We start from the raw sequence: 576,716 nt of genomic DNA, 5'->3' as shown, positions 1-576,716 counted from the left end.
CTCCACAGTCACCAGCAACATTTGCAGCTCGGCTCCGTTGGGTCAGAGATGGGCTGAGGCGGACTCCAGCTGCACTAACGACTCAAGCCGAGACTCGGGTAAGCAGGTTTTTACAGTGAAATTGGAATATAGGCCCGTGTTCTCTGTCTTTTTAACGAATACTTTTATGTGAGGCGTCGTTTTGGTATAGTTAAAGTTACTGGTTAATGTTGAGAACCGCTAGAAGGACACTCACCAGCGTTAGCTTGTCAACAGAACGTGTATCACTAACTTCTGTGCTACACCGTCAAGCACATGAACGCACCACGTAGAGCAGGAATGCTTTAAATTAACATTTAAGATATTGTCAGCTAACTTACAAATCAAATCGGGGTGTCAGACTTCTGGCATGTTTGGAATAGCGGCCCATTCCTCTCAGGGCCATCGAGTTAAGAGTTGCAGCTAACGCGAACGTACCCCGGCGCTAGCGTTTAAAATGCATATGTTAGCTAAGGTTAGCCGGTTGTCGGTAAAACGTGACTTCGGCAGGCGAAGGCATTTTTCTTGGAAAATAAGATCCTATTTTGCTTTTCTGCATTGTTAAAATACAACCCCGGCCTCATTGCCTTGCGAGTGAGTGGCCCGACCTGGGAAAGGCCCGGTCCGTCCGGTCCCGTGTTGTGTGTTTGGATCCAAAGGCAAGAGGACCGTGAACGCCTCTTTTCAGCACAACTAGAATGCCCTGACCTTTGACCTGTCCCACATTTGACCTTCAGGAAAGACAACAACGGCATCTCCAAACTCCTTCAGGCCCACCCGTATTTCTATCCCACAGTAACGTTCTGTTGATTTACTTTTGCTGGTTTATGTTTTTACTATCAGTACACTCCTACCAGCGATCCAACCCATTATTTACCTCTTGCAGTAGTTTGCAGATCCATTTAAGTAAATGTCCGGTTTTTCAATAAGAGGCCTCCCACTTTTCCCAAGACTTGGACCTCTCTATTTTTAATGTACGTCTCTTCTGTTTATCATGTACAGCACAGACAAAGTCCTGTTCTGTCACATCCCACCTTGTAAGCACGGGCAACCTGAGGGAATTTGTAGTACATCAGTATCCAGGTCACAGTTTAATTAATCATTTGCTTTTGCGAGCGTTTGTTTTTATGTCCGAGTATTATCTCTTTTCCCATAACCTTATCTTCTGATTGAAACTGCAGTGCAGTGTAATGTGCACATTTCTGCTGGTGCAGGATGTGATTCCATTATTCTTTTTGCTTGCCTAAGTCTGTCTGCACTGAACAAGACAAGGAAAAATCACCCTAGATTTATTCACAGCCAGAGCATGACATAGGAAACCCATTGATTTCACGTCTTATCACCTGGCCTTGAAATGATATAGCCTAATATTTAGACTTGGAGATAGATTGAGTTATTATCAGTGTTAACTGTGTCACAGCACTGGACCGAACTAGTTTATTAGTTTGAAACTTAACTTTCTGCCTGATGCCCTCTCCGCAGTTTACTGCTGAGTCCAATTTATATTTATACAGCGATTCCGCAACCGTGCTCCAACAATGTCCCAACTGTCATGAGGTTTCGTTTGTCCAGACCCGCACAGAGCCGGGACATTGTCATTTCAGGCTTGCGAGTTCATATGGTGGCACGGATTTCTACTTCAGAGCTGTGAGACGTAAACAAAGCAGTATGTCTTTAAACTGAGCTCGCCTGCTATTTCTTTTGACTCTTGTTGTCACGAGTTTATTTGTGAGTGACAAACAAGCGCAAGCGCCTTTCACACTTGTAGCGTGAACATGGAAGATGTCGGAAATTTTAACCCTGATGGGCTGTATGTGTGAAAGCAAATGTCAGAAAAAGCTGCATCCAACGTAAAATGAACAGTAGCGAATCGGCCCGCCTGTGACAGGTCTGTGTTATGGGTCCATCCAGCCTCAGTGGTGTTTGCTTCTGCCATGTCAGTGAGGAATGTGTGATGATGATGGTTGTCATGCGACTGAATTGAAATGAAAACATCCGCTGCAGAAGAAATGTAATTTATACAAGGGACATCATCACGGTGACTAGGTTTTCCAGGCAAGTCCTGGGATAGCAAACAATAGGTTTTTATCAAAAGAAGTCCGACGCCTTATTAAAATCTAATTTAATTCCTATAGTTTAAATTTAAAAATCTAATTTCAATGGAAAGAGAAATATTCTAAAGATTTTTTTTTTTTCTGAATTTTCGGTCATTGGTGGTGGTGGCGTGACTTGGTAATTAGACAGTTTAACAATTTAACACTAACCCAGCTTCTACTTTGAATCCTATCTTATTGGTGGGCCTATTCAATTTTTTCGATTTTCAATTTTTTTACTTTACCTGTCTTATATGGTTTAGTTTGATTAAAAACATGAACAAAAATTTTTTACTGCACTTTCAGTAATTGGTTCCTGCCGTTGTGAATTCCTCCTGCCACTGTTCATCAGGCCATCCTCATTCTCTAATGGAATTATGAATTGTTGTGTTAGTAAATGACGAGCAAAAATTAAATCCTGGTAGCAGATGAGTTTGGAATTATGATAATTTTTTTTCATTTGATCCAGTTGGTCTACATTTATATGCAAGTCAGGATTATATTATTTTAAAGAATTGTGACCAACCCAGCTGCTAATTGACTGAATTGTGTTGCTAAAATGCTTCTGCTCTTTGATAGATAAACTAATAACCACAAGCCTGTATGTTTATTGTCATAGTGGTACATCGTTTTATTTTTAATTATGATGTGCCAGCATAGAAATCAGACCATATGTTGGGCCCAGGAATCAAAAAACCAAACTGGCTTCATCCTCGCATTCCAAAGAGACAGTCAGCCCAGTTATTAGTGAGTTTCTCTGGATTTGTTTCAGGCACCAAAACCAATATCCATCTCTCTCATTTTCCTCATTATGTCTGTTCAAAGCTGGAGATCGGCGTCCTTAGCAACACACACCTCATTATCCACTGCTGCATGAATTATGGAGGTGTCTTTTCATGTTTCATAAGTTGTTTCAGCAGTATTTTAGGTAGCTCCGATATCCATGTGACGATGGTGGAACAGAAGAACTGGCCTGGTTTGCTTGATGTAGTCACACATTATCACCAATTATGATACTGTTAGTTCATCAAATTTAAGGTACAAACACTTACTGTTTCTATTAATGTTTTATTCCATTTTAATGGCACGGCAACTACTGAAGTAAGCAACTATCTTTTACTTGAGAGGCCATTATTTCACTCCAAAATGTTACCACAGCTATATTTTTGCCATGCGTTTATTTCATATTTCTGAAATGCACTGGCATTCATGTGATTGAACCTGCTCACGGTACCTAGTTTGTGGGTTGCTAAACGCGACAGGATCACTCCTGGTCACATGAAAATCTGTTTGTTTTAGGGTCGATAGTCGTCTCAGACAGTGTTGCTCCTGTGTCCTGCCTGCGTGTCGAATGGGATGACTCAAGTATATGCAGGGACTAGTGGAGATGCTCTCAGCCCAGACTCTATGCACATAACAAACAGGCCTTTTGTCCCTACTTTGCCCCCATCCACCCACACAGTGCTCATAATGTCCTGGAGAAAGAGCGTCTTTATCTGTGCTTTCCAAAGACTCATCTCTGACATATTTTCTGTCCCGTCGAAAAAGAAAGCAGTGCAAACTAGCTACTGCGACAATATGCCTACACCGATGCTGCGCCCACCCACCAAGTTTCCAACATTGAGACACACACGTGCACGCGTTCACAAAAATGTGCTCTTATCATTTAATGCCCTGTCCTGCCGTGGTTCCGTGCAGGTTGAATAGTGCACACTCCAGCTCAGCTCATGCGGGCGCTTGTGTTGTTTCTTTGTGTCAAACATGGCTGAGCTCAGTGAGGTTTCTTTTCTTTCTCTCTCTCTCCCTCTTTTTTTTTTTTTTTTTTTTTTTTTTTTTTTAAACCCATGATCAAGTGGGTGCTCAGCTCTTGAGGGAAGAAGCAAGCGAGGAAGGGAGGGGATTGAGGGGGCCGGCCAGAGGCTTGCCAAATCAGATGAGGAAGCAATAGGGAGGGGATAGCACCAAAAAATAAAAGGAGGAGGAGATAAGGCATCGAAATGATGGCGATTGGAGGAAAATATTGAAGACGGTGTTGGTGCTGTGGGTGTTACAGGAAAGAGAATACAAGGAGACTGAGCAGAAGAGGGAGTGGGTGAAGCTGATATAAAGGCGGGGTTGTGGTTTGTGTCACATGATCCACCGGCAGGCTGTAGCATAGTGAGCTCCAGGTGGCAAAGAGACCAGATACTGTACTTACGGAGAGAAGGGAGAAAGGGAGAGGGGGTATGTTTGCTGGGTGCACCGACTGAAATCCCTCATCCCCCCTTAACCCCCCAATCCCGTCCGCTGCCCTCTCGCACAACTCTGTCTTTTTTTTTTATTTTATTATTTTTTTTTTTCTATTTTGTCCAGTTACCCATCCCACTTGCCCCTGCTCCTCTCCCACCCTTCTCCCGTCCTGGCCCGAGCAGGCCAGGGAATGTCACGGTGTCGCGATGCCTTACGTGGACCGGCAGAACCGCATCTGTGGCTTCCTGGACATCGAGGAGAACGAGAACAGCGGCAAGTTCTTGCGGCGCTATTTCATCCTGGACACGCAGCAGGGGAGCTTGGTGTGGTTCATGGACAACCCACAGGTAATCATACTGGGCTCTGTTAGCTTAGCTTTTAGCTTTCATTCTAAAAGAGCAGTCGCACTTGTTACTGCACAGGCTAATGTTCAGTTTCTTGACGGGAAAAAATTGGCAGTTTTCTCCAAACGTCAGGCCAGCTTGTGTTAGTTTGGTATCAATGTGGGAGATCATCTCACACGTAACTGATGTCAGAGTCCGGCTAAATCATCTTCGGGCATTAGGAGTCAGAGTATATTTCTGTTAGGAGAGATGCTCTTGTATTTAGCAGTTGAACCTGAAAGCCTTTCAAAAGCATTCAATGAGAGGTAAAATGTACCTGATGTTACAACAAACATTTAGAACATTGTTTGTAAATCTCTCAATTGTAACACTCCCTGAGAGGGGACATGGATTGTGACCCCCACTATTTCTAGTGGTCGCTGAAACACTCGGAATTTACATACACACACACACACGTGCATCCTGCAAAAATTTACCTAATAGGATTCTGAAAAAAAAAGACATTTATCTTATATTTACCTATCGTACTTTAGCTAGTATTAAAGTAAAGGATATGAAATCAGTATTTCTTAATTGACTTGTAGAAAGCAAATCCTCTGTCTCATGTCCCTCATATTAAGAATCCCTAGTTTAGATTGTCAACAGAATAATCCCTCTGTTTGGGATGCAATATCTGTGCCACAGTTGTGAATAGCTCCATGTAATGAGCAGTGATATTTGTTGTTGGCACAAATGCCTGCTCTTTGACCCTTCTGTCAGAGCAGCTCCCTCCTTGGATTGTACATCATGCTGGTTTTTAAGATGTGCACTGTTACATGAAGATTTCATAAATCATGTAGTGCAGAAGAAATTCTGAATAATTCAGGCAGTTCCTTTTCTTTTTATAGAATGAAACGGCTAAAATTTTAATGATGTAAAATCTGGATCCTTGAGTTCCTGAAGCACAGCGAGAAACTGAAACTAAATATCAGGACTTGTAGCCAAAGTATACTGTGCTTACTCTGTAATATTGACTTGCTTTGCTGGCCTTTCTTTTGCCGTCCTCCCACATAACCATTTATTTGAATCCATTGCCAAGACACTAAAATGGTAATAGATATATATGCCGTAAACTTTAAGCTCCTGCTTTGACTGTTTATTTTTCTTCTGGTTCTTGCTGTTATCTTACAGAATCTGCCTGTTGGAGCAGACTGCGTAGGCTCCCTTAAGCTCACATACATCTCCAAGGTAAACAGGGCTGTTGAGAGAAACTAGTCTAATGCCGACATGCCAGAATTACTTATGAACATCATGTATTTAAAGTATTTGGCTTTTTTTTTTCTTTTTTTTTTTTTTCTTTTTAAAGGCAAATGGTTTTGTCCTCTTCTAGGTCAGCGATGCCACTAAGCTCAGACCTAAAGCAGAATTCTGCTTCGGTAAGTAAAACCACTATAACGGTCATCTGCTGTGCATTTCTTTAAATTCAAGTGAAGGATAAAGGTCGGTAAAGAGAGTCTATCTTTTAAACAGTTTTCAAGTCTGGAATGGTGAATCTTAGGCCTTAAATAAATTCTGTCAATGAACTTAAACCTTGCAAGAGTGGAGCTGAAAACCTCTCTGCTGTATTTTGCAAACATCATCATTGCTGTTGTTAATCACATGTTGACTGAGCGGAGTACACTTAATATAACCCAAGGGAGGAGTGTTTGCTGTCCTTGTCTGCCCTCTAAACGTGGTCAACCACCGCTCTCCACATATTTTCTCCACCATTGACCAGACAGCCTTGTTCAACACAAGTCTGTTTAGGCAACGCACTAGGATGCAGGAGGCTCCAGTTTCTGATGGTCTGGCTCCCAGTGGATCAAATGTAATAGTTTTGGGGTTTGAGTGCTTTACAACTTCATCTAACGTCAGTATTTTACATGCTTTGACCGTGTGATTATATAGAATCTGTAGTAACTTATACATTAAACGTGCACTCTCCAAGCCACAAACTAAAACAATACCCTGGGGGAAGCTTAAGTTTTCCATTTCATTCATTGTGCTTGAAATTCTCAGTGACAGAGGTGTGTGTGTGTGTGTATATATATATATATATATGGTATGCTCCATCATACTTTTGCTTGTACATGTCCTTGTTCAAGGGCTGCACGGACATGAAAACAGAAGTGATCAACCATTTTACTTGTTACAGTGTCCCGTAATGTCCTCCGACAGGCACAGACTGGCTGGGGATAGTAGCTTTTTAGAAACAGGGTAATGCAGGCGACTTGGCGGACACCAAAATGAAACCGTTTCGCTACATCACAAAATGGCCAGGAGGTCTTGTCGGACAATTTTCATCTTTTGACCAACGCAACCATTTAGGGCCTCACAGTGTTAGGGAAAATGATGAATAAATAAAGCCTTTTGCAATTCCAGGTACATTCATAGGCGCAAGTGATCGTGTCAGATAGAAAACTGGCACCTTGTCAAATGTGCCAAACTCACTTTTGCATGCCGTCCCTCAGCACAGGCCATTAATATATGAGTGAAACCTTGTTTCATTGTTACCGTCCTCTTCAAATGCCTCAATAGCAGGAAATACTAGCGAATGACAAGAAGCTGACTAATGGGACAGCTTGTGTGTGTGTGTGTGTGTGTGTGTGTGTGTGTGTGTGTGTGTGTGTGTGTGTGTGTGTGTGTGTGTGTGTGTGTGTGTGTGTGTGTGTGTGTGTGTGTGCGCGTGTGTGTGCGTGTGTGTGCGTGTGTGTGTGCGTGTGTGCGTGTGTGCGTGTGTGTGTGTGTGTGCGTGTGTGCGTGCGTGCGTGCGTGCGTGCGTGCGTGCGCACACAGCACTCGCCTTGTTGAGGATGTCGACACGCTAATCAGAACCTGATTCAGAGATATGAAAAGTCTGTTTTGTTTTTCCTTTAAACTTGTGTTTGCTGGCCATGTGTTTTGCATTCGTCAATGGTTCCTGGGGCTGCCCTTCTTCTTGAATTTGACGTAGGATTGTCAAATGTATCTGCACTTTCGGATGACACATTCTGTTTTCAAATCAGTTTAATCGAATCAGCCCCCCCCCACCTCCTGTTTTGTGTGGAGCAAACTGGCTGCTGGCTGTATATTGTCAGCATTTGCTCTTGTTCACATATTTGAAATTAGATCTGGACCCCGTTATTAACCTTTGTTTATGCTGGAGAAAATGCACCAACACCAACGATAGTAGTTTACAAATAAGTAATCAGATATGTGATTGGGTTTTCTTTGTAAAAGAAAAATACCAAAAATACCAAAAATACTAGAAACATGGGGACCAGTAACTCTATCTGTCACAGTTGTGTTCGTATTGTTCTCACACCTGCGTGCTTTTGAATTTGTGGCAAAAATAGCTATTTCTTTTTTAACGACACTTTGTGGCCTCTCATTAAAAAGGAAGAAATTAATCTCAATTTTTATTACCGTTTTTTAACAAGTTTTGCATCTCGTCTTAAGATTCTAGTCTTATACAGTCTGGAACAGTGACAGTCATTTTTTTGTAAACATTGCGTGCAGCCTACAAGGACGGCCCTAGACTAATAGAGATTTACGCCTTTTGTTTGGTGCATCATAAGTGATGCATTCTAATGCCATGTGAAGTTGAATTTTCCCAGAAACCTGTTTTATTCTGTGTAAATATGAGTCATAATTTATACTCCCTTTCCCAGATTTTGCCTTTCTGGGCCCCCAGAGATCACTGCACTCTGTACCACTCTGTCTCAGACTGGTCCCACTGTAAAACACAACACAGTGTACGCGTTTGAAGAATAGTGCATCTTCAGTAAATTCATACTTATCATTTGATGAGACCGGCCAGACCGATTTAGTCACAAGGAAGAGAAGAAAATGACAGCGTGTAATCTTGTACAATTGCCACACAAGAGTTCGACACACACACACACACACACACCCCACATAGAACAACCGATGATGTCATTATGCCACAGTTTGGGCTCTTGCTTCCTTTTACAGCTCAACCCAACAGACTTACCAGTCCAGCTTTAATGTAATTTATTCCCCTGGAGTATAATGAAAATACAGAAGACACAAGGATGTCATAATCTGCAGAACTGAAGGATTTATCGTAGAGAGAGAGAGAGACAGTGAGAGAGACTTTTTCTTCTATTTTCTCAATCCCAAAACCATGGCTAATCACCATTTGACCCAAAAATTTCTCTCAGACTGAAAACGGGGTGTTCCCATAGTTCTGACAGTGTGAGAATATTTGGCTTCCTCCGTCACGGTTCGAAGTGGGCAGTTCGGTGCTGATCGAGGCATCTGAGTCGCGCAAGGTCATATTCCACATGGAGAGAAAATGTTACTGGAAGTGTGTGGGAGAGTTCCATGGCTTGTTTTTTTTTTTTTTTTTTGTTTTTTTTTTCCACATCCAGTGAAATTTTGTGGCAGAGGATCCATCCGCTGAAACGCCCTTATGTTTTATGTACACGAAAGGCTAAAAGAACAACTGTGCAACACATAATGGAAGCGCTTATGTTCATGTGATTCACATTAGGCAAAGGGAAGCAGGAGGTTGTTGAGTGCAGTGTGACTGTTCTTGACCTCCTCCATAAGTCACTCTTAATGATGCTTCCAACGCTGTGTTTTGTATTAGTCATCAATGCGGGGATGAGGAAGTTCTTCCTACAGGCCAATGATCAGCAGGACCTCGTGGACTGGGTCAACGCTCTCAATAAAGCAACAAAGATCACTGTAAGACAAATTACGGTTCCTCCTCCTGTGAATCTCTTAATTGTCCTTTTTTTTTTACAGGGAGAAACTTTACTTCTTTTGATCCTGTAGGGATTGATAAGTGAATTGAGACAAGAAACTATATAGGAGTGAGTCAGAACATGACTAACAGGATGCCTCATTGTTGTATTAAGTGCCAGGATAACAGGCTGTTTCCATTGTTCTCCCCGAAGCCTTGACCGTTCCGAGAGTTACGGTTGTAAAAACGTGTCGAGGGCCCGTCACCTTCTGCACACAGTAGTTTAGGCTCACTAAATCTTTTCCTCTACGTTCGCGAATGTGTTTAGGAAGAAGGTGGATACCCCTGAAATTTAACACAGATGCCTAAAATTATGGGGGGTGGAGGAGGGCATTTGGTAGCGTTGCCAAAAGTATTCAGTATCTCCACAAAACCACTCTTGTCTACAATGCTGCCTCCAATATTTGCCTTCTTTGTAATTGATACATTTTCAAATTCTGTCCTTGGCCCTTTGATTGTAATCCGCCCTCTTTCGGATGAATTCCTTGATTTCCACACCGATGACAGGAACGGAACGAGCTCCGTTTTCCTTCATAAAGAATTAAAAGTGACCCTTTCTGTTCAAACACGCATTTGCTGTTTTCCAAGGTTCCAAAGGTGTCTGATGGCCAGCATAACTCTGACAATCAGAAGGCTCTGCCGGATGTCGTGGGATCGAAGAAACAGGTCTCCTATAAGACTGAGATCATTGGCGGCGTTCCCATCGTTACCCAAACACAGGTAAACCTCACCCGCACACATTGCTGTCAGTCATGATTGAGTCATTTAAAGCAGCATAAGAGGACCAATATACAGAAAAGAGAAAAATATGTCACTTGGGAATGATTTGCATGCATTAGATATTTTGTCACAAAGACCACTTTTTTTTTTTTTTTTTGGTCAGATTAAGACTTACTTAATGCAGGTTGTATTCAATAAATATTTCGGCTCGCACCTTTTGCTCTCCAGCATGAAGGGGGCGATGGTGCAGACAGAGCAGAGCGCGAGGCTGTCCACCGCTCCCACAGTCAGCTCCCGTACTTCTTGGGCAGGCCGGCTCAAGACCACACCGTCATCAAATCGGGCTACTGTGTCAAGCAAGGAGCCGTGGTGCGTTCCCACATTTCTCTCCCCATGCTAAATGCTAAATCAACAGAGACCTTAAAACACATTCTCTATCGGATGTTATTTCAGAATGTTTTAAACTTTGTGCCTGTGTTCGTGTGTGTGTGTGTGTGTGTGCGTTTGTGTGTGCTTGCGTGCGTGAGTGCGTGCGTGTTTTGAAGTCTCCTCTTGTTGTGGATCCCGGTGGTCATTACAGAGCAGAATATGTTTAATTTTGGGTCGTGACAATGTGGCCCATTATGTGATCACAAAACGAATAACTTCATCCATCCAGATTACATTTTTATTTCACGAATTAACTTCCAAAATGTCAACGTTGACTGCCACCGGAGTCTCAAGCGTTGTTAGTGTTACATGCTTATGTCTTCCAATTGTATTGCGGTATGTAAAAAATGTATTTGCAAAATGTCGGAGAAATGTATTATCAAGCAGGATTATCAGATATTGTGTGATTGCATATCTCTAGAGCAGTTTCAGATGACCAGGACTGCTTTGAAGTCACACAAGTTTGAAAAATAAAACCGAGCAATCGCACTTATCTTGTACAAGCAGCCCATTTTATGATTAATGGCATAATTACACCTCAATTGGAAACCCAGAAGAAGCGACTTGTTCTCGGAAATGTTAGGTCCCATGTCTGGGCGGATATTGAATACTTTGGCCCCCGCAAGATATGTAATCCTAGTGTGTAAAATCTGTCAGTGCCCAAGGATAATACTTAAACAAAAAAGGTATTCACCGTAATGCATGTAGGAAATAGTCATTTTCTTACTGTTACAAAACAACAACCGTAAAGTCTCTTGTTTAGACTTTAGAGAAAATAACATGTAATTTCTCCCCCACCCTCCCCACCAAGATGAGGAACTGGAAACGCCGCTATTTCCTTCTGGAGGAAAACTCGATGAGCTACTTCAAGTCAGATTTGGTAATTATTCAGCTTTTTTTTTTCTCACTTTCAATGTTATTTTAATGTTTTCATGTGAGTTATTATCCAATTTTTGTTTTTACTGATTTATGCGAATCAGATCCACCCCCACCGTGTGTGGCAGAATAAACTCCCAAGTCCTGACATGCTTTATCCACAGTTGGTGGAATTCATTGCCTTTTATTTCACACGTCCCGTCATGCCCTGTCATGCAAACGTACACACACACACACACACACACACACACGGACACTTTTGCTGTCCTCAGGATGACACTGAATTCCCCATTCTCTGTCCCAGCCCTTATGTGACAGGTTTATCTTTGTATTTGGCTATCAACATGCGCCAAGGACACAGACTCTCTGTCTATAGTGTTAAATGACCTGGCCAAGAAAGTTACGCTAAAGGACAAACTTTGTGCCGAAGCCTCATAATCGGCCGACCAGGAATAGAATTAAATTTTATTCATTTACGGTTCCTTTAACATGTCGCCCGTTGAAAATGTGTTCTCTCCTACAGGAAAAAGAGCCATTAAGAATGATCCCACTGAAAGAGGTTCATAAGGTCCAGGAGTGCAAACAGAGGTATTTAACAAGTCTCAGCATCTTCCCATCGGACGAACGGCATCTTCTTGGAGATAATGTTGGCCTGCCTTGTCTTCCTCTCAAATGTAGTGACATCATGATGAGAGATAATCTGTTTGAAGTCGTCACCACATCAAGGACATTCTACATCCAGGTATGTTAAAGGAATGCACAGCATTTCTTGCTCCCAATCCTGCCCCGCGCCCTCTCTCTCTCTGCCGCTTCAGTTTTCCTCTCCCCCCTGTCCAAAAGGCTGACAGTCCGGAGGAGATGCACAGCTGGATAAAGGCCGTCTCGGGGGCCATCGTAGCCCAGCGGGGGCCTGGGAGGTCTGCGGCCACAGTACGTATCTTGCATGTTTCCTCCACATAATGTCCTCAAGTCGTACGAAATAAAATTTCGTCCAACAGCAGTCACGGATTTTATCGCCTCGAGTGTACCAAACAGCCACACTAGACCTAGAAATAAAAGCTCTGTGCAAATATGTTTTGCAATACTGCATGTGTCGACTATATTGATATTTGGCCAGGTGCGTCAGTGTTGTGGTGGGCTGTCCAACATCAGCACGCTTTTGCACAGTGCAGGATGTTTTTGAGGTCGACGGAGAGGCGCATCTCATCAGAGATGTGGTAAATCAAACACCAGCATCAAGTGCCTTCCTAAGCTTTTTTGCTTCAGTGAACTTCAGCAAAGGTTTCCCTTGTCTGAAACAGCTGAAAAGGATAGAGGCCCATTCCTCCATTTTCCGGTGTTTTAATGATCCGGAGGGTCAGGTGTTCATCCGTCAGTCCAGAATCTCCCGTTAGTTTTCAGCTAAAATAACATCTGGAGACATTTCTTTCGTTGTTGTTGTTTTCTAATGTCTCTTACCTTGGTCTTTTTTTTTTTTTTTTGTCCTCCCCCCTCATCTATTATATGGTCTTTACCATATTCAGTAAACATAATTTAAGCGCAAAATTTAGATTTGACCTTGTTTTGATATTTTCTTCATTTGCTTCTGTTTTATACAGGATGATTTGGGCCATCAGGCAATCTCTCCGAATCACCCGTTTGTTTATGTTGGTATAATGGCATTAACATGACATGCCATTATAGGTCAGGAAAAATTTGTCCATCATTCTAATTAATAGTTACCTGACAGAATAATGTGGTTCGTACAGTCTATTCTTCACTCGATACACCAAAGTTATCACTGCAGAACGATCGGGAGACAACCGTTACAGAAACAGCGGTAATTTGTCCGGTGACCCTTGACCCCGGAGACAAATTTCAGTCTCCACCATTCCCGCTGTTTGCGATTAATCATGATGATGTTTGTACCCTATTTTGCTAACGATTTTGTGAAAGCATGAATGGTGCTTTGTCCAGTGTTGACTTCATGTCGTGTCATTTGATGAGATGCAGAAAGTAAATGTGCTTGTCTTTTACTTTCCTGTGAAACCAGTCCTGTCGAGCTAACCCCATATTTACAAACTGATTGGAAGCCGGTGTGTACTTTTTATGATAGAAATAAATGAATGTGTAACAACAGTAACAACTGCATGCACTCACTCCAAACAGCCACTTACACTTGAGTTTATATCAAGAGGTTCCACATCCAAAATGTCCCTTGTTGTCATGCATTACTGCTCATACTGCCAAAGTTGTATTTCATTTTAAATAGGAAGAAATCCCGGTTTAGCATCCTTCAACACGGCTGGCTGATATAACTCTTATCAGGGGAAGTGAGTCTGTCAAGTGGATTTTTAAGAATTAAATCCTAACATTAGACTTGGTGGAGTTCTACAGCCTCAAAAGTGCCTCCTGTGAGTGAGGGGTTGTTTGTGGAGGGGAAGTTGACAGTTGAAGAAAGAATGTTGCTTTCTGAGGAAGATTTAATTTAAGACAGAAAATGCAGATTTTTTGGGGGGGGAGGGGCTTCAACTTTTCTTTGGCAGATGAGTAAGTTAGCAGGAAATTCGAAAGGATTTTTTGTCCGCCCTTAAATTGAATATCTGTATGCTTTAGTCTTTTTTTTTTTTTTTTCTAGCATCATCTGGGTAGACTGATTTAGATCACGCCATCTGAGAACTGGAAAACACTGAACGACGGAGAGTTTTCTGTGAGCACCTCCGTCCGAGTACACCTTGAATGGCGCGCAAGATGTTGCCGACTTTAAAAGTCTTCCGAGAAACTCAGACTTGCTTTTCCAAGGCTCGTCTCAAGTTTAGTGGTGGGCAGCGAGGCTCTGCTCCTGCTTCAAAGAAGAAAGATGGCCAACCTTTATCTCTGCAGTTTCCTCGTGCGCTCTGATAATCTCGATTCGGCTCCCCTCAGGTTTGGTTAGTAGGAATCCCGTTGAGTTCGTTCGCCGTCCGCTCGGGCAGGTTGAAGTGAACCGGTGGTTTCTGGTTGGAACCGAGTCCTGTCAATGCCTCCTGCGTTGGAAGACTCAACCGTTTCCTCTCACTCGGCCTCCATGTCTTTCTTTTCCCTCTCGCTTGTTTTTCTCACCTTCAGTCTTTCTCCTAGCCCGTCTCTCTGTGCCCCATTCCCCCCCCCCCCCCACCGCGGGCAGATGGCCCATCTGCTCTAATCCTGCTTTGCACTGTGTTGTTGCAGATGCGGCAGGCCAGACGGCTGTCAAACCCTTGTATACAGAGGTATACGTCCCGAATCGGGGAGTGCAGCAGCACGTATGTCAGCTCGTCTAAACCCCCTCCCCTCCCACCCCTTCTTTTAAACTATAAGTTCACCTTTTTTTTTTTTTTTTTTTTTTTTTTAAATACTGTTTTCCACTCACTGGCTGGCCCTCTGTGGTTGTAGACCGTACACGAGCTGATCAGGTCATAAATCGCATCTGACGCTCCTCTTTTCTCAAAACCAACCACGCTCTTAAGTATGGCTGCGATAACCCCAAGTGCTCCTTCCTTGTCCTTGGCTGCCTGTCATCCACTCCTCCTCCTTTAGCTTTCATTTTTCACCGCAGTTATCTCCTGGGTGTTCAGATAGTTATAAGGTAAATGGCTTTTTAAGAAACATAACAAAAACAAACAGCTTCTCTTGCATGTGATGGCTGTCACCGTAAAAGCATGACAACTGAAACCAAGCACGTCACAAGTCATTCACTTTGCCAGCGGGAGGGTTTTAGTCACATTCGCCTCCAGGTGTAGAACGACTGACTGACTGACTAAACGGGTGGAATGCGCCCCCATCTAACCGCTGGGAAGACATGCCGTCACCGCTTCCTCGATCCTTTCACCCGCACGCCGTTTTACCACGCGGAGATTCGTCGACGCGTATGAGAAACCAGTAATCCATGCACAGACGCGCTCGCTGCACGAACTGCCCGACGCGCTCCGCGACGAGTACTGTAGTTCCTGTCTGCCTTTACTACTGTGTCTTTCACGTCCTTTCTTTCTCTCTCTCTCTCTCTCCCTCCCTCTCTCCCCTCCGTGCCCTGTTATCTCTGCAGCCTGCTGCAGCTGTGTACCTGTCTTAGATGTGTGACATCCTGCTTGTCTCTCCTCCTCCCTCCTGTCCGCTGCCTGTATGTTTTGTTTTGTTTTTTAAATCCCTCTCTCTCTCTTTCACTCTCTCGTACACATTGAGACGTTTGTGTTTCGCCACGTTGACCTCCTCTTACTAACTGTTGGACATTTTAATATGTGAGAATGACACACGTGAACGCTGAATCCACATGTCCAGAGGCCCGCAGATTGTCTTGCTCTTTTTATATCAATGTGCCGTTTGGCATTATTTGGGTTTTCATGTACCGATGTCACACAACAATACAAACACTTTAACAGTGTGTCCATTTGAGGACAGTTTGCAAGTCCTGTATTCAAATTTCACGGTAAAGAGCGGTTTGAGCAAGTTAGCCTGTAGCCCAGGATAGAGGACTATATTCAGAGACCAAGTGGATGGTATAATACTTATAGGTGTATTTTTCTTGCATTTTATCACTCAGGTAATTGGCATATTTGTTGGCTTTTTTTTTACCAAATATTTTCTATCACTTTTAGTAAGTTTTGAATGAATTATAATCCCTACTCTTCTCCCACAGTCTGACTTTGGACCTTTGGGTTCAGCAAAAAGCATCCGTTTATATTTGTGTTTGTCTCCCGGAATTGTTGTTGAGGGATGGGCTGGGCTTTTTCTTGTTTTTTTTTTTTCTCTTGAATCTTGTGCTAGTTTGTGGACACGGGGTTCCCACGGTGCGTATGCCCCGTGTGGACGATACCGTCCAAGTATTGGAAACTCAATGTTCTTTCGTGAGCGTATTTCTCTAACCAGCAAACGAAGCGATGCTAAGTGAACCAACTTCTTTTGTTTTTTCCCCCTTGCTGTCGGTCCTCCTGCTGCTGCTGCTGCTGCTGCTGCTGCTGCATCTTCTTTTTGCCTTTCCATCCGTCTGCTCTGTGTTTCAGAGATTGAAATCTGACAGCGAAAAGCTGCCGAATAACGATCAACAACCGACCACCGCTTCCTAAGGCACTCTTCAACCGCGACCCGTTGAGACTACCAAAACTAAAACCCCGCTGACACTACTACCACTACTTCCACTACCTCTTCTCCTACTACTGCTACTTCCGCCATGTCCCCTCTCTAGCAATGCTACATTCTCCGGCGCCTTCGACTTCCAGCTCCAACACTACTAAAGCTGCATCAAGCCCTGCAGGCTGTTGCTAATAAACCCAAGTCTGTAACTCTTCTTTCATCTCAACTCCCACCGAGGCACACAGCTTTTGTCGTGCTGACTTGCCGCTGTGCTTCTCTCACCCGTGCCTTCTTTGTGTTGTGCCGCAGGAACACGGCAGCCGTTCCACATTCTACCGCAGCCCCACGGGTCCCCCCGTCCCTCGCTCGCCCATATCTACCATGCCACCATGCTACCCAGAGTGGGGGGCTGCTGTCACGTGCGGCCCACGCCCGCAGCCTGGCGTGGGACAGCGAGCACTTCATGAGCCTGCTGCCCCGACCCAACCACAGCCACACGCCGGCACGCCTGTCCCTGCAGGAGACCCGCCTGGCAAAGTGACCCGCAACCCGCCCGTCACCACCACCGTCGTCCACGCCGAGGAGTCGCCCTGGCGACGGCGTAGCAGCTTTGAGCCCCGAATGCCCGAGCCGCCGTTGGATCTGGGCGACGCCGACCTACCCGTGAGCGAGGTCTGAGCGGCGACGACAGCGGCCGCCAATCACCCGTTCGTCCGGGTGGACAGCGACAGAGGATGCCGCCGGTGCGGAAAACGCGGGAACTAGACGGAGCAGGTATCAAAGGGCTGTTCTCGCCAAAGCTGTCGGGACTGACAGCGCTCCACGTCACAAACTCACATTTGAGCTCCGGCCGTCGGTGAGGAAGATGACAAATAAACGTCGGGTCTTCACCGAACTGTTCTCGTGTGCCAAAGACCACCCAGTCTTCACCCACTAGCTCCGCTCTCACATTTACAACGGCCCGTTTATTTTCTACGAGCCAACATTCACCGACTAAAGTAGATATCATAGCCTATTTGTGTTGATTAGAAATCGAAGAGTGCGCTTTTCTTTTTTTTTTTTTATTTCATTTCAAAGTAACGCCACAGGGTGTTCAGTGGTGTTCGCTAGAGGGGAAATTTTGTACCGTTTTGTGCCGAGTTTAAAAAAAGAAAAATGAAAAAAAAAAGAAAAAAGGGAGTTTTTAGATGGGCAAACTATCTTGTCATGTCTGAAAAGGGCGCTCGGATTGATGACTAGTTACTCCTCACCTCTAATCTACTAATTTAAACTGTGTGGTTTGTTTTATGCGTTTGTTTATTTTAACACTGGAACTAAATACTGTTGTCAAGCCAGTGTAAAGTCAGGCCTCGTCTTCACTTCGGTTTTATTTTCATTTAAAGATCATTGACTTTATGCAATGACACAGTGTGTGTGTGTGTTTGTGTGTGTGCGCGTGCGTGTAGAATGACGCCAGACCAAGTGTATTGCAGCAACATTTTGTTTTTGTTTTTCGTGTGTGTTTTTTTTTTTTTTTTTTTTTTTTAAACCGTTTTAACCTTTGACTCAAATCTCTATTTTTAAATATATATATAACAGTAAAAGGCAGTTTGTCATTCATGTATTTTTTTTTTTTTTTTTTTTTTTCAGTCGACTGTTCTTGGCCACGAAGCTAAAAGTAGCCACACATACTTCGACAGTCAGTAGTTTTTACTGTTAATCCACCTCTGGTAGGAAAGTGAGAGGACAGTGCAGAATCACAAAAGGAAATCCCAGTTTTGGAAGCTATCGCGGTCCACGCATCACTTCACAAGCTGAATCGGCCTCGCCGCCGTCTCCCATCGCTGCATACCAGTCCCTGTGGACACTGGACCATGTGGGAAACTGACAACCCTGTTCGACAGGATTAAGAAGTACTCTATGTAGGACGTTTTGTAATTGACATTAACGGAAAAAAAAAAAACTTGAACACTGGTGCTGGGTGAGGTTGTGGGAGATCGGCTCTGTCGAGCAGGCTGTCGGCTTTCTGCCGGCGCAGAATGACCAAACCGTACGGACGGCATACGAAGCGGTGTTATATTTTAACAGGAGAAAAAAAAAAAAAAAAAAAATCAAGCTTGGCCTCTTCCATAACATTTTCTCATCAGTGCGTTTCGGTTTCTGACGTTTTGGTTTTTCTACAGCCTCTCCGTGTGTTGTGTATTTGCAGAATAGAGCTGTGCGCAGCAGATTTATTTTTTTATACGCTTCTAGATGTTTACTGATAGTCATTCTGCGTGTCTCTAAATGTTAACCCAGTAGCAGGTGCTGCCTCCTGGTCGATTTTTTTTCCTCCCAATTCCCACTATAGTCGTTTTTAAAGTAACGTACACTAATCTTTTCCTCCTAAACGCCTGATTTCTTCCCTCTGGCACAACTGATCCACGCTATTCTATCCCATTTGTCCAGTGTAATTGCTTTTGAACTATCTCTATTTATTATGTGGATGAAATAAACGGTGAAAATGTGCTCAGGTTTTCCCTTTTGTGTCTATAGATGCAAAACACAGCTTTAAAAAAAAGAAGAAAAATGGGGAAAAAAAAGGGAAAATTGACTTTCACCACTTTGGTGTCTTCACTGTGTAGCTGTATCAGCTAAAAGGGCTTCTACCGCCCTCTTCTGGTGTTGAGAGGTAACAACCCAGGTTTACAAAAAGGGCTGCAAGTATTCCCACCGTTAAAGAAGTCTGCCAGAGAAAAAATGGATTTAAAAGTAACCATTGGTCCATGGTCTCCACTTATAGAGTGCTTTACGCCGGATTATTCCCACACCAATGGTGGAGGAGCTTCTGCAAGGCGCCAAGCGGTCTATCAGGAGCAACCAGGGAGTCGGGGATCAAACCGGCAACCCTCCGATCGGAAGGGACGCCCCGCTTTGCCGACCGAACCGCAGCCGCTGGAAGCACTGGAAATACAGGACAGCAGGTTTTGGAGTAAATTAACCCGTTCAGTCATTGTCAATTAAAATGTCTTAAGTACACACAAATTAACATTGTTATATGGGAGATTTAAGGATTGTCTTCAGTGAGTTGTATTTTATCTGATTTGAAAAGTAGAATGTCATGACTACTTTGTACATTCTTGGGTGAACAGATTCTGTTCCCTCTCTAGATTTGCAACACCAGCTAAAGTTCCAACCATAACAAACATTATATTGTTTCAGGGTTCAGTATTTTAAGTTAAAATAGAGTGTCAAGGTAATCTAGTAGAGACAGGTACTTTGCATTCATTCTTATCATCATTCAATCATGATGGGATGACTATTTTTTAATTACTGCATTTCATTTTCCCAGTCATTATTACTCAGGCATTATGGAATCTGATTTTAATGGCGGCGCTTTCCCAGATATATCTGACGCCTTTTTTTCAATAATCTTAGTATATCACAAAGAAATCCTATACTCAGGGGGAAAAGCAATATCTTTTTTTTCTTAATTTACTTAATTTTTCGAACAACATTGAAATTAACGGGAGCCAAGGCCTAATTACGAGATAAACCTCCATTTAGGATATAGTTCTGATGACCCACTGACCCTCAAGGCTGCAGAACGTCAAGTTGTTCCAACACGTGTGTCGACATGCATCGAATTTTGCAGAAATTCTCCGTAAATCAAGCCATTCCGTGAAGTCGTTTCGCATTAAGTGCAGAGTATTAACCCGTGACATGTAGATACAAACGGAACGGGGCCTCTGCAATTTTTCCTCTCGGGTACGCCGTACGAAAAAAGAAGCTCCCGGAGAGATTTCACATCTCGTTCCCACGTGGCGGAGCTTTGTCCTTCCCCCGGCTTTGCATACAGTAGTATATCTGTTTCTCATCGGGCTCAGGCGGAGGACGCCAACTTTGATGTGGCCCCAACATGCAAATTACGGCTCCGTTTGGACTCCCAGGGGCCTCGGCTCACGGCGAAGATAGCACCGCAGGCAGGAGAGGGGAGGAGAGATCACACAGACCTCAGCGGTGTCCATCATTCTGCGCACACACTGGCCTCGGTTTGCGAGGGAGTTACTTACAGATGAGGTCGTTTTCATCTGCGTATTTTCCCACCGTCTCTTGCCAGTCGCCGATCCCCGGACGGGTCCTAATTGGTTTCATTTATGCACGGGTCAGCCACGTGCAGCCGGGTGACGTGGAAAGATATGAATATCGCCGCGTCGTCCGAAGATGATCGTGACATCGGTGTCTCCGCTTTAATTTGCTTTTTTTTTTTTAAAAAAAAAACTAAATCCTTTGCAAGATGTCAAACCGCTGCTGTCTTGAAATCCTTTACAATGATTTATTTTCTGGCGCTTTACACCGATATCCTTGTACTATTGTCTGATTTATGTGGAACTGTGTCTTGCGGGTTTCTCCACCCATTTCTTTCCTGTCTATTTCTTTAATATTCCTTAATTTATTTCAGGTTTTTAAGCAAATTACTCGCCGTGTCATTCTCAATCTCATTATGCAGAGCCGAATTTAATTTCTCGGCCAATTGCAAAACTCATTGGAGATCATATTTTCTGTCAAGATTTCATTTATCCGGTGCCAAATCCAAAAGCAGTTGTCTCATGCGGAGCGTGCTCTTTAACACGATTTACAGAAACCCGCCGTTCCCCCACAAGCGAGCGCTCAGTGACAATGGCGAGGAAATGGTAAACGACTGCTTTTTATCGGATCCCGGTTCTGTGTTGGCGGCCTTCTGTCTCAACCAGTTGGGGTTAAAAGGGAAAAAGAGAGGGACAGGAATAGAGAAAGCAAGAGTGCAATAGAGACAAACGCTTACTAGTCATAACAGCACTGACAATAATATGGTAATTGCTGGATTAACATTGTTTTCCCACATTCTGCAAAAGGTTAACTGCAGATGAAAGGGTGAATGGTTGTGTTTATATGACGTGAATGAAAGATAGAATGGTTGTATGTTTATATGATGCGGAATGAGAGATTCAGTGGTCGTCTCGTCTTCATATCGTGGCAGTGTGAGGGTTAATGGTTATATCTCCATACGACGTGCAAATGAAAGAGTGAACGGCTGTATCTCTTTAAGACGTGAATGAAAGATAAAATAGTTGGAAGAATATATGAAGCGCCAATGAAAGGATGAATGGTTCTATCTGTCGGATCTGGGAATGAAAGAGTGAATGGTTGTATGTTTATATGCTGTGTGAATGAGAAGGTGAGCGATTGTCTTCATGTCGTAGGAATAAAAGAGTGTGTCTATATCAGCTGTTCTTAACCTGGGTGAGATCGAACCCCGAGGGTTCGTACAATCCCTTCGTACTGATTATGATCGAACAAAAAAAATAAAGTGTATAACGTTATGGGAGTCAGCCCCCTAACTGCACGATTTGCAATGCCAAGTTGAGCAATTGTAGTTTAGCACCGGCAAAACTAAGGGAACCCTTCCCTATTCCTTCCCCTTCTTTAGTATGTTTTTGTTTTTAGTGAAAATTTGCTGGTTTTGTTCTTTGAACACAGTGATGTTGATGTTCATTTTGTGCACCAGTAAAACATACAGGACCGTCTCAGAAAATTAGAATATTGTGATAAAGTTCTTTACAAAAACAACAATGTCATACATTCTAGATTCATTACAAATCAACTGAAATATTGCCTTTTATTATTTTAATATTGCTGATTATGGCTTACATCTTAAGAAAACTCAAAAATCCTATCTCAAAATATTATAATATCATGAAAAAGTAATTTTTGTTTTTTTAATTGCATTACATAAGATAAAGAACTTTATCACAATATTCTAATTTTCTGAGACAGTCCTGTATACCTATTTCTTGAATTTGAACATTTTTTTTTTTTTTCCCAATAAAGAAGGGTTTGGTGAATGCATATGAAACTGGTTGGGTTAAGAACCACTGATCTATACGATGTGCTAATGAAGAGATGAATTGTTGTATGTCTCTATAAGACATGAATGAAAGCGTGAATATACATATATAACATATAGGATAAATGCTTGTGTGTCTATTTGACATGTGAATGGTTGTATATCTTTGATTGGACATGCACACTCCGCATAGAAGGGTCCCGTTTTCGGATTTGAACCAGGGGTCAATTCTTGTGAGGCCGAAGGTTCACCGGCAGAACATTCGCTGGACTGTTTTTTATTTAACAGCTCCCCACAGGCCGAGGCGCCTGCGTCCGCCAACCGGGTGAAAAGTGATGTTCAAAAAAAAAAAAGGCACATTATTTCTGCCAACGATGCAGTTCTTGAAATGTTCGATGGAAGTAGCCGGGGGCGCCGCGCATAGATGTGCGTTAAACCCCAGTTTAAACTTAACTGCGAGTCTTCAGCAGGTTGAATAACCAACCCAAACCTATGAGTTCAGACTTGCCCTCTTGGATCCGCCTGGTGTTTTGTGCGGGAAACAGCAGCCGACATCCTTGTCGATCTCGGACAACCCGACATTTTCTCAGAATTTGCGCTGACCAGCATGTCGTACCGTTTTATCACAAATGGCGAATAAACTAGATGAACCCCAGAAATCCAATCCTTTTTTTTTTTTCCCACCACTTTTTTTTCCCCCTAATTAGCCACAAGGCCTTGTGTGGATGCCAGGAGTGACTCACTCGTAAAAGGGAGCAGTAAATTAAGTACATGCGGTGAAAAAAAAAGAAAAAAACAAAAAAAGGCACTCAGAATTACAGGTGTGTGTGTGCGTGCGTGTGCGTGTGCGTGTGCGTGTGCGTGTGCGTGTGTGTGTGTGTGTGTGTGTGTTTGCCCCTTTGTTCTGTTGCAGGCAGAAAAACAGCAAATGACCATGTGGACATTGATGGAGGTAAACTATTTATTATGATTATTATTATTTTATTTTCTATCATACTATTGTGCACTCCTTACCTCACTTGTTACTAAGACACTTATAGTTTTATCACTGGTTACTAAGACACTTTATAGATTCACTGAAACACTTTATAGTTTATAGTTTATCTTTATTTCTAATTCTGCCTTTCTTTTATTATTTATTACTGTTATATTTTCTGTAACTCTGGCACTGCAATTTCCTTCGGGATTAATAAAGTTGTTCTTATTCTTATTCTTATTCTTATTTTAATATTCTCACTTACGTGACGTCTTTCGATCTTAAAAAAAAAAAAAAACATCTATATTAGAATTTTGAAGCAGTTGATTTGGGTTTTGCGCAGTGGCTAGCCGCTTCCGACCCTATGTGAAGGGTCTCGATGTTCTTCAGTTTCCTCCCACAGTTCAGAAACAGGAGCTTCACTGGAGACCTAAATTGTACAGATGTATGAGTGAGCATGTGAATGCCTGTCTCTATATCAGCGATGTGCGCTGAGGTTCGTGGCTGTTGAGGCACCGACTTCATCAAAATCACCTTTACTTTATTCTGCAGCAGAGGAGTCGCAGGAAAAATCCCTGGAATCAGGAGCTCCCCCTACCCGGAGGCAGGAGAACAGCCTGCCTCACTTGGTGTCTCTACGCCGCTGTTTTTTGATCACTCAGCAAAGGAAACTAATAACACACAAAAAACAAACTGTGCATTGGAAATGTAGTTCATATAGCAAAAGTGTTTAAACATTTTAATAACATAATACAGAGAGACAGCAACAAGGTTTAAGTGCAGAGCCCGCCAGCAGTCAGTCGTCTCCATTGAGGCTCAACAGTCCGTGGCCTCACCACACATCTCTTCTCAGTACTTGAACAGCAAATGTGAAAATGCAGCGATTTTGAAGTTAAATGAAAAATACCGTTATAGTATAATATAACCACTCAATTCTATTTTTTCATTCTTTTCTGAGATTGACAATTGAGGCACGGCCTCTCCTGCCTCCCCTGACTGCAGGTCACTGCTCTATATGACTCAGGAATGAGAGGGTGAATTATTTTTCCAAATATTTTAAATGAGAGGGTGAATAGTTGTGCGTCAAAATATAGTGATGAGTGATGAATTCCAGAATTCATCATTTGAATCCTGGCTGGATAAGCCGATTGCGGTTGTTCACCGCATTCGTTCACGGTTCGGGTCAAAGGTCAAACACCTCTCCCCGCACCTCGCTCTGTCGTTTCCCACGTCACGTGAACGCACCACCGCTCCAGAGCTGGATTTCCTGCGTGATGCAGCGGCTGCAGAACTTTCCTCCCCCCTCCACCTCCCCTTTTTTTTTTTTTTCTTTTTTTTTTTTTTTTCCAGTGGAGTTTGTTAAATGCCTCCTCTCCCCTCCCACTGCAGCTCGCTGCTCTCAGCCCCGACGCACCGTCGCGAAACTTCCCAACTTTTTTTTTTTCCTCCCTCTTTTTCTGTGAAGATCTCGGATGTTCTCCCCAGGAACCGGACTCATGTTCCGGCCGCTGCTGCTGCTGTGCGTCGCCGTCGCCGCGCCGGCGTGCGCCCAGATCTCCGGCCGGTACTTCGTCGGTTGTCCCGCCCGGTGCGACAAGTCGATGTGTCCGCGTCTCCCGGCGGACTGCCCGGCGGGCCAGACGCCGGACGCCTGTCAGTGCTGCCCCGTTTGCGCGTCCGGTGAAGGCGAGTCGTGCACCACCGGCGGGAAACTCGGGGATCCGGTGTGCGGCGAGGGGTTGGAGTGCTCGGTGTCCGGCGGCGTGGGCCACACCGCCACCGTCCGCAGGCGAGGCAAGAGCGGGATGTGCGTGTGCAAAGCCGCGGAGCCTGTGTGCGGGAGCGACGGCGTGTCTTACCGCAACATCTGCGAGCTGAAGAGGGTCAGCCGCCGTGCGCAGAAGCTCCAGCAGCCACCTGTGCTCTTCATCCAGAGGGGAGCCTGCGGGAAAGGTATGGAAGTTGGATGTTTGAACGTCAAGGAATGCATTTTGCCGCGGTAAAATATTCGCATTGTGTAATAAGCATGTAATAACTTGTGTAATAAGCATGTAAGAACTGTGTAATAAGTCTGGAGATTAGTTCGGGTCAAATTCTTCTTCTCGCCGCAACCGGACTCTGTTTTCTTCCCGATTCTTCCCTTGCACGCGAAGCCTCCCGAGTGAGAATCGAGGGAACAAAATCCGGTCCCTCAAGATGATGAATTTTGACTGTAATAACTGTAACGCATTTGCTGTGCGATAACTGTGTAATAACCAACCCATCTTCTCGTGGTAACCGGACTCGATTTTCTTCCCTCGAAGACGTTTCACTTTTTCGGGTCTTCTCCAAGCGTGAAGCGTCTCCAAGGGGAAGAAAATCAAGTCCAGTTACCGAAAACTGAAGTGAAAGTCAACTTTATTGTCAATTCCGCCACGTGTTTCACACAAATGGAGGATTGAATGGTGTAAAAGTACAAAGAAGAATTATAAATGATAATATATAGAATCCCATGAGAAGATCTTTACAAGAACTGTGTAATAACACATTAACCGTGTAACAAGCGCTTAGTTACTGAACTTAGGAGGAAGACACTCTTTAAATCACCATCGCTCACGATAGGAACTTGACGTCGACGTTATTCCGGGGTGGCACAATCCTCATGTGTCTCACATAACAGGAGCCTTTTGTTCTGCGCCGTCCTCCCAGCATCCCTGCATGACAATTAAACCACACCAACGTTTGACCGCCCGGGATGAAGTCATGAGCCGAGGTCTCCGCCGATGCAGGGATTCATGTGGGCTTTGGGGTTACTGGCCCTGGACTGCCTCGTAAAATACACGCCTGCCCAGAGAAACACATGAGCTTACCAGCCAGGAATTTTTTGCGGGAAGTCTGATAAAGGCGGCGTTTCTGAAAAGTTAGATTCGTAAGAAACGGCATGCGTCTTCTAGCCTGGGCTTCATCAGAGCGTCACCCGGGGGGGTGGAAACGCCGGAGCTCAAACGGCGGACGGAGAGGGAATAGAGATCCGTAAGGTCGTCGTCGTCATCATCATCGCCGTGGCGATCGGCCGTGGGATGTTGGATTTACGTGGCGACTTATAAGAAAATATCGCGCAACGTTATTCCCATACATTTCCAGTAGCGTCAAATCACTTCGCTGGCTTCCGGAATCCCCATACAGGATATACATCAATTCCTGTGTATGCACAGATATGAATTACTTTTATTGAAAAATGAGAATAATTTAAACAGAATCGGCCAATCATCACCCAGCATTTCTCATCTCTACTTATTAACTTCAGATTGAACGTGTATTTGCAGTCCCTATGTCCTCTATTGTAAGTCGCTTTTGATAAAAGCATCTGCCAAATGCAATGTAATGTAATGAATGCTAGTTTTGTAAAGTAACCTTTTTAGGAAATGCATTTTCATATCGGGGATTTAAGGATAAGGTATTTCCGTGGTTATTTTCTATTTTATCTGATTTGAAAAAGTTCAATGTCAGTTGTACTTCTTTACACGTTCTCGGATAATTGTATAACTTCAAGCTGCGTAAATAATGCAGTTCACCTTGAAAACATTGACGCGGAATCAGCTTGGAAATTTGCAAGAACGCCGAACCAGAGGGGAGGAAGATCGGCGGAGTATCACAGAACGAGGGCAAAAAAAAAAAAAATACAAGAAAATAAACGTATTTTAAAGCTTTTGCCTTTTTTTGCAAGGGTTGGAATGCGATGAAATTGTGGATAACGTCCGATTTTGTGGCGCGCGGCCGATTGGTACGGGCGGATGTGATGTGATATTTTGTGAAATACCAAGGGGTGATGTTTGTGCACGGGATGGTAAAGGTGTGTGTGTGTGTGTGTGTGTGTGTGTGTGTGCGCACATCTGAAGCTGCCGCCATGCGTTCAACATGGAAACTTCAACACCTGCCATTGCAAAGATCTATGGCTTACCCCAAGGCCCGGAAACTTCCACTGGCTAAGCTCCTTTTTCCTTCTTTTGTCTGCATCCCTCCCTCCTTCTCTCTCTCTCTCTTTTTCCTCTCTGTCTCTGTTGTCACTCATAAATCACCCTCGACAGCCACTCGCAGGAATGCCTGGCTTGGACTCGCCGCCGCCGCCGCCGCCGCCATCCTCGCTCTGTCCAATCTGGTCTGAAACAGGCAGGAGACACGAAGGGAAAACCCCAAATTAGAAACCGTTATTTCTGAGTAAGGTTTACATGCACATCAAAAAAAAAAAAAAAAGTGTGGCGGCAGCGGTGGGCAGACTGTATCACATACGTTTTGTTTGTTAGACGTGTGACCGACGTGACTGGTAAATCACTCCCGGGCAGCTAACCATGTCTGCGAGCGCCGCAAACACTAGCGAGGCTGCGGTGAGCGCTACTGTTTTTTTTCCGAAGCTCCCGGTGAACATTTCCACAGCTGCGGGGCTGCCGCGTCACGTTCGATCCCGTCCCGTCGGACGACGACGTCTAAAGCTCGTGGATTAGAATAAAATGTTAGACGGAGGAGATCCTTCTTGTCCTCCACTCCCATTACCTACCCCGCAATCTGGATCCACGTTAAGAAAACACATGTACGGACGGCTTCTTGCGTGACGTCATGTTCCGCCCCGGGGGTAAACATGCAATTTTGTTCTTCGCAGGAGGCGGATTTGGCCCGATAGAGTCCCCGGGGTGTCTTATCGGATGAAATATCATGAAAATGAACCGTGAATATTGTCCTTTTGTGACACTAAGGTCCATCCGGTATTGGATTTATGTCACGGATAAGAAAAGATCGCTCGTTCATTCATTATCGATACCGTTTATGCTGCTTGTGCTGCGATTGTCAGAGCCAATCCGAGCAGCCATTGGGCGAGAGGCCGGGTTCACCCTGGATTCATATGTGCATGGGGCCATATGTGCACATTCAACCATTCCCATGTCATATAGAGGCATTCACGAGCCATCCGCTCATTAACTTTTAATATAGAGACATAAAACCATTCACCCTTTTATGCACATGTCAAATAAAGACCGCCAATCATTCACCATCTCATTCCTATTCAACCATTCAATCTTTCATTGTGATGTCATTTATATGTATATACACATACATTTATATATATATATATGCACAGTTATTCACCCTTTCAGTCAATGTCATATAAGCAACCATTCACAGTTTCAATTGAACGTCATATCAGGACATTCAACTAGTCAACCACTCATTAACTCATAGAGAAATACAACCACTCACCCTTTCATTCATACCTTAAATAGAGACATTTAACTGTTAACCCTGTCATTTACATGTAATATATAGACAATTATTCACCCTGTCATTCACATCACATAGGGAAGTACAACCGGTCACTCTCTGATTACGATGTCATTATATGCATTTACCCATTCGCCCTTTCATTCGCACATCATGTAGAAACAATCAACCTATCAGCCTCTCATTATTTTGTTATATTGAGAAATACAACCATCCACACCCTGTTATTCACATCGATAATTCACCCTTTCAGTCACATCTTAGATAGACATTCAATAATTTACCCTTTTCATTCACATGTAATATATAGACACGTATTCACCCTCCTATTTGCATCACTTACGGACATACAACCATTCACACGTCATATAGGGATATTCAACTAGTCTCCCTCTTATTAACTTGTAATATAGACATACAACCAGTCTCCCTCTCATTGGCATCCTGACATTCAACCATTCCCCCTCATTGTGATGTCATATATAAGCATACAAGTGTTCGCGTTCTCATTCGCTGCATGTGGAAACAGGATGAAGCCACGTAGACTCGGGAAGAACGTGCACTTTCCACGCAGAGTGGTCTACAGTCGGAATCGAAGCAGGGACCTTCTCGCCGTGAGGCGGAAGTGCCAACCTCTGCACTCTTCGGTCGAAGCTGGAACGGAAGCAGACGTTTTTTTTTTTTTGCTCTGATTTCGAACCGACCGATTGAGATCGTTTGGATGTGGAGAGAGGAGAGATGGTGGAGATCAGGGTTGAAGGATTCTGAGGTTGGAACTGCCTGGCAGGAGATCTAGAGGATGATTGGAAGAGATTTATGGCTAGAGCGAAAGACTAAACCGGGGGGGGGGGCAAACTTTTTGGCTCAGGGGCCACATTGACTTTTAAAACTGGACAGACAGGCCGGGTTAGCGCAAGATGCGATACATATTAAAAAAACGCATTTGTTAACAGTACATATCATGATAACCCGTCTGACATTTGCAGCTCGGTTTTGAAGGCTCTGACGTTCGCTTGCATTTCACGCACAAACCGGCTTTTCCTTCGTAGCTTCACGTCCGGCTCATTCATGCGTGTCGGTATGTCCACAGTAAAGGCTCAATCACAAAGACAATCTGTGTTGTTCGGCTCAGGAAAATTCTCAAGTAGCTCCGAAAAATATGTACCGTAATTTCCGGATTATTGAGCGCACCTCAATATAAGCCGCACCGGCTAGCCGATCGCTATCTTGGGCTTCTAAAACCGTCAAAGTCGTCTTCTTCGGTGTCGGAGTTGAACGGACTCAGAATGTCCCGGTCATTTCATCGGTCCGATGTGACGAGGATAAATGTTTTAGCGCTTGTTAGCTCCCCCCCCCAAAAAAAGTTCATATATTAGCCGCAGCGTTGTTTACGTGAAAAAAGCGGCAGCTTATTGTCCGGAAATTACGGTAATCTCTTGTTTGAGCTCCCGCATTCATTGATCCGATCAAGTAGTCGTAAGTAGTCGATCAAGATTGCAAGTAGTCGCGGCGTGAAGCTAATTAGCCCCCCCCCCCCACACACACACAAAAAAAGTCCATATATTAGCCGCAGCGTTGTTTACGTGAAAAAAGTGGCGGCTTATCGTCCGGAAATTACGGTAATCTCTGTTTGAGCTCCCGCATTCATTGATCCGATCATCCACATCAAGTTTGAATTCTGTACCAATCTTTGGCGGGCCGGATTAAAAAGACCAACGGGCCAGATGTGGCCCGCGGGCCGTAGTTTGCCCGTCCCTGGACTACACCATGTTAAGATGCTGCAGAGGAGAGGGTTAAATGGAGGCAGATGATTGGCTGTGAGACCCAAGATGTGAGTAGCTGACAGGAAAGAATATTTATTTGATAAATGCTTAATGTTCTCGACTTCTACAGTGCTTTTTCTCCGGACATTCGCACGCCGCCAGGCCATCAGGGGTTCAGCTTCAGGGGGAAAGGGTATAAATGACCCGATATTTTAGCAACATAGTGATACTGGAATCAATATGTCATTTTGGCCCGCACGCCGTCTTCTACATCACATGAGACTTCCCTTCAGTTATTAGTTTTTGATGCGGGATTGCAAGTAGGTTTTCAAGGTCACACATTAAAAAATGAAAATCAGAAGGAAATTTTAGGAGTCTTACCGAAGTCTTACCGGAGTTTTATTGGAATCATCACGCTCCTGTTATCTTGGTCGTAAAGTATAAGCTGGAAATCTGCGCAGTCTTAGATCAGTCTTTTCCTAGTGTCAGGTTTTTGACAATTTCAAATGTGTTGGACATTTTCGCAAGGCTTTCAGTCTTTACGGTGGTGGAATACAATCGATAACCAAAAGATGAGCGCCAACAAAACCACCACAAAGAAACCTAGTAGGTCGCCAGAGAGGCATTTGTGACAAGGACAGTATTTGTTGGATGAACGGGAACGACGAAGGGCATTTTGGATGGTCCAGAAATAGAAGCGGATGGTGGAGCTGTGGACAGAACAGCCCGGATTGTACGACATAAATTCTCAAAACTGAGCGGAGAAGGAAAAGCGATGGAGTGAAATAGCGGAGAATCCGCAGATAACTTGCAGAAAAATTGCCTGCTGGGAAAAAAAATTGCTGAAAGAATCTAGTTGTAGTCTCGTAAATAGCGACCCTGTAAGATTCACTGTCAAAAAGCTGTCATTGTCTGAGATCGATGTGACTAAAACCTTGTCTTTAAATTTAGAGCAGGTACGAAATGATAGTTTTCCACGTTCTTTTCGAAATCTTTTCCCCCCGACAAACCCCGTTTCATCTCAGTGTTTGTTCGTTTCCGTTTACGTCTCCAATCGTCTCGCTCATCACTGGTCATTACCTCTCTCCGTATGACTGTGCTGTTAACGTCCCCCCCCCCCCAAAAAAAAATAATAACAAATCTGAGAAAGCTTTCCATCTGAGCGGCCTCCTTTCAAATCGGCGTAACCCGTCTTTCATCGACGGATCTCAGCGGTGCCCTGAGAGCAAATTGGAATTTGCCACGGTGACCAAGTCGACCAAAGTGCACACATTTGGACATGATAATACTGGATTCATTCATTATCTAAACCGCTGATCCCGTATTCAGGGTCGCGGTTGTGCTGGAGCCAATCCCAGCTGTCATTGGGTGGAGAGACGGGGTTCCCCCTGGATCCATCGCGGGACATACAACCATTCGCCCTCTCTTTCGCACTTTTTGGCAACTTAGGGTCTCCAATGAGCCTCCCTGCAGTTTTTGGACTGTGAATCCGGAGGAAGCCCTCGCAGACACGTGGAGAGCATGAAGATTCCACACATAAAGGCCGGCCTGTCGAAATCGAACCGTGAACCTTCTTGCCTTCTTAGATATCGTGCAAAAAGTGTCATAAACCAAAACCGGCTTCGCTATTTAGAAGTGGAAAAGCAAGACAGGTGTGAGTTAGTCACTTTCACGTCAAATTGTTTACTTTTAGAATAAGAACAACTTTGTTTATTCCGAAGGAAATTGTTGTGCCAGAGTTACAAGAAAAATATAACAATAATAAATATTAGTAGAAAATTGTATAAACAGTAAAAAAAAAGGGAGAATAAGAAATACATATAAACTATTAAGTGTCTTAAGAAACAAGTTAAAACTATAAAGTGGTGTCTTAAGTAACAAGTGAAAGACAAGGAGTGCACAAGAGCATGAAAAAATATTGTTATGAAATTGCACAGTTATGAACATATATACAGATAAATTATTACAATTTACAGTAAGAGGGTGAGATTTTTTTTTTTTTTTTAAGGTTTTAAGATTTTAAGATTCCCTGCAGCTGAAGAGAGAGGAATTAAAAAGTCTGATAGCGTCAGGTAGGAAAGACCTGTGGCGTTCAGTGGAGCTCCTCGGTGGTATCAGTTTAAGCTGCAGCTGCAGAAAGTCATGGTTAGGGTCAAAGGTCAAATGCAGGTCGTTAGCTGCCATTTTTGTCTATTAGCATTCATGCATTTATCCCCCCACCCCACAAAGGAGGATTGGTAGGATGACTGAACCAAAACAGATGACTGACTGAAACACCTTTTTTGAAAACATAAACTATTCAAGTGCCAGCGCTTTAAATTTCAACCAGCGTGCCGGTGTGGGTGCACAAAGAAAAGAGGATTATCTTAATAACCGTCTTAATATTTATAGCTTTTCTGGTCTGCTGCCTCCGCCCGCAGGTGCGTACCGAACAGAAGGTGGGAGTGGAAACACCGGTGGAAACACTGGAAGGGGTATTTTTACATTTTCGTCTTCAAGCGTAGTGTTTTCGCGCCAATCAGATGGCTTTTTCCCCCCACATTGTAGCTACTTTGCACAAATCATTTGCATTTCAAGCATCTTATCTCATCGCCGGGCCTCCCCAGTTTGTTTTACATCCTCGGTTTCGTGTCACCCCCCCCCCACCCTCGGGGCTGTTTGCATGAAATGGCAATTGTGGGAACCAACTTTGCCGCGTCTGAATTTCAATGAAATGAATCAAAATTTAGCCACATTAATGTAATTCTTTATTTATTACAATTTGGGCGCGGCTGCCAATTGTGCATGTAGGTGCACCGTGTTGTGAAACTACACGTGAATGGAAGGTTTGCACGCTTTGCATGAATAACAACAAACTAGGAGAATGATGGGAAGTGACACTTCATATATAGAGTATATGTGTCTATATATATTTATATGCATATATATATATATTGGGTACCTTGTACTGAGCATGTAATTTTGGACACAGCAATAGTGGAAATTGCACATAAGTAGTGTTGGCAATGTTATCATGAGCATCCTGACACTAGCATTTTACACTGTTTTACCAAATTGCCGGCTTGCAGAGCCCCTGGCACGGCTGCAGACTGGATAGATGGACACGTTCGTGCACATGTAGAATTTATCTGGCAGATGAGAGTGATTGGGTGATCACATAACACCAGAAATTTCCCACTGCGGGTGGATAAATCCCTCCCTGCTCTATAATTTAGTGGCATTTTTTACGGCAAGATGGTGCTCATTCCATGCCCGTGTCAGCGTAAACCGCGCATCGGGGCGGGATTTTTTTATTTATTTTTTTTAAAAAAGGCTCTTTTGGGTGTTTTTAACCCCTTCGCTGGAATCGATGATATCCCAGCGCTCCTGGCTGCCTCCGGCTTTGGCAAATTATGCCCCTCCTTTGAGAACGTAATGACTGAAAAGTCTCCCTTCGAGACAAAATACTTTTGAGGTATGCGGCAAAATAAGCATCCGCAAGTGGAAAGATGAAGCACACACACACACACACACACACACACACATGGTCTAGAGAGTTTTGATTCATAGTTCTGGTTAAAAAAAAATATTCCTGGGCTGGACTTGATTACCAGGTAAATCATTCAACATTTCCTGACTTACCCGACCGTGGATGGATGGTGTGATTCACCAAATTTGTGTCGGGAGACCTTGTCTGTGTGTGTGTGTGTGTGTGTGTGTGTGTGTGTGTGTTCGGGGGTGTACGTGTGTATGCGAGAAGTATTGCTAGCGGTTTCAACAATCTGTAACTGTGGTCATGATCGTCCATGAGGTGAGATAAGGGTGAGGATGGAGGTCAAGTATTTCTTTTAAAAGTTTATTGGCAAAAGTTAAGGGTGTGGAAAAGTGTGTGTGTGTGTGTGTGTGTGTGTGTGTGTGTGGTCTTGTTTAGCTTTACTTCTGGGTTCAGAAAACCATGCAAAACATGCTTTGTGGAGACAAAATGCTTTGGCGTGTGTCTGTTTGTGCGTGCGTGTGTGTGTGTGTGTGTGTGTGTGTGCGTGTGTATGTGTGTGTGTGTGTGAGACTTCTCATTGGGACATTTTGACTGTTAATGGTACGTTTAGGGCATGAATTGAAGTTTGGATTGAAGTTTGGGTTAAAGGCTGCACATCAATCTAAAGTTTCTATGTCCCAACAAGGATAGCTATGCAAAAATCTGTGTGTGTGTGTGTGTGTGTGTGTGTGTGTGTGTGTGTCAGCCCATCCTGTGCTGTCACGGCCCCAGACAGTCACAACCGCAAAGGAACTGTCATCTTTTCTTTTCCCTACTGTGTTATGATTAAGGGCAGTTTTACTTGATGGTTTTCTATTCTCTCACAGGTTCTTACATCATGCAATATTTCGGTTTATTTTTACAAGTCTGACATCCTACGTGTGTGTGTGTGTGTGTGTGTGTGTGTGTGTGTGTGTGTGTTTTTGTATTTCCAGCTCAGGACAACCCAGACAGTCCGAGACACAAATACAACTTCATCGCCGACGTGGTGGAGAGAATTGCTCCATCTGTGGTTCACATTGAACTCTACCGCAAGTAAGAACTGCGCACCTGTGTGTGTGTGTGTGTGTGTGTGTGTGAGGCACCCACGCATTTAAAGTCATCCTTTGCACTTAAGCAGAACTCGCTAAATAGCATAGCAACACACCACATCAACCCTTCATCGCGTTTCCTTTTAATAATCATCCCAGCTTTTATCATTTCCCTCTGCTTCTCATCCTCCCTCCTATTTTGACGCCTTTTTTCTTTTTCATCTTCGTTGCGCCGTTAAGAACCTCTGCCACTCTCTCATCACCGCGTTTTCCTTTCAACCCGGTCCGCATCTCATCTTCTTCGGTCGCTTCCTCACGTGGCTAAACTCCAAATATTGAAAAAACTGATTGTTTGAAAAGATGTCCAACAGCCAAATGGAGACCATCCGCTTTGTTTATCCTGATGAAGAGGCATGTTGACAGACGATGTAACTCCCCCCTCTCTTTTCCACCGCGCCGAAAAAAAGGATGACCTATTCCAAGCGGGAGGTGGCCGTCGCCAGCGGATCTGGCTTCGTGGTGTCGGAGGACGGCCAGATCGTGACCAACGCGCACGTGGTGGCCAACAAGCACCGCGTGAAAGTGGAGCTGAAGAGCGGTGCCACCTACGACGCTAAAATCAAAGATGTGGACGAGAAGTCGGACATCGCCCTCATCAAGATCGACGCGCCGGTCAGTGATGACTCTCTCAAAAAAAACGAGTTCAGAATGTTGTTTTCCTCCTTTCTCTCCTTCGTTGGCACAAATTCGAGAAATTGACCAAAAACGCAAAACAAAACTTAAAACCGGTCATTCCCCAAGACCGCCAAATTCCTAATATAAAACCAAAATGTTTGTTTTTTTCCTTAAAAAAAAACACCTTCCACCCAACGATTTGCAAAAGGAGCTTCTTCCTGCTCGACAATTGGGAAACGCTGTTATATATATCTTTATTTATTATCTATTCATTTATTGGTACGACCGGGATGGGGGGGGGCGGGGGTGATATGCGGCTTGCTTAGATTTTTTCCCTCACCACCGACGTCTGTTTTTAATCGACTACATTTATATTCTCTTATCTAATTCCAAATGGCTCTGTCTCGCACTCCTGGCGTCCCCCCCTCCCCCCCCCTCCCGCCGTTTGTTTGTTTTCCTGTCAGCCCGGCTGGAAGGGATCGGCGTTACATGATAATCACAGCCGACAGTCGTGCACAGGAATGTCTGGCTGGAAGCCGGCGGTCTAATGACGGGGAATCATAGCAGAGCCGAGTGCCTCCTCGGGCTCGGTCTAATGGCTGGGATAGATCCTCGCAAAAGCGTCGCCGACCCCCCCCCACACACACACACGCATCACACACACACTCATGATCCAAACAGAGGACAGACAAGTGACGGTCGTCTTTGTTTATTTTGCCCGCTCATGCTCATAATAATAAGATCCTCCGCGAGGGCCTTGATGACAGGCTCCTTTTCTTCCTGTCGCTGCGGGCCTCGCCGTTCACTGTCGAGTGACGGGGTTGCGAAAGAGGCCGCAAACACACATGTGGAAGCCGTACGAGCGTCGAGTGATTTCCAACGTGTGGTAAACAGACGATCGTAATAAAACGCTTCAAACGTGAGTGGGCCACAGGGGCTGTACAACCACCACATCGGCCATCACGGGAGGCGAAGCGGGAGCGCAGTCACTTTTCAAAGTATAGTTTGTGTGTGTGTGTGTGTGTGTGTGTGTGTGTAGTGAGACGACGAGAAGAGAGATACTCGGAAATCGGGAGAGTTAAGTGGCAAATTAAAGGATGAGCGAGTTATAATAAGAGGGCAGAGGGGCGAGCGGTTGTCATTTTGGATTACATTTAAATGGAAAATAGTTATCCAGACCCACAGCTACAGGGGATTAAATTTGGATACCTTCATTTAATTCCCCGTGCGCCTTTTTTTTTTTTTTTTTGTCGTTTTTTTTTTTTTTTTTTTAACTTTTTTTTTTTTTTTAAATCTCAGTCGACCTTGTCTTTTTAATTCCTTCGCAGACGAGACGTCCTCTAAGTCCTCCATGGAATAATGAAAAGTTTCAACATCCACAGTTCGTGACGGCATGTCGCAATGTGTTCTTACATAATGTTTAGGGACTCCATACACGGTATATATATATATATATATATAAAAACATCTGTTTTTCTTCTTCTGTAAGTCCATAAAAAGGCCTGTGTCAATGGAAAATAAGATGGATAATAACCATTAGTGTCCCCCAGGTATAGACAGGTTTTCAGTTTAGAACTATTCCTCTGATTGTAACTGCTGAAATTAATAATCAGTTAATTCATTCGTTCATTTTTTATACCCCTTATCCTGCATTGCGGGGTTTCTGGAGGCATACAGAGGTGTACATCCACTCACTCTCTTATCGATATGTCATAAAGAAACGTACAATCATTCACTCTGCCATTCATATGCCATAAAGATGAACTATTCACTCACTCACTCATTCACGTGTCGGATAGAAATGTACAATTCACTCTCATTTGTAGGTCAAAGAGATATATCACAATTCGCTCACTTATTTATATTATACATACAGAGATAAACAACCATTCTCACTGTTATTCATGTCAGATATAAATGAACAGCACTCAGTCACTCATACATCATGTATAAATACAGTATACAACCGCTATATTAACTATAGAAATATACAATAATTCACCCTCTCATTCACATGTCACACAGACACATACAGCCGTTCACTCACTTGTTCATGTTATTTCGAAACGTGCAACAATTCGCACTCTCATTCATAATCATATAAAGATATGTGACAATTCCCTCACTCATTCACATGCCGTACAGACGCATACAAGCATTCATTCACTCATTCATGTCATATATCAATGAACAATTCACTCACTTATTCACAGATAGATTTCAGATCTCATTCATTCTCATTTCTATGTCATGTAGAAATTTTTCACAATTCACTCACTCATTCATATGTCATATACAGCACTGTCTCAGAAAATTAGAATATTGTGATAAATTTCTTTATCTTCCGTAATGCAATAAAAAAAAAAAAAAAAAAACTTTTTCACCATGTTCTAATATTTTGAGATAGGATTTTTGAGCTTTCTTAAGTTGTAAGCCATAATCAGCAATATTAAAATAATAAAAGGCTTGCAATATTTCAGTTGATTTGAAATGAATCCAGAATGTATGACACTTTTGTTTTTGTCATTGCATTACAGAAGATAAAGAACTTTATCACAATATTCTAAATTTCTAAGACAGTCCTGTAGAGACAAACAACCATTCACACATCATGTAGAAATGTACAAGTATTCACGCTTTCACTGTCATTCATAGGTTAGATATAAATGAACACTAATTCACTCATTCATTCACGCGTCATACAGAAACGCATAACAATTCGCTACTATAATTCGTACTATATTTCACATACAACCGTTCACTCTTATCATTCATATGTCATAAAAAGATGTAAAACCATTTACTCACTTATTCACGCGTCTGTGATAACATGCACGCCCATTTCTGAGAGGTCTCCCTGTCAGAATCCTTGTCGTGAGGTGAAAATGCTCAAAACCGCTTCTTTTTATGAAAATAACTTTTTCATAAAAAGAAATGGCTAAAAGTGCGGTTTTGTGTTTATTTAAAAAAAAAAAAAAAAAAAAAAAAAGGATAGTCAAACCCGCCTGACTCGGATGCAGAAAAATCCATATCGGCGATGGGCTGTGTTTCATTAACCCCCCCAATGCAGACAGTGAGTCATATACATACTAAATCTACAAATACATGTGATTCATTATACACATCTTTTCCTAGAATTACATAAAATGCTATGATATCGTATGGAAAGAAAACAAAACGATGGAGGAAAAGGCACATTCCCGGAAAAAGTGGGGACCCCCCTCTTTCCCCCCCTTCCCTGCCCGCCATCGGAGAACCTTTAATCAGCATCAAGACCCTCACAGGTCGAGGTCCTGCGATGCAGCAAAGCAGGAAACGTTGACGCGCGCTTCAGGCAGAGGATCCCGCGGTTTTTTTACTATATCGTTTCATGTGTGTTCATGCGAACCGTTTAATGAGAACCGCCTGAAAATATTGGCCTTTAAAAAGCTTTTATTGATATCCCCGCTGAAAGCAGCCAACCGCGGCGCGAAGAAAGCTATCGTCCAATGACCGATTGCCCCGGTTGGAGGGGTCAGCGGGTTGAAAGTTACCTTTTTTCCCCCAAGAGGAACGTAATGACCCCGTTCCTCCGATGTGAAATAGGAGTTTATTGGTCGCGAGGAGCGTTTCTGCGACTGCGGTTAACCCCTCAACTCTGGGGAATACATTAGTCTGTCTACAGGAGCTGGAACTTCAGAGTGCGCACAAAAAGGAAGTGGGGAACTGCACTAAGTTGTTCCTGAAGAGAAAGAGAGACAGTGAAAGAAGCAGTCAAGGTCTGGAAAAACGGATCCATATGTCTGGAGGTTTGCGTGAGCTAATGAGCTAATGAGTGATCCTTGTGATGTGGCAGAGCTCGGTAAAGATAGAAGTCATCTCGCTCAGGTTTGTGACGGTCTCTCATTAAGATCATCATTTCTCTCGAAAAGTTTCCGTCGGGTTGTCTCGCAGTCTCACCTGAAAGTAAAAGAAGGCACCCTGGAGTAACTTTTTTTTTTTTTTTTTTTTGGGGCCCGGACATCAATTACCCCGAGTGCTTTACGTTGAAAAATGCAGTTTGTTTTTTTTTTTTTTTACCTGCTGCTCTAAATCCGTCTATCCTTACAGACCGAGTAGAAAAAAAGTACTGAACTTTGGCCGGAGTTGCACAAGTTTATTTTAACAGTCTCCCCGTTGCATTTGGGCCATAAAAAGTGCGGGACAACCTCGGAGATTTGGCCTGTTTCGCCTTCATGCGCATGTGAGCAAAAGTGTGAGACGAACGTAAAAGTACATGGTGAACCTCCTGCAGCTATTGTAGGAATATTACTAGGTTAGGAGGCCACGCCGTGTGACACGCTTCATATATATTTAGGTAAGAAACCAAACTGCATAATGGCCGCACCCACTGAATCACAGCCCACGGTACAGTTTTGTTGAAAAGTCATCAGCCCCTTTTGCTCTGTAGGAACTCTTTGCACTTTGGAGAACTTCTCAGGAACTCGGGTTATTGTTTTTTCGGTTAATTCGGAAATGGACTGTTTACGTTAGTTCCTAGAACTATTTTTGCTCCCGGGATTTAACTGCGATTCAATGGAAATTCGTAGGTCTTTGGCGGAACAAGAAAACAGCTAACCGATGACCTCACCGGTCACCAATTAGCTGTTTTCTTGCGACAAAATTGTCAGAACCAGTGAGAAAATGGACCAACTAGGGATTCCAAGCTCTTCTGGCTCACTATGCCAAAGAAGGGTTTCAATGGCTTGCAGTGAAATTTTCTCCAAAATAATATTAAAATTTCCTCCAAAATAAGCGCAGTTTGCTAACAGCGGGTGTTTTTCACACGGCGGATCAGCTCAGGGGGAAAATAAAATTCTTTGCCGTGGTTTGTTTTTTGAGAGCGACGCTTAAGGTGCACGTCGCAGACTTCACACTGTTCCCTAACGTCGTCCCGTGACTGTCTAAACTACAAATTAACCAGGAGGAGGTTAGTTTCTGAAACAAGCCTAGAAATTTTGTTAGAAAGCAGCTAACAACGCTACTAGGAAGCAAGAGAAATTAGCTTTAGCGGCAGCCACATTGTAAGATGTGCATCCTAAATTTTTTGCTAAAAACTCTCAGTAGGCCTTGCTAGCATGCATTCTCTGCAAGAGTATCGTATCCACCGCCGAGGATGATTTTGGGACTATCTACATGTGCGTCTGTGTTTATTCACTGCGAGCAAGGACGGGGTTCACGGCTGTGCGCGGTGAGATTCGCCTGCGTTTATCACGCTGTTTATCAGTAACATTGGTTAAACGTTTCCCCAGGAAATACTGCATTTCAGCAGAGGCCCCCAGACGAGAAGCCAAATCAGTTATTCGAATCAGCATGTGTGTGTGTTTGTGTGCACACGTATGCATGGATTTTAAGGCGGCTCATGGGAGGGACTTGGAGGACGCGCCGCGTTGCCAGTGGAAAGACGCCGCATCTGTCCTTTGGAGACGGACGAGGAAGGGGAAATGAATCAGATCCTCCTGACCCGTCTCTTCTCCTTCATCCCCGGTCCCTGTCACCAAAACAGTTCCCATACTTTGGGATGCATTTTGGTGGGAAACACACCAGTGAAAACATTCACACACTCCTGCCCTTCTGGGTCTTGACGCGCTCCACCTCGGCCCACTTCTTGGCCGAGGTTTTTGTGTTTTAATCCAGCTTAACAGGCGGCATAAAATTCAATTACCAGTCAATGATGTCACTTCGACTCAAGCCAGGGGGGAAAATAGAAGAGTGACTTAAGGGAAACTTTGACCGTGTTCGACTCCATGCGTTAAATCACAGAATGTTTCAGTTTATGCAAATGACCGGCGTTTGACTTTCTTCCATGATGTTTACACCCAGAACATGCTGGTTGGATTTGAAGTTACTCCGTTCCTTTTGTGGACGGAGTGGCGGTTTTTATTTCAATTGAGTTTGGCTTGACATTTCCAAAAATAGCAAATACCATAGGTCACTCGTCCGTAGAGGTTCTCAGTCATCCAGGTTAAGGTGAATTCTTGTCGACGAGAATCCAAAGGTCACTCACTCATTCATTCATCATCTATAAGGCTTATCCTGCATTCAGTGTCCCGCGGTTCCTGCTGTTGCTGGATGAGACATATGGGGACATATAACCATTCAGCGTTTCATTCGCACGACAAACAAGATGTAATAGTTGGAAATTTAAAGTGAACATCCTGCATGTTTTTGGACTGTTGGAGGAAATCGGAGAACCCAGAGGAACCCTACACAGGGAGATCATGGAGGCTCCACACAGAAAGGTCATCAGACCTTCTCGCTGTGAGTTGGAAGCGCTAACTGCGCATTTCTGCAACTTAGCTCACCCCGTTCTTCCTTTATATTTTGGAAAATGAGAATTTTCATCAAAACATATATCATATCTTTATTCGAAATTGATTATTCTTGAAAAGTTTACCCTAATAACATACGTTTCCCATTCTGAAAATGGGAGCCTTTTTGGGACTGTTGAGGTTTCTTTGTTTAGTTTTTAAATGAGACTCGATGGAGGACAGGAGACTGCTTCGTGGTTCTTGCGGAATCGGCCATTTAAAAGAAAAAAAAATCCCAACTGGGCTGGTTCATAACAGTAGGCTTGGTATTATTATCATTAGAAATAGATGCGGCTGTTCCGGGCGGTTGTTATATATTTTTCAACCACGACCGAAATTGAAAATGGCGAGCAAAATAAACCACGCCTTTTCTCAATAGACCCGAACGAACCGATACCCCTTTGTTACCGACAAAATCGGCTCCCGGCTTTTGGTGAAGCGAAACGTTCCCGGGTAAGCGTAACAAATAAAGATCAGCTCTGAACCAAGCCAAATAATGAATGGTCACAGAGTACAATAGTTGCCTTAGATATGTGAAACCTACAGCCGTTACTATTACTGACGCCTCACACCTCTTGTCCTGTTCGCGATCGCGCGCGCTGATTCAGCAAGGAGACGGAAAGGTCACCAATCCTCACTGAGAAATCCCCAGATTAAAATTGTAAAGACAAAATTATGAGGTAAAGACGGAGTTTGCGCCCTATAGGCAGACTCCCTCGTACAAATAAGCACTTAAGACCTCATCTCCTGTCATCATCAGGATCACGAGCGCTTCAAAGTTCTGCGGTGTCTCGCCAGGAACCGAGACTCTCTCGCGCCCTCGCCGCTCTCATGCGAAGCTGCATTAGGTGGGACGCATGGAACTCACATACACATGTTTGCTCTTATACGGGCTGAAACTTTTACCAACAACACATGGAAAGCATATTAGTTTCCAGACTGGTGTCAACAACACTGGCACGCCGGGACCAACAAGGATATGGTTTTGTTTTGTGTGTTTTGACCAAGTCCGTGTCGCCCACCGTGTGACGGATACCACTTGTGTCAGTTACAAACCCTCAAAATGATATCTGATCTGTTTTCTTTTGTGACCGAGCGTATATGTATGGGATTTCTTAGTGTGCGAGCAAATCCTAGGCTTGCAAACAAATGACCCGACCCCCCACCCTTAGTGGATCTCAGACTCGATGCTGCTATACATGCTGGATCGTGTCCCTGTTTCATCCACGCTACCCGCAAACCCTGGGGGGGCTTGAGCCCAGACGCCAATGACGGCGCGGCGCTCCGTCATTGGCGTCTGCACTTTGCTGAAGTTATGAATTTTGCACGGCGCACTCCATAAAACACCTTTCCTACTTTGAAGTCACCTATATGAAAGGAACAGCCGGGTGTAAGTCACTGCAGATGAGCTTGCAGACGTTAGCTAGCGCCCGACCGAAGTGGTGTATTTTGAAGTGTTGGGCCTTTATATCTAACTGGTGCTAAATACACTGCTCCAAAAAAATAAAGGGAACACTTAAAAAACACATCCTAGATCTAAATGAATGAAATATTCTTATGAAATACTTTGCTCTTTACACAGTTGAATGTGCTGACAACAAAATCACACAAAAATGATCAATGGAAATCAAATGTATTAACCCGTGGAGGTCTGGATTAGGAATCACACTCAAAATTAAAGTGTAAAAACACACTCCAGGCTGATCCAACTTTGATGTAATGTCCTTAAAACAAGTCAAAATGAATCTGTGTTGCTTCCTGAGTGGACACTATGATTTCACAGAAGTGTGATTGACTTGGAGTTACATTGTGTTGTTCAAGTGTTCCCTTTATTTTTTTGAGCAGTATATAAATTCATATAGGGGAATCTGACAGGGAACTGCCTTTGTCTTTCTGAGTTCATATTCGTGCCTGTGTTTTTATGGATGTGAGCATAAACCCCGGGAACTGCGAATGCCCCGGTCCATCTCAGTTTGACTGAAGTTTGCGCCCGGCCCTCCGCTCGTAAAACAGTAGTTAGCGTAATGGCTTTTAAATGGGCCCTCAAAACAACCAAGGGGGGTTGCGTGCGATGAGCGATGACTCTACAGCGCCGCTCTCCGGCCATTTCTAGGGCGATGTTTCGGTTCCCCGCCTATCCGTCCATCTGTCTCCAAGATGAGCTAGCTGTGACCAAATCTGCCTGCCTGCAGGAGGAAGGAAAAATTCAGCTCAGTGACAAAAGACATCGACGCCCACAGGGCCGTTTCATCAGATGACCGTCTTTTATTTGCTGTTATCTGAAACAACCCATTAGAAAACATGGTTTGGGAGTTTGCAAAAAATCCCTTGGAGGTATTGAATAATTACCACCATGCAATATTGATATATTTCTGTCATTTCACATTTCACTCTTTTCCAGCCCAGTGTAGAAACATCACGGTATTTTACCATCTAACCATCCTGGAAAAAAAAACATAATTCAGAGTCGGAGGAGGCCTTGTTATACCTCAAAAAGAAAATATAAAGGATCATCTTTCTGACATTAACACTTTTGGTTACCTCTGGGAAGAGCTTGGCTGATACTGGAGCTCATTGGAACATGAATCTATATATTTAAGTCCCGTTCAATGTTGTGATGCCAGAACTATTTTCAACATGTGATTCTGTCGAGCGCTCTGTAACGACAAGTAACAGGACCAGACATTGTAGGAACATCAGGAAGACATTATTCGGTCATTTTCTATACCGCTTATTCCGCGCTCGGGGTCGCAGAGTTGCTGGAGCCTTTCGCGGTCATCATTGGGTGAGAGGAGGGGTTCGCCGTGGACCGATTGCCTGTTGATTGCATGGTTTTGGGGTCCCCAACCTTTTTCCTGCGAGGGCCAAATAACTTTTCCCTTTCCTGACGGGGGGGTTTGTAACAAAAAGTGTGACGATCGGAGAGCTGTCTAAACATAAACATTTATTGTTTTCCAGAAAGCCCCACATAATCAAAAATTGACCCTTTCTGGGATCAGAAAAAAAAATCAGAAAATAGATAATAACATTATTAATGAATAACGTCTTTGTCTCATCTCTTGACAGATGGGACAAACAGCCTTTTCTTTGAATTGAACAAAAAAAATAATCATTTTTCACTGCAGGTTAAATACTCTGCATTCTGAATCTATTTCTCTATTATCTAATCTTTTCGCCATTATTCTGTGTTATTTGACAGGAATGTGTCAAGGGTTTTTTTTTTTTTTTTTAAAGGAAGGGGTTTCAAATAGGGTGGAATAGATGGTTACGTTCTATGCATGTACAAGTTACGATTACGTGGCCAGAATGAAAAAGAAATATTCATAATGCATCTCTGGTATTTGGGCCGTAGTTTGGGGACCACCGATCTAGAGACATACAACCATTCACTCCGTCATACACGTCACACAGAGACATGCCAATATTTATTCTCTTGTCTGTGGAGGTTCTCGGTCGTCCAGGTCAAAGGACGTTTCATGTGATCCTCCTTTTGATGGGGTAAAAAAAAAAGAATGTGGAGGCGGTAGTTCATTAGGGACCTTCTCTGAACCCCCACTTGTTTGCAGTGGAGGGGACAGAACAGACGGTCAGATGAGGTTGGACAGGTCTGTGTAGGTTCTATGTTCATGGTGAATTTATGTCAAAATCTTCCTGTCGTGGCAACCGGACTTGTATTTCTTACATGAAGATGTTTCACCCCTCATCTGAGAGGCTTCTTTAGTTCTAATGGCCTGTGGTAAGTTTCCAAATATAAGGGTTCGGGTGGGTCTTGGTTACGATGGCTTGTTGTGCAAATGGAAGAATTGATCAGCAGAAACTCTGTCGAAGGGGGATGTGATGCTAATGTGGGTGTCGGTAGGTGGGAATTAAAGGTACAACTTTTGGGAATTTACCTGGATTAGGTAGTTACCAAGGGCTATTTCCAGGAAAGATAACTTCATCTGAGCCTCTGTCCATGTGATCCAACAGGTTCCACACTCTCAGAAGATTGGCTTGACCTTTTCAGAGTGTAATCCAGGTAAATCCCCAAAAGTGGTACCTTTGTTCCAACTTAACACCCCATAGCATAACAACCTAGTTTCTGCAAATCAACTCTCCCAATTGCATAACAAGCCCTCCTAATTTAGATCCGCCCCCAAATCTGGCAGTTATATATTCGGAAACTCCCCACAGGCCATTAGAACTGAAGAAACCTCTCGGACGAGGGGCGAAACGTCTCCAAGTGAAGAAATTCAAATCCAGTTGCCACGACAAGAAAATTTTGAAGATTTTTCTCTCTCTCTCATTCACATACAGACAGACAACCATTCACTCACTCATCCACACGTCTGGGAAATTTAGGATCTCCGGTTACTTATTCTGCATGTTTTTGGAGTGTGGTTGGAAACCGGAGAACCCGAAGGAATCCCGGCCAGACCAGCTAGGGAACGTGGAGACTCCACACAGAAAGGCCCTCCATGTCAGAATCAAACCAGAAACCTTCTTGCTGGGAGGCTAAACCGCTGCGCCGTTCACCATAGATTTCAGTTAGAAATGAAAATCAAATGACCCCACAACCTTAATTCAATCAATTATCCACTTCTGAATACTCGTTGCTCAACTCTACGCCCACCGGGAAAGGGGAACGCGCTAATCACATCTCTCTCTTGTCAGAAACCCACACGGAGATTTAAACCAGGCTCATATTGTCCTACATTCTGAGCCGATCGATTTGTCCTCAGATTTACTTTTTATTTAAAATCTCTCCCCCGAGTCCAAAAAAAAAACGTTGCCGCGGCCAACGAGTTTGAACGATTCAAATTAAAGATGACATGGTGGGACACTTGCATTTAAGATTTGTTTTGTCTATGAAAGGAAAAGGTTCCTGTTTTCACTTAGCCTGACTAAGGTGTAATTATACGCTCCACCTGAATAAGGGGGGGGAGCGGCGTTTGAGTTCACACCGCAATGATGAAGGGTCCTTTTTTTTTTTTTTTTTTTTCTGGTTCCCATGTTGCAATGAATTCATAAGCAGATGCTCGCCAGCAAATTTGTCTTTTTAAAGTGAGTTCATAACTTATCTCTCTCCCGTCCCCCGAGGGCCCCAGAAACGTAACTCAAATCAGCTTCCCTCTGACATCTGACTATTTTAATAGCGCTTCAGCTAGTATGGTTTAAATATATAGTTTGTTCCCGAGCAGCATTTTGGGCTTTGAGAACAAAAAGGAAAAAGATTTTTTTTTTTTTTTTTTTTTTTCACCATGAGGTTATTTCTGCCTGCTTAAGCTCCATCTGTTCATGTATATAAACAGAAAACTGGACTTGAGTCATTCCTCTCACATTCTCCGACTCTCTCCCGGCGGTTTGCGGTATTTGTTGTTCCCATATCCCACCTTGCCTCCTTTCCTTGAAGTGCGGCTGTCGTGCACGGCGGCGAAGTAACGCAGTGTCACATCCTTCCTTTTGAAATAGCAGTCTGAGTCACCTTGGTGGTCGGGGAGGGGAAGGAAACTGAGGGGTCGGACTCTCTTGGCGAGATGATTTTTTTCCACAAGTCATTCCCAGTTTGCTGACTAATGGCGGTAAGTAAGTGATATGTGTGCTATGGGTTTTAAAAAAAAAAGTTTTAGCAGCCTGCGTGTTCAGCGTTTGCTCCACTTTCACGCCTCGCTGCCGGGTTTTTCTGAATGCGTCGAGATTTTACGTGGGCGCGCCGGACTCGGAGGAGCCCTCTCTGCGGAAGCGCTGTGTCGCCGCATTTGTTAAAAAGCGCTTTTGGACACGTTGTAATTACGCTGGTCTTAAAACTAAACAAAACTACAACGTTGCAATTTCGAAGGGGACGAGGTTTCTTCGGTGTCTGTCTCTGCGACGACAACGGGACGGCCGACTGTTGCAAGCGATGGTGTCCAAGACCAGCACGTCTTGGCAGCGATTCCGTCCACCTGATGGCCTCCCAGCCGCGGTTGTTCCCCCTCGCTTCCTCTCCCCATCTGGTTATTCTGTTATCTTGTATCGAATGGCGGGGCTTAGGGGGGGGGATTGGCTCATATAACACGACTCCTGTGTCAGACATCGGTCTGTGTCAGCGCACGTCGGATAAATATCCCTGTTTGTGTGCCATATTTGCTTTGAACAAATGAATCACGTTCCAATCAACCTAGTTTTGGGTGTGATTCGTGTTACTGCTTGTGGAGTTGAAGTGGAAAGTGGAGTAGTAGTTTATGATCATCGTATCCTATAAATACCTCCATCTCAAAGACTGCATTACCCATATGGCTCAAAGATGGACATCTCATGAATGTAACTCTCCCTGTTTTGTGGTGAACTCACTTTTTTATTTCCTTCATACAACTAATTTTAAAAATATTTTTAATAATTAAAACATATTTGAAACTATTTTTATAAATATTATTTATTATTTTTTATAACAATTTTCCTAACAATTTAATGAAATTATGTTATTTTCATTGTAATTTTTATGAATGAGAATAATTGTATTTTGAAAAATGTCGTTTCTTACTTAATGATGGAGATTTCTAATGAAGGTGATATTTTTTCATTATTTTGGTTTTTTTTTTGGAACATGATCTATTTTTCAATTTTTTTTCAAATTCTTTTGATTTTACTCAATTCGTGTTATTACCTTGATAACTCCTACACCACACTTCGTGATTATTTCTTGACCAGTAAATTCAATTTATGCAATTTATTTGGTGGTTTTTTGTTTTTTTTTTTTTTTTTCAAAAATTATGGCTGAAGGGACTATTTCTTAGCATCTTTACATCTTATAAGACTTCTAAAAGTTATCTCTTCAGCCCTCAGTCTGTGTTGCGATACTTTCAGAATCCTTAGCCGACCCTGCTGCAGTGTGATTGTTGAATGCCATGAAGGACCACGTCTGTTTGGATTATGAAACATAAACTTTATACATACAGCGAAGACACTTTCCTTAAATAGATAACTATCATAAAATTAAATCTGAACCAATTATGGTATACGAAAACTCTTCTGCAGGCTTTTCATTATAAGCCCAGGATATATAAGGGCCATTCTGTTTAGTATACCAAGTACTTAAAAGGGGATTTAAAAACAGGCGCTGCGTGGTTTAGAGACAGGGACACTGTGGGGAAGACAGGAAGCAGAACTGGAGGCTGGAGAGGAAGATTTTGAGGTTCTCTTTGGGAGTGACGAGGATGGATAGGATCGGGAAGTAGTCCATCAGAAGCTCGGCACATATTAGATATTTGGGAGATAAGGTTGGAGAAGCCAGACTGAGATGGTTGGGTCATGTATAGAGGAGGGATAGTGAATTTATTGGAAGGATGCCGGGGCTGGAACCGCCCGGCAGGAGGCCTGGAGGAAGACCAATAATTTATGGACGTAGGACATGAGGTTAGTTGGTGTGTGAGAAGAGGATACAGAGAACTGGGTTAGATGGGGGGGGGTTTATTTGCTGCGGCGTCCCCTGAAGGGAGTAGCTGAGGAGAAAAGATGAAGACCTTGTGTCTCAGAGGGAGAATTTTTCTGAAAGGGAATATCCAGAAAATCATGGGATTTGGAAATGTCCAAGTCTTCACCCGTATGGTTCCCATAAATGGCTTTGGTTGTGCATGTTTTCAATGCCGTCTGGGATACCTTGAAGCCTCTTTGCCCCATTTTTATCCCTACCCAAACAGAGGCGCAAAAGAGAGGCGCGTCTTTTTCTTTTCCTTTTTTTGCTTTAAAGGCATCGGGCACCTTCACGTTGATGCGACCAAGTGCCGCCTTTGACCAGCGGCGGTGGATTTTCCTCGAAAAAGGAAGGTATTATTGCAGATGGATAAATATATCTCAGTTTTTGACGTCTCCATCTGAAGAAGTGAAGTCTCGTTTGTTTCCACCGCCTTCTGTAACAGAGCCGGTCATTATTTACCTACACCGGCCTATTTTGGAACATTTGGCACATATACGCCATTAGGATTAATTTGTGTGTGAGAGGCTACACATTCAGTCCAACAAATAAACCTTTGATCTGAGTTTTGCTGTTCGACTTGTTTGGTTTAAATGCCACATACGCCTCCTGTGGAAAGGAAAAAAAAAAAAAAGAGTCTTTCGTGTGGGTGCCTCGCCGTGGAGGGAACTGTTTCGAAGGCCCGCGAATTGGTGATAATTATTTTTCCGGCTTTCCTCTCACAAACAAAACATGGTCATTAGTAGTCTGTAAAGCTTGCTCGAAACGTTTTCCGTTGAGATGACATTTCGAGCTTTTCGTGTTACGTTTGATATCCATCGGCTTTACAGTAACGCACTAAAATTCAGACGATGTGATCTCGATTCAAAGAGCAAAACATTTAAAGTATTCAGTGTTTGTCATGAGATAATATATGCATAGATGAAGAACCATGCCCCGGGGACGTGGGGGGGGGGGGGGGGGTTACGTTTTCTTTACACCATCTAACGCGGTTAGATAGAATATTAGCAGCCAAAAAGTGTCTCGTGTGAATGTTAGTGTTCGCAGAAGACAGTGGATTGGCGTTGACAACATCAACATCGATATTCTAAATCAAATGGCTGAAGGAAGACATCCTGTCGAACCACATTCAACTGGAAAATCAATGTGGTGAAATCCATGCTTGGTTCCCGCTGGGAATGATTTCTCAAGAAACTGAAGTGATAGATGTATCAATGTTTGTGTTTTCTTTGACATGCACATGATACAAACGGTAGAGCCTTAGTTCACGAATTAATTATGAACAAATAGGCTGCGAAAAAGCCTCGGTGCGTGAACGGACAAACAATCAAACTCATGGGATTTTCATGTTGTGGCATTGTAGCATAGCGGCCTAGCGGCAGTCGTGCGTGATACTCCGCGTTGTTTACATTGTTCATCCTTGTGTCCTCTTGTTATAATGCTTTTTTGTGCTTTTTTTCAGTAAGTTACCCCTTCATTATGGCTTCCAAAAAAGTCGAGTGCTTGTGCTTGTGGTGTTAAGAAGAAGATAAAAAGTTCAGTCGATCTGAATGAGGAAATAATGGTTAAATGTGGGAGTGGTGGTCACGTTGCAGATCTTTCCAAGCACTAGGACATAGCTAAGTCAACTATCTGTATAATCCTGAAAAACAACAATGCGCTTAAGATGTGGCTAAAGGGGCAACTACATTAATGAAGCAAAGTAATTGTTGGTTTGGCTTAATGGAAAAACTACTTGCTGGAGATAGCGATTAGTGAAAGAAACACAGAGTACAAGTGCTGGCAAGAAGAGAAAGAACACCAGAAATACACCAATAATTAATGTTATCTTTAATTCCTTTCTGTATTTTTGCTACAAATAACCCCATAAAAAGATTTCGAAAGAGTGCAGTTTGTTTTTGGGATGGAGAACGGATCAATGGGGTTCACATTGATTCAAATGGGAAATATTGATTCAGTTCGCGATCATTTTGGTTAGCGAACATTTCCGTTTGCGAACAGAAACAAAGAACAAATTAAATTTGTGAGCAGAGGTTCTACTGTATATGGAGCAGGTCGAAAGGTCCCTCAACAAACAACTAACACATCAGTCGGTGTTGAAGATTAACTCCTAGATTCTTAATTAATTATCATTTCGGGTCGGGGCCGGATCAAAAAAATATTAGAATGAATTAGAAACAGTGTAATAAATTCATGAATCCGATTTAATTGCACTTTGACACAATACAAAATAAATGTAAGCTCGTTTAATGAATCAATCAACATACAACGCAGCGCTAATGTTAATGTTTCTCAACCTGTGCACTCATACAAAGCTAACGCTACCGACTAGCACGCTAACTCCAATGTGTTTGGTGTTGAGGTGGTAACAGAGGGTGGCGGCGCTCCTGTGGTCAAAAAACGATAACGCAAACTCAATGTGAAGTCCAAAGAACGGCAAATTTTGTCAATATTTAAATTTACCATCGACCGGCGTTGACTTATCCGCCTCGTCCATCATGCTAACCGCCCTGTACGTCAGTCTGCTCTGTCCCCCTGGAACTGCTGCACTGAGAAATGTTCTGCTTTGCAAATTAAAGGTGAAATAACATTTTTTTTCTATGATTAATTGATTAATATTAAAGTCTGAGCCCTATTCTTGATATGAGTAAGAATTCTAATTTGCAACAAGATTTTTTTCTTGACTTTTACCATCTCCCTGTCCCCTATGAGCACTTTCCGTGTCAACTAATGAAATGTCATGCTGCGATAAAAGGTTAATCCGTATCAAATCAATGGATATTTCTCCCCACACATAAATTATATGAACGACTTATTGCCACGCTTGTGCTGGATACACACCTAAAAAGTGCAATCAAAATTGCTAATTTAGCCATCCTTCTCCAGGTTGTAGGCTATGGGGCAAGAAATGATGTCCAGTGCTGCACAATTTTTCTTACACATTAAGTCCAGGAGTGCTATTACAATGCAATTAACATCAGTGGGGTTTTGCATCTGGTTCTCCAGCTCATCAAGTTAAAATATCTTCCTCTGCAGACCAAGCTTCCCGTTCTGTTGCTGGGACGATCGTCAGACCTGAGGCCGGGCGAGTTTGTGGTGGCTATCGGTAGCCCCTTCTCTCTGCAAAACACGGTTACCACAGGAATCGTCAGCACCACGCAGCGAGGGGGCAGGGAGCTGGGCCTCCGCAACTCCGACATGGACTACATCCAGACGGATGCCATCATCAATGTAAGCGGACACGGCGGTTCTTAAAAAAATATATCATCTAAACCACTCTAACTGCACATTTTGGTGTTATTTAGCATGAAATCCATCAATCATGGTTTGGATGACATACCTAACATTCAACATCTGTTTATTTTAACAATATAAGTCTACAGCTACACACAGGAGTGTGTTTACGCTGTGTGGTATTTTAATCCAACTTCGGAAAATCTTACACTTGTTTGATAGATTGAAGTGCACATTTGATGGATTTAAGTAAAAGTACATTTTTTATTGTTAGATTTAACTCATTTTATTTATTTTCTTTCATAGTACGGCAACTCTGGAGGCCCTCTGGTAAACCTGGTAAGAAATTTTTCCTGATATTAGTCGCTGATTGTAACATTTTCATCTCCTGGGTTTGACAGCAAGGTGCTAAGTGAGGGTTTGTCATATTTCAGGATGGCGAGGTGATCGGGATCAACACGTTAAAAGTGACGGCGGGCATTTCCTTCGCCATACCCTCGGACAAGATTCGACAGTTCCTGGCCGAGTCGTACGACCGGCAGTCCAGAGGTACGGGAGGGCCTTTGCGCTTTTGGGCGTAAACATGGCAGCGATTGTTGTTTTTCCACCTCCGTCTGCTCTCCTCTGATATACTGACCTTATTAGTCAGCGTCCAGAGTGATCTAAAATCATGCTGGCATCGAAAATAAACTACAAAGACGAAAGCTCCAATATGTCAGGTTGTTTTTTTTTTATAGCGTTACTTATCGCGCTTTATGGATTGAAGCCTTTTGGAACAGTATGCGGCGCGCTGGTCTTTCTGCCAACTTGGCTCTCCTATCTGATTTGACTTTATGATAAATGAACTCCATAGCGAGTCTTGTGATTTAAGATGGATCGCATAGAAGACAGGTGTCAAACTCTACTGCATCAGGGGTCACCCAGAAATGATTTCTCATGTGATTTTATGGTTATTTTGTAAGAAAAATGTACATATATTCACCCTTATTCTTTTGGAAATGTGCAAAAAATTGGGAATTTACAGATTCCCTTTGGTGGATTTGAGCTATTTGAGCTCATATTATAATGTTTTCTAAATCTAACAAAGAATTTTTCCCCCCCGAGCCAATTGCGAGAACTTATTTTCCTTCCCTGTGCTGTTGGGAATCCATGAAGTCCCTCCGGGCCATTTCAGGATTATTTTTATTTGACATTTCCAGTGACAGCCATGTTTCCGCAGAACTGTGGGATATAGACAGAAATTCTCTCCTCGTTTTTTTTTTCCTGCAATGACAAACCCTGTTTAGCTAAGTTGTGACACTTTATTATGTTTGTGTTTAAATAGATTATAAAGCCTCTGCCTCAACTTGCTTACCTCAGCTTGATTTATTTAATTTCCATCATATAGTTTCAGTTACTTCGTATTGATATGGCTTGTGTTTGACACACGTGATGCGGAAAGTCAATTATTGCGCTTCACGTGCGAAGCAAAAGCCTGACCAATGTTGTGATGGTGTCACTCGCGTTTTTTTTTATTAATTGAAAATTCCAAAATGAAGCCTGGAGAGAATAATCAATTCGATTTTGTTATTGTCCGTCTACAGGAAGGGCAGCCGCTAAGAAGAAGTACATCGGTGTCAGAATGATGACTCTCACTGCGACGTAAGACGCATACTTTCATCCACATCATCATCCGATGCGTGAAAGTTATCAAATGTCTTAGCTTGAGTTCATATCTAACTGCAACTTTTTTTGGCTACATTTTCTTCCTGAACTTGTAGACTAGCCAAAGAGCTGAAGACCCGGCACCGCGACTTTCCCGACATTACCTCCGGCGCTTATGTTATGGAAGTCATTGCAAAGACACCAGCTGCAATGTAAGAATATTTTCCCTCAGAGCTGCCAAGCGATTAAATTATCACATGACGTTCGGCGCGTGAAATGTTAGTTGCCTTTTGTTTTTCGCGCTGCAGCGCAACCCCCTCTTAGTCTGCACACACATTATATTTCCTATGTTTTTTTTTTTTTTCCCTTTACAGCCATGTACACGCACACACACACACAAACAGACACACACCAAACTTAGAAGAACATAAAATTCATGGCGCACTCCGCTGAGCCTGGAGTGCCTGGCCTTCTAAAATATCCCCTCCTCCCACAATCACAGTTCACTCCAATCAGCCTCCACCACAGCTCCGGCAGAGAGGGGGCTTAGGAGACGCTGAGGTCAGCTATTTTTCTTCAAAACCTCACGAAGGAAGGTTACTAGCTGCGCTGTGTTTTTCCTGTGCCCGCTCACCCTGCCTACATGGGCCCAGTCTCCCTTACAAGGCCTTGTCAGGATTTACTCATTGTTTAAATAACCCTGCTTTCTGCATAATAACATTTCTGCGGCTCCTTTTTTTAGATTTTGCGGCGCATCGCACCGTAGGCTGCACTTTCATGTTCCGGGTTTACGGCCCTCGGGAAAGCAGGACTCTGCCACGGAGAGGCTTCAATTTACTTTGTCGGAGGTGTCGGAGTGCAGCTGGGTGTGATGGGGAGTTAGCGCTAAGCTTAACCCGAGCCAACGGCCGCTGTGCGTGCAGGCGGCGTGCGGCGTTTGCATGACGACCCTGCCGCATCGAGCGCTTATAATATGCCGGACGCGATCTTAGGTTGTTTCAAAGTTCATCATCCGTCAGGGATGTATGTTTTCTTCCCCAGCGTGATTTTCTGACCCCACCATTATTATTCTCTTTATTAACTAAACAGGAGTTCTCTCCGAAATTAGGTTGTTAAGGTATACGGAAGTTCCCTTTCAGATGGATTCATAGCTGCGGTCTGTAATAGCATTGCAACGGAACCATTAGCATAATCCTATACATTATACACAAACAGAGGATCATAAAGCACGGTGTTTCACTAAATAATTAAATTTTATGAATCATATAACAAACCAATCCTTACCGAGGGGCTCATGAACAGCATGCTGATTAGCTGAACACAGCAGTATGACTTGTATCAGCCCGTGCACGGGTAGGTAATACAAGTTAACATAATGTTAGCATTCAACTTCGACAATAAACATAATTAAACTCACCTTCTGTCATTCACACAATGGAATAAATCAAGGACACCAGGTGAATGGGAAGAAAGGTGAAAAAAAAAGCTTGTGCTGTATCGTACGCAGGTGTAATGCATTGGATTAACTGCAGTGCATTCAGGAGCGTACGATCTATAAGAACTTAACAATAAACAACAAACTGAACGGTATCAGTTCAGCAACAGTTAAATATGCATAAACACAGTGGGGTTTCTAACATTAACTTTCTTTGAACAGATGTCAGTTTTGCGCTCAACTGCCCTCATAAACGTGTCGCCTTGATTAAGGTAGAAGGTGATATCTTTGTTAAATCTACGCACGAGAGGGTGCGAGGGACTGTGAGGAATTAAAGCCTGAAACCATTTTACAACCTCAAGCGTTTATTTCCAGTATGAAGAGGAAATGCCGGCAAAACAGCCAATTTATAATGAGCGGTTGTGGCAAAAAATATTGCTTAGAGTTTTTATTTGGGTTTTGTCTGAGTGTGCAAACCTCACAAGCGCTGGTTGTTGATTTAAAATATATATGGAGGAAAAGGGGGATCACTTTCCTTGAGTGTACATACTGTAAAAGCTTTATGGCATTTCTTATTCACACTTGTGGTGAACCGTGACCTTCCAGCGTTGCCCACCCACCACCCACTGGGCCACTGAGCCATCTGTGGACTCTCAGTGCCTGAAAACAAAAAAAAAATCTGACACTTCCAATAATAAAGGACCCGTTAACATCATTCGCCGATTTTAAAAATGTTCCCAAGAGTTTCTGAAATGAAGCCACCGGCCTCGAAAATTACCCTCGTAAATCTGAAACAGTGCTCTCCCCAGGAGTTGTGATATTATTCGCTGCTGTTAACTGATTAGCCGCTATTCTTTTCCCATTGCTGTGGATAAACCCGCCGTAAAGTCATTGTTATCAGAGCCCTGTCGTCCATTTGCGGAATCTGATCGTTTGGTTTTTAACTTCTGAAATGAATCTTGTTAAAGTAGCGTCGGGTTGCTTCTCATCAAAATCCTGAATGCGTAATAAAAAACAGCCTTCGCCATTCCAGCGCGCTCAGATTTTATATTGCGATGCAGAACTAGAAATAAACCGGAGAGAAAGGGAGTCGCTATCGCACAGAAACACTCCGAGAAGTCAGTGATATACAAGCAGTCGTGTAAAAACACATGGAGTACACCACAGATGTAAACTCTCACTACAAGGATTTCGTTTTTAAAAGAAGGCAAATGATTTCCAAACTTCCCAGCTGTCGTTTGCCTGCAAAAGCCAAATCTCACACGCTCATTTTGTAGAATTCGATTTTCCTTAAAAAAAAAACAGTTGCTTCTGCAGACCGCGAAAACTAAACCTTTTCAATCGCGCGATCGCCCCTTTCTTCCCACAATCCCAACAGTCGGTCAATTGAAGACTCCAAATTTGCCAGAAGGCGTGAATGAGAGAGCGAAACGGTCGTACGTCGGGGACCCCGCCTCTCGCCCAATGACAGCTGGGATCGGTTCCAGACGACCCGAGACCCCAAGACCAGGATAAGCCGTATAGTTAATGAATGACTGAGTGAACTCAAAGTTGTTCTTACACGCCCGACTCCGAAGTTCCAATCGCACCTTCTGCTGTTTCAATTCCAGGGCATTTTTTTGGACCATCTACTGTCCGTGTTCCCAGAAATGGCGTTCCGTGGGTGAAGTAACGTCTGCGTGCGTGATGCTAACCCCGTGTGTTGTTTCTTCCAGTGGCGGACTCAAAGAGCATGATGTCATCATCTCAATCAACGGCCAAAGGATAACTTCGGCGGCCGACGTCAGCAGCGCCATCAAAAGGGACGGCAACCTGAGGGTGGTTGTGCGCCGAGGGAATGAGGACGCGATCCTCACTATCGTCCCTGTGGAGATTGACCCTTGACCTGTCCAAATTTCACAGCACAGCTGGAACTAGGTTTTTACTTATTAACAGTGGATGTAATATCAGAGGGGGAGGGGGATGCAAGTGACGTGACACATAATTCTCCTGCGGCTAGCAGCCAATGAGGCTGCACATCCAGGAAAATTCCAGTTTGGTCAAGAAAGGAGCGGCTGCAGGGACGCTCTAGTGGCAGTACTGTACTTTTCTTTCCGCGCGTCTTCTCACACTCAGCCTTCAATGCTTCGATCGATGCTACTACTGTTTGGTCGCAAACACAAGACGCTGATTATCGGCAAACCGCTTTCTCCTGTTTTGGGTCTTTTTCTAATATGAGCTTCAGGTCCTCCCGTCTCCAAATGTAAGTGATTTGGAGACTCGCGGGACCCGACCTTATTTGTATAATTGTATTTTTAAGCTCCTTTTTAAAGTACTGTAGAATGTTTGTTTTTGTTTTGTTTTTTTTTTTTTTTTGGTTTGTTTATTAAGTGATGTATACAAAGAAGAAATTAAATGGTTTACCTTACGTTTGTTTTAACACCCCAGTGCTGGTTTTCTCATTTTCATTTCATTGCTTATCCGACACGTACATAATCACACGTGTACTGGGATGGAGTGCGCCCTGGTTGACTTTATGATATTTTCTCTGCGCGAGTTGAGTGTTTGTTTAACCATCGCTCACGCTCATGCATGCACACAAAAGGGATGTAAAACCCGCTGGGATCTGGTTTGAATTTTGACTTTGTTTTCTTTATACGGGCTTGATATTGGTGTGGCGTGATCGTTGGGCAAGGGGCTCTGCAGGCTGACCTCAGACGGGAGAAGGAGCCAAACAGCGGGCCGACACGGAATGCTGAGGCTGCTACATAAACTTTGAGATACAGGATTTTCAACAAAGCCTATGCAGTTTTATTATTATCAGGCGGGGGATAAAACAGCCTCCAGCTATGTTCGAATGTATCCTGTCGAAATGTTAAAATACAATTACGCAGCTTAAAAGAAAGAGAAAAGATCATTTTCCTATTCAGTAGTATGGCTGCTATTTTTTTGTAACCTTTGAATCGCAGACCATCCCTCTAATAACCAATGGATCCTCTTTTTTTCCATCCCGTTGCACCACATGGAGAATACATTACAGAAAATATGTTTTCCCGTGATACCACAGGCATGTACTATAATCATGCATAATCTTAAGCATACAGGGGCATTTAAAGATAATTTGCACTGATTCTGTGAAAAATATTAACGGTAAAAGGTAAAATGTGCAATTTATATTTGAAAAAAAAAAAGCACTGAGACAAAAGGCGATGGGAAATGTTGCTGCCATCTCATGGCTCATTTTCAAAATTGCAACAAGGTGCTCATCGCTGAAAAACAGATGCACATCATGGAGCCGACTGCTCTGTTTTGACTTTGCTGTGTTTTACACAAAGACACCAATCACATTTTCCAAAAACAGTAAAAAAAAAAAAAAAAAAGTACTGGACTCGAGTGTGAAGCCTACTCAGGAATCAAGTCTTCACCTGCCATCAATCATTTAAAGCATCACATGGAGCTATTAATCATTTTGAAAATATATTGAAAAAAAAAGTGTCAGTAGGTCTGGTATTCATTTTGTTTTCGGACGCTATCAATCTACAACTAAAACAAAGCAAACGGAAAATACTGTCAAGGGAAAAAAAAAAAAAAAACGGCACATTCCTTGGGAAATAAAAATAGCTTGCTCCATGTTTGACTCCATCCATTATGTCAAAAGTGTCCCAAAGCCCCGTCTTTATGAGGACCCTTGATAGTTTGAAGAGGGCGGTTTGATTGCCTGCCCGACTTGAGTAATGGCCTTTTCAGAATCGGCCACTTTCACCCAGTCAAACTAACAACACACCCTCCATTCACGAGCACCGACAAGTGATAGTGGTTGCAATACTAATCAAGGAATAATCCTTTTAACTGGGATGTTTCATGATCTGTGTCCAATTTTTCTGAGTCAGAATCCTCATTTTTGAAAATGAGCGAGAAATTGCTTTTTTTTTTTTTTTTTGCGCATACTCTGTCCCACAAATGTATGTGTTGTCTTAACAGTGACTGAATAAAACTGTGCTAATGTAACTTTTTTAATGCATGAAACTGTGGGACATAATAATTTATTTTATATTTTTTTTACAATACACCATGTAGAAAAATAAAAATCTTTGACCTAAACAAAAAAGAAAAAAGTTAGTTAGAAAATCAGGGATATTTATGGATAACAATATCCAAGATGACACAATGGAAGTCTGTCACTGTCTTGTACTGTCACTGTTGGTTTGATATTTAAACTCTCAAAGAAAAAAACTAAACCAAAACAACTATTTACACTTGAAATGCCACTAGAGGTGTTTTGTTCTCTCTCATTTGAGTAAACAGAGGCCAAACAACCAAGATTACAGACTCAACGTTGTTATGCATTTTAAGTTGATCCCTTTAGTGCCCCAACATTTAAGTCCTGTGTAAATAAGAACCCCTCCTTCACTTTTTTGTCCTCCATTTGACAAATGACCTGAGGGCATATAAATGCAGGTTATATATTGCTCCAGTGCCCGTGATCCCTAGAATAAGTGCTTATTTCATATTTTTGATTAGCTCCGAAACATCGGGCGAACACTGGAGTTTATTTCATGAGTTTTCTTTGGGGTATTTTAGGGAGGTCATTTTTAATGTTGTGACTCTTCAAAAATCAATGATTTCCAACAAAAGCCGCACAATGTGAATGTTTAATTTACATCTCAATTTTTTTTTTTTTTTCGGAAATAAAATAACACACTCCTACGACATTCTTATAGGAGGCAATCCCAGGCTATAGTACACCGAAATTTTTCAAAAGGTAAAAATAATGTCATTAAATGTAGTTCACGTATTTGATTTTATGTGATTTTGTGTTAATATAATTTATTGTGCTATCAATACTATCGGGTCCGTGTCTCTTTGCCACGGGTGCCCCCTGTCGATTATTATAGTCGCAATTTTTATTTGACCCAATGAAAATATAGTTTGTTGAGTCACTCTGAGAACACGGGGTAAGATCCAGGCTTTTGATTGGCCACTTCTCTTGTTGCAGCACACTACATGGGGGTCTAACCAGGCAACGAGGAGGGAGGGGATATTTCAATGGCTGCCAGTAGCACTCCAAAATGCAAAACTCCGGACTATCCGCTATATTTAGACAGCATTAGCAACGCGAATGTGCGGGGGACTTTTTTTTGGTAACCAGCACTGCCACTCGAGCAAATTCCGCTCGGGAATTTATTTCTTCTGTTGTTTCTACTGTGCTTTACGTACTTTAACCGCCGGATCTGTGCGCGAGTGAAAGATCAGGCCTAGCCGGCTTGCTAACAAACAAGCGGTCGATGAGCTACTCGTTGGAGTTGAAAGGTACTAGTAAGTACTGCGGATTTCTTTTCATAACCACCATTTGTACACTTTAATTGGTCTCTCAAAAATGTGAATATTTGATTCTTGAACCCATATGTTAAATGCAAAACGTCCGACATTGGACGGGGTCAAATATGAACTGTTAACTTACGTTAGATTAGCAGCGACATAGCTAACGGCTAACTTTATTTGAACTTCACAAGTGGGAGCAGGCCTAGCTACAGTTATTACACGGTATGAAATGCGCAAGTTGGTGATTTCTGTAAGTGTTCCACCGGATAAGGATCGATCCCGCAGAAATCCATAAAAAATAGTCTGTCGTGTTTCACGATGATCACACTCCATAATGTCATTTGGGAGATCCTGTGAGAGCTAGCGACCTAGCTATGCTAACTTTTTGTGCTGTCAGTTAGTAGTTGACACTATCTAGCTGTCGTTAAGTTCATTAAATTATTCGTCACTTTGTACTGTCGGTCTAACGGTTTTAGGTACATGACATGTGTGTTTAATGTAGATCTACGCCAATTAAGCTGTAAATTTAAGACGTGAATAGATTCAGGCGTTTTACCTTGACGTGATGATATCTCAATCCTCTGCCTTTCTCTACAGGGAATATGTAACATAACGCAGCAGTCATGACATCCAGATTTGGTAAAACATACAACCGTAAGGGAGGGGAGGCCAATTCAAAATTTGAAGAGGTCTTCTCCAATAAAAAACCTACTTTGACCACCAAATGGGGGGAGACCACTTACAAGGCTCAGCTGGGGTCCAAACGATCTCTGTTGAAGTCAGATGTTGCAGAGGTTTCCAAGAGACCCAGGCTTGAGGACAGCAGTGATGAAGACCCGTTTGGATTCGACAGTGATGACGAGTCCAAGACTGTCAATGAAGGGAGTGAAATGAAGACTGTTGCTGTGCAGGGCAGTGGGACGGTCACCGTTACGACTTCTGCACAGAGCACAGCCAGCTCACCTGCTACAATTCCAAGTAAGTACTGAAAATGTCATTTCAGATGGTGTATATTTTGCTACAGAGAGGCCTTGTCATTTCCTCATGTATCTCTGCTGTTTACGTGTGCTTATCACATGTAACTTTCTGTGTTCACAGACAAACAACTATCTGAAGAAAAGAGTGTTCAAAATAGCAAGCTGTGGTATAAGAGTGTACCAGAGAATGTTCAGAAGCCTGTGTGTGTGACCTCTTTGTCAAACACATTCCCCTCTGATGATCAGAACTCCTCAGGAACCCAGAAATCTACCTTCACGTCTGCTATAGAGACTTCCCTCAGACAGTCAGGCGATGCACCAGGCGGTAGTAGAGACTTCCAGACCTCCTCATCTTACGATGAACTGCTGTCAGAAGAGATGAAAAGTTCTGAGCTGGAGCCTCCCACAGAGCCTCCGCCTGAACCAGTGGACAACATCCCGCCGTCTCCTTTCACCCTAAGGGCTTCAAATTGCAAGAAATACCAGCGGCCCAGCCGGTCCGACAAAATGTCCTATGAAACAGCTGAAAGCGACAGTGACATCAACAAGCCCCCTGGAACAGTGAGTGCCCAAGGTAAACCTAACAATGCCCTTTCTGCCACTGCAAGTAATACTGCTGCCAGCACTAAAACAGCAGCCAAACCTGCAGGCAGGGGTGGCGGGAGGGTACGGGACTACACAGTTTTGCACCCGTCCTGTCTGTCGGTGTGCAACGTCACCATCCAGGATTCTATGGAGCGGAGCATGGACGACCTTGTCGCCCCAGCTGCTCCTGCCGACCTTGGAGAGGCAGGTCAGATGAAGAAGAAGTCGGATGGTCCGCCACCTAAGCACACAAGGTACAATGTCTGTATTCTGTTAATGCCTTAATAGCATATGTGCAAGGGATGATTGCATACTAGTCTCCGTGGAACAAAATTGGTTGTCATTTGGGTCTCAGTAGTTGTATACAGAGACAAAATGTAAATAGACAAATAACATTCTTGCAGTTTTACAAAATCTATATCTATAGCTTTCTAAGCTGTTGTGAATCCTGTGCAACGGAACAGTCTGCAATTAATCTTTTGCCGTGGGAAGTGGCATTGCTATTACAAGGTATGACTTAAGAGCCTTGAGTGGAGGCTATTTTTGTCATATAAGGGCTGCGAGGCATCTATGCCTTCATTAGATTAATATTAAAGCGGAGCCTATGTTCGGCTCCTCATTTTTAAGCAAAAGTATAATAAAAGCAAGTGTTAAACTAAATGAGTTGACATTTAGTGTAATGACACATTTTTGGCATAGCAGCAACTTGCACATGTGGATAATCTACATGTACCTTTATCCTTATAACTGAAAACTATTACCTTGTACGGCATTACTGAAAAGACCAGAAACTAGTAACTTAAGATCTGCCTAGGGTATCTGCTTTTATAAAGTCTACCTTCAGATTCAGCCCCCTTTATATAGTGACTCAGCATTAATGCCAAATAAACAACCCTCCGTCTTTACCAATTACCTTAAGACAACCAATGTTTTGCATTTTCAGCACCCAAATTAGTAAAGAATGACAGTTTTCCAAGGAATTGCCGATTTAATCTATAACTTAAACAGCTCACCTGTGTGGCATCCTTTTTACCTGGATGTCAAATCAGCGTGGTGACTACTTTAAATGCAGGATTAAGAGGGACACTCTGCCCATTTTCGACTTTGTGCAAGCGTATAATTTCGATCACCTCAGAAATATTTTTCCTATCTTGATCATTAGATAAACATCATAACATGTCAAACAATAGAGCATAAAACTGCCTTTTCACTTATTCATTCACTAAACTGCTATTAAAGTGTAAATGTACTTGATTTGCTGTAATGATCACATTCTGACATAAATCCTACCTCTGTAATGAACACATACTTACATTTGCATGAATGCTTGACTTAAAAAAAACTTCAAATTTAACTTGTCCAGAATAGTCTACTATTTCTGCAGTCACCAAGTTTTCCCTAATTTGTCGATATTTTGAAAATAAAGAAATTTATTATTGTTGTTATTTGTTCTTGTCAGTGCTCTCATCATCCATGTTGTTTCAGATACCGTGATTGAAAAATAATATAAGACCACCAAACTTATGGTAACTCTCGCCCTACCTAGATTTAGACCTGCTCAGACCAAGACCAAGAAGACAAAGACCGAGACAAAGCTGGAGTTCTTTGGCTTCGAGGACAAAGAGGACCAGGAGGGCGACGAGGGCTCTGACGTCGGCACAGCAGGCAAAAGTAGCTATAAAATCAAATACTTTGGATTCGATGACCTGAGTGAGAGCGACAGTGACGACGAGAACGCCCAGGCCAAGGAGAAAAAGGCCAAGAAGTCTGCAGCGGCGCTGGCTGCTCTGACCTCCAGCGTGGACAGCCCCCACACCAGTGACTCTCAGGACAGCCAGGCCAGCAGCAATACAGGTAAGCCCACAAACCAAGTTCAGCAGAAACAAATTTGCCTGCAGATTTGTTTTTTTTTCCCCCTCCAATGTTTGTCTGTATCATTTGCCTTTAACACATCCTTGTTTTCTGCAACAGATGCTTTTGACTTCTCTGATGACTCCAGTCCTGGGGGCACCGAGGGGCCAAAAGCACGCTCAGGGAAGCAAACCGACAAATCCAAGGAGGGCAGCAGCGGCCTCAAAAAGATCTTCAGCGGACCCAAAAAGGTCTGGGAACTATGATTCATTCGTGCCTCTGCCTGCTTTTAACCTGCAGTTTAAGACTTATTTTTTTGACAGTAAATTTTATGTTCTTTTCTTAGCTCCACAAAGAGGATACTTCATGGCCAGATTGTGTCCGAGGGGAAGGTCATGGGGGTTTCGGAGTGACTCTGCACCCTTTTATGTCAATCTCAAAAGTTCTCGATCCATCCGGACCAATCATGACCTTCCTCTTGACAAAACTTGGCATTTAATTAGCATTTCTTTTAATTGCATCGATGTTCAGTCTCATCTCTGGAAAGCAGTACCCAACATGTCTGGCGTGGTCCTCAAGAAGATTAGAAAAGACAAGCAGGCAAACTGTTGCATTGCGATGATGATTAATATCGATAAGTCAGCTGGCACTTTGCATGCTGACGTTTCAGCTCATCATTTGTGAGGATGAGGGTTTTTTCCACAAACAACCATCGCTGGTCCCCCTTTTGGGTCAGCTCATCGAAGATGAGACCGTAGGTCTCAGTCAGTGTTGCTATAAGTGTCACAAGTAACCCAATTAACTCAAAGTAGTGAGTGAAACACTTATTATATGTATTAAAGAGCATGTATTTTATACCATTTAATGCAGTGTAATGCCTTTGTCAGCTCACAAAAACACTAAAAAATAAAATTTAGAATTCACCAGCCAAATGCGGGTACCCCTTCGAGGCTAATCTCTTCATCGAGAAAATAACCGAGGGAGCAAGCCGTCTAGTGCCTGATACTCTGTTGCCGATTTATCCCTCCACACCAAAAACAGAAGATGGTCATCCCTGAATTCGGAGCAGGAGTGGCGTTCATGGGAAATAACCGCCGTGCGCATGAAATCCGAGACCGCGACGGGAAACGTGACCCCCGCGAAACGGACCGATGAGGAGCGCCGCGTTCTGTGTCACGGAGCCGCACGGTGCTGGTGTACCGCTTTGTGGGCGATGGAGAAATAAAAAAATGGACCTTTCGGGCTCCCGAATGGTGAAACCAAGGCCGACTTAAAACAGGAAGGGGTTAAATGAATTAAATCATGCGCTCATCCAGAGTGACAGATGTTTGACTGCTGCCGTGTGGCCGATCTCATTTTATATCTGAATTATTCCGTTCCCTCCGTGCGTCGTACCATGCTCATGTTTGCTCTGTATCACGTTTTTTGCAGCGGCTTTGGGTTATTTGTGGCTCGTCTCCCCGATTCTATCTCCGAGGCTTTTATGTCACATACAAAACCCCGCACATTTTGTTCTCATTATATAATCGCCGCATAAATTGTCATTTTCTGGAAATGTTTTGTGCCACTTTAGGGACTGCCGCACACAACACTAACGCAGAGCCTTTGTCTTAGTCAATAGCCATGATTTGCTGTTTACAATATTTATATGTTCGCTGAATTGCAACAAAGGCTTTGTCTCTTGAATGGTTTATTGAGATTTACGCGGAGGAGTTCCCATGTATTTTCCCGACTGTCTGAATAGATTTCCTGTTTTAGGTGCATAAATATGACTAGATTTTTAATTTTTTTTTTTTGGTGGAACGGCAGGTTTGCATCAATAGGCAATTAAATGCACACGACATCAAGGAATCAACCCGTAAATATTTGCTGAAAGTCACTTTTTTAACTGTCGCTGTGTTCCAGTCCCCGGCCAAAGCGGTGTACAATGCTCGACACTGGAACCAACCGGAGCCCGAAGAGATTCCTGCACCACAACTTTCCCGAGCTCCGGCTGCTCCGGTAAAAATCCCACACTGTACTCTTCCTTTTTGTTTTGTGGTGGTTGGCAAGAGGCTTACAAGGGTTTCCTTACCCTTAATTTGTTTACTATCGTCCAGCGTGGAAAACAGACTCAAGAAAAAAAATCAAGACTGTCAGCATGATTTATTGATTTTTTGAAAAGAATTTGATTGTACTGAAGTTTTAAAATTCTGATGCATCCCTACTCTTAGTGGTCAAGTCACTAAACGTTTTGGTCCCGCGTCAGAAGCGGGCCACATATTTGTGATGATAAAAAGTTTCAACTTTGAACACTAAATAAATGCTCAAATTGTTACCGCACAGTCCCTCATTCCTGGCTTTCCACAATCCAGGCCTCGTTTTATCAGCCCATTAGCGGTCAATACTTGGGTTTTAATTGCGCTAATCAGTCTCTTTCACTTCACGTGGGCTCGTTTTCCCGGAAAGTGAACCCGGGCTTTACTGAATATCCATGTTTATTTCCCGCACCGAAGTACATGTTTACTTTAGAGACTAGATAATCACAGCACGGCAAGTGGGATTGAAAGGTTGTCGTTAACTTGGCCCTACCACATCTGACATCCGTTAACAACACTTATTAAAGACTTGTGTGCTTAACAGACTATTCAGATGTAGGAAATTCTGCAGACACGTCATTAAACAGATTTTGTTACTCTGGTATGAGCTCCATCTCTCCGCCTCCCCCTTTCCTTAGGCAATTTTGTCAAGCGGCAGCAAGGACAGCAACTCCCATAAAGATGACGGCCTGTTCAAAGCCCCCCCGCCCCCGCCCAAAGTCATTAAATCAGAGACCATCCCCACGCGACCCAACCAGGATATTGTCACAGCTCTCAAATGCAGGAAGGAGCACAAAGAGGTGAGTTTGCAGCACCGTGACAAGGCGCCTTATCTGGGGCTGCAACCAATGACTATTTCAGTAGTCGAGTCTTCAGATTGTGAACTAAGCCAAAAAAACAACTCGTATTTATATTTGTCGTGGCAAAGAATTTTATAACAAAAGCCTGTTAAACAAATATTCAATTCACTGTTCGACAAATATTGCAAATAGCAACGAAATGCTTTTTCTTTCCCTTGAACAAAAGTACATTTTGTGCAAACCACCCACAGCGAATGACGAAAGTTTGATAAACAAAATGACTTCTTAAGAGTTGCGACCGGCGATGAAATGAACATTTTCGGGTTGCATCACGTACCAAACGCTCCCAATCTTTGTACCGCCAGTTTCACGTTTGCCTCGCCTTAGCCGCCTCCGCTCTTTCCCACTTTCTTCAGTGGCTCAAAGATTCGGCAAAATAAGGATGTCTCACTCTAAGCCACTTTAGTTGGCTATGGTGAAATATCATTTAGCATGGCTCCGCATGCCGCGGGCAAACAAAATTAGTCGGCAGCCAAATTTGCCGTCTACCAGTTGTTATTACAAACTCAAGTCAAATCTGTTTAGATCGCATAATCTTCACAACATGGATTACATAGTTTGTTTTTTTTTTTCAAGCTCAAACAACACATAATTAAACCACACGCTAAGAATCGAACCAAAAGCGAATAATAAAATGCCCACTTTTATTATGGTTTGTTGGAAGATGCTGTCGAAGCAGATCCTAAATAAATGTGGTAGATGATTCTTAACTGTCAGGCCGCAATGCCTGAAGGCACCAGACGTATTGCCCGGAAAACTCCGTGTGATGATTTAAGGAGAGCTTTTCAATGCGTTTTTCTCCGAGCAGAACCACGAGAACACAAGAAGTATTTTAAAATATGGCATTTAATTTATTTTGATCTGGTGAAGAGAAAACTCGTAAATAGTAATAAAAAAAAAAAAAATAGTGACTAGTGGAAGTAGCTGCCAGTGACAGCGTTTTAACAGCATTTGTCACATTCAATTTTTTTTAGTCTTTTTTTTTTTTTTCTCCCAGTCAAGGTACTTAGACCCTTTCAGTCTAGGTTATTCAGTAGAGTGCTATCATTCATTTTGAAGCATGGTCTCAAGATTACCTTGTTTATGAACATGGCAATGATGGGTACTTATCTTAATTTCGCCTCGGCCTCAGCCATGTCATTTATAAATGGATCCTCTGGCCACAGATCAGGGTTCTGAGCCACAGATCTTTCCAAGCTACAATGATTTCAGCTCCGCTGCCACCGCAGCTCCCGGTGTCTCGAACTGAGGTCATCCTCCCCCGGTGACATGCTCGAGCCGACTGCCAATATCGGCGAGCAGAGTCAACTGCAGACCGTACTCCCAACTCCATGTGCTAAGCTGTCTTGATAAGTGGCTTCGGCGCGGTCTACTTCTGCTTGGCAGATGGTTTTAACATTAAGAGCTATTATCTTGTTGCGTTCGCTTTTATCGAAGTTGATCGCGCCTTTTGGACCCGTGCCCTCCGTCCCAGCGAGCGGTAATTATTGCTATTCTCTCTCTCTCTCTCTCTCTCCCCGCCAGCTGTACACGGTGGTGCAGCACGTCAAGCACTTCAATGACGTAGTGGAGTTTGGGGAGAATCAGGAGTTCACAGATGACTTTGAGTACCTGGAGACGGGGCTCAAGAGCAGCCAGCCACTCAACACAAGATGCCTTAGGTAAGTGGAATAAAACACCTCTTCCTTCCCAGGGGCTTTTTATGGAAGAAGTAACGTCAGGGTAAAAGTTTTCTTTTTTTACTTTGTGACACACGTGCGGTTTTTCAATGGGTCCAGAGAACTCGATTGAATTGAGTGAGCGGTGCAAGCGACTGGCAGCGATCAAACAACCGCATCATCTGCATTTGATCTCTAAAAGCATTGAGATCAGCACTGGCGTGCATATTCATTCTTTTTGATGAGCTTTCACTCTTAAACAGTGACAAATATAGAGAAAATAAAATGAAAGCCTAAAACCTGTGTAGGTTAACTACATTGTATATAATTTAAAAAGAATAACGCAAAGCAAAATCAGTATTGTCATTGGTAATGGATCTTTCAGACGCCTTTTAGCTGTTCATATTTGTGTGCACAGAAGCTACCGTTTACCATGCAAACTCCAGAAGATAGCACAGAGATAATTCCCAAATATTAGTGCATATTAAAGTATTAGCTGGCTTGCAAAGCGTTTGTGATAGCAGAATTGTTAAGCTATCACTAACACCTGTAGGCATTGGTACCATTGGAGGGGTTTTAACTGCATGTGCAAGGCAGTCGGAAATGTTTTTTAAAAATACCGATAAGTTGCCCGAGAGTGAAAAACGCAAGGTAGTTTGTCAACTTCAAATCCAGATCTTGTCCCCCCCCCCCCCCAAAAAAAAAAATTAAAGAATGCACTTATAAAATTAGACACCGCCATCTGAGCAGTCAGCTGTGCGTGCGTGAATGCATGCATGCGCGCGTGTGTGTGTGAGGGATGACATTTCCAATCTATCAGCCAGATTCGGGTGGTGTATTTGTTCCAGATTCTCGGATCCAGACAGATTAGGAGAGAACAGGAATCTGAACAGAAACAATAGCATTCCAGCAGCTTTGTTTGCCTGACCCCATAACACTGATACCACCGGGCCGAGTTCTACAGTAATGAGACATGTGGTGTTTAACCCTATCATGTCTTTATTATACAATATATTAAGGATAAGGATGACAAAATTAATGTTATTTTTTGTGCCTCCAATGTCAGTTCTTTTTTTCCCCGCGTACCAGTTCATCTACATTTTGCCTTTTCCTCCATTTCCTCATCTCTGTCTAATTTTTCAGAAAAATGTGCAGAATTGTGTTTGTTTGTTTATCAGTAGTCTGATGATGTTTACAACTGTTCTGCTGTTTAAAAAAAAGGAAGAAAAAAAAAACAAAAAGACAGAATCCGCTGGAGGGAAAAGGGAAGTTGGGGTTAGATTGTAATCAGAATAAACCAGAGATGGGAATCCAGCTTTTTAGGATGTTTTGTTTTTGTTTTTTTCCCCTGTCTACCAGCGGAGAAAATAGGTCGGTATGACAAAGTGGGAATATGAAACAATTTATTGTAGGTGGGACTCACAAATAGTGGACTGATGCAGGAGTTGGAAGCAGGCTTCCGCTCGCTGTCTCTCGGTTCTTGAGTGGAATAGGTGTAACGTTCGTGTCTCATCCCCCGCAGTATAATCAGCCTGGCCACACGCTGCGCCATGCCCAGCTTCAGGATGCACCTCCGGGCGAGGGGGAAGGTGGCACAGGTCTTCAAGATGCTCAGCGACGCGCCGCAACACCCGGTCAGTCTCAACTTCTTTGTCAAAAATATCGTCAAAATGTTCTGTTTGAATGTGATATTCCATTCAGGAGAGGTTGGTAATTGAAGGTTTGTTCCTGCAAATACGGGGGGCTAATATTGCCCTAATGTCAAAACGCAGAGTGGATGTTAAGCTACCGTGCAAGAAAAGGGGAATGGCAGCACACCAAGCAATTAGTAAGGAAGGCTTTTAGCTCAATTCCACATTTTTTATTGAGCTTTTTCAGCACTTTTCTCAAATCTGATGGTCACTTTGCGTACATTTGCCCCAAGCTGCCATTGTTCAGATCAGTATTTTTTGTTAAATTCTTTTTAACTTTTTCGTTTTTTTTTTTTTTTCTTCCCTTCCTCGCAGCAATTTTAAGTGTTATTAAATCGATAGCAGTGCTGGATACAACTGTAATATTTGTGGAGGAAGGTGTGAGGGAAGTTACGGACAAAAAAAAAAAGACAACGAGACAATACAACTCCATTTATCTCAATTAGGTCTGCAGTGGAGAGTGCTGTAAACCCGAACTGAGGCTTTGCTTGAGTGTAGTAGAGCTTGCCAGTTTGTTATATACGGCACCTTGATATTGTCTGTTGTCTATGTCCTAACATTTGGCAGTGCCAGTAAAAAGATCTTTGTTTGTTAGCTGCTTATTTCTGTTTAGTTCACACTAATGTGACTTGATTGTGCTCATTCGTAAAATGCTAATTACTCACACAAAAGCCACAAGGTAGCCCAAAATTAAGGGAATTACTGTAAAAAAAAGCTGTTTTTTTTCCCGGTTTATTACCGTCCTAGTTTTTTGTCAAAAGAACCGGAAAATGAAAACGGGGAAAGAGTAGAAATCGCGGAAGCTTATTCAGATTGAAATGTTCACATGGTTATAGTTTTTTTTTTTTTTTTTTTTTTAGTGACGATATGCCCACTTTGTCTTTAAAACCCCTGTATGAGCTGCTCAAGGCTGAAAAAGTGGTCTCTTATTATTTCGTCAGAACCTCGCTCTGTGCACCGCCGCGCTGATGTACATTCTGAGCCGCGATCGTCTTAACATGGACCTGGACAGGGCCTGTCTGGAGCTAATGATCAAGCTGCTTGAGCTTGACCAGGACCACTCAGCCGACCAGGATCAACTCACAGCCAAGGAGGTGGCAAAGGTCAAGGAGAAGATTAGAAAGCTGTGTGAGACTGTCCACAATAGGCACCTGGACCTGGAAAACATCACGGTGGGTTTCCCGGGAGCGACACCATAAAAAATTCAAAAAAAGGCGTATTTAAAAAGACATTGCAATCACCGTATCTAATGTCACTGCTTTTTTTGTCTTCGTTGTAAATTGCATGTTGATGTTCCCGGGATATGGCTAATTACAATTCACGAATGCGTCTGATTTTGATGACGAAAGACGGCAGGGACTTCCATCAAGATTTTTTTTTATTGAAACCACTTATCATCTTAGCATTTGCGAGACTCAAATCAGCGATCTGATTAAGGCATTAGCTCCTTTGTGGTTGCTATGTTGAAATGACGGCAATATCCCATCTTTTTTTTTTTCTCCCTCTCGGTTCCCCTCATTATGTAATCCTCATCAGCCTGATCAAAGTACTTTAAAAAGTAAATATTTGAGGAACTGGGCAATATAATCAAGTGCCGATAAAACTGTTTTCCCTGTGAGTAGATTTTTTCTTTTAAATTTCAAATGAAGAAACTTGGGATTCTCTTATTTTGATTTGACAGACTGGTCATCTCGCCATGGAGACACTGCTTTCATTAACGTCGAAGAGAGCTGGGGATTGGTTCAAAGAAGAGCTCCGGCTGTTGGGAGGCTTAGACCACATAGTTGACAAAGGTAGGTGTTTGTGTGTGTGTGTGTGTGTGTGTGTGTGTGTATATAAGTACGGGGGGTGCTGTCTGTGTTCACAGTGGACAGGATGTTTTCCACAGTTGTTTACAGAGATGTGTTTAACCAGGTTGTGTGTCAAACTTGTTGGGGGCGATGTCGCGGCCTGGATGCGCAAAACGGCCCGTTGATTGTGTGTGTTGTCGCTGTAGTTAAAGAGTGCGTGCAGAACCTGAACCAAGAGGAGGACAAGGAGGACCTCGTGGCATCTTTATGGGGGGCGGAGAGATGTTTACGAGTGCTTGAAAGTGTAAGTGGTCCTTCCGTTGAATTAGTATTTTCTTTCTTGCTGAACAGGCCTGGTGTTCAAGGACAACAGTAATTAGAAAATGCAAGACCTCGCTTTGTTTGCTCGGGTGAAAATTGACTTTGGGTTTTATAACCAAGAAGCAATACTGTGACCAGGGCAAAAAAAAAAAAAAAAAAAAAAATGGGTTAATCAGTTTATTTAAAAAGAAAGAAAAAAAAAAAGTCCATCCACTTTTTATTCTCGTTAGTCACTTCGGGGAGCCAAGCATGTTATTGTCGCAAAAGATAAATAGCCGTTTAGTCGTCAGAAGGCGTCTCAGGCGCCTCCCAGGGCTCAGAGGCTGAGACTAGCTGATTACCAACTTGGAATAAATTTGCCCTCCGCTTTTCACTGATCAATGTGATTGATCAACACTATGAAACCAAAATGCAAGTTTGCTCTCATGTTCGGAGCCGTGTCGAAATTGGTTTGATTCCCCCCCCCCTTTTTTTTTCCTGCCAAAAAAGGTGACGGTGCAAAACCCAGAAAACCAGGGTTACCTGATTGCCTACAAAGATTCACAGCTCATCATCTCCTCTGCCAGGTATGTCCTTCATACATTTTTATATTATTATTTTTGTTCTTGTTGACTTATGTCAGGCTACAAGGGACCCAATGCCTGAATGTGAGTTTGCGACATTGATTTTTTTGTTCATAAGAAGAGTTGCATTTATGTATTTTGCAACTGAGTTAAAGCACAAAGTGGTTATCCGCTTTTTCAACATTTTTTTCATTTGGTTTTATCAGTTTTCATCAGTGAATCACCTGATTTTTTTTTTTTTTTTACACAGCCCTAATCTAGACTCATACTGATGCAGAATTCATTATCCTAACACCTATTTTAGTCAGTCATGTGTCCACAGAAGTCTCAGGCCCTTCATTACACAGGGGTTAAATAAAACAGCATGCGGCAAAGACTGGAGTAATTGAAAACATTCATTTCTAGCTTTACTATCACTGCCATCTTTCAGAAATACTCAGATATTGTAAAATTGGATGCAGTTTTTTTCAGTAACCAGAATATGACTGATTAACGCGAAAGACACTCTTTGCTTCTCCGGTTTAACCCTGCCTGTTGCTACATCTCATCATCCACTTGTTTTTTAACTCCAGAGCCCTGAGGTACTGCGAGGACATGATCCAGAGGTACAGCCGGGCGTTGAACAACAGCTCGCTGTCGTCGTCAGGCGCCGCGCTGCCTCACTGTAGCTTCAGCAACGTGGGCAAAGCCGTGGAAGACTGCATGAGGGCGGTCATAGGCGTGCTTCTCAACCTCACCCATGACAACGGTGAAATTCCGATGCAGTTTTTTTTTTTTTTTTTTTTTTTTTTCCCGTCGCTTATTGAATGGCGGCGCAGTGAAGGCCTGTTCATATTGTTGTGTCCATACCGAGGTTTTCACAACCAAAAATCAATGGTTGGCCACGGGGAGGAGAACGAACATAGTTAATAATTGACCATCTTTTCCTCCCCACAGAGTGGGGAAGCACAAAAACAGGCGAACAGGAGCAGCTGATCGTGACAGCTTTGAATTGTGTCCTCTGGGTCCCACGCTTCATCCCCCAGGAGCAGCGCTTCGACGTACGAGTGCTGGTAATGAACTTTTTTGGGTTTTTAATTGTTTCGAACCCGCCACGCCCCCATCCCCGTGCGCATCTTCGCCTTCTTGTGTTCAAGTTCCGACTGCGTTCCCTCCTCCAGGGTCTGGGCTTGCTCATTAACCTGGTGGAGTACAGCTCCAGGAACCGCCACTGCCTGGTGGACATGGAGTACACCGTCAATGACAGCTGCCTGGAAGACAGCCTGATGCAGCCCGCTGACCCGGTGCCGACGGACCCCGCGGTGGAGTCGGAGCTGGCGTCGCCGAGCGCGGCCGAGGGCGTCGGAGCCGACAAGGAGAAACCCAAGTCCTCCGGTGCTTTGGCGGCTCTGGTGAAGGTAGCACTTTTCGCCGAAATAAATATTTTACCAGTCATGTCCCCTCCCCCTCCTTTTGGCTGCAGGAGATTTTTTTTTTTTTTTTTTGTTTTTTTCTTTTGAAGTAAAAATTTCGTGAGCAGAAACAATGAGAAACGGGAAAAAAAAAAAATCAACAAATGCGTTTTAGTTCCCCCCCCTTTTTTGTCCTGGAGATATTTTTGAACATCACTTTTAGCAATGAATATGGGTATCGCTCCATCATCATTTCTAATTTCCCTTATGTACCACACACTGCTACACAACCATAAACCAAGCCCTTTGGTGCTTCCTACTAAACTTGGCATTCCGAATCGTATCACTGAACCGCTCCAAAAAATGCCGAGAACCGGCTAAGTGTAAATCAATGCACATTCTGTGAGGTTTTGAAATCCAAGATGAAAGAACATTTCATTAATCATGATTTATTATTGATCACCCAGCTGACTCATTAGCAGGAAGTTTTTAAAGGAATTATATTTTTGATATTATTTTTTCGATTTTAAAATCAACCCAAAATGCCTTTGCACCCATCAGACCGTGTTAGGGTTTTTTTTTTTCGTTTTGTTTTTGGACCAGCCAAAACAGGTTTCTTGACCGTAGCATCAAAAAGTAATGCAGCTCTCAAACTTAACAGCATTTCTAGTCACTAAAAGGCGTCCAAGCAATAAAGTTTTATATCCCTAGATCTTAAAACTGTCACTAAATCTTGTGAAACACGTTGTCAATGCAGCAACATTGACACATATTTAGATATATTTTTTTTCCCCATCCAAAAATTTAAATTTTTTTCAGTAAATATTATTTCAGAAAACGCCCCGCCCCTTTAAAAAAACAAACAGCATAAACAAAAGCACCTATTTGTTAATGTGAAGCTGTTCGTAAGGTCTCAGTGGCTTTTGTGTCAGCATTTCAGTTTCTTATGTTGAGTTTTGGATTTTACATCTTGTTTATTCCCTTTTCCCCCAGCTCTTCTTGGAGAGGGAGCGCGCTGCCATCCTGGCGGAGGCGAAGACCGACGACCTGATCAGCGAGGCGCCCAAGCCAGCGTTGGACCAGAGCGGAGAGTGGCAGGAGACGCTGGGAGAAATCCAGTGGGTCGCTGCCGAAACCACCAACAACAGCCAAGCCGAGCAGAACGAGAGCGAGAAGAAAGAGGAGGAGGACGAAGAATTGGACCTAAATAAAGGTAGGCGATTATCTCCGCGCGAGAGCAGATGTTTGTAGTCTTGGAATCGGGACTGGCGTGTCGGCTGTTGCCAACAAGCGGAGTCTCGCGACAAATTGCACACACCAACCCCCGGAGAGCCTCGACTCTCGGGCAGATTGGTACGTCGGAGTCGGCGCCGGAGCGGTATGTCGGACCTACTGGATAAACACCAGCGTCATCGGTCTCAGTCTGTGACAAGCTTCCGCCTTAAAGAATAAAAGATTACCCATTTCAGATGACTGGCTGCGTTCAAACTCCTTTCCTTCTCATTAAATCAGCTGTTGCTGCAGCGACTTTGGCCGCCGCCGAGGGTAGCTAAACAGCTGTTCCATATCTCGGACGTTTGGCAAAGCCCGTGTCGCATTCATCACGCTTAGGGTGGCACGTCACGAGCGGTGCATCTCTGGAACTTGTTTGGTTCTGTATTCCAGACGGATCCTGATTCACGACCAAAGAATCAATCTTTTTTTTTTTTTTTTTTTTTTTTTTAAACTCCCCCTTGTTGATTTGACTGTGATTATAGGGTTGCTTTGTGACGTGAAGAAACTTATAAAACGACATTCTTTGGGAAATGAATAGAGGACGAAGTTGCCACGGTAGTTTTTATTATCAGTGATTATGTGTACTCAATCACCACACAGATTGATGACCTCCTTACCTTTGTGAGAATGGAGTCCCTGTGTAGTTAAATAGCATTCGTTCTGCAACGGCTCTGTCAGAGGACTGCGTGACAAGAACCCAAAAAAAAAACACATCGGTCACAAAAGAAGGCTCTCATGCTGTTAACGGCCGGCAGATTAAATCGAAAATTGCATCTCGCAATAATGAGAAAAATAACACATCATCGAACCGCTCATTATGACGTCGCTGTTGAACTTCTCCTTCCCCCTCCCCTGTGTCTCCTGTAGCCCTGCAGCACGCCGGCAAGCATATGGAGGATAGCATTGTTGCCTCCTACACCGCACTGCTGCTGGGCTGCCTCTGCCAGGGCAGCCAGGTATGAATACAGCGCACAGGCTAATGCGTACACGGTTGAATTTTTATTTCATTTTATTTTACCCCCCCCCCAGCTATAGAAGCCTGCATAGTGTGCTAACTTGCCGTTTTCTTCCCCTCAGGTTAATGTGACTACTGTGAGAGAGCACCTACCTAAGGGGGATTTCTCCATCATGACGGAAATGCTGAAGAAATTCCTGAGCTTCATGAACCTCACTGTGAGTAAGACAGCACGGGCGGACCTGTCCTGACAGCCGGTTCTCGTTTTTTTGCTGTTTTTTTTTTTTTTTTCCCCACGGTGAACCCGAGACTCAGGAAACACGATTTGCTATGTCTGCACAGCCTTCGATCCGATATGTAACAGCTCCATTGAATTTGGTTTCCAAAGATATTTAAAATGATTTGTACCTCGTGGGTCAGCAAAAAAGGAAAAATCTGATCAGATTCTAAATCGTGATCCGACTCGCTGTCTCAATGTCAGCGTGTAAGTAGAAGATCAGATAAGACGGTGTGGCAACTAATATGTTACCCGCATTTGGTTTCTGTTTCACAATAACTCCATGTAAACTATTGCATTATCCTTTCGTAATAGTATCAGTGTGTGCTAAATGCAAACTGCTAAAAATCCCAGCTCTTTAACGCAGCAGTCTTTGCAAGCAACAGGATTCCTCGATCTGAGTTTATACACACACATGTTTCGGGGGCAAAAAAAAAAAAGGCATAATTCCCGCACACCTACACAGCAAGAGAAGGCGTTCACTACGCCTCGCTGCTCATCCGAAAAGGTTCTCGAATTGGCCGACGAGCCACTGCGGGAGGCAGTGTTGTTTGACAAAAGCTTAAACCGCCGTTCGCAGTCCAAGCAAACGGACCTGGACCCACAGTGGCTGGGTCGGGTACAGAGACGCAGACGCTATCGTGTTTGTGATCCAGTAATCGATTTGCTGCGGTTGGAAATTCGGTTACAGGTTATGGATCGGACATTGGACTGACATTTAATATTTTGATTAAGTTTAATGCGGATGTTGCGGGCTAGCCATCGGTATTGATCCAACCCACATTATATTTCGGTTATCCATACAGTATTTTCATGTTACCTAGCTTTTGGCAGCACGTGCACATCTGACCATGGATCCGGTCGGCTCGCAATGATGCGTATCTGTTTCGTAAAGCAAAATTCGAGTCCGAAAAAGGCTGCGGGTGCCAGCTAGAAGTCTCAAAGCCATTTAAGACGCAGAGAGCACATTTTGAACAGAGCCCATTAAGCGCAAATGTGGTCATGAAAATGCTAGTTCCTATTAAGGACTCAGAGGGACCCCCCGGAACGGACATTAGAAAGCTCTCAGCAATAAAATACTATCACCCAAACAGTAAATTAAAAAAAAAAAAAAGTTCGCCATCACATCGTGTTTTAAAAAGCAGAGCTGTTGGTCTTCGCATCGCGCAGGCACAGCTGATGAAGTGGCGAGTGTGTATTAAAAGGCCCCACGCCTCACGGGCCAATTAGCTCCCATAAAACACTGCGACGCTAATGAACCATCGTAATACAATAATACCAAATGCGATCAATAAATAATCAGTCCAATGTGATTGTGCACCCACTACCGGGGAAGGTAGAAATAATTAAAGTTATAATATTAAACCGTGCCTCGCAGATGTGCATTTTGGCAGCAGCTCCCGCCGCAACAAAAACACGACCGTGGCGGCGGCCATCTGTTTCCCGTGCGCCGCCTTTCTCTGAGTTAGCAGAGGCAGAGACGTCCCGGAAGCCCGCGTCGTCGACGCCTTAAGACCGCATGAATGCACGAAACCCGGGCTCACACTGACGCCGTTGTGTTTTCTTGTATTGTCTCCCCACACAGTGCGCGATGGGCACCACAGGACAGAAGTCAATCTCGCGGGTCATTGACTATCTTGAGCACTGTTAGCAGACGCCCGCGCCGCTTTCACTGACTGCACATTTAAGGGATCCCCGGCTATTGTGTCGCTCGACCCAGCGGGAGCCACGGAAAAATAGGGGGGGGCCCCACCGGAGTCTTAGCAGCATTCCCTCCTCGACTTCACCTGACAGGTCCAGCCGCCCGCAGACGCGATCACTCTGAATCTTCGCAGATGAAGGCACACCCTCACGTGCCTGCAGAACTCTCCAAATGCGCGCACGCGTAAGGTTTTTTTTTTCACTCCCTCTCCGGAGCACAGCCTGAACCAAAGCCCCACTAGCTTGACTTCTTCCATCCCCCCCTCCAATCCCGACCCCTCACATCTCAATTAAACATATTCAGAGTCCGAAATTGTTGGAAAAGCTCCGAGCTTCAGCCCCCCGCTGGCTGAGAACTGGGCGAACGGCTCCAACCCAACCCAGCCGAAATCGTGGAATGTCGAGAAAATGAAGGTGGACGTCGACGACGGTGACGGGTCTCTCCGCCCGTCTGCCGATTTTTCCCTCGGTGGCTCAGCTGGAGCATCTGAATTTGCGCTCGTCCATATCAGAGCCTAGGGTGAAGCCATCTTTTTTTTTTTTGTTTGTTTGTTTTTTTTTTTTTTTTTTTTTTCCCCCTCAGCATGGAGGAACAATCGCTTTCACGGACGGCAGAATGATGTCCCTATATGTGTGTGGAATGATTTTCAGTGCATCCATTTACCCTTGTGCTTGCAGTTGGCTTGAATGTTTAAGCGAAAGAATATTTTTGATCTTAGATGATAATTTTCTCTCACCCCGGTAATTTATTTTTTTTTTGAGTAAGGCCCAGGAGTTGGACAGCATACTCTGATATGTTTTTATTTTGTTTGTTCGTTTGTTTTCCTATCCTCTGAGGGCATTTTTTTTTTTCTCCACCATAATGAATTGATATTATAGAAATTAGGACTGTGCAACACACAACTTTGACAGGATGTCTACTGTTCGACCGATAGTGGCAAATCACGAATACGGGATCCCCCCCCCATCTTATTATTCATATTTTACTGTGTTTTAGATTATTTAAAATTTTACTTAATTCAACAATGTACAATTGCATAATGAATTTTAAACTCACAGGTTTAGCTAATGTGATGGATTACTGTGTTTCCTCTTTGAATTTGTAATCAGAATTTCACCCTTTTTTTTTTTTAATGTATTTAATTTAATGTTTTCTCCTTTTCGTAGTGAGATGCTATTTTGTGTCTAATGTTTTGACATCGCGGCTCTGTTTAACGGCGCAGTGGCTGGACAAACTGTAACGGTGAAAGACTGCGGCCGGCGAACGCAAGGCTTTGGTACCGGAAACCTTTCCTCTCTAATGAGTTTGTCGAAGCGGTTATTTAAGCGCCGGCAGTGCGACACCGAAATCATCCGTGGCCGCGGTAGATCATTTCAGTCATGATTTTTATCATCCCAGTGGACCATCTGCGAGTTGGTCCACATCTTTGAAAGATAATGAATTTTCCATTAACATCCAGACAAAGGAAAGTAGCTAAGTTTCCCTTACCTTTTGTCAAGTTATAACTTTTTGGCACATACTCGAAATTAATGTATAGATTTAGCGCAGCTATTGAGTTATCTCAATAGAAATCTGAATTTTTTTATTTTTATTTTTTTTCCCCTATTATTAGTCAAGTGGACAAGAAGGTAAGCAATGGCAATCGGCGTTTCTTCAGCTTGCACTTGTAGAGGTATTTGTTTGAAAGAAAATATGATAATTAAAAAAAACATTTTGAAATTAAGTAAAAGTTGTTGACTATACAGTGAATCGATGTAGTTGGAAGCCTTAAATTCAGGTTTTAAAACAAAAATCTTGTTTTCCCGGCAGCGTTAGTTCATCCAGCCACCCGCAGCTCCACATATTTAACCCTTGTGTCATGAAGCGTCTCCATTGGGCAGCACGCCGCGATTATTTATTCTTTTGTGTTGTCATTTTACCTGTGATGATGCACCTGAACCTTTAGACATGCCTCAGTCGTCGTACTGCTCACACACACACACACACACACACACACGATCACCGATTTGAACGACAGCCATACCCGTAGAAGCAGATTAGCTATCTGGTTTGTAGGGCTTCAGTGAACTCGACCGCAACTCTTGTTCACTGTTAATTTCCTTTGCAAAATCGTGATCCTGAATGGAATTTTAGAATGTATATACTTTCCTGTACATAGCGGTTGATGGACATTTAAGATGCTTAGACTACTTTTTTTTTTTTCCCCTGAAGCTGATATTTTTATTTTATACAATATTTCTTGAGTTGTCATTTAAGAGAAAAAAAACACAAAAAATAATCGCAGGAAGAAAAAAAAAAAACAGTTGTTTGTACCCGTTTCAAGGACACTGTCTTTGGTTACATGTAAATAGTTGTATCTCAAAAAACAAAAAAAAAAAAAGTTGCTACTTTCAGTATACTGTGTTTTGTCCTTCAATTTTTTCACCGCCGGTCTTCCCAGCTTTCATTTTCAGACCTGTAAGTCGAGCGTTTAAGCGCATTTAAATCCGCAGGAGGCGAAGCATGTATTGAGTATTCATGCACGTCACAGTTCCTGAATGCTTTTATTGTTGTCGTCCCCCACTATCTCCCTGACAAACTAGCTCGGACGGAGTACGAAACGTGGTCTGTGTACTTAAGTGACGGCGGACATTGACACCCCTCTCCTCCCGTCGGTCTGACAGCCTGTCTGCTGTATGATAGTAACAAAAGATTCTTGTTGCGGCCAGTAACAGAGTCAAATGTGAAAATAGCTGAGGGAGTGAGGGGGATTTCCTGAAATAATATATGGGAACAGGTCACCAATTCCACGCGGCAACAGCTGCGTTAGCAGTGATACAAGTGGAGACAAATGCAATATTTGAACCTGAAACACCAGGCATGTCACCTTTGGCACCTTTGCCAAGGTCCGTCCAAGGGGCCTTATTTAGCGGTCTATTGAGTCATGCTTTGTCTGGTCCCTCACCCAGGACTTGTATGCCTTTGGTGAGGCTTCTATAAACCAGCAGATGAGTTGGCTCGGGATGCCTCTCAAACACCCAAGACGTGCCGGAGAGACTTTGTCTCGTCCCTGGGACCAGCCTTGGGATCCTCCCCCCGGAAAGAGAGGCGTGTCTGGGCCTCTCTGCTTCCGTGACCCCGGATAAGCGGAAGAAGCTGGTTGGAGATGCCGGCATGTCGTGGCAACAAGTGCGGTTAACGAAGTTGTTTATTTCCGTCTCATCACCCCCCAAGATGCAAATGGTTGACCAAACAGGTGGCAGTGCAGATTTGATTCCAGGTTGTTTTTTTTTTTCAAATCGATGTCAGTCCCTTCCGCTTTCATCTGCAAGTCGGACGCAGAGGTAGCGCTCGGTCTCCCCAAAGGAAGCGGATGAGAGCAAACACAAGCGGGAGAAATGTACCGTTTCCTATAGGTCAACAGGATTTATGGGTTGTCATCCGCTGAGAGAGAGAATGGGGGGCGTGATGCAGAGCACGGCGGCGGTGGAGGGGAAAAGAGTAATGTTTCCCCACCTGTCAATCAAAAGCCTTTCAGTGAAGCCTTGCAGCCTAAGGGGCAGAATACATCTGAATTTTGCATTCGCTAGCATTCATCCTTTCATCTCGGCTATTCCACAGCTCCACTCATTTGTCTTCACCCCCCCACCCCCAACCCGCCATGCACATGCTGTTTTACTCCTCTTTTAGCTACTTATGTCGGCATCTGCGCGGAATTAAGTATGGGCTTTACCCCAGCAAAACCTTTTTAATGCCGCACAACCCCGATCACAGCTCGTGCGTCGCGGCGGGTGAAACGATTCACCGTGCGATTAGGCATCGTGTAAATATTGGTTTGATCCATCAGTTTTTATGCATGCAGGGTTTCAGTGCCACTAGGTGGTGTGAGCACTCAGCCTCTGACTGCAGACTTCCATCTATACGCACATGTTCTTTTTTTTTTTTTTCTTCTTTTTTTTTTTTGCATCTGCTCATCAGAGGTGTTACCTACTGATTTCCCCTCCAGCTGTAAGAACCTCCCTCATCTGTGAGGAAATGAACAGCCCTGTCCGACTGATCCAGTAACACGCGCTCCTCAAAGAGCGCGCTGAAACACTTCTGGAAAAAAAAAAAAAAAAGGGGATTAGTTTGCCGACTGTCAACAGGGTCGGTAAATTGAAATCAAATGTGAGCCTTTTTTTTTTCTAAGCACGTGGAGCTGTACTTGAAACCCAGACGGGAACGTGCAGAAGCGTCCGTCTCTTCAATCGGTCTGATAACAGTCATGTGGACAGGATTTGGTAGGGGTTTTTGTTTTATTCATGTCTCAGCATTTCAAATTCAGGTTTAACAATCAAGGACACACACTTAAACCCCCTCCCCTTGCAGCCGTAGGAAAACCGGGGTGTTTAGAAAGTGGACCCTGCCTTCTGATCAGTCGTTAAACTGTGAGGATGCTGACGGACAAAATCTCTACACAGAAGGACAAAACGAAATAAAATCATGTTGAATGGATAAAAGAAATCCCTTAGATTCTGATCAAGTCTTAATTTCTGCCCGCCGCCCCAAGCTTCTGTCCCTGAAGTTTATAAAAGTAGTCTAATTTAAAAAAGAGAGAAGGTTCAATCACTAACTAGCAAAGTGTGGTAGTTATTAGTAAATATTGCAGAAAAGGGAGAAGAATATATTTGCACTTGTAAATTCGGGACTAATTCTGTGTGAATCATCAGGGGGGAGGTGCCCAGTCACAGCATCTGGATAGTTTCTGTGATGTTGGTATTTTTTGTTAATTGTCCAAAAAGATATTTCCAAATTAGATTGAAACTTTTATTGTCAGTTTTTGTTAACAAAAAACAGGCGTCAAACAGGAAGTACAGGATATATGGTGTTTACAGTATGTACAGGGAAGGGGAATTGCTTTGGACACAATATACAGGTGAATATATTATTTAGATTATAAACATGATATACAAGCATGTGTGCTATAGAAGTAATATACAGACTGAAGTACTATGAACATACTAGATGGATGCGTGCAAATAAAGGTACATGCGGGAAGGAACTGAACAAAATGTAAAGTGGATATGTACAAATTGATGTAGGGCTATGCAGGCCGAGGGTTGTAGTTTGGCCTGTAACCAGGTGGGGTTACCGGGGGGACAGAGTTCAGGAAGTAGACCGCTCTGGGGAAGCTGCTCCTCGGTCTGCACATCCTGGTCCAGAGACTCCTGAAGTACCTACATGAAGGCAAGAGGCCAAAAAGTACCCTTACCAGACTGTGACACTGCCCATTGGGATGATCTCAATCTGAAGGATAGAAGTTGGCCTGGATGGCCGAAGACAGTTGCCGTTCCTTTGGCATCCCTAAGAACTGCCAGTGAGCCTTTTTGACCAGGCAGTGTACCAGAACAGATCTTCCAGGATGTGTTCTGAAGCTGGAGTTCCAAAGCCATCCCATGGATGTGGTCATGCTTGCCTCCTCTCTCCTATAGAGGAGGGCGTAGTAGTTGTCGGTGCTATTGGTGGGGCGCAGGTTCCGTCTTTTGGATGTTTTCCATGTCCCAAATTTGGAGGCATGAAGTCCAAAATCCAGTTACCATACTATCTTAACCAAGGACCTAAAAGTAACGTGGTTGGACAGTCATTTCCATTTTTTTTTTTTTAATTTCTACTTATGCAGCTTCTTTTTAGTCCTGTCGGACTGATCTCATGGCCGAAAAAGCAAAATATGATTTCAGAAATAGCTCACTGGACACTGAATAAGACTAATTGTTAAATATTTTGAAGGGGCTTTGTGTGAAGACCGGGGCGGTTGTCAAAAGCATCTTGTTGAATTCGACCCACGTAGCCTACATCGTTAGATTTAAATAAAAATAATAATTCAAAGGTCACAAATTGTTAGCGTTCAAGATACCACCTTGCGTCTGAAGATACTAAGAGCTTGGAATGAGGTTACAGATACTAAGTAGTTTCTGCAGGGAAATGCCCCAAATTATAGTTTCAGACTACAATATTTATTGATCATTGAGTGAGGACTGGAGTAAGCTCGCTCTGCTTGGTGTCGTGCTTTGGATCTTCCATTCACACAAATCTATAGGTTGCGATCTGTCATGTCGAAGCAACTCCTTCCTTTAATTGTTTTAGTTGAACCCAATTATTATGTCCTATATTGACAGTCGGTTAGCATCAGGTCCTCTGAGAAAACGGCCGTGGCTGGCCTCATGTTAAACGCCCAAAGAGATTGCCGGAATCGACTCCGGTGACTCATAGTTTCAACTCCGTGCCGGAGATAGAGGAACCCTGTTGCGGCCTGAGGATTTGTACGTATTTACTGCTGCAGTGGAAAAAAAAAAAAGAAAAAAAAGACAAAACAACCCCCTGCTTTTAAAGTCTGGGTGTTGATTTATGGAGTGAACAGATGAAGTCAGAAGGGTGAACGCCGAACCTGAACCCGGTTGTATTATCTTGCAAATTGCAGGAAAACCTTGAAGCATCGCGCTGTCAAGCGAGTGAAGAACTTTGACCATCGTGCTCCGGAGAGGTGGTGACTGCTCGGGGTCACTGGGGGTTCATTTTTGCATTCAGTACTTTTTTTTTTTTTTGCCCAAATTGCCGCGCTACCTAAATGGATGCTTCTATTGTTTACTCACTCTCTCACAGAGAAGGTTGCAGGTAGAGAGGAAGGCAGGGTTTTTTGTTTTGTTTGTTCCCCCCCCCCCCAAAAAAAAAAAAACACCTTGCAATAAAAGCAGCGAACAAAGACAACACACGCCGCGTTACACGTGGAACAGCCGCCCCACCGACATCAACTCACCCCCGACAAAAAAAAAAAAAACCAACGGAAAAACACAACCCCATCCACGGGCAGGTAACCGCTGCTTGTTTACTCCTTCCTTCCCCCCCCGCGAATCGCTGAGTAGCCGGTCAGAAAGACTCGTCGGCCCATCTGTATTCCTGGACGTGCGTGACTTGCACTCTAACGGAAGGCAGCTTTGTCCACCTGCGAGCCAGATGAGGAGCAGAGCAGTGGTAGTATTACTTCCATCTACTGACACTGCCTATTGCCATTCTCCACCTTCAGGCAACAGCCAGCTTCCATCTGTATATTGCAGCAGGTTGGCTCAAGAGTTGGTGTGCGAGTGTATATAATCACCATCTCTGCGCTTGCATACGGCAAGGGAAACTGCACACGCTTATATAAAAGTTTTTCATTTATGCCGTTGCGTGACAGTCCGGAGCAAAGTGGTATACCCGTGCAAATCACACACAGATAGAAGTATTTCCCTTAAAAACCTCTCGCTTTTTCACACACGTTCGGAAGATGATATCGAGGGAAAAAAGGCTGAATGGGTGGATCGGATTCAGCGGTAACAACGCGGAGGTTTCACGACCGTGAACCTCGATTGAGAGAATTAAAAATGGCCTTATTCGAAGCTGTACGGGCATATTGTTAATGACCTGATTTCTCTAATTGAATGATTAATGGATATTTGATTCAAGAAAACAATTAGAAAATGCTGTTAAGGACATTTTTCAGGCTGGAAGCTCTGAGAAATTGCATTTTGCAACACCACTTTCTGCCCAATTGAGTTTCTTGACTGTCTGCGGATGTATAAATCTGCCTTTGGCTTCACGGCGTGCGGTAAAAATACTAACAAGTTACTGTCTCTGTTACTGGTGACTATTAATACATTTTTAGTTGATTCAACAGCTCTGTAGCATCATCATCCTTGGGCCATTTTTAGACATTATTTCAAGCGGGGATGATCAGACTCACATTTTTTTTTTTTCTTTGGAAGGGGTCGGGTGGTTCTGCTCACACTGTGTGTAATTTATATAACAGTGTTTTTAAAAGTAAATCAGCAACCCAGTCCAGTCACCCTCTGTTTACAAACCAATTCTGAATGTTTGTGCTCACGTTGACATTCTTATGCTAATGAGATGGACTGATGACTATGCTGATGACACGGTTGTGGATCTATCAGCTCCACAGGAGAGCTTTTCTTTTCATTTCATTCAAAAGTGGGCTTTTTTAGACTAATCCTACACTTTCTTCCAGTTTCTGCGCTAATCTTCGGGCAAATCTCGGTACCTGCTATTCTATGTGGGTCACGTGTTTGCACTTTTTTTTTTCTTTCTTTTTAAAAATGTTTTTTTAATAAGCCATCGTCCTGCCGGGGCCTGAAGATGAGAATTTGCTGATCTGGCAAAGACACGGATTGTCTTTATTTTCACTTCTTAAATAACACCCCGTCCCCCCCAAAAAAAGAAAATTAATCCAGATGCATGAGGTGCATGTTAATATCCAGACTAAACTGTGCCATACCAGTTATGGGAAATACTTTAAAGACTAAACTTTCTCAACTTGCAAAACCCAGCTGTAAAGCAGATTCAGATCCTCGCAGATTAGCATTCCTCAAGAGATGATTCATGGATGGTCTTTGGTCCATAATGAGAATAATTTATTAATGACCGCATGAACAAGGTTGGTGGAATTTGCCTCTGGCGCTGCATGAAAGTAGCTCAACTCAATGTATCAAAAGTACAGAAGGCAGCATCTGGCGGAGCACGCAAAATTAAAGACGCAGTGCAACATTTCATGACAGAACGACCGTCTGCGGGATAATGGAAGGTGTGTGCTTTCGGATTCAACACCGAGTTCCAGCACAGTAATAATCTGCAGTGCCTCCTAGAGGGTGTCAGCTGGAACAGGTGGCGAACGGAGCGAGAGGAGTCGGGCGATGTTTGATGATTTATTGACCGCGCCGGAGCAACAAGATCTGTTGTTCCTCTCTCTGATGTTGGCCTTCAAAAAACGCGTGGCTTCCTACTTCTTTGCCGGTTAAGGGGCAAAACCGCGCAGGCCTGGAATGACCGTAATTTCCGGACTATTAGGCGCACCTCAATATAAGCCGCAATGGCTAGCGGCTAGCCGATCGCTATCTCGGGCTTCCTCCTGCGCACTAAAACCGTCAAAGTCGTCTTTTTCGGTGTCGGAATTGAACGGACTCAGAATTTCCTGGTCATTTCATCGGTCCGATGGGATAAATGTTTTAGCGGCGTGAAGCTCGTTAGCCCCCCTCCCAAAAAAGTACATATATTAGCCGCAGCGTTGTTTACGTGAAAAAAGTAATTACGGTTAAAAAAAATGATTTTGTGGAAAAAAAGAATAAGACAATGAATGAAGTTTGATAACAATTCGTGGCTTCTTAGAGATTTAGCGTTCTGTGACGTGAAGAGAGCGAAGAGCAAATACAGTTGAACCACAGCTTCTGAAAACCCCTGATAATGAAGCAATCGGCCTACAAAAAGGGTTTTTGATCAAATCTTGAATCGAACCTGCAAACAAACCAAGATGCGCGAACACACACACACACACACACAAACAAACAAACTTGCGTGCTTTCCGCGTCGTGGTATCATAGCACGTTGTCTACATTGTTCAGCGTTGTGTTCTGGTGTTATTATGCTTTTTTTCTGCTCTTTTTTTTTTAGTAAGATAGCCCTCATTATGGCTCACAAAAAAGTTGCTAGTGGTGTTAAGAAGAAGTCGAGAAGGAAATAATAGCTAAATGTGACAGTGGTCCTGAAGAAAAAGATGCGCTAAAGATGGCTGTGGCTAACAGGGTGATTACATTAACAAACCGAAGGTCTCAAGTCTTAGAAGCAGAAGAAAAGTTATTGTTAGTTCGAATAAATGAAAGACAGCTTGCAGGCGATAGTGTTAGCGAGGGCCTGAAATGCAAGAAGGCTTTACTTTTGCATGCAAATTTTGTGAAGGAAACAGGTGCTGGCAAGAAGAGAAAGAACACCAGAATCACAGTAATAATTACGAATATCTTTAATTCATTTTTTTTTTTTTTTTTGCCACAAATAAACCAAGGAAAAAAGTTTCAGAGTACAGTACGTTTCTGGGGCTGAAGAATAGATCAGTGGGGTTTATATTGATTTCAATCAACACAATTGGTTTGGTTTGCTAACATTATGGCTCGCCAATGCAATCAAAGAACGAAGCAGGCGTTCTACAATAATGAGCTTTTTAAAAATACCAAACGGCATTATCGACCTCAGTGTCCTGGGCTTCAACGAGTTTGAACACACACACACACACAGAACACCACTGGTTGCGAATGATTACCGAAAATGTTGTAATGAGATGGATGGTCCATGATGGAGAGCCTCCATCCTGCTCCGCATCGACTCCAACGTCCCTAAGATGTGACCAATGACTTCCCGCCTATTGATCCTCTCGTACTGACGCCGCCCAAGATGACCTTGGTAAAGAAGATCTCAACGCTTTCTGAAAATTGCATCTGCTCAACCTTGTCTCGCAGCATCTGCGCCGGTCCTTCAAGCAGACTCAAGTAGGAACTCGAGTGCTCAACTCTCCAAAACCCCCTCAAACTCTCATTGGCCACAGATGTTGTTGCCCCTAAACTTGACCATCATGTCCTCTGTTTTATTTACATATAACACTGATTATAAGTGTTTCATAAATCAACAAAGTTCATCTCACCTCTGCCTTCCAATGCAATTATAATAAGTGTAGATTTCTAGATAATAGCAGGCAGGGCAGTTCAAGGCCTTTGTTTTGCTCTTTATCCAAAATCCGCGTGTATGTTGATTTATCGTTGTTCTTTTTGTATTGCGCGCTTTTCACGTTCGTGTTTTGCGCTGGATTACAAGTACAAGATATACCTCATAAGTTAATGTTTACTGTTTAATTATCAGTGTACATTATTGCTAATTGGCACTCTATTATTACTATTATTTTGTTCATTTCATGTCACTGCGAGATTGTGAGAAGCGTCTTCTCCATTCCGCTATATCCAGTACTTGCAGAGATATTGATAATAAAGCTGATTTTGACTTGAAGGTGGAGATATTGTGACATTTACCATCGTTTGCCACGTGGTAGAAATATCCAGCTAAAGCAGGCAGACATCAAAGTGGAGATTTAAAGATGTGTTGCTACTTTCTAAAGGTTTCTAAAAGCATGAGCAAGGAGTTAAGTGATTGATGGAAAAAGTTCTTACTAAATGCAAATATATGTAATATATGTATTTACAAAGTAACTTCATTTTTCAAAAAAATCTTTTTTATACAAATTAAGCTTTTTTTTTTTAGATGGCTCATTTATGCTCAAAGTTAAATACGCACTATTTGTCCTCTGCGTTCATTTTCTGCAGTATTCTATGAGTTTGAACTTACATTATCACCAGCTGTAACATCGCCTTGTTTGTTGTTGCCTGACATAAAACTCCGAACTTGGCAGGGCGCTTGGTAAAGCGTTCAATCTGAAGGTCGGCGGTTCGATTCCCGGTTTTTGCCAAAATTCCGAACCGCCAGCTGCTTCCGATGGTCCGGTTAGCGCCTCCCGTTGCAGCTCTGTTGCCATCAGTGAGTGTGAAAGGGTGATCCAGTGTGAAGCGCTGGATCAGTGGGGACCATTTGGAAGAAAACCCTGACCTCTACACTGCCCTCTAGTATGTATCACTTAACAACCTTAGCATCGTAATGCATATATGGGGCGTACTTGTTTACATTGGTAATGTTAGCATATCCACCCCCCCACCCCCCCACACACACACTTCCCAATGACCGTCTTGCTCTTATATTTCGTATTTTATGTCTCATTTTGCCTGCATGTGTGTTTTTCACTGCAAATCGAAGTGATTAACTGCCAGTGTGAGGTGTTTGAGGTCCCGATGGTCCAACTAGCAGAGACCCCCCGTAGCTTTGGAAAACAGACAGCTCCTAAATGGACTTTGAAGACTTTTCTCCTATTTTTTTTTTTTCCCTTCCCAAACGTAATGGTCCCTGCGATGCCGCAGCCGGAGTTACGAGGAGGTGAACAGGCCCAGGGTCCAATGGCAAGTTCCACGGCAACGCCATTGTTTGCATTCTAAATAATCCATGGCGGTATCTCGGAGAACATTTATCTTACACAGATGGAGACGGAGCTCGCGAAAGGTGCAAACGGCGGTGTCAGATAATGTTTCTTCAATTACAAGGGTTTTCATCTTGTGTGCATGTGTGTGTGTGTGTGCGTGTGTGTGTGTGTGTATAGGAAGTCAAACAGACCTGCGAGTATTAGTAGCTTCATTATCTTCTGTAATTAAATCTCTGAGAAGAGAATCCTGATTAATCCTGTCTTATACTACGTTGTGCTTCAAGACACGCACAAGATGTGTGTGTGTGATGTGTGTGTGTGTGTGTGTGTGCGTGCGTGTTTAAGAGAGGGGTCAAGCTTAGATCCACCTTAAGCATTATGGGAGGGAGGATAAATGGTGACATAGTGTAACAGAAAATCCCAAAATCCGGATTTTTGCAAATGTACACACACACATACACACACACGCATATGCACACCATTTCTCGGCCACGGACGGCAGAAGCCCTGTCAGCGCCGGCCCTTTTCAAACCATGACAGTACGCAGGGAAAATTCGATTTTCAGAATATTCCAAAAATACAAAAAAAAAGTGTGTAAAAGTGTAAAAGGGAACGAGAGGAGGTCTTTATCACCAGCGCGGACCGTCGATTATTTTCCATTATTATCGCCAGATAGAGGTTTAAAAGAGAAAAATGCCACCACGAGAGGATAAACATCTGGCAATATATTTATGTGAAACCGTGAATAAAAGATAAGCCTCTCTTTTAAACAAAATATACAGATAAATTCCCGGTCGGTCGAGAGAAAGCGATACTCCTGAGATGCTACTTTTCTCGCTACAAAGGCACAAAGAAACTAAAAGAAGCAGGAAAAATACAGAGGACCTGCGAAACTTTACGATTAAAAATAAAACGCATGGATTCGCCTTTCGGGGCAGGGAGGAGAAGTTAGTCGTGCTTCGAACAAAGAAAAAAGGCCGGTCTGGGAGTGTTTTGTCTCCTCTGTCGCCAACCAGAATATGTTTTGCATTTTATTATCGCCTGAGTTGATTCACAGCACGCGAGCGTTTAAGATTTCCTCAACGCGCTAAATTGAAACTAACGGAGAGCTTTCTCACTGAGAGAAACTCTCTACTTTCTCTCGGATTTTCCTTTAAGCCGATGACACATGGAACATCTACAGCCGGCTCCCTCTGAGAGTGTTAACAGCGTAGAGCGCGGCGAACGCTCAGCTGTTACTCCCGACGTGAAGCGGTTTGCTGCTGGCTCACCTCCAGCTGCAACACTGGAACTTTTTTTTTTTTTCCATGTGTCCATGTGTGGAACCAAGTATTCTCATATCTTTTTAGGCACAGGGAAGGCGCAATATTTTCCAAAAGTGTATTTCCGGCTTCTGGGTTCTGTTACTTTTTTTCTGTCGGTTAAATATTAGAGCTTCTGCTGGAGTGACGCACTGCAGACTTATTTGGATTTTCCTAAAAGGTGACCTGCTGGAGGGCTTAAAGTTAGCACGGTTAGCGCTTCCGCCGAACAGCAAAAAAGGTCCCCGGTTCAGTTCGTGCAGGGGGGAACTTCATGTTCGGAGTCTACATGTTCTTCCACGTGTCTGCGTGGTCCAGACACATGTAGTAGGTTTATTGGCAAGAACATAAATAGCCTTTAAATAAACGTGAATGAGGAAGTGAATGGATGGGTGTATGTCCCTATATAACGTCTGAAATGGTTGTATAAGAATAAGAACAACTTGTTTATCCTGAAGGAAATTGTTGTGCCAGAGTTACAAGAAAAATATAGCAATAATAAATAATAGTAGAAAATGGTATAAACAGTGAAAAAAAAGGGGTAGAATAAGAAATACAAATAAACTATAAAGTGTCTTAAGGTCTTAAGTAACAAGTTAAAGATAAGGAGTGCACAAGAGTATGAAAAAATATTGTTGAAAAATAGCTGTTATGAAATATTGCACAGTTATGAACATATATACCGATAAGTTATTAGAATTTACAGTAAGTGGGTGAGACTTTTTTTTTTTTTTTTTTTTAAGGTTTAAGATTTTAAGATTCCCTGCGGCTGAAGGGAGAGGAATTAAAAAGTCCGATAGCCTCAGGTAGGAAAGACCTCCTGTGGCGTTCAGTGGAGCTCCTCGGTTGTATCAGTCTATGTCTTTATATGTGACTGAATGACTGAGGGAAAGGTTGGATGATTCAATATGACATTTGGACTGTGGAGTGAATACTTATATGTGATTGAATGAATTGTTGAACGCCTATGAGGTGAATGAGAGAGTATATAGTTGTATGTCTTTATATTTGAATGAATGAGCGAGTGAAAAGTTGGATGTTTATATATGATTGGAATCAGAAAAAATGTTATTTTTTCCCGGATGGGCATTTTGGGGGCACATAGGGTGGCAGCATCAAACTGTGAACATCAATAAATATATGGGTGAATATATATGATAGAGTTATAATCATTTACTGTACAGAATTGTGCAAATTGTGCCATTTGTAACAGACTGTGAAGTAAGCTGCATTTATATAATGAATATATCATGGGCGGCATTACACTCGGTGAGGGACGGGGGGGTCGGCATGGCGATGGACGGTTTGCAGGGTTGCTGGGAATTGAGGAGCTGGACAGCTCTTGGGACAAAGGTTACCCTTCTCCTCTGGGTTTTGCAGGCGTTACAGCTGAATCCGCAACTTGAGGGGTTTTATGTCTCTGTTAAGACGAATCAATGACTTTCTGAATGGCCGCACATCTTTACATGCGAGTGAATGAGTGAGTGAATGAATGGTTGTATGACTCCATATGATTTGTGAATGAGAGTGAATAGCCGTATGTCTTTATATGTGACTGAATGAGTGAGTGAAAAATTGGACGTCTATCTGAAATGAGAATAAGAGGTTGAATGGTTGTATGTCATTTTATGTGGCCATGTAATCCAATAGCAACTGGTACAATGTGAGCTGTTACAGGCTCTCATGAGCCTGAGTGCCAGATAAGCAGCTTCGAGAATGAATGAATGAATTAAAATTTGCACACATGTTCACACCAAACATGCTCAGACCCTGAGCAGGAGGCATCTCATGCTCAGCTGTCACAGGGTTTAATCACGTAGAGGTGGTGTTTGGCATTTGAAGGTCGGTAATCTTGTGACTCTGGTTTTTGCAGTGTCCTCTAATGCACATGTCATTACATATATCTCATTGTTTTTGTTCTCCTCATGCATTGGAGCTGCTTGCGAGTGCGTGATGGAGTGATGCAGTGGAGAAAACCCTCACATGACTTTTTTTTTTTTAATTTCAGGGTGAGAGAGTATAATGCGAAAGCGGAATTTAAAAAAAGAAAGGAAAAAAAAAGGGAAAATGAAGGCATAGATGGATTATTAATTAGAACAGGGCATTTTTATTTATGACAGGCAGCTTTAATTCAAATTTGTAAACACAACCGGCCTCACTCAAGGCGATGTATCAAAGATTGAGAGGAGTCTGAGTTGAATGTGTAATGTTACCAAAAGCAAAAACTATGGAAACCCAAGGATTCCAAGACTGACAAAATGACACAAGCTTATTTTTTTTTAAGCGCCAAAATAGTTTTCTCCTGAATTTTTTCTCCTCTTAGCCCTTCTATTTATTTAATCCTGCTAATTCTAAATTCTTTAAGATGATCTCCCGACGCTTCTCATCACGCAGTCAAATTTGTCAGTGGTCGCCATGGCCGATGTTGACCCGTGAAGCGACGGTACAAACTGGGGACTTATGAACAAAAATATTCAGTAATTACGCCATATAGATAAATAAATAAAAAACAATCATTAATATAATCACCATCATTAGTAATAATAATAATAATAATAATAATAATACATTTATGTATTTTATATTTATTTTTATGTTGTAATTATCAATAATAATAATAATGATAAATTCCAGACATCTTTGTAGCAAAGGCAGTGTTTTTTTTTTGAGAGCTGGTGACTACGGGAGTGGGTGAGGCCAAATCGTAATCTCCTCCGTCCTTATTTTTTTGGTGTACTGGCCCTTTTAACAAGCGAACTACCCCTCCATGCTGGGAAAAGGAGGCTCCGGGCTCGAGGAGTGGGACGTTGGCCTTGGGAGTCAGAAACAAGGCCGGAGAATCGTGCTTCCCGTCATGCCGCGCTTTGTCCAGGGAGTCAATGCCTGAGACGCTACCAAGTTTTTGTTAAAAATTCTGATCCCAAAAGGGTGTGTGTGAGGGGGTTTAGCAGCAAAATGTGGTGTTGTCCAACTTTTCTTCTTCCTTTGTGTGTAAGGTGTGCCTACCTATGTCTAAATTAATCAATCAAAATCATCACAATTTCGGAATATCACCAGATTGTAGCGTTGTGGTGGTTAGCGTTCCCACCTCTTCATGTTCCTGTGTTTGCGTTGTTTTCCCACCAGAGCCCAGCAACATGCAGGGGCTTCAGCCAAGACCCTAAATTGTCCAGATGTGAATGAGAGTGAATGGTTGTATGTTTCTATAGGTGATCTGGCGAACCGGTCCAGGGTGACCCCCCGCCGCTCAACCAATGACACCCGGGATTGGTCACCCAAGGACCCCCCGCGCCTCTGTGCAGGACAAGCACTTTAGATAAGGAATTAATGGAGTTTCTCAGTCATCCAGGTCATGGTTAATTCTTGTCAAATTATTCCTCTCGTTGCAACTGGACTTGGTTTTCTTTCCTTGCAGAGGTTTCATGTCTCATCCGAGAGGCCTCTTCGGTTCGAGTGGACTGCGGGGAGTTTCTGAATGCCTTTGCAGGTGAATGGCTTAAGAGAAACTAGGTCAAAGGGGGTCAATAACGGCGGATTTTGTTAGTCGGCGTCCGGTTCCGGTTGTTTGAGGATGTCTCCGGGTGGTTTGATCTGTGTGAGCTAAAGGATGAATGAATGAAAATCTGCACGCGTTCATATGACCTAGACATGTGAGCCCTGCCGGTACCGAACGCTGAGAAAGGAGCAGGAGACACCTTGTGCTCAGCAGTCACAGGGCTGAATCACAAAGAAATGGTGTTTGGCATTTGAAGGTCAGTAATCTTGTGAATTTGGTTTTCGGCACTGTCCATGCAGACACGTGTTATTACACATATATTGGTATTTTTGTGCTCCTCATACATAGGAGCTGCTCTCAGGTGCCTGGCAGAGTGATATAGACGAAACCCGACATGTTTTTCTCCCCAAATGACTTGTTCTACTTTTTATGTTCAGGAGAGTATGATGTGTAAAGCTATATAACCAAAATAAAAAAAAAAGTGCTGCAAAAGGAATGCATGAATCTATTATTTATTCAATTTTTTTTTTATGTTTGACCTGACTGCGGTATAGATAGAGTGAATGAGTGAGCTATCAGACTGATTAATTTCCGCTCCAAGCCTTCAGAAAGATGCAGAAAGCAAAGCAAACAAACAAACCAAACAAAGCCAGAGTTCAAATAGGTAGAGTTTCCCCGACGGCGACGGAACCTTTAATATGCCGCGTTGCAGCTGAAACACAGCGTTTAATAGCGAAAGAGTGTCACTGCTTTGGATTTATTTGATCATCTATGTTTTCTCCCGCCATTCGACTCAATCCCATGTCTCTCGCACAATTTATTTTTGATGAGTCCGGGGAAAAAAAAAAAAGAAAAGTCCACTCAAATACACAAAGCCCGACAACTTCCTGGTATGATGTTTTTTTTTTTTGCGGCCCGCTGTCGTCTGCAGTGGTTAGGGATAATTGAAATAATGTTCGCTCTGCGGCAAAAAAAAAAATGGCACAAGCTGAGTTTTTTGGATGGTCGGGGTGGTGAATGTCATTTTCGGTGTGCGAAAAGCCTTGTTATCTACCGGCTCATAGCGGCTTCCGGCGAACTTTGTCACCTCGATAGGAAAGTTTCGGAGAACTTACCGAGGTTTCGTGTTCTTTTTAATGCAGCTGCATTTGGATAAATATACTTTATAGGAACAGAAACCTGGAAACTTCTTTCAAAGAGTGGATTTCCTTTGCGGTATTGCTATTGGACATTGATATTTTTCTCATTAATGGGCAAAAAACGCTAAAAAGTATCTCATCTACACCCGCGATCTGTCAATCCGTCAACTGAAACATGACAGCGATCTCCTCCCTCACACCGGAACAGATAAAATACCGTAAATAAAAATTACATATCGAAGGACGGGAGACGAAGAAAACTAAAAACCCGGGCATTACGAGGAAATCACAATAAATAAGATCCCGAGTGAACGCATAAAATAAATACAGAAAAAAATAAGATCAATAAAGTTGAGAAAGACTTGAAAGTTTCACAGTCTTTGTTTTCACAAACGAATTCCCTGGAAATGTGTCATTAAGCTTTGGTTGTGTATGCCATTAGCAGCTGATGAATGAGCGGGTTGCGACTGTAAAGATGAAATCTGTTTCCGGGCGAGCGGCTGAGGGAAGAAAATAAAATCTGTTTTGGAAAATAAACACATTGGCTCTCGCTCGGCGGCAGCTGCCGGAGCCCATTTAGAGAGTAGCGGGGAGGAACCGGCAGTCGGCGGCCGCGTCGTATCGGGCTTCGTCTTTTCCTGTTTATTAGACGATCGGTTTCGGATGCAATGTAGCCCCAAAGGGGGTCAAAGTTCTCCTTGAGCTGGTCTCAAGGCTGGATGAATGTCGAGGGTTCTACGACTTCAATACCTGATTGGTTGAGGCCCGGCGAGACAGGAATGTCATCATGTTTGCAGATGACATTGTGATATTGGGAGCAGGTGGAGGTACGTCCTGGATTAGGAATAAAGGTTAGACGCAGTGAGTGCAATAGTGTGAATGAGAAGGACCCAAGGAAGGAGGATTTTGAAATACAGACGGTCAACAGTCAGCTTGTATAATTCCTCAGTCTGAGTGTCAGCTGGCTGTCAGTGGAGTCGTTTTGTGCAATATCTCCATATCTCCACATGTGCAATAATTCCAATGTATTCTGGGCAATGACCATTTCCTGTGTAATGGCCCTGATTTATACACATAAATACTACAGGTAATCACATACAGTGGTCCGTTAAGATACAAATTTAATTTGTTCCAGAAGTGGGTTCATATGTTGATTTCATTTGGGGGATCTTAAATGGATTGTAAGGAATGTAAGGGACATCAAGAAGAAAAAATCATGCTTATTTTAAACTTACACAGACAATTACACAGACAAATGCAGATGGTGGCGAGTGGTTATGCGGGTGGGAGAGAGGCTACAAACAGACACTGAGCGAAAATGTACACTTACAATAAACTTAACATAACAATAAACTTATGATGATTATGAAATAAAAATGAATTTAACCTTACATAAACTTTTGATGAATACTAAATAAAATTTAAATTAACTTGAATTTTACCTTTGAATCTTATTTTTCTTCACTAGTTTTTCTTTTTTTTTTATTCATTTTCCTTTGAATCACTGCCGGTAGATCACACTCATTTCTTAAAGAATTGAGCAATGCAAATTCAGAGGATGCGGTGGGGTTATGAAAGCGTATTCAAGTTGTGAGAGCTCACTTGGAATGTACCGTGCAAATTTGTCATATTTCAAGGCTAAATTTTGCTTGAATCGCACTTTGTATCTTAAAAAAAATGGTATATAAAATGATTCGTATCTTAACGGGCCACTGTACATGTACTTGTCAATACACATGTATTGACATGTACTTTACACATATTTCTACATAGCTTTAACTTTATTTTTATCTATCTATTTTGATATTTACGGTTTTATTTCATTTTATCGCTTTTCTTATTTTATCTCATATCTTTCTTGAGCACGAGCTGCTTTCAACAAAAAAAGCAAATTTCCCCTCGGGGCCAATAAAGTATTCCGATTCTTATCGATTCTGATATCAAACACAATGAAAGGAAAGGTGTAGAAAATGGCGGCGAAAGACCACAGGAAGTTCGAAGGATGCAGAGGAGAGGGTCAGACGAAGGCAGGCGATTGGCTGTTTTGACCCGTGGAGGGAGCAACTCGCAGGAAGCGAAGTAGACAGTGGTGTAAAATATGCCCCGTTGACTTTTGCGACTTGTGATATTTTTCAACAAATGTACATGGAATGCAAATGACCGCTGGCCAGAGTCAGGAGGGACCGTCTGATCACCTCACAGGAAGACGAAAAATATTAACTTGCTCTGCTCTGTCGCTACATCACTCCAAAATGAAGACAACCCTGGGGGATCGTAGGCTTTTTTTTGCGGAAGTTGTTAATTTCTACACAGTGCATTTGAGGCAGGAACGCTCACGAGAGCCCCGCCATGACATGACGGCTTGCTTCACGTGCCTCGGAAGACGGCGGAAAATTGCTTTAATTTTTATCGGCCTGGTGCTTCGGTGGGAAAATCACAGCATAGAACGGAGTCGGTTGTTTGTGGACAGTTTGAAAGCTCCCAATTTAACATGTCTTTCATTTCATTCAGTCGTTCATGTCTACCACTTATCCCGCACTCAGGGATGGGGGGATGGGGGGGATTTAGGGACATATGATATTCGCCCTCTCGTTCAAGCATCATATAGATAGCAGCTGATGTGTGAGAAAGTGGATACACCATTTGTTGGATGGAAAGAAGTAGATCAGAAAAGCGGTTAGCTGGATCACAGCAAGAGATACTTTGATTTGATTCAAACATAATACATCGTAACAGTAGGTCATGGAAAGACTCTAAAGGGTTGAAGGGTTGTTGGGTATGAATGAGAGAGTGAATGTCTGTGTGTCTTAACGTGCAGCCCTGTATATGTATATATATATATATACTGCTCAAAAAAATAAAGGGAACACTTGAACAACACAATGTAACTCCAAGTCAATCACACTTCTGTGAAATCATAGTGTCCACTCAGGATGCAACACAGATTCATTTTGACTTGTTTTAAGGACATTACATCAAAGTTGGATCAGCCTGGAATTTGTTTTTACACTTTAATTTTGATTGTGATTCCTAATCCAGACCTCCATGGGTTGATACAATTGATTTCCATTGATCATTTTTGTGTGATTTTGTTGTCAGCACATTCAACTGTGTAAAGAGCAAAGTATTTCATAAGAATATTACATTCATTTAGATCTAGGATGTGTTTTTTAAGTGTTCCCTTTATTTTTTTGAGCAGTGTAGATATATTTACAGGACTGTCTCAGAAAATTAGAATATCGTGATAAAGTTCTTTATCTTCTGTAATGCAATTACAAAAACAAAAATGTTATACATTCTGGATTCATTACTAATCAACTGAAATATTGCAAGCCTTTTGTTGATTTAATATTCCCTGATTATGGCTTACATCTTAAGAAAACTCAAAAATCCTATCTCAAAATATTAGAATATCATGAAAAAGTAATTTTTATTTTTTTTAATTGCATTACAGAAGATAAAGAACTTTATCACAATATTCTAATTTTCCAAGACAATCCTGTAGAGCTGCCAGGCAGGAGGTCTAGAGGAAGACCGACGAGAAGATTTATGTGGTGAGAGAGGATATGAAGTTAGTTATTGTGAGCGAGGAGGAAACTGAGAATAGGGTTAGATGGAGAAAGTTGATTTGCTGTGGCGACCCCTGAAAGGAAAAGAAGAAAATATATGTTTGAGTGTATATTCATACACATATATGAGCCCAGGAATTCCCCTAATTAGGAGCAAATTGACTAACAAACAGTTTTTGATCAAATGAAGAGCAAATACAGCAGAACTCCGGCTTCCAAACGCCCCCGGATCATGAACAAATTGGCCTTCGAACAGTTTTCGATCACATTTTGAATCGAGCTGCCAACAAGCCTCGGTGTGCGAACACACAAACAAACAAACTCACGCGCTTTTTGCGTTGTGGTGTTGCGGCGAAGTAGCAGTCACGCGTGCTACTCCGCATTGTTTACATCACTCGTTGTGTTCTCCCATTATAACGCTTTCTGTGCATTTTTCAGTAAGTTAGCCCCCATTATGAATCCCGTTAAAGTTAAAAGTGCCAGGGGTGTGAAGAACAAGTTAAGAATTACATTTGATCTGAAAAAGGAAATAATAGCTAAACCTGAGAGCGGCGTTCGTGTTGCGAAATGCCGACACTACGACACGGCGAAGTCGACTATCTGTACAATCCTGAAGAACAATGATGTGCTGAACTACATAATGAAACAAAGGTCTCAAGTCTTAGGAGAAGTCGAAAAAAAAGATTGTTATTTCGGTTTAATAAAAGACAGCTTGCTGGAGATAGCGTTAGCAAGGGTCTCACATGCGAGAAGGCTTTACTTTTTGCATGTGGATGTAGTGAAGGAAACATACAAGTCCTGGCAAGAAGAGTAAAAACACCAGAAACAACAAAAATGAAAGTGATTGCTTTCTGTATTCTTGGGACAAATAAACCCATAAAAAAAGTTTCAGAAGAGTACAGTTTGTTTTTGTGGCTGGAGAATGGATCATTGGGGTTTATATTGATTTCAATGGGAAAAAATTGATTCGGTTCAGGAACATTCACCAACGGAGTCAAAGAACAAAAGAAATATCATATATATGATATTATATATAAATAATACATATTATATATATATATATATATATATACATAGAGTGTAGTACTCAGCACTGGAGAACAGCCGCTCCCAAATCATATGAAAGCTCTGCACACTTTTGTATTTCCGGCTGCAATCAAGGTTTGTGTTGGTTAGTTGTTTTCTTTTGTGACACTGTAATATATATATATTTTTTTTTATAGAAGTGCATTTGTTATATTCCCCCCCTTAACGTATCGTATTTGACAGATGTCGGTTTGTGCTTTAGTGGGTTTTGTGTCCCGGGCTCGCCTGAAAAGGCCACATTCTTTTATTTCTGAGCTGTTTGTCGTTTCGGGTCATCCGTTCACCAACTACAGCAACTTTCACCATCTTGTGATTCAGCTCAAATCTCTGTTTACCTAATTGTCTTGCAAAAGTGTATTTTTGTAAGCATGCTAAGCCAGTCGGCGGAGGTGACCGATTGAGAACGTGGATCGTGAGCTTCTTATGATGAACCTAAGACTGAATGTTCATCCATTTGTGTGGACAGACATCCGAGGCGTCGAGTTAAATGGTGTTTTCATGTGCTCTGTGGGGCGGCGGGCGCGGCGGCATTCTTCATTTGTGAGTTTTCTTCTTCAAAAACATGCAGGAGGTCCACTGGACACCAGATGTATGAATGAGAGGCTGAATAGTTTTCTGTCCCAGTATGATGTGAATGAGAGAGTGAATAGCTGTATGTCTCTATAAGAGGTAAGAACAGGCATTTCCAAAGTCCGGCAAAATGCAGCCTATATTCAAATTTAAACAGCCCTGGAGCCTCTGTCATAAAATCGATAAAAACAAATCTAATTCAGTCTGGCAGCCCGTTTTTCTATTTTGCATTTTTGATTTGAGTCTAAAATTGAAATAATGAAAAACCCTTAATTTCTCCTTTTTGATTGCGAGTAATACAAAGGTTCATATGTTTTGTACTTCGCCGTTAGTGTAATTTTCGTATTCACGTCTTGAATTCAAAAGTTCATAGTGAGCATTTAATAGTGAATAAAATATAACGTTTCGAATGAAACATTATAGATTTGTGTTTAGACATGAAAAGTATGTCATTTGCAATAAAAAAAAAAAAAAAAAAAAAAAGAAAGTTAATTTGCATTTAACGTTAATGGTTCAAAGATTGTCAGACTGAATGGTCGCCCTCACACATTTTCACTTCAACCGTTTTTGCAAAAGGTTTGGGCACCCCAGGGTTGGAATAACAGAGTGAATGGTTTTATGCCTCCCTAAGTGGCCTTGTGATGGACTATGACCAGTCCAGAGTGAGCCGTGCCATTCACACACCAGGTGTGTGAAGGAGGGAGTGAATATAAGATGTGCATGAGTCCATGTATATGTGAATGAGCGATTGAATGGGTGTGTCTAAATGAGACGATGCAGGATAAACGGTTCAGATAATGAAGGACTGATTGAAAAAATGAATGTGCTGTGTCTCCAGGCGCTACCTTGATGTGTTTCTCAAAAATCAGATTTTTCAAAAAGAAGAATTCGGATACAGATGTGAGGCTCTGAGGGGTTAAACATGTATAAATAAGCCGCTGAAGACACACATTAACAAAAGCCATGGCCTTTTTTTTTACCTCCAATCTGGGTTTGTTGTCCTCCAGCCTCGGGAGCACCTAATTCAGCTGCGCTTTATTGGACGACACGGAGAAAAGTACTGATTGTACTTTCCATCCCTCTCTCGTTTTCTATTTATAACCAAACTAAGTTTTATGAACTGTCTAAATCCCACAACCACATAATCACCATTCTCTCGCTGGCTCCAAAGCCCCCCCCCCCCCCACACACACACACACCCCCACCTCAGTGTCTCTTTCCCAGTGTAAGTTTTCTGGATGGTAGCCAGTTGCTCATTTCTCTGGCAAAGGTCAGCTGTGGATACAGAATTTGACCATCTTTTCCGTCGTGTACGTTGAAAGACAAGAACATTGTGCTCTCGTCTCATCCCTGCATCAGCGGCATACGGCCGACCCCCCCCCCCCCCTTCCCCGTCTCCCGCTTTGGCGTCAGACTGACAGGGTGAACCGCCGCGCTTCATTTCTGTCGTGACGGTCGCGGCCTCCTCGCTTCCTGCGACTCCGCCGCAAAGCTCTAATGGCGGTGTCGCAACGCAGGAAGACGCTCAATTGCGACTTCAACCTGGAAAAGTCGAAGGAGTCTCTTGAGTTTCCTGAGCTGGAAACTCAGGCACAATTTCTCCCCCCCAGTTCATCATGAGGTGCAATCTTACTATGCTTGCCCACAAAATTACTGGTAAGAAATGTATACAGTATGTATATATGTACATTTATATATGTACACTAAATGGCCAGTAGTAGTTGCTCACCTCCCATTACATTGCATTACAGTAGTTTACAGTAGTTTAGCTTGGAGTTCAATTCGATCACCAAAGATCCGAAGTACTAGTTGTCGGAAGTCAGAAGAGACCACTCAACCAAATAGTCATCTCAGAACCAAATACACACATACATTCATTTCATCCTTAAATTTTTTTTTTTTCCCGGGGCGGTTGGGGGCTAATTGCGATTAGTGCTTGGTGAAGAGGTATGTTTTCAGCTCATGACGGAAGATGGGCAGCGAACCCCGCTGTTCTGACCTTTTTTAGGGAACCGACCTCGATTCGCACATGAATTTAAGTGACACCCTATTGAGCCACCTTTTGTAATAACGGTGCATTTTGTAATAAACGAAATGCGGAAAAATTTGGACTTAGTGATACTTCTAGGTAATGATTTTACTGGTCCTGCACCCTTGACATCAAATTGTATACTGGAGAGCTCTCACAGCAAAACATCATTGTGTCTGCACAATGACAATTAAAAATCTGGATTCTTGAATCTTGAATCTTGGGTTTCCGGAAGTAATTTTCAGATTGGGATCGAGACCTTTGAAATGAAAAAGTTATTACATTTTGGACATTTATTGCAAAATGCACCGTTATTACAAAATGGGGCTCAACACACCCCCATTCCCAAGATGGCATCGGTCCACCCTTTGCAGCTATAACGGCTTCAACCCTTCTGGGAAGGCTGTCCACGAGGTTCAGGAGTGTGTTTATGGGAATTTTTGACCATTCTTCCAGAAGCCTGGCTCTCAGTCTCCAATCTAATTCATGTTCGATATTAATCTGAGCCCAAGACCAGAAGAAGACTGATCTAAAACGGCTCAGATTACCAGCTTGACAACCGAGATGACGGGAGCTCGCGGCGACTCCGGTAGGATTCCTATAATATTTTAATTTTTAAGTCTGTGACTGTGAAAATCGTTAGGTGTCAGCGCAGCGTAAAACAGGAAGGAATTTGCAATTCATCCACATGAAATGTGGCACCAAATGTCATTCAGTCCGTCCACAATGTCTCAAGCGATGTCTTGTCCTCTTCTCTAACATCACACAATCCCTGCTTTTAATCGGAGCGGGACCAAATCAGTGCCGCCGAACTTTAGCGGTTGATGTCGAGATCGGCCGGAATCTGCTTTTTCTTACGCTTTCCCGAGGTTTCTGTGTTTAACGGATAAATTGTCTTCAATCCACATATGGCTTTGCAACGCTCTTTTTTTTTTTTTTTGCATTACCGATTATCTGGACTACAACTGTAGAACTACATTTCCCATCACACAAACCAAATCCATGCAAAAACACCGGACGAGGATAGCGGCATCCCCTTCTGTCCCGGCGTCATCTGTCTTTATACCCGTGCACTTACTCGTCTTGAGCGTTTATTTCTTCGTTTATTTCTGTTCCCTCTGGTTATTTGCCGTATCCGTGGAAGCGACAGCCGTGAAGGGTGTTAATGTGGGATCAACACTCTGGCGTGTTCCTCTGGCTGACCTCTTTGACCTGTTATTTACATGCGCGCTAAATGAACGTTTTCGAGCGCTCGCTTCAGGATTCGCCCGACGGCTAAGCTATCGGTGTGTTTTTACGGTCAAGTTTTTTTTTTTTAATGTACAAAAATAAATTCAGCGAATGTTTTTCTGTCTCCCCCCCTTCCGACGCCCCCCCCCTTCTTTCAGGCACACACTCCGCCACGTACACACACCCACACAGACGCAGCCTCATGCACTATTAATGCCTTCACCTCCTTTAATTACCCTCTCCATCAGAGATTCAGCTCAGCAATCAACCAAGGGACCGCGTCCCTCTGAGGAGACGGCTGGCCCGGACTCCTGCTGGGATGATGCATCTCATTTTCGTGGCCTGCCAGGCTGCCGGGCTTGTTTAGCCACAGCGATGACGGCCGGGCACCGTAAAGCTCCAGCGAGATTTTAATATTTTTTTATTTCGCCCGGAGGTAATGACGGCTCTTCCCTCGACCTGAGCTCTGGATAAAAAAAAAAAAAAACAAACATAATAAAAAAAAAAAAATCTAAATTTGAGTTTGGTTTCACTAAGCCATCCGGTTCATTAACCTGTTTTTTTTAACAAGGCAGAAACAGGATGTACATTACATGAATCACCGATCAAACGGCTAATTTCATTACATTTGCCTCAGGAACGTCGTCATCACTGCAGCGAATTAAAAAATAATTAGATTCCCTCAAAACCCCAATGTAAGCAATGACGGGCCGCTATAATCAGGATATTGCAGATCGTGAAAAGCTTTCCAGGGCGTTTGAAATGTTTTGCATGTTTGAATTTAATATATGCCCGATGTGGAGGCCTTAATCAATACATCAACCGCTACACGGCTAATTCTGCAGAACATGCCAGTATTCCGCCCTCTCTGAATCGCATATTTTTTTCCTGGACGCTGATAACTCCACCCTGACCCGCTGGCGGGTTGGAAACCCAAACAAGAATAGGTCAGTGTCAACAACGGAGGCCTTCTGTCTAACATTTATCTAGAGTAAAGGCTGATCGGGTTTGGGGAAAAAGAACAAGCTGAGAATAGCAAAGAGGCTCCGTGATCATTATGGATATGCTACGAGGACACCGGGTATGCGGCCTCACTACGTATTCATATATTTTGAAAAAAAGTGCATTGTAAAAATAGGTAACCGCACTCACTGCTGTGCAAAAAAATAATCATTTTTAAATGTAACATATGTGCGTGTTTGTGCAGTAGTCGTCCCGGCAGTAGCTACTCGTTTGTCGTGGGCGCGTATAATCAATATCCCCCGCTTTTTTCTTTCTTAAGGTTCCGTAACAGACCGGCCAACAACGGCGGCACCGTCGTGGCGTTTTATTTGTCGGCGGCGCCATGTGACATGTAAACACGACGGCATCCGTCTTCGGAATGAGCTCCTCCGCCACTCCATCCGTCCCTTTTATTCGGATGTCGATACAGCGCTGTGACTACCTCTACTGCCAACTCCGGGGAGGAGCGATCCATCCCATCATGCCTCCCCGTGAAGTTTTGTGCAGTTTTATGCAAGGAGGTGGTAATGTCAAGCACCGCGTCGTATTTATTATTGTGCTACAACAAGAATATATGTCGTGCTGCTACATAGGCTGTCAAGTTTATGATAATTTTATGTTGTTTTTTTTTTAATCTCCCGGAAATGTAATGCTAAAAAGAACAAGAGGGAGGGGGAAGGAAGAAATGAGAAGACAGCGGGTGGAGGAGGCGTGGAGGAAAGGGCATAGCCGGGAAGTGGAAGATAAAATGCGAGCAGATGAAACGACCCGGCCGCCCCACACGGTTACTTGTAAATAATTTGGCAAAACTTACTTGGGCTTTTTATTCATTTAAAATCGCACACTTTTGTTAACGTGATTACGGTTGCACTTTGTTAGTCATTAAGTAATGTGCAGTGCTGACTTCGGGGCGCCGTTCAAAGGTGGTGGGTTCGGGGATCAGATGCCGGCGTTATTGCGGACATTCGGGGGGAAGGCAGGAAATTTAATTTTTCTTTTCCTCATCAATCACAGCTTTCATCTGAATGCACGGCTTTATTGCACATTCAGGTTTTTGACATTCATTCACTCATTTTCTATAGCGCTTATCCCAGCTGTCGTTGGACGAGACGCAGGGCTCACTCTGAAATATAAAGAAATATATAAATAAATATGAATAGATATCTTAATAAACATAAATATAAACCCTCAAGAACACGTGCAGGCATATACAGGACTGTCTCCGAAAATATTGTGATAAAGTTCTTTATCTTCTGTAATGCATTACAAAAACAAAAATGTCATACATTCAGGATTCATTACAAATCAACTGAAATATTGCAAGCCTTTTATTATTTTAGTATTGCTGATTATGGCTTACATCTTGAGAAAACTCAAAAATCTTATCTCTAAACATTAGAATATCATGAAAACTTTTTTTTTCATTTAATTCAATTTTAATTTAATTTAATTACATTTTTTTTTTTTTTAATATTCTATTTTTCTGAGACATTCCTGTACATATGCACAAAATAGAGATCCAACAAAACAATGAATATATAAGAATAAAAAGGCAGTTTTAAAAAACATGAATATATACACATAGAAACATGCACATACACACGTGTACATGTATGAAATATCCAGACACACAAAAGCAGCTGATGTCAGGTAGAAAGTCCACACACAACAGATCTATCAGTGATCTGGTTGCATATACAACGCTTTTTCAACAAGTACAACGATTTCTTTCGGGACACATAAAGTTTTTCTTATTCTTATTCTTATTCTTATTCTTATTCTTATTCTTATTCTTATTCTTATTCTTATTCTTATTCTTATTCTTATTCTTATTCTTATTCTTATACACACATGCAACCATTCACCCTCACACACTTCACACTTCTGGGACTCCAATGACGCTCCTGCATGTTTTTTTAGCATATAACCAGAGAACCTGTGAGAAATAGACGCTGACTCGGGGCAAAGTGCTAAGCTAACACGTCGCCCAAGTTTGTAACCCATTCTCTCAAAATCCTCAATACTTTATGCACAGATTTTATCCAGTTTGGAAACTAATGACCGTAAGCATCGGACAGATCCGCCATTCTCCAGCATGCTAAGCGCTTCCTTTGCGTTTCCCTGCAACGACTCTGTCAGGCCTCTCACGGGCACACACTCACACACACTCACACACACACACACACACACACACACACAGATTACCCAATCAAAGAAGCGCTGCCACCTCACACTAAGTCCACTTCATATCTTGTGGCGGCGCCTCGGAGGGGCTTGGCTTTGCCTCCAATTGCGCCGCGCACTCTAAATATATCAGACAAAGCCTTCTCGCAACGGCTGAGACAATCAGCTCCTCCTCCGCCTCACACCATCAAACCGCACACACACACACACACACACACTGGGGATTTACACAGCGTGTTTTTCACGTTTTGAGCTTGTTTTTACCACCTTCCCCCCCTCCTCGTTTTCACTATTGATAATTAAGGGCGTTTAGGCGCAGAGCTGTTCGACACTGGGAGGTTTCATGATGAGAGTCTGTATTTAACCAAGAGATAATTACAGGTTCAGAACAAGAGTGCAGCATGAACATCATCACAACCCGGCTCCCTGTAAGACTGTATTAATGGAGAAAATACTCTCGCGGGGATTCATTTTCCAACTTTATGTTAAAAAAAAAAACACAAAACACCCTTCAAAATAAACGCCCGGAGTGTTTTTGTATGTTCCTCGCCTGTCAAAGGGTACCTGTAAAAATGTCCATCACGCCCGCCGCGACGAGAGGAGAGAATCACTCCCATTCTGCTTCGTTTGTGTCAAAAACAAAGGAGGGAAAAAAAAAAATGATAATAATGTCCAAGAGAAACTGTGCATGTCATTCTCGGTAATGAGTCGTCTCTGTTCGCTGCTGCTCTTCCTAAGTACTTACAAAATACTCATTCGACAGTATAATCTTTGCCTAATTTGCCTCTGCAGTACCCCATGGTTTCCATATTTTTGCGAAATACTTAGTTTCATTGCTTAGCATCTTCCTTAAAAAAAAAAAAAAAAAAAAAAAAACAGAATAGCAAAGCGGCTATTTTTTTTTTTCCCCCTCCGAGGTAGATGCTCTCCTAGTTCCAACTGAAGAAACTCAAGTCCTGTTGCCACGAAAAGAAGGTTTTGACACGTATAGTCCGGGTTTCTTATTAAACCTGATTGTTAAGCTTTAACCAGCCAAAGCTGGTGCCTCAGGGGATGTTCTGGGAAGTTACACTCAAATGTCAACTTTGGATCTTCAGTGTGGTATACAGTGAAAAGTATTATTAGTGTTGTTACCAGTTTATAAACTTAGCGAAAGCAAAGGCTTCCTTGATCTTCATCTGGCCGCAGCAACGCAGTCTTCATCGGCCGTTTACCAAAAAGCTCCTGAATAGCATTTAAACTGTTCAAGTAACTCCTTGAGTCACATGGTATCTTATTTTCCTGTGAGCTGCTCCCCTCAGTGGTCTCCTCAGCGAATCACTCCTCTCCATCTCATCCGATTATATCTCACATCCGCTGATTTCATATCCTCTTTCACTCCATCCACAAACTTTCTCTTTGGTCTTCTCATCTTCCCGCCCGGCAGATCCAACCTCAACATCATTCTTCCATCATGCAGCTGAACCTTGACTTATGGGTGCATCAACTTACGAACTTACGAGTTTTCCGAGATACGAGCTGTTGTTTTTTTTTTTTTTCTTGTCAGTGATCTTGAGTTAGAAGCGGGTGAGATGAGCGTTTGCCACCGACGTGGCCGCCGCTGGCCATGAAGTGAGGTTTAAAAACAGTCCGATGCGGCGCCTGCCGCTAGGTAACCCAGAGAAAATCATGGAAAATAATGTTTTGTTGTCGGTGAGATACGGTGGACGACAGCATCGTCTGCGAGAAGGCTGGAGACATTTATGGAGATTTGGTGCAGCAGATGGCGGAAATGTCAAGGGACTACGCGTTGTAATACTCGTTAAAAGCCAGTCGGTGACGGGTTGGTCATTTTTTAAAAGGGAGCGTCATTCACTCCCTAGCTAAATCAAGTTTAGCGCAGAAGTGTAGCATTGCATTTAGCAACACAAGTAAGTTTGCAGAGTATCTTAAGCAAACACGAAATGAAAAACTCCCCCAACCTCCTCTGTCGCCCCCGGCATCTTTGTTCAAACTCCAAGTTAAATATGAATAATAAAAGATATATAGATATTTCATTACATTCTCTTTTATTATGTATTATTTTTTTAAACATTATTTTTCGTCTATGAAGTACATTTTTCTTATTTAAAACACGTGACGAAAACAGGGTGCTGGAGTGATTATTAGCATTTCAATTCATTTCTTCTTCTTCTTCTTCTTCTTCTTTCGGCTTTTCCCGTTAGGGGTCGCCACAGCGAGTCAACTTTCTCCATCTAACCCTATTCTCTGTATCTTCCTCTCTCACACTAGCATTTCAATTCATTTCAATGGGGGAAATTGAATGTGATAAAAGAGCAAATTGAGTTACAAGCTCGGTCAACGAACTATTGAACTTGTAAGTCGAGGTTCTGCTGTTTTCACTATCCCTCTGTCCCTGGCTGAACAGATCTTATGTCCAGAACATTTAGCATGCGCTGTCCCTTCAATGGACTTTGCACATCAATGATATAGATGTTTTTAGCCTCATCACATCAGATCAATGAAATTACCGTGACACTCTGAGGCTGTTCAAGTCCGACACTGAAGAAGACGACTTCAGTGCGTAGGAGGAAGACGACGATAGCAATCAGCTGGAGTAGGACAAAGCGGGGATAGAAAATGGATAAATGGGTGGATTTTTCCTTGTGTTATTTGTTCCAGACTATAAGACGTTAACTTTTTTCACTGCTTGCTTTGAGCACTGCAGCTTAAATAGCGATGCGGCTAGTCATGCCACCCAAAACTTTAGCTGTGTCACATCGGACAATGAAATTACTATGAAATTCTGAGGCTGTTCAATTCCGACACTGAAGAAGAGGATTTTAATGGTTTTAATACGCGGGCAGAAGACAGAGTAAGCCAAAGCGGGCATAGAAAATTGACTTTACCTTGTGTTATCTTTTATCAATCTTTTTCATCAGCCGTGTTATAGGCACTGTTCAGAAAAAAAACATTTCCAGTATGTATTTGTGGATGTTATCGGTATGTATTTGATTAAAAATTTAGGAAAAGTGTTTCTGTGTAACATCTTTCTGTGTAAAAATCTCATGTAACAACGTGGACACCTGCAGCCTATGTATGTACACATATTGTTCGGAAATCACGGTAGAGGCTGTCTTTCATTTGGAAAATTGGAAAATCACAGCAAGCCTTTCGAAAAACAAGTAGTCTGGTCTGATTTGATTTACGTTTAGTGTCACAGATTCTTTCCATGCAGAGCAGGTCCGGCCACACTCTTTGAGATGATTGACAGAAACCTGAGCAAGCGCTTGGTGGCAGTAGCGCTAACAGTTGCGCGGTAATAGCTGACATGATACAATAAAAGAATTAAATATTCACAAAAGAAATAACAGTAGTGGACGCCTGGCAGGGCCGCTGCAGAAGATCAAGCCACTTCCCACGGGAACTTTGACATGAGAGAGCAAAGATTTGAGGCTAGCTAACATCTAAACCAGTGGAAGGACTGAACCCCACTAGTTACATGTGCGCATTCACCGAATCCTTCTTCATTGGAAAAATAAAATGTGATTTTTTTTCTAATTCAAGACATAGGTAAATGTTTTACGGATGCACAAAATGAACCGTGCATCAACATCACAGTGATCAATGAACAAAACCAGCAAAACATGATTTTCACACAAAAACATACATAAGTACTTGCTGCAAATCAGTGCTACTTCTGCTGTTGCCTATGAGAGACCAGCTCAGAAATGCACGGCTTCAGCTTGGCAAGTGCCACTCTTATGTCATTTCCGCAACAAAGTCGGTTCCTTTTCTTCATTTTTATGTCCGGCATCCTTGAAAAGGATTGCTTGCAAAGATATGTTGGAACAAAAGGTAAAACAATTTCCAGGGTTTTCTTAGCAATAACAGGGTACATTACCATTTGTTGACACCAAAACATCGGGAGCGTTTTTGTTCTGACGAGTCTCCGTTGAACTCGGCTCTGCTGAATTTCAGTGATTTCGTCGAGGTATTCATCATTGAATTTGGGACAACTTAACTTCAGCCGCTTTTCCCAGCATGATATTTGCTATCTGGTTTTATGAGTGTTTCACCAATGATGTGCGGTTTGCCCTCCTTTGCGATCAGGGAAGCAAACTTAGCACAATGCCGCGAGGATCGGTTTGTTGATGGGTACAAAGCCGAGCACAGGCAGAAAAGCCTTTTCATCGGCTATTCCCCCATCTCCATGCAGCTTAAGGAAGTGTTGCTTAGTTTTGCCGGTGCTAGACTAGAATTCCCCAACTTGGCATTGCAAATCATGCAGTCAGGATGCTGATTCCCATTACGTTCAGTTCAGTGACGTGCAGTGAGGTTCATGGCTGGTGAGGCACTGACGTCATCAGTCAGATTTACAAACATATGAATCCTATGGAGTAGCTTATTCACCATTTTATTGGCAGCAGTTAACGTGTTTTGTTTAAAATATCATATCAGCATTCTTTACATATACAAACCGTAGCATAGAAAAAAAGCACATTTAAAAAAAACGTTATTATCTCTTACCTTTACTTATAAATGAAGTCCTGAGCGGTTTTCCTTTACCTTAGCATTGTGGATGCTGTTATTGCGTCTTTGCTGTTCATTCAAAGCCAAATCTATCCTGGACATCTAAATGTTTTTAGCGCGATTTGACTCTGAATGTGAGTGGCCAACCGCTCATGTTTGATTAGGCTCTTTCTTCAGGTCAGAATATCCCATTTGACTCCAGACATTGTCAGAAGTTGAGAAAAGAATGCAGGAAAAGCAGAAAAGGCGCTTTCTTACTGGACATCCACACAGCCAGCCTTTCAGTGCGTACAACTCCGTTTGAAAGACCGAGTCTTCTCTCTTGTAGTCGGAAGCAAATCTGTTAGCGCCGGCATCGGTCTTCCCTTACTTTTTATCTCCTGCTTCGACTGAAAGTCCAGTTTAGAAAATTCTCTCTGTTAAGCCATATAATCCTCCATTTTGGAAATTAAGCCAAGCAAGAGGAAAAAATAACTGGATGGCTGCACCTCACTTTCTAACTGTTTACAGTAGCTTGCTGTTGCAAATTCTATTATTCTTTAGCTGAGTAGTAAAAAGGATCCCTGGGATCACCGGTGCCCTCTAGCATGAGGCACCGTCACTGCGTGCCTCATGTAGCGTGTCTTCGCTGCCGCTTTACGATCGCTCGGCACGAGAAACACGTTACAGTTGTTAACGAGAGAAATTTATACACATCAGCTAAAGTATGGAAATTTAGTTCATATATTAGTGCTTGAAGTGTTTGAAAATTTTAATAGTAACATCCATAGAGACAGCAATACGGTCTCAGCTGCATGGCATGGCAGCGTAGTTAGTAGAATCGCGCAATCCATAGTGGTTTCCGCAGGCTGTGAACGCTAAATGCGATTTTTTTTTTTCAGTGATTTTGAAAAAAAAAAAAAAACTAAAAATGGTGAATAAATAGAACCATTTAATTTATTTTTTCATTTTATATTTTTTTCTTTCAATGATGCCAGGTGAGGCCTGACCTCACCTGCCTCTACTTACTGCACGTCACTGGTTCAGTTATACATGTATATCCATATTGTACATATTCGGCTGGCCACTTTGTTTTTTTGCTTGACATAATTAGTATGAAGGTATTGAAATTTTAAGAAAGAAATCACACGGCGTACCATCACGACTGAGCGCACCAAAATCCTTGTGGCACAGATAGGCCAAGCTATGTTGCATGATCACCTGCAGTCAGTGATGGCCGATTGGGGCGTGTCATCACGAATTATGAGTCGGTCGTGCGTCTTGACCTCCGCCGGATCCCTGAGACTGACTCACCGAACCCCTGGGGTTCCACTGAACCCGGGTTAAGAACCATTGATCTAAACAAATCGTGTATGTGCAAAATCCGATCAGAGGGATTAGTCGAATCCCCATTCGTTTCTTATGTTTGACCTTGCTTTTGTCATATATATTATAAAGAAGAAGCAATATCATCAAAAAAAAAAAAAAAAAAAAATCAATGAGCACCAAAAGCAACACATTTGTAATCTAATTGCAAACCTTTCATTGTTTGGTTGTTTTTTCCATGCATATCACAACACCAATACTCTGGAATGTGTGGAGCTCACCTGAGGGACATCACAGAGCCTGCAATTAGCCTGGGGCGTTACAGTTTTAGCATGTTAGCTCTACAAAAACGTCCATCAGTAATTGAAACGAACACCAGGATTTAATTGAAGAGTGAACAAGCTGAGGGAAAAATAGAAAACAACATATGTTTGTTTAGTGTTTGGAGTGGAGAGGGGAGTTTTAGGTGCTCAGCCGTCACACGCTCTCACTCCACTCCGGTGATCCTCTCGTGCGATTGACCTGAAAGTGAGATATTGCGTGATCGTGGATAATGAGAGCATAGTAATTCACAATTACATGCTCCGCTGCCACTTTACACTACCACTATCTTCCAGGTGTTTTTCAGAGGGGTTTCAGCTGTGGCTATCGTGTTTTTTTTTCAGCCTGAGAAATTGCCAAATTTGTGATGAGATGCAATGACATTTTTTTTAAACACTTTTTTTTTTTTTTTTGCTTTTTTTTTTTTTTTTTTTTGCTTGGACTCAGCTGAGTTAGTGGAATATTCAAATGTTCAGCTCTTAAAAAAAAAAAAAAAAAATCATCCTAATTTCTCTGATTTATTTCAGCTCCCGCTCACTGTTTCATCATCAAGCCTTTTCAGCAGCAAATGCATAATGTTGCTTTTTAGTTGCTGAGTATTTTATTAAAAAAAAGCCCTCAGCTACATCCTGCCTTGCCGAGGCCGCCACAAACCAACAAGCTCCTCCAGCTCGCGTTTCAGCGCCGGAGCCCCTGATTTTTTTGGCAATAACTGCGAGAGAGGAAGCCAAATTTTGCTATCGATATGAATCCACCCCTTATGACTGCTGGAATTCAGCCCCGTAATGATGGAACGCTCAACTTTTTGTATTGATTTGTTCTTTCTCGGACTGTTGGGATCTACGCGCGGACTATGAGACTCTCGCTTTGCGGTGAAAAACAATAACAGTGTTGTATTTTGGAAAATTCACTTACCTGTGTGTTGGTGTGTTTGTTTGTGTGCTTTGGTAAAGTTTTAAAAAACATCCATATTACTTGGTAATGAGCGTTGTGGGTGGGTAACACAATGGTGGCGTTTTCTGATGTATCACCTGGTGTTTCTCCTCCAGTTTGCAACAGGGAGGTGGTCCCTGGTCTGGAGACCGGGAGAATCCATTCATAGTTTGTTGGTCCACATTTCTGATTTTGACTTTGTCTTTCAATGAAATGATACCTTGCAGGGGTTGACTACATGTGTATTGTTACAGATACATTACAACATGCGATGGAATTAACATTGGGTCCTTCTAACACTACACATAAGCCACCATTGGACAAAAAAGTTCCAATAAGACATTTCTAAGACCGTTTCTGTTCGGTTTTTGTTCTAGGATATACCCTCCTCTGGGGGAACCTTGTAGTTTAGCATTCCCACATCGCATTCTGTGGTATGTCCCTTGAGCGTCATGCTCCAAAACAAACCAACGTGAAAAAAAAAGAAGGAAACAAGGCCAACATGGAGAGTAAAGTTGTCATCGCATTTGTGTTCTGCATGATGGGAATGATAACCATGGTCTCTCGGATAGCTTGAAGTTATTTTATTTCCTCTCTGTGCTGCTTTGCTGTTGGCTTACTCTCTACTTTGGCTGAAATGTTGATGTTCCTCTGCGAGCCTTGTGAACCCGTCTGTGGCCTAACAGGCCGGAGGGGCCTGGACCTCTTGCTGGCTTCATCTATTTTGTTACAACTGGCAAGAAAACAGCTGACAAGAGATCATGGTTGTTTTTAAAAATGGCGCTCCGCGGTCCACCAGAAGTATGTGACAATAGGCATGGCTTCAACCCATCGCCAAGCACCTACATCACATGACTTCTCATGGAACCAATAAGACGCTGCCTCCGAGTCAGAGCTGAAATTGTTCCAGGAACTGATGTCCACGGTCCCTGATTCCTGTGCTAGTTCCTGAATGTTTTGACTTGAAGACATTCAAGTCATGACATTCAAGTCCGGTTCTAGGAATTGCTTTGAGTTCCAACAGTGCGAAAGTGGATATGTATGTTATTAAGGAGGCCCCATAGCATCACCTAATTTGAAGATGGTAGTATGTGTTTACCTCAGTGACACCCCTATTAGAATAATAACTCCCTTAGACCTAGTTTTTGCCAATCAACTCTACCATTTATATGACAAACCACCATAACCTTGACCCGACCACAACCTTGGCAGGACATTCAGAAACTCCTTAGGGGTGAAACATCTTCAAGTGAAGAAAGTCAAGTCCAGTTGCCACAACAAGAGGATTTCGACAAGAATTCAACATGACCTCGATGACTGAGAACCTCCACAGGCACGTTTTCCCTTTTCCCTACCAGACTCCTCTCCACGCCTGGTGGGGGTCTAAAAGGACATGGCATACATCGATCAAGTGAGGGTCATACTCCCAATAACCTCATGGCTACGTTGTACAGACAGGAGGATTTAAATGTTGCGGTCAGACCGGCTCCCCAATTCCTAGAGAATGGAGGGCCGTTTGCTTTTCATCCAGTCGTCTCCCTGCAGGCACCAGGTGACTTCACTCCTGCTCACCCCATGATCCCTGCTGATATGTTTCGAATCAATACGTCAAATGCCGCCGCTGCCGCCGCCGCCGCTGCTGCTGCTGCGATACATGCAACAGTCCCTGCAATTTTTCGAAGGCTTTCGACGTGTGAAAGCTTTTGACGTGATATTGTCTGCGATGGGCAGACAGATCTATGGTTTACAGTCGAGGCAAGAAAAATTTTACAGTTGAGGATATCAAAACGCGGCGGAGGCAGGCAGAGGGCAGACAGGCGGATGTGAATCAGAAGCGCAGGTTAAAGAAAGTAACCTTCCTTTATCTTTGAGGAAAGCAAAGGCGGAAGCGCCAGACCTCAAGCCGGGAAGCGGCAGCAGCCGGTACCGTATGTGGAACAGTCGGCGCGGAAAACCGTATGGGAGAAACCGCTAGAGGGGTCACTGATCCGATGCAGGTGTTCTGCGCGCGGAAACGATTGCGGTCAGGAAAACAAGGGGCGCTCATTGGGAAAAAAACAGCGAAACTGCAATCCCCGAACAGGGCGTTGTCTTCCTTGCAGAAGTGTCTTAACTGCCTCAACTAGGCTCGCCGCACAATGCCGATCTCTACGGGGTCTCTTCCAAAACACCGCTTTTGATTTGCCGGGCCGGCTGCTCAGCCTCACCTCCCAACATCCCTTTGAACCCACTTATCAATAATCCCATGCCTTATTTGCAAGTATGATGTGGAGAAGGCATACACTGCCCGTATGCATCGCAAATGGGCCCAAACAGAGAAATCCTGTCGAAACACCGGTTTAAGCCTCATATTTAAAATGCATTTTTCGGTTCCGGCTTGTCTGAGGAGATGATACGACGTGTTTCCGAGATATTGTGTCGTGTCCTCACTCGAATCAACATCACGGACGGCCTGATGCAGAGGCGGCCGGCTGTATTCCCTGCTAAAATGTTTGTGTATTTCTTTTCCTTCCCATTCCGAGGCATTCCGTCTTCGACGTCCCCCACCCCACTCCCACTGTCAGATCACAAGTCCTAAAGTGAAAGAGGCATGGCAATCTCTGGGCTCATTGACAAAGAGGCTGGCGGGGAGGGCGGAGCCGACGTTAAAGTCTCGGCACCTATTACCTCCCCGGCAATTGCTGACCCAGCCCGGTCCCAGGGCGTGTAACCCGCTGAAAGGGCCTCGGTGACGGCGTGGCGCCCGACTGGCCGGCCCCTCTGGAGTACCATCAGCGGGATGCGGAGCTGGCAGCTTGACAGGCATGTATGTAAGCGGGAGGTGGCTGAAGGTTTGCCCAGCTGCCTTGTCAGATTATGTCTGAGAGGCTTGTGATGGTTTTTCTCACCCCCCCAGCCGTCCCTCATGACCGTTAGATCCCAGGCATGATAATGTGCAAAACGTCCCAGTGCAATATCCTTTCCGCAAATCTTTATTTATGCGCGGTTCTTTTTAACACTCAACCGTTCTTTGTATCGCTGCGTCTTCTCGGCGGCGTGTTATTCAAATGACTGCGTTCAGTTGCTGTTTATTATTGCATTATAATTAATTGATAAGTCTGCAGCTTTCCATTGGGTCCTCCCTCCCTCCCCCCCGTTTGTGTTCCCTTTTCCCACATCGCTCCCGTCATTTGCCTCCTCTCACTTCATTCCCCAATCAGCATCCTCCTCCATCACTTCCTCCACTATCCTCAGACTCATCCCGTCCTCAGCTCACAGGGTTCTGCTGTTTCCTCACCTAATTAGAAACCCCCTGTAGGTTTTGTTACAAAGCAGAATATTTACTGTGAGCAGTTCAGTCATGGGTTTCTGGGTCATGTGAGGCAAAGAGGAGAATGTTCCGCATCAAGTTTCGGGCCTAATAAGACAAATGTATTATAATTGTGAATATATGCGATGGTTTACAGTATTAACATGGAGTAATACGGCTGAAAGTTAAATATAGTTCTTTTTTTTTTCCCACAGTCGCAGAATTCAAAGTCCTCAAAAGTATTTTCGTTGCCCACGGAATATTGTCTCTGTGTGACAGAAAAGGAAAATGCACATGGTTATGAACCGTTACCTAGCAACAGCTGCTGTAATTGGGTAAAGACAGATGAGTGCCGGCAAGAGAGAATCTGGTATTAGCAAATTTTTAGAGTGAAATGGAAGCTTCCAAATGTGGAAAGATTCCAATTACTTTCAAGAGACTTCCTGGAAATTTGACCTAGATGTGTTACAAATAACGCATATGTCCTTATGTCCAGGGGTACCTCTCAGCCCTTATTGGGCTAACATGGCTGAGGGCACGAATTGTCCAAAACTTCAGTGAGATTTTGTAAAATATCCCACATCTGGTGCCAAAACACGAGATGAAGGATGTGGCTACTATATTGGAGAGACAAAACCAGCTCTGCACAAACAAATGGCCCGATACAGGTCAGGACTCTGTGGTCCATGTTGAGGACAAGGACCACTTCTGTGACAGTATTTTACCCATTCTGGACAAAGAAGACAGATGGTTTGAGAGAGGAGTCAGAGAAGCAATCTTTGAAAAACTGGAGAAACCTTCGGCGAGCAGAGATGGGAGTCTGTGAGGTGCCCAGATCTGACCCAATACAGACCGGCATGTAGATCCACAACCCTGTAGACTACCTCTCCAGCCTCAGCCCAAGTGATCTAACGCACATTACCCTTATAGTTATCAGTCAAAACCCGAACACAACAACCCGATTTTACCGCTGTTCTGCATATCACTGGTCAATGTGACGAACCGTCGCAACTTGAACCAATGCTCAAAAGCAAACCCAGACAGTAAGATACCGGGAACGCCTCACAATCTAGCAGAACTGAAGTAGCCTGTGGTATGACAGGAGGAAAGTCTGCAACTCCATTTGCCTCGGAGAGATTTGACATTGATTAACCGTGACCTGGATGTCTGCGATCCTCCGTGGATACACTCTGGTGCTGTGTTATATTGATTAGATATATTAGATAGACAATGAAAAATCTGTGCACTATTACAAAAATTGAATATTAATTATGGGGCAGAACAGTGGCACAAGGTGAACTTCACCTCTTGCCCAATGACGGCTAGGATATGCTCCAGACTCCTGCGACCCTGAGCGCAGGATACATGGTATAGATAATGAATGAATGAATTTAAGTTTTTTTTTCCCCAGAGAACATGCTTTTAAATGGTCACATATTGTGACGATAAGATGAAATAGCCAAGCTAGCAGCTAGCTTCAGAGAATGCAGCTGGCGAGGGTTGTTTGGAATCATCACAACTGACTAATTGCATACGGGGAGTGACTCCCTGCAAGCATTCCTCATTAATTGCCTTATTTAATCAGATGAGTGACAGGTGACGGGAGGTTAAGCGCAGCAAATGCGATTGACAAAAATGGAAAGAAATATTCATCTCCCTAAGGGGATCAGGGTGTGTCGTGATTGCTTGATGGCGCAATTAAAGTATCCCCGGTGAAGGATTTAGCCGCTGCCCCTAAACCATTCCACGGTAATTGCTTCAGGAGAAACACCCTTAAAGAAAAATGGATGAGTGAGAGCCCGACCCCAACGCCAGGCCTCGAAATAAACATCCACAGGTCAGGAACGTGCACCCTTGACATGTACAGAAGAGGCACGGAGTAAAATCGTGATTAAAAAGAATCAAATGGCGGCCATGCGTGTCATAACGCTATCATAAAGCTATTTGACTTCGTTCTCCAACGCTGCACTCAGCATGGTAATATGGAGATAACTACAGGGATAACGTATGTGCATAAAAACTCTAGATAAGTCAGAAGTTGAGATCGGGGCTGGCGTTCAAGGAGGCACCTCGCCAAGGATAGAAGTACTGAATTAAATTTTCCGAGGATTAGTCTCGAATTTTGAATAGACCTGCTTCGTTAGCGGAGAGCATCTGTGTACAATGTGAAACAGCCTGTCGGAGACAAAGGTCATGTCTTCAATTTACGCGTTGTGTTTGTCGAGTTTTTGCTATAATATCTCTCTAAAATGTCATTTGAAGCGTGCAAATAACTCTGCAGCTCTGTTTGATATGTAACTTCGCTGATTGTGATTTTTTTTTTTTTTTCCCCGTGTAATTGAAAGTCGAACCGAAAGCCCAATAATTCTGTCAAATTGAAAAAGAAAAAACACAGAGAACTCTGTTTGGTGTTTGATGATTGACCAGGTCTGTTTGTAGCCTTTTTACAGAAAAATAAATGTGTGGACTAATTTCCGAACTTTCAGTTCAAAAAACATGCAGGAGGTTCATAGGAGACCCAAACTGCCAAGATGCGTGAATGACTGAGTGAGTAGTTGTATATTTCTATAACATGTGAATAAGAGGGTGAATAGTTGTATAAATGACATCTGAATAAAAGTGAAAAAAGTGAAAAGTTTAGCGGTCATCACACTAACTTTGGCACGATTCTGAACCTTATATACAGTACTACGCAATAAACCCAAAGTAACGCACACACCTACATACCTACTGTCTTTTTCCACTTTTTTTTACTTTTTTCTTTTAAAATATTTATCTATTTATTCTTCTAGATGTTATTTTATAATATCTGCTTTATATTCTTTTCTTTCATATCTGTAACCCAGAGACGCTGCTGTCATTGTATTGTTGTTTTGTATCCTGCCTTTTGAGGTTGGTTTGTGTCTGTTTTTGATTACACTGAACCTGACAGCTAGTATCTACAAATTTCCTTGCACTCTGTGGAATGACAATAAAAGCCTTTGAATTCTTGAATCATTTAAACGGTTGTTTGTCTCTTTATGTGGCCCTGTGATCGGTGATTGAACGCCGCCTTTCGCCCATTGAATGAATGAGCGATACCTCCCCTTTGTATTATTGTCCGATAACTGTAATTGATGAGAATTGACTTGTTTACTCACACGCGACACTCACGTGGCTTCTTTCGCTTATTTCGTCTGTTTCTTCACGTGTTCCACAACTCCGAGATGGTGTTTTCACCGGTCGTCTGCCGCCGGGTGGTGACGTTTCTCTGTCGGAAAAAGATAACCCTGTTTTACCTTGTCATCACTCTCGGCAAGCTTCCTTGACCGCGGAGGAGCCACGACGGATGGATTGTCTGCTGGCGTGAGCAAACTTATGACGTGTTCTTTATTCGCTTAGATGTTCGTGCTTCTGAGGGAAGGTAACAGGAATAGTTTGCGTTAGCGGAGGCTGCCCTGCCTTCCGGGTCCGCCGGTATGCCTTGGTGGCACACTTGGAGCCATCATGTCGTTGCTGTTTTCTTTTTTTTTTCTGTTACACCGTCCCTCTCCTTGCCCTGCCGATTGAAAATATTAGCTGTGAAAAACTGTCCATTCCAGTGTTTGGCACCAATCCACGAACCCGTGCAGAAGGTCCTCCTCAAACCATGAATCTTTGTGACATAGAAGAAAACGTGGACCTTCGGGGACATCGGGTTGTTGATGGGACCGACACTGCGTTGAAAATTCTTTTTTTTCTTCAACTTGCTGTTGACGTGTAGTCAAGTTATTCAGGTTAAAACTAAATAAATATCATATAGTAGATATGTATCGTCTTCTTCTGCTCCTTTTGGCTTTTGCCTTCGGGGGTGGCCACAGCGAATGAACCTTCTCCATCTCACCTTATTCTCTGTATCCTCCTTTCTCACACCAACTAACTTCACATTCTCTCTGATTATATCCATAAATCTTCACTTTGGTCTTCCTTGAGACCTACTGCCTGGCAGCTCCAATTCCAGCATCCGTCTACCAATATATTCACTATCCCTCTTTACATGACCCAACCATCTCAGTCAGGCTACTCTGACCTTCTCTCCAAAACATCTAACATGTGGTGTTCCTCTGACTCATTCCTGAACCTATCCACCCTGGTCACTCCAAAAGAGAACCATAGCATCTTCATCTCTGCGACATCTAGTTCTGTCTCCTGTCTTTCGTCATTTTAACTATTTCTAGTCCATACAGCATCTCACCACTTTCTTGTACACCTTTCCTGTCATTCTGGCTGAGAGCCTTCATAATACCCCTGACACTTTTCTCCAATGATTCCAACGTGCTTGAACCCGTCTCTTAACCTCTTTTCCACACACTCTGCTGTTCTGGATTGTTGACTGTTGACCCCACGTACCTGAAATCCTCCAACCTCTTGATCTCTACTCCCTGTAGCCTCACCGTTCCACCCGGGTTCTTCTTATTCACACACATATACTCTGTCTTGCTGCAACTAACCTTCATTCCTCTCCTTTCCAGCGCATACCTCCGTCTCTCTAGATATTACTCAAGATGTTTACTGCTCTCACTGCAGATCACAGTGTCATCTGCAAACATCATGGTCCATGGAGATTCCTGTCTAACCTCATCTGTCAGCCTGTCCATCATCACTGCAAACAAGAAGGGGCTCAGAGCTGATCCCCGGTGGAGTCCCACCTCGACCTTGAACTTCTCTGTTATCCCTACCGCACACCTCATCACTGTGTCACGGCTAGAATACAGCTAATTGTCCTGCACCAGTCTAACGTACTTCACTGCCACTCCAGATTTCCTCATATAATACCAGAGTTCCTTTCTTGGCACCCTGTCTTATGCTTTTTCTAGGTCTACAAAAACAATGCAGCTCCCTGTGGCCTTCTCTGTACTTCTCTATTAGCATTCTCAAAGCAAATACTGCACCTATAGTACTCTTTCTAGGTATGAAGCCATACTGCTGTTCATAAATGACTTCTGGTCTCAGTCTATCCTTAATTACCTGGACCTGTTTCACGTCCTTTCCGTCTTTATCTCCCTGTTTTGCCAACCTGTATAGATCATTCTCTCCCTCCCTACTGCCCAACCAATCATACAAGTCATCGTATAGGCTTTGCTTTGCCTTTGCTACCGCTCTCTTTACCTTTTGTTGCATCTCAGTGTTTATGCTAACCGCTTTCTCTGTATATACTCCTGCATTTCCTCATTCCACCACCAAATCTCCTTATCTACTTTCCTTCCAGATGATACATCAAGTACTCTCTTACCTGTCTCCCTGATAACTTTAGTAGTAGTTGTCCAATCATCTGGAAGCTCTCCCTGACCACCTAGAGCCTTTCTCAACTCCTCCCTGAAAACCGTACAACACTCCTCCCTTTCAGCTTCCATCGCTTTGTCTTCTGCTCTGCCTTTGTCCTCTTGATCTTCCTCACCAGAGTCATCCTACAAACCACCATCCTATGCTGTCTGGCTCCAATCACACCTACAACTACTTTGCAGTCACTGATCTCTTTCAGGTTACCTCGTCTATACAAGGTATAGGCTCTTATAAGTTACCCTATGTTCTTGTCTATTCTGGAAAAAAGTGTTCACTACAGCCATTTCCATCACTTCTGCAAAATCTACCACCATCTGTCCCTCAGCATTCCTATCCTGTATACCAAATCGGCCCATCACTTCTTCATCCCCTCTATTTTGTTTGCACCAATATGCCCATTGAAGTCTGCACCAATTACCACTCTCTCATCTAAGGGGATATTCTGCATCACTTCATCTGGCTCATTCCAGAACTTCTCCTTCTCCTCAAACTCACATCCCACCTGCAGGGCATAGCCACTAACAACATTGAGCATCACACCTTCAATTTCCAGTTTCAGACTCACAAGTCTATCTGACATTCTTTTCACCCCCAGAACATTCCTCACAAACTCCTGCTTCAAGATAACTCCCACTCCACTTCTCTTCTTGTCCGCACCATGAGAGTACAACTTAAAACCTGCTCCTAAGCTTCTAACCTTACTATCTTTCCACCTGGTCTCCTGGATACATGGTATATCCATCTTCCTTCTGTTGATCGTGTCGACCAACTCTCTACCTCTTCCTGTCATAGTCCCGATATTCAAAGTCCCTACTCTCAGTCCCAGACCCTTGCCTTTCCTCTTCTCTCTTCTGAACACACCTTCCTCCTCTCCTTCTTTGACCTACAGTAGCCCAGTTGCCATTGGTACCCTGTAGGTCATCGGTACCACTGGCAGTTGTTGTTAACCCGAGCCTCGATCAATCCGCTATGATCAGATCATTAGGTTTGATTCACATGTTTGGTTTTGGCAAAAGTTGGATGCCCTTCCTGATGCAACCTTTTGCATTTTTCCGGGCTTTGGACTGGCTCAGGGAGACACTGGCCCGTGCCCCCCTGAGGCTGAAATGATGGGAAATACAAGGCTGCGATAAGCAACAGGCTGCCTGTGACCTCTGACCCTCACAGGGCCTCCAAAACACTTGCTAGATGTGACCTCACACTGACCTCTCTGACAGATGTTTAATAAACTCATTCATTCATTGTAATTGTCTTCTGTTGCGCGAAGCTCTGTGTGTGAATATGAACGTCGGCTCAGGTTACCATGGCAACAGGCCGAGGTGGGCTCAAAGAGCGCAATGTATGGCGCCGGTGAGCACACAAGAAATGCATTGTACCCCTTAACGCATGCAAATTTACACAGAATGGCAGCAGAGATGTTGCCGCAGCCAATCAGCTGCCTCCATCCAACCTTCTCCTCTGCAGCTTCTTCTCCAAACACCAATCACCTCCTTGTCAACTTCACCTTCCACTCCATCCAAAAAACTCCTCTCGACCTCCTGCGTGATGGTTCACCGTCCCTCCTCTGTCCATGTCCAAACCATCTCAGTCTGACTTTATCTCCAGAACAGCTGCTGCGCCATCCAACGGAGCAGTTCCTGATCCCCTCCATCCTCTTCCCGGGAAGGGAGAACATCTTCATCTCTGCCTCCTGCCTTCTCCTCAGTGTTTCTAAACTAGACAACATCGCCCGCATTAAATATTCATGATTCATGATCCTAGCAGCACACTCGCCCATCCACCTGCAGTACCTCCTTCTCCTTTGTCTTTTTCATCCTCTGTCCACCATTTTTCACCACCTATACTTGTCCTCTCATTGTTCAGCAATTATTTTCAGCGTTTTGGAGCTCTTAAAGGCAAAGTCATCTTTATTATTAATTTCTCCGCATATACTAGACGTACAGAGGAATCGAGAAGACCTTTCCTCACTTTCCCACGGTGACTCATGATTAATGAAATAATTATAGAATGCACATTAACAGTGGAGTGCACAATAAAGAACAAACATTAAACTATAGTGTATTAACAGCATAAAAATCTGAAAATTAAGAAATAATTACTAAATGGATCTAAAAAAAAAATGCGACTGGTTGGAAATGTATGTAATTCAAACAAAAAAAAAATAATCAAAGCACTTAAGTTTTGTTGACGGTCTTATATTTTGACATAGAGATTCCTTCGCGCACTTTGCAGCTGAGGGAGGCAAAGCAGCTGTTTGTCAGCTGGAAATGCTGGGTGTCTATTTTGCCTGTCGCTACTTTGCCTCGCATGGAGTGTAAACGGATGAATGAAGCAACATCGTAAAGTGCTTCGAAAAAAGGATACTGCGCCCAATCACCATAAGGATTTTCTGTAGTTGTTGTAAAAGTAATCCTCTAAATATATGCTATTTAAATTGGAAGATAGGGAATAGCAGCAGAGTTATTTGTACAGTTTAGTGCAAAAATCAGTCATTAATTAATACCATACAAAAGCAGGTGGAAAAGTGAAGTGAATTTAAAGGCATGAAAAAGTCAATGTATATAATGGTGTCACAGCATGGATTTTACTGTAAACATGTAAAATAGCAATAGTATCTCTTGCTTCCAAACCACGACAAATTCATCAGACCAAACTTGTCGTGAAAAACCAAAAAAAAGTCAGTTTGATTAGGCGGATGCGCAGTGCAGACCCGGGATAGCTGCCGCCGCTGAAGCTTCCTCTCCTCCCCGTCATGTCGAGTCTCCAGGGATCCGCATCTGCCGGCGCCGGAACGTGGAGACGATAACCCGGAGGGACTCCGGGACGCTTTTAATCCAGTGCTCACTGGTTGTCGAAGTACAATTTAGCACTCGCCCCACTCACTGGGTCGCTATTGCTTTTATCTCGGGATTGGTTGGGGACGCTTTAGTTTGGCCCCTCAGCTGTTTGGAGGTAGTTAGCAATTAGCACCTCAAAAAAGAAGCCGGGTACAGCTGCCTCGGGCCGCCGGGCTGTCTTTATTTGGAGCAAACTGATGGAGATTCTGCAACTCTGCAGTGCTAATTTCCTCTATTTCCATTACAATACTGATAAGAATAGTAATTGAGATGTTGAGGATGGTAATATTAACAATGCTGATTGAAACAGTTACAATAGCAATAATATTTATAATGATGATAATAAAAAAAAATAATAATTTGTTTAGGTGTTCCACCTCACAGCAAGACAAGGGACCTTTTTTGTGTTTTTTAAGGAGTTGCCACATTCTCCCCGTGAAAGTCCAAAAACATCGGACACCAAAAATTGTCCAGATGTATAAATGAGAGAGTGAATGGTTGTAAGTCTCTATTTCACATATGAATGAGGGAGTGAATGTTTCTTTTTGTGATTGATTTTGTGATTGATTGTCGACCCGTCCAGGGTGCACCTTGCCTCTCGACCAATCACGGCTCGAATGGGTTCCTGCACCAACGCAACCCTGACTGCGGGATAAGATGAATCAATGATTTCATTTAAAAAACTAATAACAACAGCATTAATGTAAGTTCAATATCAACAAAAAAGTATTTTCAGCTCCATTTTTTTTTTGTCTTCGTCATTTTCCTCCACTTGCCAAGTTTCCGATGATTTCTTGCCAATGTTCACAATTGCTTTTAAAAAATGTTCAGACACCCTATCTTTTTTAAAATTGATTTTCTGAAATTATTTATTTTCCTTTGGAATTACCTCAAGGCCAGGACTCTTTCAGGAAACAGGAAACTTCAAAATTACAAGCCAATACCCGTCTTCCCCCACACCATCTCACAAAAACAAACCAATTATTAATAGTTTATTAATGTGTGTGCACGTGTTGAATGTTTCCACCGGGGATGTCACGGTGGAATTTACCGCGCTGTCGGCCTGAAAAAAAGAGGCATCTTAGCGGTTTTACAATGTGCGCGTTATCGCTATAGATATTTGCACAAACATCCAGACATAAATTTCAAACCGCAACTGCCTGTTAGGAAATCAGAATGCGTCGTCTTTGTGGAGAGGGCAGTCGGCGCAGAGCGACGGGTGTAGGTGTATCATGTCAGATTTATACGTTGTCTCTCCCGCAGACGAGGAGGGGGGACGGGGGGGTTGTTTTTTATGCTGTTCACCAAAACCCACAGCAGACTGTGTCGTGAATTATGCAGTACATCAGGTGGAAATACAGCCTTGGGCATATCTTTCCTCCTGCAGTGTGATTATCCGAGGAATTTGCATTTTAGCCAATTATTTTCATGGGGTTTGAGAGTAATACTGAAAAGTGGCACGTACAGGACTTCACGTTAGTATTCTTTTATGTGACACAATTCATTTGAATGCGCGTGGGTGATTCATGATAAAAAGAGTTCCCCGAGTTCAGTCTTGTAAAATGTTACGTGTTGCGTTTCCATTTCTTTATTTAAAAGGTCTTTTAATTTAGAGCGGGTCATTTCTTGATTTCTGTCTGACTCCCGCTTGATGCGGTACTGGCATAGTCAACAGAGTTTTATCCAGTCGGTAGGAAAAAACAATGTATTGCATTCAGCGTATTAACTGACTACCATGGGACCATGTTCACCCGATTAAGATATTCAGTTTGACGCAGAACGCGCCAATTGTGCGATATTTATTCATTCTTGTATTTTCTCCATGCCGCCATGCTTCATAAACATACTGTTGCTTTAAATTCTACTAGTCATAGGGGGCGGTGTGGATCAGGTGTTTAGATTCGAGTCGAGTCGGACTGTATTTGTATGGCGCAAAATCGAAAATCTTGTTACATTTCCCATACAGAACAAGTTTTGGCCCACGATGACTTGTACAAACCTAATATTCCCCCGAGGAAACAGCTCCTTTTTACCATTGCAGAAACCTCGGCTGGATCCCAGCTCAATGCGGGCGGCCTTCTGTCTGGATCGGGTGGGACAGAGAGACTACTAATAACGGTAGCGCTAACAGTTACATGGTTGTAGCTGAACTTATACAATAATAGAGCTAATATTTAATAAGAAATAGGAGGTGCAGGTTATCAAGCCACGCCGCTGGGGGACTTGTGACAGAAGAGAGCCCAGGGACTCGGCAGAAGATATGAGGTTACTATCGTGCATTGATGATGGGATGTGAGTGCAGACCAGAGAGAGAGAGAGAGGTGCATCATGGGATACCCCTCAATAGTATAAACCTATGGCAGCTTGGCTCGGGGCTAGCCTAGCCTAGCACTTGCTATAAACGAATACAGTTTTAAAACCTGTTCTCAAACAAAGGGAAGAGGAGGAGCTTGAAAACTGAAAGAGTGTTGGTCCTGGAAACGATTCTTGTCGTAATTTTCTGTTGTGGCAAATGGACTTGAATTGAGGAAGACTCCCGGGTGAGGGGTGAAGTGTCTTCAAGTGAAGAAATTCAAGTCCAGTTGCCAGGATTTGGAAAAGAATTCACAATGACCTGGATGACCGAGAACCTCCACAGACATCCTGGAAACAAACATCCCTTGGTTTGATTCCCGAGCAAAACACCAAACCCTGAACTGCTAACCCACTGGTCAAATTTCACTTACGAATAAAAAAAAAGGGCCTGAAAAGGGTCTTTCTTCTTCTTCACTTCTTCTTCAGCATTCCTGGTCAAGTTCCTGACTCCAGGCCAAACCCGGATACGCACCGATCGTTATGAAAGATTTTTTTTTCACATGTTTTGCTCCGATTTTTGGATTCAACCGTCCCGTTGGCCGGCGGGCTAAAATTGCAGATATGCAGGACCCCGTCGCGCTCAGAGGGCAGGAGAGTCAGCAGGGAGGGAACAAGTCCCTCCCCGAAGCATTCGGTGTGATGATACGCGTCAAAATTGAAGAAGTTCCGTTTTGCTCCGAAAGAATCTCCACACTTTTCACCCCGCGAACCCTCGACTTCTTGTCTGACTTGGAGTAGTTTGCACGCTCAACACTAATAATAACACTAATAATAACCCCGTGTTTTTGTTTTTTTTTCTGCACCGCAACTTAAATTTAGCAGCTTCAATCATGCCTGTTGCAGAACACTGTCAAGGAGCCGGAGGAGGGGGAGAAAAAAAAACATCGTCACCTTCCTGAGAGAAAAGATGGAGGGATGTTTGGGAGCAATCAGTGGCGAATCACCGGAATCACCTCGAGTATTTGATTTTCATGCAGTTCTGCTTCAAAGTGAAACATGGATACCTGGTTCCGTGGAGGAGCAGGGACGACAGACGACAAAAGCAGCGGCAGATCAATGTGACATCAAGAAGTATTTCTGTATTTTTTTTCAAACTCAGGGTGCAGTTTAAAGCTGTTAGGCCAACGGGAAGCGCTGCTAAATCTTCTAAATTCAGATTCTGTTACGATCTGCCTTTCTATCAGCAGGCTGTATGATATTTCAAATATGCCGTTTGCAGTATTTACGTTGCATGCTTCTTCAAGTTACGGAAAAGAGAGAATAAGAGTGAATGGATGGATATTTGGATATTCATGTTCTCATCCCAGTGCGTCAACTGAGTAACCAACGGAGGATTTTCCCTTTAACATCACATACCAACGCATTAGACACCCGTTTATCGTCATTTTTCGACAAGCCGTGGGTCGTCATGTCTACATCAACATTAATATCCATCTCTAACCTAACCAAAGTAGAAGCAGAGTTTGTGCACTGACTCTGCAGCGGAAAATACTGTAATTTCCAAACTATTGAATATAGTCTGAATATCATTTACACAGAAACATTTTTTTTTCAAATTTTCAAATTCAAATTTCAAATTTTCAAATTCAAATTTCAAATTTTCAAATTTTTTCAAATTTTTCAAACATGCTTTTTTCCAAACAGTGCCTGTAAAACGGCTGATGAAAAAGATTAATAAAAGATAACATAAGGAAAAGTCCATTTTCTATCCCCGCTTTGGCTTACTCCGTCTTCTGCCTGCGTACTAAAACCATTAAAATCGTCTTCTTCAGTGTCAGAATTGAACAGCCTCAGAATTTCACAGTAATTTCATTGCCCGATGTGCTATTATTATTTATTAAGACTTCAGAAGCCTATTTTTATTAAATGATGGGCACCTGTCATGTCTTTACTAATACAATGAGGTTGTAGTTAAAGAGTTTTGCACTGGCACTGGACATATGCATCATTTTTTAGAGCACCTATGTGGAGTGAGATTTCAAATGTTTGCGTCCCCCTCCCCAAAATATGTGGGATGATTGGAAAGTTATGAATTAAAACACACAAAAAAAAAAAAATCAAAGCGCTCGGGTTTTGTCGACGCCCTTTTATTTTGACGTAAATAAAGGCAAATGCGGCTGTTTGTCAGCGATTGTCCGGAAATGCTGAGCGTCCTTTTTCACCGTCGCTACTTCGCCTCGCATGGCGGGAACCACCATCAGAGTGTGAACGCATGAACGAAGTAACATTGTAAAGCGCCAAGAAAAAAAGAAAATAAAAGTTGCACTGAATCACCATAAGGATTTTCTGCGGTTGTAGTAAAAGTAATCCTCTAATCTTTGCGTTGGCCCTCAACCAAGAATTCTCTTATTTACCGCTTAAGAAGGGACACAGTGACCGAGAGGTTTGGAAACCTTGAGCTGCTTGGTGAGTTTCCATCAAGTCAGGTCACATTTTTCTTATGCCTTCCCTTTTCATATCCCTTGAGGTGAGGCGCGCCTCCCTTGACCCTCTACGGGTTTTAAAATTTTCCTTTATGTAGTCATTCTGAAGAATCTGACTGAACGTTAACGTGACAGGGAGTGAAGCGTAGCCATGGTAACCGGATTGCACTTGATGCTATATCAGGGGTTTCTGGACAAAATCATAATGGGTTCAGTGATAGTTTAGCCATCTCTTTTTTATTTTAGCCATATCTGTATTTTTTTTGTTTTTCATGGAACATATAAATGAATTAATTTATAAAAGAAATAAAAGGTGATGGTCGCATGGTCAGGCACTGTTCAGAGATAATTTAATTTTTTGAATTTAACTCACTTGTGCTTTATTCAAGTCTATATGTGGCTCAAACTAGCTTATTCATAGAAATAAATACATGAGAAGACATTAAATATACCATCGTCATGTCCAAACTGCGCTGTCGCTCTTATCCCTGTTTGCCCCACTCCGCACACATCCTACCTATTTTTGTTTTCTTTATTTTGTTAATTGCTATTTATTTTTGTCACTCTGTTCCTTGATTTCCATTACTATCCCTTATGTTGTTGTCGTTGTTGTTGTCTGCTGTCTATTTATCTATCGTCTATTTTATTGGTGGATATCTTGCTCTCTTCTGTCTTCTGCCTTGCTATTTATATTCATATTCATAGTTATTTTCCATTTTTTGACATTATAACTGTTACCCTGTTATAATGTTTGTTGTTTGTAATGTTTATTACACTGTTCATTGATTCCTATGGGGATCAATAAAGTCTACCTTATTTTATATAGAGACGTACAACCATCAACTCACTCATTCACATGTAATATACAGACATACAACCATTCACCCTTTCATTCACTTATATACAGACACACAACCATTCATTCACTCATTTGCATTTTATATTGAGACACAATTAGTCACTCATTCACACAACATTTAGAGACAAAGAAAGAAATCATCCTCTCATTCACATCATATAGACATATAACTATTCCCTCTCCCTCTCATTCACATTTCTTATAGAGACATACAACTAGTCATTTACTCACTCATTATCACATCATATAGAGACACGCAACCATTCACACATTCATTCACAAGACCGTGCAACTCTGAGTGTCCGATGAACCTCCAGCATATTTTTGGACTTTGGGAGGAATCCGTGAGGGACCCGATGCGGAGGTCATGGAGACTCTGCACAGAGAGGCCCCCTGCCTGGAATAAAACCAAGGGGGGGGGAGCGACTGAAGCTTTTGACCGCATGTATTAAGTTTTTGGCAGGGGAGGAAAAAAAAAATAAAAAAACATGGCTGGTGAATATTTGAACATGAAGGAGAAGTTTTGTGGGAAAACATCTAAATGTGAGACCAGGAAATCATGTCAAAAGAGTTCACCCTTTGAAATAAAATGTGCAAGAACCTTCATAGTAAAAGGCATCTTCTCTACCCTGAAAGGATTAAATCAGAGCCTCACAATCAGAGACTCCGTTCGAATCATTATTTTTGTGCGCGGGCCAGATGTGTTTGAAAAAATTCTTGTTTCTCCTTTTTTCTAACGTGCGGAAGAACATGCCCTCCGTGCTTCCTCGGCATTCAGAGGAGATTTCCGCTGAGTAGCTCGACCTCGCTGCGTAATCACCACATCTGAAACTCCAGTAGGGCTCAGGGCGGCACTGAAAGCGATAAAACTCCATCCTGCTTCCCCCGGCCCCACACGCCAGGACGCAATTAATTCATAATGCTGGCAGTCTTGGACGGTCCCAGTGGCGCAACTCTCATCCCCTGCTCTGATTTTCTGTCCATATTTGCATATCAATTTAGTTCGTAATCATCTGTTGGGGGGTGGGGGGATGCAGACCTCAAGTTTGCATAAATATAAGGAAACGGCGTATGCTAAATTCAAGGGATGTTTATTGTCAAAGCACGGGCTGTTACAGCGGAAGGGGACTTTCACTGAAGTTGGCGTCAAGGAAGTTTTGCGAAGCTATTTGCAATGGCAGGAGAGATCACTGATGGCGACACTTGGGAGAATCGCACGCGCGCCTGTGTGTGTGTGTGTGTGTGTGTGTGTGTGTGTGTGTGTGTGTGTGTAGAGGAAAGGGAGGGAGATGATGAATTTAATCACAGATAGACAAACTGGCCGTGGGCTGAGCGAGTGAGTCAGTGGAAACAGCTCTGCGCGTTTCCCTGGATGAATAATCATACAGTTCTACCACACTACTCCTCCGCTGGCTGCTTCTGACGAGCCTGCGCGGGAAAAAAAAAAAAAAAAAAAAGAGAGAGAAAGGAAGACAGAGATGAAGAGAAATAGAGCGAGAATGATGAGATGGGAAGAAACAGGGCAACGGCGCAGAGGGGAAGATTAGGTGAGGGCCAAACTAAATCTAGAAAGCAATCCCCAGGCAGGCACTTACAGTGGATCCAGAATGTGTATTAACAAAGCTTGCAGGGATGAGCACTGATAGGATCGCAATACACAGCGTGACTAAATATAAACCGCTGGCGGCTCGGGCTCGAAAGGAACGCCGCACCTTACAGGAAACAGACGGGGAGCGACGACAACAAAAAGCAGATCTACGAACCGCCATCTGTGAATCATGGCGAGCCGAGCGGATGCGCCGACGGACGGCGATGAAAGCCGTCCCCGCGGCGGGAGTAATGAAACGAGCAGTGGGTGACCGATGCGTGTTCTCGAGCGGGGAGATTTAGGGATATCGCGTGGCGAGGGATTTCGCCGGTGACCCCACCCCCCTACCCGTGAGGGGTCAGCTTCGGATGGATTGTGATTATCTTCGCCCTGCCCGCAAACACCGCGGTACCTTGGTGATTATTATTATTTTTTTTTTCAATTCAAACACCCGAGTCGACCTATAAGCCGACCCGATGCTCCTTGTTACGTCCAGAAAAAAAAGCACACTTGGACAATGTATATGCACTGTGATCACATGCTTATATCTATACATATCAGCCCGATCGTCGAGGTAATGCACTCTGGAAGATCAGCTGGAGGTGCCGCTCATATCTTCTTATTGAGTTAATAGGGTGAGTGTGTTGCACATTTGAATCTAAAAATGTACCTGTTCCCATTTGATGACTCACGCCTCTGTTCCCGAAATACATGGCAGCTGCGTTTAAAAGGTATTCAGCGGCGTTATATAAAGGTGTTGTATTTTATTAATATATGTAATCAAAAAGCAATCATCCTTTCACATATGGATATATTCAGGTGTCTTGGCCTCCGCTTTGCTTGTGAGCTTGAATCCGGCGAGGCACGTGTGTCTGGACGCTCCGGTCCAAACGGTGACATTAGTGGAAATTAGCAATATTGATATGCAAAACACGCTTCGACGTCCCCTGTGAGACATGGCGGTTTGTAAATGAACTCCGGCTTTAAGTCTTTCATGTCGCCGCGAGAACGACGGCTGCCTTGTTGCCATGACAAAAACATCACTGACCGTGCAAAGCTTTGCGTTCGCCCTGAAATTTGATCAAGCGAACATGTTGACGTGTTATGTCCGTCCCATCAGAAGGACGGCACATGTTAGATGACACGTGCAGAGGAGGGATGGTGAAGATCTGGGTAGAAGGATGTCGAGGTTGGAACTGCGGGAAGACAAGAGTGGAGATTTATGGATAGTGACAGAGGACAAGAAGTATGTTGGTGTAGAGGAGAGAGCTAGTGGGAGGAAGAAGCTTTGCTGTTGTGGCCCCTGAAGTAGCGCACCCCAAGGACAGAACACCCTACCATAAGATCCAGAATGTTGCGAATTCTGTCATTTGCACTGAGAAATGTGATGACGTCTACATAGGAGAGACCAAACACCTCTGCACAAATAGACGGCCCAACACAAGAGAGCCACCACTTCAGGACAGGACTCCGCTGTCCACCTACGCCTGAAGGACAAGGGCCATTCTTTTGAAGACAGCAATGTCCGTTCTGGTTCAAAAGAAGAGTGGAAGAAGTCATCTTTGAGGAGGGGTCCTCAGACACAACCTTTCAGAAACGTATAACGGCGTACTGGGATCAATACCAAGACGGTTTTGGACACATGGACCATCTGCACCCTTCAAACAACCAGGAAAGATTCACCACCAGAACCAGCCCCAGGCAACTTCCACATGAGCCTCAATTCATGTGATCCAACAGGTATCACTCCTTTGTTTAGCTTTGCACAGTCCAATCCAGGTATTCCACAAAAGTTGGTCTTTTGTCTCCAATGAACAACACCACCATCAGCATAACAACCCTCTCAGACCTAGTTTCTGCTGATCAAGTCTTCCATTTACATAAAAAGCCACCATAATCTGGACCTCGCTACAACCCTGGCAGCTATATTCGGAAACTGCCCACAGGGCATTAAAAGCCTCTGAGATGGGGTGTGAAAGAAGTGAAGAAATTCAAGTACAGTTGCCACGACAAGAAGATTTCAACAAGGACCACTGAAGGGAGCAACCGCGAGGAAAAGGAGAAGCCGGTATGCCAGAACAGAGTTCAAGGTGTGCTTGAGCCAATCCAAGCTGTCAATGGGTGAGACGAAGGGTTCCTCTTAGATCGGTCGCCAGTCAATCACAGCACCACGTATCGAGACATGCAGTTGAACCTTGACTTAGGAACGCCCCAAATTTGAATCGACCTACGAACAAGACTCACAAGCTTACCGCGTTGTAGTGTCGTAGCATCGCGGCTGTGGTGTCTTCTACTTGGCATTGTTTATATCGTTCATCGTTGTGTCTTAGTAGAAAAGTAGATGTAGAAAAAAGGATTTTTCTGTTTGGATTCATGAAAGCCGGCTTGGCGGAGAAAGCATAAGTGAGGGTCTCATGTGCTGGAAGGTTTTACTCTTGAATGCTATTTTAGTGAAGAAAACATAGAACAAGAATTGGTAAGAAGAAGAAGAACACCAGAAACACAGCAATAAGTCAGGTTATCTTTAATTCCTTTCTGTATTTTTGTCATAAATAAACATAAAAATTTTTCCAAAGAGTACAGTCTGTTTTTTGGCACTGGAGATCAGTGGGATTTACATTGATTTTAATGGGAAACAGTCGTTCGGCTCGTGAATGGAGACAAAGAACGAATTACATTTGTAAGCCAAGGCTGCACTTGACAAACTTCCACTCCCTAATTTACATGTCTGGACCTTCGATGTTCCTGCATGTTTTTGGACTGTGGATGAAAACCGGAAAAACTGGAGACCCCACACATAAAGGCCCCTCCAGTCGAAAACCAACCAGGGACCTTCTTGCCGAAACACGAAACCGCCGGGCCACCGTGCCAGAACATCTGTCCTAAAAAGTCAAGCTGTCTCTAAGGTAAGAATTATCTATCCGCAAATTGGAGTCAAGAACCCACGTCTGAAAAAAGTTGGGTGACTGTTGAACCGATCCATCATTATTCTGTCCTTTCGCAAAGTTTCTCTCGTCGTAATAATTATGAGGTTTCCGTCCAAATGTATTTGACGGAGATTTTGTCGAGAGGAAACGGCTATTTGTGCAGGTGTCTGTCAAATTTCTATTCATGCAGAATAGGTCCATTTGGATGGGCGATGGGCGGTGCTAATTCTAGACTCAGTGGCCATTACCACTCCAGAGGAAGAGGAATCGCGCATACAGATGATGAAATTATAAGATGGAGCAAACGGCGATGTGTTTTTTTTTTTTTTTTTTTTTCCCGTTTTCCATCTGATCATTCATTCTCTAAACAGCTTTGTCGTGCACGTAGAGCGGTGGGAGGCCAATCCCCCCCCCCCATCGGATGGTCTGTCACCTGGTGGCCCACAGAGGCGCCTGACAATCTGCTGTCTCGGCCACACCCACAGACATTTCAGAGCCTGAAATTAATCTGCTGTGCGTGATCGGTTCGTGGGTGGAAGTCAGGGAAGCGTGCGAGCAATGAGAGAATGCACAACTCCGGAGAGGACCAGGAACTTTCTCACACCAAGGGGAGAACGTCTTCCGATCCAAACGCCTCCTCCATCGACGCCCATCTGTCCGCACGTATCTGCTACTTGCATCTGCGACCAATTTTCCTATCACCAGTTGGGGGAGCAGAGGTAACATGAGGGTATTGTTCTTGTCTCCTTTAAGATTTTTTTTTCCCTTCCTCTTTGGGGGTCTCCGCCCAATATTTTCCTTTTTTTCATTGTCAAATTGAAACAAGTGGATATTGATCATAAAGCCGGTATTGACATCAAAAGTGCTGCTGATATTGATGCTAATAGGTTTACATTGACGGTTGAAAGCCTCTGGCGTGTCACACGGCTGCCAAAGGGCCTCTCTGATGAGCTCTTTGCATCATTATTTCACGTTGTACCGGGAGAACGTGCAATTATTACAAGTTGGAAACCAAAGCTTTTTTGTATTCCAAGTGAATACGGAGTCTGCAACTGGAGACCGGTTGCACAACAGACAAAGGAAAGGTAACATAGCTAAAAAGGGTAAGATTTCTTCATTTATTCATTCTACTATGTATATGTGCGAGGGCAACGTGGTGCATGTGGTAGAGCAATTGTCTTTGAACCAAACGTTCTTGGTTCAATTCCCAGCTCCTCCTAGTGTGTTGAAATTATGTTGAGGAAGACACTGAACCACTAATCGCTCCCCTGGCACTGGTCAACAGCATGGTTCATCAATGATAGGTTAATTGCAGAGAACAGATTTCCCCATGGGGATTAATAAAGGATAATTTATTATTATTATGTATACTGCATATCCTGCAAGTAGTGAGCCTGGAGCCCTTCCCGGCTATCATTGGACAACAGGCTGGGTTCATCACAAATAGAGACATCAAACTATTCACCCTCTCATTTAGAGACATACAACCATTCACGACCTCATTTACGTGTTATTTTGAGACATACAACTCAGGCTCATTCAGACCTCAAATAGAGAAATCTAACCACATGCATAGGCATTTATAGTCTTCAATGAACCTCATTCATGTTTTTGGACCGTGGAAGGAACCTGGAGATCCCTGTGGAAAAATTGAGTCTCCAAACTGACAAGCCCCTGTTGGCATTGAACCAGGGACCTGGGAAGAGCTAACCGCTGCGCCACCGTGCCAACCTTTTTATTCTGTTCTTATTTTATTTGTGAAGGAAGTCCATTTACCTGTCAGGAGTCAACAAGGCAAAGCGTGGGTGGAAATAAAATGGGGAATAAGGTGACATTTGTGATGACCGGAGGTTCTCCAAAATGTTTTCGGCTCTGACCTAGTGGTCATTTTTTTGGGCTGAAGCCTCCTGTATCCCACACCTTTCCCCGTGACGGCTCTGTTCGCTACGCTGACGGTGGATTACCGGGGCACGTGGCACCGGAGCGGTTGCATCACAAACATCGAGAGCTTTCAGACCATTTGAGACGAGGCACATAGTCACATAGAGATTTACAAACACACACATGCACACACACATACACATACACACAAACACGTGGTTTGTAAAGCCTTAATCATTTTCATTTTGTTCAGAGAAAATCTTTATCCGGTGGCACTTTTGTCAAATCCTCTTGTCAGGCTCTTGCTTTTGAAGATCTCATTTCTGACCAGAAGTGACGATGATGTTACTAATGACCCGGCGAAGTGTTATTATAACCCTGAATAGAGTACTCGGGGCCATAAACTCCCTCTCCTCCTGTTCCATTTCTTTGGCATTCCGAAGCGATTGTTACCGCGACTTGGGAAGACGGCGCGCCGGAGACGACAGGCGACAAAATGGGCATAATGACTTGCCTTAGAGGACAAAAAGAACAGAAACCACTTGACGGCTTTGACCTCGTCAAACAACCCGGGCCAAGTCTAGAGAGGCTAACGCGGTGACTTACAGACTGATTTTAAAAGGTGATTTTAAATTCCTCTGTTCGGTGTGACGTCTTGATCCTGACGGTGGAAGGTAAATGGTTGACGTCCGTCTCCTGTTCTGTGAATTTGATTATACTTTGACATATAGTGGTTATCAGTTACACATCAACATCCTCCGGTGTATTTCTCGGCGCCGCCCCGCCCTTTTTCTGATAAACCGCCGGCAGTGTTTTATTCCTATCACTCAGCGTGGAACCTCACATGCGGGGGGTTTTACGAGTCCCCTTGACGCTCAATAAAGCATGAACTCAACATTAACGCCGCGTAAATCCTCGGCGGCTCACATATAAAGATCAGACGCTAGTACGCATTCGGTACTCCATCCGAATCCCCCCGACCTCCCGTGTCACAAGCATGACAGTATGTGTTACGGTTACGTCCCGGCGTTGAGGAAATAATGTCAATTTAAAAGAAAATAGAATCCCATCTTGGATTGTTTAAAAGGTGAGGGTGGGGTTGCGGGATTCAGATTAACGCCAGAATGACCAATATAAAAAGCGAGTTGTTTGATTTAAGTTATAAGTTGTGCAATTTGATTCACCTTTGGAGAAATGAGCAACAAATGTATCAATGGGATTTATTAGGCTCAAACTATCCAGTGAAACATGGTGGATTGTCGGCGCATGCCACATTTGGGATATCATACAGCGGAAATGACTTGAGAGCATCAACTTATGAGTTTTCCAAGATACAGGCCGCTGCCCTGTCCATTTTTTGCTTTATAATATGAATCGAGATGTGAGTTACGAGAGAGCGGGATGAGCATTCGACATTGCTGTTTTCCGCTAAGTTGCATTGAAAAACAGTTACCCAGAGATTATTTTGGAAAAAAAATGAGCACGCCGTGCCTGTTATGGACACATCTATGAAGAGATGGAGATGTTGTTGTTGGTATATTGGTATGATATTTACAGAGACTTGGTGCTGATGATGAAACATCAACGGAGGAGGAATCGGAAGAGTCGTTCAAAGCCAGTCAGGGATAGTTGAATTGTTTTAAAAAGAGAACCGGCATTCGCTCCATTGCTAGATTAAGTTTTGCAATAAAGTTTAGCAGTGTGTGCAAGTTGGTGTGCAAGTTAAATTCAGCAACACATTTTAGTATTAAGTGTGTGGTGGGTAACTTTAGAGAGAGAATACAATGAAAAACTCCTCCAACTACCTCGGCTCTGCCATCTTTGTCCAATCTTCAAGGTAAATGCCCTTAATAAAAGCAGTTTGTTTCTTAACATTCTCTTTTAATACTGTCATTATTTTTTTATACATTATTTGTTATTTTTAGAGCACATTTTTCCAACACATAACAAAAACGGGGGTCTGGAACGGCTTATCAACTTTTCAACTAATTTTAATGGGGATATCGAATTTGATATACGAGCAAACTGAGTTACGAGCTCGGTCGCCGAACCGATAAAACTTGTAAGTCAAGTTATTTATATAGAGGATTTAGTCCTCTTGACGTTTGTAGTCACGTGATTTATTTTATTTGATTTATTTTTTTTAAAGAACTCGTCGAAATGCATGCTGGGCGTGCAGGTATGCGGTCGCCGGATGGCTTCTTGGCCGGTGGGTTGATCTGTGGATTTTGAAAGCTGGAAGAGAAAACAGTTTTAGCGCAGCTGCAGAACTGGCGCTGCAAGTCCCGCTTGTAGTGCACGGCGGGGAACTTTCTGCGGCGGGAAAAAATGAGCTGGAGATTGCGATGATCGATTGGAGGCCATCATTCTGAAGGAATGCAGAAAAAAAAAATTATAACAAAGAATGCAATAAATAAAAAAGCCGATATAGTGGATGAAGGATAAAGACACATCACCGGTGGGAGTTGCTGCAGACGCCGAATTCCAGGTCAGTGTCACTTGCACTTACACACCTCTACAGAACTACTATCAATGTTGAAGAAAAAGAAAGCTATATCACGTGTATTCACACATGTAATTATTTTTCCGTTATAAGAATCTCGTTTGTGCCTCTATTTCATGCATTGTGACTGGAATATAAAGGAAAAAACCTCTGAAGTGAAGGCCTTTGTGCCCAGAGCCTTCGGCCTGCATTCAAAATAATGCACCGCGGTTTCAGATATTTTAACATCTTAGATAAACAATAACCATTTATGTCCTGAAACGCTATTTTCTAACAAAACAAAAAAAAGAAGAAAAGCATGGAAAAAGCCTTCATGTGTCTCTGTCCTTCCGGTTGGGGCTGCTGGACGACAAGTGACTGGTAGAAAAGCTCTTTGTATTTGAATTATATTTAAATTAAAAAGAGTATAAATGATCTCATCAAGAATTACTTGAAACAGATAAGGACTTAGTATTCAGAAGAATATTCAGAAGAATTATGAGTAAAGTTATCCCAAAAATCACTGTTTATAGTTAAAACACACCTCCTTTTTTAAAACGTGAAATCATAATTCTAATTATATTACATGCAATGCAGATAGCGCTTTTTCGGGCCAGTTAAAGGGGCTCTAAAATAAAGTAAACCACACTAGTCTTAACAAGTTCGAGTGACGCCTTGAATTTTTGTAAAAAATCAAAGTTTCTGTTGTTGTGGTGGTAAGGACTTGAGCCCGTTCTCCCCCATGGTTTTTGTTGCTGGGTTCTGGCAATGGAAGTCAGGAGGTGGAGGTCGGCAGACAGCTGGGAAGGGAATGGCGGCGGAGAAGGTTGTGTCCCAGAACTTTGTAGGTGAGGAAGAGGAGTTTGTACTGGGTATGATTTGGGACTGGGAGCCAGTGGGGCGATTTGATGACTGGGGTGATTGTGTCTCTGGAGTGGGTGGAGGTGAGCTTTGTATATATAGTATTTTTTTGCATTCAGCACAGGGAAGGCCATAGAGCAGGGGTGGGTAATTATTTTGGCTGGCGGGCTGCATTTCTTATTTAATTTTTATGAGCGGGCCAACAAGGTGACAAGTAAATTGAACAAAATGAAAATTGCAATTTAAATATTTTGGCATTTTATTTCAGCTTTAAAATAATTCATGAACATAAAAAGGAGCGGACATTATTTTGTATGTAATCATCCATACAAAATTAAACAAAAGGAAAAAAATAAGGAGTTTCTAAATTCAATATTGATTGAAAATACTTCTTAAAATATTTAAAGAAAATAGTTTGGTGGGCCGGATAAAAAAAGAGAAACGGGCCGGATGTGGCCCGCGGGCCATAAAATACCCAGGTCTGCCATAGAGCGTGCTATTACAATAGTCAGTTTTGGAGGTTATGAAGGCATGAATGAGTATATTTGTGCTGGAGTGAAAAAGGGGGTTGGAAAGATGAAGTGAGATTTTGGTCGATGATGAGTTTTGTCTGTTGTTGTCGAGTTTCCAGAGTTACCGTCTGTCCAGGTTTTGATGTCAGACTGAACAGCAGGGGTGACGGATTGCTCGGAGATACCGAGTCGCGTATTGTCGGCGTAACGACGAAAATGAAATCCGCGCTGGCGAATAAAGTGTCCGAGGGGAAGGATGTGAAAGATGAAGAGGAGGTGGGCCGAGCGTGACTGGGGCGGTGTTGGATCTCCAGCTGCTGATGGAGATGTAGGAGCTGAACCAGGCGAGCGCTGAACTGGTGATACCAAAGAATGGTTGTAGACCAGCGGTCGGGACCCGATGGCTCGCGAGCCATATATGACTCTTCTGGTGAGGGTATACAGTGATCCCTCGCTATAACGCGGTTTACTTTTTGCGGTTTCGCTACTTCACGGATTCGCACCGTGCATTGTGTTCTGCAGTCTGATTGGCTAAAAAGTCACTCCGCTTCCTCTCTACCTGTGCGTCAATAACGTTGCAGTTTGATATGTACACGTACGTAGAACAACTTGCCAAATTTACATTACTTACGTGCAAATTCTCTTGCGATTTCGAGTTTCTCTAAAACCCATAATGTTGACAAAACGCTCTGGACCAACAAAAGCACCTGCGGCAGGAAGATGCTATCTATCGCAGATAAAGTTAAACTTCTGGGCATGCTAAGGGAAGGTAAAAGCTATGCCGTAGGTCGGCATTACGGAATTAATGAATCTTCCGTTCGTTCCATAAAGAAGGAAGAAAAAAACATAAGGACGACAGCAGGAATAAGTTTCGCAGCAGCAATAAGGTCGCGGTGGGCGGTGCTAATCTCCGCAATTTGAAGCTTTCTGTTCACATTGATGATTAAAATTATTATTTGACAGTACAGTACAGAGGTTATTTGTTGAAAAAAACGTTTCTAAAGTACAGTACTTTTATTTGTGAAACAAATGATTGAGCCTGTAAAATGGTTTGTTCTTTCTTTTCAATGTATAATAGAGTATTTAATTGTATAATAATTGTAAAAAAAAAAAATAAAGGTTTCTACGTCACGGATTTTGCCTATCACAGGTTCTTTTTGGAACATAACCCCCGCGAAAAACAAGGGTATACTGTATGGCTCCCAGAAAATTTTGAGTTAAAAAAAAAATATTAGTTTGGAACTGATTTTAAAATACTTGTGATATTTCTTCATAATACTGTATCATTTAAAAGTAAACAGAAATAAGTTTTGAAGATAAATTTCACGGGTCACCCGTTGGTCGGGTCGGGAACCGATGTCTTCCGAGCATGTAAAGAAATCAATTTTATCAGAAAGCCAACTAGTTTATCCGCTTCATCCCTTGTAACGGAAAAGATGGCAAAGAGGAAAAAAAGATGATGATTATCGTGCATTCCAGGCTGTGTGAACAGAGGAACTTACAATTGGATCTGCATTGATATGCATTGATAAAATTGCATATTATTGATGAAACGATCAAATATAAAGCGCCGCTTTGAACAAATCCATGCAGCACCAGAGGTCGCATTAAAAGTCAGACATATTTAATCTATTATACGTTAAAAATAAGGTTCCTGAACCCTGTTGTAGATGGTTGTGGTGCACAGAATGGTGGATGTTGCCAAGAGTCATTGATGACGGTCAGTAGTGCTGTTTCTGTGCTGGTTACAAACATGTCGAAGTCACATTTTTATTTTAACCCTTCAATAGGTCATCATACATTGACCTTCATTGATTTCTTAATTACTTGACATGTCCCGCCCCGCTGTTAATCCGAGTTCGTACCAAATGCCGTAAAGATTTGTATTATCGGAGCGCGCACAATGGAAATACAACTTCTTGTGCCATGGCTGCGAGAACACACTCGCGTCCCCGCAACGCGAGGGAGGTAAGCCGCGAAACACAGAAATATGCAGCGCCGACACCCGCGGATGTGAATTCCATTCAGGACGACGCGCTATATACAGCACGTCAAGGTAAATCTATTTTATTGTGCCGTTAATCTTCTCCGGCTTTTGCACATTCCGGCCCATTTGGGAAATCTAAATGACGTATACTTACAATCAAATCCTTATGGCATTTACATGTTTTAGCCGACAGGGCATTATGTGTGTGGCGCACAGATAAAACTATTCTCCATTAATAGTGTTGTTACAGGAAATCATCTGCTTTTCTAATTGGGTGGACGGTAGGGTTAATTTTCTCACAGGAGCAAACTACCACAAATGATGTAAAAGGTGAACTAAAGGAATCTCTTCTCGGATTTTACACGGACCTGGTAATTGATATTTTCCAACCGTGCGGCCACAAACATTATCACGCAGTCTAGATGTTCACTCGTGGATGCGAGAACACTCACCTGATGTGCTCTTAAATTGTATGCCAAGCGAAAGATGAATAAATACATGGGAGGGAGTACATCAGGTAAATGGGTTTTTCACATTAAGATTCATACAGTGTTTCCATCGTGCATGCAGAGCACACACACGTCCATGCACTATATGCACACACATACATCTTAAAGAGGAGATAGGTAGTGACAGTATATTGCTATATTCAGAGCATCCGCTTTTAAAAGGCCAAAGGCAGCAGTTGGCAGGAGGGAACGTCAGGTGGGGTTCAGAGCGGCTTGGTTACACTTATTCCTCTCACACTTCATGTACCGGCGACCTTAATTCATCAATTTCAGCATCACACTTCAGGTTATTCTTACGTGTACGCCAAGAGATAAAATTTTACATCGGAAAACGTGGGTTAAGACGTCGCCGAAATGTGCGGAGCTGAGTCGACGACAAATTCCCAGCCGTTGTAACGGCCGTTTCGGCATTATAGCAACCAGTGTTTGTTTAAACCACGCGGGGCTGCGGCGAGATGGAAACAAGATGAACGCACAGGAGGTGACAAATTGTCCCATGAATGAAGAGGAAGAGGGTTCTTCAATTGCAATGATGAGTTTTTTTTTTCGTCGCTTGGCTTTGTGTCTGTGGGCCAGATGCCCCTTTTGCACTACGCTTTTCCTTTCACCGCCTCGAACCCATTATCTTTCCGCAGTAGTAGAAAAAAGATGCCTGGGCTTGTTTGTATTTCTGTAATTCAATCAGGATTATCTCGGGTGAAGGGGGAAAAAAAAAAAAAAAAAGACAGTGCCCTTGAAAAAGAGGATCAAGGTGACGCTCCCGTCGATGGAGAATAAAATGTTATAAATACAGTGCAAAAATCAGCAATATGGTAAATATCCATGTTATGACTAGCTACCGAAAAAAATGAATGGAGTTCAAGATCCAGGTTGTTACCACCTATGTAGAACGGAGGTTGTTTAATGTGGAAAAATGATCATGTGAAATATTGAGATTATACCCATCCGACTTGGCAATCTATGAAAATATCCTCTATTTGTCTGGAGGGAAACACTAACGCTCACACACACACAAAAGTGACATTCAGATTATTTAGCCCGGAGACAAATTTGAAAGGCTGCCTGTCCCCGGGCTCTTCAGGAGATTGGGTTTTGAAATGACGTGCATTTACCAGACAAGAAGCCAGTTTTGAATGACAGTATTGAGTTGCGTTATGGGAATAGTCATTTTAGCGAACGGATGCTAAATGCCAGGATTTGCCGTGACACCTCGTTTTTACATTTTCTCTGCAAAGTCATGAGTGATTCCTCACAGGTCAGTCAACGCCATCCGAGTGAGATGTTAAACTCCTGAAGTGACTGCTCATTTCAAGAGATCCCGGTTATTTTCGGTTGATTCTTCGGGAAATCCTGCGACGTCGAAGCAGAGATTCCGTCCGGCGCTCCTTCCCCACTTTATAGAAAAGACTAAAAGACTTTCATGACGATCTTTTTTTATTCCACAACCTTTGTATGCAATTATGGGATCAAATTAACAAACTGGCCCTGTTAGGAAAAATATACTGTAAGCAAAGTGCAGCTGGGAATAGGTAATAGGCCCCTCTCTGTCGTACAGGTTGGGGAAATAGAGGTTATTGGCTCTGGCTCCTTTCTATAGTTATAAAAGTAATAAATATCACCTAAGCAGATATATTACAAGAATAGGAGTGGCTCAATAACTCTGGCTGGCCTGGGGGAGGTACTTTCTCTGCCAGGTTTTGCTTAAATCTTTATATCCTGTGTAAGAGAAGGGAAACATATGCATCATGTGGCACCTGCTGTAAGAGATGGAACCGAGGTTCTCGGCCGAAGGTTCTGCTTATTATCTGACCGGCTGTTTGATAGTTTCCTTTTGGTCGTCTCCTCAACTAAGTACACAAAGATGCCGCTTCTGGACATTTTTTTTAAAGTAGCTTGTGATACCGGCGCCCCGAGGACGTTCATTTCAGATGAAGATCAAGAAACCATTTTTGGAAATATCTCTTGTACTGTCCGTCAGCGGAAGCGGACAGGGTTATCTGGCGAGTTGATGGGATCCAGAAGCGTTCTTACTCCTTGATTCAATATGTTTCTGTAAGGGAGAGAAATAAATCCAAGCAAAACAAAAAGGGCAACACCGCAAACCCTGTGAGGACATTTAGTCTGGTTATTGGTCAGATATATCAGGAGTTGAAGTGGGCAGAACAGTAAATACAGGAAGAAGGACTTGCATTCTATTGCAATCCAGTAAGAGCTTCCTCTTCTTCTTCTAACAAACCTGTTTGTTTCCAGGCCAAGTGTGTTGGCAGGATCTTCAAATTAACCAGACTAAACAGGGCACATGTGAAACCGTCTTGACGTTGTGTTTGTGCCTCTCGGCTTGCACGCTCGGTTCATTCATGTGAACAAACATTAGAACGCTGTCATTGTCTGCTTCTTTTGTAAAAAGTCCTGATCTATTATCCCGCTTTGGAGTGGGTCAAACTAAAAATAAAACATAGCACGACACAGATGATTATTTGCAGAAAACGCCAGGAGTCCACACCTGTCCGCCCAACTCTGGTTGATTTTCTATTTTGTCCCGCATGCCTATGTCTTCTTTCGTTCATTATCTACCGCTAATCTTGCACTGAGGTTGGCGGTGAAGGTGGAAACCATCCCAGCTGTTATTTGGCGAGAGGCGGGGTCACATTTAGAGACATAAAAACCGTTCACGCTCCTTCTAACTTCATCTAGAGACATTCAACCAGTCACTCCTTCATTCACGTCCCGGCAATTTTGGGGTATCCAATGAAGCGCCCGCATGTTTTCGATTGATGATTGGTTGCATATGTTGATTGATGATTGGCTATCCGACATGATTATATGCACTTTGATTTTCATCAAGTTACTTATTTCAAGATATCCCATCTCTGTCAAATGGGGACCGCGTGTCGGATTTGTTATGATCTTTTTCCTAAGCACCCTGAAACGTCTCTAAAAATCTTTTAGAAATGAATCACAAAGAGCTGCGACTCATTTGTCATGGAGAATATTTCTGAATTTTAGATTTTGGAACATGAATCTTAAAAAAAAGGAAAAAAAAAAACAGGCCCCTCGACTTGCTGTTCCGGATTGCTACACAAAAAAGTAAAGCAATAATACATCGGGCTTGATATTTTTGACACGGTGTAATTATAGATGATACCCACTGATCTATAAATATCATCCCGAGTACTATGACAATTAGCTGCTGGCTCGGATATTTTTAAACCCAATTTGGAAATGACAACAAAGTAGAGCAGAGATGCTTCAAGAGTAAGTTCTGACCGAAAATAGATCTGAACATGTGCATGCACACACACAAACACACACACACACACACACAAACGCGCTTGTACTGCCATCTGATAGGACATTTGTCGATATGATGGAAAAATGGAGTGCATCAAAACTACATTTACACAACACTGCCAGGAGTGTACATGCAACATCCCATTTTTATCTTCTCTTGTTTACCAGCATGAGGAACGCTAACTGGATGATTTATCAGTTACCTTCGATAATATGAAGGATCACTACATGATTCAGCAATCAGTTTGCAACTGCGACATGTGTTTGTGTGTCTACTGAAGGATGGGCTTTCAGACCAAGTTTTCCTGCAACAGCCGCCCCCTTCTGCACCTTACCTGATGTGCAGTGAATTATTTTTCATAATCAAGTAATTCAATAATTACTGTCTCTAAATTAATTAGCGAGAGGACCCATTTTCCATTTTTTTTTTATTTTTTATCATGACACAAGTTAATTAAAACAGTGCGGCAAAATCAACTTTAGTCACTTACGTGATTAAACTGTGTTTTTCAGTAAATATTTCACTGTAGTTTATAATTACTGGTGGCGGCGGTGTGTTCAGGAACCAATCTCTATCATGTGAATGAAGGGAAAAATGCAGCCGCTGTCGACCAGCTGGATTGTTGTTATGGTTCCTAACCAGGGCTGCAGCATTCGATTATTTCGGTAATCGAATATTTGGGACTGTGGTCTTCACGCTGAAGTGACTTTCATATTTCTCTCAAAGGCCTGGATAGCACTTTGAATGAGAAGACAACAGTAATCTATTGATTACTCTGTAGATTAATATGGTAATCAGATGGCGAATTTTCCTCAATTTTTTTCAATCAAAAAAATATATTTTTTTTTTAGCCTGTAGCCGTTCTGTACCCCCCCCCTCCTGTTGTTTCTGTCTTTGCTCTTTGCCGTTTTCATCTTCCCAAGCTGAGCAGTGTAAGCTAACTCCAACATAAGTGATGGCGTCGTGTCAGATAATTTGAGTCATTTTTTGTCTTTTGCTCACTCGAATTATACGAGGAATCGTTTCAGCACCATTCCTGACTAGTGATATTTTATTAAATACCCTAAAATCCATTGGGTTTTGCCCTTGATGCCCCGGAACTGATCACTTTTGTGGTATGAAGTCGTGATGTACAAGGAGTTTCACTACATTATTTTAACAGACGTCATTTCTTTCTTCTTTTTATTATTTGTTACAGGATAACACTCCATAAACCGAGCTTATACCTGGTGTTAATCTCACACCTTAAACCTGACTCCTAGCTTTCACACAGCCCTCTAAAAGTCTCTCAGAAAGGGAAGATGAACCAAAATCTCCAGGGCTTTGGACAAAAAAATCCTCTCTGGCAAAGGTAATATAGACTCGCCATTGTTTCCGTTGTGTGGACTTGATTAATGTAAAATAAATAAACTTGACACTCACAGGTCAGGGTGGAGGGCTTGAATACTATTTTATTTTCTGCTCCTGTATTAAAAAAAGAATGTGTGTAAGTGACACGATGACCTTTGAGTTGCAGCCGTCATGAATTAAGCCTCTGCGCGATACTTTTTATTAGAAAATGTATCAATCCTGACAGAAAATCAATACAACATTAGTCTGTATTTTATCCGGCTTGTGAAATATTTAACTTTGTGTCTTTACTATTGTATGAAAATCCTTTTTAAATTCTCATCATGGATGTCGGAAGTACCTCATGAATATAACTCCTATCCTGCTTTACTTGAATGATCACCGTTAGCTAAGCTTGCAAGTAGTAATTCAATAAACTGGTGAATTTTAGCCCTCTGATAGCTTTCATTTTCTCCTCCTCATGTAATATTCAAAGATCCTGAGAATGCATCCATTTGGGTCTGAACAGAGATGAGGTCCGGTGAGGAACAGCACGGCTTTTAATTATTCCAGTCTTCTCCCCATGTGAAGTCGTGCATTGGTAACACCGTGCAGCTTCTTTCAAATATCAGTTAAAAATGCATGTGTGTGTGTGTGTTTGTGTTTACCCTGCAATGTCCAGATAGATCCCGTGACCCTCTTGGTTTTAGAGCAATGGCGTGAAAATAAAAAAATCATCACCAGTACAGCTAATATTGTTCATTCGTGGGTTGGCGCTTCCGCCTCGGGCAAGAAGGTCCACGATTCAGGTTCCCCGACAGGGACTTTGAGGCCTCCATGTTCTCCATGTTTGGGGTTCCTCCCCAAAAACACGCAGGAGGTTCACTAGAAACCCTCAATTGTCCAGAATGCGAATGAGAGATATGAATGAGGGAGTGAATATTTGGTTTTCTATCGATGTGTAAATGAGGGAGCGAATGGTTATATGTCCCTATTTGTGGCGCTACGATTGATTGGCGAGCGGTCCAGGGTGACCCCAGCCTCTCGTCCAATCACAGCCGCAGGAAAGTAGAGTAAGAATAAGAACAATTTTATTTATCTCGAAGGACATTGCTGTGCCAGAGTTTCAAGTAGAACATAACAATAATAAATAAATTAGAGTAGTTGCAAACAATGAATGAATGAATGAATGTATATACTGTGGTGTTTCGCCGGGAAAAGATGGTGGAGGCTTGGAGGAGTTTAATACTTTAATAAAGAAACACCAACAAACAACACTAAACTTGAACATCTGGGATCGCCTATATATACCCGGCTTAACCTCGGCCCCCCAGCCCTTTATCCCGTGGTTGAGAGGCCACGCGCTTTAGTTTACGCCACAACACTGCAATTTTCGGACTTTTTTAAGGCGCTAATTTTTTTACACGCTTTTGAATACATGATGTGGCTTATTTATAAATTTGTTTTTGGGGCAATGAGCTTGATGCTATCAAAACATTTACCCCCATCACATTGGACCGATGACATTACTGTGAAATTCTGAGGCTGTTAAAATCCGACACTGAAAAAGAGGACTTTAATGGTTTTAGTACGCAGGAGGAAGATAAAAATAGCCGGAGAAGGACAAAGCAGGGATAGAAAATAGATGGAGGGACTTTTCCTTGTGTTATTTGTTGTTATTTATTATTAACCTTTTTCATTTGGGGAAAAAAAAAAAACATCTCCAGTTTGTACCATGGGGACAAAAAAGTATTTATTCACTCACCAACTGTGCAAGTTCTCCCACTTAAAAGACGAGAGAGGCCTGTAATTTTCATCATAGGTACACTTCAACTATGGGAGACAAATTGGGGGGGAAAGTATTGAGGAAATCACATTATAGGATTTTTGATGAATTAATTGGTAAAATAAGTAATTGGTCACCTACAAACAAGCAAGATTTCTGCTTCTCACAGACCTGTAACTTCTTCTTTAAGAGGCTGCTCTGTCCTCCACATGTTACCTGTGTTGATGGCACCGGTTTGAAGTGGTTATCAGAATAAAAGACGCCCGTCCACGACCTCAAACAGTCACACTCCAAACTCCACTATAGCTAAGAGCTGTCAAAGGACACCAGAAACAAAATGGAAGACCTTCATCAGGCTAGGAAGATTGACTCTGCGATCGGTAAGCAGCTTGATGTGAAGAAATCAACTTATTCGAAAATGGAAGACATGCAGGTCCACTGATCTGGGGCTCCATGCAAGATCTCACCCTTTGGGGTCAAAATAATCACAAGAACGGAAAGAAAAAAAATCCCAGAACCACACGGGGGGGGCTTAGTGAATGTAAATAGTGTAAATAGTGACTTGCTGCCTCTTGACCAGGACTCCATTGAAAAAGAGGTTTTTAATCTCAATGGGACTTTCCTGGTTAAATAAAGGAGAAAGAAAAAAAATAGAATATCCGTGTAAATATCTCATGTTACAACTCGGACACCAGAGGCCTATAGACGAGTGCAGCCCATGTATGTACACACATATTTTGGCTTATATTCAGGTGCACTCAATAGTCCAGAAATTATGGATTATACATAACTAGAGGGATTCTGGTATTTTTCATGTGTTGAAAATAATCAAGGATAAATTCAGACAACAATTTCACACGTTTCATAACATCCATGGTCAAAAATAGCAGCAGTTAAAGTAGGATTCTGAAAGCTTTCTATTGACTTTTTATCGCCTTTTTCCTCATCAGTTAGCAGAATCACTGCTTTTGTCAGGCTCTTTAAAAGTTGTGTGCTGCCGGCGTGTCACCCTTTTGACACACCAGACGTTGCAGGATCTGGCCAAACCCGTGTGGTAAAAATGTAACACACACACACACACACACTTCAAAGCTTCCCCATAAATGGTTGCTGTGACGTGTAATTCAAGCGGTGTGTTCATATTCTGTGATTATTACACACTAGCACTTGAGTCTTTCCTTAAATAACAATCTCCTCTCTGCTCCAAAGGTCTTCTTCTCTTCTCCTGCTGCAGGTCTCAGTTGTATGTAAGCTCCTCACACTCGCGTCTTTGTGTTTACTTCCAAACAAGAGCTGGTATCTGGTGATCTTTGGTTTCGGGGCCCCAGTCGTCGGCCCTCTCTCACCGAGCTCCATTGATTTCTTAAAAAAAAAAAAAAAAAGTACAGATCAATGGAAGATCTTCCTTCTCACCATCCCGCTGTATTTTCGGGCCCCTTTGTAGGTGTTACTGGCTTCTTTTGAGTTCCTTATCAATCTTTCCTCCTCGAGGGGCGTCTCTGAAGAACACCGCAGGCACCGCATCCCGCTGCTGTAGAAGTGAAGCTCCGATTCGGATCGTGCGAAAATATTAGAGCCTTATTTTTTTTCTCCGCCGTCTCTATTATTTCATTTTCGACTGAAATAATGGCGCTGTTAGATGATGAACAGCATCTGAAAACTGTGTGCATGACCTCCATAGATGTACGCTGCTCTCTTGCCTTAATGGTTTTCAGGTATCTGCGTGTCTTCATCCGCCTTCCTGCGTACAACGCCGTATATTCAAAGAGTAGATGGCGGTAAATAGAATCTACTATTAAGATCTTTTATTGACGTCACTGCCTGTTGTTGTCGCCATCGCCTGTCCATTAGCCTCGCTCTCTGAATCAGAGTTTGTCCCCCGCTAACCCTCTGTTCCCGTCCGTTGTTGAAATGCATTAATTAATTCATTTATGTTCTATTCTGCTTATCCTGCACTCGGGTTGGAAGCGTTTTCCAGCTGTCTTTGTGCGAGAGGCGGGGTTCGTCCCGGATCGGTCAGTCGTTCACAAGGCCGCGTTTGGAGGTGTAAGAGGGTTCACTCGTTCATTCATGTCAAAAAAGCGATATACAACTATTCATTCTCTTGAACGTCAAAAAAAGACAAACAATTCACTCTCTCTCATCCACACATCATATAGAGACATGCAACTATTCACACAGCTTTTTGGATTGTTGGAAACTGTAGAATGCAGAGGACACTCATGCAGGCATGCACAGAACATGCACAGAAATGCGTATCACATGCTTATCACTGCACCTCCCTCTTTATTTATTTATTTTTTATTGATTTAAAAGCAACTTTTCGGTCTACAGTAGAACCCCGGCTTATGAATGTTATTCGTTCTTTGACTGTGTTAGCGAACCGAATTTGAAATCAATGCGAACCCCAATGATCTGTTCTCCAGCCCAAACTGAAACTTTTTTACGGGTTTATTTGCGACAAATATACAGAAACCAGTAAAACCTTCTGGCATATGAGACCCTCTCGCTTATCTCCAGCAAGCCGGCTTTCATGAATCCAAACTAACAATCACTTTTCTACTTCTTCTAAGACTTGAGACCTTTGTGTCACTAATGCAGTCGCCCCTTTATCCACATCAGCCGCCTTTTGCGCATCTTTGTTCTTCAAGATTATACAGATGGTTGATTTAGCCATGTCGTAGTGCTTGGCAAGATCTGTAACACGAACAGCGCTCTCATATTTCGCTGTTATTCCCTTCAGATTGACTTATATTCCTTACTTCTTTTTAACCTCACTGACACTGTTAAACCTTTCGGGGGCATAATGAGGGCTAATTTTCTGAAAGCAGCACGAAAATACATTATAACAGTAGAACAGAACAATGAACGATGTAACAACGCGCAGCACATCGAACACCACAATGCAGAAAGCTTTTGAATTTGTTTGTGTGTTCGTGCATCTCGTCTTGTTCAAAGCTCGATTCAAAATTTAATCGGAAACTCTTGTTCATAATTAGGGACGTTCCTTAGCTGAGGTTCTACTGAATACAAATGACAAGATATAAGCTGTAATAAGAAATAGTACTAATAATGATAATAACAAAATCGCTGATTACATTGTGGAGCGAATGCGCTCCTTCCCCGTCATTTTAGATTGATCCCTGCACACCAGGACACAAAAGACTGTATAAAAACAAAACAAAAAGTATTTACAGATGACTAGAAGCTGTTTTTTTTCCCTCTTTGCAGACCTCTCTTGAATGATATTTACTCACGAACACACTCGCGTCTTTACGGCATGGACGTTATTTTCCGAATGTTTTACGTTGCTGTGTGTTCGGTTACGAGACGTCTTTTGAGCTGCAGAAACTGCCTGAATCCGGCACGCTGGTTTAGAGCTTCTTCAAACCGTGACCTTATTTCATAAATAAGTTTCCGGCAGGAAAAGCCGATACAGTTGGAAGGGCAGGGGGTGAAATCCTGGTCGTCATCTGACGTGAGTGGAAGGAAACCTGTCTTCGGGATGAATTTTGTAATGAACTTATCAAACCGTTGTGTTTTTAATTTCCCCTGTCAATGTTCCCCGCGTTTAAACCGCCGTGCCATTTTTATGTCTCTCTCTCTCTCCCACTCAATATTCTCCAGTGTTCACGTTTTCTTTTCAGCTCCCCGTTTGGGTTTCCAATTCCCGCTTTGCCCTGAAAGCGTACTTTTATGCGCAACTGTTGAAAAACAGTGATCTGTTTTTTTTTTTTTTTCTTTCTCTTTTTGAATTGTCGCGGTCTTTGATGTCCTTTTTTTTTTTTTGTGAGCCGCAGCGATTTCACATCCTTGCACTTAACAGGCCTTCGTCTTTTCGCACTGATGCTCGGTATAAGGGAGGAAAAAAAAAAAAAAAACAACAACAAAAAAAAAAAAAGGAATTTACATGCAATAGCGCAGGGAGTTATTTGCGACGTTTTATCCGCGTGGTATGGATCAGTTCGCCTCCGCAGGGGGATGGGTGTTTGGGGGCGCCAGCTTACAAGGGCAATGCTTCATATGATCTGCGCCACACGTGTAAATACTGGATTATGTGTAAAACGTCCACACAGATGTACACATTGTCTCTCCTCAGAGCGTTTGTGTGCACGATTTCTCCGAGTGATGAAGACCTAACCCATCGTATTTGATCTGAGGGAAGACTTTGTAGTGTGAAAAGCCCAAGGCGATACTTTTAAGCAGAGCAGTCTTTTTTCACCCCCCCCTCGCTCTCTCTGTGTATATATATATATGTGTGTGTGTGTATATGTATATATATATATGTATATATCAATTTCACACAAACACACATATATAAATATATTCATATTATTATGTTTTTTTTCCCCCCGCCATGACCTTTCTTCAAAGGTCTTTCAGTTTATTGCAGACAGCTTTTGATCGCAGTTTGATCTGCCTCGTGGAAATGGGATGAAGGCGCACATAATCTTCACTTCATTTGCGTTGACTGTCGAACGGCCAGTCAGCTGGAAACAAAAAAAAAAAGAAATTCATTTTACCCCCCCAAAGGAGATAAGGCTTTTTATTTTATCGATATTTTAAAATGTAACGTGAAATTAATGCATTTCCCATGTGCTAAATAGGTGGCTGCATCGTCAGGGGGGAAATTTTCTAATGAAGAAATGCAAACGTCGGACCGGCGGCGCGTGCGATCCCCCATCATCTGCCGAATTATTTAATCTGCCGGGTTATTTGTTCCCCTTTTGCGTTAACAACCCCGGTAAGGACACACTTTTTCGCCGGCGCATTAAGTCCTCCAGTCTGCTGGGGTTGGCAGCGTCACCCGGGTGTTTGTGAGAGGAACAGACACCGCCTGTTTCTGTGTGTAATTTGTTTTTCCCAGGGATAGTGTTTCTTAATGATCGTGTCTGTATTTCAACCAATAATGACTGGATAAACCGCAGAGGTGTGAAAACTCTTCTATGTGGGTGAGACAGAACATTTTCACACTTACTGGCATTACAGATCAATGTGCTTGTTGATGATTCTGGTGCATTCAAGGGTTGATGCAAATATTAAAAGTAGATCACACAAGTTGGAAGAACAGTGAATACCCAGTGAAGGGATTTTTTTTTTTCATTATTATAATTCAGCTTTGAAGCATAAACAGAATTTGTAATTTATGGTGACAGTGTTCAATTCAGGATTAAATTTTGATTTTTTTTTTTTTTTTTTTTTTTTTGGGTGGATACCACTGTGGTCTAGTTGTTGGTTGTGTTGAGTGAGGAAATGATTATGCGTTTTTTAATTTCATCTTCATTTCACACCTTTTTCAATGTTTGCAATCCCGACACTACAATACCGAGAGTGAAGCATTTCCATGAACACTTTCCCAATCTGCGTGGGAAAACACGGCTTAACGCACAGCTTCCTCTGTGTGACCATTTCTTTATTTTCGGTGATCTTCTCTTTGCTGTTGTAGTAAAGGTTATGTAGCATTCTGAAAACATATACGGGTTTGTAATGTATTATTATCTCACCCGACTGCACCGTATTAAACAGACGGTCATTAAAGTGCGAGGACCTCATGTGAATAATAGCACCTTGTGAAACGGGCTTTCTGACACGCTCCTGACCGCCGATGCATCGGATAGTTTAAACCGGTGCGCTGCTGCACACTTGTTTCCCCATTTCTCCTCAACAGTCCAGGAGTCTCTCGAGCCGTATTGTTTATACAAGCGACCCACAATGCAGATCAGCTGGATTGCATGGAGGAAAGAGTGCCACTACGGAACTGGAAGGACGTCAGAGACATAGCATGGGGGGACTGGAAAGACCTTCTGGATCTTCTGGGATCCTCCAGGATCTTCTTGCGTAGACGCACAACTGCACATACGTGTAAACTCAAGGGGACCAAAGGGAAGGTTGGGCACACTGCAGGCTGGGCTTTGGTCCAACTAGCATGTCTTTACTCTCTAGCGTCCTGTGCAATGACCATCCAATGCAGTTGAAATTCCTTACCATCTTAAAATTGTTTGATTTAAAAGCATCGACCCACACGTAAGAATCGCTCAAATTTTAACGCTTACAAAGGCACTCGAGCTGTAAAATGTTCCAAAATCTATAGTAGCAAGGTGATAATCCTTTTGCAGCATTGGACCCCTGACTGTAGATTAGTCTGATCCCGCAACGTCAGAGAGGCGCTCAATATTGGAATTTTATAATAGAAGACAGTAATTTGTCAGACTTTGTATCCAAAGAAACTTAGAGCGGGATTGAACCAAGGATCTCAGACATGTGAAGCACGCGCTCTACCGCTGAGCTACACGTCCAGGTTACAAGATCTTCAAACTTACTATTGAGTGGGAAACTGATCACACCTTTATTCCCTTCGTTGTCATTTTGACAATTCACTATATTTTGCCTGTTCTGTCTTATCTCAAGACTTCAGTTACAGTTCGGTCTTTTTTTTTTTTTTTTCTCTGAGAGAAGTTTCCTGGCCAAATTTGTATAATTTTTCCACCTTCTCCGAAAAAAAAAAGAAAAAAGGGGAACAATTTCCCTTTTTTGCAAATTAGCATCCTTGTCAATCTCCAGTGCCGGCAGAGTGTGGAGCACTGGGATCTCGGTGGGAAATCCAATTACGTATTTTCACTCTTGTTGGCTAACAAAGTAGTTACCTCGGGTGGATCGATAAAGAATTACAAATGCTGATTATGGTGGCGCCTGCTAACATTTTTGTATATCAGCGCGCCAAATGCGTTCCACACCACTGCTCACAAGATCTGACTAACTAGTGCTTTCTTTTCATTCACGGGTGCAAAGGGAGCTTTCAAAGCGGAGCAGCTGATCATCCGAAAACGGGATTCTCTAATTTGCTCCAAGTTTACGTAAGGGTGTTTTGGCAAACATCTGAAAAGTGATTGGGCTGATTGACTATAGACTTAAATAAAGCTGAAATAATTAATTCCTTTTGAGAGCTTCAATAATGAGCTGATCAAAAGTGAAACGAACACCATCTCTCACTTCTGTGTCGACATCAGACGGTGAATGTAGCCGTGGACTCAGCGCCAAGTTTTTGCTGTTATTCTACCAATGTGCCGTGCTGCACCAGCTAGGCAGGTTCACCGTGGCGGATTTGAAAACATTTCGGCTACGAGGGGATGAGTTCTCAGCCGCTGCAACCCCACTCCTGTTTTCCCAGTGTGAGTCTTGTATAGGATTTCCACTGTGTTTGACGGTTGTTTTCACTCGCTAAATCAAACAGACGTGGCCTCTGTTGCAGCATCCTTAGAATACAGAGCGAGCTGTCCAAGCATGTCTGCGATTTTTTATTTTTTTTTCCCCCTCCTTTCTTTTTTGTCACAGTAAGTGACAGCTGTCATTTTTACCCTCATGATGACGCACAGGTCATACCCAAGTTGGTGTCCTTGCCGGAGAGACACTGCAGAAGTGGCATTTATTCACTTATTCATGGCTCGATGCTTTTGTGATTTATGTTTCTTCCTGTTTTGGTGGTTATAACGAAAGAAAAACACAGGCGACGTCCAGTAGGTTGGTAAAGCTGCTGTAGTGGGATACTCAGTCTGTATAAACAGTTGGATGTGCTCAACTGTGCAGAATGATGACTGTTGAGTTAAAGATTATAAAAGGTCAAAACTTATTTGTGAAAGAAACCCTTGTATGCATGCAGTTTTACCTCTTCTAACAAGAAACATACAACACTCACTCTCTTATTTAAGAATCATGTAAGACATGCAGACATTCACCCTCTCATTCACACATTATATAAAGAACTATTCCCTCTCATACGTCATATAGAGAAAGACAACCATTCAACCTCTCATTCAAGTCTTATGTAAGACACATATATATATATATATATATAGATATTCACCCTTTCATTCATGCATCAAACAGAAACATAGATTTGCTCTGTCATTCAAGTGTCATATTGACAAACAACCATTCACCCTCTCATTCACATCATAAAAACAACCATTCACACATCATGTAAACAATCATTCACGCGTCATATGAAGACATACAACACCCAGTCTCTCATTAAAGTATCATGTAAGACATAGAGGCATTCACCCTGTCATTCACATGTAATATAGGAACACAGAGCCCTTCACTCACTCATTCACAAGCCAAACTAAGATAAACAACAATTTTATGTACATTCATATGTAAATGTTGCTCAATTTTTTTTTTTTCCAGGTAGGTTTCCTTGATTTTACATATCAGGATGGAAGAGCATTTTCATGAAGACTTATAATTTGCGGATCCACGCAATATTTCTTCATTAATTTACAAATGCACATGACTGTTTTCCAGGACTCGGACAATTATTGGACCTCTTTGGGGGAAAAAACCCCGTAGCCATAAAAATCCCATTTCATGGACGCTTATCAGTCCTTGCCCTGAGACCTCTACAGACAGGCACAGCGGAGTAGCCTTTTCCCACGTCAGGGAGAACATGGATAGGTGTTGTGCAGAATATGCACGAGGTCTCGCATAATGTGCCGCGTCTTTTGGTCGGGAGGTGAGGCCGCGATTATCCCTCAAAGTTGTGTTTCAGCAAAAAAAAAAAAAAAAAAAAAAAAAAGTTTAGTCCGCCTGCAGAAATCTTCACTCTCTGCTGTGTAATATCTACGTCTCGTCGATCACGTGTACACAACTCTCGGGGGGTTAATGTCTCAATCAACAACCCGTTCCACCTGCTTTCTTAAGGTTTATGAAGTATGGAATATTTCCCTGAAATCATGTCATGCATTTGAATAAATAAGAGCGCATTTCCAAACTGGCTTGTAAATTGTTATTGGCCGATCCTGACAGTGTAGTAAAGGGAGCATCTGCTGCGGCTCACCATTGCAGTATTCTTGTAATTAATGAGGGCGGCTCGACTGTGGTCGTCCACTAATCGGAGGCCGACCCGGTCCGACCCCGCAGCTCTCGCCGAGACAAAGTGTCCTTGAGCGACACACTTAACTGTTAGACACACTGTGGATAAGAGTGTTTGAAATTATCATTATCATCCATTATTATATCACGCATTTTCGGTCATATCGGTCAGACACGTGCCCTTCTTGGTGTTTCCCGTATTGTCGCTTCGCCCCCCTCGGAGCTCTAAAAACACAGAACGCGCTCGGCTGCACTGAATGATCACTCCTAAAGGGAAAATCAATGGTCTTTTGTCTCGTTTGTCACTTTTCTCCATCCTCTTTACCCCCGCCACCTCATCTGCCCACCCACCCAAAACCCAGGCCCCATTTACCTATCTCTAGACTAATGGACTAAAGATATGGAAAGCATTACGGGGCTCAAGTTCGGCTCAGTGAGCTGCACAAGTGTACGTGGCGAGCGTTCTGATGGATATCCCTGCCCTGATTGCCTGATCTGGAGGCAACCTCGAAAGATTCTGGGAGACTGATGGTTGGATCAGCCCATCTGGCCGACGTAGGGGATCAGTCGCCGGATGATGGAACTCCACTATGGACAAGCACACAAACATAACAGCAAGGGATACCATGACACACACACACAGGGTCCATGAATGACCAGCTTTTCTCTCAATTCCCAGGCAGGCAGGGGTGATGGTTACCACGCCAGAGGGGAGAAAGGAATAGGAAAGTGTGAGAGTAATTTCCCCACTGGTTTATCAAACACCTCCACAGTCAATCTGCGAGTCTCTCCAGCCTCACCACCGCCAGAGATTGAGAGCTGTGAACTTTCGGGTCATGACTGTGCCTCCCCACCCCCACCATCCCTTTGGTGAAAAGCAAGAGCATTTAGCAGAAACGGCAGACTGTGGATCTCCTGAGCCTCACTACGAGGTGTCACGGAGATTTTCATCCGCAGGTGGGAGCATAAATTGGATAGGATTTTTCCCCCACTTTCCAGTATTTGAGTTAATTCCGATAGTCTGATTGAAGGTCTAGTGTTTTCAAACAGCGGGGTGTGACGGTGGAGACCAATTTCCAAGATGGCCATCAAATTGTGATTTCACCAGGTAAACCATTTCATGATCACTGGATTATATTAAAACAGCAGAACCTCAATTTTAGTTCAGTCTTTGACCCCCATCGGTTCCTTCCGGTGAAGTCACTGACAAACCCCCTGATCTTTTCTCCAACCACCAAAACAGACTGCGCTCTTTTGAAACTTGAGTTTCTCTGTGGCAAACATACAGAAAGGAATTAAAGAACCTTTACTGTTTCTGGGTTTCTCACGTACTTGGTATTTGCATCCCACATGAGACCCCCCCTCCCCAACACTACTATTCATACTGGAAAGTGAAAAGAGGCTAATATGTTAAAAAAAAAAAAAAAAAATAAGAGTCTGAATTAGAGTCGCCTTTGATGGAGCAATGAGATAGGACAAACCATAAATTTCAGCAGTGTGGTACAAATATGGGCATTCCCAGAGGTATAATTAAACAATCCACCATTGTCACTTGGTCAGAGTTTATTTAGCAACAAGTTTTATCTGGATAGAGCACACTTTGCCTTAACTGCTCTTATGAAGAGCACCTCCTAGAGCAAAGAATGGCACATTTAAGGAACATCAAGCAAAGTCAGATATTGGGTAGCTTACTAGTCGTGTCAGAGGCATTCGGATGTTGGGCACTGGGGGAGGTTTGGGACAACTCGGCAACCTTTGTGATGACCGGTGATGTGGTGGTGTTAGTCATCTCCGTTAATATTTTGACAGTAGTCTTGGGGTTCTTTGTGACTGTCACTGATCCGTTCACCTCCGCAGCAGGGGTAGTCGGGTGTTGTTTCTGTTGGACGACATGGTTGCTACCCTTGGTCTTTACGCCGGCTTCTTTGATGTTCTCTACCTGCCCTTGGGCATCTTCTCGTGATATTGCCTGGGTCGCCTTCACCGTAGTTTGTGCTGTCGACGTCTCGTTGGGTGCTTCAGTGTTTGGAGGTTGGGTTGGCGCTGTGTCAACTTCGCTTACTGGCTCAGAGGTGTTAGTCAGCTCAAGGGTAGTGGAAGCAGCAGAGGTTGCCTCAGAGGACGCTGGCAGTAGGGTTGTTGACTCCACAGGTTCAGCCACAGTCTGGGTGGTGGGGGACGTTGTCCCTGTAGATGTCGGTCCACTGCCCTTGACGCCATGCTTGGGCTGGTCTTGCTTATACAGCGGTACTGTGTTGTTCGGCACCTGCTTGGAAACAGGTTCTGCACTTGTTTGCTGGCTGTCTTGGAATTCCAGGTCTCTCGGGGGTGTGAAGTATGTGATGGTCACAAAATCATGAGGGTCACATCCAGGAATGGGCGAACAAATCAACAGCCCTCCTTCAATTGGGCAACGGCAAACCTGACACTGGTCAGTGTGTATGTGCCCTGCCTTGTACTTTTGGTTTCCTTGAGTGCAGCCAATTTGGCTGCACTGCTTACAGCCATCCATGGGTTGTGTGACCTCAATGCAGTTTTCGGGGAGCTCAGGGCATGGGATAAACTGGCAGTCTATACTTCCTCCTCCAATGGGACAGGTGCATTTCGTTCTTCCAAAATCCACATAGTAAGACTCCCCTTCAGGCACTCTTCCAGTCTCAAAGCCGGCATGCACACAATCTTTGTAATGGAATGGGTCACATTGACAGACCTTTCGTGTGCAGACAGGGCAGCAGCTATCCGGGCTTAGGAGAATGCCAATGCAGTCTCGTGGTGAAGGACAGAGCACATGTGAGCAGTCTCTCATGCTAAGGGATACAGGCACACAAAGGCCTAGCCAGCACCAAAACAGCAACACCCTTGGTGTGATCATTTTTGCAGCTAGAGAAGATAGATTTTCAAGGAAGCTGGACCCCAGGTGAGACAGAGTTGTTGTATATGTGGTTCCTCCCTGCAAAAGCAAACAACAGTTAATACACATACCACAACAGACTAGGGGAAGCTCAGTGTCTACCACTCACTCAGAAAAAAAAAAGCCCAGGCCAAGTGACATACGCTGAAGGGCTTCCACCACATATAAATACTCCATTGAACTGGAGAGCAGGTGGAGACAATCAAAGGCTGAGGTGGTGGGACACAGGTGTGGGCGATTAGCACAACAAACGTCCATGAAAACAACGGCACTAGAACTATCTGGGGTGAGCTTGATAGTCTGCTGCTAGGCTACAGCACCACAACGCGGAAAGCCCTTGGGTTTGTTTGCTTGTGTGTTTGTGCACCGAGGTTTGTTCAGAGCTTGAGATTTTACTTTAGTTGTAACAATGCCTTTTTCAGAAAAAAAATGGATTGCAATGATTGCATGGACTTGTTCAACTATTACAATTTGGTGGTAAACAAACCTTATTTTTATTTGCACGATTAAACAACTGTGGCTTCACTTATCTTCCGTCTCCGCTATCTCTTCTTCCACCATGCCCCCTTGCTCTCTTGCCACCCCAAAATACCTTCACTACCAGTAGGAAAACTCAGAACTTTCTTCAACGGTACCGCAGGCTCGTTACACTGCTCCCCCTTCACAGATACCCTTGCCCCAAGGGGTCACAGTAAAACATTTCAAGCATGGGTCTGCAGATGTTAAAGGACCTCAGTCACCTCAGCAGATAGAGGCATCCAGAGCGGTGTGCAGAGGTGTAAAGAGTGTCCGTGTTCTTTCCCCCAGTCCAGTTTGTCAACAACTACTCCCAGATACTTGTAGTCAACCACAAAGTCCACACTGACCCCCCTTGATGAAGACAGGAGTCACTGGCTCCTTGGTCTTTTTCAGGTCCACCACAAGTTCCTTCAACTTTGCCACATTGAGCTGTAGATGGGCTCACACATTGTGACAAAGTTGTCTACAGTAGCCCAGTGCTCAACATCATTACCCTGGCTCATACATCTGACCATTACCAAGTCATCGGATTATTTCTGGAGTTGACAGGACTCTGTGCAGTAACTGAAGTACGTTGTGTAGAGGGTGATGAGGAAAGGAGAGAGGCCAGTCCCCTGTGGGGCCCCAGTGTTGCTGTCCTCTCTGTCTGACAGACAGTGCTCCAGACGCATATACTGCGGTCTGCCAGTCAGGTAGTCAATAATCCAGGACACAAGAGGGGATTCATCCCTCATTGCTGTCACCCAATAGAGCCAGGCAAATGGTGTTGAAAGCACTGGAGAAATCAAAAAACATGACTCTCACAGTGCTTGCTGTCTTGTCTAAATGGGTGTAGTCGCGGTCCAGCAGATAGATGATGGCATCCGCAACTCCAAGTCGGGGCTGGTTGGCCGACTGAAGTGGGTCCAAGTAGGGTACAACCAAAGGTTAGAGCTGCTCCCAGACGAGTATCTCCACAGGAACTGGGCACAGGAACTACGCAGGGCGTCTGCCATATCACTGGGACCTTCTGCAGACTCAGGCTCATGTTGAAGACATACTGAAGAACTCCGCAGAATTGGGTGGCACAGGTTTTGAGCACCCTGGTTGTCCTTATCAGGGCCCTCTGCCTTGCCAGAGCGGTGTTTCCCCTGCTGCCCCCTAACATCGTCAGCTGTGATGTTCATTGTAGAGGTTGGGGTGGAGCTGATAAGCAGGGGAGGGGGAGATGAAGAGAGACTGGGAAGCGGGAGAGTACTGTTAATCCATGGCCCGGGGAGGGGGGCTGCAAGTCAACCTCAGTGGAAGATGGGAGACTGTTAAGGAGTGGGAGGGGGAGATTTTGGAGTAGGTGATGGTTGTTGCCAGGGAGCAGAGGTGATGCTGATGGTATCTGCAGGGGGTACAGGGGCCATGGAATCAAATCTACCAAAGAAAACATTTAGTTCGTCTACCCATTTCTTGCTACCTTTAATTCCTCTTTATCCTTCAAACCTAAAACTAGTGATGATCTTCATATTGCTCCAGACCACTGATGTTCTGCTGGAGTTTCCAGTCCAGTTTCCTCCTGTATGCCTCATTGGCCTCTGATCTTAGGCTTTAGCCGTCTCTGAATGGTTCTCTCGTCCTTCCTTTCTCCAGCCCTGAAAGCGCTCATCTTGTCATTCAGAAGGGCTTTGATTTCCTTTGTTACGCAAGGCTTATTGTTTGGATAACACCAACCTTGGCTGGGAGAATGGAGACGGCTCAGAAGTAGATGTAGTGTGTGATGCACTCCGTGAGTCTGACGATATCTTCACCATTAGGCTTACAGAGTTCCTGCCAGTAAGGGATCTCAAAGCACCCTTGCTGTGCCTCATGAGCCTCTTCCAACCATCTTCTCACTGTCCTTGTGTTTGCAGACAGGCTTTTTAACAGAGGCATATAAGAGGGGCTAAGCTGTACCAGGTTAGGACCTGACCTGTCTAGTGGGGGGAGGGGAGACCAGCTGGATGCATCCTTCACATTAGCATGCAGCAGGTCCTGTGTCCACGCCTCCGTAGTGGGGCAGTCCACATACTAGGTGAAGTTTGGCTGTGCTTTGTCCATGGTGACACGATTAAAGTAACCTGAGATAGCAATGAAGGCACCTGGGTGCTGCTTCTGCAACTGGGCTATGGCGGAGAGGGTAACGTCACACACTGAGGCTGGGTTTGCGGAGGAAGGAACATAAACAGTCAACATACCGTGTGAAAACTCCTGTGGCAAATACGGAGATACACCAATAGCTAGCAGTTCAATATCCAGACCACAGATACACTCGTTGATCATTATATGAGCAGGATTGCACCATCTGTTGTTCTCTTGAATGATGAAGCCCCCTCCTTTCCGCTTACTATTCCTGGTTCTGCGTCTGTCGGCCTAAACCGTCTGGAAGACATCGATGGAGAGATTGCCATCGAGAATGTCCGGTTCAGCCATGTCTCCATGAAGCACGTTAGACTGCATTCCCGGTTCTCCGTCTGACTCCTAGCTAACTCTGTTAGCTCATCCATCTTATTCACCAGTGCTCTCATGCTGCCCATGGTGACAGGTGAAACATAGCTTAGATCTCTTCATCTGCCTCGCTTTCCTTCTCTTTGTTTCTGACCTCTGCTGGTTTTTCTTCCCTCTGCGACCGTGTGTTCTCTCTCTTAGATGTCGGTCGGTCTCAGAGTGATCAGCTGATTTCTCGTGTAAACAAGGTAGCCATGTGGTTGCAGAGCCAGGCAGAGTGAAAAAAGTACATTTCTGAGAAACACGTAGACCAGGACTCTCTCCATCAGCATGGTTGAAGCGGGAAACAGCTTCAGAGTTACTTAAATTTAAAATAAAGTGAGAAAACAAGCATGAGGGACCAAAACAGGTTGTATGCATGGTGGCACATGAAAACTGGTATAATGAAATGTAAAGGTCAGCCTCCCTGAGATTTTATGAGGAGCTAGTAACTAGTCTCACAGATGATTGACGGGCAGAGGTTTCAGGGAAGGGTCTGGCTATGCTGTGGGATATCAGAGCTTTGTATTCCTGGTGACAGGCCAGATGTAGTCCTCAAAAAAAAAACAACTCCTCTGCTTTAGATGAAGTGACCTCTTGCCTCCTTTGATTTCTTCAAAGAAAGTCATGGAGGACCAATCGTTCCACTTGTAAAGTAGCTTTAACGCAGCTAGATGTGCACTTGCCCCCCGTGACACAGAGCTGGTTCTCTCAGCTGTGCGATGTTGATTAGTGCCATTTAGCAGAATGATGCTTTAAAGTGGCCTATGCTGTCAAGGTAGAACAAAACATGTGGGACTCAATGAGATGACAGGGGTGCTCCGTTCACCTCTGGATTGAAGTTTGGTTGACTAAAATGCAAATGGACCTTCAGTGGATTCATGTGGTTGAGAGAATGTGCATAATCCAAGTGGAACCATATTAACCTTCACAGAAAGCAAAGGAATCCTACAGACACATCTCATGGCTAAAAGGGTCCTTAAGATGCACACTTCTTCGTATGCTACCCTGAATACTTAATTTCCTCTCCCACAGAGTGCAGCTTTTTGTTGAGAGAACCTCATCTGGTTCCAATCAGAGTTCAAATATGGGCACCTGCGTGTTGTGCATTCCCAGAGTTATAAATAGACAGTCCACTATTGTCACTTGGTTAGTGTTTATTTGAAAGCCACAAACGTTATCTGAATAGAACATACTTTGCCTTAATTGCTCTTAAGAGCAATTCCTCGATCAAGGAATGGCACTTTTAAAAAAACATTAAGCAAAGTCAGATATTGGTAGCTTACTAGTCGTGTCATCGGAGGCATTTTGATTTTGGGTACTGGGGGATGTTTGGGACAACTTGGCAACCTCTGTGACAACCGGTGATGTGGTGGTTTTAGTCATCTCCGTTTCTATTTTGACAGTAGTCTTGGGCTTCTCTGTGACGGTCACTGATCCATTCACCTCCGCGGCAGGGGTAGTCGGGTGTTGTTTCTGTTGGACGACATGGTTGCTAACCTTGGTCTTTACGCCGGCTTCTTTGACGTTCTCTACCTGCCCTTGGGCATCTTCTCGTGATATTGCCTGGGTCGCCTTCACCGTAGTTTGTGCTGTCGACGTCTCGTTGGGTGCTTCAGTGTTTGGAGGTTGGGTTGGCGCCGTGTCAACTTCGCTCACTGGCTCAGAAGTGTTAGTCAGCTCAAGGGTAGTGGAAGCAGCAGAGGTTGCCTCAGAGGAGGCTGGCAGTAGGGTTGTTGACTCCACAGGTTCAGCCACAGTCTGGGTTGTGTGGGACGTTGTCCCTGTAGCTGTCGGTCCACTGCCCTTGACGCCATGCTTGGGCTGGTCTTGCTTATACAGCGGTACTGTGTTGTTCGGCACCTGCTTGGAAACAGGTTCTGCACTTGTTTGCTGGCTGTCTTGGAATTCCAGGTCTCTCGGGGGTGTGAAGTATGTGATGGTCACAAAATCATGAGGGTCACAGCCAGGGATGGGCGAACAAATCAACAGCCCTCCTTCAATTGGGCAACGGCAAACCTGACACTGGTCAGTGTGTATGTGCCCTGCCTTGTACTTTTGGTTTCCTTGAGTGCAGCCAATTTGGCTGCATCGCTTACAGCCATCCATGGGTTGTGTGATCTCAATGCAGTTTTTGGGGAGCTCAGGGCATGGGATAAACTGGCAGTTTATCTTTCCGCCTCCAATGGGACAGGTGCATTTCTTTCTTCCAAAATCCACATAGTAAGATGCCCCTTCAGGCACTCTTCCGCTCTCAAAGCCGGCATACACACAATCATTGTACTGGAATTTGTCACAGGCACAGCCCTTTCGTGTGCAGGCAGAGCAGCAGCTATCCTCATGTACAAAGATGTCAATGCAGTCTCGTGGCAAAGGACAGCGTACATTTGAGCAGTCTCTCATGCTGCTAAGGGATACAGGCACACAAAGGCCTAGCCAGCACCAAAACAGCAACACCCTTGGCGTGATCATTTTTGCTGCTACGGAAGATAGGGTTTCAATGAAACTTGAGCCCAGATGAGACAGAGTTGTTGTAGATGTGGTTCCTCCCTGAAAAAGCAAATAACAGTTAATTTACATACCATAACCAACTCGGGAACATTCAAACACTACCACTCACTCAGAACACATCCAGGCCAGGTGACATACACTGGAGGTCTCCGACCACCTATAAATACTTCATTGAAGTGGAGAGCAGGTGGAGACAATCAAAGGCTAAGGTGGTGGGACACAGGTGCGTACAATTAGCACAACCAACGTCCGTGAAAATAACAGCACTAGAACTATCTGGCGTGAGCTTGATTGTCTGCCGCTATGCTACAGCACCACAACGTGGAAAGCCCTTGGGTTTGTTTGCTTGCGTGTTTGTGCACCAAGGTTTGTATAGAGCTTGATCCAAAATTTGAAACTATTTGTTGGCTGATTTGTTCATAGTTAGAGGTGTTTGGAAGTTGAGATTTTACTTTGGTTGTAACAATGCCTTTTTCAGAGAAAAAAAAAAAAAGGGATTGTAGTGATTGCATGGATATGGTCAACTATTACGATTTGGTGGTAAACAAACCTTATTTTTATCAGCAGGATTAAACAACTGTGACTTCACTTATCTTCCATCTCTGCAATCTCTCCTTCCACCATGCTCCCTTGCTTTCTGTCCACCCCAAAACACCTTCAGTACCAGTAGGAAAGCTCAGAACTTTCTTTAACGTTACCGTAGACTAGTTACACTGCTCCCCCTTCACAGATACCCTCATCCCAGGGGGTCACAGAAAAACATTTCAAGCATGGGCCTGCAGATGTTAGAGGACCTCAGTCCCCTCTTCCGTATCTGCAATCTCTCCCTCCAACACACCCCCTTGCTCCCTCTCCACTCCAAAACACCTTCACAGCCAGTAGGAGAACACAGAACTTAGAACTTCCGCGAACAGTGCCTACAAAAACTCTTGCCCCGAGGGGGGTCACAGAAAAGGTCCTTTTAATGAGCTGGAGGCTTTCTCATTCTTCCCCCAGCTGACTTTGAGTGAATGAGAGGGGCTGCACATGTGCTCTCGCAACTGCCTGCTGATGAACAGGGGTTTTGGGATGGAGAAGGTGGGGGAATTGAAGGGTCAAGGTGGAGGAATGGAAGAGGACTGGGGGTGTGGCTGCTTTACTTCTCTAGGTGGGGGTTAAAGGTCAAGGGTTCCAAAAAGGAATGAGTGTCATCTGTGTATGGGGCCAACCTATCCCTGTGGAGGAGCACCTGTCTTTACCTGAGGGGCAGCTGAACCCTATATACTGTTGTGCACTGTTCTACTCTAGCTTCACACGGCACATCATTTGGTGCGCAGTGAGTGGAACTAGAATTAGTTAATAATAATTTATTGAGGGGAAATTCATTCTCTGCTATTAACCCATAATGGATGAACCATCACCAGTAGGCTGCTACTGGATGAATAGTTTGATTTCTCTATTTGTGATTAACCCAGCCTGTTATCCAATGATAGCTGGGAAAGGCTCCAGGCTCCCTGCTTGCAGGATTTGCAGTATACATAATTATAATAATGATTTATCCTTTATTAATCCCCGTGGGGAAATTCGTTCTCTGCAATCAACCCATCATTGGGTGAACCGTGAGCAGTAGGCTACCGTTGACCAGTGCCAGGGGAGCAGCTGAGGGTTCAGTGTCTTGTTCAACAACACTTAGACACACTGGGAGGAACCGGGAATCAAACAAGGAAGATTCAGTTCCAAAGATCATTGGTCTACCTCCTGTCCCACACCGCTCCCTTAGTTTTTAGTAATAACAAATAATTATGAATGATGATTATTAGTTATCAAAGTTCTTGGAATTAACTCAATAATGATAACATCCTTCGTTCAGGGCACCACCAGCAAAGCTAGAAAAAAATAACTAATGAATGGAACACAGCCTCAAGAAGTAGGTATTTATCTAATATGTTAATATTAAACAAAAAAGATATATCAAGCTAATAATGTGGAAGTTTGAGTACTGGCCCTGTCACACAGTTTCGTCACAATATTGGCACACAAAATACTGGGAAACTCCCCTTTTAGAATATAATAAAGTTTATTTGACAATCCAAAATGCAGACGTGGTAGTGTGTGTGCGCAGTTGCGTTTGTGTGTGTGTGTGAAAGGACTACATACAAAAATGGCAGTCTGAGTGCAGAACTGCCAAAATGACAGCAGTTGTTGTCCAAAGGCTACCACCTGGTGCTAGCAGGTCCAGTAGTCGGTTTGGGATGTCAAGTTATGAATCATGGTCTGTGGGGGGAGGGGAGACTAGCTGGATGCATCCTTCACATTAGCATACAGCAGGTCCAGTGTCCGTTCCTCTCTAGTGGAGCAGTTCACATACTGGGTGAAGTTTGGCAGTGTTTGGTCCATGGTGACATGATTGAAGTCCCCTGAGATAGCAATGAAGGCACCCGGGTACTCCTTAGACAACCGGGCTATGGTGGAGTGGGTGACATTACACACCGAGGCTGGGTTTGCAGGAGGAACGGAAACAGTCAACATAACGTGTGAGAACTCTCGCGGCAAATAATACCGAGATAGACCAATAGCTAGCAGTTCAATATCCAGACGACAGACACGTCTTTATGATCATTACATGCGCAGGATTGCGCCATCTGTTGTTCATTCCAATTATGAGTCCCCTTTGTTTCCGCTTCGTCCATCTTATTCACCAGCCCTCTCATGTTGCTCATGGTGTCAGGTGAAACCTGGCTTAGAACTCTTCCCCATCAACCTTGCTTTCCTTCTCCTTGTTTCAGACCGATGCAGGTTTTTTCTCCCCTCTGCGACCGCTGCGTGTTTTTCAATCTCTTTGGAGATGTTGGTCGATTTCAGAGTGATCAGTTGATTTCTCGCGTAAACAAGGTGGCCATGTTGTTGCAGAGCTTGGCGGAGTGAAAAAAGTAAATATCTGACAAACTTGTAGACCAGGACTCTCTCCACCAGCATGGAGAAGGAAACTGCTTCAGTTACTAAAATGTAAAAAAAAAAAAGTTAGAAAATGAGCAGGAGCGACCACAAACGGCTGAATGCACGTTGGTACATGCAAACTGGAATAGATAATGAATTTAAATGTCAGCCTCCCTGAGATTTTCTGATTAGCTCGTGACTAGTCTCACAGATGATTGACAGGCAGGGGTTTCAGGGAAGGGTCTGGCTGCGCGATGATATCGGAGCTTTGTATTCCAGGGGAGAGATAGTCGGCCATATGCAGTCCTCAAAACAGCACACGGCTTTGGATGAAGTGACATCTTGCCTCCTTTGATTTCTTCAAAGATGGTCATGGAGGATCAATCGTTCCACTTGTAAAGTAGCTTGAACGCGGCCAGATGTGCACTTGCCCCCCCGCAACACAGGGCTGTTTCTTCCAGTTAGCTGTGCAATTTTGATTAGTGCCATTTAGCAGAGTCACTCATGATACTTCAAAGTGGCCTATGCTGTGAAGGGATAACAAACCATGTGGGACTCAATGAGAAGACAGTGGCGCTCTGTTCACCTCTGGATTGAAGTTTGGTTGACTAAAATGCAAATGGGCCTTCAGTGGATTCATGTGGTTGAGCGGATGTGCGTAATCCAAGTTGAACCATATTAACCTTCACAGAAAGCAAAGGAATCCTACAGAAACATCTCATGGCTAAAAGGGTCCTTAAGATGCACACTTCTTTGTATGCTACCCCTAACACTTAATTTCCATCTCCCAGCAGAGTGCAGCTAATTCTTGAGAACCTCATCTGGCTCCAATCTGGGCACCTGCGTGTTTTGCATTACCAGAGGTATAACAAGACAGTCCACCATTGTCACTTGGTCAGAGTTTATTTGAAAGCCACAAATATTATTTGAATAGGTCACACTTTGCCTTAATTGCTCTTAAGAGCAATTCCTAATCAAACAATAGCACTTTTAAGGAACATTAAGCAAAGTCAGATATTGGTAGCTTACTAGTCGTGTCATCGGAGGCATTCGGATGTTGGGCACTGGGGGAGGTTTGGGACAACTCGGCAACCTCTGTGATGACCGATGATGTGGTTGTGTTAGTCATCTCAGTTTCTATTTTGACAGTAGTCTTGGGCTTCTCTGTGACTGTCACTGACCCATTCACCTCCACAGCAGGGGTAGTTGGGTGTTGTTTACGTTGGACGACATGGTTGCTACCCTTGGTGTTTAAACCGGCGTCTTTGACATTCTCTCCCTGCCCTTCGGCATCTTTTCGTGAGACTCCCTGGGTCGCCTTCACTGTAGTTTGGGTAGTTTGTGCTGTAGACGTCTCGTTGGGTGCTTCAGTGTTTGGAGGTTGGGTTGGCGCTGTGTCAACGTTGCTCACTGGCTCAGAAGTGTTAGTCAGCTCAAGGGTAGTGGAAGCAGCAGAGGTTGCCTCAGAGGATACTGGCAGTAGGGTTGTTGACTCCACAGGTTCAGCCACAGTCTGGGTTGTGTGGGACGTTGTCCCTGCAGATGTCGGGCCACTGCCCTTGACACCATGCTTGGGCTGGTCTTGCTTGTACGGCGGTAGTGTGTTGTTCTGCACCTGCTTGGAAACAGGTTCTGCACTAGTCTGCTGGCTATCCTGGAATTCCATGTATCTTGAGGGCGTGAAGTATGTGATTGTCACAAAATCATGAGGGTCACATCCAGGAATGGGCGAACAAATCAACAGCCCTCCTTCAATTGGGCAACGGCAAACCTGACACTGGTCAGTGTGTATGTGCCCTGCCTTGTACTTTTTGTTTCCTTGAGTGCAGCCAATTTGGCTGCATTGCTTACAGCCATCCATGGGTTGTGTGACCTCAATGCAGTTTTTGGGGAGGTCAGGGCACGGGATAAACTGGCAGTCTATATTTCCTCCTCCAATGGGACAGGTGCATTTCTTTCTTCCAAAATCCACATAGTAAGACTCCCCTTCAGGCACTCTTCCAGTCTCAAAGCCGGCATGCACACAATCATAGTACTGGGATCCCTCACAGGCGCAGCCCCTTTGTTTGCAGACAGGGCAGCAGCTATCCGGGCTTAGGAGAATGCCAACGCAGTCTCGTGGTGAAGGACAGAGCACATGTGAGCAGTCTCTCGTGCTAAGGGATACAGGCACACAAAGGCCTAGCCAGCACCAAAACAGCAACACCCTTGGTGTGATCATTTTTGCAGCTAGAGAAGATAGATATTCAAGGAAGCTGGAGCCCAGATGAGACAGAGTTGTTGTTTATGTGGTTTACCCCCCTGCAAAAGCAAACAACAGTTAATACACATACCACAACTGATTAGGGGACAGCTCAGTGGCTATCACTCACTCAGGAAAAAGCCCAGGCCAAGTGACATACACTGAAGGGCTCCCATCACATATAAATACTCCATCGAAATGGAAAGCAGGTGGAGACAATCAAAGGCTGAGGTGGTGGGACACAGGTGTGGGCGATTAGCACAACAAATGTCCATGAAACAACGGCACTAGAACTATATGGCATGAGCTTGATAGTCTGCCGCTAGGCTACAGCACCACAGCGCGGAAAGCCCTTGGGTTTGTTTTCTTGTGTGTTGATGCACAGAGGTTTGTTCAGAGCTTGTTCCAAAATTTGAAACTCTATTTGTTGGCTGATTTGTTCATGATTATAGGTGCTTGTAAGCTGAGATTATACCTTAGTCTTAACAATGCCTTTTTCAGAAAAACAAAAACGATTGTAATGTCTTCATGGACACGGTCAACAATGAGGATTTGGTAGTAAACAAACCTTATCTTTATTTGCACAATCAAACAACTGTGGCTTCGCTTATCATCCATCTCCGCAATCTCTCTTCCACCATGCCCCCTTGCTCTCTGTCCAACCCAAAACACCTTCACTACCAGTAGGAAAACTCAGACCTTCCGCAGGCCCAGTACACTGCTCCCCCTTCACAGGTACCTTCGCCCCAAGGGGTCACAGAAAAACATTTTTAGCATGGGCCTGCAGATGTTAAAGGACCTCCGTGGCCTCAGCAGGTAGAGGCGGCTCTGGCCCGTCTTGTACAGGGCGTCTGTGTTCTTTCCCCCAGTCCTGTTTGTCAATGACTACTCCCAGATACTTGTAGTCAACCACAATGTCCACACTGACCCCCCTTAATGACAACAGGGGCCACTGTCTTTCTTAGGTCCACCACCAGTTCCTTTGACTTTGCCACATTGAGCTGTAGATGGTTCAGCTCACACTGTGCGACAAAGTTGTCCACAGCAGCCCAGTACTCAACATCATCACCCTGGCTCATACATCTAACCATTACCAAGTCATCGCAATATTTCTGGAGTTGAAAGGACTCTGTGCAGTAACTGGAGCTGGATGCATCCTTCACATTAGCATATAGCAAGTCCAGTGTCCTGTCCTCCTGGTGGGGCAGTTCACATACTGGATGAAGTTTGGCAGTGTTTTGTCCATGCTGACATGATTGAAGTCGCCTGAGATAACAATGAAGGCACTCGGGTGCTGCTTCTGCAACCGGGCTATGGCGGAGTGGGTGATGTCTCACACTGAGGCGGGGTTTGCAGGGGGAAGAATGTAAACAGTCATCATAATGTGTGAGAACTTCTGTGGCAAATAATACGGACATAGACCAATAGCCAGCAGCTAATATCCAGGCTCCAGATATGCCCTCACACAATCATTATACGAGCAGGATTGCACATTCTGTTTACCAGAACGTTGAACCCCCCTTTCCGCTCACCATTCCCGGTGGTTTCTCTGTTGGCCTGGACCTTCTGGAAAACAATCGTTGGAAACATTGTCAATGGGAGTGTCCTAGTGCAGCCATGTCTCCACGAAGAACGTTAGGCTGCTGTCCCGGTACTACGTCAGGCTCCTGGCTAACACTGTTAGCTCATCCGTCTTATTCACCAGCGCTCCAATTGCCCATGCTGACGGAGGGGAAACATGGCTTGGATCTCTTCTCCATCAGCCTCGCTTTCCTTATTTCTGTCCTTCACTGTTTTTTCCCCTCTGCAACCACTTTGTGCTCTTCTCCAGAGCTTTTCGTGGATGTCGGTCACTATGCCGGTCAGCTTATCTCTCGTGTAAACAAGGTAATCATGTGGTTGCGGAGCCCAAAGTGAAAAAAGTACATGCTGTGAAACACATAGACCAGAACTCTCTCCACCAGCATTGTTGGAGAGGGAAACAGCTTCAGACTTACTGAACAAAAGAAAAAGTACATAAAAATCGGAAAATTTGAGAAAACGAGCAGGAGCGACCAAACGGCTGCATGCACGGTGGCGTATGCAAACTAAAATAGATAAGGGAAATTTAAAGGTCAGCCTCCTTGAGATTTTCTGATCAGCCAGTAAAGAGTCTCACAGATGATTGACAGGCAGGGGTTTCAGGGAAGGGTCTGACTGCTGTGGGATGATATTGGAGCTTTGTATTCCAGGAGAGAGACAGTCGGCCATATGCAGTCGAACACTTCACACCAAGTGACATCTTGCCTCTGATTTCTTCAAAGATAGTCATGGAGGACCGATCGCTCCACTTGTAAAGTACCTCGAACACAGCCAGATGTGCGCTTGCCCACCGTGACAGGGGGCTGTTTCCCAGTGCAATGTTGATTAATGCCATTTAGCAGTCACTCATGCTTTAAAGTGGCCTATGCTGTAAAGGGAGAACAAAACATGTGGGACTCAAGGGGAAGACTGTGGCACTCTGTTGGAAAAGCAGGTTTATTGCAATATTTCTGGATCGAGGTTTGGTTTACTAATATGTGGGCCTTCAATCAAGCCATATTAATGTTTACAGAAAGCATGGCAATCCTACACAAACACCTCATGGATAAAGAGTCCTTAATATGGACATTTCTTTGCATAACACCCCTAACACTTAATTTCCTCTTCCAGCAGCTCAATGTTGAGAACCTCAGCTGGTTCCAATCACAGAACATGAACCTCCACCTACTGTAAGGAAAGATGAATTGCCAAGATTATGTAAAAATCTTGGAGTCTGTCTTGGAATCCCCTGTAGTGGAGCAACACAAGAAACCTGATTTTTTTGGCATTGTGGTAGAAATATGGGCACCTGTGTGTTGTGCATATTCAGAGATATAATTAGACAGTCCACTATTGTCACTTGGTCAGATTTTATTTGAAAGCCACAAATGTTATCTGATGGATCACACATTGACTTAACTGCTCAGATCAAGAGCACCTTGGCACAATTAAGCAAAGTCAGATATTTGGTAGATTACCATTAGTGCCAGAGGCAGTCTGATGCTGGACTTCAGGGGCTGTTTGGGACTACTTGCCACCCTCAGTTGTAACTTTGACAGTAGTCTTGGGCTTCTCTGTAACCGTTTCTGACACGTTCAACTTCGCAGAGGGAGTAGTTGGGTGTTGTTTATGTTGGACGACATGGTTGCTACCCTTGGTCTTCACGCCGGTGTCTTTGACGTTCTCTCCCTGCTCCTCGGACTCGTTTCCTGGTACTCCCTGGGTTGTCTTCACTGTAGTTTGCGCTGTCGATGTCTCATTGGGTGCTTCAGTGTTTGGAGGTTGGGTTGGCGCTGTGTCAACTTCGCTTACTGGCTTAGAAGTATCAGTCATCTCAAGGGTAGTGGAAGCAGCAGAGGTTGCCTCAGAGGACACTGGCAAAAGGGTGGTTGACTCCAGGGATTCAGTCACAGTCTGCGTGGTATGGGACGTTGTCACTGCAGATGTCGGGCCACCATTCTTGGGTTGGTCTTGCTTATACAGTGGTAGTGTGTTGTTCGGCACCTGCTTGGAAACAGGTTCTGCACTTGTTTGCTGGCTGTCATAGAATTCCAGGTCTCTCGGGGGTGTGATCGTCACAAAATCATGAGGGTCGCAGCCAGGGATGGGTGAACAAATCAACAGCCCCCCGTTGGTTGGACAATGGCAAACCACACACTCTTCGATGTGCGATTGCCCTGCCTTGTACTTTTGGTTTCCTTGAGTGCAGCCAATTTGGCTGCATGTCTCACAGCCATCCATAGGTTGTATGACCTCAATGCAGTTTTCAGGGATGTCAGGGCATGGGATAAACTGGCAGTTTATACTTCCTCCTCCAATGGGACAGGTGCATTTCGTTCTTCCAAAATCCACATAGTAAGACTCCCCTTCGGGCACTACTCCAGTCTCAAAGCCGGCATGCACACAATCTATGTAATGGGGTAGGTCACAGGGACAGCCCATTCGTGTGCAGCCAGGGCAGCAGCTTTCCAGGCTTAAGAGTGTGTCAATGCAGTCTCGTGGCAAAGGACAGCGTACATTTGAGCAGTCTCTCATGCTGCTAAGGGATACTGGCACACAAAGGCCTAGCCAGCACCAAAACAGCAACACCCTTGGCGTGATCATTTTTGCAACCAGAACAGGCAGATCTTCAAGCAAGGCTGGATCCCAGATGAGATAAAGAGCCTCTTCTTTTTTAATCCCTGCAAAAAACAAAGCACTATTTAATGCATATACCATGACCGCCACAGCAAACAGTAGTGGACACTTACTGAGAACAAGCCAAACCCAAGTGACATAAACTGAACGATCCCCGCTAGATACATATACTCCACTAAAATGGAGAGCAGGTGGAGACAATCAAGGGGCGAGGAGGTGGGACGCAGATGCGGATAATCAGCATAACAATCCTCAATGACAATGACAGCACAAGAACGATCTGGCATCAGCTTGATAGCAATCAATGTCATAATTGGTCTTCATTCCTCTCTTCCGTGTCTTCCTGTTGCAGAACCTTCATCTTGTGAAACTCCTAAGAATATTCTTCCTCTGGCAGCGGATCATGGGAACCTGGGTAAGACTCTTCCTGCAATGGTTGTGTAAAGTGATGCATGTTTGGATAAAGCAGAATCTGGGGAGACGAATTCCAAAACAATCCAAAAACATGAGGGAACCTTATGGGCAACTCTTCATCGTCCACATGTATGACTGAGTGAATGTCTGTCTGTGTATGAGATGTGAATGACAGGGTGAATGCTTATATTTCTGTATGTTTCTATATGATGTGTGTGGGTGTGTGTGAATGGTTATGCGTCTAAATTATGGGTTAGCAACCTTTTACACTCAAAGAGCCATTTGGACCCGTTTCCCCATAGTAAATAAAACACCGGAAGCCACACAACCCTTTTGAAATTCAAAATTAATTAACATGGTCTATATCCTTTTTTTTGCCTTTATGCTATGTGTTAAAAAAAAATATGTGTTTCTTTTTTTTAAATACATGAACAACTGCAGCGAAAACGAAATTACATTTCTGTATGCAAAAAACATTTTAAACTCAGAAAAAAGATAATGGGTTGAAGGTTACTTTTTAAGCAAAATACTCAATATCTTTTTGAGTCCTTGTATTTATAAAAAAAAAAAAGCAGAACTTAAATTATCCACAAGCAGCGAGCCGAAAATGTCTTCCTTTCTCTGTGTGCTGTCATGCTTCTACTGGCACATACAGTCAGCTTTCAACCTGAATAATAAAAGGTTTATTTCAGCAAACAATGGAAAAAAAATGCACATGTGCAAAATGATAGGCGATTTATCATATTTCGTTAATGTGATTTCCGCTTCGAAATCTCATATCAGGTCTGTATGCTGTCACCTTACTAGGCGTGCGCAATGTTGTCTTTTAATAAAGTTAATGTGGGAGAACACCTGCTCACATACATATGTGGATTCGAAGATCGACAGGAGTTCAAGCGCGTATGTTTTCATGGAATCCCAAGTTTGTCTGGTTTGAGGAGGTTTTCAATATCACGCCGTTTGTGATTGAGAACAAGAACTGTCTTCTGAGATGAAACGTGATCAAGGTCTTCTGTCAAGTACTTCAACTTGCACACCAATATGTCTTTGTCGGTTTTGTCAGCCAGTTCCATCACAAGATCAGGTTGACTCACATCTGGAACTTCTGCCGTATTCAGCAGGGATGGATTGAGGCTTAGATGGGTGACAGGGAAGGATAATGTGTTGTTTTTTTTTCCTCTGTAAAACGATTCAACACAGCCTTACAAATGTCACCCTGTGTTTAGCCTTTTAGCGGTATCAACTCAATCAGTTCTTCCAGGGGCCCTGCAGAGTTTGCATACAGACAGAACAGCGCTATTTGTTCAGTCTCACCTTTGTCTTTAGATCCATCACCGGCAATAGAATAGGCTAATTTGATGTCTTTAATTTGCTGTCTGGTGACATCTTCTGCCATTTTCATGGTTCTGTCTTGATTGTCTTTGCAGAGAGGGGCATATCCCAATTTCACTTATGTTTTTAAAGTCCGTGAGTAGATGCTGTGAGATCTTAATGAAAGATTGTTTTATATATATTCTCCGTCTATGAACAGCTTCCCATGCCTGATTATTTCCTGAGCGGCAATAAAACTAGCATATGTAGTTGCATTTGCTGACTTCATCCGCTTCTTGAAGTGATGTTTGCGCAGATCAACCTTCTGCATCAGTTCCAAAACAGCTTTGTTTTATGTCAACTCCTTCTGGATACTTTTGAGCAAAGGCTGCGTATTTATTCTGGAAATTTCTTTTGACATTGACTTTCTGTTGTTTGCTAACTTCTCACTACATATTAATCACACTGGTAAACCATTATCGTCAGCAGTGAAAGCAAATGAATCTGCCCACGTGACACTGAACTTTCTGTTTTCTTCAGACACTTTTATTTTCTTAGAATTTTCGCTAATTGGCCTACCTGGGTTTCAAAAAGTTCAAAAAATCGCACACTGGCAGGTGTCACCACAGGGTGTCACACAGTGGCAGTTGTGATGTTTATTAAGAGCGATAAAAATATTCTAACATGTTTTGTTTAGATGTTGCAATATCCCCATGATATTCAAATGTAAAATTACATTTTAAAAATGACCGAACTAAAATAAAATGCATTTTGATTAAATAATTGTTAATTATTTTCAAAAGTCAAAGAGAGCCACATCAGAGGGATAACAGAGCTACATGTGGGTTGCCGACCACTGGGCCAGGATTTCATTAAATGGAGATAATAGTGAAAGGAGGATCTTTCATATTAGATTTTACATTAAATTAATATGCATTCAACTAATGCCAACATTTTGGAGCTATTGCTCACACTATACATCGGAATTAAAATCAGACGCTAACATAGGGATTTTTTTTATCTGATATTTTTTCTTTTAGATAAAATTATAATTAGAAGTTGTCCCCTTTAAGTTTCACGCCGTTATATCAGTTGGCGCCATTCGTATGCGAAGCGGTCTGAAAAAAAAAGCAAAAAAAATATCTCTTTATAAAAGCAGTTTCATTTGCATTAGACCCCAGGTGGGAATTTGAACCAACAAAATGTATGCAGAGCTTATTCAACATACACATGCTCAGGACACACACACGAACACACACACACACACAGATAGATTTGTTCTACCCAAACTACAATTTATGACAATAGTCCACTCACAGCAGATCTGCTGTCTGTTCGCTGACATAACTGATATTTATCTTCAGAAATCTGACAAAGAAACCATTTTTGATCCTGCAGTAAATTATTAGTTTTCTCCACACTGGCTAGCTGGCGACTCAGTTTGGGGGAAGGATATATGATTGTACCGTATATCAGGTTATTTTTTTATGATCACGTACACTGAACATTAACTGGGGCATGAAAGTGGTGCATGTGAACAAGACGGTTCCTGGTTCGATTACAAGGGAGAGGGACGGTTATTGGCTTTCTCCAGTTTCTTCTCCTCAGTCTGCAACCATCTGTCAGGCTAACTGAAGACTTGAATTTTGTTCAGATGTGCAAATGACAGATTGAATGTTTTTTTATGTCTCCGTACCTGGACCGGTGGTCGACTGGTTGTCTCACTCAACAACGACCGGGATTGGCCCTCCTGAGTTCAGGAAAAGGGATATAGAGTCAGAGTATTTGTTCTGACTTGCATATAGATGCCTTGTCCGCTATGAAGTCTGAACAACTCTGTGGAGGTTTTTGAGTCGTCCAGGTCATTGTTCAACAAGAAGCCCGAATGACTGTCTCTGCTATTTGAACAGATATTGACCCTGCCTGATCTTGGATTTGCAAAGATGCGATTTTCTTTACGAATGTGAGCTTAAACTTAAAGGTTGGTGGGGGGTACTTTGGATTGAACCATATTTACCCTGGTGCCGGGCTGACAGTAGAGGTGGTTTATCTAACCAAAGTGTGAACTCAGCCCTTTTAGCCCCTTTCGTACTGGAGGAATGTTTTGCGGTTATTTCATTTGTTTATTTTTTGTTATACTTTATTAGTTCCCTTGCGGTAAATTCCTTCTCTGCATTTAACCCATGAGCAGTTGGCTGCCATCTTGCGGTGCCAGAGGAGCAGTTAGAGATGCAGTGTCTTGGTCAGAAACCCTTTGACACAGTAGGAGACAAACCTTCGGGAACCAGGAATGTTCAGTTCCAAGGACATTCGCTCTTTCCCCTGCACCATGCTGCCCCCAACCTTTCTGGAAACTTTTGGGAACCAAGCCATTTCTTAGTGCATCTGGACTCGATACGAACCAGGAACCATGGGCCTCAGCTCATGGAACCATTCCAGCTTCTCATATGATGTTGGTACATTGTAATTGGTAGAATGTAGAAGAGGCATTTGAACCAATGGATGAATGGCTCTTTTTTATTGTAATAATGCTAATTACAGTTAGGGGGATGTGCAGAACTACAACAATTATAGAGGGATAAAGTTGATGAGCCATACAATGAAGTTATGGGAAAGAGTAGTGGAAATTAGACTGAGAGCAGAAGTCAGCATTTGTGAACAGCAGTATAGATTCAGGCTGAGAAAGAGTTCTACAGATGCAGTATTTGCTTTGAGAATGCTAATAAAGAAGGCCTGAGGAAGCTGCATTGTGTTTTTTAGACCTAGAAAAAGCAAATGACAGGGTACCAAGAGAGGAACCCTGGTATTTTATGGGGAAGTCTGTAGTGGCAGAGAAATATTGTAGACTGGTGCAGGACATGTATGCTAGCTGTGAAATCGTAGTACAGTGTGCTGTAGGGGTAACAGAGAAGTTCAAGGTGGGACTCCATCAGGGATCAGCTTTAAGCACCTTCTTGTTTGCGGTGGTGAAGGACAGGCTGACAGATGAGGTTAGACAGGAATCTCCATGGACCATGATGTTTGCGGATGACATTGTGATCTGTAGTTAGAGCAGAGAAAAGAGGTGGAGGTATCCGCTGGAAAGGAGAGGAATGAAAGTTAGTCGCAGCCAGACCGAGTATATGTGTAAATGAGAAGAACCCGGGATGAACGGTAAAGCTGCAGGGAGTGGAAATGAAGAAGTTGGAGGATTTCAGGTACGTGGGGTCAACAGTCCAGAGCAGCGAAGAGTGTGGAAAAGAGGGTGAAGAAACAGGTTCAAGCAGTTGAAAAGTGTGCTAAGGATGCTGTGGCAGCTTTGCGCTCCATGTGGTCTGTGTCGTCTTCCTCCTCTTTTTTTTTCACTTGTGGCGCTTAAAGTGCACAACACCAATCCTAACTGTTGTCTCCTATTGCGTGTGCGAATGCAAAACCAGAAGCTAACAGGAAGTTCCTCGGATGACGTTTGAGTCGGATAGTTTGGGCTCGAGTTCGAAGAACACTGTGCTTCAGATATCTTCATCTCCAGCAGTCCAGTCCCTGTCACTCCTCGAAACCTTGAGTCATTGTTGAGCTTCTGAACCTTAATCCACCCCGTGGCAGAAGAACTAACACTATGTCTCTGCACCGCAGCCCTCTGGTACTTTACCGCAACCTGTGAAATTATAATGCCTTACACAAGTCAGCTCGATTTATTAGCTTTTTTTGTGTGCTGGTCTCCAAATAAAAGATACTTTTTTTGGTTGCTGCAGCTGGCGTGTCTGAGTTCTTCGACCGCTGATCAATGAGGCTTGGATCTGGAAGCACACAAAGGAATTGGTTGACGTGAGAGCCGGGCAGCACAACACCATTATCCCAATTATTTTTCCATCTTCTTTTATTAAAATGTTTTAATTGAAGCAATCGATTGCTTTGCAGTGTGTGCAAAAGAAAATTTGAGGTAATACTTACAATCCCAAATACTTGGGAGAGTCATGCTAGTTTGATGATTAACTCTGTCAGGGCGGTTTGTCGCTGGCCCAACAGGAATGTGAGTCCAGGCTGTGCTGACTTGAGTCAAACAGGTCTTCATTATAGGTTCTGAAGTTGCTGTCAGATCCACTGACATGGCTATTTTCAGCTACAGTGGAACCTCGGCTTATGAATTTAATTTGAATCAATTTTTCCCATTGAAATCAACGTAATATCCCACTGATCATTTCTCCAGAAAATATACTGTACTCCTTTCTTTATTGGTTTATTTGGGGTGACCCTTCTTACCCAGGATATAGACTTTTCCAACCCTTCCCCTCTCTGGCAGGAGTCTGCGGTCCATCAGGACCAAAATTATCCACCACAAAAACCCTTTCCTCCCATCAGCAATCTGGCTCATCAATAAGGCCCCCAACCCTTCTATTGCACTACTTTGCACGACTTGCACGACCAACCACAAGTGCCCCGATTTCCCCAATAATTGATTTAATATCTGGTACATGTTATCTGTTCAGCACCATTAACCAAAGCAAATTCCAAGTAGAAATTCTTATTCCGATCTTTGTTCTTCAAGATTGTACAGCTTGTTGACATAGCCATGTCGTAGTCCTTGGTGTGATCTATTACAAAAACACCGCTCTCATTTTTACCGCCCTTTTTCAGATCAACTGTAATTACTTTTTTTTTCTCAATACCACTTTTAACATCTTTGTAAAACTTACTGAAAAAAATAAACTTTCTAACTGGTGAACACAACGATGAACTGTGTAAAGAACGCAGAGTACTATGCGCCACTGCCGCTATGCTACAACTCGGAAAGCCTATGAGTTTGTTTGCTTGTGTGTTCGTGCATCAAGGTTTGTTCGTGGGTCGATTTAAAATTTGATTGAAAACTCTGGGGCCGATTTGTTTGTGGAGGAAACAGGCCGATTTGTTTGTGATGAGGGGCGCTTGTAGGCCCAGGTTGTACTGTATTTTCATCGGACCCTTATGGTGACATAGTTGTCAGCATCTGTGAAGTTTTGTCGGGAGGAATGTGCGGTTATAAACAGCCTGAGAATTTACAGGCACGTATTATCAGTCCGTCTGGAAAGGATTAAAAAACGAAAAAAACAAAAGAAATCGAGCGAAGTCAGGAAAGCTTTACGGATAACATCCGAATTCAGACAGACACCTCACATTCGGCAAAAAAATTGATAAATAAATTAATAAATACATACATACATAAATAAATAAATAAGTACAATGAACTCCAGATTCTGCGAGCGGCAACCCTGGGGCAGATAAAAAGTAGCTCTACAGAACTTCCAATAAGGTTTTTTTTTTTTTTTAAATCTCAGGTTTCATAATTAGTAATTTTCATTGGTAATTCACATTGTCTTATCAGTTATCTGGGTTGTTTATTAGCTGCGCAATACCAATTGCGTAACACATCTTTGCCGTACATTTCTTTATTACATTCTTTATCTCTTGTTTAGCGTTCAGCAGTTTTTATCTGTGGTGTTTGGAATAATTACATTTGCAACTAAAAGTGAAAAGTGTGTTTTCTCTTTTTTTCGGCATCTCGGTCACCCTGCTTCTAGAAACGCACTCCATTAAAAAACATAAAGATGCGTAATAGCAATCATAATTCTCTCTTGACCCCTCATTTCCTCGAAAAGAAAGACCGCTCCGATATTTTTATGCATACTCTTGTATGAATAATCTTGCCGGACAAATAATTCCATACATGATTCAGTCGCATTAATAATTAATCCACTCCGCCATAATAACAATACCGTCTGAATTCATTATTCCCGCACAATCCAAATCCATCACAAGAGGGAACGGCCGGTTTTACATTCACTGCAGTATTTGGTGGAAATAAAAAAAAAAAAAAAAAAACATATATCTGTATGGAAAACAGCTACAAAGTGCTCACTGGAGGCAAAACCGGTCTGGATGAAATGAGGCAGCTCTTTGAAGGAAATTGGTTGACCCCAAAAACCGACCAGTGTGTTACTTTTACTCATCTGGGATAGGACACGTGTTTGCCCCGTCACATGTTATCGCCAAGGAGATCGGTGTTAATACAAATGTGTGGTTGTGGTGATGATGGTGGTGGTGGCGGCGGTGGCCCGGCCCGAAGCCTTTTAGCTCCCTCAGACGTTTGTTCAGATGAGCTCAAAATGTTGTCTGGACAAAAAAAATCCCGCCTTTGGCTGACTCTTGAGTGAAAGTCCCTGGGCTAACAGCCACGAGGGAGACAGCGGAGGGTAGGGGCCCAATGTTGTTTTGTGCCGTGGCCGTTTGTATGGTCCAAAAGCAGCAGCAGCGGGGCATATCCTCTGTCAGTTGGGGGAAATAGACCCCAGCACAGTGTTGCCATTCTTGCAGCCTTTGTCCAAGCAGACCCAATTGGAAATCAACGTTTTCAACTCTTTTAATAATTGTTATGCAAATGACGAAATAACGGACTCCGTCACGCATGGGAAGGGAGGACATGAAGTTGATCTGATGCTGTACACAAAGGTTCTGAGGAGTATCTTCATCACAATTGAAGATAAAGCTAAAAGATGTTTCATCTTTCAATTGAATATATGCAATGGTGGAGCCTTCCAGCAAAGCAATTTCCTTCGGGATTAATTCTATTCTATTCTATTCTATTCTATTCTATTCTATTCTATTATATATTGGTAGATTTCATCCCATATGTAACTCAGCTGTCAAGTTCCCAACCTTTTCTGACCCTAACCTTGCATGAGAACAAGGCGCCCAAAGAATCGACAACCTCTGCCGTCCCCAGAGTACACTGGAAAAGTAAAATAACATTTTTGATCAGATTTATCACAATGTTTGTATCAATTGGATATCAATATGTCCGGGCACAGAGACAAAAAAGTGACAGAAGTTGACATATATTGTGTATATATATATATATATATATGGTCACTTTATTTATTTAGATGTGTGTGTGGGCACACATGTATATATATATATATATATATGTATGAACACATTCTGTCTGTCTGTCTGTCTGTCTGTCTATCTGTGTTTGTACGTGTATGTATATATATATATATGGAGAGAGAGGGAAAGAGAGACACTAGATGTGTTTTAGTTTTTTTAAACGAAAGAACAGAGTTGGTGTCCAAACTAAAAATACTAACAAATATTGACCGATGCTCATTTCCGTCCTTATTTTGTTTTTTAACCAAAAAAATATCCATATGAATAATATCACTAATAATTGTCTATATTCTGTTGGGGTTCGGCGCAGGCCAGACTTTGCGAATGCCGAAGTATTTGCAGTGTTATACCCGACTCAAGTCCATTTGCTGTTGATGTAGGACTCTAAGCTCCACTAAAAGGCTTCCAGTGAAAGGCAAACTACTGCAGAGTGTGACGGCTGCTCCACGTCGGTCTATTGTCCCGTCTTGTGGCTTTTCCTTTTTCGTCAAACTGCCCATCGAGGGCCCAATAAATCATTTTGAGTTGTCCATTTTGACAGTCGGTCCTATATAACCAGGTAGAGTTGGAAGTCTAATCCTTGCCAGTGAGTGGGATTTGTAATCATTGTGCATGTTTTGAAACTTGTTATCAGATCAAATTATTCGGATTCATTAATATGGATTAAATGCATTCATTTCAGAAGCTATCCTGACAGCAACACCTTCATTTAATTTCTGTAAAACTCCTGCAGCTCCAACAATGTATACCCATGACCTCCTGGAATATCCTAACCCCTATTTTAAGAACTAGCATACTATGTGTGTGTGTGTTTGTGTGCGGTTATTTTCTGAAATACCGCCAACAATTTGCAACCTACAGAATCAACACGCAGATGTCACCTTCCCACCCTTCCATTCATGTAGCAATTAAACAGAATTAGGGCGATGTCTGCATGCTTGCAGGTCTGCCAGTAGGCCACCTGGCTACGTTACAGCGCAGAGCAAACCCAGCTGCCAGGACATGATCACGATCTGTGCGCGGCGGTGAGACTGTAAGAGTTGTGATTGATGCGTCATTCAAACCCTCTCTCTCTCTCTCTTTCTCTGCCATCCGTTGCACGCGCGGGTGATGGAGACGCGTTGGAAAGCATCAGCAAAACGGCAGCGGTACACGCGCGAGCGAGCACAATACAAACGACTGCTTTGCCAGTTCGCCGGGAGCACACTGCTTTTCACTTGATGCTGAATGCGCTAAAACCGCGGGCAGATCATGTTATCGGAACGTTACTGCTGGTTTATTCTTATTTAATTTTTTTTTTTTTTTTTGCCAATGCCACGACTAAAATAAGTCACCCACGAGCGCGGTTGAAAGACGGGAAACAAAAAGAACCGACTGTTAAGTGAGAGATAATAAAGAGCTGTACTCGAATCAAAAAATAGTGTCCTTCGTGTGGAAACGGCTATAAAATGCAGTTCTTTGTGCAAAAGCACCGGGATGGATTTCCTTCCCCGAACCCGACGGGGACCGATGAACAACTGACCAGATGGAGTTCCAACAAGAAATTGTCTGAAATAATGTTTCCGTCCTGTTGTTGAGGACAGACAGTTTGTCCTGGTCTGCACTTTAATCTGCATGTCAGTGGCCGGATGACAAGAGAGATGACAAGACATGAGAGGCTTACAAGAGTTAAATTCTACACCCGGCTGTCGGGGGTGGGGGACAGAAGAATATTTGCTCTCCCTTGCCTCTGTCTGAATATCCTTCAGTGTCTTGAAAAAACTCTACTTTTCCATGTAAAGTCCACACATTTTGCTGTCCCCTGTTTTAAGCACACACTGCAGAGGCAATGCACTCCTTTAAAACATCATAACATCGGGGTTGACATCGTGATCTGTGGTGAAAGCGAGGGACTTGGTTGAGGAAAATCTTGCGAGGTGGAGGTATGCTCTAGAAAGGAGATGAATGAAGGTTAGTCGCCGCATGACAGAATATAGGTGTGTGAATGAGAGGAACCTGAGTGTAACGGCGAGGCTAGAGGGAGTGGAGATCAAGATGTTGGAGGATTTCAAGTACTTAGGGTCAACAGTCCAGAGCAACGGAGAATGTGGAAAAGAGGTGACGGGTTCAAGCAGGTTGAATGGGTGAAGAAAAGTGTCAGGGGTGCTAAGCGATAGAAGACTATCAACCAGAATGAAAGAAAAGGTGTACAAGATGGTGATGGTGAGATCAGTGATGCTGTATGGACTTGAAACAGTGACATTGACAAAAAGAGGCAGAGCTGGAGGTTACACAGATGGCAATTTGAGGTTCTCTTTGGGAGTGATGAGGATGGTTTGGATCAGGAATGAGTCCATCAGATGAGTCCATTAGATGTTTTGGAGAGAAGGTCAGAGAAGCCAGATTGAAACTGTTGGGTCATGGATAGAAGAGAGATAATTAATATATTAAAATGAAAATTGGGGCTGCCAGGCAGGAGGTCTGGAGGAAAACCAATGTGAAGATTTATGGATGTAGAGAGAGAGGATATGAAGTTGGTTGATGTGAGAGAGGAGGATACAGAGAATAGGGTTAGATGGATAAGGTTGGTTCGCTTTGGCGACACCTGAAGACAAAAGGAGAAGAAAATTGGGGATTCATTCATTCTTTTATTACCTATATTGCCTATCCCGCGGTTGGTCGTTGGCTGGTGCAGTAGTCATTGGGTGGGAGGTGGGTTTCACCCTGGACCAATCACCAGGCTACATATAGAAACATCCAACCATTCACCCTCTCATTCCGATGTCATACAGAGAATCATTCATCGGCGTTCACTCGTAGTAGAGTCTGACTGTCCTCCTTCTTGGTCCTTGTGGGTCTTCAGGTGTTGGAACAGCTCAATGCCGAAGCCAATTTTTCTCTTCCTGGGCCACATTTTCCTTCAGCAAGCTTGGAGGAAAGAACTTGTTTTGGGCTCACCCTGAGCTCTGTCATTCACGAGTCATATACAGAAACAATCATTCACCCTCCCATTCCAACGTCATATCGGTACAGAACCATTCTTTCCCTTATTGATTCTTCAAATAGAGACATAAACAGGGACGTTAGAGCGGTTGTCAATGGAATTGAACATTTCTGGTTCAATTCGTGTTTCGATTCCTGGCCGTTCTTAGCTAGTTGAAGTGTTGTTGAGCAAGGCGCTGCCCCTTAGCACCTTCTACTCATGGTTCATCCATGATGAGTTGAATGCGGTGGTTAAATGTTGTTCTGTATATATAATATTCAATATATTTTAGGGTCTCGAATTGAACGTGTCCAATGCAGAAACGAGGCGGAGCGGTTAAACTCCACACTCCACGCTTGGACCAAGCGTAGGAATAGAACCAGGAACCTCTTTGCCGCGAGGCCGAGGCGCTAACGGACGCTCGGATTTTAGTTGAATTGAAATGTAAATGAAGAAATGCAGCGGGGAAAGCTCCTGCTGTGAGCAGGGAATTGTAGAAAGGATAAAATTCATCTCCGTTGCTGCTTAGCAACCTGCGCTGTAGACAGTTGCTGCTAAATAATAAAATAACTCCCATGAAAAATTTCGCAACAACGGTACCTGCACTGATCATATTTCTATTTCATTCTATATTGATCCTTCTTCCCTCTTGTCTCAACATGCATTGTGAGAAGGAATATAAAGAAAAAAAAAAATCTAAATTTGATGCTGTTTCTTGGACCTTCTAAATAAAACCTCAAGACCAAGAGGTCAGTTAGACTTTGATTATGCCGCGTGTAGAATAAAGTTTGGGCTGGCAGAGTTTTGAGAGTGAAACAGAAAAAAAAAGGAAGTGGTTTGAGCCTTCGGGTAGGTTGTGAAGCAAGTTGGTTAATTCTGAGGAAGAGGAGAGACTTGTTACCGATGCACGACACGGTAACAGAACCGCAACGGAAAAATAAAATCGGTAGAGACCGGTTGGCAGAGCGAGCTCTTTTTATAACGCAGATGATGTTGCAGACAGCTCGGCGTGTCAGAGGGCAGATGGCAACAAACCCAGATGTTTTTTTAAAGCATTAAAATAATCATCACATCGTCATAGCACTACTACAGTTAATTGATGGCATTAAATCAAATCTCATATAAAATACTCCCTCGGGCAGAAGCAAAAGTGTAAATAAATCTTAAACACACATAACCGCCCTGCCCAAGTTCTTGTAAATAAATGATTTTACCGTTTGTCACCAAAGAGCCGTCAGCTGCCGATAGAAACACGACAAAATAATATCTGTTCCCACCAATAACAAGGCGCGGCGTAAAACACACAACCACAGAACCCTTAAATGTGTTAACAATAACGTTAATTTTTTCCGTAGAGGCCTTAACTTTTATTTTAGTTTCAAAGTGACGTACGACAGTCACTTTTTATTTGTGATTTTCTTGTTCCCTTTACCGGGAGTCACAGTTTAGGTTTAAGTTTAGGAAAGTATAGCGGCGTCTTCACGTGGGGTGTGAGGCCACGTGGCTGTCGATTCTATCGTGCAAATTGTGTCGATTGATCTGATGAGGACGTAATGCCTGCCGCTTTTCTGTCGTGGTGCACCGGCCATCAACAAAACTAGGTGTGAGAGCCATGCACCTGCACATACACACACACACACACACACACACGACATGCAGCTGCACACACATTCATGTATAGCTACAATAACACAAATGGCGAGATTATTGTCACGCCAAATGCTTCGGTAGGTGGTCTGCAGCATATTTCGCATGTAATAAAGATAACCTACACACTCATGGAGGTTTTCCAGTGAATATCACCAAATAATTAACAAACAAGGCCAATGGATGATGATTATTTTTTAGTGCTTTGGATTAAAGGTTAAAACTTGGATGTTCCAATGTGGTGGAACATTGAGGAAGGAAAACGACAAACTGGCAGGAATGACTGCAACCTTGGGGGTTGGGATGGGGTCGTACCGGGAGTGTGTACACACTGCGTATTCAACTATAGAAATATTATTGGACTGATGAGCAAGCGACAATTTTTCTTTTCTTTTTTCACATAGAAGTGTTCATTTCTCAGACTTGCCAAATCTCCCATTTAAATATCACTGCCGCTGAGTGCAGAGGCCCCCGGAGCTCAAAAGGACGAGGCGGTGACACTGATTGGTTACGTTGGTGTCACGCTCAAAGTGCGTCTGTGACGACTTCAGACAGCGCCTCGCTTCCCCCGGACCACGTGTTATAGATTTTTTTTTTTTTTACATTAGGCCGGTAATATTTTCTGCCGTTTTCGAGAATCCTTTACCACGCCAACGTATGACGATGTGATGGGATTCATTACAAAGCAGGGGCACACTGAAGACAATATAAAAGGATGTTAAATGATAAATATGGAAGAAAAATAGGCGGATTTTTCCGTTATGTCATCATCGGTGTGCAGTCTGGGTGAAGACTTAAAAGTTCTCAACCATGAAAATGAATTTGCACTGCGAAGAATGCATAGCTGAAATGCATTTTCCTAGAGTGCCATATTTTTAGATTGAACACTGAATAAAAGGTGCAGTCAAATGGATTTTGGTGTGAAAATCCTTTTACGGCCTACAGGACTTTATATAAAATGTATTTTTCTTATTCTGCAAAAGGCCGTTTAAAGTAAAAACATCTTTTTTTTTTCATGCTAGACCATATTATTCTCAGCGCACAAGGAAAAAATAGTCTTACGTAAGTTCGAAGTTAATAACAAGCAGAGAATGTGTTTTCAAATCTCCGTTAAAACTTTGCTAATTAGGAGAATTACACCATGGTGAGACCAGAGCAGAAAAGAACGGGCCGCCGGTTCCCTGGAGTAACGGTGCCGTCAGTCGCCCAGAAGGCCATCACCGACCAATCTTCATGTGGAGTCATGAAATATACTGATGGGTTGGGTTTTGAGAAATCTACAATAGCATCCAGGCTAAACTTTCAAATAAGTACTTGTTGTGTGAGAGCCCAGGGGGTGTGCACCATCATGGAAATGTTCGAAACAAAAAGAGTTTGTCAAGTTTTTATTTATACAGGTCCGAATCTCAAAGACTTTTATATTTGAAGGGCTTCGCCCGTTTGTACATTGTACAGCATCCTCCGCCCTTTGAACCAGATTGAGAAAACATCTTGGAAAAATCAAGAAGAAATAAAGCAGAAATGAAGAAGAAACACCAGGAAGGACCCCAGCGGAGCTATTGCTCCCACGAGATGAACAGGAAAATGAAGAGAACAGAAAAGGCTGTGAGAGAAATTCCATTATGCTGTCCAGTCATGACCGGAATCCCACAAAGTAATAATTGTCTGAGAAGGAATCCAGGGTTGAACAACTTGGGTTTTCACCCCAAGGCCATGAAATGTTTGACCTTCTTGCCAAAGACGCACAGCTAGGAAGCTTGTGATACAAACCCCCCCAAAATATAATACTGTATGTTTCAAATTCTGGATATTTTTGGATTTTAATGATAAATTGTCATGTATGATCAATAGCATCAGATCTCTACAGACGTGCAGCATTTGACCTTGTCGAGGCTTGGCACGATATCTGTTGGACTTGAAGGACAGTGCTGGAAGAAACGATAGATTGATCACTCCAAGTATTGAAGATTAGTGCAGCATGAGGATGTTGAGAATATAATGCATGTATTTTTCAATTTATATTTTTTTTTATTTCACCAGAAAAACCATGTTGACATTATATATCTTTTGAAGTGTGTCCTGGCCAAGACAGGCCCGGCACATTTAATAGGGTTACAACAAGGACACAGACAGACAATGAGCAGCCATGTGTACTATAAAAATAAATAGTCATCGCGATATTCAATGTCTGGATGTCAATCATAAAATATGCACATGATCGTAAAAAAAAAAAAAAAAAAACATAACTCCAGGTGAAAATCTACAAACGGTCTTCCAGCATTCTCTTAAAAGAATATCCGGTGAGACCAGGCCTTTAGGTTCTTCTGCAGTTCATTCCAGGGAAAGGGAGCAGCAAGCAAACAGAATTTTTATTTATTTTTTCTCCCAGTTGAATTCTGACTCGCGGGACAGACAGCGATAGCACATCCTGGAAACGACGTTGAGGTGATCCAAAGCACTTCTCGCTGATGGAGTCGAGAGAAGAAGAAGACAAGGAGTAGCCTTATAAATAAATATCCGCCAATGCTTCCATCAATGTGGAGACAATATAGGCCATCCATCACGCTTGGAGAGTGCACGGTGATGAGTGAGAAATCTGAAATTGTTGATGAGCCTCGGTGCCCTATGATACACAGTGTCAAGTGCATGTGAACTCAGAGATGAAGCATGCATATCAATATAGTTTGCCTCTCCTCAACATCATTCTGACTATTTCAGTCATTCGTTTGTGCTGAAAGATAGAGTGGGTGAAGTGTGACCTAAAAAGTTCGGAATCTGCTGATCTAAAATATTTAAAGTTTAACCCATACTTCAAAAATTGTGACATAGTGCGACATAATTGCAGAGGGCATTATCTTAATGGACAGCATACTTTGACTTGCTGGATGCGTAACAATTTTGGAGAGTACAGGTTCATGTAATAAATCCTGTTTAATTAAATTAAAGTACCTTCAACAACAACAGCAATAGTATTCTTTTCATTCTTTCAAAACATCAGTCTTTTTTTGACTGCTTGGCCTTTCACACATTGTTTTTCAAAATGAAAAAAAAACATCTCTGAATAGAGGAGGAGGCCTTGGGCACAACCTTTTGCTCACTACAACGCTGTACTGAGAGCAATCCCAAGACAGATAAACACATATTGACCATCTGCACCCTCCAAACCTAACATCTACCTGAGCCTCAGTCCATGTGAGCCAACAGGTTTCGCCTCTTTGATTCACATTCTCAAAAGTTTTGCTTCACCTTTTCAGAGTCTATTCCAGGTAAATCCCCGAAAGTCGTACCTTTGTTCCCACCCAACGACACCCCCATTAGCACAACGACCTCCTTCGACCTAGTTTCTGTCGATCAACAAACTATTTGCCTAACAAATCATCGCATCGTAAACCCGTCCCCAACCCTGAGATATGCGCTAATGATCCATCATTACTGCTGGTGAGACAGCGGACTGCAAGACTGATACACAAAAACAACTTGGCAGGCCTCCGCATCACTGAGATGGAAGCAACAGAGAACCACCAATAGCAACGCACCTGGCAAATCTAGTCAACTGGCCTAAAAGACATAAAACAAGGATGGAGACGCTTCGACACGAGCTTGCCCCCTATTCTTAGCTTGGCAGCACAACAAACTGGACGTCTTTGGTTGTGTCATGCACGAGCAGGGCAGCCTAGGAGGAGGTCCATTGCCAAACAAATTGGGGTGATGGGAGATGGGAGATGGGAGAGGGAGGTCGCCCAGCTGGTGAAGGACCGATGCCTGCAGGAGTAGTCTTGGAGGAAAGCCAAAGATGAGAAGATGGAAGGTTTAAACAACCTGTGCACCCAATAACACACTTGATGTCTGATCAAAGGATCAGAAAATGCAAAAATCACAAGGAGAAAGCCAGGGCTTGATCCTCTGGGACCCTTTTAAGTTCACCTAAGGCCTTCTGGAGAAGAAAGCATCTGGTTAACTTCAGATCACACAACAGGAAGAGGAAGACTTCATCAAGTGCTCGATCAGTGACAGCAAAAAAGGAAACTCTGTTTGGAATACCAGCCTTCGAGTGCAATGTGCAGTTTAACAGCAATAATCTGTTTATACTCTGTTAATACTGGAGTTGGTTTGGAGTTAAGTTGGCCATAGAGATTGACAAAACTGCCGTCAGCAATGGGGCCAAAGGGGGAGTTCCCCTCTTGAAGCTCTTGTGAAAGTTTTCCGGCGTAGCCTAGAAAGTGCAAGCCTCTTATTTTGGAGGGACCTTGTAACAAAAGCAATTACTTTGCGGTCAACAAGTTGAAAAGTCCTCTGCTTGTGGACCAACCTGCCACATCGCTCAGAATCATCGATAAACCGGAACTATCTGGGAAAAAAAACACATGGCTACATCTGTGGCATCTTAGCCAGAACAGTCAAAGCGGCTTTTTGGGGAACAAAAAAAGATATTGCATTATTTGCCAGAAACATACAAGGCCACCGACTTACATTCATAAATTTGGGCTACAAACAAAAAGAGCTTTGCGGGAGGGGAGGGGGTTCAGGCATATATGTACCAGCTTTGTGGTCCTTTGCTTGCAACTTATAAACATTTCTCAGTTTTGGCCTGAAAGCTGCTCCCGTGATTTTCGACTTAAGATGCACCGAGTGGCGTTTGTTGCGTGCTCATATTTCACAACAAGGCAGAAAACTTTAAAAAGTTACGACCAACCAAAGCAAAGCGTTTGTTATAACAGGGCGTTGTTGTACAATGATTTAACCTGTATTTGTAAAAAAAAATCCATGAATACATATTTTGGTCAGCTGGAGCTCCAGACCCTGATCTTAAATCCTCCACTCACATGGAAGGACATGACTAAATTACCGAAATAACCCCTTTAAATCTTTTTATGACCAAAATGTCTCTAGTTCTCAAAGCCAGGTCTCACTGGTGCTTACATTCAGAGCGGGCAAGATAATTGTATGCATATGACGGAAATGCAAGCGTTGTGCTTCCTATGAGTGAAGGTTAGCTGATATCTGCAGGGAAGCTCATTTGTTGCGACTGACAGCAGCACTGAATGCCATACATTCATTGTGCGCCCATTGTTAGCTTTAATGTTTGGCGGTGTGTATTTGAAATGATCAAGCGTGTGCTTTTGCGTTGTAATTCCCTGCTCCGGTTGTGTTTGCGTCGCCGAATGGGCCGCTTTGCGCCTTGTCGTCACAGGTATTGTAGCAGTTAATGTAATAGACTTGCAACATAAGAGGATATAATCTGTCAATTAATTAATCAAATAGAACCTGGCAGGAACTATTAAAAGCTATTCTAATTAATGAGATGGCACCGGCATGCCATTCGCTACAATTTTGCAGGAAAATTGCCCAAAAGGAAGCTGCAAATATCACTTTTCTCTCTCCTATGCTCTCCATCCACAGGGAGTTATGTCGGTGCTTTTCATCCCGCTTTTAATATTTGTGCAATAATTCACATTTTGCACAAGATGGTAATTACCACAAATGCCGACAGTATATCTGGGCCTCCCATGGAGTCTCATAATAAAAAGCTCTCCAGAACTGTGATTTAACCGCAGCTTAGCAATTGCTGCCATTCTCCAAGACATTATGTGATATATGGAACTGCAAGACCATAGCCTAGTGCCATGAGAGATATGTATCATGCCTCCAGTTTATGTTTATGATTTGGAAAAAAAATGAGTCAAGGCATTTTTTTTTTTGTTAAAATTACAATTGATATTTTGGAAATCTGTTGTCTTACCGGCAGTGAAGGAGCGTCTTAAAGTTCCGATGGCGTTCCACCAGGGCGTGTGCTTTCTTGTGCCTTTCAATCCCGAATGAAATAATGAATAAGACTGACCTCCTCTTTAAACTGAAATTACTCAAAGGATTTTGTTTTGTGCTCATTTGCAATCTGAATTGCATTTGCAGGTAGATTTCTGAGTGTGTTTCTGCTAATTGGCTTCCCTTTAAACAACCTCATCCCCTAATGACTGTCTTGCAGGCAGAACCGGAGTGAATTGCAGCTGACAAGGCGCAGGGTTCAATAGCGCTGCCCAGGGCATCCAAAACAAATGGCTAAACAGTTGCTATTAGGTGTATAAATTGTGCACATCTCTGCAGGCAAAACTAGTACTTTGCAGAGTCTGCTAATGCTGGATAATCAGGGACCCGGAATAGTCTGTGGAAAAAAAAGCATGTTTTATTAGATTGGGAATTAATATGTGCATGATTTCGGCGATATTCTGGAAAGCTGTGTTTTGTGGGTTGCGAGAGTTCCCTCAAATGAACGTATGGCAAACAGATGGAAAGGAAGAGACAGATAATAAACCGGTCAGTCCAGCGCGTGCAGCGAAATTTGGGTCAACCAAACCGGAAAACACCGATGACATTGTGCATATTTACACGTCCTTTATTTCTAATAGGCGTAAAGGCCGCCCGCTCCCAGCCGGACTTTGAGATGATGATGATGATGATCAGGAAAAATTAGGGGAAAGAAATGGAAATTTGTGCTGTCACGAGCGGCTTGATTCAGAGCGGCTCGTCCTAAACTATTGCAATTTGTGCCGTCCGTCTCGGGGATCGGATATTCGCACTTTGCAAATAGTCTCGCCGTTTGCTTCAAAAGGTACTAGCGTGTGCGTGTTTATGTGTGTGTTGCGTCTTCGTAGGGTAAACAATTTGTAAAGGTCACGTCTTAAACAGGTCTGCGCTCGCTGCGGCTCCGGTTTATTATAAAAGAAGCTCCATGTCATGTCAAGAGACCGCAATCCATGTGAGAGAACATGTTTAAAGGTTACCATACGTAATGAGTCGAGCCATTTTCCGGGTCTGACGAAAACAACAAAGTTCTTCGTCAGTCAAGCAACGCTGACGGATCCATGTCTCCGGCGGCACGGGTCTGCCCGCACACTCGTCCACACACACACCGTCATTTTGCGGGCTCGTCACAGTGTACGGATCTCAGTAAAGTTCACAACGGTGTTACATGGAAAGATGGCGGACAGTCAACGATTCGCTCATTGGAATGCAGGCTCGGTGATGGAGGTTGCGCTTGTTCTCCCATAACATGATTAATCTATAATGTTACCTCAGGCTGTGTATTTGGAAGAGAGAGTCTTGCTTATTCACCTCTAGTGCTGCAGACACTTATTGCTATTCCCTTCACATCTCTGCTTGACATGAATGGATTTTCAACTTGTCTGAAATGTAACACTCCTCTAAATTGGTCCGGGGGCTTCGTGTAAGTAATCCAGGACCACAATGAAATGGACACGGCCAACTGTGCGGTGACAGGCTCTTCAAACGACTCACAATATTAAAGCGTAATCTCCGGCTATTTTACTATTAATGCCCCAAACCAATTACTTTTTATGCGAGCTATGCTTCGATCACGTCGGACTGCCGCTGCCTCTGTTGGCATATCCCTCACTGGTAATATTGAGTGACACTGACATACCGTTTGTATGGTACACAATTGCCGTGGTAACTGGTCCAATTATGCTGATTTACAGTACTTTTGACCGGGATTCACACGCGGCTCCTCCCTCCGCCCTCCGCCCGTCGACAACCATGATGTTCAACCAAGGCTAAAGGCTAATGAAGTGATTAAATTCAGACTTATTCCTCGGCACATCACTGGTTATTAGTGCCACGCGAAAGGCTAAGCAACAAACACAATACGCTTAACAGTTATGCATCAGTGTGTAGGACTCGCTGTTGATCGCTATTGAAAGGATTTTCCTCTCAAGTCTTAAAAACAGATAGGGAACGCGCAATAAAAGAAATCTAAAAGCGCCACCAATCGAAGGAGTCACGGCGAGACGTGTGTATTCCACCCTAAACGGCAAACATTTCGCATGCGGCTCCGTGTACCGCCCAAAGCCATAAATAATTTAAGACAAAACCGAGAGATGGGACTTTTTCAAAATGAACACAGGACCTGGAATGCAGACATCTTTCTATAGCAATGATTAATCACGTCAAGACATGCGCCTAAGGCTTCTTGGGTTGGAAAAGCGTATTATTTGGGATGAAGGAAATATGGGCTTATCAAATAAGAATGGGACTTGTCACAATTTAACAGTGCAGTGCTCCTTATTCGTGACAAACAGCACGTTTTTATCGTTTTGAATTTCTTTTTTCCCCTAGCCTTTGATACTCCAGCATGTGACGGCATTGCTTCATCTAACTTTAGACGTTGGCCTCATTCCAAAATGGAAGACAGGAAAAAAAATAAATAAAAATTTTGCTGAAATGAGGCCTATAGCCATATTGGTATCAGCAACAATACCAATAATAATAATAATAATGATGATGATAATAATAATAATAATAATAATGCCAATAATAATAACAATAAGTAATACAATAAGTAAGTAAAACAATAACAAATAATAATAGTAAAGAGAAGTATGATTCCTGTTGGATTTAAAAAAAAAAGTGTTGAAAGTTGTCAACTCCAGCTAATAAATCAATAATTGACACATCATTTAGATTTAAATGGGGAAAAAAACAAGTAAAAAAAAATGTGACTCTATCGAACAGACAGTTGCTTAACAACTTTAAAACATTCATGGCTGTTTCCTGGGAGGTGTCCTTTCTGTCATCTGAAAGCTGCTTTCCAATGCATGGATCTGGTCCCTCCTGTGCAAACCAACGCTTCATAAATAAATGTCTATATGCAGGGGAATGCGTATATTATATTTACAGGGATAGCCACGTTATTGACAGAATGAACGGTAAAGGTTAACATTTGATAACATCGCTAGACTTAGCGGAAAAATCACGGCAAGCCGACAAGAGAGGGCATCGCTCTGCATTATTCGTTTTTCAGGACATTACGGATAGAGCCTTGTTATTATCGCCGCCCATGTTTTTTTTTTTTGTTTGTTTAAGAATCAAAGTATATTTTCTCTTATGCGTGCAAAAATGAAAGAGTATAAATACATGTTATTGGACAGCTTCATTGCGGCTTGAAAGTGTCGGGCCAGATGGAACAGATTTCAGTCATTCTTATGCAGATTTCTCACATCTATTACGTCTCCCAATGGGGGGGCGGGCGAGAGGAACGACTTGCATCGGAGATTTGCATCACGCGCAGTCGTGTAAAATAAAAATAAAGTAAAGAATGACGTGTTTCAAGGACCACGTGGAATGCTAATTGAGGAACTCGTTAAAAATGAATTATTTATCCGCTGGATCTCTGGGATGCATCGCTTCATAGATCAATTGAATTTAATTTCGATCCTTCCCCTCCGCCCGTGTGTAATTATTAAATAATAATTTGGGAATACCTGCCACCTCCCAGGTTAGGTGTGCCCGGAATGGTCGATTTCGAAAAAGACCCGTGTTGTTGATATCCTGCAATGAGCTTTCTTTGGTCATCTAAACCCCTTAAAATCTTGTATCTAGCATATATTAATAGTTATTTAAACATTTCATGTAATGTTAATGATGTATATATACAGTTGGCTGTATTTCTGATACCTAGATGTTTGGCATCGCTGCAGCTTTAGTTGCAGTGTCTACAGTTGGTCGATAGGGGAATTGTGTGCGAGTGTGTGTGTGTGTGTGTGTGTGTGTGTGTGCGTGTGTGTTTTTTCTTTGCCAACTTTATTCCTCTGACAAAAAGAGGACAAAATAATAATATTCATACAAATAATGATAGTAAAAAAGGCAAAGAATTATGAATAAATAAATAAATAAATGATAATTCCATTCCCTTTGCTGAAACGTCACACGCACACACACGCACACAAACACACACACACACACACACACACACACACACACACACACACACACACACACACACACACACACGACACCGTTTGTTTTCCTGCACCGGAAAGAAGCGCTACAGACGGTTCCAGGTTCAACTTAAAGCACAAATAATGCGATATATAAATAAATGAATGAAAAATAGAAAAGAAAAGGAGACGTTTGACTCCACAGGTTGTCCCCCCTCCCCTCCATCTCCCCCTCCATCCCCCCCTCAGCCGGTCGGCGGAGGCGCTGTTCGCCGCCTCCGGGTGCTGCGTTTTCCCCCGCTGTGCGCCTTCTGCCGGACGTAACCCAACAATTAAGAGATATTTCCGATTTCATCACAATCACGAGAAATATCCTTTAATTGTAAGGCCACGTCCGTCTCTTTCCTCATCTTCCTCCTCATCCTCCCCATCCTCCTCGTTCCGCAGCTGTCGCGACGCGTCGGCGCGCAACGGGAACGTGGGGGGAAACACACACACTCACACACACACACACACACACACACACACACACACACACATATAGGCAAATAAATTTGTGCGATTTCGTGCCGGTAGAGTGATCAAAAGTGGAGGAGAGTTGAGAAGTTCTGCGTGGGGGTTGGTTTGAGATGCTTCCTCGCCAAAATGCGCCTCCAGTAACTCCCCCGGTTCGCCCGCCTCTCCAGCCGCGTCCTGCGGGCGACTGTTCATCCGTCATCCGTCCGACGTCGGTGAGGAACACGGGTTGTGCGTGCGTGCATGCATGCGTGTGCGTGTGTGTAACCCCCCCCCCTTTCCCCTCCCCACGGAGTGGCCAACTTCTCCAAAAGTAAACGACTTTACGCGGCCGTTTAGTCGCTGAGAGCCGCTTGCGCAAGGACGCAAGGATGCCCGGAGCGTTTGCGTGGCCAGACGCGCACGTCCAAGTCCGATCATCTTGACTTTTTTTTTTCTTTTTTTTTTTCTTCTTCTTTCTCCCCCCACCCCCCCTCTCCCTCACTCATCCACCCTCCTCGCCTAAACCTCTCCGACCGGCCGTGAACGCACCGTCCCCTCCGTGCGCCTCCTTCCTCCGGCGGCTCCGGATCGTCTCTCCCGCCGCTCGCCGGGACAGAGTCGTGAAAGGATCTGCAATCACGTGACCGAGACAGGACTGAAGAGTGTTTTTTTTTTTTTTGTCAACGGGGGGTGTGTAGTTGAGAGAGAGCGGTGTGTGTGTGTGTGTGTGTGTGTGTGTGCGTGGGGTGTCCCTCCTCCGCATCTTCCCACCGCCTCTCCACGCTGTTAGACGCCGGAGCGCAGGGGGAGTGGGAACAGCATCCTCTCTCGCCGGGGCCACCTGTCTTCTCCTCAGTCTCCACTCTTGTCTTTTTTTTTTATTTCCTCTGGAGCCCACCTTCCTGCGGTTGGCTCTCCGGTGGTCAAAATTATAAAAAAAAAAAAAAAAAAAAAAGAAAAATTGAAAAAAAGGAGGGGGTGAAAAGCCCCCCACCCACCCACTCATCATTTCCGCGGGGGTCTCTCACTGATCCCGGCGTAAGAGGACCGCAGTACTGCTTTTTTTTTTTGCTCATCCCCCCTCCTCCTTCTCCCACCTCCTCCCCCTCCTCCTCCTCTCCTTTCTTTTTTTCCCTCCTTCCTCCTTTCATTTCTCCGGGTTGCTCCCTTTGGACTGGATAGGACAGTCGAGCAGAGCTTGGATGAGCCGCCGCGCCGAAATCCCGCGATGGAGTTGCTGCTGATCTGCCTTTCCCTGTGGATACTGCAATGCAATTCGGCCAAAGCGGACTCCATCATACACATCGGTAAGCTCGCCAGCGAGACGCGTGGAGGGGGGGGGGGGACCTGGATTGGCGTGGGAGGGTTAGACAGGTTTAAGAAAGCTGTCACACCGCGTCGATCGGCGGGTTTCCGACCGGCAGGGCGGCGGGCATAAACGGTTCCGTGCTCGGTGCGTCCTGGAAGGGGAGAAGAGGGGCTGTGCGTAAAAAAAAAGTGCACAAAAGTTGTACGCTCGGTGGCCGTGACCTTCACCCACGGCGCTTATAATGGTGGGTGGGTGCTGGTGGAGATGGAGGTGAGTGTGTGTGTGTGTGTGTGTGTGTGTGGGGGGGGGGGGGTTGCTCTGAATCCATCGGCCCTGCAAACTGCTAATCTGTATTTAAAACACGCACGAATGAAACAGGCCCGTGGGCACCAAAGTGTCAATCAGCCCCTCCAAATGGCCTTCATTTTCTTTTCTTTTTTTTTTTTTTTTTTTTTCCTTCTTATAAGACAAAATAAAAGACCGAGCTTCCTCTTGTGTGGAACCGACGAGCCCTTAACTTTCACCGGGACGTGACTGCAATGTCAACAAGCAAAAAAAAAAAAAAAAAAAAAAGAGGGGGGGGGGGGGTGGCGTTGGAGTGGCAGTTTCATATGCATAACAGCCAAAAAAAAAAAAAAAAACTTAAAAATGTCCTGCACGAAAAAGGGTATTCGCTGTCAGGTCCTTAAAGAAATCCTGTATCATCACATTTCGTTGTTATGAAATGGCAGCACTCATGCTCCCCCCCCCCCCTCTACACACACACACACAAACACTGAATAACAACCCAGCTTTGTATATCTTGTGAACGCCTGCCCCGAAGCAGCCACCCCGACAGTTTCATTTCAAATGCAAATATAAACGTCACTCAGAGCGAATATCCCTCTCCGTGCAATACGTCTTCTTCTTCCTTTTCTGCCACCGTTGCTGCTGCTGCTGCTGCTGCTGCTCACAGTTTCTTGCAACAGTCTGGCAAGCAGCAGGTGCTCAGTCACTGGCTTAATACAGCCACGGGATCCGGTCCAAGTGATATTGGACCGGATGATATCCTTTCACCCCCACCCCCACCCCACGTAACATTCGGGTACCCCCCAATTATAATATCCCCTTTTTCCTGAAACCCTTTTCTTCATGATAAATGCCTCTTGCAGCAACAGCTGATGCCATTTTGACAAACAGTGAGCCAGATAGCGAGAGAGAGAGTGTGTGTGTGTGAGAGGGAGAGCTTAGTATGCCTCCCACACAAGGCCTATAATGCTTATTGGGTAGGGTGCCATTGATCTAGTAGCCTAGACAGCCATTTATTTTATAAGTTTGGCCGCTTGATACATCTCATAGGCCCATTACGGACTGGATGTGGGACGGCCGCGTCGATCTCCATGGTGCTGAAATCTTGTCAGCGTACACCCGAGAACACGGTTGTTCCAAAAGTTGGTAAATGAGGAAAGGGTTGGGTGGGGGGGAGGAAAAAAAACACAACGAAACACAAGGATGAAAGTAAATTTCAAGCGCCGGGTATTCAATTAGGCAGCCCTTTTGACAGGTAGCAGAGACGAATTAAACCGCTCGGCGGAGAAGCGCAATAACAGCGACGGTGGCCTCTCTGGGAAAAAAAAAAAAAAAAAAAAAATCACAGAAATTTTTTTTTTTTATTTTACAGGTGCAATTTTCGAGGAGAATGCTGTGAGAGATGACGAGATTTTCCAGCTTGCCATCTCAGACCTGAGTCTGAACGACGACATTCTGCAAAGTGAGAAAATCACTCACTCGGTGAAACTTATCGAGCCCAACAACCCGTTCCAGGCCGTGCAGGAAGGTAAGTGTGATCTGCAAGCTTCGCCACGGCTTCCTCCGAGCATTCTCCTCCATTACCCGCTGATGTCGGGGACGCGACATTCGGCGGTCTTGCGATGGTCTGTTTGGTGGATGGAGTGGCTGGTGGTGGTGGCGACGAGGCGTGTCCGGCAAGACTTTCGTCTGCGTGTGTGTGTGTTTGTGTGTGTGTGTGTGTACACACACATCTTCAAAGACTCGTGCTGGTGTACCTAAGCAAGGTGTCTTCTCTGATTGAAAAGCTAGGTGGAAGCATTGAGTCAGAACACAGCAGCTTAAGACAATCCGACAAAGACAGTTTGATCAAATGCAATTCCAGTGCCAAAGGGGGACCGTGCGCTCCCGCTCCTTTCGAATCACGTGCGCGGCTATCTCTCATCGGCTCTCGGCTTTTCCCTTCATCCGTCTGGATATTTCCCGCCGTCCGTAATGTACAGATGTGTCTACAAACCAGAGCGCGAGGTAGTGGCGAAAGTCAATTTAGTCAAGGTTATTCCTCTCCGTCACCGAGAGGTGGTCGAATACTACGTCGAAGTGATTAAAAATTCCACCGCTAAATTAATGATTAAAACCTTAATAGGTTCCCAGGGACCTTCAAAGGATGTGTTCCTTGCACTTAGTTACCAGCTTGTACTTTTGTCCCCAGTTGCACAAAGGGCCTTGATAACTCATTGCTATTCATGGTGTCCTTGACAGGCTTAGCGGGATAAAAATATGCCCTGTCTTTTTGTATAACCCGCTGTCATTTAGCCGCCGTCCAAAACAATATCATAGATGCCTTGTCCGCTAATTCATATTGATTCCAGTGACACGCTTTCTGAAGAGAAGTGGACATGATTTTCGGGCGACTCAAACAAGCTGAACCGAAGTGTACGGTGAATACGGTTACATTCAGAATGGCCCGCGTCACTCATTACAATGGGATTCGCCCAACGCCGGGAATGTCACGGTTATAAGTCATAGGAGCCACAGAGCGAGATTCGCTAAGCCGGTTAGCGAAAGGAATAAACATGGCTGTGTTCGCCTTTGGGAATCACATTGTGAGCTAAATGAGACACCGAAGGTGTAAATATTCTGGTGCCACAGCTCAGCTCTCCGGCGGTGGAATGGACGACTTTGCCTTTCGCTGCTGTTTGCCCTGTTTTCCATCAAATCTTTGTAATCCGTCTGTTTCGTCCCCAAATTTACTAGGTAATGTGAGTGTCTGGCTATGGATGGGATGTGTGGGAGAGCTTATTTTGTTCGTGCAAGGCAACGGTCATCAAGTGATTTAGAGAGCGAGGAACGCGGACATGGACAAAGTGGATCGAGAGCTGTTCTTGGAAGAATCGTATCAATAAGTTAAATGTCACGATGGAGAATCATTTGCGTCTCCGCATATGAGCACGCCGTCTGAATTGATTTGTCCGGCTATGCAGACGATACCGAGCATCACCTCCCCGATAAACTAACCTTCTGTATGCGACTGCCACGTCTCTGTCAAAAACTACATGTACCAAATAGATTCTAACACTACTACATTAACTAAATTCACAGTAATTTCTGCATTTCAGCCTGATTTTCTGGCTGTGCGATGTGAAATTCCTTGATTCGGTCCCATCAACATTTGGCAAAAAAAAAAATTTATGATAGGGTAGATTTTTTTGCGCCGAGGCCACGGGTATCATGCAATTCAAAAAGCGAGGGATGCGGTCAGCGACAATGTGGACACAAGAGCAGTTCTTGGAATCGTAAACCGTATCAGTTATCTGCATTTATTTGTCTACTTATGCAGACGATACTCTGCATTACCGCTCCGCTCCCCTCTGGAACCTCGGTGGTGTTTCCATCCGTATCCGACTACCGTACCTTTGTCAAAAACTACATGCACTACATAAATGCCACACATCACTATATTGACATAATTCACAGTATTTCCCCCATTTCAGCGCCAGGCTCTGTTGCCGCCAACAGCAAAACCACTTCAGAAACTGCTTGTTATCATTATTATTATAACTTCAGAAATCCGCTGTTGTTTTTTTTTTTCTGTCAAAGACTGAATGCCTTCGGTTACCTCATCCTCTTTCATTCCAGGAGAGACAAATTATTATTTATTGTAATTATTATATTTATTTCTTATTTTGACAAGAACATTGGAATCCTGACACAAAATTATTATTTTTTTTTCAACCCGCACCCCAAAATTCAGACTGCTACAATTCCCGGTTGGTCGCGCTCGCCGTTCTCTTTGAATTGTTCGAAGCCGGGCGAAGCGCATCACCTCGTTCCTGTCCAATTAAATCCAGAATTGATTTCAAGATCTTCATTACATACAAAGCACTACATGAACCGGTCTCTGCAGAATTATTTAGTCCTTTCTCTCGCCGTTGACCTTTACGTTCTTGCGAGTAATGTCTTTTATCTGTTCTCCCACTCGTATTTCAGATAACGGCTCTAAACATTCGGATCGCATTCCTTATTCCATTACGTCTACTCACGAAATTTTTAATTTCGCGTCATCGCTTAGAAGTACCGTTTGGAGGTAATCCCCACCTCACACTCTCACTTTCTTTCGGTTTCATCATGTCTATTTTATCTATCTAGTTTTGGAGGTGTTTATACTTTCGGGGGCTCTTGTCTCTTTCAATCTCAGAGACTTTTACGTGGTCCCTTATCTTATGCATCCTTGATGTGAAGCACTTTATAACAGTGTTTCAAAAAGTGCTTAAATATTATTAATAGATGAAGTGTATGCAGCCCATGTTACACATTAAGCCCCCTGCATTTCAATGCATCTTTGAATCCTCCCTACTTAACAATTTTGCCTCATTTCCCTATTCTCGATAACATTTACACACCGGGGGAGGAGGGGGAGGATGCCGGGACGCAGGATCCCAAGCTGCTTATCTGAAGCACACACTTCCACGCCGTCGATGGGCCTCAAACCAGCAGCCGTCCTGTATCCGAGCAGCCTCTTTGACACCCAGAGCCGGGTTGGTGACGTGGCCATGCTGGCACCTTTCTGTTTCCATAATTGTCTCCAGCATGAATGGATGAATCAGTGATTAAGGGTAGAGCTCAGTAGTGCTGCATAAATACATCAAATCAAAAAGTAATCTTTTTTAATGTACCCCTGTAGGCCTCCATGTGACGGTGAATAAACTGTTTCTTTTATTATATATCCTCCATTATAAATGAGTTTCTGAATGCCATTGTAAAATGATAGAGGATCCGTCCAAATTCTTGGTATCAGCGAATCTAATTTATTGATTACCGTATTTTCACGACTATAAGGCGCACATAAAAGTCTTAGATTTTCTTCAAAATGTACAGTGCGCCCCTATGTGCGTAGTAGAGAACACCATGAGAACGTTATAGGGGGAAGTGTGGGCGTTGATTGTACATAAAAGAACGGGTATGTGCGTTATGCAGAACATCGGTGCTTTAACAACCCTGAAAACCGACAAACACATCCAGCCCAGCCACTTCACCAACATGAACAAGGTGCGGCTCACTTTTGACATCCCGGTGAGTCACACTGTGGAGAAGGAGGGGACCAGCACGGTAGCCATTCGCACAACGGGGTACGAAAAGTCTTCTCGGTTTCCATGGTTTCACTAAGAGTGGAAGGCAGCGCCGGGCGAGGTACGCCACAATTTGCGAACGGATTGTAGATGCTCGGGCTAACGTGTCTGCTGTTGTTCGAGCTTTTGCAAAAGCCGGCATCATTTCTGAGGAGCCGCACGGCACGGAAAGTGACTCTGACAGTGAAGAAAGTGAACCTGGTATGTTTGATGGAGATTTAGCGCAGCTGTTCAAATCAGAAACAGAGGATGAGGACTTTGATGGGTTCGATTAATGACGATTACCGATAAAAAAAATACCAAACTCAGTTTAGCTCCCGTACTATTTTTTAAATACGCAAACATTTATGCTTGTGTGTTGTTGTTGTTGTAAGGTGGACGTAGTAGAGGACACCATGAGAATGTTCAAGGGGGAAGTGTGGGCGTGGATTGTATATAAAACCTGCGCCCTATAATCAGGTGCGCCTTATGAGTGTTTTAAATACAGTAATGGCACACATAACTGAGACTGCGCCTTTTAGTGCGGTGCGCCTTGAAAATACGGTATATGTCACTAATCTGTCTGTCGTTGGTTTCGATTCGGTATCATTTCACATACTTAATGACTGTTTACCGTTTGGCCCCTAATTAAAAAGAAATGCAGGTGATTAGAGGAAAATAGGCTCCCCGCAGCGAGTGGGGAAACAATTTGCAGTTGATGATGTGAAAATCGATGGGTGGCCCCCAATTCTCGCCCAAGACGCCGAAGCAGGGTGGCGAGAGTTGATTGACAACTGGGATAAGTTGACCTTTGTCGTGCTCTTTTGTTAGCTGCCATCCCACTGCGAGTGGCAGACAAGACCCTGCCACCACATGGCACTCAGGGAGTGGAGGAGAGGTTGATGGGAGGTAATGGGTGAAGGCGAGGAATAAAGATGAGGTAACAAAGGAAGACACTGCACAATAAGTACATTTGAGCGGTGAAAGGAACAGTAAGGATGGAAAATATGTCGAACTTACTGTTTGGACATTTGACAGTCCTAATGGTATACGGGACTGTCACAGAAAATTAGAATATTGTGATAAAGTTCTTTATCTTCTGTAATGCAATTGCAAAAACAAAAATGTCATACATTCTGGATTCGTTACAAATCAAGCGAAATATTGCAAGCCTTTTATTATCTTAATATTGCTGATTATAGCTTACATCTTAAGAAAACACAAAAATTCTATCTCAAAATATTAGAATATCATGAAAATGCAATTTTTGTTTTTTTAATGGCATTACAGAAGATAAAGAACTTTATCAGAATATTCTAATTTTCTGAGACAGTCTTGTACATCCTTAGATTTTAAACAATCCGTAGATTCAACCAGCTGCCAGTAGATTCAAGGAGTGAACGATTACATATTACACAAGTGCATTTAGAAGTGTGTCAATTACAAAAACAGAAATTTGACCGTTATGATAGTTGGGTGAGATCATTTAATTGAACTTTCACTCGAAATCGGGGGGTGTGATTACCGGCTAGGCTTACTTGTAGGAGGAAAAAAAAAAAAAAAAAAACACGTAACAATGCGTTCTGCTCATTACGTGATTCGATCCAACGAATTATCAGACGGCCCTCCGAGACGTCAAGTGACTCGGCTAATCGTGGTTGATGACGGATTTCTGTGCGGGATTCGATTATAGCGGCCAAGCTACAAATGGGTGCCATAATGGTTGATGTATTAATACAGGTAATGTCTTTGACGTCTCATTTCACTGTTGGGTTGATGCAAATTAAAAGTCATTTTCAAGATAACTGCGAAAGTGTAAACTTGCTAGCTTGCACGTCTAGAGGTCAAAGAGTGGGATTTACAAGTGAGCGCAATATACAACCCGCCGGCAAACTTCGGTATTTCAAGACCCTATGGATCGTGCTGCCAAATCTCATTTAGCCGAGACAAAGAATTCGAAACTTAACAAGAAGTTTAGTGTCCCTGGGGCGTCGGAACTAGGACTTCTAAATACCCGCGATGTTAGGGAAAAGAGAAAAAAATAAGACAGAAGAGATAGCGAGATCTAGTCCTGAATAAACAAGAGTGATGATAGAAATTTGCTCGCCCAGTGAGAGGAATCATTGCAGTGTCATGTTTGCCCTTATTTGGCTTCCTTTGTCCTTGCGCTCATGGCGACACATATTAACAAGGATGTCACAGAGGCGGCAAACACACAGAAACACTCCACTTTTCATTCCCACCCATCCTCTTTTCATTTGAATATGACAGCTCATCGCTGGCTGGATACCCCCTGACCACACAACTGGCAGTACACTCCAATTTATATGCCGGTGCATGAATAGGGTGATCTCAATATCAGGAGAGAAAATTCAAAAGAATATCTTTCACATACTGATTAGTTTTTAGTTTTTTTTTTTTTTTTTCAAGAGTGATGTTTTTTTTTTGATGCGATTGTCTCGCGATCAAGAGAAACCGAACAAAACATGCGGACCGGGCCGACGTCAGGGTTTTGGTTTTGCCTCTCGATGAACCCCATTAACGTAATCGACCGCTGAAAAAAACAAACAAACAAAAGAAAAAATGCTGTAAATATCTCACTCTGATTTTGGACTGATTACTTTCAATACATACCGTCTTGGTCCTGCGTCTGATTTCGCGATGTAACTGTTGAACTGGAGTTTTGGGACAAAGCACGAAGTTCAACGCATGTCGCCGTGTCCCTTTCCATCACGTTGGCTTTCGTGAAGAGATTCAAATGCTGTCAGAGACAGCAAAGTTTGCCAAGTTTTGACCCAAAATGGACAATCTTGAGGCCAAACCCCACGAAATTATCATACGGATTTATGCCTGTCACCATCTGTCTGTCACCTCCAATGGAAAATAGGGGCGATGCTGTCAAGCAGCCATATCTCAGCAACCCCTTTCAGGCATTGGAAACCAAACTTGGCGTGTGCACTCAGGACGATTTCCTGAAAATGTCATTGTCCGGAAAATGCGGGAAATACTGCGCCGTCCGGGGTCGTCGCATTAAGCAAAAGCAAAGTTTTCCCACTCAGAGGCGTTGATGTCTCTTTGTCAGGCGATATTTTACTTTGACAGATGACCCAAAGAGGATGAAGGGCAGAGATCCATGCATCCGAAACCGAGCACTGGCGCCGCTGTGCTTATGCCTTTTTATATCAACAAATCAAGTTTCCATGGTGACAACAGGCTAAGGGACAGCTTCGCCGTTGCATTGCTTCACGCGTATATGTGATTTGCATTTGTAAAGATTCTAATGCATGATGTATTAAATGATAAATCCGGGTGACATTCATGATAAGAAGTAATACATGTTATAAATATATATATAATCACACCTGGAGATTTAGACTCTCTTCACATTAATGCGAGAACAAGTCCTTTTGTCATACAGAAATGTTTCACACATTGCAAAGGCGACATTAGGAACATTTAAAGACAGCTTCATAATAGAACAATATAAAAAGCTTTTATCACTGCCATGTCTGGCTTCACCCATCCATCCATCCATCCATCCATCCATCCATCCATCCATCCATCCATCCATCCATCCATCCATTATCTGCCACGTCCTACAGTCAGGGTTGCAGGGATGCTGGAGCCTTTCCCGGCTGTCCAAGCTGCACACCTTGGACTAGACGATCCAGTCGATTGCAGGGCCACATACACAGACAAACAACCATTCACTCTCTCTTTTCACAATCCCCAAAAACCCTCCTGCATGATTTACAGATGCGAAGGGAAGCTTGTTTTTATTTATTATTTTTGTTTATTTCCTCTCCGTGCACGAATTATTATTCTTTTATTTTCAGAATACGTGAAGGACGAAATGACGGAGAATTCGGCGTGTGCTCAGGACCTTCATGGTGCAGATCGCAGAATGCTTTAGTATTGAAGAACTTGCTATGTAGTTGCTATTTAGATTATGCTGTCTAGACCATATGGCGTGGCTAAAAGTAAAATTTTGCTGGCAGACCTCTGCCAGCACCCAGTCGAGGCAGAAGGCCGCTCGCATTGAGTTGGGATCCGTCAAAGGGTAGCGTTTCCCTGCCACTTTTCACCAAATGCTTGCTTACGGGGGGGGAACGTCGGGTTCCTGTGAATCCTGCTGAAGAGTTCGGTCCAGACGCTCCTGATCTACATGGAAAGTGTCACCGGACAACTGGGGTTGGGATTTGGCGTCATATTAATAAATATGACCGGACTTGACTTAGAGGACCACAGACATTTTGCAAGAAAAAGGCTGTCAGAACATTGGATATTTTATTTATGGTGGTGCAGGGAATTGCGTTTCGTTCTGATTGATGTCCAAACTGAAGCCCAACTTTCGCTGCAGTTCGGACAATATCTGAATACTTTATTATAGGCTGTACATGCTAACTCGGCTACGCTGTGCAGATTGCTCTACATTATAAGCTAAACATTTAGAACCACGCAAAAGCAAGACATTCAGCCGTCTGGCCTGAAACCTTTCTGAGGTAATTTCCCTTTGTTCATGATGTTCACTAATTTGTTGAGTGTTCTGTTTGGACGAATCCTCACACTCCACACCTCCAGCCAACCTTCTTTCTCATTTAAGCCCTGTGAAGGCAACATAAAGGAGGAATTAATTATTTGACCTTTCTATCCCTGAAAGACGATAGACTTTTAAGAGCTCTCTCCCAATTTTCTTTCCTCCATTTTTTTTTTTTTTTTTGTTTGGCTCAATCTTTTATGACGAATGCTGACAAAAAAAAAACGGTTGATTTTGGAAATGTCGGCATGGGTCGCGCGATATCCTCCATCAGTTTCTCTGCTGATGACAACTCATTACTTCCTGTGCTCTAAACGTGATGGAATGCTGCCCCTTCACTATTACGGTTCCCGTGAATTTAATAATGCCGTATAAATCTAGGTAATGGATTTGTTTGCGGTTTGATGTCTTTTTACCAGCTCTACACAAAGGTTGGATGATCAGGCCATTTTACTGGCCCCTGTTAATTATCCACTGGTTATTTTAATCCATCATAAGCTTCTCAATGGGCTGTATGAAGACCTGCTGGCACCTTAATCAGCTGAGTGATGTTGCGGCAGACTTACCTTCCCCATTTAATCTCATCCGCTGGCCCACCAAGGCCCACCACTCACCATTTGCATGGGGGTTCAACCTTCATTCGGTTTCGTCTGTTTGCACAGTCGTGCACAAACAGCGGCGCGGCATAATTGCCTCTCACGCAGCACCAGACTGCATGTACAGATGAACAATAATTCACTTCCCCCAAATGTGACAAAAATGAAGCCAGGATCTAGAGGCGCTGCAATTTGTCCCGGTGACATCGCTTGGAACCGGAGCAGTATTGATGCTCCCGGACGACAGATACCCCACTGTTGCTTGTAGGTGTTTGCAGGGGTCTCCATCCCTCCAGGAGAGAAATGATGGCGTGATAGGGCCGAATATTTCATCAGGTCACCCCCCCCCCCCCCCACGTTCCTTACCTGCCATTTTTCTTTGCCCTACTTACTTTGTTTCCCTGCTACGATGCTAGTTGTCTTTTGACCGCTTATCTTCCAAGAAGACCACTTCTGCCTAGAAGTCCGGGCCGTAAATGGCACCTAAATCCCGCCGGTTTTTCGCCACGCCCGGGCTGAGAACCGCCCTGGACACCATCCAATTTGAAAGAGAAAGTCAGCTTGATGTGTCTATGTCTGATGCGCTCCGTTACCCCGTCCAGCCACTGCGTGGCCGCTCCTCAGGCACGCCTGCTTTTCGGCGTTCCTGCAGGAGGACAGAACAACATTTGTCCGCCTCCGGAGTCCTGCCTGCGAGAAAGCTCGTTAATGCGGGATGGCGAGCGCGTATCACGCCGCTTCGTTCGTCGCATCAGTCTTTTCGGCTATGCCTCGCTAAATTTCATGCACAGCTGTCTCGTTCGTGGCTCATAACTTTTCTTAAAATACCGTTTTGTGTTTTTCATCAGCATCTGTGTCATGGAATGAGTCAGTCAACACAGAGTGACCGGTGACAGAAAGAATATCTGAACATAAATAAAAAAAGATGTTATTTCTTTTACTTAATAATGAATCAAATAGTTATCATTCTGAAATATTATTGTATCACAATCATTTCTGGACAGTTAACCACATTTAATGTACTTAATAGGAGTTAATGAAGATCATTTGGAAAATAAGGAGACTTGAGCACTCTCGCTGTGCATGCATGTGTGTGTGTGTGTGTGTGTGTGTGTGTGTGTGTGTGCATGTTTCATGCATAAAGCTTGAATCCCTGCCATTTTGCTGGGTTTGATCCCCTGACGGTGTGATGAATCGACATCTGAGCTCGCGTTGCGCCGAAGATTTCCTGATTCTTAGTAAGTCAGTAAGTTTGGACTTCCTGTTGCTTTGCTTTGATGAAATGCTTTGTTTCATGTGTTACGGACATTAGCGCATTAGATCAAGTGTGTCTGGTGATTTACCCCCCCGTTGCTTACCGCCTTCGGTGCACTGCTGCCATATGAACAAACTCCTCCATGTGCTTCTGCAAACAACTCAAGTCACCATCTGTAGGATTCTTCAGCGGCAAAACTCTTACAGTATTTATCAGGCTGTGCACTTCTTCTTTTAGTATCTACCATTCTCACCGCGCACATAGAGCGGCAGTGGATGTATGACTATGACGTCTTAGCCAGAGTTTGCTATAGCTGCTAAGCAGCAGCTGTCACAGAGAAAGCCCACTTAGAGGAATCGGGATCCCTTTTATTAACCAAATATGTTCACGGATACAAGGAATTTGGCTCTGGCTGACAGCTACTCTTCCGGTGAAATGAGGTACACAATGACAAGCGCATTGTGAAAGCTACAACAAGAGGGAAGTGCGAAGTGCAATATCTCTTCAAATCATTTATGCGCAGGTTACGTGCGGAAACAGGTCCGTCCATTTGAAATGTTATTAAGCCCACGTACGGCCTGGGCGAGGTTTTCGTCACCACAGCGGCTAATCGATGCGTCCACTAGAGGGCAGTGCAGAGTTCACACTTTCCACTTCGGATCGTAGTAAACATTACATTACATTACATTACATTACATTACATTGCATTTGGCAGATGCTTTTATCCAAAGCGACTTACAATAGAGGACATAGGGACTGCAAATACACTTGCAAATACACGATGCACAGGAAATATACAGAACAGTAAGCTTGGGTTAGTGAGGGTTTTTTTTTTTTTTTTTTTTTTTAATGGACAGAGGCACACAAACGTACACACACACACACACACACACACACACACAGCATAGCCTAACTTGCTGCCAACCTGATCTGGGGCATCAGCGCAGTAAAAAGTCCTGAAAGAGAAATGTTTTTACCTGTTTCTTGAAGGTTGAGAGAGATGATGCTAGTCTTGTTGCTTCTGGGAGTTTGTTCCACCACTGAGGTAGTAGAACTGAGAACAGTTTTGCCTGAGATCGCTTAGAGCGAGCAGAAGGTACTGCTAGTAGGTTTGAATTAGAGGAACGCAGCTGTCTGCCGGGAACATAAGGTCTTATCATTTCGGTCAGATATGCTGATATAACAAACATGGGGACATTTTCGTACACATTTTCTTCCTCTCCTTCTTCCTTTTGCTGGTCACGCTTGAGCACGCTGTGCAAGGCTGCTCCCGAACGACTTGTGGTGGTACTGCTCTGTTTGGGAATCGCAAATTCCCCAAAAAATGTGCAGAACAGCGCAGAAGATGGACAGAAGGCTCTGTCCATATGCAAATTAAAGCCTAAATGAATTTTAATATGAAAGACTGATTGATCACGGCCGTCAAAAGAATTATCTGTTTCATTCGGGTTTATAATCAGAGTCGGTCAGAATTCTTGTCTACTTTTTTTTGATGTTGTGACTTTTGGTAGTTTTTTAGATTTTTGATAAGAACCCTGAGCTGTCTTTATGTATCCAGTCATTGAGTAAAAAACACACTGTGACTCACTTAAATGCCAATTCTGATCTGTGCTTAACTAAATCATCCACAGCACCCTAAATGTCAATGGGGACCTTCTAATCTTTTAATTCGGGTAAACATGGCTAGCTTTCCTGGAAACGGCGGAACAGCGCTGGGTCCTGCACATTAATACAATAAAAAAAGAGCCTGCAGTTTACCGCTTTGCTTGCTGTAATTTTTAAATTATCTTTTGAAGTAATTCTTCACAATTTTTTTCGTGTCATCCACGATGAAAACTGACTTAATCAGAGAGCGTCGGTGGTCACGTTGTGTCACCGTGCCGTTGTAAAATGCACGGCGCTGTCCAAGGTCCCTGTCTGGCAGATAGCTGGGGGCTGATTTCAATATATTCTTGTCACTTTTCCTCACTGGCATATTTGATGGAGGATGGTTTAGGGGTCATTGTGTGTGAAACTGATTAATGTCCTCTGGCTGCCATGGTGACCAGTCTATGCAGGGCAGTGGAAATAGGAGGGAAAAAAAAAAACAACAAAAAAATGGAAACATTTGAAATGGGCAGAGTGAAATATGCAACTTTCGCGCAAGACATTTGGCATCGGTGAATATGATTTGGATCATTTAGCAACGTCAGGTAGAGCCACAAAAAGACCAAAAAAACACATTCATCACAGGCCGCTCTTGGAATTGCTGTTTGACAGACATTTAGCACCTGCATTGATTTTTTTCTTCCTTTCTTTTTTTTGATATGAGAGCAGCATCTGATGTATGCCAAACCAATAAAAGCCTGGAAAAGAAAAGAAAAAAACTATGGCCATCAGAGCTGTTGCCTACATGCCACTCATTTTCTAGTGAGATTCTTGTCATACATAAACACGGACATGCAACATGTGTTTTCCGTTTCACAGGTTTCTCAGACCCCTCCCATGTCTTATTCATGTCTGCCTTTTCCGGCGTGACAGATTTATAACGAGCTGCGGAGAATGCCGTGACAGATGTTAGTGCTTTGCCACGACCCCAAACAGCCCTCAACCACCACTAGGGATTGGCCATCAATACTGCTCTACCTGTTAAAGGCAAGAGAGATTGAGTGAGAGTGAAGCAAGAGAGAAGAAAGGGAGCGAGATGGCCCAGAGGATACACCCTGTCCAGTCAGATTGATGCTGATGAGGCCCTCGGCTTCCTTTTACGTTGCTATACATTGCGGTGCTGCATGTTACGAGTACCCCTCCAGACTCACTGGCAATGTATATAATATATACATATGAATATATGAATATATGTATGTGTATATGTATGTATGTGTGTGTGTGTATATATACTGTATATATATATATATATATATATATATATATATATACATATATACACATATATATGCATGTGTTTGCATATATATGCATGTGTTTGTGTATATATATATATACACACACACATACATACATATATGTAGATGTATGTATGTATGGATGGATGGATATATATGTATAAATATAAATACGATCATATATAGTGATTTTGGAAACAACGTAATTATACATATATATTATATACACACATACAAACAAACACAAATATAAATGTATAAATATATACATATATTGTAGCGAGTCACAGATGTTGGGGTATATGTTGATGCTTGCTTCTGTGTGATTTGGGGGTTGCTGGTAATTTTGTGGGTGTAGTTTGGGGTTCAAGGAATTCTGTTCTTTTTTTTTAGCTGGAATTGAGCAGGACCAGTAGTTGTATGGCATATACACATACATATATGTATATGTATGTATACATATATGTATGTTTATGTATGTGTTATGGATATATATGTATAAATATAGTTCCGATTATATTTATGTTGATTTTGAAGACAACATAATTATATATACGGTATATATTATACACATACACACACACACACACACACACACACACATATATATATATATATATATATAGTAGCGAGTCATGAATGTTGGGGTTTATGTTTATGCTTGTTTCTGTGTGATTTTGGGGTTGCTGAGAATTTTGTGGGTGTGGTTTGGGGTTCAAGGAATTCTGTTCTTTTTTTTAGCTGGAATTGAGCAGGAACAGTAGTTGCATGGCAGGCTTGTGCGGCGTGGCTGCGGCCATTGCTTATTTAAGACCATGCATATCTTAAAGGGTTAATGCCAAATTTGTTTCATAAATCACAAGAATGTTCATATATGTACAGTGATCCCTCTAATAAGCCATTGCTTATTAAATAGACGTTTTACCATCTATCAGGTGTTTTCCCTGACTAAAACGCTACAATATATATATATATATATGCATGGCAACAGTTGATGCTGGTGGTGTTTTTAAATTTCACCCTCCTGTGGAAAGAAACGTAGAATTTAAAAGAATAACGCGGTGTGCAAGTGTGAGAGCAAAGCGATGGCGGCGTGCAGAGGTGAAGATCATGCAGGGCGCGCTGGCTGTGAAATTATCAGTTGCACGGATAAGAAAGGGGGGAGGCGTTGGAGTGATTTGGAACTGTGGACTCGGCTCACCAGCCTCATTGATGAAGACATGCCAAAATTTATTCAGGAACCTTTATTTGCGTCGCTGCCCACAGACACGGAGACCGAGAGGCGCCGTCTGTAAGTAAAATCTCTCTGTCTTCCACAAGTTCTCTAATTTACCCGTACAACGTGTGTTTTATCCAGAGATGAGGCTAAGCTAGTGTGTAAGCTCTCTGCGAGTGAAATGAATCCCAAGCTTAAACCTCATAAGTGGAAACCTAAAACAGTATAGATGTCCAAACAGTAAGACGTTTCTCAGATACTGGGTCAAATATGGATAAAGCCGTTCGGCTGTCGAACGTGATTTTGAATCGGCAGCGAGAATCATCATGAGTTACGGCTAAACTGTCTTTCCTTGAATCATTCATTCTGATTTAGTCATCACCACGTGTTGTTCGGGGATCTGTTATTAGTTGATTTATGACTTCCCGGTTTAAAGCCGGCTGTTAGCTTTCTTTTATCAGCGGCGTTCAACGAATTATCAATGCTGTTTTTTTCCAAGACAGACGCTTTTGCAAATTGTCGGAACAGAAATGTGACCAAATGTCGCCAATCGGTCCTGAGACCAGATCCAGTCTGAGGGTAAATAAGTCGATCTCGGCCTGTTAATTGTAAAGGTTGCCGGTTAAATTATACTGCTCCCGAAGCGACTGTGCTGAAGTGTCCTTAAGCAGGATAGTAAAACTGATGAGCTGGTAGGTACTTTGTTACTCCATCACTCTGTGTGTGTGTGTGTGTGTGTGTGAGTGTGTGTGAATAACAGAAGGCTCTTGCACTTGAATACCTCAGTGGTAGGTATTAGTCTATAAACATTAAGTAGATTTACCATAATGCAGTGATTGAAACAGTTCACAGGGTTATTGGTTGGATCCCCTACTCCTTCAGACCTCCTGCAGAGTCCATGAGAAAGATGCTGAACTCATAATAAGTCTTCTTGCCTTTGCCAGGAGGACACAAAAATGTTTGAATGGTTCTTTTATGTAATCTCTAAATCAGGGGTGTCAAACTCATTTCTCATCGCCGGCCACCTATGGCCTAGGTCGATGTCAAGTGGGCCAGATTATTAAAATAATAGCACACTCAACAATAAATAACCAAAATATCACGTCTTTCCTCTGTTTTGGTGTAAAGAAGTACAAGGGCATTGGGAAATCTTGGAATTTAATGAACAATCCTTTCACAAAACATTTCATGAAACACCTCATATTTCCTTAGACAAAAGTGCAATTTACTTCTATCATTCACATGTATGCATTGCAATCATGTGATCATGAGATCCCACTGATCGTACAAAGGCACAAAACTTTAACAAGTAATTGGTATTGAAAAATATAGTAATGCACTTTAAGATTAAGTGAGACTTATAAAGAAAGGAATTTTTAAACCATTTACACATGTGCATATAAAATCTAAATTGAATCCCTGCCTACACCCTCCAAAACTAAAAAGGGTGCCATTAAATGTGTAAGGATTGGAGTATTCACCTGTCCTGTAAATGTGTAAACTTCATCCATGAAACATGCATACTCATACAATACATACTGAAAATGTATGGAGTTGCATGAACAGTAGAATTCCATCATATTAGTTTGTAGTGAAGCTGGTGACTTAACTTTAAATTGCACATATTTGCTAGCAATTAGCTAGCTGGCTTTTACCGCTGCTTCGCTGATTTCTCGGCTATCGGTGAAAGTGGACGCTGTTTCCTCAGACCGGCCAGCAATTCGTTGATCTTATCTGTTCTCAGTTGTCTTTACAAGCTGTCATATTTTTCGCTCTGATGAGTCTCGTAGCGGCGCCGTATATTATATTCCTTAAATACCGAAACTTGTTGCAAACACGCTAAGCACAAAGGTTTCCCGTGCGTCTCCGTAAATAAATAGGACATAGTCAATTTTTCTTTGAAAATTCTACACTCTTTAACTACTTTTCTCTATTTTGATAACGACATTTTGGCTAATGAGGGCGTAGCGGGGAGGTAGAGAACAGGGTAGAAACAACGTCATAACAAGCAACAGGTGGTGCATTGATAACATCTGCTGATTTGTCTGTCTCAGTGATGCGGATTGTCGTCTACTCTGACCAAAATAGTGCGCCTCCTAGCAGAAAATTCTCAATTTGCACTTAATTAGAAAAAAATAAATCCTTGTCTTTTATGCATTTTTTCACTTTCAAATTATCCTGCGGGCTTGGTAGAATCCCCTTGCGGGCCGGTTCCGGCCCGCGGGCCGTATGTTTGACACCCCTGCTCTAAATGCTTAGAGGCTTATAAAAGCTCTATATAGAGTGCCATGTTCACTATTTATAAATAGTTGAATACCTCTACCTTTATGCATCTTATAGATGAAATGTAATTATTATCGAGTCAAGGTTACAGCTATTCTGTCTTTTCATCAACGAACCGGGAGCTCTCAAGTCTGGCAAAAGCAGTCCTTACTTATTCCGAGGAAATTGACTCATTCAGTGGGAATATTCAGTAGCACACAATGCACCCAAACAAACCAATAAGAGGGACGTATATAAGGACATTCAACTGATACAGGGCATGCAGCCGATACGCTATTATTATATTTTCTCACCATTCACATCCATTCAGGTTTTTTTTTTCCACCGGCGCACTTCTATGAACACTTGTTGAATAAATCACGAGAGCTCGATATTTTATTCCGCCTTTTATGTTTGTGAAAATCTCGCTGCAAACCTTATGGATGTCAGCGTCTTCCGTATACGTGATATTTAAAGCCGCCGTATGAGACTGACAGGCGGATGCAGAGTCGTCAAAGATACCGATGTTTACAACCCCTGGATTCCGCTCTACTTCTCTCCCTCAAATACTTGAAATACTTATCAATCTTTACCTTGATCCGTCACCAATTATTTGTGAAGACGCTATGATCTGCCACGAAAGCTGCAAAAAACCTCAAGCATACAAATAAATAAGTAAAGGTATCTCAAAGCTGAACACCTGCTGTGGGTAAGATATACATATACATATACATTTATATATGCATACATATCTGTATATGCAAGTGTATATGTATATTTATATGTATATATGTGTGTGTGTGTGTGTGTATATATATGTATATATATATATATATATGTGTATATACAGTATACCCTTGTTTTACGGGGGGGGTTACGTTCCAAAAAGAACCCGTGATAGGCAAAATCCGTGAAGTAGAAACCTTTATTTTTTTTTTACAATCATCATACAATTAAATACTCTATTATACATTGCTGCTGTCATCCTTATGTTTTTTCTTCCTTCTATATGGAACGAACGGAAGATTAATTAATTCCTTAATGCCGACCTACAGCCGCATAGCTTATACCTTCCCTTAGCATGTCCAGAAGTTTAACTTTATGCGATAGATAGCATCTTCCGCTGCCTTTTGGGCCCTGCCGCAGGTGCTTTTGTCGGTCCAGAGCGTTTTGTCACCATTATGGGTTTTAGAGAAACTTGAAATTGCAAAAGAATTTGCACATACGTAATGTAAATTTGGCAAGCTGTTTTACACATGTGTACATATTAAACTGTAACGTTATTGACGCACAGGTAGAGAAGAAGCGGAGTGACACAATGCACGATGCAAATCCGTGAAGTAGCGATGCCGTGAAAAGTAAACCCGTTATAGCGAGGGATCACTGTACATATATGAACATTCTTATGATTTATGAAACAAATTTGGCATTAACCCTTTAAGATATGCATGGTCTTAAAAATTATACATATATATATACACACATCAATCATTTCTGGGGATTCATATGTTGGATGTATTCCCTTTTACTTTTTCCCATATTTTGGGGGTCTCCAATGAACCCTCTGCATCAGGTGGTTGAGTGTTGACGCCTTGCCCAAGGGCACTTCGGCATGCAGACAGGAGGAGGAGGAGCCTCCAACCCTTCAACTGGAGGGACAGCAGCTCCACCAACTGAGCCCCATCCTCCCCCGCGGCCCCCATGGCCTGTTGAATATTGCTAATGACTGTGCTCTTTTGTGAAGGCCACACCTGCTGGTAGTATTTAGGGGAACAAGCATGAAAAGCAGTCCAGAGTACAATACTGACTATTATTCAATTTGGCACTGCCATTTAATGGCTGTGAGTTAAAAGCGGTGCTCTCTTGGGCAGCACGCCCCACAGCAGGAGCTTTTGAGCCCTGGTATTTTCTGTGTGAAGTTGACATGTTATCCCCAAGACTGGCTGGCTTCTCTCTTGGTGACCCGGTTTCAGCTATCATCAAATACACCGAGCGAGTTAGTACTACTGTCAGCACTCCTCCCTGAGACCGCAAGAAAGAACTGGAGTCGGTCCCCGGGCGCTGCACGCAGCTGTCCGCTGCTTTGGAGGAGACGGGTCAACGGCGGATGATGAATTTGACTGTAATCTGTGCAAGACCTTGGAGAAATTGAATTTTTTTTTTTTTTTAGCTAGCTAGCTCGCTTGCTGTCTTGCTGTGGCTAAGTTGGTTGAGTGGTAGTCCCTCCCAGCTTGGCCGTTGGATTCGTCCCGTCTGCATGCCGAAGTGTCCTTGGGTAGAACACCCAAACTCAAGTTGCTCCCGATGGCCTGCTTGATTGCTAAGCGCTACATAATTGGAGATTTACCATTACTATCGATCTGTCCGTCTGCCGGTCTATCATCACTGTATTCATAAGACTCTCTGCATCAGTTTATACAGAAAATCAATATATCCATCGATTTATCCATGTCTGTCATCACTATTCACAACCCTCTTTCTGCTACAATATATATAGGATATATCGGTATATGTTACATAAAAAAAAAAATGTGTAGCCACATTCTCCTATCATTTTAAATGGGTTGCCAGCAATTTTCAGCTATATTTTCAGTTTTATTTTTAAGGTGAAATAAACATATATTAGCTACAATTAGCATGTCATATAATAGCTAAGTTTTTTTTTTTTTTTTTGCAAAGATTAAGTCAAACTGCAATCTCTGGCTTAAGGGTCATCAGATCATGCTTTCCAACATTCAAACACCGCTATGGCACAGACAATTTTTATTGACTATTAACACTAAATGCTGGTTTTCTGTCACTGATTTTAGTCTGATGTTTCTGTGCATCGGTAAATGCCTTTTAAAAATCTTTTAGATATAAATTCTAATGTTTTTATTTTAACATTTGGTTTGATTCTTCTGGACAGGTGAGGAGTATGTCTTCAAGGCTACTGTTACCATGACAATACGATTGTGTTTTCTGTCTCAAAGCTCTCACACCATAATGGCAGGACCAGAGCAGATGTTTTCAGAAAATGACTACTGAGGAGTTTTCAGACTTTTTTTTTATTCTTTCTTTTTTCCTCCCATCCTTTCCCGCATGAAGGTTTAATAGGATCACATTACTCAGAGAGAAATAGGTGTTGAAGGGAGCAGCATTAATGTCGTGTTTACATCTTTAAGCCCTTTCAAACCCAACGCAACGTGAAAGATTCATTATTTTACTTGAACAAGTTAGAGCAGTTACATTATGTCACTATCAGGCATGTGGTCGTTCTGTATGCCGTCAACGCAACAACTAGTTTTTTTGGCTCCCATGAAATAGCCACTTGCAAGAATGAAAAAAAAAAAAATTGGCACGCGTATAATTAGACTTCACATTTAAGGCTGTATAATACGGCATTAACGTGTCATTCTGGTCTACCGCACTTAAAGTCGTTTTATATATAAATATATAAAAACTTCTGCTCTTCTCCTTCTGAGAGTTCGGGGGGTTTCAGGGTCGTCGTCGTCGATGCGCCGAGCACAAACTGCATTTGTGCCACAATGCACAAGGATGGATGGATAGCGTTTTTCTTTTCTCCCATTTCCAGCCGTCGGCGTAAAAAAAAAAAAAAAAAAAAAAAAAAAAAATCAATGGTGGATTTCTGTCACAAACTCAGCTGCTGTCCTTCAGAAGGCGAGCCCCGGCCTCCAAACTTCCACAGATGCTGTTTGTGAAAAATTTCTTGGAACCAGAGCGGCTACTTTGCATTTGAATAGGAATTTCAAACTGTTGGAAACAGCTGAAGAACCGGTAGAAATCCCTGGGTTTTGGCCCGCGAGAGGGTCCAGGGAAAGGGGGGGGTTCATTGAATCAGGGGTTTGGTTGTAATGTCACACATGAACATATCATATCAATATATAGAGAAGGTGCTTGACAAGTGTCCCCTCAGTACAAGTGTGTGACTTGTAGAAATATCGGATACTTTATCATTTTCATTGCATAAAGGCTTTTCTTTCCGTTGCGCACCGTATCAAAGAATACAATGTCCAGATTATCTGCTCGGGTCTTGTAAGTGAGTAATGTGCCGGGAATCGCGTCTCGGGATCATCATTTGTCTTTTGAGGGAAGAGCAAGGCAAAAAAAAAAAAAAAAAAAAAAAAACCTCATGGCTGGTGTGTAATGCCTTTAAAAGCAGGATTTATGTTCTTTTTTTTTTCCATATCTACAGCCACATTTAAATCAGCCATATCGTATTGGATCTGAGCTGCAGCTCAAACAAGAGCAGAAAATTTCAATATCGTGGCTTTGCAGATAAAGTCGAATTCAGTGTTTTGCAGTTGGCTTCAGCCTTTACACACAAAGTTGTAAAGAGTGATGTGGGTGTGTTCAGGCTCTCTCCTCTTATTATCCATGCTGGTGGACACACACACACACACACACACACACACACACACACAAGCACTGAGTTGATTAGATCATTTAAATCATGGATGAAAGTATCTCCCTGTAACTTTTTAAAGATGTGTGTAACAATCTTCGTATAAAGTTATTACAGCCATACCTTCAGAACAACAGCTTAGATTATACACTAATTAGCTGTACTGCTTATCCTGCTCTGATTGGTTGTGGGGGATCGGCTATCCGAGCTGTTATTGGACGAGAGGTGGGCCTGCTTCAGGCCGGAACCGCCAACCCCCGACCATTCACCATCCCAGTCACAACTTAATCATTAATATTTATTAATATATCCATTTAATATAAGTTGGATTTCCAGTAAAAGGATGCTGTATTGAGGATTTAGATGAATTGGCTCTTTCAATGAACGTGCATCGCTGCCATGAAGCAGCAATTCACGCTGAAATGATAATTAATTTAATTACTTTCGTTGCGAGGGAGTGGAAATGTGCTGACGGCGCAGTCCGAGGTTTTTACGTTCAAATGCACAAGGAGTGTGTTTGCACTTTGCTTTTGAGTAAAAACTTCACAGCTTCAAATGGAAGTTTTTTTTTTTTTTTTTTGTAATGTGAACATTATCACGGTCAGCAGAAGATGCCTCGGAGGCGCTGGCAAAGAAAAAAAAAAATGCAAAAGAGACGAGTAGGAAGAGAGAAGAAGTTTTGCCCCCAGGGAGAGGAGTGGGGGAGTTAAGGGGGTGGCAGCTTTTCAGATCATCGCTCTATCTTTTCCTTTTTGTCTTGAACGGCGGGTGGGGGGGAGTGCCTATCAAACCAATGTCATCGTTGTCTGGCGGTGCCAGCTTCCCCTTAGCAACACCCTGGCAGACCGTGCAACCAGGAAGAAAGTGCAGAAAAAAATCCCCCCTCCCCTTGAATAGTCACCCCTCACTGACTCACCACATGCCCACTCACTGCCATTGACTCAAAAAATGGAAACTCTTGGACACAGTGGCATTCATGACGGGACCATTAGTATGCGTGCTTTTATCAGAGTTAGTGAGTTCAGCATGCAAGCGCGTGTGTGTGAGTGAGTGTGTGTGTGTGTGTGTGTGTGCATTAAATATGAGCGCAAGCGCACAACTGACTTGATTTACCTCCATTGTTCTTGCATTACCGTGTTAAAAAATACCGTTCTTTATCAAGAATCGCTATAGTTTTGCACCGGACAGAGTAGTGTAACGGGCTGGTTTTCACATATCGGTTGACATGGCAACGGCTCTCTCTCTCTCTCTCTCTCTACCCCCCCCCCCGTCCACCTGTCGACGAAGTAGAAACGGACCAAGAGATTTAACAATGGAAATGTGATGCATTTGCTCGCGAGATAAAAATCATGGCGCACGCAGGAGATGGGAGGACACCTTACAGCTGTTCCCTTTTCATTTCTCTTCTCGCTCTGCACAATGCTTTACCCCCGCAATAAATACGATATAAATATATATATTTTTACAGTATATAATGCATAGGCCCCCATGGGCGGTTTGCTCATGAGGGCGATCTGGGCGATGCACCACCACTACGCGGAAAAGGATGGAATTTTTTAAATCACATTCTACTGCTGTTACAGAAAAGCTAACCGTTACAATGTCCAATACAATGTCCAATCGGCTTTTTTGGGCGATTATTTTTTATTTATTTATTTTTTTTCAAAAAACAAGGAAGGGCTTTACTTCGATCCAGTCACATTCAATGTCAAGGTGTCAAGTCAGAATAATTATGTTGCATCTCTAAAAGAAGTTCCTTTCAGCCAATGCATTAGTGTAGAAGTTTTACTTAGTTTTACTAATTAAAGTTGACATAGAAAGATGAATGTTAGTATAATGATGGCGGTGGTCAAACAGGCTTCTCGCTTCATATTCAGAGAAATCTGAAAGTAAACTGACAATTTTTCAGTGAATGAATGGTCAGTCCTCTTTGGTTAATGTAGATAATTTCACTTTTGAACAATCGTATTCCTGCCTCGTAGCTCATATATGTGTGGCCCGATGACAGCTGGGATAGGCTCCAGCATTCCCTGCGAACCAGAGTGCAGGATAAGTGGCGGACGAGAGTATCGGAGGTAAAATATACCGTAATTTTTGGACGATAAGCTGTGACTTTTTTCATGGAAACAACGCTGCGGCTAATATATGGACGTTTTTTTGGGGGGCTAACGAGCTTCACGCCGCTAAAACATTTATCCTCGTCCCATCGGACCGATGAAATGACAGAGAAATTCTGAGTCCGTTCAACTCCGACACCAAAGAAGACGACTTTGACGTTTTTTTTGACTGAGATAGCGATCGGCTAGCCGGTGCGGCTTATATTGAGGTGCGCTCAATAGTCCGGAAATTACGGTATATGGATACGTATAGATATCCAGTTGCGGCTTCTGACAAAAGAAAAACCGAAATTAAATAGGTAATTTATCACAATTTACATGTGTCTTGTCAAGATTACAAGCAATGCAAGCTATACAATTTGTAACCAATAGGTAGCGAGATAAACACGACGATGTTTCCGTCATTCCCTTCCCTACATATATTGAGACATTACATATATTTCCACAGTATATAATCCATAGACCCCTTACAGATTCACAAGGGTAATGCTTTTTTTTCAACCTGACGTGAGCCAATCACACACGGTGAACCAAAAAATAAAAATAAAAAAATAAAAAGAGATTATACTCGAAGCGTTGGCAAAAGGAATGTCCCGCTGTATTCCGGGTTATGAAAATGAAAGAGAGCGTGCAGTAATTACCACGCTCCATTCGCTCCCTTCCGGGGCCTGGAGGAGAGAAAATACATCAGCCTGAAAGTCAAAGTTACCGTGTGACTTTGGCTGCCGGGATTTCCTTCGCTTTCCCCCGGCTCTCCCGGGATGAGTGATGATGGAAGCTTTTGCGCGTGTACGTGTGCGGGCCTGTTTACGTGCATGGAATCGGCATTAGTATGCATGTGCGCTCACATCCGTTCCGATGATATTGTCCTTGTTTTCCATTGAGTCCAATACAGAGAGAAAGAAAGGCAAAAGAAAGCCTCTCGCCACACATTTGCTTTTACTTTTGTTTTATTTTATATTTTAATTAAATGGGATATTATGATCCACAGCAATTTATTATGGGTACAACATCAACAAGCGATTTAAGGAAAAACCTTAAATCTTAAAAACCTTAAGGTGTTTTTGCTTAGAGTTCTTCTATTAATTGCACATAAAATGATCACAGTAAACTGCCTCAAACCCCACCCACCTACCCTGGACCAGTGGCGTCAGAGGCTTAAGGATGTAAACTGCATGGGACGCATAACAGCAAACTTACGACTTCAGACAGACCTATATCTTGACAAATGGGCACCCATTAAAAAATATTTGGAGAGTTGAAGATATTATCTCCATTTGACTGAGTTAAATGTTTTTTTTTTTTTTTTTTTTTTTTTTTTTGTGTTTTTTTTTTCTTTTTTTCTTTTTTTTAGTTTTATTTTATTTTTTTATTTTTTTTAGTTTTATTTTATTTTTCTTTTTTTTTTAGTTTTATTTTATTTTTCGCTTGCTAGTGAGGAAATAAGTGACCTATAAAGAATATTGTATAATGTGTATCTTGTTATGAGGTTTTGTAAGAATGTGTGTGACTCTGTTAAGGAACCTGTTCTAATAAATGTTCAAAAAAAAAAAAGAAAGGGATATTATATAATCATTATGATATAATTATAAATGAAATTAGATGATTATTTGATTTTCCTTTTTTTTTTTTATTTGACACAATATTAAACTTCATTGAAGAATTACAGTGAATTTTAATCTATATTAGCAATAATACAAAGTCAACCTTTAACACCACCAGCCAGTAGTCTTTTCCTTTCTCAACCAGTTTATTATATTCACCGCGTTATCCATGCCTGATGGTCCCGGGGCAAAACCGTGAATTTTTTGGCTTGGTTTGCTTTATCTTCAGATAGCATCGGGACAAGCTGGTTCAACGTCATGCGTAAGGGATTGCGTTAATCGAATTCCCTATCATGCTGGGGAACTTGTCCAAATGTCAAGGGACTAACAGGGATCGCGCCTCTTGGTATGTTTTTACAAATATTAAACTACATCTATGTTGGCATGCAGCACATTTTGCGGAGATCAAGCGCCACCCCTCCTGCTCATGCCATCCAAAAGGATTTGGCACCAAACAGTGTAAACCTTGGATTGTGCATTCATTTATTGGAGCGAAAGGTCTTAATCGAGGAAAGAAAAAAAATAACACCGGGAACGTGCTGCTGCCTGTCATCTCAGTCACATCGATATTCACGTCAAACCCCGTCATCACGACGCTGCACCTTTCCCCGACCTTCTGAAATCTCCGAAATCAGAGATCTGAACGTTGAGATACATCGTTTTATAGGCATAAACAGATCATTCATTCATTGTCTGTACCGCAATTCTGGAGCCCAGCCTGGCTTTCATTGGGTGAGAGGCAGGGTTCACTCTGGATCGGTTGTCTGTGAGGTTGGACGGGGAAAAGGCTTCTCGGGCCTTCGCCATTGCTGTTTCCATCGGAAAAGGATTACACCTGGCACACGTTTGATTGGGATCAATGCAGGAAACACGCAGCTTCCTCTCATTCCACTTCACAAGCATTTCCGTGCCGATTATTGATCATTGCTACGTGAACTTTGAATCAAAAGAGCAGGTTGTTAAACGCTTGAATACAAAACAACCCAGACGTACGGCGTGCCGGTTGTGACGCAGTTCGGCGCCTCGATGATCAATTCGGAAACCGTAGCTTGCGTTTGGCGGCGAGCCCCAGCTTTACATCAATATCTTTATATCACAGCGCTTGGCTTTTTCCATTTGAAACCGTATAAATCTCTCAGGGAATTTAATTTTTTTTATACTCCCATATCATCATTTATTCTCTCAGCAGAAATACATTACAGTGACCCGATGATCCCTTTATTGCTCCATAGAATTTTGTTGCCCGAGTAAATAATTTGGTCATTTGCATGCAACGACTCGAGTAGCCGGAACAACTTAGTCCAAAGCGGTTTCCATGCAGTTCCATTAACATTCAGTGCCGCAGTAACAGAACCGACTTTGACCTTTATGATTAATTTTTGTTTAGGCACAAATGAATTTGTTTAGGGAGTAATCATGGTCAGAAGCATTTTTCACAAGGACAGTCCCCCATGAAAAATACCCCTGATAAATCGCCATTTCACAGCCACGCAGCTAAATGGAAGCGTGGATTGATAAAAAAAAAAAAAAAAAAAAAAAAGCAAAGCGTTCAACGTTACTGATGTCTTTTCACGCAATTTGCGAAATTATTTTCTGTATATCTGCGGGGGAGGGAGAGAATGGGTTGATAAAGTGGCATTTGAAACAAAGCTAAGGAAAAAAAAAAAAAACAAGGTGATGCTTAAAGTCATATTAGCGGTTATGAAAAAGATCCGCTCCGATGGCCGCCTTCGCCTGCAGACGTTTTCTTATGAGCTCGCTCCTTCAACCTGACTCTCTGGGAGACCGGGCCGCAGCGAACACCGCTGATAGACCTCGAGACTCAGCTCATATCCCCCCCCTCCTCACCCCACCCAAGAAGACGGGTGCCGCACCTTCTCCGTCAGGTTTGTCGATATGTGGCTCGGCCGCGGACCCGTCGCCGGTTCACGGTCTAATGATCCTGTGATTAAGTATGATCAGTGGTGTTTGGACAACAGCGTTTGACCATGCTGTCTGAATTGATGATTCCCCGGTTCAGCCCCCCCCCCACCCACCCACCCCCAGTCTGCAGGGATCCCTCTTCTAAATGACCTCACCACCCACTCTCAAACGCTGTAACGATCAAAGGAAAGGGATGTCTTTCCATCCACTCAGCAGAAATCATTAGAGAGCGGAGTTCTGGCCACACGATTAATAAAGACCCTTTGAAGCCCCCCTTTTATTATACCCTGCGTTGGATGCTTGGAGATGAAATTATTGGCTGCCGTGAATATGAGTTTACATTTTGTATGGTCTCAACGTATATGGTCTATCTACTGAGTCACATTTGGTAGCAAGCTGGCTGATTTCAGCGACAACCTATTATTATTATTGTTATTATTATTATTATTATTATTGTTGTTATAGTAGTGATGTCAAGAGTATAAGTAATTTCAGCAAGATTTAAGATAACGTATATTTTTATTAATATCTAGTCCAGATGAATGTATGGCCTATCAAGTACATTCACCATTTTTATTTATTTATTTATTTATTTATTTATTTATTTATTTATTTATTTATTTATTTATTTATTTATCTTTTTTAATTCAATTATCTCTCGCAGAATTCATCCCGGTAATTCATTGTGAGAGGGAAGGGTGTTGCTATCAATCTACACCAGAAGGCACGGCTAGTGATACCCTTATTACTCAGTCGGTACTGGGAAGTGGTGATGTCACAAATTAGCAGAACAATGTTGACACGATTTTGTCTCACCTGCATGAAAATGAAGACGATCTCATATCAGTGCTGTGCGTAGCAGTGGTTAGCATTTCCACCTCACAACAAGGATGTCCTTGGTTCTATTCCAACAGGAGGGGTTTCTGTGTTGAGCCTCCATGTTCTCCCTGTGTCCACAGGGGTTTATTCCATTTTCTTTGGTTTCCTCCCACAGTCTAAAAACATGCAGATAGTTAATGGGAGACGAAAGTTCTTTGAGAGAGAAGGTCAATGGTTGAATGTCTTTATGAAAGTGGGAGAATAGTTACATATCTGTCTTCTTTTTTTCCTTTTGGCTTTTCCCCTCAGGGGTCGCCACAGCGAATGAACCTTCTCCATCCAACCCTATTCTCTGTGATGGTGTCCATTTTTAAGAATAAGGGGGATGTGCAGAAATGCGGCAACTATAGAGGGATAAAGTTGATGAGCCATACAATGAAGTTATGGGAAAGAGTAGTGAGAAACTAGACTGAGAGCAGAAGTCTGTTCATTTGTGAACAGCAGTATGGCTTCATGCCTGGAAAGAGTACTACAGATGCAGTATTTGCTTTGAGAATGCTAATAGAGAAGTACAGAAAAGGCCAGAGGGAGCTTTGTTGTGTTTTTGTAGACCTAGAAAAAGCACATGACAGCTTGTCAAGAGATGAGCTCTGGTATGGTATGAGGAAATCTGGAGTGGCAGAGAAGTATATTAGACTGGTGCAGGTGCAGGACATGTATGCTAGCTGTGAGACAGTGCTGCGGTGTGCTGTGGGGGTAACAGAGAAGTTCAAGGTGGAGGTGGGACTCCATCAGGGATCAGCTCTGAGCCCCTTCTTGTTTGCAGTGGTGATGGACAGGCTGACGGATGAGGTTAGACAGGAATCTCCATGGACCGTGATGTTTGCAGAAGACATTGTGAGACATCTGTAGTGAGAGCAGAGAACAGGTTGAGGAAAATCTATAGAGGTTGTGGTATGGGCGGGAAAGGAGAGGAATGAAGGTTAGTCACAGCAAGACAGAGTATATGTGTGTAAATGAGAAGAACCTGGGTAGAACGGTGAGGCTGCAGGGAGTGGAGATGAAGAAGTTGAAGGATTTCAGGTACGTGGGGTCAAGGTGGAAAAGAGGTGAAAAGATGGGTTCAAGCAGGTTGGAATCGGTGGAGAAAAGTGTCAGGGGTCCTATGCGATGGATGACTATCAACCAGAATGTAAGGAAAGGTGTACAAGACGGTGGTGTGATGCTGTATGGCCTAGAAGCAGTTACAATGACGGAAAGACAGGAGGCAGAGCTAGACGTCGCAGAGATGAAGATGTTGAGGTTCTCTTTGGGAGTGACCAGGATGGATAGGATCAGGAATGAGTCTATCAGAGGAAAAGCACATGTCAGATGTTCTTGAGAGAAGGTCAGAAAAGCCAGAATGAGATGGTTAGGTCATGTACAGAGGAGGGATGGTGAATATATTGGAAGACGGATGCTGGAATTGGAGCTGCCAGGCAGTAGGTCTCGAGGAAGACCAAAGAGAAGATTTATGGATGTAGTGAGAGAGGATATGAAGGTAGTTGATGTGAGAGAGGAGGATACAGAGAATAGGGTTAGATGGAGAAAGTTGATTCGCTGTGGCGACCCCTGAAGGGAAAAGGCGAAAGAAGAAGAAGAAGAGGAAGAAGATATATATATGTGTCTAAATAGAAATGCAAGCCCTCTACTGGCGTGGTGGAACAGTCAATTGGCCATTGTTTATGTGTTTCACCCGCAGTTAAAATCCACCCGTCTATAAATGCTAATGGTTAATTGTATTACAAAAAGAAGGGAAAAAGCTGCTGCCACACAGCTCTTGTTTTCATGTTCGTGTTCATTTTGCATGCAGTCTTCTTTGCCTGCGGTAACAGACAATCTCATTAAAGGCTAAATGTTAAGATCCCTTACCGCTGGATTTCTCGTCTTCTTTTTGTGTTTTTCATCTGTCTCTCTGTCCCCTGTGTATTTGCCTTTTCTCTAATCATGCTCTTCTATAATCATATAGATTAGTAAATGGTGGAGATGCGGTGCCGTCAGTGTCTACACCATAGATTGTGTGTACCGTTACAAGATTGTGATACATTGGATCCTGTCAGTTTTCTCTCTAAGCAGAGATTGCGGTCTGTGCAGATACAGAGAGCACTGCTAATGAGGAAGGACGAATTACGAGTAATGCACAATTACAGTATGCCTCCTGGTGTTCGTGTAGCCCGAACCCCTAGCCTTTCCATTTTTAACAATCCACGCGCATATGGATTCATTTGCTGAGATCTGCATGCTTTGCGGGATCTCGAAGTCCTCTCTAAACATGATAAAGTCTCCTGAATCTGTTTTAGCCGTCTCTCTCCACCACTTCTCTGGCCGTCATAGTAATTGTTTTGTTGTTCGAAGCCGAGCAAATATTTACACACGCTGATTAACCTAATTCTAACATTCATAAGGTCCCCAACTTCGCTCCGCGCTCCGGTTTGGTGCCCCGTTATCTGACTCCAGCTGCTCACCGCCAATCGCAGCGCAAATAAGGATCCCCCTGCATAAATATTTCAACACTTTGTGACTTAGGCGAACATTTTGTGTTGATAATCAGAACCGATAATGACATCTGGATCGCAAAGTGTTCCAAAAACATCAGGTTGTTCCATAGCCAAAGGGTAAAATAATGTCCTTTAGGCTGGGAAATGGGTCGTGATTTATGTACAGATCAAGCAGCCATTTGGTATGGGCTATTATCCCGCATATGATTATCATTATTCTCTTTTGCCTCTTAATCACGGCAATCTCCCAGGGTGTGTTGGCAAGGTGATCACATTTAATCTGGCTGTGTAAAGACCACTTCACATAGGTTGTCTTATCACTTAGAAGAGGAGGCCTACATTACCCAAATGAAAAACAAGCTGTAGAAGAGGTTGATTTGTCACAGGCTGATTAGACCTCTCTCCGACACTCCTCTTTGTTCTTCAGGCTCTTCAAGGGCATTCCCAGACACAGATGGACCCCGAGGATCAAAACGTGACGCCTTTATTTCCTTGTTTCAGTGAGCTGACCTGAAAATTTCCAAACCCACTGATGGTCCATTACAGTATGTAGCAGTAGGAGCAGTATGTATGTATGGCTGGATAAAAGGTCTTATATATATTTATAAAAGTCTATATATAAACTGAATATATCTATATATTAAGAACGATTAAAAAAAAAGCGGATTAATCACATGGCGGCTTGGATTAATTTAGATCAATTGCAGTTAATAAGTTTAATACGCTTATGACAGAGGGATGTATACCACATCTATCTATCTATCTATCTATCTATCTATCTATCTATCTATCTATCTATCTATCTATCTATCTATCTATCTATCTATCTATCTATCTATCTATCTATCTATCTATCTATCTATATATATATGTTTTTTTTTATCCAGATTACATAATAAATATAAGTGAACATACTATATTTATCAGCTATATATATTTCTCAGCAAACAAATCTTGATAGTGATGAGATCCTCTCTTAGCCAGCTGCTGAAAAAAACAAACTTGTTCGTGTCATTTGAAGTCCCGGCGTTACATGACGGTTTGGCACAAGTCGGGTGATACTAATGTACACTTGGCGTGTATGCGGTTCTTTTAGCAAGAAGTACTTCGGTGAAATGAGAACTCCTTCCTGCAGATTGTAACACCTACTTTGTCGCTCGATTGCCCCGTCTGTTTTTTTGTTCTCGGATTTCCCCTCGAGAGGCTGATATGTTGTTTGGAATCATCCATATTGATGGAGTCAGTTCTGCCAACGGATTGTGTTGGTGCATCAACATGCACCAGTGAGTGGAATAGTGGGATGTTGAGTCATTGTGCAATCACATTGATCATGCAAATTAAAACATTTTGATAACCCATCTACTGTATATGAGCATAAACAAAAGTCAAATGTTTATATCACGTAATAATCTCTTTTTGTATGAATTCTACAGAAAAGCTTTTGAATAAAGAGCGTGTAATCATCAGGAAAATAACGAAAGTAATAACCGTCTTTTTGCGCGATGGGAGTTAATAAATATGCTATTTAAAAAAAGCTGAGCAGGGGAGAACATCCATGGTTATTCACTTATTCATTAATCTTATGCAGCTGACGAATCAACCATATTGTGTCTTCTGGTTTGTTTGTTTTTAAGAGACACATGATAAAAGAACCATAATGCACAGTTTTATTATCTGAAAAAAAAAGAAAAAAAGAACATAAAACAGGACCCAAGAGATTAAATTTCATTTGTTGTTGACTGGAAAAACGTGACAAAAGCAGTCTCATCGTGTGTTTGTTTTTCTGATTACAAATTTGTGAACCCCAAGGGATAAGTACATGCTCATACAGTAAACTACCAAGTTGAAAACCGTATAATAACGTTTCTATGTCTTCGTACCCCCAAGGGATCAGACACTTGTGTAATCCATTAAATATAACATGTTGCAAAGGGTTATTTAAGATATTTCCCAGGAGCAACTCACAAGATAAGCCTCATACCCCTCCCAAGGTGACCAATCCAGTATATGCTGATCCTCATTGTTTTCAGGACCGTATGCATACCACCCAGAAGCAGGACTGTAAGTGAGAAACTACCTGGAGAGTCTGTGTCCATTTCCTCTATGTTAGGAAATTTCTGCACCTCCTCTCCGGAAGCATCCTTGAAGGAAACGGTGCAAATTCTTGCCCCTCCTAAAAAGCCGAGAGGTGATCAGGCGGTTGCTAATTCAAAGACTCAAAGAGCTGCACAATAAGGTTTCGTTGTCTCCGTGCAGAAAGATGAGCACTTTGAAAGCCAGCGGGCCGACAGATGCAGTGATATGCATTTTCACTTTTTTTTTTCTTTCTGACATTTACTCAACGAACCGACTGTTTAGACCGTCGTATCTTATTCCGAGAGACTTCTCAATAATGAGCATGGCTTGCAGTGGAGTTGATATTTAAGACGCGGGCTGCAACATTGTGATAATCATAATGATCTAACCCTCACGAAAAATGGGAGGCTGCAACAATCCCTCAAGGAATGTTGTTATTATCTAGTGTCTACAGAACCCTTGTCGATACTACGGTGAATGTTTGGTTCGTGGAATTCTTTGTGCAGGGGTACTTTCAGGTGTGCAGTGCTGCAGCAGGCAGCACATACCTGAATAAAAAAGCACAGAGCGCAGGGACTTCCAGGCGGTGCCCGACTGCACAAAACGCATTGAATATGAGAAAGTAGAGAGCAGAGTATGCATAAGTACAACAATAGACCTGTGTTGGCACATCATCTCCACATCAGCCCATTTTTTTTTTTACCTGGAATTCATGTATAACTCAAAAAATCCAGAGTTAGATGATGGATAGACGTGATGGCATCGAGCAATCCGACTTTTCGGTAATGTAATTTGAAAGGTCAGGTAATTAGGTTAGTGCTTGTTAGCCTTTCTCTTGATCATCATCAGCATTGGCACTCAGAATGATCATGTATGTGTCTCTGGTTCCTGTCTGGGTTTCTCAAACCCGCTGCCCGCCAACTCGGCCATTTCTTATAAATGCGACACGATCATCAAACCGATGTTATGCTAGATAATCACCTGAAGGGATTTTCAATGTCAACTTTTCATTTGGATGAAAAGCGATGAAATACAAAACCTACCTATTTTCTGCTTTTGCAAAAATTGATGTCAAAATAATCAGTCACCAAGATTCTTTACACAACTAAAAAAACGGAAAAAAAAAAAAAGCTAAAAACATCTTTGACATTAAATAGAGGAGGAATTTTTAGTTTTAATACCAAGCTAACCAATTATCTTATCCGGTGAACATGATGGGAGTCCAGCGCCGCCCAGCAGTCATGTACTTCCACGGATGCGAAATGGTTTCCACTACCATATATAGCTATACGCTAGGGAGCAACTTGTGGTTCAGCACTATTCCCGAGACCAATGAGATACAAAGACAGAAGGAGCCGGGAATCAAACCCCCAAACTTTCCGACTGGAGGGACGCCACGGATCAGATTCAGATCAGATGTGCAGCTGCTGCAGCAGCGTTGTACCCTTGTCAAACATACTGCGCATACAGTGAACGTCTCCCTGTCAAGGTTGCCTACTGTATTCAGATCACTGAAAAACTATAATAGCAAAACACGGGGATTGTCAGAAAGTGTCTTCACTTGTAGGAGAGTAAAATACAAGCGTCGATCGGGGTTGTGATTCCACAAAGACACAGTCACAGGTTAAAAGAATGACAACTGGATTGAACAGCGGGGAGATTAAAGAATCTAATTCTTGCCTCGAGCGGCAAAGGGAGATAGCTGGGGTCATGGTTGTCATCCCTGCCAGTGCGTCGAGCGGCGGTAGCAGGAGGGAAAGACACCTGAGGGTCTGTATCTTGGAAAAAAAAAAACATATATATGGTTGACTTGTTTGCTAAATCTCGGCTCCTCGTTTTTTCATCCCACTCGTCGTGTCATGCTGTTTGTCTGTTTTCATTTCCGAGAAGAGGTTCATTTCAGAATTAATGTGGTTATTCTGCTCCCGCTGCCTATATACCCAGAAGCTTACTTCTCATTATTGAGAAGATGTGGACCTCTTTCCAACAGTGACCCAGGATTTCTCTTTTCATAGCGAACTTTATTTTCTTTTTGAAAACGGGCGTGTTGAATTCCTTGCCGAGCTATGTCGACCACAACGGACCGGTACCCAAAAGCCTGTCTTCAAAATAATATAAAGGCTAAAAGAAACCGCTAAATGGCCAAGGCAGTAGGAACTCCAAAAGAACAAGGACTGCATCAGTCATGAATTTAAAGATCGTGGTGTTGGTCTAAGAATAACTCAGGGACTAAAAATAGGTCCAAAGCAAAAGGCAGTCTGGAGGGCGTTAGTCACCGAGACATGCTCAGTCAGCTCCTGCCAGTATTGCACCTCACAGGGACAGTGTTATAAAGAAATGTAACTATAAAGGGCACTTCGGATCCAAAATATTAAAGAACACTTCAAATCCTTGAATGTCAACGGTGGGGAGGGGTTTGCTTTTACTCCCCCGACGCCGAGACGTCAGGCAAATACCGCACCGATGGATTCATAATCTCGACCATCAAGAAAAACAATTCCAGACTGCGCTCCGAGGTGTAATGAATTCGCATTTCACTGCTGTCAAATGATCCACGCGTCTTCATTTTCACCTCAACAGGCTGATAGTTCTAGGCGGGACACTTCAGTCTGTCTAAAAGTCTGCCTTCACTCATGATAATCCACATTACTCCATCTGAAACAATAAAATATTCTATGACAGCGCAAAAATATAGTTCGCTTTATTTATTGTATCCAGTTCCTAATTCAAGGGTTCACCCTGGATTGGGGACCAGTCCACCGCATAGAAACAAACAGCTATTCAGTCTTTAACACATCAAGGCATTCTAGAGTCTTCGATGAACCCTCTGCATGTTTTTGGACCTTGGGAGGAAAACCTAGCAGACACTGGGAGAATATGCAAACTTCAAAGAAAAAGGTGCTCGAACCAGAAGAACTGAATAGATTAAAAAAAATAAAGGAAAAAGGAATGAGCATCATGTTCTCAGAAACAAGATGACATTGATCGTATTGTTTGGAGGGAGGCTGAAAAGGAAAAAAAAAAAAAAACATCTATTTATAGGAAGGTCCAATAATTATTGCTTGTTGCTCAGGCAAACACACACACACACGTGCACATTGTGGTTGCAGATGAAAACAGTCAAAATCAATTAAATCAATGAGAAGCTCGAGCAGTGCCATTGATAAAGTCTGCCACCCTCTTTTCCAGTCGTTTTTTCTTATTCCTTTTTGAATTGTGTTAAAGTGATCTTCAAATTCTAATATTACAACAAAATCCACCGTCAATCTCAGTTTTGAAGCTTATATCGTGTAAATGCGATGAGAAAATTAAGGTATTAGGTATTTTTACTGTCCGCTACTTTTTTCATGCACTTTGGCTCAACACTGTGGCTTAAACAATGATGTGGCTAATTTATGGATTTTTACATGCTAACGAGCTTCATAGCGCTAAACTTTTTAGCCTTGTCACGTCAGACCAATGAAATTAAACATAGATGGTGCAGGACACGCGTGTGGTTTACTGAAGTTGCACTGAGAGCGACGACACAGAGAATAAGGAAGTGTGTAACGGAGGATGTTTATTTCTGACATTGGAGAAGACCACTTTAGTGGATTTAGTGTGCAGGATAAGATGAAGATGACTTTTCCCTGTGTTTTTAATTTTTTTAACCAAATATGTCACAGGTACTGTTCGGAATGTTTCAGTTAAAAAGTGAATACTTTTTTCTGTGTAAATATCTCATATTAAAAATGAGCACTTGCTGTGTGTAGACCATTGTGGCCTATATACCGACGTTGATTTTTAAAATTTTGTTTTAACATGTAACGGGTGCAGCCTATATTCAGGTGTGCGCAATAGTCCGAAAATTACGGTATTTAGGGGTGGCTGTGGTACATGTCTCTGTAGACACAGAATCTCTTTTTTGACCTTAAATAATACTCAAGTGTCCTCAAAAGAAGCCGCTTCCATATTGACCAATCGGATATGAAATATCCAAGTGGGCTCATCACTAATGTGGACATCCAGCTGTTTCAAAGGACTTGTCTTCCAATACTGTGTAAAGACCGTTGAGTGTGGGGATGAATACACATCCTCGGGGTGTAACAGTGAAGTCTAAATCAAACGACCAATCACGGAGCTCGGGATGGAGTCCCAGGTTGCTGCAATTTGCTGTTTTTGCGAATGTATCAAAGGTAGAGCTGTGTTCGATGACTAGTGTCCTCCTGATTTACGACTTCCAATTCTCCAGGTGAGAGAGGTGGATGTGAAGAGTTGTAAAAATTAATGTTTCCGGCGTGATCGCTTTTGCAGCTTACATGTTCTTAGGGAGTCGAATAACTCAGGTGTTAGGATCTGAATGTGGGCCAGAACCGCTCTCTCAGAACACCTCTTTTGATTTGAGTGAGGGCAACCAGCCAGTAGTTGTTCAGGCAAGTGTAAGAATTTCCCCCCCCCCAAAAAAAAAAAAAAAAAACTTTTTGGTTCGGCTAATATAAAAATGGAAAAATATTGGACAACCATAACAGCAATAATTCCAACCCCTTCAAGCCCTGCCAGGACTGATGCGACTTGCAAATCAGAGGAGCTGGCAGATGCTACTGCACCCTCTGCAGAGCGCTTGTTTCCAACAGTCTGCTGGTTCTGATTTGCTATCACTATCGCTCGGTCCGAACATGCACGACCATTGAGGTGGAGAACTCCAGCATTCACTTTATGTCTGACTGATGATAGTGGGGTTTGAGTTAGAGAGTGAAATGAAACAAACAAATTACCCAAATTATTATTGAACACTCTATTTCCCAGGCTTACCACAGAGGCTACGACTAAGGATGATTTATTGTGGGCTTCAAATTAAACCCATCCTATCAGTTCTGTCATACTTTAAAACAATCTGCTCTGCTTTGACTATCATGGAAAGGAAACACTCATTTTTAAAGAATTAGAATAGATGGCGGCATGGCGGCATTGTTCAATTTCGACAAAGGTAGCTTTCTTTGTTGAGTTTGCATGTTCTCCCCGTGTCTGTGTTGGTTTTACTCTCAGGGTTTCCTCCCACTGTCCAAAAACATGCAGCAGTTTAATTGAAAAACATTGGAAAACTCTTCCCCGATTACGGCCGGGATTGGTTCCAGCATTCCCTGCGACACTGAGTGCAGGATAAATGGCAGACGACTGGATGGGTGTATGAATTGGAAAAGACAAATACGTTTTTAGGGTGAAGTGAAATTTGACATAGGGTTTTTCTACATGCCGTTTGCATGTTCTCCCCCATGTCTGTGTGGGTTTCGTCCCGCAGTCCAAAAACAAGCAGCAGGACAATTGGAGACCTGAAATTGCCAAAACGTGTGAATGAGAAAGTGACCGGTTGTACATCATGTCTCTATGTGACTTGCCTAACAGTAAGTAAATGGTTGTGCATATCTAAAGGAAATATGAGAAAGTGAGTTCATATTGAAATCTTCTTGTTGTGGCAACTGGACTTCTTCATTTGAAGACATTTTACCCCTGGCTTCTTCACTTTTAATTATTTTTCGGGAGTTTCCGAATATAACTGCCAGGGTTTTGGACCAGTCTCGGTTATGGTAGCTTGGAGGAGGGGGCCTCTGACACAACCTTTCACAGACCTATAACGCCGTATTGGGAGTAATACCAAGACGGATTTGCACACGTGGACCAGGCCCATCTGCACCCTCCAAACAACCGGGAAAGATCACTAGAACCAGCCCCCGGTAACTCGCAAATGAGCCTCAGTTCATGTCATCCAACAGGTTTCACTCCTTTGTTTCGCTTTCCCTTTTCACAGTCCAATCCGGGCAGTCCACAAAAGTTGCCCCTTTTTTCCCAACGAATGGCACCCCCTTTAGCATAACAACCCCCTTTAGGCCGGGTTTCTGCCAGTCAACCCTTAACAAGCTACCATAACCTAGACCTGTCCAAAACGCTGGAAACTCTCAGATAAGGGCTGAAATGCCTTCAAGGGAAGATAATCAACTCCAGTTGCCACGACAAGAAGATTTCAACATGAATTCACCATAACTGGATGACTGAGAACCTCCACAGACTAGAAAGTGAATGTTCGAATGTCTCTATATGAAGTGTCCATGACAGAATTAATGATTGTATGTCTCTATATGATGTGACTATAACACAGTTGTAGGTCTCAGTGGGACATCAGTTGTACAATGGTTTGTCTCTAAATGAGCCATGAATGGCTGTAAGTCTTCAATGACAGCTCGAACCCCCACCCCAAAACCCAGATGGCAGGATAAACGATATAGATAATCAATAAGTGAATGAATTAACAGATTTATTTTCACCCTAAGCCAACAACCTCCAGGCTAATCATCCACTTCTCTACCCTCTTAGCCGTTCCATCCAAGTAGCCCACCTAATATTTCTCCCAGCCCACTCAAAGCAGTCTAACTCTGAGTTGCTGAGATTTCAGAAACACTTTCAACCCCTTTGCTCACAGCTCTCCTTTGCTGTGTGTTGCTCGCGGCTGATAATAGGCCTTAGAATGACAATTACAGGTGATTGATGATTTAACAGTGGAGGTAGGTTGGCGTTCTTCTATCTGGAAAAAGTTACTCAAGAGGAAATTAAAAACAAAACAACAACAGAAAACTGTTATGGGCTTCAAAAAGCCGTGTCGGCGGACGTGCGCCGAGAATGACCCGGGCTCCATTTATTGACGCCGTGGTTCTAACTATTGATGCTGGCCGGATGATGGCTACGTGTGATGGGGCGTCCGTCTCCCCCGGGTCTGCCTGAATGGCTCCATTCTTGGCTGACTAAGCTGAACAAGGAGCCATCAGGGTGAAACCCCTCAATAGTGTCTGTTTTAATAAAGCAAGAAAAGACAGCCCGACTATGAAATGGTTGCCAGTTGTTCTCCTGCTGGCTTTTCTCTGCCCCCCCCCACCCAACCTCATTCATGCACACAAACACGCACACACACCAAACACACTGAATATACACACACACTTCCCTTTGCACGATTAATGAATTTAAACCTCATGTTTATCGCGGCAGCATGCAGTTCCGAGAGAATGAGGAAGGGAACAGGTGAAACTGCGATATGGGCACTATTTGTAAATTAACTGTATATGACATTATACACATTATGTAAATGTTGGGGGGAGTCCACTTCACATACACACGATAACCAGTAATAGTGGTATTAAGGAAAATAACCTGCTGTAATAAGTTCATTCCGCAGTTTCCACATATTAAGATGACAGCAACCACAGCAACAATAATAACTTTAGCAATAACAACATCAACAGTCATGACAGTAATAATCATAATAGCAGTTGTACCAGTAAAAAAAAAAAAAAAAAAAAAAAAAAATATATATATATATATATATATATATATATAATGACAATAGCAGTAATGAATAGCAGTAATAGCAACACGAACAATATTGATAGTAATACACTGAAAATAAAACAAACATAAACCTAATAAAATAAAATAAAATCTGATAATAATAAATATAACATTAATAATAATTATAACAATTCATTTCAACAACAAACTTATCAAAATAGAGCAACAAATGACTGTGCCTTATTCAAACCAGAAATAAAAGCTACGATGAGCAACAAAGGTTAAATGAATGAATGCAAACCTTTTGAGGGTCAGAAATGCAATGCCACTTTAGTTAGATTTGTTTTGATGAGTAAGTTTGTGAAACCCTCTGATTGTCGCTGTGTTTGGGTTTCACATCAGCATCATCTGATTCACTCTAGCCTCTGCCTATGTGTGTGTGTGTGTGTGTGTGTGTGTGCTTGCACATACACTTATTTGTGTGGGTGCACACATGTGCGTTTCAAAGTCCACGTTGCACTGAGTGTTTTGTTCCCAATTAAGGGACAACTCACCTCAATGTGTGGGATTGTGAATTAGCAATTGGCTCTGCCTCTGACACAATGATAAGGCAGACTGTTTGCTTTTCAGAAATCAAAAACCCCGCAGCCCCTCTTGGCCTTTTCCCCCGCCTCGGCTCCACTCCCTTTCACTGGAGTCCACTTTGACGTAACCGAAAGTGCCGGTCATACCTCATCCCGTTCTCTGCCTCCGTATTGATCGCGTTCCTTGAAGACCCCTAATCATTTAGACGTCTGGATTTATTGGGATTAACCTGTTGACAGCAAATAACATAGGCACAAAGGCAGCAAGGTGGCCTTTCTCTCTGCAGACACAGCGCACGTTGAGGGGGCCAGGGGGAATACCGTAAAAAAAAACGTGAGGAAAGACGTGGAATTCTTGCATTCTTGGATGCAGACTTTGGAAAAGGAAAAATAAAACTAAATTGAAATTGAGCTTTCAAAAGAACATTGAATTTTTTTTTTTTCTCACAGTCTGCACACTTCTTGGAGACAGATTTTGTGAGAAAAAAAATGTATTGATTTGATATTTATGCTGATTATCTTTTGAAAATGATGACTTTGGATAAAACCCTGCTCTACTGTGCTAAAGCCGACGTGGATTTTTGTTCTTATTTTAGAGGTTGCAGCAATCAATCCATTGATCGTCCGAGTGCGCAGATCGGACGATCTGTCGGAGCAGAACCGATTTCATGCTGGTCTAATTTACCAAAACAGACGCGGCTGTGCTTTGCAACACACACACAAACACACACAAACACAAATATGATTTAATTGGCCCATTCCCTGTAGGTAGACTAATTGTTTCATGAGTGGGGATCATTTTTTATCATTTCAATTAGATTTTTTTTTTTTTTTTCTCTGGCAGGTTTTTCCTGTCTCACTTATTCATTTAATGCGTTATTTAAATTAAAACAAGCATTGGTTCTATTTAACCTTCTTAAGTTTTGTCATTTTAATCCAAATACTCATTTACATTTTTGTCAATAGCAACATTATGAACCAAAACATTGAAACATGACATTTCAGGGGGGGGTTATTCCCCTCTGCCCCTTACTTGAGTTACTGTTATTTCTATTTCAGGGCATTTCACGGGCCGTAATGGCCACGTGAATTATATTCAAACCAGGAGCAGACGGTTGTTAAAGTCGACTAAAGCGGGACAAATTGCATTGGCTCGTGTGTCAGATGGTTGACGCCATGATGACGATGACTTCTATGATTATTCTGACACATCCGCGCTCTTTGGCGTCCCCGTCGTCCACATCATTTTTATCTATTGTCTCATACACGACATTCATGTACGCTTTTGACTCGAGATTGAAAATTGCGGCTACGATCCTGCAGATAGCCCTTTTATTTTATTGCATGTCGTTTATTGTTTTGTTTTTTTTTGCGCTGGTTATGCTGATTGCTCTGGATGCCTCGCACGTACATTTGTTGAAATAAAACAATTTCAGGCGACGAATCAAAAATGACACAATTGGTACCTCCCCACTGAAATAGGTATTCCAGCAAACAAATAACAGGTTTTGATTAGCTCTTTTTCCAGGAAGTGGGTAATCGGACGGTTGGGGGTTAAATTCCCTGCTTCCCTGTCCACATGCCGAAATGTACTCAGCCAGGTCACTGAACCGTGATTTGCTCCTGATTAGCAACCTGGTTAGTTGCCTGACTAGCAACTTGCATAGCTGCTCTGCTGTCACTTGTGTTTGTGAATGGGTGAATGCAATCTAGTGTGAAGCCCTTAGAAACCTCAAGGTGTGAAAGGGATTTGAGTGGAGACCCTGAAAATGATCTTTTATAAAAAAATAATTTAACATTTACAGCATGTGATGGGACAAAAGTAATCGCAGCTATAGTTTCGATGGATCGACAGACGCAAACATGGTGATCGGTTGAGGAGTTGAGCAGCAAAAGCCTTTCGGTAGCTCCGGCTATTGTTTCCCAGGTAAAGTCGAAACGCAAATTGTGGCAAACTGACAGATTTATGTCAATTTTGGAGTCTCCATTTGTTTGACTCCGTCCTGCTGCAATTTGTGGCGTTGCATCTGTCAACAGAAATTCTAATAAATGAGACGTAAGACCGTTGCCACTCGCTGTTCCATTGATTCACAAAATCAAAGTATTTCACCAGAAAATTGCAGGCATGTCGAGAGCTGGGTATTGAATATTCATTATTACCTTGGTTACATTTTTAGATACTTTAAATCACAAAGCAGATAAAGGTCCGGTTATTTCCTTTTGGTGAACCCAATTGAGCACTTTTCTGCTTTCTTCAACTGTTTCGACGGGCCTCACTGATGTCTGACCGTCCGCAGAGCATTCACGTTGACGACGATCCAAAACCGGAAAATATCAAAAGGAAAAAAACAGTCTCAGCCAAAGTTTGACGTAAAAGAGAACAAAAAAAAAACAAAAAAACCAAGGGTTTTTGCTCGAGTTCTGTCTGTTCTCGTTTTTTAAAAAGCACTCGCGACCTACTTTGGTCAGTCGGTGTGTGAACGCATGCCGAAAATATAACGTCAGAAACGAAACACCTAAAAGCAAAGAAAGATAAAGTTTGTGAACCAACTTTGCTCGAGCCGTTAGACACAAGTTTGAAAAACAAAATATGTAAAAGTCAAATTCAGGCGATCAAACTGTTTTTTCTTCTGCTACAGACCATGCTATTAGTGAAGTAATTGGAAGGAGATTCAAAATTGCGTTTCCCCATATTCCAATATGCAGAAAGATAAACAGATATAAACAAGTGACAGACAGCGGGTGCAAAAATTATACAGAATGAAATATGCTTTTGAAGAATGTTATCGTGATGTAATAATAAATAAGTGTACCATCCAAAAGTGCAAGTGTAGAATGGCAGTATGGAAAGTCTGATTATGCGATCGCAACCTGCCGCGCTGTCCTTCTGCGGCAGGTCGTGGTTAGCTTCCTCTGGCTAGCTTCAACATTAGCATTTGTGCCGCACTGAGATAGCCAAAGGGAAAATAAAAAGAAAAAAAAAAAAATCAATTCTCAAAGGCATGATTCACTGGCTGGTGTCACCCGCCTGAAAAGCTTTATGGTCTGTCCTATCTTCACTCCCTCTTTGCTTTCCATGGCCTCCACCCTTTTCTTGTGCTGTCTTTCTTTTACTCTTTCGCTCCTTCCTGTTTTTTTTTTTCCCTCTAGCCTTCCCATCTGTTTAGCCATCTCCTTCTACTTGGCGGCGAGTCAAGCCTTTAGGTGCAGCTACACCCACTGTCGGCGTGGGCGGGGGCTGAGATCAATCTCTGTGCTTCTGATGCAGTGCTTTAGTATACAAATAGTGTGGTTGATTCTGCCCACTGGGAAATCATGTGATTCACTATTTATACTTTATGATCCTGTAGTGTCCTTTTTTTTCTTCTTCCACGGCATGGATACTATTATTTTTATCTGGCATTATATGTTTAACTTAGTAAGAAAAAAAAAAAAAGAAGAAAACCTCAGCCCTTTTGAACATCTCTGTTATTATCTGCCAATGAAAGAGCAGATTTTTGGGAAGCAGCAGGGGGCAGCGCTTTGAATAGCCTCCGCGCCAAAAGTCAATACCTGCCTTGTGTTTATATCGAAAGCCTCCCCCTCCCGCTCGTATTCACTGGAGATGACATTTATCTTAGTTCTGACCTTTTCCTAAGATGGCCGATGAATCAGATCATTACACCTCAAATCTCCGGCCTCTCCTCCGTGCTGATGAATTACTTTCCAAAAAGAAGTTGTCAAATTCCCATCCTCTTTAACGCCCCTGTATTTCCAATGTAAGAGACTCTGAAAGTGAATGGGGCATTACATCCTCTTTTCCTCGGGAGAATTAAGCCGTGAGAGGAAAAGGAACCTGGTGACGGGTGGATGGTTCTCTTTCCCAAGGGAAGGTCATTTTTTTTTTTTTTTTTTTTTCCAAAATCCTCAACCCTTAGCCTAGTGTTCACCCTCAAATTCAGTATGAATATTAATCCGGGATTGTTTTTGTTCCCGCAGACACACAGGTTCCCACACCACCCCTCCATAAATACCTGAAATACACACACAGGACATTCAATGGCCATCAATTAAGTGTACACACTCCTCCTATATTTACTGGATTGGATTGAAACACTATGTTTCTATAAGGGAAACATGTAGGGTGTGTATTGATGTCCACTTCTCTCCATTTAGCCAAAGGCACACTAATCAGAGGGCAGCAGCTTTATGCCCCACCCTGTTTATAACCTTTTTTTATGCCTTAAACAAAAGCTCCAATGTTGCCAGGCGTTAAAAACTCTTGCTTAGACAAGATATATTGCTTGGTATCCAATATATGTGCATCACTCTAATTGTTTCCATTCATGGGCTGCATGTCGACCGATAGCCACGATGCTCTTGCAATTATCCATAGAGGGCGAAAGGCAGGGCGTCCAGACACATTTCAATCCGTCGCATCACAAAAGCGTGTCGTTAATCATAGAGGTTGGTTTCCCGTGTTGGAGTTGCGGTTTTTGCCAAAATACCGGAGTGCATTCTGAATCGTTTTCCCGTAAGACAAATGGTTGCATCATTTACAGTGCAGTTGTCACACGGTGTTTTACACGTGCAGCGGGTCTGGATCGCACCCGTAAAAAATGATTGCGGAGCACCTACATTCCTCTGTCAGCAAGTACAGATCCCAGCCTGATGCGGGCGGCCTTCTGTTTCGACCCGAAAAAGAGAGAGCCAGAGAAAAAGAGGACAGTTAGAGAAAGGGGGTATGAGGGTTGGGAGGGACAGGCACAAAAATGATCTTTAATACCATTAGCCCTGACTATTACATGGTCATAGCTGAAATGATACATTAAGAGCTTTAGCATTTTGTGAGATAATCGGTGGACGCCCAGCTAGACGCTGCAGTAGATCGAGCCCCCCCCTCCTGGGGAACTGAGGAATGAGCGTGACCAAGGACTGCAGTCAGATATAAGGTTACCATCAGTGCAGGAGCAATGTGAGCAATGAGAGACGTGCATCATGGGATATCCCTTGTGGGCTAGCTTAGCGCTAACTGCAGGCTTTCACAAAAAGAAGGTTACACACTTAAACAAATCAAATGTGCAGAAAGGATTGATGAAAACATTCTTGCATAAGTCAGATCATGACATTTATATATATATATATATATATATATATATACATACAAACACACACACACAAACACACACACACACACACACACACACACATGTGTTTTATTGTATATGTATATATATATATAAATGGACACACATATGTACATATAAAACCCATATATACATTCATAAACACACACATATGTGTATATATACATATATATGTGGATATATATGTATTTTTATATGTCATGGCTAAAAATCCATCGAATTTCTAACTGTAACGATGAGCAGGGTGGCGCAGTGGTCAGCGCAGGGGCAGATAAACTACGGCCTGCGGGCCTCATCCGGCCCATATGTTGGTATTTTTAATCTGGCCCGCCAAAGATTGGTACAGAATTCCTACTTGATGTGAATGATTGACTGATTGGATCAATGAATGTGGGAGCTCAAACAGGAGATTGTTTCATTTTTGGAGCTACTTGAGAACGCTTGAGAATTTGTCTGTAGAAAAAGGCTAAATCACAAAGCTAATTTGTGTCATTCAGCTCAGGAATACTGACACGTGTGAACGAGCTGGACGTGAAGATACAAGGGAAAACCTGGTTTGTGCATGAAATGCAAGCAAAAGTCAGAGCCTTCCAAACCAAGCTGGTTTTATTTTCAAAGCAAATGTCAGATGGGTTTGATATGTACTCTTAACAAATGAGTGTTTTTTTTTTTTTTTGATATGTATCGTAACTTGTGCTGACCCGCCCCTCTGTGAGATTTTAAAAGTCGACGCAGCCCCGAGACAAAAAGTTTACCCTCCCCTGGATTAGTGCTTCGGCCTCACAACATGAAGCAGTAGTATAGTATAGTATAGTATAGTAGCATAGTGTACCAGTATAGTATAAACGGCAGAACATTAATGGATGTGACAATTAACAGTGAACATCCACAAAAATAATTTTTTTCACCATCTCTTCTCCTCTTCTCGGGGGTTTCTTCATTGCCCCTGCAAAGTCCTGCATTTACGTAGCGTCAGACAGTACGACCAGGTTTTGTTTATGCCCACACCTCCCGCTCCCACTCAACAGGACCATCACATCTATTCCTCCTGTCAAATAAGAGAAGGTCGTTTCTTTCAGCTTCACGATCGCGGCCCGGTTTCACCCTCCCCATGGCGGGTGTGTTAGAGAATTAAATTTGGCACCGCTGTGAATTGACAAAACAATTCTCTTTAACTCCATCAACCATTTTATATTTGATTAATTTGTTTTTCCGAGGCTTTACGGTACCTTTGATATATAGTCATATGAGACCGCGCAAATCAGGAAATTCCATTTCAGGTTCATATGAAAACTATTGAACCTATTAAATAACCGTTGTTTTTTGGAAAGTGTGAAATCAGGGTGGATGTCAACTGACAGGGTAACCATGGTGAGGGCCAGTTGTTTTTCAATAGTGCTTTCGATAGTATTTTGGAAATGGGATTTTAATTTCCACAGCATCAAAGAAATAATGCAGAGGCTTAATGGTTGTTTATTTGTGCAGCAGATATCAGCCCGAGACTTCATCCAGTGTTGTTCCAGAAACCTGACGTTAGTCCGACTCCGGTTTCAGACGAACCGTGAAACCGAAAAGCGTCCCGTCCTCGAAATCTAGGACGACTTTATACTCCTCATTAAAGCTTTATTAAGCGCCGGTGGCTTTTAGTGAGGGTTGAAAATTCATCACAGCATCATCGCAGCGTACACGCCCATACATGCGCCGACGTTTGACACTTCAAAAGTTTGTTCGCGAAGTTGCGGCTGACCCCGGCACGCACGCTCTCTCCAGTTGGCTTCGCGTAGCTGGTTTGGCAGTCCGCGAGACTAGACTTGTTTCCTCTTTGAAGTCGGTTGAGTGCCGAGTTATCCCCCTTAGCCCAACAAGGCTTCTCCCTGTGTCAGCCTTCATCTGATTAAAAGGCTTCTCTGTGGAGGGTAACAGCTAGCCCCAGCTGGGCTTCCTCAGAGGGAGGAGCGGGAGGGAGCTGTCTGATCACCTTTTGAAACATCACCTCTCCTTTTTTTTTTTTTTTTTTTTTTCCAGTCCAGCGTGACACACGTGAAATGCGAGACGGCAGCTGCGCACGCTGTGATGATGTCCGTACTAAAACGGCCGAAGCGGTCGCGTCAAGCCGTGTTTTATTTCTGTAGCGCCGAAGCGCAACACGGTTGTCACATGTAGATCAGGTCTGGACTCGCGGGGATTATTGGACAGATCCCAGATCCATGTGGGCGGCCTTCTGCTTCGACCGGTAAGGTAGTAAGGGAGGGGGCCGGAGAGTAAAAAAAGCGTGCTAGAAATGGGGGGAGGTGAGGGTCGGGAGGTGTAATATTCTGTGAGAATATGTCTACAATTTGGCTCTGTGCTATTTCGTGAGAACGTTCTATGTCAAATCAGACCCGACACTGAGCAGTTTTTCTCTTACTCTTTTTCGGCGAGCGGATACCGAAAACAACACGGTCTCTTATCATTTCGTCGCTGTCAGCATAGTTACAATCTTTTTGCAAGCAGTCTGAGATTTGTTAAAAACTGTTCAAAAAGGCTCGCTCTGTCCCTGCACTTTTTCGTTGAATTTGTAGCGTGCAAAAATAATGTTTGTCTTTTGCGTAACATACTCTTCATAACGCTTGTAATGTCTTACGTTCATCATCCGTTAGTGTCCATGTGTTGCAAATATCTCTGCCTTTTTTTCTCCGACCCAAAAAAGTAGATAGCTGCACTTTTCATCTTCCCCTCTTTTCTTTAACGGTCCAGACAACATTAGTTCGACGGGGAGCTTAAACTTACGCCATGCCTCGGGCAAGTGGAATCAAACCGGACGGGTGCAAATTACCTCATAGGAATAATAACGACGGTGCTAACAGTTACATGGTAATAGCTGAAATTGTACAATAATATTGTAGCGACCCTGTGGTTCTGTATAGTTCTGAGTTCTGGGGCTGTGAATGTGTTTTTATTTGAGAGAGAGCGAAGAGGTGGGATGTGAAAGAGGGAGAGCACAAGAGGCAGAGAAGGTTAAGTTGAGCCACTGTTCCTTAACCGTGGCGTAATTGTTCATAATTGTTCTAATAAAGATAAGGTTTGTTAACCAGCAACTTGTCACCGTTGGGCACGTCCGCTCATTACAACAGTTTTAATATTCATAAAACAAATGGTGGTTACCAACTATAAACTTTCTCAAAAAGAAAGGTTTTAAACTCTTTTCTCACGTGTCCGCACCCCAGATTAAGATTGGAATACAATTCCATGGATAAAGACCTTTAAAACTGAGTAACATGTAATGAAGCATGACTGCGAAGGAAGCGTCTTTACGTCAACGGTTGCAGAGTCACTAAATCTGCATGAATAAATTTGTCTCGTGAAAAAGTCTTTCGGAGAAAACATAGGGAAATTACAAGCGAGGTTTTAGGGCTCGACACACGTAATTCTTGGAAGGATGCATTTGATCCCCGTCCCCATGAAACAAGCGTTTCTTCCTCTTTGCGCGGTGATAATCTCGACTTTTAAGATCAATTAAAGATATTAGCAGTCGGGGGAGGTAAGGAATCTGTAACAAACTCTTTTCACAGTTCACCAGACTCTTGATTTAGTCAATTCAAACTGCATATAAACTCAATTTTACTGAGTGTACTATTTAGTTTTTATGGAAAAATGCACGCTTGTTGCTCTTCCTATTTAATTAAAAAAAAAAGAAAAAAAAACATAAATATAGTAGTGCATATCTCCAGATTAGACTTTGTTAGGAACGGGAGGCGTCAGCTGATCGGCAACATATCAGATATGCGGTACAAAATAACTTTACCCGTAAACACCCAGTTAGTATCCAAAATCCAATGTCACTGACAGCACTGTCCTTATCCTATCCATATAAATCAAATCTTTGCGGCGTTTTGCTGAAGAGGGGATTGTCTTTAAAAATAGTCAAACTTTTTGTTCCAGAAAATCAAAAACAAAAGAATAATGTAGCCCCATATCAGTTTTCGCCTTCCCTGTATGTATTCCCAAATTCTCTTTTTGGCCGTGAGTTTGAAAAATATAAAAAAAAAATTGGAGCAAAAATATGATATGCTGATAGTGCAACAATTGTATTTTCCCGAGTGTTTGGCCGAAAAGCTGTATGTAAGCAGATCATGATGCTATTTTTGTTATTGCTTTTCCTGAGTTTAGCAGTTGGAGACAGTATTCAATTGGCCGCTGCAGAGCAACATTTTCATCATTCCATCACGAGGACCCAAGAGCAACCCGATCTTCCATTTCAGGCCCTCCTCTTACCCCGCTGCGATTCGCTAGATGAAAAAGTCAAGCTGATGCAGCTCAAACAAAGTTGCCTTGACAGCCCGCCAGCCGATTCGTAGATCACGATTGGGGACTTCAGTGCAAGTCCCTCAGGATCACCCGACCCGTGTTATGGGATGTCATATGGTCTTGTCATTGCTCACCTTGACTAGATGTCTTTTTTTTTTTCCCCCCCAATGGTCAGCTCTGACTTTTATGGCTTGTATGAACTGGGCATGTAGCTGCAGCCTCTGCGTTCCATTGACCCGTGCCTGCAATTACCGTGTGAAAATATCAGCACCCTTCTCACGCACAGTAAATGTCGTGTGGGAGCGAGCAAAGTTTAATCGAAACAGAAGCCCCTCGCCCGAGCTGACACGGAGGTTATGCATGCTAATACCGGCGAAGGGTGTCTTCTCGAGAAAGGAAGTCAAAAATGACGTTACAATATCCGTTCAGGGTGTTTCCAGTCTAAACCATTCAGGATAATCTGTTGGATGGAACACCTTACCTACCCTATAGCTGGTATGACTTGATTGACCAACAAGACAATTCATCGTCCCATGCAGAACTTTGAAGCTCATGTACATATTTTTGGATTTGTAGCCGAAATGAGAGATTTGAAAGCTGAAAGCACACAAAAGGACCGACACGTGTCCAAACTTTCACAGAGATGCTCTTGACTCAAAATCCTCGCCAAAACCGCATGGCAACGCTGGCTATAATGCATCAAATGGGGATGTCAAAATTTACATTTAGACAGATTTCGGGCACCAAAATATGTCCCAGTTTGAGATCTTTTTCCCGACAACCTCTGAGAATATAAAATGGCAGGGATATTGAGTTCAGTCTGCATCCCCAGTAGAACATTTTTTCATTGCAGCAAGATTATCCTTCAGTGTTTCATTTGAAGCAGGTTAGTCATCCAAATAACAGCATGTAAAAGATATGGCTGTCCTGACATTTGGCAGCCTTCGTATCGGAACGCGGCAAACAAGCCATCGCTTGTAAAAGACTCTTATTTAACATCGAGTTGAGTTTCAGCCAACGCTTTTTTTTTTTTTTTTTTTTCAGAACTGCAAGTGATGCGTTTATGAATTTCATTTGGTATTATCAAGTCTGGTGTAAATAAAATCAAGGCAAAGCAGGAAACGTAGCTCAGATGTCTGTTCAAGGTTCTCTTTGGAACAATAAACAGCCTTTCCCGCAATTGTATGCTTTCCGTTTTGCTCAGCCTCTAAATATATTTTCAGCTCTTGTAGATATACATTGTCTGAAATACCGGATATATTCTTTCAAACACTGTTTAAATATATATACAAATGTAATTTAGGGAAACCTAAAGAGCATCCAAAGCCAGCAGTTACTAAATGGTCAAGGGTCTCAATTTATATGGTCTTTTTGACAAGAAGGACCAGGCCGGGGGCCGGCAAACTTTTTGACTTGCGGGCCGAAATGGATTTTAAAATTTGACCAAAGGGCTGGTCCAGGAACAGATGGATCGGGTATTTGTGTGGACTAATATACAGTACATGACATTGATAGAATAGAGTAGAAGTACATGTACAATCAAATGAGCAAAAGGATTTGGACATTTTTTCCAGTGTATCAGAGTCTGGAGTTGTTTTTGTGGGAGCTGTTTTCAGGATTGATCCGAAAATGTTGGTCAGTCAAATTGGATTTGTGACGGGCACTGTAGGTGTTTGTAGGTTGAGCCAAATCTTGCAGCATCTTATTTGCCATTCTCCAGAAGTTTATAAACATGGTAAATCACAAATTTGAAGGCCAGCATAAAGCTTATCTTACCTGACTCGTCGGTGAAAAAAAATTGCAGAGTTTGTAAATTGGCTGTCAATCTCTGAGCGGTGGCCGCCTATTCTTTTGTCAACTGCTCACTAGCATAGTTAGCATGCTTCGTGGTAAAGTGACAGCTGATATTGTATTCATTGAAAACCACAGCATATGGCCGTTGATCTGACTTTAATGAAAAAAAAAAAAGTCTTGTCCTCTGCACCTACTGTTCATTTTTATTTAATTTTTACAGAGAATTCAATGGGCTTAGTGACATAAAGAGTAACACACCACACTCCAACAAATGTTAATGTGTATGAGGAACGCGGGTATTTCAGAGAAAAGGTAAAATAAATTAGATTCAGTTGTGTAAAATTTCAATTTCGACAGGCTGTTAAAAAAGCCCAAAGGACCATATATGGTAAAGTGAGAACCCACTTGTGGTGAGGTAACAACTAAACTTTAATAAAAGTGAAATTGGTCACTATTGATACAGTAGAAATCCCAAAAATCTGAATTCGAGGCAAAGTAACAACTAAACAATTCCTAAGTACAAAGTGCAAAGGACAGTTCTTCCCTATAGGAACCATTAAATGTCCAAAAATAAGAACAACAAATCTGATTCTGGAATGAATCAAGAAGATGGGAATAAGACTAACTAGCAGAGAACAAACTGAGAAACAGATCATATAAATAAAGTGTACATGCACAGCTACATGGAACAAACGGGCACAAAGAAGACCAAATTGCTGCTTCCTTTTTAACTTTACGCTGGATCGCATTCGGGTATTATTGGCAGCAGAGCTACCATGCCATCAAAAACAACTTTTGGTTTGGTGTCTTGCCCAAGGACACTTTGCCACGCAGATCCGAAGGGATCTTGTATTGAGGGTGCAAGTGGAGACGACCAGCCAAGTGTCCAACCAAACCCAAATGTCTTGTGACACCGATTTTATGTCATTCTATCTTAGCGTTTATTCCTTTGCAAAAAAAAAAAAAAAACAGCCGTGCAAAGTTGCAGGATATAGCCGGAACCGCGAACGCTCCCTCTTCCTTTATGGGCGAGCTTGAGTAAAGTGAGTCCTGACTTATCTCGGTTGTGCGCCTACACGGTAGGTTGTAAGGAATCAAAGCACAGTAAATCTCAACAACAAGGAGAATGCCGCTGCCAGTCTCAAAAATACCCTTCATCCCCAGAGGCTCTGAAAAAAATACTATACACTAAAATGCTTTTTTCTAATATTCCTACCTAGCATCCACTGCAGTTGAAGAGGGGAGTGATGAATGTTGAATGAGGAAAAACTATCACATGTTTTCCACCATCCACATCACAGAAACTGATTAGCTGATAGAGAAGCATTGGTTACAGCTGCAGTCGTGCTGCAGTGTGCGGCGGTAGTCGTCAGCCTTTTCGACAGCAGTGTGCTTATTGATAATGTACCATCATGCTTCAGTGCCTGCAACAGAAACATCCAATTAATTCCTCCAACCATCCATGCCATCCCCAGGATTGCACTTCCTGCAACACGTTATAATTTATAACCGCTGTAACCCAACAAGTCCTCTAACCCAAATGACCTTATAGGTTCTTATAGGTTTCTTTTTTTTTTTTTTCTTTAACGCCAACGTGCCATTCAGTCAAGTCACTAACCAATTCCCAGTTGATCCTCTGACTTATGGTACAAATTGTTTGTTTGGATGTTTTTTAAATAAAGAATTCAACTTTTTTTTACAATTTAACACCATTTGTATCACTCAGGTAGTTCGTTAGCTGGTGTCAAAGTTAATGAGAACGCGGGTTTAATTTGGTCATATTTAATTTCAGATTGTATCTGAAACGACATCCATACTTTTTTTTTTTAATGGAATTTGATTTGATTTAATTTACTGAGTGACTTATAGAAGTCATGTTTAATTACAGTTATTTGACAATCATATCAAAAGACCAATGAATCAAGTGTTTTTAATTACTCTGGAAACTGACAAAGTAGATCTTTGCTGTTTTTTCAGGATAGATTTCATAAATAAGTATCAGGCTTTCATATATTTCTCGGGCGTCAGCTCGATGTAACTTATATAGAATTTCATGGCAGAGAAGGATACATCAGGCAGCTCTGACTCTCTTTATTGCACCACATCCAAACCTCACTTCCATTATCTGTCCATCCTTTCATCTTTCTCTCCTCTTTTTTTCTTCCCTCTTTTTCCATCACTCCCTTATCAGCCCGTCCTCCCCTCTTTCCCCGCAGCCAAGCATGGCCTCACCTGATAACACCGGGCGGAGTCATAAATGGTGCCGGGGTAAGGAAGGAAATCAGTAATGGTCAAGCGGGTAGCGACAGAAAATGCAGCGGTGTGTGAGACGGCTGCAAAGTCCAGATTTCACTCAAGCTTGACTTTTTCTCACGGAGGGGCGGGGACAGCGTGATTTTTGAAAACCGACTCACATGATGCAAAGAGGCGGAAAAGTATTGGTCATATAAAATTGATCCATGCTGGACTGAACCTCTTACTGCCTACACACTGCCAGTATGTTTCGCTTATATATACTCACAGTGCAGCTTTTAATACAGTTGACCCAGATCCTAGTGTAGAATTGTAATTCTTGAAAATGAAGAAAATATACTTCATATCGGCTTTATTTGAGGTACACTTAATAAGTAACAATACGGTTCACTCCTGGTTGGTACATAGACTGCACTGTTACCATTTGGAGCCATTTGGACTTGTTACTCCACAGTAAGGAAAACCTGTAGAGCCACACATCCCTTTTGAAATATGAAATTATAATGGCATATATTGATTTTTTTTTCCTTTATGTGATATATAAACAAAATATATGTTGCATTTTTTTTTAAATCAATTAACAACTGCAGAGAAATGAAATTACGTTTCTGCATGCAATGAAAAAGAAAAAAAAACACGTTGGGTTTTCAGCAAAATACTTAATGTCTATTAGAGTCCTTCTTGTATTTATGAAAAATAAAATCTGAACTTAAATTTTCCACCGACAACAAACCAAAAATACCGTCCTCTCTCTTTGTGCTATCATCCTTTTACCGGTGTGTGCAGTCACTTGTTGATAATTTTATTTGGATGTTTCAAGATCGCCATGATCTTCAAATTTAAAATATATTTCAATGAAATACTTTTCAAATTATTTTCAAAAGCCACAGGGAGCCACATCAGATGGATCAAAGAGCTGAATGCGGCAGCGGAGCCGCGGGTTGCCGACCCCTGGACTAAACAATGTTGAAGGTTGGAAACACAAGCAATATGATGAGAGCATTGGCCATGTTTGGACACCAACCAAATGTGTGTTTGAGTGAATAGGTGATAAAATCCTTTGTGTACTGGGGATCCGAGTATTACATGGAAGCAGTGAAATGCTGTGAGGTTCATGGCTGGTGATGCATGAGGCAGGAGAACTGTGTGCCTCACCTAGTGGCTCTTTGCAGCTCTTTTATGATCGCTCAGCAGAAGAAACTAGTAACACACATACAGTTGTTGCCAAACCACTTTCCATTGTAAATGTAGTTCATTAGCAAAAGTGTTTAAAAGTTTTGATAGCAATATAAAGAGAGACAGTAATATGGTTTTAGTGCATAGTACACAGTGGTGACAGCATGCCAGTAGTCAGCCGTCATTGCGCAATCTACGTTGAGGCTCAACATTCCGTGGCCTAAATCTCACTATTTGAAAAGTAAATGTGAAAACTGGTAAAGATAAATGAAAAATACCTTAATAGTGCAAATCAATGATAAATATAACCATTTAATTATTTTTTTTCATTTCACATTTTTTTCTTTCCAAGCTTGTCAAAGTGAGGCACAGCCTCTCTTGCCTCCCCCGACTGCACGTCAACGCATGGAAGTAGTTCATGTCCAGGAGTGCATCGAGTACATGGAGGCCTTTCGTGCGTCCCTTTGTGTCTTCTACATTGTAACGCTAGCACGTTCACTTTTCAGTGTATCTGTGACAAATATAACGCTTTACGAGAAAAAAATAACACGCAGGTGTTCTTGCCGTCCTCCTGCTAATTGAAACGCTGCGGCTCATCCACTGGTTATTTCAGTCTGAGTGATAGGTGAAATGACATATACACACACACACACCCACACACAAGTGCAATGCTCTTGTGGTATTTTTTGCATTCGGTATTATCAACTATTATCAACTAATATTTGCTCGTCCATTATCGCAGCTGCTAACGTTAGCATTGGTAATTTGTGTGCAGCGCATCTGCTCTCCAAGAGACAAGTCTGACCCCCGAACCATTCGCCCCGTCTTCCGCTTCACCCACCAGCGCGTTTGGCTGCATAATGAATTTTTTTTTATTTCTATCATGATAAAAGATAACCAAGGCGGACCCTTACATCTCCACCTTGTGCAACAACATCATCTCAAACTTTCAGGAAACTAACACATCCCCATATTCCTATGTCAATTTCAAACTAAACATATAAGGAATAACAAACAAATAGCCATTGCAGTAATAATAAAATGTAAATTACAAGTAGGACGACGTAGTTATAAGACCAAAAAAAAAAAAAAAACACTGCAACTCCTTCAACCAAAACCAAAGTCATGTCAAATTTTCAAGCTCTTTCAAGTAGAGCAATTATCTTTGGGACGAACACTCCCGGTTCGATTCCCGCCTCCCCCTAGTTTATCAAGGTGTTTTTGAGCAAGACACTAAACCAATAACTGCTCCCCTGGCGCTGGTCGACGACATCTTCCTGCTCATGGTTCATCCGTGATGGGTTAATTGCAGAGAAGGAATTTCCCCGTGGGGATTGATAAAGTATTGTTTATCTATTTATTATTTATCATAAAAAAAACAGGTTGGATCTTACTGAATTCCCTCATTGATACCCCTATTTTTCACTTGATTCTTTTTAGCTTGTCGGAATTCAACACATGGTTTGTGCAGAAGACACAAGCATCTACTCGAGCGGCCATACTAAAGCGTGTGGCGAGCAGTGTGGAAAATACTGTTATTGTTTTTTTTTTTTTAGTCTAAAAGAAAGTGGAAGTGTGGGTGGAATTTCCATGAACAGTACAATCCCTGCACCAGGTTCAAATGTTTTAACTGTAACCCATATTAATGATCTAAAAATCAGGTCCCGAAATAATTGAATAGCAAGAGAATGCCGATACATGGCTGACCAGGGGTCAAAATCCATTATTTTTTGAATGTGTTATTTTTGTAAAGTGGATTCCATGCAGAGTTTTTGCAGATAATCAGTTCCTATGTTGCTCAAAATCCACTTTTTCCCAAAGTCCCACAGGGATCTCCTTTCTGGGATTTACTCACTGATGCTCTTTGAGGGATTTGACAGGTATTTGACATAACAGGACGCATGAAGTGTGTCTGAAAATGAATAAGGGATAGGTCACAGGCATTTATGACCACTACTTTGTTTGTATCAAGCAAATAAATCGCCGTTTAATATGGTCTACAGATGGCCTTACACCAAAATAAATAAATATCGTAACCTGACAAAGTGGACCAAATCATCTACTTTCACATTACAAATCAAGAAAATAAAATGTGCATGCATGTCCACCCGACTATAATGCGCATGTCAAGACAATTTTCTTGAGTAATGAGCGTTGAAATTCTCTTGCCTGACGTGCATTTGCATGGAAAAATAAGTGAAAATACTGCGCAGATACATTCACAGAGCCTTTCTGCACGCACATTTCTTGTATGTATATTGCATAAATCCTCCGTGGCTCTACAAGTGAAACATGAAGGATACCCGCTGCGGAGAGGAAAGCTCGGCGATGATAAATGAAACCGAGGTGATGAGTGGATCCGGTAAGACGCAGGGAAGAGGGGGTCTCTCCGTTCGCCTCTGCCCTATTTCACAATAAGATACAGCCTCTGTTTGATGCAATTTGCCGAACCTTCTCTCGCATCCGAACTGTGAGGGGGCCGGAGGTGTCATCTGGGTTTAGATGGAAGGGTGACAACAGACATTTTTTTGTTGTACTTTGGCTCTATCTGTGCTTCAAAGTGGTCTCTTCTCTGCTCTTTTCTTCTCTTCTCCTCTCTTCTCATCTGCTCTCCCCTCTTCTCTTCTCCTCTCTCTTCTGCCTGTCAGAGATTTGGCTGCTGCTGAAGACAGATAACGGTGACTGGATGTTTATATTTGCTTTATTGAGCGTTAGATTCACAAGTGTGTATTCAGTGCTGATGGATGTTCCCCGTGAGCTACCCAGGATGTGAGAGGGAACGGGGCGTCGGTGTATTGCGCATATATGTCTATGCAAGAGACATATATGGTTGTGTTTGCATGGTAATTCGTGTAAGTTGTTTAAAGTGAAGTGAAAGATAGGGTTGATCAACAACCGCGTATTTGTTAGCGTTAGCCAACGGAGTGGAGGCTGGCGCATCCAAAGTCCCGCTGAGACAAATAAGTAAATAAATCAATCAATGAACCAAAGCTACTGTATTCACTGAAATGAAGGCCACGCATCAAAATTCAAATTACATTTTTTTTTTCCCCTTTACTTTCTCCACCGAACGTCTCCATTATCCTCTCGTATCAGATTCGAGACGTTAGATTCCAGGTAATCTCGGGTGTCATCTCGCCGGTTACGAGTGCACAATGGCTCCTGCCAGATTCGTTCAGAGTCCTTGGTTAAATGATCGTAATTATTAAATTGACCTTTTTTTTTATTTTTTTGCCGTGCTTCTCGATAAATAAGGGCCATAATTAGACTACTCCACTTTACGTTTTAATGCCTCTGTACCACGATGGCTGACGTGACATTGAGAGTCAGGTGCATTCATCCATACGATATAACATGACTGCCATCTGCTCAGACATGCCTGTTTGTTATTCAGTCTCCCCGCGAGGAGGATAACCCCACTCTGGTTGGCACTGATCGTCACTGATGGCGTGTAAAAGGCTTATATAGCGATAAGATATGCAGCATGTGTTTTCAAAAGCAATACCAGTAAATCTCGTCGGGCGGCTGAGGTGCAGCCTTTTAGGGCTGCGCGTCACACGTGGACTCGATCTCGCTATCACAGATGCTATAAGCGTGGCAGAGTGATGACCCGAAGTGAGGATAAGAGCGGACAAGGCCGGGACGAGAGGAAGGGAGAATTTATTGTATTCCGCAGCAAATGCAAAATCAGCACACGCACAGAAAACCCCGCGTGACGGTACGAAAAAGGAATGTGGGACGCTGATCGAAGGTGAAGACACCTCGGGACGGGGCGGCGGGGGTGACTGACAAGGAACAGGTGAGGACATTAAATGGGATGGAAGTCAAACCAGCCTGGAGACAAGAAGCGCAGGTGAACGAACCAAGACAGGGCAACAAAACCCCCTTCAGGTGGGATTGCTACCGCAGACAGCTATTCAATGCGATGGCGAAACAAACACGATTGCCGAGATCATCGGTTGAAACACATCAGCTAAACCGAAAAAACCCTTAAAAATGTCTAATGCTGTATTAGAGTATTCGAACAACACAATAAGTAGTGAGACACGTATTTTGACAAGGACCCTTTGAGTACAACAGACCTGATCGCAATATTGTTGAATCTCCACAGCCTCTCGACGCCGCATTTGGCAGTTGGCAGCGTGTAATAGGTTAAAATTATGTGTCAGCTTAATGGGGAAAAAATGCCAATAAAAAGTCATTTGGATCTTTTCATGCTGGAATCGCCGAATTCCTTGTTCAGCAACATTATACGACGGGCTGTTAATGTTGGTTTGTAGTTTAATCATTATTCACTGACAACAGCTTCCTGACATGAAGTTCAATGTCGGGCAGTGATATTTTATGATTTGATAATACAGCTTAGTCCCGTTCTGGTTTTGACCCCAAAAGACACTCGGCTAAGGTCAGAAAAGCTGAAGGCTTCAGGTCAAGGTGTTGAAAATGTGCCTTTTCAACCGGCAAAGAAAAGCCGAGCTGTTGAAATTGATGGCAAAAAGGGCTGATTGGGTTATCATGATGATATGCATTTTAATTCATTTATATCATAATGGAGCCGGCGTGGTGGCGCTCTTCTTTCTCGAGAAAGAAAGACTCTGCTTGGATTCCCTTTCGTAGCAGTGGTAGAGAGGATTTCTTTCTGTGTGAAGTTTGAAGTTACTCCAAACATGCGGTAGGTTCATTGAGGACGCAACATTACCCAGATGTGAGGGAATGTTTGTCGACTGGCGACACGTCCAGGGTGAACCCTTCCTCTCGCCCAGTGGCAGCCGGGTAAGACTCAAACCATCTCCAGTGAACCTTAGTGCGCGCGGCGAATGAACCATAGTGCACTGAAGGCGTGTATCCTACTGCAAAACCCTGCAAGATGATTATGACGGTACATTGTTCATATTATTCTGGGATCATCCTGCATCAGGAAGGTCAATTTTAGACAATTAGACAATTATTGCCAGGGTTTTAAATTACCCCGCGCCGTTTCTTTTATGCATTACTTTCAGTCCTTTTTTTTTTTTTACTCGAGACATTCAAGGACGCTTAATTTCAAGGTTGTACGCAGCCTCAGACAATTCGTCTGTGGGCCTATGAAAGGATGAAGAGAAGCACTGAATTTGAGAAAGATGATAAAACAGTTTGTTTTGTTTTTTTTTTTTTTTTTTATTAAAAAAATGTCAAATGATGTGTCACTTCAAGCCGACACAAGCAGTTTATTTATCGATCAATCCCTTCGTCACTTTTCGTGCGCGTAGATGTTCGGCGATGTCGGGAGGAGAGGTAGAAACAAAGGATCACAAGATGTAATCCAACTTTGTGGATCTGTCTCCAATCTCTGGTGGTTTTCTCAAGGCTAATCTGTTAATAATTACTGTGGCACAGATGCTACGATTTCAAAGCCCTCATGCAGCACACACACACTCACCCGTACACACACACACATTTGTCTCGATGTATAATGTACGCTCGCACACACTGTACATCATGCATATTCAAACGCTGAAAAGCATTAACCGAACCCCAAGTGTGCCGAAGCCTCTTGTCTCTGTGTGTTTTCAATCATTTCCATTTCCTGAACCCGGTACTACTCTCTAAGAATAATTACTGATTACTGATACCACAGAAGAGAATGACAGTCAGATATTTGTTCTGCAGTTTCTTTCATAAAGATTCATCAGCGGTGATTATTGTTTCCATCCCTTCACGCTATGTAGGAGCGATCATGTATTCCTTTTCTCAACAGTTATATAACTTTTTTCTTTTTATTCCTTTTGAGACCGTTCTCTTTTCTCCACCGATGTGACCTATTTTTTAGTTAATAACTAGAAGGTCTTGTTTTTTTGTCATTAAAAAAATGCTAATTTAATGCTGTTTCTTTTCATTTTCTAGGTTACTTGTTGCTAATGTACTCATTACGCCCCCCCCCCTTACTACCCCTACCCGTTTCTTTTTAAAAGAAATCTGGGAAATGCTGGGAATGAGCCGGGCTAATTTGCTCGAGAACGCAGCAAATCTGTGATGCGATGGGTTCATTACAAGCACTTTTTCTAGACAAGTGTAGAACAGTCAGTAATAAACAAAGCATAAATATTTTAGCGATGTTTTGCATACATCTTGTTACCCCATGAAAGGCAATCAGCTTGAAATCAGTATTGATGATGTATAAATATTAAGTATTAAGTATTGGCAGGCCCAATGATCAGTGATATTCGTTCCCTGCTATAAGCCAACTCACGTTGACTCTAGTTAAATCCGGTTCAAGTTTCATTCATCCCAAGATGAATGCTTGTTGGCAAAGCGATTACTTTGACGCACAGTGTGGGTCTTTCCTTAAGCATCTCGGTGAGTCGAACTCATGTGGTTTTACAATCTCAAACACGGTCAAGAAAAAAAAACAAAAAAATAGGGCATGGACTTTAATATATGAATTAATATGATGATGAATGGAAGAAGATGGATGGATGGATGGATGGATGGTTTCTCAATGCACCGGTTCCAGGGGGAAAGACTACATGACACACACTGTGCATTAGCATGATGGCTCGCGCAGATGAGACAACCTTGGTCAATGGGAATTTTAGATAAAAATAAATTAAAAAATGATGCTGTTTTTTGCACTTTATGTGGGAAGGGGTGTCCTTATTGCGCTTGCACATCCATGCTCCATGCTTCTAGCCCAGGGGTGGGCAAACTTTCTGTCTCAGGGGCCGCATTGACTTTTAAAATTTGACAAACGGGCCAGGTCAGCACAAGATAGGATACATTTAAAAAACAATGCATATAAGAAACAACAATTGTTAAGAGTACGTATCAGACTCGTCTGACATTTGCTTTAAATTAAAACCAGTTTGGTTTTGAAGGCTCTGACATTTGCTTGCATTTCATGCACAAAGCAGTTTTTCCCTTGTAGTTTCACTTCCAGCTCATTTATGTGTGTCAGTATGTCCACAGAAAAGGCTTAATCGCAAAGCCAATCTGTGTCATTCCGCTGAAGAAAATTCTCAAGAAGTTCCAAAAATGAAATTATCTCCTGTTTGAGCTCCCATATTTACTGATCCAATCATTCACGTCAAGTATGAATTGTGTACTAATCTTTGGCGGGCCGGATTAAAAAGACCAACGGGCCGGATGTGGCCCGCGGGCCGTAGTTTGCCGGACCTTGTTCTAGCTAGCGCGCATATTGGTGACCTTAGCTTTTCTGCGGAAGGCAACAGCATCACTAACCACATGTTGGGACTCAGATTCAGAAACAAAATGTCGAAGTCCACATCGGATAAATCATGCGATGCACTGGTGAGATGGATGGCTTTGGACAGTGGGCCACTCTTCTCCGTTTCAGAAGATCAGGGCCCACAGGAGGCGCTCCGGACCAATTCAAACTAAAGAGAATTTTGAACTACCATCCGGAAAAACAACGTCAAAGCAAATATCGCAGCTGCGTGGAATAAAAAGGCCGGATTGAACATTTTTTTCTGCACTTCTATTGCTGTGTTGTAGAACGATGGAAAAAAAAAAAAACAGAGTATGGATTTTAAGCTGATGTACATTCATCCATTCCTTTTCCAAATTCCAATTTTTTTTTGCATGCCAAATATTAGGATGCGATTACATTTTTTACTGAATTTTTCTGACTTAATTGAAGTACCAACCCTGACAAAAAAAAACAAGAATTTAAAACATAAAAAAAACAAACAAAAATAAATAAAAAAGAACAAAAAAATAATAATTTAATATCAACCCACTGAAACTGCTTTAGCTGGACTCACCTAGTTCTTTCAGCATCTTCTGTACTTGTTCAGATCGAGTCAAATTAAAATAAGACTGGAGTTAGATCTCATGAGTTTGTGGATTCAAAAGTAGTTGCAACCCTTCTGACAGCTCTCGGACTACCTTCCAGCGGAAAGAAAAAAAAAAAGTTCAGGAAATCGTGCATTTGGTTGTGAAGCATGTCACTTGTATTGAGAACACACACACGCAGGCCCGAATCTTGGCCTTGTTTTGACTCGGCGTGGGCTAGGAGGCCTTTTTTGTGAAGCTGAGGGGAAGCGGAAGATCAGGCTGTATCAGATCTCCCGGCTGCTCCCCGGTCTATGAGACATCCATTGTTAGTTCCTATCAAACATTCACCCCAAAACGTAAAAGAGGTGACGCTTGTTTTGACCGGAGACTGCCAGCGCAAAATACAAGCTTGCCTGATCTCTTTTTCATCCGATCTGTGGTTTTCACTGATCATACCCACCCCTGGTATGAAAAACAGGTAAAGAGGACATCCCAGAGACCGTTTGCAGACATTAGTTGCAGCATGTCAGGGACACGATGAATGTTAAAGCCCATGATGCCTTGTCAAGAAGGTGACGGGGGGGATGTAATCGTTCTTGTCAAGTTTGCAAAGAGACCTTACTTATATGTTTTTATAACCTCCCTTTACTAGTGCAGCGTTACGGCTCGGTTCGTGTTCACGTTACATGCATAAATAGGAGTTCACTTCAGAGTTCCATAAGAGACAATAAGAAACACGGCGTCAGTGGAGGAGCTCGTGATGATATACATTCTCGGAACTCCCCCAACTTCTGGTGGTATCGCTTAATTCGCTGTGTTTGGTTACGCATCTACAAGTTACCTGAAAATGTACTGAACTATGCAGGAAATGAGGGAAGAAGATGTACGGACGGCTCACCCCTTATACTTATACAATTTCGAGCATCAATTACCCTCCGTGCCTTGTTTAGGCTCATAACAGGACGATTGTTGTCCTGACCAAGCAGTGAGCGGGGTGGGGGGGTCAGATGAATGGCCTTGAGCCTTTTGAAATGACCTCCAGTGGAGAAAATGTTATTCAAATAACAAAAGTCTTGAATGCTGAACCGGAATGTCAACATTTTTGTTTTTGTGATGCAGCCCAAAGTCATCCGCTAAGCACGTAGTAAACCACGTAACTCCTCTTTGGGTCCTTACCAAACACCGAAGCCTTCGCCCGACCATCCAGCCCTTGTGTGTTAGACTAAGGATTTGCTAAACTCAGGACGGCCGGCTGAAACAATGGTCGGCTGTATTTGACATGCATAAGCGTGCGTCTCATGAGTAACAACAGCAGCAGAAAATTTCTAGAATTTCTGGAAATCTGGAACTTCAGCTTCAACACATTCAAGGATTTTCTTATTTTTTAGTGTTTTTTTTTTTTATCTCACTGATTCACTGCCCCCCTGTGCGTTTACTGTTGCTTTGCATTTTAACAGCATCACCCAGCTTGCGTACTTATTCTTTTCATTACATCTTTTGAGATTTGTGATCATTGTGTGATTTAAAAAAAAAAAATCATTGGGACTACAGTCCAAAATTTGTGTAGTTTTTACTGACCCACAAATGAAATACTACGTTCCAGGAATCTGAAAAAAAATAAATAAATAAAATAAAATGAAAAATATAGTCTTACTAACAATGACTTGGATTTACATATATAGCATGAATTTGATTGGTAATTTACAATTTTAATGTGACCACATGTAAGCTTGTGGTCACAAAGTACATCTTTTGGGCTATTGGTTCACTTACAATCACTCGACAACTTGACTTTATGGGTGACGAAGAATTAAACATGGGTATTTATGACAACCGTAAATGTTTTTGTAAAAGTATTTTGAAGGTCTAGGTCAATCTATAGAAAGATTAATTGTTCTGAAGTCAATAGCAGGTGGTTTTTGCTAATTTCCGCTGCTTGATTTCTCCTAAGTAGGAATTCTTTGTGCGCTGAACTGCATCCTGGAAGGAAAAATAATTGCTTGTGCTCGCTTGTGCACGTTATTTTTAGAGCTCTTTCAGTTTGGCTCAAATGGTCAAAGTTCATTTTGAGGCGGCAGTGTAATTTTACTGCTCTCCAGTACCATTGACACTGCAATAATATATTAGTGGGCTATGACATCTGCACTTTTATGCTGTCTCTGTGAAGAAATGTTTATTTGAAATACGTGAATCATTATTTAAATTGAATTATTTTTAAGATTTTAAATGATTGAAATATATTTTTATTATTATACAACGCAACATTGGGCTGAGATGACAGTCAGTCATACAAAACATGTACTTTTTGTAAACTTTTTGTGTATTCTATTTTTCTCGAAAACACTGAATTCTCTGACACAGCACAGCAGCGCAGGGGATTAGCATTCTGGTCTCACTCCCTCCTGGTTCAACTTCTACTGGGGTCTTTCTGTTTGTGTGACACCGCCCTTCCCCATGCCTGCAGGGGAGTTCTGGTTCTGTTTTTCTCCTACTGTCCAAAAACTTGCAGTTGGTTAAGTGGAGACTGTAAAATGTTAATTTGTTTCAATAAGAGTGTGAATGGTTGTATCTCCTTTCGCAGTCCGGTGATTGACAGGCGCCCGGTCTACGGTTGTACCCTGCCTCTTGCCCAAATCTACCCGGAATTACGCTCACATTATATACGAAATTCTTTAAGTCAGTTTCAAACATCGTCAGACATCGCTGTTTATATACTTCCCGTTTGCGCTTTCCGTCGTAATAAGCAACCCATCCACTAGAGGACAGTGCAGAGTTCAATTCCAAGTTAAGATTTCAATTTCCAGACAATAACAGACATGGGGACTGTGGAGGACCTGGCGATAATGTGAAAACTAAGAAAGGCTGTTTTTTTTTTTTTTTTTTTGCCAACTTCTTCTTTCTTCTGTCTTCGCTTGGTGACACTGCGCAACACTTCCCCCAAGGACTTCCAGTGGTACTGCTCCGTTTGCAGCGTAAGGCTACGCATCCGCAAGGTTCCCTGAACATGTAGACAAAAGCATGGTATAATGGAATTGAATGAAAGGATACTTCAGTAAATAAATGAACGTCTCTGGGAAACGTTTTAAACCCCCTTATGTTATTAAAACATTCTATCTGACCATCAATCTCTCTTTATTTCCCACATCTCTGCATGAACTGGCCAATTTGCCAAAAATATTCCTTTTTTTTGGCTTTTGACACAATTGGAACTGACATCTACTCTGTTTTTGAAGCTTCACAGTGATCCCCAGTTGATTAAATATTCAGGCAGTTTGGAAAAAAAAAAAAACAAACAAAATAGAAACTATCAATTAGAGAGATAAGATTTGATACAGGGATATTGTGTTCGGGCCATAAAGGGATTTACCAAAATTACTATATTCTGGAAATTCATCATCCATGATAAAACACTGCAAGTGTTTGTTTAAATGTTTGTTTAGATTTCGTTCGCCACCGTGGCGCTCTGCCCCGTGCGTCTAGCCCTAATATTTGTCTTTGTCCCTTTCCAAACAATTTTTTCCAACTATAAGCGACTAACTCATGACCTGCTGACATAAATGCTTAGTAACATATAAGTCACTATCACTCATTAAAAAGCACCTCTGCCACATCCTCAAATGGGAAGGTAAAGCAATTTTATTTGCTATAATTATATATTTTTTATGCATAAAAATGTTACATATGATATGATGCTATATTCTCCATATCTAAAAACAAGAAAACAGCAAATCAATTCTGAATTTTTAAGATAAGTTCAGGCGCCGAATCTCTAAAAATGCTTCGCCAATCAGCATTGGGGGCCATTTCTGCTTGAAGGTTAGGATTTTTTTTTTCATCTCTGAACGACAAGTTAAGAGTCCTTGTACCGGTTTTTGTTGTAGACAACGTTAAAATGAATGACCGGTGCGTTGCTAATCACAACGCCCCCGGCAGGACGTCGCATCAGTGGCTGGCCTCTTCATGCTCTCAGTGCTTGCTTGTTCTTCCTCCGGATCTGGTGTCCAACTTTAGTGCTTTCATTACCCCATGAGAGTATCAGATTGATGTGCGCGCGTGTGTGTGTGTGTGTGTGTGTGAGTGGTTAGTGATTGGCATTAAGCTTCCTTCACCATAGCAACTCTCCTGTGGTCAATTTGGATCTGACAGAGGCTGATTGGGTTCAAGTGCTGCTCAACTGCAGATGCCATTTGAAGATTGCTTTCATTCCTGCCGAAACACAAGGACAGATAAGGAATGCTCATTTTACACCGCAGGTTCTAAATGTGTTTAGTTTTTTTTAGTTTTTTTTTCCCCGACACGGACGGAAATTCATGAATACAGTTTGACGTATTCACATTTCACGCTTCCTTTTTTTTTCCATTTTTAGGGATGAATGCAAACGCAAGTAGGAGAAAGCCTCGTATTTTCTGTGCTTGCTCCTTCAAAGGGGGAAATAGATGTTTTGAGCGATTGGTCCGGAAAGCGCTTTTAACTCTCCAAACCTCCGCCACACCATCGCGACATCTTATCGTACCCCGTGCAGCATGTTAATCAAAAGCGTGTTCCGCCTCGCTATCTCTGGGTTGGATCAGCGCCTCTGTTTAAACCCTTGCCATGAATGTCTTAAAGGTTTGGTGACATGTTTGTCAGATTCTCTCGATGTTGGCTATTCAAGCGGTCCATTTCCTACGCGGCCTCAAAATGCTCCGAAATGGAAAAAAAAATCAAGTCCCGTATTTACGTAACCTTTGACTCACACTTACTCACGAATGACTTGACCCTCCGATGGTCCAACCTTTTCCCCTCATACTGAGCAATAAAGGTACAGGTGAAAACACAAATGGCTGGATTTAATAACTCTCCCGGTTAAACCATATCAGTGTGTGTGTTTACACAGGTCATCTGAAGTGTTGATGTGGTTCAGCTAAACTCAAGGAAGTTTTAAGATGTTTTCCACCATTACTTTTGCTGCTTTTTGTGAGTCAAAATGTTGGAATTATTATCATTTTTATTTTATTTTATTTTTTCTTTATCATGTGAGTTGCGTGAAACAAAATTGAGGCGGAATCTGGGATACGCACTTAGTCAACAGAAAAAAAAAAAAGAAAAAAGTAGACCAGATGAAGATAATATTAGTGTGATTCATAGGTTGACAAGGCACACTGCAAAGAAAAAATCTGGAACCCAAGCGAAAAAAATGCCATATACCACAATATTTTGTTTTTATCCCTTTGATTCTCTATATTTTTACAGACTTCACAATTTATATCATTTTTTTTTTCTTTTGAATCAATGTATTTGATTTCTTTTATCCTTGTAGTTGAAATTCAGGTAGTACAATTCTAACATTATTCCATTCTTACTTGATCTTACTTTATAGCTAATTGGCTCAATACATCGTCCTCAGAATTTTACTGCAATAAGATCTGCTCTGGTATTTTCTTTGCAATATTAATATTGCAAGTTATAGCTCGGAAAGTCAACTAGGGAGAAAACTCGGTTCGGCATCAATACGTACCGTCTAGATTCCGACGTACGAATGCAAACATGGCTTTTGCTCATCGCAGTCCAGCAAGCAGTTTGCTGCGAGCTTTTTAGAGATTCAGACAGCATTTATTCAGTAAAATGAATTTCCATCGTTGTCGTCTGTGCTGGATCGTGTACGGTAAACAACTTGCATCGTTTGCATAGGCCTTTTGTTTGGAGTTCCAGCTAGCTATTTTTGCAGCTTCTACAGCACAATTAAACATATTCAAACCTGTTTTATAATCACGGTAAGCACCACTGCCTTACAGCAAAGAGGTCCCTGTTTGGATTCCGACAGAGGGTCTTTTCTATGTGGAGTCTGCGTGGGTTTCCTCCATCCTCCTTGGAGACTAAGTTGCCCAGATGTGTGAATGTCAGGGTAAACGGTTGTCTCCATTTTTAGCTCTGCGATCCACCGGTCCAAAAAGGGAACCCTGTTTTTGGCCCACTGACAGCCTAGGCTCCGGCTCCCTGACTGCAAGATAATCATCTTCGATAATGAATGAACCAATGAATATGGCAACTGTAGCCATATTTGTGACAGATCTGGACGCGTTATTTTGTTTCCCGTCTCATCCAGGGGCCGCACCAAAAGAATCTTCCAACAAATAAAAGTGTCTTCTCAAATCTGGCAGGCTCCCTGTGACACTCCTGAGATTTTGAGAGTTGCACTGTGGTGATAGATGGCAATAGTTCTTTTCAGCCGAAGAGTCTACCCTCATGGTGCGAAAAAAAAAAAAAAAAATCTGTCCACAGGTGGTGAGTGCGCCGTAAAGAAAGCTCTGAAAGAAATGCTGCAGCGTGCCGTCGCCCGCATCTCCGCTTTTCTTCGAGCATCTTGTCTTTTTCTATGTTTGTTAGAATGCAGGATTGCCGGGGTAGTGGGGGCAGATGAGCCGGATAATGGAGGAAGTGTTCAGAGTGAATAGAAGTGCTGACTGGGCTTCTGAACATCTGTCATACTGAGAGTCAGATTTTTTTGTGATGAAAATATTCCGTATCAGCCTCCCACATCGCTCTCTCTCTCTCACCGCCATCCTCACTGGTTATTTATACCTCTTACTTTTTTTTACTCTATTATCCCATCATTTCTCTTTACCAGTCGATCCCTCCTTTGCTCACCTCCTTTATCTCCTATTTCTCTTTTATTAGCCTCACGGATGTCAACCACCTCTTAAGGCAATCACTCTCCATTTCACTGTTTTCTTGTTTTTTATCTTGTCCGCCCCTGCCCTATCCCTCCATCTATAAGGATTTATACTGCAGCTCTGAGATGGCTGGGGGAAGGCTGAGGAAATACCTGGGTGAGAAAGACAGAGAGAATGAAAGAGGGGGGTATCAGAGCGACCATCGGATGAAAAGCGAGAAAGCGCAGATGAATAAGTAAACTGCAAAGACGGCTCCTGAGGCTGGACTAATTCTGCAATAATTCATTTTACCCTCTGCGTCGGGTCGGTAGTGGCGGTCCGCTAAGGTGGAGAGGGGGAGGCGAAAAAAAGGAGGGGAGCCAGGATGGCAACGGCGCAAGTTAGAGAAGAAATCGGGTAACAAACATAAGAGAGAGAAAGCAAGATAGCTCCTCCGGCTAGAATAATTGAATTCCGATTCTTCCTCTGAGATTGGTTAGCGGCAACAGGCAGGCAGACAGGCTGCCCCCTAGCATGTATCAGCTCCACTCAACCAATCACACTAATACAGTGTTTATGTCCAATCCAGTGCAGCGTGGTCAATACCTTATTTTCCGAAGGCCAAAGGAGCGGCTTACTGGTCCGGGAGCTAACTTAAAAAAAAAAGAAAAAAAAGTTATGCATAATTAATAAAAGCAATAGATGTTCTTCTGGCGCTATTGTCCAATGAGCAACTCATCAACACCCAAAACAAGGTGCGCTATTAGTCACAGCTCTGTGCCTTGTGCCCTGCAAGTGCTCGCAGAAAATAACAAGCGCTGCATCAAAACCCACAGCTGGGAGATGCGGCGAGATGACTTTATCAAGGTCAATATTGGAGCTGCCTTCTCTCCTGTGGCATCGGCCAATAGAAATCCACTATCTAGAAAACCAAGACTGAACTGATTTATTTGGTCTTTCATAGGATAAGGCTGGGGATAGTTCATGTTTTTTTCCAGGTCAAATATAAAACAAAACAAAACAAAAACACCTTGAAAGTGTAAATGAAATGATTATAACAGCAGTCACTTGGGAAACCAGGTTTTTATATTGAATATTCCTGCGTACAGCACCTCGCGGCTCAGAAAAAACAGGAAGAAAATACACAAACACAAACACACTGTAAAAAGGCATATATATACAGGACTGCCTCAGAAAATTAGAATATTGTTATAGAGTTCTTTATCTTCTGTAATGCAATTAAAAAAACATCAATTACTTTTTCATGATATTCTAATATTTTGAGATAGAATTTTTGAGTTTTCTTAAGATTTAAGCCATAATCAGCAATATCAAAATAATAAAAAGGCTTGCAATATTTCAGTAGATTTGTAATGAATCCAGAATATATAACATTTTTGTTTTTGTAATTGCATTACAGAAGATAATGAACTTTATCACAATTTTCTGAGACAGTCCTGTATATGTGAATTAATGCCATGTTTCGTCCCATTGTCTTAATGGAGTGCAAGATCAATCGCGAAACACGCTAAACCCCGATTTTTCAACAAATTTGACAGTTTCCACCAAACCAATGCCGCTTTTAATAAAAACTATGGTTGGATTCACTTATCTTAATCAAGAAATAGCAGTATTTCTTTGAAGCCAAAGTGTCATTTATGATCATTTCACGTGTCTAGTTGAAAGCCTAGGCTCGGTTCCAAGGGTCCAAGGGTGGAGCATATTGATGGCTGGAATGCAAAACCTCCTATCTGAAAAAAAAACACTTTTTTCAGTAAATGAAAAAAAATAAAAAATTAGATTATAGCATGGTTTTTGTTAAAGATATTCAAGAATATTCTATTGTTCACAGAGTATATTTCTATGTTATCATTTAAAAATACATAGCATGTATTTTTACCACTGACAACGCAGATAAGTGTTTTTTTTTCCTAATTTTTTCTGCGTCATTGTGCACATCGGAGTTTATTCATGTGACATGTCGGGATTATCTTGCAGATAGACTGAAAATGCGAAGCCATCCCATTTCTCACCGTTCAATGCAAAAACACAAAAACAAAAAAATTTGCAGATTGGAGGTTTTGCACTCCAGCCATCGATATGTGAAGAAATCACCAACAGCACACCGGTTTTACTTAAAAAATCATTCATTATCTTTACCCTCGATCCTGCTTTCAGGGTTGCTGGATTCCAGCTGTCATTGGTCGAGAGGCCGGGCTCGACCTGGACGTACAACCATGCACTCACTCATCCACATGTCTGGGTAATTTAGGGTGTCCAATGAACCTTCCGCATGTTCTTGTCGAAATCTTCTTGTCATGGCAACTGGACTAGAAGATGTTTCACCCCTCATCCGGGGGCCTTCTTCAGAACTAACAATTTTCACTTTATTAATACCTCGTGGGGAAATTCCTTCTTTGCATTTAACCTATCATGACTGAACTCTGAGCATTTGGCTGCCGACTATCAGCGTCACTTTGACACACTAGCACCCGGTTCGATTCCGCGGACAAAGAAATTCAAGGTCCGGGTGCCGTTACAAGTAGATTTCGACAAGAATTCCCCATGACCTGGATGATTGAGAACCTCCACAGGCGTCCTCTTGCATGTTTTTGGACAGTGGGAGGAAATCGGAGAACCCGGTAGACGGTAACTCCCTCGTCGGAATCAAACCAGGGACCTTTGTGCTGTGAGATGGAAGCGGTATGACAATGCCGCTGTGTCGCCCCGCTTCCAAATTATTCTATAAAAGTGTTTTTATGTTTGGACGCTCTCCTTTTTGTCCACATGTTTGCTCCTCTGTAATTGCACGTGTTGCCACGGGCCCGTGTTTGCACCTCGGCTGTCTGGGCGCCTGCCGGTGTGTCCTGAAGCACGAGGGCGTCTGCGTCCTCATTACCTGACTCTCTTTTCAGTCTTCACAACCTCCCTCTGTGCTCTCCATCACAAGCCATCACCATGCAGCCCTTATGAATATTTAACCGGTCCTTCACTTTCGCTGTTCTCCTTTCTACTCCTCCTTTTCTTTTCTTCTCCTTACTCGCCACATTAGCCTTTTGTCCACACCTCACGCCGTCTGTCTCTGTTCTTCCCACTTATAATTCTTCCCTTCTTCTTCTTCTCCGTTCTCTCCGTGCCTCTGACTTTTGGTCTCTATCTCACTTTTGGCACATTGCTAAGCTCGCGAAGGGGGAGGAAACTACTCCTACGTACTCCACCCCTTCACGCCCAATCGTTGTTTCTTATTTAATCTGTTCCGCTTTATTGAATTTAATTATTTCTAAATGATTAACTTGGAGTTCAGGGGAGAGGGTGGAGGGCGGAGGGACATATGTTGTGAGATGGGGTGGAAGGGCTACTGGAAGAAAGATAGTCTAGATAGTAGCTTTTTTTTTTTTTTTTTTTTTTTTTTTTGTTTTGAAGCCAAGCCGGGTAAATAGCCTGGTATGCACACTCATCAGTCTTTGATTCCATTACTGCAGCATGGCTGCAAATACATGACCCACTCCAAGCCGCCCGCTCTCCTCGCATCAAACATACCGACAGAGTCACAATAGGTCCTTTTCGGTGTGTGTGAACATTGGGGGAAAAAAAAAAAAAAAATAGAATAAGAAAAAAAGAAGGCAAGATATATTTCCCTGAAATATCATATTCGTTGTCTGTATAGCTGCAGGAACACAATCACTCTAAATTTCAGGCCATGCGCATAATAGGTGTGGGTTGCTGTTTGACAGGTGTTAAGGAACAGCAGGTACTGTTTACCTCCTCATAGCTGTGCCTTAAAAAGTGAAATTCATCATTGCGCCGGGGCACAATGAAAACACCATTGTAATAATGTCCGACGGCCTGACAGCAGTTTATATGAAAATGTGACTGGCAAAGAAAGGAAAAAAAAAAAAGTGCTTTTTCAGTGCAACGAAATTCTCCAGTCACTGTGGAAACACTCATTTACACTTGCATGGGGTATACAGAAAGGATTTTGCACAAGCTTCCATAGACACACATTTTTTTCTGTTAACGTGGATTTCTAGGAGATGTTTTCGTGCTCCCTTCTGTTCTTACACAGATCCGTTTCTACATCCATGTTTTTAATGTATAACTGAGATGACCCACTGATTAGATCATGAAAACCAATGTAATCTACACCTATATTGTATTATGGTTAGCATCATGCTGCTGGTCTGCTTTCTACAGAGCTAGAAACTATTTATTAATTAATTTAAATTAATGTTTGGATTTAATTTTGTTTGTTTTGTTTGTATTTTAGCATTGTAGCATACTATGGCGCATACATTGCAGTCAATAATGCCTAGATTTTGAGTTGTGAAAGTGTGCAGTGGTTGTCATATTAAGCCCAAATATATTTGCTTATTAAAGCAGGTGGTGCCAGTGCTGCATAAAAGCACACCTCCAATCAGACACAAAAGTTCAAGTCATCCTGGTAGTTCTCCTTTATGTGTGCTGCTGCGTTAGCAAGCAAACAGATAAATGCTTCATTAAAAGTAACATAAAATAGTGAATCTGGATGTGGGACAATATCTCAAAGTGCCTGAGGGTTGTTGTTTTTTTATTCCCCCCTATGTTCCTCATGGTCAAATATCCGCCGTCTAAAAATAGAGCGCATTGCAATCTGGCCATACTTTGATAATTTTAGCATTTTCAACATTTTGTTTTGATATCTTAAAAATGCACATGTGAATATAACAATGCTCTTGATTGTCGATAATTGAACACCCAGCAACATCTGTACCATCCTCCTGGTTACTCCCTTAGCGTTGCCTTGATTCTGTTTTTAGTCACAGCTGGATGTTGAAATCGTATACTCTCAACAACAACTAGCATTCATTTTGTTTTAACGCGGTGCCGCCGCAAAATGCCTGTCTCGACATTTGGAGTACTATAATGCACTCTGCCAGATGAGACGATGTGGGCATTTGTTAAGGATACCTCCCGGATGCCTTCTGATAGCAGAGTTCCAGGGCATCTCGGACTGGCAGGAGGCCCAGTGGGCGACCGAGAACACGCTTGAGAGATTATATATCTTCTCTGGCCCCGTGAGTGACTTCGGGTCCCCCGGGAGGAGCTGAAGTGCACGGCTGGGGACAGGGGTGCCCGGGTCAGCCTGCACATCCCGCCGCCACCCACGCCAAGCCTTCAAAAGGCAGAAGGCAATATAAGGCAATATACACTGCTCAAAAAAATAAAGGGAACACTTAAAAAACACATCCTGGATCTAAATGAATGAAATATTCTGATGAAATACTTTGCTCTTTACACAGTTGAATGTGCTGACAACAAAATCACACAAAAATGATCAATGGAAATCAAATGTATTAACCCATGGAGGTCTGGATTAGGAATCACACTCAAAATTAAAGTGTAAAAACACACTCCAGGCTGATCCAACTTTGATGTAATGTCCTTAAAACAAGTCAAAATTAATCTGTGTCGCTTCCTGAGTGGACACTATGATTTCACAGAAGTGTGATTGACTTGGAGTTACATTGTGTTGTTCAAGTGTTCCCTTTATTTTTTTGAGCAGTATATGTATGATAGCGAAGCCGGAGTGGATTATGTGTCCCTGAAATGTTTTGTGAATAAACACCCTGACAACTAATGCGGGAGTTCTTTCATTTTGAGCAGCAAGAGCTATTCCGGATCGCGTACCTGGAGTTTTTATAAGAAATAATGCTGTGGTAAATCATTTAAATCAACACTGTGAGACAAAATCTTGCAACCACAATGTAGAAGCAGATTGACGGATTGAGATGAGCAAGATGAGTGTCTGTGTTTCAGGTAAATTAGAGACCGGTCACTACTTTAAGAAAAGCACGGTATGAATTATTTCTAGTACACGTGTTACAGCAAATCAACTTTACAATGGGGTAGTAAGACTTGAGGTCATGGTAGGTCAGCGCTGCACAAATCAAACGTTGACATCCACAATGCAGTAAACCTTTGCTGACGAGAGTTAACATGTTTCTCCCTCCAGCCTCGGCTGGCTGTGTATGACAGCAACCACTATTCTCTCCCCTGAGTTCCACTGCTTGTTAACAAGTTTTGTAACAGAGCTGTGGTATTGTTTTCTGTCCTGGTGGTAAACTCACATGGAGATTTTTTTTTTTTTTTTGTTGTTGTTGTTGTTGTTGTTGGCTTATTGCTTTTTTGTTTTTTTCTTTAATTTTTTTAACGACAGAGTTGCATCCCCGCACTCGTGCATCATAAATATTCTCCTATTAATGTTCATTTTATAGTAGGTCTCTTTTTTGTGTTTTCTATTAACTCGACAAAGGTACTGAAAGAGCTCTACATCCGAGCATGTTACAGAACCGGCTGAGGGACAGATGACGGGGATAAGAGATTACACCGGCGGTCAGGCTGGGCTTCTGTGTATTGATGACACCGGAGCAAAAAGCCGAGTCGCCCGTCTCTTTCTGTGAAACGACGTTTCCTTTTCTCCATTCCCTTGCTGCTTTTAATATATATATAAAAAAAAAAAAATGTTTGCATGGAAGAAAAGAAGCTTTGATGCAGTTATCTGTGATGCCACAGCAAGTGTGAGCACATTACAAACACCGCATATTATAAAAATCAAGCACCCATCCCTTGTAAAGCTGTGTGTATACAAAAGCTGTGTACACACAGCGAATCCTGAAGGCTCAACCGCCAAGAGCCGCTTTGTGTGTTTTTTTTATGTATTTTGTTCCATTTCCTGCTTTTCCGCGCTATATGACAAGCCAGCGTCTTACTCGCTCTCCTTTTTTTTTTTTTTGTCTTGAAAAGAAATCATGTCACTCTATAAATACACAAAGTTTATAATAGATCCGTTGAGCAACTCTTTGCTTATCAGCAAGCTCTGATTTTTATAATTTTGCCGTTGTAATATTGAAATTCACCTCGTGGGGTGAACGTTGACGAAATAACCGCCGGGCGACGGCCGCAGTCACTGCTCGCTGCATCTGCAAAGTCACCAGGTGACAGTGCATTCAAATGACTGTCTGGCTCATATGGAGTTCCATTATCCAGTGATATGAGCCAGGGAGGAGCGGGGCTGTCGATGCTAATGAACTTAGCCATTCATTAACTTAGCTTCCTTTTCTGTGCAATCCAATGGTACTTCTTATTTGTCAGACACACACACGCACGCACACACACTAGTGTGTATTTGCCGGGCAGTAGAGTCTGTTGGAGGCACTTGATGCCGCCAGCATTTTTAACCCCACTAAGAAAACTGTCAGCTATGATACGATGAGCCTGCAACTCGCCCGTAAACCTGCCATTAATTCGCGATTGGTATTTAGCTGAAGATCATCTTTCACCCGGGATCACGCGACGGGGGATTTTTCAAAATGTCAACGGCCCGATGTGATGCCCGGGTATGATATGACTATCCCATTTCATATAAAAATCGGATTTAAAGTCCGGAGAGCAGAAAAAAAAAAAAGAAAAAAAAAATCAAGACAACTTCAGGGTATTCGCAAAGTTATTCATGCAATGCGCTGCCAAGTGCAACCTCATGACGGCCGTCTTTTAGAAACAACCAACCCCGCGAGTTCACCGTAACCTTGGAAACCTGTTGGCACATATCCCTTTCGCCGCTCGGTCCCCTCCTGTTGCTATTAATGTCCGTAAGTGTTTGATAACAAATGAAATTTGCTATCCATGGGTGCCCCACTCTCCGAGGCTTGTTGACTCAGCCACCACCAACATTCAGCCTACTAAGCTTTTAAACACAATTACCGCCTACTCACTGGTCCCAGGCAATAATGTTTTCTGTTACTCTTTGAGATTCGCTGCTACAATCCTAATTTGGATGAGTCTGTGACCCGTCAGGTCAATAAACTAAAAGGCAGGGTCTGTGCAAGCAGAAGCGATTCGGCGTAAGAACGCGCTAGAAGATAACGGGATAGAAAAGCCGATTTGATTTTAGAGAATTATTAAGTGTTTTGTATGTTTGCTTTTCGATTATGTTTGATGAAGTATCAGGGCTGGGTTTAAAGGAAGATCCGGGAAAGAGTGAAGGTGAAATGTTGTGAATAAAAACGTGTTAAGTGTTAGCGCACGGCAGAAGAGCAAAAATAAAGTACAAAAAAAAAAAAGTTTTATCAAATTTGATTTTGAGTTTGGAGTATAAAGGTGAGATGTTGAGAGAAATATTAAATGTCAAGGCAGAAAAAAAAAAAAAAAAGAAAAAGTCAAAATCTCATTTTGAGAATCAAGTAGAATTATTTAAAAATAAAATACAGAAGACACGGGTGCTATCCCTGCATCTGTCAGTGCCAAGTTGCTCCAGGCGTCCTCCCAAGTGAGCAATGGATATAAGATTTTCTCTGCTATTATTACTTTAGCTTATCTTTTCTTCCGTATTGTAGGAATTCCTTCCCGCTCCGCATTGGGACCGACATCAGCTCCACGCCTTCTGGATCAATGAATTTGATTAATTGACTTATTGTATCCGGCGACACATTATCTTCAATACTTATACGTTTGTGTCGCCGGCTATCTCGGTTTGCAGGAACGCCGACGCCTCTCCCAATCCGCTTCTGAGAGAATTTGGCGCGTTCTCCTCAAGGTCCGAGTATTTCTTCCAACAATAAGATGAGATAAAATACTAATACTTTATCGATCCCCGTAGGGGAAAAATTCTGCTGTCGCAGCAGCGCAACAATAACAATAAATATGAATATAAAGATAAATAAAAGAGACAATCAAAAGGACGAAGACAACAGCAAGGTTAAAATTGGGCAACAGAATTACAACAAGGATGGAAATAGATTGAAGGTAGTGAGGTATTGATAGCACAGATGTACTTTCGGACGTTCAGAGTTGTGAACTGTCCAGACTGCTGTTACACGGTCTGATGGCCGTGGACACGATGGGGCGTCTGAAGTGTTCGGTTCTGCACCGCGGTGGGACGAGCTGTTGACTGAATGAGCTGGTGGGAAGGATTGTCAAGCTCCCAGTTTGTCCTTCACCCTCCTCACTGCCAGCGTTTCAAGATTGTCTAAGCCGAGCGGGCGTTCCTCACCAGCTCCTTGAGCCTATTGACCTTGCCATTCTTGAATATCCTTAAAGATAAACGACACTTTCCCTTACGTCTTAACTCTAAATTCAAGGCACGAACATCCTTTCATGTGTGACGGCGTCGCGTTAGAAATAAACGTCAGCGTCCGATTAATCTTGATACTGCTCACGGATTGAGCAACTAAAGCTACCCGTAAATTAGAAGACTGAAAATTTTTTGGAAAAGAATGGTGGAAAACTATCCGCCATTCCAGTTTTTAGTCTCGGTCGAGTTTCAGACTGAGATTTTACAGATAGTGAATCCTACAGGGTCACTATTTATTCACTACAACTAGATTCTTTCAGCAAATGTTCCCCACCGCGCAATGTTTCCATCGGGTATATGTTTCAGTCCATTGCTTTTCTTTCTGCACTTGGTCATGATATTTTGGAGGGTTGATGTCGTACAAGCCGGGCTGTTCTGCCCACAGCTCCACCCACCGCTCCTCTTTCTGGACGGTCCATGATGATTGGGACGTCCTTTGCTCCAGTTGATCCATATTGCAAAAAAAATGTAGTCTCTGCTTCCAGTTACGCTCTGGTGGTTGTTTGTCTACCAGGCTTCCTTTTTTACGGTTTTGTCAGAGCTCATCTGTTGGTTGCTGGCTGTGTTATGTCACCGTAAAGACTGAAAGGTTTGCATATGTGATATTGTCATAAGCCCAAGACGCTGAAAAGATCATTATATGACGATTTTGCTCATTATACTCGAGGCCCGAGATGACGGAAACGAACCGCCACTCAAGTAAAACCCCTAAATTTCCTTACGACTTTCCGCTTTCGGTCTGCGACCGTGAAAATCATTACTCAGCCCAGTGTTACTCTGTAAAAACAAAATAAATTCCAACACGATTGACTGATAAAGAGTGCAGGTCTGGACTGCACTGCATGTGAGCTACTTATAAAATGTCCAAGTGAAAATAATCTACCCACAACAAAAATGCAAAACATTTTTTATACGTGCAACGTATATTGATGTACCTTGCATAACCGCATGAGCCAATATTGCACAACACAAAATAATGATGTACATTTTTTTGTCATGAACCACGTTCACTCTGATGACTTGCACTGAATTGAATCATAATCCGAACAGAAGCTGCTGACGGACGGCCTTTTTAACGATGACTCGACTCCCCCGGAACGATGCTTCGGTCGCGGCTTTTGCTTTTGAAGTTTGTTGTGTGAAAAGCGACTGCTTTTCGCCGTGTCGTATTTTCCACAAACGGTCTGAAAATGCCGCTCCACATTACCCTTCTTTGGTGTTGCGATGTTAGACCGGCAGATGAGGCGAATCCACTTCGAAAATGCCATCGTGGAAAAAAAAAAGTCCTCCTCCCATTCCGTATGAAAGTGATGAGTTTTTGTCCTCTTACTTGGTCTAGCTCTCCTTCTCATTTTATACCCTTTCTTAGGTTTAAGAGAAAAAAAAACAGACCTAAAAATCGGAGGTAACTTGCTGACCAGCTTGTTAGTTTTGCTGCACTTCACGCTGTTGTTTGTGCATCTGCAGTGACCTCAGTGTCAGAAAAAGTCAGATGTCATCTGACTGGCTGCCCTGTATATCAATCAAGTGACGGGATGGCTGATAGGTTGACGTCTACTTTTTTTAATTTCATGCCATCTACCAGAACCTTTGCGATCGACTGGCAGATCACGATCGACGTATTGAGCACCCCTGATATTGATGAAGGGACATGAGTACAGACAGGATGAGAAGAGTTGGAGGAATGAGACAAGTGCATGGGAGTACGGGAATAACTTTAACTATAGGCTTTATCAAGATTTTATACCTATTCTCAAACAAAGAGAATGCAGATGGGGGAATCACTCAACAGAATAGGGGCTTGGTCGTGGGTTTGATCCTGTTTTTTTTTTTCTGGCTATTGGTGTATTAATGATAAAAAAGTGGCCCCTTGAAACATGATTCAGTTTTTCTTCATTTTTGAAGATACGAAGTGTGATTGGAGGTCATTTTATCCTTGAAATACAAAAAAAGAAAAAAAAAAATCATGATAAAAAGACGAGAGCGAGAAAATCTTATATCTCGAAATTCGCGCAGTATGCGCAAAACCAGCTCCCGCAACTCGGATATTCTTTCGTGACGCCGCTGCATCTTCTGAATTGGCGCTGCTCGCTGCTCGAGTGCCTCGGCCACCTGGTCCAGGTAGTTCTTACCGTAGGCATAGCTTGTGTCGTGTTCTTATCTCTTGTGTGGTATAATTTTATATCTTGTGCTTATTATCTGTATTTGTTTCTGTATAATCAGCAAAATTAATTTATACGAACCCACTTCTGCAATGAATTAAATTCGTATCTTAAGGGACCACTGCATACTGTACACTCTACTGTATTGATATTGCTACTTTACATTTACTTACTAGCAGTACCTTTTGCTCGCTCTAAGCGATCTCAGGCAAAACTGTTCTCAGTTCTACTACCTCAGTGGTCGAACAAACTTCCGGAAGCAACAAGACTAGCATCATCTATCTCAACCTTCAAGAAACAGGTAAAAACTTTTCTCTTTCAGCACTTTTTACTGCGCTGATGCCCCAGATCAGGTTAGGCACCAAGTTAGGCTATGCAGTGTGTGTGTGTGTGTGTGTGTGTACGTTTGTGTATGTCTTTGTCAAAAAAAACAAAACAAAAAAAAAAAAAAAAAAAACCCAAGCTTACTGTTCTGTATATTTCCTGTGCATCTTGTATTTGCAAGTGTTATTTGCAGTCCCTATGTCCTCTATTGTAAGTCGCTTTGGATAAAAGCGTCTGCCAAATGTAATGTAATGTAATGTAATGTAATGTAACGTAATGTAGTATTAATCATATGTTGTTTCATTGCAACAAGTGTACATTTTGGAGGAAGTTACAATATATATATATATATATATATATATTAGGGATTGTGACTCTTTCCTGAAGTTTCTAATTTTTTTTTAGGGTGGAGGCTGTAGATCCTAACTGCTAGTCCATACTTTTTAATGAAGCGGTCTGTGTTCCTCGTTCAGAATTGATGATGTTGGATCATGGTTAGTGGTGTTGGTTTGCTCTGGCGAGGGCTTAAAGGCGCCGCGCGACCGTTTGATAAATTGATTGTCCGACACGGCTTTCACGCGTCGTGCCGATGACGGAGGACCAAAGGTGTTGGGAGAGGTCCCTGGTTGTATTATTACCGCCCTTTTTTTTTTCCAGAGCGCTTGGCCTCTGTTCCAAGCCCAGCGTTGCATCGACTGCATTTTAATGTCCTAAAATTCTGAATTTATTACTAATATCCTGTCTGGACCTTGAGCAGTGGCTGCTTGAGTATTTGCACCAGGGCCTGGGCGAAGAAAAACAACAGATAACAGACTTATGAATCTGACAGTGCAAATTTTAACCACGCAGCCAATAAAGCATAATTTATTTATTTTCTTAATTTAAATCTTTCGAACTTGTCGAGGTTTTTATTACAGTTTAATCAATTTTGCCGAGGAGAAATGAGGCAACGTGGGGGGATTTGAGCGGGATCCTATTGAAAAGGGATAGAAGAGGCCGTTAAATACCGTTTTCAAATATTTCGGGTTATTTACGATGGTTTTCGGTTGCAAATTTGCAGCGGATGACAGAGTGAGCCGTTCACATCGCTGGAGGTTTATGCACTCGGAGGGCATTGTGGTGTCTGTTACCCCCTGAGAGCGGCAGTATAAGAGCCGCGCAGTTATAAATCAAAGCAGCGGAGTCATCCTTGTTGTGTGCGGGGGAAGCTAAACATATTGTTAGGTCAATTTTTTCAAAAGAGGGGGCTTTTTAGCAACCCGCCTTGCTTCTGCTCTCGCCACTTAATGACGGTAATGGCATTTACTGACCATGTGGACACCTGAGCCGCCCTGACCGATTCGTTTAATGAGTTGAAAATAACGCTGACCGGACGATGACTGTGAATTGACAGACACCGTCTTTCCTTTCCGCACATCATTATATAGAGAAAAGAAGAAAAAAAAAATATCTCGGCAGCCTCCGAGATGCACGTAAGGGAAACATCTTTTTTTTTTTTTCAAAAGCATGGAACAAACAGGAAGTTGAAGGGAGGGATGCGTACAGCTGACAGCCAAATCACAATCAGTAATCAATCAAATTGGGGATACAAACAACAAGTTAGCCTTTATGGAATGTTGCTAAATTCGGTAATAATAACACAAATGCATAAACTAAATGTGGATGTCCCAAGGCTGCAGGAACTCATCAAAGGTAGCGGAGCTTCCCTTTGCTGACTCAGTTATTATTAATGAAGGCAATGATTTTACATTTAGTCGCACTGTGCGGATGATTTTAGGACAGCCGGCAGAATGTTTCAGCTGTATAAGCATGCATACTCATTGACCCTTTGCATTAAAAAAAAAAAAAAAATCCCAAACTATGAAGTTTTACAAATGCAGGTTGAATTTGCTATCGTGCAAATTTAATGTGCCTTTCCTTTTTTTTTTTTTTTTTAAAAGTATTGAGTCAACTACGAATCTGCTGTGAAAAATGGATACTTTAAAAGACAATCGCAGAAATATAGCATTACTGAACATGAGTCACCAGCAGCTCTCGTTCCCCAATTATAATCCTATTCACTCTGCCGACGTTGAAAATTTCCCTCAAATGGAAACAACGCTCCGCTCTCTTATAAGCAGATAAAACCATCAAGATGTATTTGAAGGTTTTGTTTTTTCAGTCTGAACGTTACAATGGTGCCCATAATACAATTTTTAAGCCATTTTGAGAAGAAGCCTTTTTTTTTTTTCTTTTTTTTTTGCGTATGATGTCAGTGTGGTACAGCTTAGCCCTGGAGGGCCGTCGCTTTAAGCCTTAATGAAGAGCAGTATGTCACCGGCCATATGGCAGGACTCATGGTGTTACAGCACTCATTGCCAGCTGAGACATGTTAAGATGGCAACTGCGCGTGTATGTGTGTGTGTGTGTGTGTGTGTGTGTGTGTGTGTTTCTGCACTAATCTTGCACTGTGCACATTGAACAATAGTTACAGACAACCTGGAACAAATCCTGAAAATGAAACAAAAGGAATACCGCAGGCGTTGGGGTCATAATTAAACCGTAACAGTCACCAGCACCAGCAGCGACTTAGGGCTTTCTGGGCTCGCAAACTCAGGTGTCAGTCAAAGAGTGAATCGCGCTGCACGGCGGAAAGGAAGTTGTTCCTGCGTCCGGATTAAAGAATTTGAGCATACATGCTGCGCTCAGCTCCGCGGCATCGAATATAGATTAGTCATGTGGTTGTGCATCACGCCGTCCTCAATTTTCCTCCATATTTTCCGCTCATTGTTAAGTGTTTAGTAGAGTTGCGCTGTAACTACCTGGCTGATCAATTAAACCCCCTATTATAGCTTGTGAACGCAGCCGGTGGGTGAAGGTGCCCCGCTGTAATGCTGGCTAGATTAAAAAAAAAATACAATTTTACCAAAATAAATCACATCGAAAGCTTGCCGATACAATATAAAGTGCATCACAGTGTGCGTGAACATCATCAGCTCATCTCAAACCGTAAAACAACCCCGGAACTGATTGTGTGTTGTTCCCGTGTCCTGTACGTGCGCGCTCATGGGTTTATTTGGTGGTGACAGTGAACCGTAAGGCGTGCCAACAAGGCTGGCTTGAGAAAGGGAACAGACGTTCTGTTTTTTTTTTTTTTTTCATGCGTGGGTCAGCGGTTGAAAGTGTGGCTTTAGAAGACCTGCTGGGTAGACAGACTGTCAACCACATCATGTAGGCAAATGAGGCTGTCCTGGGCCTCGGGGCATCAACAAGGTCAAGGGTCATTAGCAACACATCGATGCATACAAGCGTGAATGCTTTGTGACTGCTGTCACATGCAATGTGGCAGAGGCACTCTGGTCAACAGCTCCCTATACTTTTGATACTGTTGTATTTATGGGATGTTAGCTTGCAGTATATATATATATCACAATGTGGCGCGTTATAGATAATAGTGTTGACACTCTGCCTAGTTTGCTGCGAAACCGTTGCACGCCGATATTGTCGCGTTTCTGTCGTGCATTGTGCCACATCTCTTTTTCTCTCAAATTGTTATTCTTTAAAGTGTCGGAAAGAGAGCTTAGCTCGATAGGTGAAGAAATAAGAAGTGTTATCAATTTTGGTGTCTCGACCTGAGGTTTTTACAAAATTGAACGTGGTAACATGATAAAATGCAAGGTAAATACGCTAAAGGGGCGTTATAGATATCGCTAATGTTGAAGAAATTCCAAAGTAGATGTGTTTTTGCGCATCACTGCTGCAAAATCTGAAATGACATATATAGAGAGGCTGTCTGTTTTGATATATTCTCATCTGATGCAAATTGCACTTCAGCCTTTGTGTCATAATCCAGGCATTGCCCGGGTGTCTAAAAGACATAACAAATAGACTGTAATGCCCTGAAAGACATTAACACTAATGACCTTATTCATTTGACACCATTACAATTACCCAGCCCAGAGGCTCCGAGGTTCTTGTCTCTCACTCTTCCGCCATCTCGGTTTCCCCACGCTGTGCCGCTCTCCCGTCGCTCTCCTCCTCCCGGTGCCTGCAATTCAGCTCACAGTTTGATCCGCAGGCCGCTTATCATGTATCGTCCTGCTCGTTTTCATTCTACAGAAGCCACGAGTGAGCTTTTTAACGCACACAAAGGGGCGAAAACAAACTGCTGACGCACTTGTTTTTAAACCCCTTTTTTGAAATTTGGAATGCAAACCACTGCGGTGAATTAGCGTAACGCTGTTTAGGACTAATTAGGCACTTCCTTGCTGAGGGAGGTTAGTAGGGAGATCATGAGAGATGAGATGTGTTTAACAGATGATCTATGCACAGGTTGCTTCCTGGCGATAACCCCCGCTGCAAGGAATTATTGCTGCAAACAGAAGCTCTCATCTCATTAACGCATCCGCATCGATTGGACTCCGCAGTTCGCATCGTGGAGGGCATATTTGGCACGAAACGACGTCTCTCCCGGCGTGTGCGTCGTATTCGGCGAAAAAAAACAAGAAGAACGGAAGAGAGTGAGGCGTGACATCTGGGGTGAGAGCAGAAAATCGGCGGCGCCTCTGTTGACCTCGCCGCCCAGGGCCCAGTTTCCGGTCCAAAAACCTGCATCGCCCGCCTAGCGGTTGATGATGTGTCCACTCCAAATAACCCCTCCGATCAAACTGCTCGGATAACTAACCATCTGCCCGATATGGTCTTCCGACCAAGCTTCTCTTTGGTCTGTCTTTAAGATCCTCATTTAAATTCACCTTCATAAATAGCAAACTGACCTTTCAGGTGTGATACCTGATCAAACTCTACGTGTGACCGAAATAAGCTGATGATCTAAGAGGTGGGTTCGGGTAACATTCAGCTTCGCAGTCTCTCTGGTAACTGTTATATGCACTTCCGGTGAACTGAGTGAATGGTTGTATGTAATCTATATGGCATGTGAATGGTTGTATATCTATTTGCGGCCCTGTTATGAACTGGTGAGCGGTCCTGAGCGAATGCCTGCCTCTCGCCCAATGACAGTTAGGATAGGCTCCAGCATAAGCGGTAAATATGATGAATGAATGACAGTTAAAATAAAGTTACTTTTTTCACACGCTGCGGCTTAAACAAGGCTGCGGCTAATTTTTGGATTTTTTGGGGGGAGGCTGATGAGTTTCATGAAGCCAAAACGTTTTAGCCTCATCGCGTTGGACCAATTAAATTACCTTGAAATTCTGAGGCTGTTAAATTCTTACACTGAAGAAGTCGACGTTAATAGTTTTAGTGCGCAGGAGGACAACAAAGATAGCGATCATCTGGAGTAGGACAAAGCATGGTTAGAAAATGGATGGACTTTTCTTTGTGTTATTTATTATTAATCTTTTTCATCAGTCGTGTTACAGGCACTGTTCGTTGAAAAGCATTTTCAGTACGCATTTGTGGATGCTAAAGTATTCAATATTGGCTCAAAGCTCAATAACAAATTTTTAAGGTAGCCAGCCGTAATCACCTGGCAACAAATTAATTGACAATGGACTGGAATATAGAGCGTGAAAGGTCAGAAACAACCTTGGTCGGAATTCAGAGACTCCACAAATGATCGCCTCTTTTAACCAAGTATATCCCCTTACACGTTTTAATTTGCACGAAGGTCCACCTAGCAACCTGCTTCTTGTTGAGAAGAATGAAGGTAGCATCTGCCTGAAGTTGCAGGTATGACTGCTTCCCGGCCATCTCCTGACAGGCGTGATTTGAGAAAAATTAACAAGTTTAAGGAAAAGAAATAAAAATAATCATCTCAATGTTTTTGTCAATATGAAATCAGTGCATTTTGACGCGAAATGGACATAATTCTATTATGTATCGTCTTCGCAAATGTCTTCGGTGTTCGCAGCCACTGTGGGAAAACCCATTAAGATCAGATATTATATAGTAAAATGTCAGTCAGCAAGTCTGTAATAAAGCAACTAAATGGCAAACAGCAGTTCAATTAGATTGGATTCGATTCAGCTTTATTATTGCATACAGTGCGAGGCAACGGGATGCAAATTAGGAATGGAAAAAGTACCGCCGGTGCTCAAAACGTCTGTAAATATTCTCAGTCATACATGTCTTCATAGCAACAAGTGGACTTGGTGGATTTCATGAAGATGCTTGAAAATAAAAACTGCAACCCTTAATACTCTCCTTTCGACGAGTGTGGTAATTCATTTAACCATATATTGCATTTGGTATTACTGTAACCAGTGACGGGCAGTCAGGGGAGGCAGGAGAGGCCGTGCCTTACTTGTCAATTTTGGAAAGAAAGAAATGTAAAATGAAAAAAAATATATATATTGGCATATTTATTAGTGGTATTTTTCATTTAACTTATATTAGTTTTCATTCAAAATCACGGGATCTTCACATTTACTGTTTGAATTCTGAGAAGAGACATGCGGTGAGGCTGCAGATTGTTGTGCCTCAACTAGACTGCACAGTGACAGCTGACTGCTGGCATGCTCAGCAAGAAGACCATATTGCTGTCTCTTTGTTTTCATTATTAAAATGTTTAAACACTTTTGCTATATGAACTACAGATTTGTTGTCAACAACTGTATATGAGTTGCAAGTTTCCTTTTCTGAGTGATCATAAAATGGCTGCTGTGAAAAGCCACTAAGTGAGGCAAGCAGTTCTCCTGCCTCATGGTAGGTACGATGACGATAATTGTGAGTGCCTCATCAGCCATGAGCCTCACCGCACATGTCTGACTGTAACAAATACAGACCACAACGCTGATATGTTTTCCAAAATGAGAATATGACGGCAGCTTTATTTGTTTTTAACTTGTGACTGTGACCTGGTTTTCATCAAGGCAGAATTGGGTCCGGGAGACATGCGTCTCAGCTGGAAGAACTACACACATCTTCTCCTTTGGTGGGTTCTTCTGTGATTTTGTGTCCATTTGAGGATTTTATTGCTGCACTAACATTCCAACTTTTAGATACAGTCGAGAATATTAACCCATGGACCGTCTAAAAGTGGAAAAGGTGGTGAGACCAGCCATGTTGTCTGGCTTAGAGAGAGTGACAAGGAATAACTGACAGGAAGCAGAGATGAAGACGTTGCTGTCGACTTGGGAGTGAGGAGGATGGACAGGATCAGGAATGAGTCCATCAGAGGGACGGCACATGTTAGATGTTCTGGAGATAAAGCCAGACGGAGATGGTTTGGACGTATACAGAGGATGGATGGTGAAGATTTGGGTAAAAGAATCCTGGCAGGCGGGAGGCCTAGAAGAAGACAGGTGGATATTTATGAATGGAGGAGGAGGGTGAAGAGGAGAGGTTTAGATGCCGCCATCGGCGTGTGAATGAGTGAATGTTTGCTAGTCTAAAGCACCAGCGCTCTATAAGTAGAGGCCATTTACCATTATATCATAAATACGACAACTATGGCTTGTTTAATAATGTAGAAATAAAAAGAAAATATTTTCACAATTACTTTTACATGATGATCGGTTCCCATAATTAGATGATGATTGGTCCCCCTAATAATGAAATGACAGATGAGTACTTGCATAACAATGTCTAATCGATTACTTATTCCTCGCGTTTTTCCGGTTTACACATCACGTCGGTGCCGCGACCGCAATGATTTGGTTGCGAATAGACTTTTTCTTGGGCGGTTATGAAAAAAAAAAATCACTAACACCCCTCCTTCTTATGGACCAGGATCGTAGAAATAAACAAAATAAAATAAAATCTTTTAACAGTTTGCAAGGGGGGGTTGGTGCTGGCTTAACTAACCCTAATACATGGCTTCAATTATTATGGCATGTTCTATATCAGGGGTGGGCAAGCTACGGCCCGCGGGCCGATTTTGGCCCTCACGAGTTTCCAGTGCGGCTCGCGAGCTGTTACTATGAATATCAGCAAAATTTTATCTTAGTCAATATTCATTATGCACTTTATTCTAATCATTAAAATATTATTTTCTTTGGTGTTTCAACATTGTCGATTCAAAATGAATTAAAGTAAAAAATGAATGTTTTTTTAATTTTAATGGTATGGTATAAAGCGAAAGTTTTGATTATTGCGGCCCGCTGTCTTAATATACTGTCTCCATGCGGCCCACGGATAAAAATGTTTGCCGACCTCTGTTCTATATGGTTAGTTTTCCTTCTGCATTAATAATCAAATTGAATATGAGAAGATAATTGCCGATCGTTTCTGTAGGGGTGTGGTCACTGAGCTTTTCTTTATTCGCTGTTGATCATGATGAGAGGACGCAGCCCGCACTCGCTTGGGCATGTAAGCGGCAGCTTCCTCGAGAAGATTTATTTTTAACCGTCCTTCACTAAAGGCATGCAGCTGCTATGTCCGTGTAGGTTCTTGCACATACGTGTCTTTTTGAACGTATGTTCAAGCTCGGTTTTTGTCACCGCAACTCGGCGATTATGATCGTTCATATGGAGAAGCGAGCCGGCTCCACATGCACGTTAGAAATTAATCACATGGCGGGTAATCCGGCTTGACGCTTTCCGAGCTACGCTGTGCAGATGCATCAGCAAAACGGGGGTATTTGCAAGGCAGTCGTTTTAAATTGAAAAAAAAAAGTGCAGACAAAGGGGATGTGTGCCCGCACTCTGGACTCATTTCAGATTCCCACTTTCGGGGGCCGGCGTGGTCCTGTAAGCGAAGAGAGGAGGGAAATGACAAAGTTTACGTAAACAGGGAAAGTCAAAGTAAATTGATGTGAAATAATGCATGTCATTTATTCATAGTGCTCAACAGCTTTGGTCATGCTTTGGCCCGGAAAAAATTAAATGTTTCTTCCTTTCTGCTGGTGTGGTGGCACTCCTGGCTTTATCTCTTCTCTCCCATCTGTTTGAGATGGCAGAGAAGTCCGGTGTCGAAGTAGGTATAGAATAAGCCATTAGCCACGGCCGGGCCAATTCACATTTGGGCTACGGGATTTTTTTTTTGAAGGTGGGATTTGCAGGCCAACACATACATCCACATACAGCTTGAATTCTTCATTTCTTTTTTTTTACAGAGCTAGTTTTAGGTACAGCGGTTTTATAGCTACAGAGGTGTGGGATTTATTATGCATATTCAAAATGCTAACAAGATACAAAATAAGATCTGAATGGAAGTTGCGGTCTAAGCGCTCAAAGTATTATAATACCCGACTGGGCCACCAGGAAAAAAAATAAAGCAGTCATGAGAGCATTGTTTTTGTTATTTCCCACATAGCTCAGTTGAGTATCTCATTAATTTCAATTGACTGTGGTTTTAGGAACCTTCACAAAAGCTCAGATAGATATGCAAATACGGATTAAGTTTCCGTGGCATTAACAGGAAACGCTCGACCAACAGAGCAGATTCAACCGATCTCTCAATCCCTCTGCGTTTGAGATCAACTTACTGAGAAAGAGGAAAAACAACGCTTTGAGGACGGCATGGAGAAACCCTTCCTTTACTTTGCACTGCAACATCCATATGTGGCATAGTTTACAAGTTTTTCCCAAGTAAAATAAATACATTAATTAAAAGAAAATATATATGTATGTATCACATTATTAGCATATGTTATTATTATAGAAAAAATAATAAGAAGACGATGGATCAGCTTCCAAACCACAACATTTAGCCCCCTATAATCAAACCAAGATACTACAAACATGTTACTCAGATTTAGTTAGTTGTAGATTCTTTAGATTTAGTTGTAGTTATTTTGTTTTGTTGGATAAAACACCAAAGGACCTCGTATAAAACGTTCTACCCCCAAAATAATGGAAATCTGGGGTGCAGCCATTTTAGAAATCTGGTTTTACAGGTAGGCGGGAATCTAAAAATATTTAAACTTTGAAAATGTGAAAATCAGATAGACTGGCAACTGAATTAGAAACGTTGGGGAATTGTCTTTCGGGAAAGGTGAACACGAAACAGCCTTGTGAAGTTCTCTACACATGTACATCAGCTCAGCGGGAACAATGATTGAGTTTGAAATGATTAAGTTGGTACACTCATTCCTCCCACTCAAATTTAAATCGATACCGCCATTTTAATCTCACTATGGTGTTGTGGTCGGACGGGGGGGGGGTTGTTGGATTCATCCATCAAGATCTTCTCCGGAGAGATAAATATTTGATGCGAAAAGTCAATAATCACATATTTAACTCGCCGTTCTCTATGTTATAATTGCCTAGGAGGCGTATTTCAACAACAGCGTGAGCAGTGGCACGATGGCAAAGCCCCGTGGGTAATAAGTCTTAGAACCTACTCACGCCGACAGGGTCGGCTGGAAGAGCCAGCTTTGTAAAATGCGTTGAGAGATATGCTGAGCCGCCCGAATACTTGTAGGGACGTCCTAGCGAAGGGCGATGACAATAATATCATGACCCTGAAAACCAACTGGTCCCCAAAAGAACTGGGTGAACATTATTCATAATCAGATGTAGTTACTAGAGCTCATATGATAAATGAGGATTTCAATATTCCCAACCAGGTATGCACTGTTTTCATAACATTGCTCAGGGATTGACGCCATAGATAGTTTGTGGACCTTTTTTGCATCTCAAAGAGGAATTTGGATGCCGAAGTTCTTTTTTTATTGGTGACAAAGATAGCTAACAATCGTGTTGAGACTTTAAAAAAAATCTTTGAGATTGATGGTTAAAAAAAAAAAAATTCAAAAGATCAATGTAAAATTACAAATGCACAGTTCTTTTCTTTTCAAAAACCGTCGTGAGCTTGCGTTTCATCGGTGAAATATGTGGAGGAGTTCTGAAAAGAAAAATATGAACATTTGATAAAAATTCAGTAATACAAGATTCAGAATTATCATCGCCAAACATTTGAGAACAGTATGTCCACGCCGGACACATTGATTATATATGTAATCTCTAATACCTTTAACCTTATCAGCATCTACTAATATCTGTAACATTATCTTTATCTCTAATCTTGAATATCTTTAACCATAACTGTAGATTCAATGTCTAAAAACTATAACATTGAGTATATGGGGCGGCGTGGTGCAGGAGGAGGAGCAATCCCCTTTGGAACTGAACATTCCTGTTTTCAAGTAAATAAAGGATGAATTATTATATCTAATATCTCTAACATCAACAGAATCTCTAATCTCCTATATCTTTTAAGTGTTACTATACTGTATCTTTAATCTCTAATAGCTGTAACATTACGTATTTCTTTAATATCTCTAACATTAACAGTATCTCCAATATCTGCCGCACTATGTCTCTAATATGTCTAATGTATGAAATGTTTACTGTATCTCTAATATATTTGACCATTACTATCTCCAATCCAAAGCATTAACTGTACTTCAGTTTCTCATTTTGGATATTCTACTTCTAATCTCTTACCTCTGTATCACTTAGAATATCTCTATTCTATAACATCTGAAGAATATGCTGCATCGCTATCTCTAACATTAACCGTCCCTCTAATAGCCGTATCATTAAATATATTTGTTATCTCTGTTTATCTTGTGTCTCTAATGTCTGCAACACTAATTACATCACTACTATCAAATATAGTTTAATATATCTCTAATATAGTAGAACAGTAGCTATCTCTCAAATCTTTAATACCTGTAGTATTAACATTATATCTTTCTCTTAAAGATCATTTATCATTTCTCCTCTCGTTCATATATTTATCACCTAATCTCTAATTTCTGTAACATTTACAATACCTCTATTATTATCTGCAATATATACTGTAACATTAACTATATGGCGCATCTCTTATATCGTTACCCTTTACAAACTCTTGAATCTGTGATATCTTAACATTAACTACATCTCAAATATCTCTAATATCTGCAACTTTGACTAGCACAATGTGAAAACATAGTGTAATATTTCTGTGTACCTTTTTAAAATTTCATAACTGTGTATTTGTGTCTTGTAGATGCGATTCCTCTTGTTATTTATCAACCGGGACATCTAATTTATTTATTTATGTGTTCAATTTTTTTATTTTATTCGAAGGACAGGCTGTGTTTCTGACGTCACTTTCAAATACCAGCGAAGTCGTTATCGTTCCCCGTGCGTCATTATCCCACTCCATTAGCTCTCGTTTTTTTATTCCGGCCATAAAACAAACAACAAACGGGTTTGACATTCTTCTCTTATAATAATCTGGTGATCTTTGGACGAGAGCCCCATCGCTGATTAGCAACTCGCTTGTCTCATAAACCTCCTTCATAGAGGATAACAAATTAAAAACCTGAAAAGAGTTTGAGGCTTCTTTTTTTTTTTTCGACGCTTGTGCTTTTCTTATTTTTCCCTGGAAACCTGTTTGATTCCCCTGACAATGGAAAGATGAAAAAAAAAAAAAAAGAGACAAATCCAAGAATGCAGTCAGTGCAGCCACCGCATCAAATGAAACCCAGCTTGCGGTTATGTAAATAAATCCATCCACTATAGTATTATTCAAATAAGGTTGTTCAAGATTCTGTTTTTGTCGGCGCTATTGTATCGGTCTTGGAGAAGCATAATTGAATTAGAAGTTTCCACAAAGCCGTCGAGGAGGAGGCATCTCGCCATTTTAGCGCGCGCTCTCAATTAATAAGCGGTACGCCGGCATCTGTGCGTGGGAGCCGGGATGGGTGGGTTGGTGGGGCGAAGGGCGACTCCATGAACCAATGAGCTGTACCTGGGATCCTGTTTATTCAATACCAAATGCCCTTCAGTTCTTTCTGGTAGGTGGGAAATTCTGGGGAACAAAAAAACCCTGAGCATGAAAGCCTGAGGAAGGAAAAGAGGAAAAAAAAAAAAAAAACACCAGGGAAGGGACAGGGGGTTGTAGATACCACTTGTCTCATTAGGCTTCGCCTCACATCTTCTCACCTCCTTGTGAATGCTCAACACACAATCTGCTTGTACACGGTTTGTAGCCAATTTCTGTAAACATCCTCGCCAAAGAACCTCCGAAGCAAATTCATTGAATCCGTTTTCATTTGTTTGACATAAAAGCGACCCCCCTCCGAACCCCTGCTCTGTTTTTTTTTGTTCCCCCCTTTTTTCGATAAGCCTCATGAAAGTGCCGCACAGTGTGGTCACAGTGGGGACCGGTGTCCCTGGAATATATACAAAGCCCCTACCTGACAAGGGAAAAACCGCAATCCTCTCGCTCCCGGTGAGACGCCAGACTGTGCCGCAGTCCGGTCATAGTTTGATTAGAGAAACCGTTTGATCGAGGATCTACAGATAAAGCCACGGGTGACGGGGATTGTAGCAGAGCCACCACTATCCCAAAACAACTGTCGGAGGATAACGTTCTGGATTTTTTATTTTTGTCCCGAGGTTGCAGCGGATGTCATGCGGCTTCCTAACAAAACAAACAAATTTGCGGCCATAGTGAAGGCTAATGCTCCGTGAAATGTGTTCAAAAGCCGGGCTATCAGAATAGTTTGTCCGCTTTGATTAAGGACATTAATTATGCAAACACTGTGTGGATTTTAACCGCTCCAAATCCAGAATTTTAGTTGGTTCTTTGAGAGTTTGAGTTTTGAAGTGATGTTAAACAACCATTTCTCTTAAGGGCAGACAGTGTAATGTGTTGTGCAGAGTCAAAAATTGAGGGATGTTGATGAAGCAGGTACCCAAGAAACTGAGCGAGAGGGAATGTGGCACCAAGCTCCAGAAATAGACCTTAACTATGAGCACTTGAGAGGGTCTGTGGTTGGAGCTCATTTATGTCTCAAGCGCTGCCGTTTCCTGTAATTCTCAAGCCGTGTGGCTTGGGGACCTGCTGTGCGGACACAGTTGCGCAATGACCGAAAGCTCATTCAAAAATGAGAATACAGTACTTCTTATAGTTACCATTTTTTTGTTAGAATGCCAACTGAGGGACCACTGAGGGGCCTCTAAAAGGGAACCCAAACAAGTCACAGGTGGTAGTAATTAGAACTTAAAGTCTAAACAGAAATTATGACTTGACTAAAATCCTCACGGGATTGTCAATGACATGTTCCCCCCCAGATGGTGTAAGGCAGTATATTAAATCCAATGAGACATGACCAGTGTCATCTAAGAATGGGCAAGGGGTGGAGTAGCCCCTGGGGAGCAGTGTGCAGGCTTTTACTAAATGAGCAGTATGAGATAAAAGACCTTGCATCTGCACTCATACAGGGCCACCAAAATTGCCTCTTGAGGAACTCCATGGTCCTGCGATGGCCAGGGTGGCTGGTCAGTCAGGAGTATCCCCACTGTTGGGTTTTCGTGCGCACTGCTGATGGTACATAGACGGCCAGGAGGCCCACCTCCAGGCTCTGACTCTCCCTGCTGAGGTATTGCACAGCCGTTCACTCCCCCACTGCACTGGAGCCACAAACTTAGTGGGTGGAAGGATGGTCACAGGGGTAGAGTCCTCAGAAGACCAATGTTGAAGCCTGGACAGAGCATCTGGTTTTGAGCCCGGTTGATTTTGGGGGGAGGCTTCCATGTTGTAGTTCTTCTCAGCCTCAGAGCAGAAAGCACTGGGATGAAGTCTTCCATCTACAGGTCTTTGGGACAGGACTGCACCCACAGCTATGTCTGAGTTGTACACCTCCAGAGCGGGAGGGATCCGGCAAGGTAAATATTGGAACCGCAGTGAACCTCCCCTTAAAATTCCTGAAAGCCCTTTCTGCCTTGGTCGTCCAGGTGAAGGGGCCTGATTTCTTCTAGTCAGTGGGGCGGCAACAGCACTGAAGTTCCTGAAAAACTTTCGATAAAAGTTCGTGAAGCCACTAAGTTTATTTAAAAAAAGAAAAAAAAAAGTGCGATTTAACATGTCCCAAAGGATGTCATCAATGAGTGCCTATTTAATCCAAAAGTAGAGACCAAATACTCATAATGCCCAGTTGGTGTTGAAGGCTGTTTTCCACTCTTCTCCCTTGTGAATCCAGCCCAGATACTATGCGTTACAGAGGTCCAGTTTGGTAAAGATGTCACGCCCTGGAGCAGCTGACCTCAGGAGCAAGAGATAACAGTTCTAATAGTCAATGCACAGCCTGAGACCCACCATCCTTCTTCTCAAAGAAAAACAGCCTGCACCTGCAGGGGAGGATGAAGGTCTGATGATCCCAGCCTCTAGCGACTCCTTGATGCATGTGTCCATGGTTGAGTCTCAGCTGGTGACAGGGAGAAGATGCATCCTCGGGGTGGAGAGGTTCTGGGTAGGAGATCAATAGCGCAGTCATAAGGTCAGAGGGGAGGTAGTGAAGTGGCCCTGGTCTTGTTAAAAACCTCACTCAGGTCATAGTATCTGAGATAGCAAGTACAAGTGCAGGTTACAACCAGGACCGCACTCAATCCTACCAGTTGATGTGGGGGACTATGGTGGGATAGTCCCACAGGAAAGTCAGGATACTAAGTTAAACTGGATGCTTCCAAGATGGTCATAACGGGAGATGTTAAGTGGGTCACAGTACCTTTCCCCAGGGGCCTTCTATCCAGAGCAGTGATGGAGAGGGGCACTTGAAGTTGATTAAGGGAGGAGTCCATGAAATGTCCTGCACCAGAGCAAGCAGAGAATGATGATCATGTTCCTAGGAGATTGTGATTGGAACTTGCATGCAGGTAGTTGAAGCACAGGGAATGAGCGTTGCCCCAGTCAGTTCTCCCCCACCTTGACAGGGGCTTGCCCCCCCCCCCCCAAGCTCAGGACAAGTCAGACAGAAGAGGCCCCGCAGCCCACAGTACAGGCAACAGCACTCCCTCATCCGACGATGCCGCTCTGCTTGAGAAAGATGGGATCCACCAAGCTGCATAGGCTCCTCAGGTGCAGGGATTGGCTGTGGGGGAACCTGATGCATCAAGGCAGTGGAGGATTCCCCTAATGGCTGCCTCTCACGACATCGGACAGTTGTCGAGCCGGATGGTCTAGTCAGTCAGGGCCGCCAAAAATTGGGGACTGGGTCTTTCGCTGCTAATTCATCCTTGATGTACCCAGGCTGACCATGGCGGAAGGCTGCCATCAAGGCTTCCATGGTCCATCCACTTTCGCAGCCAGGGTGTGGAAGAGAATCCCATACTTGGAAACACTAGAGTTGCCTTGACATAGATTAAGACAGTTGGCTGCATCTCTGTTCCTCACTGGATCAAACACCCTGTGCATCTCCTCAGTGAACCTTGGTTAGCCAGAATAAACACTGTTGTTCACAGATGGAAGTGACCAATGCACAGGCCTTGGCAGTCAACAGGATTATGATGTAGGCGATGCAGGAGTGATGGGATGGAGGGGGGTTGCAGCTCAAAGGTAAGGGAGGTTAAAGAAACCCTGACAGCCTCTGGGATTCCCATCATACCTCTCTTGAGCAGGAATTCTGGGCTCTGACTGTTGAGCTCCACCCAGGGTAGGGCATGGCAGGAGAGCAGTGGCATTCTATGGGAGCGCCGGTAAGCTCTGCTCATGTCAACTGTTGCATCATGGCTAACCACAGCAGCATACATTTGCTGGTCAGAGATTGAGCAGAAATACACCCTTTAAACCTGTCATCCTCACCTCTGTGAGTTTCTTTCCATGGCTCAGTTTTGCGGTCAGTTTTTACCCAGGGATTGGACCCAGGTCACTTGCATACCAGACAGAAGCTTTACCACAAGACCTCAGGGCAGATATAGATGCAGAGAGTAGCAGACAAGATTCAGGGCAATAGCTTTACAGGCTCAAAAAAGGTTGCACAGACCTTGGTGAAGTTGTTCCAAAAGCACAGAGGGTCCAAAGGAAAGAGGCCCATGCACCATCAACAACTCCACAGTCAGCAAGAGGTCGTAACAAAGGCAATCAACGCCTAAGCAAAGTCAGGGACCCACAAGGGGACTTTAGAGTCATCCAAACTCGAGGTAGACAATGCCAAGACTGAGGAAAGAATGAAAAAAAAAAAACTGAGGGGGCTTATAAAGGTAACCCAAACAAGTTACAGGTGGTAGTAATTAGAACTTAACAACGTCTCATCAACAGAAAATGTGACTCAACAATAATGAAACAGGTGAAAATAAGGACATCTAGCAGCAATAGACCAAAATCCTCACAGAAGGTACATCTAAGATTGTTTACGAGTGAAATTGACCGTAGTGGATTGACCATTCACTCAGAGAAGAATTCAGATCATGTACCACTGAATGTGACGAGAAAAGCCTGTTTGACTATTATGGCCTGTATGACAAAAGCACGTATGTGCAAGCATGAGCAGGTTACACAACAGAAGCAAATCTGGAAGTCACTTGGAATACATTGTATCCTGTTTTTTGGGGAAAAAAGGGATATACATGAGTCTATGAGAGAACTCGGGTTAATTTCAACCTGACTGAAAATGGTCCCTCCTGATTGGACAGTACATTCAGTTGTTGAAAAGGAGGGAATTTTCAAAATCCCTCCCTTAAAGTTCCCTCTAACAGCTGAAGGTTGTTGTCTTTACAGATAAGGCATATGCATGAGTTGAGCAGCATTCAGTATATTCACAGACTTATTAACACATATACAAAATATTGTGCATCCACAGTTAGCAAAGTGGCAAGGGCATATCAGTGAAAAAGAACTGTACACAACCCAGGTTGCTTTGTACTCCTTCAGTTCACTCTTAGCAGCCACCGCAACATACTTAACTTCACACATACAGTTTCGATGGCCCTTAACTCCCCGCCACCATGGGAGGGAGGTGGGTTGAAGGGCAGTGCAGGCGGCGAGGGGGTATATACATGGGCCAGATTGCTCAGCAATCAGCTTCCAGCCAACTCGACAGAATGAAAGGAAAGATTGTCATTTCCTCGCAGTGTCGTTGGCAGCGCACCCGCCGACCATAATGGCGCTATGACGTGAGCCGCCTCGGTCCACTTTCAAATATTCCTCAGTGACCATCAGCCGGCGTTTCACTCAGATGTTGCTCTCCTGCGTCGAATTACTCCACATTCTCCACCAATCCCGGGAGGACTGCGATTCAAGGCTTTCTCCATGAGCTTTGTCATAGGCTGGCAGTCACACCAGATTGGAGGGAATTCGTCCCTTTATTTCCCTTCTTCCTTTTGTGCTCATGCCCTTTTCCCCTTTCTTACGGTTTAATCTGGCCTGACGGAGTGGGTGTAACATTACATAAACCCCAGGGCCATTTTGCCTCCTGCTAATTAACTCTGCTTATCAGCCAATGCTGTATGAAGAGCTGCGTTTATAAAGTAATATACAATAAGCCCTAGGGGATGGAATGGGGGACAGCTCTTTTATGTAAGCAGATGAAGCAGAGCTGTCCACCAATGCCTCTTACATGTAACCAATCATTGCTCAACTCTTGGTCTGCAGTGACAGTCAGCTGTACGGCGAATGCCCCTCGCCAGTCACGTTGAGCTGCATGGGGTTGCAGGTTTGTGCGATAACCCCGATTTATACACATAAATACTACATGTAATCATATACATGTATTTGTAAATATTGTATTTTCCAGACTATTGAGCGCACTTGAATATAAGCCGCACTGGCTAAAAAGAATCATATAAATATATGTGTACATATATTGGCCGCACTTGTCTATAAGCCACAGGTGTCCACGCTATGACAATATATATATTTTTTTTTATTTACTTTTAATTAAATACATTCTGGTAACATCCAGAAATACGTAATGGAATTTTTTTTTTTTTTTTTTTTCTAAACAGTGCCTGTAACACAGCTGATGAAAAAGACTGATAATAAATAACGTAAGAAAAAGTCCATTTATCCATCCAGCCATCTACTATCCCTGCTTTGTCCTACTCTAGCTGAAGTCGTCGTCTTCAGTGAACAGCCTCAGAATTTCATGGTAATTTCATTGGTCCGATGTGACGAGGCTAAATGATTTGGCGGCATGAAGCTCGTCCGCCCCCAAAAAATCCATAAAGTAGCCGCATCCTTGTTTAAGCCGCAACGTTCAAAGCGTGTGAAAAAAGTAGCGGCTTGCAGTTTGGAAATTATTTTTTTATTGAATTATTATTTTATTTAAATTAAATCATTAATTTTATTTTGAATTATAATTATTAAATTATCATTTTTTATTTATCTATTTTGATCTTTACTGTTTTTATATTCTCTTTTTATTATCCTTATTCGATACTTTATTCTTTATTTTTATAAACAGTTCTATTTTGATTCTTCTCCACCATATTCTGTGAGCTGGAGCTGCTTTCAACAAAAATTAATTTCCCTCGTGGGGATCGATAAAGTATTCGGATTCTGAAACAAATATAGCGTTAATCTTTTGCAGAAAAAGATAGAAATATAATATTCTACATTCAAATGCATTGTGGAATAATAGCGGTGTTGGTCTTAACTGTCAATGAGGGTTTCCCAGTTCCTCTGTGTTGTTTCTTGTCTACAACCCGTTGTGGGTCGCTGGTAAGATGAGGCTGAATGGTAACAGCAAATTAGCTGTTTGTAAATTTGCCGCTACAGACGCCCAGGCTTGACTTCGGAAACAAAATCCAAGACATATGTGGTAAGCCTTCTGATGAGAGTTTAGGTATCCGGTCAGACAAAGATGGTGGCGGCTGTTTGACCTTTTGTGCTCTATCGCTTAGCTCTTGTGAGGTGTCACTTAACTTCCTTGCTACACAGTTAATGCTACAATGTATTGCCAAATATAACTCGCACACTATCTTGCTAAACTTAATTTAGCAACGGAGTGAATTCCTCTTTTTAAAACGATCAAACCGTCTCCGACCGGCACCAAAATTCCCGGTAAATATCTCCTGCCTTCTCACAGACGATGCTCACCAACAACAACTTCTCTATTTCTACATGGACAAGTCGACAAAACTCGTGAAAAACTCGATCACGCTCATGTTTTCCCATGATTTTTTGCTTGGCTCCCTAGAAGCGTGCTTTGTTTCCAACTGTTTTTAGACCAATCTGGGGACACTCATCCCACACGCTCCTAACTCAGATCTCAGCTCATGTCATAAAGCAGAAAAATCTACTGAGTAGGGGTTTGTATCTTGGAAAACACAAGTTGATGCACTCGTAAGTCGATGTTCCACTGTATTTTCCGGGCCCAGTTTAAAGGAGAACTTAGCTTTTTTTTGCTAATTTCTCTCGAATATTTTGCATAACTCATTTTGTTAACCCCTTATTTTGCATTCAGATACCATGTAGCCGTTGTTGGCAATGGGATCGTCTTCTTGGACTGAAGAAACGCTGGCTTTTGACACGTGAAATTAGAATCACGCCTATCATAGTTCTGCGCTACCCACTTTAAATGACATTCGTAGCGGGTGAAATTTCAAGCACCCTCAAAGGCTTTCCGGGACCAATTCTGGAGCTCGTGCGGGTAAATTTGATAATTAGGTTTGTCAGCGCCGACCTGCATACGCCGTTGTTGATTGTAAAAAGGTGTGGAAACATTAGACTGCCCTATTTAATTAGATCTGACCGACAGTGGCGAGCTGCATTTCTGGTCTTCTGAAGGCGTGCGTGACAGCAGGTGTGTGCGTGCGCTCGTGGGTGTACACAGGCGACGCTCCTCTCGAAAGGACCCCGACAAGATGAATGGCTGCGAAATCCACATGCTTTCGCGCACATTTCATGGTCGGTGCACAAAGCTGATGTACTGTTCAAATGCGTCGTCTGTCTTCAAAGACCTTTGAAGGCGGTTGGAGCAAAGGCACTCACCGACGGGCATGTCCACCCGTTTTCAAAAACCCGGGTCATAAAACGTGATTTTCCACTTCCTCCATTACCTCAAATGACACCGATTCATTTTGGTGACAAGGAAAGTTCCCACACTGAACGGCTGTCTTTTATTTTTCTACAAATCGAGACGCAAACCCGAGTTACACGTGAGTAACCCAAACACTTGGTTTGAATTCATATTGGAATTCAATTCAAAACCAAACAAATAAATAAACAAACGTCCTCAAAAATGGATTCAGCATGGAGTCTTATTAACTTCCGTCCAACATGTGGGACGCAGGGTAAACTAAATCATAAATTCATGTAAAAGAGCGATGAGAACATCAGGAATTTTAGAAATGGGGGACAGCTTTGTCTTTAATTTTCATTAATTCATGCATTAATTCATTCATTCATACCGCTTATCCTGCGATAGTGGAGAAGGCTGGAGCCTCCACACATCTGTGCAGTTGAGCAAATACATTTTTTTGGACTGTTTGAGGAAATCTGGGAATTTGGAGAAACTTGGAGAACATGGAGACACGAGACCTTCCTGCTTTGAGGCAGATGCAAACCACTGCACCACCGTACAGCCATGTTCATGTTCACTACAACTCAATTTGGTATTCATTTTTTATTCATACTATATAATACACTATTTTACGTTGAAATAATTAATTGCAAATCTTGTGCTGGAATTGCTTTTTTTCACCTATGCACCTAAATTTTGTGCTGATGGTGTTGAACCTTAAGTCCGGATGAACTCATGGCAAAGGTTAGTCTGAAGCCTTGCATTCGAGCCATTTCACTTAACTCAGGTTAAGGTGTGTGAAAGTCAGTATTCAAGGGGATTGAAATTAAATATCCAAAAAAGACCGATGCATTTTCCCTGTGAGAATACAAATGATCAAGTCGCCAGAACTAAAATGGAAAATACCATCACAAAGTCATTTATGTCTTTAAAAGACCAATGAAGCACACTTTCTTTTTTGTAAGTATTTTAAATTAATAACACATATACAGTACGTAAGTACGCTTGTGTTTTTTTGTTGTTTTTTTTTTTCGGCGTAGGCTGGAAAATCCGAGGATACAGTGAAGGTGTTTGCTTTGACTTCATTAAAAGCTTCTCCTGCAAGAATGTGCTGCGGGCCATGCAGAGCGTTTTGCCCTCGGTCTGCTGCTATATTGGAATTCTATTAGTTCACACAGGACACATATTCAGTGAAGGTTACTCCGTGTGTGTGTTTTTGTGTGTGTGTGTGTGCGCCATTGCTGACTGCTCTGTTTTAGAGTGATAGACATGAAGTGAGGGATGGCCCAGTGGGGGTTATAGTCGGGCGTGTTGTTGGGAATGTGTAAATGGCTATAAACGACAAGAATAATATCCATTGGGCTGAATTTTGGCCCGCAGGCTCTGAGTTTGACACATCCGACCTAGATAAAGTGTTGTAATAAACCTGCCCTGCATGAGAATCCCGAAGTTGAGTTTTTATCATATCACTTTGTTTTTTAATAGGCATTTGAAGGCTGGAGGTCACATTTGATTTACTTTTCAACTCTTCTGAGATGTTTTTCAAGTCCTCATATTCTGTCCGTCCCAGTCGTATCCGTCGGGTTTGAGGAACTAATTCAACGTCACTGAATGGCAAACGTGTAGAGGAGGGTTGGTGAAGATCTGGGCTGAAAGACGCTGAGGTCAGAATCCCTAAAAAGAAGGCGCCGAAGACGAGATTGATGGATGGAGTGAAAAAGGACAAGAATTTAGTCGGTACGAGAGAAGAGGATGCAGAGCACAGTTAGATCAAGAAAGGTGATTGGCTGTAGCCAAACCCTGAAGGGAGGAGCCCGGAGGAAAAGGAGAAGGAGGATAGAGGGGATTTTTGTGCTTCGGACAAGAAACTCTTATTTTAGAAGCAACAGGACAAATAAAAATAAAAAAACAAACAAACAATTGGGAAAACAGTTTTTGTCATTGGCAGGGATTTAACATCCATTGACACAGGACAAAGCTGATTCCCCCTTTGCACCACAGTCGCTGCCCCCGATGTCCTGCGGTGTGTGTGTGTGTGTATGTTTGCGCGTCTAGCTCCGGAGCTTGCAAAATTCCGTTTGGCTCCACAACCACATGCTGGCAGTCCTTTTTCTTGTCTGAGAGAAATATTTTGTCAGCCGATCCATAACCCTGCCTCTAACAGCACCTCGTCGGATTGATGAAAAATTCCGTCTGCGTGGTGGAAAAAGAAAGAAAGAAGAAAAAAGTTTCCCTGTTTCAAGATCCCTCTATTTCATTCATTGTCACTACAGACACGCTGATTTGAAAGGATGTAAACACACCATGCCGAGGCCTATTCTGTTCTATCCACTTGACTTACCAATAATTGTGACACTGAACTTGTGACACTCGACTGAATGTACCATTTCAAATATAGATAAAGAATACCGTCTTTTCAGCTCTGCACTGCTGGTCTGTCTGCGCCTGTCAACATTCAAATAGCTGTTTCTCCAGCATGGAGTTTTTGCCTCCATCCAGAAGGGCTTGAGTAGGTGGATTATAAGAGTAGGAAAAACAAACTTCAAAACGGCCCTCCCTGTCAAGCCGTTTGCACTGATGTTTTTTTTTTTTTTTTTTTACTCGCACTGTACTTCCTGCTGTTCATAATCCATTTACAGCACAATAATCCATTTACAGCAAAATTCAACCTCATGGTATCACAGTGAGGAGCTGCTTGCAGATCGCCAGTGGTACCGAGGTCCACCCATGACTTTGCTAAAGAGAATATGCATGTACATTGATTTTGATTGCAATGGAGGTCCATTTATCCCTTTCATCACTGGGACAGGGCATCCCCGCGAAGCTATCTTAGCATCGGTCCGGTTGCGGAACCCGCGTTGCCTTCAGGTTGAATTATTTCCCAATTAAAGCAAAATTTAAGGGAGTGTCTTCACAGTCACTGTCAGCGTTCTCGATCAATCGAGGTGCCGTCACACCCACAGGTATTTATACAGGTTTTCCACTAAATGCACATAAACTTAACACGAGCTTCGATTTCTACTCCTCAAGTCTGTTTTATTTCCTTTTATTTCTTTATAAAGCAAATGCTTGTGAGATGTTAGGAGCGATGGAGTGTGCTGCTAGGCTATACAGATATACACACTTTTTGTTTTGTTTTTTCGTGCCCAGAGGTGAAAAAGCTGCGTTTCCTCTTAAGGTGTGCGTCCTGTCTTCAAAAGAAAAACATGAATATGCTAAATTAACAACCCATATGTATTTAATTCAACATTTTCTTAAATAACTGCAATCAAGGGGTGCTTTGAAATGCGGGAAAAATAGTAAGCTGCTCTTCAACACTACTACATAACAATCTGACGGTAAATGTACAAATAAGAGATGGGTGCCACCAATAACAATGACAATGGGCAAAGAAAAATGCCTTTCAGATAAAGTCTTAGGACAAGGTACACAGAACGGCAATACATATGGGGTATTATAAGCGGCATGGCACAGGGGACCAAACGTTCCAGGTTCGATTCCTGGTTCCTCCTAGCCTGTAGATGTGTTGTTGAGCAAGACACCGAAATGCTAACTGCTCCCCCAACGCTGTTCCTTAGCTGCCTTCTGCTCATGGTCCATCCATGATGGGTTAAATGCTGTGGTCAAATTTTGCTGATGTTGTGCTCTATGTATAACTGGATGTGGCAGTAAAGACATTTTGTCATCTAAAACTGAATGGATACTGAACCCTCACAATCACATAATACAGATTAAGGATCTGGAATGGCAACTTTTAGTTGAAAATGAACACCTATTTAGTAAGGATCAATGTATCTTCATTCAGTCATTATTTTAACCACTTATCCTGTACTCTGGGTAAAGGCAGGGTGGCGTGAGCCTACTTCAGCTGTTTTTGGAGCAAAAGGCAGGGTTTATCTTGGTCTGCTCAGCAGTCAATCCCAAGACTATGTACAGAGACATACAAACATTTTCTCTTATTCACAAGTCTTGAAAATGTAGGGTCTCCAATGAATCGAGTCCATGTTTTTGACATGGGGAGATGGGAATGTTCAAATCAAATTAAATTAAATCAAATTAAAACATGTACTTTCCAGAAGTAGCTTAAGCATTGGCAGGATAAGCAGGAAAAGTACTCCGGTATTTAATGAATAAAATAAAATTTTGTCCTGACCTTAGTTTTTCAACCTTCACTAAACTTTACGAGTCAGTGGTAGGCCCAATTTCACTTTATGCTGTTGGGTTAAAGGGTTTTAAAAATGCCCCTGATAGTACAACCTTGCAGAATGGAGCCGCGAGGCGCTTTCTTGGGGTGTGTAAATTTACTGCTCATGGTGGAGTTCAGGACAGGGGTCTTGTCTTGTAAAGCCGAGAGGTGAAATGTTGAGGATGCGGGACCTCTTTATTCACTTGCTTGAAGAAAGACCGACCTAGAGGGCGTCGTATGGGGAGTTGGAAAAGTAATCTCGATCAAAAGAGATCACTGAATACTTGACTATTTGATCCAACTATTTTAAGGGATAAGTTTATGTTGTTACCATACTAAGACAAAATGGTCAACAATGACTGGTGGATTGAGGACATTTGTTGGAACCAAATGCTTAGAAACATCTTGTTACCACTAAGAGCCATTTCTAGTAGTGAATTTATAGAGAAGAGCAAAGGTGTCCAGTTACAGCAGGTATTTACTCCTGGCAGTTGAGGTTGACAGATAAAAATGGTATTTCTGAAAGGTAATATTTTTGTAGTTTTTTTTTTTTCAGGATCATGTGTCAAGAAAAAAAAAAAAAATCCCTTGCCTGTTGCACGGGTACCAGAGGAAATACTTGATAGCATTCGTTCCTCGTGTCAGTGAACCCAAGATGAGTAGTTATTGTTGCCTATCCGGGTGATTTTTTTGTTTGTTTGTTTGTTTTGCAGAGTTTGATAGGAAATGATTGACAGCTGAGCGAGAAAGCATTGCGTTCGCCGTTACCTGTTTGCCTCGTCCACTGAAAAGTTGACGGTGAAGCTTAACATCATGATTTGTCATGTGTCCATCTCAGATGATAACATTTTCAAAGTCCATATGGACAGGTTTACCTTAAAAGGAGCCTTATGTGCCTGACACTTTCTGTATATTTACCAGTTTTAGTCCTCTTTTCCAATCAAATTGCAAGAGGCTTTACTTCCAGGAAGTTATGTATCTCAGGAAAAGAATTCTTTGTAATTGCCGCGGCTTTGGTTTGCAATGCCGCCCAAAATTCAAGGCTATTTCTTCAATTCAGGCCGATGACGTCCTGGGAACAGCTAATAGTAGCTACACTGGAGCTCAACCATGTACTGAGGTCAGGCTGTATAACTTTCACTGCAAACAAACTCAAAAGAGCCTGGACCTCAACAACTATCTGCTTATCTCCTCTTCAGCTCCATTTTTTGACAAGGGACACAAAAGTGCACGCCAAAGAAACAAGTTTGCGGCCATGCATTGGATTTTACGTGCAAAAATGCTGCGTTTTCCACCAATCAGCGTTGTTTATTTGCTGAGGAACATTGATTGATGGAACAAACCTGTAGCAGAATTCTGGGTAATCTGAAAAGCCCTGCTCCCAGAAACGGATACTTTTCCCAAGGAGAGTATATGATCAGGGGAACCTTTTTTTATTTCACCTGTAATCTTTTGTGGAAATCCAACAGGACTTTTCGGAATTCGATGAAACGATAGTTCGAAAGTTAAAAAGTGGAAAAGGGGCTTATGATGAAGACCGGGTAGCCCCGGCTCAATATGAGGGTTTGTCGGTGGAAGTTAAAAAAGAATATATTTTCTGCTAAAAGACCACTGAGGTGCATGTTGTTGGTCAAAAATGATAGATGAAGTGCCAAACACGCTGAGCAGTTTTCCACAAAACAGCTGTGACCAATGAAGTTTGTTACCTTGCTGAGAAGTTACATCTGTTGTCTGCAGTTTATATGACAGCCCAGTTTCTGTTCCTCTGTGTCCCATTACTTCTTTGCAAAATGTAAAACTGGGACACTGGATGGGGTAGAAAGACAAAAAAAAATGAAAATAAATTATTTTGGGTCAAAAACAAATCATTAGCTAGTGCAGTAATCACACATTGCATTTCACTCTGCTACTTCTCAATAAAATCCACTTTATCGTCTCTCCACATGAATCCTTTTAATAAGACGCTACTAGTAAAGGCCATTTTCTTTGGATTAGCAATAACCAATGTTAAGTGCAAAACAGGCTGAAAACAGAAAGGCAGAGTTAATGCATGAGTCTTTTAGCCGTGATAACACTTCACTTGATTATGTATTGTTTGCCATTCATTTTCTGGGAATATCTGCCTTAAATGATGGAAATCAGCAATAAAATCTATTGCTTGCACAAATGGAAACCACTGGAAATATGAACACCAGGTACTGAATTGTTCATATTTAATACACAGTCTCTTGAAAAGCTTACTGAAGAACTCTAAAATTTTTCCCCCATGTGTGTCATTATCTTAGTGTCAGTGATACATGATATAGAAATAAGCCCGGCCAGCTCTCGGAACACAAGTCACGCGCACATCGAGACACGTGAATTTACTATTTCTAATCAGACATCATTTCCTTGAGTGGTCTGCAGTGGTTGTTGGCAGCAGTCCTATTGCTAAAACCCAATGGGTTTTTCAGGTGAAGTGATGAAGGCTTCCCCACGTGTGTCTTCAAGTCTTTTGAATCTCCAAGGAAGGTTGTGACTCAGAGGATCTCGAGCTGACCTGACGGACGGCTACAGCCGGCTTTTTCCATTGTAGTACATTATAAACCCATGCTGTCGAGTAATGGATGTCCAGGACATCAAACAGCAGCACTCACTCGCTCTGTGTGTGTCTTCTACATAGTGATGCATGCTGGACTTTTGGAGAAACGCAGCCTCCTTTCAAAACAGCTTAAATTACCCCTGTATATCATGTATATCAGACACAAAGAACTTTTTTTGGTCTTTGTCTTAGGGCAGGTGTGTCCAAATTTTTTGCACAGAGGGTCATATTTGGTGAGGTGAAAATGTGTGAGGGCTGATCATTCAGCCTGACATTCATTGAATCTTTAACATTAAATGCAAATGCAATATTTTATGTTTCTTAATTGCAAATTGCATACTTTTCATGTCTTAACAAAGAACACGAATTTTTACTAAAATCACCCAGTCTTTCATATTTGAATACCACATTAAATTAGGAAAAAGTCTATCTCAAAAAAAAAAAAAAAAAAAAAAATCAGAAAAATGTTAACATATGTAGATTCATATGAAACATTACATATTATTCACTATTGAATGCTCACTATGAATTTCTAAATTCAAAACATGTGAGCAGGAAAATAACATTGACAGTGATAGTACAAAACATGGAGGGCCATATGAATCCTTATATTACTCGTTATCAAAAAGAAGAAATGCAGTGTTTTTCATTTTTAAAGTTTTGGACCGAGATCAAAATATGAAATATGAAAACACAGTCTGCTGGACCAAATTCAATTTTTTTATTGATTTTATGACAGAGGCTGCGGGCCAGTGTAAGTTTGAGCACAGGGCGCATTTGTCCCATGGGCCAGACTTTGGAAATGCCTGACTTCGGGGGTTCATGAGTTTGTTGTGTTCAAATGCGCACAGGGTGAGTCCACAAATGGTGGCAGTTATTAAAGATCCTTTATGACACATCACAACACTTTCTATACTGTCCAACCGCTGACTTCATGTTTTTTATTTTCGTTTTGATAAGTTTGCCTGTTTTTTTTTTTTTTTGAAATATACTAATGCCCAAATCCACATTGAGATTTCACCATTACACAAGTGGCTGTAAGTTCCCTGTCAACATCAGCACAGAGACGAGTTGACAAAAATGGCTTGTGAAATAATTACTGATGATGTGGGATGAAAGCTGTAGCTTCAACCGGGGAGGAAGGGCGCCACAGTTTTTGAAGTTTTCTCTGTAACTTGATGTTCACCCATTACTTTATCTTTAAAAGTGTCCGTATAAGCCAGGCATTTATTCAATTGAATGGGATTTATATGGTGTTTTATTCGAATTTGCATTTTTTTTTGGCTGCAAATCAACTGTTAAGGACTGCTGGTTTCAAATAAATGGTATGGAAAGGTAATGGTCACATGCTTTGGACTTAGTTTCTCTCCTTGAAGGCATTTCACCTCTCATCCAGGAGGCTTGGGCGGTTCCAATAACTCGTGGGGAGTGTCCGGTATACATGATAACTGCCTGGTTCACAGTTATTTTGCAGGAATTAGGCTTAATGAGGGTTGTTATGATGACGTTCGCGTCATTTCCAGCTCTGGTAACTCCCTAGAATTTGTGCCTTAGTTCCTAATATAACACATGTTTAGGGACAAACAACCCCTTTCAACGTAGATGCTGTAAAACAACTCACTTATTTAAAAAACAAACCTTATTAACTCAACCCCAGCAATCCCCAGCACTCACATGGCAGACTCCCCCACAGACAGACTTTTTCAAATCTAATAATAATAGTAGGCCTGTATGTAAGTGATGGGGTTGTGGTTGCAGTTGGATGCTTCCCTGAGTTAAGAGGGTTCAATATGATGATTTGTGATTTGATTTTAACAAATTCTTTGAATTGGGTCATATGTGAAATTTTGTGTTATTATGCATGTGCCATTTTGGCACAAATTAGAATTGGAATCTGAATAGGATCGTAATTGAGATTGGTACCTTGGTTCCCATGATGCGCAATGATGCACATGGCAACATAAGAACCGCATCCAACTCGGTTGCTGCAAAACACCTCACTAATTCAAAGAGCCCTCTTGCACCAACCTAGCAGTTATATAGCAAAAGCTCCCCACAGTCTGTAAAAACAGAAGAAGCCTCCGGGATGGAAGATGGAACGTCTTTAAGGATGACCAGATTTCGATAGCTAACCATGACCTGGTTGACTGTGAACCTTCTTTAGCTGACTGCGTGCATGGAAATGTTAAATCAAACATGGTGACACTTCTCTGGAGGATGTTCCACAGTATGATCATGGGATGTGCATCCTGTTATGTTCTGAGACTACTGTTCAAAAGAATATGTTACCCGGCCAATGTTGAACTGATGCAATCTCGGAGCTAAGTTAGCATATGCTGTGTATGCCAGGCTGGAGACGAATAGTTTAAAGCTAATATATACTGGACTAAAAGTTAGGACCTGAGAGTTTTTGTGAAAAGAATCAGTCATTTTCCAATTCAATCATGTCTTCTTCAATATTTCATTAGTCCGACATTGCAATTTTTGTACATTGAAATCCAAATCAGTGGACCAGACTAAATTATCATGTGATTTGTTTGTAAAGTGAGGTCTTCATCTAGCTTGACGTTTGAAACTTGGAGCGTTATTGCCGTCTGGAATGCTTGTTGTCGCCGCACAGGAGGTGTAAGTAAAACTGACAACATAATTAGCCAGGCGGCGAAGACATAATCTTCCGTTTAGAGGTAAAATGTTGGTCACCGTGCCGTCACGTTCCGTTTCCTGCCGTTTCCCCCGTACCGTACCTCTCTTCTCAGTATGTGAACAGTAAATGTGAAGATCCAGTGATTTTGAATAAAAAACAATCTAAAACTGGTGAAGCTAAATGAAACATACCTTTATTGTGCAAATCATTGATAAATAGAACCATTATGTGTTATATTTTTGTTTTTCCAAGATTGGGAAGTGAGGCACGGCCTCTCCTGCCTCCCCTGACTGTACGTCACTGGCTGTAGGATAGTCGGAAAGGCATAAGTAAGGATAAAAATTCTTTCGAATACAAGCCTTAGTATTGTAAGGGATCAATCGGGATCAACACCCTGCCATTTGTCAGCCACCCAATCCAGGGTTACACTCGCAAAAATTAAAGGGCCGGAAAATGGAAAACCAGAAGTGGGTTGATTGTGGCACAGGACAATATATTGTTCATAAACAAAGGGGCTGATCATATTCAGGCACAAAGCAATCAATAACAAACTTGACCTTCCGGTGGACCACGCTCTCCTTTGCCGATCGCCCCAGCAAATTGCCTTAGCTCCTCTTGAGGCTCGAACTAGCCAGAAGTTCATGCATTATTCGAGCAGTGATATAAAACCATGAAAGGATCTACATAACAAATTTGAATGTACAGGCTTCAGGACATTCCTGTCTTTTCCTTTACCAGCGATCAACCTCCGCCACCCCTCGGCTGAGACGCCCGAGACATTGATCAAAGACTCCAGAAAACTCTCTTCAAACTCCGAACAGACGCGGTGAATCATCATTCTCCAACTCGGTTTATTGTCTTGGATCGTGCGCGAAGACATCACCCTCACCTACTGTCAAGATCAGTCGCCTCAAGCACGGTGAAATAGTAAAAAGGAAAAAAAAAATAGGAGGAACAACTTGAGTGCCACGCAATCACGCTTGGTTAGAAGTTAGCCAATACCTAAATATAATTTAAACTGAAGCGTGAGGTTGTTGCTCAAGACAGTATTAGACTGCATACCATTTTTAAACGCTGTATTATGGTTTGGAAAATCGATTTTGACTGGAGACAGCAAACAAAAAATTGCTGTTTACGGAAAGGAGGGGCGGCTCATTGGTATATTCGGTTAGCCTCACAGCAAAAAGGTTACTAGTTTAACTCCAACCGGGGATGGGTTCAAAAAACATGTTGTTGTTTTATAAAAGACCCTAAATCATAGGAGGAGTGTGAGCAGTTGCATATCTGTATATTTGGTATTTTGATGGACTGGTGATCATTTCAGTGGGATCCCCGCCTATAGGCTGCAGCATCCCAGAAACCCCTAGTATAGCTAAAGTGGTATAGATAATATACGAACAGATGTAGTCAAAGGGGCAATTTTTCTTATGAATTATTCAACCAAACCCAAAAGCCTGATGGGTAGGTTTTCCCATTGACCAGCCACACAGGCTAGTATTTCAAAAATTGGAGACTCTTAAGAGGGAGTTGGCCCAGCGTCGGGTCTACAATATTATAAGGCAATTAGTCTGAAGAGGTCTTATCTTCTTTCACTGTTATTTAAATTCTACGTTTCCAACCCCTCCAACATGTTTTTTTTTTTAGCCGCCGAATCTACGTGAGATTCTCCTGATGGCAAAGTAGATTTTAATGGTTCGCCTCTGTCGTGCCACATAATAATGTTTGGCTTCAATCAGATCCAACTCAGCAGCTCCGCTCTCTGGTGTGCATTTTCAGCTCCAACAACATTTAATAACGCCGGTGAACAGAGACGGGGAGGGGGTCGCTGCTGATGTTCCCCTGTGTGACTGATGTGTAGAAATAACTGTCAGTTCATGTCAGAAGATTCTTCACTGTCAAGTATCTCATAGCTGAAAAAAGAATATATTTTTCATCGCTAAACCGTGTCTTAAAGTTGCAGAAGAGTCTTATTTAAGTCACCCCCCTCTCCCCCCTAAAAATGCCTGTGTTAATATTCATAAAATAAAATTCACTAAATTATATATATTTTTACTTCCCGCATTTCATCTTTTGCTTTGATGAGCTGATGAGATCCGGTATGGATGCAGAGTGAAGTCAAAGAGACGTCTCCATGTTGACTGACTCACTGGTGTACCAAGATGGGATGGGATGGCAGAAAGGGGGGATACTGACTTCAAACATTAAAAATGGGGGAGAAAAAAAAAAAGCACCTTTTAATTTTTGGACTGTCAGGCGGATCTAACACGACGTCCTTTTCAATAAGAACCCCTTGAATAAATTAAAAAAAAATAAAATTCTGTATTGAAATATTCCCCAGCCGATTTTCCTCCCTCTGATTATTGGAAGTTTTCAGATGATTAAAATTAAAAAAAAAAAAAAAAAAAAAAAAGATTGATGATTGACAGAGGAAGCAGCCATCCCATGAAGACTCAGAAATGTTTATTTCTATTTCATTTTCTGTACTTGGTTAGAATTTTGTATATTTTTTTAACCGTCATCCTTACATAACATAAACAACACTGTTGATTAAGAGACGGATTCAACAAGCTGAGGCAGTTGTAAGAAACTCTGAAAATCATTTTGTACAATCACAATTAGGCACACCATAATTTGCTCAGACGCGTGACCGAGAGTAAATATTTGCATGTCTCTATATGAAGTGTGAATTACAGAGTGAATTGTTGCATTTTTCTGTATGGTTTGTGAATGAGAAAGTGAACGGCTGTATGTCCTTATATGGCTCCAGTCCCCCTGCAGGATATGTGGAATAAATGAATGAATGAACAAAAACAACAAAATCTGCGAGAAAGATGTAAAAAGACGACAGCCCAACTGTAATTTGAACCCCCGGCCTTACATTTTAGATGTGAGCCTCATTATATTTTAGTTAGTCTTACATTTTTTTCCTTTGAGATGATTCACCATGTGTTCACTGGTGTTGTTGATTTAATACCCGGATAATCCAGCGCTATTATTCTAGGAGGTTGCGAAGGCTTTGGTTTCCCTTTCCCCTCCCCTTTGTTTTCTGTGCTGCGTGTTGTGTTTGTGTCACTTTGATAATGATGGAGGAGCCCATGCAAACGAACAAGCAGCCTACAATTAAAAAAGAAAAAAAGAAAAAAATCTAATAATAGCCGTCCTTGGGTGTTGTTTTGTCCCTGTGAGGCACCATGATATCAATGTAAATGAGCACATTGCACTGATTAAGTCTGTGATCATTTACTTTATCCAAAATAAAATTATCTCCCCACGCAAAATCCAATAGTAAGGCTGTCCCCGGTGTCTGAGGGCGATTGAGATTTCGCTTTGTACATTTTTTAATCATTCCTCTACCGATGTGAGATCCCACCGGAGCTGTATTTGTGCATTTATCCTTTTTTTTTTTTTTTTTTTCATTACGCGTTACACCCCCTTCCTCTTCTTCCCCCGTTCGTTTTCACTGTCGACTCGAGGCCCGACATTGTGAACGTCCTCATCTGATCTCCGATAAGTTTGCTGTGGTATCTGGGGTGTTTCCAAGTCCTCAAACGTGTCTCGGCTCTGTTTAAACAGACGGAGGCGGGGTCGCTAGAAAGCTAATGATCACTCGGAAGGGGTTGGTTCTTCTTTCCTAAAGATCCGCGTCCGAAACCGAAAAATCCACTGAACTGCGAGGCAACTAGTCGACCGCAGACACATACACACGCAGATGCCGGCGTATTCTTAGTACATAATTGCACAATTAGCCCGCTAATTGTGATTAATCATGTATGCATTTGGATTGTGCATGTGCACCTGTGTGTCTGTATGCGTGTATTTGTGTTTGTGTGTGTGTGTGTGTGTGTGTGTTGCTTCTGCCTGCACGTTTTTAGTCAGGAAAAGCCAGCAGAGAAGGTCACAGTGAAGGTGGTCAGAGAGGCCTGAAGGGTAGGCTAAAAGGGGGCACAATCGCAGGCCTTATGGGTTGTACTTGAGCGCTGCAGTGACAGGGCGAGTGGGGGAGGGGACAAGAACCATTTACTCTCAGACCGCCCATTTTGAAAGCGGCGTGATCAAACGCGCCGATAAGAACAAATGGAAGTCCCGTACCAAAGGAGGCAGGGCTTCCTATCGCCTCTGTTAAAGGTGAAAGGAGAGAAAGAGATATCGGTGGGTGGGTAGCGAAATGCCCTCTGCCCGATATATACTATGTTTTGTATATTGTATATACTTCGTCTGCTGTATATACCGGGGTCGGCAAACTTTACCATGCAAAGAGCCATTTGATAAGATAAGATAAGATAAGAACAACTTTATTAATCGCGAAGGAAATTGTTGTGCCAGAGTTAAAGAAAATATGACAGTAATAAATAATAAAAAGAAAAAGGCAGAATTAGAAATAAAAATAAACTATAAACTATAAAGTGTCTCAGTGAAATTATAAAGTATCTTAGTAAACAAGTGATAAAACTATAAGTGTCTTAGTAACAAGTGAAGTAAGGAGTGCACAATAGTATGATAAAAGGAAAAATTGTAGTGTAGTGTTATGAAATGAAATATTGCACAGTTCTGAATATTGCACAGTGAAATGAAATATTGCACTTTTTTTTTTTTTTTTTTGTTTTGTTTTTGATCCCGTTTCCCCACAGTAAAGAAAACACCTGGAGCCGCACAACCCTTTTGAAATTTAAAAAAAAGTTAACACGGCGTAAAATCGTTATTTTTTTTTGCCTTTATATTATGTATAACAAAATATGTGTTGTGTTTTTTTAAGTCGATGAACAACCGCAGAGAAAACAAAATTAGATTTCGGCATGCAAGAAAATATTTTGAACTCTGAAAAGAGAAAAACTTTGGGTTGAAGGTTAATCGTAAGCAAAATACTCAATTTCTATTCGAGTCCTTCTTGTATTTATGAAAAAAAAAGCTGAAATAAAATTACGCACCAGTGGCAAATCAAAAATCTCATTCTCTCTCTGTGTGGTGTCGCCCTTTTACTGGCACTGAATAAGTGACAAAAACACTTTACACATTTCATTTAGATTTTACAAGCTCGCCATAATCTTTCAAATTTAAAATTGCATTTTAAAAATGAACAAACTGAAATAACATTTATTTTCAAAAGCCAGCGGGAGCCATGGATTGCCGACCCCTGGTATATCCACTCCTATGTACATACGACGCTTATACTTTTGTGCCTCTTTATTCATGCATACTCCAAGCCGGGGCGGGGGCCTTTAACGAAATTTAATTCTTCCTGCGTAATTACAATTAAAAATTTTGAAAAAAAAAAAAGATAAATAAATAAATAAATGAATATATATATATATATTTTTGTTTATTATATATATATATATATATATATATATATATATAATTATGATAAAAAAAAATATATAAATAAAATTATATATATATATTTTTTTTTTTTTCTTTTTTTCAAAATTTTTAATTGTAATTACGCAGGAATAATTAAATTTATATATATATATATTTATAATAAGAAGCGGGACTCATTAAGAAGTTAACAAATGTAATAATGTTTGTTTGATCGCTGAAAGACAACAACTCTCCTGACTCTCTGCATCTCTTGACCCCTCCTCAAACAAATATGCAGAATTCAGAGTAGTTGGTTTACACAGCAAATGAAAATATATCCTTAATCTAAGCGTATTTGCTTGGCCCTGCCTGCACTCTTTTTACGTGGGCACAACAAAAAGTTTCTGCAGAAAATCCCAGGGTGACTTACCCCCCCCCCTCCCATTTTCAGCTAAAAGCAGAGAATGTGTTTAAGTCAAAATAAATCACAGTTATAGCTCTGGGAAGTCTTGGCCCCTGGTTAAGTGAGGGTTTTCAAAGACGTTGCCTGGCAGTCGGAGATTACGCTGTTTTTTTTTTTTTTTTTTTGAAAAACCAAGGTGTCCGTGCCAATTATAATTGGGGCTTTAGAAAGGCGTACGATACCGTAGCCCACATCGGTTCGGACAGTGATTAATGACCAACATACGCGTAAATACCGACATGGGAACAATGGCATTAACAGATACCGTTTTGCAGTTGAAACCGAATTCCCGACAATGTGTTGACTAATTCATTTTGTTTCTCTTCTCCCCTCTCATCCACTTCCCATCTTTCTTTCTTTTAACTCATGCTCCCAAATGGCCGCCGCCAACAGGTAAGTCGTGTTTTTTATACCACCTTCGCATCACAGAACTTTAGCATACAACGGAAAAATAGTTTATTGCAGATAAGGATGGCGGATTTTCGAACCGGTGGCCTCCACGAGGCCCAAAAAATGTGCGCACTCGCCAAATGGGCGCCGTTGTCTCCTCGTCTAACATTGAATGGAATCACATTGGCCCACTTCGCCGTAATCCCGCCGCTAAGCCACGGCGCTGGTGGGGCTCAAGGCTCTGCCCGTATATGCACACAATTACATTTTTGAATACCTAAAAAGACAACGCTGGCTGTTTTCTCCATGCTCTGTGACTTTCCAATGTGGTGAAAAATAAATACGTTTCTTTCTCTCCGCCCTGATTCTGGACAAAATACACTTTGCCTGTTTTATCGCAGAATTAGATGCGTCCCCAAAAAGGTCAATAATCAAGAAGTTGATGCCTATTATTGGAGCACACAGTTCGGACCACCCCGCCAGGGAGGGATTTAGGCCCGCATTAAGAGGATATATTTGGGGTTAAAAGTGTTCATGTTACTCCTCATTACAGATTTAGAACACAGTGAAGGAGCCGTGGACTCTTAATTGAGATGGCAAGGCTTGGGGGACTCTTGAGTCCTATTTGAGCTAACAAGCATTTAGTGGTAGTGTAAAAGAAGGAAATGAAGTGAAATGGCCAGTGAGATGTGGTGATATGGAGGGCAGAAGAATCAGAGTGGGATTAGTCTAAGTGCAATTTGCTGGGGAAAGATATCGACTGGGGAGGGGAACATGGATTGTGGGAAGCGCGCATTTTGCGAGGTCTGTGAATCAGCTGTAAAAGTGAAAAGGAAGCCAGACATGGGAAGGAATAGATCATGGCTACAACACAGAGAGAGATGGGGGGGGGGGGATGGATGTTTGAGGAGCCAGATAGAGAGATAGCTAGTGGAGTGTGAAGGCTGTGGATTTCTTTATCAGTATTCTGTCTCCGTGTTTGTGCCGTTGGGGGATTTTAGCAGTCATGCACTCCGATCTCCTTGGGCACTCTTATGCATACGCTTGCACGCATGCAGACATATACATTAACACGAGTAGAAACGTACAAACCCAGAGAGGACCCCCCCTTCTAGCATCTATTTCCCCTTTCAGCAGTGTCTGAGGCAAGCATTTTTTTTGGAATTACCATATCCTTGTGCCACTTGTTTTGTTTTGTTTTTTAAACTAGAACTCAAAGTCTTTAGGATTATGCCAAAATAAGGCCGCCGGCTTAGATCATCACTAAACGCATGAATGAGGATATGAGATTCCATTGGATGGTAATGGAAATGTTTTGTGCGCAAGTGTGTGTTTTGATATGGATGCTGTTGTTTAACGATCATAAATGGAAAGGCCCGGGGATTAAATTCCAAGGTCGAGCAAACGGAGAGCTCACTCAATGAAAGAAAAAAAAACAAAAATCTGAGATTAAATTTCTGAAATTATCTCATTGACACATATTTTCACAGGAATAAATTATGTGTTTTTTTTTTTTTGTAATTCACTGCAATGATGATAGATGATGATAATTAGACTAACAGCAGCAGTTGTCGTTGTCATAACAACAACAATAATGGTAATAATAATTATAATGCCACAACAACAACAACAACAACAACAACAATAATAACAACACTGATTATTGCTATAATTGTAGGATTTAATAACATTAACACAATAATTCATCTTATCATTATTGTTATTATTATTATCATTATTAGTAGTAGTAGTGTTATTATCATTATTCTGCAATTTGGTTGGGTTTGGTTCCCTTTACTTTAAAATGAAAGGTATAGTCAAATAAAATACATTAAATATGATGATAGCAAAAGAGAGGAAAATAGTTACAGATCATGTTCATGTTATGAAGTGTCCCAAAAAAATCTAACAAAGCCTGATTTGTATCTTAAAGAGGTGTCTGTGTCCATTATGAGAGCGTCTCAGCTCAGGCCTGCATGACACAGTGTAGGTGTGGAGGAAATAGCTCAGACGGTTACCTGTCTTCCACATTTACATGGTCTTCTATCTCCTGTGCGTTTTTTTCAAAACACAAACCGCCCTCTGGGGATGAATGAATTTCTCATTTGAAAATTGAAAACAACCCTACGCAAAGATCTTTTATTTCCTATAATGTCTCAATTCACAGCACGACAGATGATTTTACTCTCGTGGGTGTGGGCGGTGACCTACGGTCACTCATTTTCCAGGGAAAATTTCAGTTTTGCTGCATTATTCTGAAGACTTGAGAATCGCTGGCTTCGCTTCAGTCATCTGAGGCGCGGATCTCTCCGGATATTTTAACCTGCGAGCGGTCCGGGGCCGAGTCTAACTGCAGCTCTTGGCCGCGACACAGACTTTGATGATTATTTTTTTTTCCCTCTCCAAATCCTTCCCTCGTGAGACGACACCAAACTGTTTTCACAGGTCAAAGGAGAGGGCAGAGGCACGTAATGGATTCCTGCTTTGTCACCAAATAGCCTGCCTCCATTATGGACAAAACAAATGGATTTAGAAAAAAAAGTGCGATGGGTAAAGAAAAATAGTTGTCGTTGTAATTGGGGAGGTGAATTATCTGGAGGTGGTGTACGCGGCTATTAACTTGGAGAATAGTGTGTTTTCGAAAAAAAGACCTCGCCATATCCTATCATTGATCTCCACATTTCCTCCACCCTCGGGAGTCTATTTTATCCATCTCTCATACCGAGTGAATTATCTTTCACTTCCTCACAAATAACACGTTGGAAAGTCTTTATCCGTCGTATTTGCTCTTGTGCACCGGTAAATAAAAACAAACAATAAATAAAAACAACAACAACACTCCTCACAGCATGCAGAGTGTTCTCCCAGCCGGAACAGTTGCACGCCTGTAAATATTCATGGCGTCTGTTTCGCCGGTGACACCCGCCATGTTCGGTTAAATGAGGCATGGAGAAAGGGCTGTTCTTCGCGAGCTGCCATCTTATCACGCGCCGAATGTGTTGACTTCGGGAGGTGTGATAGTTTAATGAGCATGCAGCGGCGAAATATCCGTGGGTTTTTTGTGTGCTTTTACACGTTGCGATCTAAAGTATTCATGGCCGAAGCACTTCTCTCTCTACGTGCGCCCCGTCCGCGGAAAGCAATGGTCTCATTTAGGAAGCACGGGGGTTCGGCCCGCGCGGCGTGTGCCGCGGCGCCCTGCCAGCGGTAATCTGGCCTGATACATGCCGAGATGCCCCGGTTTTGACACGGGGATCATTTTAACTTCAGGCTGCGGGCTTTTGCTTTCATTTATGTGTTTTGCAAACTATATCGGGATTTTAAAAAAAAGCAAGTTAAGGTTTCGGTCCATCTTTGAAGAAGCTACGCTTCTAATACACAGTCGTGTTGTAATGAGGCCTCGTTTTTTTTTTTTTTTTTTATCTGGATTTTGGATCTTCCATCCGATGTATTTCCAACCAAATTCTGTAAACTTTTTAGACGCCGCCGTTTGTGGCTGGGGGTCGACCGGAAGTGCAACGTATTTCAGCTTCTCATCAGTCACAATGCTCCTCCCATTCATCATTTTCAATTCATCATAGTGGTCGAATGCCTGTGAGTTACCATAGAAAATTCATATTGTCTGCATTCTCATTTATTCATTCACATAGTATTTACACATACAGACACATATTTATATAGCATATATGTATATATACACCATATATCTCTAAATACATATCCTAAATACATCTTTTTCTTCTCCTTTTGGCTTTTCCCTTCAGGGGTCTCCACAGAAAATCATAGATGTAAATAACTGATAGATAGATAGATAGATAGATGGATGGATGGATGGATGGATGGATGGATGGATGGATGGATGGATGGATGGATGGATGGATGGATGGATGGATGGATGGATGGATAGATAGATAGATAGATAGATAGATAGATAGATAGATAGATAGATAGATAGATAGATAGATAGATAGATAGATAGATAGATAGATAGATAGATAGATAGATAGATAGATGAATACAAATGTATTGCAATGTCAAAGGGATGACGCTTCAAATTATTTATTCTAGGATTCAAAGTGTCTGGTATCAGTTGATTGTGTGATTAGGTTTTAGTAATATAGAAGAGACATAGGTAGCTTTATGAGGACAAAATTCACTTAAATGGACTTAGATGCATCAGTGCCTTTAAACAGGTCCATTTGTGTTTGAAGAAGCAGTGACTTACAACGCCGGTCATTCTTGCAAGTTCTCATTCTTTTACTCTTTAAATACATCATGTGACTGACATGCAGAAAATGGCAAGCAGAAAAACAGATAACTTTCCTCCTACCGGATGCTCCACCTGGCCTTCTGTTCTCACGTGACAAAAAAATAGGTTAAAAATATATATGTTTGTCAAATATGTATGCACAGCTGTTCCACTACTTTAATTTTTATTAATCAAGATTTTAGCTAACTCTAAGGAAATGTCTAAAATAATTTAGAATTGTTTTTTTAGTGCAGAATATCTGTTGTATGAATGGGGCCTTTTAATTGCTTTTTACTCAGAATTGCTATTTGCAGCTGCTCCGGGGGGAAATAATTAAAACAACGCAAACAAAAGCAGATTAGCGTCACTCCTTAAACTATCACATTTTAGAGAATTCTTCACGTGACTTTTTTTAATGGATGATCACCCAGTCATAGGAACATTGGAGAGCTTTCATTAATTCAATTATGTGTGAAGAAAGGAAACAGAAAATTCACATTGATTAAGCACCATAATTACTGATATCAGTGAAGCAGTTGCCTCGGAAAGAGGGTGTCTGGAAAGTAATACTGGACTGAACTCCTTAAATGCCCAGGTGTCAGTCAAACCATAAAAAAAAAGAAAAAAAAAAAAGGATTTTCCTCTTTTGTATGTTTTCTCTTGATTGCTAGAAGTCGCCTTTACTCCCCCTCCTCGCCTGCGAGTGAAAGTTGCTCCCTTCAGCTGCGCGACTCACTTTCACTTATTTGCTCTTACCCGACGGCTGGATTGTGTGATGAATCAATATACCTTCAGTCTCCCTTAAAAAAAAAAAAAAAAAAAAAAAAAAATGGGCGCCGCCAGGTCTGGTCTCTTCTTGGCCGGCGGTGGCAATGAGATGTGTCAGTCACAGACACACATTAGCCGGAGTTTTCGAAAATCACAGGTCTTTTCTATTAGTGCCTTGTCACAAAGGGTTTTAATGACTACCTCTTGATCTGTCGGGCTAATGGTCTCTCCTCCTTTCTCATTGGTGCATCTCTGCTCCTTTCCCCTCGACAGCGAGCGGCTTCACTCTCACCCTCTTCCAACCCCGCTAAGTCGCCGAATGCTTCTCCTTAACATCTTCGAGGAGATCTTTAAAGGCTCCGCGGACACCCTCCCCCCTTCCTCCCCGACTCTGCGGGGGCTAAAATAGCCATGGATGAAAACGAAAACTCCGTTCTGCCAACGGCGGATGCATGACAGGCGAGGAAATGAGTCGTGTTTGGTTGACGTTTCTCCAATAAAGCCGGAATGAAACCATGAGAAAACATCCATAGGCGAATAGGGGGAAATTCAGTTCACACAAAGTTTCCGATATATGTCCGGGCAGATCGGCTCGGTCACTCCTTCGGACTTCAAGTGAACGGGATCATCACAAACCTCCTAAAAATAATTACCCTATTGCAAGAGACTGGGGATGAAAATAGGGGATGCGACTTTTTGTACCGCGCCCTGGTTTCTGATGTTATCCCTCATATTCAACATCTGGCCTTATTTACTGGAGACGGTGTTTGGAGCGCATGCATCAAAATGGTCCCTCAGACATCAAATCCTGATATATGGAACACCAGCGACAGATAAATAATGAGCGCAGAGGTCCAATATATTGGTGAACGTCTGAATAAGCAACTGCCGTCAAACGAAATGATAATGAGTCAGTGTTGTGAGCAGCACTTTGTTTTCCTGTCTTATACTGCAATCACAGCTGCGTGTCCACCTCCACGCCACTATATTTAGAATTATTAGTGCTTGTCCTTCCATGCGAAACTGTGTGTAGCACGAAAATTACAATATCCGGAGATTTGAGTTAAGGTTTCAATGACACACCTCTTGATTTTGCCGACATTTTAAAAATCTAGCTAGTCCTCGGTTTGTGATTCTGTTTCTTTCTTACATCGCCATCACATCTTGTTACGTCTTCTAGCGGCGCTATAAGAGGAGCTATGTTTACATTTGCCAGTTGTACACCATATTGGATTTTTTGGAAACTTTTTGCGCTTTATTATGCATTACTCAACACTCCTCTGAAGGCAGTGCTTCTAAGAAAAGGAAAGCCATCTCTGTGCAAGTGAAATTAGATCTGATTGAACTCTCTAAAAATGGCGAAACGCAGATGAATCGGCCGGTTGCTTGGCACGACAATCAGAAGACTGTCTCGACGATCACATGCGATAAAAAAAGCGAATACTTGAACCAACCGTTATTTCAAAGCAGCAAGTGGTCTCATTTTTGAGATGGAAAGATTATTAGTTTCCCAGCTGGAAGACCATCATCAACAGATATCGTACCCTCTAGAACATGGGTACCCACACTTTTTTGGCTTGCAAGCTACACTTAAAATGATATACTGGCAGTAAAAATGATCTATCTATCTATCTATCTATCTATCTATCTATCTATCTATCTGTCTATCTGTCTATCTATCTATCTATCTATCTATCTATCTATCTGTCTGTCTGTCTGTCTGTCTGTCTGTCTGTCTGTCTGTCTGTCTGTCTGTCTGTCTATCTATCTATCTATCTATCTATCTATCTATCTATCTATCTATCTATCTATCTATCTATCTATCTATGTATATATATATATATATATATATATATATATATATATATAAATACATATACACACACACATATATATACACATATATACATACATACACACACACACACACATATATATATATATATATGTACATACATATTTACATATACACACACACACACCTATATATATATATATATATAGGTGTGTGCATAGATAGATAGATAGATAGATAGATAGATAGATAGATAGATAGATAGATAGATAGATAGATAGATAGATAGATAGATAGATAGATAGATAGATGTACACTAAGTGCATTCAATGTACTGTTTCGCTTGCATAACAACATGAACATGTATGGCACAATACAGTTGTGTACATTTTTTGGCTCTAGCCTCACTCCGATGACATCTTGCACTGAATGGACTCAAGTCAACTCACAGGAAGCCCAGCCTCAAACACACTTCGAAATGTCCATCGGGCATAGTGGAACGGTATTTGGATCGAGATCTCGATTTAGCTGTACTGTATGTCAATCAAGCGTGTCAATGCTGCAGTAGATAGGATGATAGGACAGCTATTTTTAATGACAATGCAAGCTATCCACACCACCTGTAATGTAGTGAATTCAGCGTCTCATGGTTGAGTTGTTTTTTCACATTGTGCGGTAGAGTTTAATTTGAACACCGCTCCGCGATCGACCCACGTTGCCTTTGCGATCGACCAGTAGATCAGGATCAACTTGTTGGGCGCTCCTGCTCTACCACATGTGCCTCTCCAGACGACACTCTGTTAGCACAGGTAAGCGACACAGGGTCTTACGCACTGTATTACGCAATCGAGTTCAGACTTAGGGCTAATATCGCCTTACGTCACGTCATAGGAACAGAATTCAGACATATATGAATGAATGCAGACCAGAAAAAAATCTAAATGCCGACCCCGAGGTTTATATAGGTGATGCTTGGCTGACAGCAAGACTAAAAACTGAGTCAGAAGGAAATTTGAGGAGTCTTACCTGAGTGCGCTCCCATCATCTCAGTTGTTAGGTATAAGGTTGAGCTGTTTTATATCAGTTTTTTTTTCCATGTTCTGGGCTGCCAACAAGCTTATCGGAAGTTTTTCAGTGTTTACGATGATGCAACACAATCAACAACCAATAGATGAGCTCTAACAAAACCTGAAACAGGAAATTCGGTACACAAACAATCGCCCGAGTGGTATTGGCAGCAGAGACGGTATTTGTCGGCAGTGCAGATGAACGGGATTGCGAAGGAGCATCCACACAGAGGAGTGGATAGAGGAGCTGTGGGAAAAAAACAGCCTGGCTTGTAGAATGTCATCTGTCTGACCGAATGGAGAGGGAAAAGAGATGGACTGAAATAGTAAAGGATCTGCAGATAGCCGGTGGAAATGTTGCATGGTGGGGAAAAAAAAAAAAAACTGAAAAAGAATCTATGTCTGTGGAGGTCTCAGTCATCCAAGTCATGATGAACTCGTGTTGAAATCTTCTTGTCACGGCAAGTGGACTTCATGACTTCGATTTCTTCCCTCTAAGGTGCTTCACCCCTCATCCAAGAGGGTTCTTCAGTTCTAATTACCTGTGGGGAGTTTCTGAATATAATTCCCCAGCTACCCTGGTTTGATTCCAGCAAGGGGACTTTTCTGTGTGGAGTTTGCATGTTCTCCACCGTGTCTGCGTGGTTTACTTCCAACAGTCCAAAAACATGTGTCCAAAGCTTGGCTTTTTGCATTTTCAGCTGCAGAAATTAGTTTAGAAATTAGATCCTGATTAGTGTGATTGAGATTTCTTTGTTGAACCTGTAAGCAGTTTGCTACTCAAAAGAGGGAGATGTTTGCGAGAATCCGTTTTTCTTCCGGTTTCCTCCCACAGTCCATAAACATGCAGCAGCGTAATTGAAAAAAAAATTGGTAAAATTGCCCCAAATGAGTGAAAGAGTGAATGTTTGTCTGTCTGTATATGTGGCCTTGCGAGTGACTAGTGACCAGTCCGGGGTGTGATCGGCCTCTCGGGCAATGACAGCTGGGATAGGCTCCAGAATTACATTACATTAGATTACCATCATTTGGCAGACACTTTCATACAAAGCGACAAAAAGTGCAATTCAGTCACTGAAGATCGGAAGTACTGGTAGTTGGAAGTCAGAAGTGACCACTCTACCAAATAGCCATCTCAAAACCACATACAAACATACATTCCTTTCTTCGTCTTTTCTTTTTTTTTCTTCAGGGGGGTTTGGGGGCTAAGTGCGATTAGTGTAGTGCTTGGTGAAGAGGTATGTTTTCAGGTATGAGATGATAGTTTTCCACAAGTCTTTTCCAAATCTTTGCAAAGTGTTCTGATGTACAGGAAGCACTAACTTTCCCTTTTCCTTGTCTTTCATGCTGTGCAGTAAACAGTAACCTGTGCTATCAAGGTGCCGGGATTTTTCTCTTGGGCGCTTTTGGTGGGCAGCCTTCCAAACAAAGGCCATTTTCACAAAATAAGTGAACACTGCACCAACACACAGTCATTTATCTTTGTTAATTATTTCAGACAACGTGTTGGTCACGGTTACGCCGAGTGTCAATCAAACGGCGAGTTGGTGTGACTGGGGGTTGAATGGATGAATGGCCATTCTGCTGCGTCTCATCGCTGGCCTTTTCATTTCGCCTTTGGTTCCTCGGTGCATAACATGCATTTAAGTCTTGCCCTTATTAGTATCTGATAAATACTGGGGAAATGCTGCAATACCCTTTTTTCTTTTTTAATTATTTTATTTATTTGGTCATTAAAGAGGAGCCTTCGCACGGGCCGCCGTTCCTCTAGCCACAGCACTTTTCTGCATTGGTATTTCATTTGTTTGTTTTCTTTTTTGAGCCAGACACCCACCCCTGAACCCCGGGGTAAACTGGGCAGTGAAGCATATGCCCCAACCAGCGCCAACAAGCACACAGGCTAACACACACACACACACACACACACACACACACACACACACACACACACACACACACACTCACACACACACACTCACACTCACACAAACACACAGTTTAAAAATGTAGAAAGACTGCACAACTGTACAACCAAACATTAGCTGCTGTATCTATATATATATATGTATGTGTATATATATATATGTATGTGTGTTTGTGTGTGTGTGTGTGTGTGTGTGTGTGTGTGTGTGTGTGTGTGTGCATATATATGTATAATTCATTGTTTATTGATTTGAATGAATTCATTCATTCATTGTGTGCTTGTTTATTTTTGATTGTTTTTTCTTTTTCTTTTGGCTATTCCTTTGATGAGATCCAAAAGTTATGAATAGGAAAGTACAATATCATCCCATAAAAGGCAATGGATTACAAGAATAAAGGGGTATTATAGTATATTACATGGACTTCAGAACTGTTATACACCCAGTGCCTTGTGTATGTGGTTTTAAGTACTCAGACTTGTACTGCTGTTAATAAGGATGTAATAAAAATTTAATTTGTGCTCATCCATCACACTTTGGGTACATTTAGTCAGCTACATGAAGGCTGTAGAATTGAAAGGCAACAAGTAACAATTATTAATTAAGTATATTAGGATATTAATTGACGTGTCTAACATTTCCAGAGTGTCTCCAGGGCCCTGAGGAACATGTTTGTTGAAACTGTTACTTTTGAAACGGTGCCTTTAATGGCTACCCACAAAATGCTTCTTAAAATGGTGTTTCCCAAATGAAACACAGCAAAAGCCTTCCTTTTTTCACATTTTAGTGTCTGTAATTGCATTCCTCTTATTTGCCCCCATCTAGTATTTGTGTTTGTGTGTGTGTGTGTGCGCGCGCTCTTTGTGGCAATTTCGCGTGAAGCGCCGCCGCGATCCATTTATTGGCGGAAATCTGGGGCACTGCCGCTTTAAAACACCCTGGCATTCAACACATAAAGGACACCGACGGGCGCGTATGTCAGGAGTAGGTTCAATGTAACGCCACGCATTTAGCTCAGCCAAAGACCCAAATTACTGAAATGCCATTCTTTGCAAACATTTCCGAAAAGGTCGTTGACAGCTCCCGTTTCAAGATCACTCAAGTATTAAACGACATCGTCCGATAAACCGCTGATGGGCGTGTTGTTTCATTGTCAGCTTCCCACCGTGTTCTGTAAGCTTTTCTTATTCCATTTTCATCTGCAGAAATTAGTTTTATTATTAATAATTAAAGCCCCGCTTTAAAAACAATAAAGTAAATGTCATGTTTGGATTAGTTTGATAGAGATTTCTTTGTCGAACCTGTTCGTTATACCTGAAAGCAGTTTGCTACTCGACTTAAGAAGACGCTCGGCAGGCTCTGTTTTCCAGAAGCTTCTGGGAGAAAGTCTCTTTAAACCAGCCAGGCAGGTTCCTGCAAACCTAGTGGAGATCCGTGAAGAGCCCAAAGCAACCGAGACATTTTGAAGTATAGAAATTATCTACCAGATTTAGTTCTTTAAAGATAAGCGGGAATATCACAAAATCAGGCGAGAAAAAAAAAATCCCCCTTCCTGAGCTTGCTGGTTCAACCTGGGATTTGTTGCCCGGGCCGAAACAACCTCCTTTATGAAAGATTGTGTGGATGTGAGCGGCACGATGGTACAGCGATTAGCGCTTCTGCCTCACAGCATGAAGGACCCTGGTTGAATTCCGACAAGAAGACCTTTCTGTGTGGAGTTTGCGTGTTTTCCCCCGTGTCTGCGTGTCTTTCCTCCGGTTTCCTCCCACGATCCAAATCATGCAGCAGGTTACCGTATTTTCACGACCATAAGGCGCACAGTACTGAAAGGCGCAGTCTCAGTCTCAGTGTTGCATTAATGTATTTAACTCACATATAAGGCGCACCTGATTATAGGGCGCGGGTTTTATATACAATCCACACTTGTGTTCTCTACTACAGCTTTTCATTATAATCTGCTGTGCTACCGTAGTCCTGTTCCGGATGGAAAAACGGCACAGTTTCATGAAACGAAAGCACCAAGACGGACCTCCTTGGAAATGTGTCATTTTTCAAAAACGTTACCGCTTTTAGTCGAATGGTAACCGTCGAAACGCTTCTCCCACTCGTTCTTTGCTCGATGATCCACTGCTCGAGTCTTTCCTCCAACTCCGGCCATCTCGCCTTATGTCCGCGGAAACTCAGCTGCGTCGTCTTGACCTGTCGAAGCTCTTTTTTTTCCAGCTTCCTCCACTTGCGAACCATCGATTCATTAATCTTAAATTCTCTCGCAGCTGCTGGATTTCCATCGGTGTAGCTGATGTCTCTTTGCCATGTTCAGGGTTGTTAAAACAACAACATAACGCACATACCCGTTCTTTTATAACCAATCAACGCCCACGCTTCCCCCTTTAACGTTCTTGTGGTGTTCTCTACTACTTCACTACGCTATAGGGCGGGCTGCACATATTGAATAAAAATCTAAGACTTATATGTGTGCCTTATAGTCGTGAAAATACGGTAATTGAAAAAAATTGGGAAAATTGCCCCGAATGAGTGAGTGAGTGCGTGAATAGTTATGTGTCCTTGCGATTGAGCAGTCCGAGGTGCACCCAGCTGGGATACGTTGCAGCATTCCCAACAACCCTTAGTGCAGGATAAGTGGCAGACAATGGATGGATGGATGGTGTGAATGGATGTATGCTTCGATGTAACGTGACTACGGGAGTGAATTGTTGTATTTCTCCATGTGATGTGTGAATGATTGCATGTTTTTAGATGTTGCTCCAACATGTGATTGACAGGTGACGGGTCCAAGGTGAACCCCGTCTCTCGCCTACCATCTGGGATAGGATAAGTGGTATATATAATGGATAGATGGATGGATCACACCCGGCCTTGTCTTCCTTTACTTTTGTCACAATAACCCACCGACATTAACTTTCCTTGCTGATGATATTAACCCAAGCCATATTATTCCTTTTCCATTTAATGGCTTGTTTGCTCTGTATTTGCTATTATGGCTTTACATCACCATCCCTATGTTTAATCCTTGTTTGCTTGAGCTCGGTTCTCCTTATTTCCGTCCCCGGGTTTTTTTTTTCCACTGTTTGACAAAAAAAACAAAACAAAATCAGATGGATTCATGTATATGTTCAAAGCTCTGAAGCACCGAGGGCCTGTTTTTTGTAATATAGAACTAATAAACATTTTAAAGCCATCCACACCTTTCCCTCACAGTTGAAAGGACTACAAAGATAGCTCTGTTTTATTTGTTGTTCCGTTTTTTTCCCTGGTCAACACTTCTTTTATTTTTTGTTTATCTGTGTTTTGTTTATCTGGGTCATTTATTTGACCCCCTCCGGCTCGTATTGAACGAGGGTTTATTTTCATCTTCTCTTTGTGTGCACATCCACTCTGAATATAATATTCACATTCAGGTTTGATTGTCACTGTTTTTCTCGCTATTGGCACATGTGATATGTGACCGTATATGTTTCTTTTTTTTCTGTTTGTCTGGTAAACGTCGTCTTAAAGACCGTATACGTGCCGTGTGATTCAGCCGCCTCTAAGCACCAGCGGTGCGGAGGAGCGCGGCTCGGATGTGACAGCACAGATATTGAGAATTTCCTATAAAACGTCGCAGATAAGCCCCATGTGTTTCTCACTTTTGCTGCTGTTTCTTGTCACAGCTGTTATCCCCTCTTCACTCGGAGCCGCTAAAATCTGCACAAAATGAATTCCCTGAAAGAAATGTTTAGACCTTGATAACAATGTCAGCGGGGTGTTTTGAATGTGAAGCAAGATGTCTGCGCTTACCATGCCACGCGCTGTCTCTCGAGAGGGATGCGCACAACCGCAAATAACAGATTCATAACCCGACCCTAATGGGGGATTTTTGGCGAATGGCTTTATGTGTGAATTGATTATTAATTTATTCACTCTGTGAAAGGAAGACTTATGAGATCGGTCTGCGGCAGACATGTGAAAATGTGCAGAAGCATGTGGACTGATGAACAGAATCTGTCACTCAGTTACCCGAGCAGAACAGATTGCGTTTCTGGGGCTCCGAAACTGTTTGATGACATTGTTCTCGTATTTGCACTAAGTAATTCCCCTCTGATGATAGTGACATGTGATAACTCTTACGTACACGTTAAGCCGAAAGCTTCTGCAAGCCAGAAGTCTTTTCCCATTGCAGCGATGTTGCGCTGAGCAAACACATGCACACGTGTTAATAAAAGAAAATCTAAATCATTAATTGATGTTCACTGTATTTTTGAAATCCAGTGTTGATTTTAATAACTAGTAAAGTTTAAAACCTGTTAAATTAAGCAGACTGGGTCCATATAATGCAGCTTTGACCATATTAATATTATTATTGTGACCACTACTACTACTACTACTACCAATACAATAACAATAGCATATTTTTAACATTTGTAAGGTTTAGAAATGCACACAATAATAAGCTATATTCTAAGTACCAGTATATATTATGAATAATATATACTTATTTTATCATTATTATTAGTAGTAGCAGTTGTAGTCTTAGTAGTAATATTAATCATTAATAAATATAACGTACAATACGTACCTAAATAACAGCAACAATAATACTAATTCGACCACCACTACTACTACTGCTAATAGTAATTATAACATAAGTATATATTATTCATAATATATCATAAGTCCATCCATATTAAAAAGTGATATAATTATTATTGCATCAACAACAACTACAGCGGAAATGATGATGATGATGATAATTTGGAACTTCAATGTATTTTTGGTCATTTATTGTCCGATCACATATCAGAGATAGGGATGCAGTGGCAGTGGACTGGGCGGGTCAACCCAGGCCTCCTTGTCCTCAGGAACACATTGGAACTCTTCCTGGATCGGGGAAGTCAGACAGGATATACAATCCCTGCATGACCTGGAGTCTGCGACGGCAGGCGAGTCTGAAAATGGATTGACCAATAAATTTAGGACTATGCTTTCCTACTTTGCCCCTTCCCCAATGTTTTGGACCGAGGCTTTGGACCAAGATCCCAACATTATCAAGCCCCTTAAGTCGGGCCAGTAACTCCCTCTTAACCGCAACCCTTTTTTTGGTCTGTTAATTTCGGCTTTCATTAATCCATTGATTAGTTCATTGTTACGCTAATCTTGGCATTATAAAACTGCTTATCAGCGTCGAAGACCCACACTTTGGTGCTTTTGCGCCTAACTTTGTTGCAGAACATTGCGTCACCCGCAGCCTTCACATGTTTGCTTCTGCGTGGGCGTCGGTAAGGCGCGACGTGAAGTGACACGCAGCGCGGTTCAGCGATCAGTGTAAATAGGGATAAAGAGGGAAGGTCTGCATGGCCCTCTGTTTTTCTTCGATGGACGATTAGACTCGGGCGTTACAGAATGAGCGAGGTCCTGCAGCGCTCTTGTAGAGGTTAAAGTTACATTTGGGGTATCTTTGCTATACTTGGGATAAATTGTAATGGCCGACTTAAATCTTACGGTGTATCACTCTTTCTGCCAAAAGGTTTTTTTTGTGTATAAAATTACCTCTATCGGTTTAGAGGGTTCACAAAGCACATCAGCAGAGGCTGAGATAACAGGTAATTACAATCGTCCAGCAGTACTTATCACCGAGGTCGTAGGAAGAGGGCGTAAACCGAGTCCAGGGAACAACTACTTCTCTTCTTGATTGGTTTTGACGTTGCTTTGGTTTCCCTCGTCTTCTTTTCCCTCCCGTTCGTGCGGCAATCAATCCTGTCCAATCAGCTCGCGGGCGACTCTCGTCGAGAGGCGGAAATAGAATGAGAGACTGTGAGATTTTACGGGAATACACGCATATTTGTGAAGCCGCGATGAAATTGTGAAATCGCGTGGCATTAGGTCGGACTCTGATTTCTCTCTGCGCCGTTTCAAAGGCCGATAGCGGGGCTGATGTCTCTTTCTTGAAGTGTTTGAGAAAACGGCCTGTGTTACATCATCACTGAAAATCAGAGCAGAGCACCTCTGATAGTCGCCGCCTCTTTATCTCCCCTTCCAGTCAGTCAACATTTCGACATCACAATACAGGTGGGACGGGTCCGGATCATTCATCATAGCTAAAGTGCCGATGAGAAAGCCCTTTAATATTTTGCTAATTAAGATTACTGAGTGCTCGGCCATCATTCACCGCAGTTAAAGCGGGCAGTGTTCACTCCAAAGTATAAAGTGACATTGATTGTCCTACTGCGGCGCTACCCCTTTATAATGGATTTCAAGAGATTCTTCCTGTTCTTTCCTGCCCTTCTGGGGTTTGATAAGGAGATAGATCGGCACTCCGTTGAATATGGAATAGATGCAGTTTGTTTCGATCCTCTTTGACTCCGATCTTTGACCCCGATGGTCGTGCACTGGTAGGCGGTGTCCTTTGCGGGTCACTTGTACTTTCAGGATCCATTTGGTAATTGAGTATACATAAGCTTATTTCATTCAAACTCTATTTTTTTTTTTTACTGGGAATGAGCATTTTGAACCCCCCAGGCCCGATTCTCTTATCTGTTGAGCAAGCACTTTTTAATGCCAAGGCCTCCCCTGGAAAGAGTAGGAATGCGATCACCCATTGAAAATATTAAGCCAGCTTGGCTCAGTTGTGTCCTTTTTTTAATTTTTTTTTTTCCTTCCCAGGAAAATACACAGTTCACACATCCTCATTTGTATACAGAAGTCCTTGGCTTATTTTTCAACCCTCAGCAGCAACACAGCAATACAATATACTGAAAAGGCGAAGTTAATGTGAATTTCCCGAGCCAGCTGCTGAGCTGTTCGCTGTTGTTTGTTGACAAACTGCATGGATGCTTTATCATGATTATTCCAGATGGTCATTGTTTTCTACACTGATTGAGAAATGATGAATTATTTCAATGTCCGTCCCCTCGCTGTTTGATTTCTGCTGCCGAAGCAGGCTGAATGTCAAATGTCAGCGCGAGAAGTGTATGTCAAACCCCTGCTGATGATTCATAGCTTGCAGCGTGGTGCAACCTTTGAAATGTTTAATTATTAAGATGACTGAAATTCCCGCCTGCTGCCAAAATTACCATTGCACATTTCAGCAATTGTGATAACTCTCTCACCCTTGCATTATCTATTATATTTGAAATAACTATTTTGCTCTATTGGGTCAACACATTAGACATTCCTATAGTATTCTGATTACCTGTCCTCCTTTATTCCTCTTTTTATGTAAGGCAAAGTTGCATTAGCGATATTGACCGCTGACCGACGCAATATGTTTGCATGTTTTCAGCATCTGTGTGAAGCCATTCCGTGTGGATCACTATTTGAAAATGGCAAATGTTTGATATAGTGACTTGAAAATACATTTATGAAATGATAACAATAAAAAACAATGTATTATTATTATTATTATTATTGTTATTCTTATTGTGATAAGAAATAAATTATAAATAATAATAATTATTATTATTAGTAGACAACAACAACAATAATAATGATAATAATAATAATAACAGTAATAATTCTCATTATTATTATTGTGATACTACTACTACTACTACTACTACTACAACAACTACTACTACTACTACTACTACTACTGCTACTACTACTACTATTAATAAGAATAATAATAATGATAACAATAATAATGATAATAATGATAAAAAATAACAACAATGATAATAATAATAATTATGATAATTATATTTTTGCAGCATGTACCAGATACCCAAATAGAGCCTTATTTCAGACTTACCAAAGAACTGTGACTTAGGCAGCAAGGTGATGTCGTGGTTGGCACTTTATAGATAATAAATGAATGAATGTGAAAATGTACAAATTTAGGTGACAAAACAAATTGCTGAAAAATGATCAGCGTTTAGATTTCGTATAATTTTCTAACACTAATTAAAGCATGTGGCATTTGCTGGAAAAAATCCTGTAATTAATGTTTCTTTGTAATCCTATTGGCAGATAACCGTCAGGCCTGTGTTACTGGCTGGCCTGGATAACTTATAGAAATAGACCGAACAGAGAGGGTAGGAGCGAAAGAAGACCAGCGTAAACAAAGAGAGAAATTTCGGATCGAATTGAGAAAAATAATTTATTTACTGCCTTTTTCTCTAAGACCGGCTCGCAGCTTCTTGTCTAGCATTATTATGAGGTAAGAGATGAAAGGAAGGCAGTGTGTTCAGCACTCACAGGATTGGGGAAATAAGGATGGAGGCACACGATCGCAGCCGGAAAATACGTCAAGCGGTTTCTAAAACAACGCGAGTGATCAGGATGAAAAGGAAGAGAAAAAAGAAAAGATGAAAAATGGGCTTTTGTCGCTCTGCACCGTTAGTTAGGTCTCCACTTGACCTGTTCACTGAACAAGAGAAAATATTATCCGACGATTCAGTTAGTCCTTGGAATTTAGTTTGCAAATCCCCGCTATTAATCCTTTCAGTCATTCCGAATACATACAAACAGAAATGTTTTCAATTAGCGTAATCCTCTCGGTGAAAGGGTATCTTATAATGCGGTGTTTGATATTTGATATGCTACAGAGGGTTTGCCTTTATGTTTGAATGTTTAAATAGCAATTGAAAACAAAAACAGACATAAGCAAGCATCAGCCTGGAAACCAAAAAAAAGAAAAAACACAACTTTATTTTATTCTATTTCATTTTATTTTATTTTATTTTATCTTATTTATTACCTTGCTGCTTATCCTGCAGTCAGGGCCAATACCAGCTGTCACTGGTCGATCCAACAGTCAATCACAGGACCACAACCATTCACTTGCTCATTCACATGTCATATAGAGGCATAAAATCATCCGCTAATTTAATTTAATTTAATTTAATTTAATTTAATTTTTAACGTTAATATCCGTTATCAATCCAGAGCCAGTCAAATCTGATGTTATGTCCAAACACCAGTAGAATGCATCCCTGTAATTGTAGACCATCCCTATAGGAAACGTAATATTACCTATTTGTGCAGATGATAGATCAGTGTGTGTGAAGACAGGTTTGCAGAACTGAAAGCCAAAGTGGCAGAGACGTTTGGACCATCATCGCAATTGCAGACACCGGTGGCCGGTCAGACTTCTGCCTTTACTTTCTTTATTTGATACATGGGGAGATCCCATTCTTTACCGGTTATTGTTATGAAGACAGAGTAGCCGAGCACTTCACGCAGCAGTAGGATGGTAAGGCATTCTTCAAGAAACCACGTTCCATTCAGTCTGACAGCCTCTGCCAGTAAAGAGCGATTGATCATCAAATATGTTTGCTCAGAAGGGGCCAGTATCAGCAGGGGAAAAAAAAAATCAAAGACCTAAATTAGGAATAGATGAATTTGCTAATGAAATGTAAGGTTTGATAAACAGAAGTGGTTTCAAAAACGTCACCTGCCCAACAGCTTCCAAGTGGGTTTTCATTATCTAGTACGCTTTGAACACATCCGGCTCGGAGCCTGTGTTCTTTAATTTTGGGCCTGCAGAGTCTTAATTTAAAAATATAGCCCATTATTGAAAGCGTCCATAAATATTTACCTCCTATACGGAAGGAAATAAAGCAATGTGCAAAGTGTATCTGTGGCAATGTAAAGTCAATGATTAAAGTGCGCCATTGTACAGGGTTTCTTTAAATTTATATTAAAAATGAATATGAAAAAGAATAAATGAAATTACACTCTAAAATATTGTTGAGTTAAAAGAGAAAATCTTGTCACTGTGGGAAAATTTGCCATTAGAATATTTGAAAATAGATTGGTGGCATGTATAAGAGGAGGTATAATATTTGCAAGGCTAATGGTGGCTATTCTGGTTATTAAATCAACCTTTTTAATTTTGCCGTTTTTATTTGCTGTCATCTTTGTGTTTTTTTATAGAAATAAGAAAAGATAGTTTTAACAATGTCACTAGATGTTTTTTCATCAAAAAAATATTTTGTTTTCAAGTTTTGAAGGAAAAAATGCATTGCAAAGTTACTTTTTCATTTATTTTTTTGCCTTGTTTTTTTTTTTTTTTTTTTTTTTTTTTTTTTTAACCCATTGTATAAAACCCCCAGATCCATAAAAAAAAATAAAATGCAGGCCGCAGTTTCACAAAGATTTGATTTCAGGCAGGGGGCCACAAAATATTGTTCCAAGGGCTGCAATTGTTCGAGTTTGAGACCCCTGCATTAAACAGTCAACATTAAACTATGAGGTATGAAATATAAAGTGCACGCAGATACTAACTGCTGGTAAGGTGAAAAGATGACTGATATTTGACAGCATGAGAGGGTAGTAGCAGTACCGTTTAGTGCAATAATAAAGAACATCTCATCTCATCTTATCTCATGACAGCGTGAGCGGCTGTATGTCCCCATGTGACGTCTGAATGAGCAAGAGAATTCTATTTCATTAAAAACGTTTTTGACATGGTTATTTGATGGTGTGGCGTGGGTTTTTCAAATGTAAAGTAACCTTTAAAATAGGTTGGGAAACGTTTACCTAGACCCGCCCAAAACCCTGGCAGTTATATTCGTAAACTCCCCACAGGTCATTAGAACTGAGGAAGGCCTTTCTTCACTTGAAAGTGATGAATCCAAGTCCAGTTGCCACAACAAAAAAAATTCCAACAAGAATTCCCAATGTCCTGGATGAGTGAGAACCTCCACAGACAAACATTTTTTCAACAAAGTTCGTCACTCAAACTCCGGGTTTTAAAGTCAACCTTGGGTCAAGGGACGAGTGGGCCAAGTGTTTTTCGGAGACAGTACGGAGAAGCGGCCCGACAATCCGATCTGAATAATAGTTCAAATGCAGCTATAGGTTACCACGGTCACGCTAACTGCTTACTGACTGAGAAGAGGATCCCACTTCACACCTCTTGAGCACCGGCTTATTACTTAAAAGACCCCACTTGCAATTTTATTTTATAATATCCGGAGGGAAAGGGTGCCGTAAAGAGTCCTCCTTTCAGTTCACCCCTAAAAAAAGAAAATCCCAGTTCTGCTTCCAGTACATTTAATGAGGCCTTCTTTGGCCAGTACTTCTCCCCAAGTTTCAATGAAATCGGCGCAGCAGGTTTTGCATAATCCATCAGAAAACAGTGGAAGGGATTCGGCCTCCTTAGCGGAGGTAATTATTGTTGCAGAACCGAGTTACTCCGAGCCTTTGTAGTGTTGACAAGATATAACGGCTGACGTTGACTCCTTGAAGCGACATCCATTAGCACATTGAACATTCCTTAATATTCCCGCTACTATTTCTCTTCCCTCAAGGGCGTCATACAAATGAGGCCATCAAGAGATGAGAGAAACAGATGACATAAAAGATTTGTCCGTGCCCGAGAGAAATACCGGGAAAATGCGCCGTGACGATGTGCATTTGGAGCGGCTTGCCAGGACGCCCTTGTCACTCAAAAATTTTGAATGGCAGAGATGTGAAAATCAAAAAAAAATAAAATAAATAATAACAACAATGATAATAATAACGCAAATTAAATAGATAACCCTGGCAGAGGTGAGGGCTCCTTGATGATTACGATGAAAAATAGGAAGAATTCAATTATCTGTCAATTGCGTCCCGGGGTTTGGTTCAGGTGGTGCAGTGGTGCACATTTTTATCCCCACATATATTAAATGATATGAGAATTAAAAGCAAATAGCCAATACGCACAAATGCAATGCAGTTCAGAGCCGAGTCTCTCCGAAACCACCTTAGGGACTCTTTAATGGGCATCCATATGTTTTTTTTGTTTTTTTAATGGACGCTTGTTAATAGGCTATAACAGTTTTTTTCCTCAATTGTATATCATAAATACATGCAAGTTAGCGGGCTAATACAGTTGGTAGCTGTCCTTTTTACACGGCATCCTTTTCATTGATTGGAGGAAGAGGGTGGCTGTTCCCTTGTTGCTAATAGCGTGCTGATGTGTCTAATCGGGGAGTGGGTGACCTTTACAGCAGACACCCTACCTCCCTCATCACCCGCTACTGAGGCACACACACACACATATCTACCTACACATACACACACACACATGTCCGTCAAGGATTATTAATCCGGTGAGTTGGAATGTGATCACCTTCCCATATGCTATTTAACTTGTCATCTTCGAGTGGAATCGATAGGTAATAAGGAACAAATTACCTCCTGGTCTTTAATTTTGAACATTTCAGGAACTAAAACGTCAGAGCACCATGGGCGCTCACACTCACGTGCAAATATTTAAAACTTAATGTGAAATGTGTTGGATTTTGAGAACTTTGAATGGGCGCAAAAAAGGTGATGATTAGTTCCCACAGGTTAGCCCGATTTGTACGCAGGGCGTGTTGCCGTGTAATGATAGGCAGTTATTTTAATCAAATGAAATAACATCATTCCACTTGGCTGGGATTTTCTACGGGCAAAAAAAGAATGCTCACAACTACTTAACGGGAGTGAATTAACATAATGGAAGCGCAAATAGCTTCCAAACCTTGAGTCTTTCTGATTTTTTACTACATTTTCACAGGCCTCCTTAAAAAAAAAAGGCAAATAACGCATGCCCTTGCCAATCACGGGACGTTCCGATGCTCCATATCTGCTCCGATTGTATTTCCCCCCTTGATGCTTTAATTAATTCAACTATTATAACACAAATGCAAATTTCCAACTTGTCTGAGATCACATTTATAAGCCAAGTGAAGAAGGAGAAGATAAATGAAATAAAATCTTCCTGTCAGGTTTGGTTACATGCATCCCATCGGCCGTCCTGCGCACAGCATTCTGATTCTCGTCCGTCTGTCGGTATTAAACTAGCGAGCGATCGCGGAGGTGCATTTGACTCTTCACCTCTGCCTCAAAAATGGGAAAAGGAAAATATTCTTATATTACATCATTGTCTCGCCTGCTGGATTAGATAAGCAATAATCGGAAATCTTAAAGGGTGTCACTTGAAATGGACCTTTGCACCCCGGCTTGGATAGAAATATTTCAATTATACTAACAAACAGTTTGCAGTGGTTGGGGATATATTAAAAGATATGAGCCGAGACCTGAGATTAGAGTCTGATCAAAATTGACACAAATCGGTTCTGATATGGTCAGCTCAGACCCAAATTCATTCCTACGGGGAAAAGTACCACCACCCCAGTGTGTTATTAGTCGCAAACAGCCATTTTATCCGGTTGTGTAACAATTAATATAACCAATACAACATGGCAGGGGAAGAACCTCTTATCTGCCGGGTTCTTTGAAGATGAATACCCAAATATCACAACGTCGGACACCTTTCAACATGAAGGCGAGCCTCGGTGCCGTTCATCAAAACGCGGTTTTGGATTTTCGGAGAAAATACAGCCGATGGTAGTGAAGGCAAAAAAAAAAAAGACCTGTCAGTATCAAATAAGGACGGATGGACTTAATGCCTAATTGGAAACAAGCGTTTTTTGAGTCTTTGAGTCAACAGATGCAAGTGTGTTTTGTGAAAAAATTGATTTTCATCCCCATTGAAAGACAGCTGGGAGGAGCTTCTGAAAGCGATCCAACAGAAAGTATCGATGGCTATAGAATCACATCTATCACCGACGAGGTGGCGCTCCGTATGCGACAACACCGACGCTGTAAACATCCAAGTATAGCTTTTGCTGGCCACCCCAGTTGGACCTCCAGCCGTCAGAAGACAGATCGTGTTTCGGTCTCTACGCAAGTTTAATACTTTGCGTTTTATTTTCCATCAAAAAAAAAGTCCCACTATGCGTCACCTCTGCAATGGCTTTGCACCGGCTCCCGTTATTTCCATCATTCTTTTTTGGAGACGAGGTTCACGTCGTTACAGACACCTTTTGGAATTTCAAATTTTTCAGCATTTTCGTTTTTTTTTGGTTTATTGCAGGTGGGCATATAGCATCCCGACTCACGAATACTTCACAAGTACTCATAGTTTTGGATCCCTGGGCCACCCCCAATGCATTTTGTGTCGCCGTCTCTCACAGGCAAAGCGATGTTTTTTGCTTTTCTCTCCCGCTTTTTGACAAAAGTGACCCTTTCAGCTTGAGCAATTTCATCAACGTCTTCTCTGTGACGAATCACATTCCACAAAATTACGGTTTACTCGTCCTCTTCTTCGGATACCTCCTCCTCTTCCTTATTGATCTCATCGGATTGGATTGACAACCCCTTTTGCAAAATGAGAGCTGCTGTGATTTTTGGCAACTGCTTGAGATTGATAGCCGCTCAAAACACCTCTGCAGATTTGCTCAAGGGCGCTACCAGATGTAATGTTATCCTAATTAGGGTATTTGTGGCATAGTTGCGTCATTATTGCGTATTTTGTTGCTGTATTCGACATATGTTTATATGTGTTTGTATGTCCATTGCATGCGGAGAAATTGGCAATAAAGCTGACTTTGACTTTGACTTTGACTAGTTGCCCCCATGGGGAGATTTTCCTCATGCTACTCCAACAAAATACCATTTTTGGGTTTTTGCCTGAGGTTAATGGTAAGGTGTAAAAAGGATGTTTGGTTGTTACTTATCAGGTTAGGTTAGGATCCTGCCTCGATGACTGCGCCTCGATGAAATGTTCCAACATGAGTGGCTTCATGCACAAAGGTAAAAAAAAGGGGGGAGGGAAGGATGAGGCACGGGGAGCTTATGTGCATCCAGACAATGTATCGTTGTGCTATTCTGATCACAATCAACTGGGCTCAAAATCCTCTTATTGGCAAATTTGCGTCGGCGATAGTACGAGATATTCCAGATTCTGGGTTGATGAGATCCTTGAAACTCCAGAGATAACCACATGACTTTCGCAGCCGTCCGCTGTGTGTTGGTCTGCCGCCTCCACCAACTCCACATCAGTTTGACGGCAATGAACGGATCAAAGTAAGGTGGACTTTTCCAGCACGGTGATGGAAATTGAGACATTTGAATGCGTATTTTGTCAGGCCTGTCAGCAAAACTGCATGCACTTATTGGAAGCGGAATACACTCGAAATCACCTCTTTTACCTGGTCTGTTGTTGTGACTAAGCTCCCTTCCCTTGTCACTTTAGTTTTCCCCTGTATCCTTTGTATGACTTCCAAATCCTACCGGGATGCCTGTTGCTGTCATCACCTTGACAGCGAGCCGGCCGGCCTCGCCGATCAGGTTTTGTAATCCGTAAGACCGCGGCGCTCGGATGTGAATGTGCCGGGTTTCCGGGCTACAGTAGAAGTAATACGACATTTTTCATGGAAGGTGACCCGCTCCTTACGTGGACTCGGCATCAATCACCGCAGATGATTCTCAGGCTCCGGTGATTATAGGGAGAGAGTAATATGGTTATAAATATTGGATTCAATGTCTAGCAAAATTAACTTAATCTGCGCCTCAAAGACAATGCCGACTTCTAGATACAATCCTGACTTTGAAATAAGCTTGTGCGTGTTAATTTAAAGTTCAAACCCCTTTCCGTGCCGCGACAATCCATGCTGTTGTTGGCCTGTATCCGTAGTTGATTTACATAATAACGGCCATATGTGTCAAAATCACCACAAATAGGAATTTACATATGCATACATGGACTCCGCTTCTTTTGCCTTGATAGCTGTGAAAATGAGGTTTTGGAGAAGCAGCCTGGCACGTCCTCCTCGTGTGCATGCTGTCCTAATTACAGAGGCCAATTTGGGGATTATAGCGGCATTTTGTTTTGTGTGTGTTTTGACAAATCATGTGGGCTCATGTCAAAACTGCACTTGCTGTTTCCCCAGGACGAGCAGTTATTTATGTGTTCATATGCTTTGTGTGAGTCTCTTTCCCAAGTACATGTGACAGCGCTTTAGGCCGGGCGATCCCTCGGTGCAAATCATCACAGGGATCCCCCTGAAAAATCATCCAGTAATTAAAAATGTGAAAAAAAGAAAGCATGTCTTTCTTTTTTTTATTTGTGTGTATGTGTGTGTATATATATATATATATATATATATATATATATATATATATATATATATTTATATATATTATTCTCAGAAACAAATAAATAAAATATATATATATATATATATATATATATATATATATGAAATATTATCTCAGAAATTCAGAACATTGTGATAAAGTTCTTTATCTTCTGTAATGTAATTACAAAAACAAAAATTTCATACATTCTGGATTCATTACAAATCAACTGAAATATTGCAAGCCTTTTATTATTTTGATATTGCTGATTATGGCTTACATCTAAGAAAACTCAAAAATCCTATTTCAAAATATTAGAATATCATGAAAAAGTAATTTTTGATTTTTTTATTGCATTACAGAAGATAAAGAACTTTATCACAATATTCTAATATTCTGAGACAGTCCCTGTATATTAAATGGTTGACTTCATCTTCGTTGGTGTTATGTGCTACTTTATGGACACTTATTAAACTTTTTGCCAATCAGCACAACGGTTAGCGCTTACGTTTCACAAAACAAACGTCCCTGGCTGGATTCTGATGCGAGGCCTTTCCGTTTGGAGACATGTGAATTAATGGTTTTATGTCTATATGTGTGTTTGACTGGTGACCGATCAAGAGAATACCCCACCTCCTGTCCAATGACAACCGGGAAAGACTTCAGCTAATGTGACCCTGATTGCTGTATGACAAATTAAATGAATAATGAATGAATGAACATACTTACTGGTAATAGCCTTGTTCTCCAATCGCGCAAACTGCATTACATGCATGTAGACTTGTATTCTGTGGAACTTATTGATTGAAATGCTCGACCCATCTTACGCACAGTGTAAACACACTTATTATCTGTGTGACACCCAAGCTTTTAAGAAATACAGTTATGCTGACTGAGTCAATATTTCTGACAGTAACCCCTTGTTGATTTGATCCACTTGATATGGATTAGATCTTAATTAGAATGCATTGCTGAGTTCTATTAGCTATAGCCAGACAGGGATCATTTATGATGTGTTTGCTAACAATTTGCTGACAATCAATTTGCAAAATTAAGAAAAATAAATACAATAAAACAAAAAAATTGATCCACTGAAATGTCAAATATCAGCATTTTTTAAAAAAATGCTGATATTCATCCAGACGGATTAAATGAGGGATTCTTTTTTTTTTCAGACAATACTCATTAAGACAAAAATGGATCAACAGCAGTCTCTTAAAAAGGCCACGCATTTGGGTTTCATCACTTCTGGCTTGTGTCCTTTTTAATCCATAGCAGAAAAAAGAAAAGATGGAGCGCTATCCCGTCTTTTCTGGTTTCAGTTCTTTAAATGGCACAGGAGAAGTTTACCTTTATCTGCTCCTCCATGACTGTTAGCCCTGCTCATGTTGGGTTTTCACAGAACGTGTTGATTAAAACCAGAAAAACCTTGAAACTCCTCATTACTGGAAAATCTCAACGTCCGGAGCCTGCATCAAAGATAGCGCCTTAAAACCTTTAAATCAACACAACCATTTCTCACTGGCCCGCTTTACGTCTTGGAAATATTCCCACAACCTTGAAATTAAACTAATCAGATATAGCAATCGTAAGTTGGAATATGGCTGATAGCATTTCAGTCAGGATCGCTTTCGGACAGAGAGGACGCAAATTCTAGGACGTCAAGTGCCCGGCTTAATAATTACATTTGGCGAAAAAGCTCAGTTCAAGGGGCTTATGTATGTGCTTCATAAGCTTATCACGATGCAGATGCCTTTGCATAACAGAACTGCAGGGGATAAAGTGAAAGTAAAACATAATAGCAATAGGATGCAAAGACTGCTCACGACACAACTTCTATAACCTTCAATAACAGTGTGTGATATATATATAAATATATATGTGTTTATATACCGTTTGTCCTGCGTTTAGGGTTGCAGAAATGCTGGAGCCTATCCCGATGTTCATTGGACAATAGTCCAGACCCTGGTCTGGTCACCAATCGATCACAGGGCCAAATATACAGGACTGTCTCAGAAAATTAGAAAAATTAGAATATTGTGATAAAGTTCTTTATCTTCTGTAATGCAATTAAAAAAACAAAATTACTTTTTCATGATATTCTAATATTTTGAGATAGGATTTTTGAGTTTTCTTAAGATGTAAGCCAGCAATATTAAAATGATAAAAGGCTTGCAATATTTCAGTTAATTTGTAATGAATCCAGAATGTATGACATATTATTTTTTGTAATTGCATTACAGAAGATAAAGAACTTTATCACAATATTCTAATTTTCTGAGACCGCCCTGTAGAGGCGTACAACAATTCACTCTCTCATTCAAGTGTCATTTAGACGCATACAACCATTCGCTCACCCTGTCATTCACATGTTGAGGCAATTCAGGCTTTCTCAATGAACCTAAAGCAAGTTTTTTGACCTTGGGAGGAAAAAACTCCATGCAGAATCAAACCAGAGACCCTCTGTAACAAAGACAAAAGTATATATATATCTATATCTATATCTATATCTATATCTATATAAAGATATAGATATAGATATATATACACTGCTCAAAAAAATAAAGGGAACACTTAAAAAACACATCCTAGATCTAAATGAATGAAATATTCTTATGAAATACTTTGGTCTTTACACAGTTGAATGTGCTGACAACAAAATCACACAAAAATGATCAATGGAAATCAATTGTATCAACCCATGGAGGTCTGGATTAGGAATCACACTCAAAATTAAAGTGTAAAAACAAACTCCAGGCTGATCCAACTTTGATGTAATGTCCTTAAAACAAGTCAAAATGAATCTGTGTTGCTTCCTGAGTGGACACTATGATTTCACAGAAGTGTGATTGACTTGGAGTTACATTGTGTTGTTCAAGTGTTCCCTTTATTTTTTGGAGCAGTATATATATACATATACATATATTATACTTAATTTTGTGACCTAATTAGCAAGTGGAACGCATGCTAGGTAGAGTATTCGATAATAATATATGCATGTGTTGCTTTGAGTCGAGGTGAATATGTTCCAGGGCAGCTGATGGAGGAGGGTGGTGGTGATAAGCTGATGGTTGAGAGAACACGCCGACTACTGTCATCTGCTTGAACTAACATTCACACTTCATTTAATCCGGGACCACTCTTGTTCGGCACAATTACAAAGTGTAGAATCTTAAGTAGAACAATTAACAATTATCTTTTTATTGCTTCGGTTAGCCGTGCATGTGTGTTATTGTAACGAGTATGCAAGTGGCGTGTTGCACATTCTGAGAGCGTAAACAACTACAAAAGGAAGAGAAGTGGTCAAAGAAGACATGGCGGGAGCGCTAACAGCAAGCTGCTCACTGTTCCGGAGAAGATCGGACTTACGGTTTAATTACACTCAGGCTGTGAAACAAATGTTCCTGGGATCATGAAGCAAAAGGTGCAAAATGTATAAATGCACCAACCAGCAGAGAGCCTCTACCCCCATTACAGAACGGCCCAATCGGAGAAAGAAGGAGCTCATATACTGTGTAAGGGATACAAATCCCCCAAAGTACCTGAGGGATAAAAATATGACCACGCCTCATCACTGAGATAATTGCGTAAGAGCCAATTTTTGTACAAAAGGCTTAAATCTTTCTCTTGACAAATATCCGGGATTCCTGAATGGCTTTACCTCTAACATCAGTGACAGTAACATAATCTGAACTTGTCTCTTCATCACATTGCAGCCTTCTCGGCAAAAGGGAGAGTCAGAAGCGAGTATTAATCGAAGGATTGGCAGAACCCCCGCTTCGCAAATCTCTTGTCAATTGCCTTATCGTTTCGGCGTGGAATACAACATGAACCCAGCAAGACTCCGATGGGATTGTGGGGTTTATCAATCCAACATTCCAGTGAAGGTTATATTGTAGATTAGTGTTTCCCAACCTTTTTTGAGTCACAGTACAAATATACACAGGTTAATTCACTACCTGTTGCCATCTAGTGGAAGCGCATTTAATTGTTGTCACTGCGCGCTGCCCACATAAATAGCCGTACGATGACACATTATTTGTGTTGAATAAATAATTTTTGTACCAATAAGGTTAAAGTGGGTATTTTTCCACAGCACACCTGATGATGGTACAGTGGTTGGGAAACCCTGCCATAGATGTAAAGTCTAGAAAATTGACTTAAAAATAAGATATTCATGCATTGTCTCTATGAGAAAAAAAAAATTAAATTAAATTAAATAGAATGCCCCCCCCCCCCCTCAAAACCAAAAGCAGCAAAGTGGCCCAAACGCAGTGGACTCTTAAATTAGCACTGCCTGATGAACCGGCGCCTGATAGGAAATGGTGAAGTTCATCAGCGTGTCTGAAATAACAATGTAGAAATGAGTGCCATCCATAGTATGGATCAAACTACTTCTCTCTGGTAAGATCACTTTTTTAAGTTATGCAACTCCCCCACTGAAGAAAAAATATGTTTTGTTTTTTTCTTCCACCCTGTTTATAATAGGTTCTATGTTTACGTGACATTATAAGCATCGAATCCTTGGACAATGGCTAGAGAATTATAACATACTTGCTTCGTACAGCACCCAGTGGGGAGTTATGACTCAAGATCTGACATTAACATCTCGTGGCCAAATTAAATTGTTGGGTTAGGAGTTCAAGTAACTGTCCAAAATAACTTAAGATGACTCAGAGGTGCTGAGCGAGTTTCATAAATCTGAACACAAGGCTGCGAGTTGATGTCAGCGCGTTCAGCATCTTAAGACACTGATAGCTTTTTTTTTTTAATTTCAAATCCGGTAATGAGCCCGATGTTAAACAAGAAGAAAGGCTCACGCCGTATTACAATTTGGTAGTCTTGTGTCAAAGACCTACTGCATAAGGAAGTTGATGAGATGAGATGAGAACAACTTTATTTATCCCGAAGGAAATTGTTGTGCCAGAGTTTCAAGTAAAAACATAACAGTAATAGATAATAGTAGAAAGGAGGAAGAATAAGAAATACAATGAAATATAAATTGTCTTAATTGTTAACTGTAACTACAAAGATTTGAAGATTCCCTGCGGCTGAGGGAAGAGGAATTAAAAAGTCTGATAGCCTCAGGTAGGAAGACGCAGTTGTGACGCAGTTTTCCCAAATCTTTGGGATTTAAACAGTCATTTAAACCCAATCCGTAAAATAATGAATCAAAAGACTGCACCAGTAACATACTTAAGGCCAAAAGTAAAGCAACAACATCGGTTCAGTGTTTGAAAACTTGAATTGTTGAAGCTGTTGGTGCCTGGAAGAGGGTGTTTACACCAGCGATACTGACTTTTTGTTCTAACTGAGCCACATATTGTTTCCCAAGGTGGCATCCATTAGTCAACAATGATTTGTGAAGCTGTTTTTATGCAACCTTTTGTGGAACTCTCTTTAGTTTCCAAAATATAATGCATTGAGTCTATGAAGTTCCTCAGTCATCCAGCTTATTGTTTGCCATTGTCAAATCTTGTCGCGGCATTAACTATGCATTGTTTATAAGCAGAATTTAACCAAAATTAAACAAGTAAAAGTCACATTGAATGCAGGATGTTACATGGTCATCACATATCGGCCAGTCACAGCCAATCCCGCAGTTGCCAACGCTGCATCATGTACAGGAGTAAAACCCAAGGTGCATACATACGTTAAATGTGCAATCACTCACTGAGGGAGAGATGGAAAATCTCCCCGTTGTGACTGATATGAGCGGAGGAAACCTCCATTCCCTTTTTTCTCCCCCGTACTATCCAATTTTTTTTCGCACACGGCCCTACTCGCTCTTTCCAACCGACTTCGACGCTGGTTTTATCTTCGATGAACGGCGCACCGGTGTGTAAATCCAAGGGTACCGGCTGAGTTTGTCGCTCAAGACGCTGCTCCTTTAGACTCCCAGCGCTATACTGGTCCTGTCCAGCTCATGCATTTATTACGGTTTCTGCCTTTGGGCAAGACCACACTTTTTGGACCGGTTAAATCACTGGCTGATGGACTATGAGTGGATGTCATTATATTTTCTGTTTTTTCCCTCATCCTGAGGAGGGTCTACTCAAGACCCCATCAGGTTTCCCTGGACCTGCCAGCAGAGTATGAAGCAGTTTTTTTTTGACCTAGCAAATTAAATGTCTGCTCTTATCAATGCCCTTATGGGAGGGAGGGAGGGAGGGAGAGAGAGAGGGATGTCTGTCCTTGTCAGGTCAGCAGTCTGTGTTTTATCAAGCCAGCAGCCACAAACCTGCTGTCACACAAATCATTACGGTGGACAATCTTTTTTATTTATTTTTTTTTCTCCCCCTATGCAAATAAGAGCTTTGCATTCCCACCACTATCCACAACGGGAATGAAAGTCTAATTTATGAATAAAAAAAAAAAAAAAAGGAGGAAAAACTACTAATGACATATTCAATCATCAGCCGCACCTGGAGAAATATTTCTGTTTATCTCTGCGTTGAAACTATTACAGGAGGAGCTGCTCAAAGTTGAAGGGTCTGTCCACGGCTTTACAGCCGCCTCCCTTTCGACATTATTTTCTGAAATGTATATTTACTTATGGTCCAGTTTTCTTTCTTTCTTATAAGTGTAACTTCTGCCAGAAAGCTGGACTCCATCAGACAACTGACTCATCACAGGAATTTGAATGTGTGCGATTCTGTTGATGCATGTTAGGCACCAAACCCCGGTTACTTAATTAAAATATACGGACTTTGGTGCTGGTTTCTATCCGTCTGCCCTGGTGTGTGAACCCTCATGGTTTCACTCACAGTTCCCATTTGTGTGCAGGTTCCTTATTTTGTTTACATTTATGAATTAGGTAAATCCAGTGTTCTATACATGAAAAAAACAACAAAAAAAAAAGGGTAATAATGATCATGTCCCTCATCTAATGACCATCTAGCACTTATGTGCATGAGCGTCTTTGCTCTCGTGTCCATTCTCCATCATCTTCCTCTTTTATTGCTAAGCCCTGTCAGTCCAAAACTGTTGCTTGCTCCCAAGAATAATCACCCGACCAGGTTAGATCTATAATATTATTGCAATCCCCTGTGGTCCGGGATCCTTCTTTTTTCCCTCTTAATGTTTCTCTCAGGATCGATTAAAAAAATGCACAGGTCTGTTATCATCCTGTGGGGACAGTATTTGATGGATCCAGTTTCCGGTAGCAAGAGCCAGCAAACAAAATGGGCAGGAAAAGAAGGTAGATAGGCACTGACAGTTAACAAATAGGCCCAGGGGAGTCAACAGCAAAAGGTAGGCGAGCTCTACACGCATTAAATGTCTGATCTTGTCACTGATAGTGATTAATCCAAGGAGGCAGTGAATTAAATTGATCTGAGTTTGATAAAGGCAGAACCATCAACTGGAAACCAAATGTGAAACACATTTATTTTGTATATATTTAAAAATAATTCCTATGCAGACTCCTATGCTGATTGTGTTATCATTTAATTTAATTTAATTTAATTTAATTTAATTTAATTTAATTTAATTTAATTTAATTTAATTTAATTTGATTTTTGAACACATCAACCTATTTCAGAAGATCTGTTTCTGAGCCCACCAGGGGGAAAAATATATATAAATATACATATATACATATATAATAACCCAGAGTAATTTCTGATTGGGACAGATCTGAGTAAAATGAGATAAGAAAATAAGAAATGAAACCTCAGGTGACAGATGAGAGAATTGGGAATCTTTGAAAAAGTAATCTGGAGAATTGTTTGAATATGACGTGAATTTGAGAATTTGACATCCCTGAGCTACAGCCATGTCACTGCTACTCTTCATCCATGTGTTCTCCTTCCACAAACTCCGTCTGCACCCTCATCTTTGCCGATGCCAAAATCCGTTGCTTTTTTCTCGTCGCGTTTTGCACAAAAGCAGAACTGGGAAATCCGGGATGAGTTCTAAGAGTTCAATCCGACTTTACCTGCCGCTTATTTTGCCGAGCCAGGATGAGAAGGGAGGGGCTTTGTGGATTGCAGAGGAAGTACGCGGGATAAGTGTGCGTCCAGGACTTTCTTAAATAGACCGCAAAGTCCATCACACATTCACTGATGCAGAAATAGGCCAGATGAGAGCAGCATTACTTTGCAGCGGCCAACAGCAGAGCAGCTTCTTGTAAACAAATTTAGAGTCACATGTTGCAAAATGTGTAAAAATATTTTCAAAAAACCACGGCACAGTGGTTAGCGCTTCTGTCTCCCAGCAGAAAGGCTCTTGGTTTAATTCTGACAGGCGGGTGTTTCTGTTTGCACGTTTTCTCAGCTGTGTTAAACAGAGATACAACACTGCACACCTATTTTTATTACCATTTGCGCTTATCTGAACTTTCAGAGGTTCCTTCTATTGCAGCGTGTATGTAACATCATATTTGAGGAGCTTTGGATGAATAACAAAGACGGTCCGTGGAGGTTCTCAGTCTTCCAGGTTATGGTGAATTCTTGTGAGTTTCCGAATATAGTATATATAGTATAGTATATTCACAAACTCTCCGAAGGTCATTAGAACTGAAAAAGACTCCCAGATGACAGATGAAACGTCTTGGAGTCGTTTCAAGTTCCAGTTGCCACGACAAGAAGATTTCGACAAGAACAAACATGAGCTTTTCATCATGCCTCGTCTGCCTCAATTCAGTTACAACTACACTTTCAGTGAAGGAAACTTATTTATATATGTATGTATATATATTCACAAATATAAATATATCAATCTCAAATATAGATATGTGAATGTATACATGTATGCACAGTCATGCATAATGCATATGCATGCACGTTTATGTATGTATGGGTGGTTATTTGCTGAAATACTAATTTAGTCCTCAATGCATACGAATTGGGTGATTTGGGGCCAATCGAATGGGGGCCCAGATGCTGTTCAGCTTGATATCTATTCTGGCAACATCATGTGTGTTGCCCAAAAGGATCTTCGCATTATGCGCAACTCCTGTTCGGCTAATTGGAGGGTGTATTTACAGAATTCACAAACTGTCAGACATCTGTAGACCAAGTACCTAAGGACATGGATAGAGCTGTTGATGAGAGAGGGAGTGCCAAGTATTGACCTTGACTTGAAACTAGAAGAAATAAACCAAGGATCTTAGATATCCTAAGATTTGAAAGAGAAATTAACTTCTTTGAACACTGTTATTATACACTTTAAAGTTACGGTCCATTAAAGTCTGAATGCAGTCGGTAAAGATTATACAGTTAGGAGTCGTAACAATCACAAACTGTCTGTCAACTGTGCTACATTAAGCACACATTAGCATATAAGTAAAAACGAATTTCCAGCCAGCCTGAGAGTCTTAAGATATTCCATCACTGTTCCAGTCAGTCTGCTTGAGCTATTCCGAGCACCCTCCTCCTCCTCCTCGTCGTCTTCCTCCTCTTCAGACAGGCAGTATTGTTTGTCTCACTGCAGGAGCACTGACACCGCAGCCACTGTCTGTTGTGGCCCTCAGGTGGTGAGGATGTTGAATTCTTTACTTTAAGAGGCAAAGCGCCAGTGTAATTTGGCCCTTGATCTGCAATAAGGTGACAAAATATTATTTTCAGGGTCTAAAAAAAGAAGCACGGACGGCCGACAGGCTTCATCCCGGCCAACCGAGGAAACGAACAACCAGAGAAATAGAGTCAAACTTTGGACATTCTCATGATGTCCAAGGTGTTTATCAATAAATGACCCTTTTTGATGGGTTTTAGTAAATTGTTCTGCCCTCCAAAACTCTTGTGTCGTGGACTGAGCCACGCCACTCTGCCTCGAATTTAGTTATTAGCCAGTCAGCATCACAGATCATCTGAAATGATAAGATATAGCCTATTAAGGTCATTTAATCCTCAGAATTGATTTATGTAGTTCACTGTAACCATGATTCATGAACATCGAAGGATTTTCCCCCCTTGACTAAAGCCCCTTCAGGCTCCCCTGAAGGGGCTTTAAATACGGATCCCAGTCCGATGAATCAATGACACTGGCTAAAACACGAAGTGAAGAACTTCTCTGTAATCTGATGTTCTCTTTACCTGTGTTTTTTCGTGTTCGTCCAGACACCAAATGCTAAAGCTTAACAATCATCACAGGATTCCAGTTTAGCATACTACACTGCTCAAAAAAATAAAGGGAACACTTAAAAAACACATCCCAGATCTAAATGAATGAAATATTCTTATGAAATACTTTGCTCTTTACACCGTTGAATGTGCTGACAACAAAATCACACAAAAATGATCAATGGAAATCAATTGTATCAACCCATGGAGGTCTGGATTAGGAATCACACTCAAAATTAAAGTGTAAAAACAAACTCCAGGCTGATCCAACTCTGATGTAATGTCCTTAAAACAAGTCAAAATGAATCTGTGTTGCTTCCTGAGTGGACACTATGATTTCACAGAAGTGTGATTGACTTGGAGTTACATTGTGTTGTTCAAGTGTTCCCTTTATTTTTTTAGCAGTATATAATGGGATGGACGTAAAATAGAGCTTGCGTTATTTGTGTCACGCTTTAGTCGATCGGCATCCAGACGTCCTCGAGTCTCCTAAACTCGAAAGAAGATTGGATGAGGGGTTTGTCAAGGACGATGACAACACACAGAATAAAGTGAAGCGAAACGCACAGCAGGGCCTGAAGTTAAATGCAGACAGAAGGGGACTGGATGGAGGTTAGCTCGGAGCAACGTTTAAAGCAAAACAATTCACACATAGCGTCCTTTGTTGAGTTAAGACTCTCCAGTTGGATCACAACTCAAGTAGACAAATGCGCCAAAGACGGGCACATAACTCATCGTTCTACTTAAATATGGGGCCTGTTGAGTATAGAATAGAACATTCTTCATAGAATATGTGAAACAAATGGAGCCACAGTGACAGTAGTGACAACAGATGCTGGCAGCTCGGCAGAGGAGGGAGAGTGGGTGCGTGTGATGGAGAGATAATTAGAACAAAATGTTAAGAGTACGAATAAAACAATTGGCAGCGGCGAGGCTCGGTACGAGGGATGCAGATAGAAATGAAGCGTAGACCTCCATCAGGGCTTCCCTGTTCTTTGATGCTGTCGTTTTTATGTCATTTGAAGTTTCGGGAAACGTCTTAATTTCGCTCACGCTCCGCCGTTTAATGCGGCCCCGAACGTTGAATCATTTTAATTACACCTGCTAAGAGAATGAAATGAAATGGCACGGAATGATTTCCCCTTTGTGCAAATTCCGTCCAACAACTTCTACATCTGGAAGACACTTGCTTCAGGAGATTGGTTCATTTAGCACCTACTGCGGCACCATTTGAACTTCAGTCAAAGGAAATGGCAACTCTAAACCCCCCCTTCCCTAAGGCTTATTATTTGTTATTACACCTTCAAACTGGCTTCTTACTTTTATTTTTTTCAACAGAGGTGCTGTGTAGCATTTGACCCCGAGTCCTTACAGATCTGTATTCGAAGGATTATGAAACACTTCACGACAAATAATTATCGTGTTACATTTTAATGAGTCTCTCTTTCCATGTTTCCAGTAAAAAAAATACATTTGAATCACTTTGGTTTCACGGTCCCTTAAGGAACAATAACAAACAAGGCAGTATTTAACAAAATGAAGGCAAGAGAATGGTATTCTTAACGGTATAGGAGAATATTATTCTTAATTTTGATTGAAATGATCAGATTTTGATCCCCAGCCTTAGTCCCGACCTCAAAAGCAGCTTAAGTTCCCGCTCGCAGGCTTTCCTCCAGTCATGTCTAGGTGAAAGCGGTACGAAAAAGCGTGAGATAGTAGTTTTCACTGACATTTGCTGTCAGGTGTTGCAGAGTCGATCAAATTCCGTCCATTAATGCCGCAGATAAAACCAAGATCTTGCTTTGTGTGTCATCACCCCCCCCCTGCGTACCCTCTCTGCCAAGTTCACCCCTTGCATCAGGACCAAATGCATTGTTTTATCTACTTTATTTGGAGTAGAGAAGAGCAATATAAGAAATTGCAATATTCAATTCCGCCTTGATATATTGCACCATAATTCTTACCCTTGTTATATTGTGCCAAAACATTTAGAATTATGTCTTTGCACTCAGGCCCCGTTGAGAGTTTAGTGATTGAGTGAATTTAATAATCCGCTGCACACACTGCAGGGTTTGAGGCTACTTTGTGGGGAGATTTAGTTTCCGCACTAAGTTGGAAAGGTGACTCGTCAAGGTCTCCGCGTTTCGTGGAGGAATTCTTGACACAGCAGGAGTGCGGGAACGGCCAATTAGCAAAACAAGGTAGACATAAAAACCGAGGCTCATAACGCGAGTTCGTAATTTGAAGTGACAAGTGTATGAACATGAGGGCATCTCATCACTGCTGTTTTCAAGCAGGTGCTAAAGAATGCTCTTGTTTTCTTTATCCATGTGCCATCAAAACCACTCAGTGGTGAATGGATGTATAATATTATTCTGTGCCATTTATTTTGAAACGTACACAGGTTGAGTTCGGCTCGGTTGGTAGAGCCGCCGTCCCTCCGATCGAATGGTTGGCGGTTAGAGTCCCGGCTCCTCCCGTCTGCATCCGAAGTTGCTGGTGGTTAGCGCCTTGCATGGCAGCGCTACGGTGTGTGAGTGTGTGGGTGTGTGTGTCTGTGTGTGTATGTGAATGCCATCCGGTGCAAAGGGCTTATATAAGTTGAGATCACTGGCGATCTCGAAGAGCACATTTTGGTTTTGTTTAAAGCTAACCCCTAGTGTTGTTAGAATGGTGTTTTATGCTAAAACATTATGAAACTACATGGAGAGCATTTAATATTTGAAAAACAAACAAAAAAGAAATGATAAGGAGCTGTTGAGAAAAACCCACACAATGTGGTATACAGGTAATTCCAGTTATAAATCTAGACTTACTTAATCCTGTATCCAGCTTTACATTTAATGTTAATGTAACCCACCTAAAGCCCACTAGGCGTACTACACAGTTTGAGTTATTCAATAGAATTAATGAAGAAAGGAAGGAAGGTTATGTGCAGAAATAAGTCGGTTTTATTAAGTTATAGGTAAAATTGTGCGTTCATATGTTTCTGTCAAAAAAAACAAACAAAAAAAAAAAAACAATGGTGATGACAAGGATGGAGAACCTAACAAGAAAGCAAAATAAGTGTAACCGGTCAGCAGAGGCTGAAGTATTACACCTACACTGCAACCATAAACAAGCAACCTTTTTGGGAATTCACTCCACACAAAACATTCACTACACACTAACAGGAGCCAAGTCACAGAAGTCATTCACTGCACAGCAAGCAGTAGCCACAGCAGAGACCAAACTAAATGCAGAAATAAGAAGATACAAAAATAAACGCAATAATGAAATGGAGGTGGTCTCACAATATAGCTGGAGCTACAGGACAGAATAGCAAGCATCTGATGGCCAACAGATTAGCACATATTAAACATCACTAGGTTGAGGGTTTTTAAGTAATATAACCTCAAAATAATTATAGGAATAACACAGTGGTTACACTGTCTTGACTTCTATAGTTTGCTTTAGCTTTCCGTCCAGTTCGGCGCAAGGAAATGGTAAGTAACCTGTGTGAAGTTCAGTACCTCGGGAATGTTTTTTCTGAAGTGTCGTTTTCCTCCTGTTTTGCATTCAATTGAATTTGAGTCGCTAAAATCCAAGAAGATAACGCCGTCTTGGTGTGCCGTTTTCTCATCGCCGGCACAGTTAAGTTGTACAGGAGCTTGCCTTTTGGTGTTTTACCACATGGATGCAAATAAAAAAAATTAAAAAAAAAGGTAATCCTGGCAAGCAATTCCCGTGACATTAACGTAGGCCTATCATGTCAATCATGTTAGTTAATCACCCTCCTTTTTTTATAATGAACCACGGAACGATTTTACAAAGTATCTCCCTGTTTTAAAGGTATCAGCTGATGAACATATGGACACCAATGCAGTTGATCTTAAGCTACCTGGCTCAGCCAGCCATCTGTATGCTCTCGTTTTCACCCTGGGGCTAGACAAGCCCAGAGCCTGTGGGAAATCAAGTGCTTTCCTGCTTTTTGCATTCAATCCCGACACAGGGTTGAACAGAATAGTCTATGAGCAAAGGTGAATGGGAATAATAAGAATAATGGAGGCAGCCTAAGTAGAGGGAGATGATGTAATTGATAGGGCAATTGGGAAAGCCAAAGAGCCGAATGGTGAGAAATTTGGCAACATAAATTAAGTTCACAAAAAACTCAATAAAAGTGCTGGAGTTATTGTGGAATGGATAATACAAATATATAAAATTATTCTTGTACACTCTAATATTCAAAACTTCATTGTTCTTTAATCATGGTGTTCAAAGTAAGTGAGAGCCGCTAATGAGAGCTTGCTAACACCAATCTGGTTTTGCATATTCTGGTTAGCTATTTTTTTTTGGGGGGGTCTGTAGCTCTGTTGGTAGACTGGCTGCCCTTCCAACCTGACAGTTGGTGATTCAATTCCTGGCGTCTTCTGTCAACATGCTGAAAAGTTCTTTTCAAAGCCACAGAACCCAGAGTTGCCCAACCCATGGACGACTTGCACCTTGCAAGCTCTGTGTGCAGAAGTATTACAATACATTACTTTACAATCATTTGGCAGACGCGTTTATCCAAAGGGACTCACAAGAAGTCCAATTCAGTCACCGAAGATCCGAAGCACCAGTAGTCGAAAGTCAGAAGTGACCACTCAACCAAATAGCCATCTCAGAACCAAACACATATATACATTCATTTCATCCTTGGAGGCTAAGTGCGATTAGTAGGGTAGTGCTTGGTGAGGAGGTATGTTTTCAGTACACGGCGAAAGATGGGCAGCGACCCCGCTGTTCTGATCTTTTGCGGGAGTTCGTTCCACCACTGAGGAGCCAAGACCGAGAGGAGCCAAGACCGGTTCGATTGGCAGCCAGGAGCTCTGAGTGATGGGGTGGACAGTCGCCCAGAGGTGGCAGAGCAGAGGGGACGGGTAGGGACATGTGGCTTGACCATATCCTGGAGATAAGACGGCTGTCCCATTCACTGCCCAGTAGGGAAACACCAGGGTCTTGAACTCAATGCGGCGGCTACTGGGAGCCAGTCTAGGGACATAAGAAGGGGAAGTCCAATGTACAGTCATGGCACAGAATGACACAACCATAGAAACATCTGGCAAACACCTAAAAACCCTGAAGGAACAGACTTTGTGAAAGTGTCATTCTCAAAACTTTTGGCCATGACTGTGAGTGTTTTGAAACAGCTCGGTGTTGAAAGGCCCCTATAAATGTAGACCATTTATAGCTCAAGTACATAGTGAATTCCCAAGTGTATCTTTACAGGTGAGTTGAACTTCAAAAAATTAAGGTTGGAGTATTCTTAAAGGAAACAGACAGTTTCTAAAATACAAAGTGAACTGTCTGTGGAGGTTCTCAGTCATCCAGGTCATAGTGAATTCTTGTTGAAATCTTCTTGTCATGGCAACTAGACTAGCATTTCTTCACTTGAGGACATTTCACCCCTCATCCAAAAGGCTTCTTCAGTTCTAATGGCCTGTGGGGAGTTTCCGAATATAACTGCCATGTAAATGTTATGTAAATGTATCGATCGGCATGCCAAGCAACACTTGGCCCACTTGTTCTTTGACCCAAAGTTGACTTTAATAAGACCCGAGGGAGATACCTGGAGTTTGAGTGACGAGTTGATGACATAAAAGTATTGTTGATGAAATATTTGTTGAACTCTTTCCATTTACATAGCAAGCCACCTCGGTTTTGATCAAGACCCACTCAAAACCCCACCCGGAAACTCCCCACAGGTCATTAGAACTGAAGAAGCCTCTCAGATGAGGGGTGAAGCATCTTCAAGTGAAGAAATTCACTTTCAGGGCAGAAATGTCCAAAAATATTTCAACTAGTATAAAGTGAATCTTTTATTCAGAACGTGCTGATTGGGCGAGACGTATACTTATAAGCAAGCATGCAGTTGTGTAGTTCGCTCAATGTTTATGTTTCTCTGTTTATTCCCCAAGACGTGTAGCAGTAGATTGGTGTTGTTGGAGCTGTAACAGTGTAACTCTGCCAGAAGCTTGAAAATGTATCACAAGTCTCATCCTTGAGATTGACTGACCTGTTGCTTTCAATGAAATTCCATCCTTAAAATGCCACAGCTGTGGCTCAGTAGGTAGAACTGGCCTCCTTCCAACCTGAAGGTTGGCGGTTAGATTCTTCTGTCCATGTGCCGAAGTGTCAGATGGCAACACACTGAACCCCCCAAGTTGTTCCTGATGGCCTGGTTAGGATGCATGGCAACTCTGCCAACATCGAGCGCGTGGATTGGTGAACGCCATCTCGCGGACACTGCGCGGTGTGTCGAGCGGTGACCATATACCGTTTGGAAGCTTCGAGAAAAACCGAGAAACCAATCACAGTGTCATCTATCAAACGGTTGACTAAAATACTCCACTGCTGCGTGGAAGTCTGACAAAGTTGCTTTGCCAAGTTTACACCTGATGATTTATTTCCTGTAAAAGTGTGAACCCATACAGGGATTAATGAGGGAAAGGATGCACCCCGGAGAGAGAAAAGGTGGGGATGATGCCAAGAAGACAAAGGGACAGGGGGGTCTAGAGACATCAAACATATAATATTGTGAGATCTGAGCAAAAAAGACAGCAGGAGTCCTCAAGCAGATGGCATTTCGAGTCTGCCAGGTCCTTCAGTTCGGTGATCACTGGAGCACTGAACAGAAGAAAGTGATTCAGCAGGGAGACATCTGAGAGTCATATCAGTGGAGAACAAAATTGCACAGCAACAAACTTTAAATCCGCCACGAGGTAGCTAAGGTAACACCTGTTATCTGCAGAAACAGTCAACCGAACCTCATGCTCAAGAGTTGACCTGAATAACAAATTTTCTGATTGGCAACACCCAGACTGAGCATTATCTCGCTCTTCATCATATGAAAATAAACTCTCACCGGTTGCCACTTATAGTATTTCCCGGCACCGCTCTGTTTCTTTGTCACTTCTGCACATATATTTTGATTGGTGTTACATTCCCTCTTTTGGGAGTTGGAACTGTGGAGTTTGCCCACCTTTGTTCTTCACACTTTTCGTTTTCAAAACAAGTACGTCTCAGATTTCATTTTTCTCTTTATTCGACGAATGTGAAACAGACCCATCGTTGAAACCCTTGGCACGTTCATATTGTGTATTATCACAAAGGATACCGTTGTTCTTGTATCCTGTATTATAAAACACCCGTGTCCACTATTCTGTTTGTCCACCAAACATTTTTTTTTCTCACCAAGCAAAAGTGAAATGTGTCCAGAATAATAAATGTAATTGCCGTTGGAGGCAGAAGGGCAAATGATATATGGAATAATAGTTTGTGATTCTAATCAAAGCAGAAACCCCCGCAGCTTTGCAGACCAGACCATCCTTGCAGGACTGAATATTAGCTCATCGTACTCTGACACTTCAAATTGATGTTATCAACATAGTAATAGACCTGCTTTTGCCACTTGCCTTCATGCATTATGGGCAATGACATCTTACTTAGGCACTACATAAACTGAATCATATTTCCACTAGATTTTTCTGTCTGCTCACATTTGCCTCAGCGTTGGGAGGCAGATGGCCTTGCCTGTTCTTCTGCCACACCGTCTATTGTACTGGCACACTCATAAAATACTGTGTCCCTTTGAGTGGTGCCTGCAGAGACAGGCAATACATAAAGGTTAATCGTGGATTAATTGAAACTTTATCAATACCCTTGGAGATTATTGTGTTGTTGCAGCAACAGAATCCATCTAAACAGTTTCTAAGACCACCAGGGCTCCGATAGAGTTTGATAGGGTTATTATTATATAACAGTTATTAGAATTCTGGATGGATATGTGTATAAATATCCATCCAGATTTATATAACACATTTATCTCGTGAGAGTTGACACATATCTGTATGTATAAATATGTAAATATACAAACACATACACACTCACATATACACATGTGAATGAACGTATGTCTATACATATATATATTATAAATATATTTACACATGTATACATACACATATTGTGCCTAAGAATTTTTGCGAAGATGTATCTATGTATCTATTAATTGTTCTCTCTATCATCCATCTATCCATCTGTCAATCATCTATCCAAATATACCGTGTGAGCAGACTCTGCATCCAGAGAAAGATGATGACAAATATTGTGTGTTTATGTGTGCGTGTGTGTGTGTGTGTGTGTGTGTGTGTGTGTTTGTCTGTATAAATATTTAAATAGGCATGCACATACACATTAACATAAGTGTGTGAATGTGTATATATATATATCTATATGTGCGTGTGTGTATATATATATATATATATATATATATATATATATATATATATATATATATATATATATATCTGTCCATCTGTTTAACTATCTGCCAGAATATACCGTGATGCTGACAAATACTGCGCTGTGCTGGTGTTTGTATATACTCACATATATAATAATTCATTTTTTACTCTATACTCTGACATATGTCTGATCATATTCAAACTTTCTAGTTTTTTTTTTCATTTTTTTTTTTTTTTTTTACATATATGCTTTCAATAAAACCAAAATTCAAAAGAATGAAACAAATCAAATAACCGGCTTGTGGTTAATAATATGTTCGTATTTGCGTGAGAGGTGCGCAAATAATAATCAGCTGCTTCTCAGTCATAGTCATTTTCAATCATACAGAGACAAGAAATAAACATGTAACTCAACACCGGGGGTTTCTGGTCCAGGAACTTATAATATAATTTATAATATAAATATAATTTCTTGAAAGCACCTTAATGAATGATTCATTCATCTGACACTCAACCACTTATGTGCTCTGCAGCTTAAATTCCATAAACATGGCCCTTAACACTCGTCTTTAAATTTGTGATCACGTCATACCTCCCTTGACGCAGTCTCGATTCAATTGGATGAGAGTTCGGCTGTGCAACTAAATGGACACAAGAGAAATCCACTTTGACTTCCACTGACTTAGTTGATAAATTGTTATACAATGAAAAAAGTGTGTAGGACTGAATAATTTACATGAAAATAGGCAATTTTCAAGCTCTTGTCAGCTCTCAATGCTGCCCGATGCGCGGCGCTCTTAACCTTTGGCTGTTATTGCACATTCTCCATATACTGCTGAAAAATAAATGGAAAAAAAATAATAAGAAGAAGTGTAATAAGGAATAAAGGGGGGGGATATATAACATATCGAAATGTTTCAAAATGAGAAAATCCTTCTTGGGTGACTGAATAGTTCATTAAGAACGCCAACAATTATATTTCTATTATAGGTCTACTCATTTGCAAGCAGCAATTTTACATCTATTCAGCATCCATAGATATAAATATGGATTTATTTATTATTAGATACCCTAGATGGGTGATTGAGTAGTTCTGTGAGTGTGTTCAGAATTACATTTCTATTATATTTCAAGTATATTTGCAGTCAGAAGTCTTATCTTAGTCAGAATGCATGGATATAGATGTAGATATAGACATAGATATAGATACAGATATAGATATAGATATAGATATAGATATAGATAATATAGGTTAAAGAATTATATTCCTATATTTATGTCCCTTTACGATCATGTTAAATGTCAATTACAATGGGAAAAATAGCCCCGAATGACTGAGTGAATGAGTGAGTGTCGAAAAACACATGCATTAATTGGAAAAGAAATCGGAAAAAATGCGAATATATGGCCCTGAGATAACAGTTGGGATAGAGTCCAGCATCCCCCACGACCCTGAGTGCCAGATAAGCGGCAGACGATGGATGGATGGATGGATATAGATATAGATACATTTCATTATGAGAAAATTCTAGCTTGGTGATTGAGTAGCTTTGAATATGTTAATGGCAGGAAACATAGTTGTATTATATTTCCAGTATGTTTGCCATTAGCAGTTTTATATTTGTGCAACAGATATGTAGATATAGATAACATTTGCTGATCCATAGTCCTAGTATTTCACCTATACAGACGGTGTCATTTAAAACAACGGTATCAAAACCTGCTTATGTCACGGCAACTCACAAACACGCTGTCCAGCATCCGTAAACATGGAGCCACTCACATTTACTGCCATGCAAGTATGGCTAACATTTTGATTGGGAAACTTGTTACCAAGGAAACTGTTAAGCGGTTGCCAGGGAGCTTCCCACCAACCGTATGCTTTGGAACGACAAATATAGATGATCTGTGTTTTGGACGCCATCTAACTAAGAATGATAAATTGCAAGAAGTATATTCAGGTTCTCACCTGGGGAGAGTGTAGCAATGCCGGGCCCCTAAAGGTGTGAAAAGTACTCTTTCATTTCATGCATGAGGGACCTCTCTTCCGCATTTTGCTTTTTTTCCTCGGCTCACTACTCATCTTCCAAAAGAGGAAATTAATAAGAACTAGGGTGCAGAACACAACCGAACAAAGAGAAGGGCTAAAGGATTAGGAAATTGGATTCTAATTCAAGAAATGATTAGTGGTATTTCAGTTAGTGTTTGAGACAATACAAACTCCTTGAATTAAAAAGAACTGCTTGGGCGATAAGAGATTGATTGTGTTAGTGCCTCACACATTTCAATTTCAAAGTGCAAACTGCCAGCGGTTTGGTGGAACGGCCACAACACATTTCAGCACATTTTAACTGTATGGGCCCGGCTGGGGCTTTCCAGCCCATTTGTAGCAAAGATTTATTTCAAATAGTAATCTTCATGAAATGACCACTTAACTTTTCATCACAAAATATAGTTTAGGGTTCACCGGTAGCTGAACACATTGAAGTGGATAATTAGTATTTAAAAATAAACATTTCCTGATTCAACAGGCGGGAGTAAGAAAACCCTAGGATTTTTTTACGTGTATGATTTTATTGGGCACTCGTTGTAAAATCTAGAGGCTGTGATTGGATGTATTTCAGCCTGATTTCATGCAGGACATGAGAAACCAAGTCCGCGGAACTACCCGTGCACGACTGTTGCCAACTTCATGGATGCAGTATTTCATTTTTTTTTTGCATTTACGCATATACTTACTGAATATATGTACCGGTAAATGATATATATTGTCAAAAACAACAAAGTGCATTCATTGGAATTGCTGTGCGACTTGTGCTGTGACATCATTAAGATCTAATTTTGTTTCTTGTTTGTCTATAAAATGATAAAAACCAAATACAGAAAATTAAATTCTGAATTAAAATTCTGAATTAAAATTCAACTGAATTAATGCAAATAACCATAGTAATTGGAAGAATTAAGGTAATTGTTGCACAAATAAACTGAAGTCACATCATTTATGGAAAAAGGTCCTTGTCGCGTAAATGTTGGTGCTGTGGAAAAAGATTCACAAAGGTAGAAAACCTGTCACCGCTCTCATTAGCTTTTGGGAGCGAATGCCAAACATCGTCCCCTCTGTTTCCTCCATCATGGTGTAATTAAATCAGAACTAAGGTGTTGTGAATTTGACACTCAATTAAATTAAAAAAGGAGAGGGAAAAAATGGAGGGCCACAACAGGTTGTGTTTACTCGGCCAGAGGCTGGATGCTTATAGTTACCGGCTTAGCCTTGGGTTTTAGCATACTCCAGTAGGAGCATGTAATTTTGTGTGTATAACCAGGGGAAGTCAAGCACTCGGCCCGCAGACTTTTAGAAATTGGCAGGGTTTTTTCGATGTATCTTCGTGAATGGAAAAGCTCTGTTTTGTAAACATTGCAAACGCTAGTCCGATTGATTGCAGCCAAAGTTAACTACGAGTTGGAATAAATATAAATAGTTAAATAATAAAATGCAACAGCAAAAAAAAAAAAAAAAAAAATGTCTGTAGCTAAAGCAGCTGCGTACATAGAGGGTAGCAAAGGCTGTCCATCCCATTAATAAAAAGGAGACTCCGAAGAAATCCTCCATTTTAAACAATACCTGTCTGTCAGATCGGGCCGAGGGAAGGCCGCTCACTCATGTTCTGCCAAAACAGCGAGCTGATTATGCTGGTCTGCGGTTGATGATGCATGAACTGACTCCCGTTGTTGGAGGAACAGGCTCCTGCATGCCGAACAGCAGCAGTATGGAGCTGTTCCATATAGATGAACTTTTAATTCAAAGGTTTTTTTTTAAGGGTATATACTGGTACCTAAAATCATGAAAAGCAAACCAAACACAAATTCATATATATATATATATATATATATATATATAATATATGTGAGCGCATGTATGTGTATATGTATATATCTATGTACACACATACTGTATGTGTGCGTGTGTATAGATGGAGATGGAAGAGAATAGTGACTTTAAAAGTGAAGGTTAAAAAGGTACATGCTATTTTTTGATAGTGTGTACCTAAAATCCTGAAAATAAAACTGATTTTTAAATAAATAAATAAATAAATTATATATATATATAGCTCCATAAAAAGATTATATTATATAGAAAGATTATAGATTAGAGAAAGATTATGGACAGATTATATTACGCCCCCGGTAGATAAGTAGTATGTTGTGATAGGTTTTCTCTATCTATATTATCTATATCTATTATCTATCTGAAGTAGTTAAATTTCTGATTCTAGGTGCCTGTTGCATGTTTTTTTTAGCCAGGAAAAAAAAATTGTTGGATGTTGTCGGACTTGATAGTAGAAATCTGTTTCATGGCAGCCATTACTGCCCAGAGTCTAATGCTTTCTCAAGGTGATGTGTTGATTTTTGTATTTTTTTTGGCCTCTGTTGGCAAACATACTTTCCCTGTGTGCCCAGCCTAATTTGTTTTTCACCAGAAGTAGCGCAAACACCAATATTGGATCATGGAGAGACTCAACTTAATGATATGATTTAAGTTGTCATTCAACCTAAGTTGGCACGTAACTGATGAGTTACACCAAATATTACTGTGATTGTTACTCTTCATTCAGACAAAGTTATGTATAGGTCCTGATCAAACGGAAGCATGAAGTACGAAAGCAAAGCAAACATTATTCCCGCAACAGTTTGAAATAGTATAATCAACATGAATATAATTGTTCATATTCTACGTAAAGCTCACCAATACCGATTAAATTGCACATTATCGCTGTTTAACTGGTTCGCCATTTGGGGTCATTTCCAATTGTCTTGCACCGGCCTCGATGCTGTTTGTTAAATTTTGCCCACATCATTACCCTTCAAATCTTCCTCTGTTATCGGTGTTAATTGAAAACCCTTAACTCAGCGACCTGTGGACTTTTGCAGCACTAAACAGATACAAATAATAATAATAATAATAATAATAATTCATTGAGTTGATTTATACAAACACTTCAACACTCCTTGGTCATGGAACAGCCAACATAATCAGCCAGCTGTTGGAAGATGGTGAATTATTCGAATAGTTGATAATCATCTCAAGTTGATAATAATTATATTCTTTATTTTGATGATATTATTTTTACATGTAAGTGGAGGCTTGATGTTTCTGCCTCACAGCAAGAATGTCCCTGGTTGGATTCCGCTTTCTGTGTGGAGGGTTTCTTCCGAAAACCATGCAATATGTTATTGAAAACCTACATTGTTTGAATGAGAGGGTGAGTGGTTGCATGTCTCTATATGTGACCTTGTGATTGGCTGGCGTTTGACCCCAGGGTTAACCCCGCCTCTCCTCCAATGACAGCACCCAGACTCCAACACCCCGGCAACCTTGAATGCAGGATTATTGATATAGATAATGAATGAATGCAGGAATCAATGAATCTAGGAATCACATTTTATGATGTAAAGTTAAATCAGGTGTAAAGCCTGACCAAGGGATCTTACGCCTGCAGCGCTCAGTAATCGCAACACTTACATTTCACATTAAAATCAATAATAGATACTATTAAGTGTCGGCGTGTGGTGAGCCATTATGAGCCAGAGCAACCTGAATATAAAGAAATGGAAATCCAAAATAATTAGGTTGAAGGGAATAAAAGCTGCAAAGCGGCTGAGAGCTGAACAATTGTGCACGTGTGTGATATGTTGTGTGACGTCATGCCAACTTTTGCGTTTTAAGGATCCTGTGCTTTTCATCTGAACGAATAAGCAATACGAAAACTTCATTTTGCTCATTGCTCATATCGCCGTGTGAGATCGTGGTGAAACATAGGGAGGAAGGATGACATGGTGGATGGGTTTTTTAGCCACCATCAGGTTGCATGTGAACACATGTCTTAGGTTGTTCAAGCTGCGGGAGCAGGTGGCCGGAGCAGCACCACCATCCTCAGTGGAGGTGGTCAGTTTGTCATTTTTTAACAGAACAAAATACACACACTAAGTGAAAATGGTGAAATCACGAGCGCAGCGCGTGCAGTTGAAAAACTGTCCATGGGCTAAGGTGATACGATTATTGAGAAAACATGCAATTAATAAATATTACAATAATGGCAGCTGAGTGAGGTTCCTTCTAGTTTTCTCACATAAACCTGAAGCAAGTGTAGTGCGGAATGAGTCAACGTGGTTTCACGTCACATTAAATATGACATGTCGGATTGATACTGCGCCGCAATGCACACCGCTATGCAATATTTTATTTCCACGTTGCATTCCGCCATTTAATCTACATGCAAGAAAGCTGTAAAGGAAGCCATCTGTCTGCTAAGCAGACAACCAGCTGCGGTCCCACTGTGTCTTTACTGGGTCCTTTTTTGACATTTCCAGGACCAAGGCAATATCTGTACCAGAGCCAATCAGGCCATACATGTACTGTATAGGCTAAGGGCAGCATGACCTCTAGAAAGCACCAAAATCAAGAAAAAAAAACACCTTTAATATAATTGTATTAAAAATAGTTATTAGTATCAACTCTTAAAATTGAGTAGCTCATATTGATTCGAATACAAATTATTATTACTAAATGATAACATAAAATAACCCCCTCCCCCTTGCTCTTTGTTGGGGGAGGGGCAAATTCATAGATGTGACCCCTTGTTATTTTAATTTATTGCTACCATTATTATTATGGATTTACTTATTTACAGGATTTTTATCTTTTGGTAAGGGTATATGGATTGATTTTTGGATATTTTGTATTGAATTTTTCATTTGGTTAGCATGCCAACTGGGTGACATGTTATCTTATAAATTAAAGGTGATGGTAAAAACAAAGCTGTGTTTCAAAGTGTTTGAAATCGTAGATGGAGTGGTCGCCTTATAAAAAGCGCTCGCAAAGTACGCTGCATTGGCACGGGCCGGCTCGGGCGTGCACACACAGATGGGCTGGAGCACGTCTCAAGAGCAGCATCTGCTAACGGCACAAAACATTTGCCGCCTCAGACAAACAGTCATGGAGCGACTCTTGGCTGCGGAAAAGGATCGGAATCATCCACGGAAAGGTTTGAACTGGCACTTGATGGGACCCGCGGAGACAATTCTCAAACATTTTCTTCAATTTTTTTTTTTTCCCCACAAGTGTCAGGAATTGTTTTTCATCACTCCACCGATGTCAGAAACATCTTATTAAAGATGATCAAGAATCCTCTAATCCCGTCTCCGCATATTCAATAACCACGCAACGGAGAGCACCCCTGAATGAACTTGGGCTAATTAATAATTCATCCCGGGTGTCTGAGCTACCGGGCCGAGATGGGCCGGGGAAGATACAGCCGGGTTGCGATAAGGAACACGCCGGGGTGAGAGGGAGAGGGTGTGCGAGAGGCAAACACAGAAATCTGATGGAGAAAGATGGAGCGATACATTTTGACAAGGAAAAAGAGAACAGAAAACTACAAAGAAGGAGATGATATCGTATTAAATGACAGGAGACCCTGGGATGAATTGTAAATCCGCAAGACAGACACATACCTAGTTTTACACTTTCCCAGAGGTGACGGAGCCGGTATTCTCCTGCCGCCGCGCTCGTCAGTCTTTATCAAATGCCTTATCCAAATGAATCGTCTCAAAATCCAAGCACGTGTGTCTTCTGTGTGGAAAAAACCCGGGCCTCGGTTTCTCAAACGCTCCGAGTGACGCTCTCGGCGGACCGCCTCACTCTTGCCGCACATTTTAAATCGCACATTTCGGAGAAACACGAAGGGGTAGCCGGGAGACAACTTTGCCGCGGATAAACAACCTTAGTCTCTCGTTTCATTCAAGAAAGACTTCAATCATTAAGATTTTCCACGGTTGGATGAGGGAGAGGGAAGACGGGAAACTAGTAGTATGTATGTGGAGGAAAGTCTGATCATTGTCATCTGGAGGTCGTGTGTGTATGTGTGTGTGTGTGTGTGTGTGTGGGTGTATGTATCTGTCTGTTTCTGTGTGTGCTTGACACACACAGAAATGTGTATGCATATGTAGATGTCTGTGGAGGTTCTCAGTCATCCAAGTCATGGTGAATTCTTGTCAAAATCTTCTTTTCATCAGAACTGGACTATATTTATCCTCACTTGAAGACATTTCATATGATAATATATAATAATATATAAAATAATATATATATGTAAAATAATATATAAAATATATAAAGACCTTCATATATATATATATATATATATACATATATATATATGTAGGTCTGGATCAGCTGTTATTTATACATATATATACATATATATATATATAAATAACTGCTGATCCAGCAATATATATATAGATAAAAATAACTGCTGATCCAGCCCTGGTACTGGTCATTTTAATTAGTAAATAAATAATAAATTAAATGTTGCTGTATTTCAGTGGCAGCTTCTCTCTCTCTTTCTCTGTCTCTCTGCCTCACTCCTTTTTTCCCCCTTATTCTCTGTCTCTGCTGCAATTTTCACTTGAAATCATTCTCACTTCTCTAACATGGATAAATCATTGATAACAATAATACAAATGAGTCTGTAATTGGGCTCATGGTGTTCCATGACAGCAAACAATGTTCTGGCACTGTGAATATCCAATCAAGGTTTGTTTTTTGTTTTTTTCTTTTGTCTTCCATCCAACTTTTCAAACAAGTTTTATTCTATTTATTTCAGGTTTTTTCATTTGACAGTGACTGCCAGTCAAAATCGCTGGTGTTACGAAAAAAAAAAAAAAAAGGAAGATACAAGGTGACAAATAAAGCCGGTGAGGATAAACAGTTAGGCAGTTTATGCGAGTCATCTGAACATCTGAACATCTGAACGTGAGATCAGCTTCTCAATGCCATTTGACTCCCGCCTGTAACTGAGACATCAGGATGACTTAAGACGGTAAAATTGTAATATTTCATGTGCAAGGCTGAGATTCACCTCCCACTCCCACTTTGTGAAAAATACCGAACGCCTCGTGTTTTTGGGGCCAAACAACGCTTTTGTCACTTTTAAAAGTGATTCCTCGAGACACAGTAGCTATTTCTGTCACATGTTGACATTAGGTTAGAGCCATCAGTATCAGTGATGCGCTACATTGGAAATGGACATTGGTGGCCACTGTCTCAGTTTTTAGACGAAGATAATGATGCTGATATTTTATTATTATTATTATTATTATTATTATTGTTATTATTATTATTGTTATTGTTGTTGTTGTTGTTGTTTTTGTTTTTGTTGTTGTTGTTAGCACCAGCAGCAGTAGTAGTAGTAGTGGTATTAGTATTATCATCATTAGTATTATTGATATCATTATTATTGTTAAAATGCTATGGTTAAATCATAGTCTACAGTTAATACTGTAGTTATATTCATGACAACAAGAACAAGAACAACAACAACAATGATAATAATAATAATAATAATAATAATAATAATGGTAGTGCTAATAATAATAGTAATAATAAAAATATTAATGATGAAGATGATGATGATAATGATAATAATAAAAATATTATGATAGAATAATTATTATAAGGGGTGTTGATGTTGTTATAAATTATTATGAGTCACAGTATGGGTAGCAATGATGATATAATAACTGCAACAATACTACTGATACTACTCATAATAATAATAATAATAATAATCACACATTTTCTTTTAATTTTTTGTTTCACAAGAAAGGACATTAAAGTCTCGGAGAATACTCATAAATTTGATATTTTTCATCAATATATATCTGATGTATTTCATCAATACATGTCTGCATTTTTAGTTACGCACTGCCCACAGTTTCAGAAACTTTGAAATGAATTTGAAATTCGAAATGTAAAGCAAACTAAAATCACAATTTTACATTTTATCATCTAGCGCAATTCTCTAAGCTTTAGTATTTAGACACAATAACCTAAAGCTATTTTGGCTCATGTAACTTAACTTCGCTGTTTAAATATTCTGATATTGACAATGCAATCAATGTCTAATAGCACAGAATGGAAGTTAAGAGTGTGTGAAGTCTCTGTTTCTGTAAATTACAGTACTTTCCCAGAATACCCGGCTATTTAAGGAACATACAGTTGCAATAGGGAGTTAATTAAAATCCTTCACATTTGATTTGACCGTTAAACAGTTGGCAGGGCTCATGCCTGGTTTGCACTGGATTTCCCCCCCTCCCCTCTTCCTATTTTAAAACCCCATGATTAAATTCCAAGGAGTGGGAGATCATGCCCCGATCGCTCAGCAGCGGGTTTTTGAACGGGCAGATTGGTTAACAAAGGCGGCAAATTGAAACGGCTGGTGCTCCACGGCACGTTTGAAAACGAGCCACAGGGAGAAGCATTCACTTCCAAACTTCTTGTTGAAAAAAAAAAATGAAGACGACCGAGAGATGGAGAGAGTCAATTTGTCTCTGAGATAAAGACATTTTTCTTCTCTCCCTGACTGACATCTGTCCCTCGATCTTCCTCGCCATATCACTCCGTTAACTACAACAGCACCAACACCGATATGAACGCATAAGACTAACTTTCAGTCACAATATGATCAATCTCATTCGATCATAATAGGATTGAACACATGGACCAACAATTTAAAAATGATAATTAATCAATCTGGATGGATTTTGAAAAATGACGCATTTTGTGAAGATTTTCCCCTTTTTTTTTTTTTTGAACATTTATTAGAACAGGTTCCTTGACAGAGTCACACACATTCTTACAAAACCTCATAATAAGACACACATTATACAATATTCTTTATAGGGCACTTATTTCCTCACTAGCTATGAAAAAAAATTATTTATTGCAATTTTTCTTTTTTTTTTATTATTATCACGAGCATCGATCTTGCTCAGAGCTGGACTTCGAGTCGCTTGTCTAGCTCATCAGTGTCTTGCTCAAGGACACTTTAAACTGGAAGATTAGCGACTGATCCCCTCCACCTCCTAAGCCGCACGAGGTCCCGGGCTAGGCAGTGTTGATATTGCATTGGCTCCCTGTATAGTATAAATAGTATCTACTGTGCTAAGTCACTTTCTGCTATTCTACCTGCCAGATGTCGGGAGGGTACAATTTACAGCTGTGAGACACTTCATCTGAGCTGGGATCACGGGCTTTCTTAGCATCAGGAGTATTGATGGGAATACACCCTTATCTTAGCCTGACAGCAGGAGCACAAGGGTGGCGAAAGGGCCGAGGATGTTTATCTTCCAAAAAGAGAGTGGGAAACATTGTGCGTGAAAGAGTGAGCGAGAGAGAGGGGAAGGTAAAGAGAGAATGATGATTCATTTCTACTGGTGGTGCAGTATGATTCAGTTGCCATATAACTGCAATCCCTCCCGTTTTTCCCCCCCTTCTGTGTGGCGAAGGGCTATTATATGGCAGGAAACTGCCAAAATCAGAAGGGAAGGGACCATTCATAAAGGAGGAAATGACACGACGTCCAGTTTCCTTGCCAAATGCGATATGCATCATTTAAATCTGTAGCTGAATGAATATTTCACTCTCTACAATGTGCAAAAAAAACCCAAACTCTGCGGCGACGGCTTCCACCAAATGCCTTCACACCACCGGTGAATAATTTAGCGTTTAGATCAAAATCACAGCGCTTTACGCACAAATCAGTAATTATACATTAACGCCGATCTTCTTTATTTTATTCTCCATACTTTTCCCCGGTTAAAATAATTCCAACGGATTTAATCGCAAATTGTTCGAACCTCCCGCTGTCATCTCGGGTCTCGTAAAATGATCCAAGGAAAACAACACCTCGCTAGTAGCCGGCGATGAATAACAAGCAGCTCAATATTTAATCGCGAGTCACATTTTGCGAGCTGTCTCAATTACATCGCCGTTCCGGCAGTTTCACCCCGAGGTAGAGTGGCGTTGACAACATCGTGGCGTTTGTGACTCTGGCTGCCGAGTCCCGGCGTTGTGGTGTGACTCACAGGGAACTAAATGAGAACGTCTTCTTTAGACTGTAAAATCACTCAGACAGCACCAATTTGTGCAGTTTTCAAGATGGTTGTGGTGTGGTGGTGTGTGTCATCCCTTCCTATTACATTTGTAAAATTGAGGGCAAGACACTGATGACATCTTGTTTTCATGACCAAACAAAATTGAAATGTCTTTTTCTTCCCCCCCCCCCGACTTCTACCTTCTCATCATTTTCCCGTCCCAAGGCCGTGGAGCGAAATAGCAAAGACTTTAGTGGATCAATGGATACCTAAATGGCATCCGCCATCAGAAAATATGAAAATCTTGATAAGGGAACTACTTTGCTTACATTCTAACAAATATCCAGACCCTGTAATGATTTTGTATTTTGGATAAACCGCCCATCCATCCATCCATCTGTCCAATCACCCAGTAATTCACGGAATTCATCTAGATATACACAGGACTGTCTCAGAAAATTAGAATATTGTGATAAAGTTCTTTATCTTCTGTAATGCAATAAAAAAAAACAAAAATGTCATACATTCTGGATTCATCACAAATCAACTGAAATATTGCAAGCCTTTTATTATTTTAATATTGCTGATTATGGCTTACATCTTAAGAAAACTCAAAAATCCTATCTCAAAATATTAGAATTACATGAACAAGTAATTTTTTCTTTTTTTTAATTGCATTACAGAAGATAAAGAACTTCATCACTATATTCAAATTTTCTGAGACGGTCCTGTAATACAAATCGCAACCCCCCCCCCCCGTCAGAACCGAAGACACTCCTGGAAAAGGAAGCTATTATTTAAAGTTGTACGTATAATTCTACTGATATATGCTGATATTAGATGTCAGACAAGTAAATGAGTGATGGTCTCTGTCCACTTCAGGGGGGACATTTAAGAGTCATTATTCCACCATTATCATCCTTGCCAATGAGTATGGAGCCCTCCTCCCTTCTGTCAGTGTGCTGTCTGCTGTATAATGGGCCCGGGGTGTCCATTATGAAGCTAAAATGGTCGGAGACCCACTTTATCCACAGTCTTACTAAGAGTTGCAGAGGGATGTAGACAGGGTAGATCAATCATTGAAAGAAAAATATAGGTTTCTGTCCATTCAGCTGATTGTTTAGTGTTCATTGTAGTTTTGTGAACAATGCCAGACTTTGGAAAGAGCAAAATGACCTTGAATACATGTGTCTTCCTTTTGCACAAACCGGCACATTTTACTCTGAAATTAACATCCTTTATCTTGGTTTTGACTGACATTACATGTCAGTGGCATTAATGAAATGAATCCTGCAGCTTAACCTCCTCCGGGATCTTAATTGGCTTTCTATGTGGGGAAAACTTTGGCAAATTTATCATTTGCGCATACCTTTGCTTCTGAGGTGGGGACTTTAAAAAGTCCTTTTCATGTCACACTACTGTGTAAAGTATTTCAAATGAACTGCAGCTCATCAGATGTCACAAGAGTATTTTGCATTTTATGTTCACAGCTGACATTGAATAATATTGTTTTTTTTTTCATCTAAAAAACAACCGCAACTAATGCTTAATCCCAATTGCAGGCACTCCAAGGTTATCAGAAAATACTTATTTCTTTGCAAGGTTGTTATGCAACACATTTTTTTTTTCAGTTTTTCGTAATTTTTCTCCAATGGAATTGGAGAAAAAAAAAAAAAATATATATATATAGATCTGATATTAACACCCACCAGTTACAGCTGAATATCGGCATTGGTCGAACCTGGGGCAGAGATAAGAGAATCGAGAAAAGTTGATGACTACGACTCATCAAGTTAGCAAGAAGTGCTCAAGAAGCCAATTTGTGGCTAGTGAGAAGGCTCGGTGGCTAGTAATGCCGGATAATAACTAGCCACAGTGGCTGACGGGGACTGCCTGTGCAACACTGAACACTACGTACCTGCCAGTATCACAGGTGTAAGTTACACTCAAAAAGAATAAAAATGAAATGATGATAATGTTAAAGTTAGAATTATAGGAATTGATAGAAACTCCTGAGTGACTGCGGGACCAGATAAAGAGTCTTGTACGGTTAGAAAAGACACGAGCTTTAAACTGAAGTTAGTAAAACCGGCCCCGCAGGGCTCATAGGATTAATTAAACAACTGTGATGAATAATCAATTATTAGGTTGCTGTTTAATTTTCTGTCTGTACACTTAGTTATTAATTAATTGTTTGAGCCAGCAGCCCTCGGGGGAAGATTGGCTCAGTTCACAGTGTATTACACATACGCGTGTTTTATTGTCGGCACCTGATTTAAACAAGGTGTCAACACCACAGCGAGCTCATCATCTGGGACTGAAGGGTATGCAGCTTGTTGTCGAGCCCCGCTTGAAACACCGCCACTTTACTGAAGTCAATGGATTTGAATCCCGACAAAATAAAGAATAATAGAAATAGATAAAATCCATCCATCCATATTCTGCCGCTTATCCTGCCCTCAGGGTCGCAGGGGATGTTGGAGCCTATCCCAGCTGTCATCGGGCAGGAGGCGGGGTTCACCGGTAACCGGTCACCGGTGGGTCACAGGGTCACACATATTTGATATTTGCTGTATTTGACATACAACATAAAGCCCCTGCATGTGGGGTTTTCTCTTCCGTGTATCTCCGTGCTCACACACGTGAAGATTTCCGAGTATTCATGTGTTGCATTTTTGCCCCTGTATTGAATTTGCTACTTTCGTGCATTCAACCAACTCTTGCAACCGCATTGGTATTTTTTTTTTCCTCTGTCTCAGCTTTTTGTCTTACTTTCCTTGCTCTTCCTCTGCATGTTATTTAGTTGCCCTTGCACTCGTGATTTACAGTTCCTTAATGCGGTCCTGTGCGTGCAGTCAGCAGATGAAATCCTCATTTGTCACATTAATAGTCCTCTCCCTCCACTATACATTCACTCGCACAAGCACATAAGAATACACGTCAGGTTTCCATCACTTTAGAGGACATTACATTGACTTGCATTTATTTCCTGAAGGCTTGCCTCGATCCTAACTGTCATCACTACTTGCCTAACCCTATAACCCTCGCCTGAAGCTCACTTTAAATCACACGTCACCCTGAAAATTTACAAGATGGAGACAGAACCAAGCCGAGACATAATGGGCCTCATTCACAAACAGTGAACACAGTGGATGTTGTGCTCGCGCACAAACACGGGATTCATCAATATTTCCCCTTGAATTTGCAAATAAATTTAGACCTGTCTCTGAGCAATGCTCATGCATAAATAAAAACAGCTCTATCGTGCGATTGAATACAAAACCATATTAAACCATCATTTACCTTATTAAAATTCATATTGAAAGAACACCGATGCAATAATAATGATAAGGATAGTAATGATTATAATAACAATAATAACAAAAGTAATAATAACGGTGAGAATAATAATGAGGATTCTAATCTGCTTGTATGTCTGTATGTGTTTCTGGCTCTCGATTGATGGACAACTAGTCCAGGGTGAACCCTGCTTTTTGCCAATGGTATCCGGTATAGGGGCCAGATTGCCGAATTAGCAGAATTAGCAGAATTATTTGTATAATGAATGAATGAATGAGTGAATGAATGAATGACTAAATGAATAATATGTCTTTAGTCCACTAATATTTCTCGGCACAATCCAAGCAATATCGGGCGGGGCCATCACTCCCGGTTGTTTGCTTCTTATTTTTCCGATCCTGTATTTTGGACAGCGACACTGGTGCTGAATCACTTCTGTGTGACCCGAGCTCTAGTCTGTTACTCCAGGGACACAACATTCACTGCTCCTTTTATTACCACCAAAGGACCCCCCCCCCCCCGCCCTCCCACCCCGTTTTTCCCAGCAATGATTTATTTTTTTCCTTCATTCTAACTCTAATAGACACCTGGAAAAATGGGTTTTCTACCGTAGAGAAGGACTGGCATGCCGATTACAGATCCCTGACATGTGGCTGCCAATTCAAAATTATTTTGCAATATACCCACTGAAGCAAAAAAAAAAAGAAAGAAAGAAGCCCTTTTTACAGTATGTCTTCATATGCTAGATAGTCCCCAGTGGGATTCTTTTTCTTTTCTCCTCATCACCTCACCTCCATCTTGACAAGTTCTTCCATCAAATCGTTGGTCTCGTATCATACAAGAAACACTGCACGATAAAAAGTGTTTTGAATTAAATCTGCCCAAATTTTCACTAACATTTACCGCATTTTTCGCACTATAAGGCGCATTGGATTATAAGGCGCACCTTCAATGAATGGCCTTTTTTCGAACTGTTTTCTTATACAGGGCGCATAGAATAGAAACTACCGTAGTGGCTGGAGTGTTATGCATCCATGAAATGAAGCTGCGCTAAAGGGAAAGTCAACAAAACAGTCAGATAAGTCAGTCAGTCAAAGTTCATTAATAGAATACAAACCAATGTTCTGACAACTCCGTTCACTCCCAAAACAAGTTAATGCATTCACAAGACCGTACCGTACGTACCGGTAGCTCTTACCGGTATTTGCGCCGCTTTCGTTGAAAACATTGTATTTCCAACTCTATTTGTCATAGTTCAAACCTTTTCATAAAACGAAAGCACCAAGAAGGACGGCCTCTGAATTCATTGTGGCTAGCTAGCGCTGTTGCCTTCATTCGAATAACGACTGTGGAGACGCTTCCACTTGCTGCTCTCTGTTCAACAACCCACTGTTCGAGTTTGTCCTCCAACTGTGGCCATCTCGCTTTGTTTCCTCGGAAACTCTGCTTCGTCTTCTTTTCTTGGCGCAGGTCATCTTGTTGCTTCCTCCGCTTACGCACCATTGATTCATTAATGTTGAATTTTCTCGCTGCTGCTCTAGTCCCGTGTTCTACTGCGTGACTGATCGCCATAAGTTTGAACTCTGCGTCATAAGCGTGTCTCTTGAAAGGTGTCATTTTTGGGTCTTTACATACACACAAGTGGTGTGGGACTAGAATTCCCCTTTACCATTTTTACCGCTGCTACTTCGGCGACTCCCCCTGACTACGGTAGCCATGAATAACCAATATTGATCCACATATAAGGCGCATCAGATTATAAGGCGTCGGTTTATGAAAAAAATTAAAGGCATTCCGGTGCGTCTTCTAGTGCGGAAAATACAGTATATTTGTATCCAAATAATAAGAATATTATCACATATTAAAAGCCTTCTCTTGTCCAAGGATGTTATTCTTTACAACTTCACATTAGCTACCTAACTACCTCAGTCAGTCAGGTGTCTGATGGGTGTCTCAATGACTCCAATGAGGCTTAACACTAGAGGGGTGCCAAATCAAGTGGCCTGTATTGCTACATTGCCACATATTGATTACGTCTACTTCACAAGACTGAAGGACAATGAATCCTAATCTTCATTTGCCCCTGAACGCTGCGGAAATCCAGACCTCACAGCTACTACTAGCATCCTTGTCTTTAAACCGTATCTAATTTTTCAACTTACATTTCACTCAGGGTCTGATTTTCTCAAGCAGTGACACCAAACTTTGCTCGTTGTTGGGCGTTTCAGGTGCATGAGGTGTAAAATGACAAGAAATGCAAATGTGTGCTTAAATGGCAGTTTTATGTGTTGTCACTTTGAGTGTTGATGTATGGCGTAACAGCGGTGACCGCAGAAACAGAGGTTTAAGCTGAAGAAGCAAATACATATATTGTAGAGTTAAAACAGAATATAGAATAAAGCAAGAAAAAAAATATATCAAGCATTGAAAAGAACAAAGGAGCTTCATTATACTGTGATGGTGGAAAAAAAAAATGAAGTTTTTGCTGCTCACTTCCTCATGATAAAAGCTCATGGTAGAATGTGGAAGAAATTAGCACTTTCCCCTGGACAGTAGTATATTTTCAAGGTTCTTAAGGATAAATTAATCACAATGTTTGTTGTAAATTCACATTTCTGCATATCCTAATACCATTCATTCATTCATTCACTCATTCATTCATTCATGCATTCATTCATTCATTCATGTCATTGGGTGAAAGACACGTCACCAGGCAATCACAGGGTCACATATAAACATAAAATCATTCACTCTCTCATTCAAACATCTGGGCAATCTCTAATTAACCATGTTTTTTTTTGGACTCCCGGAAGAAATGGTCTCACCCTCTCATCCACACATAATATGGAAACATAGAGCCATTCACTCACTCATTCGCCCGTCATGCAGAGACACACAACCCTTCACTCACTCGTTCATATGCCAGATAGAGACATACAACCATCTGCAAAATCATACACACATCTGGGTAATTCAGGGTTTGTGGGAGGAAACCAGAAAACCCTGGAGATGCCGAACTGAAAGGCCTGAACTCTCAAACACCGCACTTCCCTTTTTCTTTTTTGTTTTGTTTTGTTTTATTTTGTTTTGTTTTATTTTTATTTTTTTGTTGTCCAGAATATATTCCCGTTGCAGTGCACATTGAGTTTAAGCCTCTCTGATAAACCTGTGAGCGTGAAATTGGGATGACTATCTTTATTTTGCAACTGAAGTTTTCAAAAACCCATTTTATTTTTGTTATGTAAATTAACTTTATAATACAATTATGCAGGGAAGTGCAGTGGAAGGTCCCCGGTTTGATCCTAACATCGGCGGAGCCTTTTCTCTCCGGAATTTGCACGCCTATATGTGGCCCTGTTATCGATCTACTGACGGTTAACACGATAATTGATCTACTGACAGGTATCTCCCACTTACAAGCATAGAATTTGCCCTTTGAGTCGCCAATTATCAATTGCTATAAAGGCCTATTTACCGGGTTCTGCTCTATAAATGCAAAATGCTTTCCTGTCCCTAACTGGCGTTTCATTGATGTTGAAGAGGCTTTTTTCCAGAGATATTTGATGTTTGTCCAGACAGACGATCAGGAGTGTGTTCGGTCCAAATGACACATGTACTTACACATGTATCAGCTCTAAGACTTGCGGCAGACGTGCTGAGTGTGTGAAGGATGTCTGGGACAATATTTATTTCATCTAATCCCATGCGTCTAGCCAGAATTTTGCATTTTTCAGTTCGTTCCTTTTGACGACACTCCTCTCTTTCCCCTCATTTTTGCAATGTGCACGTACCCTCGTTTGCATTCGGATTTGTCTGGCTTTGGAGTGACGTGAGCAAGCGCGCCCCCCTCAATCAAATGTGTGGTGCCTGGCGCAGTGTCTTGCATAATGCAAAAATAACTGTTAAACTGTCTGCAAATGTCTGCATCCAACCTACTCTTCGTGAGTTCGTACACTCGAGCTTCACTCATTTATTAAGACGTCGCTTTCTCAACTTGCACACGACTGCTTACATCTCAATTTGCTCATCAGCTTGCACAGCCTGTTAATACTGTTTACATTTATTGCACTGTTTACATTTCTTTGCAGTAGTATGCCAAATATTTATTTCTTTTTTTTATTTTATTTCTTCGCGGCTACCCATCTGGCTTCACTGTGGACAGCAAAATAAAAGTTTCATTGTCAGGGAAACCAGTTTCCCTGGCAAACACTTTTTGAATCTAGAATAATGCGCCTTCGGAGCCGATCCGTTCTCTGTGTGATCTGTTTTCAGCTGCAGGGATTCTGATATTATCCTTAGCGGGATACACGACAATAAAGAAATGTATCTATCCACAATCTTTTTTCTTCTCTTGTCTCGGTACCAAATATATTTTCAGTCTCTAACGTTTCCCAGCTTGTATTTTTCCGTGTGCACCTAAGTTAATTCACCTTCCGTTTGTTTATGTTTTTTCTCTTTCCCCCTCTTAGCTTGTGAGCTGATGAATCAGGGCATCCTCGCTCTGGTCACATCCACCGGCTGTGCAGCTGCCAGCGCCCTGCAGTCCCTGACGGATGCAATGCACATCCCTCACCTCTTCATCCAGAGGAATGGGGATGGGGCTCCCCGGACCGCCTGCCAGCTGAACCCCAGCCCGGACGGAGAAAGCTACACTCTGGCTGCCCGTCCACCTGTTCGGCTCAATGAGGTTCTTCTCACCCTGGTGTCTGAACTTCACTGGCAGAAGTTCATCATCTTTTATGAGAGCGACTACGGTGAGTGGCAGCAGGTATCCAAGGACCTTCAGTAGCTTTATTTATATGTAAATGCAAAAGAACCGCATCTGATGTGAAGGGAGTTCAACGTAGGGCCGAAGTCATGCCAGACACAGGACAGGTGTTATTTTAAGCTTCTGAAAAATGCAGCTGTCATTTTTTTTTTTTTTTGCTCTCACATTGTCCAAATAGATAGCAAATCCTGTGCTAGGTCGTGGCCATCTGTCCCCCTGGGGATGTATCAGTTTTAAAAGAGCACTGGGGGTTAGGAGCATTTTGTCACTGTCAGACGTGTCAAAGCATTTGTCTGTTTGTCAGATCGAAGGTCAGAGGCATTAGATATATATAGGGATTTTGGGATCGGATTGTGAAAGTATCTCTAGAGACACGTAGATGAAGAAATGTGACAGTAATTATAAGTAAGACAGTTTAATGTGAAAGGTTTATTGCATATTAAGGCAACAGTTAAACACATCTTTGGTGGATACATGAATGGTGAATGGTTGTATGCCTCTAGCAACCAGTCCAAGGTGGAATCCACCTCTTCACCAATGACACTTAAAGTCAGCTTTATTGTCAATTTCTCCACATGTCCTAGACGTACAGAGAAGTCGAGAAGACATTTCTCACCATCCCACGGTGACATGAAATTGACAAAATAATAATAATATAGTGCACATTAAACAGTAAAGTGTAAAATAGACATCAAATAATAAACATTGAACTATAAAGTGTAAAGTGCACACGGATACAATCCAGTGGTACTGAAGTGAAAAGATGATTGAGATTTAACGGCATAAAAAACTGAAATGAATAAATATATGTATTTGAATGTAGAGAGTAACAGCAGGGGTTTCTGAACAGTTTAGTGCAAAACCAGTCAGTATCTAATATAATACAAAAGCAGCGTGATGCTAGCAAGTAAGAGAATTAAGTGCTTAAAGAAAAAAACAGAATTTAAAAAACATGAATGCATAAGTACATGCATTACTTAGGGAGAAGATAATGGTAGATAATACAAAAAAAAAATTGGCAGATATTCATTCATTATTTTCTATACTGCTTACAATGCGCTCGGAGTTGTGGGGCAACTGGATCCTTTCCCAGCTGCCATTGGACAAGAGATGGGGTTCACTCTGAACCCGCCACCAGTCCATCACTGGGCTACCTATAGAGACATACAACCATCCATTCCCGTTCCTTTTCTAGGAAATTCAGTTTCCAATTAACCTTCAGCATGTTTTTAGACAAGTTATCGATGGTTCATTGGAGACTCTAAATTGCCCAGATATTTGAATGAGAGTGAATGGTGGTGCGGCTCCATTCCCCTGAAACCCTGAGTGCAGGACTGATGATATGGATAGTGAACGAATCAATGTTTTTGGATCGTTTCAGGAAAACAGTGGCAACTCGCATAGACATGGGGAGAACATGCAAACTCCGAAGGGAATAAAAAAACAGGGACTTTTCGCTTCGAAGCGGAAATGCTAACCTCCGCGTCACCACGCAGCCCACATGCAGGTGGTCCTCACTTAACAACGTACTCGGTTAACGACGACTCGGAGTTACAACGGGCTTTGCAATATTAATATATATAATGTTAATGAAATGCGCTGGAACCGGAGTTGTGATTGAGTGCGTATTGTATGTGCTTATTTGCTCTTATAATTGGCCTATATTTATGCAAATATGAACATTAAAAGAAAAAAATGTAAAATAGCACGTCACTTAGGCTGATATGTATGTAAATACTGTACAGTAGTTGGGTAGAAACAGTGTTTCGCTTAACAACAAACTTCCTTAACGACAGACCTCTTGTAACATAACCTTGTGAGGACCACCTGTATTGCTTTCATGTATTGTCTAATGCACGTTTGTCTGATGCTATGCTCAGCTTATTTCACAACATATATCTAGGTGCAGTGCGCACATTTTAAAGAGTTCAGAAGCAGCCTTCCCACAGCGGTAGCATCAAGACATATGCCACGCATTTCCAGATATGAGTCAAAGCGGCGTTGCTTCAGTCAGTCTCAAAATCTCTTCCTGCATGAGCATACTTTCCGTGGGATTTTTCCGTGGATGAGTGACTATTACTGTATTGAAGCTTGGTTTTTAAACTTATGAGATATCATAAGTCGCTGTGATTGTCAGGAAAAAAGTCGGGGAGGGGAAGAGTCTCTAAGTTCACTTTAATTGCTTACATTCGTGTAACAAGAAAAAGATGTTGGATTGATTTCGGAAGAAAACGAATAACTCCTTTGTGAGTCATTCTAGGCGTCAGCATTCATGTGGAGTTTTACTAATTTGAATGGATTGTCATGCCATTCTCCTCAGACTGTGCAGTGTAGATCATCCTAATGGGGCCCTCAGACTTTAAGCGCCAAATGGAATACATTGACTCGGAACCATAATGAAGAAATTCCACCTTTCACTAACTTATAAATAACTGCAGTGTTGGATTTTACCAAAGTTCACCAGGATCTGTTGGGGAAAACTATGCTCCCTCAACGCCTTGACCATTAGCAATGACCCGATGAAGACGTAAGCCGAAGCCTGATTGGTTCTGACATTGTATCCCAAAAGTATCTCTCCGCTCGTAGATGTTGTTATCGCCTCTTCCGTTTCTTTTTTCTCTCACGCACCAAATAAGGTCATGTTTCACCTTTCTGTTGATGCTAAACTCTTTCCATTTGAAACGGCATTAAACTTACACAAGAGGTACGCCTTGCAGGCTTGCTTTCGCAAGTCCTTTGACAGGGAACCCGTATGACGTGATCATTTGTTTTCATTGGTGAAAAGCGATGAAGAAAATTACCAATTCTAACAAAATGCCATTTTGAATTCCACGAAACAAGGTACTGCCTGTTTGCAAGAATGTGCCCTGAAGAGATGTAAACCAACAGGGGGTAGCTTCTATCCCAATTAACTCACTTTAACTCACTTCATTTATTTTTGATGCAGTAATCAACAGTGTATATAAATAAACATTCATTAGTGCTTTAAACCTACATACCCCTCCAAGGAAGAAAGAAAGCAAAAACAAAAAAAAAACAAAAAAAAAGGTCTGAAAAGTAAAGCCGGTAACTGTCTGAAAACACAAGAACAAACAAAACGCACTGTGTGATTAAGATCAATGTGGGGACAATTCAGGCTCAGATAAAATTGTGATGAGGTCTGAAATAAAAGTACAATGTGAGGGGGAACTTGAAAGAGTTCACAGAGCGGGTTGACCTAATTACCTCGGGCAGATCGTACCAGAGCCTCGGGGCTCTGACTGCAAATGCTCTGCCCCCACTCCTTTTCCACCGGGATCCCAGAACAGACAAACGACCTCAAAGTGGATCGCAAAGTACGCACCAGCATGAACAACAGCGAGAGGCCAGTGACAAGACTTTGCGTTTGCCCCCTTGCAAAAGCAAAAATAGAATTGTATCATGCCGATGAGCACTAATATAATCAAAAAAACATTGGTTTTGCGCATCCTTAATAGAATTGTAACAGCATTCCGCTTTCTTACGTTTTCCTTTATAGGGAATACATTCATTAAACTAATCCCGGTACACTTCTTAAGACTTACATCTGACCCTGAGAAGTGCAATTGCATCTTTTGTGGATGAGCAGGATGAATAAAACATTTTGCTAGTTCATCAGGGCAGTAAAGTTCAGGCAACAAGTTGGTTGTGACTTGTAAGATATGCTCAGACCTATAATATTATTTGCTCATTATGTATGATTGTACACGAAGACCAGGAGGAAAAGGTACTAACCAATGGTGAGTTTCACTGAATTTCCCATATACATATGATGAGAAACAGATATTATCGATAAGTCACAGATGTGCACACCTCTAAACTGGCAGAAGTTCATCTTGTATGGTTGGTACAAGGTCCGGTGTGCGGTGTTGGTTATATGTTTGTCCATAGTAATGCTATTTAAAGTTAAAAGAAGCAGCGATGTTTAAAACATCAGTAACTCGGACACCGGGGAATTCATTTACATAGATATTAAATCACTGCAAAAGAACAATCTGCATTTCAAAACAAGAGAAGATAAAAATTCAGGGAGTTCTGCTTTAAAAAAAAAAAAAGGTTTTCGGTATGTAAAAGTGGGCGACCGATTTTAGCAAACATCATCATTTGGAAACCACAAAGTGGTTACTTCAAAGAAGGGAATCCAGCAGAAGGCACTTGATAACATTTGAAGCTTTTCCCATGAACACTTGTGAAGCCACTGCCGTGATCAATGGCTAGAGCTTTGTTAGAACACTTCTAGTATGGAGGACACAGTCCCATGAGTTGGCTATCAAGAGTCTATCAAAAGCATACAGTCCAAGTTGCCGGATAGGGAGCTCACCTTCAAAAGTGCAAGTTTTCTTACTTGGAGCTATTGATAATGCACTTGTCTGTATCTTAATTTCATTGAACGATTGGCTTGTTTTGGTTGGACGGCCTTTGCATAAAGGTGTTATGAGTTGTGAAATAGGGCTCTGAAGGGAAAGGCAGATAGCGGGATGCTATTTGCAGAAATAGCTAGCTAAGAGATCTGGCCTTGGACTCCAAGGACATGGGTTTGCATCTGCAGATGCACCAGCGGGTACACCAGCTCTGTCCAAGTGTGATCCCGGGTGCAGAGATGGCTACCTTTCCAAGAAAGGTCAAAATGATTTTGATTTTTATTTTCCTTTTCGATGTGCAATTGAAACCGTGTTATATAATCCAAATTGCCTGTCAAAGCTTCTAATGCGGCAATTGTGATGAGGATCGGTCCGCTCACACACACACACACATCAATGCGGGACTCCTTGATGATGTTAATGGTGTGTATAACAGCTCCGCTGTTTGCTAATGTCATTTGTGCTACAGTGCACAATGATCCTGTCAACCTTGGGATAAGTGCACATAATGTCTGGAATTTTATCTGCAGCGTCCTTAATAGCAGTACCTACCAAACCTCTAGTGTGTGTGTTTTTGGTGACTTTGACTTGTTTAACGTTTGTCTCCAAGACAGGAGAATGAGGGCGAGGACGCCGTCCGAGGGCGGCAGGCGCGGGCCGCATTGGTACGGCAGTATTCGTATGAATTCTGGCATAGTGAGATCCATCGCTAGGCAACATCCAAGCTCCGTGTCCTGCCGAGGAGCAGAAAGTTATCAAGATGGAGTCGGCACAGCGACTTTACGGTCGCTCGCAGTCTAGAATTAGATCACCTGGCTGATACGAGATTCCTTAAACTACATTTTCAAATGTCAGGGATTCATCCCATTCAAGAAAAACAAAACAAAACAAAAAAAAAAGCAAGATTGAACTGCTTCTTTTTTTTTTCCTTCACATCGGGCCACTTCCAGAACCGAACCACTCTACATAGAAAGGTCAAGCCCAAACTAGCAGTTTCATGTTCGGGGGGAAATTCTTGAAAACACACCTTCAGATATCATATATTGTTTCAGCTAAGATGGGAAGACGGATAGGGCAGACCACAGAAAAAACAGGAAAAAGGCGGACTGCAATAAGAATATAAATTAATCTGGAAGTGACTGATTCAAACAAAACTACCACTACCAGGAGTACTAACAATCATAATAATAATGTAATTTTGCTATATGGAGTAGAATCTGGCAACATATCACACATAGCGGAATATTGATTTCTTTATTTTGGAGCGGGGGATCGTCCAATCAGAAGGCTGGTGGTTCAAGTTCCAGGCTGGCCTTGTCTTGTCTAGCGCCTTGCATAGCAGCTCTAAGTGTGTGTGTGTGTGTGTGTGATTGTAATCTAGCTCGAACCCCTAGATGTGAAAGTGCCACTTTCTTTTATTTAATGCTTAATCCATATTAATTACTCACTGAATAATATCCTCAAGTTTTATCATATTCAGGGAAAATATATTGCACGTACAATCATGTGTTCGTATTAAATTTAACAAAATTACTAAATGTATATGTCATATGCAGGGCCATCACGCTGACATTATTTTAAATCATTTGACATGCAAGATGTTCCTTTTTCCTCACACGTGCACACGCCCACACACACACACACACACACATATATGCCCGTGTGCACACACACACACATCATAGCTCTGCTGTCTCAAAGGAAATACAGCTAAAATTGGATTTTGGCTTCACTTTTTGTTGTCATTCCTGATATGAACTGAATAGGATATTGTGCTGTGTCTTTGATACCTTTTCCAGTAGCCCGCTTGAGCGTGCAATAAGTCACAATGGTTCGCCTTGGTGGGACTAAATGGCCCCAGCCTGGCTTCTAATTATGTGCTAACATTATTCTATTTGGATTATTTATTTAAGACTGCTGCTTTATGTGTGCTTTTATTCAGGTTCTTGTCTAATTATTTTTTGACTATACAAAGTTGAATGTCGCTATCATCACCTTGCAGTTTCTTATCACTTTACACTGGATTACATTCACCCATACACACACACACATACACACACATAGACATACACACAAGGGCTGACCAAACCATCGGGAGCAAATAGGAGTTCGGGGAATTGAGCTACCAGCCCTTCAAATGAGGGGGTTCCTGCTTTACCAAGTGAGCTAAATATTAAAAGCAGTTATAAACTTAATATGATTCTATTTATATTTATATATGGTACACCTAGGACCATCACCTTCCCAAAATCAAGAAGTGTGTTAAAATCGCTGTTCAGATGATATATGAAACATCTGCTATGCTTTCCTGTCTACATAATGGGTACATAATCAATAATTATTTTTTTCATTTCTGTCTTAAAAATATTCCCTCACCTTCCCCCCTTAACTGCTGAATCATAAAGTACAAACTGGGGTCTTTATGCATCATTTTATTCCATGGTACCTCTGATAAATATACGAAAATAAATACATGTATTTGATTTTGTGTATGCAGCGATATATTATTGCAGGATTACTTTACTTTCAATGGCTCTGGAAAAAATGCTGACTTAATGGTTTAGGGAAAAGCGCTCATTTGCAATATACACACGCTCTAGACTCGAGATGAGGCCTCCTGGAAATTCTGCGAGGCCCACATGGAAATTAATCACTCTTGGAGACTCCGTTTAAGGAGGGAATATATAGAATCTGAAAAGTATACTTACCTCGAATTAAGCAGCTTTTAAAGTTCTTATAGATTTTGACGGGTAGGTTTGGGATGCTGCTGGACTTGATTTCATAAATCTTGACTACCGCAAATTTTGAGGCAAGAGGGAAAAAAAGGGAAAATAATTTTCCTAATTTTAGATTCTTATCACGCCGACATTGGGTTGCTTTAATCCTTTAATTTTTAACTGGTTAGGAAAAATGGATTAACATTTTGTCAACATCACCATTTACCAGAAAATGTACTATTAGAAACTAGTTAGCAGTACAGAACATTTTTTCGCATTTTTCTTTCTCTCAGACAAATGAATTACATGCTGTTAAGTAATTCTTTGCTAGCCCCGCAGCAGGGAGCTAGAGCTGGAGCTACAGCAAAAATAGAAGACTAATAATTATAAATAATCATAAAATAACAACATACAGCCGTTGATATTAATATAGCATTTATCAATACATTAATAATTTGGCTCAGGAATAGAAGAGTAATCATAAAATGGGGCATTCAAGCATTTATATTTAGTCCCGTGATACTTTTTTATTACACACGTCCAACATTAGAAGAGCACAAGGTCAAATCTAACCAAAGAAAATCTTCTGGGAGGCCCAGAATTAACATTTCCCTTTTTGCTATCTATCTACAAGCATCTAAGCTCCAGTCTGCAAAACGTCACATGAAGTAACACACCTTCATGATCACTCGTTTCAATTACTTTTATCAGTTTATTATAACGTTTCAATTCAAAGTGACACGGTCGCCGCGCCGATCGCATCTCGAGCAAGTGAACACGGAGGAAGTGAACCTCGTATTGCGCTTTTAAAGCCGATACGTGAAATTGTCAAAGCTCATTATTTGCACAATAGTAATTTCAACAATCATTTTCCCATGGATTTTCATTGATGATGGATTTAGTTTTAGTAAAAGCATTTTCAGACTCCACTGCAGAAAGACCCAGAGGTTGGGTTTTAAATTCTATTAGGGCTAAAACAGCTGGCTTCCCTGAATTGAGGGGCAAAGTGTAATAAAGGAGTGCCAATTCATTGCGGTCTCCTGCAATACATCCAGCAATCACTTGCATTAAATGCACATTACATAAACAACTGCCGAAGCCTCACCTCTTGGGCTCCCATTTTTCATTGTAAATTTTAATACATAATTTGATTTTTATGTTGTGATGGACCTTGCTCCATAATTTATTTCACCTGTTAGAGAAATAAATTGCAGTTTTACGCCATTGCGTCTTGACAGGAACATTATCATGACGCGCCTTTTGCTGTCTGTGCATTTATTCAAATTACAGAAACAAAATAGTGTGATTATTTTGTAACAGATTTGTGTAATTGATCATTGCTAACCTAACATGATTAGAAACTGAGTGCTTCATTCCTCTTTTTTAAAGAGGGCAAAATTGATCCGGTGCATAATATAGTCATAAATGTTCATCTAGCCAAACTCTCACATGGTTGTCAACTCTAGTGTAACCCCCTTGTGCATTATTGGCATTTTTCTTTTCCGGAATGCACAAATATCAGCCAGGGTGCGTGCACAGGCAACAGAAAAACATTCATCTTTTGCTGCATTGAAACAAATGTGCATTGAAATGAACATGACTTCAAGAGCTGTTGCAAGGGTTCGGTCCTGTGGGTGAATCAAAAGAGGACTATATTTGATCTCATTTTCTTTTCAGCCACGACCAGACAATCCAAGGTTCAGGCTATTGTCTCTTTTTTCTTTTTCGTCTTCTTTTTCCCTTTAAACCAAATGTGTCTGGAAATAGACCTGGTTCAGCGGAATGGCAGCAAATAGAATTAGTGAGTGAGGCAATTCTTTGATTTAATGTAAATCTGCCAAAATGGGCCAAGCTAACAGTCAGATAAAGAAAAGGAGATAAAAGAATAATAAGAGAAAGATGCACACTGATCCCCTGACCCTTCCTCTCCTATACGAGGTGTATATTTGATTTTTGATGCCTCTGGAGCCAAAGGCTAATGGATCAATGGGAAGTTTTTCTGTTCAGGAGGTAGTGTAAAACCTCTTTTATGCTGAGGTTGTGTACATTAATAGGTACATCTGTTTCACACGTTGTGAAACGCCAATGCCCGCATAGCTTCTATATGTACCTTACGCTGCAGCGGTTGTTGAGCAACGCATCCACTAGAGGGCCGTGCCGAGTCCAGAGTTCCCCTCCGAGTTCTGTTCCAGAAAATGTGGCGGTGGAGGACCTGATGATAACATACATTCTGGTCACACTCAAGCACAGAGCGCATCTTTTCCCCTCAACGACGTCTGGTTTTACCGTTCCGCGTAACGCGTTTAGCAACGCATCGACAAGCTCCCCGTGATTGTATAAAATTACACAGGAAATGGAAGCAGAGGACGGAAAGAAAGCTCCGTCCGTATGGTTATCTTAACATTGATCATAAATGAGCCTGATTCCAGACTCTTGAGGGATTTCTCCTCACTTGTGAATTGTGTTTACAATGCTAGTACTTTCCTGTTGGCATGCTAAAAATTCAAGGATACATGTTGTGTTGTTTGGGCTCCAAGGTATACGGGGCTATAATGGGGAAAAGGATGGTTAAGGTAAATCTTATGGCATAAATTTTCTTGATTATCGGTATGCTCCTCTAGAGGGATTGCTGAGTTCAAATTTACTTATTCAAGATGATGACATAGCTACATGTTCCTCATCGTAATTGAGTATCTGGTAGATTCGATTTTTTGGGGGCATGATGTTTATTAATTTGTTTTGCCTCCCCAAGTAGGAGGTGGTTCCGAATGTATATGTTTTTTTTTTTTTGTTTTTTTTTTGAACATCCGCAACGTCTGAACAGAGAAAGATACAAAAGAAATGTTCTACGAACTTTATAAGAATGTCGTATTGCACTGTGTCACGATTAAGTGTCGATGACATACCTGAGAAAAAAAAAAAAGTAGGCTTTTGAAGGAAAATGAAGACACTCCTGTATAATTCCTTTGTCTCCCAGATGCAATTGTGTGAACCCAATTATTGCTAGTTACGTCGCAAGGTCGCCGACCGCGGCTCATTTAGAAAGAAGTGAATTTGCGAGTGATCTCCAAATAATTTGCTTTCCCTGTTAACAGCAATCAAGATAAAGGCGGTCAGAGAAGGAGGGGAAGACTTCTAAAAGACGAAGAGCTGGAAAAATTGAAAGTTAATCAATTTGATCTCATTGCTCGACCATCCTTGTTACGGTTCTGCTACTATTTGTCTTTTTGAATGAGCCGGAGTTTAGTAGGTCTTTTTTTTTTTTGGCACGAGTCCCAATCAGGAGGAAGACCAAGGATAATATTTTCCTTCCGTCGCTACCGGAACGACGGAGCAGTTTCCTTGCTGAAATTAACAGCGACAGAGTGAGAACCTCCAAAGAGGCGGCGGCTCTAACAAAGGAACATTGGCTCCTTTACTTGCTGGAAGAGTTACTCCCATCAGAGAGAGAGTGTCAAAGTATCCTGAGGTCTTGTTCATCAATAGTAAGGTTGGGCTTGAGTTGGAGTCAAACAAGTGGATAGAGAGGAATTCGAAACCACCCGTGGCTCTTTTGCGGTGAAGAATGAGGTGACCTGTAGGGTGAACTAGGGATTTTACCACTTATGGGGTGTACATGTCCCAGCCCTTAGCGCTGGTCACAATCTTTGGGTTTTGAAGAATGACCAACGCTGAGAATATCCATTGCTCCTTGGCATGGAGAGGACTAAGATAAGTGCGGATATTTGGGGAGAAGACAATGCGGCCCCTCTTGTATAATTATAACATATATACTGTAATTTCTGGATTATTGAGCAAACCTGGATATAAGCTGCATCAGCTAAATATAAATACATACAGGACTGTATCAGAAAATTAGAATATTGTGATAAAGCTCTTTATCCTCTGCAATGCAATTAAAAAAAAGAAAAATTACTTTTTCATGATATTCTAATATTTTGAGATAGGATTTTTGAGTTTTCTTAAGATGTAAGCCATAATCAGCAATATTAAAATAATAAAAGGCTTTGCCAATATTTCAGTTGATTTGTAATGAATCCAGAATGTATGACATTTTTGCTTTTGTAATTACATTAAAGAAGATAAAGAACTTTATCACAATATTCTAATTTTCTGAGACAGTCCTGTATAAAGGCCATAGGTGTCCGTGTTGTGATACAAGATATTTACTCTGAATGATGTTACATAGAATTTTTTTTTTTTTCCAAAACAGTGCCTGTAACACAGCTGATGAAAAAGATTACTAATAAATAACACAAGGAAAAGTCCGTCCATCCATTCATTTTCTATCCCTGCTTTGTCCCACTAAAACCATTAAACTTGTCTTCTTCAGTGACAGAATTGAACAGCTTCAGAATTACTTTCCTTGGTGTCAGTACTAAATGTTTGGTGGCAAGAAGCTCGTTAGCCCAAAAAAAAACATAAATTAACCGCATAATTGTTTAAGCCGCAATGTTCAAAACCTCTTACAGTCTGGAAATCATGGCAGAAGAAATGTGAAGGGTTAAAATAAGATATATTAATGGCTTTTCACAGTACTGACCATATTGCCATTATTGTTCTCCACAGAAGAACAAAAGAAAGAAATTAGAAATTATTTGATCTGCACATAGGGTTTTTTCAAATTGTTTCATACATTGTTGCTAAGCAATCATGACATCCGAGAAATATGGAGAAAAAAAACGTATCTTTAGATAGACATGAATGCTCGAATTGTCCAACACATGCCCGTGCATGTATAGCTGTCATGCTAACATTACGTGATACATTTTGTTATTAATAACATAGATGTGGTACAGTGAATGTGAAAAAGACATGTTGTTGTTGTTGTTGTTGTTCACCAGCTCGATGAATTTGTGGAACCACTGTGAGGAAACTCTTCCCATGAGAGCTGATGCGTCGCACTTTGTTGGGCTTCCAGCTGCTTTTAGTGACCTGCGTGCTGAGGCTTCTCGACGGGGCTCCGGGTCCCTGGAGCTGAACTCTCTCGTCTGATTTTGGGGAGGTTGTTTGCTTGATTCAAGAATGAGGGCGTGGATCAGAAAACAAAGTCTCATGCTAAAAAAAAAAAAAAATATTTAGAATTAAGTACCATCTCAGACACGGGGTACGCAAATGTTCCTGTCGCCATCTATGGGGATATGGTTAAATCGGCTCCGCCCCGTAAAATATGATGATTTTATTGTTGCATTCGCAAGGAGAGACGTCTCGATTTTCGATTCCGACTGCAATGCAGCCCAACGGCTCTTTGATCACGACGCGCTCGTTGCCGAGCAGCTCCAGCCCAAGAGTTAGCTCTGGTTGCAGCTAAGAGTAAGAGTGAGAAAAAGATGTTAGAGCAACTTCATGCCATATTTCCTCCCTGATCTGTCGGTCTCTTCCTTTTTAAGAGCCACATACTGATAGCAGAAAAAAAAATACAGAAACAGTGATGAATCAAGAGAAGGGAGCGAGTTTCCAGCTGTGAGCAGGCGAGGAAATCCGATCCCGACACAGGAGGAGAGGAATTTGTTAAATTTTGAAATCTCAAACTTTTTTTTTTTTTTTTCTGCCCCCAAAAATTATGGCCGGGTAAATATGTTCAGAAATCAAACCTTTAATTCCACGTTAATCCTCTTTTCTGCAGCCCCCCGTCCACGGTTGACACGGTTACCCAGTAGAAAAGCGTGCAATGGGTTTGGAAAAACTGTTTGAAGTGCGATGTTTTCTATCGTGGTCCGAGGACAGTCATCACATGATCACCCTCCCTTGGCCGTTGGTGGATTAAAAATCCCAAAATTTGTTACGGACGTTTTTCCATCACTGCCCAAATCGCTGGCCCTCAAGAGAATAATGGTTTTGTCGCTAAAACTGTTACGAAAACAACGCGTTTTATTTATATATGTACATATATATATAAATATTTCCCAATCAACAGTGGCAACTCCTTGACAAAATTAAATTGTCAGAGGGGTTCTTGTCGAACTCTTCTTGTCGTAGCAAGTGGACTTGAATTTCTTCACTTGAAGATGTTTCACCCTTCATCCGAGAGGCTTCTTCCATTTTAAAAATCTATGGGGAGTTTCTCAATACAACTGCCAGGGTTTTGGGTGGGTCAAAGTTAGGGTGGTTTGTTATGTAAATGAAAAAGTTGACCAACAGAAACTAGGTCTAAAGGGGTTGTTATGTTGATGAGGATGTCGTTCCTTGGGGATAAAAGGGCAATTTTTGTGGAATGTGAAAAAGTAAAGGTAATCAAAGGAGTGAAACCTGTTGGATCACATGAACTGAGGCTCATGTGGTAGTTACCGGGTTCTGGGTCTGGTTAATCTTTCCTGGTTGTTTGGAGGGTGCAGGTGGGCCGTATGTGCAAATCAGTCTCGGTATTGATCCCAGTACGGGGTTATACTTTTGGGAAAGGTTGTGTTTGAGGTAAATGAGCATAACAACTCCCTTAGACCGAGTTTTCTGCTGGTCAACTCTTTCATTTACACAACAAGCCACTGTAACCTGGACCCGGCAAAACCCTGTTAGTTATATTGGTTAACTCCCCGCAGGTCATTAGAACTGAAGAAGCCCTTCTGATGAGGGGCGAAACGTCTTCAAGTGAAGAAATTCAAGTCCAGTTGCCATGATGAGAAGATTTCGCAGGCATTCGCCTTTACCTGGATGACTGGGGGCAACTTCTGCAATGATAAACTATTAAATTGGTAAATTTGTAGGTGACTAGACAATCATCACATTTTTTATTTGTCTTGTTAGAATTACATAAAATCTGTTTGATATTTGAATCTGGTCTGAGGGATTGTAATCGCCTCGCCACCATATTTTCTGCAGTACCGCGTTGACTAAAGAACTTCTTTGAGAGACAAAACAGAATTATTGTGAATTGCCATCTTGACATTGAATATGACTACATCTAAGCGATGCCCTTTCTTGACCTGAGCAGGTTACGTAAAGACGAAAGCATGTGCGTGCAAGCCCTCATGTGCCTGTGTTTTAAAAGAAAAAGGATTTCACATGAGAGAGAAAACCCGGGGCGATTTCAACCTGACTGTAAATCGCCTAAAAAGGGTTGTTTCTGCACACCGTTTGGACATTACATTCAGAGGCAGACAAATGCAAAGAATTGCTGTATAACCTCTAGAATGCAATTTTCAAAATTCCCTCCTCTTCTGCACTTTGATGGTGCGTCACCAAGATCGCCATTATGAACAAACTGCCCATGCTGATCAGGTATCTTGTCAGGTGGCTCCAGTATATACTGAGAAAATACAATAGCACATTGTAGTGTGGTTGACGCTGCCATCTCACGACGAGAGGATCCCTGGGTTTGATTCCAACGGGGGTTCATGTGGAGTCTCCATGTTCTCCCGTGTCTGGTGCAGTTTCCTCCAGGATCTCCGGTTTCCTCCCAAAGTCCTAAAACACACAGTTGGTTCGTTGGAGACCCAAAATTGCCCAGATGTTCAAATGAGAGAGTGAATTGTAAGTTTCAGCTGGTGTCCGGTCCAGATTGAACCCCCGTCTCTCAACCAATGACAGATACCAAGATGTACAGCTACATGTCGAGACTGAATGAATGAATGAATGAATGAATGAATGAAAAATTGGCAATAAGGGGGTTGTATGAAGATGCTGCAATTTGTGTACATTTTTTTTGTCAATCTGTGACTCAGACTTACTTTATATGGGCTTTTAATAGCCCGGTGTGTACCCTTAAGATCATTAAAGATATAAACTCATTAATAGTCTATTTTATTTACACAGCATGAATAGCAGCGGGGGGAGCCTATCACAGCTGTCGTTTGCCAAGAGCTGGGGTTCGCCCTGGACCGGTGACAGGTCGATCACAGGGTCGCATATAAACACATACAACTATTCACTATTTCATTTACACGTGTGACCAACTTAGAGTCTGTGGGAGGAAACCAGAGAACCAGTAGGAAACCCGAGCAGACATGGGGGAAAAACATGGAAACTCCACACACAAAAACCCCCAGTCAGAATGCAACCGTGCACCAGCATTAAAAATACATCCGTTGACTTCATATTTGGGTTGTCTTGAATAATTTTAGCCATGTTTTGAGATGTTGGGAAAGAGAAAAAGAGATAGAGAGAGAGAGATCACATGTTGTTTGGAGGGCAGTTATCAAACTTACACTGTTGCAGTAATTGCTTGGCAACTCTTCAAAAATAAGAAATAAATTAATTAAAACTCAACAATTTAATTCTTAAGAAAACCAAGTGGGAATTATTATTATTCATGGTAACTAACTAAAATAGCATAGTAAACAAACACAGTGAATTTTCCTGTTTCCGGCGTGTTCATAATGCTACTTTGACCTGATGTGTTGACCGAGAAACATACTTTCACCGGTCAGACCAGGTCACCGTTTTTTTTTAGCTGTCTAAATTCCAGCTTTTCTTGTTCCTCGCTACATAACATCGGTTACACAGTGAGAAACCACACGTCTCACGATGTGACACAGAGTCAGTTTGTGTGCGCATCCGTGTCAGTACGGTCGGCTGCGTTGGATTTGTGCAGCCATATGCATATTTGAGTCAGAATGGCTTTTTGAACCCGTGTGTTATGTCTGTTAGCAGTACTATGGCTCTGAAGCACTGCATGACTCATCAAAGCAGATTCAATAGGGGAGGACATTCCCACACACACACACACACACACACACACACACACACACACACACACCAACCGTTTGTGAATAAATGGAGAGTTCTACCCCAGTGATTCAGTGCGATGCTTTTATTTATTTTTTATTTATCTTTTAAACGCGGCATGACTTGCACCCTCTGCCACAGCCGGGAACTGGTGTGTTCATAGTGAACCTTCCAACGGAAACATTACCTTTTATTTGTGTGTGTGTGTGTGTGTGTGTGTGTGTTTCTGTACAGTCAACAGTCCAACACACAAATATCTCCAGGGACAGCAGCACCTGCCCGTGGTTTAATATCCTGTAAACCCCAGGAAACAGAAGGACAGGAGTGCTTGTTGTGTTTTGTCACGCTTAAGATGAAGTGCAAAGAGCAAAGCCTGCCTTGAATCAGTTGGAATTACAACTGAAAGTACAAAAAAAAAAAAAAAAAAAAAAAAAAAGGAATAGAAATGCACGTGCAGCTGCAGAAGTGCAAGACAGGAGTTATTTTATTTTGAAATTCGATTTAATATAACTTCTATTTCCCCCTCCTGTCTTCCTCACCAGACATCCGGGGCTTGCAAACCTTTATGGACCAAGCGTCGCGGCTGGGCCTGGACGTGTCCCTGCAGAGGGTGGATCGGAACGTCAGCCGAGTCTTCACCGATCTTTTCAGCACGATGCGGACCGAAGACCTCAATCGATACAGGGACACTCTGCGACGAGCCGTGTTGCTCATGAGCCCTCGGGGAGCACAAGTGTTCATTCACCAGGTAGGTCTTATTAGTGAGACTTGAATTTGTTAGCGAATGAAAAGCACTGACGGGTCGAAAAGCAACATTTATTCAGTTGGATTTTTTCCAGGGGGGCCTTTTGGCCTTCGCAGACATGCAACAAGGACCTGTATTTGTTTACTTAAGTAAAGAGGCACTCATTTATTATATGAAATGGACATGTAAGATATTGCTGAATTCTGCATCAAATTGTTGAGTTCTGGTGTTTTTAGTCAATGTCTCATCTTTGGTTTGTGTTCTTTTTTTTTTCTTGATGGACATCCAAACTCACTGAATAACTCCTCATACAGACCAGACATCTTTATGCGCATTTTAGAATCGAGAAGGGTTTCTTGATTACCAAAAGAAATGAACAAAGAAGTACCACTGGTTCCTTTGCTGCAACGCCTCGATGGAATTTACCCATTTGTGGAACACCTTCTTTTTCGTTGATCCCACGAACCAATGTAGATTTATGCACCCCAGTTGTATGGGGTGCGCAACCGGCCGACCTCAACTCACCAGGGACACCAAACAGGGACACATTGATCCATAAATAACAGTAGGGGGAAAAATTAACACGATATGTTACGATATGATGGATATGAATGCATGGTTTGGAGGAAGGTACGGATAGCATACAGCATTCATTTGCTCATTCAGTTGTGCAGCAGCCAAACGCCGCAGCGTCATGATTCAATGATTTATTGACAACTAGTAATCAGTTTCTGTTTATCTAATGTAGAACCGAGATATCCGCAGTCCTGCACTTAAAATAACCCATATCCCAATGAGCAGCGAGCATACATGTCAACGATTAGAATCCTGGGGGTTGGGCGGGGTTGCGGGTCACAGCACCATTGATGCTAAATGATCCCAGCTTCAGTTGCACATTAGCAAACACGGGTCCTCTAATTATCCATTAAATCCTATGTGGTAGTTTTTAGGTTTGTCGAGCACGACTGTCAGCTGACTGGTTATGGATTGTTTAAGAAATAATTTTACCGTTAATGAAGTAACCATCAGCTTTATAATGGATGCTAATGATTATTGCAAGGGTAAAATTGATTTAACTCAATAGTAGCGAGTCAGGTTGGTATTTGTTCTATATTCAAGTATTGCTGTGTGTCCTTTTACCCTCATCATGCGCTCCCCTGGCTGTTCTCCAAAGCGGAGGATTCACAGACTTTTGGCAGGTGCTTTGAATCACAAGCGTGAAGCTAAAAGAAGAGTCGTGATTTTGCAGCTTTGACATATAAAGTCTGCGGAGGAGCAAGCGAGTCACTTCGCAAAGTCCACTGGACATAAATCCCTGAGCAGCGTGGGGCGTCGAACCAGCAGGACACGGTCCCTATTTTAAAAAGAAAGACATTGTTGATGTTAATGGCCTTAGACAGACAAGGATTAGCCAGTCTGTCCTTTCTCAAATCAGGGGCTCAAAAGCACTGAACAAAACAAAAAATAAATATAAATTTTTTATGGTGGCCTTGCCACTAAGGCAGCATTAGTGATGCTTCACTTGTAATAATTTTACTAAAACAAATGCGGCCGCCGTAAAACACGAAATGAGGGCAAGAACTTACAATATTAAAGACTCAAATAGGCGACATGGCAGCTGAACCACAATATTTCCAAGGGGAACTCATTTAATGCAGGTTTTGTTTTTAAACTTCTCATGCTACATAGACGAGACATGTGTCCAGACATAGATTTGTTTATTTGTTGGACCCACAAGACAAATCAGATGGATTAGAGGGAGAAGGGAGCGGCAAAGCTGGTAACTGGAGGAACGTCGGCAACGTATCAGAATAGGCCAAGTGTCAAAGAGGTGGCAGTCAGGCAAAGGACGGGAGGAGTCAGAATTTTTGGACAATTTCAGAAACTCATATAAAATCAATACCTGTCTCTGATTCTAACTGCTCTGTGATAAATATTTCAATGTGTTAATATATATTGGTGGGAAACGCCCAAGGAGATGGTGCTAGTCTACCAATGTGTTGCTCTGCATACTGTATCTAGGCTCAGTATTGACCTATTGACCTTAAGTGCCATTACTTTGCATCAAATCCAAGGCGTACGTCTTTGCACTAGATTTTTTCTCAGTTGAAATCTTTATCCGAGTTCCACTGCCCCGAAAGCCTGTTTTGCTGCGTCATCGACATTTCTGCTGTACTGTACATCCCTCAAGCTCCTCCGCAGCCTTTAATAATACACGAGTCTTTTGAAAGACCCTCTGACCCTGTATTATACTGCATTTAAAAAAAAATGTCCTTCAAAGATTTTTTCATCAGTCACAAGCACAAGAAATGTCTCTTAAAGCATTAAAGATGGCACAAAGATATAGAAGTTCTGCTTCAACATCCAATAGCTATACATCGATAATTTTTTTGAATTCCATTTATTCGTTTTTAGGTAATAATTCATACAATCTGGGGGGGATTTATTTTTTTTTTGTTTGTTTGATTGTTTATCTGGTTTTAGGGCTTATCATATCAGACAGTCCTAGTAGCTTAATGGTTGTGTGACACTGTTTGGTAAGGATTAGTCAAAGTCAGGACCAGTGCCAGGATGAGAGAAGGGGGGATGGGGGTCTTTTTTCACACAAAAACAGTAAGTGATCATTCTTCTAAGCCTATTTCAGTATTTTCTCCCATCTTAGGGGCATCTGAGCAGTGAAAAGCAGTCGTGCCAAGATCTGAAACTTGAGTTCCACACTGGCAGACAGCGGCCAGCCAACAAAACCCAGTCATAGCGGTGGTTGGCAAGAAGCAGGAGACAGCGGTTTTGATTGATAGGACGATCCCGTCCTACAACAGCGGGGAGAACATGAAAAGATCAGGGAATACCAGGAGCCAAGATAATCCAAAGTGACCCCAGAGGTAATGGAAGTAATTTGGGCTGTGACCTCCAATAAGACTCCAACAGATTCTAGAGACAAGGCGGTCTGTAGAGCCCTCAGACATGGTCCTGGACTACAGGTAGAGGACCCAGAACTGTTTTTCTTATACCGTATTTTCACGACCATAAGGCGCACGGCACTAAAAGGCGCAGTCTCAGTGATGTGTGCCATTACTGTATTTAACACACACATAAGGCGCACCTGATTATAGGGCGCGGGTTTTATATACAATCCACGCCCATACTTTCCCCTTTAACGTCCTCATGGTGTCCTCTACTACGTCCGCCTTACAACAACAACACACACACAAGCATACAAGTTTGCGTATTTAAAAATAGAGCGGGAGCAAACTGAGTTTGGTATTCACATTTTTTTTACCGGTAATCGTCATTAATCGAACCCATCGAAGTCCTCATCCTCTGTTTCTGATTGGAACATCTGCGCTAAATCTCCGTCAAACATGCCAGGTTCACTTTCTTCAGCATCAGAGTCACTTTCCATGCCGTGCGGCTCCTCGGAAATTATGCCGGCTTCTGCGAAAGCTCGAACAACAGTGGCAGCAGACACGTTAGCCCGAGCATCTACAATCCATTCGCAAATTGTGGCGAAACTCGCTCAGTGCTGCTTTCTACTCTTAGTGAAACTGTGGTCTCCAAGAAGACTTTTTGTACCCCGTTGTGCGTACCTTGTCGCTACCTTGTTGGTCCCCTCCTTCTCCACAGTGTGACTCACCGGGATGTCGAAAGTGAGCGGCACCTCGTCCATGTTGGTGATGTGGCTGGGCTGGATGTGTTTGTCGGCGATGTTTTCAGGGTTGTTAAAACAACGATGTTCTGCATAATGCACATACCCGTTCTTTTATATACAACCAACACCCACACTTCCCCTGATAGCGTTCTCATGGTATTCTCTACCAAGCACACAGGGAGCACTGCACTATAGGGCGCACCACACATTTTGAAGAAAATCAAAGACTTTTATGTGCACCTTATAGTCGTGAAAATACGGTATATTCATTAATTTTCTATACGGCTTATCCCACCCCGAGGATGACGGTTCAGCCGGAAAAAAATCCCACATTCTCTTGGGTATGAAGCGGGTTTTACACCCTTGAAGTCACTATTCAATAATCATTATATTACTATGCATATTAGCTGTGTGCAGTGACATCATGCCATTATGTGGGTGTGTGTTTTATCTAATTTATTTCTATTTTTACATATTTTTCCTTTGGATGTAGCAAATCCTAGAACAAAATTGTAGTGAATTAACAAGTTTGGTTTTTCGACGACACCTCACCCATACCTCAGTTTACCGCGCAATGTGGCGCAAGGCGTGTGAACTAGGTCCTAAACCAGTATGATGATCTCCACATCTCACCAAGGATGGCAGGTGTGCAATATGTCAATAATAAGTTGATTACCGTAATTATGAATGAACATAAACTAGAAGTTACTGAAATGAGTGTAGCAACACACTTGTCTTTGCTCTCTTGACACTTGGCAGTGCAAGCTGTTGCCTTTTAATTTTCAAACCACATTGAATGATTATGCGCTAACATGATTTGGCAGCAGTACACTTGTTTGGTATTGGCACCGGGAGACAGCGGAAGTCAACGCACGTAGATGCACACCGTCTACCTCGTCCTGCCCAAAACAACATCTTACGCATGAACACCTGCTGTTTTAGAAAAGGAAACCAGATAGTCAGCGGTATTGTGGATTTCTTTAATGTAAATTTCCCTGTGCAAAGTCCTTGTCTCCAATTCCTCGTCTGCAACACTTTTTTTTTATAAAACTGTACGCGAGTCATTGGAGAATGTAGATATGGTTTTATTTATGGGCTAACCATTTTTAGAAGCAACCCACAAACCTCAGCTTGAAAGATTCCAGTTTGAGACTTGATAGGTTTCGGCAGAATCCGGACCCAAATGGAAACATTATTCATTCATTCGTTCGTTTGTTCATTTATGCATCTGCTATACCGTTTATCTTGTTGGAGCCTTTCTAAGATGTCATTGGTCCAGAAGCGGGTTTCATCCTGGACCAGTTGTTGACGCATCTGAACAGTTCCGGGTCTCCAGTTCTTCAAACCCTCCCAGAAAGGCCTCCAGTCAGAATCCCACCAGGGACCTATGAAGACTTTATATTGTTGCCAGTTTGGATAAAAAGTTTGATTTTACAATAGAAATATGGAAGAGGGGGGATTGGAGAGTCCAGGCGAGGAGAGGAAAGCGCTTTGTGTTAGCCGCCTCGCACACACACGGTGAGTGAAAATACGCGCGAGAGATCCAGGACCCATGTTGCCGGGGGAAACACAAATGTCCGGTAGCGCAGGTGAGACATGGAAAAGCAATATGGCTCGATCACACACAAAAAAAAAAAAAACACAAAACACATGTGAGTGTGAGGAGCAATAGGTGAATATCAGGGTCCATATGCCACGGATGTGTTTGGCTTGGTGAGAAAGAGGCGTTACAAGCAGCTAGAACAAAAGCAGACACTCACCTGTGAAGAGATGGAACACACACACTCACACACACACACACTTACGAACACATAGAGAGACAGAAGAGGAAGGTAACCCTCTCAGGAACATGTAGGAGAGGGAAAAAGATGTGAGGAAACATAAGGGAGCCTAACAAGCTTCGCCTCACTGCTGTATCAGTCCCCAATGTGTATCGCCATGGCAGCGGTGAACCCGGGTCCATCTGCAGCACAATGACATGAGAATTACCACCTGCTTCCTGTAGTTGTGCACCCGCTGAGAAAAAAAAAAGCCCCAGAACGGGATCTAACTAAAACACACTTTCAGGGGGAGCGGCAGTAAATTCACAGATTTTCTAAAAGGCAATCTGGAATGGAGCAGTAACGCGCGATGTCGAAATCTCCTAAGATCTTCGGCGGTTGCAGCCGAAAACTGTCACAGGAGCTGGAAAACAGTGCTTTGTGTGATGATATATTCCCTTTAAGATAGGAAAAACAGTGAGAATAATATTAGAAACATTATTTCTTCCTATTTGTTGGACACCCCATACAAACGCATCCGCTTCTTCTTCTTCTTCTTCTACTTCCTCCACCTCCAACATCTCTCCGATGCACAAGTGTCCAAACCATCAAACAATCTATAGTTGCAAAATTCAAATACAGTATACCCTTGTTTTTCACTGGGGTTGTGTTCCAAAAAGAACCCGTGATAGGCAAAATCCGTGAAGTAGAAACCTTTATTTTATTTTTTTCCAATTATTATACAATTAAATGCTCTATTATACATTGCTGCTGTCGTTCTTATGTTTTTTTCTTCCTTCTTTATGACGCACAGGTAGAGAAGAAGCGGAGTGATTTTTTAGCCAATCAGAATGCAGAACACAATGCACGATGCAAATCTGTGGAGTAGCGAAACCGTGAAAAGTAAACCGCGTTGTAGCGAGGGATCACTGTATAGGGAAGGTAATATAATGTGGTCATTTTCATAGTAATTGACTTGTCATTGCCATTCATGTTCTTTTAACCACAGGGGCCAAAAAAAGCTACAACTCAGTCCCAAAGTAGGATATAATTCAAATAGGTCAGGTTTACAAGGTTGAGAGACCAATGAGATAGATTTTTTTGGGATCAATATTGCTGAGTCACAAATATCTGTGATGTGTCAGCAGTGCCTGCCTGATTCCATATTATTTGATGCACTGTAAAAGGCCTCTAGTTCTTTTTTTTTGTTTGTTTTCTCCTGAAAAGTCAAGGCAACTCCCAAATATTTAGCTAAATGGCTTTTGGTTTAATAGACGCCAGAATTTTTTTACAGAAACCCCAAACCCTGAGCGCTTAAATTAATTTTTCAAAGAGACAGATGTACTTCATCTGTCACTTAGATCATCTTGGTCCGTCCGTAGCCAGGACACATAAGTATTTCCATCACAGAGATGCCTGACATATTTGATTTTGAAATAATGATGATGAATTAATATGGTCTAGGGCTGTAATAAGAAAATATCTTTTTTTTTTTTTTTTTTTTTTTTGCAGACCTCACCATATCAAAAGATTTGAATCCCCCTGAGATATTTGGTGACTCGACGAAAAACTCTGATATCCATGCATTTGACAAAAAAAAAGTTACATCAATGCATATCAATGCCAAATCAGGCCGTTATAACCCTTTTTTGACCCTCATACGACTAACATGAGATGTCTCGGGGACTAGAAAAAAAAAAGGGCGTCTCCTAAACGGTGCTTTGAATATGTTTATACACATTAGATGTGATGGATATTTGTTTATTCACCCGGCCTTTATTAATACCTTGGTAACTGTTGTCAGGGAGTGCACTCCCTCCCCCAACACAGATGGGGATGGATGTAAATATACTAATTTCTAGGAGAACGGCGTTACCTTGCAGTGTTCAATATTCAACACTTTGAAAGCGAGAGAGAGAGAGAGAGAGAGAGAGAGAAAAAAAAAGTTGCCATGGAGACGAGAAGTTGACATATGTGTCTGGAACACATCAACGGGTGATATTTTATTCGTCGGCCGTCCATCTTCCGTCCAGTAAGAGCCGGAAAACAAAAAGTGCACTCGGGCACCGTAGTAAAAATGTGATCAGCGGTGGCATTGCTTAACCTTTCCTGAATTCGTCATCCGTGGTTTCAGCTTTTCACTATTTTTCTTCCCGTTCCGTCATTTCTTACACAGACCTGTGTGTGTGTGTGTGTGTATGTACTTTTCAGGGTTCCAACTGCTTATCAAAGGTCTACGACGACGGCCTCATATGCATAACTTTAATTTTTCCAACATATTCAAGTCACTCCTCCGTCTTGTACTTTTTACGTCAGCGATGTTCCCGTTTCCCAGGGTAACGCACGCCGTCATAAGTCAGTCATGACTTCCCCGTCTCGTGTGCTTTGAATAAGATGCACGTCACCGACCGCGTCCATGCTTTTCCTGTCCGAATCCTTGCCTCTTGGTCACCGTGTTGTCTGGCTTGGTCTGTGAGAGGATGTAGCGGTTTCTGTCAGCTCGTTCTTGCCTCACTCTTGACACCCAATTTCTCTATGTTTGCTTCAAGTGTGTGTGTGTGTGTGTCGGGGGACTTCACTTGAGTCACGCGAACCTCTTTAAAGGTGCGATTTTTTTTTTTTTTTTTGCTCACAAGAATCCATAAATAAATCCACAAAATACACATCGGGGTAAACAAACTCTCTTTTTTTTTTTTTTTTTTTACCCGAAATCTTAAAAACACTCAAATTACATTTTGTGACTCTGTGGAATCTGGGTTTAAGAGATTGTAATTTATTTGCCGCAACGACGATTAAAACGCTCCGAGCCGCCAGAAACGCCTCTGCTTGAATATAAATGCTGGAATTGAGATGCTAATACGTGTTGACATTACATGTAAAAAATGCAATTATTCTGAATATTTAAGTGAGCAGCTTCCTCTGGGTTTAAGATTTGGACTTTATTGCATAGGTCTTACAGTATTCAACGTTCGCGTTCTGCATCCCCGTATGCATGCCTGCGATAGTAATCTCCTCAGGGCGCTGCGAGGGCGTGTTAGCTCTACAGGCCGCTCATTGGATAGGGTAGCCGCGCAAATTTCGCAGGAATGGCAGGCGCCGCCGCCCGATGCCAGGGAACACGAGCCCGTCGCGGGAGGATAAAGTGAAGGGAAACAAGAACACCAGAAGATGGATTGGAGGAGTTAAGGTCAAAGAGGGAACGGAGGTATAGAAGCGGCGGAGAGTTAAAGTCTCTCAGGAGAGACGAGCATTGACAAAAGACAAAAAGCGCTGATTGGCTGATAGGATTGTTAATTTCTCCACTGTCATATTAAGAGGCCGCGATTTAGACACCAGTGGAAGTGGGTCGCTGTTGTGTTATGATCTAATTAGGGAAGGGTTGTTGACAGTTGTGTGTTTCTTCACCCTGTGATGTGCGAGTAACACAAAAAAAAAAAAAAAAAAAAAAAATGGGAGTTGATTATACTGGTGTGACAGTTAAAAGGACCTTCTCATGTTGGAAAATATATTCGGCCACGCGGAAACGCGGGTTTGTTGTGCCGACAAAAATAAGGCTAGATCTCGCCGCGTTACCGTCGCTCACTTTCAATTTGAATCCGACCTGGTCACACCAAAGCTAATTTGGGGGTCATAAAATACTTTTAGAAGAAATGAAAATACACAAAAATTAAATATTTACACCAAATGTAAAATGATAATGTAGTACAATTACCTGTCTGTGAACTGACCAATCAGAAGAGCTCACAATGAGGGAATTAAGTGTGAAAATTCCAAAGACAAACTCCCTTTCTAACGTTGCCGATGATATTCGAATTTGAACATTTATTAATAATAATTGCAAATAGTAAACTGTATCAACATTTTTAAGTTTCTTTTCAACTGAATTTACTAAAAGACGTGAATAAGCTTCACTTGCAAATCGCTTTTGATTCCCAGTGACACCTTGAGATACGACAGATCTGACACGCCGGAAGGCGTGGAGTTCCACGCTGAGCAAAGGTGGGAGGAAGAAAAGGTTTCCCCGCTCAGATGAACAGATCAACACCTTTATGATTTTATTTTTTTTACCCAGAAATGATTTGTTCATCTCCCAGGTCCCAGGTCTCACACAGCCATTTTGATTAATTTCAAAGCTTGTATTTAGGCGTATTAAATAGCGGAAAGAAATAATTATTGAATATTCATCTCTCTTTTAAATTGCTGCTTTTATGAATATCAGTTACTTCTTTGAACAGCTTTTTTTTTTTCATTTCTTTCCCCTTACATCCAAATGTTACGCAGCATCAAGGTACCACGAACATCTTTTTCAAGTTATTTTATCACCTATCGGGGTTTAAATTCCTTGAAACATGGAAGTTAATCTGTGAAAATGTCCTCGCAGCATTTGAACTTCTCTCTGGGAAGGCTTATGAAATAGTAACTAACTTGAAATGTAAATAAAAGTGAGAATTTAGCCTTTAAATGTATTGATTTTTTTCAGAAACGCTGTACAGTAAGGCACTTGAAGCGAAGGAGTTATTTTTGCCGTCACAAACCGACTCGCCGACGGCAGTGTCGGATTTTCTCTGCTTAAGCTAAAAACAAAAAACTAAAAAAATAGTTGAAGAACAAGCTTGACGGTGTCAGACGAGCTCCATGTGTTCTGCCAAACTCCTTCCTCAACCCTCATGGGTTATTGCGATTTGACCCCCATCTTTTGTTAAACCTGAGCTGCCGCGCTCGGATGGTTTCCGGTCACCTTGGCGGAGCATCTTCGCCAGGTGACAGTTTTTTGTTTCTTTTTTTTCCCCCAGCCTCCCAATATTTTTTTTCAAAGGGAAGAAAAGGGAAAAAGATATGTCAGAAGGTCTGGTATAATGCCACCATTTGGACCGGGTTATCCAACAGGACATTTGGTGGAAGTCTTTTTTTTGACTTGCCCTTTCCATAAAATAACACCTACAAATCTGGCTCTGAGGCAGAAAATGATTTATTTCTTCACACGGTTCCATGGGTTGTATTTATGTTGTACTATTTAAATCACGTACAGTCTGAAAGTAGCGTTTCCTTTGCTTTCTAAGAGAGCGTTGCACACAGACAAACACCCGGTGACATTCGGGCATGAGGTGCGATAAAGACACGCCGTCTCGCAGGGGATTGTTTTAACGCCTCCGACACTTGCAAATTCTGATGATTCAGAAGCCGGCGGTTTTGACAACCTCTGGCTAATTTGGCTCTTTTTCTCAGGAGTCACCTTAGTCCAAAGAACCACTTTGAGTTTTGGAAGTGGAAGTGGAAGTTAGAGGTAACTGTTGACATTAAGCCTCTACTCAGTAAGGAAGGCGTCATGTAAAACTCTGTGTCACGGGTTGAACGGATGTTTCGAGCCCGGAGAAAAAAAATTGCTCGGATATTTTTTTTCTGCCGTGCCTTTAATGCAGATGTTATTTCCTTTATCATCTTTTCATCGCGCTCTCAGTTATCATCCAACTGCGGGGGAGCTCTGAAACAATTTTCCACTAGCAGCACCTCTCTGCAGAGGAAGCTAATATCCTGTGTCTAGATTGTCTTCATTTCCTGCAGCCACGACTTCTTCTTGTTCTTTTCTTTTTCTAACTGCCTCGTTTTTGTTGTTGTGGTTGTTGTTGTGTCAGGTGTTGACAGCATTTTATTTTATTTTTCCTCTTATGGATTAGCACAGATGACCGAGATATGATGGAATTTCTGAAGTAATTACGTAGTTGGATTTTTTTTTTTTTTTTTTTTTTGCTTTTCTTGGCTTTTTTTCATTTTCCTGGGTGTTTCATTTTTTTTTCACACATTTTTCCAAACGCCCTCTCATGCATCACTGTTCTCCACGGATTCACCCCCTCCCTAAGATGTTACGAATAAACCTGGGCCAAGACCTGGATGTGTTTATCCCAGCATGACTCATTAACCTGACATAGAGAGCAGGGTGTTGGTGCTGGGGGAGCATACGGCTGACACAAACAACCTGCCTGTGCATGTTGCACATGTGCACACATGCATGCACGTGCACGTGCACGTTTATATCGTCACTCTTTATTCACTCCCTAGATACATCATTGTCTGTTCCGTCAACCCTCCCCTTCGCTCCATCCTAATCAGTGAGGCCTAGTGCAAAGCTTGAATCCCATTTAAATAGCAAAAGGATAAAAATAAAAAATGTAATTTGTCAACATATAAGAGACAGTAACTGGAATAATTATAGCTATCGCTTTAAAATTGTTTGAGTGAATTCTTACGTCAACTGGATGGCGGTGAGAGTTCCTGGGGGGCCGATAAAGAATTAAATTGTATGGGGAATATAGAGAAGGGAGGCTATGCAGGTAAACACTATAGAGAGAACGCCACGTGCTTAATGATTATAACGTCGGTCATGAAAAAAAATCCGCTTTTTTTCCCCGATGAGAGAAAAAAAACATTTAAATGATAAACGGTCACTCTTTATGAAGCACTTTCATCTCCAAGCACTTTACCGTAGATTACATTCGCCCATTTGCACGTGCTCATGCACCAATGGCCGTGCAATATGTTAACGCATCTGGGGTTGCAGTGTCTTGCCCAAAGGCACTTCAGCATGCTTCCAATCAGAGGGACGCCCGCTCTTACGACTAATCCACCCCGCCCAGGTCCCCCTATTGAGGTCCACTTATGCTGTATACACTCCCTGTGCACGCGCAATTACAACATTTTGTACGATAATATGTAAATATGCAACCATTTAGGGAATGCAATGTACAAAGGTAGAGCTATTTTTAATTGCGCAGTCACAGCAAAGAATGGAGAACATGAGGGAAAATAAAAATTAATAATGTATAGCAGTGCTGCAATAAAGTCTCTCTTCACAAGGACAATATTCTGTTTTGTTTTTATTCTGAAGGTGTTTGAGAGAGGTAGCAATGCATCCTAGTACTTTTTTTTTTCATTAGTGGGATGGATTTGTGCTTCTTGTGTACCCAAGTAATATCTTTGAATGTGCCTTTTGATATAATAAAAGCTCACATTAAATGTGTTTAAACAGGTGTGCAGCGTAGTCTACCCAAGACAATTTATTAACTGCATTCACCCACTTAAAGTGTGCATAAGGATTTTTTTAGCTGCATAGTTTTATCAGAGAATTTTCCCAAGATCGCTTTCATAAACATCTAATAGTACTTTAAATCTAAAGTTATATATCACTGTCAGATAGTCCTCCAAAGAAACGCATTTCAGTAACAACCGCTGGAGCTTTGTGATTAAAACAATTTGCAATCAAAGCATATGGCTTCTGTGTACTGACTCCGACAGATGCGCGCTTGCGCACACACACACACACACACACACACACACACACACACACACACACACACACAGAATTAGACAGTGGAGAGAGAGACGGATAACCCTCAGATATGTGCCTATGCAAGAAAAGTGAGGCTTCAAGAAAAACGTTGTAGTGCCGGCTATCACAATGATGTAATTAGACTCTGAGCTACAGCAAATCTATAACCAAACAAGATAAAATAAGTTATCTGTTTGTTTAATAAAAGCATTTTTAAGCAGTAACCTGGCAATATGATCGGTGGCTGGTGTTATAAACAATGTTATATGTAGCTGCTATCATTTGGTTAAGTGTAATTTAAACAGCAAACCTTTGAACCTACAACATATTAATTAACAGGTATTAAGAGGATTATTGCTAATCTGCTTGAAATTAGAGTGAAGTATCAAGGTTTTTGAGAAATCCATTCCTGCATTGTGGATTTTCATGCAAGTGAAAAAAAAAAAGATAAGATAAGAAAAGATAAGTTAAGTCTTTATTAGTCCCCCAACAAGAAATTGTATAGAGTGAAATGCAGAAGAAGCTAATATGAGAAAACAGCACAAATAATCCTGATGCTGAATAAAATCTAACATAGTTGATGTATTAAAAGGATCTGTATGAATATGATAAGTATAAAAATGGCATTAATATAAGATACACATGGGGGCCATAACATTGCTGTAGTACATGGCACTAAACATATAAACACACAACAAAAAAGTATTTGCTTATCGTGTGAGCTGAGACAGATGTAGCAGAACTGCATTGCACCGGGTTGGGATGTACACATTGTACAGTAGTAGAAATACCAGGACTGTGCATTAGTTACATTCATAGCTCTATCCATCTGTTTCTTTGTCGGTGGTCTCTGGGCGCAGAGTGCTGGCTCTACAGGAAGGACAGGCCTGCAATATCTCCCCTTCACATATTTTGGTTGATGGAGTCTGCAGCCGAAAGAGCTCTCCAGTGTTGTCATGTCACAGAGAGGATAGGACTCGTTTGCCATCATGACTGATGGCCCGGCCATCCTCCTCCTCTCTCCTGCATCTCCGCGGGGTCAGGGGGCATCAGAGGACAGGGCTGGTCTTCTTCATCATCTTGTCCAGTCTCAACAGCAGAGATGCCGCTGTGCCAGATGAGCGATTCATAAAAATACTAGCTCATGATACACAGTGCCGCCAAAAGAGCCCAGTCAGTTGTCCTGTTGTTATGGGTCCAATGCAATGTGTTATTTAGCTGACCAATGAGATACCTTTAAAATGCCATCATTTCATTGTCCCCTCTATGAATGTGAGCCTCCAAAGAGAGCCACCACCAGCATATCTATGATAATCTGGGAATGGTTCCTCTGTTGGCAGTCCACCGAATGGTCCTCGATGAGGTGGACATTCATAGTCATCGGATAATCTCTGCATTGGCGGTTCTGCCGGTTTATGAGATAAAGAAGCATTGTAGGGGGTGTAGTGGGGACCCTGGGCTGTAGATGACAACATTGGACGAACCATCTCTTGACCTGACATACCCTGGACGATTGGTGGGAGCTTGTCACTCAAAAGTGCTAGCTGGACAATGCACTGGAAAAGCACAACCCTTACAGTCCTCCCAGCATGTGTTGTCTACCTTAGTGCCACATCAGTTGGGAAACTGTCGATGGTCTCACCGAAGGCTGAAGATAGAAACAGAATTGTCCCCTGTTTTCATTTGGAGAACTGGCCTGTCGCTGTAAAGGTTCTGGGTGTGCTTGGACCACACAGGAGGTTTGGCTTCAAGCCCAAGGTAAAGGCAAGCTCCACGATTCCTCACGGCTGGTCTTTGCAGGACATCTTTAGACTGGAGCTGATACCATCTGTACTCTTTTCCTTGACCTTGGTGAATTCTACTCTCACTTGGGTTGTCATCGGGGATACATCGGAACAGACAGGTTACATGCTGGAAGCAATGAGGAGGTGGCAGAGTGGTAGTGGCCTATTGGAGAAGACAGGGGAGGCCTCAGCAGGGGTACCTGAGTCGAAAGAGAGGGTGCTGGAGAGGGGATCCACGGCAAGGTTGGTGTGGTAAAGAAAGAGCAGATGGGCTTTTTGCGTGAGCAGGGATCGCATGACCAAATTGCATGCAACTATTTCTGATCCCTGGAAGCCAGGAAGTCAGGTTCTTTCTGCCCTGGTCTTCAGTCCTCTGCAGACTTGCAACCTCTTACCTTGCTGTAAGAGGTTCTCCATCTTCTTCTTCCTGGTGATGTTCCTCCCTTCCTCATCCAGCCTCCAGCTCATCTTTAGGTACAAAAGGCAAGTGTTTTTGCCAAACAGAGGTCGATATGGGTTACGTTATTTGAAAAAGCCCCAAAGTTGTACTATTGGACTTTTCACCCCCAAAAAAATACAACCACCGATGCAGTTGGTTAAGTCGTCATTGTTTTCCCCGCAGAGTCGTTGCAAATGGTATCTTCAGACTCCTCGGACATTATTATTTTCCGGTTGGGGATGACGGCTGGTGACTCGCATACTCGGGGTGTGGATGTAATCAGAGGATGGACCAGTTGTGATGAAATATTATGACATCACCTTAGTGTTTGCATAAAACAAGCTCGGCGTTTTGTCTGGGGTTACATGAGATGTTCTTAGTGAATATGAGCATAGCGGAGGGGAGAAGGCTCAGACGACAATATCCAGAATGCTGTTTTTGTAGCCTGCTTGTTGTAGAGCAGTTGACATATATACGGGTGTAAATACCAATAACACACAAACTTGTCTGAATTTCCATGGCAGGTAATATGTGTTTAACAAGCTACAAGTTATAAAATGAATATTCAGAGCTAGAAAACACCGCCAAAATGGACTATTCTGTAATGCTGTCCTTGCTGTTGCTTCACTCACCATGTGCCCTTTTCATTTCTCTGAATTTCAGATAATTATTCGCTCTGCTTTGAGACAAAATACATAATCACTGTGTTATTTATTTTTATTTTTATTTTTTAGTGGTTGCACTACTTTTTTTTCTTTTTTCTTTTACCTTGTTTTCTTTGCGCTATCATAGCATTTCTGCTTCAGTGGGAAAATAGGTAACCGTAAATCTTATAAAGCGCCATAAAGAGATTTATAAGTCGAGGCATGAAATTAGTAGTTACCTGTGGACAGTGGAATATGTGGTATTTTACCATTCACGCACAGAAGTGTTATATTAGAGGTAATCTAGCAGTCTGGTGGAGCAGCGGGTTAACTCATCCCATCCTGATAACCCCAGTGATCATCTGCCGGAGGCTGAAGGTGGAAAGACGTGTTAAGTTTATCTCACTTACCGCCTGCTGATGTTACTCCCGCCCGGCTCGGCGTCCCCACCTCCGGACCCCCGTCCTCTCCTCTGACTCTCGCCGCCGCTCCTCTATTCCATTTTCCTCACAATAACAGTATGACAAATGGAGCCTGCCAGAAAACAATCCGTCATTGTCCTACATCTCATCCTCGTCTGCCCTCTGTTGTTCCCCCCCCCCCCCCCCCCTCCTTCCGGCACGTTACAGGACAGTTTCCTCATTTTCTCATTGTAGATTCCAAATCTTAATGGTTTCTGTTTTTTTTTTTTTCTCTTCATGTTATCTTTACGCCCTTTCCTCTCGCCCCTCCATGACCCCGTTCTCATTTTTTTTTTTTTTTTTTTTTGAACAATCCTTTTTTTTTTTTTTTTTTCTACCCGGATCTCCTGTTCTGTCAGCAGAGACAGATTACGCCACAGACTCAAACTGTCTTCCAACTATCATTCGACTCGCTTTCGCTGCGGTATCTTTTTAAAAGGCCCGAATGGAATAACCGGATATTTTATAGTTGCATACATGGACAAAATAAAAAGACATTTAGCCGGGCTGTAACTTAATTCACCGACGTCATGCCCCTCCCCTGCGCGATAAGTTATGGCCGCGGCGCGGGGGGGAAACAATGAATAAATCCCACCATTTGACAAGTAAAGATAGATAGCCCTCTCTTTGTTCATGATCAATGAATCATGAATCCGTGCTACACTTAACTGGTGCCAAGTGAGCTCGAAGAAAGTAGTTTGTGACGCCTCTGTGATTTTGCTCACACATACAACAGGTTACCTCTAGAAACCCGGGGCACATCGTCTAACTTCTTATTTACCGGGGCGTGGAGAAGATGTTCCGTTTACAAACCCCCATCACCTCTCAAACCCCGATTTCCGATACCGATATTAAAAATGGAAACTGGGGCAGTTGGCAAGCTCTTTACTTGATGGATTGTTATTACTCGCGCTGGTATGAATCATCTGCCGTTGTTAAAGAGCTTTTCATAAATAATTTGCCTTTACATAAGTAACGCCGGGGAATTAAAACGGCGGTGTCTCAGAGATGATGGCTTATTGGTGCGCATTAATCAACGTCAAGGAACATTTTTTCAAAAAAAACGGCGGGTCGGGCCTTCGACGTGTATATAAGTTGAAGACCGCGTTATTGATGGTGATGACGGTTGCGGCAGTGGTTGAACGCCTCCGGTGAAAGTGATCATCATCATCATCATACTGATTACGATGACACCGGAGCTTCCGGATTTGTATTGTGGCCACTCACGGTTTATAGTTTTCCTCTGACCTTGAACGCGTCCGGGAAGAAACACTCTAAACAGGCCGGTTCGTTAAACAAAAACAATTGCGCCGGCTTTTGGTTATGAGCATCCCCCACGCAACCCCTGTCTTGGCGGAGCCGAGCTAAATTTTGAATTTTGATTGCGGTGTCACATACTTTTCAGAAACAGTAACCACTCTTTTTTTTCTTTTTTTTTTTTTTTTTTTAGCTTGTTTGTTTGTTTTTTAAAATTTCATCAGTCGAGAAAATGATTACCTCTGTGCAAGACACCCGCTGTAGTCCATCACATCCCTCGTGTGACCTCTGGAGATGTACTTACGTGTCAATAAACCATGAATAGCAAAACTCATTCCTGAAGCCTGTTATTTCCCTCTTCTTTAAGCAAGTCAGCGGGCAATGAAAGGAGCCACTTGGTTGGAACATTTTGATTCTCACACGTGTGTGTGTGTTGTGCAGAAATTGTAGTCATTTGTTGTGTGTTTCCAAAGCACATCGTCTTGTTAAATAGGAATTGTATAAACTCACTGCGTGTTTATTTGTATCCTCGCAGCATCATGTAAAATGGAATTATTACAACGGCGGCGATATTGCAGTAAACTCTTGGCCCCTTTGAAAGTGTTGCCGAGGGCTCATGGTGACTGCCCGATTCCCAAATGGCTGTGTCGAAAACCAAATAAATAAAAAAATAAATAAAAAAAAAAGAAAGAAAATACAATAAAAGTTAAAAGGGTAATTGTAAAGCCAACCGCTTGGAAAACAAGTAGCGCGTTGCTGCGCGGTACATTGCTATCACGCTCGAAAAAAAAAATGCTCTGGGGGAAACGTTCAATTAAAACACAGGTCCCTTTTGGTGAACATTTAAATTCTAAACTCCCGCCCTCTCACCCCATCCTTACCTGGTTTGCTTCGTGCTTTCCGTTATCGTCGCCGATTTTATGTCGACATATAAAAGAAAGAATCCGTATTCGACATGTGTACATGCATATTCATGTATCCCTTTGATGTCTCGCTCGCAGGTTTGTGCTAAGACCCTCATTTGAAAGATACGGCCGTGCACTCTATCTCCTTTTTTTTTTTGCATGACTCCCGCTTGTGAAGCCATCCCGTGACAAATCCTGATCTGTTCACGGCGTCCACAGGAATTCGCACCGTCGCGCAAGACAAAGTGCTCGGTCGTTTCATCGAGTGCAAGGAAATAACGTGGTTTCGGGCTAATGTCAAAGTAAATTAAAAAAACTAAGGAACTCATTACAGTGCTGACATGGAGATTGTACAGATGTGAGGTATTGATGGACGCATGGGCGCATAATGCATTACAGTCATTGATAGAAACAGCCATCGGCACAGTTATAACGTTTTTTTTGCACTTGCTATAATGCATGTCAATATTTTAATTGATTAAAGGTTCCTAACGTCAATTGTTCATAGCTGACGGTGTCAAGATACCTGTTCATTTTGATTCTGACGATATGTGAGAGGAATTTGTAATCCAATAGACACAAAAAAATATAAGAAAATAGGTCATCCTCGGTTGCAACATTGTGTTCATTTTGATAAATGGATTAATACATTTATTTATTTACTTTTTTGTTTATAGTTCTTGTTTATTTTATTTCATTTGATTGTATTTTTGAGTCATCTTGTACGAATGTAAATGCAAGTATCAAGGTCTGAGCAGTTTGCAATGTATAGTAGCTCTCCCAGACACAATATGAGAAAATTTCTGCCATATATGGAAATATACGGCAATAGAGTTTGGGAAGTCATCTCTGCCTCTTATTTATAAGGCAGACTATGAGGTTGACGGCAACAATTGATGTTATCATTCCTAAAATGTCACGTTTTCGCCATTTTTCTTTCGCCGGACGAGTAACAAAAAATACTCATCACAAACCTCCTAGAGTTGGACATGCAAATGAACATAGCAGCAATCTTATAAATCAAAATGGAATAAGGAGGTGCCATTTTTATACATTAAAGATCTCACTTCTTTAATACCCGCACATTTACTTTTACAAAGAAATAAAAACAACGGTTCTCATTTGAGGAACTGATGCTTTTCAGCTGTATTAGACATTTGCCACGTGGGGGCAAATCTGGCTTTTCGTCTTCTCTTTCGTCTACCTTATAGCATCTTTTCTGAGCTTTAACCAAAATAATCGTGGCCACCCAGCCGTAAGAAACTTGTTCTCGAGTGGCTCGTTCCCGCATGAAATCGGAAATCACATGCAAATGTTTGCCTGAGTGGCAGTTACAAACATAAAATGTACATTTGCCGGATTTGTTTGAGATACTGACACATCTGTAATCATGAGCAATCACAATTCCATCTGGTTATTGTTTCTGGGCTGACAATCAAGACTCCGTAGACGGAAGCTGGCGTTCTCACAAGTGGGAGATTGTACAGGTCTGGTGGGTCCTCTGCTATTACGATAGTGGATATCCCTTGAATACTATCTTTAAAGATTTTTCTGTCGAACTGAAAATAGTAAAATGGCATGTGGATTCATATTTTTTATTTAAAATTTCACATTTAATCGAATCACAACTGAGAGCTAAAGTCCTGTATGTAACTCAGGTGTATCTCGGCTTTCATGGACTTTCGTCATGCTCCAATAAACGCAATCAAATGTTTTACACTGAATATTTGTAAATGATAGAATTGAAGGTTTGGCATTTTGGACAGTATGAAATAATTATATATTCACAAAAGCAAAGATTGGACAGGATAAGGAGGAAAAAATATATCGGATCAATCAAACGCAACCATATTTTAGTAGAGGTCCATTTTTTTCATTTTTTTCAAGCTCCGCAAGCTACGACTCTTTGTAGGCCTCACCTTACGTTACCTTTTATAATAAAAAAAAAAAAAAAAAAATGGAAAAAAATACAAAATAAATCATCTTACTAACAGGGAGACCTCAGGTTACAAATCTCATTCGGACATTTCTGAACATCAACCCGGCAGATCAATCTGCAGCTGACCAGAGGGATTCCGTCGGATTGTTTTATTGGACAGCATTAGAATCCAAATAAAGGCAGCGCGATATAATGCCCTTGCATAATTTGAAATAAAAAAAATTCCCATCTCATGCATTATTACACATTAATCAATTTCTTAAATGTTAATTATTTATGTTTTTTTTTACCATTCTGCCGAATTGCTGCACTACAAGTCCTTCTCCGAGAATAGCTGTGTCTGTCAGCTATTGTGTACCGCACATATTTAGACACGGAAGTGACTGCTCCATTTCTTGTGGCTTTATCCTCTCCATCCGTCTTTGTTTCCCCGTGGCCAATCCTTTTAGGTCAGGAAAAAAAGGGAACCATCAATTAGATTAAAACTTTCATTTAGATTACGTCCTGTGACTCCCCCCCCCCCCCCCCCCCCCCCCTACTGATTACATCCACCTAGCCCTGAAATGTTAGCCGCTCCGCCACCTGTCATTGACAAATGTGTCGCCTTCCACAGAGAATAAAGGTTTGTGACAAAAGGGACAAGATGAGAGACGTTCCCCCTGATTTTTTGGGTAATTAAGGAAATTTAACCGGATAAATGAATGATTGGATTGTCTTTTGTTCTTCGGATTTGGATTAAACCATGAAGAAGCTTAACTTTTTTTTTTTTTTTTTTCATGTTGTGATTTGTGACGATTTGTTCCGCTAGTTGTCCCCAAGCTGCCCGTTAGATTACGGTTTCTATTACCTTACCTTACCTCGAGCAGGATGTCTGACATGTAATGTCGATTTGACTGAAAATGACAGAGAGAGTGGTGAGAACCCCTTAAATTTAACTTCCCGGTTAAGCTTAAATGATAAATTTGGTTGGATACCAGTCTGGAGCACCTTGGCCCGTCCCCACAGGCACATTAACAAAGGAGTCCATCTCTTTATGTCCACATGCGCTTCCCTCAATGAGATCTTAGATTTTTGAAACGAGGCTCTGATTATAAAACCCTCGCATTAAATTCCATTAGGTTTCCACATGAATGGCAAATATTACCCGGATCAGTAAAAAGAAGTATTGCTTCACTTTTTCTCCAGTTTATTTTACATCCAGAAAACCCACTGAAAGTATTAATAACCCTCGGCACCGGAGGAATAGACTCCATGGGCTAAATTAATGTTAATGAAATGGCCCCCACATAGAAACTAGCTTTAAAGTTATAACCTCCTATTTCAATTACTTCTATATTCTGATTATTATGTGTGGCATACGAAGAGTAATGGAGACACTGGACAAGCCAGGCGGGAAGAGCTGGCGAGGCAAAAGGGGGCTTTTGGGAAAAAAACAACAGCTGGTTTTCACAGAAGACATACTGCCATTGTTTAATGATTTTACCAACTGGTCCCGCAGTGACATTAGAACAGAAAAAAAAAAAAAATCTAAAATCCCCAAAGTAATAATTGTATTATGACATTAGATAAAATTATGATGAAATTGTGGTAGTATGGAAAGAGTCAAATGAAGCGATTAAGTACCGATCAAATGAGTTTAAATGTAAAGCGCACTCCTTATTTACCAAGTCCATGGAGAATTCCACTGCGTCTCAAACAATCCAAACAAATGAAACAACTGATCAGTTATAGGATTTACTTAAATTGGTGGTTCGCACCTGTGCCACACCGGTGGTATGAAGGTTCCTGGTTTGATTGTGACAGGGAGTTTGCATGTCCCCTCCCATGTCTTCAGGGGTTCCTACCACGGTCCAAAACACGTATTCAATTCATTTGAGATCCGAAAATGCCCCCAGACGTTGAGATTTAGGGAGTGGATGGTTGTATGTTTCTGTATGCGGACCAGTGATCCACTGGCGACCAGTCCGGGATAGGCTACAGCAGTCCCACACCCCTGAGTGCAGGATTAGCGGTATAAATAATGAATGATAAATGAATGACTTATCTACAAAGTTGCTCTGAAAAAAAAACAATTCAGGTGACATTGTCAAATGGAATCAGTCAAATTTGTATGACTTGCAACCATAGTTTTTGGTGGCTCTTGACAAAGCTGTGAATCTTCACAGCGGAAATGCAGATTTATGTAGATATGCTGGGATATTGGGCCAGAGATTGGCAAACTGCGTATTTTTAGACCATACGATACCAGGGATTCAACAGCACTGTCCCTGTAAGAAAGGAAAGCGAATGATCGCAGGCACCTTACTCCGAGAAAGCAAACATTTTAGAGCATTTGTCAAAGTATGACATAGCATTTTCTATTTATTCTGCGCATCAATCATGCTAAAATTGCAAACACACCATGCAAGGCTTTGGAAATTCCCTTGGCGTTGTTCAAGGGAGCATCAGCTGAGCCTATCACGTCAGCATTTGTGTTCCTCGTGACTGCAGCCGCTGATTCAGCTGATTTGAACTCACGTCTGTCATAAAATACTAAATGACGATGCACCAATCATCTGTAAGTGTCGGTATTCTGCTTATTAAGTGCTCTCGAATCTCTGCAAATACTCGGAAAATTGAAAATATGCCTTCGTGTGATTGGGCTGTAGCCTAGCAACAAAGCCATATTAGGCACCCTGTGATTTAGAGCATTATCGTGCCAACAAACGTTACATCGCATTAAAGTTTTTGACTCCCAGGGGGAATCTCAGAGGTAATCCTGCGACACAAGATTAATACTTTTGCATGCATGATTGCACTTAAACATAAGGAAGTAGCTGCTCGTGACATAGAATTACTGTTCTCTCAATGTATGAATGTTACAGTCAACACTGGCTTTTGTCCTTACGCTAAGCAGACATCTAACAAAATAGTTTTTGGTAAAGAGGACTTAAGGGTATCTCAAACATGGCTTAAAAAATTACATTTGTCTCCCATCATTCCGTGACTGTCACCAATGCTGACTATAATCGTAGATACAAAACAGAAGCTGTGAATTTGTTTTTATTAAAAATACACAGCCAGACATTTGGAAACATTTTACTCACGAAACAGAAGTGGAATTATGTGATCTTCTTTTGTTTTATGCTCCTTACAATGTTATTGGGTACTCATTTCACTCATAATCTGCCTTGCTTTCTTATTTCTTGTTTCCAGCCTTTTACCCAATTGTCGCAGTGAGTTCATTGTTAAACTTAAAGCCAAGGATTCGATCAGTTTCTTTGGTTTGGCAGCCAGATTTGGATGATTTATTTTTTTTTCCTGATTATGTTTTACTGTTTCTGTCGCGTTCACTGCTCTTTCCGGATCATTTCTCAATGATCGTTCTGTCTGGAGCACATTTTTAAGGAACTTCCATGGAGAAATATTTCCTTTTATTGAAATTGCACATTTTCAAAATCTTTTAATACCCAATGTACAACTTTCTAGGGCTGTGAGGTGTTTTTTTTTTTTTTTTAATTATACAGTAAATACTCAAATATATCGATTCCAGGATGAATAATGGATGGTCTTTGCAAATTCAAGCTTGTGCTCATGTTGGTTATTACTTCCTGAGCAACTCTGATCTTCTTATATTGACCCATGCCAAGAAGATCCTTATAAGAGAAATACCCACTGTTGTTCTTGTATACCCCTAAACCATGGAACAAAGTTTTGCCAGGCAAAACAGGATATATGACACAGTGTAATAGGTGTCAAACATGGAACCTTCAACCGACTGAACATGCCCAGAATATCTCCAACAAGAGTTGCCCAAGAAGTATCCTTGGCAGGTGCCAAAATCAAATGAACCCCTCAAAGGAGTCTGCCACTGATTCCTGCTACTTGTATGCAAGAACTTGGTTGTTTGAATGGCTGAGAGTTCTTTGGCCTGTGGTGTTCTGGCACATTGTACCCTTGTGAACAGCCCCATCTCAAACACGCTATTTGTTATTGCCAACCCACACCTTCAGGTCTGATTGCAAGTAGAAGGTACCCCCACCCCTACCAATGCCATTCACCTTGAGCAACTCCAGAAAGTAAGAGAGTCAATTTCCCATTCACACGTATGTCTCAAGGACCACTTCTAGGACTAGAAGACAGTCCCAACAATTTCTGGCTGATACTCCTCCACCTCTAGTACTTGTTCTGGCTCGTTCCCTGCCAGAGAGGTAACTTTCCATGTCCCAAGACCCACTTTATCACAGGATTTGGCAAGCTCACATCTCCACCTCCATCTGCTGCCCAAAATAGGGAACACCACTCCTTGATGTTTCATCCCCTGCAGTTGATGAACCTGCAAGCGGATGGCAACTCATTGTCTACTGGGGCTGTGCTTGACTGAGCCCTGTGGACCCAGGCTTGGCAACCACTCACAAGTCTGCTTGCTCCCCTCCAAGGCCTAGCTCTAGGAGGGTTTGCCCTGTCTACCTAATCTTGACAAGATGCCTTTTGTACTTTGTTGGTATCCTGACCTGCGATGGTATTGCCTTTGGACATCCTAGAGGAGGCTGACGGCCCTGAAAACAGAGCTCCCGGGATCATAGGGACGCGCACACTCCTCTGCTATGAGGGATTTACGGACGAGTGCTTGATTACTTTATGGCCTATTTTAAGTGGTACTTCAGAATTTCCCGTCACAGCCTTTCACAGCTCAAGAGCTCTGTAGAACATTCTTTCTATTGTGCTTGATCAACATTTGTGACATGAATGTTGTAAACTACACAAAGGCACAAATAAAGGGTTCACTAAAGGAATGAAAAGCTACAGCAATATTGAGCAAAATGCAATCCAAATACTGAAAGACACTGCGGATAGAAATTAATCACAATATAATATGCTCCCCCTGTTTGGAGGAGCGCAGTCAAGCATGCCATTAAACCTGATGAGAGATGCTTTGTGGGAAGGGTAGAATAGTGCTGTGGGGCTTCCGGGTGTGTGGTGGGGGGCATAGATGGATGAAGAAGAGGTAGTGTGCTGTCCAGTATGCCCTGTAGAATTTCCACCAGAACCTCCTTTTAAACAGGCCTCTTCAGCCCCCTATTCAAAAAGCTGTAATTGCATCATCTTTCAAGCTCCTTGCCTCTGTCTGACTGCGAGACTGGCCCCATTAATCAAACTAATGGAGAAGTAAGTGATTTCAAAATATAGGCTTTGATCATGCACCCTCTATCCTCTCACACAACTCCGCCTTCCCCTCAGCTCTGGAACCCTGCTCCTCCCACCACGGCATATCTTCCTTTTCTCACGGCCCTTATGGACTTACACTACATACCCTACAGAAAGGGTTGGGCGAGTGAAAATGCATGGTGTCCTTTGAGGCTTCATCTGTATAAAAAATCCTTCTTTCTTCACATTCCGCCTTATTGGCGTTTCCGACAGAGTAGGAAACTATAGAGAATTGTCAGCACTAAATGATTGTTGCTAATGAACAGGTAATATGCCCCAAAGCTCCTTAAAGACAAGTTTACCGTCACAGATGTGATGGATTGATTGTTGGTAACTGCTCTGTCTCAAAAGCAGTATCCCGACTACTTGAGGCTTAAAATAAAAAAATTAATTTTTCCCAGCGAATAACTTAATTCATCCAATCACTGACTTATTTTTGAAAATGTTAAATCACATTAACAAACATAATCAGTCCTAGAGGGTCCTATTCCGTATTTACCCGCATCGTCCAAATGCAATATTTGGCCACTTGCTTACCACTCGTCTGTTTACTTGGATGTCAGATCATACATTTAGCAAGGGATATTATCAGTATAAATATACTTTTTCTGCTAAAAATAATTAGAATTTAGCACTGTGTTGAATTTGAAACTTTCACGCACCCACTCTCCCATCTCTTTTTCTTCTTTGTTTGTGAGAAAATTAAATCCATAACCGCATGCCAGTATAATTAGGACAAGATACAGGTTCATCTCTGACCCAGCTAACCTCCCACAGTTACCTTCCTTGCTTCCTCTTGTATTTATTTATAATTTTTCCAGCCCACCATCGTGCCTGCGTCCTAATCAGGATGGGTTTAGTGCATAGTTTTTTTCATTGTATCATGACCTATCATACTTATTATCACAAAACCTCTGCCAATATCTCCGGAGAGAGAAATCATATCAATGCAGTGATTAAAGATGTGCAAATGATTTTTTTTTTCTTTTCAGAACAAAACAAAGTATTGCTGAAAAAGCATTGTGTACTTGATTGTCATATGCCCGCATATCTAATGTACTAGTCTTTCATTATGCAACATCTGTCTCTATTCTGCTTGAGTTCCTTTGACACATGGTTAGCTCATCCCTAGAGATCGTACCAAAAAAAAAAAAGTTGAGCGGCTATTGCTATTACGACTACAACATGGTCATCGCTGCCGATCTCTACTCTTGATTCAAGATTCAACGCATTTATTGCATTATAACATTATATAAACAGTTCTGTATCTTCTAATATGTTTTGTTTTGCATTTATTTATTTATTTACTTACTTACTTATCTATATATTTATTGTTTTATTTATTTTTCCGTTTTTCAGCATTTATATTTAATTGTTTTGTAATTTATCCTTTATTGAACAAAAGCCATAATTTAAAATATCTCAAATGGAAGACGAAAAAAACAACAACAGCAAATAATCCCCGATTGAGAATGCCCCACAGTCCTTTTAGAATTGGCTTTAAGCCCCTGGTGTTTATATCACTTGGCTCTCCTGTGTCATGCATCCATTTAAGAATTACCTGGTTCTATTCCAAAATGCATGTAGTTAAAATTATTAAAGCTTTACCAGCAAGAACTCCAATTTATTTTAACTGCTAAAAAGGGTACGGTGGCTTGTACTCGTCTTCCTTCCCTTTCAGCTAACTCTCCCCTCTGCATCCTATTCTCTCTCACCAACTAACTTCATGTCCCTATTCACTCCATCCATAAATCTCTCTGGTCTTCCTCAAGGCTTCGTCCCTGGCAGCCCCTACCCCAGCATCCCTCTCCCCAGATTTTCACTCCCCCCCCTCTGCACATGTCCGTCTCAATCTGGCCTCTCTGACTTGATCTCCAAAACATCCTACGCGCCGTCCGTCTGAAGGACTCATCCCCGGCGCAGTAGCTCGCACTTTTAAAGCGTGTTACCAGATGAATGTTTCAATGCATTGGTGTTTTTGATCATCATTTTCAGTTTTGGAACAGTTCCTGGCTCTTACGGTCATTGACTGTTGGACAAAATACCAGCAGCGGCACGTCCTGTCCTTTTCCCTTCTACACACTATCGGCGCTAAGGTGCACATACATCTACATAAAGAGTCGCCATCTGTCTGACTTTCAAGTGTTGATGTTCCAATTTTTAAGCCTCTCTCGCTCACTTCCCACATCCCTCTCTTTCTCTTTATCTTGGCCGTCGGAGGCCAGTCATCTTCTGTGGTCGTGTTTATCACAGCGGGCAAGCTCTCTTTAGATGAGAAGAACAAATGGACAGATGTAACATTGTTGTGTCAGTGTTTAACTATGATGCGTTTCAGGATGGTCAGAATTGGGGAACTTCCTATTCAGAAATCCACGTCTGTTTCGGGAGGAGAGTTTGCACAAGAATGACTAACAGGCAAGCCCCCCCCCCGCATCCCCTGCAAATCTGCTTTGTTTCGGCTGTCAGAATCGAGGGAAGTGACAAACAACCTCATCGCCTCACTTAAAAACCCAGCATGGTTGAATCAAAAGCCTCCGGGGCACTTATTTAATTGATTTGTGCCAGGTAACAGTTACGCTGTGTGATACATATGATAATTCTATATGGATCAAAATCCCTTTATGAGTGCAAGCTCAAGCAACGGTGAAGGGATTTTTTTTCTCGGTCCATGTTCTTACATCTCGGTGGTAAAGACTTTTATTCAGGAATGCATAATTAATATGGCTTTTCACACGATTAATACACAAAAATAAAACAAAAGATGCGGTAATGTGCCGGCGTTGCAGCCAGGGGGGCTAAAGGCTAGAAAAGCTTGCAAGTTATCAAAGCGTTGAGGTGGTCCCTAGACGGTATTGTGTTTGTGTGTGCCCAGCGCTCCTGGTTTGTGTGGGGCTAAATGCACAGCCCTAATTTCCCCCTTGGGAATGAATAATGTATCTGAAAAATACAAGAACGTGCTTTTATATTGAGAGTGTTGCAGACGATTCTACATAAGGTTGGAGAAATCTACACAACGCTTTTTTTTTTTTTTTTTTGCATTTCTAGTAATTTAAATGGATGTAATATCGGCAGAACCTGACATGAACTTAAATCGTACATTGAGCCTTTTTGCACCATTCCCCGTTTCCAGAAAGACGCTCTTTCAGGTACACTTTCCTTTCAGTATTCAGTAAGAGTCTCGGGATAGTTTTAAAGCCGATCTTTATCCTTGTGTCCGCTTTCAGTCATGCCACGATACATGGCACACATAGCTAGATGCATCTTCCATGGGGCAGCAGGAAGGACGTTTGTTTTTGCTTTGCCTTTTCCTTTATTTCAAGTCACGGGAGGGCATTTAGCTCGCACAGATCGATGTTTATACCTGCTCGGCTTGGCCATTGGGCGATCAGCTGGGTATTACCATTCATGAATGTTTCTACTTTCATCCCAGGACACCCCCCGGTTGGCGAGGCTACATCTTTCTTTCACCCTCTGCAACTAACCTTGTTCAGGATTGGCTAGCGCTTCGTGACTTGTCCTACATTCTCAAGCGGAGAGAGAACCTCTTTGCTCATTTCTCTTCCCCGTAGCGCTAAGTCACTGAGTAGGCGTTCTGTCGAGCTTTCGACAAAGCATCTGGCACCGACCTACATTGATTTCCAACCACCTATTCCAGCACCCTGCGACCAAGTCTTGCGTGGGCAACCTCCACCCACTCCTCCTATCGCGTTGTCAGCTTGACTAGCTGTCGAGCTGCTCGACTAGCCCACAGCACCAAGCCGTACCTCGGCAGGGTGCTGCCGATTTGTCCAAATGCATGAGACCAGATGTGCAACAACAAGATGACACGTCCCGATATAATTAAAATAGCATTTCTTGACATCGCGTTTCGAATAACCATTGCTACCATGCCACGTATCATGCCGTTCCCACTTTGAGAGTTCTCTTTGCCGCGTAAAGTTCTGGTTTATACATTAGTGTTAGAAAGTAAGTTGTAATTGGAAATATAACATCCACAACATATGAAGCGACTCGGAGATTGTGTGAGATTGAACAGTTGTAAATTTAGTTGAATTTTAGGAGTTATTGTTATTCCTAACCACCTGGTCTGAATGGTGTGTACAAAAAATAATTTCATTGCATTGCCTGAGTCGTCACTTTCTTACAACGTACATGATAATAAAAAATCTAGAATCATGTATCTTGAGTTTTTGTTTAAGGACAGTGTAGCTTTCCTGTAATGCTTCAAATCTTTTTTTTTTTTTCCCCACATCTGCAGATATTAAAACCTGTTTATTTTCTGGTAAAAAAAAAAAAAAAAGAAGTCATGTCTTCGAAGTGTATCATTTTCTGTAAGAAACAAAAAGAATAAATAAGTACCTCTCATTTATTTACTCTTATGTTTACGCAACCTCTGCACAAATTGTTTCAAGAAATTGGAATAAAAGAGTCGACAGATTTCTGTTTATGCCGCTTTGTAGATGCTACCTTTTTTGCCCTGAATGTAACTGTCAAAAGGAACAGATTAATTATTGATGATTCCAAATAAAAATCACTTAGCTTCTACTTCAGATATTTTATTTTTTAGAGGAGGTAGAAGGGGGGTCAGTCTGAATGTAAAAACACTGCGATTCATTATATGGAGATAATGGCCTTGGAATGGTACAGAGTGCATTTTGTGGAAAACAATCATTATATTTACCTTGGCGGAACTCACACAACATCCGTTTGGTAAAGGGGATGCACATTATTGGATGGCATTTAAAAGTAATTTCATTCATGTTATCTCTTCCCCAAGATACAGTCTTTTTATCCATCCATCAAATCCATGTAGGGGTCGCACTGTGACCCAGTAGTTAGTCCTTAAAAAAAAAATCTCCGGTAAGCATCTGAGGAAGGGCCTATGTTCGCCCCTGTTTTCTGTAAAATAAGTCATCTTTCTTTTTGGTGTGCAGTCTTTTTCAAACTCTACTCTGTCCCAACATCCGTTTCGGTGATCACCTGGTCGCTCATCCATTGACAGCCGGGAAGAAACAAAGAAGAAACAAAAACATTTGCGATAAAGGTGTTAAAAGTATTTCTGAAATTAGCAACTTCTCTCTTTTGGATTTTTCTCATTAATACTAAAATATGGCAAATATGGTATCTAATCCTCTCCAGCGCCATATATTGACACCTGTGTTGATTCGACATCTACACGGCAAATTGTGGATTTAAAAAAATGACAACATTTACAGAGAGCTAGGAGGAGCGCAGCCACACATTTAGGCTGATTTGATCAGAAAAAAAAAGGTGGAGGGTTCTAAGGGGATGATACTTGAATCCCTTTAGAAAGAATAAACGAAAATGTTACAGAGGATAAAAGAATGACATTTTGACATACAGAGATATAGATATCATAGCAGTTACCTCTCTAGAAAGAGTATTGCGTAAAGTATATATATATATATATAGAGAGAGAGAGAGAGAGAGAGAGAGAGAGAGAGAGAGAGAGAGAGAGAGAGAGAGAATTTAATAGGAATTTAAAATTATTATTCCTGTTTATCACTCGGATCAGTGGTGTCTCCCTCTCTAGCCTTGAGGAGTCTACACTAATAACATCCAAACACTTTGAAACACTCCGTGTGTGTGTGTGTGTGTGTGTGTGTGTGTGTGTGTGTGTTGGTGTGTGTTGGTGTGTGGTTTGGGCGTCAGGCATTCGCTCATTGCATTGCTACGAAAAAGGTATATAATGTGCGCGCAAATGCAAATTGAAATTGCGTTCCCGCACACAACTAAAATTTTTGGCCGAAACGATCAACAAAGTGTTGTTTCTTGCTCGTTCTTTCAATATTTAAAGCTAATACACATGAAAGGAGAGTTTAATTTTATGCCCTGAAATATTGATAATGACCATGAAAAAGCAATTACAAAATGAAAACAGAGAGGAAAAATGTTATAGTATTTTTTTTTTCATTTCGGAATTTTAAATGTTTGCAATTACTAAATATCACCAGAGGTTGTCATTTTTAATGCGCTGTTGCTCTGCAGAGCTTTACAAGTAAGGATTTTCATTGCCTGATCCTCGATGGATAACAATTCCATTTGGTCACCATAAACACAGATGGTCCAAGAAATTACACCTATAATACTGGACCCCACCCACTCAAGTGCTTGGATCATAAAATATTTAGAGGAATAGTTTGCGCTTTAAATAAAACTAATAATACCAAGTGATATACAGTGGGGGTATGAATCTATTTGCTTTGACTGTAACTGCTGTTAAATAGTAAAACATACCTCGGGTAGAATCCACAGGAGAGGACTTTTACTCCCCTTGCAAAGCAACAAGTGCCAAATTTCTTTGGAAGGGGTGCACTAGCTGGAGGTCGGGATTTGGACTTAATTTTATGTAAAATCCCAACATCTTATCTCCATGATATTTTATTTTATTTTATTTTATTTTATTTTATTTTATTTTATTTTATTTTATTTTAGCAATTACTTTTCTATTACCTTGCCGATCTGTTCAAGGATACCTATACTCAATATTCATCATGGCCAACATATTACATTGAAAAGACATTATTTTACTCATTTAAAACACGTAATCCTCATGGACTCGGTAGACTCTCCTGCAGACATGTTTGATCCTCGTAACAAATTAACACACATGTAGTACAGACAAAAAACCTCCACAGGAAATCAGGACTCCTATGATATTCAGCCATCACAAATGACCCGTGCCTGTAAGTCTGATGAGGCAGTGGAGCGGTGCAGTTATTCACGCGTGACAGGCCTCACTATCCGCAGCATCAGTGCCTGTCAGTGCCTCTGCTGCAGTGCATCACTGGCTATTAATCTGCCACACTTGCCAGTCTGAAGGAGGTTTTAAGATATTTGTCCAACTCTTCCCGCCGCCATGATAAGGTCTGCTGTTCTAATACAAATAGCAAACATAAACTGCCAGCTTCTTCAGTGTCGGCCAGCAAGCTAAATGATTGAACAATGCAAATATGCAGGTGTTTTTACTGCATGAGAATAACGATATCTGGATCCAGCTGAAGTTCATTTCCTGCTTTATTAAAAGACTGCAAATTAGCGATAGGAGGTGATGGTGCTGGCGGTGGGGCTGGGGTGTCGTAGAAGCGCAAGTCGTGTTCAGGTTATTTCAGAGGTTGAAGCTTTTCTGAAAAGCTCTCCAAGTACTTTACGCCTGAATGACTCAGGTGGTTCTTTGTACAGCCTACAGTATACACAGGAAATGTCACTTTTTGTTCTAATTAAGTTGCTCCTGCTCTCATTACATGTATGGTTGTTAGCAAGGGACTGTGACATTCCTAAAATTTTCATTTATATACTTATACATACATATTTGATATATGTTTCAATTAATTCTATCAGATATGTTTCTCAAAATCAAATGTTTAATTTCAGGCAATTTCACCCCCAAAATTGCCTTTTTCTTTCTTATTTTCCAAACAGAGAATGATTAATGTTAAAAGTGTGACTGAGTTTGATTCAATTTAGAAATTATAGAAATTATATTTTGACTGGCGACTCTTTTCTGACGGCAGATTTCAGCGAGAGAGAGATCTTGCCCGTCTCTGATTGGCCAGCAGTCGCTGGGTTCGAATTTGGTCAAGGTTGGGGCGAGAATGTCAGCCAATCACAAGCAGGGGGAGGCGGGACTTCACCAAATGGAGGTGCCGAAAACATGCATTCTGAGTGAAAAGAATTGACGATATTGTTGAGAGAAAAATATTAAGAATAGAAGAAAGAAATGTAAGAAAAGAGAGAGGAAAAACTTGCTATGGTGAACAAAATCATGATTTTCATTAAAATGGACCTTTATGTCCAATATTCCAAAGCACTGCCTCGTCTCTAAGACGGCAGCGATTTTTTCCAAGTGGGAATGTGAAACTCCATCCAAGAAACTAATAAAATAAACAATCTTTAAGCCCACCATGATCAGTGAATGAGAATTTCTTGTTTACGGCCAACAGTTTATCACCGGTGTACCCTCATCGCTGTGGAGAGTCCACAAAAAAATGTTTTAAAAATCCGTGATGGAGCCATTGTCAAGAATCACCTCAGTAACTGATATCCTTTTGACCTTTTTGAGGGAAAACAAAAAAAGGAGCTTTATGGAAAAAAAAAAAAAAAAAAAGATCAAACTAAAAGAAAAGTAAGGTATGAGCCGGAGATGAGCGAGAACAGCTGCGGAAGGCCAGGCATCAAGCTTCATGCGTGGGCTTAGCTGAGGGACGACTCCACTGACGCGTCTGACAGCGCTCAGCTGTTTTACGTCAGATGCTCCGACGTGGAGGAGAATGAGTTTTGTGAAGATCCGCTTTGGTGTCACTGTGTTCACTTCACACGGTGCAGATGTTGATACGATTCCTGAGATGACATATTTCGATAAATTATAAGATACAACGGCATTATAATGCAACTGAAACACCATGATGCCGCCGACTTGCCCGAAAGGGCATGTTCTCTATCTTGACCTCCTCAAATTAAAACTGGCTCAAGACAAACCTCTGTATGTCAGCCACCGTGACAGTTTTTTTTTCATGTACTCTAATTTTAGTTCAAATAACAAGCCTAATCTGCCACCTGCTGAGTTTGCCTACCTTGCAGTGACATTATCTATTCCAATCACGCTATAATGCAAACCCGTGGGAAGCTAACTACATGCAGAGAGCAGCTACCAGCCTTTGTGTCTCAGCAGATGGGAGTTGTAATTTTTTTTTTTTTAAGGTGACACACGTGCTGCCTTCTTAGGCGGGCCACCTGCTCATGAAGAGTGGAAGGTCAAAATGAATTTGCTCAGGTGTCATATTATCATGAAAGACGGCGGATCGCGCCCCCCCCCCTCCTGAGTTTCTGTAAAAAAAAAAAAAAAAAAAAAAAAAAGAAAATCAGCACTAACCAGTGAGGTATCTTGAAATCCTCAGCAATTAGACATAAAATTAAAACTTTTATTCCCTAAAGACAAAACAAACAAACCAAAACCAAGCAGCGACATGATATAATTATATGGTTGTCAAAAAGGCGCAAACTTCAGGTTAGTAAATTTGAGTAAATAGTTTTTAAAGAGACAATTTCTTAGCCCTGCATATGCTCTCCTTTTAAATTCAAAATAAGGGATCTTATGTGACACGCAGCAGCCCCCCCGGGCTCAGCAGTGCAAAGTCAGACTAAATGCGTTGGGTCATCACGTCGGATGAGCGATCGCTACCGTATCGGGGTTTTCTCGGGTAAAATGTCTCCGTGTGTATTTGTTGTGGGTCTAATGGCGTAATGAGGGCTGTCGGTCTCCTTTGTGCCGAACCCTGTGCCGATCAATCCGGGATGGGTCTGAGGATACGCATCCACGACAACGGTGGCAAGGCTTATTTCAGCGGAGCCATTGAGATCTTTTATGAAAGACCTTATTACGTCTTCCTTCCCGGCTTCCACGCTTCGGAAAGAGCGCAGAAGGGTGTTACAGCTTCCGAGAGCTTTACATTGTTCGTCCTCTCCAATTATGGCCAAGTTGTAATGCTCTCTCTGTGGCAGCCATTTAGATGTGATAGAACCGAGACATAAGCAAGGTGTGTTGAATCATACAAGGGTAAATCCGCTGTCCTTGGGGTGACACAGAAGAGGAGGTGGAAGAGGGAACAGGGCACGCCGGAGTGGAGCGGGCATATAAACTACGTCAAATAATGGGTTGGGCGCTATTAATACAACTGAATTTATTCTCTCATTGACAGTGTAGGTGACTGACTCTATTAAATATGTACAGATAAACTCTTCAAATACAATTGCTAACATAAATATTACACTTTTAGTGGGTGCTATTAAACTGCAACTTATATAAATGAATGATTCCCTCAATTGTTATATCATTACAACCTTCTCAGTATCTCTGCAGGTCGTTTCCTTTAATGCACGGGTTAAGTTGCTAACTTGTGCATTAAAGCTTTTAGAGGTCCACTTGTTATGTGGATCATATATAATCGTACTGTGCGTTCCATCTGGTTCGAGGGGGTCTGAAGGACTACGTACTGAGTTCCTGCTGAATTGCAGTTCCAGGGAAACGCAGCACGGACACGACCTGAAAAGCTCCCTGCTCCGATGAAGGTTTTGTGACAGAAGGCATTTTGCGGTTTTATTTCTTCTTCACAAGAAGGACTTGAAGAGAGCTCAACTGTGTTTACAAGGTCTTTATCTCTAATGTTGTTCTGAAATAACCAATCAGAGATCCTTAATATTTTATCCTAAGATATCTGATCTCCACAATAGTGTGTTTTGGCGCTTCTGCCTCACAGCAGGAAGGGCCGTGGTTCGATTCCTGAACAAAAACATCGCCCGATCGCCCCGACGTGTCAATGAGAGGGTGAATGGGTCTTTGTCTCTATATGACGTATGAATGAGTGAGTGAATAGTTTTTCGTCTATATGTGTGGCTTCGTAATCAACTGCCTGGCCAGTCTAGGTTGAACTCCACCTCTCACCCATCGACAGTTAGGATATGCTCCGGCCGCTCAATGACCCCAAATGCTGGTTAAGTTGTAAATGAATGAATAATTATAGCGTGGTGCATTGTATTTCTTATCTTATTCCACAATTCTTGTTGAATTCTTGTTGTAATCTTCTTGTTGTGGCAACTGGACTTGAATTTCTTCACTTGAAGGCGTTTCATTTCTTCAGTTGGAATAACCTGTGGGGAGTTTCTGAATATAACTGCCATAGTTTTGGGCGGGTCGAGGTTATGGTGGCTTGTTATGTAAATGGAAGAGTCGATTGGAAATGTTATTTAAATGGAACGGTTGATTGGCACCATGACCTGGATGACTGAGAACCTCCACAGACATGTTCAAGCAGACATGGTCAAATAGAGAAAAAAAAAAAAAACACCCTTTCACAGACACAGGATATCATTGCAGTTAGACAATAAGAAACTTTACATCTTTTATTTTTTATTTGGTTTTAAATATGTTACACAGGTCACCATTTCTAAACTGTGTTGCCATCGGGCATCCGCCACAACAAACATTGTTCAGACGTTATTACACGGCCGAATGTGGGTTGAAGTTTCAGAGGTTCTCGTGCCAACCGCAAGCTGCACACAGCGACTGCGAGGTTGAAACAAGGTTAAAAAAAAAGAAAATGATGTGACCTGTCATGTTCTTAGAGTCTATACTAAAAGCAAAACGTTTACAACAGCAAACAAAAATAGGAATATTCCAGGACTTTCAGCAAGGCGGATTAACTTTCGGACTTATTGCTTTATTATTGAGATTTTAATGAATCAGTCACTTGTGTAATTGTTGTAGTGCTTTTCCTATTAATGGGAAGAGCGGTGAGTTAATGCAATAGTTGTCGACTTTGATCAAATTAAAGCCACTGATTGGTTTCTTGGTACGCCGCAAAACAATGAGCGCCGTCATTAGACATACGTTTTGTTTTAATGAGAAGAAAATATCATTAGTCAATCGTAGCTACGTTTGTGTAAATGAAAGATGTCCCGCAAAGCAGCTTGTTTGTTTTTCCGACGCGCCGTCTTGTGCCGATTAAGCCGCAATGATAAGTCGCTTCAAACAGCAACATGTTAAATTCTAATCAGTTCATGTCTGTGTTTGGTTGATCAGTTGCAGATGAACGTATTTCTATACCAAAGTTGTTGGTTTTTTTCGACACGGCGTGCCGCAAGTTCAATCTGAGTCCAAAGTTACAGAAAAGATGTATCTTAAGGTGTAAGAAATGGTGTAATCATTTGTAATAGGATATATAAAGCGCTGTCCTCGCTTGCTGTATCCAAGCGTCGTTTTTTTTTTTGAAAAATATTCAACCGGAGGAGTTCACGCCGAAGACACTCATCTCATCTCATTCTCGGCTGTTTGAAGTACGTCCAACCCCCCCCGTCCCCCCGCACGCCGATTTTCATGTATGTGACTGCGGTTCCTCTCAATCCCCCTTTCAGCTGTCATGGTTTCAAACTGTAGTTGGCGTTCTTTGTCTGCCTTTTTGTGGCGTTTGCTGCCGTATACGAACATGCCCGGGGTGGTTTGCCTCTCTGATTAGAGATCTTAGCGTCGCAAGGCTTTGGCTGAATCAACAGTACAGAATATTCCTCAGATGTCACTCCAGGCTCTTGTCTACGCCTCCTTCTGCAAAACCGCATTGCTCTCCCGAGTTTCCCCGTTACATCATCTCGCTGTGTGAATGGAGAGAAAAGAAAACGGAAAAAAAAAAAAAACACAAAGCCAGTTTTTGCTCAGCCTGGATGTCGATAACATTTTCGGGCTCCTGGAGGGATTTTTTTTTTTTTTTTTTTCTTTTTTAATCGGCGACGTGACATGTTTTAGACAAAGAACTCGGTTCTGCGGGAAACGGAACCGCACTGAATAGGAAAGGGCTGATTAGGCAAAAATCATGTTGGAATTTTCCGAAGACACAAGGGGACACGAGCACTGTTTTGGATTTAAAGAGATGCTTTATATGAATCCTAATGAGCAACTACGCTGAGCACTGCATGCAGTATATTACACATATCGTCAGCATCCAAGCCCAGAAGCCATTAAAACGTCAGTCTGAACTATGGCTTCTTATATTTACACATTCAGGTAAAAGGCGCCATTATTTATAATTACAGCAGCTCCTACATGCATCATATCAGACCGATCTTTTGGTTTTTTTTTTTCAACCGGAAACAAAAGCTCTCAAACCCTAAGCCCGCCGAGGATTTATCGGTTTGAAATCGAGGCGCTCGGTCTTGATGAACAGCGGCGACGGGGCCCTCAAGTCGCTCAGATTTCTCCCGCGTCCGAGGAATCATCAGGACTTTGCATCCCAGCTGGTACACATTATCCAACCCGCACTGTGGCGGTTGACGGCGTTTTCACCGTGATGGCATCTGACAGATTTTGTCTGGAACAATGACTGCAGTTCAAGGAGCTGTCGTCTCCTCTGAACATCAAGGTTGTTGTTTGGCGCACGCAAGAGTTCTCGTATCCTGATTTTTGTTGTGGCGAAATCCTAAATTAAAGAACGAAAAAGGAATTCCCGTCTGATTGGAGAGAAGATATATCTTTAATTTTTAGATGAAGTTGACTGTATTCAGTTTAATTTAGAACAAACTCGTTTGCAACTCATCTGCAAAGGAACGCTTCAAGTCAATATATGAGGAAAGGCTAAACTTATAGAGAATCTCTCGCTTCTTCTTTTTCCCTTTTTTAACCTTTCGCCTGAAGCCATCACGATGGCTGGACCGTAAATGCTGGAGCGTTCAATTTTCCGAAATGCCGCTTCGTTCTGCACCTACACCTACGCAAACAAATGCGCCCACTCTCATTACGACACAGCTAGTACACACACACACACAAACACACACGCAGTATGCAGGAGCCTTCCAGCCTCCCCCAATGATATGCATAGATGTAAAGCAACATTGTAAGTCTTCTAACCGGGTTTATCACAACCGCGCAATGATAAATCGATTTATTAAATACCGATGATTGAGTCTTGTTGAATTTATCGAACTGGAACTACAGGTTGAAACATCCGACCATTCACCCTCTCATTCACGTGTCAAATAGAGTCGTACAACCAATAGAAAATGCTATCCTAATGCTCAATGTAGAATTTTTCAAGCCGTGAATTTTCCTCTTTTTTTTCTCCTTTGTTTAAAAACGACATCGTTCATTACAATACGATGATTATTATACATGCACTAAACTGCACAGCTGCTCTCTCATACCGTCGTTTAATGTTTACTGTTCAACTTAAGTGTACTTTACTGCTAATTTGCACTCCATTATTACTATTTTGTTAATTTCATGTCACCGTGGGATTATGAGAAACATCTTCTCAATTCCTCTGTACTGTATGTCCGGTACATGCGGAGACTTTGACTTTGATTGTTATTATAATTCATTATAAAAGTCATTACCACAGGGTATAACAGGGCCACATATAGAGAAATATCACCATTTACTCCATTATTCACAAGTCATATAAAGATACACAACCATTAACTCTCTCGTTCATGCATTTGATCAATTCTCCTACTGCATGTTTTTGGGCTGTGGGAGGGAACCGGAGCAACCCAAAGGGAACCCGCGTAGACACGGGTAGAAATACATTCATGAAAAGAATGTTTCATTAAATTTGGTCACCGTGTTTTCCAAAACGCTCCAGGAAATGACACTTCAATGTCTGTGGTGATGATTTTTTTTATTTTTTTTATTCTCCACTGACCCATCAAACCTGCGCCCTTGCTGTGTTCCAGGTCGTCTCGATTTACAAATTAAGTAACAAGGCTATCCGGAGGTCGAATGACATTGAATGACCTCGATGAATCGCACGCAAGGCTCTTAAATTTTTTTTTTTTTTTTTCCCCCATCTCTCTCTCTCCTTTCATTTATCTCTGCAGGCTGTAGAAACCAACCTGGCGTCCAAGGACAGCCACTGGGTGTACGCCAATGAGGTAAGGCCAAACATAAAGACACTTACGCACCTGAGTGAGTTCACTTTTCTCACAGTTTGCTCTCTGTCAGCCCAGACACTCATATGGAAACCTCTAAGAACACCAGGAATACATGCCTGATCAATGAATCTGCAAGAATCTGAATTATTCAGAATCATGAATGAGAGCTCAAAACTGAGCTTTTATTTTATATTGTATTTTTACATCAACATGGATGTCAGTGTTCCCGCTTAGTCCGTGAGTCATCACCCAAAGCTTGACATTGACCTAAATCGGCTGCTTAAGTAGTCGGAATTCCAGAAGGTGCACTCGGGGGAAGAATAGTAATAATAAATTCAACTCTGAAGTTTGACCGAGTGACTCACTGGTGTATTTCAGCTGATTGCGAGTGATTGGCAGTGATTCGGAGCAGGAGAAAAGGAAGTGAAAGTGAAAAAAAAAAAGCACCAGCTCACCACACACACACTCACACACACACACACACACACACACACTACAGGCAACTCATCAGTGCCCATTAATTTTCTAATAATATTACATAGTCAATTATAGGAAAATGTCATTTTAACACGTGTGCCGCCTCCTAAACATGACTCATTTTGATCTATAATCCACCGAGGCACGATTAAATAGTGTTGCCAAGATAGTTGTGGAGTTACTCAACTATTTTTGTGTTGCTATACCAAAACTGTCATTAATGTAAAAGTTGGAAATCGGACTACATTTTTTTTTTTTTTTTTTTTCTGTATTTTCGCAGCTGCAGTAAAATTTTTGGTCTTTTAATAAGATATTGATTCACAGCAGCTAACTTGCCTTGCATTAAATGACGCTCTGCCTTGTGTCCGATATTTTCTGTAATTATTAGTTTGTGTGTACTTCTCAGAACAACATATGCTACCTAATGTTTTGATAAGAGTCGCAGTAATTATTTAGCTCAAGGGATTCTCCTTTACAACCTCCCAAATGTTTCTTAGTTAATTTTTGCATACTTTAATTAACACCAGTTTTAATTCCATTGGACTTTAGGAAAGTATGCATGACCTCACATTCACTTCAGCTATACAGCTGTACATAAATGGTCAAAATATATATCGGTATATTGTTTTGGGGTTTTTTGGACCAGAATTTCTTCCCTTAGAGATGTTTTACCTCTCATCTAAGAGGCTTCTTCAGTTTGAAACAGAAGAAGCCAAAGAAAAGAACATTTTAATTTTTTTTTTTCTCTTTTATTATTTTGCAAAATGAAATATTCATCAGGGTCAGAATCATGTGGTGAAATAACAGATCAAAAAGTTTGGGTTTTTCTTTTCCCCGCATTAAAAATCTTAAATCTATTTCTTGGCACAGCAGTTTAGCCCCGCCCACATGCAGCCATAAACTGTCTGGGAAAAAATAAAAAAGAAACAGTTCATTAATGAATTGTTCTTTCAATCAGGTCATATTTTAAATACCTCCTCTGCTGTGGCTATTATAGTGTATGTGTTTTAGCATAAATAATTCATCTGTAAGTCCTCTCAACAAATGGAAGGTGTATTAAAAAAATATCCAATTTAATCCGTGACTTGAGGATAGCGTCTATGGTTTTGACGATTGCAACAAAAGGTATCAAATCAGAAAAAAAATGATAATGTGTGTGAAAAGCAGACTAAAATCATGTGACAGTCTTTCACATCTACCATTTAGCTTCATCACGCTGTGATTAAATCTTTCCCAAATGCTACGTACGTCCGCAATACCGAAAATCCCGTCATTCCTGACGCAGGCCGACTCCGTCACAAAATCCATCAGGGGAGAATGAGAACGTTCCCCTGGTTGGCTTACGACTGAGTTATGACATTCATTTCTACGGGGCGGATCTTGAGGCTTACCCCCCCCCCCCCCCCCCCCCCACATCCACGGCATCAAACCCACCGGGATCCCCTCCAACCTTTACAGCCCACGCAATCGGAAGGAGAGAGAGCGAGAAAGAGAAAAAGATCTCACATTTCACTCAAATCTAGCGTTCCTTCCCCGGCTGGTGTGCTGATCTCCCGCCAGCTGCGACGCAACAGAAATGAAGATAGTTGAGTGAGTGTGTAATGGACCTTTTTCTTATTTTTCTTTTTTTTTTAACTGATCGCTCACTTGAATTCTAGGCAGTTAAATGTGACGGATAAAAGAATAAAAATAAATACATTTAATTAATTGAGCCCGCTTATAAAACAGCCTATAAGTCAAATCGCTCCTTTCCAATGAGGAGTCAATAAGGTCTGCGAACCTTTCCAGACAGTTATATGGAGCCTTGTCTTTCAAATCTGCTGTCCCCAGTTTGCTATAAAAGTGGTCTTTTTTTTTTTTATAGATTTATAAATCCAAGCCCAAGTAAGTGATGTCAGTGTGTTATTTTCTCAAGACTTAATGAAATTCCCTCCTGAGCCTGAAGGGAGGACGTTATATTCCCGGTGTAAAAGTTTAATAAGGATAATGTTTATAGATTATCTGTCACATTTGAAACAGCTGGAGCATCCCTTAAAATGGTTTGTAACTGGAACAATCAGCGTTTTTTTTGAACACGTACGAACTAAATAATTTAGTTTGAGACTAACACAAACAAAGGGGTGTACTGTATTTCCAAGAAAAACTTTGAAAAAACTGTCTGGAGGAAAAATAAAAAACAGCAGGGCTCGATGTATCCCCGTACCTGGGGCCCGACGTGCCTTCCAGAACCACCCACTGAACCAGAACCGCCGCTGCCGCTGAACCCCCGTCTGCAGACGTGTAGATAGTTGTTTTCATCCGTTGTTTACGTCCGTTACGACGGTCGGCGCGTCCTGGGAGGGTTCGCCGTCGTTGTTGTTTTTCTCCACTCCAAAGTGCGACGGTGACACTCCAGACTGCCTGATGGATTAGGTGACAGTCCCCGAAGTGACAAACAAAGTTGAGGGGGGACAGTAATGATGTGATGGATGTCTACGGGAACTGCCCATCAAGAAAACCGAGATTGAAACCGTACTCCGTCTATCTCAAACGGAGTAACGCTCCCGGGGTCGTTATGTATATATAACGGCGACAATCGATGAGCAACGATTTTTTTTTTTTTTTTTTTCCAGTGGCAGGAGGTCAGATGACATGAGCAGAGTTTTTTTCAAACTGAGGATATTTAAGGGGCTGAAAAAAACATCTGGCGTTGCAATCAGAGGCTTCAATGCTAGAATTTTTTTCAACAGTACCTCAAGGCAATTCAAGATTTTTAATATGTTTCCCATTTTATCAACACCTGTGTTCAGGGCCGATTTGGTTCAGAGCCGCTCCTCTTTGAATCGTGGCTGTCTTTTGAAATTTAGCTAAAAATATCAAAAGAAATATTAATGAAATACTAAATGTTTTAGCTGGTTTTCCAAAGAAAACGATAAGAAATGCTTCTTACAGCAGTTTTCGCACATATAGAAAAAGGAAATGAATAATGGCAGAAAATAGAAATTGGATTATTTTGTAAATATGTGTTATAATGTTTGTGTTTCTTTTCCCATTTTCTGTATGCACCCAATTTTTTTCTGTGTGGCAATTTTTAGATCACGTTCTTTAAATTCATAAGATCAGTTTGGATAGATAGATAGATAGATAGATAGATAGATAGATAGATAGATAGATAGATAGATAGATAGATAGATAGATAGATAGATAGATAGATAGATAGATAGATAGATAGATAGATAGATAGATAGATAGATAGATGGATAGATAGATAGATAGATAGATAGATAGATAGATAGATAGGATAAGATAAGCTGAGATGAGATGAGATGAGATGAGATAAGATAAGATAAGATAAGATAAGATAAGATACGATAAGATAAGATAAGATAAGATAAGATAAGATAAGATAAGATAAGATAAGATAAGATAAGATAAGATGAGATGAGATGAGATAAGATAAGATAAGACTTCCCCATAAGATCCCCATTGGGGAAATTTGTTTGTCACAGCAGCGCAACAATAACAATGTGATAAATATGAATATAAATCTATATATGTAAGAGACAATTAAAAGTACGAAGACAATAACAACGGCAAAAAAAATGAAATAAACAGGATGAGAATGTGATGACAACAACAAGGATAAAAATACATAACAGAAGGACAACAATGGACATTGTTTATGCAGAATGTGATAATTATTCTGTTCGTACATTCAAACATACATGCGGTAGTTGACAGTTGAGTCTTTACCATGTGGCGCTGCAATAATGCTAACCGAGTTTCAACCCTGGAGTCACTCAAGAGAACATTTACTCCGACTGCCACAAATTAGAACAGCGGATCTGCAGCACGGTCAGCTAATAGCCCCGGTCGTCCTCGTTCCTCGTTTTAAACACAGGAAGACATCACGGGCCATCCGAATTTGACAGGATGTCGACTGCAGGCCAAGATCTATGAAGCCAATTCAGATGTCAAGGAATGATGCATTAACCTGCAAATGGTGACCACCGGACTTATATGAATCTAAGTGACACGAGACAGAGGACTCCCTTCGCTAGCCGGCGACTCCTTTTTTTTTTTTAAACGTTACAGCCGTTGCACTCATTCTATCAAACGGCTCGCGGTCATTCCATGCGTCCCATAAAAAGACACGCTGCGTCGTTTGATTGATACACACGTTCCACCATTGCTTTGCAAACATAAACACTAACAGCATCAACTTGTCATTACATATTCCGGTTACGCTCGGTTCTACAACCGGACGTATGGTCGGGAGCATCAGGTTGTCACGTCTGCAAAGCATTATGAGCTGGATAATGGGGTGGCTGCACTGGGTTACGGCAATAAAAGCCCAAATCAAATAAATAGATGAATAATGCATATTCAGCCTTAAGTGAAATGTATTTTTTGAGATGCCTTAATCGCGTCTTGTAGACATCCAAATCCAAAATGCTAACAGCCGCTTTTTGTGTCCCATTGACAAAAAAAAACAATGGAAAAAGAAAAGAAATCAACCGTACATTTGTGTCACCTTATTGCAAATCCTACTTCCCTATTTGACAGTTAAGTACGCCCGGTATGACTGGTAATTATTTATATTGTTATAAATAGCATCTGCATACACATTGTACACACATTCTCTAGAAGTTATTATTGGCGTGCAATTAAATCCACTGTTCATGCAAAATAATATTTTGTTTTGGTATGTTGTTTTGCCCCTTTACGATAGCAATGAATATACCCGATCGCGGAATAATGGAATTTTTCATCTAATACATCTCCATGAGGCGCATCTCGTCTGGGCACCTCACATCTATTAAATTTGGCGAAGCAAACAGAAAATAAGAAAAACTCCAAAGATATATAAGTCACTTGGTTTGGCAGGCTTTCGTACGAAATGATGATTATAAATACAAAATAGCCGTGCACCAACAGTGTTAAGACATCATATTATTAGTGGCACACAGAATGTATCCTTGGACTCTTCAGTTTTGAGTACTACAACCTCCTTATAATAATGATAATAGTGATAATAATAATAATGATGAAAACAGTTTAAAATTTATTTCAATATAATTATTTATGTAGACATTTTATTTATTTGTTTGTTTTAAATATCACTAAATAATACTATAACTCTATTTATCAATAATAATAATATTCATATTGTTATTTCAATTTTGTCATTTAATGATGTAGTCATCATAACACCAAACAGACTGTTAAATCACTATTATTTAGTCTTACAAGTTTTTTCTTGTTTGTTTTCCTTTTCAGAAAGTAATTTTGGCAACAAATTAGTCTAATATATAATCAGAAACCCCTGATACTATTGAATCAATGCTCGTCTATCCTAACTCAGGAACTTAACTCAGTTTTTTTTTCTCCAGGCAGTATTTTCAGACAGGAGGGATCAAATCTAATCCCGTTTGTGCTCATGGCTCAACTTTACGTCCCAGACTCTCCTCGCTGGACCACTCAGTCGGTTTGGATGCAGCGTCCAAAGTCATCTCACGTCTAACTAATGAAATCACTGTCATAATTGCCCGTCAATTTTGTGATTTGTGTGTGATTTATGGATTTGGCCCGTCTGTTGAGCAGAACTTCATTAGCATATGTAGTCGAGCTGAATTAAAAAACTTTTTAATTCTACTACTACTACTATTTATTATTTATTTATGCATTAATTCTATTTTATTTATTTATTATTTATTTTAAGAAATTAAGATAGCAGCTTAAACCGCTCTGATGTGGGAATTTATTCTCAAATATGGCTACAGTGTAGGAGCGGTTTAATTGGTTTAACGAGATGTGTGTTTGTGTGAAAAATTGGTTTCTGAACTTTATCCCTTTCTGAACTCGAGATGCGAGTATCCCCAGAGATACGTATCCCGATTCAGCCATATATCGCCTTATCTCTCCGGGTAGCACTCTGTGTTTGTTTATTTTAAAAATTATCGCACAAATAATATATGCCTAGTACATCTCCATCCATGCTTCGTTGGTAGTATTTGAGATATCGCTTGGTATTTGCTCTCACTGACCCATATGCTGCAGGATTTTCTGTAACAATGCTACTCGAGTCACCCCGGGGCACAAGTATTTGTCCATGCCTTTTTTTTTTTTCTTGTTGTATTATCTCCATTATGAACATGCAGAATTCTTAAGAGTGGTTTTTGCCTTATTGTTACGCCATAAACTGTACTCTCCCTAGAAACAAAGTTCAAAGTAATGCATTTCATCAGTCATGTTCCATTGGCCAGTGTCACTACCGGGTCAGCTCATGACACAAATGTCACGTATGATAGTGACAGAACATTTGGACTCGGTGGCACTGGAAGTTATTAGCTTGGACATGAGGGCGCAGTTCTGTGAACCATGCGGCATAATTCATCTGATTAATGTGTCATGGCAACTCATGAATATTTATACTTTCCACCTTGTTGACTGTCAAGAGTGAGAAAAAGAGTCAGAGGATAGAAGCAGGAGTGCAGTCACTCCATGCTGAACACCGACTTCCGAACGGGAATTGTGTTTCAGTTCTAATCTGTTAACACTATAGTTGGATTTAATTACATGAATTATGTATTGTAAGGCCTGACAATTCCCCGTGTAAAAGAGTGTCTTCAGCTTGCTCGCTGTGACATTACCCAGTTTATATATGAGAGAGTAGATGCAAAGTCCTCGGACGTGAAAAAATTGGGCGGGGAGAGAAATTTCTGTCATCTTCTGAGGCTCTGGAACCCGCTGTTATCTTTGAAGAACAAGAGAGGGATGAAATTTTGAAGCAATAAAATGAAAAGTTTTTGTCGAGCGATATCCAAAAACACACACAGGGGTTCTGTACACTCTTGCGAAGGCAAAAGATGATTGATGGTTGGATGTTACGGTAGTCTTTGGTCAGAATGACAAATGTTTTATATCATAAAAATACCTCATTTGATTTTGCAAACAATTCAATGCATTCGGTTTGGCTTTTAAATAACATTAAACACTGACTGAGAATTTTGACTAATGATATGAAATAGGTCAAAAACAGAGAAGACATGGACGATCCCATTAGAATATATGAGTAAAGGCCACAGAAAGAGATACAGTAAATTAGCAGCCAGACAGGACAGAGGCCGGGAGCAACCGGCAAAGTCAATTCAGTGGAGAGTTCAAAACGTCTCATTAGGAAAACTGATACGGTAGCCGGATTCATGGATGTTTGTCGAGGGATCGCATCAACACATGGCTCCTTATGATCTGACCTGACCGTAACCTCGCAATTTTATTGTCGGATAGTATATGAACTGCGTTTTTCTCTGGAGACTCGCTGTCTTGGGCCGCATTGACCGTCGTGCCACTCGCGGGACTTGCGGGCAGCTCAATGTCTCATGAATATTGATCCGGCCCTTCACGCGGCAGCTCTCCACTGACCCTCCTCATGTACAGATAAGGGTCAAAGGTCACCTGTACCATAAATCTGGCAGATGTACTTGAAATCTTCATTGATTCGTCAGTCCACTTTAAATAACTGCATTGTGAGTTTACTGAATGATGCATTCTTTGATAAAGATAACAAAGTTTATGATGTTAGTTTTTAAAAATAAAGAGGACTCTTAATTATATTTTCTAGATGCTAGATACGGTTGCCATCATCTACCCATTGCTATACGGAAACTATTTTTATTCGCTTTAGTGGCTAAGCAATGATGCGACGTTCTTTCCTAGAATGAAAATGAGAAAAAAAAGGAATGAAAACAAAATCAATGTTCAGTAACATCAGGCCACCTGGATTTTTTTAGTTTTTCATATCACTTGTTGACACTATTGACGTCTCTTGCCCTGGTTTGTCTCACCTGTAATTGCCGTTGGCTGACAGGGATCTTCTGATATTTTAATCGTGAGTGCAGGTTTATTGAATTTCGACTGTTGAATTGCAAATGAATGGTCTGTAATATAATAAGCACAGGCAACACCCTATTAAAAATAAACCATCTCCCGTTGCTTGTTAACTTTCAGGAGGTGAGCGACGCTGACATCGTGGAGCTGATCCACAGCTCCCTGGGCCGGATGACCCTCATCCGCCAGGTCTTTCCGTTGTGGAGAGACACCAACGTCCGCTGCATGAGGAACAATCATCGCATCTCGTCCCTGCTCTGCGACCCGCAGGAGGGTTATCTGCAGTCCCTGGAGGTCAGAAGAAACTCTTTGCTGGAAAACACTGAAATGCCCGAGACTTGCATGAAATCCACCACAGGCCACACTTTTGTAAACAATGAAATGTCAGATAGTTTTTAAAATTGATGTCTAACCACATCAAGTGTTCTGCCAAAAACAAAAGGAAGTGAAATCACACATCAGTTATTCAATAGATATCATAATGGAATAGACAAAAAAAAACAAAAAAAGTATTTACTTTAAATATATGTTGCAATATATTCTAAAGAAATAATCTGTGTTCACATGCTGGGAATCATATTGGAAAAATGTAAGATTAAAAACACAGTTTGAATGCTGAAAAAAAAGCATTATATTTTATTATTCATAAAGTATTGTGGTTCAAATTAATTTTAATTTTACTATTATCTTTCAGTGGATCAATTAGACATGTGGATTTTTTTTTCCCCAAACAACAAATCAATTAGTTCATCCCAAGGCAACAGTTTCATGTTATTTACTTCTTATTTTCATATCCATCAATATTAAACCACAACTAATGGTCTAATTTTTCCTTTTTTTTCAATCTTATCAGCAAGAAGTATTTTTAGAACAATGCATTTGTTCTTGAGAATTCAGCCGCTTCATTTAGATGCTGTTAAACACCCGCTAAAGCCCCAGTCATTTACGAGCATCATCGTGGACATACCACATATACCACAGTATTTTGTTCCAGGATTACAGTATAAACATGCACTGTATCTCATATACGGGCATATGTCACATCCCAAATAAAAATAAAGAAGTTATTCTCCATCAAACACAGATTGATCGAATTTCCTTGATGAGATGATTACAAAGGCAAACGAGTGCCCTTAAAAGTAAACCAACATTCAATGTGCCTGGCCATGTAAATGTTATTTGCGGAATATTTTCATTTATTGATTTATTTCAACATTTTATACAACATATTTCAAACAATTTAAAATGATTTAGACATTTTTAATGTTCCATCACTGGATTTTATAGTTTTATATATATATATATATCAAAAATCCCTCAAAGCAATTACAGCCTAAATACACAAACCTCCTTCACGAACTGCTTTAATATCTCTTCATCAAAATGTCATTCTTCTCTCCTCTGTAACCTTGTACAACTTTTCACTCGGTCTTTCTAAATGTTTCTAGCACGGTGCTCTCACACCAACTTTTTTCTTTTTTTTTTTTTCCCGATCGATTCATCTGGAGTATGTGGCTGCGTTCCCATTAGCTCTCACTGAACTTTTTTTTTTCATTCTTTTAAATCCACTCTCTGCCGTGTGGATGTCAAATCAACGTAGTTGTCAATGTCATGCATCATGTTTGCAGGTCAAGCATTAATTAGAAAAATCAAAAAGAGCGAAGCTGATTTTCTTTTCTGCTAATCTTAGAGCCGGCACCTTTACCACCGCTTTGTGGTGACCTTTCTCTGCGACCTTGACAAAGCAGTATTCGACACGTGCCGTCCTACCGCAGCGAGTCAATGTGTCATGAACTGAATGCCCAAAGTAGCGGCTTGTATTGCCTCCATAGATCTTTTCCTTTCAGAGGATTTGACTTGATTTGACCCGGAGGACGTGGAATCCACTCTCGCAGCCTGACAAGATTCTTTGCAGGATGCTGTGCAGCTGAAGAGAGACAGCTGAGACAATGTGTGCTAGAAATGTTATGGGATAGAGACTGTCAGGGAAGATATTTATTCTTCTTCTGCACTATGCTGTTACCTGGGACGTCTCCTGTGTATAGTATATATCTTATCAACCACTAACTTGCAGACAGCAGTATCGTTCGGTGTTGATGTGATGCATTAAGACCCGGCCTTTCATCTCATCAAAGAACACCATCAGGCCTAACTTTTCCCTCCGTCTCCCCCATATTCCTTTCTGTCCTCACTAAACCAGGGAAAACTCTTTATTTCCCACTCCCCTTTTACTTCATCAGCCCAGGGAGCAAGACTTGTACCTTTGTGCCGTAGCTGTTTCAAAAAAAGGGTTTGCGATGCGCCTGTGTATTATTGACTGATTCCTTGATAGCTCCCTTCCTCTAATTCATTCATTCATTCATCAGCTATACCATTTATCCTGAAGTCAGGGTCGCCCGGGGGTGCTGGAGCCTATCCCAGCTGTCATTGGTTGAGAGGTGGGTTTCACCCTGGACAAGGCGCCGGTCGATCACAGGGCCACAAATAGAGACATACAACCATTCACTCTGTCATTTACACATCAAATAGAGACAAACAACTATTCACTGTTCACACATATGGCTAATTTAGTGTCTCTAATGAATCTCCTGCACGTTTTTTTTTTTTTTTTTTGGATTATGGGAGGAAAGTGGAGAACCCGGTTGTAAACTTCACCCAGAAAAGCCCCATGTCGGAATTGAGCCGTCTTCCTGTGAGGTGGAAGCACTGGGCACTGGGCCTACATGTGCCCCCTTCTACTAATATACAGAACTGTCTCAGAGAATTAGAATATTGTGATAAAGAACTTTATCTTCTATAATGCAATTAAAAAAAAACAAAAATAACTTTTTAATGATATTCTAATATTTTGAGATAGGATTTTTGAGTTTCCTTAAGATGTAAGCCATAATCGGCATATTAAAATAATAAAAGGCTTGCATTTTTGTTTTTTTTAATTGCATTGCAGAAGATAAAGAACTTTATCACAATATTCTAATTTTCTGAGACAGTCCTGTATAACGAAAAAATAAAAATCCTGGCTCGGGCCACTGTCCTGCAGTTATTGTCATATCATTCTTATGAGCAATAAAAGTAGTATGGGTGGTGAGTCAAAAGAGAAATCAGTGTCATATGGTAGCTGATAGTATATTTCTGAGCTGTAATGAAAATAAGCAATTTGGGCTGTGTACTTATGATATGTTTGAACGCTGCTAGTATTTACCCCGATCCAATATATCCATAAAAGACCTATATTGCCTTATAAACAGATGAATCCCCCCTGCGCATATTATTTATGGTCTGCACACTTTTGTATGCCGCATGACAGCGATTTATGCAAAACAAATACCCTAAACAAGTTGGGTTATATTTTCAATCTGCGAGATTTCCGCGTGAATCATCACGGTTTTATTTTGACCTGTCAAAGGACATAAATGCTTGCTTGCTTGTCTGGCACCGTGCCGACGATCAACCTGAAGACCCTCCTTCTGCTTGGATGAGAGGATGACATTGCGGTGCATTAAAGTACTCAAGAGCAATCCTCCCGCAGTACGTGACCGGAGTCGGAGGCGGAATCGACTTGAAAGGAGTTTTCATTCGATCCTCACTCCCTGATCTGCATATCAAAAAAATGAGATTCTTTAATATGACAAGGTTTGTGAAAGAGTGACAAATCTAGCACGAAGTGTAGGGATTTATTATTCAAAATGCTGGTTATATTTACGTCTTCATCTACATTTTTCAATGTTTAAAGGACAGGAATAGAAAACAAGCTATAGAAGATTGACTTGCTGTAAATAGAACTAGAAATAGAACTCTGCTTGTTGTCTTTTCCAATAGTCAAGATCTGTAATAAGTGTTTGGAATAGAAAATTAAATCTGAACACATGTGCCCTAAATGTTAACGCATTTGACTTTTCCATTATCCGTCTCTTTTTCGACCCTTTACGATAAAAAGCTCAATTATCATTTTAATTTCTTGTTTTTGTTTATTCACATTATTTCTTTGGATAACTGATATTTAATTTAATAACACGTAGCATGTTCTTCATGCCCTTCTTTTCTCAACAACATGTTGTGCTGCTGCTGCTGCTCTTATGATTTCCAAATTTTGGGATTCTATTTTATTCTTTTCTTTTTCTATCCCGTCGTATGTGGTCTTGTCAACAAAATTGTTGTTGAACCGGCAACATTTCATAGTAGCTGTGATTTATCGCAACTGCAGTCTTCTGTTTCCCCTGCAGGTGTCCAACCTCTACCTCTATGACAGTGTTTTGATGCTGGCCAATGCCTTCTACAGAAAACTTGAGGACAGGAAATGGCACAGCATGGCAAGCCTGAACTGCATGAGGAAGTCTACCAAGCCGTGGAATGGAGGGTGGTCCATGTTGGACACCATCCAAAAGGTATTAATAGGGAACAAAATGATGAAATTATGTTCTGTTATCACGTTCTGTGTCTGGTGTTGTTTGTCAGTCATCTGTCGACCACAGATCCATCGTGTGTAGGTCAGTTTGAAAACATCCCCATATTTAAATTAATAAATTTAAAATTAAAACATAATAATAATAATAATAATAATAATAATAATAATGATAATAGTAATGTAGCAATATTATTATATTATTTATCATCATTATAATTGCTATCAATAATCATAATAGTTATAATGATAACCAAATAACCAATAACAACCATAACAAATAATTTTGTTGTACTTGTTAATACATGAATGAATCAAATGAAATACACCATCTACAGGAAGCTGAATATTAAATGCGATCTCTAGGTTTTGCTGCAGGATTGATTTGCGGCAGATTCTTCGACCCCCTTTACTCTTGTGTAACCCCCCTTTCCGCTCTCAATGAAATAAGGCCGCATGTACTGGGAAGTGGCATGATTTTATCCGTTTCAATCCCATAATGGAATTTTCTATTGCCGCAGAATCTCAACTGGGACAGTAGATGATAGAGCAGCTTTCATCGTGTTTTGAAAAGGTGTATACAGTTCAAATCTAAAGTGAATTAATTTTATTCAGTCTATTTTTAAATCACAAACTGTACATTCTGTCAGTCCAGTTCAAGTGAGTTACGCCCTTAATGCGAAACAACTTTTATATCATCCTTCCTAACCTGTCTTAACCTTGTCATCATTACAATAATTATAATTATGATTATTATTATTAGTAGTAGTAGTATTGGTATCAGTATTACTGTTGTTGTCACTGTTTAGGTTATTACTATTATTATTATTGCCAGTAATAGTAGTAATATTGGGTGTGTTATTGTTATTGTTGTTGTTGTTGTTGTTGTTGTTGTTGTTGTTAGCATCATTGATATTATATATTACAGTTAGTACATAATATATTGGAATTATTATTATTATTACTATTATTATTATTATTATTATTATTGTTATCTGGTTATTTCAGGGATAACAAGGTTTTTTTTGACCATGACAAATGTGGTTGAAAAAATGCACTTGTGTACTGGAAGTGGACTTTTTGTGGAATTTGTGGAAAAGTAGGAAAAATATTGTGGAAAAACATCTGAGATAGACAATAATATTTGTTTAGGATTGGAGATAATTATATGTGGAATAGGGCAGCTCAGTAAGGTCCCGTATTCTCTGATGGTATGCTTTATGCATAATCATGACAAAAATGTAAATCAACTTAATTAATTTAATACAAACATTTGTAACCCTTGTTTGAAAATAACATGTATAATAGAACTTTTTATATACTAATGAATGCCTGCTGGCAGTTTTCCTTTAACGGCAAGTTGAAAAGTACATAGATAATAATGATAATGAAAAGAATGTTTTGACAACTCTCACTGAAGCTATATTTTGTGCCATTTGCTGCAGGGACGGATCAGCGGTCTGACGGGATTGATGGACTTCCGTGCCGAAGGCTCTAACTCTCATGTGCAATTTGAGATTCTTGGAACCATCTACAGTGAGACCTTCGGGAAAGATGTGAAACGGGTGAGACCCGCGTAATTTGCATGTGTTTAATCAACCCCCATATCAAAGGCACTTCCCACGGTATCCTGATGTTTAAGGCGAGATAAAATCCTGAATAATGAGTTATTTTTACTTTTTGTAATATCTACTCCATCTCTGCAGCTCGCGATTCTGTGTTAGTGGTTCATTGCCTTCTTTCAGAAACAGCAACGTTGCCGTGGAAGGATGCCTTCACCTTTTGTTTTTTATTAAGTTACGCAGTATGTGCTGGTTATAAATGCATTAGAACACAGTGCAATTAATTACAATTTCTTAATGAAAATCCACTTTAGAGGTCTTTTTGGCTGATATGCACAGCCTGTCCGTTCTAGAGGCAGGGCGTAAACAGCGGGCATTGTGAACATGCTGACAACAAAAAAAAAAACCTTTCCTTAGATACCGTCTTGTCGTTACCACTTGCCGTGAAAAGACAGACATGAAAGTTTTTATTTTCTCAGATCCCGCCTCCCCCACTGCAAACCTCTTAAATTTCATCCACTCTCGTAAAACCGGTATCTTGCACCGTTCGGCTCTGCTCTGAAAGTGAATTATTCATTCAGGTAAATACAGACCACATATGGCTCATTTACTACCAAGCAGAAGTACAGACCAGCGGGCAATCTGTCCTCAATTATCAGAATTTATCACAAATTTGAGTCTAATTCCTAAGATTCAGTAAACTATATTCTTACAAATCCCATTTGATTGATTGATTGTGTTTATCAACCTTTTTATATGAAAGACCACATGTTGAGTTTCATTTTAACACTTCATTTATATAGATTTTTTTAAATGCTCTAACATTTATATACAATATTACAGGTGCAACCTGGACAAATAATAATAAAATATCTTTTTCAAGTGCCAAATAAGTCAAAGTCAGGTTTATTGTCAATTTCTCCGCATGTGCCGGACATACAGATCGACAAGACATTTCTTACAATCCCAAGGTGACATGAAATTCACAAAATAATAATAATGGAGTGCAATTTAAATAATAAAGTGCACTATTACAATCTGTAAACATTATACTATAAGGTATAAGGTTGACTTGTTACTTAGACACTTTATAGTTTTATTTGTATTTCTTATTCTCCCCCCCCCCTTTTTTTTTTTACTGTTTATACAATTTCCTACTATTATTTATTATTGTTATGTTTTACTTGAAACTCTGGCACAACAATTTCCTTTGGGATAAATAAAGTTGTTCTTATTTTTATTCTTATTCTTACAAAGGTGTAAAGAATAAATTGCACGCAGATATAAACTGCTGGTAACCTTTGTCAATGAAGTAATTAATGCGCCACGAGAGTGTTACATTTTTTTTTTGTTTGTTTTTTTTAACCTGCCATACACATGTTATACTAGCAGAACATTTCTTTTCATTGTTATTACTAATTATTATATATCATTTATTTTTGAATTAGATCTACTGTACTAAGTCTCAGCCATTCCGTCCATTGTTGCAGACATACACTTTGAGTGATCGGACGACTCTCCGGAATTGATATTGGATCAAATGGGGACAATTCTGATCAATATTTAATGTTTACTTTCCCAGCTGGACACAGAAGCACTCAGGAACTATTATGCAAGGATGTCTAATCTTAACCGCACAATTTAGAATAAATAGATTCGAATAGAAATCAATATACTTTATTGATCTATTAAATGAGAAATTATAAGATGCAGTAGCAGCTTAACAAACTCTACGTATTAAAATCAAAATGTGAAATGGTTAACCAAACAAACATCCAGTACTTACTTTTGTAAGTCGCTTTGGATAAAAGCGTCTGCTAAATTACTGTAATGTAATTTAATGTAACTTACAAATACAAATAGTCAGTATTCAGTATCACAGAAGTCAGAGTTTTGATGTTTGTTTTATGTTCTGCTAATTTTTTTCTTAATACATAAAGAATCCAAACATTTCTCAATGGCTGATTTTTTTCACTTTTCTTTTTTTACTGGTTTTATTCTTTTTCTGGCTTCACCGGAGGCTGCAAAAAGACGGATCGGATTTTTATCAGCAGATGATTCCAGCAGATATCTCAACAGCAAAATTCACAGAGTGCCGCTGTCTAATTATTTAGAGTTTTTTTTGTTAGGCAGAAGCATTTCTACTGTTTTCAAAACCAGCAGTTTTCTGATCCCGGACACCAAAATTGACCAGGTTAACATTTACACCGATAACATTTAACCCCATCACTCTATAATCTGAGCTCATAACTTTGAATGTCATGCTCATTATCAACCCAGTGCAATGATTTAAATGATTTATCAAATAAAAGGCTTGTTGCGTAAGACGGTACAATCTTAACTCAGGACATTTGGGGAAAAAAATGAGTCAGAGCACGGAGGGCAAAATATTGTATTTGGCCAAAAGTATTTGTTCACCTGCCTTAACTTGCATATGAACTTGAGGGACATCCCATTCCTAATCCATAGGGTTCAATATGACATTGGTCCGCCCTTTGAAGCTATTGCAGCTTCAATTCTTCTGGGAAGGCTGCCCACAAAGTCCAGGAGTGTGTTTATGGGAACTTTTGATCATTCTTCCAGAAGCCTGGCTCTCAGTCTCCGCTCTAATTCATCCCAAAGGTGTTCTGTCAGGTTCAGGTCAGGACTCTGTGCAGGCCAGTCAAGTTTCATCCACACCAGACTCTGTCATCCATGTCTTTATGGACCTTGCTTTGTGCACTGGTGCACAGTCATGTCGGAGAACGAAGGGGCCAGCTCCAAAATGTTCCCACAAAGTTGGGACCATGGAATTGTCCAAAATCGCTCGGTATGCCGAAGCTTTCAGAGTTCTTTTCACTGGAACTAAAGGGCCGAGCCCAGCTGCTGAGAAACAACCCCACACCATAATCCCCCACTCCACCAAACTTCACAGTTGGCACAATGCAGTCATACAAGTACCGTTCTCCTGGCAACCGCCAAACCCAGACTCATCCATCAGATTGCCAGATGGAGAAGCACAATTCGTCACTCCAGAGAACGCATGTCCACGGTTTACGTGGCCTACCGCTTCGTGGCTGAGTTGTTGTCATTCCCTAACTCTTCCATGTTCTTATGATACAGCTACAAGTTGATCGTGGAATATTTAGAGTTTGTAAACACAGTCCATGGAACGCCCAATTCCGATTATTTGGATGGGTGAGCGAATACTTTTGACCATATAGTGTACGTCTTAGCTGTTTGTTTGCTGCCGCAGGTGTCCTGATTCAGTCAGGGACCTCTTGTTGGATGAAGAGGAATTGAGTTTCTTGGCAATCTATGTAGAGCAGGACTGACCAGAAGCGGTAATGAAGATTTAATCACCACTCAGCCTAACTGAAATCATGACGCCAATTCATCATAATGTGGCCATTAGAGTGAGTGAGGAAGAGCCGCTGCGACACAATGTTGACACACAGACGCGGGGAGATTCATACCCGGCGTGTGTGAAGTCCAACGTTTCCCAGCATGAAACGTGCAAACGGGAGACCGAAATCACCGTCGCGGCCAAATGTGTATTATACGTGCGGGCCGGATCCAGGGAGAGTGTGTGCGGGCGCGCTAAAGATGGCCAGAGAGCCCAAACGCATGCAGGCAACTACTATCTCAGAACAGGCAGAGGTAGAAAGGGACGGCCAAGGCAGATAATGGGATGCCAAATTCATTCAGTACTGTTGTTTATTACCTGGCACGTCTATCTATGTGCTTGCCCACTACTTGGCAGAACCATTTCGTGAGAGAAAACAGATACAAATTCATGTTCCTCTCGTGTCTGTTTCTCTATATCTGGATACACGTCCGGCGTGTCCCTTGCCCGTGTTGCAGAAAACTGGTGGCGGCCATGAAAAAGCAATGCTATTATATCCAACAATCAGCCGTCCTTATTTTGCCCCCCCCCCCTTCTTTTTTCCATCTTGTCATCCATCTCACCATCCACTGCAGCTTCTCATCTCTTCTACCACTTTACATCCACCACAGCATTTCTCTCTATTTTTCAGCTCTGGTTTCATCCCTCTCCATCATCATTTATCTGCATTCAGTCCGTTTTCTCCCTGGCCTGATGGCTCTTAGATGAGGCATCTTTCTGGTTAGAAACTGTAATGAAGAGTGAAATACTATTTCCTGGATGGCCACTGTGAGTTTTCTCCACCACGCAGCGCTGCTGCAGAGTGATCGATGCTGTTGTTGTTGCCTTGGTTTCCCAGTTTGCGCTTATTGACGTGTCAGCTCGGTTCGAAGCAGATATTGCTAATGACTTCCAGTTTACATGAGGCTCTCCGTCTATTCATTTGAATGTAATTGTTCCTTCTGGCAAGCCATTCTGTTGGCGCCAGTCAGAGAAATCTCTCAGATGCATCTGCTGCAACAAAACCGCCGTTAGAATATTATGGTTAGTCTTTTCCTTTTTATACAACATTTAAATATAATCTCATATTTTATAGAAACAAATTCCCGTCATATGGTCCTTCAAAATATAAGACATAGTTCTCATTTGATTTGATTGTAAATCACCTCATGTTCATTATCTTTAAATCATGGAAAGGGAAAAATGACATAGCAATGTATCATTCTCCAATTTCGAACATTTGCTATCTGACTAAAGTCGGTCAGCTGAAATCCTTAAAAATTCCCCAGCGCTGTGAATTTTAACCCTTTAATTCTTCATGTTTTAACACATTTTAAAAATCCTGGTCTTAGTTTGAGTCCTCATTGGGCTTAGACTTGCAGGTATAGTCCCCAGCTGCTCGCCAAATATGAAAAATAACAAATCGTCGCACCGTCCAACATTAATGAGAGCGGCGTTCCAGCTCTTGGCGCCAGCGCAGTCCCTCCACCTGAAGCTGCTTTTTAAGACGCACCTTGGCTGCACAGCCTCCTTCGCAGCTGAAAGTCAACACACTTATCTGAGTACTGGCAATCAGCTTCTCTTGTTTGTCATGTTGCCCGGGGGTACAGAACACAATTTCCCTACTAGCTATTTTCACACTTCACCCATTGGTATTCAGCAGCGAGGGGCAGAAGGATCCACTTTTTTGTCTCTGATTCAGAAGAAAGGGCAAGCACGGAATTATTGGGCCATATATTTTAGTGCTGCTCATTTCCTGTCATTGAACGTAATTCTGTATCTATTTTTAATTTTTACATTTAATTCGGACAATCGTCATGTAAGTTTCAATTGATATAAATGGTAAATGATCCGACTTTTAAGTCGTATTCAGTCTATAAGTATAAAACGTGAAACAAATCGTGCCAACATGAAGCTAAATCAGTGTTTTATTTTTATTTTTAAAAAGCAATTCCATTTGAAATGCAATAAAATGCATTCAATCATTGAAGCATTAATTTGACAATATCCATTTGGTGTTCTTTTATTATCACCACATTGACAAAATGACCCCGGGGGGGTTTCTGATTGGCTGAAGGTGTTATATACAATATATATATTATGTTATTGTGAATAAATGTGTGTGTGTCTGTCTTTATGTGTGTGTGTATGTTTGCGTGTGTGGGGGTGTGTTCATCCGTTTATAAATGGTCTTACCTTATACAGTGCTTTCACACCTTGCAGTTTCAAACATCAGATAGCTTTTAATCATTCCCACACCCCCACACGCACACGCACACACACACACACACACACACACACACACACACACATTCACATGACGGCGATCGTGCACATTGTTAACCAAACACATCGGTATACAGGGGAGGAGGGAATTGAACCAGCAACCCTTCAGATCAGATTAACACCCACTCTGTGTATGTTTGTGTGTGTGTGTGTGTGTATGTGTGTGTGTATACATATATATGTATACTTATACATGTATGTGTGTATGAATGGTCTTAACTTATATAGTGCTTTCACGCCTCCCAGTTTCAAACATTTAACCATTCACATGTACTGCATATATATAAATAAATACGTATTTTATTCAAAACAAGTTGAGGAGGCGTCTGTCAAGTTTATTTTGTTTGCATTCACCATGTCGTTGTTTTGATCATTCAGATGAGGTGCACACATTCATCACACTACCATATTTTCACAATAGTCGCAGCAGGCTGGGCCGACCTCAGAAAACGCAACTGTTTTAATACAAAAAATCCAATTCCAAAATAAAGATTGAGTTGTTAAATAAAACATTGAATCCTTTGATTGATATAAAAAATATTGCATTTTTCGTTGTAATCAAACCCCTTGGCCTCCTGACAGCAAGCATATTTTTAAATGACTCATACGCACTAAATGGTTTTCATGATGATACATCCTGTACGTCGTCTGAGGTCCACAGAACTTTGCATCTGTTTGCGCCTCTTCTGCAGATACTAAATATAAGCCCATGTTAAAGCAGTGAAACAATTCCTGTTGAACAAAAGTGCCATCTTGGGATAGTATTTATTCACACTGACAAATGCCTTTTTTACATACTATAAAATAGTGCACATCGACATTTTTTTTTTACATATTTATAACAAATGAATATATACATGCTGTAAGCTGCAGCAGGTCCAGAATGTGAATGAGAGAGTAAGAGGTTGTTTGTCTCTATTTGATGTGTGACTGAGAGTGAACAGATGTGCAGTTCGCCTCTGGGATACTTTAGTTTTCTCCCACTGTCCAAAACCATGTAGACGGTTCAGAAACCCAAACTGACAGAGTCCATGTCTTTACATGACAGTGGATGAGAGAGCGATTTTTATTTCCGATATGATATATGCATAAGAGAGTGAATGGTTGCGTTCCTCTTGCCCGGTCACAGTTCAGATAGCCCCCCTTGACCCTGAGTACAGGATAAGCTGTATAAGGAGTGACTATAGTGACATAGTGCGCACTGGGCACATTTAAAACTACTTTTTTTCGAAACCGACCCAATGTTTTTTTGTTATTTTTTAGTCCAGCTGTGAAACCAGCTGTTGTGTCGATATTCCATCATGGGAGCAGTCGCCACCATGGCTGCCAATATTTCTATAACACTTAGGCACCGACCTACGTCACTGACAAATAAATGTGGCGCAAAGTACCCTTCGCTTGCAGCACCATTGCTTAGTTCATGGCTGGTCTTTTGTCCGGAAACAGACATCTCCTGCCACAGGACCACACTTTTCATTGATGACACACACAGGCTGTGAAAAATAAACAAATAGAACAGCCGGAGGTTGTCATGGCAGGTAAATATAACATAACTAACAATACAGAAATGTCCCCGGGATAACACGAACAGTTTATTAAAAGCAATAAGTAAATGTGCTCATTTAGAATATCTCCATGGCGTGTTTTTTTTCTCGCCGCAAGTTTATGAGTGACAGATTTCTTTCATGCAGCAGAACAAACCCACCCCCTCCCACTCTTGTTCTTTTCCTCCTCTGTAAATTTTTCAGGTTTTCATTTTCCTGCTCCTGTTTTTTGATGTATGTCGGAGCAGTGCAATATGAAGTGTAGCTGTGAAAGGGTTCGGTGGCAGACGACTGCAATACCTTTCCTGTTCGGCTTTTGTACATCAAGACTGATAAGATGTCCTTTATCATGACAAATTTATACAGTCAGCTTTTTTTTCTTTCCTTTTGTGTCTGGTGATGAGAGATAGCACCACTGGCTTCTCATCAGCCACTCGTAACGGGGACGGAGGAAATACTAAACAGTCCAAATTTGGCTCATTTGATGAATGCACGTTGCAAATTAATGGATACAGCTAGAAGAAACAAAATGCTCCGGTATTAGAGGGTTTCTGACTAAGAGCTCTGAGAATACTTCTTTAGTTCAAAGTGGGAAAGTGCGCCTACTTTATGCGTAAGCTCGGACGGGTTTGCATTGTCTCGTGGCACAAAGGTCCCAATTGCCGTTGGAGTTTGCACGTTCCATTGTGCACTTCATACCGGTCCAGAAACAGCGTGGACAGATGGGTGGACTGATGGCAATTGATGGTTTTGTAAGCGTGCTCATAGTCACAGGACACAGACGTTATATAACGTGATAAGTTTTAGGAGTGGATGAAACAAAAATTTGTCACCGACGTTCAGTGGATCCGAGAAGCAAAAGCCATTTCGTCAATCCGACCAGTGCGGCAGACATGTTGGGTCAATGAGGGACTCTTCAGCATTATGGACTTGTCAATATGTAATCATCTGACACTCTCCACTTGCAGAAGGAAAGGAGATGGGTATCGCTACAAAAGGTTCAATCTATGGTTCTACATCCATAATGATGCCGTTTAAATGGTGGCATGAAAGGGTTCTTTCTTTTTCTTTTAAGATTTGAAGACCGCGCAGTAATTGAGGCAGTCGAGACACTATGACAGCGGGTCTTCTCAAAATCCCATCCTTTTGTTGCTCTCAAAACTCCCATTGGCATTTACTCAGCCCTATTACAGATGATAATTTTAAGATATCGAGCATCGCGGCCATCAGCTAAATAGCTCTACTGTCATTATTGCGACCTTTGAAAATATATTTTTAGATCTTTTAAGCTCGAGAGACATTGATGGGGAATGTCGAGAGGACCAAGGGAACGACGCGTTGGAAAAGGTCAAGCTATCTAATCCACTTGCTGCCACAGTACACCCTATACAATATCTTAAGCTGGCCTTACACCTTAAGGTACTGAAAAGATTTTGAAAAGACTTGTGTAAAGCTATCATCTCACACCACCTTTGAAGCTAGTTTTTTAGCATTTGAAGTCTCAGCATAGTCTGATCTTACATCTAAAGACATTGAAAAGATTTGGAAAAGACTTGTGGAAAACTATAGATACATTCTTTCAGCAAATTGGCCCACCCTGCAATGTTTTCACCCGGTATTTGCAGAGTCTGCTATTTCAGTCCATCGCTTTTCCTTCTCCACTTGGTCCTGATACGTCCTGAGGGTTGATATTGTACAAGCTGGGTTCTTCCCGCAGCTCCACCATCCAATCATCTTTCCAGACGGTGATCGGGACGTCTTTTGCGGTTACCGTTCACCCATACCGCCAAAAAATTCCATCTCTGCCGCCAATGTCGCTCTGGTCATTGTTTGTCTACCAGGTTTCCTGGTTCTGTTTGGGCTAGAGGGCATCTATCGGTTGTTGATTTTGTAACATCACTGGAAAGACCTGGGATCATATCGAACAAGTTTGATGTTGTCATAAACCCAAGACTAGGAAAAGACTGAGCTACGACTGCACTAAAACTACTCAGATTACCACTTAATATTTAACGGCGGAGATGACGGGAACACAGTGTGTCTCCAGTAAGACTCCAGTAAGACTCCAAAGATTGAAAATCATAAGGCATAAGCCCAGCATTAGTCAGTCAGCATATGTCAGAGCTTCCTGAATACTGCTATTGTCCCTGGGATGTAGAATACTTCCCAAAGCGTATAGGAGGTGCCATTAGAGACAACCAAGGGTTTTGATCTAACCCTCTCAGCGCATATTTTTAGGGATATCCAACACCTCAACCCTCTAGGTGCTGACACTTCAAAGACATAAGCTGTGAAAAAATAAAACTTTTCTGAAGACATTTGGCACTGCGCAACATTCTGATTTCTTTCATGTATTAGTGAGTATTTTCCTTTTTTTTTTTTTTTTATATATTATACACAACCCTCTGAACACGCCCTTGAAAATTTCAAATTGAATGTCTTCCTGATTTGCCGGGGACAAAACACAGTCCACTAACATTTGAAAGTAATTATCGATCCAAACGCTGCATCCGTGGAGCTGCAGCACAGAGATCTCCCGCGTCCAGTCAAGTGTTACTTATTCGCGCGCAGGTGATGTGGATTTGCTATGTGTTTGTGACCTTCCCGGCGGAGTCTCGGTGTGCAGACCTCTGTGAAGTGAAAGTGTTCCTCTTTAGTGTTCTTCAATTTAAAGAGCAGAGATTGTGCCCAGTTTTTCACTGGGGACAAAGCTGCTCATGGAGAAAATAGACCCCTGTGAAGCAGACAATAGAAACTGACATTTTGCCCTTACACCAGCAAGATAGCTATGGGAGTGCCAGTGCCACATAAACAAAGCTGGCACACTACTTTTACATTTTGTATATTACAGTGTATTTTAAAAAAAAAATCAATAATACATCATGGGAGTCATCTGTAATTGTAACAACTGCAGCACAAGTTAGCCTATTTCTATCATTTAAGAACTGGATATGTATACGGATATGTATCCGGTACACCTCTCAGGAAGAAGGTCCATGGTTCAAATTCGACATTGCAGGCCTTTTTGTGTGGAGCTTGCATGTTCTGGCAGTCCTCTCGCAGTCCAAAAATATGCATTAGGTTAACTGGAAAGCCTAATATGGCCATATGTGTGAACGAGAAAGTGAATGGTTCTTTATGTGGCCCTGTGATCGATCCAGGGTGAACACCGTCTCTCGCCCAAAGTGAGGAAGTATAGGCTCCAGCACACCGGCAATCTTGACTGTAGGAGAATAGATGATGATTGAATAAATTATTTTTTTTATTTGATGGTAATTTAAAGTAACTTATTACCCGTTTTATTTTTTTTCAAATTTTTATCAATTATTCATTTATTTATTTAGATTTTTTTTTTTTTTTACCTAGAATAGGAGGGTTAAGCTGATTGGAAACATTTATGTCCGTGTTGGTCACCATGTACATGCAGGGTGTCTGGCAAATTCAAAATCATGTACGTTTTACATTAAATGAAGCGGGAGATTGCTATCAGAAACTGCAGCAGTATCCAGGTTAATAAGCATTCATTTGATGTTCAGAAAATGAACGAAGTTTAGATTTGGATACCAATTCCAATACCCAGTACATGCAGTGTCGCAATATAGATCGGTTTGTATTCATTTAAAAACAAACTCTTTCAGTTCCACCTTTACGGGCAACAGCGAATGTGCATTTATTTCCATATCTTCAGGCATTTGATTAGTATTTACCATTCTAAATCCAAGGACATTCGAAAAGAATAAAACATCAAATGGACCAATTCAATATTTGAAATTTACTTTACAATTGATCTTTGGACATTGCTAAATAACCAAATAACACAGGAATTTAAATCATAGTTTTTTCTTTTACTTTATGGTATTACACTTTCATGTTAAAGTTATACTCACAATTTTTTATGTACTTGATTTAACAATTTTATTTTACAAGCTTCAAACAGCATTTAATATTTCTCTCCAGTCAGCCTGAGATTTCTTTTTTTTAGAACCGACTCATGGATTGCCGTGTTATATAAAGTCACTGAAGTTATGAAATGTCACCGCTATCTGATATATGTGGTTCTCATCGAGCGTACGGCGGGATGTCGATGTCAGTCGGTAAATGAGATCTCTAATCAGCCACATACAGGCCTCTGCTGGTAGCCAGCAGGGGCCTCGACGATGTAGTGTAGCATTTATCCTCTCCAGTGCCTTTTTTTTTTTTTTCTTTTGTTCAAACACTGCTCGGCAAGGTGTTTAAATCATTTGATTTCCCATTAACGCTGTTTAAAAAGTTCCCCTGCAGTGGCGCTGAAGCGCCGCACCGCTGCAACCAACCCCTAGAGGAGCTGCATGTTGCGTGTCTCACCACCACCTCTGCCGTTTATGTCGAGCCATCGCATCCCAAGATAAAATGGATCATTGCCTGCGCTCTGCACATACAGCTGATGCGCTGGTTACGAAAATACTGTATTATTCAAATTCAGGAAATTACAGGTAGCTTTTTTTTGTTGCTGCAGCTTTGTGCAGCCTCATAGATCGGGCTTTTTTTGGTTTTGGTTTTGCTGTTACTGCCAATGAGAAAAACAAATACTGAATGAAAGTGAATGCTGTTTAAGGTTTGTGTTTCTGTAAGACTGATACATCCATAACGCAATTTCTCCAACTGATTTACACACTCGAGCACTCACAGGGAGCAGATCCTCACAATTTGCAAAGAGGTAACCTAGTGTTTACACAGACAAAGTGCCCTCCTCGTGGTATTGTTAGTTAATGAATGAATCGAGAGCCGCTTACAGATTATCAAAACAACAAGTAGACTCGGGTTTTCAATCAAATGGATGTAGATTAACGTGTGTTGTGTTTACAATACACAGCTCCACGTCATTGGCATTCACTTAACCCAGAAACACACAGGTTGCACATGTCCGAAACATTATTAACTGATATGAATGGGGAAAATGAATAAAAAATAACCCATACAAAATATGAATATATATATATGATAAATTGTGATAATGATAATAATAATTGTATGATCAAGTTTTTTATCATTATTATTATTATTATTATTGGTAGTAGTAGTAGTAGTAATAATCATAATGATAATAATGATGAATAGTATTTGATTGTATTTTTATTGGTTTTTTTTTTTTCGGAATTGTATAATTGTCTGTATTTTCTCATCTGGAGTTGTAAATGTGTTAGTGATGGATATCTGTGCTCGCTCATCTGGCACTTGCCATCAGTCTCTGCCGGCAGCATGACGGATATGCACAGGACTGCAAAATTTAGAAAAGCGTAATGACAATATGCTCCGTCTTCTGCTCTTTGGATTTCCGTGCTCGAAATATAAGTGCTCTTATCCAGTCAAGTGAAAGAGCGAAGGAGGTTAAAAATTCCATGCAGCTCCAGTTTAATGTTAAGCTCCGAAAGTGGCGATGAAATATGGAAACTTCAGATATCGCTCTGTCTATCGCTCTTCCCTCTCTGACCTCGGGCGTGTCTTTCTCCTTAATTTTGAATTAAATGACCGGGGCCAGTCTTTCAGCATTTCATATTAACCTCCCTCTCCTGATAAATGTGAGTCATATAAGTTGATTTAAATGGATACAAATGTGCCAAAAATAAGACTCAAGGACAGTTTCTCCTTCCCAGAAATAACTTTTTTAAGCTCTAACCCAAGCTGTGATATTGTGTCCCTATCACAGAATGAGTAATTCACAACTGCGTCACAGGGTGGTTTCTTTTTCTTTTGAAACAACTTTATAAATGGAATAAATAAAATATAACTCATAGTGCTTGGATCGTATTTAGTCACATTTTAAGCAAATTTAGTATCTAGCATCTGATAAATGGGAAATCCGTATTCCTAAATGAAAAACGAGAGAAGCGTTGGCAGAAGTTTATTAAAACTTCTTGGTTGACTAATCTCGCGAAGCAGAAAGCGCAATTTGCATAACCTTTTAACCCGTACCTGCGTTGACTTTCTTCCTTTGCCTTGAGAAAAAAAAAATTGGGATTAGACAGGAACACAGAGGCGAACTTTGAGCCGAAAAGGCTTGTTGTCTGTCCCGAGGCCACCTCTCTTGTCCTGTCATCTCCAATCCGACAGACGCTGCCAAGCCACGGCTCAGATTCCTGAGGAATCCTTGTCCAGCTGGCAGCGGCGATTAAGAATTTAAACGACATTCCCCCCTTCGCAAAGTGAGACACAGCTCAAAATGCTGACAGCGGAGGGGATTTAAAGAAGGATACCACGATTTTAGAGTGCCCGGAATTTCTTGTCCGCTTCCTGTTTCACCGCGTTTGCGCATCGGAGATCGCAACCGTTCCGAGCTTTTAATCGTTCCCCGCTCTTGATGACGCTCATCGTCGACATCCCCCTCCGGATGACTGATGGAAAAGTGTAGAGTAGATGCTTGTCAGTGTCTTTTTGTGGCAACTGGACTTGAATATCTCCCCTTGAAGATGTTTCACGTCTCATCTGAGAGGCTTCCTCAGTTCGGGAAGTACCTCAAGGGTACACCCACCATCTTATTACAAGATGTTTCATGATGTTGATTTTACACAGTTCATGAGCCCATATGTCTGTTTGTTTTTGTTTTTTTTTCCCCCCCCTGCCCTTCTTAGCTCGCGACCTGGGATTCTACCCGCGGCCTGAACGGCAGCCTGAAGGAGAATCGGATCGAGAGCGGCATGCAAGGGGTGACGCTGAAGATAGTGACCCTGCTGGTGAGTCGTGGGCGCAGAAAAAAACGATGTCAAAAAAACAACATCAGAGCAAAACACATTAATGGATTAATTAGCGTTGCGCGTTACGCTAACTAATTGTGTTACACTTCTCTGAAGAAGACTTCAATATAATACGGGGAATTATCTTTTTAAAGGAAATAGTGTTTACTTAGTATTTAATTCAATTTTTTTTTTCAAATCATCATTAAATGTTTCCTTGCTCTCTAATGCTGCAACAAATTTGTTTCCGCAAAAAAAAGTACGTAGTTTTAGAAAAAAAAAAAAAAAAAAAGCAATTATACACAAGAAAAGGCCGAGTCTAGGCCGAATGTCCGACTGGAGGGGTCAGTGTGTTGCCGTGGCAGGTGAGCGGAGAAGTTGGAAAGACCTTCAAAATTACAGCCAGCCTCCGACTTACCGGCTCCCGAAGCTCCGGAGACTTTAACACACTCGTCTTTATCTCGCGGTGTGTTTACCCCTCGCAACAACCCCCCGCTTCTTTTTCACACATGATTTACCAGAGCCATATTCACACGTGTAAGTTCTGCTAAGCTCTCTCAAAGCAGTCGTGGTGAATCAAGTCCTTCACCCCGCGTGCTGCAACAACCCCGCCGCCGCCACCGCCGTATCTCCTTCAGCTCTCTTCACTCCACCCGTTCCATTCCGCCCTGACACTTTTTCGCTCATAAAGAAGAACAATCACCCGGCGCGGCCATTTTTTTTTCCCAAATGGCAACGTCCACCTTGATGAACTTTCCCGGTTGCCACGGCGAGACACATCGCGGGTCAACAGTCGCGGAGTAAACTGTTTTATTAAGATGAAGTTAAACTTATATCACCTTAGAAGCTCTTCATAAACATGTCACCCCGCAGTTGTTAAGATGACTGAATGTGTCCTTTCCTCAGTTGCCAATCTGGCCGAGGAGATTATGGGGCATCTTGATAAATGACACGCCATGATTAAGCACACACATACTCTTTTTACAGACTCTGATAATAAATTTTGTTCTTGGGAGACCAAGTCTTTGCTACTTTGAAAACTGGTCAGCATTACAATCCTGGCTTTAGATAAATAACAGGAGTCAACATTTATTGTAACAGGAGGAGCCTTTTGTGATGGTGGCGGAGAACATTCTGGGCCAACCCAAGAGATACAAGGGGTTCTCCATCGATGTTTTGGATGCGCTCGCCAAGATTCTCGGCTTCAAGTACGACATCTACCAGGTGGGGGACGGGAAATATGGCACGGCGCGTCCCAACGGATCCTGGAATGGCATGATCGGAGAACTCATCGGCAAGGTGAGAGATTTTATTTTTGTTTTTATCATAATCGGCCAAAATTCGTTGTTCGGATAGAGAATGAGAGCTCAGTTATAAAACTCTTGAGAAGAAAAAAAAAAGTTAATAACAGGCCAAAACAAAGCTTTTTTTTTTTTTTTTTTATATCTACAAAGTGCACTTAAATTTTAGGGAACATCAGAGATTCGTTAAAGTGAGCCTGATTTCTGCCTGGAGATAAAGTCTGAGAACCTCATGTGTCATCAATCTTCTCTGCCAGGGTTCTTTTTCCCATTGCAATATATTTTTTTTTGTACTTTCTTCACTTTGACATCCTGCTGTTAGCCAACTCCTAGCCTCACAGCGAAGACCAATTTGCAGTCGTCAGCTCGATCAATAGCATCGGGTGCAAGGCGGGACCGAGAAGGGACTTCACTAACAGAAGGACCTCCCGTTTCAAGCCGTCTCTTACCACGAATACCGGAAAGAACTCATGTCAATCAAATATTTGTCGATTTTGACCATGTGCTTGAAGCCATTACGCAAAAAGCTTACAGCTTGTCACTCTCACAATATTTTCATTAAGCGCCATATGTATCCAAAGTCTGTCCAATTTTCATCTAACGTAATCAAAAGAAACCCAATTGTGTGGAAAACCATCCAATCTGGCAACACGGATTGAGGCCCTGCTTGACTGAGGTTGAGCAGTGAGCCTTCAGCTCTGACATCTGATAGGCTGCCATAATCATGTGACACGGAAAACCAAAAAAAAATATGGGTTTTCCTGATCCTGGTTTTCACACAAAAATTTAACGCCTAAAGCCGGAGTGATACTATAAATAGTATCAGCTCCAAAATATAAATCGACAGTATTGGTGTATTGATATCAGAGTATTGACACGCCCATCCCAAGTAAATATAGACCCGATATGAAAACTGTCAACAGGCTATAAGAGAAAAATCCAGTAGCAGATTGTTGTGTTTTATCCAGCTCAATGGCTGCAGCCAGATACTCTGAGACCAAAAATACAGACAGAGCTCCTCCTTGGCCAGAAATCACCAGTCAGACAAGAATTATGTTCCTTTCAACTAATTAGGTAAATAGCAATTTTGGTGCGAAATGGCAGGATGATACTGGCTCATGTCGCGCAGGCTTAATTTCAAGATTAGCATGCCAGCAAGTGAACAGGCTTTAATAAGCTCCCTGATCATTAGATTCAAACTCAATATTTTGCAAATGGCAGAATAGTTTTCTGTGTGATATTCGATCTTTTTTTTTTTTTTGGTGCAAAAAACGCCGAAAGGTCATTGCGAGATGAGACGGGGGGATTAAAATGCAAGGGCACAGTGTGCTCCATCTCGTGAAAGAGTTGCGAGATACATCATTCTGACATTTGGACAGATGGTGGAATTGTTGCGTGTAAATGTCTTTCTGGCATACCAAACTCCAGTTCCAGATTCACCTCATTGCAAAAGAGACAGCGTGTCACGTTGTTGGGACAAGAAATGCTGAAAAGTACGGGCTCGTTTGTTATTCTTCGGTTCGCAGAGAGCTGACCTGGCCATATCGGCAATCACCATCACCCCGGAGCGTGAGCGCGTGGTGGATTTCAGCAAACGCTACTTGGACTATTCCGTAGGGATCCTGATGCACAAGTCCGAAGAAAAGATCAATATTTTCTCCTTGCTGGCTCCGTTTGACCTCGCCGTATGGGCATGTATCGCCGCCGCCATTCCTGTGGTGGGCATAATGATCTTTCTGCTCAGGCGCATCCAAGCGGTGCGCTGCCAGAGCGGTGCAGGAGGCCATCCGCCGCCTTCTGTCTCCACCTCACTTCAGAGCGCCATTTGGATCGTCTACGGCGCTTTCGTGCAACAAGGTAGGTTACATGAGTACACACCATGAGTTGTGAGCGGCTAAGGCCGAGCCGATTTTCATGCCGTCAAATGGGCAGTAAGCGCAAAGGTTAACGCTTCCGCCTCACAGCAAGGTGACCCCTGGTTCTAGTCCGACAGTATGGAGTTTGCATGTTTGCATGTGAGGGTTTCTTGAAGGTTGCTTCCCAAAGACATGCCGTAAGTTCAGTGGAGACTCTGAATAGCCCAGACATGTGAAAGAGAGTGAATGGTTACATGTCTCTTTACAACATGTGAATGAATAAAAGAACGAATGAATGAATTAATGACGAAATCTTCTTGTCTTGTCGACTGGACTTCAAATTTCTTCACTTGAAGATGTTTCACCCCCCATTTGTGAGACCTCTTCAGTTCTAATGACCTATGGGGTGTTTACGATTATCGCTCTATGAAGCCTCTCAGATAAGGGGGTGAAACATCTACAAGAGAAAAATTCCAGTTCAGTTGCCAAGACATGAATGTTGTTTGTCTCTCTGACAAGGAAATGAGAGAGTGAATGTTGTATGACTACGAGTTCTGAATAACAGTGAAATTTTGCATGTCTCTATATGACATGAATGAATGAATGAATGAATGAATGAATGAATGACGTGTGTTTTTCTATATGTGACATATGGATAAGAAGGTGATGTTTGTATATCTCTACATGAGCTTTGAAGTGATGAATGAAAAGTTCAATGTCTTGATATGAATGAGTGAATGGTTATTTGTCTCTATATGTGATTCTCTGGTGATGGGTTGACAGCTAGGTGAATGAATAAATGTTATTTTTCTCTATATGACAACTGAATGAGAGAGTGAATGGTTGTATGACTTTTTATGAGTTGTGAATAACAGTGAAATTTTGTATGTCGCTATGTGTGTGAATGAAGGAGTGACTGGTTGTATGTATCTATATGATGTGAATGAATGAATGAAGGCAGGTTATTTACCAGTGACATATGGATGCTTGGACAGGAATATATACGTTTTGAATGTAAGAATGCAAAGGTCACTGTCTAAATGGCATGTGAATGAATGAGTGAACGACTGTATCGCTATTAAATCAATGATTTAAATAACTGTTTAGCATGTGAATGAGAGTGAAAAGTTGTATATCTCTACATGATTGTTGGATGAGTGTGAATAGTTGTTTGTCTCTATATGCAGTCCGCATATTGGATACACTCCAGCGTCTCCGTGTCCAAAATGAGTGACAAAGATACTGAATGAATGAATGAATGAATGAATGAGTGAATGAATGAAACACTGATTGCAAGCATATCCAGTCCAACCGGGAAAGTTGCAACGATAAAGTACTTTAGATATGAGCTATTTCCCAGATCCAGTTTAAAAATAAAAACGGTGATTTACGTGGAACATCTAAACAAAAATGATTCATACCAATTAAAATGCATTAAAAATTTCCCCACTGATAAATAACAAATGCTGATTCAGATGCGAGCCAATTTTAGAATCAGCGCCCACCCTCGCATTTCTTTGTAAAGGTGTCCTTGTCAAGGAGAACATCCCATGTTTAGATCTGGTGGAGATCCAGGTATGTCCGGTTTGGATAAATGACTGCTCCAGCAACTGATGCTGAAGCCTCGACTGCATCTATCATCATCTGGCACGCTGCCTGTGAGACTTTTTTTTTTAAATCGACACCCACCATATTTCAAGACGCTTTGAATTCCGTGTCTTCTCTCCGTCTTTTTATGTGTTTTCTCTTCGCAGGCTTCCGTTCCAAAGTTGCCACTTTTAGTTTCCCTTAAGAGGATTGCATCCCTTCCTCAGGATGACACATAGGTCACTGTGATATGGGTCTGAATGCTGACGCATAAGGTCGCTGTCAGAGAACAAGGCAATCAAACCCCCCCCAATCCATGAAGATTCAATAATAATGTAGCAACATTTGGAATTCTGTTTGTTTATTTTTTTTGCTATACATTACCTGTGCATCAAACCATCCACCCACATGCATACTGAATTTGCAATGCTTGTTCACTGCTTCTTGTTTGTTGTTTTTTTCTTTTGTTTTTGTTCTTGTTAGTCGGAGAAAGGCTGGAAAAAATAATCAGTAACCGTGCAAGAGGACACGCTGCTTTCCTTAAGATTAGAAAGTTTCATCATTTTAGGTTAGAAATAGCACCGCAGTAGACCTTTGCAGTCCAGTAAGATCCAGTTAAGTTTCCAGATGCACATTTCACATTGGATGACCTTAAGAAATCACTCAGAGTCGTATATAATAAAAATGACTGATGCCGCCGTGCTTTGCATCTGACAAGGCCTTCAGTTGTTTTTTTTGTTGTTTTTTTTTCTCCCAAGCTGTCCTGAGGGCGCAGCTGTGTTGTGTGACACTTTCAGACAAATATGTTTTCAATATATTTCACACTCCTGAACCTCCTGGATGACATTTCTATGCCTTTACTTTTTTCAAATTTGGAATCCACTTTATGAGCTGGTTTTATTTGTTTATTTAGCTATAGGACAAATTCTCATTCACAAAGTGATTTCATTACCCTGTAGGTTTTATCAACAGTTATAAAATTGAGAGGTTTATAGTCTAATACACTACAATCGTGATTTGTGAGGGACGAACAAACATTTAGGTGTCTTTGTTTATGGTGACAAACTCTGATGCTCATTAAAATTATGCCACTAACTGTGACTTTGAGATTTTATTTTATTTTATGTTATGTTTTATTTTATTTAGCTTTGAGGTTTTTTACTTTATTTTATTTTATTTTATTTTATTTTATTTTATTTTATTTTATTTTATTTTATTTTATTTTATTTTATTTATTTATTTATGTATTTATTTAATTTATTTTCATTTACTTTTGGGCTGTCTCATCATGCATGCACCATCCATCCATCCATCCATCCATCTACCCCTACATATCCAGAGTGGGGTCGTAGGGGCAGCGGCCGGAACAGTGAGGCCCAGACTTCCCTCTCTCCCGCCAGATGGTCTAGCTCCTGTGGGGGGACCCCAAGGCATACTAAAGGCCAGCCTGGAGATAGCCCTCTCCAATGTGTCCTGGATCTTCCTTGTGGTCTCCTCCCAGATGGATATGCCTGGAATACCTCCCCCAGGAGGCGTCCAGGAGGCATCCTGACCAGATGCCAAAGCCACCTCATACATACTGTAGCTACAAACAACAGTCAGAACCCGTCCCCCACCTGAAGATTGAGGGAGGCTACCCTCTCGTCCACCGGGTTGGTGCCGAGATGGGGGACAATCAATATGTCCACACCTGCCTATCACTGTGGGCAACTCCAGAATAAAAAAAAAAAGGAAAGTAATAAAAAAGAATAAAAAGAGAGCCCAGCCCCTCTCAAGTGGCCTGGTTCCAGACCCCACGTTGTGGGTCGAGGTGACTCCGACTATATCTAGCTGGAATCTCTCGGCCTCGAGCACCAGCTCAGGCTCCTTCCTTGCCAGAGAGGTGATATTCCATGTCCCAAGAGCCAAGTTCCTCAGCCCAGGATCGGACTGCCAAGGTCCCCCGCTCCAGCCACTGCACCCGACCCCCTTGGCCCTTCCTGTGGGCGGTGCGCCGAGGGGAAGAGGGACCCATGTCCCTTTGGGCTGTGCCCGGCCAAGCCCCATTGGTAAACGCTCACCATTGAGCAATGCCTGCTGACCGGTGTCCGGGCAAGGGAAAACTAGGTCCAACGTTTGTCTTCATGTGTTCATGTGTTCTTCATGAGGGTCTTCTGAGCCACTCTGGCTGCTCCCTCACCTGGGACCTGTTTCCCTTAGGTGACCCTTCCAGGGGCATAAAGCTCCTGACAACATAGCTCCCAGGATCACTGGGATGCGCAAACCCCTCCATCACAGTAAGGTGGCAGCTCACCGAGGGGTCACACATGAATCGATTAAGCCAAATTAAAATTATGCCAACAGGTAAACATATCTGCTCATAATACATTCTTTGGATGGGTTGGAATGGGTGGAGAAAAGTGACAAAGGTGAGGCTGAAAGAGCATTGCCAAAAAGAAAAAAGAAAAATGGTGGTGAGACAAACTATGTTGTCTGGTTCAGAGAAAACTGAGGAAACAAGAGGTGACAAAGCTGGAGGAAGCAGATCTGAAGATGCTTTGAATGAGGATGGATGGTTAGAATCGGAGGTGAATCCATCAGAGGGACACAACATGTTAGATGTTCTGGAGATAAAGTCAGACCCAGATGGTGCAGATGTTAGAATGATGCTGAGATCCAAACTTCCATGGAAGCATATTTATGGATGGGGGACAAGAGGATGAGAAATCAGTTGATGTGAGGCACAAGGATGCAGAGGAGTGCTGTGGCGAAAGGAAAATAAGAAGAAACATGATGATCTGTGTCTTTCTGCACAGTTCTCACAGCAGACCGTTTGTCCGTGCTCCTCCACAGGAAGCGACTCCATCCTGGGATCGGTGGCTCTGCGTATCGTCATGGGCAGCTGGTGGCTGTTCACGCTCATCGTGTGTTCGTCGTATACGGCGAACCTGGCCGCCTATCTCACTGTGTCCCGCATGGACAACGCTGTGCGGTAAGAAACACAACATTCTATTACAGTGACTTTTTATTTAGAAAGCAAACATGTTAGGTGATATTTTGTCTGATGAGATTAATTACTTTACCTATGGAAATTGTTTCCAGGGAAATAAACCTCCTCCTGTTCATCGGTGGTGTTTGAACTCAGTGTCATAGTCACAAAATTATGTTTGCAGAAATCAATTATTCATCGCGTGAATCTTATTTTGAAAGTCGCTCTCGCCAAATTAATTCTTGTGTAAAATGCTGCATTTGTGCCAAGGAGGATGTGTCTTAATCTACCGTGTGCATCAATCTCTAAATCGACTTCTTTCTTTGTGAGGGAAGAATTGTTTTGAACGCTCAAAGCACATCATTACGCTTTTGTGAAAGTATGATACAAACATGCGCGTATGTGTGTGTGTGTGTGTAGCTGGAGTACACGCACAGTGCACTTCTGGAGTAATTGTTTGTTTACTATCTGAATGGCTTCAGATAAATCCACACTTTATTTATTGGATAATGTGATAGAAAGTACATTCAGTAGTGAAATGTGTTTTCACACATGGAAACAGTAGCTTGCGATCAGCCAAAAGGTTTTTTTTTTTATTTTTTTTTTTTTATGTATGACTTTTGATCAGAGCGAGCGGTTTGCTAAGCATTGCACGTTTCACCTGTGCAAAAAGCTGGTGTGCGCATGTCGAGGAATATAATCAACCCTGAGTGCAAATAATGTCAACAGATGTTAGAGTAGATGACGACAACATCAGGAAGCGGAGTAGTCGAAACAAATATGAATCTATCATTGCTTTCACCATTTACTGTTTACAGCCTGTAGAATATAAAGTATATAACTATATAATTGTATATATAGGCCTTCACTGATCTCCGCATCACTGCCCTAACATCCTCCTTTTTCAACGAAAGACTGAAAATACGTCTTGAAAAAACAAGAGGTTGCCATCCCAGCAGTGAATGTGGGGAAAAAGAAAAAAAAGATACATATTTATTTAATGATTCTTGAAAAAAATCAATTTTATTTTCTCCACCACAAGTTAAGATGTTGGTTTGCTGCCAAAAACAGAACCGGGAGCCAAGAGAGTCAAAATAACCTTCTTTTCAGATGCATTTTGCAGCATTCCAGTAATGTACATTTGTTGGTGAGTGTGTGTGTGTGTGCTGAAATTACCGGTAATGTGTAGTAATTGCCGCAGATGGTTGCTAAAGCCGACACTTTACATTACAAAAATATCTTTTAAAAAGTTCAAAGACTCGTGGCTTTTTCCCCAGATTGCAGTAGTAAATAAGCCTTGGGGCTCGGAGTGCAGACGGAAAGTACTGCTATTTTTCTCCTCCTACCCCTCAGCGTAAATATATGTCTTCACTCTGGTCTTTACTAAATAAGAGAGGGGAAGTCACAATATTTTCCCAAAGTCCCACTACTTCCATGCAATTTATGTGTTTTTTCTGTATAACCGACTGTTTGACATTTTCACACGTGATGCAATCACGCCGTAATCCTGTCATTCAACGATAAGGCTCGTGACTTGGAAAGAAAAATTTTAAATGACATCATGGTATGCTGAAAAATAAATTTCCTGATGGTTATTCTGCACTACAGCTTTCTCCAAATATATCATAATAGAAGCTGGTAAGGTACAGATACAGTCTGTCACAGTGTATTTTCTTTATGTCTGGATCTGGTTTAATTTTCACAGTTCTACTTGTTGCACGGAGGGAAAAAAGAATTTTACTAAAAACAGTCATGCACAAATTGGATATGATTGTCTCACTGGCGTGAGCTGCGGTGGCTCTTCTCAGATATTTTGATTTTAAATGCTTAATAGTTTCACCGCTATTTCAATGAATTACCAATTTAGATAAGATGACTTTGTCGTGTCAAGTCAAGTTTTTTTTTTTTTTATGGCTCTTAATCACAACACAGTTAAGATGATTTTTAGAAATCCACTATCCCCCTTTGAGCAAGCTCTTGGCAACAGTGGCGATGAAACACTGCTGAAACCTTGGACAGATCCCAGCTTAATGCAAGCGGCCTTCTGTCCCGACTGGTTGGAGTGAGAGATGGGTACGAGAAGGGGTGGTATGCTCATCGGGGCGATCTGGGAGATGTACCACCAAAGCGCAGAAAAGGGGGGGGTTAGAATCACAGCTGGTACAGCAGTTCTGACCATTTTAGCTGCCTCTGGATATAACGTCCAATCAGCATGCAGTGCCGCTCCATAGGGAACCGCCCCTTTTTGGGTGATTTTTTTGTCAGGTTGAAATCCCCCCAAGTTCTCTTATAGACTCTCATATGAAATGTGCTTTTTTTTAAAAAAAAGGCACTTCAATGCTTTTACTATGTGATTGAAGACTCTCAGCCAGAATTAAAAGAACTGTGTACAAGACAGTAGTGAGACCACAGATACTGTCTGGTCTAGAACAGTGACATTGACACATTATCACAGAGATGAAGATGTTGAGGTTCTCTTCGGGAGTGACGAGGATGAATAGGATCAGGAATGAGTCCATCAGAAGGATAGCACATGCTAAATGCTTTGGACAGAAGGTAAGAGAAACTGAGATGGTTCAGTCATGTACAGAGAAGGGATAGTGAATTGGAGCTGCTAGGCAGTAGGTCCAGGGAAGACCAAAGATAAGATTTATGGACGTAGAGGATATGAGAGGATATGAAGTTAGTTGGTGTGAGAGAGGAGGATACAGAGAATAGGGTTAGATGGAGAAGGTTTAATCGCTGTGGCGACTCCTGAAGGGAAAAGACAGAAGGAAAAGAAGAAGAAGGCACTTCAATGCTTTCTCTATGAGTTCCAGGGTTCTATGGGACAGGCACAAATGAGCTATTACTACATATACTATTCACACTGACAGTTACATGGCTATCGCTGAAATGGAACAATTGTAGTATTAATATTCAGAAGATAGTAGTGATGGCCTCTGGCAGGGACTCGGGAGAAGAAATGAACTTTGTGGGGTTGTGTTGCCATGTAAATAACAAATAGGTTAGACTCTACAACAGTAAACAATCATTGACAATGCCGTCTTGATTTGAGGTCCAGGAGTCGTGGCATTTCTGCCCCCAGATTGCACAGGTATCAACCTTCTTTCTGACTTAAACATCGGTCTGGACCATCCGTGATTAATTCAGCATTGACAATGAATATCAGGCGTTCCTAAATCTGATGTCTTTGTCATCAGTGGCTGCACAAAAAAATACTGGAATGCAAATACTGCCCACACGCACAGGAGACTACCTATTGCTCAAGCCATTTTTGTGTGCACAGTATAATTAGCCCTAATTTATCACGGATCCGCAATTTGGGACTTTTTATCGGTGGAGCTGTTGATCCGGACAAAAAGGCACAAAGATTTCTCCAACATGTTCCCAACAACTGTGTTTAACCTCAGCAAATTCAATTAAAATCGGGGAAAAAAATGAAGTTTTTAAAGAATAACACATCACTGTGGATAACAGTATGAAGTTCAGAGACAGGTTTGGAACCGGTGATAAAATTTGCAAAGCGATACTCTTTCTGGTGGGGACGGTGCTCGATCCAAATTCTCCCATGGCTGGTGACTGTGAAAGTAATTAAAAATGATACACATAAATTTGATTCTTACCCAAATTTTTCTGTTACAACTTTTGCCATTTGTTCAAGAAGCACTCTGCTAAAAACATAAAAAAAGCATATGAATATTGTGTTAAATATGTTCATGCAAGTTTATTTGTCAATACATGAAAAATAATACAGGACCGTCTCAGAAAATTAGAATATTGTGATAAAGTTCTTTAACTTCTGTAATGCAATTAAAAAAGCAAAAATTACTTTTTTAAGATATTATAATATTTTGAGATAGGATTTTTGAGTTCTTAAGATGTAAGCCATAATCAGAAATATTAAAATAATAAAAGGCTTGCAATATTTCAGTTGATTTGTAATGAATCCAGAATGTATGAGATTTTTGCTTTTGTAATTGCATTACAGAAGATAAAGAACTTTATCACAATATTCTAATTTTCTGAGACAGTCCTGTAATTTCTGTGGAAAGATAACAGAGCTAAACTGCAACTCTGCTGCCTGGCTGGGGCAGTAATTAAAGGTAATGGTGTTTAAACATTACAGCAGTTGCTTATTCTAAATGCATAAAGTTTAGCATCACGATGACGAACGTCCATTGTTAGGCACTTAGTACTTTTTAGTCGTAAAAATTTCGCAGTCTGGAAGCGTGGGGAGCCACCATCAGCTCAGTTTAGTTTTAACCTGCCTGTTCTGCCGAGTGACAAACTCTGGCGAACTACGTAGATTACAGCGTTAAGGGGAAAATAAATCCTCCAAAATCTTATCTTGTATATATATATGTGTGTATATATATATATATATATATATATATATATTGCCATAGCACATACAAGAATTGCATCACTTGTTTTCACAAGGACATGGATGCAGATACAAGCATGTATGGGTACCCACAGCGAGTGTTGCACGGCCAAAATACCAATGGCGAAAAGGATCTGAAGGGGTCCAGCGGTGCTGCAACGGTTGACAAGTTCAGAGATATATGTGTTTGCACCACCGTGGAGGGATTTAACCCAAAATGAAGGGGAGCCGGGATAAGACTGAGGGGAATACGATATGAAATGACACAGTCAATGATCGGCCAGTCCAAATCCTCATATAGAGACTTGGGAAGCCAACATCAGAAAATTTGATATCGTTTCTCGCCATAAATAAGAAGTTGTATTTGTCAAATGCGGTCTGTCCTACACAGAGATCAAGGTGTGTGTTGAGCTCTTAAGCATAGAACTGTGTCTGCTTGGAATTTTAATCAAAGTAGGCAACTCACTGTTCTGAAGGGGAACAAGGAAATGTAGATGAAAATAAATAACATTTGTCCTCTGTAATCAATGTATGTATTTATGTATCCATTTATTTATTTTTTTTAATTTTGACAACTTCAGAGTACTTTCTCAATATTTTTCATTTTACGTCACTTTTTTCAATTATTAATTCATGCATAATATATGCAGTTCTCAAGGGGATCTTGCACTTTGATAAAAGTAAATCTTATATGCCTCTGTGTATCCATGATAACAAACTGAAAAATATAAATGTTGCACACCGGCTTCATCCAGTTACTCAAAAAAAAAGAAATTAAAAAGGAAATATATAAGACTATATTTATATGTATATATTTCAAATAAAGTATGTGATAAGAATATATTATCGATTATCTAAGTGAGTGAGCGAGTGAATGGTTGTATGTCTATACGTGGCAACCAATCCAGAATTACAACTAACATTTGGGACAATGAACGCTAGGGATAGGATTCCAGTAACCGGGCAACCTTGAGTGCAATATAAGTGATATAGATAATGAATGAATGAATGGATGCCAGAGATTTTACTTCTTTTAGCTTCACTCCCAAAGAGCAAGCAGATCTAAATAAATAGGAAGTGAATTTATCTTTAATTTATAGTTCCACTGCAAACTATAGGCCTGGCACTGTTTCTGTAGTCAGATAAAAGGATAGTATTATCCAGTATTATGCAGAATCAAAGCTGAATGTTTCACTTATTGCCATAAAGCTTGAAGTCTAATCTGTCAGCGTAAGCTGGAGACCATGGAATAATTAATCAGTTATTTTTGTCTCTTTTGCTTTCTTTTTTTTTCCCCGGCAACTGCTGCTACACTGTATTGGCTTCTAATTAAATGCTTGAATTAGTCCAATATCGTCATCTTGAGATAAGATAGTCGATTCCTTTGCTTTTTCAGAAATTGGAGCAAAGACAAACTTACTTGTACAAACAATCTGGTGCTACTTTAATGTCATGATTTTCTAAAGAAACTTTGCTAATGCTCATGGCATCATGTCAAATATACCAACCTACTTTTTTCTGGGTTGATAGCCATTCAAACGACTTTGGAAGGGAATCTAATGGCCGGGACATTGGCATTTAGCAAATATGATGCTGCTGTACAAAATTGGCAATTATCCCTACATATAAAATACCCCCCACTCCATTTCTTATTGCCCAAACAACATCTGCATAATGGACATTTCAGCTAGGAAACACTAATTTTCAAAAATTAAGCTTTTTTTTTCTCATGGAATTAAATTAGAATTTGGCACTGACTCTATTCAGAGTTAATGACCAATCAGAGAGAATAATGCCATAATCGCTCTGCATCTAACCCCTCCCTCTTCCAATCTGGCCATCATTACACTGACTCGGGCTGGCACCATGGTGCTAGGGGGAAGCCGTGGTCGGAGAAAGATTTGGCATCGCTATCAAGCGCGGCAGGCACCGAGCTACAGGTGCAGGAAATTTAGTTGATATAGAGCATGCTAATTAGGGATTTACTCCAATGCGCATAAAACTTATGCTGAGTTATGGGCACATTGCTAGGGCAAAGCAGACCTGGAGGGGTCCTATCTAGAATTGTTAGCATTGGACGATGAGCTATGCACTTGAAAAACAAGCCAAAATCCATAGCGTCGTGTTTATAGCTTGGTAGTCTCTTTTCTTGTCTGATACTGAGCTATCGATTTGGTGAATCCTGTAACTTTACTTTATTAAAACAGTTATCACATTAATACATATTGTATCATTCAACCTCATGAGGTTCATTCATTGGTCAAAAACAGGAGCTCAAGGAAACATTTCATAGAATTTGATTGGTATTGATAACAGTTTTGTTCGTAGTAGAAATAGCACTACAATTCTCAGGTATCCTTATATAGCTCAAGATAATTACAAAGTTCTGATAATATAACAGGTTCTTACTGTTTTCATGATCTTCTTTTCAGATCTTTTCAGGACCTTTCCAAACAAGGGGACCTTGTGTATGGAACAGTAAGGGACTCCGCTGTCTATGAGTATTTCCAGGCCAAAGGCACGAACCCCTTGGAGCAAGATAGCACATTCGCCGATCTCTGGAAGACCATCAACAAGAACAACGGTTATGAACACTCTGTCTCCAGCCCTGCAGAAGGCATCAAGAAGGTGAGATCAGTGCATCATCTCATCGTTGGACTTGTCTAAACATGCTGTCCATGTGGAGATTTCTTTTCCTAAAACGCTATTGTGTTGGGTAACATGAAGTTACGCTAGACACTGAGCAACTGCAGACAAAAACCAGGGGGATCTGCCGAATGATGCATGTTAATCATAATTCAGCCGCCGCTTCTTAATTCACCAGGCCAAATCAGAGAGAGTTTTCAGAAGTTGCTACCGAGGCAGACATGTTTTGATGAATCCGTGATTTTAATTGGGCAGCACGGTGGCGCAGTAGTTAGCGCTTCTGCATCACAGCAAGAAGGTTCCCGGTTTTTATCCCGATGTGGAAGTTTGGATGTTCTTCCCATGCCTGCATGGGTTTCTCAGGTTTCCTCCCAAGGTCCAACAACATGCAGTCGCCCAGTCATGCAAATGAGTTTGGTGAATGGTTCTAAGTCTCTGGGCATGGCCAGGTGAACGAGTGATGACCGGTCTCGGGAGTACCCTGCCTCTCGTCCAATGACAACTGGGATAGGCTCCAGCCTCCTGACTGCAGGATAAGCGGTATAGCTAATGAATGATTTTGATCATAAGGGAATCTGGCAGAGCCTCAGACATTGAGTTACAACAGCTTTTTAGGACTACGGTACCTGCAAACAACAAATTTCAGTAAATATCACACCCGTGCTTTAAAGACACGCTTCAATGGAACTTCAATCTATTTAAATGCGGGAATGTTTTTGCTGATTCTTATGAGAGCAGCTGAACTAATAAGTCAAGCAATTGCTTTTCTCATCACGCAGCCAAGGTAAAACACACAAAGCTTTGCGCACTCACAGTGGATTTAAATCATAATCCGTGATCAAACAGGTTACAGCGGTAACACATCAACACTGCCTTATTATTTAGATGGAGATATATAGATTTAAAAAAAAAACATCAATCAAAACAGTATTGTCTTTCCATCACAAAACTCCAAGCAAAAGTCATTTGAATTTCTGATTTGCTCAGATCTCCCCATTTCCTCATTCCAACCTCGGTTATGTAGGTTGGGGAATATCATTCCTCCAGAATATTTGTTTATGGAGGTGAGTAAACTTGAGTGCCGTCTGTTGTACTAATGAGATCTGAGGTGAAAAGGCTGTGCAGCTGTGTTTGTTGACAGCACAGTCATTTTTGGTAGAAGTGGGACATAAAGACACTACAGGGTGGTGAGCAGATCATAGATCCTGGAGGATTCCGCGCAGATTTTCATCTGCGGCTGTTCTACATCCACGGCTAACGCCCTGGGCTGCAGCTCATGATTGTATTTTTTGAAAATAAGCTACATAAAAAAAATAAAAAAGCAGGGATTTTTCTAACACTTTGCAAAAATATACGGTGCTAGCCATTTTATAGAAGTGTTGTAATGAGAGGAGCAACGTTTGCTTTTTTCTTTTTCCTGCGTATTGTTTCTTCTGGGTAAACAAAAAGTCTTTGCAATTCATGATCCTCCTAATTCAAGGAGGAAAACTAGGGAAAATGTCATTTCACAGTATATCTGCAACCTCATTAGAACTCTCACCACAGTGGGCATCCTCTGCTCTTTGTGCAGAGTCGTGAAGAACCTCAGGCCCACAGTCCTTCTGGGGTAACTGCTGTAACTGTTGTGTTATGAAACTATTTTCTTCAGCTACTTACAACACAGATGAAGGTTAAAACGCTGCACTCCAGAACACTGGAATTAACTTTAAAAGCATTTAGTCATTCATTCACTCATCATCTATGTGGCTTAACCCTCCCTCAGGGTGGCAGGGTTGTTGGAGCCCATCCCAGATGTTATTGGGCAAGATGCAGGATTCATCCTGGATCGGTCAACAGTTGGTTAAAGGGCCCATATATAGAGATATATACCGTTTTTTGTCAATGGAAATATGTGAAATGATTGCAACCCTCTTACTCATAGTACGATGGAAGTATGTGTACGTGTGTATGTGTAATGTTTTGGTTTAAATTCATTAGTTTACGCCATCTTAGCCCGCTTCAGTGACATCAAGCAATGGGCAGAGGTGGTACCAACTAACACAAGAGGTTTTAGCTGAAAGCGTTCATAATCTCTCACTAATCAAAACAGAAATATATCGGTAACCTCAATCGAGATTTTAATCAAATACAAAACGTAAATATGCAGTGGCTTCTTTGACTAATTACAACACAGATGGAGGCCAATGTCTAAAATGCTTCACTCTGGAAATCTGGAGTTAATTATAAAAGTATTCATTCATTCATTCATTTACCCACTATTCATGTGGCTTGACCCTCCCTCAGGGTGGCAGGGTTGTTACCCAGGAGTCTATCCCAGGAGTCTATCCCAGCTGTCACTGAGCGGGACGCGCACAATGACACCCTGTACCGGTCGCCAGTTGATTAAAGTGGCCATAAATAGAGACATACACCAATTCCCTATGTCATTTACGCATCTGGGCCATTTCAGGGTCCCCAATGAACCCACAGCATGTTTTGGGGGGAGGAAACCAGGATTTTTAGACTCTCCAAAGAAAAACTCCCTGTTGGAATTAAACCCGGGACTCTATTGCTGCAAGGCAAAAACGCCAACCGCTGTGCCCCCTTGCCGCCCTGCTTCAGAAACAGAACAATGTATTTCAAACCGTGTTTGCTTGTAATGGTGAGCAAGTTAACACTGGGATTAAAGGCTGAAGGGAACGTACTTAATGCCTAGTGTGACACTTGGTCGAAAGGGAGTTAGCAATCTTCAGATCACACATCCCAGCGAAAGGAAGCATTACTGTGTCATGACAAACACAAAAGCAGCATTATGCCGCATAACAGAGCCGGGATGGAGATAAAGCATCAAATAATCCCCTGTGCTCACTAAACCATAAAGATGGGATTAATGGCGCCCCGTTTGGCACACGGATAACACATAAGGCCCGACCGATGTGTCGTATGTCATTCATCACCCGTAAAAAACAAGTAAGGCAAGGGGGACTCAAAACTATCACGTAAATAGAAACAAATGATGTTGCCCAGATACCCATCACCGACATTAGTTTAGTGGAAAGCCATGTGTTTTAGAATGAGTTTAGGGATCCTCCACCAAGACGCGGTTGTGACGGATGCAGAGCTCGGCCAACATTCCCCACACGAAAAAAAACAGGAGCGTCTAACCGGTATGTTCCCATCTATGATGTGCCAAAACGGGTGCCTCAACACTCTTGGATGCAGTGCGATACATTGAGAACACGCCGGCGCCAGACAGAGTGATAACTCCCTCTGTGGCCATCAGGCCAGCAGGAAGGCAAAGAAATATTTGTTTGGTCGAGTTAACCTTGGTTTAAATGAAGTATTCAATTACGTAAATCATCCCAATCGTCCTCTAAACAGAGGCCCAACAACAAAACGGAGAACACGTAGATTTTAATCATCTTAATTCCAAGATGCCGCAAAGACAAGGAAAGAAAAACCTGGTTCAGTGCTTTTCATCTAATATCTATCCAGTCAGATGAAGATATTTGGTTGCTATTTCTAATTGCAGAGAGGGTTGTAGCTTCAGCTCAGGCTTGTCAACTGTGCAACTCTGCTGTGTGCATTGAATTATTTTGATGTATTTTTGTGCACTTGTGTCCCTGGATCCAATGTCAACCAGGCCAAGCGAGAGTCGTACGCCTTCCTGTGGGACATGGCAGTGGTGGAATATGCCGCTCTTACGGATGATGACTGCACGCTGACTGTGGCGGGGAATGCTATCAGCACCCGAGGCTATGGAGTGGCCCTGCAGCACGGCAGTCCTTACAGAGACCTCTTCTCTCAGAAGTGCGTACTTTTCCGAGTATCATTTTTTTCCCGAAGGCCCGGATTGTAACCTACAGATAGGAAAAGCTGACATTATTTCTTCCGTAATAAATTCTCTTGCTGCTGTATTGAGAGCTAGATCAAGCAGCCTCCTTGGATATAAATTACCCGATAAGTGTAAACAGAAGTTTTTGTACATTATCTTGTCAAACCAACTAGAAATAGGAGCAAAAGGCAAGTATTGTAAATAAAAGAGATTAGCCCTCCAAAGCCCATCGGTACCTGCACCATGTGTCGTGATAAATCTGTACAACCACATAAGCGTGAACACATCAAAATCTACAACTGGCTGTGTTTCGTTTTCTCGGCGGAGACTGATGGGTTTTTTGAGACCTTGCCGGTTGCCTGGCAACAAAACAGCGATGAGAAAGACTTTTAACTTAATTTTACTGAGAATATCTGTGTTTTTTTTTTGTTTTCCTCCAAAAAATGCTGATCCGACTCTCAATTGTTTTGATTTTTCTCTGAATTGCCAGCAAAACGGAGCGACGAGCCTGAGAGTTCCTGCGGGCGCCCATGAAAGTCACAGCCGTAGCTCCAATGACAAGGGGATGCGCTCGATTTGCAGGGAATGAGCCACGATGCGCAGCGGTCATAGCTCATTGGTTTCTCGTGAAATAAAGCTTGAGCTGCACATAGTTCCAAGTTTTTTCCCGACGTATTTGCCAATTTTGCTCAGCAACGATTGCGGAAAGTCGCCGAAATCCAGGCGATCGCGACAAGGCCTTTTTGTAACAAATAAATACAGCGTGAGCGCTAACTGACAAAAAGCGGAGTGGCTGCGAACCGCAAACTGTGAATATTAAACCCATCACCGAAAAAATGGATTTTGTCGAGTCGGGATATTTGGTATGAATGAGCGCAAAGGGCTACGCGTCAGAAAATTGGCGTCTGCGTCTGAGCTTCCCGTCTGAAGGAATACGTAGTTTCGTGCCCCGACGCATACGCGGACTTTGAAAAATGACTAAGACGGGAACGCTAAACGCTTCGATGAAACGCACCCGCGTTGTCGCTCGTGTTTGCACCCGGCTGTAATCGCTCTTTTTCTCTACATCCATCCTTTTCTCTTCCCTCCCCCCAAATCCCCCGGGCTTTTCAGCTGTATTAGATCATCTCCGGAATCGCGCTTATAAAGTTTGATGTAAATATTAATCATATAGCTGAGATTGTTTGTCTCCTCATTACAATGAGCAGGGCCTATTGCATTAAGAATTATTTTTTTTCTTTGCAATTAATCTTTATCATGTTTACCTCTGCACACTAACCAACTGATGATTTTTTTTTTTTTTTTGATGAGCCATGAATCAGTGTTACAACAGCAATATGTTTTGCTGTTCTTATTAGTTTTATAACGTAAACGCAACATAATCACGGCAACGCAGAGCGGTCCCGGAAAGTAATTAATTTTCACGATTTCGTGATTTCATCAGGTAGCATATCGTTTATTTTGAAACTATGCGCTGGCTTCAACCCGCAGGATACTGGAGCTTCAGGAGAAAGGCGACCTCGACATCTTGAAGCAGAAATGGTGGCCAAAGAAAGGTCGTTGTGACCTACAGAGCCACACAGATGCCCAACCAGAGGGAAGGGCGCTGCGCCTCCACAGCTTTGCTGGCGTCTTCTGCATCCTGGCGGCTGGGCTGCTGCTGGCCCTCCTGGTGGCTGCACTCGAGACCTGGTGGAATAGCAACCACTGCAGGAGAGAGCAGCCCAAAGAGGTGACCACTGACAACTCGCCGGGCCCAGGCCCGAACCTGCTTAACCAGAACCGGGCCATGGTGGCCACCACGGGTCCCCCTGCCCCACCAAGGCCCCGGTCGCGACCCAGACCCCCGGGCCCCCCGGTCCTGCCCAGAGATGCCACTGCCACACTCTACTTTATGGATCCAGCAGGCGCTGACGCCAGCCCCGATTTAGTAGAGCTGCAGTACACACAGTTGTAATAGGTGTGAGAGTCCAGACATCATGTGATCAATCTGTGATCATTCCTTCTCATGTTGGGAGAAATGTTGGGGTGTTTTCACACTTACTGTGATTCTCTCTCATACTGACACTTTTTTTGTTTTTGTTTTCCCTACATTTTTGAGCTGAGCAATCACAGTCACTGGTGCTAATGTGAGAGAACCACAGCTGGAATAACGGCGAATGCGGTGTTAATTTTCAAAATTCAAACCACATACTCACATTGTACTTCTGAGTCGACAAGTGCCTCAGCCGTACAATAGCTCTCTTTAGCTAATCCATTCAAGTCTTAATGCTGTAGAGCTCTGACTTGGCAGCCCCTCTGCATGAGGCATCCAGACAACTAAGGCTTGACATGGATCCCTAAACTAAAGTGTGAGCATAATCAGATGATAAAGAATCTGTGCCTTGACCTGCCTGTTTCACTTGACATCCAATAATCCGACAAAAACCACTAGCTGAGGATTTCAGGCCCGGTCCTGTCCTGACAAAACGCAGTAAATCAAACCGATGCCGTCCTCCTGCATATCAGGGTTTGACTTACTGCTGTCAAATTCGACATCATTCTTGCGTGAGGAGCTGCTTTCATAATAACCGCATACTGCTGTCATGTGAGAGTCACGGCGTTGGCCCGCCATTAACGACGCATCCAACCCATCAAGTCCAATCATAGTTGTGCACTTTTGTTTTTTGTAGAAATGTTTCGAACAGATATTCCACCCAAAATGTGTTCTTTATGAGGGGGTCGGACACCGAAACCACACACAGATTTATGGGAAAGGCCTCCACCTTAATCCGATCGCCCGCAGTCAGCTAATTCGATGACGAATGGTAATATTTACCCCAATTCTGACGAAATTCGTCTCTCAATTTTGTGCAATATATCTTCCAGTCGACTGTGTTTGGCCAATATTGTGATTTTTTTTTTTTTTTTTTTTTACTGTAAATAAAAGCTAGAAACAAACTTTTAGTCCAAAGGTTTTGGGTGTAGTATCATTTGAATTTGTTCCAAACATTAAGAGGAACATGACAGCAAAAACATAAGGTATGCGGACATTATGGCAGCCACCCTATTCGGAGCTAAAATCCATTAGCTACTGAAAGGAATAGCTGACAATTTTTTCAAGAAATATTTAGATCATTTCTATATCAATGGAAATATGTGAATATGATTGCAGCCCTCTTCACTCCGCATAGTGCGATGGAGGCATGTGTAACAGGGCGGTAAACATTTTGGTTTAAATTCGTTCATTTATGGCATTTTATCCCGCTTCAGTGACATCAAGCGATGGGCAGAGGTGGTACCAACTAACACAAGAATCTCCAGCTGAAAGCATTCATAACCCCTCGCCTCTCACTAACCTAAACAGGAAAATATCCATGACCTCAACCAAGATTTTTATCAAATACGAAACATAAATATGCCGTAGATGAGACGTGTGTCTCAGTACATCAAATAAAACCGAACCGCATGTTGTAAATCCTCATGTTCAACAGCAATCAGTCCAAGAGGCCCTTTTTTTCCGCTAATACATGCAAATAAAGTTTTCTAAGCCACCCGTGGCGTGACATCGCTGAGCCGTTATCCGCTTCCAAATGATCCTAATTGACATTGTTCATGATATTGTTTTAACGCGTTACCCGCCACAGTCATAAAACGTGGTGTTAAGAGTCCACGGTCAATCCGTCGGGTTGTGAGAATTAACTTGAGAGGCTCAATACCACTCTAATGTCTGTGATCCACAATAGAGCTGAATGTTTTCGATTGGCTTATCCCCATCTGGGAAAAGGATCAAATTGGCATATGGCGCATTGCTTTTTCTCCCCCTACCGCCACCGTACAAAGCAAATCTAGGGGCAGCCTCTTGCTTAACGGACAGGAGAAGGGTGTCTGTCCTCTCTGCTATGGCTTGAAAAAAAAAAAAAATAATAAGAGTTGAACTTTTCTCTCTAATTTATTGAAAATCAAATGATTATATGTCAATATCCAGATTGGTAGGGTACCACTTTGGTTATGCATCATTGTCTGTGATTTCCAGCAGGTCACTAAGGATTACGGTCTGGAAAGGGTTTCTGGTCCATTGACATATAATGACATAACAAGCGCTTCACCAGCAGGGAGGCGGGACATATGGACAGACAGAGAGACAGACTGGGAGGAGGCTGAGGCTCTTGACTCAGGTCAGGAGCGGCCTGACATTACTGGATGGTCACTGGCTGTGTCAGGGCGAGGGGGCGGGGCATGGGGCCTGGCAGGAGTAGAATCTAGTCGCTTCATCTGTCATCTCACCTCATGGGTTTTCCTGTCGTTTTCCTTGTCCGTCCTCAGTGTGTATCTACATGAATGGTGCATGAAGTCAAGAAGGAGTGCAGTGCGGGGGGAACAGGGTGCAGCCAAAAACAGGCACGGTACATTTGTCGGAAAAGTGTGTCTCATTGGCGATGATGTGTTCTTTCTTTGGCTTCTCCCTCTCCTCTCGCACATTTGCATTCCTTCTTTGATGCCTGTGTCTGACAAAATGAATATTTTAAAAGAATCTTTGAATATAGATGAGACTATTTCAATTATCTTTTTGTCTTCATTTGAATTTTATTGTCTGATTCATTGGATTTGTGCGTCCATTAGAGCCTGTCTTGTTAACAGCCGATGGTCTTCATGCAAGAGTCCCCTATTGGAGATTTGTGGACACCTAATTGTGTAGAAAATTCAAACACTTCTGCATGAAGAAACATCTTCGTTTAGGTTCATTTCAGAAGTAGAGACATTATCTTTTATGACCTCCCGTTTTAAGGACGGGTGTTTTAAGGCAATGTCTCTTGATGTTGGCTGCTCGAGAAAAAAAAAAAAAAAGAAAGAAAAACTTTTTTTTTCAATTCAAACATCTGGATTTCCCAAATGAAGCTGAAGGCAGGTGTGTTATTACGGCATCCCTCAAAGCAACAATGCCTTACATGTTGTCCATGTTAGCCATTAATTGAAAGCTAGACTGCCTGTACCGTAGATAACTGTCCTGATAATGATTAAGGAACGACCTTTGTAACCTATTTTCTTTCGCTCTCTTGTCATCTCCTTCAACCTCATCCCTCCATCCGATGCACGGAAATCTCCATCCTTTAACTTCACCTCTGCCGATCATCTCACTTCGACATCCCCACCCCCTTCCTTCCCCCCCCCCCCGGACTCCACACATCCTCTCTGGCTTTATCTTTCTTTAAATCTTCCTGTAGGACAAAGAGGTGAACCTGGAACAGGTCCACCAGCGTTTGAACAGCCTCCTGGACGAAGATTTGGCCCACAAGCAGCTGCCAGGCCAGTCTATCGAGATCTCTGCTCTGGACATTGGAAGTATGCAGCCCAGCCAGTCTCTGGAAGTCTTGTCCGCAAGGGATTACCCAGCCCATCGCGGACCCCCTCCCCTCTCTGTGAGCACCTTCCTTCAGGAGGGTCATGGGGCAGGAAGGACACTTGGCGCGGTGGGTGGCAGGACCTTGCCCCTGCCCCTCAGCAGTGCCACCATGCCCTCTATCCGCTGCAAACACAGGGCACCGAACGGGGGGCTCTTCCGACAGAGTCCAGTCAAAACACCCATGCCAATGTCCTACCAACCAGTGCCAGGAGGACCCATCCCAGAAGCCAGCGAGCCCAGCCATGGGACATCCATCTGAGCACGGCGGACACTCACAGACAAACTCAAATAGAAGAGTGGAGAGCTAAACAGTGCTAACAGTGTGAAGAGATATAATAAAACACTAAAAAAACAAAAAAAAACAAAAAAAAAAAAAACAGTTTTTATTACCAGTGACGAAGCATCAGTGGGATGGCACATGACAAGACACTGAGACTTCAATGTACATATTTGTAAGTACAAAGAGAGAGAGAAGCAACATTAAAAAGTGTATTTTGAATATTCTCAACAGTTGAGTTTAAAAAACATAAAAGTATTTAAAAAAATGACTGTTTGAATGGCTTTGTAAATTTTGTTCTAAATGAATAAAAGTGACAATTCTTTGTGGTTGTTTTCTAAGTGCCAAGTTCAAAGATGTTTTCTTTCAGATAATTGAATGTACTGTGAGAATTCATGATAAACAAAGACATTTCACACGTCAAAGACATTGGAAGAATTGATTTGTTTCATATGAAAAGAATAAAAAGTATACAATACATGGAGATGTGTGCTTGAACACTTTATTTTTAAATCACTGACGTGCCGTTCAAGGACACCGACTGACAGATTGACCGTTAAGTGGGAAGCGAATTTGAACGCGGTTGTCTCGCGACACTTTCTATTGACGACAGGTCTGGACTTATCTCTTTAAACGTATTTACAGAAATCCAACACTCCCCCGCCCCGCCCATGAGGATGCACTTGGTAACAGTTGCCAGGAAACACTGTCACCACTGGGAAGGAACCTTGGACAGATCCAAGCTCAATGTGAGCAGACTTCTATCTCGACTGTCTGGGGCAAAGGTCGGCAACATTTACAACTCCAAGAGACATTTGGACCCATTTCCCCGCGGTAAAGAAAACACGCAAACCTTTTGAAATTTAAAATGAATGAACACGGCGTTTCACGCCTTCATGCTATCTATAAACAAAATATGTGTTACAAATTCTTAATCAATGAACAACTGCAGAGAAAACTAAATAAGATTTCCGCATGCAACCAAACATTTTGAACTCTGAAAAAAGGTGTTGAGTTGAAGGTTACTTTTAAGCGAAATTTGCAGTGTTTATTTGAGTCCTTTCATGATAAAAAGACAAACTTAAATCATCCCACGGCAGCAAACCAAAAAAGCCGTCCTTTTTGTGTGATGTCATTCTTTTACTGATACATTCACTCACTTATTAAGAGCGACAAAAATAAATGAACTCGTTTAGATGTTACAAAATCACCATAATCTTTCAAATGTAAAATTACATTTCAAAAAGGAACGACCTAAAATAAAATACATTTGAATTAAATACTCTTTAGTTATGTCAAAGGCCACAGGGAGCCGAATCAGAGGGAGCAAAGAGTCGCATGCGGTTCTGGATCCGCGGGTATTATCTGGGATAATAAGAGCAAGATGAAAGAAAGGAGAGATAGAAAACAAAAGTCTGATATTAGGGTTTGGAGTGTGATCGCAGCAGTCATCTATAGTATGGGGAGCAGAATTTTTTTTTTTTTTAATTAGTATTTTTTTTATTTAATTTAATTGAAATGAATATCTTAAGCTGAAAGTTAAAGTGGGTATTGTTCATGAAATTCCCCATCATTTTGGCATTTATTTTCTAGATGATGTTGCTAACATGATAAAGTGATCAGCATGTGCATCTTATTTGATGCAGTACAGCAGATGTGAGATTGTGTGAGGGTTGACCATTCAGCCTGACATTCTTTGAAACATCCATCCATCCATCTTCTTCCACTTATCCTGCACTCAGGGTCGCGGGGGATGCTGGAGCCTATCCCAGCTGTCATCGGGCGAGAGGCGGGGAAAACCCTGGACTGATCGCCAGTCAACGGCAGGGCCGTATATAATCGAACCAGGGTCCTTCATGCTGTGAGACCGACGCGCTAACCGCTGCGCCACCATGGCGCCCATTCTTCGAAACATTGACATTAAATGCAAATCAACTTTTCCTGTCTTGACATAGAAGAAAAATCTAAAGTTTTACATAAATCACTCCGTCATCACACCACATCACACCACACAAATGAGGAAAAAGGCTTTCTGCAAAAAAAAAAAAAAAACTTGTAAAAAAAGAGAGATTTTACATATTATTTACTATTGAATGCTTAATATGAACTTCTAAATTCAAAATATGTGAACAGGAAAATAACACTAACAGTGATATTATTCAGAAGTACAAAAAAGTCGTCATCAAAAAGAAGAAATGCAGCGTTTTTCAATATTTCAATTTTAGACTCAGATCAAAAATACGAAATAGAAAAACAGGCCGTCATACCGAATTCGATTTTTTCGATTTTTTTATTGATTTTATGATAGAGGCTGCGGGCTGGTGTTAATTTAAAAACGGGCTGCATTTGGCCCGCGGGCCGGACTTTGGACGAACCCGCATTAGACCGACAGATATTCCATAATCTTTCTCAATAACCTGATCTGCTTGTGGTAAGTCTCAAAACGCTCTAAGGCAGACTGGTAGTGATAAGTCTCAAAATATTCAAACGCAGACGAGGCTTTATGCCGCTTTTCCCTCGTGCGATGCCAAACACGAGTGATTTCCCCCTGAATGCAGTCATTACAGCCTCTCACTCAGGGCCGGACAGGCAAAGCTGCAGAACAGCATCTGCTTTAATACACTTGAAGATGCCATCGGCTTGTCTGTTCACCTGAAGGTAAAGATTTTTAATTAGAGAAAACAATTAAACTCCTTCTGCAGTCGCTATCCCAGCAGCAATGACGCCAACCCCCCGAGTAACCGAGTTCTGCGATGCCACCCGACCCCTTTTACGAGGTGGTGGAGCGCCAGTTGATGTTTTCAGCAAAGGTGAATGTGACATGAATGCACTTAGGAGATGAGTTAATAATTGCTTCCCCCAAGTGCGGAGATGTTATAGGGTATTTTCAAGCCAGAAGAACTGTCTCCACACATATGCGGATGGAGGAAGTTGATTTGCCCTTGTCACCTTTCCTGTCTGGCGGTCCTGCCAGCCAATCCTTGGCGCGGAGCTGTGAAATCTCTATATGGCTGTGCTTAAAGGAACCGCTGACCTTGTTCCGCCGGCGGAGTCCCGTCGACGTCGCACTTCCTGCTTTTCCCCTATGCAAACAATCCACGGTTACCACTTTATGTCAAAACTCATCTTACGACGTGGTCTTTTTCCACCTCCACAACAGGTGCACATGCATGTACTGTAGTTGCAAAAAAACACAGCAAACTGCTGTCTCCAGAGCTCATGTTCAAAGTTAAGTAAAAAAAATTGCATGATCCAAAAAAAAAACAAAAAAACATTACAGACTCATTACTATTTGTAGAACAGAAATCGTTATTGGTTATTTCACATAGGACATTATCACAGGAACATGGACTTGTAATTATACCATCCTGCCATACATGACTCGCATGAATAGTCTGTATAATTAGCTCATGTGGGCAGTATGAGGCAATCTGCTGTAAAATAACTTCTTTTCTCCCCGCGGGGAGATCGCTGACCGTCTGTCCGGACTGCCTCTGCTGCCTTATTATCCGATCATCAGGCCGTCGTACCTTTATGTGCACCCTGGACTTTTACTCTCTTTTTGCCCTCGATGGTTCATATTTGGATGACTGCCCAATTTTCCAAATTTAGTAGTGGCCGTTGTGCTCGGCGAGGTTTCCGCATAGACGGCAGAACTTGTCTCTCGGGTCAGTCCTATAATTTTTTAACCCGATAAATCACAACAACGACCCGGCGAGTACAAAAAAAAAAATCACCCCGCAATTTAAATAAGGCGACCTTCAAGCTCCAACAGTCGCTTGAGGAAGATGCTCAGTTGGTGCACCTGTTGCAACACATGGCTGTGAAAATGATACACGTAATCCCCGTATTCACACCTCGGAGCAAATCCGGATATTTGTGAATCATACGCCAGCTTGGCCATATATCTCAGCGTCATTGTCATCGGCCCTGAGGCTTTTTTTTTACGATTAAACAACAAAATCACAAGCTTAACCTTCCCGCTGTCCCGTCGTCAGATTGACCCATTTTTCAAAAGTTCTCAATGTCGGAAACACGGTTTCCTTTCACGTTACGATCAAGGTGGTTTCATTTGCCACTCTTTGCATATAAATGAAACTTTGTGCCTTTTGTGTCTTTCTTTTCATGGCACCTTTTGCTCTCCTCAGTTACCACGAACACACACACACACACACAGCTTCACATTCAATCTTTGCCCTCACACACTCGGTGGAATTTGTTCCCTCGCTGTACAATGAGAAAAAGAAGAGCGGACGACGGGACCCAACAAACTCTGACTGTGGGAAACGCAGTACCCCAGTGTGCTCCAAGATAAATATCCAGACATCACAGATTGCCAAAAATACAGGAGAGACGATTTTTCCAGGGTGCAAAATTGAAACGAATTGCCGGTGGGCCCTAACGTACGTTTTGGTCAGCCGGAAGGAGCGACAGATGTAGAACCGCTTGACAGTAAAACCGCTTGACAGTAAAATCGACTAAACGGAATAAATAAAATAAAGGTATATTGCCGACCGTGTTGAAATCAGTTCCCAGGGCCAAGGGCACAGCGGGTGGAAATAGATCCAGTGGTAAAGAAAGAAATCGAAATTACTCAAAAGAACTCATAATTTTCAATGAATGATTCGGTATAAACCAGCCAGGGCAGTAAGGACAATAAGGCAGGGTGAAATAAAAAGAGGATGAACGGCATACCGCGATTGAATTGGAAGGACCATTCAGGTTGGCGAGGTGATGGGAATGATAAAGAGGAGAGGAGGGGACGGGAGTAGACTGAGCCACCCAGCGCTTTTCTTAGGAGACGGTTAATTATTTTGTTAAGGAAAATAACTATTTGACGCTAAAGCTGATAGCGTTGAGATGAACGTGCGGCGCAAAAAAAAAAAAAAAATTAAGGATGATCACAGGTGTCGAATAGCGTCGCCTCCACCGGTAATGGAAGTTTGGTGACAACGCTTCCATTTCTGCAACAGCGGAGCTAATTTAGCTGAGGCAGAGTAAATAAGTCGACCATATCATCAACAAAATAAACAAAAAAAAAAGGGACTAGAAAGTTATTATGGATCTTATTCCGCAGACTGGAACAAAATATAATTTTGTTTTGCACACCTCTGGGACGGCGAGAAGTCGGGATGTACTCCCTGAAACGGCATTGGAAATAATACTGACTTTATCCCCTGCATTATGATAAGAGACTGTGTTTTAGAAAACAACTGAATATTTCATGAACTGAGAGGGCCTCTGCCACCAGAGCACAGGTGTTACAAAATGTTAGTTCATATTGGTTAAGTTGAATAAGTGCTTCACTGATAAATCATGCATGTTTAACCCTTATTACATTCCATGTCAGAGGTCTGCACCATCTGAACGCTTGTGTTATTTGGTTGTCCAAAAACACTTCTCAATGGGTCCAACTTTAGGATGTTTTATTTGTGTCTTTTCCATCACCATAATTTACTCGATTTCTGATTAAAATAGGCAGTTAAAAGGACATTTTTAGAAAATATGAAAGTGTGAATTTGTGGCAGCGGTAGGAGGTTCCGACCGCAGACGAAGCAACAGCAGGCAGACATCAAAAGAACCAATCTTTTTTTCTCGTTTTTTTTTTTTTTTTTTTTTTTTTCCTAAACTAGCAAGCGAGACAAAACTAGAACACTTAACTGGCAAGACAAAACGGGTAAATTGAACGGCAGGGAAAAAAAAAATACAAAATAGATGATCTGATGGAGACAAAGAGAATGTGAGTCGTTGATGAAAAAAACAACTGGATTAGTGAGCCGGCGAGCGGCAGGTGGTAAAACAGGAGTGCAGGGAAGCAGCTGATGGTCTGGGACACAACAGGAACAAGGACGCAAGCAGAAGAGCGCCAATTATCTGACCAGACACACTGGCCGTAATAATAAATGGGAAGTTAGAAATCGCGCGGGTCTAAACATGTGTGGTGGGGAAAAAAAAAAGAAAAAAATCAATAAAGTCAAACAGATTGTCTGGGGCGAGTTCACAAAGACAAGATAAAAGATTGTGGTTATCTCAACTCCTGATTGACCTTAACTGTTAATCCATTTTCATAATTAATAGGCAAAAATAAGTTATGTAAAATGAAGACCCGGATATTCGCCATTCATTATTATGAATATTTCAGCAAAAAGATACCAAAACAAGAGAGGGATTTGAATTCTTCCAGGAATTTTGTTTGGAGTCATAACAATACATGATTCTATGATTTCGGACCCACTTTTGTTTTTTCGATAAAGCTCCTGACGACTATAAATGTTAAATGCAAGGACGCGGGATCCAAGTACATTGCCTGGATGACCTTGGATGTATATATCATGTAAAAAGTTGAAAAACCTTCATCCTAAAATGAATCATTTTTTTTAATGTATCAAATAAAGTTGTGATTTTTTTTTTTTAAGATAAATCAAAATTGTGATATATATATTTTTTTTTAATCATGTTTTTTTTAAGGGAAAAATATTTCCAATTTAATTTTGCTGCTTTTTCTCCATGTAAGTCCGTGAAGAGCCTTTCAAGGGCAGACTAATTTGATGGTTCGGCTTATTTTTGCTTTCTGCCTTCTGTCTTGAAACTGGAAACCCCAGGACGACATAGAAACAGATGCGGGGAGTCGAGAAGAGAACTTATGTGAGTCAAGGTTCCTACAGGATGTCACGGGAGGCGATAATATCAGACAAGAAACTTTAAAACTACAGATTAGATCTGGCTTTTTGTCACGGCTCTTTGAGCCAACATTTAAAATCAAACTGGATTTCATTAATACGGCAGCAAATCACAAAGCGGTTATCTCATAACATTTCACACACAGATCGGGTACTCGTATAGTTATTTACAGGACCCCAACGTTCCCCTGTGAACAAGCAATTGACAACGGTGTGGTGGAAACACTGTTTTTTATCCGATAGAAACCTCAGACTGATCCCGACTCAATGTGGGCGGCCTTCTGTCTCGACCAGTTGGGGACGAGGAGCAGAGATATTGGGAGCAACGCTTATGTGATACAATACTCGCTTTCATATTCATAAAAGAAATAACAACGTGAACGCCCGGCGAGACGCTGAGTTTCTTCCGTGCGTTGATGGAGGAATGAGAGAAGTGCACCACCAGCTATCCCTCAGCGGAGTTATCCCACGGCAGTGTAACCCCGACCATTAAGCAAAAGCGGCAGGGCTTTGGCCGACACACTCCGAACATCCTTTATGTGGCGGTGAACACGATCAATCGAGGGAATATAAACCTGATTGTCAGTTTAATGACACCACGTTAAGTGGGGAATACTAGAAGAAGACTGAGGGAAGACATTAAGCGGAATCTTTTAATTATTTTTACACATCTCTGTCAACAATAGAAATGCCAACTGTCTGGATCAATAACGCTTTTAGTCATCTTTAGAAACAGCATTAATATCATGGCGTGCGCTGAACGGCGGGCCGAATAACCATCCGCAAGCAGGTCGGCACTTCAGGGACCTCTGATGACTTAGCCTCTCCATATCAGAGCCGGCGTCGGTGACCTGTGCTCGTCTCGTAATAGGATACATTAAGACGGGATTTATTAGGATGCAAAACAAGGCCTCTGGAGCCCAGCGGGTCAACTAATAATGACCTGTTATTACTTCTACAGATACTGTTTTGCTAGCAGTGGTTTTAACCAGACTGTTGTTTTGGCAGCATTTTTTTTCTGTTCATCCGGATTCCTAGTTTTATTCCATACCTGGTATCATCTCACTTTTGGGCTTTCTCACGAATGGCCACACATGCTGAATATCGACCTCTTCAATACCCCTCATTGAACCGAACCATCCATCGCAAGGAAGACGGATTTTTATCGAGCTCTAAACCATTTATGTTGAGATAAATGAATACGTTTCTTTCTTCTTGTAGTACGGGTTTGCCGAGATACTACCTAAGCAAAGTATTAGCTGTGTGATAAACAACTTCACACTACTTGATAAATAATCCAGGAGAAACACAGCATCCCGACAGAGCCATGAAAGTTTTATGCTCTGTGCCGCCGCCAAGGCTCTCTCTCTCTCTCTCTCGCTGAATAACAGACAGGATTTGGAGAAGCCGGCGGTATTCTAATATTTCTCCGCTTCTCTCCGTCTGTCGTCTATCTCACGACGGTGTTTTAAATGGCTCCTTCCCTCCGGTCAGCGCTGGTAACCGGAGACCGTTTTCATCGCGCTGTGGAATTATCTCTTCCTGCCAAACAACTCGACGCAAACCCACTGTACGCAAACCTTAATTTTCCTCCACCTTGCAGCGGGAAAGTAAATGATGAAGTTATCATGAGGGATACGCATATTGCAACTGAAATGAAAGCGCGGAAGATTTCTAAAATGCGTCTGATACAAACTATGAGCGTCCAAATGGTCAGTTGTTTTTTTTGTTTTTTTTTTCATTTGAATTTTTGGGGAACCGCCAGCTTGTTTGACCATCTGCTCAAAATTAAATAAAATAAAGATTTATTAGTTCGCCTTAATATCATGGATCGCACACAGTGTTCAGCAAAGTCACTCCAGCGCTCCAAATCCATAAATCTTGTTCTACTACAATTGTCACGCCATGCCAGCTGTCGTTTTATAGATGTCTCGCGCTTACAACTATTATTACTGAAATAACTCAACTCATTGTGATTTACTCTGCGGTCTCTTCATTTTTTGAAGATGACAAAGATTGTATTTTTTTTTTCTTATTCGCAACAGAAAATAAGAAAAATATCGAAATGGAAAATAATTGACTCTAAAAACCCATGCATGAACACTGATTAGGAAGTTATGCAGAATTTATTAACAAGTGTATTTGGCTTATTTGGAAGCACAGCTTGATGACATGTGTCTTATTTTAACAAACTTCATCTTACAAACTTTTCTCCTGATTTTCTTACAGCAATGGTTGACAGCTTTTTAAATTTAGAATTCGATCAAAATAGTTTTAAATTGCAGTTTAGAGGGAGACCATGAGGTGTAAATTGTTTTGTTTTTTTTCACCCAGAATTATTGTGCAAAAAAAAAAAAAAAAAAAAAAAAGGAATGGTGGCCATATTGTAGAATTAAGATTTAAAAACTCCCACTTTCCCACCATCTGTACAGTACTATGTCTCCTTTAAGTCTCCTAGCTGTTCCAGAATGGCTGGAGCCATTCTCCCAGCTTGAGGGTGACCGCTCCAAGTGACCCGATCACGACTGGGATTGCTATTACCTTCACGTCCTACATCTTCTCTAACGCTTCCTAGAGGTCCTGGATTTTTTCAGGAACCTCGTGGTCATGCTTCCTGATGTAGCCATCGCTTGGGATCGCCACATCCATCACTATGGCTTTCTAGGCCACCACCGTAGTTGGTTCCCCATCACCAGTTCGTCCATCTGGCACAGGAGCCTGACTCAGTTGTTCTGTACCGTCTTTGGAGGTGTCCTCCATCTTAAAACTCGGCCCTTCAGCCCGAATTCGGCACAGATGTCCCTGTGTAATACGCTAGCCACCTGGTTATGATGCTCCATGTAAGCCTTCCCTGCCAGGATGGTGCAACAGACTGTTATGTTGTGGATCGTCTCAAGTGCATGTTTGCACAGTGGGTGTATTTGTATTTGCGAGTAAAATGCACACAAAATCTCTTCAGGACAGTTTTAAACATTATGGGAGACAATGTGTTGCATCTCACAGTGGGACTTTTATGATAGCAGTAAAAAGTGGAAGCTGCAAAAATAATATAACTTCGACGGACTCATCCTGTTTGTTTCTCCGAGCAACACATTTGTTTCGACGGTGAACCTGACAAAATGATATGCAAGGCAGAGTGCCTTTCTAACTTTCACCGTATAATTAAGATTTATTTAGGCTTCATTGCAATTTTTTGTCAAGCACAAAAGAAGTTTGCGTGACATTCCTGCAACCTGTGAGCTACACTGATTAGTTTGTAGGCAGCTGTGCGTCCAGCCCTGGAATCGCGACAATTTGGCCGGCAGCCTGCTTTTGAAACTTTTTGCTTGAATAGAGAAAATAGAGAGGGCGGCTTCATTTTGTTGGCAGCAATCTAATTTAATTATGGCATTCTACCAGCGGTAACAACTCCGCTCACAGCACTTATGGATAAATTATATGTTTCTTAAATTTTATGAATTATTCTCGAGTTTTGACTCGATAAAAATTCCCCAGCTTCTCCCCTTCTTCGCGTGCTTGTTCAAATGTACACTCGGCCTTTTTTCCAGTTGGAAGAAAAATAAATAGTTTGCAAAGTCTGGTTCATCCCATACTGAAAGCCTGATACACAATTTAAATGCACAGCTCCAGAGTTAAAGTCGATCGACTCTGAGGACATCTGTCAGGGGTCGGACCAAATCTTGATGTAGGGAATTGTCTGAAGCAGATTCTGAACCTACTTTTTTCAGTATGTGGTGTTTTGGGCCAAATTGAAACAACAAATAGTATATCTGGAACAAACAAAGAGGTTCCATAATAACCATTGAAACTAGCCAGAAACTTATTGCACGACAATTAAGTTAGTTGACTGACATATTCATCAGCTGCTAAATATGAACTGTATTATTTTCATCACAAAAAATAAAAGCCAACCCTTCACGAAGGTGTTCTTGCCTTAGAAATCGATGAATCTTTTATTCCTCTCTGAAGTCAAAGCTTTAACAAAATGATTGTAGAAAATCCTGTAACGTTGGAAGCACATAACTTATTCTACCCATGTTTCTTATGCTTTGAAAATATTCCATTGTGCAGATTGCAAAATGCAAATTGATTCGTAGATCTGATAAGAGATCTGCCTTTAGGCATCGTAATAAAATATTTAAAACAGTCCTCATTACGACTGATTAACAGATGTCCTGGAAGCTTGACGTGCTAATAAGGTCGCCATTCATATCGCAACATGCAAAAGATTATAGCCCCAATAAATGAGAGAGGAGGTCCAACGAAGTTTCCACCCACAAGTTGAAGCGAACGGTCTCCAGATCCCAAACCAATTAAACGTCTTAAGGAAATATAACGAGATTCAGGCACCGTTTTTCCGCCACAATGAGGGGATATCGTCTTGAAGAATGGCGAACGTCCCTTCAGCAGAGTTCCAGAGCACTTGTTGAAACCATGCCGAGTGCTGAAGGCTACCCTGCCAACTCGTGAAGGCTCAACACCTTTTTAGAAGACACTATTTTGGTTGTTCTGCAAATTTCCCCCTGCATGTGCCTGAGCTGACGAAACACTCGGGAGCAGAGAGAAGAAAAAAATAATCTTTTTAAAAACCCATATTGCATGAAGCATGGTCTGGGTAAAAAAAAAAAAAAAAAAAACGGTAAGCCAAAAAACAGGCATCTTTGGGTCCGGCAAAGTGGCTCAGACAATAGTTATTTCCCGGTGCGACAACACATTTCCATATCTCAAACTGCTCAGTGCCTTACATTGCTGTCCTCGCTTCCCATCAGAAGTTTCTATTCAATGTGCCCGAGTGTATTTTTAATCGGGCCATTTTAAGTTTCAAAATGAGAATCCAAGAAGCTGGAGTAATATTTAAACCAGATTTTCAGCTTTTTCAACCACAGCTGTGCTGGCTTCTCACTGCTGGAAAAAACCTCCAGTCAGCCATCGTCTTATAAGTAAAACGAAAAAAATAAATTGACTCAAATGCCCTCCTAGGGAAAAAAAAAAAAAAAAAGTAAAAAAACAATTGAAATGAAGCAAAGGAAGCATCACTATTACACACAGCCTCCAAAAGAACCCAATATTTTCATTGCATTTGTTTCACATCATTCACACAAACAATTTACATTCTCCAGCCGGTGCCACCTTTTTCCCAGCAAAATAATCCAGAGTAAACCCTATTTGTTATTGGTTTATTTATAATCCATACTTGAAAGCAGCATCCCCATTTATCCATAAATACAAATGGTCAAAAAGACTCGCATTGCCCATCTGGGCGACGATGTGATAACGGCCTGCAAGAAAGAACATGAAATCCAATTATATCAGAGACTGAATACCAGCCATAGCAGATCCTTTGTAAGTTGAAGTTGGTGTTGTGACGGATGTTGGGATAAGAGTCTGATGTGAATTGATGTGAAAGAGGGAGAAATTAAATGGTTATATAAGAATATTGGACCATCTGACAGTTGGAGTTACTAATGTACTAAAGCTTGTGAATATGAATAGCGGGTAATTGGTATTGTAGACTTCTAACAGATGACTTAATTGCTATTGTATGGATTGTTTATACTCTTAATTTTAAAATATTTTTAGTCACAACTTTAGGAATATTTTGAAAATATATATCATAAGAGACAATACTCTCTGAACGACGATATCTCTGGTAGATGATCAATTTCCCATCATTCACTGAACTGCAACATTCAAAAAATGATTCCAGTATAAAAGGAATACATGCAAAAATTCAGTTTTTCATGCCCATGTAAAACACTCAGCAAGATGTTATTGTTCATACCAATCAACACATGAATCAATGTTTTTTATGCATATAAATATATATATGTTGTGTATATAAAGATATAAAGTATGTATATCCAGAAGAACTGAAAACTAAGGTTTCGTGGATCATGGTTGCCACCTAATATACACCCTGACCGTTATCGAACAAGTCTCTGTACTCGTTTCACAACATCACCTCACATCCAACGCATCGGTGATCCTCTGGATTAGGGGCGTTTATCGAACGGCTACACCGCACAAGTGACGACTGCCCGCAAATTCTGACAGGAAGTTATTTTGGGAGGGAAAGCTGCCCTCGAGGGTTGGTGATAATAACTGTTGTTGAAGTAATTATAGGATACAGTGATACGTCATTTTAATTCTGTAAACAAGATATGATCGCAATCCTGTACAAAGTTTCCCCCTCTTCTCCTGCTCCAATCATCTTCCTTGGCATATTCAGAAAATGTCACTTGGTGCCTTACGTTGACCAAAAGAGCAATTATTTTTCCGCCCAACAGAAGCGTCATTTGAGGTTCGTCCAACCGGTAAGCTTCAAAACCTATTGCCTGGGCTTTGGGGTTGTTGGCATTGAAGTGTGAAGAAACTGCACGGTGAGCCAGGAGAAGAAGCTGTTGATCAGAATTCTCTTTTTTTATTGATACCGATTTTGCCTTCATATTCATTTCCGTGGTAACTTATCGGGGGAAATCATTCTTCGTGAACAGCTGAAATGGGGAAAGGATGTGAACCTCATGATTGTATACTTTTTCTTCAAAATCTTCTTGTCATGGCAACAGGACTTGTATTTCTCCACTTGAATCTATATTTCACCCCACATCCATAGGATTTTTCTTCCATTCTAATGACCTGTGGGGAGTTTTCAAATAATAACTGCCAGGGTTTTGGGCGTGTCCAAATTTGATCGTCAGAAACTAGGTCGAAGGGGGTTGTTATGCTAATGGGGGTGCCGTTTGTTGGGGACAAAGGAGCAACTTTTGGGGATTACCTGGAATCCCCAAAAGTATCTCCTCAAAAGGATTCCAAGTGGAGAAATTGAGATTTGGTAATCCCCTAAAGTTGCTCCTTTTTTTACAGGTAATCCCGAACAGTTGCTCCTTCATCCGCTACGAACGACACCTCCATTAGCAAAAACCCCTCTTAGACCTAGTTTCTGACGATCAACTCTGCCCTTTACATAACAAGCCAACAAGACTAAGACTCGGAAACTCCCCACAGGTCATAAGAACTGAAGAAGCCTCTCGGAAGAGGGCTGAAATGTCTTCAGGTGAAGAAATTGAAGTCCCTTTGCCACAACAAGACGATTTTGACACGTATTCACCATGACTTGGATGACTGAGAACCTCAACATCCATTGTACATTATCTATCCAGCCCTGTAGTAATAATATCACCGGCCTGCCTATAAATATCTACGCAAAATTACTAGTACCATATCCATAGCCATGTCCCCTCCCGGATAGATCACTGCAACTCCATTGTTTTCGGTCCCCCCAAAAACTCAAGGTCCTCCAAAATTGTGCAACTGGGATCATACTATGACCCAAAGACAACCCATCACCTTAGTCTTTCAGCAGCCCTACTGGTTGCCAATGACTTTCAAGATAAACTTCAAAGTATTGTTCCTCACTTGTCATCTGGCTTCTCCTTACCTACCTGACCTGCTTCTTTTGGGTCTTCATCAACGCCTCAACTTGTGCCCTGTTGTTCGCTGACTCTCTTCCCCGGTTTGGGTCAGAACTCAAAATTCATCTTTTAAAATTTGCTTATTTCTCTAATATACCGGTAGATTCCGGTTGCAGGCTTTGTAACTTTTTATCTTTTTGATAAGTGACCTCGGGTTTAGACAGGCGGCCACAAATAAAATTGATTATTATTCATATCATAAACCATAAAACCTTTGCATTAAGTTACAAAATCTGAGAAATGTTGCTGATGAAAAGAGGCTTTGAATAAGATCTAAGATCACACTGGCACCAGTTTCCTACAAACAGCTAATTTCCTCAAGATAAGGTCAGGATTCTGATGACGCTGTGAATTTTGCAGTCCACTGTGCAATGAAACACTGCTAACATTTTCAGCAAACCGATGTGTAATTGATTTTTTTTTCCCCAACACTTCACTCGGCTCCCTTAAAACCGCAACTTCTGCAACAAGGGAAAGGGGTACATGAAAATACGCCCCTTCCCCTTCAACTCCTGTCAGAAAAATATTTTGGAACTCTCGCCAAGGAAGGAGCAAAGCAGCCTCCGCAAGTACTTTTAACATTCATGGAGTTTTCTTCCTCGCCTTCACTGTGGAGACCTTTATCCCCTCTGAGCTTCTCCCTCAATAAAATATAGTCGACCCTTTCATTTATCTTTAGGCCTGTGATAACCGACAGAATTATCAAACCCCTTAAATCTGGCATGGACAAATAAAGAAGTCGCCACACTGGAGGAAATCATACCTTTTCTACATACCTGGCAAATATTAAATAACCGAGGAAGAGCGGGGTGGCCGGCGGGAGGACGGCTAGTGAAAAGACACCCATTTCACTGGTATCAGTGTTTACTGTGAAATTCAATTCTGCAGATGAATATCCTCTGCATTGTACCAAGTTTGCAATTTAGCTTATTTTTTACGATCAACAGCTCCTCATACCTTTTCGGATTACTATTGTGTGAAGCCCGAAGCCACAGAGCCGCACAGCCAGAATAAAGGGGAGGGTCATACATTTCCCTCGCAAGTGCCGTGTAGGTCCACCGCACACTTTGTAACAGATTATTAGTTGTCACCGTTATCACATTTACTGCAGATTTGCATTGCAAAATAAATGTTATCATGTGTGGGCCAATCATGGTGAGATCCGATCTTTTGCATTAGCTTACGATCATATCACTCAGTCCCTAATGGAAATGCGACATCGGGAAAGGGCGAGTCAGTTGGAAAAAGCGCTATTAAAAAACAAAAAAACAAAAATAGGCTTAAGCTCCCCTTGTCTTGGAGCCCTTGCGTCTGCTCGGAGCGCGACCAATCTGGCTCCCTCCCACTACCTCGTCTGTTCAATATGTGAGGTAACACACATTCCGGTTGTATTTATTATCCTGCGAAATGTCATGTTAGCTTAAAATGTCAAAGGGCACATAAACCACATTCTGAGGCAAGTCGGATTTCACTGCCAAAGAGAAATAAAAAAATAAAATAAAAATGTCAGCAACAGTGTTTTTTGCCAAGGTGAATGTAAAGGAATGTCTTTTTTTAACTAGAAGTGTTGGGGGAAGATCCCGCCGGACACCAGGGTCTCCAATACCAACATCATCGGCAGCAACAGGTTAACTTCAGTCATATGGAACCATCTATTTCTGCTCAACTTCACGGATACTTGCATAAAAGAAACAGCTCATTAAACAAAACTGACGATTGCCGGGTTCGTTCCTTGAGGTCATATTTTCTTTTTGGCAGTTGGCTATAAAATGAACTAACGGGCATTACGATAGAGGAAAAAAACAAACATAAAAAACACGAGGCTGTTTGCAGGAACATCGAAACCGCACAGGTTTAGGATAGAATTTACAAGCAACAGCTGTGCTCGGTGCCGGCAACCCAATGAAAGTGTTTGCATTAGGAAAACACAGCTGTCAACATATTAAACAAATCCCATGTCTAATTCCTGTTAAAGTGCATAAACAGAACTTGGCATTAAATGGCCACGCAAAAAAAAAAAAAAAAGCATTTAAGTACGCGAACTAAACTAGTTAATCAATAGCGCTTGGTTTGCATGTCGCCGTGTGAGTCAGATGGCAATGTAATGCTATTCTTTTTTTTTTTTACGTTTATTTGGACAGTGTACAATTACATTAAGCACAGAGGTAGAGATGTTTGTACCAGATTGTGGCTCATAGCTAAATTCCATCTGTAGTCCTTGGAAGACAATACAAATATAAAACTGTAAAAATAGACAATATATATATAAAATATCCAAATAGGCAATAAAATAACTATACAAATTATAAACAAGCAATAAAATAAGTAAAACCAAAGTTGAAAGTGATATTGTTGTGATATTATCAGTTTGGTCATCTGGGGGCCATCAGATGTTACTCTTTTCGACTCCCGCCCTCAGCCAGCTAACCCTCGTGCTGCGCACTGATGGCGGTCCAAAGCATTTTAAACAAGACCTCAGTTCTTTGCAACTTCAGGCAACCCCGAGGCAGTACAATTGTTCTGGTCTCACCAGCTACACTCCGTTAAAGATACATTAACCGGATCATAACTGGCGGTAAAAGTTCTGTACTGTTACTGTTTCACCTCGGCTCACCGTCCTTGACAGAGCCCGAGCCCAAATCTGCACCGTTTCATTGACTCAGCAACAACAAAACCTGACAACAGCCTCAGACATCCATATCTCACAAGACTTCCACAGCTGTGAACTTGTTTCACGTTACCCCAGGTGTGGGGTATAAAGCGCTCAAGAGACTGAGGAGGAGTAATTACAAACTCTGCAATGGCAGAAATCACAATCAAACTAATTTATCAATGCACTGAATTTGAATAGAGTTTGATAGGGCAGGCTGGAATAAAAAGTATCATGTGATCTCTCTGGCTGAGACAACACTTGTTAAATAAAACAGTTTTATTCCCACACAGGAACCGCAGTGATTGATGATGGCTCCCATGTTCTCAGAAGTGAAGCCGCAAGTACCTACAGACATTTGTCATATGGTGAGTCATCTATATCAAGTTATGCTTCTGCCAAAGGTATCTCCTAGTCACACGTCCAGAGAATTTGCTGTATATGGTTTTATATTGCGGCAGCATCTGTTAACTTGCTTTTGAATATTCATCAACATGAATTTACATACATTTACATGACAGTTAACACCAGCAACAAACCCACAAGGTCCTGGTACAGGTAATTTTCTGCAGCGGATTAGAGCAAAAATATTGGCATATTTGCTATTTTGTGCCACACCAGTATGGTAGAAAGCAAGCCTTCCCCTTGCAGATTGAAAAAATTGATTTTTTTCAGGGTTGCATTCAAGACCGGCTGTGACAATAATTTCAATGTAAAATCCTCAGAAACATGGAGCCAACTAAATTTGAGCATTCTATTCTTTGAATGATTGTCATCAGCCGGTATCCATCTCGAGGTCTCAGCCAAAACTCCTTCCTCTCACAAATCCTGATCAAGCGCGTATAACAAAAAATTACTTTATTAATATATTTTCCGCTCATCTTTTTGAAGGGCAAGGTGAGGTATGATTAATTCATATGCAGTTTTGTCAAGTTTCTGTATCGGAAATTATGAATTCGGAGTGAATGAGTCAGACTTTCTCTTGTGACATTTTGTAAACCTCTGAACAAAAATTGCGCTTGATGAAAATGATGCAAACACTGAGTAAACAGAAAAAAAAACTATTAACAAGACCAAGTTACGTGACTTGAAGTTTTTTTTTTAACTTTTAGGAGCGCTTCGGGAAAACCCTGAGATCCACTGGCTATCAATCCAAGGTCAACCTTACATCTCGCCCACCGTCCATTGGGAGGAGCTAAATTACCTCTTCAAACTTGTGTGTGGGATTGGTGGAGCAGCATGGACGGAAATATTACTGCATCACCAATGACAGACTGTTTTGAATTAAATCAGATCTTGTGCGGCAACACAGGAACTCCACCTGGACTGAAATCCAGAACTAGTTTTCTGCAAACAGTTCCTCGCCAGCAGTGGCCTGAACCAACAACAATAGTCATCATCTCGAATGCTAAATGGAGGTAACGCTACAATGTGGTATCACACCCAAAGAAAGCCTTGCCAGTGCTCCTTTAGGAAGTTTCAAACCGATGACAGATACAACTGTGGTTCAATACGGATCCCATTGGCGGGATGTAATAATACCCCCAAGTAACGTTCACAGGAACTGACAGAGCCCACCCAATCAGCGATGGCTTGCAAAATTGCATGTGAGATTGCATTAGACTTGTAGAAGAAAAAGAAGAATTAAATCAAAATAGGGAAAGTATATTTTCCTTCTGTCTATTTTTTCCAATGCTGATATATTTGATCCACAGCTAAGGAAACGACACACATCACAGTGTTCTCGCACAGGCATATTAGCCCAATTACTTTGTATACTGTAGATGAAAAGTACAAAAGTGAAGCGGAAAAAAACAAAACAGGCAACCTTAGCTGAGGCAGAGCTAAGGGGATATGAGGTTACTAAGACGTTTTATGTTTTGGAAAAGCTGCTGGTTTTGCAAAGCAAGTGAAAAGACCCTCAGAGGCAACCAGATTTCTGTTTCATCCACCAAGGATACTGTAGCATTTCAAAAAAAGAAAAAGCATTCCCCATTTTAAGCTCAGTCGATTTCTCTTATTTTCTTAGTTTTTCCTAAAGAACTGCTAACTCCTTCTTCACTTGTTAAAAACAAAGCAAAAAAAAAAAAACAAGCCCCATTTAGGCTCATGCTTTAGATTTAAGAGTTTAAAGAAATATATATATGTATATATAGGATGTGTTCATCACGCAAAGTGTGAGGCTGAGAAAGATTAGACTAGTATTGATACAGGATTGTCTCGGAAAATTAGAATACTGTGATAAAGTTCTTTATCTTCTGTAATCCAATTAAAAAAACAAAAATTACTCTTTCATGATATTCTCATATTTTGAGATAGGATTTTTGAGTTTTCTTAAGATGTAAACCATAATCAACAATATTGAAATAATAAAAGGCTTGCAATATTTCAGTTGATTTGTAATGAATCCAGAATGTATGACATTTTTGGTTTTTGTAATTGCATTACAGAAGATAAAGAACTTTATCACAATATTCTAATTTTTTGAGACAGTCCTGTTATATTATATTTCTGTCAAAAGTCAGACATGGAATTGTCTAAGCTTTCCTACGACACTTGATGAATTGTATTCGTGCAACAGACATATCGGAAAATAATTGGCAAACTCCGGGTATTGCTGTGGGGCCTCGTAACACAAACCCTCGTAGGTACGAGTCAGATGAATAATGGCATTATTCGCTCGAATATTAACTCTGGAGCGCTTGGCAGATGCGTTCAACCCCGTTAGTGTCGGGCGTACAAAAAAAAAAAAAAAGGATATTTCAACGAAAGAAGAAATAACAGACACCCTCAGACATGCGTGCATAAACTCATTTCATTTGCACATAACATGATGCCCTTCACTTGAACCATCCCAAGTCTGAGAGGTCTGCATCGGAAGTTCAAGCTGACAGATTGGATGAGTCAGCCTGCCCTCGACCGAGCGTGAGCCGAAGATTGCTGCGTGTTGCGAGAAAGGGGAAGGGAGGTCTTGTTGCAGGAGCGGGTTCTCGATTTTTTTTTAAGTTTCCTTTTGGCACGCAAGTTGCGGCAATAACCGCGGTGAGCCTCTGCGACCACGGTGTGAATGATGAGCATTACACCGGGATGATGATTACAAATACTCTTTTTTTAATGCTTGCTTAATAATTAAAACCACCGACTCCCGAGTGACCACTGTGGGCAACGGGGTTTTTTAAAGATAATTAAAGTGTCAGAAATAAATGTCACTTTTTAATTTTGCTGTATAATCTTGTTTGACGGAGGAGAGGAGATATTTTCCAAAACCCGTGCTTTAGTTATCTAAAGAGCACATTTTGTAAAAGTGTACATTATGTTATTTAACAGCAATTAGCAATGACAGAAAATCGTCTTGAAAAAAAACAAAAAAAAAAAAAATTAAAATAAATGTTAATTAGAACTCCCAGCCGCTAAATGTCAATCGGTGGGATGTGAAAAGTGAAAATGGCGTTGGTATGATGTACACTGACTGCAACTGAAGTAATGATAATAAATGGAATATTTCTCTCTATTTTGTGAGAAAATTCAATACAAATTGGTTCCAGCTTCTTGAATATCACTTTTTTGATGTTAAATTAATCATTTATAGTAGTAAACTTCAAAAGTGTACTTTAGTTTGGCGGTGTGGCCTCTGTGAACTTGAGAAACACGGGTCCGTGAAGTCTCACGGCTATTTTGGGCATCATTATCTAACAAAAGTAAAATCAAGGGACCTGGGAACTTGTGAAGGATTTTTTTTTTCGCTGTCTGAGAATGAATGGCTATTGATTGTTTTTCCTTTTTTTTTTTTCAAAAGGCTTCATACTCGCGCTGAACGGAGACAGGTGGACAAGGCGTCGGCAGGCTTTCTGTCAGGGTTCCGACGACTGGATGAGCCCCTTTTTCCCGAGAGACAAACAGAGAGAAACCGTGGCAAACAGCTGGTGCAGGAACTCATCAGGAAGCGGTTTTGAGCTTTGATTAAGTGTGTGGACAGATGTCGTCACAGTTACGCTGAATGATAAAAGCACTGCTCAGATAGGTAAACTCATCAAAAAAAAAAGGTGGAGGATAGACGTGATCTGAGGAAGAGAAGAAAGATGGGTGGTTTGATCTCCCGTTGCGGTCGTCTCTGATGCTCATCATTATTTCATTTTAAGAATATTAAATTGTTGCATCATGTCAGCTAATACCATGCAACAGTTAGTGCTACTGTTATTACTATTGAAAGATCATTAGTGGTCGTCCATCCCAAACACCTTCCCATTTCCCTTCATAATATAGCTGCTATGATTAACAATGAAACTGCATAGCAGTTAGCTGATTTTTATTTTTTTGGGGTGGGGGGGGTGTCAAATTAAGATCTCAAAAGAAGTAAATAACCGTCGCATTATAGTTGAGGAGTCGACCCAGACGACCGCAGCTTGCTTCCGTTTGCTGGCAGAGAAAAATAAAGATGTAACACAGGGCAACGGATTCTCCTCCAAGGATTACAACGGCAGCGCGAGGCGCCACAGGTGCCATCAGGAGTTTGACTCGTGCAGATTTGACTCAAACAGAAACTCCCACTTACCTGAGCCACGGCTCCTTTAGTCCATTCCTCCACCATTAAAATTCCCCATTCCTTTCCTGTCCGCCATGGTGCCGCTACCCTGCAAGATGGAGTTGTAGCATATTTTATCGGTTGTTTTCATTTTATAGAAAATGAGGGTTTAGTCAAAAGATGGATGAGAGACGGTTGGAAACATAAGGGCATAGCCTTTACCCTCCGATGGATCCCGAGGGATAAAAAAAAGACCTTAAATATTTGCTACAGCGGCACCTTTTTACTCAGGTTGCGTAAATTCTAAAAATGTATTTCTGGTCGTTAACTTCAGACAGCTTGAATCTGACATGTTAAATGACCTGGGCTTGGCCCAAAATTTGCGATTTTGGCACGGCGTCGCGGCACATTCACTGAATTCAGTAATTAAGTAATTGCACACCGTTCATAAAGCCCCTGCAGGGCTCTGTCACAGCACACTGAGAAGGGCAACTTGCCAAACGTCTGTTCCGAGGCCCCTCTGTGCTATTTATAAACGTGTTGAAGGAGCTTTGAACACCTCAGCATTTTTATGAGTTAAGACTTCCTCATATTCTCTCCCTTCCAGCTCGGGGTGGGAAAAAAACGCGGAGCGTCAGGTGAGAACGCGCCGCGTCGTCGTCTCAACACTTTCAGCCAAAACTCACCTCTTGACCTGTTTCGGGCGATGCCATGGCGTCATCGCGGTCCCTACGGCGGGGCAGCTGTCCCCTCATATGGACAAAGCCAGAGAAAGGAGACGTCTCTTAAATCTCATTAGCAAATTACTACAGCAGTTCATCAGCATCCACACCACGGAGCAGCCTCGGGCGTTTCCTCCCACAGCCTATCAACAGCTTTCATTCTCGCTCACATAAAACATAAAACTGAGCCCAAGTGACAGGACCTCTCCGCTGGCTTACCGAAAAGTCCCTCACTTATTGAGACAGGTGTCTGCACCCTCTCTCCCACGTCCGCAACGCTCTTTCTCTTTGCATTTTCGTAAAACTGGCTCATACCGTGTACTGACGTAGTTTTACCAACCCTTTAGCACGTATGTTTAGAATCAAAACGTTGACGCGTACGCGTCCGATGCGCAGGCCGGCTCGGTGTTTACCTCGGCTTACCTCATTTTTTTTGGTTTATGCAAAAAAAAAAAAAAAAAAAAAAAAATAGAAAGGAACGGAAAACAGAATAATTATACGAACTGAGTCGTTATCGGCAGAAGAAAATTATACATATTAGTTCTTATTTTGTCATTACCGGATTAAAAAAAAAAAGAGAGAAAAACAAGAAAAATGAAGCCCTTGGCATTTGTGATAATACTGACATTTCACATTAAATTGTTTTCAGGAGACCCCCCCCATCCCAGTCTCCATGCAATCCATACCATGAGGGAGGGGGGGGGGGGCAATGAGCCATAAATAAAGCCCCTGAAATCAAAATAAACCCATGTTAAATCAATAAATGTGTAAATAAATAAATAAATGGACTCAAGTGAGTCAGAATATTCCAACAGCATACACCCCTGCCAAGGCGGCAATGAGCTGTTCCCTAGATGATTGACATGCTGCCAAACACCCCGTTCTCATAAAATAGTTGCGGGAAGCTATATTAAGAGCCAATTAAAAAAAAGCTGCAGAAGTTCTGTCCTGAGCACCGCGATGCAGGCTGGTTTCTGAAAAATGGTCATCATCGACCTCTTCTCAAGCCTCAGCGTCACAGAATCCTTCCTAAACCTCAACGGTGAGAGGGGATTATACCTCCTCGACGAGTATTACATAACTTCAGCCTCTCGCAGAATCCACAGCCCCGCTCTGTTCTTCTCATGCAATAAAGGAGATGTTAGGTATTTATTTAAATGCATGTATTAAAATGCATTGCAATCGCACTACTATAATCTCATATGACTTCTACATTAAATATCATTCATTTATCCATTCATGATATTTAGGGTCGCCAATGAACTCAATGCATGATTTTTGACTTGCTGTGAGGTAGAAATGCTAAACAGTGCACCGCTGTGACACGGACATTAATTATGAGAAAAATGTAAGTAGCTTTTCAATTGATTTTCATAACTTGCACATCTTTTTCCCACCTGCGTAACAAAAAACATTTCTTCAAATCTTTAAGAAATGGGCTTTTGAAAAAAACTCACCAATCATTCCCCGCCCACAGAAAGTGGTCGTCCGTCCATCCATCTATGAACTCGTCCCACATTTTTCAGTGCGTCCGGGAGACGGGGCCACATCCCGGCCTGAAACAGGCCAAAAGTGCACGGTGAAAGTGCATGGACGGTCGATCACGGGGTTGACACGTGTCGAGAGAAAACAATTCACGCCAACATTAACGCCCGCACTCCTGTGAATAGCAGGACATGTGAAAAGTCTCAAAAAGACGGGACAAAGCCTCCCTATTTTAGCACAAGCGTTGATCAATAAACACAGTTTTTGTTGAAATGTCAGAAAGAAAGTATCATAGTCATGCGTTATTCAAGTATGAGGTTTGTCCAATCTTTTCATGTCTGTTAAGCACTTCTGCATTCTAGACATTTGTAACTCATTTGATACTTAAATTGAGTGGTTATGGATTTTTTTTTTTTTCAAAACCCCTGGGTGTTTATCAAGAGCTGTGGTGCTTTTCTTTTTCTATTGTGCAATTATTATTGTATGAAGATATTTTTTTCTTTGTACTGTCTCAGGTATTTATCAAATAATTTTCTTTTTTTGTTTGTTTTTTTATGGCATAAATCAATGAATTTTTTCTACAGAATCTGAATGAGGATGATTGAAACATTATCACATGAAGAAAAGGTGTTCATAAATCATCGCATCATGCTCGGTGGGCGTCCCCATGCGGAGACCGTCTTATTAAAACACCATTTTCAATATTCTTTGCATCGTGCCTTTAAGTGTGAGTCACCTCTGCCGTGCTGACACGAGAGGTCACGGGTTAATTCGTGCCAAGCCAATGTGGGATACTTCATTTAACTGTCCCTGACAGGGAAAAAGAAGAAATTACTAAGTCACCAATTATTATAAGAGCAAGGGAGGCATCTCTATAACATGCTCATCCAAACACTCACCTGTAATTTTGTTTTTTTCCTGCAGGTGATTCACTCATTTGCAGTTTTATTTGGGTTAAGCCACCGCCCCCTTATGGTCTGCATGGCTGCGCAGCGGTAAGTCCTTCCCCTCACAGCAAGTGGGCTACTGGTTTGATCCCAACAGGGGATCCGTGTCTGCATGGATTTCCTCGTACCGTTCAAAAACATGAAGTAAATCAAAAGGAAAACCGCTAACCCACTGCATCCCTGAACACATGGTGTGTGAAATACATGATTTTTTAAAATCATATTTGGATTTAACTCATCTCATTTGTGCCTGGATGAGAAGGACTGGATGCATTTATTATCATTGTTGTTATTAAATACCAGTGGATATAAAAGCAGGCACACTGAAGTGTCATATAAATGTAAAAGTGGCGCAGTGGTTAACGCTTTGTGTGGAGTTTGCATGGTCTCACAATTTCTGGGTTCTCCAGTTTCCTGCTGAAAATAGAAAGAACATTAAATAGTCAAAAAAAATTGAACATTGTTTGCCTTTACTGTAGAATCACAAGAGACAGTGTGGAAGTCAAAATCTTGCCAGAGATGTGCGAAAACCAAATTAAAAAGTGCCTCGTTATCATGAAAATACATTTACAAAATTCAAACTCTCCATTACATTGTCAACATCGACTTCACAAAGTTAGCTATCTTTGGCCTATTCATAATGTGAGGGACATGCAAGATTTGTTTTTGCATTGCAGTTACTGTGACCCTAGTGGTTGTTTTGCATATTGCAATTTGTCAAACTGAGAAACAAGAAGTGAGGTATTTTTCCCTCTCAGTTCGATGTTTTTATAGATCTCTCAAGGAGTTAGCTTTATATCTTCGCTTATTCACAGCCGCTCATGCCCTTCGGAGTTTATAAATAGCATCACCTGTAATTGAGTTTGTTTATTCGCCATGAAAGAATTAATTAGGAAAAAAGTGACATACAGTTTTGTGCTATTATGATCCAGTTCGGAAATGTGTAATTTAAGCGAACAGCAGTCGACTCATTTAGCCGTCTATCTTTGAGGATGTTTTGGTTATGTGTGTATCTAAAGCCATGTTTTTTTCAATCAGATATAGAGTCGCATAATTGAAAAATTGACTGCAGAAATATTATGCTGATGGTTTTGTGAATATTCAGTTTGTCTATACTATATTTCGTATTGATGTAACAATATTTAATTTGTTTATCTCTGTTTCTGTCAATAGTTTCGCAGTATTTCCTGTATAAACTGCCAACTCAACACACCGACCTGCTTCTTGACATTTGACAGAGTGTTAAGCCGCCTGCATATGTTCCTTCGGGACAACACTTAGCGAGGACAGAGCAAAGATTGTCTTCGTTGTATGATTATTCATTCATTGTCATTTTTCATTGATTTTACAGTGCAGGAAATCGTAGCACAACTTTAATTCCTCAGGATCCCTGAGGGTCCCTGCGGTTGACAGTTAACAAGCTGATGGTGGCGCCACGTGAAGATAATCTGTGATAATGGAGACAAAATCAAAAATCCCAGGGTGATATTAATCACATTCCAATATTTTTTTTTTGTGCAGCGGCATCTTCGCTGATGTGCCGCCGAAAAAAGGCTGACCCGATATTTTGTGGACGAACAGGTTTTGATTTGCATGCTTGATGAATATTTCATCCCATTATGAGCTTGGCTAAATTAAAGACGGAGAATTATATGCTACAGAGATCCCAATGTCTGATGACATTTACGGCAAGAGCTGTTAATTTAGCTGTTAAATTAGCTCAGTTTACAAGCAAATTTGCATATGTTTTAGCAGGTAGCGTCATTTCATGTGAGATCTAAACAGTTTCTTCTCTTATAGATCATGGAAAGAACACACATTAAATTTAGTAAGCATCCATCCATTTTCGACCACTTATCCTGCACTTAGGGTCGTGGGGATGCTTAAGCTTATCCCAGCTGTCAATTGGGCAAGTGGTGGGATACACCCTGGACTGGTGGCTAGTCGGTTGCAGGGTCGCACATACCGTACACTATCAATCTTTCATTAGTTGGATTTGCTTGAATATAGTTGCTGAGTTTGTAAAAACAATAAATCTTTTGGGTCTTTGCTCAGGTCTGTTTTTAGCTCTGACTACATCTGCTGACTGCATGTTTATTTATCCCCTTGACCAATAGGTATAAAATGGCTGCACCCAACAGTGTTATCTGAGAAATACGAAATAAAACAGGCAAAATGACCTTTTTTTTAACTCTAAAATTTTCAATGCATTAAATAAATTACACATCTGTTCTGCTTGTAGTGGGCAACATAGAGATTTGACCTCCTCAGCCACCATCTGTTAGATTATCTCTTTTGTTTCTGATCTCTAAATTGTTGTTGTTGTGATGCAAACCGAGACGTTAAAGAGCAACTTGGGCACGATATTTCTAATCCAAAGAAAAACCCAGAGAATAAGAAAATAAAACACCTCGGTTGAACTTTTCGTGGCTGGTGCAAGTGAGAACAGAGAAAACGTTGCGGCGTTCCCCACGGGCAGATTCCTAACTGATCCATTCGAGATGTTTATTTTTGCCGTCCAATCAAAGTTGAACATCAGTTGCCTCCTATCAGTGTAGCAGTGGCAGCTCCAATCGTCCAGCCCTTTAACCCATCTGCCAGGAAAATCTAACTTGTCTGGTCCTGTCAAAGACTTGCTCGGAGAGAAACAGCCCTCATTTGAGACTGAGAAATGGATCTGTCTTCATCATTTTGTCGTACAACCCACAGAGGATTCTAAGAGGCAGCGTTCTGTAAAGAGTATTGTTTTGTTGTTTTTTTTTTTATTCTGCAGGCTTGTGAAAGTTTGTTCAAGGCAGAAGTGAACTGGACCGACAGCTTGAAAATGAAATATGAATAAATGCAAGCTATAAAAACCATCAAACCAAAAATATATTAAAAGGTTCAGCCAAAGGTAACAGGTTGTTTAAGCAGTGGTTCGATTGCCACAGGCAACTTCTTTCAAAGTAGCATCTTGGTGTTCTCCCTGTGTCATAGGCTCTTGTCCCCCCACCAACAAGATTGCACGATATTATAGATAAGGAATTAATGAATTATCCCATTTACTTATTTATTGCTCATTTTAGTTTTGCCCATTTTAAATTCCCTGATTTCTTTTCTTGTAGTTTTTCAGTTATTCATTTATGTATTTTTCTTATTTTTTTCTATTATTTTTCAGCTATTCATGTATGTATTTTTCTTATTTTTTTCTTTTTTTTCAGTTAATCATGTATGTATTTTTCTTATTTTAGAGATTTTTTCCAAGAGTAACTAGAAGAAACTGATTTAAAATATCTGAATTTGAATTTCTCCATCAAGGAAATGCATAATGAACAAAGTTCAGCCAGCCATTTAAGTACCTTATGCTTGTGTAAAACAAAAACACTAAAACTTTAAAAGGTATCTCGCACACTATACACGTTTTTTTTTACATATTAGAGTGTGTACTTGTATTTTTACTGTCTTTCTCGCAGTCTTATTCAAGAAGCTAATATTTTCATGTAACATGAGCTTTTACACTGGTTTATTGCATGTATAATTAAACAGTCTAATAAAAGTCTCCACCTACAAAAAAATGTATAATTAAATTACAATTACTTTTTGATATATCCAAGGGTTCAGCAGTTCCATAAAAATCACATTTGCATTCCAACGCTTAGATATAATTTCTTTATTTAGCCAAAATCAATTCAAGGTCAGGCAGTCCAGGTGCCTGAGCTTGTCTATAATATGAAATAATTGGTTTGACACTTGCCTTGTCAGCCACATTTTCTCCATCTCAGACATAAATGTAACATTTAAATTGGCCATACATTAAACAAAGATGCATCTCTTGCGCCGACGTGTGTCGAGGGAAAAATTAAATATGTATTTCAAAGCACAAAGTTAGACATATCGTATCTTCATAATCATTTCTGCGATCTCAATCTCTGGATCAATTTTAGATCAAACAGAGCCAACATTTAAACCTGATAACTAACTCCCCTCTTTTGAGCCTCTACTTGCCGTGACCCGTTTGCAATTAACTGATAGGGACTACAAAATACAAACGTTTTGGACGGGAGTGAAATTACAGCGAGCCGTGGCAGTATCTGATCACTCATGTCGTGTTTGCCCTTGCAGGTGCAATCTGGACTGGGTTTTGATTTTTATTTCCGATTCTTTGCCACTTTGTTTCTTAGTGCAACTCCAATAAATCAAAACCGATATGGAACAGGTCGCTGAACATGACAACTTAAAAAGATAGAGTACCGGGAGACCTTTTGGTGATTTGTCTCATCACCTAGAATAAACTATTGTCTAAACACTCCCATTAAAACCACCCTAAAGCAGCTGTTTGTATTTGACTTGTTTGGAGATCGTTTTTAAGTGAGCCTGAATTTCACCCCCGAGCGCAATTCAAACTTATAATGCCCGCAACCTTTCAAAGCCTATTATGATAAAGGTGTCAACTTGTCAAGAAATGTATAAATATTCTAAAAGATTTTTATTCTTATTGCCGTTATTCGGCTTTTAACAGACAGCGGATTAGTACACACTTCCATTCATACAGTATACTGCTTATCCTGCATCTCTTGGTCGTATGAGTATGAGTGTGTGTGTGTGTGTGTGTGTGTGTGTGTGTGTGTGTGTGTGTGTTTGGAGCCTATCAAAGCGGCAAGAGGCGGGGTTCACCCTGGTCCTATCTCAGGGCCGCATACTATATAGTCAGACGACCATTGACTATCTCATTCAGATGTTTGGGCAATTCTGGGCCTTCAGTGACCCTCCAGCATGTTTTCTTACCATGGGAGGAAACCTGGGAACCAAGATGACACCCCTGAAGACATGAAGAGAACATGGAGAGAACATGGAGACCTCACAGAGAGGGGCCCCCTGTCGAAATCCAACCGCGGACCAACTTGCTATTAGGCAGACGCGCTAACCAGCTTTCCGCCAGGTACCAGAAACGTAAATTCTTCTGTTTGCGAAGTTTGGTTTTGGCTCTTGAGTTGGGTAACATTTTCCAAATGCCTGAACAACCAACAATGCACTTTGTGAGAGTATTTAAGGTTAAGTCAGCGGTTAAGAGTCAAGTACAAGAAAATTATTCTGAGCTATGAACCCAACTACCGCAATGAAAAAAATGAACATTATGGGTTGTAAATGACTCAGAGACTTGGAAATTCAAATATCACCACCTTGGACTTTATACAAAAAAAAGAAGACTGCCTTCTTTTGGCTCTGCTGCCAGTCACCTTCACTTTCACTTCCAGAAATGGACAATTTAAGACTCATCCCCAGAGTAAGAAAACCAAAAAACCTAGCTTGGTTTAAAATATTGTATAAACAGATCGGGTAACAAGATTCACACGGGTTTACATCCCTTTTCCCTTCTGGCCAGAAGCAACGGCCGAATTCTCTTCCATGTCTCCTTGCAACAAACTGAAGGCGCAGCTATAATCAATTCCATCTTTGCGATGAAGGACGTGCAGATGAGCAGTGACCTCTGCTTACAGACCTCAATGCGTCATGTCACGCGTGATTGCAAAGTTGGGGACCGAGGCAATTGGGGTGCTAAAACAGCGAGTCTAATTGATGGCCGTGTCCACCTCCTCGGGATTTTGGACCAGCGGTCCTCCACGGTGACAAAATGAATCCGTGTCGTTCCGAGCAAACGGTACACAAAACCAAGATTACCTCTTTTGACTACATTCCAAAATCAATGAGGCGGATGGAGTTTAGCCCGGACCCAGGGATGGATCTTCACTTTAATGGATCCACGAACCAGTCTGCAAACTCCATCTCCAAGTTGCATTTGCGGGGAAAACGGTACATGTCCTTGAAAGCCTCACTCGCCGAAATCAAATATAATAAACGTAGACAGCGGGCAAGGTTAACAACATGCAAGGAGCAGTTCTAATGTTTCAGTGCAGTTCTGTAGCTCTGACCGGAGGCTGGGAATTTTTGGCAGCCTCTGTGGGTAGGCTGTTGTTAATAATATGGGCTCTTAGGATGCATTTTGTTTTGTGACCTTTAAGATAATTAATTGGCTACTATGAAACAAATTTGTTATTTCCATGGCATTTCTCTCAATAGTTTATGACAATGTTACAATGGGAAAAAAAAAGCTCAGCTTATTTTTCAAGTTAGTTATTTAAATGATGAACGGTATTTAGAAGAAAAAAACTGCTGACAGAAAACAGAAATAAATTACAGTTGAAAGTGTCTCAAAGACAACCTTTTAGTTGATTTGCCTCAGCATTCCACCCAACTATACATGTCCCTGTAATGCCTCCACTCTATTTTCCCAGTCACAGTGCCAGACATGAGACATAACGCCGCTTGCAGCCTGAAGGATTTGCTTACTTAACATGAAGTCGTGTTGTAAATGTGCACTTCCTGTCCATTTTACTTCAGTGAGAGCAACTATGATTATCACCTTTGAGGATCTCAAATTACATCAGCAAGAGAAGGTGGTTACAGCATAGCATATTTGCATTTGCGTCAAACCTATTTAATGTTTGTGGAGGTTCTCAGTCATCCAGGTCATTGTGAATTCTTGTCAAAATCTTCTTGCCATGGCAACTGGACTTGCATTTCTTTAAGTCCAAGAATTCTACTTACAGTAACTTCTGGACTGCGACTATTATTTTCACACGCTTTGAACACTACGGCTCAAAAAATGTGGGGCTTATTTATGGATTTTTGGGGGGGGGCTACCAAGCTTCATGCCGCCAACACATTTAGCCTTGTCACAACAGACCAACAAAATGACCGTGAAATTCTGAGGCTGTTCAATTCCTGACAATGAAGGCGACAACTTTAATGGTTTCAGTGCGCAGGAGGAATACGAAGATGGGGAATACAAGAGGGGAATAGAAAATTGATGGATGGATGGATGGATGGATGGATGGATGGATGGACTTTTCCTTGTGTTATTTATTAATAATCATCTTTATCAGCCGTGTTACAGGCACTGTTTGGAAAAAAGACATTTCCAGTACCAGGAATGTATTTAATTAAAAGTTAAAAAAAGTGTTTCTGTGTAACAGTATTCTATGTAAATATCTCATGTTACAACGTGGACACCTGCAGCCTATCTATGTACACATGTATTCATTTTTAGCTAATGCTACCCTGAGTGCAGGATAAGAGGAAGAAGATGGATGGATGGTGCCCTCACTAGTCCGGAAATTACACTAATATTTATATTCTTAAATGTCAGGATCATATTGGTTCTCATTTTCAATATATGAGGGACATATCATGATGAAGTCAATTATTTGATGGTCCAAGCGTAGTTGTGTTGTTTAGCTGAAAAACATGATATTTTGGAGAGGCCAGAGAAGCCAGACTGAGACCATTGGGTCATGACCAGTGGAGGGAGAGTAAATATTTTGGTAGACAGATGCTGGGATTGGAGATGCAAGGCTTGAGGTCTGGAGGAAGACCAAAGAGAAGATTTATGGACATAGTGAGAGAGGATATGAAGTTAGCTGGTGTGAAAGAGAAGGATACAGGGTTAGATGGAGAAAGGTGATTCACTGTGGCGACCCCTGAAGGGGAAAGCCGAAAGGAAAAGAAGAAGATAGCCAAACTTAAAACGTTGATTTTTGCCAACGGCAATATATCTCCATTCCTGTCGGGACCTTTGCGGCGTCATTTAAGAAATTTGCAGTGCACGGCCAAAAACACAAGGGGCAGGTGCGTTTGGTGAATTTCCAAATTATTCAAATTAGTTAAATGATGTATAATCAGGACAGGAATCTGCCACAAGGCGCAGAGGGATTGTCATTAGTCTGTGTAAATCCTGACTGCGCTCTGGCCTTAGCACAAATATAATCAATGTCTCCCTTTTTCTATAAGTGCTAGTTTGACCTGCACCCCGGCGCTTTGCCATCTAAATTATGTATCTGTCAAGATTATTGAATTATTGGAAGCTGATAATGTAATGTCATTCAGCGTGTTGCCCGTGGTTGACCGTATTCTCCTCCAGGAACCGTTGATTGACTCAGGTTGATCTCGAATCGTTCGTAAAAGTAATCCACCGGGCCGATTGTATTGGGTGCGAGTCGAAAATTCCGCCTCTGACGGAGACAAAAGACCTCAACGCAGGTTTTATTATTAAACCTGTGTGGACAAGATTATAGTGCTTCAAAAACACACCGACATCCCGGGACAAATGCTTCTCTGGATGTCTTCTTATAGACCAGGCAAAGCATTTCTAAAGAAAATTCTGCCATTTACATGCAATGCAGACAGAAGAGCTGTCAACTCTGCATTAACCGGAGTGCTTATGCATTTTAGCTGTGGACAAAACGCGCAAATTTCTTACCTCAGTGACCCAGAAGACTCCATTGTACTGCTAAAACCCTTTTCCTCTGCGCAGATACGGGAAAATGTCCCGCCACCCAAGCTGCATCCGAGTGCCAATCCGGCAAACCCATCCCATCCATCACCACGGCACCGGGCTCTTAGCGTCCTGTCAGGAAGTGGGCTGCTATGCAAAACAACATCACAATGCTATTCTGTTTGGGCTATACCCAGCGTAGCTCATGGAGGGCTGGGTGCGGACATCAGGAAAGCAATGACCGTGTCCTGACACACATCACAGTGAGTGTCCTTCTTGGCTCTGTCTGCGATCAGCAAAAGCTGATAATCATTCAGTCAGAGCCGCTATGATGTAGGTGATGTCAAACAGTCATTTGTTTACAAATGCCTCTGTCAGGCTGGTGCTGACTATGTATATTTCAAATATTAGATGAAAAAACGGAGAAGTGATCCATCCCGCCGCATCTGCCGTTCAGGAAACCTCACATTTTTTAAAATGTTAAAAATAATTTGCCTTTCGACTGACAGACAGCCAGCTGCACTATCCCAAGAGGGAACATTATGACAGCTGCAGCTTACATCAATCGTCAGGGATGCACGTTTTTGGCCCGTCCAATGGATGTAGCCAGGACCCTCTTGTTGTGGTCTCACAAGCTCCTTCTCATCATGAATGTAGTCAACATCCCCTTAGGGATGACAGGATTTCGTTTGAAGGCCTCTTCTTCCAGCGACTGGAGGCTGAACCGCTGACTTGTTCAGCAGACGCGGTGCCGGCTTTGAGAATTGAGATTGAATTTTTTTTTTTTTTCTTTAAAACCAAAAAAGAATATTTTTATCCCTCAGACTGTTTACAGTCTTCGTATCAGAGAAACACTTGCGCCTCGGCCACAAACAGTTTTATCGGGGATTCTAGATCTAGGGCATGTCTGACAGTAGCTGGGCTCTAGACGGCTGTTGACGTGGCATTTGTGGCCACATTATTTTCATTTTAATCCCAATCGAAAGACCTTTCAGAGGGCTCTGCAGGTACAAAATATTACTTACACAATTCATATAGCCAGGCTTCTTTAAATAAAGTAATACCCCCCTTAGACTTGTGTTGCTTGGGTCACTTTGTAATGTATCAATGGCAAAAAGGTGCCGACGACGTGCCTTTGCAACAGCTCATATCCCAATAAGATATAAATGCGATACAATATACCTGGTAGTAAAAACTGCAATTTCAACACCTAGAATAGGGAAGTGCATTGGCGAGAGACAATGCAATGAAAACCGCACTGCACATCGTATCATTGCTCAAGCTCTTAATGTTTACGAGCCTTCCTGTACTCAGTTATTCTTTACTGCCGTGCCCAAACTGAATTCAAGTCCTGTTTTCGTTTTGTTTTTCTTGCTTTTCCCCATCCTCCATATCCAAGCTGAAACTATTTGATAATGTCCTCCGCGAATGAAAGCTTCTGTTTCTTTCCTTTCCTTGCAGAAAAATCATTACCGATTTGCAGCCATTTGCGTGGTTATATACTCATATTTTCCATAGAGTTTTGTAATAATTTAATCCCTCGAGTGCTATTTAACTTCCTCCTGAGTTTTCATTCAGTTGAATGCGATTGACATTGTTGCTAGATTTTCCCGTGTTTCAACCTTGGATGGGTTAAAAGAATATTCTCTGCAGGCTTTTCTACTGCGCTGCAGCCACATTCACCTGTAAATTACCAAGGTTTTATTCATTAAGGATTCTGAACGCAACCTGGTTGTTACGTTATGATCTTTGAACCTCCTCCTCTCTCAACCCAACTGTTATTGTTTTCTCGAATAAACTGAATAAAGGAGTCGCCTAAACTATGAGTCAAAGGTGTCTTCATGCAGACCTAAACTGCTCATTATTATATGTGTGTGTGGTTGCTTCCACTGATATGGGAGAATACAGAAAAAGCGCTTCACTGTCTTTTTAGCAGCCGTTCCCCTTTTTTTTTTATTCACCCTCACGATCGGATCCGTCAGTCGACGAACGGTCTTCTTTCATTGTTCACTTTCAAGGTATTCATGTTTTCTTGAGTTACAAATTTGGAAGGAGAACAGTTTGTCGTCTGACAAGTAGTTTGGTGTGAAGACAAAGCATTGACAGAGGCTCATGTCAAATTACCGGTACAATCGTCTCTGTACCGGTGGGAGAGCAATTGGCACGATCCAAATCAGACCGTGATGACATAAACTGGGCAAGGAAATGTTTTTTTTTTTTTTACCTTCTATCAAATATTATTCATGCTGTAGTTTGACTTTCAGCAGAAACTTAAACTACTGGGCATATTTAAATTGAAGTGAATATCATTGCCTATTATTAACCTGCATTAAAGTATTCTCTGATAAGAAACACTTAAATTTTGGGTGATCATGCTCCTTTACATGAATAATCTTCACATTTTATTCTTCTTTCCTCCTCTTCTTTTCCATTCAGCTGCTCTCTTCAGTTTCACAACAGGGAATTTTCTTCATCCGTCTAACCGCATTCTCTTCATCATCTACTCAAGCTCACGTACATTAGAGGACTCTAAAAAGATTTGGAAATGACTCATGGAAAAATATCATATCACACCTGCTCACTTCTAAAGACTAGTTTTCAGACTAGTCTCCAGTTAAACTCAGACTTTCAGTTTTTAGTCTGCGACCTCGAAAATCGTAAGGTGTAGCCTAGTATAAATTGTTTGGGGAGGTTCTAAGTCATCTAGGTCACGGTGAATTCCTGTTGAAATCTCCTTGTTGTGGCAACTGGACTTGAATTTCCTCACTTGAAGATGTTTTTCACATTTTTTCAGTTCTTGAAGAAGCCTGTCCGGAATTCAAGTCCAATTGCCGCAACAAGAATTTTCAGAATAACTTGTCCTCTTTCATTTAATTCATAAATCTCTTCCTTGCTCTTTCTCTAGATCTCCCGCCTGGCAACTCCAGTTCCTCAGCATCCTCCAGATGATATGGTCACTATCCTTCTCTACGTATCCAAACTATCTCAGTCTGACTTTATCTCCAAGACATCTAACATGAACTGCCCTCTCAAGGACTCATTCCTGATCCTATCCATCTTCTCCACTCCCACAGAAAACCTCAGCATCTTCATCTCTGCTGTCTCCAGCTCTGACCCCTTTTCCTCAATTCTGCTGTCTCCAACCCAGGCAACATCGCTGGTCTCGCCTTAGTTTTCATGTGTCCTCATTTGATTTTTTTGAGAAGCACTTGAAATAAGATTGAAACGGTTCAGAGAGACACAGCTGATCATGTCACGTTTTTTTTTTTTTGTTTTGTGTTTTTGTGCACATCACCCTTTTTCCAAAAGCTGTTCTGTCTCAGGAAGATTACTGTAAGTGTTCCTCTCCAATCTGAGCCACGCCCATCCAATGGAAGAGGATGGACGATTGGTTAAAAAATACATGTTTTTTTTTTGTTTTTTTTCCCTTTCAGCTGTTGCTGTGCTTTTAAAAATTGAAGCATGTTCTTCTCTCCGCACATCACTATTTAACAAAAAGGGACTGTTAAAAACCTCACAGTCATGCTGATTACTGAAAACTCCTGTTGGAAATGACTTAAACTGGAGAAGACAGGAGCCCAATCCCACACTGTGAAGCAGTTAGCAACTGTCCACTTTGGATTCAGACTTGACCTTAAACATGCAGTCTGCTATGCGCTTAAGTGTTCTTGACATGTATTTTGAGGGATATTAAGGTTGAAGCTGATATCTTGGCGATGATGATGGCATGGAAAATAATGCGACAGAATGTTTTGGTATATATAAATATATATTGAGCCTTCTTAACAATGTTATCATACCGCTGCTGTTGGATTGGTCCCGCAGAGTTGGGAGTTAGCGGATGATTCTCCTAGACAGCGTGAGGTGTTGCAAACCTTAAAGGGAATCACGTCTGGCAGGTCCAGAAGCAAAATAACAGCACATTTTGCAAGTAGGCCAACGGCAGGGCAACAGCATTCAGGAAACATATAGAATATGCTATATGTAAAGCATGCATTTTTAAAAGATGAATGAAGATGATGGGCTAAGTTTCATTGGAGGGAACTTTTGGCAAATATCAGCATGGAATGGTATGTCACTGCTGCTCACTATTCAGTTTTGATAAGCAAAAACTTTTTACGGTGTTGTATTTCCATTTTGGTAGCTTGTTTTGCGTCTACCTATCAGCACTGTGTTTCACTGATACTGCACAAATCTAACTAAGTCAGCTTCCTGTCATCTAAACCTGTTAAAATGCATTCTATCGTTACAGCTATGGCGCACAGTTTGGCATAAAGGCCTGACTAAGTTGTTTTGTAGTGAACCCGATATAAGTTTGCCAATCATAATACCCAAGCTATGCTCAAACTTATTAAAGTGAACACATTGACTTTGGGAACCTTTTGTTTGCTTGGATGAGCTGTACGAGTGTTGACAAAACAGTAATTGAGATATTGATGGCTCACCCATCATGGAAGGTCAGGAAGAAGAAAGTCCCGAGTTCCCTTCCAACAAGGAGCCTTTCTGTGCTGAGTTTGTAAGTTCTTCCCGTATCTGTGTGGTTCCGCCGGTTTCCTCTGACGGCCCAAAAACATACAGTTGGTCCATTGGATGATCTACCCCAAGCACCCCAAGCGGTACAGATAATGAATGAATGAATGTGGTTCACATTACATCGGGTGGAGGTGGAGATGCTGTTGGATACATAAGCCCCCTCCATAAACCCCTACAATCAACTTGTGCTGCAAGGTATTGTCGATGGGAGATCAAATCTATCACATCTATCAGAAATACCCGTGCAGTCATCAAACTCCTGCTAATCACCACTCATACACATATCTCAGGGAAATGGGCTTTAACTGGCTCCAGATCCACGAAAAGCAATCTGATTGGAGTACGTGAGTGAAGAGCGGAAGCAGCGTCCACCTCGGCATAAACTAAAGGTTTTTTGCAATTATCCCCCGCCGATGACTTTGCTGTCTAATTTTGTTTTTTCATTATAGATTATTAGTCAACGGGTTCTGAGTTCTGTTCCGTGTTGTGAATTCAAGGACTATTTTTTTTTCTTAACTATGACTCTTTCATCCCTTCCACCCTTTCTGTCTCAATTTGGAGAGACAGAAAAAAATACAACCGAGCACTAAGTAAGAAGTAATCATAATCAAAGTGGAGTTACTCATCCAACACAGCACTTCATGGATTGTTAAATTGATCTGTGTCTTGCTTATAATTGTCAGTGCTCGTCATTTAATTGGTTAGTCTTAGACAGACATCCTACTAATCTAGCACTTTTGTGATCAGTCATGGCTCATGGGGTATTTACTTTAATTAGTCGTCCCTGGAGCCCTATAATACCTCCCTGATATCTGGTGTCTTATTCCCCTGAAGATGAGCAGGTCATTTAAACCTCAGCTCAACCAAAACTAGTCTGCAAACACTCTTCTGAAATGTTCACCAAATTTGTGCTCTTCTCAACAAAAGTATTAGTTCAAATAATAATAGCTTATATTAATGAATCCCTTGCGGGAAACTCTTTCTCTGCATTTAATCCACCATGGATGAAGGATGAGCAGTTGGTTGCCGTCTATCAGCACCAAGGCAGCAGTAAGGGGTTCGGAGTCTTGCTCAACAACACTTTGACACACCAGGAGCCGGTAATCGAACGAGGAATCAGGTTCAGTTCCAAGGATGTTTGCTCTAATCCAGTTTTGGATGTCACAAACTGGGCTACTAACCTGTAAAATGTAAACTGTACAGCTCAGTCAAATTACAGTAATAAATGCAAAGATGATCAGAAAAAACAGACTGCCAAAGAGAGACCTCCAGTACCGTTAGTTCTTCTGCTACGCACCTGCATATTTATTTACATACTCAAATAACGATCAGGAAAATACTTGTGTATTGAGTTCTGAAGCAAGTGAATGTGTTTGGAAAAAAAATGAAAATGTGGTGACTGCTGCTCCTGATTCCATGGATATAAACTTTTAAAATATTCTCCTTTTCCTTTGGGCTGCTCCTTCAGGTGTTGCCGCAGCAAATCCACCTCCTCCATCTAACCCTATTCTCTGTGTCCTCTTCCACTATATTCATTCACAACAGGGACAACTCTTCCTCCTCTGTCCATGTCCAAACTATCTCAGTTTGCCAACAGTTACGATATCAATGTCGGCACCCAAAACAGAGGAATTAAGAAATGACTGTTAATCTGGATGAATCAAACATAGAATTGGTTTACTCCGTAAAATGTTGAAAACCCAATCAATCATGGAGTAGTAAGTCTCCTCTTCATCCATAGTTTAAATACAGCATTGTGCCATTATGATGTTTGTCAGGTGTCTATTGCATAAAGCGTTGTCTTATATTCTATCCGGAACACACATCTTCTTATTTTCCTTTCGGCTTTTCCCTTCAGAGGTCGCCACGGCAAATCAACCGTCCCTATCTAATCCTATTCTCCGTGTCCTCCCCTCTCACACCAACTAACTTCATATATAATGGAATAAAATACATCGGTGAAAATCTTTTTTTTCTGTGGAAGCTGCAGCAAACACCCCTACAAAGTCTATAAGGACTAAATGATCTCAGGCCTAAATTCCTCAAAAATTTACTGGTAAAAAAACATATCAACCTTTCTTGGTTTGTTGTCATAGAGGTTAGCTGAGGGTTTTCCAAACAGGGCCAAAGTTGTCAAGATGGTTTTTGATTGGCCAAGTACCCCTCTGACAGAGCAGAGCATTTTCCAAAATGTTAGGCTATTTCATTTTAAATTTTAATATGGTCTGCTTACTTTTGTTTTTCATCTTGTTCTAAATGTAATGTTGAAGGTTGTTTCAAGGTTTGGATTTCAATGCAATTTTTAGCCCAGTGAAAGCCTAGGCTGTGTTGTGCTCACGCGAATACTAGCGTACTCATACAAGTACGAGCCTTGTTGGACTGTGTCCCTTTATCAACATGTAAAAACGGAAAATCTAACAGAGAAAAAAAACCATTTTTCCGAATAACTTCAGACTTTCTCGGGAAACCAGCCATAGATCGGCTTAGTGAGACGTTAATTGGATGAATGGTTGTCAACGGAAAACAATGCATGAGGGCTTAGATGCAGTCTGTAAAAACAAAACAAAAACCCCTCATTTAGAAAACCCCTAAGTGTTTCGTGGAAAATTCTCCGGTGAATAATTCTCAAGGCATTCATGGATGGAGGTTTGCAAAATCAAGAGGAAATCTAATTTGTACAACAGAGGATTCATTTACATGAAAATTAATGATCAAGATACCAACGGTACGAATCTTATCCCAACAACTAATATGCCCACCGGGAATAACTTGCAGAATTATTATAAGATGGAAATCAAACGTATAAAAAAGTCTTTTTACGGAGAGGTGCGGGGATACCGATGAAGACGATACGAGGAAGGATGCAATCTCACCTTTGGGCTGTTTTGGGTGCGAAGGCTGGAGTGCACATGCAGGTGACAATCGGCTCATTTTACCTATTTTCAGAGGAAGAAGAAAAAATAGAAACACAATTTTAAGTTCAAACGCATGTTACACAAATATAGGTGACTGATATTCATTCGCGAGTGGCATTTCATTTCAGCAGTGGACAGGAAAGAGGCCGGACAGATTGATAAAGAAAGCCACCTCAGTCCCATGATGTTCCCTCAACTGGTTGGAGGTAGCGGGAGATTGAGAATGATAGCCGAGCCCTCATCTCTGATGGACAACCTGTCCCGCCTCCCTGCGGGACACCATTACGGCAGTGTGACAGACTGAAACATCCCAAAATGACAGAAGGAGCTGCATTGCAGTCGGTTCCTCCCTGCTGCTGTCTCCCTTCACAACATGTAACAATTCAAAACTCATCTCAAGAACGGTATGTGCGATAGCTAATGTGCATTTTCTTTTACACTGTAAACACAACGTCCATATTGTTTATAGTCTGGCTGATAAAATCCATACTGAGTATTTTATTTTTATAGCCTAAGTTGAAATGAAAGTGATATTTTTGCACATTCATAATTGTAGAAATGTAAATTCATAGTTTTTTTTAATGTATATTATAGTATCTACAGTCAATGCTTTGCACAATGCAGCCGCAGGGAAGTATGGGTCAGTGACTCCCTGAGCCGGTCCGAAGCCCAGATAAATGCAGATGGTTACATCAGGAAGGGCATCCGGCGTAAAACTTTTGCCAAAACCAAACACACGAATCAAACTTGATAATTTCATACGGATCGGTTGAGGTTAACAATGACCACTGTTGGTACCGATGACCTAAAGGGTACCAGTGGAAATTGGGTTGGTCAAAAAAGGAGAGGAGGAAGGCGTGTTCAGAAGCAGAGAGAGAAGAGGAAAGGCAAGAGTCTGGGACTGAGAGTGGGGAATTTGAATATCGGGACTATGACAGGAAAAGGTAGAGAGTCATGATGCAGAGGAGGAAAGTGGATATACTGTGTGTCCAGGAGACCAGGTGGAAAGGTAGCGAGGCCAGAAGGTTAGGAGCAGGCTTAAGTTTTACTATCATGGTACTGACAGGAAGAGAAATGGAGTAGGAGTTATCTTGAAGGAGGAGTTTGTGATCTGTTGTGAGAGCAGGGAACAGGTTGAGGAAAATCTAGAGGTGGAGGTATGTTCTGGAAAGGAGAGGAATGAAGGTTAGACACAGCAAGATAGAGTATATGTGTGGAAAAGGGGTGAAGAGACAAGTTCAAGCACGAATGAGTGGAGATAAATGTTAGAGGTAAGAAGCGATAGAAGACTATCAGCCAGAATGAAAGGAAAAGTGTACAACAGTGGTGAGTTCAGCGATGCTGTATGGCCCAGAAACTAACAATGACAAAAAGATAGGATGCAGAACTAGAGGTTGCAAAGATGAAAATGGTGAGGTTCTCTTTGGGAGGGACCAGGATGGAAAGGATCAGGACTGAGTCTATCAGAGGAACAGCACATGTTAGATGTTTTGGAGAGAAGGTCAAGGAAGCCAGACTGAGATGGTTAGGTCATGTATAGAGGAGGGATAGTGAATATATTGGTAGACAGATGCTGGAATTGGAATTGCCGGGCAGGAGGTCTCGAGGAAGACCAAAGAGAAGATTTATGGACGTAGTAAGAGAGGATACAGAAAATGGGGTTAGATGGAGAAAGTTGATCCAGTGTGGCGACTCCTGAAGGGAAAAGCCAAAAGGGGAAGAAGAAGACAGTCAATGCCTTGCAGCATTGCCTGCAAGGCAAGAGCAAGAGCCTGCAGCTCAAAACTGTGAAGCCGTGGACGGACAAAGCGTCTTTTTTACATTCATGTAAGTTTAGATTTCTTGTGTAGTTCTGCTGTTATCCCTGTGAATCCCCCCACTGCAGGGCTAATAAAGGATCCCTTATCTTATCTTATCATCATTTTAATCACTACATGTAATTTCAGCCGTTGAATTGTGAAACACTAAAGCGCTTTGTTTTTTTGTTTGTTTTTTAATTGATACAAATGATTTAAACTTTATTAGAGGCAACAGATATTCCAATTTTAAACTCTGATGTTTATTGCGAAATACAAATATTGAATTTTATTAGATTTTCACACAAAACAGTGCTACTACTGCTGTTCTTTTAGATTTTAAGCTGCAAATCCATCGATTGATGAGATTCTCTTGAGCAAATGAAATTAAAAAGAAAACAAAAACAATTTCAAAAAGCTTTTCAACAATCCCAAACCTGATCACACAGGAAAAGGTGCGTATTCCCATTTTCTTGCTCAGCTGCTTTGCGCATTGTAGAGCTGAGTAGCGCAACGCAATACTGCCTCCCAATGGCCGGTCGTGAAATACTCAATATGACCGACTGACCGTTAACTGGAATAATCTTCAGAGACATCGACATGAAATGATTTACCAAATCCCCAATTTATGACAAAATAAGACCATATGTATTGTCTTTTATTTAGCATTTATTTAATTATAGAAGGATTTTATAATTATTGAGGCTCAATACTGAGGCTAGATGATATTTATATTTGGCACAGGTTTTACATCAGATTCCCTTCCCGACATAACCCACCGCATTTACCGAAGGTTTGGGATCGGCTCAAGGAGAATCATTGCCTTGTGCTACCTTGAGGCTACATTCCACTATTGCGTAGTGAAAGAGGACGTGTATTAAATTGGTGTAGGAGAAGGGGATGCAGAGATGGAGATGAGAAGGAGGCAGATGATTCACTGTGGCGACCCCTGAAGGGAACGACCAAAAGAAAGAGGTCAAGACTTGAGCTAAATTCTATTTGATTTCCAACCGAGGTGAATTGATATCATTTGATCAGTGAAGGGTGTAAAACGGCGCATCCGAAGGGAAATAGAAAAAAGAAATGTTCAGTTTGTAATTTCATTTCTTTTTTTCTAGTAAGAATTTTGTGACAGTGGAGTGGAGAGAGAAGACGGGCAGTGCAGGGGTGACGGTGGGTTCACAGCAAGAGGATTTTTTTGATTTTCTAGGAAGGATCTTTATTTCATCCCGTTGAATTTTGAGAAATGTGAATGTGTTCAAGGTATTTGATGGATTATTCGGGTTCATCTCAAGGGTGGGTGGGTTGAGGGGGTCATACAAGCTTGCTTTCAGGCAGAATCTAGGATTTTTTTTTTCCGTCAATAAACCAGACGCTCTATTTTGTTGGTGAATCAGATTGGCTTGTTGGCAGTGAGAAGGTTGGAATTTGTAACACAACATCATCTGCAAACAAACTGATTTTATGCTTCTGAGACACTGACTGGGTGTCACGCAGTTTAACAGGAGCTGCTAAAGGTTCAGAGAAAAGTACAAATGATAGTGGGTGTAATGGGCATCTGTGTGGAGTGCCTCTTTGGTATGGAAATGGCTAATATCCGAGTCGGTCGGGTAAAAGAGAAACAGCGGATGGGTCGGAATGTGTCTAAACCAGTTGTTGAGACAGCGCTGGTATTCAGAGTAAGTTTGGGAGACAAGGAGAAAGGAGAGGTAGCTGTTGTCGAGTGCCTTTTATGGATCAAGGGTTACTTTAAATGGTGGATTACTTTGAGAGGTGCTGTTCTTGTATTAAATCCCACGGTTCTTTGGCTTTTGGATGTTTTCTGAGGAGTTTCTCGCTTTAAGGCAGTTGGTTGGTACCAATGATGTGATTCCGGTGAAAAATGATACAAATATTTTTTGTGTCTTTTTTTCTTGTTCTTTCTAGTGTTTTGTAGATAAACATAGTAGCAGTTAGTTTACTATTTTATTCCATATTTTTCAACTTTTATACTGCATTTTATTATTATTGTTATGGATGATTTATAGGATTTCGTCCATTGCCAAAATGGAAACACATACAAATGAAAATTCACTGTGACACATTGGGTGACATTAGTGATTTAGATAGAGGATTTCTATAAAAAAAAATTGTTTTGAAATTTAGAGGCAAAATATTCACATTAAAACAAGCATTAGCAAAGAAAAAAGGGAATTTTTTCGTTGATTTTATCTTCAAACATTTCTCGTTTTGCTGAGAAAGAAATAATTACATTTTTTTTTAATCAACATAATTTTTTTTTTTGTTTATTTCTTTTTTTGAATTCTGAAAGCCCAAACATAATGTTTAAACTATTTTGTTGCTTTTAACCAGTGTTTGAACTTCCAAAGCATTTTGTCCAAGTGGGAACTCCTCGGACCAGATGTACAACTTTCGGGGCGACACATGGGATTTCACCCAGGGGCACACATTTGGTAAGGAGGCAAAAACACTCCCTGTTTCATCTTCTTAATGCTACATAACACTTTTACAACACTGGCATCTTGAGCAGAAGCTGATTAGGATCCGTGCCGGATGCAAAGCAAAAAGTCCCAGGAGAAAGTTTTGACTGCCAATCATTTCCTCTAAAGGAGGGAGAGGTGGTGTGATGGAGGCGCAATTACTCCTCATAACAGTTTAGCCACAAATGTGTCTATGAGGAGTTTTTTTTCTCAAATTAAAAATGTCCTATGTGGCCAATTCAGCAGCACAGCAAAAGATTTGAAAAATCAGGCAAAAATCTTTTCTTTTTTTTTTTTCTTTGTGTAAAATATAGATGATGGAAACACTCAAACGCAATTATCACGACAGACAGAACAAGACCTCCTCTGGTCAAATGTGAAATCGATCTGAATTTACATTGAATCAGTAACCGGGGATATGCAAAGGGTCGAGTTCCGGACACGCATCTAGCTTGCTCCTGCGGCCAAGTTCAGTCAACACATGCAAAAAAGGGACTTTTATGAAAACACTGCCGATGGTCAGCTGGCGTTTTTTTTTTTTAAGGTGTCGGGGCGCAAGACCACCTCACTGCACAGGCCCGCCAGCCACTGTTAGATGCGTAAGCTGTTGCTCAGAGTCTCATATGATCAGATCACATCATCGTCATTTACTTGCATTTTCCTGCTGGACCTTATTTTTGATGCGGATGCATCCATGTTGTACTGTCCGCCCAACTGGGTTGCCTGTTTGGGTATATAGTTATTCATCTACAGCTAGGATTTCAATTTTCAGGGAAGACTCCAGAGAATTTAGTATATCCACTCAATATACGTCTCATTGGCATATCTCTAAATATGAATACATTTAAATTAAAAATGGGGCATTCACTCTGGTAACTCATGTTAAGGTCTGCGTTTTTGTTTTTTTTTTTGTCTATCAATATAGAACTATAGCCAAGAAAAAAAAATATTGACCCATAATAATCCATTTATCATTTGTCTACTGCCATGATTTACGTTTGATATCCGGGCTTTGGTATTTTCAGACTTTCATGGCCAAGTCCAACCAGCTCACAATGGTCCAGAGATTCATGGTTATTTTGGCAGTCTTTCTCAGAAAATCTAATTGTATATTTTCAAGGGAAACTCTGATACATGTGGTATTCCGTGACACAGTCGACAAGAAACCTGGGAAAAAAATAGCAAAAAAAAAACTAACAAATACATGTGAAAAGCCTCAGAGGAAGATGCTTATTTTTCAATGAAAATGGATAATTCAGCTGAAATGTTCATCTTAATTTCATGTCAATAGAGATTAAAAAAATACTTATAATGATATTATAAGTATTATCTATTATTATATTATTATCTATTAAAAGATAATATTTACATATTGCCTAATAATCAGCAGTTAATCAGGGCTGTGGGCAAACTACAGGCTTTCAAACCCTGCAGGGTTCGAAACCCTCTCCCTGTAGAAACCGGACATAAAAAAGGCCCCCTTTGAAAAAGTTTGCAGTGACTTCTGAAGAATCCTCTAGGAGGGAACCAATGAGCCTTTGCATTAGGCAATGTATTGTTTACACTAAGAGTCCACTACACTTGAAGAAATAATTTAATGCCAATGCAGAGCCATGACAGAATCAGCCGTGGGGCCCTGCATCGCATAATATCCTCACCCCCTTTGAGAGCAACTGGGGGTTCAGCGTCTTGTTGATGACAAGTCAATCGTATTATAGAAAGAGTGAATAACAAACTTTACATCTACATTGAGTTTACTGAATATGCTCTCAAATCTTGATGTTTGAATCTTTATGCGTGTCATTTTTCTTCTGGTCCCGAGAGAGAAAACAAAATAAGTTTTGTTCCAGAGCGCCCAAGTGACCCTCTTGCTTGTGGGCACTTTCGGAATGATAGATGTGAAACACTCGTTCGAAGGGCGACACAAATAAAACTGTAAATCATAACTTATACCCAATGTGATTACATTTACAATTTCAAATTTCATTTTAATACAGCGCGGCATATTATTAAGTTTCCATTTACAAAGCCTGTGATTACTTTAATACCTCAACTTTGGATTAGCTTCTGCCATGAACCATGTCGAATGTTAATTAGGTAATGTACAATATGCTACAGACATCTTTTTTGAATGAGTGCTGCCTGTACTTGCCAATAGTTTCATTTAATTAATATCAAGACAGACTGGGTCCACAGACATGCTACTGTGTTCCTCTGGGGCCGCTTATGGTGAAGGAGGCACAACCAGATTGAGAAATACATAGATACATAGATACGTAGATTGTTTTTACCATTGTTTTAAGTTATATGATAACACATCACCCAATTTACATGTCTAAAATTTCCAAATAAATCCCCCCAAATTCTGAAATACAATAAAAATACCCTTACTCAGAATAAAAATCATGTAAGAAAGTTGATAAATAATTCTAATAGTCATAAATTCTAAAAACAACAAGGGGTCACTTCAAGCCATGGCACTGATAGCATTTGCCTATATTGCCTAAAGAGCCACTGGCTCCATTGATAGAGCACAGGAACATACTATAATCATCAAAATAGAAATTTATAATCATTTAAAGAAACACTAAACAGACTAAATATACATTTGAAATTTCCGTAATTTCCGGACTATAAGCTGCTACTTTTTTCACCAGCTTTGAACGCTGCAGCTTAAACACTGATGCAGCTAATTTATGGATTTGGGGGGGCTAACAAGCTTCATGCCGCCAAAACATTAAGCCTCGTCACATCGGACCAATGAAATTACTGTGAAATTCTGAGGCAGTTCAATCCGCCACTGAAGAAAACAACTTATTTAGTCAAAAAAAATGGTTTTAGTGCACAGGAGAAACACAAAAATAGCTGGAATAGGACAAACCAAGGATGGAAAACGGAGGGATGGACTTTTCCTTGTGTTATTTATTAATCTTTTTCACCAGCCGTGTCACAGGCACTGTTTGGCAAAAAGCATTTCCTGTATGTATTTGTGGATGTATGTATTAAATTAAAAGTAAAAAAAAAAATTCTGTGTAAATATCTCATGTTACAACGTGGACACCTGTGGCTTACAGACAATTAAAGCCTATATATGTACACATATATTTATGTATTCATTTTAGTCTCAACAGTACGGATATTACTGTATATCGAGAGTTCATGTACAATTAAGGATGGAAAAAGGAACAGCCCGTATAGAATGTATGTTCAAGAAAATGGACACGTCTCAGAAATCTCACAAGTTTGGCAGAGGATCATTTCCGATCAGGTATAGCCAGGTTATTGAAGAGGCATCTTTGAATAATACCCATCTTCACCTCTGGGATATAGTACAATGTCGAGCAAAAATATAGAGGGTAAAATGATTACGCCTTAGAATACATGTACCATACCATAGTGGGTTCAACCAGGATAAAGGTAAAGGTAAAAATAAATGTAAGAAGTCACTAGATACAAGTAGAGCAATTTCAAAATGTGGTTTGCCAATGGGATTAGCGGGAACTAATCCAGACATATTTGACAGTTAATGCCGCTCTGCCCTCCATCTTTATCTTGCGGGACAATCGGGTAGGTTTCCGGGGTGTGCAACAGAAACACCATCATGTAAAAAAGAGCTTATCTTCAAAATAAGTCAAGTGAAAATGCATATGCTAAATGAGTCAAGTCAGAACACATTTCTTTGTTTATCATATTGCAAAACGGCTGACACAAAACAAGTGCTGCACAAATAGAAGCAGAAGAAAATCAGATATTGTTCAAAGATCAAATGAAGAAATCAAGCTGATGGGTTTTAGAATATCATGAAGAAAAATACGAAAAATTGAAAAAAGCAAGTAAAAAGTGTTGTGATTCTCTAAATGACAGGGCAAACCTGATGTGGAGGACAGTGAGAAGGCCTTCAGCTTGTAATGATCTCAGAGACGGATCAGAGTAATTGGTCCGGGGACCTGGGGGAACTCGACAGGGTGTCAACACTGAAGTGCCGGTTTGTGGACTGATTTAAAAACAAGCGGTAAAACTTTAGAGTGAAATTTTACAGCTCGGCGGTGACAGGGGATGATGTGCTTACACTCAGATAAAGTCCTCGTAATGGCTTGAATATTAGTCAGGAGAGTTATTTATAATGACATCAAAAAAAGTCAGCAAATCTTGACCTTGACGGATAAACTATATACTGCATGTCAGTGGAGGTTCTCAGTCATCCTGGTCGTCAGAATCAGAATACTCTATTGATCCCCCAGGGAGAAAATGCATTTTGTTGAAAGCAGCTCCTGCTACGGAGTCATGTGCAGAAGAATCAAAATAGAACTGTATATAAAAATGAGGAATAAAAGTAGTGAATACTGAAAATGAAATAAAAAGAACAGTATAGATAAAAATAAAGTGAAAAGTATGTAAAAATACATGAAACACATATACATGCTTATTTACAAGTACATGTGTATGATTACATGTGGTAATTCTGTGTCTAGGTAGGGGTTGTTGTGCAGTAAAACATATATTGCACAGAAGACAATGGAACTATTTCACATACATAGAAGTATTGCACATGATGACTCCATCTGCAGCCAAGTGTCTGACACTCAGAGTGAGGAGTTGTACTGTCAGATGGCTGCCGGCAGGAATGATTTCCTGGGGCATTCGGTGGTGCATCGTAGTGGGATCATTCTGCAGCTGAAAGAACTCCTGTACCTGACCAGCACGTCGTGGAGTGGGTCGGTCACAGTGTCCAGGACGGCCTTCACCTTATGAAGCATTCTCCCACACCACTGTCAGAGGGTCCGGCTTCACTCCCACAACATCACTGGTCTTGTGGATCTGCCTGTTCAGTCAATTGGCATCCGCTATCCTCAGCCTGGTGCCCCAGCACACCACAGCATAGAAGATCACACTGGCTACCGCAGCCTCATTGAACATTTTAAGCATGGCCCTGCAAATGTTAAAGGATGTCAATCTTTCTTTCCCCAGTCCGGTTTGTTGTCAATGTCCACCCACAGATACTTATAGTCGGGCACTATGTCCACATTAATCCCCTTGATGATAGCAGGGGTGACCGGCTCCTTGGTCCTTCAAAGATCCACCACAAGTTCCTTTGTCTTTGCCACATTGAGCTGCAGATGGTTCAGCTCACACCATGTGACAAAGTTGTCCACAGCAGTTCTGTACTCAACCTTATCACCCTGGCGAATACATCTGACCACTGGAGAGTCATCAGAAAACTTCTAGAGATGACAAGACCGTGCAATAACTGTAGTCCGTAGTGTAGAGGGTTAAAAAGACGGGAGAGAGGACAGTCCCCTGTGGGGCCCCAGTGTTGCTGACCACTCAGGCTCACACACGATGCTGCACGTGTATCACACTGCAGTCTGCCAGTCAGGTAGTCAGTAATCCAGGACACGAGAATGGAGTCTACCTTCAACGTTGTCATCTTCTCACCCAGTAGAGCCGAACTGATGGTTTTGAAAGCACTGGAGAAGTAAAATAAATGGCTCTCACAGTGCTCGCCGTCTTGTCCAAATGGGTGTAGATCTGGTCCAGCAGGTAGCTGATGGTGTCCTCAACTCCAAGTCGGGGTTGGTGAGGGAACTAAAGGGGAATCAAATCTATTAAAGAAAAGATTAAGTTCGTTGGCCCATTCCTTGCTACCTTTTATTCCTCTTTTTTGATGTAACGCGTGATGCAATCCGCGAGTCCATCAATGTCCTCATCATTAGGCTCACAGTGTGCCTGCCAGTCAGGGGGGGATCTAGTGTCCTCTCCTCCCTGGTGGGGCAGTTCACATTCTGGGTGAAGTTTGGCAGTGTTTTGTCCATGCTGACATGATTGAAGTCACCCGAGCCACTCGGATGCTGCTTCTGCACTCTGGCTATGGCAGAGGCGGACACATCACACACCAAGGTTGGGTTTGAGGAGGGAGGAACGTAAACAGTCACCATTACAACATGTGAAAATTCCCTGACTACCAGGATTTTGGGCAGGTCCAAATTATGGTGGCTTGTTAGGTAAATGGAAGACTTGATCGGCAGACACTAGCTCTAAGGTGGTTGTTATGCTAAGGACGTTGTTATGCTAATGGGGGTATAGTTAATTGGGACAAAAGAGCAAGTTTTGTGGGATTACCTGGATTGGAATGTGAAGAGGTAAAGCCAGACCAAGGTGTGAAACCTGTTGGATCATATGAACTGAGGCCCGTGTGGAAGTTACCGGGGGCTGGTGCTGGTGGGGAATCTTTCCTGGTTGTTTGGAGGGTGCGGATGGGCCTGGTCCGTGTGTGCAAATCCTTCTTGGTATCGATCCCAGTACGGCGTATATTAATATTGACTCGCATATGAACTTAAGTGACATCACATTCCTAATCCATAGGGTTCAATATGACATCAGTCCACCCTTTGCAGTAATAACAGCTTCAACTCTTCTGGGAAGGCTGTCCACAATGTTCTGGAGCGTGTTTATGGGATTATTTGACCATTCCTCCAGAAGTGTATTTATGAGGTCACACACTGATGTCGGATGAGAAGGCCTGGCTCCCAGTCTCCACTTTAATTCATCCCAAAGGTTCAGGTCAGGCCAGTGCAAGCCAGTCAAGTTCAACCAGACTCTGCCATCCATGTCTTTATAGACCTTGCTTTGTGCACTGGTGCACAGTCATGTTGGAAAAGGAAGGTGCCAGCTCCAAACTATTTCCACAAAGTTGGGACCATGGAATAGTCCAAAATGTTTTGGTAAGCTGAAGCTTTCAGAGTTTCACTGGAACTAACGGCCAAGCCCAGCTCCTGATAAACAACTCCACACGATAATCCCTCCTCCACCAAACCTCACAATTGGCACAATGCAGTCAGACAAGTACCGTTCTCCTGGCAACCGGAAAACCCAGACTCGTCCATCAGATTGCCAGATGGAGAAGCCCAATTCATCAGTCCGGAGAACGCGTCTCCACTACTCTAGAGTCCAGTGGCGGCATGCTTTACAACAATGCATCCGACACTTTGCATCACACTTGTGGATGTGTGACCTGGATGCAGTTGCTCAACCATGGAAACCCAGCTCTCTATGCACTGTTCTTGAGATAGACACTGAGCATATTTTCAATAAAAAAGTTCCTAAAAGAGCAAGAAATTATGATTTTCTCGATCATGAGTTCTAACTGATCACCATCACATTTCACTGTTGCCGAAACTAACAATATATTTCCTCTCCAAGACGAAACAAACTTACAAAAACTTTGTTTCAGAAGATTTATTCGGCGAGTGCCGCATTGTGCTCCCATACTCTTATTTGTAGCGCACCTGAATGCCTCAGCGATATAACGGAAGCACCCGCAGCTAATGAAACATGTATGGAAAAATGATTTTTATGTTACTCCGCAGGAACACGCTGAGAGACCTTTAAAGCATCGTCCCTTATTTGACAGCACTCACTGACATACAGAGCACAGGGACTGAAGCATTAATGATTAAATGAATGAAAAATGGAACAGAGAGAGGACTAATGAGGAGGACTAATCAGAAGAATGGATAGGCTGTCCGTAGCATTCTGCTCCAGTACCCACCGGTCAACTCAATCAGCTTTCAAAAGGAGGGGAAAAAGCACACACAAGCTCTCTGTTGACTGCCAAATATCACCATGGCAACACCCCACGTTCTCCCTTTTTATCTCTGTTGCTCCAAATCTTTTTTTTTTTTTTTTTTTCAGAGAATACTGTCATTAATGTTGCCCCGCAATTATCCTTTCATTGCAGTTCATTTCAACTTCGGCTTCAAATGAAGTCAATTTTTAATTTGATATGTTTGTTGTTCGGCTCCTTGATTTGTTTTTTTTTTTTTTCGGGGCTTCAAATACACCAGCGGTTTTCTGCCCTTTGCGCGTGATGATGAATGTGGTCGATACCCGAACCTAGTTAGATGCAACGCAGAAGAGCTGACAAAAACAAACATCCCTGCAACATAAAAAACAAAATTGGAGGGTGGAAAAAAAAAAAAAAAAAAAAACGGAGTGAAAAGTCTTAAGTGAAAAAAAAGATTTAGGATAAAGTACAATGGTTTAAAGAGATGAGGGGGCACAGATAACCGCAAGAGAAAGCAGCTTTCTAGAAAATGTAATCATCTCCCCCTCTGGGGTTCCCTGAGCAGAAAAGAAAGATTGCTTGCATTACTAAGGGGTGAGTAGGTAACCTTTGTAACATTGCTGAACTAATAGATACAAGTAGTCATACTTCTTTAGACACCAAGACATTTTAAACGTTGGTGGATTGCCTGCAAGAGGAAGATAAAATTCGTGGCTGTGTCCTTGTGCATCATTTTTGTAGTCCACTGCCATCGCTCTGTAGATTTACACAAAAATCGCTTTTCATCCGACAGTGTAACCGATAAATGGCAACCACGGTAGTTAAATGTACGCACGAGTTTGATTAGTAAAGTACGGCATTCAACACGGCAAGTCTTTTAAAGTCATTCATTTGTTCATTCACTATCTATACATCTTATCCTCCCACAATAAACAGATAAAGGTTAATAAAGGTAATTTCATGAACTATTCAAATCTGTAGTCTGTGTGAATATTTGATTATAAATAGAGCAAAAAACTGTCTCAAGCAATCGCACTCATACATGGTGGAAGTAGGTTGGAGATTTCGACATCCGAATTGTGTCACAACGGGCGAGTTGAACATCGTGCTGAAGGTACGGTAGATAAACACCTCAAGTTCAGACTTTTGAGAGCCTGGAACATATATCAAATATAAACTTGCATCAAAGAAAGGACTTGTTATCTTTCAAGCAACTCAGCAACTGAAATTATTTAAGGAATTATGGAAATAATGCACTTTTCATATCGGTCACTTGATGACTGACATGCTTTGTACCTATTAAAATCCAATTTTTTAAATGTCTTTGAATATTGCCCAACTGAAGCCGCAACGGTCTCTGATGGCTGATTCAAGATTGTGCAGGTTAAATGCCAGGGCCTTTGTCAGAGTGTGCAGGTACGCGGCAATTTCCCTCTGCAAACACACGTCAGTCTCTCCACCCGTTCACCGCCGCCAAAATGACTGACAATCATTAAAGAATGTTTCTGACAGGGCGGACAGCTTACATCCTCCAGGACTGGCGTACCTCTTTCTCTCCGGAAACACGTGCTGTAGCCACGGTGTTTTATATGCAATACTTGTGCCGTCTCACCACTGTTCACTTTTAGGGGAGGTGTCAAGCATAAAGTATCCCACAGAGCAAAACCCTTTTTCTGTGGCAGCTCCTGCTGTGTTCTCGTAACAATGACGGACGGTTGAGGGAACGCATTATTAGCGAAATAAAGAAAAAGGACTCGGGTTACCGTTTCTGAATGGAGACAATATTGAGATAGCAGTGCACGGACAGGAGGGTGTTACAAGACTTGAAAATGGCCTGACAATGGCCACGAAGCTCCGTGAAGCTGCAGCCGTGGAACCGTGAGGGGCAAAATGTCAGGTCGCTTCAACACATCAAGCAATGCTTCACACATTCCCTGCTAACAGGCATTTATGGTCTGCTGTTCCTTGACACATCCAGTTCAACCAGAGGTTTGAAGGAATTCTGCAACCCCCTCCCCTCTCCCCGTGCCCTTAAGGGCATCCAAGAGGGCAGATCAAACATGATAGCGCCCTCCGGGTGGTCCGAAGTGCCAGGCAATGCGACAAAGCCACCTGTGACATCTGTATCAATGGACAAAATCCAAAAAGAGTCCCTTTAAGGTGCCCTTCCAGGTGGCAAACAAAAACAGGGTTTTCTATTGGCGTTACTGTACAACTCTTTGCATGCTGCTGCCCCAACAATGCCGCTGATGCCCTTCAAACAATCTTCCACTGACACAGTGAGAATTAAAATATCATGTACATCAGCCATCGGAGGTTTTCAGTCGACGTATCGGTGGGGTTTTCCTAATTTTACTTACATTTACCAGGAATCAACATACGGAACTGCTAACTCTTTACCGATGAGCACTGTAGGCGCATACATCCTTTATGTATCGGGGAGACAAGTTTCCTGTTTGTGTTTTACCAGGAGGACTTTGACAACTTGCTTGGGTCTGGAAATTGTCTGAGCTTTAAATTTTCAAAGGTAGTTTAGATAATACAGGGAATTTGAATATGGATATTGGATCGATCATACCTTTTGTGTGTTTTGGTCGAAACTCATGTTTTGTTGTCCCAGTCAATGGATGAAAAGGGATTTGGATACCATGACGGCTTGCACACGAGGTAATGTGCGATGACATGTTCTTTTTCCTCCTTTCCCTTGGAACTAAGATGGAAATCAGCTATCTAGCGAGCATCTGTTACGTTTGAGTTCAGCTGTTTGAGCCTTGTGTTTTTGTACACGGTCCCCTTATAAAAAGATAAATTAAATACATTTGTCATACAGATCAACAACAAATCAATCCAAGCAGCCAGTAAATTACACTACATGGTGTGGATAATCATATTTATAAGCATTTACGCATAAATATTCTGTATGTAATGCAATGCTAATGTACATTACTACCCATCTTGAGCATGTACATGTGCAAAACAAACAACAGAGATGGCTGACATTCAATCAATGTGATTTTTGAGTACTATTATTATTATTATTTGACTATTTTAATCTTACACCGCCTTCTTGCTTCATAGTTTTTTAGAGTTGTCAGGCTGTTTGCGATTACAGACGCCTAGCCTCGCAGTGAAAACATTTGCCAATGATAAACACTCTGTTCGAGGACCTACTGCTGGGTTTGCAGTGCCTCCTCTTAAACGCCTTGCCGCTTTCAAAAAAAAAAAAAAAAAACCCCAGACGACATTCTATCTCAATCAAAATAAAAAAAAAAAAAAGAAAATATAACAACTCTCTCAATAAAGTGCATGCAGGACAGTAAGCCACGTGTCACTGGGGGGCTTGAGTTCAGAAGTCCAGGAATAAAGACTTCAAGCTTCATCTTTTTGGGATTTATTTGATTTAGATGAAAAAAAAAAAACACTTTCACATCACACTTCACACTAGATCGCATTCGACAACAACTCACATACCGACGTCTGCAGAGCTTCCATGCCTGAGGACACATACGCGGACAGGAGGAGCAGGGAATCGAACCGCAAACTAGAATAAATATTTATTCATGATTTAAATTTTTTTCAAATGTACCATTTGATACTGATCCAAGAATTGTGTCTAATTATTTCTTTTCATTTCAAGGACATATAACAATCTTGCCAAATATCCTGTTAATTGGCTTCACATTTTTAATACAGCAGGACATTAAAATTGAGCAATTTGTTACGCCGTAGTTCCTATTAAAATTGAATTGCAATGTGGATAAATCCAAAGTTTATAATCCCTGGCAAGCCAAAATTGCTGTTTGGAGAGGAGTTTTACAAAGTAGTCAATTAAGAGATTGTGTATTAACTCGCTGAAATCAATTTCAGTCATTGGAGAGCTGGTCTGCAAACCCGGAATCATGAGTTAACAATTTATATAACAGAGAAACGCTAATTACCCTCTCCCTTACACAAGTAGAAAATAATCAGTCAAATGGAAAATCAGCAGTTGATTATTTCCACCACCATCTTCGGATTGCGCAGCTCCTGGGATTTAAAGTCTGCAAAGGCTAACTCCTGTTAAGTTATTGATTAATTGCAGATGTGGCGAGCTCTCTGCTGATAGAGCCAGAAATGTGCCGTACCCAAACACTTTACTCACAATGTCAAGATTCACTTTAAGTACAGTTTCCCCGCAACCACCTCATTACCTCGCCGGTAATTTAAAAGCAATAGTTTGGTTATAATTACCCAGCGCCGCTGCAGTACACATCATGAAGGGCCGTGGTAAATGCTCAGCTCTGAGTTTAAATCATTTGATCTGACAGAGGCACATTATTTTCCGGGACTGCGGCAAAACAATCTACTCCCGGTATCAGTAAGTGGTCAGCGGGCTTTGTTGCATCCAAAACTTGAAATAAGTCCCTTGAAGTGGGTTGGAAAGCTTTTCCTTTTAGCTTATGGTCTCTTATGGTCTCCTCACTCCCCTGCTAGTTCATGGTTTTACATATCATAATGATAGAATTAATGATTTTCAGCTCAACCTCTGCCACAGCCTCCCACCCTCCCTCCAGATGCTTCACTTTAGGTGACTGGCAAAACCTACGGTTTGGCTCAGCCGGAGCGGCTTATGGCTCCCTTCTCTATTGGCAAAATATCTGGGGCGGAGTTAACTGGCAAAGCATTAATTTATCAATGAGACCCATAAAGATAGTCGCTGACTTTCACATAATTGTAATTAAACTGTGCGGCGATAATTTTGGAGTTTATTGCTTCATTTAAAAGAAGGATCTGCCGAGTCACAGAAAGCAAGTGAAGAGGAGGAGGAGGTACAAGCCAAAGATGATTTCATCCGATGGCACGTGAGCCAGCAATGAATTTTCACTTATACATCTATCAAACCCAAAACTCTGGTGATAATAACCCCAAGATTTCAGCTACAGAACGCCTTTTCAAAATCCAGAGAGAGACACAGAGAGATAGAGAGAGAGAGAGAGAGAGAGAGAGACACAGAGAGATAGAGAGAAAGAGAAAGAGAGAGAGAGAGAGAGAGAGAGAGAGAGAGAGAGAGATAGATAGATAGATAGATAGATAGATAGATAGATAGAGATAGATAGATAGAGATAGATAGAGATAGATAGAGATAGATAGAGATAGATAGATAGATAGATAGAATATCTTCATCACTTCGGACCGATGAAATGCCCAAGAAATTCTGAGTCCGTTCAACTCGGTAAACTTGTTGTTTCAAACCTGTCCATTTTATTGCGGTGTCCTGTGTCTGCGTGTGGGTCCTACCTCCGAATCCATAACATATATTGATAGATAGAGCCCACATTATGAGAGTTAGCACAGTCAAAAGCAAACAGGGTGGTCTCAGCATGGGAATAAACATGAATACAAAATGAAATGGATACATACATTATCGGATGGATATAATGCATATAAACTGTAACTGTCTGGATTTCATTGGCTTGTGGTTTGTTTATTTTTTTCCATTTATATTTTTCGTATTTCTGATAATTTGATTATTTTGGTTGGGGTTTCGTACAGACACCTTTGGATGTTGCGCACTTCCCCTGAGGGGTGAAGCCTTCTGACTCACGGTTCTTGCTAGCCAGACACACACTGTTCAAAAGTTTTTTTCCGTGAAGATTTAAGTTCATTTCCATCTCAGTGGTTTGCAGCCAGTGAGGTATGTGTATTTTATGATGCATGATTCCTTTGACATTTTTGTATTTTGTTTGGTCGATAGGGTTGTCTGTTTACTGTGTGTTATGTTACTGCTTTAATAGTTTGACTGTGGATCCAAGTTGCATTAAAGAAATAAATATCCATCAGTGACTGAAGAGTTCTGCCTTGCGTGTTTCCTGGAGGAGAGCGATAGAAACAAAATGAGATGATTCAGTTACTAAGAATAAACTCTCTCTCTCTCTTGCTCTCTCTATATATAGATGAATGAATTGTATACATGACAGAAATGTTTGCATCAAGTACAGGCACATAGCCTGCTCCTGTCTTGAATAAAATATCAAAAAGTGTATTTTTTGTCCCTTTTTAAAGGGGTAAAGGGGTTAAAGTAATAGTTATTTCCATTCCGGCTTTAAAAAAATAAAATAAAGGCTTGAAATGTCAGTTTATGATGGGATTATGATTGATGTGAAGACACTGCTGAAAAAGACAATTCATTTCAGCATCTGAAGTGACACAAAACAGCTGAGCTACATTTATAGCACAGCCATTGTCGTTTCCAGTGATGGGATGGAAATGCAATGAAAATAAATGAAAAATTGATTTTTTTTTAAAATACCTCTCAACGACATCGAACACAGAAAAGATATTCCTTGTATTCCAAGACCATTTTAATGAAATACAATAATCGCAGTCTTGCCAAGCAAGCTCCTGCAGACATCCAGAACAGAATCACTTGTGGATCCCCAGAACGCATCGATAAGTGAAATGTTCAACTGTTCATTTCCAAATAAAATCGCTTTGTAATCAGAAAATGATCCAAATGCAAAAAATGCAAAACAAACATTAGTAGATAATTATAATATTGTATGGGGATTTTATAGTGTCTCACCAATTGGTCACTACCGAAATCAAAAGATAAAGGACAACTTGTGAAAATTTTTCTTAATACATGCATTCATGTAAATAAATATGTGTGTGAATATATGTATAAGTAAATGCATACATACGTACATACATATATATATATATATATATAGTGGCGAACTGGGGTTTAGCAAAGCAACAATCGAAGTCAAGTATAAATTGCTCTTTAGAATATGGTTTTAATTTAACAGACAGCGAACAGTGTAAACCCAGGTGTTGTCTCTCTCAGCGCTAACAGTTAGCCTGAGGATACACTAACTCGTTATGGTAACTAACACCGCAGGTTAGTGTCACACATTGAAAACGACATTTTACTATCATTTAACCATGGAGAAACAAGAGAAGCTCTAAATAGTCATCATCATCATTCGCAAAGGATTCTGGGGTTCCGCTGGACAGTCCTTGCTCCATGCTACTATATATATTTAAATTTCAATAAAAAGGAATATTCTTTTTGACTCTGTCTACTTTATTGTGGATTCTTTATTGATTACACAACAAACTATTGGTTTTGGACTCCGAGGTCATGAACTGCCACGATCTGCTGACCACTCTGTCATTTTGTTTTTTTAATGTACTCAGGAACGTGTCAGCATTGGCAGGTCCAGCACCATCAGAGGAGAGGATTAAAGATCACTCGGCGCCCCCAAACTCACAGTAAGAAATTCAATTCCGGCCAAAATCATGATATGTTTGTAGGGCACATTTCTGCTTGTTATTCTGTGACTGGAGACATATTTGATAACAGAAACTGAATCCCAGTGGTTTGTGGGAGTCCAATATCCTTACGGGATACCTGTTCACGCTTTGGTGTGCAGGTGTTGTGCCTCTTTTTCATTGTTATTCATGTTGATTATTGATGTCAAAGCCTTGAGCGGACATATGCAAACTAAATATCTCAATAACTCATCTGGGAAGACATTGAGGTAAACTAATGGTTTTAGTCCTCTGTCTGAGATTAATTGTCAGTGTGTTTGTCGATCACTATTGCTGTAGGCATCCCAAATGTAATGACGGTTACTTCTTCCCTTAACAATTATGTTTTTTAATTGGAATACCTTGTTTTTTTTCCTCAAGGAAGGCTAGGTAACGCTTGTTTGTCATTTCATACATGTAGACTCTGTGTAACCAGTACCTGTACTGTATATTGATAAATGTTTTGTTTTCCTTGAAATGGCCACAATATTGTTCTTGAGGGAAAAAAAAATCCTTGAATAATACATTCTTTCTCTATCCTGCTTATCCTGCACTCAGGGTCACAGATGTGATTAGGCAAGAGGCAGGGTTCACCCTGGTTCGGTCACCGATCGATCACAAGCCCATGTATAGAGTACTACAACCATTCACTCTCACAACAATGCCCAGACTCCCCACAGAGAGCCCCCGTCAGAATCAACACGTTTTGTTTTTTTTTTTATTCAGTTGCTCTTATCGAGTAGTTTCCACCCTACAACAAACAGAAATTTCTATTGCATCCCATAAAGGAACATGCTTGTAATTCATAACAAAGGACAAGATTTTCAAGATGGCGGCAAGCATGTCCACAGTGGCTCTGCTCGCTCTGTGGCTGACTGTATTCAACTGTTTACTGTCTGGCACTATTGACTTTCTGATATTTCAGTGTTAGGACCTCTTACATAGTGGCACACTGTATGTGGTAGAGGTAGCAGTGAGAAAGGAAACAAAAACAGGGCTGCCAACCCAGCATACATGCTAGATTAAAGAAAGCTAACATATACCAGCACTACCAAGCATCTCTCTCTAAGATCAATTGTAAAAGTGATGAACCGGCGCAGACTACCGAGACACAGGTAACCCTGAGAACCTGCTTGATTTAGTGATGAGAGATCTGACTGTATCCCAGGATCCAGGATGAGGCTAGTGGCCCAACAGGCCGTACAGCGCAACGGAACAATAAATACAGCAGCTATAGTAACAGCATGGGAAAGTTGCATATACCTTAGCAACAAGTGATGCACAAATGCTAAAGTCATTGAAAAGCACTGTTCACCAAATTAAAGCTACCAGCCCTTTTACCTACCATTGGAGTTCACAGTGTGAATACGATTGTTTGCAGTCCACCCAGTGCTGATGCTGAAGACAGCCCTGTACACCCTACTGACAGCAAACTGTACATGCTGATGGGAGTTTCAGCATGGCTGGGGACTTCAATCCCAATCTTAGAACTGTGCTTCCTAAATTCCAGCAGTTTATCTCCGGAAACATTGGGGAAGGTTACAAAGTCTCAATGCTCCCCCACCTTTGCCAACTAGACCACCTCTCTCTGTATCTAACCCTGGCATACAGAGCTACCAACCAAGCCTACTACTGCCATCCAACTCCAAGACTGTTTCGAAAAGACTCCATGGGATTTATTTGCACATCATGACGTAGCAGAGTACGCTCCCCCTTTCATGCCATACAGACAGAAATGCATTGATAGCATCACTGTAGACAGGAGGAGCAGATGCTATCGGAATAGCAAACCATGGATGACCAGAGATGTCTACTGCTGATTGAAGACGACTCTGCTTTCAGGCCGGGCAACATGGAGTGCAATATTGCTGCCAGGACCAAATTAAACAGCACTATCAGAGAGGCAAAATTCACCTTTGGGAGGAAAACTGAAAGAAACTTCAATAAAAGAGACCCCGGCACATCTGGCAAGGCATCTGACACCTCGCTACCTACAAGGCTCAGAAGCCACTCACTGGCTATGGAGTTCAACCACTTTTTGCCCACTCTGAGGTGGCTGACAGTGTACTACCATCTAACACTGACAAACCAGCATTTTTTGGAAATGTTGAGGATGGCAAGAGAATCCAACGCAGTCAACCCCAGGGAAGCTGCAGGCCTGGTCAACATCCCTGGGAGAGTGCTCTAGCTGCACAGATCAGAGATTGCTGGCAGAGGTATTCACAAATGTTTTCAACCTCTCTCTAGCAACATGTACTGTAACCAGCTATTGCAAAACCACTGTCAAACCCATCCCAGAAAACACATCAATTGCCTAAATGACTATAGACCAGTAGCACATTCCCCAACTGTGATACTTTTTTGAAAAGCTGGTTCTCGCACATGTTAAAGCAGCACTCCCACCCTCCCTTGATAAACACCGATTTGCAAATAAATCCAGGGGATTCCATTAACACCACACTAGAAATATGAGCAGACGGGTGAAGGACTTCCTAACAGATCGCCCCCAGACTGTCAAGGTGGGGTCTCTTTGAATAAAAGCATCTGCCAAATGACTGTACTGTAATGTAATGTAATGGGTCTCACTACCTTCCAGTTCTATCAGCAGTAGAGTTCCCCAGGGGTGTGTGCTATCTTCAGTCTTGTACACACTTCACGGTTTTGACAGCACACCAACTGTCATGGATATGAAGTCGGACACAAAAGCCAACACAGAGAGGTAAGTTCAAAATACAGGTTTACTTATAGGGGCGGCAGTTGATGAACAGTTACACAGATAGGTAGAGACAGGAACAGGAGCTTGGTTGCAGGACGCAGACATCGACTGACAGAACAGGGAATTTGAAGAGGAGAGGTGGGTCAGGCACCAGAAGGATTGGTACAGAGCAGGAAGGTAGAGGAGAGATGGTGCAGGAAAACAGGAGAATCAAGTCAACAAGAAAATCAGTCAGAGTAGAGAAGACACAGACAGAGAGGATCCCTGTACAACATGGTTGCAGAGTAGGGAACAGCAAAGGTGATGACACCCAGGGACAGGGAACTCAAAGGGGACAGCAAAAGGTGACAACACCCAAGTGACATAAAAACTCAAGGGGGATAGCCAAGGCAACGCCCCCGGGAACTCAAAGGGGATGGCAAAGGTGACAACAACCCCGAACAAACTCAGAATGACAGACAAGAATATTACAGGAGTCAGGGGCCGTGCATAAGGCGCATACTGAAGAAGGGACTCGTGACAGCAAATTACCAGACAACCAGGGAGCCCAAAGCTCCAGCTTTAAGTTCTCCCTGATTGCTGGTGCGAGCACCAGACATGCCGACTGCCGCTAGCCCAACCCGAAACACCAGCATACAACACTAACAAAATAATTAAGTTTGCAGGTGATGCAATAGTGCTGGAACTGATTCAGAATGATAATGAGTTGGCATACCGAGACAAAGTCAACAATCTTACAGTTTGGTGCTCTAAAAATGAGCTGGCACTGAACCCTGACAAAACGAAAGAACTGATAGTGGACTAGTACCCGCTCCTCTGTATGTCAAAAGAGTGTAGGTAAATAGGATAAAGAAATTCCGGTTCATTGACCTCGGTCACCATCGCCCTCACTAAGTCACTAAGGAAAGTCAGTCTCTCTCGGGAGCTGCTGCTGTCTTTCTCCAGATGCTCCGTAGAAAGCATCCTCTGTTATGGCATCTTGGTGTGGTTTGCAAGCTGCACCAAGGCTGAGGGGAAGACATTACATCACCAACACACACCTCCCTGCCCTTGTAGACATCTACGGTAAACAACAGTAAATGACTCTTCACACCCAGGGAAGCACCACTTCACCTTTCTGTCCTCTGGAAGGCAGTACAGGTGCTCGAAGACTCTCACTTCAAGATTCCTGCACTCTTAACATAAAGTTCCCCGGACACAATAAGCCTCATTTCCACACAACTACATATGTCTATTTCTGTACAATGTACAATTTTTTTTTTTTTTTTTTTTAAGTTCTGTTAACCCAATCAGCTGTCATCGCAAAAACACCCAGCAAGTGTATTTCTGAGAAGCAGAGTTATTTTGCCGGTAGGATTCGATGCAGTGAGGAGACTGTGCTAGGAAAAGCCCCAAAAAGCAAGAGAGCCCTTTTCTGTGGGCTTTTTTTTTAATGTTTTTTTTTTTGATCAATTAATTTTTTTGTTGTTGTCATAATCAGAGGTAATGCTTCCCAGCAGGGGAGCCAGATGTCATCCAATTGATTGGGGCCCCAAACCACAAGGGAGCTCCCAAGATGGCACCAGTCATTTCAATATGCAGGCCAATGGACCAGTGCAGAATTCCCTTAAGGGCACAATCCCCTCGATCTCCTTCAGGTTCCAGTGCGTCTCAGGACTCATTTGTGATCACATTACAGCTGTCATTAGGTATATGGATGTAAGAAGTCAATACCCACCTAATTATCGTGTGTGTTTTTCATTGCCATGGCTGTAAAGCAATATTTCCAAGAGTAGGCAGTGCAGAGCTCAGAGTTCACTTTTATCTTCATTCCATTGTTGACCACAGAAAGAGACAAGAGGAGGCTGCACAGTAGACGGCAGTGGTCTGCGCGACCATTAAATGCATTATAAAGAATGCTCAGCGGCTTCTTCCCCATGGCTATATGAATGCCATGTTGTCTTCTTCTTCTCTATTTTACTCCCTGGTCACACCTGAACATACTGCTCAACACTGCCCCCAAAGACATCCGGCGGTTCTGCTCTAACTCTGCACAAGTTACGCAAGAAATTATCCCAGAAGGCACTGTCCTTACGCGTATTTAATGTAGAGTATAAATGAGCAATTCGATGGGCCATTATCAAAGACCGGCACAGGTCAAAACAAATATTAGTTTGTTCCTCTTTAGGATTCTACTTTTGATCACAAGTTGCATATTTATATTCATCCATCCATCTTTTGCCACTTATCCTGCACTCGGGTCGTGAAGAATGCCGGAGCCTGTCCCAGCTGTCATCGGACAAGAGTCAGGGTACGCCCTGGACTGGTCACCCGGACAACCGCAGGGCCACTAACATACATAGACAAACAACCATTTACTCACTCATTCGGGGCAATTTTCCCAGCCGACCTGCTGCATGTTTTTTGGACCGTGGGAGGAGAACCCGGGGGAAACTCCACACAGAAATGTCCCCTCATCGGAATCGAACCAGGGTCCTCCGTGCTGCGAGGTCGAAGCGCTAACCACCCACCGTGCCGCCCCTTCTTATTTTTATATCAACTATAACGTGCGCTTTTGAAATAAAAAGGTTCACATTTCACATCAGTTATTTGTTTGTATCAGGTTACCTGTTATATACTGGTGATGAACACACAGAGGGGGGGGTCACTAGAAATTTTTGCCCAGAGGCCCCAAGAGACTCTAGAATCGCCTCTGGTCATAATAATACTGATTTAGGCCACAAACGCTTGGAAAACATGTGAAATTTTACCTATTCTTTATTTCCCTTTCAGATGGCTTAAGACAAAACGAAATACATAGAAAACAATCGCCTGTTAGAATAATGTATGATATAAAAAAGAAGCTCAATATCACTTGACTTTCCGGGCTGTCCATCAGAAGCTCAGGTTTTTATTAAACTCTCATTTTTGTTTTTCTGCCTGTGTACCCAGAGGTGCCCGGCTGCACAATTCACTGCGTTTACATTAAAGGTCGGAGTCCTGCTGATGTGCGAGTGACAGATGGAGTGAGCGCCCGAAGTGAAGGGTTTCTGGATGTTATTTTAGAAACTATCAGCTGTTCTGCTATTTGTTTATCACTGCGGGGGTTGAGTGTCAGACCGCGACTAATAACGTTGATTCTGTTTGACGGTTGCAATGTCGGGCCCAGTGTGATTTTCAGGCGCCGTACCCAGGACATCCAAAGGTGATTTAAGATTCCAAAACAAGAGCACCGATCAGTATTTGTATCCGCAACTCATTTTATCTTGAATTTCTTTTTAAGTGAAATGCGTGAAAGCGCAGACTCCTCACAAATCATTATAAAGATGAAAAGAGCCTATCTCGCTTTTTTTTTTTGAACACAAATATTAAATGCCTTCATAACTTAGCTTTGGTGTTTCATGCACTCATATCTTCTCCCGAGTCCCGGTCATGGCTTGATCTACCCCAGTGGTTCCCCCATCACTGTTTTTTCATTTATGAAAATGAGTTATTTAGATATAACATTTCAGCTACTACCACGTAGCTGTTCGCACTACTGGTATTGATAATAATAAATCATAACACCAACCCTCATATCTTCATATCATCGCTTTGCGTCTTTCTCTGGTGCTCTCTCTCTTTTGTCCCCAACCGGTTGAGGCAGAAGGCCGCCCACATTGAGCCGGGATTTGTTCGAGGTTTCCCGTAAAATGCAAAGTGTTTCCTTGCCGCTTTTGTCCAGAGCGTCTCATGGGTGAATGCTGGGTTTCTCTGAATCATTTTTAAGATTTTGGTCCAGACCTGATCCAGGCGGAAGGTGTCACGAGACAACTGTGTTGTGATTCAGCGGCGTATAAACAAACAAAATCGGACTCAACTTGATTTGACTCTCGCTACAAACGTTGCATCAGCCTAAATGCGAATTATTGAGAAACGGAGGAGTCCAGAGCGACGCTGTGCCGCATGAATGTTTGAGTTTGAGTGCAGAATCTTCATCAAGTATATTGAATTTATTTAGCTGCAAGGAAAGTACTGGACTTTTCATATATTCTAGGTTTTGTTATACTTTCACCAAATCCTCCTGATGTCCCAAAAAGGTTAATCATTCCAATATACTTTTTCTTTGAATCCTCCAATAAACTGGAATCCAGAGGAGTCAGTCAAGGGTCGGTGGTAGATACAACTGTAATTCTAAAATCTCCATGTTTTCACTTCTTCATATTTTCCTTCCTGCCCTCCTTTCAGGGGTCGCCACAGTGAATCGACTGAAGCCCTCCAACCCTTTCCTCTGCATCCTCTTCTCTCTCACCAACTATCTTCATGTCCTCTTTCACTACGTCCATAAATCTCCGGTTTTGCTCTAGGCCTCCTGCCTAGTTGTTCCAACCCCAGCGTCCTTCTACACAGATATCTATCATCCCTCCTCTGTAGACGTCCAAATCATCTCAGTCTGACTTTATCCCTCAGATCCCTTCCTTTTGCCTCACTCAGAAAGAGAACCTCAGCATCTTCATCTCTGCCCTTCTCGGCCTCCTGTATTTTCTTCGGTGTCACTGTCTCTAAACCAAACAACGTCTAAACCAGACAACATCGCCGGTTTCACCACTGTCTTGTACTCTTTTCCTTTTATTCTGCGCGATACTCTTATCACAAATTACCCCTGACACATTTCTCCACCAGTTCCGACCTGCTTGAGCGCATTTCTTCACCTCTTCTCCACACTCGCCGTTGCACTGCTCTGTTGACCCTAAGTACTTAAAATCCTCCACTTTTTTTTTATCTCCGCTCTGTAAGCGATGTTCCAAGTGGGTCCCTGTCATTCACACTCGTGCATTCTGTCCTTACGTGGTTAACCTTCAGTCCTCTCCTTTTCACAGCATGCTTCCCCCAACCTGCTTTAACTGCAAATCAGGATGTCATCTGCAAACAGCACAGTCGACGGAGTATGTGCTTGATAATGGGAAAAGTCGATATTTTTAGAAGGAGGACAAGAAGAAAGAACTTTATTGTACAGCACAATATCAGCCAAATTCGCATTTATTGTAATTTCCGAACTGTAAGACGCAACTTTTTTTCACACACTTTGAACGCTGCGGTTCAAACAACGTTGCGGCTGATTTATGGTCTTTTTTTGGGTAATGAGCTTCATGCCGTCAAAAAATTTAGCCTCGTCACATCCGACCAATGAAATCACCATGTAAATATCTCATGTTAGAATGTGGAAACCTGCGGCTTTTCGACAAGTGCAGCCTTTATATGTACATATTTATTTATTTTTTCAGGTGCGCTCAACAGTCCAAAAATTTCGGTAACCCATCATGGATGAATCATGCGCAGAGGGAGGCAGTTATGGATTCAGGTGTTTCAACACCACTTCAACAGGCTAGGAGGAGCACGGAAATCGAACCAGGAATGTTCGGCTCCAAGGATGAGCACCCTGACCCCCAGAGCAACGCCGCCCCAAGATATTCAATATTTGCTGAAGCTGTTTCAAGATAAGATGTGGAAGTAACTTTAACACCATGTTTGGAAGATTAAACCAACCCTGACTGACTCCTACAGGAGACCTGCTCCGCTTACATAGCGTAATAATGTGACACTTCAGACTCTTTTCCTTGAAATAAACCACATGATGTGTTAATATCGTGTTACAAGGTGAGGGTTTATACACAGGAGTTTACTTCAGCTTTGACAGCCTCTCTTTTCATATGTACTTTCTCTGCCCAGACAAAGAGAGCAGCTAAGGGTACCTGGATCGTAAGACATCATTTAACGCACAGGCATTGCAACATTGCCCCTTTGCACTCTGTGGGAGATGGGGAGTGTGAAAGTTGGGGAAGCGTAGTTCTCCAGCTTGTGCTGATAAATATTTCAGAGAGCCAACTCCGCTCCGTCTCCCTGCATCAGCTCTGAGCATCCCAAGCTCGCACATGAAGTTCTGACACAAGACGGCAAATATATTCACGAGCCCGAGCCTTCCACGGGAGCAACGGTCGACAGGTAACCTTTTTTTTTTTTCTTGCTGTCCCCTGCTGCGGCTGCTAGAGGATAGAAGTAACTTCGGTAACTTCACAAGGCCTAGCCGCGGTGGAGGATAGAACAGCTGCAGGGACAGGAAAGGGAATGGTCGGTTTCCTCTTTCAAAAACTAATTCGCAGTCGAGGTGAGAAAAAAAAAAGGTAGGAAACCAAGTTTAGTGCAATTTATCGTGATCATCAGGTTGAAAGAAAATGCATGTACATTTAAAGGGGTCATCAATCCCTTTCAGAAATAGTCCAAAAACTCTGCAACATTTAACCCCTTTTGCACTGCAGGATTTTTTAACAGAAACTTGGCTTTTTTCGATGCATTCGGACAGCGTAGGAACCAGTGACAGTGGACCTCAGTTCCATTTCAGCACTTACTCCGAGGCAGGGACTTCTTGCTGTTCCACAGGAACTCAGATGGCGTAGTGGCTTGCCGCCATCTGGAGCGAGGAGCACCATTTTCAAAAACTTTCATGGTCAGTGATCAGCTGTTTTCTTGCAACTCAGCAACCCAGCAAGAAACGAAACAACGAAGAAGTCCAAGCTCTTCTGGCCTCTTCGACACCCTGCTGGGATTTTCAGGGCTCTTAGCCAAACATACACATTTCAGCAAAAAATAGTACAGTGTTCTCCAAATGCTCGGTTTTTCACACGGTGCAGCAACAGAGGGAGAAAACCAAGCCACTTAAACCCACCTGATAGTCCAATAAATCATTCCCGCTATGCAGAACATGAATGCTGACCTTTGTTCCCCATGTCGTCTCCCTCTTCTTATTGACAATTTGAGGTTTCCATGTCACAGACACTTGCATCACACACGTCCTTGCCGTGGACCCTTACGACCTGTCAAATGCAAGATTAAAGATGCTAAATTCTCGCGCATCAGTTGTTGTAGACACCTCAGCCTTCCATAGAAGAAAATGAAACCGAGTGTTTTTTTTTTTTTCCTCTAAAGGCATTTAAAGCATCAAACAAATGCACTTAAACAAACTCAACAGCAATTTATTTCTCTCCAGAAATCATGGCCTACTTTCTCAAAATAATCCACAGACTTTAACAGAGGCAGGTGCGATTCATCATGGCAGCTGACGCTCCAAGTTTGAACAGACGCCCTGTCATTTTGAAGCTCACGTTATTGGATGAGATCTCAAAGAAAGCTCGGTGAAAAAGGGTTTTCAGGTCCCTCCAGAAAAGTAATCGGTCGCACTCGAAATTCGCTTTGAGACGTCGAGAAGTTCAAAACCACGAAAGAAAGCTTAATCAGAGCCCGCCTCTTCTTATCTCACCGCTTATCACAGTTCAACATGTACAGATTACGTTGTCGCGGCGTGACGACTGGAGATGTTTAATGTAACTGCCTCACGACGGTAACGGCGTTCTCGCTGTTTTTTTATTCGACGTTCAGATTGCAATGCAGATGTTAACGATTGACTTGCGATGCAAATCTAAATGCAAATCTTAATAGTAATAACGTCGATAAAATGTAATCCATGTGCATTTCTGAGCAATTACAGTTCATTCTCTTACTCAAGGTCATTTTGACGCAGTTTTTCACCAGTTATGGCAACCCTCTTACCGCTCTACCTAATGGACACCTACTTTAGGGAGTAAGCTGCGGGGGGTGGGGGGTCGGGGGAGGGACAGGCTCTAATCCCTGCTATTAGTCACAACTGAAAAACAGCCATTTAGCAGAATGATAACTTCGGCGATAAGCAATTAATCATTCGTCACAAACACATTTTTAGAAAATGAATTTGTCTTGTCCTTTACAACATATAAGCCAATCATTTCCGCCCGTTTCCTTGTCATCCACCTTTTCCGCCAGGCTTTCTGCTCACTTCCATTTGTTTGGGAAAAAAAAACAAAAAAAAAAAAAAACAGAATGACAAACAAAGACGGGGGAAGAGTGAGAAAAAAAACGAACAGGGGTCGAGTCACGTTTGCTTCATATCGTGGGATTCTCTGAAAAAGAGTGACACGGGTGCTGAGTCATTTTGACCCGGATAGCGGAGGTCGTGTCAACGAGCCGCCGAAGCTGAGCGAGTCCTCTGTCACTCGCTGTGCATACGAGGAAGATGCCGCGCTCCCTTAAACGGAACTGATAGGGATTTCCTCCGCTGCCTGATGAAGCTGACACTTTTCTACCTCTGTGCCATTTCTGCAAGGGCACTTTCCACCGAGCGTCAGTCTACATCAGTGAATTCCCGTTTTTGCCATGAAGGCCTCGCCGCAACATTTCCGATGTGTCCCGGGCCATCGCTGGGTAATTGACAAGGAAGAAAAATCCAGCGGGGCCAAGGCCAATGAGACAATTCTTAAAGTCAGCCCTTAAAAACCTAAACAGGCTATATCCCGGCAAGCTGGAGGAACAGAATGTCCCAAATTCCCATTGGGGCCAATTCGAGTACCTTATTGGGAAGCTATAACTTTGCGGGCACTAAATTATCTGACAAATGCACACGTTTATAGTGGTGTTTTAACAGATTTGAATCGTAATTTTTTTTTTTTTCTAATGCGCTGTAAAAACTATACAGCTGCTTCTTCTTTTACTGGAACCGGGTGTCTACTGTCACAAATAATGTTCTGCTTTAAAAAAAAAAAAAAAAAATGGGACGCCGGCTGGAAACTTGCTGAACAGCCTCAAAACTTACAATTACCAACTTTGCAAACATATTGACCGATTTTCTCGGCATTGTTTTGCACAATCAGGATTTCTTCGCCAATGTCCCGACATTATAAAACATGAATGGCCATTATGCTAGGCCCGGTGCCACAATATTATCGCGCTATTAAATGGATGAAGGCCAGGCAAGGTCTCTCTTCCTTTAAAAGAAAGACACCTTTATAGACTTTCAGCATGCCTGAAGAAGTATATTCAAAACCTCTTTGTTCAAGTATCTATGAACTCTTAGAATCTCACTTTTTCAGGCCACCAGAGTGAGAGTTATTTTCTTTGCTGGCTCATGCAAGGAGTCATTTGCTCCCACTCCATCCGCGCGCGTGTGCGTGTGTGTGTGTGTGTGTGTGTGTGTGTGAGTGTGGGTCTCCGAGGATGTAGAATTTCATTATGGCCAAAGCCAAGTTTAGCATGTTTGGAGCGGTTTGGATCGATCTATTTTGGCCTGGCAGATAGCTGTCCAATTCTCCCCATTAGTGAGGTTGTGTTTAGCAGTTAATGTTTGCACCTGCAAGATAATGAGACCACATATATAAACACACACACACACACACACTCACATGAACGTAGATACCTATGTGCCATATGTCACAAATACAATAATTACAAGCAAAGACCTCCCTGTTGAGATTTATTTTGTTTGTGTTTTAATTATTTGTACTAAAGGAACATTAAAAAGCTCATTTGGGTGGTAACTGCTCCCTGAACGTAATGATTGTAATAACTGTTTTGGTCCAAGTTGTATTACAAATAAATAAGTAGATTATTTGGAAGTAGTAGTACTTCAGAGTTGCCTACTGACCATTAATTCTGTGGCAAATTCGTTCTTCAACCGGGAATCCGGGCTGCACCGTCTGCAATGTTGCTCAATGAGAAGTGACGTTTCGGAACAGTGGGAAGCCAATTGAAAGACGTGCCCTGGCAGGAAAACACGCGTCGCTTTGTGATTGTCCGTGTCCATCACACGACGCCTTGATTCCTGATTTCATTTGGGGAAGGAGGGGAGGCGGGGTATCCATTTCAGTCTGTCCGTGTGCGCCGGAGCTGCCGCAACTGTGTTTTTTGGATATCGGACAAGTCTATCACACGTACGGAAGATCGGAAATAACATGTAGTCCTGGTGCGGAGCGCGTCAAAAAAAAAATCAGTATACAACACAGGCTTCTTTTTTTTTTTTCTTTTTAAGAGGGCGCCTTCATGGGCAGATGCACCTCGGCGAGTCGAAGCCGGCAATAAAGCGGCAAGCGTCCGTCTGAGCTATGAGCTGAGACTCTACAGAGCATTAAGTATAGATCTCCACCAGCTTTCCCAGTTGTAGGAGGGTCTCTCAGGCAGCAGATGTGCTTCCAGACCCCACTTAGCCGCACACAGGGATTTGATCAATGCCGGGGAGGAGAGGGCCCACCGAGGTGATGGAGATACCTGCCACTGCCGCAGCGCTGGCTGATCTGTTACTGACAAATACTCTCCCGGGGACACGGATCTCCTCCTGAGCCCTCCGACAGAGACAGGCGAAGACAAAGAAAGAAAGAAAGAGGGAACTACTTGAAGACATGTATTCTTACTTCTACTATCTATATAATCTTATTTGTTTACAAAAAAGATAAAGCGTGTGATTTTTTTTTGACTATATAAAAAGGGTTTGGATTTGTTCATTGAAACAAATGGAAATTCCGTACCTTGATATTGTTATTGTTTTATCATAACTGCGCATGCATGCAGGTTAAATGCAGTAGGTTCATTGCCTACTTGTAATTTGTAATTTGTATCTTGTAATTTGGATACAGGACTGTCTCAGAAAATTAGAATATTGTGATAAAGAATTTAACAGAGTATGCTAAATAAGAAAAATAAGGATATATTTTGAAGTTGAGGAAAAACTAAAATTATGATGTTTCACAGTCAAAAACACAAATGTGACAAACACACACACACGTTTAAAGCAAATACCATTTGGAAAAATATCTTGTAATTTGGATACAGGACTGTCTCAGAAATATAGAATATTGTGATAAAGTTCTTTATTTTCTGTAATGCAATTAAAAAACAAAATTACTTTTTCATGATCATATTTTGAGATAGGATTTTTGACATTTGAAAGTGAATCTGTATGATGTGTTATGAGAGTGAATAGTTATATTTCTCTAGATGTTATGAGTGTGATTGGTTGTATGTCGCCATATGATATGCAGTGAGATGGTGAGCGGTTGTACGTCTCCATACAACGTGCAATGAGAAGATGAATAGTAGTGTGTCTTTATGACATTCGATGTGAAGGTGAGTGGTTTTTTGTCCTTATATGATGTGCAGTGAGAGGGTGAAAAGTTGTATGACTCTATATGGTGTGTGTGATGAGATGGTGAATGGTCGTATGTCTGTGTGTGCGGTCCAGTGATCGGCTGGCGAGCGGTCCATGGTGAACCCCGCATTTCGCCCGATGACGGCTGGGATAGCCTCCTGGCCCCCCGTGACCCAGACTGCAGGATCGGCGCTATAGTTATAATGAATGGAGGAATGAATTAATGTATTGTTTCGAGTCGTTTGATGTTTGAAGCGAGGGCCGGTTACCCTTGGAGTATTGAAAATTGTAAATAGTGTCTTCTTTCTTTAATGAGAATCCTCTGTGACTTAACTGACTTATACCAGGTCATTTAAAGTTAATAATATGCTAAACAGACATTTTTCCTATGAATGTTGGACCCAGTATCTGGTGAAACGTAAAAATCCCAAATGAACTTTCTAAATGATGATTGTCAGACAAGGTTAATTATAAATTTCCTCTGAAAAATTCATCTACAAATTGCTCTTTAACACCAAGGGATTCATCTGTTCACCTCTGACCGACACAATGCATATTTTCTGACATATTTGCATTTTTTTTTCTCTCCTCCCAGTCACGGCGTGTCAGAGCCAGAAAATAGAGCCGGCGTTCGTTAATTGTTTGAGGCCACTATGGCCACCGAGACCGAGGAAATCGTTATGATTGTTTTGTAATTTTTCAAACCCGTGACCGGCCCGTCCATTCCAAGAACCTGAGTAATCAGACCAAAATGGGATGGAGTAGTTAGTAAAAGTTGTCTCCAAGGTGGATCCGGTTCTTGCCTCATAAGGCACAAACATATTGTGTAAAAGAACCTTATGTTCCTTTTTAACAGCACAGCTTTATCAACATTGCAGGCCAAAAAAAGAAAATAAGCTACCGCATATTACATAACAATGTGGCAAGTGTAACTGTTACCATGCCTGCTACTCTTCTTTGCGGTTGGCGTCTCAAACTGAATGCCAATGTTTTTTTTTTTTCCAGGTTTCCATAGATTGTGCTTTAAATCTTTACCTTTAAAATGGGATACTATCAAGCTCAGGTCCACTACTGCCGTGTCCATCATCCAACACTTTAGCCCCGGATCTGCACACCAGTGGATATATTTACCCAACGCCCATCAGCTTGTTTTCACATAGGCGTTCGCATACGTGTGCATCAACTGCGAGCCCATTCATCCCAATCGCTATCGCCGGGAGTGTGTTGGAGAATAATGACCGACTTTTACCCGCAGACTTACAAAATCTATTTCATCCAGTTAATTGTGTTGAGAATCAAGGTTTATTTCGCACTTCAAAATGGCCTCCGACCCATAATGTCAGCAGATCCATCAATGAAATAATGAACTTCCTTTGCATTGTCAGTCATGTTATTCGTACAGTATTATAAAGAGTTGACAAAATAATTCGAAACCAAGCTTGCAGGCTTTCATAAATACAACTTTTGCAATGGTTACAATATTTACCGACCTAAAAGTATAACTAATAACGCAGCATCTGAGGTCTTGCGTGACGCCAGCCAAAGTTGAAACTAAGCTTCAGAGAGTCCTGGAGGACTTCTGCATCAAAACCTTTGAGTCTTTGTGTTTAATAGACAGCAGCTTCATTAAACCAAGTCATATTATAGTGTCATCAAATTTTCTAAATCTTTTAGGGCAACATTTACGGAACTTTCACCCATTCCCCATCTGCCAAAAAAAAAAAAAAAACACACCACACAGACGATCCCTCACAGAGCTTAGTCTTTTCTTATACTAATTATTCAAGGCTTCCGGCACTGGCTATGCTCTGCATTCAAAATGAACTCAAAATATATTATACGAGGATTTTGATTCTCCTTAAAATGTATTCATGTCATTCAAGCAAACAATATTATGCCGTTAGAATATGCAGTGGATTGATGGCGCCATTTCCATACCAGCCTGTTCGCTCCTGTTTTTTAAGGATATTGACTGTACGTCTCTTATGTCGTTTCTCTTAATGCTTTCTTCCCTCCCGTTAATCTGTCATCTGAGGCTGTGTGTACGTCCCTGCCTGTGGGTGGCTGTGTGTAGGTGAGCTTGGATAAATTATGCTCCTTACATTATAAACAAGTCATGCAGCAGAGGTGCATGGTCTGAGCTTGTGAGTAAGGAGCATTAGTAAATTCAGGGCAGTGTTTTCAGTGTTTTCGGAATTTTAAAAAATGTTCCCATAAAGTACTTGATTTATTGATTTATTTAATTTCATTTTAATTTAATTGATTTGATTTATACTTTTATTTAAATTTTCCCTTTTTGACGTCTAAGATGTCTAATTCGATGTTATTGAGGGGTGAGGATTATCTCTCGTGCGCTCGTTTTTTATCCATATTTATTATTTCATTGTCATCAATCTTGATTCCTGCTTGCCGGTTGTATCCACAGTTCAAGGTGTTTAGTCAGACTACATTTAAAACATATGCAGATGAAAATAATTTTTAATTTAGTTGGTTACTTTTGATTTATTCACTTTTTAGTCATTTTAGTAATTTATATATGTTTATGTAAAGATTGATTTATTTTTTAAGAACTAATTTTATTTGAATGCCATTTTAATGCCTTGAATATGCTAAATAAGAAAAATAAGGATATATTTTGAAGTTGAGGAAAAACTAAAATTATGATGTTTCACAGTCAAAAACACAAATGTGACAAACACACACACACACGTTTAAAGCAAATACCATTTGGAAAAATAACTTGTAATTTGGATACAGGACTGTCTCAGAAAATTTGAATATTGTGATTAAGTTCTTTATCTTCTGTAATGCAATTAAAAAAACAAATTTACTTTTTCATGATCATATTTTGAGATAGGATTTTTGAGTTTTCTTAAGATTTAAGCTATAATCAGCAATACTAAAATAATAAAAGGCTTGCAATATTTCAGTAGTTTTGTAACGAATCCAGAATGTATGACATTTTTGTTTTTGTAATTGCATTACAGAAGATAAAGAACTTTATCGCAATATTCTAATTTCCTGAGACAGTCCTGTATGTTTACGTGTGAATTTATGGATCATTTGGTCTTATTCTTGTGGGATTACAGCTGATGTTAAAAAATAATGACTTTTTAAAAAAAAAAAAATTTAATTCAAATTGATCATGTCTCATTGAAATCATGGAGCTTTTGAGTCCCGAAAATGATCTCAAGTTATTCTGTGTTACCCCTTATCTGTGTCCAGATTCCCACTCGGGGGAGTCGAGCCACCGCGGCTCCGCGTGTCACTAATTGTTATTCCGTAGGAGGCCGCCGATGAAAGCACATCCTCGGATGGAATCGAGGTATAACTACCTGTCACGAGAGGACTTTTTGGCTCTAAATTCATGGAGAAAACACGGCATCCAAGAGCTCCTGAGCTTTGTTCAACCTCAGGCCTTGACGCTCATCTTAAACACCAACCGACAAAAGGTTGGTTTATTTCTCTTAGCTGAAAAAATTTCACAGCTTATGAGTAAAGAACACATCAAATACACAACCCATCTCTCTTCTTTTAGTTTTTTTTTTTTTTTGGAAAGAAGGTGATAAACTGTGGTAAACCTGTTTAAACCAGTGCGTTCAGACTGTTGTTTTTTCTTTGTCAGATTCAATCTTTGTTCTTTGGAAAACACCGCCCGCTCCTCGGCCGATCACGTCCGCTCCCGTCGAGGTTTGTTGTCGACGCGAGGTCGCGGCCCCGGCCTCGACGACTCGTCTGGCTTTTTTTCCTTCTTAATTTTTTTTTTTTTGCAGACCTTCAACCATTTTTATTTCTCTTTTCATATCAAGAAGAAAATATACTTTGGAATAAACCACAAAGTCAACTTATTTTTATGCACTTATCATTAGAACGGCAAGCATCAGGCATTCTAATGCTTCCTCCCCGTTCGGTTTAAATTAGTTACACGCATGCAATCATTCTTCATCAGCGCGCCGTCTTATGCGGTAGGTAAATAAGTCCGTAAATGAGAAATAAGCTGAAAAGAAAAACACTAACAAGGGGAAGACTGTCACTCCGGTAGAGAGAGTATATATTCACAGTAATCATGCAGATGTTACTGTCAATTATAATCCGTATTTTAGGGTTGCAGTCTGGAAACGTCAAGAGACCGGTTGCATGCGAGGAAAACCAAAGTGGATCATCGTCCCACCGGTTTCTGACAGACCTTTGGTGTTTCAGCTCCAGATTTCTGTTTTCAGCTTTTGGGTGTGCACCTCTCATCATTTATGGTTTCACCAGAAAGCTGAAGAAAAAAAAAAAATATATATATATGTATATGTAGACTTGTTCAAATAAAGTAGATTTTTATACATGCTTGCTTATCAGTGGAAGAGATAAATACAGAAATAAAACAATAGAGTTGACCAGGCCTGCTAATAGATATCAACCCTTCACTTCTTGATACATTCACTTATTCACAACCTCTGGTCTCCGGACCGGTCATTTGGTTCCGGTCCGCAAAAGAAAATCTTTCTTGGTACAACTTTTAGTTTTTTCATTATATTTTCCGGATCTTATTTTGAAAAACAACTGTTTCCGCCTTTGCCTTACTGCCGCACTGTCGCACCATTTCACACATCAGCTACCGCAGGTTAGCCCTTGAAAAAAGATGAGTGAGAAACAAAAGTCATTGGAGTGCTTTGTCAGGAGGAAACAAGCAAAAGGAAGCAACTTTCTTGTTGATACAATTGTTTGCAGCTCTCTCATATCAAATTCACTTTGAAAACCAGAAAGCAAGAAAGCTATGAAACCAAACTGATACCAACACCTACCAACACAACACATTTCACTACCTGTATGGTTGTAAAACGGATTTTATCCCGTTAGATTTAATCATGATTATATTTTTTATTATTATTTGCATTATGATTATAAAATCATAATGCATCGCTGGTATTGTTTGGAGGCCGGGCAAAATGTGGAGGCGGACCGTATCTGGCCCCCAGGCCGTAGTTTGGGGACCACTGGTATATATGATGATGAGCCATATAGAGAACAAATGAATAGATGGATGGATAGATAGATAGATAGATAGATAGATAGATAGATAGATAGATAGATAGATAGATAGATAGATGAGATGAGATGAGATGAGATGAGATGAGATGAGATGAGATGAGATGAGATGAGATGAGATGAGATGAGATGAGATGAGATGAGAACCACTTTATTTATCCCGAAGGAAATTGTTGTGCCAGAGTTTCAAGCAAAAACATAACAGTAATAGATAATAGTAGGAAGGAGGGAGAATAAGAAATACAATAAAATATAGATTGTCAAGGTTAAGGCTATCAAGTGTTTTAAGGTCTTAAGTACAACAGATAGATAGATAGAATTCTAATGATATTTTAGAATTTGAAACTGATTTAATTTCAGGAATTGGCATTTGTTGTTCCCCCACCCCCGTCTACACAGCTATTTCCATTTGCTTGTTTTGATATTTGCGACTCGAGGTCAAAGACGGACGTTCAGGATCATTATAAAACGATCTCAGGCCGCTCTGACGGTGGCGAGACGGCTCTCTCCTCGAGGATGAAGAACCCGAGAGCCGCCGTGGGATCCAATTATGGACACGTTCCTCCCACATTCACACTAAAATAAAATGTTCTACGCACCTGCGCCCCCTCCCCAACCTCCCAGCCTCCCATCCCCAGCCCGTGAGGCCTTCCATCTACACTCCAGTTAAGCTGTCTTGCCTGCAGCAATTGGGGAATCTTTGACACGATTGCCAGAGGACAAGAGAGCGGCTGGCTCTTCTCCTTCAGGAAAAAGGGGACGGAAACGCCTGACGGGCTGAAACCAGCGCAAGTACAAAAGGTCCCCGCGCGCCTCTGTCGTTGCGTAAGTCTTAAAGAAATTCTTCTTCACTTTATCAAAGGGGGATCGAGACTTTTTAGCTAACGATGACAGATAGGTGAACGCGGAGAATGAACAAAAATCCCAGACTGAATAAGCGCAGGCATCTGGCATGGTAGTTTTATGTATTTCTCTTTCTCTGGGATTGAATTACATTCATCCATAGTGACAACCCAATGGAGCAGATGCAAAGCCTCTCAAATTAGATTTTATTTTATTATTTTAAAAGCTCTGTGACCATAATGGCAGCGTTTAACTGAGATTCAACGTACAACTTGTGAAATCTTTTTTTTTTTCCAAGAAAACACGCGCGTTCTAGAATAACCAGACCTTGAAACGCTGCGAAATGGAGTTGGATTACCGAGGCTGCCTCCCACATGGAGACAATCTTATCGGGACCTGCAACGAAGAAGAGTTAATGAGGAACGTGTGAATGTGTGACATATAAAAAAAAATTCGCTGCATTATCGTTGTGACCGCGTTAAAGGAGAGAGATGCAAAATTGGAAACGTTGGAGGCGACCCCATCAACAAGAGCGCTGTGAAACGGCCCATTAAGTCAAGCCTGGTCGGTCCTTACATCAACCGTTTCAACATTCCACAAAGAAATATCCCGCACTATATAATTATCATTAACAGTGTCCCGGTGACCTTTTCTGCATCGCTCACTCACCGGTTGGCACACAAATATCCCCAAACCTCTCGAAGCATCAACCAAAAAAACATCCCAGGACTTAAGTGCAGCATTACATAGTTGTTTTTTTTTTTTTGCTGGAGTCTATCCATGCCGTCAAACAACCAGACACTCTCTCATTCACACATCCGTGCAATTTAGGGTCCCCTAATAAACCTGATGCATGCTGCAGCATCTACTCTTCTTCTTCTTCTTCTTCTTCTTCTTCTTCTTCTTCTTCTTCTTCTTTCGGTTTTTCCCGTCAGGGGTCGCCACAGCGAGTCAACTTTCTCCATCTAACCCTATTCTCTGTATCCTCCTCTCTCACACCAACTACCTTCATATCCTCTCTCACTACATTCATAAATCTTCTCTTTGGTCTTCCTCGAGACCTCTTGCCTGGCAGCTCCAATTCCAGCATCCGTCTACCTATATATTCACTATCCCTCCTCTGTACATGACCGAACCATCTCAGTCTGGCTTCTCTGACCTTCTCTCCAAAACATCTAACATGTGCTGTTCCTCTGATAGACTCATTCCTGATCCTATCCATCCTGATCACTCTCAAAGAGAACCTAAACATCCTAATCTCTGCAACCTCTAGTTCTGCCTGCTGTCTTTTGGTCATTGTAACAATTTCTAGTCCATACATCATCGCTGGTCTCACCACTGTCTTGTACACCTTTCCTTTTATTCTGGCTGAAAGTCTTCCATCACATAGTACCCCTGACACTTTTCTCCACCCATACCAACCTGCTTGGACCCGTCTCTTCACCTCTTTTCCCACACACTCCACTGCTATGGACTGTTGACCCAAAGTACCTGAAATCCTCCAACTTCTTGATCTTCACTCCCTGTTCCCTCACTCTTCCACCCGAGTTCCTCTCATTCACACACATATATTCTGTCTTGCTGCGACTAACTTTCATTCCTCTCCTTTCCAAAGCATACCACCACCTCTCCAGATTTTCCTCTACCTGTTGTCTGCTCTCACTACAGATCACAATGTCATCTGCAAACATCATGGTCCATGGGGATTCCTGTCTAACCTCATCTGTCAGCCTGTCCATCACCATTGCGAACAAGAAGGGGCTCAGAGCTGATCCCTGATGGAGTCCCACCTCCACCTTGAACTTCTCTGTTACCCCTACAGCACACCTTACCAGTGTCTCACAGCTAGCATACATGTCCTGCACCAGTGTAACATACTTTTCTGTTACCCCAGACTTCCTCATACAATACCAGAGCTCCTCTCTTGGCACCCTGTCATATGCTTTTTCTAGGTTTACAAAAACACATTGCAGCTCCCTCTGGCCTTCTCTGTACTTTTCTATTAGCATTCTCAACGCAAATACTGCATCTGTAGTACTCTTCCTAGGTATGAAGCCATACTGCTGTTCACAAATGCTGACTTCTGCTCTCATCCTAGTTATTATCTTTGTCCTTTTAATTGTCTCTTTTTTTATGTTTGTATTTATATTCAGATTTATTGTTATTGTTGTGCTGCTGTGAGAAATGAATTTCCCCTGTAGTGATCAATAAAGGATTAGTATCTATCTTAACTTATATTTTTAGACTGTGGGAGGAAACCTACTTAGACACGAAAAGAAAATGGAGACTCCACACAGAAAGGCCCCCCTTTAAGAATTGAACCCAACCTCCTCTTGGTGTGAGCCGGAGGCGCTAACCGCAGCTTCCACCCTCTTTTTTTTTTTAATTCCTGTATTTGCATTTATTCAGGCAAAATACCACAACTACATTTTCACTTCAAAAAGGAAATTACAGGCATATTGCAAAATCTGCAACTGCTTAAAAATATCCAAGAACCGAAAGCTAACGAGGGAGCTAATGATCAATGAGTAAATGAAATTATATATTTAAGAGTGAGTCAGTATGGCTGAGTTCCTGTGCTTGTTAAAGGTCTTTGAATGCAGCAGCAGAATTAACCTGCTCCTCCCAGTGCTGGTGATTCATGCTCATTAAATCATTTGACCTCATCTTCTTTGCAGAACCTCAGTACATCCTGATATGCATCAGTGGGAAATGATTCCTATTTTTATTTTTCCATACTGACCGGCCATAACTGTGCAAGGGCATGGGAAAGCTAGATCAGTCAAACTTGCACACAGTAGGGATCTGATTTTCGTTTACCTTGATTTTGTCACATCCTCTTCATCTGCGCCTCCTCTACTTCGTGTGTGTGTGTGTGTGTGTGTGCGTGCTTTCATTGCATGAGTGGAGTCGGGTGTGCAGGTGTCAGGCCTCACACCTGACTCCACCTGGCTTAGAGCCCAGTCTTCACTGGTCAGCGGTCTTTCACAGCGCCAGCAGATAGTACAATGTTTTTCCGCTCCATCTAATTCCCGGGTGCTGCCCTTTATCCCAACTTCCACCGGTCCCAGAATCCTCCCCGCCCAAATCCTACTGAGGCTCCGGTTCTGTTTCGCTTCAAGGTAATCTGAATATCCACCCCTGACCAGCTGAGCTCCAACACGCAACCAATAAAATTATGACAATGAAAAAAAAATGTATACAAAAAAAAAACTTCTAGCCATTGCCTCTTGGGTTCTCTTGAGTTTGTTACATATTTACTGCAAATGTATTCCATTTCCCCTGTCTGCTTTCCTGCATGCTGCCATTTCCCATGTCCCATAGGCAAAAGGAAAAAAAAACAACCAGCAGGCTGACTATCGAGTAGCAACACTGTTGCCTCTGACACTCTGAAAATGGGAAGTTCACGCATAGAGTTTGATCTGCTTACAAGGCGGTCCTGCACATTTTGTAACAGATATATTTAGAATGTGTGGACGTTCCCCACGAAATGGGATATTTCCTCCGGCGTTATTTTGCAACACCGCCATCACCGCTGTTTTCTAAAGCCCTATACTGAGACCATTCTGACAGGCTTACTGAAAT

The 576,716-nt window shown here is 41.7% G+C and overlaps 4 protein-coding genes and 1 long non-coding RNA gene across 14 annotated transcripts; 4 read left to right on the top strand and 1 right to left on the bottom strand.

The window, feature by feature from the left end:
- The first annotated feature begins 25 nt into the window (after window positions 1-25).
- LOC147236679 (pleckstrin homology domain-containing family A member 1-like) lies at window positions 26-17,763 on the top strand. 7 transcript variants are annotated; one of them, XM_086172179.1, is made up of 14 exons: window positions 26-98; window positions 4,464-4,687; window positions 5,855-5,911; window positions 6,054-6,099; window positions 9,297-9,394; window positions 10,041-10,172; window positions 10,401-10,541; window positions 11,413-11,481; window positions 12,001-12,065; window positions 12,156-12,219; window positions 12,318-12,407; window positions 14,667-14,740; window positions 15,520-15,594; window positions 16,854-17,763. In XM_086172179.1, the coding sequence occupies exons 2-14, from the start codon at window positions 4,547-4,549 to the stop codon at window positions 17,083-17,085; spliced, it is 1,284 nt and encodes a 427-aa protein (XP_086028305.1). In that variant the 5' UTR covers window positions 26-98; window positions 4,464-4,546; the 3' UTR covers window positions 17,086-17,763. The 7 variants fall into 7 exon arrangements, with proteins under 7 accessions (XP_086028305.1, XP_086028323.1, XP_086028314.1 ...); XM_086172188.1 differs by lacking the exon at window positions 26-98 and adding an exon at window positions 4,248-4,334; XM_086172231.1 differs by lacking the exons at window positions 26-98; window positions 16,854-17,763 and adding an exon at window positions 16,475-16,649 and having other exon boundaries at window positions 4,419-4,687.
- A 6,921-nt stretch (window positions 17,764-24,684) lies between these two features.
- Window positions 24,685-58,082, top strand: LOC147236677 (serine protease HTRA1B-like). Its single transcript, XM_086172157.1, has 9 exons — window positions 24,685-25,318; window positions 34,831-34,930; window positions 35,394-35,598; window positions 52,399-52,593; window positions 52,903-52,935; window positions 53,031-53,145; window positions 54,180-54,237; window positions 54,357-54,452; window positions 57,391-58,082. Exons 1-9 carry the CDS (start codon window positions 24,838-24,840, stop codon window positions 57,557-57,559), a joined length of 1,452 nt encoding a protein of 483 aa, XP_086028283.1. The 5' UTR covers window positions 24,685-24,837; the 3' UTR covers window positions 57,560-58,082.
- On the bottom strand, window positions 25,178-27,904 carry LOC147236678 (uncharacterized). The gene is made up of 3 exons (XR_015108682.1): window positions 27,635-27,904; window positions 27,306-27,505; window positions 25,178-25,307 (listed from the first exon to the last, which is right to left on the bottom strand). It is a non-coding gene; the product is annotated as an uncharacterized LOC147236678 (long non-coding RNA).
- A 2,600-nt stretch (window positions 58,083-60,682) lies between the features above and the next one.
- Window positions 60,683-81,346, top strand: wapla (WAPL cohesin release factor a). 2 transcript variants are annotated; one of them, XM_086172115.1, is made up of 20 exons: window positions 60,683-60,964; window positions 61,574-61,954; window positions 62,075-62,792; window positions 64,085-64,392; window positions 64,510-64,640; window positions 66,295-66,390; window positions 67,106-67,267; window positions 68,852-68,988; window positions 70,508-70,619; window positions 71,618-71,848; window positions 72,358-72,469; window positions 72,673-72,770; window positions 73,277-73,353; window positions 73,923-74,098; window positions 74,287-74,402; window positions 74,511-74,747; window positions 75,735-75,954; window positions 76,884-76,972; window positions 77,094-77,189; window positions 78,834-81,346. In XM_086172115.1, the coding sequence occupies exons 2-20, from the start codon at window positions 61,600-61,602 to the stop codon at window positions 78,897-78,899; spliced, it is 3,537 nt and encodes a 1,178-aa protein (XP_086028241.1). In that variant the 5' UTR covers window positions 60,683-60,964; window positions 61,574-61,599; the 3' UTR covers window positions 78,900-81,346. The 2 variants fall into 2 exon arrangements, with proteins under 2 accessions (XP_086028241.1, XP_086028231.1); XM_086172105.1 differs by having other exon boundaries at window positions 60,696-60,970.
- Window positions 81,347-201,930: 120,584 nt separating this feature from the next.
- On the top strand, window positions 201,931-494,680 carry grid1a (glutamate receptor, ionotropic, delta 1a). Of its 3 annotated transcripts, XM_086172127.1 has the most exons (18): window positions 201,931-202,052; window positions 203,002-203,126; window positions 204,789-204,944; window positions 385,184-385,468; window positions 401,782-401,987; window positions 441,716-441,769; window positions 450,236-450,409; window positions 454,339-454,500; window positions 455,963-456,082; window positions 469,882-469,983; window positions 471,085-471,282; window positions 472,811-473,141; window positions 477,560-477,698; window positions 484,515-484,710; window positions 488,351-488,517; window positions 490,034-490,274; window positions 492,558-492,699; window positions 493,747-494,389. In XM_086172127.1, the coding sequence occupies exons 2-18, from the start codon at window positions 203,048-203,050 to the stop codon at window positions 494,241-494,243; spliced, it is 3,249 nt and encodes a 1,082-aa protein (XP_086028253.1). In that variant the 5' UTR covers window positions 201,931-202,052; window positions 203,002-203,047; the 3' UTR covers window positions 494,244-494,389. The 3 variants fall into 3 exon arrangements, with proteins under 3 accessions (XP_086028253.1, XP_086028261.1, XP_086028270.1); XM_086172135.1 differs by lacking the exons at window positions 201,931-202,052; window positions 492,558-492,699 and having other exon boundaries at window positions 202,262-203,126; window positions 493,747-494,680; XM_086172144.1 differs by lacking the exons at window positions 201,931-202,052; window positions 492,558-492,699 and having other exon boundaries at window positions 202,262-203,126; window positions 490,034-490,502; window positions 493,747-494,680.
- The last annotated feature ends 82,036 nt before the right edge of the window (window positions 494,681-576,716 follow it).

This window comes from Fistularia commersonii, chromosome 2, assembly GCF_037954325.1.
Source record: "Fistularia commersonii isolate RoL2024-O1a breed Wild chromosome 2, RoL_Fcom_v1.0, whole genome shotgun sequence".
Taxonomy (NCBI): Eukaryota; Metazoa; Chordata; class Actinopteri; order Syngnathiformes; family Fistulariidae; genus Fistularia; species Fistularia commersonii.
The sequence above is the reverse complement of the archived record's forward strand: the minus strand, read 5'-3'. Positions and strand labels throughout refer to the sequence as shown.

Bases quoted from the DNA above. Each gene is read 5' to 3' on its own strand.
- LOC147236679 (XM_086172179.1), top strand. From the start codon at position 4,547: ATGCCTTACGTGGACCGGCAGAACCGCATCTGTGGCTTCCTGGACATC. The intron at 9,395-10,040 runs GTAAGACAAATT...CTGTTTTCCAAG, and splicing joins ATAAAGCAACAAAGATCACT to GTTCCAAAGGTGTCTGATGG. The intron at 15,595-16,853 runs GTATGTTTTGTT...GTTGTGCCGCAG, and splicing joins CTCCCTCCTGTCCGCTGCCT to GAACACGGCAGCCGTTCCAC.
- LOC147236677 (XM_086172157.1), top strand. From the start codon at position 24,838: ATGTTCTCCCCAGGAACCGGACTCATGTTCCGGCCGCTGCTGCTGCTG. The intron at 34,931-35,393 runs GTAAGAACTGCG...GCCGAAAAAAAG, and splicing joins CACATTGAACTCTACCGCAA to GATGACCTATTCCAAGCGGG. The intron at 53,146-54,179 runs GTACGGGAGGGC...GTCCGTCTACAG, and splicing joins GTACGACCGGCAGTCCAGAG to GAAGGGCAGCCGCTAAGAAG.
- wapla (XM_086172115.1), top strand. From the start codon at position 61,600: ATGACATCCAGATTTGGTAAAACATACAACCGTAAGGGAGGGGAGGCC. The intron at 64,393-64,509 runs GTAAGCCCACAA...TTTCTGCAACAG, and splicing joins CCAGGCCAGCAGCAATACAG to ATGCTTTTGACTTCTCTGAT. The intron at 68,989-70,507 runs GTAAGTGGAATA...CATCCCCCGCAG, and splicing joins CTCAACACAAGATGCCTTAG to TATAATCAGCCTGGCCACAC.
- grid1a (XM_086172127.1), top strand. From the start codon at position 203,048: ATGGAGTTGCTGCTGATCTGCCTTTCCCTGTGGATACTGCAATGCAAT. The intron at 488,518-490,033 runs GTGCGTACTTTT...TTCAACCCGCAG, and splicing joins AGAGACCTCTTCTCTCAGAA to GATACTGGAGCTTCAGGAGA. The intron at 490,275-492,557 runs GTGACCACTGAC...TGTGATTTCCAG, and splicing joins GGAGAGAGCAGCCCAAAGAG to CAGGTCACTAAGGATTACGG.